The sequence below is a fragment of the Hordeum vulgare genome, chromosome 7H (genome assembly GCF_904849725.1).
Source record: "Hordeum vulgare subsp. vulgare chromosome 7H, MorexV3_pseudomolecules_assembly, whole genome shotgun sequence".
Taxonomy (NCBI): domain Eukaryota; kingdom Viridiplantae; phylum Streptophyta; class Magnoliopsida; order Poales; family Poaceae; genus Hordeum; species Hordeum vulgare.
The window spans coordinates 84,179,392-84,756,107 of NC_058524.1; the positions used below are offsets into that span (position 1 = coordinate 84,179,392).

Below are 576,716 nucleotides of genomic sequence, written 5' to 3' on the forward strand. Positions count from 1 at the left end.
AATCTTAGAAAAGTCCTTAATGAACCTTCTATAGAAACCAGCATGACCATGGAAACTTCTTATACCTTTGATATCTGTAGGGCATGGCATTTTCTCGATCGCATCAACCTTAGCCTTATCGACTTCAATACCTCTTTCAGAAATTTTATGTCCTAAGACGATGCCTTCATTAACCATAAAGTGGCACTTCTCCCTATTCAAGACAAGATTGGTATCTTTACATCTCTACAAGACTCGATCAAGGTTGCTGAGGCAATCATCAAAAGAAGACCCGTAAACGGAGAAGTCATCCATGAAAACCTCAACAATCTTTTCACAAAAGTCAGAGAATATAGCCATCATACATCTTTGAAAGGTGGAAGGTGTATTACATAAGCCAAAAGGCATACGTCTGTAAGCAAAGGTACCGAAAGGGCAGGTGAAAGTGGTTTTCTCCTAATCAAATTGTGCAACAGGTATTTGGGAGAAACCAGAATAACCATCTAGAAAGCAAAAGTGTGTGTGTTTAGATAGTCTTTCTAGCATTTGGTCGATAAAAGGCAAAGGGTAATGATCTTTCCAAGTGGCATTATTCAATTTCCTAAAATCAATCACCATCCTATAGCCAGTAATAATCCTTTGTGGGATCAATTCATCCTTATCTTTAGGGACAATGGTAATACCTCCCTTCTTAGGGACGCAATGCACCAGACTCACCCAATCACTATCAGCAACAGGATAGGTAATACCTGCTTCCAGGAGCTTTAGTATTTCTTTTCTTACTACCTCTGTCATCTTAGGATTGAATCAGCAACTGGTTTGAAATCAGGATCGGTTTTTAATTTTGTGCTGGCATAGAGTGGGACTAATGCCCTTAAGATCATCAAGAGTATATCCAATAGCAGCACGGTGCTTTCTTGGAGTTTTTAATAACTTCTTTTCTTCATGCTCTGAGAGGCTAGCACTAATGATAACAGAATATATATCTTTTTCATCGAGATAAGCATACTTAAGAGTATCAGGCAACTGTTTAAGCTCGAACACAGGATCACCCTTTGGTGGGGGTGGATCTCCAAGCAGTTCAACATGCAAGTTATTCTTAAGGATAGGATATTGTTCAAAGATAACTCTATCTCATCCCTTTTATCCATATGCATATCATTTTCATGCTCAAGCAAGTATTGCTCTAAAGGATCGGTAGGAGGCCCATCAATAGAAGCTTGAGCAATAATTTCATCCTTGCTAGGCAACTCTTTTTCATGAGGCTGTCTACCAAACTTGGAGAAATTGAACTCATGTGACACACCTTCAAAGACAACAGTGACAGTTTGCTTCTCACAGTCAATATGAGCATTGACAGTATTGAGGAAAGGTCTGCCAAATATGATGGGACAAAAGCTATCTTGTGTGGTAGCAAAAACGAGAAAATCAGTAGGATACTTTGTTTTACCACACAGGACTTCAACATCTCTAACAATTCCCACAGGGAAGATAGTATCTCTATTGGCAAGCTGAATACTGACATCAATAGGTTCCATCTCAATAGGTGCAATCTCGTCTTTAATTTCATCATATAAGGATTGAGGTATTGCACTAACACTTGCACTCACGTCACATAAACCATGATAACAATGATCTCCTATCTTAACAGAAACAACAGGCGTGCCAACAACAGGCCTATGTTTGTCTCTAGCATGAGGTTTAGCAATTCTAGCAGCATCTTCACAGAAGTGAATATCATGGCCATCAACATTGTCGGACAGGAGATCTTTGATAATAGCAATGCTAGGTTCAACTCTAATTTGCTCAGGGGGTGTAGGTGTTCTAATGTAGCCCCTACATATCACAGTTGAAGCTTTAGAATGATCCTTTATCCTAACAGGGAAAGGTGGTTTCTCAATGTAAGCACTGGGAACAATAGGATCATTATAAGCTATGACTTTCTCTTCAACTGGATTGGGTTTAACTACATTTACTTCTAAGGGAGGATGATATTTAAACCACTTCTCTTTAGGGAGATCAATATGAGCAACAAATGATTCACACAATGAAGGTACTATCTCAGAGTCAAGTCCATATTTAGCGCTAAAATCACAAAAAGTATTTGTTTCAACAAAGGATTTAACGCAATCGAAATTGAAATTCATACCTGACTCCTTACCTTCATCAAACTCCCAATCTTCAGAGTTGTGTTTAATTCTTTCCAACAAATTCCATCTGAAGTCAATATCTCTCTTGATAAAAGAACCGGTACAAGAAGTGTCAAGCATGGTGCGATCATCATGAGAAAGACGAGCATAGAAGTTCTGAATGATAATTTCTCTTGAGAGCTCATGGTTGGGGCATGAATATAACATTGATTTAAGCTTCCCCCAAGCTTGAGCGATGCTTTCTCTGTCACGAGGCCAAAAATTATAAAGATAATTCTGATCATGATCTACTAGATGCATAGGATAAAACTTTTGATGAAATTCCAATTTCAACTGGTTGTAGTTCCATGATCCAGGATCATCACATGGCCTATACCATGTCAATGCTTTATCACTCAAATATAAGGGAAATACCTTCTTCTTGACCTCATCCTCGGGCAAACCTACAAGCTTAAATAAACCACAAACTTCATCTACATAGATTAGATATAAGTCGGTATGTGATGTTCCATCTCCTGTAAAAGGATTAGCCAGCAGTTTCTCAAGCATACCTCAAGGAAATTCATAGCAAATATTTTCAGTAGTTGCAGCAGGTTGAGGAGCAACTCCTTGTGCTTCCGTTCGAGGTGAAGATACCCCGGACAAGCTCCTCAAAGGATTAGTTTCCATATTGACAAGTGACAATAAATTTCAGCACACTATATAAATGTTTTCATACCAAATTCCACTTACCAAAGGCGCTTCACTCCCCGGCAACGGTGCCAGAAAAGAGTCTTGATGACCCACAAGTATAGCGGATCTATCGTAGTCCTTTCGATAAGTAAGAGTGTCGAACCCAACGAGGAGCTGAAGGATCTGACAAGTGGTTTTCAGCAAGGTATTCTCTGCCAGCACTGAAATTATCGGTAACAGAAGTTGTGTGGTAAGATGATTCATAGCAAGTAGCAAGTAACAAAAGTAACAACGGTGCAGCAAAGTATCCCAATCCCTTTTGTAGCAAGGGACAAGCCTGGACAAACTCTTATAGGAGGTAAAGCGCTCCCGAGGACACATGGGAATTTTTGTCAAGCTAGTTTTCATCATGTTCATATGATTCGCGTTCGCTACTTTGATAGTTTGATATGTGGGTGGACCAGTGCTTGGGTTCTGCCCTTAATTGGACAAACCTCCCACTTATGATTAACCCCTCTCGCAAGCATCCACAACTACGAAATAATAATTAAGACAAAGTCTAACCATAGCATTAAACTAGTGGATCCAAATCAGCCCTTTACGAAGCAACGCATAAACTAGGGTTTAAGCTTCTGTCACTCTAGCAACCCATCATCTACTTACTACTTCCCAATGCCTTCCTCTAGGCCCAAATAATGGTGAAGTGTTATGTAGTCGACGTTCACATAACACCACTAGAGGAAAAACAACATACATCGCATCAAAATATCGAACGAATACCAAATTCACATGACTACTTATAGCATGACTTATCGATGTCCTCAGGAACAAAAGAGACTACTCACAAAGCATAGTAATATTCATGACCAGAGAGGTATTGAATAGAATCAAGGATCTGAACATATAATCTTCCACCGAGTAATCCAACTAGCATCAACTACAAAGAGTAATTAACACTACTAGCAACCTTACAAATACCAATCGAAGTCGCGAGACGGAGATTGGTTACAAGAGATGAACTAGGGTTTGGAGATGAGATGGTGTTGATGAAGATGTTGATGGTAATGAGTCCCCTCCGATGAGAGGAGTGTTGGTAATGACGATGGTGATGATTTCCCCCTCTGGGAGGGAAGTTTCCCCGGCACGACGACCCTGCCGGAGCTCTAGATTGGTTTTGCTCAAGTTCCGCCTCGTGGTGGCGGCGAATCCTACCGAAAGCCTCTTCCTAATTTTTTCTGGAACGAAACCCTCCTTGTAGCAAAAGAGTGGGGTCAGAGAGCCAACCGGGAGCCCACAAGCCCCCTAGGCGCGGCCAAGGGGGTAGGCCGCGCCTAGCAGGCTTGTGGCCTCCTGGTGGCTCCCGTCTCCTACTTCTTCCGCCCGATATTTTTTATAAATTCCAAAATAAACCCTCGTTGATTTTCACGGCTTTTGGAGTTGCGCGGAATAGGTATCTCAAACTTGCTCCTTTTTCAGGCCAGAATTCCACCTGCGGGCATTCTCCCTCTTCATGTAAACCTTGTAAAATAAGAGAGAAAAGGCATAATTATTGTACCGTGAAGTGTAATAACAGCCCATAAAGCGAGAAATCTCAACATAAAAGCATGATGCAAAAAGGACGTATCAACCACTAGAGTGAGGATGATAGGGAGATGCAATTCTATGGTTAACATCATATCTAGCAAGCAGCTTATGAAAAGTGGCATGAATAAAATGTGAACCACCATAAGTCATTAAATATCTAGGAACTCCAAAACGTGGGAAAATAACTTCCTTAAGCATTTTAATAGAGGTGTTATGATCAACTCTTGGTTGGAATAGCTTCTACCCATTTAGTGACATAATTAAAAGACAACCAAAATATGTGTATACCCATTAGAGGAAGGAAAAGGGAAAAGGTCACATATAATCAAATCCCCAAACATCAAATGGTTCAATAACAAGTGAATAATTCATAGGCATTTCCTCATGTCTACTAATGTTACCAATTCTTTGTCATTCATCACAAGAGAGGACAAACTTATGAGCATCTTTTAAAAGAGTAGACCGATAAAATCCACACAGTAATACCTTGTGTGCAGTTCTATCTCCCGCATGGAGTCCTCCATAAGCCTTAGAGTGACACTTCTGAAGGATTTTTCTTGTTCATGCTTAGGTATACAACGTCTAATTATACCATCTACTCCCTCTTTATAAAGATGTGGGTCATCCCAAGTAATGTCTTAAATCAAAGAAGATTTGTTTTCTTTTTTTGATAGGTGAAACTAGGTGGTATGTATTTAGCAACAATGTAATTAGCATAATCAGCAAATGAGAGTGTGCTATGAGAAACATTGACCACAGCTCGTTGTTCATCAGGAAAGCTATCATCAATAGGTAGTGGGTCATCAAGAAATTTTTCTAACCTAGACAAGTTATCATCTATGGCGTTCTCATCTCCTTTCCTATCAACGATATATAAATAAAATTCTTGTAGCGAGAGAACCCACCTAATAAGTCTAGGCTTAGCATATTTCTTTTCCATAAGATATTTAAGAGCAGCATGATCAGTGTGAACAATTACTTTGGAGTCAACAATGTAAGGTCTGAATTTCTCAGAAGCAAACACAACTCCTAAGAATTCTTTTTTAGTGGTAGCATAATTTCTCTGGGCATTGTCTAGAGTTTTACTAGCATAATGGATAACATTTAATTTCTTATCAACTCTTTGTCCTACAACGCCATAATAGCATAATCACTAGCATCACACATAATTTCAAAAGATAAGTTCTAGTCAGGTGGTTGAACAATAGATGCATAAGTTAAGGCCTTCTTAAGTGTTTCAAAGGCTTCTACACCTTCATCATCAAAAACGAAAGGAGCATCATTTTGTAATAAATTAGTAAGAGGCCTATTAATTTTAGAGAAGTCTTTAAAAGACCTCCTATAGAAACCAGCATGGCAAAGGAAACTACGGATACCTTTAATATGTTTAGGACATGGCATATTCTCAATTGCATCAACTTTAGCCTTATCCACCTCAATACCTCATTCAGAAATTTTATGACCCAAGACAATACCTTCATTTACCATAAAGTGGCACTTCTCCCAATTTAAGACAAGATTAATTTGCTCACATCTCTGCAAAACTCGATCAAGGTTGCTGAAGAAATCAACAAAAGAAGTTCCGTAAATGGAAAAATCATCCATGAAAACCTCAACAATCTTCTGAGAGAAATCAGAGAATATAGAAGTCATACATCTTTGAAAGGTAGCAGGTGCATTGCATAATCCAGAAGGCATACATCTATAAGCATAAGTTCCAAAAGGACAAGTAGAGGTGGTTTTCTCTTGATCAGGTTGTGACACACGTATTTGAGAGAAACCAAAATAACCACCAAGAAAGCCAAAAATGTGTGTGCTTCGATAATCTTTTTAGCATTTGGTCTATGAAAGGTAAAGGATAATGATATTTTCTCGTAGCTTTGTTTAATTTTCTAAAATCAATTACCATTATATAGCCAGTAACAATTCTTTGTGGAATGAGTTCATTTTTATCATTAGGAACAACAGTAATACCTCCTTTCTTAGGAACACAATGCACATGACTTACCCATCTACTATTAGCTATGGCATACATTATACCTGCTTCTAGAAGCTTTATTATTTCATTCCTTACTATTTCTTCCATTTTGGGATTAGTCTTTGTTGGTGATCAATGATACGTCTCAAACGTATCTATAATTTTTTATGGTTTCACGTTGTTATCTTGTCTTCTTTGTATGTTTTATGTACCTTTTTATATCTTTTTGGGGACTAACTTATTGATTCAGTGCCAAGTGCCAGTTCCTGTTTTTCCGTGTTTTTGACTCTTTTCAGATCTGATTTTGGAACGGAGTCCAAACGGAATAAAATCCCCGAAATGATTTTTTCCCGAACGAAAGAAGACCAGGGAGCCTTTGGGCCAAGCCAGGTGGGCCCGAGGGAGCCCACAAGCTTGCACCACGCCACCAGGGGGGAGGCGGCGGTGGGCAAGCTTGTGGCTTCCCTGGCCGCCTCCTGACCTAGGTTTTGCGCCTATATATTCCCAAATATTCCGCAAAAAATTAGGGGAGCCTTGAAAATACTTTTCCGCTGCCGCAAGCTTCCGTTTCTGCGAGATCTCATCTGGAGACCCTTCCCGGCTCCCTGCCGGAGGGGACTTTGGAGGTGGAGGGCTTGTTCATCATCCTCATCACCCCTCCAATGACTCGTGAGTAGTTCACTTCAGACCTATGGGTCCGTAGTTAGTAGCTAGATGGCTTCTTCTCTCTCTTGGATCTTCAATACAAAGTTCTCCATGATCTTCATGGAGATCTATCCGATGTAATCTTCTTTGGCGGTGTGTTTGTCGAGATCTGATGAATTGTGGACTTGTGATCTGATTATCTATGATATATATTTGAGTCTTTGCTGATTTCTTATATGCATGATTTGTTGTCCTTGTAAGTCTCTCCGAGTCTTGGGTTTTGTTTGGCCAACTAGATCTATGATTCTTGGAATGGGAGAAGTGCTTGGTTTTGGGTTCTGCCATGTGGTGACCTTTCCCAGTGACAGTAGGGGCAGCAAGGCACACATTAAGCAGTTGCCATCAAGGGTAAAAAGATGGGGTTTTTATCATTGGTTTGAGATTATCCCTCTACATCATGTCATCTTGCTTAAGGCGTTACTCTGTTGTTATGGACTTAATACACTAGATGCATGATGGATAGCAGTCGACGTGTGGAGTAATAGTAGTACATGCAGACAGTATCGGTCTACTTGTTTCGGACGTGATGCCTATAGAAATAATCATTGCATAGATATCGTCACGACTCTGCAACGTTCTATCAATTGCTCGACAGTAATTTGTTCACCCACCGTCTACTTGCTTTCATGAGAGAATCCACTAGTAAAGACTACGGCCCCCGGGTCTATTCACATCCATCGTTTACACCTCCGCTTTTACTTTGCTTTGTTACTTTGTTGCTTTCAGTTCTCACTTGGCAAACAATCTATAAGGGATTGACAACCCCTTCATAGCGTTGGGTGCAAGCTTTTGTGTTTGTGCAGGATCTTGAGATACTCTTCCGCCGGATTGATACCTTGGTTCTCAAACTGAGGGAAATACTTACCGTCGCTCTACTACATCACCCTTTCCGCTTCGAGGGAACACCAATGCAGAAAGATCAAGCCAAGTATTCTCCGGTCGACGTGCCTATCTCTGGAGGCGTTGGAAGGTCTTTGGTGCAGTAGCAGAAGTATTTCTGGCGCCGTTGCCGGGGATACACATCAAACATCAATAAACAATGGGTTTAGCATATGGTTCCGTATTAATCTTGTCCTGACAGAGAGTGGGACTAATGCCCTTAAGATCATCAAGAGTATACCCAATAGCAGCTCGGTGCTTCCTTAAAGTTTTCAACAATCTTTCTTCTTTTTATCAAGATAAGCATATTTCAAAGAGACACATAATTGGTTTAATTCATACACAAGATCACCCTTGGGTGGAGGAGGACCTCCTAGAGTTTCAACACGCAATTTGGATTTTAGAATAGATTTTTGCTCAAAGAACATATTATCTATTTCATTTCTTTCATGCATATGCATATCATTTTCATGGTGTAGCAAATATTGATCTAATGGATCCGAGGGAGGAATGGAAATAGAAGAAAGACGAATTACTTCATCTTTACTAGGCAATTATTTATCATGGGGTTGCTTACTAAACTTGGAGAAATGGAACTCATGAGACGTACCACCGAAATTAACACTGACAGTTTCCTTTTTGCAATCCATTTGAGCATTGACAGTGTTCAAGAAGGGTCTACCAAATATTATGGGACAATATTTTTCTTGTGGTGAGCCAAATACTGGAAAATTAGTAGGGAATTTTACTATTCCACACAAGGCTTCAACATCTCTAACAATCCCAAGTGGTGTGATGGTGTCTCTATTAGCAAGTTTAATAGTAACATCTATGTCTTCTATATCACTGGGTGCTATCTCATGCACAAATTCTTGATATAAGGTAAAAGGGTTAGCACTGACACTAGCACCCATGTCACATAAACCATGATAGCAATGATCTCCTATTTTGACTGAAACGATAGGCATGCCAACAACAGGTCTATTCTTATGTTCTTATCTTTAGTATAAGGTCTGGCAATTCTAGCATCTTCATCAGATAAATAAATAACATGCCCATCAATATTGTCTACCAAGAGATCTTTAACCATAAGAGTACTAGGTTCTACCTTGATTTTCTCAAAGGGTTTGGTTTTTCTAACATAACTTTTGTTAACTACAGTTGAAGCTTTTGCATGTTCCTTTATCCCAACACGGAAAGGTGGTTTCTCAATATAAGCAGTACGCACAACTGGGTCAATATTGCAAAATAATAGTTTCAGCCTCAACTTTAATTGGTTCTTCAATTTTTTCTTTGTTAGGTGGATGATATTTAAACCATTTATCTTTAGGGAGATCAACATGAGCAGCAAAGGGTTCACAAAATAAGGCTACTATCTTAGAGTCAAGTCCATACTTAGTGCTAAAATCATTGAAAGCATCGGTATTCATAAAATATTTAACACAATCAAACTTAGGTTTTATACCTAACTCTTTACCTTCGCCGAGCTCCCAATCTTCTGAGTTGCATTAATTAGTTCTAAAAGATCCCACTTGAATTCAATAGTCTTCTTCATAAAAGAACCAGAACAAGAAGTATCGAGCATGGTTTTATCACTATGAGAAAGCCGAGCATAAAAAATATGAATAATAATTTTTCTCGAGAGCTGATGATTGGGGCATGAATATAACATTGACTTCAGCCTCCCCCAAGCTAGAGCGATACTTTATCCTTCATGATGCCAAAATTATAGACAAAATTCCGATCACGATTAACAAGATGCATAGGATAATTTTTTGGTGAAACTCCAATTGCAGTCCATTCCAGTTCCAAGATCTTGTATCATCACATATCCTATACCATGTCAACGTTCCCCCCAAAGATAAAGGGAAAACCTTCTTATTGAGTTCGTCTCTAGATAAACCTGTAAGCTTTAATAATCCACAAACTTCATCCACATAGATTAGGTGCATATCGGGATGTTTTGTTCCATCTCCTACATAAGGATTAGCTAGCAGTTTCTCTATCATACCTGAAGGAATTTCATAAGAAACATTTTCAGTAGGTTCAACAGGTTGAGGGACAACTCTTTGTGTTTCCCGTCGAGGTGAAGATACCCCGAAAAAGCCCCTCAAAGGATTACTTTCCATATTGACAAGTAACAGTAAATTTCAGCATGTAATATAATTTTTCCCTTACCAAATTCTGCTTACGAAAGGCGCTTCACTCCCTGGAAACGACACTAGAAAATATTATTGATGACCCACAAGTATAGGGGTCAATTTTAGCCCTTTCGATAAGTAAGAGTGTCGAACCCAACGAGGAGCAATGGAAATGCCTAGCGGTTTTTAGCAAGGTTATTTCTGCAAGCACTGAATTAGCAGTAACAAGTTTGATAGCAAGGTAATTGTAACAAGTGACAGGTAGCAATAGTAACAATAGCTGTAGAAAGGTAGCCCGATCCTTCTATGGCAAAGGACAGGCCAAAAGTGATTTTTATAATAGGCAAAGCGTTCTTGAGGGCACACGGGAATTTCATCTTATCACTTTCGTCATGTTGGGTTAATTCGCGTTCGGTGTTTTGATAATTTGATATATGGATGGACCGGTGCTTGGGTGCTATTCTTACTTGAAAAAATCTCCCACTTATGATTAACCCTTTCGCAAGAATCCGCAACTACGAGAAAAGTATTAAGAATAATATCTAACCATAGCATTAAACATAGGGATCCAAATCAGCTCCTTACGAAGTAGTGCACAGACTGGGGTTTAAGTTTTTGTTACTATCGCAACCCACCCTCTAATTACTACTTCGCAATGCATTCCCTTAGTCCCAAAATATGGTGAAGTGTTATGTAGTCGATGTTCAAATAACACCACTAAGGGAATCAAGACATTCATATCATCAAAATATCGAACGAATATCAACTTCACATGACTAGTTGAAACATGATTTCTCCCATGGCCTCAAGAACGAAAGTAACTACTCACAAGTGATAAAAATGTTCATGATCACAGAGGTACTATATAGCATAACGAGTATGAACTTATGATCTCCCACTAAATAAACCATAAAACATCAACTACAAGATGTAATTAACACTACTAGACACACGCCAGGTACCAATCTGAGGTTCCGACACAAGATTGAGTACAGGAGATGAACTAGGGTTTTGAGAGCAGTTGGTGTTGATGAATATGTTGAAGAAAATTGGCCTCCCCAAGATGAGAGGGTTGTTGGTGATGATGATGGCCTCAATTTCCCCCTCCGGGAGGGAAGTTCCTCCAACAGAATCACTCCACCGGAGGACAAAAGTGCTCCTGCCCACGTTCCGCCTTGAGACGATGGTGCTTCGTCCCAAAAGTCATCTCCTTATTTTTTTATGGTGATGGAGAATTTATACCAGAAGATGAGCGCCAGAGGTGGGCCAGGTGGCCCACTAGACATCAGGCCGCGCTAGGGGTGCGTAGCACGCCTTGGTGTCTAGTTGCCGCAAGGTAGCCCCCCTCCGATACTTCTTCGCACCAGTATTTTTTATTTTTTATAAAATAAATCTCTGTAAATTTTCAGCCCAATTGGAGATGTGAAAATAGGTATTTGTGACATAGCTTTCTCAGGTCCAGAATTTCATCTACCGGTATTCTCCCAGTTGATGTAAACCTTGCATATTATGAGAGAAAAGGCATTAGAATTACTCCACCATGTGGCAAAATGCATAAAAATACTATAAATAATAGTAACAAAACATGATGCGGAATGGACGTATCAATGAGAAGTAGCAAGACCCTAAGCTTGGGGATGCCCAAGGCACCCCAAGGTAATATTTTAGGATGACTCAAGCGTCTAAGCTTGGGGATGCCTCAGGAAGGCATCCCTCTTTTGTCTCAATCCATTGGTATGTTACTTGGAGCTACATTTTTATACATCACATGATATTAGTTTTGCTTGGAGCGTCGTTTGCTTTTGTTTACTTCTACATTCAGTTTTCCACAATCATTGTTTGCTCGACCTATTTTAGAGAGAGACACCATCATGATAACTTGCTAGAATACTCTATGTGCTTCACTTATATCTTTTGTGTTTAGCAGTTGCTCTAAGTACTTCACTTATATCTTTGTGAGCATGGTGGCATGTAGATTTTATAGAAATAATATGCTCTTGTTCCTCACTTATATTTGTTTGATAGTTAACAATCATTGAAGGTAATTTGCATGGGTCATAAGTCTAGATCAAAAATAATGAGTGTTCAATGAGTGATAATTAAAACCATCATGTAGCACATATAGAGAAATTGTGGTTAATGATATTGATGTGGTGATATGGAAGGATGTGAGTGCATAATCATTAATTCAGAGAGGTGTCGATATTAAGATATGTCAAAACTTCTTGAACATATAAAAAATTAAAAGGGCATGGTGATGATGTGTGAGCATTTCTATTCCTTGTTGAAAACCTAGTGTTGTTTCGAGTCGGAGTCGCACGATGGCTAATTCCTACCAACCTTCTCCCTCGGGGAATGCGAGTAGTACTTTGATTTGTGAGAAGCCTAATAAAACTTTGCAATAAGTTTATGAGTTCTTTATGACTAATGTGAGATCATGGACATACACAATCTCACCTCCTCGTATTTGCTAGCCTCTCAAGTACCACGCATAGCCCATTCTCACCTTGAGGATTGGTGCAACTTTCGCCAGTGCATCCAAACCACGTGGCATGATATGCTATGTTGCGCATAAGACTTATTATACCCTCCTCATTTCACATGACTAGTTCGTTCATCATCATATTGCTTTGCATGATCATATAGAGCAAAGCCACCGTTCATAATAGCATTTGTAGCAAAGCTAATTATCATATGCTGAATATATGTCACACTAGAACATTGCACATCCTGGTACACTGCCAGAGGCATTCATATTAGAGTCACGTTGCTTCATAGTTCATCACATCGAGTTATACATGAGTTTTAAGTAAATAAAAGTGTGATGATCATCATTATTAGAGCATTATCCAATGGGGAAATAAATATGGGGGGCCAAATGAGCCAACCATATGTAAAGAAATGAAGCTAGAAAAAGAGAGAAGGGAGTTTCACTACTGGAAACAGATAATTTGCCATGTGCCTAATCTTTGTCGTACGCTGGCGGTCGGCAAAGAACTTCTTTGCCGTCAGCTTACACGTGGCACACGGCAAAGAGGAGGCTCATGGCATAGAGATGGTTTGCCATCTACCTTTTATTTACCGTGAGCTGGCAGATGGCAAAGGACACAAAGGCAGACGGCAAAGAGGTGTCAGCCCTTTGCCATCTGCTGACAGAAGGCAAACAAAAACAAGGCTGACGGCAAAGGGCTGGATTCCCCTCTTGATTAACGGCCGTCTCCACCCCCACATCCCCCACCTCTTTGTCGTCTGCTCCCAGGCATCTGTGCCATCAGCTTGATACATGGCGGACGACAAAGAGGACGGCTACTAACGCTCCCAATCTGCCCTCTCCCCCGATTCCCACTCTTTCTCTCCCTAATCCGCCTCTCCTCCCCGTGCCGCCACACCACCACCACCGCGTCGTCCCCTCATGGTGGCTTCCCCTCCACCAGAGTCAAAATCGCCCCCCGCGACAAGGTCCCCCGCGTACGGGGTGGCTACCCCCCCGCCGCGCCTCCGCCCCTGCTCGCCCCACCGACTCCGGCCCGATCCGCCGAGCCCTCCCCCTCCCCCGCGCGCCGGCAGTCGAAGCACGGATCGCGCAGGTGCGTTTCTTTCCTCCGCGGGCGAATCTGACAAGCCCCCCTTGCGTTCGAGCAGCACTCGGAAGTAGCCGTGAGACGAGCTGTTTCGCCCGCCGCGGCCCGTGGCCATGGATCTCCCGCCGCGCGAACCTCAACAAGGTCCGCATCCCGGAGCCCACCAACTGCATCCACAAGGACGAGTGTTGCATCTCCTTCGACACCCCGGTAAGCCACCCGCCCCCCTCCCCTCCATCTCCATGCTCTGTCTCGATTGCGGCTGCTAGGGTCTGACGCGCGGCGCCTCTCCGTGTGCGCGCGTCGCAGAGGTCGGAGGGCGGGCTATACGTGGACATGAACTCGTTCCTGGGGTTCGGGAGGGAGCACATCGCGTGGAACTTCGAGAAGTCGGAGAACCCCGTGTACCTCCACGTCGTGCAGCGCCGGAAGCCGGAGCTCGATGAGACAGGTCGCCCGCTGCAGAAGCCAACCCTGCTCGCCATCGGTAAGCATGGTATATCCCTGTTTGGCTGATGATTCTGGGCATATCTCTCTGATGCAGGGTTGCAAGCATGTATATTCGAGTCAAGCGGAACAAGACTACCTACTTTATACAGTGTGATCCAACAGAGACAATTTTGAATATCAAACAAAAGTTGCAGTCGATAACAGACCACCCTCCTAATAACCAGAGGTTGATCTTGTTGGCTACCAACAATATATTGGATGACTCCAAGACGCTGGCTGATCAAAAGTTACGAATTTATGTTACTTGTTGGAGAAAACATTTGCCTAGTATTCAGTATTCACAAAGGGAATAATATTCTGTAGGCATGGTACAATTTGATTCGTGTAACCTTAGTTTATTAATTATATTTGCAAATCAAAGACACCAACTGCTTATTTTGTACGAAGTGTCTTTATGAAGAATAATTCTTGTTACTATTTTCTGTGGTACATGATAGACAATCATTCTCCAACGACAATCGAAATATGTTTTACAAAACTGTCGGTTCAACAAATTGAATTTTTCTATGCTTTCTTGCTCTCTGTATCCATTGAGTCACACAGACCGCTGAATCAATTGTTGACCCAATTTCTGGTTTTTTGTTGTTTTCTTTGTTTCTGAACCATATTATTATATGGTTTAGTTTGGTAGAAGTGTGAGATTTTAACTGTTCCTTTTGTCGTTCCCAATAACCGACTGATGTCTATACATAAATGTCATGAGAGACAATCATTTATTTGTCTGCTATTTTCGATTAATGTTGCTTGGCTAACATATAATGTGCAATGTGGTGAAGCTATTGAATCAGAACCAGATCGAAAGGCTTTGTTTCCATTACTCTTTAACGGGTTGCTAATGTATATTCAGTTCAAATTGCTTGCACTATGAATGCCGGAGGAACGCGTGGGGTAATATCTAGTTTAATATGTTTAGATGCATCATATATGTTAGTATTTTTGACTCTTGCATTACACTTGCAACATATCTTCCTAAAATCTACTCTTTACATGCATCATATATGTTAGTATTTTTTACTGCAAGTTTTAAATCAAATAGTGATAATAATTAGTGTTTTCTTCTTCTTCTTCTAACTTTCTTAATTACTCTCTGTTAATATACATTCAGGTTCTAATTGTATTTCAGTAGTAACCTGGGCCTATTTCAGCAGCTTTTTTTACTATATCAGATTGTTTATGACCTTTATTTAGAATAACCTATGTCTGACATGCAAGATAAGTGCAAAGTAACAAGTGTTCTATATTGTACTACTTTGCCAAGGTGCATGTTCTTTAACCATTTTGTTAAATAAGATAGTTAAATGTTTGAAGACATTAGGTTGATAAACACGCTATGGTTTATGCTTCTCATGCTTGGAAGAGTATATTTTTTATGAGATGAAGTTAAATATTGTGGCTATTTTCAACACTCAAGTAGAGTTCCTTCTAAGTGCTGCCATATTCAACTCAATATTGCTGCAACCATTGCTGCTAAATTCCGTTAGCATTTGTTAGCTTATCGACCATTGTTGTGCTTGAATATTTGCGAGCTTGACGGGCCATTTTTTGTTAGATTCTGCTTTAATCTTTAATTTCATACCTTCCTTTGATAATTGGATCAAGCATGGTTTTATTTTTAGGTGCAAAAATTGATCAAAATTTTAGCAGCCTTAGTGACACTAAATATTCAGAAATTTGCCCACCTATAATGATAATACAGATGATCTTATAATCTGTTCAAAGGGAGCTAAACTCTATATTTTCGTTAACTCTTCTCAAAGTTTAATCTGGTTAAATCTTCTCAAAGTTTAATATGGTTAATATGTCCAACTGGTGGCGTTGACCTGCGACAAATGTTTTGTCTGGTCTGTAATTTTGTCTGGTCTGAAATATGTCCAGCTGGTGGCGTTGATTCTAGCTAATGAATCTGTAATTTTGTCTGGTCTGAGATTTATTTTGCTCAATGAATTTTTATATGAATGAATCACACTATCAATTGGTTTGTTACTAACGCCTATCGGAGTGACTAACTGACTATTGCTTTGATGCAACAGAGTTTGCGATGGAATGGGCGCTTCCTGAGGTATCCTCCTACGCCGTGTGACAATGGTGGATGACGACATCAGCTACAAAACCCCAATGTTGAGCTCCTCTCCCTGCTCCATTACGGTTTATTATCTGGTGCTTGCTTGTAGAGTAAATGATCTGGGGGAAGCTATATATAGACATGTTTGTTGCTGTTAAATGATCTTGTGGTTAATTATAATTCTACTTCTCAATTGATGATATGTTATTGCTATGATTCCTAATTCAGTTAGTGCTCTAAGTGGTTAACTAAACTTCTAAGTTTCAGCTATTAAAATCATATTGAACTAAATAATCCTTCTGCACTACTTGCCGCAACACTTCTGTTTATTTTTTGGTATTAAGACATGATTGGTTGGCCTATTTGATAAGATTTCTGGGCCAAAAAACAGCCCAAACGTACTTGAAGCTACACTTCTGTTTATAATGTCCTTGTACCATGTTTTGTTTCCTTCCTGGAGATGGTATGGTCTAAGTGATGCTCGTATGGTAAATTGCGTGGTTCCTTGTAACCATTTTGTGCAAATGGAAGATTTTGTAGTATCGATTGTTAAATGTGCTTCGTAAAAAATCAGAATGCGAATGTTAGTATTTTTTACTGAAAGTTCTAAATCGAATAGTGATAATAGTTAGTCTTTTTTTTCTTCTTCTTCTTCTAACTTCCTTAATTACTCCTATTTTTGCAGATTTCATTCATTTCATGGAAGCTGGGATCGATGGACTGTTAGTGTTTAGTTTTTTTTCATTTGTGTTGACGAACAATGTAAAACTTATGTATGTATATGTAGATGAACTATGTGAAACTATGTATTGTGCTAGCCTATGTGTTCTCTAGATTGTTAAATATTTCGTGATGATGTTGGGAATATGTATGCTCTAAAATATATGTGTTGAAGATATTTGAAACTATATGTTGTAGAAAATGTGATATAAAAATGCAGGGAAATAATAGAAAACAGACAAAAAACATGAGCAATACAGGCTCTTTGCCATCTGCTAACAGATGGCAAAGCCCTTTGCCATCAGCCAGCAGATGGCAAAGGGCTCTCGGCAGACGGCAAAGGCTCTACAAGGCCTCGGCTGCACAGAGGGGCTGGGTGCCCCCTTGGCCATCAGCCCCCTCATGGCAAAGGGGGGAGGGCAGACGGCAAAGGGGGGAATCTGCCCCCTCTCTCTCCCCTCTTTGCCGTCTGCCCCCACATGGCAAAGGGGGGAAGGCAGACGGCAAAGAGAGGAGGCCTGCCGTTAACACTTAACGGGGATGTTGCAATATGTGTCGTCCCATTGATTTTGCCGTCTGCCCCCTCATGGCAAAGATTCTTTGTCGTCTGCTTTGAGAAAGCAGACGGCAAAGAACCTCTTCACCGGGTTTTTTTGCCGTCTACTTTGCCGTCGGTTGACCGACGGCAAAGCCTTTGCCGTCCGTGGTTGCACCCTTTGCCGTCTGCCTTGGCAGACGGAAAATTTCTTAATTTCAGTAGTGTTTGCTACTATCCTTTACCACACTTGTGCCTCAAGGTGGCACCATGTTAATAATGTAGAGAGTCTCATGTTATATCATTCATATGCTAGTGGGAATCAAAAAAATTATAAACTTGGCTTGTATATTCTGATGACGGGCTTCCTCAAATGCCCGAGGTCTTCATGAGCAAGCAAGTTGGATGCACACCCCACTTAGCTTCAATGAATATTTCATACACTTATAGCTCTAGTGCATCGTTTGCATGGCGATCCCTACTCCTTGTGTCAATATCTATCAATGGGCATCCCTATAGCTCGTCACTAGTAGAAAAAGGCCCATTTGTCCCGGTTCTAGAGCCCCATTAGCCCCGGTTCTGGAACTGGGACTAAAGCTCATAACCTTTAGTCCCGGTTCCCTTACAAACCTGGACCGAAGGGTCTCCACGTGGCCTCTACGGGTAGCCCGGGAAGAGGTTCCGACCAACAAGGACAACATGGCATCCACGCATCAAAATCTGGCCGGAGCTGGGGTTTTTGTTTTTTTTAAATGGGGGGTGGGTTTGGGGGGGGGGGGGGGGGGGTTGGAGCGTTAATTTAGTGGTTTCATATTGTGTTAGTGTTGGGGAACGTCGCATGGGAAACAAAAAATTTCCTACGCGCACGAAGACCTATCATGGTGATGTCCATCTACGAGAGGGGATGAGTGATCTACGTACCCTTGTAGATCGTACAGCAGAAGCATTAGTGAACGCGGTTGATGTAGTGGAAGGTCCTCACGTCCCTCGATCCGCGCCGCGAACAATCCCGCGATCAATCCCATGATCTAGTACCGAACGGACGGCACCTCCGCGTTCAGCACACGTACAGCTCGACGATGAACTCGGCCTTCTTGATCCAGCAAGAGAGACGGAGAGGGAGAAGAGTTCTCCGGCAGCGTGACGGCGCTCCGGAGGTTGGTGATGACCTTGTCTCAGCAGGGCTCCGCCCGAGCTCCGCAGAAACGCGATCTAGAGGAAAAACTGTGGAGGTATGTGGTCGGGCTGCCGTGGCAAAGTCGTCTCAAATCAGCCCTAAAACCTCCGTATATATAGGTGGGAGGGAGGAGACCTTGCCTTGGGGCTCAAGGAGCCCCAAGGGGGTCGGCCGAGTCCAAGGGGGGAGGACTCCCCCCCCCCAAACCGAGTTGGACTTGGTTTGGTGGGAGGGAGTCCCCCTTCCTTCCCACCTCCTCCCTTTTTTTTCTTTTCTCTTGATTTTCTCTTCTTGGCGCATAGAGCCCTTTTGGGCTGTCCCACCAGCCCACTAAGGGCTGGTGTGCCACCCTCAAGGCCTATGGGCTTCCCCGGGGTGGGTTTCCCCCCCCCCCCCCGCCGGTGAACTCCCGGAACCCATTCGTCATTCCCGGTACATTCCCGGTAACTCCGAAAACCTTCCGGTAATCAAATGAGGTCATCCTATATATCAATCTTCGTTTCCGGACTATTCCGGAAACCCTCGTGACGTCCTTGATCTCATCCAGGACTCCGAACAACATTCGGTAACCAACCATATAACTCAAATACGCATAAAACAACGTCAAACCTTAAGTGTGCAGACCCTGCGGGTTCGAGAACTATGTAGACATGACCCGAGAGACTCCTCGGTCAATATCCAATAGCGGGACCTGGATGCCCATATTGGATCCTACATATTCTACGAAGATCTTATCGTTTGAACCTCAGTGCCAAGGATTCATATAATCCCGTATGTCATTCCCTTTGTCCTTCGGTATGTTACTTGCCCGAGATTCGATCGTCAGTATCCGTATACCTATTTCAATCTCGTTTACCGGCAAGTCTCTTTACTCGTTCTGTAATACAAGATCCCGCAACTTACACTAAGTTACATTGCTTGCAAGGCTTGTGTGTGATGTTGTATTACCGAGTGGGCCCCGAGATACCTCTCCGTTCACACGGAGTGACAAATCCCAGTCTTGATCCATACTAACTCAACTAACACCTTCGGAGATACCTGTAGAGCATCTTTATAGTCACCCAGTTACGTCGCGACGTTTGATACACACAAAGCATTCCTCCGGCGTCAGTGAGTTATATGATCTCATGGTCATAGGAATAAATATTTGACACGCAGAAAACAGTAGCAACAAAATGACACGATCAACATGCTACGTCTATTAGTTTGGGTCTAGTCCATCACGTGATTCTCCTAATGATGTGATCCAGTTATCAAGAAACAACACCTTGTTCATAATCAGAAGACACTGACTATCTTTGATCAACTGGCTAGCCAACTAGAGGCTTGCTAGGGACGGTGTTTTGTCTATGTATCCACACATGTAAATGAGTCTTCATTCAATACAATTATAGCATGGATAATAAACGATTATCTTGATACAGGAATTATAATAATAACTATATTTATTATTGCCTCTAGGGCATAATTCCAACAGTTTCCCACTTGCACTAGAGTCAATAATCTAGCCCTCACATCACCATGTGAATTACATTGTAATAAATCTAACACCCATACAGTTCTGGTGTTGATCATGCTTTGGCCGTGGAAGAGGTTTAGTCAGCGGGTCCGCTACATTCAGATCCATGTGCACTTTGCATATATTCACGTCCTCTCCCTCGATGTAGTCGCGGATGAGGTTGAAGCGTCGTTTGATGTGTCTGGTCTTCTTGTGAAACCGCGGTTCCTTTGCTAAGGCAATGGCACCAGTGTTGTCACAGAACAAGGTTATTCGATTCAGTGCGCTTGGCACCACTCCAAGATCCGTCATGAACTGCTTCATCCAGACACCGTCCTTAGCCGCCTCCGAGGCAGCCATGTACTCCGCTTCACATGTTGAATCTGCTACGACGCTTTGCTTGGAACTGCACCAGCTTACTGCACCCCCATTAAGAATAAATACGTATCCGGTTTGCGACTTAGAGTCGTCCGGATCTGTGTCAAAGCTTGCATCGACGTAACCTTTTACGGCGAGCTCTTCGTCACCTTCATACACGAGAAACATCTCCTTAGTCCTTTTCAGGTACTTCAGGATATTCTTGACCGCTGTCCAGTGATCCACTCCTGGATTACTTTGGAACCTACCTGCCATACTTATGGCCAGGCTAACATCCGGTCTAGTGCACAACATCGCATACATGATAGAACCTATGGCTGAAGCATAGGGGACGGAGCGCATATGCTCTCTATCTTCATCAGTTGCTGGGCACTGAGTCTTACTCAATCTCGTACCTTGTAGAACTGGCAAGAACCCTTTCTTGGACTGTTCCATTTTGAACCGCTTCAAAACTTTATCAAGGTATGTGCTTTGTGAATGTCCTATCAAGCGTTTTGATCTATCCCTATAGATCTTAATGCCTAGAATGTAAGCAGCTTCTCCTAGGTCCTTCATAGAGAAACTTTTATTCAAGTAATCCTTTATGCTCTCTAAAAACTCTACGTTGTTTCCAATCAGTAATATGTCATCCACATATAATATTAGAAATGCCACAGAGCTCCCACTCACTTTCTTGAAAATACAAGATTCTCCAACCACTTGTATAAACCCAAATGCTTTGATCACCTCATCAAAGCGTTTGTTCCAACTCCGAGATGCTTGCACCAGTCCATAAATGGATCGCTGGAGCTTGCACACCTTGTTAGCATTCTTAGGATCGACAAAACCTTCGGGTTGTATCATATACAACTCTTCCTTAAGGAAACCGTTAAGGAACGCCGTTTTGACATCCATCTGCCAGATTTCATAATCGAAAAATGCAGCTATTGCTAACATGATTCTGACGGGCTTAAGCATCGCTAGGGGTGAGAAAGTCTCATCGTAGTCAACTCCTTGAACTTGTGAAAAACCCTTTGCCACAAGTCGAGCTTTATAAACGGTCACATTACCGTCAGCGTCCGTCTTCCTCTTAAAGATCCATTTGTTCTGAATGGCCTTGCGGCCCTCGGGCAGTACCTCCAAAGTCCACACTTTGTTCTCATACATGGATCCTATCTCGGACTTCATGGCTTCCAGCCATTTGTTGGAATCTGGGCCCACCATTGCTTCTTCACAATTCGCAGGTTCATTGTTGTCTAACAACATGATTGATAAGACGGGATTACCGTACCACTCTGGAGCAGCATGTGGTCTCGTCGACCTGCGTGGTTCGACAGAAACTTGAACTAGAGTTTCATGATCATCATCATTAACTTCCTCCTCAACCGGCGTCGCAATGACAGAGGTTTCCCCTTGCCGTGCGCCACCATCCACAGGGATGAGAGGTTCGACAACCTCGTCAAGTTCTATCTTCCTCCCACTCAATTCTCTCGAGAGAAACTCCTTCTCGAGAAAAGCTCCGTTTTTAGCAACAAACACTTTGCCCTCGGATTTGAGATAGAAGGTGTACCCAACTGTCTCTTTTGGGTAACCTATGAAGACGCACTTTTCCGCTTTGGGTTCCAGCTTTTCAGGCTGAAGCTTTTTGACATAAGCATCACATCCCCAAACTTGAAGAAACGACAACTTTGGCCTTTTGTCATACCACAGTTCGTATGGTGTCGTCTCAACGGATTTTGATGGTGCCCTATTTAAAGTGAATGCAGCTGTTTCTAATGCATAGCCCCAAAATGATAACGGCAAATCAGTAAGAGACATCATAGATCGCACCATCTCTAATAGAGTACGATTACGACGTTCGGACACACCATTACGCTGTGGTGTTCCAGGCGGTGTTAACTGTGAAACAATTCCACATTGTCTTAAGTGAGCACCAAACTCGAAACTCAGATATTCACCCCCACGATCAGACCGTAGGAACTTGATCTTCTTGTTACGATGATTTTCCACTTCACTCTGAAATTGCTTGAACTTTTCAAATGTTTCAGACTTGTGCTTCATCAAGTAGACATAACCATATCTACTTAAATCGTCAGTGAAGGTGAGAAAATAACGATATCCGCCGCGTGCCTCCACGCTCATCGGACCACACACATCGGTATGTATGATTTCCAACAAGTCACTTGCACACTCCATTGTTCCTGAGAACGGAGTCTTTGTCATCTTTCCCATGAGGCATGGTTCGCACGTGTCAAGTGAACCAAAGTCAAGTGACTCCAAAAGTCCATCAGCATGGAGTTTCTTCATGCGCTTTACACCAATATGACCTAAGCGGCAGTGCCACAAAAATATGGCGCTATCATTGATAACTCTAACTCTTTTGGTCTCATTGTTATGTATATGTGTATTGCTATCAAGATTCAATATGAACAATCCTCTCACATTCGGTGCATGACCATAAAAGATGTTACTCATAGAAATAGAACAACCATTATTCTCTGACTTAAAAGAGTAACCGTCTCGCAATAAACAAGATCCAGATATAATGTTCATGCTCAACGCAGGCACTAAATAACAATGATTTAAGTTCATCACTAATCCTGAAGGTAACTGAAGTGACACTGTGCCGATGGCGATTGCATCAACCTTGGAACCATTTCCTACGTGCATCCTCACTTCATCTTTCGCCAGCCTTCGCCTATTCCGCAGTTCCTGTTTCGAGTTGCAAATATGAGCAACAGAACCGGTATCGAATACCCAGGCACTACTACGAGAGCCGGTTAAGTACACATCAATAACATGTATATCAAATATACCTGATTTTTCTTTCCCCGCCTTCTTATCTGCCAGATACTTGGGGCAATTGCGCTTCCAGTGACCCATACCCTTGCAATAGTAACACTCCGTTTCCGGGTTAGGTCCAGCATTGGGTTTCTTCGTCGGATTGGTAACAGGCTTACCGCTCTTCTTCGAATTGCCCTTCTTGCCTTTGCTGTTTCTCTTGAAACTAGTGGTCTTATTCACCATCAACACTTGATGCTCTTTACGGAGTTCAGACTCTGCGACTTTCAGCATCGCAAACAACTCGCCGGGAGACTTGTTCATCCCTTGCATGTTGTAGTTCAACACAAAGCCTTTATAGCTTCTTGCGGGAGTGATTGAAGGATTCTGTCAGTGATAGCTTCTTGCGGGAGTTCAATCCCCAGCTCATCTAGACGGTTTGAGTACCCAGACATTTTGAGCACATGTTCACTGACAGATGAGTTTTCCTCCATCTTGCAAGCATAGAATTTATCGGAGGTCTCATACCTCTCGATCCGGGCGTTCTTCTGAAAGATAAACTCCAACTCCTGGAACATCTCAAATGCTCCATGACGCTCAAAGCGACGTTGAAGGCCCGGTTCTAAGCCATACAAGACTGCACATTGAACTATTGAGTAGTCCTCCTTACGTGCTAACCAAGCGTTCTTAACATCCTGATCAGCCGTAGCGGGTGGTTCATCTATTACTACTAAAGCTACATCCTTGCCATCGGGGTTGTCGTGCTACTCATGCTATTACTACTAAAGCTACATCCTAGCAAAATAGTAAACGCATCTGCAAGCACACACGTTAGTATAAAGACAACCCTATGGCTCCTGCCGGTTGCTGTACCATCGACGTGCAAGTCGATATTTCTATTACAACATGATCATCTCATACATCCAATATATCTCATCACATCATTGGCCATATCACATCACAAGCATACCCTCCAAAAACAAGTTAGACGTCCTCTAATTTTGTTGTTGCATGTTTTACGTGGTATCTAGTAGGATCGCATCTTACTTACGCAAACACCACAATGGAGATATATGAGTTGCTATTTAACCTCATCCAAGGACCTCCTCGGTCAAATCCGATTCAACTAAAGTTGGAGAAACCGACACTTGCCAGTCATCTTTGAGCAACGGAGTTACTCGTAACGATGAAACCAGTCTCTCGTAAGCGTACGAGTAATGTCGGTCCAAGCCTCTTCAATCCAACAATACCGCGGAATCAAGAAAAGACTAAGGAGGGCAGCAAAACGCACATCACCGCCCACAAAAACTTTTGTGTTCTACTTGAGAAGACATCTACGCATGAACCTAGCTCATGATGCCACTGTTAGGGAACGTCGCATGGGAAACAAAAATTTTCCTACGCGCACGAAGACCTATCATGGTGATGTCCATCTACGAGAGGGGATAAGTGATCTACGTACCCTTGTAGATCATACAGCAGAAGCATTAGTGAACGCGGTTGATGTAGTGGAACGTCCTCACGTCCCTCGATCCGCCCCGCGAACAATCCCGCGATCAGTCCCACGATCTAGTACCGAACGGACGGCACCTCCGCGTTCAGCACACGTACAGCTCGACGATGATCTCGGCCTTCTTGATCCAGCAAGAGAGACAGAGAGGTAGAAGAGTTCTCCGGCAGCGTGACGGCGCTCCGGAGGTTGGTGATGACCTTGTCTCAGCAGGGCTCCGCCCGAGCTCCGCAGAAACGCGATCTAGGGAAAAACTGTGGAGGTATGTGGTCGGGCTGCCGTGGAAAAGTCGTCTCAAATCAGCCCTAAAACCTCCGTATAAATAGGTGGGAGGGAGGGGACCTTGCCTTGGGGCTCAAGGAGCCCCAAGGGGGTCGGCCGAGTCCAAGGGGGGAGGACTCCCCCCCCCAAACCGAGTTGGACTTGGTTTGGTGGGAGGGAGTCCCCCTTCCTTCCCACCTCCTCCCTTTTTTTTCTTTTCTCTTGATTTTCTCTTCTTGGCGCATAGAGCCCTTTTGGGCTGTCCCACCAGCCCACTAAGGGCTGGTGTGCCACCCTCAAGGCCTATGGGCTTCCCCGGGGTGGGTTTCCCCCCCCCCCCCCCCCCCCCCGCCGGTGAACTCCCGGAACCCATTCGTCATTCCCGGTACATTCCCGGTAACTCCGAAAACCTTCCGGTAATCAAATGAGGTCATCCTATATATCAATCTTCGTTTCCGGACTATTCCGGAAACCCTCGTGACGTCCTTGATCTCATCCAGGACTCCGAACAACATTCGGTAACCAACCATATAACTCAAATACGCATAAAACAACGTCAAACCTTAAGTGTGCAGACCCTGCGGGTTCGAGAACTATGTAGACATGACCCGAGAGACTCCTCGGTCAATATCCAATAGCGGGACCTGGATGCCCATATTGGATCCTACATATTCTACGAAGATCTTATCGCTTGAACCTCAGTGCCAAGGATTCATATAATCCCGTATGTCATTCCCTTTGTCCTTCGGTATGTTACTTGCCCGAGATTCGATCGTCAGTATCCGTATACCTATTTCAATCTCGTTTACCGGCAAGTCTCTTTACTCGTTCCGTAATACAAGATCCGCAACTTACACTAAGTTACATTGCTTGCAAGGCTTGTGTGTGATGTTGTATTACCGAGTGGGCCCCGAGATACCTCTCCGTTCACACGGAGTGACAAATCCCAGTCTTGATCCATACTAACTCAACTAACACCTTCGGAGATACCTGTAGAGCATCTTTATAGTCACCCAGTTACGTTGCGACGTTTGATACACACAAAGCATTCCTCCGGTGTCAGTGAGTTATATGATCTCATGGTCATAGGAATAAATATTTGACACGCAGAAAACAGTAGCAACAAAATGACACGATCAACATGCTACGTCTATTAGTTTGGGTCTAGTCCATCACGTGATTCTCCTAATGACGTGATCCAGTTATCAAGCAACAACACCTTGTTCATAATCAGAAGACACTGACTATCATCGATCAACTGGCTAGCCAACTAGAGGTATGCTAGGGACGGTGTTTTGTCTATGTATCCACACATGTAAATGAGTCTTCATTCAATACAATTATAGCATGGATAATAAACGATTATCTTGATACAGGAATTATAATAATAACTATATTTATTATTGCCTCTAGGGCATAATTCCAACAGTTAGCTAGGTAATAGAGAGAAGTGTCCTCTCTTTCTCCATGCTTGGTCGAACAACAAGTTTTCGTATATCTATCTGATGGTATTACATATATACAATATAACTTATTTTACAATTAATCCAAAACATCATCTAATTAAGATCCAATGACAAATCCACATGGCATTCTCCGTCTTTACGTATGACGTGGTCAACAAAGAATCCCGTCGATTCCTCTTGAATTGCTCGTATGCGATCATATGGTAGGAGTTGATCCCGCATCTCACAGATCTAATTTAAAGAAGGGGGTCAATACATGCATATATATGAATAAAACTCAACACAATTGTGAATATTATTTACATACTTGAAATTGTTTCTCACAGAAGACCCGCTCAGAGGTCGAGTGGCGAATGAACTCGATACATAGTATGCACATAAAACAGTGCCTTCTTTCTGGTACATACACTTTACGAGAATAGAGTTCAATCAAACTGATAAGCAAGCATGGTAATGATGTATTGATGAAAGTTTGAATTAATTAGAGATGCGTGGAACTAGCTAGTACTACTTACTTTGGGGTGCATAAATCGCAACTCTTTGTTTAGACCGGGAACCATATTGGCGAAATTCTTCCAAACCCTGCCAGGCAAAGAAAATGATTACTTGATATCAGGAATTAACGAAAGTTGCATGCCGATATGGTCTCGGTATATTGACTGAACTTACTTCTTGAGCATTGCAGTAATGTCCTCATAATGCTCTTCGGCTTTATGTCTCGAGTCTAAGACATTTACCATTTCCCTGCCAACGTCAATGGATAGCAGAATAAAGTGGTCTCTGCGCACGCATATATAACTCATCAATTACATTACTTAATTAACCTCGAGTAAGCGAAACCGAGTTTACAGAGAAGACAGCAACACTCACTTGAAGTTGTAAGGAAAGATTATTTCCCCTTTTTTGATGTATAAGGAACGAGTTTAGCAAGTTCTGCTCAGTCTCTTTGATTGAGTTTCGTACTGTCAATTCATTTACGACATCTGGGCTAATGAAACCAACATCGTTGATTCTTACTTTTTTTAATTCGACGATATTGAATCTGCATAATATATATAGTGAGGATAATTATATACACATGCAATGAACAAGCTGCGCTAGAGACTTAACTATAAAAGTAATACTTACAGACAGTAGGAAGCCATGAGTTGTTTGTCGAGGGCTAGTTGATTGTATAACTGAAATAATTCCTCAAATTGAATAGTAATCATGGGAAGTCCAATGAATTTGTGCTCTGGTTTGACTGCCACATACATAGCATTCTTCCCAGACTCCCTGCAGGTTTTCATGTACCACTCATGCAATATGTGCATCATCGTTGTTAGAGCAGGATGACCAGGTTTGATGAGAGGCTTCCCGTGCACGTATTTATATTGTTCTTTTGTTACATCATCCCCCAAGTAATCATCAGAATTGGTACCGGGCACCATCTCCGGATGATCAGCGACGACGATATCGACCTCGGGAATTGTTTTCCCACTTGTTCGTTCTGCTAACTTTACATCACTGGAAGTATTTCCCGACCGCATCGCTTGTGCATGTCATTTTAAGAATGCGGTCATAGTTGGAATCTGTCGGAAGTGCTGGTGGATGCTATAGTTGATTGATAGTGCGCTCCACTCTCACCGGATCTAGCTTCTCCTTCGGAGGTGGAGTTTTCTTTGCAAAATGGGCCCTCAATTTGGCACGACATATCTCCTCGTTTTCCTCCTTGTTCCTCTCATATGGTAACTTTTCCAAAGGCTTGAGAGATGGACCGAATTTCCCGCCTCTGCTTGTACTGCTAGCCGCCGAAGAGAAGGAGGTGTATCTCTTCAGCTTGAGATAAGGAGGCGGACTGCTCTGACGTGTCAGACGAACCGGAGCAGCGGCATTTGTCTTCCGATGTTTCCACGAGGCGAAGGAGGAGGCGGACTGCTCTGACGCGCCGGAGTAGGCGAAGGAGGAGGCGGACTGCTCTGACGCGCCGGAGTAGGCGAAGGAGGAGGCGAAGTTCCCTCACGCATCAGAGGAGCTGGAGAAGGAGGCGGAGTGCCCTGATCACTCGTCGTCGGAGGAGGAGGAGGAGGGGGAGGAGGCGGAGTGCCCTGACTCATCCTCGTCGGAGGAGGAGGCGGAGGCTTCCAGTTTGGAAGCTTGATGAACTCCTTCTGTCATAGACATGTACTCCCCACAACACGAACCAGCTGAATCTCCCCTTCACCTGTAGGGTGGTCAAGCTCGAGCTGCTCAAATTCCTCCATTACTTGATCCACCATCACAACAGCATAGCCATGTGGAATAGGAAAGCATTGAAAATTTCCGTTGGGTTGAGGAGGTTCAACTTAGACGACAATCGCCTTGAAAGTGAGGTTCCGACATTTCATCATAAGCTCGCAACGTTGAGCCTCCGTGATATTATCCACCGGGTAGCTAGGAGCCGTGAAGTCATGTTGAACGGGCTCCGTGGAAGCCACGCTGCTTCTCCGCTGAGATGGTGGGGACCTTCTAGGGTAGCTTCGTACCGCTGAGATGCTTGGCCGATAGCTAGCTGGCTCTCAAGTTCCTCTAGCTTTTGCAGTCTTGCCTTGATCTGCTGCATGTTGCTCAGCTCCGCTTTCCTCTTTCTCTCCCGGCTTCTGTAACCGCTTGCATTAAGAAACCCAAACTTCCACGGAACGGAGCCTGGTGTGCCTCGTGTTCGTATAGGGTGCCGAGCATTCCCTAGGGCCTTAGTCAACTCATCATTCTCTTTATCTGGAATGAACGTCCCTTCCTGCGCTGCGGCAATACACATCTGAAGCTTGATCATGAGTATTGCAAGTTGCTTTTCCGTCCAACGACACTTCCCTCTTTCAGGGTCCAAAGTTCCCCCAACCCCGAAGAACCAAGTCCTTGAATGCTCTGGCCAGTTCAATGTCTGTGGTTGGACCCCTTTTGCAATTAGGTCTTTCTCAGCTTTGTCCCACAACGGTCGGGCTTTGAGGTAGCCACCTGACCCCGTGTGATGGTGATACTGCTTCTTTGCAGCATTGTTCTTGTTTGTCTTTGACATTTTCTTACTCTTCTCTGATGACTTGTAGGCCACAAATGCGGGCTAGTGATCTCTTATCTTCTCAAATCAACCGACGAATTCTGGAGTCTTCCCTTCATCGACAAACATTGATTTCAAATCATTCTTCCACTTCCCGAATAGATGTGCCATCTTCTTAAGAGCACACACCTTGACAAGTGGCTCTATAGCTGGCTTATTCGGATCTTCCTCTGGAGGTAGGGTGAAATTTCACTTCACCGCGGTCCAAAGATCATCTTTCTGCCTATCGGTGACATAATCACCTTCAGGGATGTCGTCGCCCTTAGGCTTTTTCCATTGCCTGACGCTGATCGGGATGTTGTCCCTAATAATAGCTCTGCACTGAGCAGAAAATGTGTCCTTCGTCAGCTTGGGTTCAATCGGTAGGCCATCGGCCGCGATTTCTATGATTGTGAACTTTTCATCCATGCGCAACCTTCTCTTCGGGCCTCGTCTCTTTAACGAAGTTTGGCTCGATCCGGAGGGCTATATATAAAACAAGAAAGAAGTGTTAATATATGTACATACCTTCGGGCTTAATTAATATATATACCTCGCCGGACTTTGCAACATCTCCCTCCTCTGTTCGGTCACCGGAGTTGTCATCATGGTCTCCTTCTTCCTTCGGCCTTCGATCACCGGAGCCATCATGATCATGTCCTTCCTCCTCCATTGTTCGATCATCCGAGCCGTCATCCTCTCCTTCCAGAACATCGATGTCGTTGAGATACGACAAATAATCACCGACCATTATCTCCCCCAACAACTGTTCTCTTTGATCCATATAGTTTCTGCAAATATTTCATCTCCTTGTATGAATAACCGAATTACACGAACTTTTATGTTTCAAACATGCACAAACTTTTTTATATTTCATTTCCAAATGTTGAATAGTTCATAGATGTACGTTATGATTTATAATGCAATAGATCTCTAGAGGCAAAAAGGTTTTGTTTTAGTTAGTACCAATAATGAACTTAATTCATCTCGAATTTAATCTCGAATACATCTCTAGTATAATCTATATATGAGCAAAATTTGTATGAACAACAATATGCAGCGGCGGCGGCGGCGACAAGAAGAGCACGCAGAGGAGGAGCTCACCAGGGCCGACGGGCTCGGGGCGGCGATGACGATGGGCTCGGGGCGGAGACGACGGGCTCGGGGGCGGCAACGTGCTCGAGGCGTATATGGCAGCGAGGAGGACTGGATCGGGGGCAACGGCGACGACAACGTGATCGAGGCGACGACAATGGGCTCGGGGACGGCGGCACGACGAGGAGGACTGGATCGGGGGCGGCGACGATGATGACTAGCTCGGGGGGCGGCGACGAGCAATTGGAGAGTTTTGTGGGAAATATCGACAACTCCTGCCTATATCGAAAACCTTCTATCCCGGTTGGTGGCCCGAACCGGCACCAATACCACCCTTTCGTCCCGGTTGACTCAGCAAACCGGGACTACATGTCAATTTTCAGCAACCCAAATGGCGGGGAAGAAGATACATGTACTCCCGTTTTGTGGAACCAACCGGGACGAAAGGGGGCCATTTGTCCCGGTTTGTGCCACCAACCGACACTAAAGTCTGTCTCCAGTCCCGGTTTGTACAACAAACCGACACGACCGACACGAAAGGCATGCGTCTGGCACAACCGCGGTGCGGTTAGATGTTTAGTCCCACCTCGCTAGCCGAGGGAGAAGTATAGTGGTTTATAAGCGCTTGTACGCACACAATCTCGTGCTCCTCTTATATGCAGGCTTCCAGGCCTAAAATGTCACTAGCTGTTGGGCATTCTGTGTGCTTGAATCCTGGCCCAACCATCTAGTGGGGTTTCAAGTCGTATTCAGGCCGAGGTGGCCCATTAGTTGACATTTTTTTAAAGAATATAGTTTTTTGTTCCTACTTACAGTTTTTCAGTGATTCTTTATATTTTTTTTGTTTCATTTGTTACTTTATTTATTTTATTTTGTTCTCACTTACTGTTTTTTAGTGATTCATCATTTCACCCACATAACATGTGCTAAATGACCTAGAAATTGAAAAGCACTACAAATGAACTCTGAATAGGTTGGAAGTTGGCATGGTATCATCATTTCACCCACATGACATGTGCTAAAAAGTTGAGAGGGTTGCAGTAAAAACTGGATGCACTTCGTGTACAAATCGGACAATCTCTTTCGAAGTATCACGGTTTCATACGAAAACTCATCTGTTACAAAGGGATTTCATTTTTTGAACTTATTAGAACTCCAGACCTTTTGTGTGTTCAAAATGCACCATTCAAGGCCACATCATCAATTTTGAACTATCTGTGACTTCATTTGGTATTTTTCATGCATTAGTTGATTTTTTTAGCTAAATGACCCTTAAATTTGAAAAGCACTACAAATGAACTCTGAATAGGTTGAAAGTTGGCATGGTATCATCATTTCACCCACATAGCATGTGCTAAAAAGTTGAGAGGGTTGCGGCAAAAACTGGACGCACTTCGTCTACAAATCGGACAATCTCTTTCGAAGTATTACGATTTCATACAAAAACTCATCTGTTAAAAGAGGGACTTCATTTTTTGGAATTATTTGAACTCCACACCTTTTGTTGGTTCAAAATGCACAATTCAAAGCCACATCATCAATTTTCAACTATTTCTAACTTCATTTGGTATTTTTCATGCATTTATTGATTTTTTGAGCTAAATGGCCTAGAAATTGAAAAGCACTACAAATGAACTCTGAATTGGTTGAAAGTTGGCATGGTATCATCATTTCACCCACATAGCATGTGCTAAAAAGTTGAGAGGGTTGCGGCAAAAACTGGATGCACTTCGTGTACAAATCGGACAATCTCATTCGAAGTATCATGGTTTCATACGAAAACTAATCTGTTACAAAAGGGATTTCATTTTTTTGAACTTATTTGAACTCCAGACCTTTTGTGTGTTCAAAATGCGCCATTCAAGGCCACATCATCAATTTTCAACTATTTCATACTTCATTTATTATTTTTCATGCATTTACTAAAACATATTGAGCTAAATGACCCAGAAATTGAAAAGCACTACAAATGAACTCTGAATAGGTTGAAAGTTGGCATGGTATCATCATTTCACCCACATATCATTTTGTGTTTGTGCCAAGTAAGACCTTTGGGATGGTCTACGGTGTTTGCAATTTAATTTTGCTGAAAAAACAGAAACTTTCGACCTCAGTCAAGGAATTTTTTAAATTTACTGCTACGTGGTTTTGATCTCAAATTTTTACAGAAGATTCATCTACAATTTACCCAGATTGTCTTAATTTTTCATAATTTTGGAGTTACATAAGTTATAAAATTATACAGACTACTTCCGACTATTCTGTTTTTCCAGATTCTGTTTTCTTTGTGTTGCTTGCTTATAGTGATGTATCTATGGGTTGTATCGGGGAGTGTGAACCATGGAGAAGTTTGAATACAGTAAATATTACACCAATATGAATAAAGAGTTAGTTCACAACAATACCTAAAGTGGTGATGAATAAAGAAAGGGCTAAATAACCATTCAAATTTGGAAACTGTATAATGGCGCAAACAGAAACTAGATATACATAAATTGGTGCAAGGAGTATATAATAATACATGCAAGCAGTACATAATAATAGCTAGCATACATATATATACAAGTGTTCGCCGTTCTGAACACTACTTGTTTGAATCTGAATCAGAATGTCCCAAAGCTGGTTCTGCGAGGTGACACTGGCCATAGTTCACGATACTAATCTTGCGGTACAACTCATATGCAACGCATGCATCTTTTGCTGCATACTCAACGTTGATAGGGTCAAGTGGGGTCTTCTCCCACTTCTTGTGGTGAGACTTCGGGAATGAAGTCTTCATATCATGGTACTCCCCGTCGATCCAGGCGACTGCCATATCAGCCATCGAAGTCCTCGGATATTGAAGCTGGAATAGGCCTTGGAGATCAATGTGGCACTCAGCTGGTATCTCAATACCAAAGCTGCGCCTCATATTCATCCTGTCGTTCGTTATGTCAACGCTAGCGAAACGTATGCCGATGCGAAGGAAGTCCATGTGTTCTGGACAATGCTTGTCACTACTGCAACATCAACAAATTAAAATGGAACAAATGTTACATACTGCCGCAACAAGGAAAGTGTTTCAATACAACTAAAGAGAAATTTATCATAACGATTCAAATGGAACATATTGCTGTTCTATGCAATTTTCATATCCTACGAATTGATCTTTATAGGATTCCAATATTGTAACATATTGATATCCGATGCAATTTTCATCTCCTATGAATTGATCAAGAAACCCTCAATTAACTATCCAATGGAACATATAAAGAAACTGCATATTGCTATCCAATGGAACCTAGAGAGATCAGTATATACAATTTTCATAACCTTTGGATCAAAGAAAGCCTCAAAACTTACCAATGCAAAATTGGTTCACTACAACTAAAGATATATTAATATTTATAGGATTCCAATATTGTAACATATTGCTATCCTATGCAATTTTCATATCCTATGAATTGATCAAGAAACCTTCAATTAACTATATATCCAATGGAACATGTATAGAAAGTACATATTGCTATCCACTGGAACCTAGGGAGATCAATATATGCAATTTTCATAACCTTGGATCAAAGAAAGCCTATGTTGTAATATATCCAATGGAACCTAGGGAGATCAATATATGCTATCCAATGGAACCTAGGGAGATCAATATATCCAATGTTGTAACACATATTGCTATCCTATGCAATTTTCATATCCTATGAATCTATTAAGAATCCCTCAATTAACTATCCAATTGAACGTATATAGAAACTCCATATTGCTATCAAATGGAACCAAGAGAATATCAATATACATGCAATTTTCATAACCTTGGATCAAAGAAAGACTCAAAGCTTACCTCGCCTATTGGAAGATCAAGACATTCTTTTTGAAACACAACTGGATGACGGCAACACCTTGATGGTTGGCCGTGAAGTCCAGATCAAGCCCCAAGAACGCCTCATGCTCCGGCGCGGCGTCAACCCACTCCTGGAACCGTCTAAGCAAATTTGGCACCGCCCAGCTCTCGTTCGTGTACCCGACCCTGAGATTGGTCGTGCCATGTGCGCGCACCACTCCGGTTTCATACGTCATGGTGGAAGAAGAATGGAAGAAGAGAGGAAGAAGAAGAACAGAGGAGAGCGCTAGTTGAGAAGAAAACAGAATGGTGATAGACTCTTCTTTGGTTGTAGTTTTCATCGCTGGAAACAACGCGGGAGGGCGAACCGTTTGGACCTTTTGTCCCGGGTTGGACGACAAATCGACAATAAAGGGGTGATTCGAAGGGCGACCACCCCGGTTTGATCCACCAACCAGGACTAAAGGAGGATACGAACGGTTGTACGAACGCCCGCCACCACACCTTAGTCCCGGTTTGATCCACCAACCGGGACTAAAGGGGATACAAACGTTTGCCGGCCTGTTAGTCCCGGTTCTTGACTAGAACCGAGACAAAAGGGGTGAGACGAACCGGGACCAATGGACCATGATGCCCGGCCGGCGGCCTGGCCTCACGAACCGAGACCAATGTCACCATAAGTCCCGATTCGTATGTGAACGGGGACTAATAGGATTTCAGGACCTGGACCAAAGCCCTCTTTTCTACTAGTGCGTTGTTACGCCTAGGTGATACAAGACTATCTTCTCCACTTTTCAACCCCTTGGAAACCTACCACCTTATTATATTCCACCTTTATGCTATGTCTGATGGTTCATGCTCATGTATTGCGTGAAGAATAAAAACTTGATGAATATTGAAAAGGTACGATCCCATTGCTTGACTTGGGCACCGTGGTGCTTGACGTTTGTAGTTAGGTGGTGAAGATGGAGCCATGCGTTGCTAATATAAAAAAGATGGATGGAGGTGAAACAATCTTGGAAGATCGTACACTTTGTAAAATATTTGTTTTGCTGCTTATACTTATAAACATTGTTGTGTTAATATTTGTTAATTCATCATTTCTTAGTGAGCATACATGCATAAGATGACATCATGGATAGCATGTCACATAAAAAATCTGTTTTTATCATTTAGCTACTCAAGGAAGAGCAAGATTTAACCTTGGCAATGCTTGATACGTCTCCAACGTATCTATAATTTTTTATTGTTCCATGCTATTATGTTATCATTTTAGAACACATTTCATGTACTTATCTACCAATTTATATTACTTTTAGCACTAACCTATTGGTCCCGTGCCATTGCTAGTTGTTGTTTTATGTGTGTTTTCCACTTTTCAGGTTTTCAGTACCAAATGAAGTTCAATTGACCTGAAACTTTTTGTGAAATTTTTTGGACCAAAAAAAGACCGTGGATCATGAGAAGGAGGCAACAGGGTCCATGAGGGCCCCACAAGACAAGAGGGCGCGGCTTTGGGGCGCGATGATAGCTTGTGCCCCCCTTGTGTCTCTCTCGACTCCGTTCTCTCCCCTATAAATTCCCATCTACTCTAAAAACATCGAGGGAGGTCCCGAAACACTTTTTACACCACCGCAAGTCTATGTTCCAATGGGAGGCCATCTAGAGCTCCGTTCCGACACTCTACGGGAGGGGGGTTGATCATGGAGGGCTTCTTTATCAACTTTCTTGTCCTCATGATGATTTGTGAGTAATTCACCACACACCTACGGGTCCATAGCTAGTACCTAGATGGAAATATCCCTCTCTTTGATTTTCAATACAATGATCATGACATCTTCGCTTTGATCCATATGATGTAACTATATTGTGCGGTGCGTTTGTTGGGATCCAATGACTGGTGGGTTTATATTCAGATTATTCATGATAAATATTTTAGTCTCCTTTGATATATAATATGATTCTTATGTGCATAATGATGATAACTTCGTAATTCTCTCTGATCTATTAAAATAGTTTGGCCAACTAGATTGATATTTCTTCGATGAGAGAGGTGTGTTGTAGTAGGTTCAACCACACGAGTTTCTATATCCGAGTGACAGAAGGGGACAAGTTGCGTCCTTGTGTTGCTTCTACTATGGGTAAAACGATGGGGTTTATTCATATTGGTTGTGTTTACTTTATCTACATCATGTCATCTTACTCCAAGCGTTACTTCGTTTTTCATGAACTTAATACATAGAGAGGCAAGCATAAAAGCGCTCTTGAAGTGAAGTAATAGTAATAGGTGTAGACAGGAGTCCGTCTATTTGTTTATGGACGTGATGCCTATATTTACATGATCATTGCCGTGAAAATCGCATAACTATCCGCTCTTCTATCAATTGCCAATAGTAATTTATTTACCCACTTTGTGCTATTTTCTTGAGAAATGCCATTAGGGGGAACTATGGCCCCGGAGTCTATTCACAACATATTGCTAAAACCTCACATACCTTGCTGCCATTTATTTGATTTTTTTTATTTTGTATTTTACAATTATCTACAACCTTCTCTACACCTCATTCGCTTGCAAAGAACGAGACAAGGGGATTGACAACCCTGTTGCATGCGTTGGGTGCAAAGTGTTTGTTCTTTTGTGTGCAGCCGCTAAAGATGGTTGTGGTTGATGTTCCTATTGGTTTGATAAACCTTGGTTTCATAACTGAGGGAAATGCTTACCCGCATTGTGCTGCGATAACCCGTTCCCCCTTTACAGAAAACCCAACACACATCACAAGTATCAGGAAGGATGAATATACTTCTCGCCCCTCGTTGGTTACCCCAGGTGGAAGGTGGAGATGTAGTCAGCAACAGATTTCCCTTACACGGAGACTGTAAGGTTTATCGAACCAGGAGGACTCCTAGGCTCAACAATTAGGTGTCTCCTGCCCTAGTCAGCAGAAGACGTGGACCTGCACACACAACAAATAACTTTGCTCCCAACGAGTAGAAAGAGGTTGTCAATCTCCCCGGCCTTGTAGTTTGCAAAGGATCAAAACACAAGCGGGAACGTAAGAGTGATTCAACGGAAAACTAAATGAAAGTGGTAAATGATGGAGATGTAAACAATGATGGTGATATGGACTGGAGTCACATGATGTTCACTAGTGATGTCTCTCTCCCAAAAGACGATAAACAACTATGCTTGGGTAAACAAATCATAGTTGGGCAATTGTCAGAATTATGATTGCACCGCAATAGTACTGGGCAGTACGCCAAGACAAGTACGCCATTTATTCATCAGCATCTACTTACTAAGCATCCACCTTGACATATATATTGAGAACATCTCTCCGGTATTAAGTTGCGAGCCCCACCCTAAGTGTAAGCTCAAAGCAACGGACAACTGCATTAACGAACTATGCGAAAGGTAAACAATCCTTGCAACCGTGGTCACAAGCACCGTTGTTTTCTCCCTGGTGGCAACAAGTACATCCCCTAGTCTCATGTTTCTATCACTCAAGCTAGACATCGAGGGGCATGAACCCACAATCATGCATAAGGCTCCCTCTTGGAGTTACAATCTACTACTTGGCCAAAGCAATAAATAACAACGGAGAACATGCATGAATCACTAAGGAACATAATATAAAAGGATAATCAAATATATAACTCATAACAATCTGAACATAATCTCATAATACATCGGATCCCAACAAACCGAGCATAGCAATAGCAAGACAATTACATAGATGCCTTGATCATGTAGTGCACCTCACAAGGACTAACCATTGAAGCACAAGATTGGAGTGAAGACATCACATAGATACTGGTCATGGACTCATGGTCCAAGGAGGACTACTCACGGCACGTCCGGGAAGCGTCCATGGTGGTCGAGAAGCTCACGGAGGTCAATCCTCCCTCCGGCAGGGTGCCGGGAAGAGGTCTTCTGATGCTCCCGATCTCGGAAGCGCTGCGGCGGCGAAACGATGGAGAAATTCATGATTCAAGAAAGTCTGCAAGGGTTTCCTCTCGGGACTCTAAATATAGGCCAAAGGAGGGCACCGGAGGAGGTGGCACCCACCCAGGCAGCCTCGTGGCGCGGCCTAGGGCGTGGCCGCGCGAGCAGGTCGCCTGGGACGACCCTCGCCCCCCTCTGGCCGATCTTCGGTGATCCGGAAGATTTTGTTTCACTGATTTTTTATATATTTTTTCTGAAATTTTCCGGGCTTCTGGAAATTGGGTAAAAGCCCCTACAAAATAGACATCAGTAGAGAGAAACTGGCACTGGGTGGACTGAGTAATTAGGTTAGTCCAAATATTTGTAAAATGATATAAAAGTGTAGCAAAACATATAACAATGTCACCCAAAAGATCATGGAACAAGCAGAAATTATAAATACGTTTCGGACGTATCAACGTCCCCAAGCTTAATTTCTGCTCGTCCTCGAGTAGATAAATGATAACACAATAATTTCTGTGGTGACATGCTAACACACATATAAGAACTTTAGAGTAAACCAAGTAAGATATGCAATTCAAGTCAAGACAATAACAAGCAAGAGTCTATATCTAGTTTTGAGTTTAGCAAAGTAAGAACATAAAGGTGCAAGAGCTCTCGTTGTCCGTGACTCGAATGTCTCCAAATGGTGTTTGCGTGCAAGAAGTGGGAGATGGGTCAAGATCATAAAAAAATATATATATATATATATTTTTAGTTGAGAACTCAATCTACTAAAATTTCACACTTGGTCTCCTTCGGAATCTTACTTTGACTCATCCCTAGACCACTAGTCAGGCACAAGTCAAAATGATCCTCTCCCTTTCGACTTTGAGCACTTATGCAATTGATGGTGTAAGAAAGATATGTTGGCACTTAGGATGGCAAATAGAATAATGATGTGGAAGGAACACAAAATGGTGTAAAAAGCTCACATCAAAGAGGACAACAATAGGCGAGAGAAAGCCAAATGATAGATATGATGTGAGGAGTAGGGATTGCCATGTAACGGATGCACATATGAGCTAAGGTAAGCTCTCCAATGGAACTAGTGGGGGTGCATCCAAATTGTTTTCTCATGAAGACCTAGAGCTCATTTGAGGAGGCTCGTCATTGCAATATGCAAACCAAGTTCTATAGTGTAAGGGTCCCCACATAGTTATGCATGAATGATAATCTCTATGTAGTACCAATATAGAAATGGAGTACGAGTGTGGATCTTTCAAAAGGAATAGTAGTATTGCCCCCTTCTCTCTTTTTATTTCCCTTTTTTTATTTTTTTATTTTTTTATTTTTGTGTGGCCTCTTTGGCTCTTTCTTTTTATCTCTCATTTGTCCTCTTTGGGATCATTTATTTGTCCTCTTTGGGATCTTTTCCTCACTTAAGGGCAACACTCTATGTTTTACATGAATAAAAATAAAAATCATCACACTTTATAAGAATTACTAAACATAAAGACATGTGAAAACTATCATGATGTATGCAAATGCATGCCTCTGCCAATGTAGCAGGATATGCAATGATACTAGCGCGTCATGTAGCAATAATTGGGGCAAGGCCCAATTATCATGCGGCTCTACGATCAAGCAAAAGCATGCATGACATGAAGATCAAGTCATAAGATGGTGGATGTTGCATGGCAATGTATCTCGGAATGGCTATGGAAATGCCTTAGTAGGTAGGTGCTACGGCGGCAGAAATCCTTCTGCTGCCTCTTGAGCTTGCCTTGGTTTTTCCCTTGAAGAGGAAAGGGTGATGCAGCACAGGAGCAGTAAGTATTTCCCTCAGTTTGAGAACCAAGGTATCAATCCAGTAGGAGAATCGTGCCAAGTCCAGAGTACCTGCGTAAACACAAAAGAGCTTGCACACAACGCTATAAAGGGGTTGTCAATCCCTTCAAGATTGAATGCAAAGTGAGATCTGAAGGCGGAAAGTGCAACGAAGTAAAATTGTAAGGCTGAAAATATGGTGTGAAGTAGACCCGGGGGCCATAGTGTTCACTAGAGGCTTCTCTCAAAATAGCAAATAATACGGTGGGTGAACAAATTAGTGTCGAGCAATTGATAGAACCGTGCAAAGTCATGACGATATCTAAGGCAATGATCATACATATAGGAATCACGTCCGAGACAAGTAGACCGATACTTTCTGCATCTACTACTATTACTCCACACATCGACCGCTATCCAGCATGCATCTAATGTATTGAGTTCATGACGAATAGAGTAACGCTTTAAGCAAGATGACGTGATGTAGAGGGATAAACTCAAACCAATGATGAAAACCCCATCTTTTACCCTTGATGGCAACAACACGATACGTGCCTCGCTACCCCTTCTATCACTGGGTGAGGTCACCGCACGGTATGAACCCAAAACCAAGCACTTCTCCCATTGCAAGAATCATAGATCAAGTTGGCCAAACAAAACCCACAACTCGAAGAGAATTACAAGGATATGAAATCATGCATATAAGAGATCAGAAGAAACTCAAATAAGATTCATAGATAATCTGATGATAAATCCACAATTCATCGGATATCGACAAACACACCGCAAAAGAAGATTACATCGGATAGATCTCCATGAAGATCATGGAGAACTTTGTATTGAAGATCCAAGAGAGAGAAGAAGCGAGCTAGCTAGTAGCTATGGACCCGAAGGTCTATGGTGAACTACTCATGCATCATCGGAGAGGTCATGGTGTTGATGAAGACGCCCTCCGTATCCGAATCCCCCTCCGGTAGGGCACCAGAATGTGCCCCAGATGGGATCTTGCGGAGACAGAAGCTTGCGGTGGCGGAAAAGTATTTTCGTGGATCTCTTCGGCAGTTTTGGAATTTTTTCTGAATTTATAGGTGGAAGAGGTAGGGCAGATGAGCCATAGGGGGCCCACAAGCCTGCTAGGCGCCCCATGGCCGCGCCTAGGTGGCTTGTGGGGTCCCCTGGTGGCCCGTGCCTTGGTTCTCAAGTCTCGTGCGTATCTTCTGTTCCGGAAAAAATCTTTTCCGGAATTTTATTCCGTTTGGACATCGTTTAAAATACTCCTCTGAAAAGTGTCAAAAACACGGAAAAAACAGGAACTAGCACTTGGCACTGAGTTAATAAGTTAGTCCCAAAAAAGATATAAAATGCATACAAAACATCCAAAGTTTGACAAGATAATAGCATGGAACCATCAAAAATTATAGATACGTTGGAGACGTATCAGTAGGTATGGCGGCTATTTTCAGGAAAGATATAATGAGGCTTATGTATGACAGAGCGTATCATGTCATGGGTTTGGATGCACTGGCGGAGTTTGCACCAAGTCTCAATGTGAGAAAGGGCAATGCTCGGTACCGAAGAGGCTAGAAAAATATGGATGCTGGAAGTGCCAACAATCAAATACTCACATTAATCCGAAGAACTCATACACTTATTATCGTAACTCTCTGTCTAGTTAGGAAATTCACAAAGAGACAAGTACCCCGAGGAGGAGTGTTTGGGGTTTGGTTATCGTTGCGCATCCTCGACTCATGGTAACGTGAGGGTACTCTATATATTCCAACCCCTCCACAGGTTAGCGATCAATTTAGTAGCTAGAGTTCTCAACTAATTTTAGTTTTTGAAAAACACATGGATTTCCCAAAATATTACACCTATCACTAATAGGCTCAAGCTCTTGGCACCAATAGTCCAAACATTACTCAAATCAATACCTCAAAACTATTGCAAGTTACTACTATACTTAAATAGCAACCTCAATTACCTACTCATGCAAGACACACAACTTAGTGCAACTAGCCAACTCTCTAGACAAGATAAGCATGATAACTCAAGAGAGTTCCAGAAGCAACCTACAGAATAGCTCTTAAAAAGATAAGCATGAAAACTAAGAGCTAAGCATGAAAGTAGCTACGAAAAGATGAAGAACACACAAAAAGGATAAGCATGAAAACCTATGTTGTGTTCTAGAGTGGAATGGAACGTGTGTCTCTCCCAAACAAGGTAGGCTAGGTTCTGACTTGTTATGAACAGCAAGAAAAACTAAAACAAACTAAAAAGTAAATATCGAGATCCTCCAAGCATAGCACATATCATATGAAGTGATGAAAATATAGCATGGAGATGGACGAACTGATGATTGTTGATAGAGAAGGGGATGCATGGGGGCATCCCCAAGCTTAGACGCTTGCGTCTCCTTTGAATATTTCTTGAGTTCAAGGGGGAATCTCCAAGCTTGAGCATTGATACGTCTCCAACGTATCTATAATTTTTTATGGTTTCATGCTATTATCTTGTCAAACTTTGGATGTTTTCCATGCCTTTTATATATTTTTTGGGACTAACTTATTAACTCAGTGCCAAGTGCGAGTTCATGTTTTTCCATGTTTTTGACCCCTTTCAGAGGAGGATTTTGAACGGAGTCCAAACGGAATGAAACTGCCAAAAAGATTTTTTTCCGAAACAGAAAAAGATCGGGAAGCCGGAGAATCACGGCAGGGGCGTGCAGGGACCCCACAAGCCCTAATGGCACGGCCAGGGGGGCCGGCGCCTCCCTGGCTTGTGGGCTCCCTGGGCCACCTCTGCCCTAGGTTTTGCGCCTATATATTCCCTAAAATCCCAGAAAATATCAGGAGATCATCGAAAGTACTTTTCCGCCGCCGCAAGCTTCTCTCTCCGCAAGATCCCATCTGGGGCACGTTCTGGTGCCCTACCGGAGGGGGGATTCGGATACGGAGGGCTTCTTCATCAATACCGTGACCTCTTCGATGATGCATGAGTAGTTCATCATAGACCTACGGGTCTATCCGTAGTTAGTAGATAGATGGCTTCTTCTCTCTCTCTTGGATCTTCAATACAAAGTTCTCCACGATCTTCATGGAGATCTATCCGATGTAATCTTCTTTTACGGTGTGTTTGTCGAGATCCAATGAATTGTGGATTTATGATCAGATTATCTATGAATCTTATTTGAGTTTCTTCTGATCTCTCTTATGCATGATTTCATATCCTTGTAATTCTCTTCGAGTTGTGGGTTTTGTTTTGCCAACTAGATCTATGATTCTTGCAATGGGAGAAGTGCTTGGTTTTGGGTTCATACCGTGCGGTGATCTCACCCAGTGACAGAAGGGGTAGCGAGGCACGCATCGTGTTGTTGCCATCAAGGGTAAAAAGATGGGGCTTTCATCATTGGTTTGAGATTATCCCTCTACATCATGTCATCTTGCTTAAGGCATTACTCTCTTCATCATGAACTCAATACACTAGATGCATACTGGATAGCGGTCGATGTGTGGAGTAATAGTAGTAGATGCAGAAAGTATCGGTCTACTTGTCTCGGACGTGATGCCTATATGTATGATCATTGTCTTAGGTATCATCATGACTTTGCGCGGATCTATCAATTGTTCGACAATAATTTGTTCACCCACCATAATATTTGCGATTTTGAGAGAAGCCTCTAGTGAACACTATGGCCCCCGGGTCTACTCCACACCATATTTTTAGCCTTACACTTTTTCTTCGTTGCACTTTCCGCCTTCATATCTCACTTTGCAATCAATCTTCAAGGGATTGACAACCCCTTTATAGCATTGGGTGCAAGCTCTTTTATGTTTGCGCAGGTACTCTGGACTTGACGAGATTCTCCTACTGGATTGATACCTTGGTTGTGAAACTGAGGGAAATACTTACTGCTCTTGTGTTGCATCACCCTTTCCTCTTCAAGGGAAAGACCTACGCAAGCAAAAGAAGTAACAAGAAGAATTCCTAGCGTTGCCGGGGAAGGACTTTTGTTGCCATAGCAAGCATTGAAACTCATGTATCTTCTTTCATCATCTCCCATCGTATACTTGAAAACGCCCTTCATATGAAACTCATCGTAAGCTAATTAGAGTCGTTAGTACTCTTAATAAAATAATTCATTACCTGATGGAAATAAAGTTTTTCATGAAAATATACTGATTCTCATGAGTGCCAAAAGGTTTTTGCAAATAAAAGGTAATCTTAGGATTTGCAAAACAATGAAAACGCAAAACATGGCAGAATGTGTGAAAAACAGAACAACAGGTAGTAAATAATTTATTAGGGGAACTTCTGCAACTCAAATAAAAAACTTAGAACAGATGCCAGAAACACAATTATATAGAAAATGATGTAAAAAACATTCAGATCAAAAAGATGATCTGGAGATTTTTGGCGCATTTGTCCGTCAAGCAAACAGAATCTGTTTCTGGACAGCATGTCACAACTTTTGAACTTTCTTGCAATCGGTGCTATAACTTGGCACAAAGCTTGAAAATAAAGATACAATGATGTTGCTACAGTAGTAACAAGCATCAATACCACTAAAACAGAAAGTAAAAAACAAATTGGGTTGCCTCCCAACAAGCTCTTTCTTTTATGCCTTTGAGCTAGGCATAATGCAAGAAGATCAAGTGTTATCAACCCCAAAAGAATAACTTGCCCGAGTAACAGACTCATAACGTAACTTAATCTTATTTCTAGGGAAGTGTTCCATTCCGTTTTTAAGAGGTAATTAGAATTTAATAATTCCCTCATTCATGTCAATGATAGCACCAACGGTGCGGAGAAAAGGACGTCCCAAAATAATTGGACATGAATGATCACATTCATTGTCCATAATAAGAAAATCAACGGGCACATAATTATCATTGAAAATAATAAGCACATCATCAATTCTCCCTAAAGGTTTCTTTATGGAAGAATCAACAAGACGAACACCAAAAGAACATGGATCATAAGGTTTCCAATCAAGCATATCATACATTCTTTTGGGCATAACGGAGGTACTAGCTGCAACATCACACATTGCAAAGCAAGATATTATTCAATTTAATTTTGATCATAGGATCCCAACCACCTTCTAATTTCCTAGGAATAGAAGTCTCCAGCTTCAACTTCTCCTCCCTAGCTTTGATAAGAGCATTAGTAATATGCTCGGTGAAGGCAATATTAAGTGTACTAGTGTGGGGGTCTTTAGACATTCTTTGCAAAAAGGTGATAACTTTGGAGAGACTACAATTGTCAAAATCAAGGTTACTACCATTAATTAAAGTGGTAGTAATGTCATCTAAGCTCATTCTTTTGGTAGTCTTTAAATTCAAAGGTCCTTCTTGTCCTATAGTTGAGGTATTAGCATCACCATTAATAGGTCTGTTGGGACTAGGAGTGCGATGGGTGTAAAAGTTTTGAGATCCTCAACAACTTGTATAGTAGCAATGGTAGTGTGTGTAGGAAGGCTCTTAATTCTCTCTTCCTCTTCCTTTTATCTAGCCCATCTATCCTTAAGTTTGGCTAGCATTCTAATGTTCTCATTAATTTAGACTTCGATAGCATTCATGGGTGGGGTGTTCCTTTCCTCAAGTGGGGAAGTTCTAAATTTAAGCATCTCTACATCATGAGCTATGTTGTCCACCTTCAAAGGGAGACTATCTAATGTTTCTAGTTTCTCTTCTACACTCTTGTTGAAGCCTTTTTCAGAAGTGATAAAATCCTTAAGCATGCTCTCTAATTCAGAAGTGGAGTTTTTGGTGCTAGGATAATTGTTATTGTTCCCATAGTTGTTGGATGGAAATGGTCTAGGATTGCTATCAAAATAACTCCTATAGGCATTATTATTGAAGTTGTTCCTAGAAATAAAATTAACATCCACTTGCTCTCTTTCTTGAGCAACCAAAGAATTTATAGGAACATCATGAGGATCAATAGGAGCTTGCTTAGTAAGTAGATTCATGATCATGGCAACCTTATCATCGAGGGAGGAGATATCCACAACAGAGTTTACCTTCCTACCTGTTGGAGCTCTCTCGGTGTGCCATTGAGAATAATTTGTCATCATCTCATCCAATAGCTTTGTGGCAGCACCAAGTGTAGTTGACATAAAGGTTCCTCTCGCGGCCGAGTCTAACAGATTCCGTGAGTTAAAATTCAATCCTGCATAGAAAGTTTGGACAACCATCCAAATAGTCAAACCATGTGTAGGGCAATTCTTAACAAGAGATTTCATAATTTCCCAAGCTTGAGCAACATGTTCATTACGAATTTCCTAAAATTCATAATGTTACTCCTCAACTGGATAATCTTAGCAGATGGGTAATACCTCCCAATAAAACTATCTTTGCACTTATCTCAAGAATATATGCTATTCCTAGGAAAATATTGAAGCCACACTTTAGCTCCTCCTCTCAAGGAGAAAGGAAAAAAGCTTAAGTTTAACAATATCACCATCTACATATTTATATTTTTGCATATCACAGAGCTCAACAAAATTGTTCAAGTGCAAGGCAGCATCATCTCCAGCACCGAAGAATTGATCTTTCATAACTAGGTTCAGTAAAGCAGGTTTAATCTCATAGGACGTGGCTCCAATGGCGGGAGCAGCAATAGGAGTGCAGATAAAGTCGTTGTTGTTGTGACTAGTGAAGTCACACAACTTGGTGTTTTCCGTGGAACCCATAGCACCAGCAACAAGCAAGAACAAAGCAACAATTTTTATTTGGTTTTTGGTATAAGAATCTAAAGCAAAGACTAAAAAGCAAACTAACAAGACTAAAAAGCAAAGATAAAATATAGCGTGCAACTCCCCTATCTTGAAGAATGGAGCGCCCGGCAACGGCGCCAGAAATTTGCTTGATGATGAGTTGATGAATATACTTCTCTCCCCTTGTTGGTTACCCCAAGTGGAAGGTGGAGATGTAGTCAGCATCAGATTTCCCTTACACGGAGATTGTAAGGTTTATCGAACCAGGAGGACTCCTAGGCTCAACAAGTAGGTGTCTCCTGCACTGGCGCTAGCAGAAGACGTGGACCTACACACACAACAAATAACTTTTCTCCCAACGAGTCCAGAGAGGTTTTCAATCTCTCCGGCCTTGTAGTTTGCAAAGGAGCAAAACAAAAGCAGGATGGTAATAGTGATTGCAACGGAAAAGTAAATGAAAGCGGTAAATGATGGAGGTGTAAACAGTGATGGTGATATGGATCGGATTCACATGATGTTCACTAGTGATGTCTCTCTCCCAAAAGACGATAAACAACTATGCTTGGGTAAACAAATCACAGTTGGGCAATTGACAGAATTATGATCGCACCGCAATGCTATATACTACTTGTTAGTTAGAGGTTCAATAGTAATGGGTGGTACGCCAAGACAAGTAAACCGTTTATTCATCAACATCTAGTTACTCATCATCCACCTTGAGATATCTATCCAGAACATCTCTCCGGTATTAAGTTGCGAGCCCCACACAAAGTGTAATCTCAAAGCAACGGACAACTGCATTAACGACCTATGCGTAAGGTAAACAATCCTTGCAACCGTGGTCACAAGCACCATTGTTTTTTCCCTGGTGGCAACAAGCACATTCCCTAGTCTCATGTTTCTGTCACTCAAGCTAGACATCGAGGGGCATGAACCCATAATCATGCATAACGCTCCCTCTTGGAGTTACAATCTACTACTTGACCAAAGCAATAAATAGCAACGGAGAACATGCATGAATCACTAAGAAACATAATATAAAGGATAATCAAATATATAACTCGTAACAATCTGAACATAATCTCATAATCCATCGGATCCCAACAAACCGTGCATAGCAATAGCGAGATAATTGCATAGATGCCTTGATCATGTAGGGCAGCTCACAAGGACTAACCATTGTAGCACGAGATTGGAGAGAAGACATCACATAGCTACTGGTCGTGGACTCATGGTCCAAGGAGGACTACTCACAGCACGTCCGGGAAGCGTCCATGGTGGTGGAGAAGCTCCCGTCAATCCTCCCTCCGGCAGGGTGCCCGGGAGAGGTCTCCTGACGCTCCCGGTCTCGGAACCGCTACGACGGCGGAACAATGGAGAAATTCGCGATTCCAAAAAGTCTGCAAGGGTTTTGTCTCGGGACTCTGAATATAGGCCAAAGGAGGGCACCGGAGGAGACGGGACCCACCCAGGCGGCCTCCTGGCGCGGCCTAGGGCCTGGCCGCGCCAGCAGGTCGCCTCGGAGGCCCCTGGCCCATCTTCGGTGATCAGGAAGCTTCTGTTTCGCTGGTTTTTTATATATTTTTTATGAATTATTTCGGGCTTCGGAAAATTGGGTAAAAGCCCCTACAAAATATACATCAGCAGACAGAAATTGGCACTGGGTGCACTGAGTTAGTAGGTTAGTACAAATATGTGTAAAATGATATAAAAGTGTAGCAAAACATATAACAATGTCACCCAAAAGATCATGGAACTAGCATAAATTATAGATACGTTTGGGACGTATCAATTGCATATCTTACTTGCTTTACTTGGAAGTTCTTATATGTGTGTTAGCATGTCACCACACAAATTATTTGTCTTATCATTTACCTACTCGAGGACGAGCAGGACTTAAGCTTCGGGATATTGATACGTCCCAAACGTATCTATAATTTGTGCTTGTTCCATGATCTTTTGGGTGACACTGTTATATGTTTTGCTACACTTTTATACCTTCTTACACATATTTGGACTAACCTACTAACTCACTGCATCCAGTGCCAGTTTCTGTCTGCTGATGTCTCTTTGCGGGACTTCTACCCAAATTTACATAGCCCCAAAATTCCCGAGAAAAATATATATAAATCATCGTGACGGAAGCTTCACGAAACACGAAAATGGGCCAGAGGGGAGCCAGGGCCTTCCCAGGCGGCCTCCGTGTACGACCTACCCCCTGGCCGCGCCACCGGGTCGCCTGCGTGGGGCCCACACCCTTTGTTGCCCTCTATCGGCCTATATTTACCTCTCTGATAGGAAACCCTTCGAGAATATCCAGAATCGCGAATTTCTCCATCATTCTGCCGCCGCAGTGCTCCCGAGATCGGGAGTGTCAGAAGACCTCTTCTCGGCACCCTCCGGAGGGAGCATTGACCTCCGGAAGCTTCTCCACCGCCATGGACGCTTCCCGGACGTGCCGTGCATAGTCCTCCTTGGACCATGGGTCCATGACCACTAGCTATGTGATGTATTCTTTCCAATCTTGTGCTTCAATGTTTAGCCCTTGGGGCTGCCCTACATGATCAAGGCATCTATGTAATTTTCCTACAATTGCTATGCTTGGTTTGCAAGGATCCGATGGATTATGAGATTATGTTCAGATTGTGACGAGTTATATATTTGATTATCCTTTTATATTATGTTCTTTAGTGATTCATGCATGTTCTCCGTTGCTCTTTATTTCTTTGGCCGAGTAGTAGATTGTAACTCCAAGAGGGAGTGTTATGCATGATTGTGAGTTCATGCCCCTTGATGTATAGCTTGAGTGACAGAAACATGAGACTAGGGGATGTGCTATTGCCACCAGGGATAAAACAACTGTGCTTGTGACCTCGGTTGCAAGTATTGTTTACCTTATGTAAAGTTCATTAATGCAGTTGTCCGTTGCTTTGAGTTTACACTTTGGGTGCGGCTCGCAACTTAATACCAGCGAGATGTTATGGATAGATATCTCAAGGTGGATGATTAGTAAGTAGATGCTGATGAATAAACGGTCTACTTGTCTTGGCGTACATCCCATTACTTTTGAGCCTATAACTTTCTACTAGCATGATTAGCATTACGGTGCGTTTATAATTCTGTCAATTGCCCAACTGTAATTTGTTTACCCATGCATAGTTGTTTATTGTCTTTTGGGAGAGAGAGACATCACTAGTGAACATCATGTGACTCCGGTCCATATTACCACCATTATTTACACCTCCACCATTATCTGCTTTATTTACTTTTCCGTTGCAGTCACTATCACTATTCCCGCTTGTGTTTTGATCATTTCAAACTACAAGGCCGGAGAGATTGACAGCCTCTCTGTATTTGTTGGGAGCAAAGTTATTTGTTGTGTGTGCAGGTCCACGTCTTATGCTAGCGCCAGAGCAGCGGACACCTACTTGTTGATCCTCCGAGTCCTCTTGGTTCGATAAACCTTACTGTCCCCGTGTAAGGGAAATCTGCTACTCGCTACATCTCCACCTTCCACTTGGGGTAACCAACGAGGGGCGAGAAGTATATCCATCAACTCGTCATCACTCCCTCCGTCCACGAGGACTCTAGTTAGATGGTACCCATCGATAATTGGGTTAAGTTCCACTGCCGTTAACCCTCCATGACAAATAATTTTTGGGTGGTCCCTACGGTCGAAGGTGATCGAGCATGCCGACCATGGGTTGTACTTTGGGGCTACGTTCTCTATGTCGTAGACGTCTCGAATATCATGCTTCCACTCTATAGGATCCAAAGTATGTTTAGAGGTGGGGTGATTAGACTACTTGACCAAATAAAAACTTAGCCTTTTCCCATTTTTAGTTGTGGGCCATATTTAGCAATTGTAACTATTCAAGCACACCATACACATGCAAGTCTAAAAGTATTGCAGTAGAAAGTAATGACATGCATATGTAAGTAGATGGTAGGGATAGGAAGATCAAACGCAAAAGTTGAAACGATGATTTTAAGCGTGGTTCCGATATGTGTTGCTATTGTACGTCCATGTTAGTGGAGATTTCAACCGATGAAGGGTAACGGCTGTGAGAGTCCACGGAGGTCTCCAGCAACAAGGGGTCCATGAAGAAGCGGCCTTGTCTATTCCACCATGGTTTACGTCCACATAGGACAAGCCTCACCCGGGGTAGATCTTCACGAAGTAGGCGATCTCATTGCCTTACAAACTTCTTGCTTCAACTCCACAACACAAAGTAGGACACTCCCAAGCGACACCTAACCAATCTAGGAGGCACCACCCTCCAAAACGTAATAGATGCGGTAGTACGGTGAACTCCTTGCTCTTGTGCTTCAAAACATAGTCTACTCGACACTCAATCACTGTCTCACAGATTTGGCATGGGTAAAATAGATTGATTTTGTGGAAAGCAACTTGGGGAGGCTAGAGATCAAGTTTCAAATGGATGTATTGGAATATATTGATCTCAAGACATGAGTAGGTGGCTCTCTCCGAGAAAAATGAATATGGCAACTGTATGTGTGTTTTGAGTGCTACATCTACGAATGAGAGGAGGTGGATGGGTATATATAGGCATCTCCCAAAATCCAACCGTTGCAACATTATTGCCCAACTCGGTGAAATCGAAGTGAATCTGAGTGGCACCGATTTGCAAAAAATGTGGCAACTTTTGAATTCTCGGTGAGATCGAAATAGGATCTTGGTGGTGCCAGTATGGTAACCTAGGGTAGTTTCCAAATCTCAGTGAGACCGATTCCAAGACTCATAATTTTTTATTCTTGAAAACGACTAACCAAAAAGTTGGTCACTGATTTTCGGTGGCACCGAATGGAGTGTTGGTGGTACCGAGATTCTAGGATTTTGCAAGGGTTTTGTCTTTGGAAAAATCGGTAGGGACGAGTGGAAAATATTGGTGGCACCTATTTATATGTTTAAGATTTTGACAAAGAATTTTGTGGGAGAATGGGTGAGTATTTTTGGTGGCTATCTTTAAGCACTTGAGCAACCAATTCATCATAGATACCTCACCCCCCTTTTAATAGTATTGGCTTTCCTATGGACTCAAATATGATTTCTCACAAATATAAAATGTGGAGTCTTGTAGCTTGAAGCTTGGCCAATCCTATTCCTTTCCTTGCATCAAGGGGTTCTCCTCACAATCCTTAGCCAATGTATCTTTGAACTTTCCTAAAATATACTTAGATAAGATCATTAGTTCAATGGCACATATGTTGTGATTAATTACCTAAACCACCTTAGGGAGCAATTGTGCTTTCAATCTCCCCCTTTTTGGTAATTGATGACAACATATTGATCAAAGCTTCGACAAAAGATATAGTCGATTATTAGAATCAACGCTTTGAGAAGTATGTGAAAAGTAAGAGCTCCCCGCTAAAATTGTGCATTATTTTAAATTTGCGTTTGAATGGAAATGCGCAATCGATTAGGACCATGGGTCACTCTTCCATATCACATACATCTTGGAGGTTCACCTAAATGATATGAATGAATAGAAATGCATATTATGCCAAACAATGAGTGAAAGATCAACATGTAGGTAGCTCAAGGATATAAAGTAGCAGCATCAATAATCAAAGTGTATGATCAAACACACCGAAGTTTAAGACATCCAAAAGACCAAATGTTTTGAAAAAACAAAGAGAGCAATAAGAAGCAAAACTCTCTCTCTCTCTCTCGAAGCCCTAATGAACTATACATGTCTCCCCCTTGGGCAACAAGTTACCGAAAAGTTTAAAGGTCTAGAACTAAGCGTCTTGGGCTCGATCTCCTCCACTAGAAGTTGATGGAAACGCTAAGAGTGTGTCGGTGAAGGCGTCGGCTGAAGTCCTGTGTGGTGGAGTTGTTGACACTATAGGTTGAAGATTTGGTGGAGCTGATGGAGCTGACGGTGCTCATGTTTGGGCTGATGAAGTTGGTCTGGCTTCCGGAACTAACACAACTGCAAATCTTGCGTGGGTCCTGAACTGAGTGGTAGTGGGAAGCGACGTATCATCCTCATCATCACCGCTGGAGCGAGGTGTGTGCACTCCATCAACTTCTTGTTTCAGCTGCTCAACAGTGGTAGTCAACTCCATCACTTTGATATCTAGGTCATGGAATTTTGTCTCCACTATCCTCTCAAGACTCTTCTGGTTCAGCAAGATGTTTGTAATATTATTCTCCATCCCCTCGATGGTGATGACAAGGAATGTCATATGTTCCTCTCTATTTCTAAACTGTGGAGTTGGAGTTGCTCTGACTGCCTCTATCTCTACTTCTACCTCTACCTGTTCATGAGCTAAAGCTGAACTAGGATGGCTGTGGTCTGATACGTCTCCATCGTATCTATTTGTCCAAACTCTTTTGCCCTTGTTTTGGACTATAATTTGCATGATTTGAATGGAACTAACCTGGACTGATGTTGTTTTCACCAGAATTGCCTTGGTGTTATTTTTGTGCAGAAATCGAAGTTCTCCAAACGTCCTGAAAATTTACGGGGAGCAGTTTTGGAAAATAAGAAAAATATATGCGCCAAGTTCCACCTCAGGGGGTGGGCCAGTGGGCCACAAGCCCTTGCTCTGCCACCACCCCCCTGGTGGCAGTGGGCAGGCTTGTGGGGCCCACACAGCTCTGCCGCCCCCAATCTCAGGTATATAAGATCCCTTTCGTCCCAGAAAAAATAAAGAGAGAAGCTTTCGTCGCGTTTTCGATACGGAGGCGCCGCCACCACCTGTTCTTCATCTGGAGGGTAGATCTGGAGTCCGTCTTGGGCTCCGGAGAGGGGAAATCGTCGCCATCGTCATCATCAACCTTCTTCCCTCTCCAATTTCATGAAGCTCTTCGTCGTTCGTGAGTAATCTATTTGTAGGCTCGCTGGGCGGTGATGAGTAGGATGAGATCTATCATGTAATCGAGTTAGTTTTGATGGGGATTGATCCCTAGTATCCACTATGTTCTCAGATTGATGTTGCTACTACTTTGCCATGCTTAATGCTTGTCACTAGGGCCCGAGTGCAATGATTTCGGATCTGAAATTATTATGTTGTCACCAATATATGTGTGTTTTAGATCCGATCTTGCAAGTTGTAGTTACCTACTCTGTGTTATGATCCGGCAACCCCGGAGTGACAATAACCGGAACCACTCCCGGTGATGACCATAGTTTGAGGAGTTCATGTGTTCACCAAGTGCTAATGCGTTGGTCTGGTTCTTTATTAAAAGGAGAACCTTAATATCCCGTAGTTTCCTTTTGGACCCCGCTACCACGGGAGGGATGGACAATAGATGTCATGCAAGTTCTTTTCCCTAAGCATGTATGACGATACAAGGAATGCATGCCAACATCACATTGACGAACGGGAGCTAGCCACATATCTCTCCGTGTTATAGCTGTTGCATGATGAATATCATCCAAACAAATCACCGACCCATTGCCTACGAGATTGTCCTACTGTTGTTACTTGTATTGCTCTGTTGCTGCTACTACTGTTGCTACTGATGTTACTTGTCTTGCTCTGTTGCTACTGTTGCTATTACTGTCGCTTGCTAGTGTTGCTACTTGCTACTGCTGTCCCTACTGGTGTTCCTTGCCGCTGCTATTGCTCGTTACACTGCTGCTACCTGCTACAATTTTGGTCGCTGGTCTTTGACGGGAACTGACAACTTCCGTGAACGAGGCAATTTGGCGCCATTGATATAGTCGTTAGGAATAGTCTGCCGTCAACAGATCGTTTCTGACACCGTTGTTATCATATTACTTTGATGTTACTACTGTGCTTGCAGATACGAATCTTTTAGGTGTGGTTGAATCTGACAAATTCAGTTGCTAATACTTGAGAGTATACTCTCACCTCCTGCCTGGCAAACCAACAAATTGGGTCAAATACTCTACCCTCGAAAACTGCTGCGAACCCACGCGCTGGTGGGCCATCAACAACATTCTTCTAGTTCCATTGCCGGGGAGTGCTAGCAGCATTCTTCTGGTGCCGTTGCAGGAGAAGGTTTGTTGTCATCAGCATTCGTCTAGCCATCGCCAGAGATTGCAATCAGCATTTTTCTGGCGCCGTTGCCGGGGAGGTATTGCTATATTCTCTGAGTTACTTGGGATTTATATCTGCTCATCACTATGAAGAATCTGAAGAATCCGAAGACCAAAGTCTTGCCCTCAACTACGAGGGGAGGTAAGGAATTGTCATCTAGCTCTGCACTTGATTCACCTTCAGTTATGAGTAAGTTTGCGACATCACCTCCTGCTAGAAATCTTGATATGTCGCCTGTGCTTGATGATGCTTGTGATACTACTGCTAGAGATGCTATGCTTGATACTATGCCTGATACAACTAGAGATGCTATGCTTGATACTATGCCTGATGATACTATGCCTGATGCTATTCTTGATACTGCTAGAGATACTCCTTTGCCAGATGTTCCACTAGGAGTGTTCCTTGATGCTCATATTGCTAGAGTTACTGCCAATGCTCGTGATGCTTCTGAAATTGCTGATACTATTGAGATAGAACCTGCTTTTGCTCCTGCTAGATCTAGCTCTCCTAGATATGAATTGCCTCATATACGTGAGGGTTACGTTATGGAGGGAGAGATAGCTGAGGATTTTCTTGCGTGTAAGGATGCCTATGACGCTAAGAAATTATTTCTCAAGTGGAAGGAAAAATCTCAGGAAGCTAGGATGAAAAATGACCCGAAGTTTGCCACTTCGCCTATCTTTGTCACCGATAAGGATTATGAATTCTCTGTCGACCCTGAGATAATCTCTCTAGTCGAATCTGATCCTTTTCACGGTTATGAGTCTGAGACGGTCATAGCCCATCTTGCCAAACTATCCGAAATAGCCAACCTTTTTACTAATGAGGAGAAGATCCGCCACTACTATATCCTTAAGTTGTTTCCTTTCTCTCTAAAGGATGACGCTAAAGTCTGGTTCACCTCTCTTGCTCCTGGATGTGTGCGTAGTCCCCAGGAGATGGTCTATTACTTCTGTGAGAAATATTTCCCTGTCCATAAGAAGCAAGCTGCCTTGCAGGAAATATACAACTTTGCTCAACTCCAAGAAGAGAGTCTTCCACAAGCTTGGTGGAGGCTCGTCCAGCTACAAAATGCTTTGCCTGATCACCCTCATAAGAAGAACGAGATACTAGATATCCACTATAACGGACTTACCGATGCCTCTAGAGACCACCTAGATAGTTGTGTCGGTTGTGTTTTTAGGGAACGAACTGTAGAACAAGTTGAGACTCTACTGAACAACATGTTGATCAACGATAATGCTTGGACTATTCCCGAACCTGTTGGAGATATGCCCTAGAGGCAATAATAAATTAGTTATTATTATATTTCTTTGTTCATGATAATCGTTTATTATCCATGCTATAATTGTATTGATTGGAAACCCAGTGCATGTGTGGATACATAGACAAAACACTGTCCCTAGTAAGCCTCTAGTTAACTAGCTCGTTGATCAAAGATGGTCAAGGTTTCCTGACCATAGGAAAGTGTTGTCACTTGATAACGGGATCACATTATTAGGAGAATCCAGTGATGGACTAGACCCAAACTAATAGACGTAGCATGTTGATCGTGTCATTTTGTTGCTACTGTTTTCTGCGTGTCAAGTATTTGTTCCTATGACCATGAGATCATATAACTCACTGACACCGGAGGAATGCTTTATGTGTATGAAACGTCGCAACGTAACTGGGTGACTATAAAAATGCTCTACAGGTATCTCCGAAGGTATCCGTTGAGTTAGTTTGGATCAAGACTGGGATTTGTCACTCCGTATGACGGAGAGGTATCTCGGGGCCCACTCGGTAATACAACATCACACACAAGCCCTGCAAGCAATGTGACTTAGTGTAAGTTGCGGGATCTTGTATTACGGAACGAGTAAATAGAGTTACCGGTAAACGAGATTGAAATAGGTATGCGGATACTGACGATCGAATCTCAGGCAAGTAACATACCGAAGGACAAAGGGAATGACGTACGGGATTATATGAATCCTTGGCACTGAGGTTCAACCGATAAAGATCTTCGGAATATGTAGGATCCAATATGGGCATCCAGGTCCCGCTATTGGATATTGACCGAGGAGTCCCTCGGGTCATGTCTACAGAGTTCTCGAACCCGCAGGGTCTCCACACTTAAGGTTCGACGATGGTTTATGCGTATTTGAGTTATATGGTTGGTTACCGAATGTTGTTCGGAGTCCCGTATGCGATCACGGACGTCACTAGGGTTTCCGGAATGGTCCGGAGACGAAGATTGATATATAGGATGACCTCATTTGGTTACCAGAAAGTTTCCGGGCATTACCGGAAAAGTTTCGGGCTCATCGGTAGTGTACCAGGAGTGCCGGGAGGGGTGACGGGGACCATCGAGAGGGGTGTCACGCCCCAAGGGGTCTCATGGGCTATGGGAAGAGATAAACCAGCCCCTAGTGGGCTAGAATAAGTTCCCACTAAGGCCCATAAGGTTTGAGAAGGGAAAAACACAAGGTGGAAAGAATTTCCAAGTGGGAAGGTGGAATCCTACTCCAAGTAGGATTGGAGTAGGACTCCTCCACCTCAAATTTCGGCCAAACCTTTAGGGTTTGAGGCTGCCTCCTCCCCTCCCTCCCTCCTATATATACTGAGGTATTAGGGCTGATTTGAGACAACTTTTCCAAGGCAGCCCGACCACATACCTCCACGGTTTTTCCTCTAGATCGCGTTTCTGCGGAGCTCGGGCGAAGCCCTGCTGAGATTAGATCACCACCAACCTCCGGAGCGCCGTCACGCTGCCGGAGAACTCATATACCTCTATGTCTCTCTTGCTGGATCAAGAAGGCCAAGATCATCGTCGAGCTGTACGTGTGCTGAACGCGGAGGTGCCGTTCGTTCGGCACTAGATCGGAGCGGATCGTGGGACGGATCGCGGGACGGTTCGTGGGACGGTTCGCGGGGCGGATCGAGGGACGTGAGGATGTTCCACTACATCAAACGCGTTCACTAACGCTTCTGCTGTGCGATCTACAAGGGTACGTAGATCGGAAATCCCCTCTCGTAGATGGACATCACCATGATAGGTCTTCGTGCGCGTAGGAATTTTTTTGTTTCCCATGCGACGTTCCCCAACAGTGGCATCATGAGCTAGGTTCATGCGTAGATGTCTTCTCGAGTAGAACACAAAAGTTTTTGTGGGCAGTGATGTGCGTTTTGCTGCCCTCCTTAGTCTTTTCTTGATTCCGCGGTATTGTTGGATTGAAGCGGCTTGGACCGATATTACTCGTACGCTTACGAGAGACTGGTTTCATCGCTACGAGTAACCCCTTTTGCTCAAAGATGACTGGCAAGTGTCGGTTTCTCCAACTTTAGTTGAATCGGATTTGACCAAGGAGGTCCTTGTATAAGGTTAAATAGCAATTCATATATCTCCGTTGTGGTGTTTGCATAAGTAAGATGCGATCCTACTAGATACCCATGGTCACCACGTAAAACATGCAACAACAAAATTAGAGGACGTCTAACTTGTTTTTGCAGGGTATGCTTGTGACGTGATATGGCCAACGATGTGATGTGATATATTGGATGTATGAGATGATCATGTTGTAATAGATAATATCGACTTGCACGTCGATGGTACTGCAACCGGCAGGAGCCATAGGGTTGTCTTTAAACTAACATTTGTGCTTGCAAATGCGTTTACTATATTGCTAGGACGTAGCTTTAGTAGTAATAGCATGAGTAGCACGACAACCCCCGATGGCGACACGTTGATGGAGATCATGATGATGGAGATCATGGTGTGACGCCGGTGACAAGAAGATCGTGCCGGTGCTTTGGTGATGGAGATCAAGAAGCACATGATGATGGCCATATCATGTCACTTATGAATTGCATGTGATGTTAATCCTTTATGCACCTTATCTTGCATAGAACGACGGTAGCATTATGAGGTGATCTCTCACTAAAATTTCAAGACGAAATTGTGTTCTCCCCAACTGTGCACCGTTGCGACAGTTCTTCGTTTCGAGACACCACGTGATGATCGGGTGTGATAGACTCAACGTTCACATACAACGGGTGCAAAATAGTTGCACACGCGGAACACTCGGGTTAAGCTTGACGAGCCTAGCATGTGCAGACATGGCCTCGGAACACATGAGACCGAAAGGTCGAGCATGAATCGTATAGTTGATATGATTAGCATAGAGATGCTTACCACTGAAACTATTCTCGACTCACGTGATGATCGGACTTGAGATAGTGGATTTGGATCATGTACCACTCAAATGACTAGAGAGATGTACTTTTTGAGTGGGAGTTCTTAAGTAATATGATTAATTGAACAAATTGTCATGAACATAGTCTAATGGTCTTTGCGAATTACGATGTAGCTTGCGCTATAGCTCTACTATTTTTATATGTTCCTAGGGAATATTTAGTTGAAAGTGGATAGTAGCAAACTTTGCAGAGGATTGTCCTCGTTGCTGCGCAGAAGGCTTATGTCCTTAATGCACCTCTCGGTGTGCTGCACCTCGAGCGTCGTCTGTGGATGCTGTGAACATCCGACATACACGTTTGTGATGACTACATGATAGTTCAGTACAAAATACTTAATGGCTTAGAAGCAAGGCGCCGAAGACGTTTTGAAACGTCACGGAACATAAGAGATGTTCTAAAGAGATGAAATTGTGATTTCATGCTTGTGCCCTTGTTAAGAGGTATGAGACCTCCGACAAGATTCTTTGTCCACGAAGTAAAGGAGAAAATCTCAATCGTTGAGCGTGTGCTCAGATTATCTGAGTACGACAATCGCTTGAATCAAGTGGGAGTTGATCTTCCAGATAAGATAGTGATGGTTCTCCAAAGTCACTGCAACCAAGCTGTGAGAGCTTCGTGATGAACTATAACATATCAAGGATAGATACAATGATCCTTAAGCGATTCGCGATGTTTGACACTCCGAAAGTAGAAATCAAGAAGGAGCATCAATAGTTGATGGTTAGTAAAACCACTAAGTTTCAATAAAGGCAAGGGCTAGAAGGGATACTTCGTGAAACGGCAAAGCAATTGCTGCACTAATGAAGAGACCCCAGATTAAACCCAAGCCCGGGACTAAGTGCTTCTGTTATGAGGGGAACGGTCACTGAGGCGGAGCAACTCTAGATACTTGGTAGATAAGAAGGCTGGCAAAAGTCGAAGGAAGTATATTTGATATACATGATGTTGATGTGTACTTTACTAGTACTCCTAGTAGCACGAGGGTATTGGATACCGGTTCGGTTGCTAAGTGATTAGTAACACGAAATGAAAGCTACGGCATAAACGGAGACTTGCTAAAGGCGAGGTGACGATACGTGTTGGAAGTGTTTCCAATGTTGATATGATCAAACGTCGCACACTCCCTCTACCATCGGGATTGGTGTTAAACCTAAATAATTGTTATTTGGTGCTTGCGTTAAGCATGAACATGATTGGATCGTGTTTATTGCAATACGATTATTCATTTAAAGAGAATAATGGTTACTCTATTTGCTTGAATAATCACCTTCAATGGTTTATTGAATCTCGATCATAGTGTTACACATGTTCATGATATTGGTGCCAAAAGATACGAGGTAATGATGATAGTACCACTTACTTGTGGCACTGCCGCTTGAGTCATGTTGGTATAAATTGCATGAAGAGGCTCCATGCTGATGGATCTTTATACTCACTTGATTTTGAATCACTAGTGACATGCAAATCATACCACATGAGCAAGGCCTTGTTTTCATTGAGATGAAACAAGATAGTAACTTGTTGGAAGTGATACATTTTGATGTATGCAGTCCAATGGGTGCTGAGGCACACAGTGATATCATTATGTTCTTACTTCAATGACGATTTGAGTAGATACAAGAGTATTTACTTAATGAATCACAAGTCTGAAATATTGAAAAGTTCAATTCTGTTTCAGGAGTGAAGTTCGTTGTAACAAGAGGATAAACTGTCTATGATATGATCACAGAAATGAATATCTGAGTTACGAGTTTTGGTACGCAGTTAAGACAATGTGGATAATTGTTTCGCAGTTCATGCCACCTGGAACATCATAGTGTGATGATGTGTCTGAACGTCATAGCCACGCACTATTTGGTATGGTGCATGCTATGATGTCTCTTATCGAATTACCACTATCGTTTATGGGTTATGCATTAGAGACAACCGCATTCACTTTAAATAGGGCACCGCGTATTTCCGTTGAGATGAAACAGTATAGACTGAGGTTTAGAGAAATCTAAACTGTCGTTTCTTGAAAGTTTGGGGCTTCGACACTTGTGTGAAAAAGTTTCAGTCGAATAAGCTCAAACCCAAAGCGGATAAATGCATCTTCATAGGATATCCAAAGCAGTTGGGTACATCTCCTATCTCAGATCCAAAAGCAAAGTGTTTGTTTCTAGAAACGGATCCTTTCTCGAGGAAAGGTTTCTCTCGAAAGAATTGCGTGGGAGGGTGGTAGAACTTGATAAGGTTATTGAACCATCACTTCAACCAATGTGTAGCAGGGAGCAGGAAGTTGTTCCTGCGGTGCCTACACCAATTGAAGTGAAAGCTGATGATGATGATCATCGAGCATCGAATCAAGTTACTACAAATCTCGTAGGTTGACAAGGTCACGTACTACTGCAGAGTGGTACGGTAACCCTGTCTTGGAGGTCATGTTGTTGAGCAACAATGAACCTACGAGTTATGGAGAAAGCAATGGTGGGCCCGGATTACGACAAATGGCTGGAGGCCATGAAATCCGAGAGAGGATCCATGTATGAAAACAAAGTGTAGACTTTGGAAGAACTACTTGATGGTCATAGGACTATTGAGTAAAGATGGATCTTTAAAAGGAAGACAGACTATGATGGTGATAAGTCACTTTTAAGAAAAGCTCGACTTGTCGCAAAGATGTTTCCGACGAGATCAAACAGTTGACTATGATGAGACTTTCTCACTCGTAGCGATGCTAAAAGTCTGTTAGAGTTATGTTAGTAGTTGTTGCATTATTTTTGAAATATTGCACATAGGATGTCAAAACATTGTTTCCTCGATGGTTTCCTTGACCAAACATTGTATGTGATACAACCAGAAGGTTTTGTCGATCCTAAAGATACTAGCAAGTATGCAAGCTCTAGCGATCCTTCAATGGACTCGTGCAAGCATCTCGGAGTTGGAATATGCACTTTGATGAGATGATCAAAGATTTTGGGTTTGTACAAGGTTTATGAGAAACTTGTATTTCCAAAGAAGGAGTTCTTGGTTGCGTTGTGAGGTGTGAATTTGAGTAAGACTCAAAACCCGACCCGGGCAGAATAAAGAGAATAGACGAAGGTCGTCTTCTATGCCTTGGCCGTACAATCTGAAGTATGCCATGCTGGGTACCGCACCTGATATGTGCCTTGACTCAAAGTCTGTTGAGAGGTACAAAGAGTGATCCATGATTGAATCACTAGCAGCGGTCAAAATTTATCCTTAGTAACTGATGGACTAAGGAAGTTTTCTCCATTATGGAGGTGGTTAAAGAGTTCGTCGTAAAGGGTTACGTCGATGCAAGCTTTGACACTAATCCGAATAACTATGAGTAGTGAAACGAATTCGTATAGTAGAGTAGATATTTGGAGTATTTCTGAATAGTACATAGTAGCAGCATCTATAAGATGACATAAAGATTTGTAAAGAACACACGGGTCTGAAAGTTTCATAACCGTTGACTAAAACCGCTCTCACGAGCAAGACGTGATCAGACCCCATGACTATATGGGTGTGGGATTCGTTGGAATCACATGGTGATGTGAACTAGATTATTGACTCTAGTGCAAGTGGGAGACTGTTGGAGATATGGCCTAGAGGCAATAATAAATTAGTTATTATTATATTTCTTTGTTCATGATAATCGTTTATTATCCATGCTATAATTGTATTGATTGGAAACACAGTGCAGGTGTGGATACATAGACAAAACACTGTCCCTAGTAAGCCTCTAGTTGACTAGCTCGTTGATCAAAGATGGTCAAGGTTTCCTGACCATAGGCAAGTGTTGTCACTTGATAACGGGATCACATCATTAGGAGAATCATGTGATGGACTAGACCCAAACTAATAGACGTAGCATGTTGATCTTGTCATTTTGTTGCTACTATTTTCTGCGTGTCAAGTATTTGTTCCTATGACCATGAGATCATATAACTCACTGACACCAGAGGAATGCTTTGTGTGTATCAAACATCGCAACGTAACTGGGTGACTATAAAGATGCTCTACAGGTATCTCCGAAGGTGTTCGTTGAGTTAGTATGGATCAAGACTGGGATTTGTCACTCCGTATGACGGAGAGGTATCTCAGGGCCCACTCGGTAATACAACATCACACACAAGCCCTGCAAGCAATGTGACTTAGTGTAAGTTGCGGGATCTTGTATTACGGAACGAGTAAAGAGACTTGCCGGTAAATGAGATTGAAATAGGTATGCGGATACTGACGATCGAATCTCGGGCAAGTAACATACCGAAGGACAAAGGGAATGACATACGGGATTATATGAATCCTTGGCACTGAGGTTCAACCGATAAAGATCTTCGGAATATGTAGGATCCAATGTGGACATCCAGGTCCCGCTATTGGATATTGACCGAGGAGTCCCTCGGGTCATGTCTACATAGTTCTCGAACCCGCAGGGTCTGCACACTTAAGGCTTGACGATGTTTTATGTGTATTTGAGTTATATGGTTGGTTACCGAATGTTGTTCGGAGTCCCATATGGGATCACGGACGTCACGAGGGTTTCCGGAATGGTCCGGAGACGAAGATTGATATATAGGATGACCTCATTTGGTTACCGGAAAGTTTCCGGGCATTACCGGAAAAGTTTCGGGCTCATCGGTAGTGTACCGGGAGTGCCGGGAGGGGTGACAGGGACCATCGAGAGCGGTGTCACGCCCCAAGGGGTCTCATGGGCTATGGGAAGAGATAAACCAGCCCCTAGTGGGCTAGAATAAGTTCCCACTAAGGCCCATAAGGTTTGAGAAGGGAAAAACACAAGGTGGAAAGAGTTTCCAAGTGGGAAGGTGGAATCCTACTCCAAGTAGGATTGGAGTAGGACTCCTCCAGCCCAAATTTCGACCAAACCTTGAGGGTTTGAGGCTTCCTCCTCCCCTCCCTCCCTCCTATATATACTGAGGTATTAGGGCTGATTTGAGACAACTTTTCCAAGGCAGCCCGACCACATACCTCCACGGTTTTACCTCTAGATCGCGTTTCTGCGGAGCTCGGGCGGAGCCCTGCTCAGATTAGATCACCACCAACCTCCGGAGCACCGTCACGCTGCCGGATAACTCATCTACCTCTCCGTCTCTCTGGCTGGATCAAGAAGGCCGAGATCATCGTCGAGCTGTACGTGTGCTGAACGCGGAGGTACCGTCCGTTCGGCACTAGATCGGAGCGGATCGTGGGACGGATCGCGGGACGGTTCGTGGGACGGTTCGCGGGGCGGATCAAGGGACGTCAGGACGTTCCACTACATCAACCGCGTTCACTAATGCTTCTTCTATGCGATCTACAAGGGTACGTAGATCGGAAATCCCCTCTCGTAGATGGACATCACCATGATAGGTCTTCGTGCGCGTAGGAAATTTTTTGTTTCCCATGCGACGTTCCCGAACAGAACCACCTCCTAAGCCAACTCCGAAGAAAAGAGGTATTCTATTCCTCAGTCCCGAAGATGTTCAAGAAGCCAAGAAATCTATGCAAGAGAAAGGCATTAGATCTGAAGATGTCAAAAATCTACCACCTATCGAAGAGATCCATGGTCTCGATAACCCGATACAGGTAGTGGAAGTGAATTCTCTGCGTAGGTTTGATGAGAGTGATATTCCTTTTGATAAACCTGCTAGCCTATGCTTTGATGAATTTGATGAATTTGTTGCCAAACAACAGAGTTTCAATGATTATGTTAGCACACATTTGGAACAAAGTACTCGTATGCTTAGCCATTTAAGTGCTTGTGTAGACAGAAAAGTCAATGATCTGAAGCTTCTGAGTAAACATGCCTCTGTGATTACTACTCAGGTAGAACAAGTACTTAAAGCTCAAAATGACCTGCTCAATGAATTAAATGACAACTCTGTCAGAGTCATTACTAGAGGAGGCAAAATGACTGAGGAACCTTTGTATCGTGAAGGTTATCCTAATAGAATTGATCAAGATTCTCAAGGAATCAATGCTGATACACCCAGTCATCCTAAGGAGAAGAAGAAGGATGGTAGAAACTTGCACGCCAGTTCACCAAATACTGTCACACCTGAAGAACCTAATGATATTTCCGCGTCTGATGCAGAAACACAATCTGGTGATGAACATGAACCTGGTGACAATATGGACAGTGATGTTCATAATAATGCTCAACCTAGCCATGACGAGGATGTGGAGATTGAACCTACGGTTAGTCCTGATAATCCACAACCTAAGAAGTACGATAAGAATGACTTCACTGCTAGGAAGCATGGTAAAGAAAGAGAGCCATGGGTTCAGAGACCTATGCCCTTTCCTCCTAAGCCATCCAAGAAAAAGGATGATGAGGATTTTGAGCGCTTCGTTGAGATGATAAGACCCGTCTTTCTGCAGATGCGGTTAACTGATATGCTCAAGATGTCTCCATATGCCAAGTACATGAAAGATATCGTGACTAATAAACGGAAGATACCAGATCTTGAGATCTCCACCATGCTTGCCAACTACACTTTTAAAGGTGGAACTCCTAAGAAACTTGGTGATCCCGGAGTGCCCACTATACCCTGCTCCATTAAAGGAAACTACGTAAGAACTGCCTTATGTGACCTTGGAGCTGGTGTTAGTGTTATGCCGCTTTCTCTTTATCATAGACTTGAATTGGATAAGTTGACACCCACTGAAATTTCTCTGCAAAGGGCCGACAAATCAACTGCTTTCCCTATAGGCATTTGCGAGGATGTGACCTTGGAGCTGGTGTTAGTGTTATGCCGCTTTCTCTTTATCATAGACTTTGCTATCTTGGATATTCCTGAGGACGATGCCATGGCTATCATCCTCGGAAGACCCTTTTTAAACATGGCGGGGGCTGTTATAGATTGCAACAAAGGCAATGTCACTTTCCATGTCAACGGTAATGAGCACACACTGCACTTTCCGAAGCAACGATATCCAGTACATTGCATCAATGCTATCGAAAAGACTTCATCGATTCTCATTGGGAGCTTTGAATGCCCTATTCCTCGTGTCAAGATGAAGTATGATTTGCATGTTGGGGAGATACGTATCCCCATTGAGGTGACTTAGTGGCTATTCGAAAATTCTCCGTTCTCTCTTGCGATTCTAGAAGGTTTTGTCATAAGGACTTGATTAATCCCATTGACGGATTTCTTTCGATGACCATGAAACGCATGAATCAAACAGTCACATACCTCTGTTTTGAGTTTTCCTTTTCTGTTGCTTAGAAGAAAAATGATAGAATTAGTTTAGTTTTTCCTGTTTTCTGTTTTAGCGTCCCGGAGAAAAATACCTCGAAAATAGAAGTTCTCCGATGGTCCTGAAAATTTAGTATGATTTTTTCTGGAATTTTTGAACATTTCTGGGCCTGAGAAATGGCCTGGGGGCCTGATCAGTGGGCCACAAGCCCTACCACCGCCACCTACCCCTTGGTGGCGGGGTGCAAGCTTGTAGGGCCCACAGGCACCCCCTCCACTCATTCCAGCTCTCATCCTATTCTTCAACCTCCAGAAAAATTTGTTTCGCAGCTCAAACCCGTGTTCTTGCTCATTTGGCTGTGATTTTCGATCTCCTTGCTCAAAGCACCATTCTCCGAACTGTTTTGGGGAAATTACTCCTTGGTAAGTGATGTTTGTTGTGTATCCCCGACAACGGCGCCAGAAATACTTCTGATGTTTGCTGTGTATCCCCGGCAACGGCACCAGAAATACTTCTGCTACTGCAACAAAAGACCTTCCAACGGCGCTAGAAATAGGAGTGTTGCTTGATACTCCTCAGCAACGGCACCAGGAATCCTTCAGCGGCGGCTACGCCTTAAGGGACTTCCTAGGCAAGTATGCAAAGGATTTCCCCCGTGGCCTTGGAGCCTTGCGTTGGTGTTCCCTCGAAGCGGAAAGGCTGATGTAGCGTAGCGGTGGTAAGTATTTCCCTCAGTTTGAGAACCAAGGTATCAATCCGGTGGAAGAGTATCTCAAGATCCTGCACAAACACAAAAGCTTGCACCCAACGCTATGAAGGGGTTGTCAATCCCTTATAGATTGTTTGCCAAGTGAGAACTGAAAGCAACAAAGTAACAAAGCAAAGTAAAAGCGGAGGTGTAAACGATGGATGTGAATAGACCCGGGGGCCGCAGTGTTTACTAGTGGCTTCTCTCATGAAAGCAAGTCCATAAGAACAGAGTAACGCCTTAAGCCAGGGAAGCCACAAGCTTGCCCACCGCCTCCTCCCCCCTGGTGGCGTGGTGCAAGCTTGTGGGCTCCCTGGTCTTCTTTCGTTCGGGAAAAAATCATTTCGGGGATTTTATTCCGTTTGGACTCCGTTCCAAAATCAGATCTGAAAAGAGTAAAAAACACGGAAAAACAGGAACTGGCACTTGGCACTGAATCAATAAGTTAGTCCCCAAAAATATATAAAAAGGTACATAAAACATACAAAGAAGACAAGATAACAGCGTGAAACCATCAAAAATTATAGATACGTTTGAGACGTATCAAGCATCCCCAAGCTTAACTCCTGCTCGTCCTTGAGTAGGGAAGTGATAAGAATGAATTTTTGATGCTTTCATGCTACCTAGCATAGGTGTCCTTTGTAATTCTTCTTATGTGACGTGAATGTTCAGATCCATTAGATTCAAAACAATAGTTTGCTATTGACGTGGAAACAATAATAATTCAAGCAAATTAGCAAGGTAATCATGAACTTTCAAAATAACTAGGCCAAAAGAAACTTATCCCTACAAAAGCATCTAGTCTGGCTATGCTCTATCATCATTGCACGACAAATTTAAATCATGCACAACCCCGGTATTGGCCAAGTAATTGTTTCACACTTTTACTTTCTCAAACATTTTCAACTCTCACGCAATACATGAGCGTGAGCCATGGTTATAGCACTATAGATGGTGTGGAATGTGGTGGTGGTTGCAAGACAAAAAGGAGAAGATACTCGCATTAACTAGGCATATCAATGAGCTGTGGAGATGCTCATCAATAGATATCAATGTGAATGAGTAGGGATTGCCATACAAATGATGCACTAGAGCTACGAGTATGTGAAAGCTCTTAAAGAAAACTAGTGGGTGTGCATCCAACTTGCTTGCTCACGAAGACCTAAGGCAATTTTGACGAAGCCTATCATTGGAATATACAAGCCAAGTTATATAATGAGAATTTCCCACTAGCTATATGGTGGTGACAAAACGAGAGACTCTCAATCATGAAGATCATGGTGCTTAATATGCACAAGTGTGGAAAAAGTGGTAGCATTGTCCCTTCTCTCTTTTTCTCTCTTTTTTGGTGGGCTCTTTGGCCTCTTTTTTATGGGCTTCTTTGGCCTCTTTTATTTCCTCACATGGGACAATGCTCCAATAACTATGATCATCACACTTTCAACTCAAAACTTAGAGCAACTATGACTCTATATGGAATGCCTTCGGTAGTGTACCGTGGCAATGATCTAGCATGGCATAAACATCAATGGAAACATCATGCTAGCTATCTTACGATCGTGCAAAGGCAATGTAGACGTGGTGGCACATATCATGGTAGTAGTTGCATGGCAATATATCTCGGAATGACTTTGAAAAAGCCATAGTAGGTAGGTATGGTGGCTGTTTTGAGGAAGGCTAATGGTGTGTTTTGTGCACCGGCGAAAGTTGCACGGCACTAAGAAGATAATGATGGAGGAAGGTGAAAGTGCATCTAAACCATGGACTCAACATTAGTCATGAAGAACTCATATACTTGTTGCAAAAGTTTTATTATTAATCGAAACAAAGCATTCAAGGCATACTCCTAGGGGAAGGGTTGGTAGGTATAAACCATCGCGCGATCCCGACCGCCACGCAAAGGATGACAATCAATATACTAATCATGCTCGGACTTCATCACATAGCGGTTCACCATACGTGCATGCTACGGGAATCACTAACTTCAACACAAGTATTTCTAGATCCACAACACCTTACTAGCATGACTTAAATATTACCATAACCACAACTCAAAACTAATTGAGATGAATCAAACTTCTCTAACTATTCAATGCACATGAAGGTGGAAGTTTTCGTATCCCTTTGGATAACTACCACTTTTGAGACTACTTTCAAAGCATAGATCAACTACCAAGCCACGCACGGCTGCACTCTAAAATATATAAGTGAAGCACATAGAGCAAAAGTATCTAGCTCAAAAGATATAAGTGAAGCACATGTGAGCTGAATTGTCTACCAAAAGATATAAGTGAAGCTCGACAAAATCACGGTGTGTGCATGTCTCTCTCTCCAGGTGTGCAGCAAGGATGATTGTGACACAACAAAAATAAAAGACTCCTACGATACAAGACTCTCCAACCAGAAACACATAACATGTGGTGAATAAAAATATAGCCCCAAGTAACGTTACCGATGGATTGAAGACGAGAGAGAGGATGACTTCCCGGGGCATCCCCAAGCTTAGGCTTTTACGGCACCCTTCAATCTCTAGGGGTGACTTGGGCATCCCCAAGCTTGAGCTCTTGCCACTCTTTATCTTTTTGTCCATAAGAACTTCACCCAAAACTTGAAAACTTCACAACACGAAACTTAAACAGAAACTCGTGATAACATTAGTACAAGCAAGCAAACCACCACTTACTTAGGTACTATAGCAAACTTAAATTCTACTTGTGCTGATGTTGAGTTACTTTACTTTCAATCTTCCATGGCTAATACCCCCCGATACTATCCATAGTTTCATCAAAATAAGCAACCAACACAACAAAAACAGAATCTGCTAACAGCAGACCAGTCTGTAGAAATCTGTATGTTTTGTATACCTCTGGTACTCAACAAATTCTGAAAATTTACGAAAGTCTGAAGAATTTTCGTAGAAATCAGCAGAAAAAAGATTCAACTCAAACTCTCTTACAGAAAAAAAATGAAATTTATTTTCGTGAGCAGAAAGTTTATGTCTTTCCCAGCATGACCAAACGATCATCCTCAAGACTAATCATAACGGTTTTGCTTGGCACAAACGCAAAAAGAAACACAAAAAACAAAATAATAACAGAATTATGAAAGTGTAGAAAACACAAAACATAAAGAAAAAGGATAGATTCGTTCGGTTGCCTCCCAACAAGCGCTTTTGTTTAACGCCCTTAGCTAGGCGAAAGTGATGGAATCACGTATAGTCATCTTTGGTGCTCAAACCATAGGTAGCCCTCATCATAGATTCATAAGGCAATCTTATTTTATTTCTAGGAAAGTGCTCCATGCCCTTCTTTAAGGGAAATTGAAATATAATATTCCCTTCCTTCATATCGATGATAGCACCAATAGTCCTTAGGAAAGGTCTACCAAGAATAATGGGACATGAAGGATTGCAATCTAAGTCAAGTACAATGAAATCCATGGGTACATAGTTCTTATTTGTAACAATAAGAACGTCATCGATCCTTCCCATGGGTTTCTTGACAGTAGAATCCGCAAGATACAAATTAAGAGAACACTCTTCAATCTCATGAAAACCAAGAATATCACATAAAGCCTTTGGAATCGCGGAAACACTAGCACCCAAATCACACAAAGCATTGCACTCATAGTTTTGATCTTGATTTCGATAGTAGGTTCCCACACATCATGAAGTTTTCTAGGAATCGAGACTTCTAGTTCGAGCTTCTCTTCAAGAGATTTCATCATAGCATCTACGATATGCGTGGTAAAGGCTTTGCTTTGGCTATAAGCATGTGGAGAGTTTGCAATGGATTGCATAAAATAAATGCATTCAAACAAGGAGCAATTATAATAATTGATTTCCTTCAAATCCAAAGTGGGAGTTTCATTACTACCCAAAATTTTGACTTCTTCTACTCCACTCTCCACACCTTTATCATCAAGATAGGTGGACTCCGAATCATCGGGGCATTTTTCAACCAAAGTGGATTCATATCCAGCCCCTCCATAAGTAGGTTTGACACGCGAAAACAAAGATTCAAGAGGAGACACACCAAGCACTTTAAGATCTTCGTGATTTAAATCACTTGAACGCACCCTTTTAAACCATTCATGTCTAGCGTGAATTTGGGCGGTTCTTTCTTTGCTCTCATTCATGGAGATACGCATAGCTTTCAAAGTTTCATCCAAGTTGATCTTGGGAGGAGCGCATCTAACTTTCAAAGCATCAATATCACAAGACATCCTATCAACGCTCTTAGCCAAATCGTCTATTTTGAGTAGTTTTTCCTCTATGGACGCATTGAAAATCTTTTGAGAGTTGATGAACTCCTTGATATTACTCTCTAGATCAGAGGGTAATTTGTTATGATTTCCATAAGTGTTGCCGTAGGAATTGCCATAATTGTTAGAGGAGTTACTAGGAAAAGGCCTAGGAACATAGTTTCCTCTAAAAGCATTGTTGTTGCCAAAATTGTTCCTACCAACAAAATTCACGTCCAAACTAGCGTTGCTACTCTCAATCAAAGAAGATAGTGGCATGTAATTAGGATCTACGGTAGCGTTTCTACTAGCAACCAAATTCATCAACTCGTCCATCTTAGCACTAAGCCAGTTAATCTCTTCTATAGCGTGCACCTTTTTGCTAGCTGGCGACCGTTCAGTGTGCCACTGAGAGTAATTGGTCATGATATTGTCTAGGAGTTTTGTAGCGTCTCCTAACGTGATTTCCATGAACGTTCCACCTGAGGCGGAATCCAAGATATTGCAAGAAGCGAAATTCAAGCCAGCGTAAAAGATTTGTATAATCATCCACAAACTCAAGCCATGAGCGGGACAATTTCTAATCATAAGCTTCATCCTCTCCCAAGATTGTGCAACGTGTTCATGATCAAGTTGCTTGAAATTCATGATATCGTTACGTAAGGAGATGATCTTAGCCGGCGGAAAATACTTGGATATGTAAGCATCTTTGCACTTATCCCAAGAATCGATACTATTTTTAGGCAAAGAAGAAAACCAAGTTTTTGCGCGATCTCGCAACGAGAAGGGAAAAAGTTTCAACTAAACCACGTCATTATCCACATCTCTTTTCGTTTGCATATCACAAAGCTCAATGAAGGTATTGAGATGGGATGCGGCATGTTCACTAGGAAGGCTAGAGAATTGCTCTTCCATAACAAGATTCAGCAAAGCTGCGTTGATTTCATACGATTCCGCACTAGTGGCGGGAGCAATCGGAGTACTAATAAAATCATTATTATTAGTGCTCGAGAAGTCGCAAAGTTTGGGTCAAAAAATTTCCTACGCGCACGAAGACCTATCATGGTGATGTCCATCTACGAGAGGGGATGAGTGATCTATGTACCCTTGTAGACCGTACAGCAGAAGCGTTAGGGAACGCGGTTGATGTAGTGGAACGTCCTCACGTCCCTTGATCCGCCCCGCGAACAATCCCGCGATCAGTCCCACGATCTAGTACCGAACGGACGGCACCTCCGCGTTCAGCACACGTACAGCTCGACGATGATCTCGGCCTTCTTGATCCAGCAAGAGAGACGGAGATGTAGAAGAGTTCTCCGGCAGCGTGACGGCGCTCCGGAGGTTGGTGATGACCTTGTCTCAGCAGGGCTCCGCCCGAGCTCCGCAGAAACGCGATCTAGAGGAAAAACTGTGGAGGTATGTGGTCGGGCTGCCGTGGAAAAGTCGTCTCAAATCAGCCCTAAAACCTCCGTATATATAGGTGGGAGGGAGGGGACCTTGCCTTGGGGCTCAAGGAGCCCCAAGGGGGTCGGCCGAGTCCAAGGGGGGAGGACTCCCCCCCCCCAAACCGAGTTGGACTTGGTTTGGTGGGAGGGAGTCCCCCTTCCTTCCCACCTCCTCCTTTTTTTTCTTTCTCTTTCATTTTTATCTCTATGGCGCATAGGGCACTTGTGGGCTGTCCCACCAGCCCACTAAGGTCTGGTGTGCCTCCCTCAAGGCCTATGGGCTTCCCCGGGGTGGGTTGCCCCCCCGCTGAACTCCCGGAACCCATTCGTCATTCCCGGTACATTCCCGGTAACTCCGAAAACCTTCCGGTAATCAAATGAGGTCATCCTATATATCAATTTTCGTTTCCGGACCATTCCGGAAACCCTTGTGACGTCCGTGATCTCATCCGGGACTCCGAACAACATTCGGTAACCAACCATATAACTCAAATACGCATAAAACAACGTCGAACCTTAAGTGTGCAGACCCTGCGGGTTCGAGAACTATGTAGACATGACCCGAGAGACTTCTCGGTCAATATCCAATAGCGGGACCTGGATGCCCATATTGGATCCTACATATTCTACGAAGATCTTATCGTTTGAACCTCAGTGCCAAGGATTCATATAATCCCGTATGTTATTCCCTTTGTCCTTCAGTATGTTACTTGCCCGAGATTTGATCGTCAGTATCCGCATACCTATTTCAATCTCGTTTACCGGCAAGTCTCTTTACTCGTTCCGTAATACAAGATCCCGCAACTTACACTAAGTTACATTGCTTGCAAGGCTTGTGTGTGATGTTGTATTACCGAGTGGGCCCCGAGATACCTCTCCGTCACACGGAGTGACAAATCCCAGTCTTGATCCATACTAACTCAACTAACACCTTCGGAGATACCTGTAGAGCATCTTTATAGTCACCCAGTTACGTTGCGACGTTTGATACACACAAAGCATTCCTCCGGTGTTAGTGAGTTATATGATCTCATGGTCATAGGAATAAATACTTGACACGCAGAAAACAGCAGCAATAAAATGACACGATCAACATGCTACGTCTATTAGTTTGGGTCTAGTCCATCACGTGATTCTCCTAATGACGTGATCCAGTTATCAAGCAACAACACCTTGTTCATAATCAGAAGACACTGACTATCTTTGATCAACTGGCTAGCCAACTAGAAGCATGCTAGGGACGGTGTTTTGTCTATGTATCCACACATGTAAATGAGTCTTCATTCAATACAATTATAGCATGGATAATAAACGATTATCTTGATACAGGAATTATAATAATAACTATATTTGTTATTGCCTCTAGGGCATAATTCCAACAGGTAAGTATTTCCCTCAGTTTTAGAACCAAGGTATCTATCCGGCGGAAGAGTATCTCAAGATCCTGCACAAACACAAAAGCTTGCACCCAACGCTATGAAGGGGTTGTCAATCCCTTATAGATTGTTTGCCAAGTGAGAACTGAAAGCAACAAAGTAACAAAGCAAAGTAAAAGCGGAGGTGTAAACGATGGATGTGAATAGGCCCGGGGGCCGTAGTGTTTACTAGTGGCTTCTCTCATGAAAGCAAGTAGACGGTGGGTGAACAAATTACTGTCGAGCAATTGATAGAACTATGCAGAGTTTTGACGATATCTATGCAATGATTATTTCTATAGGCATCACGTCCGAAACAAGTAGACCGATACTGTCTGCATCTACTACTATTACTCCACACGTCGACCGCTATCCAGCATGCATCTATTGTATTAAGTCCATAAGAAGAGAGTAACGCCTTAAGCAAGATGACATGATGTAGAGGGATAATCTCAAACCAATGATAAAACCCCATCTTTTTACCCTTGATGGCAACTGCTTGATGTGTGCCTAGCTGCCCCTACTGTCACTGGGAAAGGTCACCACATGGCAGAACCCAAAACCAAGCACTTCTCCCATTCCAAGAATCATAGATCTAGTTGGCCAAACAAAACCCAAGACTCGGAGAGACTTACAAGGATATCAAATCATGCATATAAGAAATCAGCAAAGACTCAAATATATATCATAGATAATCTGATCACAAGTCCACAATTCATCGGATCTCGACAAACACACCGCCAAAGAAGATTACATCGGATAGATCTCCATGAAGATCATGGAGAACTTTGTATTGAAGATCCAAGAGAGAGATGAAGCCATCTAGCTACTAACTACGGACCCCTAGGTCTGAAGTGAACTACTCACGAGTCATTGGAGGGGCGATGATTATGATGAAGAAGCCCTCCACCTCCAAAGTCCCCTCCGGTAGGGCTTGCCCACCGCCGCCTCCCCCGTGGTGGCGTGGTGCAAGCTTGTGGGCTCCCTGGTCTTCTTTCGTTCGGGAAAAAATCATTTTGGGGATTTTATTCCGTTTGGACTCCGTTCCAAAATGAGATCTGAAAAGAGTCAAAAACACGGAAAAATAGGAACTGGCACTTGGCACTGAATCAATAAGTTAGTCCCCAAAAAGATATAAAAAGGTAACTAAAACATACAAAGAAGACAAGATAACAGCGTGAAACCATCAAAAATTATAGATACGTTTGAGACGTATCAGTAAGTGACTCCTCCATTGGTCCAATTAGTTTTTGCTCTAGTGCTTTATCCTTCGTGTATTCTTGCTACCTTGGTGACCCTGTTCTTGAGCTATAAATGTTGATTTTAGTTGGTCCCAAGTAGTTTTAGCGCGTGATACGGTCTCTAGGAACTAGTAGGAGTAGTTGCTACAAGGTGTGGTGGGTCTTTATTCACTTTTCTCTTGAACTTCAAAAATTTCAGCATAAGGAAATTATGTTCAGGAGGAAGTTTCATGGTGGTTCCTCAAGTAAGAAGGGTCCTCGTCTCTCCTTTCGGGATCCTGAACCTTTTCAACTAAGGGACACATCGGTACAACCATGTGAATGGCCTTCCGATGAGTTCATGATCGAAGCAGGTTTCAAGGATGAGTTTGATGCGCTTGTCCGCAATGCCGGGTTAGAAGAATTCCTCTGAGATAAATGTGAATAGTATGCTATGCTCACTGCCTCTTTCGTGCGTAGATTTAAATTTTTAGCTGGCCATGACTCATCCATACTGTTTGATCTGTACGATAAATCCTATACCGTGGATCTGGAGGATATCAATAGGATTTGCAAGATACCCGATTGGGGTAGTGTTAATGATCCTCCTAAGTCTTCGGTCAGAGACTTTGTCTCCAGTATAACTGTTGGAGAAACCAGAGATATCACGCAAGCCACCATAGGAAGCATCCATTTCCCTGCCTTGCACTACCTTGCCCTCTTCATAGGTAGGTACATTAACGGCAAGGGTGCACATTGTCACCTATGCACTTCTGACCTTAGTATCCTTAAGAGCGTAGTAACAGGTGACAGGAGCTTCAATATGGGAGATATAATAGCAAGGAGGCTGAATAAAAATGCCAGTGAGGGGGATTTCTTTGGTGGAGTTTATGCTACACGTTTAGCAAATTTTCTTGGGGTATCCATCCGTCCAGAAGACCCTCCTCTCCGTACAGCCTACCTTGATCGTGTCGCTCTAACACGCTACCAGTTCCTTGAGAGAGATCATGGATACCTCCTATACCGCTTGATATTTAACCGGCAGTGTGTTTTCCATATTACCCTTCCTGCTCCTGCTTTCTTTGACTTTCAGGTAAAATGAAGATACTACATAACCATAGGAGAGGCAGAGGAGTATGAGAGGGAGGCGACGGCTGCTCGACTCCGTGAGGCAGCTATTCAGGCAGTGGCTGCAGCACTCCCGTATAACACCCATTATGACTTTGGGTTTCGCCAGGATCATCCATGGGAGTAGATCAAGCTAGGCCAAAAGCCTAAGCTTGGGGGAGTACGTGTTCTCACCGACTTTACATTCATGCTTATGCTTTCACTTTGTTAGCCGGTGTTTACACTTTGCCACTGTATTATCAATGCTAGTTTCTTTTCGTTTTCTTGTTTTCTTGTTTTGTGTCCTTTTGAGAAAATCCAAAAAGATTTTTCTTTCTTCTTTTGCTTGTTGGGAGCTTTCCCGTGTAAATAGTTTTCTTTTTCTTTGTGTCAAGGTAGAAGATATTGGTTACAATGTTTAGCGGTTCTTACATGCTTACTTGTTTAACTTTCAGAGAACCATATTACTTTGTCTTCTCCTTTGTGTTTGCCTGCAGATTCAGCTTATCCAATGCGCTTATTATTGTTCACATTGTTCGATCGTGCAAATGAAAGGCAACAATGATGATATATGATGAAGTGACTGAGACTGAAAAGCTGGTATGAACTCTATCTATTTTGTTTTTGTAAATATGACTAGCTTGTCGACCCAGATTTAGCTTGGTTGTGAGAGAACCATGTTTGCAATGACAACTTAGGGATCATAGTTTCTAATGCCATGCTTATTTAGCTGAGAGCTTATAATGGTTTGTCTTGAATGCCAACTTAGATTTTCAGATGACTATGATGTAGTATGATAGGATGGTATTCTCCTTTGAATGTTTCAAGTGGCTTGACTTGGCGCATGTTCATGCATGTCGTTGAAACAAAATCAACATAGCCTCTATGATGTTCGTGTTCATGGTGATTTATATTCTGTTCATGCTTGCATTTAATGTTAGTCAAACTCATTGCATCTTGATGACTGTTGTCGCTCTCTAGTTGGTCGCTTCCCAGTCTTTTCCTAGCCTTCACTTTTACTAACCGGAATACTGCTTGTGCATCCACTTCCATAAACCCAAAAGTTTTTCCATGAGAGTCCACCATACCTACCTATTTGCGGTATCTACCTGTCGTTCCAAGTAAATTTGCATGTGCCATTCTTTAAACCTTCAAGAAATAATCTGTTTTGCATGCCCGAACCGCTCATGTGGTGACAGGGGGCTATTGGTATCTTCCATGCTAGGAGTGTTATCCTCGACATGTGTTTATTCACTGTCATTCACGAGAAAGGGGCTGGTAATTGGAATGCCCAGTTCCATGCTTAAATCGAAAACATAACTGTAAAACAAGACTCCCTCGGATTGATGTTAGTATGGATGGTACCCGAGGATTCGGCTAGCCGTGGAGTGTGATTGATTGGTGGTGGGGGAGTTAAACTTTACTTTTCTGTTTGGGAACCGCCTATAGCATGAGTAGCATGGAAGATATTGAGAACTCTTGGTCATTGCGTTGACAATGAAAGCATGCCACCCAGAATTATTATCTCTGTTTTCAAAGCTTGAGCTCCGGCACCTCTGCAAATCAATGCTTCCCTCTGCCAAGGGTCTGTCTATTTATTTTCCTGTTGAGTCATCCTCCTCTTATATAAGCACCAATTAGAGAGCACCTCTGTCATTTTTATGCTTTGCTTTTGATTGATATTGAGTATGACTATGACTGGATCTTCGTTGCTATGAATTACAATGTTTAGTCAGCCCTTGATCTTTGAAAGTGCTGTGCATTTATGTTTTGCGTTCTCAGATAGAGCTAGCGAGATACCATCTATTCATATTGCTTCATGCTTGTTTTGATTGAAGTGTTGGTATTTGAAACTCATTATTATTTGCTCGTTAGCTGATTATGCCATTGATATTAGTTTACCGTGAGACCTTTGTGTCATTTGCTTATGTGGTTAACTTGTGATCTTGCTGAAATTTTGGTTATGAGTTAGACATAGTTGCAACAACAAGATCAAACAGAGTTTGTCAAAGTTTTTCTTTCTCTCTCAGTTTGTCAACTGAGTTGCTTGAGGACAAGCAAGGTTTTAAGCTTGGGGGAGTTGATACGTCTCCATCGTATCTACTTTTCCTAACTCTTTTGCCCTTGTTTTGGACTATAATTTGCATGATTTGAATGGAACTAACCTGGACAGACGTTGTTTTCAGCAGAATTGCCTTGGTGTTATTTTTGTGCAGAAAACAAAGTTCTCCAAACGTCCTGAAAATTTACGTGGAGCAGTTTTGGAAAATAAGAAAAATATCTGCGCCAAGTTCCACCTCAGGGGGTGGGCTAGTGGGCCACAAGCCCTTGCTCCGCCACCACCACCCTGGTGGCGGTGGGCAGGCTTGTGGGGCCCACACGGCTCTGCCGTCCCCAATCTCAGGTCTATAAGATCCCTTTCGTCCCGGAAAAAATAAAAGAGAAGTTTTCGTTGCGTTTTCGATAGGGAGGCGCCGCCACCACCTGTTCTTCATCTGGAGGGCACATCTGGAGTCCGTCTTGGGCTCCGGAGAGGGGAAATCGTCGCCATCATCATCATCAACCTTCTTCCCTCTCCAATTCCATGAAGCTCTTTGTTGTTCGTGAGTAATCTATTCGTAGGCTCGCTGGGCGGTGATGAGTAGGATGAGATCTATCATGTAATCGAGTTAGTTTTGATGGGGATTGATCCCTAGTATCCACTATGTTCTGAGATTGATGTTGCTATTACTTTGCCATGCCTAATGCTTGTCACTAGGGCCCGAGTGCCATGATTTGAGATCTGAAATTATTATGTTGTCACCAATATATGTGTGTTTTAGATCCAATCTTGCAAGTTGTAGTTACCTACTATGTGTTATGATCTGGCAACCCCCGAGTGACAATAACCGGAACCACTGCCGGTGATGACCATAGTTTGAGGAGTTCATGTGTTCACCAAATGCTAATGCGTTGGTCCGGTTCTTTATTAAAAGTAGAACCTTAATATCCCATAGTTTCCTTTTGGACCCCGCTGCCACAGGAGGGATGGACAATAGATGTCATGCAAGTTCTTTTCCCTAAGCACGTATGGCGACACACGGAATGCATGCCTACATCACATTGACAAACGGGAGGTAGCCACCTATCTCTCCATGTTATAGCTGTTGCATGATGAATACACTATTGGGGACAGGGCCTATAGCCCCGGCCCGTAAGGGGCTTTAGTCCCGGTTCACCAACCGGGACTAAAGGGGCGGGACTAAAGGCCTAACCTTTAGTCCCGGCCCTGTTCCAAGCCGGGACTAAAGGTGCTCCACGTGGGCGCCTCGGAGCGCCCTCAGGGGAAGGCCCTTTAGTCCCGGTTCTTTACACGGACCGGGACTAAAGAGTTTCAGATTTTGTTTATTTTTGGGTTTTAGGGTTTTAGGGTTTAGGTGTTCGGGAGATTAACGTGATGCCTCGTTTGGTGTTCGGGAATTAGTTTTCATATAATTCTAAATAGAAATAATTATGCATATGTATATAAGATTAACTTATCTTACAAGCGAGCATATATATACAATTATATGGAGATCTGAATTATTGGGACTAGAGCCCGTCTATTCGATTACATGGACGAACATCAGTAATGGCCCCTAGCTACACTAAATCGTCCTTTGTCATCTATAGGTTCCGTCCTCAGAAAGGTCGCAAGCTCCTCTGCAGCAGCAATCGCGCGTTGCTCTGGTAGGACCTTCTCCCTCATGGCCGTGTACTATATAAGAAGAGGAGATGAATATGAATATCAATCATGATAACAAAGAATGACGGGTAAAAATAGAGGTGTGAATGTTCATTTCTTACGTCGAATCTGTGATCCTTGTGCTCAGAGGTAAACGTGCGAATGGTCTCGCAAACATAGTATCCGCATAGATGCGTCCCCTGTGGCTGCTGGTCGCACTTTACGAGAATAGAATATATATAGAATCAAAATAATAATCTAGCATCATAAATGTATTGAAAATAGAAGTATATCATACTACTACTTACCTGAGCCGCTCTAAAGGTCAGCTTCTCAGGCTCGATACCGGGAGTCACGCACTTGAACCGCTTCCAAACCCTGCCCGACAAGGATAATGATTTGCTAAGTTTTTCATTAATTGATATATCAAAAAATCATCAAAAGAGACCGATAGAGCGCAAGAATGATTGAAATTACCCTTGGAGAATGTCCTGCAGGCTTTGGAACTGTTCCAAGGGTCTCGATAATGGGTCGAAGGCATCAACTCTTCCCTTATCAATTTGAATGTCCAACAGAATCCAATGGAAGCTGCACATGTGTGTGTGTGTGTGTGTGTGTGTGTGTATATATATATACATATACATACATATATATATATATATATATATATATATATATATATATGTCAGTAACTTATCAATTACACTTATAAGTGAATGGACACAACAGAGTAAAGACCCTCACCTGAAGTTGTATGGAAACATGGTCACAGAAATTTTGATCTGTTAGAAACCTTAGAAGGTTTTTCTCCGTCTCCTTGGGTTTATCAGTTAGCGTCACTATATGTATTTCATCTGGGTCAATAAACCCAATATTTAGGATGTTCCTATTTTTACAATCCAGAATCTTCATTCTGCAAAATAGAGTACAAGTTATATATAGACAATGAATTGAAATAACTAAACAAGTTATATGTAGACAACGAATTGAAAAACTTACAGACAATAGCAACTCATAAGCGATTTGTTGAGGGCGTCGGCATTGTACATCTGGAAGAGTTCATCAAAGTCGATATGGATTTCTTCGGGGCGACCGTAGTACTCCCGTGGGACACTCACCACGATCATTGTTCTCCCATTCTTTGATTCACTTAAGTACCATGTATGCAAGTAATGCATATTTGTTGGGAAATCATCTTTGCTGACCAAAGGCGCTCCCATGACAAACTGTGGCTTAGGGGCTACCACAGCCTTGGGTAACCTGTCGTCTTGGGAAGCCAGAATGGCTTCAACCGGGATACCCCATTCATCCGCCCACTTCTTTGCTAATTCCAAATCTTGCCCCTGCACCGGAGAGGGGACATTCTCGGGTAACACCCTGAGGGGTGGGATCGACTGTTTGGCCTGTTGTCCAAGCTGAGGAACGTTAGATTTTTTTTTGCTTGTAGTTGAACTTGATTTGCTCCCACTTGCACTTGCACGTGATCTGCTCTTTTTCACTTCCTTCTGCAATGTGCGTGTATAGTCATCAGGCTTATGGTGTAAGTCATACTGTGATGAAAGGGTCGTGAAGTATTTTGCAAATGCTATTTGCTTCTCGGTGTATTCCGGGCGGGGCTCGGGTTCCTTCTTTTTCATCTGCGCATCATGATGTTCCTTTGCTATCCTGGCGTTTTCCTCGGGGGTACGATCATAAGGTCTGATAGGAAGATTAGCATGAGGTACCTTTGGGAGGGGCGACAGTTTGCGCTTTGGGGGGCTCCGTCGCTTAGAAATCATCAGCGGAGCGTTCTTGCTGGCACGCTTCCGCTTAGTATCCGGAGCGGGCGGCGGCGGAGAAGGACGACCCAAGTCCGGCGGCGGTGATCGAGATGGACTCGTGTTGTGCTCGCCGACGTCATGTGGAGGGCTTGGAGGTAATGGAGGTGTTGGTGACCTGCGATGACTCAGAGGCGGTGTTGTCCTCGGGGCCGAGCCTGGAAGCTTGATGTAGTTCTTGTCCCATAGGATGACTCCACCCAGTACTTCTCCGAGTGTCCTCTCATCTTCGGGTCGAGCTATGTCGAGCTCCATATCATGAAACGCCGCCATGATTTCATCCACCCCGACTTTAGCAAAGCCAGCTGGAATCTCACGGCCATGCCAGCGTGCATCAGGGCCAGAAGGTAAAGCTTGTCCGACGGCCACCTTCATGGATATGTTCTTGAATTTCTGATGGAGTTCACATGATGTTGACTCCTTGATTCCATCCACGGGGTAGCCGGGACCGCCCTCTATCATTCTTCGTGCATCGTCGGGCGGGGCCTCAGATTCAGCCACGTTGCTTTTCCTCTTAGATGGGGCGCCGGTAATATCAAATGCAGGATCTTCCTGGCGCGCTACTCCTCTAAGCTCATCAATCTGCTTCTGTTGCTCGTTTATCCTGGCAAGCAACTGGTTGAACTTGTCATTCTCCTCATCCTGCTGCCGCTTCTTTGCTCTCGTTCGGCTTCTGTAAGTGTGTTGGTCTCTGGCAAACCCAAGCCACCACGGGTAAGAAGGACCGAAGCCTCGCGTTCGTCCTCCATGTTCGTCATTGCCGAGGACCAGTGTGAGCAAATCTTTCTCTATATCTGCAGTGAACTTTCTTTTTCCCTCCTTAATTTCTTTCACTATCTTTTTCCAATTCTCCCTGGGTATCCTAAGACCGTCACAGTAGATGAGGTCCCATGTTTCTTCATCGTACGAACCACCATGCGCAAGGAACCAATTTCTTGCTCTCAATTCCCACTCATCACGGAGTGGTTCAGGTACGATGCCTTTAGCTAGCAGATCTTGCTCTTTCTTATCCCACTTTGGGATGGCAGTCTCATAGCCCCCTAGCCCCAGCTTGTGGTGATATTTCTTCTTGTCGGCATTTATCTTGTTCTTTTCTGATAATGCCTGGGCATCTTCTGACTCCTTGTACTCTTGAAATGCCTTCCACTGATTCGCCTTCTTGGCTAGATACCCTCGAATACTGGCACTTTCTTTGTCTTCAGATAGTTTTTCCATAGCTTCTTCTTCCAGCTATGGAACAGTTCGGCCATCTTCTTTAGAGTCCACTGCTTGACTTTGGCCCTCAGTTTGTCTGCGGCGTCTTCATTCTCACATTCTGGCAGGTTGAAATGTGACATGAGATCATTCCAAAGATTATCTTTGTACCTTTCGGCGGCATAGTCACTATCGGCTACCCCTTTGCTCTTGTTCCACTCCCGAACGCTAATCGGGACGTGATCCCTAACGAGAACTCCGCATTGCTTCTTGAATGTGTCAGCAGCATTCTTCGGAAGCTTGGGTTCGCCCGTAGGCAATATCACCTCAAAGGTGTAATGCGTCCGTGCATCCAACTTTCTAGTCGGGCCTCGTTTCGTAGCTTTGCTCAATGTGGAGGCCTAAGAGGGAGAAACATTCGTCAAATAAATGTATATGTATACAATATAGAGCTATCTCCAATATTTTTCACATATTACAAGTGATTGTCGAACTTCATATGTATACCTCGCCGGACTTTATTATTTCTCCACCGGCTTCTCCATCAGTGGAGCTATTACCTTCTCCGTCATTGGACCTATCTCCTGCCCCATCGGCTTCATCTACGTGTCGGTCGACCTCCATTCCATATCCGGAGGGGTTTAGATATGACGACGGAGATTCAGCTGGTTCAACGTCGGGGCCGTCTTTGATTATATCTTCGCGAAGTTCTTCCTCTTCGAGGTTCCTGATATGTGGATCCATAGTTCTGCAAAAAACAGACATTTGATTAACTAATAAACTAATAAACTATATAAGAGGGGTTGGAAACTTCGAAGTGGCGTTTTATATAGGAGGACCTTTAGTCCCGGGTCTTGGCTAGAACCTAAACTCTAAAATATGTCTAACGGATTCTTTTAACCTTTAAGGATTTAACAAAATGGTGACATTCTAGATGTGTAGAAAATGATCCTATTTTTCCTGATCTCATCTACCCTTCTATATGTCACATTGTCTAGTGTCAAAGGACTTTGTTGAACTTTGTACCAAAAAAGAGTTATTCTATCAGGAACTCCGTTCCAAAACAACTTTAGTCCCGGGTTGTGGCTCCACCCGGGACTCCTAGATTTCTGCATAGTATTCAAAGCAAGAGTACTTTTCCAATTTGAGCATTCAATAAGCAAAACCAAATCGTAAAATAAAGTAGTATTCAAATTAGCATGCATTCAATTATAAGCAAAACTACATCATCTCTTTTGTCCGTACATCATCGAATATTATCACTAATACTCCTCGAATACTATCATACATATAGCATCACTGATACAGCTAGAACTGTAGCGCCCGACGGGTATCGTCGCGGGCGGTGGACACCCAAAGAGAAGGAACCATCATAGGATCATAGCTCCAGTGAGATCCCCGAAGAACCTGCCAGGTATGCTCGAACCTGCCCTCCAACGCAACCATGTAGCGACGGACGTGCTCATCCTCCTCGCTGACACGGTGACGTACCACCTCCGCGGTGTCCAGAAGCCTCGGCACCGTCACTGGCCCACGCGACCGCCACCAAACAAGGAGCGGGTCAACAACGGGCTGGCTCCTCACCAACCTACGCCCCCCGGAAGGTAGCACCTCCCAATACCAGCCGGGCGGAGCCCGGTCCCGGACAGGGCCCCTCTGATCAAGCACGTGTCCTCTGCCGAGTCGACGACGAGAATGCGGGATAGGCATCGTAAAATGAACTAAAAAAATAAACTAGTTCTATTAATTTTCTTGCTAAAAATAAACTATTAACACTTAAGCATATACAATAGCAAAATTAAACTATTAACACTTAAGCATATACAATAGCAAAATTAAGCAATAATCTAAGAAACACTAATTAAGCATCTATATACGTAGAAATGTCTTCTTCTTCTTCTTCTTTCTTATTTTCTTCTCCGCTTCGTCTTCAACTTCTCTTCTTCTACTTCTCCTCTTCTTATATTTTTCCTCTTCTTCTCCTCTCCTCCTCTTCTTATTCTCCTTTTTCTTCTTTTCTTCTCCTGCTCTTCTTATTTTCCTTTTTCCTAATCTTATTTTCTTATTTTTGTTCATATTTCTTCTTCTTGTAACCCTAACCTAATTCTAAATATTACTAACCCTAATAATCTAGCACAAACCTAATAACAATAGGAATTAAATGACAAAAAAATCTTTTTCTTTTTCTTCTTTTCTTCCCTTTTTCTTCTTTTCTTCTCCTTTTTCTTCCTTTCTTCTCCTTTTTCTTCCTTTCTTCTACTTTTTCTTCCTTTCTTCCCTTTTTCTTCTTTTCTTCTCCTTTTTCTTCTTTTCTTCTCCTTTTTCTTCTTTCCTTCTCCTTTTTCTTCTTTCCTTCTACCGGCCGGAGTGTTGGGAGGAGGGGGCGGGGGGCTTACCGGCCGGAGGCTTCGACGACGGCGAGGAAGGCGTCGACGATGGCGAGGAGGACAGCGGCGGCGAGGAGGACGACGGCGGCGAGGAGGACGACAGGCGGCGGCGAGCAGGACGGCGTCGTCGAGTTCGTTGTTGTGTCGCGCCGGGCAGGAGAACGAGGAAGAAGGAGAGAAGGAAATGCGATTTGGGTTGGAAATTTTCTAACTCCCGCTTATATAGGTGGATCTTTAGTCCCGGTTCGGGGCTTGAACCGGGACTAAAGACACCCTTTAGTCCCGGGTGGAGCCACGACCAAAAGGCGGGAAGCACGGGCCTTTAGTCCCGGCACGGGGCTCCAACCGAGACTAAAGGGGGTCTTTAGTCCCGGTTTGAGCCCCGAACCGGGACTAAAGTGCTCGGCAGGCGGCAGACGAGGGGCTTTAGTCCCGGGTCGTGGGTGCACCCGGGACTAAAGCCCCTCCTCGGTTGCACGATAAGTTTAGTCCCACCTCGCCCAGCGAGGGGGACTAACACTTGTTTATAAGCCCCGTCGCAGCATCTCCATCGAGCTCCTCTCTAAAGCAAGCTTACGGGCCTAAACTCACTGTAAATTTGAAAATTGAAACTATATTCGAAATTATGGAGAAAATTCAACCTGAATTCAAAGTGAGGTCACTTTGAATTTAGGTTGAATTTTCTCTATAAATTCTCATATAGTTTCAATTTTTTCTATTTTCAAAATTAATTATTTTGACTATCCAAACTATTATCTATTTTGTTATTTTCAATTAAAAACTATGTTTATTAAAATTCTTTTTGCATATTTGAGAATTTGACAAAACTACGATAATGAAAAGTGTTTGAAATTGAATAAATAATTCAAAACTATTTCCTATTTTCAAAAGTAATTATTTTGACTATCCAAACTATTAACTATTTTGTTATTTTCAATTAAAAACTATGTTTATTAAAATTCTTTTTGCATATTTGAGAATTTGACAAAACTATGATAATGAAAAGTGTTTGAAATTGAATAAATAATTCAAAACTATTTTCTATTTTCAAAAGTAATTATTTTGACTATCCAAACTATTAACTATTTTGTTATTTTCAATTAAAAACTATGTTTATTAAAATTCTTTTTGCATATTTGAGAATTTGACAAAACTATGATAATGAAAAGTGTTTGAAATTGAATAAATAATTCAAAACTATTTTCTATTTTCAAAAGTAATTATTTTGACTATCCAAACTATTAACTATTTTGTTATTTTCAATTAAAAACTATGTTTATTAAAATTCTTTTTGCATATTGGAGAATTTGACAAAACTATGATAATGAAAAGTGTTTGAAATTGAATAAATAATTCAAAACTATTTTCTATTTTCAAAAGTAATTATTTTGACTATCCAAACTATTAACTATTTTGTTATTTTCAATTAAAAACTATGTTTATTAAAATTCTTTTTGCATATTTAAGAATTTGACAAAACTATGATAATGAAAAGTGTTTGAAATTGAATAAATAATTCAAAACTATTTTCTATTTTCAAAAGTAATTATTTTGACTATCCAAACTATTAACTATTTTGTTATTTTCAATTTAAAACTATGTTTATTAAAATTCTATTTGCATATTTGAGAATTTGACAAAACTATGATAATGATAAGTGTTTGAAATTGAATAAATAAGGGATTTCGAACGAGAACTCATCTCTTACAAAGGGATTTCATTTTTTTGAAATTATTTGAACTCCATACTTTTTGTGTGTTAAAAATGCACCATTCAAAGGCACATCACAAAATTTCAACAATTTCTGACTTAATTTGGTATATCTCGTGCATTTACTTTTTTTTTGAGCTAGTTGACCCTGAAATTGAAAAGCACTACAAATGAACTCTGAAAATGTTGAAAGTTGGCATGCTATCATCATTTCACCCACATAGCATGTGTAGGGCTACGACAAAAATTTGATGCACTTCGTGTACAAAACGGACAATCTCTCTCGAAGTATGAGGGTTTCGAACGAGAACTCATCTCTTACAAAGGGATTTCATTTTTTGAACTTATTTGAACTCCATACTTTTTGTGTGTTCAAAATGCACCATTCAAAGGCACATCACAAAATTTCAACAATTTCTGACTTAATTTGGTATATTTCGTGCATTTACTTATTTATTTTTTTGAGCTAGTTCACCCTGAAATTGAAAAGCACTACAAATGAACTCTGAAAATGTTCAAAGTTGGCATGCTATCATCATTTCACCCACATAGCATGTGTTAAAAAGTTGAGAGGGCTACGACAAAAACTGGATGCACTTCCTATACAAAACGGACAATCTCTCTCGAAGTATCAGGGTTTCGAACGAGAACTCATCTCTTACAAAGGGATTTCATTTTTTTTGAACTTATTTGAACTCCATACTTTTTGTGTGTTCAAAATGCACCATTCAAAGGCACATCACAAAATTTCAACAATTTCTGACTTCATTTGGTATTCTTCGTGCATTTACTTTTTTTTGAGCTAGTTGACCCTGAAATTGAAAAGCACTACAAATGAACTCTGAAAATGTTGAAAGTTGGCATGCTATCATAATTTCACACACATAGAATGTGTTAAAAAGTTGAGAGGTCTACGACAAAAACTGGATGCACTTAGTGTACAAAATGGACAATCTCTCTCGAAGTATGAGGGTTTCGAACGAGAACTCATCTCTTACAAAGGGATTTCATTTTTTGAACTTATTTGAACTCCATAATTTTTGTGTGTTCAAAATGCACCATTCAAAGGCACATCACAAAATTTCAACAATTTCAGACTTAATTTGGTATATTTCGTGCATTTACTTTTTTTTGAGCTAGTTGACCCTGAAATTGAAAAGCACTACGAATGAACTCTGAAAATGTTGAAAGTTGGCATGCTATCATCATTTCACCAAGATAGCATATGTTAAAAAGTTGAGAGGGCTATGACAAAAACTGGATGCACTTCGTGTACAAAACGGACAATCTGTCTCGAAGTATTAGGGTTTCGAACGAGAACTCATCTCTTACAAAGGGATTTCATTTTTTTTGAACTTATTTGAACTCCATACTTTTGGTGTGTTCAAAATGCACCATTAAAAGGCACATCACAAAGTTTCAACAATTTCTGACTTAATTTGGTATATTTCGTGCATTTACTTTTTTTTAGCTAGTTGACCCTGAAATTCAAAAGCACTACAAATGAACTCCGAAAATGTTGAAAGTTGGCATGCTATCATCATTTAACCCACATAGCATGTGTTAAAAAGTTGAGAGTGCTATGACAAAAACTGGATGCACTTCGTATACAAAACGGACAATCTCTTTCGAAGTATCAGGGTTTCAAACGAGAACTCATCTCTTACAAAGGGATTTCATTTTTTTGAACTTATTTGAACTCCATACTTTTTGTGTGTTCAAAATGCACCATTAAAAGGAACATCACAAAATTTCAACAATTTCTGACTTCATTTAGTATTCTTCGTGCATTTACTTTTTTTTGAGCTAGTTGACCCTGAAATTGAAAAGCACTACAAATGAACTCTGAAAATGTTGAAAGTTGGCATTCTATCATCATTTCACCCACATAGCATGTGTTAAAAAGTTGAGAGGTCTACGACAAAAACTGGATGCACTTCGTGTACAAAACGGACAATCTCTCTCGAAGTATCAGGGTTTCGAACGAGAACTCATCTCTTACAAAGGGATTTCATTTTTTTGAACTTATTTGAACTCCATACTTTTTGTGTGTTCAAAATGCACCATTCAAAGGGACATCACAAAATTTCAACAATTTCTGACTTAATTTGGTATATTTCGTGCATTTACTTGTTTTTTTGAGCTAGTTGACCCAGAAATTGAAAAGCACTACAAATGAACTCTGAAAATGTTGAAAGTTGGCATGCTATCATCATTTCACCCACATAGCATGTGTTAAAAAGTTGAGAGGGCTATGACAAAAACTGGATGCACTTCGTGTACAAAACGGAGAATCTCTCTCGAAGTATGAGGGTTTCGAATGAGAACTCATCTCTTACAAAGGGATTTCATTTTTTTGAACTTATTTGAACTCCATACTTTTTGTGTGTTCAAAATTCACCATTCAAAGGCACATCACAAAATTTCAACAATTTCTGACTTCATTTGGTATATTTCGTGCATTTACTTTTTTTTTGAGCTAGTCGACCCTGAAATTGAAAAGCACTACAAATGAACTCTGAAAATGTGGAAAGTTGGCATGCTATCATCATTTCACCCACATAGCATGTGTTAAAAAGTCGAGAGGGCTACGACAAAAACTGGATGCACTTCGTGTACAAAACGGACAATCTCTCTCGAAGTATCAGCGTTTCGAACGAGAACTCATCTCTTACAAAGGTTTATTAAAATTCTTTTTGCATATTTGAGAATTTGACAAAACTATGAAAATGAAAATGTTTGAAATTTAGTACATTCCATACATGCATTACATAAAAGGTTTAATACATTATTACATTATTGCACCAATATTCCTATCTATTATTTCTGTTTTCTTCTGGGTCGTAGCCATGGAGAATCTTCATCATTCAGTAGGATGCTTGGGTCAGTTTTCACTTTGAAGGGCGGAATTTCATGAAACTTATTATAATCTTCTGACATGTCTGTCTTGTCATGTACTCCCACGATGTTTCTTTTCCCTGAAAGAACTATGTGGCGTTTTGGCTCATCGGACGATATTTTCTTTTGTTGATTTCTTTTTCTCGTTTTTGTAGACATGTCCTTCACATAGAAAACCTGAGCGACATCATTGGCTAGGACAAATGGTTCGTCCATGTACGCAAGATTGTTGAGATCCACTGTTGTCATGTCGTACTTTTGGTCTACAACTACCCCGCCTCCTGTCAGCTTCACCCATTTGCACCGAAACAAAGGGATCTTAAAAGTTGGTCCATAGTCAAGTTCCCATATCTCCTCTATGTACCCGTAATATGTTTCCAAACAGTGCCCATTCTCGTCTGTTGCATCAAAGCGGACACCACTACTTTGGTTGGTGCTCTTTTTATCTTGGGCAACCGTGTAAAATGTATTCCCATTTATCTCATACCCTTGGAAAGTACATATAGTCGAAGATGGTGGCCTGGCCAAATAGTACAGCTGATCTCCAACGGGGTCATCATTCATGAGATGTGTCTGCAACCAACTGCCGAAAGTCTTCTCGTGTTCCCCTTTAATCCAAGAGTCAGCCTTCCCCGGGTTTTCGTAGCGTAGAATATTCTTGTGTCTCACGATATACGGAGCCACCACGGTGAAATTGTGTAGAACTGTGTAGTGTGCTTGAGAGAAAGAATGCCTGTCCATACATACTTTTGCTTTCCTTCCTAGTGTGCCTTTTCCTGTCAACCTACCCTCATACCGAGATTCAGGAACACCAATCGGCTTAAGGTCAGGAAGAAAGTCCACACAAAACTCAATGACCTCCTCTGCTCCATAGCCCTTGGAGATGCTTCCTTCTCACCTAGCACGGTTATGAACATATTTATTTAAGACTCCTATGAACCTCTCGAAGGGGAACATATTGTGTAGAAACACAGGACCGAGAATTATAATCTCTTCGACTAGGTGAACTAGGAGGTGTGTCATTATATTGAAGAAGGATGGCGGGAACAACAACTCAAAGCTGACCAGACATTGGACCACATCAATCTGTAACCCTGATAGACTTTCTCGATCGATTACCTTTTGAGAAATTGCATTGAGGAATGCACATACCTTCACAATTGCCAGGCGAACATTTTCCGGTAGAATTCCCCTCAATGCAACCGGAAGCAATTGCGTCATAAGCACGTGGCAGTCATGAGACTTTAGGTTTTGGAATTTTTTGTCTTTCATATTTACGATTCCCTTTATATTCGACAAGAAGCCAGTCGGGACCTTGATACTGAAAAGGACTTCAAAGAAGATTTCCTTCTCTTCCGTAGCTGGCACGCCCTTGAAACTGCCCTGGATGCATGCCATCTCTTCCTTTATGACGTTCCTGGTACTCCCGTGCTTCCGGTGTATCTTTTGACTTCCCATACAAGCCCAGGAAACCTAGAATATTCACGCAGAGATTCTTCGTCAGGTGCATCACGTCGATTGCCGAGCGGACCTCATGGACTTCCCAGTAGGGTAGCTCCCAAAATATAGATTTCTTCTTCCACATGGGTACACGCTTATCAGGGCCGTTAGGAAAAGGTTGGCTGTCAGGACCCTTTCCAAAGATTACTTTTAAATCTTTGACCATATCAAATACTTCAGCACCAGTACGGATGACAGGCTTCCCCCGGGGTTCTGCCTTGCCCTTGAAATGCTTGCCTTTTATCTTTAAGGGATGCTTGGGCGGAAGAAAACAATGATTGTACGGGTACACATTCTTCCTACATTTATCCAAGGTCAAATTCCTCTTGTTTGTGCTTGTCCCACACACGTACACCTGGTTCGGCCCACAACTGTAAAAGTTCATCAACTAATGGCCTTAGGTAGACATCAATATCGTTGCCGGGTCGCTTTGGACCTTGGATAAGCACTGGCATCATAATGAACATCCGCTTCATGCACAACCAAGGAGGAAGGTTGTAGATACATAGAGTAACGGGCCAGGTGTTGTGACTACAACTCTGCTCCCCAAAAGGATTCATGCCATCTGTACTCAGACCTAACCATAAGTTCCTTGTGTCAACTCCAAATCTCGGGAACTCTCTCTCGATTTTTCTCCACTGCCGACCATCACCGGTGTGCCTCAACTTATCGTCTTTCATATGATCTTCCATGTGCCATCACAACAACTTCGCATGATCTTTATTTCTGAACAGACGTTTCAACCGTGGTATTATAGGAGCATACCACATCACCTTGGCAGGAACCCTCTTCCTGGGTGGCTCGCCCTCAATATCACCAGGGTCATCTTTTCTGATCTTATACCGCAATGCAGTGCATACCGGGCATTTATCCATATTCTCGTACTTCTCACCGCGGTAGAGGATGCAGTCATTAGGGCATGCATGTATCTTCTGCACGTCTAATCCTAGAGGGCAGACAAGCTTCTTTGCTTCGTACGTGCTGGCGGGCAATTCGTTCTTTCTTGGAAGCATCTTCTTCATCACTACCAGCAACTTTTCGAATGACGAGTTAGTCACACCGGTCTCTGCCTTCCACTTCAGCAATTCCAGTGTGCTACCCAGCTTCTTCTGGCCATCTTCACAAGTTGGGTACAACAATTTGTTGTGGTCCTGTAACATCTGCTCGAACTGCAACCTCTCCTTTTCTATGTCGCAACCTCGCCGTGCATCAAAAATGATCCGGCCAAGATCATCAGCGGGCTCATCTGGTTCCCGTTCTTCATCCTGATCTTCTTCTTCATTGTATTCCATTGCGGTATCAGCATACTCAGGGAACATAGATCGGTAGTTGTCATCATCGTTCTCTTCGTCTTCATCGTCGTCTTCCATCATAACCCCTCTTTCTCCGTGCTTGGTCCAAACATTATAGCCCGACATAAAACTGGACCGAAGCAGGTGGCTCTGAATGACTCTTGAGGAAGTGTAATCCTTCTCATTCCGACATTCAACACATGGACAAAACATATAGCCACCACCATGCTTTTTCGCATCGGCTGCATCTCGAAAAGGATGCACGCCTTCTCTGTAAGCGGCTGTGCGTCGATCACCGTACATCCATGGATGGCTCATCTGCGTTATACGATAGTATATCTAATACAATCACGATCCTAAAAATTAGTACCGCACGGTCTAAATGAGGAAATATAGTTGCTAACCTTTTAGAATAAGTAGAAATAAAGAGGAAGAGGTTTAAGCGTGGCTCGGGCATCTCATATCATAGTTGTGTTCGGTGAACTGAAGCGGCATCGCTCTAACACACATTTCAACAAACACCTCTAGTGCATCAAAAAAATGGAGAGCTAGCACACACCCACACTCTTCCATCCAAGAAAAATGCAAGGAAGAGGGGAGAGGGGGGTTGTGCTATATATAAGCAGAGGACTTTAGTCCCGGTTTGAGACACAAACCGGGACTAAAGGTGGCGCACATGCGGGCTGCACACCGCGTAGCCCTTTAATCCCGGTTTGAGACACAAACCGGGACTAAAGGCTCCTTACGGGCCGGGACCAAAGCCTCGTGCGATTTGGGGCGACGTGGCCGGGCCTTTAGTCCCGGCCCAGACGCAGGCCGGGACTAAAGGGTCCAGGCCAAAGGCCTGTTTTCCACTAGTGATATCATCCAAACAAATCACCGACCCATTGCCTACGAGTTTGTCCTGCTGTTGTTACTTGTCTTGCTCTGCTGTTGCTACTACTGTTGCTACTGATGTTACTTGTCTTGCTCTGCTGCTACTGTTGCTATTACTATCGCTTGCTACTGTTGCTACTTGCTATTGGGGAACGTCGCACGGGAAACAAAAAATTTCCTACGCGCACGAAGACCTATCATGGTGATGTCCATCTACGAGAGGGGATGAGTGATCTACGTACCCTTGTAGACCGTACAGCAGAAGCGTTAGGGAAAGCGGTTGATGTAGTGGAACGTCCTCACGTCCCTCGATCCGCCCCGCGAACAATCCCGCGATCAGTCCCACGATCTAGTACCGAACGGACGGCACCTCCGCGTTCAGCACACGTACAGCTCGACGATGATCTCGGCCTTCTTGATCCAGCAAGAGAGACGGAGAGGTAGAAGAGTTCTCCGGCAGCGTGACGGCGCTCCGGAGGTTGGTGATGACCTTGTCTCAGCAGGGCTCCGCCCGAGCTCCGCAGAAACGCGATCTAGAGGAAAAACTGTGGAGGTATGTGGTCGGGCTGCCGTGGAAAAGTCGTCTCAAATCAGCCCTAAAACCTCCGTATATATAGGTGGGAGGGAGGGGACCTTGCCTTGGGGCTCAAGGAGCCCCAAGGGGGTCGGCCGAGTCCAAGGGGGGAGGACTCCCCCCCCCCAAACCGAGTTGGACTTGGTTTGGTGGGAGGGAGTCCCCCTTCCTTCCCACCTCCTCCCTTTTTTTTTCTTTCTCTTTGATTTTTATCTCTATGGCGCATAGGGCACTTGTGGGCTGTCCCACCAGCCCACTAAGGGCTGGTGTGCCTCCCTCAAGGCCTATGGGCTTCCACGGGGTGGGTTGCCCCCCCCCCCCCCCGGTGAACTCCCGGAACCCATTCGTCATTCCCGGTACATTCCCGGTAACTCCGAAAACCTTCCGGTAATCAAATGAGGTCATCCTATATATCAATCTTCGTTTCCGGACCATTCCGGAAACCCTCGTGACGTCCATGATCTCATCCGGGACTCCGAACAACATTCGGTAACCAACCATATAACTCAAATACGCATAAAACAACGTCGAACCTTAAGTGTGCAGACCCTGCGGGTTCGAGAACTATGTAGACATGACCCAAGAGACTTCTCGGTCAATATCCAATAGCGGGACCTGGATGCCCATATTGGATCCTACATATTCTACGAAGATCTTATCGTTTGAACCTCAGTGCCAAGGATTCATATAATCTCGTATGTTATTCCCTTTGTCCTTCAGTATGTTACTTGCCCGAGATTTGATCATCAGTATCCGCATACCTATTTCAATCTCGTTTACGGGCAAGTCTCTTTACTCGTTCCGTAATACAAGATCCCGCAACTTACACTAAGTTACATTGCTTGCAAGGCTTGTGTGTGATGTTGTATTACCGAGTGGGCCCCGAGATACCTCTCCGTCACACGGAGTGACAAATCCCAGTCTTGATCCATACTAACTCAACTAACACCGTCGGAGATACCTGTAGAGCACCTTTATAGTCACCCAGTTACGTTGCGACGTTTGATACACACAAAGCATTCCTCCGGTGTCAGTGAGTTATATGATCTCATGGTCATAGGAACAAATACTTGACACGCAGAAAACAGTAGCAACAAAATGACACGATCAACATGCTACGTCTATTAGTTTGGGTCTAGTCCATCACGTGATTCTCCTAATGACGTGATCCAGTTATCAAGCAACAACACCTTGTTCATAATCAGAAGACACTGACTATCATCGATCAACTGGCTAGCCAACTAGAGGCATGCTAGGGACGGTGTTTTGTCTATGTATCCACACATGTAAATGAGTCTTCATTCAATACAATTATAGCATGGATAATAAACGATTATCTTGATACAGGAATTATAATAATAACTATATTTATTATTGCCTCTAGGGCACAATTCCAACAGTCTCCCACTTGCACTAGAGTCAATAATCTAGCCCTCACATCACCATGTGAATTACATTGTAATAAATCTAACACCCATACAGTTCTGGTGTCGATCATGTTTTGGTCGTGGAAGAGGTTTAGTCAGCGGGTCTGCTACATTTAGATCCGTGTGCACTTTGCATATATTTACGTCCTCTTCCTCGACGTAGTCGCGGATGAGGTTGAAGCGTCGTTTGATGTGTCTGGTCTTCTTGTGAAACCGTGGTTCCTTTGCTAAAGCAATGTCACCCGTGTTGTCACAGAACAAGGTTATTGGATTCAGTGCGCTTGGCACCACTCCAAGATCCGTCATGAACTGCTTCATCCAGACACCCTCCTTAGCCGCCTCCGAGGCAGCCATGTACTCCGCTTCACATGTAGAATCTGCTACGACGCTTTGCTTGGAACTGCACAAGCTTACTGCACCCCCATTAAGAATAAATACGTATCCGGTTTGCGATTTAGAGTCGTCCGGATGTGTGTCAAAGCTTGCATCGACGTAACCTTTTACGGCGAGCTCTTCGTCACCTCCATACACGAGAAACATCTCCTTAGTCCTTTTCAGGTACTTCAGGATATTCTTGACCGCTGTCCAGTGATCCACTCCTGGATTACTCTGGAACCTACCTGCCATACTTATGGTCAGGCTAACATCCGGTCTAGTGCACAGCATCGCATACATGATAGAACCTATGGCTGAAGCATAGGGGACGGAGCGCATATGCTCTCTATCATCATCAGTTGCTGGGCACTGAGTCTTACTCAATCTAGTACCTTGTAGAACTGGCAAGAACCCTATCTTGGACTGTTCCATTTTGAACCTCTTCAAAACTTTATCAAGGTATGTGCTTTGTGAAAGTCCTATCAGGCGTTTTGATCTATCCCTATAGATCTTAATGCCTAGAATGTAAGCAGCTTCTCCTAGGTCCTTCATAGAGAAACTTTTATTCAAGTAACCTTTTATGCTCTCCAAAAGCTCTACGTTGTTTCCAATCAGTAATATGTCATCCACATATAATATTAGAAATGCCACAGAGCTCCCACTCACTTTCTTGTAAATACAAGATTCTCCAACCACTTGTATAAACCCAAATGCTTTGATCACCTCATCAAAGCGTTTGTTCCAACTCCGAGATGCTTGCACCAGTCCATAAATGGATCGCTGGAGCTTGCACACCTTGTTAGAATTCTTAGGATCAACAAAACCTTCGGGTTGCATCATATACAACTCTTCCTTAAGGAAACCGTTAAGGAACGCCGTTTTGACATCCATCTGCCAGATTTCATAATCGAAAAATGCAGCTATTGCTAACATGATTCTGACGGACTTAAGCATCGCTACGGGTGAGAAAGTCTCATCGTAGTCAACTCCTGGAACTTGTGAAAAACCCTTTGCCACAAGTCGAGCTTTATAAACGGTCACATTGCCGTCAGCGTCCGTCTTCTTCTTAAAGATCCATTTGTTCTGAATAGCCTTGCGGCCCTCAGGTAGTATCTCCAAAGTCCACACTTTGTTCTCATACATGGATCCTATCTCGGACTTCATGGCTTCTAGCCATTTGTTGGAATCTGGGCCCACCATTGCTTCTTTGTAATTTGCAGGTTCATTGTTGTCTAACAACATGATTGATAAGACGGGATTACCGTAACACTCTGGAGCAGCACGTGATCTCGTCGACCTGCGTGGTTCAACAGAACCTTGAACTGGAGTTTCATGATCATCATCATTAACTTCCTCCTCAACCGGCGTCGCAACGACAGAGGTTTCCCCTTGCCCTGCGCCACCATCCAGAGGGATGAGAGGTTCGACAACCTCGTCAAGTTCTATCTTCCTCCCACTCAATTCTCTCGAGAGAAACTCCTTCTCGAGAAAAGTTCCGTTCTTAGCAACAAACACTTTGCCCTCGGATTTGAGATAGAAGGTGTACCCAACTGTCTCTTTTGGGTAACCTATGAAGACGCACTTTTCCGCTTTGGGTTCCAGCTTTTCAGGCTGAAGCTTTTTGACATAAGCATCACATCCCCAAACTTTAAGAAACGACAACTTTGGCCTTTTGCCATACCACAGTTCGTATGGTGTCGTCTCAACGTATTTTGATGGTGCCCTATTTAAAGTGAATGCAGCTGTTTCTAATGCATAACCCCAAAATGATAACGGCAAATCAGTAAGAGACATCATAGATCGCACCATCTCTAACAAAGTACGATTACGACGTTCGGACACACCATTACGCTGTGGTGTTCCAGGCGGTGTCAACTGTGAAACAATTCCACATTTTCTTAAGTGATCACCAAACTCGAAACTCAGATATTCACCCCCACGATCAGACCGTAGGAACTAGATCTTCTTGTTACGATGATTTTCCACTTCACTCTGAAATTGCTTGAACTTTTCAAATGTTTCAGACTTGTGCTTCATCAAGTAGACATAGCCATACCTACTCAAATCGTCAGTGAAGGTGAGAAAATAACGATATCCGCCGCGTGCCTCCACGCTCATCGGACCACACACATCAGTATGTATGATTTCCAATAAGTCACTTGCACGCTCCATTGTTCCGGAGAACGGAGTCTTAGTCATCTTGCCCATGAGGCATGGTTCGCACGTGTCAAGTGAATCAAAGTCAAGTGACTCCAAAAGTCCATCAGCATGGAGTTTCTTCATGCGCTTTACACCAATATGACCTAAGCGGCAGTGCCACAAAAATATGGCGCTATCATTGTTTACTCTAACTCTTTTGGTCTCAATGTTATGTATATGCGTATCGCTATCAAGATTCAATATGAACAATCCTCTCACATTCGGTGCATGACCATAAAAGATGTTACTCATAGAAATAGAACAACCATTATTCTCTGACTTAAAAGAGTAACCGTCTCGCAATAAACAAGATCCAGATATAATGTTCATGCTCAACGCAGGCACTAAATAACAATGATTTAAGTTCATCACTAATCCCGACGGTAGCTGAAGTGACACTGTGCCGACGGCGATTGCATCAACCTTGGAACCATTTCCTACGCGCATCGTCACTTCATCTTTCGCCAGCCTTCGTCTATTCCGTAGTTCCTATTTCGAGTTGCAAATATGAGCAACAGAACCGGTATCGAATACCCAGGCACTACTACGAGAGCTGGTTAAGTACACATCAATAACATGTATATCAAATATACCTGATTTTTCTTTGCCCGCCTTCTTATCTGCCAGATACTTGGGGCAATTGCGCTTCCAGTGACCCATACCCTTGCAATAGTAACACTCCGTTTCAGGCTTAGGTCCAGCTTTGGGTTTCTTCGGCGGATTGGCAACAGGCTTGCCGCTCTTCTTTGAATTGCCCTTCTTGCCTTTGCCGTTTCTCTTGAAACTAGTGGTCTTATTCACCATCAACACTTGATGCTCTTTACGGAGTTCAGACTCTGCGACTTTCAACATCGCAAACAACTCGCCGGGAGACTTGTTCATCCCTTGCATGTTGTAGTTCAACACAAAGCCTTTATAGCTTGGCGGCAGTGATTGAAGGATTCTGTCAGTGATAGCTTCTTGCGGGAGTTCAATCCCCAGCTCAGCTAGAAGGTTTGAGTACCCAGACATTTTGAGCACATGTTCACTGACAGACGAGTTTTCCTCCATCTTGCAAGCATAGAATTTATCGGAGGTCTCATACCTCTCGATCCGGACGTTCTTCTGAAAGATAAACTCCAACTCCTGGAACATCTCAAATGCTCCATGACGCTCAAAGCGACGTTGAAGTCCCGGTTCTAAGCGATACAAGACTGCACATTGAACTATTGAGTAGTCCTCCTTACGTGCTAACCAAGCGTTCTTAACATCCTGATCAGCCGTAGCGGGTGGTTCATCTCCTAGCGCAGCATTAAGGACATAATCCTTCTTCCTAGCTTGTAAGATTAGCTGAAGATTACGAGCCCAGTCTACAAAGTTGCTTCCATCATCTTTCAACTTAGCTTTCTCTAGGAACGTATTAAAATTCAGGATGACTGTCGCGTGAGCCATGATCTACAACACAAATATATTCAAAGTGGACTTAGACTATGTTCAAGATAATTAGAGTTCAACTTAATCAAATTATATGCTAAACTCCCACTCAAAAAGTACATCTCTCTAGTCATTTGAGTGGTTCATGATCCACTTACACTATCCCAAGTCCGATCATCACGTGAGTTGAGTATAGTTTCAGTGGTAAGCATCCCTATGCTAATCATATCAACTATATGATTCATGATCGACCTTTCGGTCTCATGTGTTCCGAGGCCATGTCTGCACATGCTAGGCTCGTCAAGCTTAACCCGAGTGTTCCGTGTGCGCAACTGTTTTGCACCCGTTGTATGTGAACGTTGAGTCTATCACACCCGATCATCACGTGGTGTCTCGAAACGACGAACTATAGCAACGGTGCACAGTCGGGGAGAACACAATTTCGTCTTGAAATTTTAGTGAGAGATCACCTCATAATGCTACCGTCGTTCTAAGCAAAATAAGGTGCATAAAAGGATTAACATCACATGCAATTCATAAGTGACATGATATGGCCATCATCACGTGCTTCTTGATCTCCATCACCAAAGCACCGACACGATCTTCTTGTCACCGGCACCACACCATGATCATCCATCAACGTGTTGCCATCGGGGTTGTCGTGCTACTCATGCTATTACTACTAAAGCTACATCCTAGCAAAATAGTAAACGCATCTGCAAACACAAACGTTAGTATAAAGACAACCCTATGGCTCCTGCCGGTTGCCGTACCATCGACGTACAAGTCGATATTTCTATTACAACATGATCATCTCATACATCCAATATATCACATCACATCGTTGGCCATATCACATCACAGGCATACCCTGCAAAAACAAGTTAGACGTCCTCTAATTTTGTTGTTGCATGTTTTACGTGGTGACCATGGGTATCTAGTAGGATCGCATCTTACTTACGCAAACACCACAACGGAGATATATGAGTTGCTATTTAACCTCATCCAAGGACCTCCTCGGTCAAATCCGATTCAACTAAAGTTGGAGAAACCGTCACTTGCCAGTCATCTTTGAGCAAAGGGGGTTAGTCGTAACGATGAAACCAGTCTCTCGTATGCGTACGAGTAATGTCGGTCCAAGCCGCTTCAATCCAACAATACCGCGGAATCAAGAAAAGACTAAGGAGGGCAGCAAAACGCACATCACCGCCCACAAAAACTTTTGTGATCTACTCGAGAAGACATCTACGCATGAACCTAGATCATGATGCCACTGTTGGGGAACGTCGCACGGGAAACAAAAATTTTCCTACGCGCACGAAGACCTATCATGGTGATGTCCATCTACGAGAGGGGATGAGTGATCTACGTACCCTTGTAGACCGTACAGCAGAAGCGTTAGGGAACGCGGTTGATGTAGTGGAACGTCCTCACGTCCCTCGATCCGCCCCACGAACAATCCCGCGATCAGTCCCACGATCTAGTACCAAACGGACGGCACCTCCGCGTTCAGCACACGTACAGCTCGACGATGATCTCGGCCTTCTTGATCCAGCAAGAGAGACGGAGAGGTAGAAGATTTCTCCGGCAGCGTGACGGCGCTCCGGAGGTTGGTGATGACCTTGTCTCAGCAGGGCTCCACCCGAGCTCCGCAGAAACGCGATCTAGAGGAAAAACTGTGGAGGTATGTGGTCGGGCTGCCGTGGAAAAGTCGTCTCAAATCAGCCCTAAAACCTCCGTATATATAGGTGGGAGGGAGGGGACCTTGCCTTGGGGCTCAAGGAGCCCCAAGGGGGTCGGCCGAGTCCAAGGGGGGAGGACTCCCCCCCCCCAAACCGAGTTGGACTTGGTTTGGTGGGAGGGAGTCCCCCTTCCTTCCCACCTCCTCCCTTTTCTTTTCTTTCTCTTTGATTTTTATCTCTATGGCGCATAGGGCACTTGTGGGCTGTCCCACCAGCCCACTAAGGGCTGGTGTGCCTCCCTCAAGGCCTATGGGCTTCCCCGGGGTGGGTTTCCCCCCCCCCCCCCGGTGAACTCCCGGAACCCATTCGTCATTCCCGGTACATTCCCGGTAACTCCGAAAACCTTCCGGTAATCAAATGAGGTCATCCTATATATCAATCTTCGTTTCCGGACCATTCCGGAAACCCTCGTGACGTCGGTGATCTCATCCAGAACTCCGAACAACATTCGGTAACCAACCATATAACTCAAATACGCATAAAACAACGTCGAACCTTAAGTGTGCAGACCCTGCGGGTTCGAGAACTATGTAGACATGACCCGAGAGACTTCTCGGTCAATATCCAATAGCGGGACCTGGATGACCATATTGGATCCTACATATTCTACGAAGATCTTATCGTTTGAACCTCAGTGCCAAGGATTCATATAATCCCGTATGTTATTCCCTTTGTCCTTCAGTATGTTACTTGCCCGAGATTTGATCATCAGTATCCGCATACCTATTTCAATCTCGTTTACGGGCAAGTCTCTTTACTCGTTCCGTAATACAAGATCCCGCAACTTACACTAAGTTACATTGCTTGCAAGGCTTGTGTGTGATGTTGTATTACCGAGTGGGCCCCGAGATACCTCTCCGTCACACGGAGTGACAAATCCCAGTCTTGATCCATACTAACTCAACTAACACCTTCGGAGATACCTGTAGAGCACCTTTATAGTCACCCAGTTACGTTGCGACGTTTGATACACACAAAGCATTCCTCCGGTGTCAGTGAGTTATATGATCTCATGGTCATAGGAACAAATACTTGACACGCAGAAAACAGTAGCAACAAAATGACACGATCAACATGCTACGTCTATTAGTTTGGGTCTAGTCCATCACGTGATTCTCCTAATGACGTGATCCAGTTATCAAGCAACAACACCTTGTTCATAATCAGAAGACACTGACTATCATCGATCAACTGGCTAGCCAACTAGAGGCATGCTAGGGACGGTGTTTTGTCTATGTATCCACACATGTAAATGAGTCTTCATTCAATACAATTATAGCATGGATAATAAATGATTATCTTGATACAGGAATTATAATAATAACTATATTTATTATTGCCTCTAGGGCACAATTCCAACACTTGCTACTGCTATCACTGCTGCTGTTCCTTGCCGCTGCTATTGCTCGTTACACTGTTGCTGCCTGCTACAATTTTAGTTCGCTGGTCGTTGACGGGAACTGACAACTTCCGTCAACGAGGCAACTTGGAGCCATTGATACTATCATTAGGAATAGTCTGTCGTAAACAGATCATTTCTGACACCGTTGTTATCATATTACTTTGTTGTTACTACTGTGCTTGCAGATACTAATCTTTCAGGTGTGGTTGAATCTGACAAATTCAGCTGCTAATACTTGAGAGTATACTCTCACCTCCTGCCTGGCAAACCAACAAATTGGGTCGAATACTCTACCCTCGAAAACTGCTGCGAACCCACGCGCTGGTGGGCCATTAACAACATTCTTCTAGTTTCATTGCCGGGGAGTGCTAGCAGCATTCTTCTGGTGCCGTTGCAGGAGAAGGTTTGTTGTCATCAGCATTCGTCTAGCCATCGCCAGAGATTGCAATCAGGGTCCATTAGAGCATAATTGTCTTCAAATTCAGGTTGTAGTGGAAAATGCGGATTATCAAGTAGATATGCATTATTCTCCATCTTGGAGTTGATCAACATCTGTATGTACACAACATATCCACACGATATCTTCTCATCAGCAACTTTCCTCCCTACTATGTCAACTATCATATCCATCACTAATCCTGGTATGAGTGTCAATGCGGTGTAGCATGTTGATGGAATACCCTCTAATCATCTTATCATCTCCTGATTTAGGCATGATGGTGTACCTCACAATGGTGTTGGTAGTGGGTATTCCAGCTTACAGGAAATAGTCAGAGCCAAGCTTGTGTGTCTTTAGATACTTGTGGAGCACTGGATTGTACATATTAGACATAGAATTGTGATTTATTTTTGGCTTAAAGTACGGATCGAAGTCACCCTCTTGGACCTTTGGAGCACCTATGATGGTTGCCCACTCCTCAACAGTTGACTCATATCGGTGACCTTCAGTCGTCCACACAATCCTACCATCTGGGTAGAAATGTGAAGTGGAGTAGAATTGCATGACCATCTAATCATTCCAGGTGGTCATCTCTTTGCCGACAAAATATTCAATGTTAATAGACGTGAAGTTTTCTCTCACATGAGGAAAGAAGTCCTCATGTTTCTTAATGTAGTCCCAATCTAGATATCTTATATCACTCACAACAGGACTCTTTGCCAACAACACAGTCTCATAGAAATCTTGTTGCTCCTTGGTATGAAACTGATCATCAACAACTCTTCTTCTCCTAACATCATAGGGACATGCATCTCTCCACAATATCAAACCTTGATCTCTTCTCTTCTTCATGTCGTCTGCTACACGATGAGCATCATTGTGTAATGGCAGGTGAGATCTCAGCTTCCTCGGCACATCATGTTCTTCTTCTCTTCTTTTGCATAAACATCTCTGGATGTAGAGCCTTTGTTCTATTTAGCTGCAAGAATATCCCTAGTAGTCCTCTTCGTCTTAGGAGCTACAAGCTTCTTAGCCTTGGGAGCAGAAGACTTTGTCTTTGGAGTAGACTTGTTGGGCATAGCATCAACCATTAGCTTCTTCTTCTTGGAAGGAGGTGGATTAGCAGGTTCCTCTTCCTCTTTCTCAGAAGCTTCTGCTAGATCTTCATACATAGACGTTGGTCTTCCAACAACATGCACAACTCTCTTTGTGGCTCTTTTCTGTACTGGTTTCTTGGCTAGAGTCTTTGTCCTTCCACACTCACTTGGTTGCTCAGAGGATTGAGAAAACCGTCCCTTAGCTGCAATAGACTCTGGGATCTTTCTGATTGTGACCCTCTCCTTTTGCTTGTGGGGAATGCTTTCTTGAGGGATGAAGTCGGCATCATCCTCATCTGAATTTAGCTTCTTTTGGACCTGGTTGCTGCATTTGGCATATCATGTGAACTTGGAGTACCTGGATCAGAAGTAGTCTTCTCGGTACTAGTGCCCGTGTCCATTTCCACACTTGGATCGCTGGAAACATTCTCGTTGTCATCAGAACCTCACATGTTGATAAGCTCACAAGCAAACAAGCTGACGTTGTGAATTGTAGTAGACGAGCAGTGATGGATAAGCACCACAAAACATAGATATTTCCAAATTTAGTTCTAGGTATCACTTTTTGTGAGTTTTGGTTCCACAGAGATGAAAAACTCGGAGCTTCCGACTGACCATCTGCTCAACACAGACTTGGCCACGCTTTTCGGTAGTACCAAAAAGTGAGAGTGGGTCTCACCGAGATGGTTCTCACAAACCATAGTGCAGAAATTGGTGACACCAATCTCTTTCATCTGATGACTGTGAGACGCAGGAAAATGGAGACGTGACCCTAAAATTCACCGTTCGTCTATACTACGGGATACGATTTGTGGATGGATTAATCTCATGTTTTGGCAAGATTTCAAACTGGGCCTGATGCACACAAATCAAATAAGGAGCGCAAAGGGGGGAGATCTTTATCCTACTCTTGGTGAAGATCTCCTACGGCGATGATGGGAGGAGAGATTTCGGTCGACGGCGAGGGCACACGGGAGGCGAAGGGCGATGTCCTCGAGACGAGAGCACGACAGTAGGGGCTTGCAAGAGACGATGTTTGAGAGTGAATTTCAACCCGCGGAGGGTGACGACTACAAGAGTCCATGGAGGGCTCCACCCATAAGGGGTCCATGAAGAAGTGGCATTGTGTATTCCACCATGGCTTACACCCACACAAAACTAGCCTCATTCACGGTAGATCCTCACGAAGTAGCTGATCTCCTTGCCCTTACAAACTTCTTGGTTCAACTCCACAACACAAAGTAGGAGGCTCCCAAGTGACACGTAACAAATCTAGGAGGTACCACCCTCCAAAAGGTAATAGATGCGGTAGTACGATGAACTCCTTGCTCTTGTGCTTCAAAAGATAGTCTCCTCAACACTCAATCACTCTCTCATAGATTTGGCATGGGTAGAAGAGATTGATTGGGTGGAAAGAAACTTGGGGAGGCTAGAGATCAAGTTTCAAATGGATGGATTGGAATATCTTGATCCCAACACATGAGTAGGTAGCTCTCTCTTAGAAAAATGAATTTGGAAAGTGTATGTGTGTTCTGAGTGCTTCCTCTACGAATGAGAGGAGGTGGATGGGTATATGTGGGCATATCCCAAAATCTAACCGTTACAACATTATTGCCCAACTCGATGAAACCGAAGTGAATCTCAGTGGCACCGATCTACACAAAATGTGGAAACTTTTGAATTCTTAGTGAGACCGATATAGGAATCTCGGTGGTACCGATATGGTGACCTAGGGCAGTCTCCAAATCTTGTTGAGACCGATTTCAAGACTCGGAATTTCTGATTCTTGAAAATGACTAACCAAAAAGTTGGTCACTGATTTTCGGTGGAACCGAATGGAATGTTGGTGGTACCGAGATTCTAGGGTTTGGCAAGGATTTTGTCTATGGAAGAATCAGTAGGGCCGAGTGGAAAATATTGGTGGCACCGATTTTGATGTTTAGGGTTTGGATAGAGAATTTTTGTGGGAGAATGGCTAAGTATTTTTTGGTCGCTATCTCTAAGAACTTGAGCAACCAATTCATCATAGATACCTCACCCCCTTTTAATAGTATTGGCTTTCCTATGGACTTAAATGTGATTTCTCAGTAATATAAATTGTAGAGTCTTGTTGCTTGAAGCTTGGCCAATCCTATTCCTTTTCTTGCATCAAGGGGTTCTCCTCACAATTCTTAGCCAATGCATCTTTTAACTTTTCTGAAATATACTTAGATAAGATCATTAGTTTAATGACACATATGTTGTGATTAATTACCAAAACCACCTTAGGGAGCAATTGTGCTTTCACCCTCCTTCTTTGGTATGTGTATGATGTAGATCATAGTCACAGATTTTACCTCACGAGGGAATTACTTCTGGCCTCCATTGTTTGGCCTGCGAGGCTCGTCATCGTCCTTGTTGTGGGTGCTTTTGCCCTCGTCCTCAGATGTGAGTTTTCTCACTTGTTTGATGACCCAACAGTTATGGTCTGTGTGTGTGGCAGGCTTGTCTCGTGTGCCATGGATCTCACACAGCCTAGCGAGGATTTTGTCTAGTGCAGTAGGTCCATCCTGATTCCCTTTAGAGAGCTTCTTCCGTGGTCCTGACTTTGACTTGTTGAATCCGACATTTACTGTTGTATCCTCGACATCCCCGTTGTTGTGTCGACGCTTATTCTTGTTGCGCTGTGGTTTCCCGTTTCCATCCCGAACTTCATAGGTGTTGGCATTTTCGGGGTTGTTGCTTCGATGAGCGAACCAAGTGTCCTCGTCCGTGCAAAAGCGGGTCATAAGTGAGGTAAAGGTCGACACTGTTCTCGGCTTATCTTGGTCGAGCTGACAAGCTGGCCATTTGTCTTGGATGTTGCTTCTGAAAGAGCCTATTGCCTCGGCGTTCAGGGGGAATCGGTTCCAAAATTGTCGGACTGATTTCTGAAAGAGGCTATTGCCTCGACGTTCAAGGGGAATCGGTTCCAAAATTGTCGGACTGACTCGTCGGTCTGTTGGACTATGTGGCTGAAGTCATCAGTGTGCGGGGGTCGGACATAGGTGCCTTGAAATTAGCTCGAAAGGCATCCTCGAGCTCTTCCCATCTCCCAATGGAGTTTTTGGGGAGGCTGTTCAACCAATGTCGTGCTGGTCATTTGAGCTTTATTGGCAAGTACTTTATGGCGTGGGGGTCATCTCCTCGGGCCATATGAATATGGAGAAGGAAGTCTTTGATCCACATGTCCGGATCCGTTGTCCTGTCGTATTGTTTAATGTTTATGGGTTTAAACCCTTCGGGGAAGTGATGCTGCATCACCTCATCTGTAAAAGCACACTGGGTGAGCTACGCCGCTGACCAGAGCTACCTCACGCTGGAGGTCGGATGTTTTCCAGACCTGATGTTGATCCCGAGCTCTATCATTTCGGTCGAGCCAAGCTTGGTACCCGTCCCGTCTAGCGGGGGTGCACCGTTTAAATCCATAGATGGATCTTGTCTGGCGTGCTCTAGTATCCAAGGCGTGTGATAGGTCATATGGGTCCTCACGTTGTATTGGCTCCTTCCTTCTTCAACAGGGAGGTGCGAGTCGAATTTCGGCTTCTCCAACCGTCCTGTCCCGTCCACAAGGGGGCGGTCTGGCTAGTTGTCCTTAGTGCATCTACGAAGTGAGGGCTTAAGGGCCTCGTCGTTGAATTGCGGAAGTAAACGTCGATGCAGGTAACTTTTGTTTTGGTAGAGTCGTTAATTGCCGTACCCGTAGTCGGGTGCTAGGACTCTCGTCCATGTGTCGTTGCGGCTGTCTTGTTCGGCTTTTAACTTCTTATGTTTCTTCTTCAGGCTTTTGACGGTGGCTATAAGTTGTCGCTTGAACCGCTCTTGATCCAGCGGGTCCTCGGGGACGATGAAATCCTCGGCTATGAGACTAACCTCCTCCTCAGAGAGAGGAAGGTAGTTGTTGTCTTCAGAGTCATTGTGGTCCTCGGGTTTATTCTGATCCTCGTGCCCCTCCAAGTCATCAGGTTGTTGTTCGGGGCACCGAGGCCGCCGAGGTCTTCCGGATTGTCCGGAGTATTGTTTTCTCGAGTGCCCGTGTTGCTTTCCCTACCCTTGCACCCCTTGGACCTTTTGCGCAGGCGTCGGTGCTTGGGCGGCTCCTCGCTTGGCTTGTCGCCATTCTTTCTAGGGGTGTCGTAGCCGTTATCGCTAGGGGTGTCCACCATGTAGACATCATAGGTGGAGGTGCTTGTCCACAGTCCAGCAGTGAGAGGGGAGTAGCGTCGACATCTTCGTCCAGGTCCTCGGCCTCTTAAGAGGCGTAATCCAACATATCAGTTAAATCTTTGCTAGTGGCTACCAAATGGATGGTGGGTGGGACGTACAATTCCCCATGCCTGCCTCAAGACCAATCCGAACATAGGTCGAGTACGGGTCATGTGTAATGTTCATTGTGTGGATCCGGGCCAACGCCTCGTTCAATAACGAGGGGTTAGTCGGGTTAGTCTTTCAAAATCTTCCGGAGTTGACCTCCCCCCAGACAAGGTAGCGGAGCTGGGTCGGCCGGTAAGGTGACCTATGTTTGGACGGATGGCTGGTGGCGTCGGTGGAAGTGGGCGGCGGCGATGGAAGGTGGGCTGGACGGGTGAGTCAGAGACGAAGCGAGAAAGATGAGATTGGCCTATGTGCCACCGGCTGACGGGCCAGGGAAAAGAGAAGGACGGGCGTCACGGGCGTCCGTGTAATGGATTGCGGGCGGACAAAAGACACATACAGCATCCGTTTGGATCGTTGTGCAGGGTCGTATTCTGTTTCCGCAACGACACAAACGTGCGGACGAAATAGATCACCCGGTTGTAGTTGCTCTTAGATATGACAACCTTTCTCAAACTTAATAATCTCAAATCTCAAACCAAACAGCCCCTTAGTTTAGGATTAGAACGGCGCGCGAATCTTCCCAGCTTAAAACACACGCGCGTGTACGTGGGAGTCAAGTAGTCAACCAAATACTACCACGTACGGGCCACATATAATTGGAGGATGGGCCCTCGTCATGATACCACCCGAGAGCGAGAGGCCGAGACGAGACGTTTCCTCCCATAAGCGGAGAAACTGGCTTTGTATCGTCCGGGGCTTCGTGGGAGCTTTCGGCCGGGGAACGGAAAGGAAAGGTCGCTGCCGAACTTGACGGATACGTCGATGGCCACACATGCACCCATGGGGACTCCATGCATGCACGCGTCGGCGCAAGTGCAAGGAGGATGGATGTACCCGTGGGCAATCGCGATCCGGTCGTCCTATCGCGATGATGGACCGGCCGCTGGATGCGCCTGTCCATGCTCCCATGAGAATCAGATGGGTGTAAACATGGCGCCGTTTCTTGTGGGATACAGTGGTGCACAGTTATCATTGTCCCTTTGTTTTTCTCAATCATTGCCATTGTTTAATGGTCCGACTGTCGAAATTTAAGGTAAGGTAGAGTGGAGTAGATCTTTTTGCTGTTTGGGCGTGACCTGCCTCGCCGGAGTCCAAACAAACTTTGGTGGTGGTACCCTTGCTTAGGAAAATACTTGTAATTTAGGTTGGTGGATGGTTGAACTGTGATTGTATGATACTTCTGATAACCAGGAGCTTTATTTATCCTGTAGTACAATACATGTTTGTTGGCCACACCAACGGGCAACGGAGTCACACTTCTGATAACCAGGAGCTCTATCCTTATCCTCGTTCTAGCTTTGGACTTCTTTACAATATCCTACTGGCTGTTCGGCCGCTAATTTATACAGTAGATATATTCAAATTCAATCTGCTTGCTGCTGATGCTGCCGGCGCTAGAATAGCGTTACTCCGATACAGTACGTCTAATGATTGTCAGTAGGTAGGCCGCTAGCATACGGAAAAATGGCAGTAGGCCGAGCCCCCTACAGGGTGCTAGCCAGTACTCCCACATCATGCCCCATGAGTGACCCACCCAACTGGCTTAGCCAGCCAGCCAGCCACACTGACAAAGATTATCGACAAAGCGAGCAGAGCACTTAAAGAGAAGATAAAATCATCGCAGGCGCGGCCCCGCTGGCGCGCATGCACGGGGCACGGCCGGAGGAGTGCGTGTCGTCACGTCACCGGCGGCAGGGGGCCTGCAGCTGACATCAACGACGACGCTGCTCGTCCACGGGACACAGACGGGGCGCCTGTCGCCATTGATTAAAGCCGGCCTGCGCGACGCCCAGGGAATCGTCAGGCATCGAACCGCGAGCCTCCATCAGCGCTTGCACGCACGCTTCATTTCCCCCCGGCCCCGCGTGTTCCCTCCGCTCGTCTCATTTCCGCTTCTTGCTCACTGTTGCACGGTGACGTGCGGTCAGGGGGGGATGGTCGAGCACGGCTTCAGGTCTGGCAGCGTGGTGCAGCGGGGAGGCCAGTCAGGGGGCGATGGGGAGGGAGGTTGAGGGGTCTATTGGCAACAGCTGCGGCCGCCTGTGTCGGCTTTGGCCAGCGGCGACGTCTACCGTCTACGCGCGAGCGCGACGGAGGCCGACGGGGACGCGCGCGGGCCGTGCCGGCGGGAGCCGCGACCGGCGACGGCAGCCAGCATGGGTCACGTGTGGGGCGGCACAAGCAAGGAGCTGGTCCAGTCCAAGGGCGGCCACCTGACCCGATTGGCTGATCCGGTCCGGGGCCATCGTATCGTATCGTCGCGGGGTTTTGGATTGTCCTCGGATGGGGGCTGGGGCGGGTCGTGCGGGCCAGCAGGGCGCGGAGCGGCCCGGTGTTGGGTGGCTCCTTCACGGTTCCAACCTGTTGTTCGGACTACAGCTGATCGTGAGGACCACCGCATCAGATCAGCTGAGCGGGAAGGGCCCGACCTCGTCGTCGTAGGCGGGATAAGGTGAGGTGAGATGCGGTTTCGGGGCAAAATTTCGTATTTTAATCATGTTATGTAAGTTGATTCAATCCTTTTTTTTTAAATGAGATCTAATCTTTTTTCTATTGTCAGGGTTTTTGATGGTGAGGTATAACAGCCTATCGTGAAGGTTTTTCAACAATAGGAAACTTCACATCAACAGACCGGATCCTTATTGCCAGACAAGTTGGTAGTGTTACAATAAATGTGTTTGACCAACCTACGAAGTCTGAAATCTTAAAAAATAAAATAACAAACGACGATGTGGTGTTGCTAAAGTTTAGTAACATAACGTCAATTAAAAAAGAGTTGAAACTTTTTATATAATGAATTTTCTTCATCATTTTAAATGTGTTGGGAAGAGAAAAGGAAAGACTACTTGCGGGTTCGCTCGGCTCGCCTGGCCTGGGTAGGACAGGGCGGGGCGGGGCGTACGCGTAAATGGTCCCCCAAAATCATGTCTGTTGCCTTGCGAGAGCGCGATTTTCTTTTATCGTTTTATTTTTTATGTCTTAATAGACAAGTCAATTATTTATTGTTCGGTAAGTATATGATTTAAAAACCTAGTCAGTTTAAGATCGTGACCGCGACACGGTACCATATGTGATCCTTCTATATATATTGTTTACCGACCTCAACCAAAGATACAACAAAAACACCTAGGGTTTTGCCTCATCTCGCAACTTCCAGCGTCATCGTAGTCTACATCATCTTAAACGCGGACGTGCATCGACGCGCGGGAGAGCATGTCTTCGAAACCGTTCGTCTTTGTGATCTTGCTTCGAAAGAGGACGAATTAGGTTTTTGAGAAGCGTTGTGTGCAACTGCTTAAATTCATCATCACGGGTCGTCTACCGTTTAACTCGGGCGGTGCTACTCATCACGATCTCCATCGCCGTCAACAACAGATCATCATCAACTCCGTCGCTCCTACAACAACTGACGAATAGTACATTATCCGTGATGTGTTAATCTCTCTTTATGTAGTCGCTACTTTGTGTGAGATGATGATATGCGTATTCTGTTGTTCATCTAATTTACTAGATTGTTGCATGTTAGTTTTGATTTTATTCATGAGCTGTTTATTGAAATTAAGCATGATCTTGCTTGATCTTTCTATATGATGGCCTGTATAACCCTATCATTAAGCTGACCGACGATAGATACGAACATGCATTGTGTCTTATACTTTGGAAAAAATTATGATAGGACGTGCAACCCTACTGTCAGGGTTTTTGACGATAGACTGTTATATATCCTAACATCATGGACCCTAACAGTTGGAAAAAAGTCAGATTCAATTTTTTTTGTAAAGTAGGATTAAATCTTAATCAACTTACACAAAAGGGTCAAATCATGAAATTTAACCCGGTGTGGGGCTGGCTCGCTCGCTCGCTTGCGAACCGTGATGACTGGAACTTTGGGCTGGGTTCATGTATTTCTGTACCGTACGTACCGTCTTTAACAAGCTACAGTGCAGATTGCGGAGATGCATGTATCGAGGACGAGGAGGTCACGGTACATGGGCCTGTCAAGCACAGACGTATTAGAACGTCTCTTTGTAATCTGTACAGACGAGTCTTGACACCAAAAGATTCTTCAAGGACCTGTTTAGGTTTAGTGACGTACATTACGGATGCTCGTTGATTCCCTCTACAAGTTGGGGCATCTCCCAAACGTCTGATGGATGCGGTCCATACAATCCAACCTGTGTCTTTATTGGTTCGCGGTCGGGTCAGATTTTTTCTTCTCGTAAAGTGGAATCAAGTTTGAAGGTGTCATGAAAGTTCAAACAGCAACCACGTGAGACTCAAACACCTTCGATCTATAAAAAAAGGCCTTCTGGAACCCGCACGTTTATCCTCTAATCTTTTTCTGCATCTGTTTTTTTCTCTTGCCTCCGTTTTTGGTCCAGCACCCAGGCCATCTCGTCCGTCTACTTCAACGTTATACCCAGGCTCCACGCCACTTCTCCTCCTACCTCTCATTCATCCACAGGTACCATCCCTCCTTACGATACTCATCATGCGTGATAAATGTTTGGTGAAATGCTCGTGCTATTTTTTTATCCCTTCTTCAAAACAATGGATTCAAATATGAAGTACATATACGAGCAATTTGTTGAGTCTTCGGACAACACATCTGATAAGGAGGACCACATGAGATGGTGATGATGCATGTGGTCCTTGCTGACATGCAGTATATGGAAGAGCGGGTTCTCAGTTTCGAGAGATTGATCACATCATCGAGTGCTCGAGTGCAATAAGGCGCATGACTATTTTGACGCTAATAGATGACTACTTTTCCATTGATGACCTATTCTCGAACAATTTTTTTCGTCGCTGACAGATGCAAAAGAATGTTGTTGATCGTGTCTACGTTGGCGTCCCTTCCTTTGATAACTACTTCATCTTAAAGAAGGACTGTAAGGGCATATTTCTATCATAGTGATTTTGGTGATTGATGACAATGCATTTGCAAACTACTCGTGTAAATTAAGCCTTTCACATATTTCATCATATGGCACAAGACAATTCTTGCCCCTCAATGGATTCGAGTGAAGATGGTTCCTTTCCTGTGTTTCATTTACGGTGGATTTGAGTCGTAGAAGAACTGTACTATTAAGAGGGAGTCTGCATCGAAAAGGTTTGGGTGGAATCAACACGTGCTCATTCATTTGTACCCGTGTTCCTTTCTCGCATCTTTGGAGTTCTGATGTTGTCTTTGTTCTGGTTTGAAAGGAACCAAGCAGAAGTACCGCATAAGGCAGCGATACTATCCCTTATCTGCGGTAGTACCGCTCCAAGTAGCGGTATTGCCTATTATCGGCGATAGTACCGTTGTGGGCAGCGGTAGTACCGCTTATGGGCGGTAGTGCCCTTGCCCAGTGTCGTGCGCTGTACCACTAGCTTTGGGGTCTCGACATTTTTTGTGTCAGACTGAGAGGTTTCTGACTCGTAGTACGACATGGTAGTACCGCTCCCGAGCGGTAGTACCGTGTGTTACTATTGCGCCGCTTCCACCCTTCTTTCTTGGCCTGGAACCCTTAGCGGACTCTAAGCGGTAGTAGGAAGCAGTACTACCTCTTATCTGCGGTAGTACCGCTCTGGGCAGCGGTAATACTGCTCAAGTAGAACTGCCTCCACTTCTACTTCCTCTTTTGTGTTCGTAGGGCTGCTTCACTGCAACCCCGAGCGGTAGTATCGCTAGGGAGAGCGGTAGTACCACTCCGGTGGCACTACCGCCCTAAGGCCTCGTGCCATTGCACCGTGTGGCTGGCTCTACCGCCCTGGCGGTAGTACCACTCTCAGGAGCGGTAGTAGTGCTTGTGTGTGGGTTGAATGGGGATAACAATTGGATTTTCCCCCCACTATATCAAGGGGGTCTTCTTCCCCAAGATGACTACCTCTCCTAACCCAAAGCTCCATTGTTGCTCCAAGCTCCATTTTTGCCCGATATCTCTCCATAGCCAACACAACATGTTGGTCTTCTAGGGTTTGCTTGAGAGGGCCTTGATCTACACTTCCACCAAGAGAAATTTGATTGTCCCACTAATACCTTGCATATCTTGTTACTCTTGGGTGTTTGAGCACCCTAGACGGCTGATGTCACCTAGGAGCCACAATCTATTATGATGAAGCTTTGCGGTGATGTTGGAAGCCTCCAATTAAGTTGTTTAGATTGCCCTAGCCTTGTTTATAAATTTTTGGTCGCTGCCTTCATGGGCACCACTAGTGGAATCATGACACATCGCATTGTGTGAGGGCGTGAGGATAATACGGTACCCTTAGTGGCATCTTGGGGAGCATTGTGCCTCCACACAACTCCAAGAGAGACGTACTTCCCCTTAAAGGGAACGAACTTCGGTAACACATCCTCGTCTTCATCGGTTCCACTTGTGGTTACTTCTTACCTTTACTTTGTGCTTATTATTTGCTTGTCGTTGTCGTCATCGTTGTTGTTGTTGTTAGCATCTGAAAGTGCGTTCGACTAGAGGGGGCGGGGGTGAATAGGCTATTTTTACAAATTTGCCACTCGGGAAATTCCTATTGAGGAAAGTCCTTAGTCACGAACTGAGTGCAGCGGAATAAGTACTCAAATAAATGTGCAAAAACAGCGATAACTTAGTCGTCAGAGTAAAATGAAACATTCAGGTTGCACAGGTAGCGTGATCAGGATAAGCAGGTGACGAATAACTTAAGTGAAGAATTTGATGTGAGGAATTAGAGAAATTCTTCAGTCAAATTCTTCAACCAGTAAAGATCAAAGTCATCAACATACAATTGAGGAAATGAAAGGGTTGAGGAATTAGAACCCGCTGCTCAATGAAGACAATGATCTGATGACCCAGTTCGAACTCCTGTGACAGTCGTACGTCTGGTTTCGAGCGTCTTGGTATTTAAACCAAAGGACACACAGTCCCAGGACACTAAGTGCTTACTGTATTCTTCTTGAGCTAAGGACACACATTCCTTGACCAACACTCGTGGTAAGTCTTGAGGGCAAAATTCCAAACCCTCACAAACTTGGTCACCCGGCGATCCACAATTCACTGCTGAATGATCTAGACCATGACGCCTAACCGTCTGGAGGATGCACAATCCTCAAAGGTAACAAGCGTCAATTCCACACAGGAACAATCTCTTCAGTGATGCTCAATCACTTTGGGTTTTGGGTTATGGTTTGGGTGTTTGGGGTTTTTCCTCACTGATGATTTTCTCTCAAAGTTTTCGAGGAGTAGGTTGCTCCCAAATGACAAGCGTCAGTTTGTCTCGTGGAGCAGCCAACCAACTAGTGGTTATGGGGCGGCTATTTATAGCCAGGGAGCAATCGTGACATGAATTTGCATAAATGCCCCAATGATCTGGCCATTAGGTGGATGAGGTTGGGGACAGCTGACGCGCAGCACAACCTCGGTCGAAACGTTTCAGCAATGAAAGTCCTCATGTCATTCATGTTCCTCACAGTTAGGTGATTCGCACTGGTAAAGACCTAACTCCTGAGTTAGAGCAAATTCCTCAAAGACTAGAAGATCTTCGTCTCTGTTACTGAAGAATTTGACTAAGCTATTGAAGATTTCCAAAGGCTTCATCTGAAGGGTTTGAATGTGTAGGCATTGAGACGAGCATCACTTGGAAACTTTTCCTTAGTTTTACCTCGACCACCTTTAACAGTACGGTGGTCCTATGACACAGAATACACAAAATGAAACTATGAAAATGAAAGTCTTCACGCTTCACAGTCTTCACATCGATTTCTTCCCGGACAGACCAATTTCCTCACTTTCAAATTATTTAGAGGAAATACCGAAGTCTTCAGCCGAAGACATAAAATTATAGGGGTCTTCGAATAACTGAAACTCCTTAGCGACCTATAGAGCCCGTGTACACTCACAAACATATGAGTCTCTTAACCTATAAGTCTTCAATACACCAAAATCACTAAGGGGCCCTAGATGCACTTGCAATCTCCCCCTTTTTGGTGATTGATGACAAACATGTTAAGTTTTCGACGGGGATAATAATATGAAGTGTAAGTATAGAGTTTGAGGAATTTGAATGCAAGATATAGAGAGACTCCCCTTGAAGATGTGCATATTTGAGGAATTTGCTTTGGACTGCAAATGCACATTGAGGATTTATACCATGGAGATCTCCCCCTATATCTTGCAATCCATGCACGCATTTGACATATAACTTGAGGAAATTGAAATGCATGATGGAAAGTGGAGTGTGACGAATTTCAGCATGCATGCATTAATCAACATGAGAAATAAGCATGAAAGAAAACAGTTCAAAAGTGTCAGACCACCACCGGGCATAAGTTTACAACTCAAACAACCAAACACTTTAGAAGAACGAGAGTTGTAAATTAAAGAAAATATAGTTCAAAAGCCCATAATTAGACCTTCTTGAAGACTAACTCAAATTTCTCTCCCTTTGTCATCAAGTAGCATAGAATTGAGGAATGATTTCTTCATTCAAGTCAAAGATGTCAGCACAGAATTGCAATAGTCCAACATCTTGAAGAACTTGAAGAGTAGGGGTGAAACAATGAATATCCTCCATATCTACATGAGGAATTTGTCCATGAGGAAAAACCTTGTCCTTGTTGAAGAGTATTGCACCATAGCAGTTCATCTGATTGAGGGTCCAGAATCTGTTGCGCCTAATCCGTGGAGAGTCAAAAGGATTTGCACCGATAAAGTCGTGATGTTCATTAAAGAATTGGTACCTCTCAAACTTTGGCCTTTTTGTTACTTTTAGGGCTAAAGACTCGTCGTTTGAAGATTTGGCTTGAAGCGGGCCACAAGTCTTTGAAGATCCTCGGTTTGATGCTTTAGTTTTCATCACTTGTGTTTTAGAAGGAAGCTTCACTTTCTTCGCTTGTGAAGATTTTCGAGCATGAGGGGCATTTTCTTTCGGGACGACTGATGTAGTCTTATTGACTGGAACAGTTTCTTGAGGCGCATCGATTTCTTCAGCTGCCCTGACAGGTTCGTGAGTTGGAGGAATATCATCATCAGATTCTTCACGCAGCTCAACTATGTATTTTGCGTGCGGAGTTTTCGGTTGCGTCCTGACAGCAACCTGCTTGTTGTGTTCAGTGAGGACTTTGTTGGCAACATTTATGAATCTAACTTTTGCACCCTTCCAGTCAACATCGAAATGACTATATTCTTCACTAAGGTTTTTGATCTCAGTTTGAGTGTTGAGGAGTTGATGAGGGGTCATAGTCATAATGTTATTCTTCAGAAAGCTCTCTTTGTGAGTCTGTGCCTTTCTGGCTTGCTTGGCCTTCTGCACCTTCCACTTTTCTTCATTGATGAAGGCTGTCAACATGTGGCTTGGTCCAGGTGGAAGCTTCAAGTCATCAATTGGTGTTTGAGGATTATCATACCAAAGATTGATGAAGTCGAGTATCACCTTTGGATCCATCATGAGGGGAATGGTGGTGCCTTTGGCCTGTGCGACCCTTTCTAGCTTGTTTTTTTTATGATTGCTTCAAGTGTTTCATCATCAGCCTCGTCTTCTTCTTCTTCTGATGCAGAAGGAACATTGAGGACTTTGCTAGGGCTGGGCCTTTTTCCTTACTCGGCGATCATTTTATTCTTCATATTTGCACTAGGAGAAGTATGTGCAGAGCGTGAAGCAGATGGCCCTGAGGGAATTGAAGTGGTCGTCAGCTTTAGTGACAATGAAGACTCTATGGTAGCGGTTGAGGACTTTGCTTCCACCATAGTAGTTGTCTAAGGATTACGGAGTGAAGTTTGAGCTGTTGAGGACTTTGGTTTGACAGAAGACTTCTTCAGAATGGTTCTCTTTGGAGTAGTCTCAGTGCCACAAGCCTCAGTAGATGAGGAGGAGGCAGCAGCGGCTAGAGCAGCAGATTCCTCATTGAATATCTTCACAGCCATGTGTGCAACTTTCTACCGTTTGGCCTTGTGCTTGGCATATTCTTGAGGAAAGTCTTTAATGGTTGCAAGACTTGTTGGATCAACAACATGTTGAGTGCCCAGAGGAGGCCTTTGCACAGAGGCTTCAGGGCGAATTTATTCATGTATTTGGGAGTCACATACCTGTACTCCCTCATTGTTTGGCCCATCTCCTCTCAATTTTCTGCAAGCGCGTTTTCACTTTGCCTTTGTTTCCTTTCCGTAGACAGCTTCATCAGGAGTGCAATATTCATCATAAATGTCATCAGGAATCTCCAAAGCAGTGTTGAGTTCTGCCTTCTTTCCACCCTTCTGTTTCTTCTCATCAGTCATTTTCTTCACTTGAGGAATATGAACTTTCGAGGACTCTCATGAGGTATGCAAATTTTATCCAAGAAATGCTACAAATGAGTTAAGTTGAAGAGAACCTAGAGGTTCATTAGCAAACATTTTGTACCCATGAACAAAGTATAGGTGCAAATAATTTGAAGAGGTCATATGCGTTCTCAGAAGATTGTCAAAAATGACACAAGTTGAGGAAATTGACCAATACTGATTTTGAGGAATTTCGCTAAGCGTCCTTGACTTGGGTTCCAGAGTTGTGCAGATCCGAAAATTTACACATTTGAGGAATCGATTGACTTAGTAAAAAAATTTCAAGTGTTCTTAGGCATGAAAGTGTTCATCTGATGAATTTGCTCAGGAATAACACTTTTCAAAGATTTAATGGTAACATAAGGATCTACAGGGGTAGTAAAATTAGATTTTTATTACCATGGATGAAGAACACGACAAACTGTAGACGGTGAAAAGAGAAGCTCGTCGGTTGAGATATTGAGCGCCCTAACTCGGCGGCTGAAGTCAACTACAGCGGTGGCGGAGGAAGAAGATCAGCGCTCGGCGTGACTACGACGATGATGAGGTCGATGCAGTGAAGCTTTTCCTCACCGGCGGTAATGATTTCCAGCGGCGGCGCTAGGTCTGGCTTCGAGCGGTAAGAAGGAGGAACGAGATGAAGAAATGACCTTGGGGTGAGAGTGGGGTATTTATAGCCCACGTGAGAAACGGTCTGGCCCAAAATTTTCGGACCAGGATGCCCCTGGCCCTTCCTCTCCGCTTGACACGTGGCACACACATATTAAGCAGTGGAGTAAGTGGAGAACGTGCTTATCCAATAGTGGGTGGTGGGTGCGGTTTGAACGGTAACAAATGGATTTTTTTTTGCAATAAATTCTTGAGGACTTTGTTTGCAAATTCTTCAGCTGACAAGGACTGAGTGAAGACTTTGAACAAGTTTCAAACAGAACACATATGAAGAATTTGAGAACAGACTGGGTTGAGCTTAACATAGAGGGGGAACGGGTCCGATCACATTCACTTAGAAGAAAAACACCGCATGAAGACTTAGCTATAAGTGAATGTTGTTGAGGACTTTGAAAGCTCATAACTTAGTATATAGTTAATGAAGAACATATTTTGAAAAGTTTGAAGAATTTGAACTTTTTGAGGATTTTGCAATCTTGAGGATTTTGAAAATATGAAGACTTTGAAGATTTGTAGAATTTCAACTTGAAGAATTTCAAATTGGGTTGGTGGCGTGATCCAATATATAAGATTGATGATTTCAGGCACCGCCTACTATTGCCGTAGGGTCCCGAGAATCAAATTCTTCATTAATTTCTTCAAACTTGGAGTGTTATTATTCATTGATTGAATAAAAATGTTACTTTGTGTGTTGCACATCTAAGTCATCAATTTTGCATAAGTGTTAGGATGTGTGTCCTTTTCACACAACATTCGAAGATTCTAAGATATTTAACTCACATCGCAACTTGCAAAATCTCTTTTCATCAAAGGACTTAGTGAAGATATCCGCTAGCTCGCCTTCAGTCTTCACGTGGTCAATGACGATGTTGCCCTTGAGTACATGATCACGAAGAAAATGATGACGAATCTGGATGTGCTTGGTCTTCGAGTGTTGTCCTGGGTTGTATGCAATCTTGATTGCACTCTCATTGTTGCAGTAGAGTGGCACATTCTTCAAGTTGATGCCCTAGTCCTTGAGGGTTTGCTTCATCCACAACAGTTGAGCACACCAAGAACTAGCAGTAATGTATTCAGCTTTAAGAGTGGAAAGTGATACGCAGTGCTGCTTCTTTGAGGACCAATAGACTAAGGATCATCCGAGGAAATGGTAGGTTCCTGATGTTTGCTTGCGATCCACACGGTCACTAGCATAGTGAGAGTCAGAATATCCAACAAGGTGAATATTGAGCCCTTGGGGTACCATAATCCAAGCGTTGGTGTGTGAGCTAGATATCGAAGAATATGTTTCACAACCTTATGGTGTGATTACTCTGGTGTTGCTTGGAGACAGGAAAACATGCAAACATTAAGCATATGTTTGGCCTAGATGCACATAGGTACAATAAAGAGCCAATCATAGAGCGATAGACCTGCTGATCAAAGTCTTGACCATTTTTGTCAGTGCAGAGGTGGCCGTTGGTAGGCATGGGAATTTTTACACCTTTGCATTCATGCATGCCGAATTTATTCACGACATCCTTGAGGTATTTATCTTCATAAATGAATATTCTGTTGCATTGTTGACGAATTTGAAGCCCTAGGAAGAATTTCAGCTCCCCCATCATGGACATTTGATATCCTTCACCCATCATGTAGGCAAATTCGTCACTGTAACGTTTGTCAGTACAACCAGAGATGATATCGTCCACATATATTTGGCATACAAATAATTCATTATCATAGGATTTTTTTAAAAGAGTAGGGTCGACTGAACCGGTCTTGAAGCCTTTCTTCAGTAGTAATTTCTTCGATGTATCATACCATGCCCGAGGGGCTTGCTTGAGGATGTAGAGTGCTTTGTTGAGTCTCAAGACTTTGCCAGGATGCTTCGGGTCTTCAAAACCTGGGGGCTGAGCTACATACACTTCTTCCTCAAGCTTACCATTGAGGAATGCACTTTTCACATCCATTTCATACAGTGTAATATTCTGATGATTAGCATAAGCAAGCAATATACGAATAGCTTCAAGTCTAGCAACAGGTGCAAAAGTTTCATCAAAGGCAATTCCTTCAACCTATGTCTAGCCTTGGGCTACAAGTCATGCCTTGTTCCTCACTACGTGACCATCCTCATCTTTCTTGTTGTGACGTCCCGGTAAATTAAGCTACAGTAACCACACACTAATTCTTCCACGTCATCAAATTTATCTAAAATAAATTATCGCTTAATAAAAAATCAAAGCAATTATCATATTTAAATTAAAGTCAATGGATGGAAGTTTTCGAATGCAGAAATAATAAAAGAATAAAATAATAGTAATATGAAAGTATTTAAAATAATAATAATAAATGAAAATGAATATGTAAAAAAAGATTAAAATAAATAAATATAAAAAACCAAAAGAAAGAAACCCCTGGCCAACTAGTCCACACCGAGCTCGCCATCTCCCCACCGGCCCAACATGGGGGGGGGGGCGAACCCTAACCGCTCCCCTCCGAGTCCCACCTGCCACCGCCACCTCCTCCCCCTCGTTCCTCTCCCACGCCCGAGGCCAACCACCTACCGAGAGTCCCACGAGCCTCCCACCTAACCACCCATGCACCAGACCCCCCCCACGAGGCCCCTGCCTCTCGTGCCCCTACCTCCCCTCTTTCCCCTCCCACCTACCGAGCCATCCTCTCAGCTCCCTCCCCGCTCGCAACTCCCTCCCAGACCGAAACCACCTTCCCCCACCGAGAGCCCTAGATCTCTCCCGTCGCCCCTGCTCTCTCCCCCGCACATGCTTCCCTCTCCCGCACCCTTCCCGTCCCTTCCAGATCCCGCTGGCGCCTCTCCGGCCCTCGTGGCTCACCACCGACCCCCCTACGCTCACCCCTTCCATCTACCCCGCGGCGCCCATTGCCTCCCCCATCCCAGCGCCCTCCCGGCGGCCCCCATCCGGGGGCCACACCTTCGGCCGCCGGCCGGCGGCCCTCGTCCGCCTCACCAGCGCCACCGCCCGCAGCCGCCGGCCTCCACCGACCTCTCTCCAAGCTCCTCCGGCGCCGCCCCGCCGCCTCCACGCCATCTTCAGCCGGCCGGCCGCCACCGCCTTGCTCCGCCTCCACCTGCAGGTCAACCCCATCGCCGGCTCCCTCCTCTCCACTTCGTCAGCCCCCGCCGCCCCTACAAACGCCGGTGAGGCCCCGACACCCCCTCCAGTCCCATCACCGCGTACCACCACGCCCATGACCTCGTTGGTCCCTTCCCCATCGTTCCCTGTGCCTGGACACCCTAATCGGTTGGGTTTAGTGGGGGATTAACCCCCCACTAACCCTTTTTGATTTGTGTGTATGTGTCAGCGGATCTATGTTTGTGTGTAAAAAAATGAATGAATGTATGTATACGTGCAGATATATGTATGTACAAAGATGTATATGTATGAAATTATACACATATGTATGTAAGTATAAAACTGTGTGTACAAAAGTGCGTGCGCGTAGTGTAGGTATGTTTTGCTGTCCAACTGACAAGGAGGCCCCACACCCGTTGTTAAAATAATAATAATAATAATATATGTTTTTATTAAATAAATAAACAATTAGATATATTATTTAATTAATTAGTTAATTAATTAAATAGATAAATTAGTAATGTGTTAATATAAATAAATAATTATCCTATTAGAGTATGAGACGTGGGTCGCCCACTAAATTAATATGATTAATTAATAATTAAACCTAATTAAAACTCGTGTCTATGACACACGGGACCCACTGGTCAGTTGACCAGTCAACTTCTGATGTCAGCATGACATAATGCTGATGTCATAATTGCATTTAACCAATTTAATTATTATTTTTTTAATTCCTAAATATTGAATAAAACTTTAAAAATTAATATTAATTAATTCGTAAGTTAGATCAAAATATTTTCAACATGAAAGTTGATCAGCAGAACGAGATGTACCCGGATACATGGTGCATTCGTTTGTCACGCGTCCCTAGCATAACAAACATGGAACTTTTCCATCGTTTCTCGTCTAACCGGTAGTAGCGAGAAACCCAGAAAATATCCTCAGATATTCTTCCGACCCGTCTATGACGGATGTTTTTGCGTTAGCTCATGCCTAGCCTGCTTTTTGTCATTTCGTGCTTAGTGTTGCACTGTTGCTGTTATTTATTGTTTCTTCCCCCTCTTCTTACCGGTAGACCCCGAGACCGCTGATGATCCGGTGATCGACTATTTCCCGATCGAGGATCCGTTTTTGTTTGCAGAGCAACCAGGCAAGCAAACCCCCTTGACCATTCCTATATCACCTATGTCTTTCTTCCTACTGCTTGCATTAGTATTTTGCTACTGTTGTAGTTAGCTCCTATATCTGATGCATAGCCTATTTTTGATGAACTGCTACCTTCAGTACTGTACTTTAATCTGCTTAGTATAGGTGGAGCAGTCATCCCCTCTGACCCCGGAGTCCAGTTGCCTCGCTTGTTTTCAAATCTCGATCCCTGATCGACGAGCGAGACCCGACACAACACATACACCCCCCTTAGTTGTACGACGCTACAAAGATACTATCGGGTACCGAGGGTGACACCTCGCTAAGTACTCCTGATGATATCCTTGTAGTATAGCTACTCGGTCGTGGTTATCGAGGGTGATTCCTCTTTCACCATTCTCGACAATGCCTCCGTAGTGCAACCCCTCATGTGTGGGACCCCCGAGGGTGATTCCTCTAAGCCCACCTTGACGGATACATCGTTCGGAACCCAACAAGGGTGATACCTCGGATTCCCTTGATGTTACAACCACACAGTTACTCGACCATGTTACTGGGATCATTGGTGATTAGATTTTAGACGGGTGGATTCCCACGAGATTGCGTCAATGGCCTAACCAAAATGAGAATGGATTTGGGTATTTGATCTGGGTTGGTTGGAGACCTTTTCGCACTAACCGGCTACGCGGGAAGAATTATGGGTACTCGACGTCGCGGTATCAGCCGAAGCTTTTCAGATGTCAGCAACGTAGCAGTGCGCGCCCGAGTGGTCCCGAGATGCATCGCACTTGTAATTAAGGGATGCTAGGACTGACGTCGTCCGCCCACGCATCCCGCAGGAGCGCGAAGGGGAACTAGGCCCATGAACCCTTTGTGCTTAGGAGTTAGACCGACGGGCTGGCCTCTCTGTTGAGTCTTAGGTGGGGCTGCGGCGTGTCGATATTCCAAGGCCGGGCAGGACCCAGAAAAGTGTGTCGGGCCAGAGTGTTATCGAGCGTGACGGGAAATGTGGTGCACCCCTGGAGGGATGAAAATTAACTATTTGGATAGCCGTGTCCACGGTTACAGGACGACTTGGAGTTGTGCCCTGATCTTATACAACTACAACTGTTACTTAACTGGAATTAGTTGCCTCAGGATTGCTTCCTCGCAGGGAGTCGAGGGAGGATCTCTGGCCGTGACCTCACTTTAATATTGCTGCAACAATACGACTATTAATTGTGTTTCACCTGTTCTACTCTTGTCTATTGCTGCAAGACCGTGAAGATGCTAGTCTTCGATAGGACTAGGCCTTCTCTCTCTTTCTCGCATTGCTGCAGTCAGTCCACATATAACCCCCCTTCTTTGATACTGATGCATACTTAGAATAGTTCTGATGTAAGACTTGCGAGTACTTTGGATGAGTACTCACCGTTGCTTTGCTCCCCCCTTTGTCCCCTTGATCCGTGCTGTGACCAGATGATGGAGCCCAGGAGTGGAGTTTCCTGCCGACGCCTGCCGCCCCGATGGTGTCTTCTTCATGGAGTCCGCTAAAGACCAGGAGTAGTTAGGAGGTTCCCAGGCAGGAGGCCTCGCCTCGTTCGATCGTTGTATCTTTTGTGTTAGCCTTCTCTAAGGCACCCCATGTTTTATGTTTGTACTCAGATATTGCTGCTTCCGCTGACTCGTGTGTTTATCGAGCTTTTGTATTCTAGCCCTCGAGGCCCCTGGCTTGTAATATGAAGCTTGTATTATTTTATTTGTGTCTAGAGTTGTGTTGTGATATCTTCCCGTGAGTCCTTGGGTTTGATCGTATGCATTTGGGTGTATGATTAGCGTACGATTAAACCGAGGGCATCACACTTGTTTCGGTAGATCCACTTGGTACCGATGACATTGTGCTTGCGAGGATCAGACTGTTTGACGAGTTCCCACACGTTGTTAAGCTTGAATTGATGAAGTTCATCTTGCATAGCTTGAATCCACTCAGGTTCCATGAAGTCTTCATCAACTTTTGATGGTTATATGATAGACACAAAGGAAGAATGCCCACAAAATTTAATCAAATGTGAAGAGCGAGTGAGGGACCTGGCACATTGATGTCATCGAGGAATTTTTCAATTTCCACTTCATTTGCAATCCTCGGATGCGCCGGTTGAAGAATTTTGTTGGGTTGAGGAATTTGATCTGGAGCAATTTCCTGAGGTGCACCAGCTTGAATTTCATCATTTTTTGGGACGACTTCTTCAACAGGAGGTTGTTCCTCAGAAGGAATGATATCTTCAGTTGTCTTGAGATCAATAGTTTCCTCACGAGGTAATTTATCTGGCACATGAGGCAGGTTCTCTCTTTGCATGCCATTAGTTTCATCAAACCACACATCTACAATTTCGACAACCTTGTTGTGCTAGTTGTTTAAGACTCTGTAGGTGTGTGAGTCCTTTCCGTAACCAAGCATAAAACCCTCATGTGATTTCGGTAAAAACTTTGAACAGTGGTGAGGATTTCTAATCCAGCATCTTGCACCAAAGACTTTGAAATAACTTACATTGGGTTTCTTGTCACTTAGGAGTTTGTATGAGGTCTTCTTGAGGAATTTGTGAAGATATACCATGTTGATGATGTGGCAGGTAGTATTGATTGCCTCAGGCCAGAAGAGACGAGGAGTCTGATATTCTTTAAGCATAGTTCATGCCATCTCAACCAGATTCCTATTCTTGCGCTCGACGATACCATTTTGTCGAGGAGTATAAGGAGCAGACAATTCGTGAGTAATACCAAGTTCATCAAGATAGTCATCAAGACTAGTCTTCTTGAATCATGTCTCATTATGACTCCTGATATGCTTGATCTTGACGCCGAAGTTCGTCGAGGCCCTTGAGGAAAATCGTTTGAAGAGTTCCTGCACTTCAATTTTGTAAAGAATGATATGCACCCAAGTATAATGAGAAAAGTCGTCAAGGATGACAAAGCCATATAGAGATGGTGCATTGGTTAGAGTAGCATAATGAGTAGGTCCAAAAAGATCCATGTGAAGCAATTCAAAGGGATGAGTAGTGGTCATGATGGTATTCGAGGGGTGCTTGGATCTGGTCATCTTTCCACACTCACAAGCCCCACACAGATGATCGTTGAGGAATTTGACGCTTTCGATGCCAATGACATGCTTCTTCTTCGCCAGCGTGTGCAAATTCCTCATACCTGCATGACAAAGTCGTCGAGTCTTTTGCAAGAAGACACGTTGTTGGCTGAGGACCTGTAGAGAAATCAAGAATTTACAAGTCTCCTTTCCTAAAGCCTTCAAAGACATTGGATTTGTTGGATTCCATGATGACCACATATCGATATTTGCCAAAAATGACAATCAGATCAAGATCACAAAGCATTGAGACAGACATGAGGTTAAACCCAAGGGATTCAACAAGCATGATTTTGTCCATGTGTCGGTCCTTGGAAATAGCCACCTTACCAAGTCTCAATACCTTGCTTTTATCTTTGTCTCCGTAGGTGATATGCTTCAATGGTGATGGAGTGAGTGGGATATTCATCAGTAAACTCTTGTCACTAGTCATTTGATTAGTACACCCACTATCAAGAACCCACTCTGTGATTTTGGTTTTGTCATCCTGTAGATGAATTAGTACTGCTTACCTTCTAATAACCCACAAGTATAGGGGGTCAATTGTAGCCTTTCTCGATAAGTAAGAGTGTTGAACCCAACGAGGAGCTAAAAGTAGAACAAATATTCTCTCAAGTTCTATCGACCACCGATACAAATCTACGCACACTTAATGTTCGCTTTACCTAGAACAAGTATGAAACTAGAAGTGATTTATAGGTGTGATAGGATAGGTTTGGAAAATAAAAATAAAGAACTAGTAAATAAAAACTAGGGGTTTCTTAGATAAAGAAACAACTAAGTTAGTCTTAGTACATATCTTTTTGTCACAAGAAGGTTATTTGTCCCCAGGCAATCGATAACTAGACTGGCAATCATTATAGCAATTTTATATATGGAGATGCATAAGATAACATACTTTCTCTACTTGGATCAGATGCACTTATGATTGGAACTATAGCAAGCATCCGCAAAGACTAAAGATCATTAAGGTTAACCCAACCATAGCATTATAAGGTATCAAGTCCTCTTTTACTCCCATATGCAACAACCCACCTACTCGGGTTTATACTTGTGTCACTCAAGCAACCCACCATAGGCAAATCATGAACACATTGCAACACCCTACAATGGGGATCGCTCACGCTTGCGCGACACGGAGAGCACCATAGGACAACACCAATAATAAAACATGCAACTCAAACCAATCATGATCATTAATCAACCCATAGGACAAAACGGATCTACTCAAACATCATAGGATAGCCATACATCATTGGAAAATAATATATAGCATTGAGCACCATGTTTAAGTAGAGATTATAGCGGGGATAAGGGGTGTTACACTACTGCATAGAGGGGGAGAGAGATGGTGATGACGGCGAAGAAGTTGTTGATCTAGATCGCCGTCAACATGATGGCCCCGGCGGCGTTCTGGTGCCACCGGGAGAGAGGGGGATAGAGACCCCCTCCTTCTTCTTCTTCCTTGGCCTCCCCCTAGATGGGAGGAGGATTTCTCACCACTACCCGTATTGAAACAATAACGAACACCCTCCGTTCTTAGGTGCTCAGAAATCTGAATGATGGCGATGTGCGCGATAATCCCTGGAGCTCAACTCCCCTGATACTTAGAGCAGATAGGAGGCACCAGGACACGATTCCGTCACATCAAAATCATATAGATTTCGCAAACACCCGCGTGATCCTAAAAAAATTTTGAGCGGGAAAAGGAGTAGAGTTAACGATTTCCTAAGATGGAAGCCTCACCAGAGCAAAGAAGAGGAGAAAAATGAAACCTACTCTCCGATATAACTAAGACTCAAAACATTTACTAGACTCGACTCGGCCAAATACGATCACACAAAGGCTCCTATGGTCGTAAGGCTCTGATTACCAACTTGTAACGACCAAGATGCGGTCCTTTCCGATCTGGGGGTCGAGGCCCCCGAATAGGAAAGAAGCGCATCTAAGTGTTTTGCAAGCAAGTAAACATAGCACATAATAATAAATAAAGTAGACAATCCAGGGTTCAATTGCCTTCTTATTAAAATACAGAGTACAACGCAGATACAAACAAGGTAGTTCCGGTACGGACTACAAAACAAGGAAAATGCTATGCTACCCGCTGCAGGCCCACGATCACGACCACGGCTCATTCCTCTGGATAGTTCACGTAAAGGCTATCTGTCTCCTCGTCATACTGCCACGCCAGCTGGGTGCCGTCGGGGTCATCTGCCTCTGGGGTACCTGTACCTGCTGGGAGTTTCGGAGGAATCCGTGAGTCACGGGGACTCAGCAATCTAAGACCTTGGTGCGAGAACTAGTCATGTTATTGGGTAAGGAAGGGGGTGAAGTGTTTCAGGTTGCTGCGTCCTAAGATTGAACAAGTGGCTAGCTTACGCAAAGGAGAAGTGACATCGCTCTATACTAACGATCGTGATTACTTGATCAGAAAGTGATCCTGAACACATACCTACGACATTCATAACCCCACCGTGTTCCCGATCGAAGAGAGATCTTCGAAGGGACAGTCACGGTTACGCACACAGTTGGCATATTTTATTAGTTTATGTTTAAGTTTTCTAATACCGGATGTTAACAAAATATTCCAAGTTGCCACATAACCGCGGGCACGGCTTTCCGAAAGATTAAACCCTGCAGGGGTGCTCCAACTAGTCCATCACAAACGAACACAGGCTGCAAAGGCATCCTCTATCACGAAACTCGTGATCTCGTCGGATTCCTTAGAGGAAAACCTCAACTCTGGGGAAAACCAAAATCTCACCGGGATTCCTATACGCAAGATACACCGCTAAGGCAAGACAAGACTAGCAGGACCTCCCGACGTGTCGGCGACCCTGATAAGAGCCGCGTATCTCAGTCTCAGGACACGCCGGATGAGTCACACTACAGGTATACCAAACCTCAGGTTGCCCTGTGGTGGCCCCATAGTCTGCCCAGTTTGGACCAACACTCATGAGGAGCACTGGCCCGGGTTGTTGATTAAGAAACCTCGGGGTAGCTATTCCCTATGCAGCTTTTTATTAAGTGATTAGCAAATAGTACCAATGTTGGGTCCTGCCGGACAAGCCTTAACACTACGCGATTTATCAAGGGGGTCCCCATAACAACCCCGAACGTGTTAGGAGCGATCATTATGGAATCAAACACCGGTAACCGGTAACTAAGGCGGCAATAACGGAACAAGACACCCGGCAAAAGGCTAGGCCTCCCGTCATTTACCAAATATATAGATACATTAATTAAATAACAGAAATTAATATAATGATATCAAACTCATGGCAACTCATGAGTTAAAAACACCTGCAACTAACAATGCTAACATTAGTAGCTGAGCAAGCCTACCTAGCCATGCAAATTTGCTAGGAAAGAGTAAGGTGTTTGGGCTCATGGCATATGAAGAGGCAATATATTTTCAGTGGTAGGCAGCGAGCAATATGACATGGAATCGAAACTAACATAACAAGTCTAGATATGGGATCAAGGTCATGTCATCTTGCCTGTGATATCCTCAGCTTGGAATGGTTCTGGATCGTCCTGCAAGTACTCTCCTGACTCCACGTAATCGGTCTCCGCTCCCGGTGCTACCCAACACAAGAATAACAGCCAATGAACAGCAGCACCACAAAATGCAACAATCACATGATGCATGAGATGAAAGTTGAGCATGCACCACTATTTCTAACACTAGCACAAGCAAGCTAAACTACAACGAGTTCCTGGACAGAACTTTGCACTAAACTATTTGGACATGCATGGTAATGAAATGAACAGATGCATCTCGTAAAAACGGTGCAAAACCATGTAAAGAACTTTGCAAACGGAGCTACGGATCAACGGGAAACAACGAAACACGATATGAAGCCCTACGTGAAAGATTCATCACCACACACACAATTGGCACAAATCTGGTGTTCCCAGGTTTTCAAGACATATATGAACCCAACATGAATGAAATGGAGCAAGGTAGAACACCCCAACAACAATTGAACACAAACTTTGAACAAAATGTCAAAACTACGCAATCTGTCAGTTTCTGCATCTTAGCTGTTTGTGAGCCACATGCAACATAGCTACAGGTCTTCAAACATGGCAAATATTATATGTGGATGTTGCCAACCAAGAACACTACCATCTCCAGCAAGAATCACAGCAAAAGGAATTAAACTCTAGAAGATACAAGGCCACAAACTTTCCCAAAACCATCAGTTCTCAGGGACTTAGTGAAAATTTCTGCCCCTGAGTTTCTGTTTCTGTTCTGACGCCTTTTTGACAGCAATCAAAACAGAAGCTACTGGACTCCAAATGACTTGAAGATTGGCAGGAAGCTTCACAAACATACCAGGTTCAAAACACTAGCACTGAACTAAGTCCAGTTCTCCACACAATGACCAGAACAACCTTGTCTACAGGGGAAGAAAATGTTTTCAGCATCCCAGACTTAGTGAAATTTTCAGAGTTCAAAAATCTGGAATTTTTCCAGCCACATGCCCACTTTGTCTAGGCATAGTTTGCACACACAAGTTCCCAAGAGGTGTTTGACACCACTATGGTATTGAGCACAAACCCCTACAACTAACACACCAAGATCCATGCCTTTGGGCTCCATCTATACCATGGAAACAAAGCCCAAACTTTCAACAAAATGAAAAATGCAATTCCAAAAGGTATACTTTTAAGATGACAACTACATCGGAGGGTTTCATGTGCACAATGACAAAGTGACATGGAGGTTTGAACCCCATGTTTGTGTCATGCACATCAACAATTCCCACACCACAATTCCTCTCAAGCACTAGCATCAAGCTCACTCACAAGAAATCTTTATATAACAAGAGAGTACACACACCCCCCACATATGGGCATGTGATGGTGCACACTCTCACAAGCACCACTAGGATCTTCCTTGTATTCATGTCATCCTCAATATGCAACCACCACAACACTCCACACCCTCACATGCTAACATAAATAGCTATCTAGTGCTACTCTTCACCTCAAGACATGTGGTGAGGGGGAGGCACCCACACCCCACTACATCAAAGCAAGCAAATAAAACTACAAGATCCCTTAGACCACCTAAAACTCCCAAAGATGGGCTCCACAAGAGTAGCTAGTGCATCTTATCTCCTTAAGGCACAACACACACAACGAAAACACTTCACATGCACAACTCCTACCAAGTGTACTCCCCACCACTAGATGCAATCCACAAGGCTCACAACGCTAGCAATACGAAGTCTAATCACTTGCAAGTGTGCAACTCCCACACAAAGGGAACTGCTACTAACTACACTAGCATGAAAAAAAATGATCTTAAATCCAGCTTGCTGCCCAAGCCCAAGGAAGAGGAAGAACAAATAAAGGCAGCAAGAAAAGAAGGAAAAAAAATAGCTACAACAAATAACAGGGTCCTAGGATTCGAACCCTGCACCCCCTGGTACACAGGGCACCACCTAGCCACTTCACTAGCACCACCATCTCGACAGAAAGGGGGAAGAGTACAGGGTAACATGTCCCTGCTCCTCTTGCATAGGATCAACAGGGAAAAAAATCTGACAAAAAAATATACTCAGCGCCGAGGGGGATTCGAACCCACAACCTCTCATCAGGCGCATGCGTAAGACAGAGAGATACTACCATCAGGCTACGAACCGGAGTCTGACTAATACTAGAAGGTAAAACAGAAGAACACGCCTCTCACGAGAAGCATCTCGCCGGCGGCCAGACCCGAGGACGCTGGCGGCGCCACTCCCGGCCACCACCGGCGGGGAAAACCTACGGCGGGGCCCGCGGGACTCTCGGGGGATCCATTCCCGCCCTGAGCACGGGGAAAGGCCTCCGCTTGACTGCCGGGACTGCAGCTGCCGGGACTCCATGCCCGCCTGGGAGCACGCGACAGATAACCTGTCGGGCCTCCCTGCCGGCGCTACCGACGACGAGAGGTTCCTCTGGGCACGGCGCTGCTGCCGAGAGGGGGGAGGAAGTCCTCTCCTACTTCCGCTATGCTACTCGCGAGTTGATCTAACAGGAGCCATAGCGCTACAAACCTGGGGTTCCAACGGGCAGAGGCCTCCGTCAGAGAAGGGGGCGCACGCCCGGCCGACGCGGCGGATCCTCGCGCTGGGAGGAGGAGCTGCTGCTGCTACTGCTAACCCTACCACCCGCAGCAAGGCGACACCACTACACCTCTTACCCTGCGCCCGCTATCTAGACGACGCACAACAGCAGAGAAGGAACGAAGCTTCTACTGCAGAGCATGACCGAACCGCGGAGGAGAAGGCGAGGGCGGAGAACCTCACCTTGGGGAGAAGAGGGGCGTCGAACGGGGAGGAGGAGCGCCGGAGAGGAAGAAGACGTGCCGACGAAGTCGTTCCGCCGAAGACCGAAGAAGGGGACGACGCAGCTCGCCCGGTTCGTCCCGTTGACGAGGACGAGCTCGACGGGGGGGGGGGGGGGGGGCGCTCCTCGGGGTCCTAGCGCCGGGAATGGGTCGCGGGGACTCACCCCGAGCCCCCGGACATGGCGCCCAGTGCCGGAGACGACGGATCGGCGGTTTGACGGAGGAGGCGCTGCACCCTCTCTCTCACTCCTTTCTCTCAGAACTTACCAGGGAAGCACGAGGGCACGAGGGAAACTGGCGGCGCTGGGGAGGAAAGGAGAGGGAACCCTAGGGCGGAGGAGGAGGTCTCGGTCTCCTTTTAACGCCTCGGGAGGCGAGCTCGAGCCGCTGGATCGAGAAGAGAGCGATCGGGAGGTTGAGCGCGCGTCGTACAGGAGGTGACGTCGGGAGGAAGAAGGAGCGCTCGCCGGTGGGCTCTATCGCCAGGGGTGGAGTCCAACTGGGCCAGCACGGGAGAAGGCTTAATGGGCCAGGGAAAGAATTAGACACACAGGTAGCTTAACCAAATAGAACAACAAAGGAAGGAATGCTTTCAGGGAAGAAAAATATTACCCAAGAAAAAATACTGGGATAAAAATTAAAAGGAAAATCCTGCTAGACACAAGAAATAATAGCCCAATAGGGAAAAAATAGGAATGCAATATTTGGAGATGTTCGAAATAAATGCAAAACAGTAATTAACCTACTGTTTTGTATTTATTTGCACCACCAAAATCAAAGAATCAAATCAGAAAAATTGCACCCCTTCATAAGCACATTTTTATCTACCCACTAGACATTTTAGAAACATCTTTGAGAAAAAGGAATTTTGACAAGAATAGAAATAGGAGGGGAAAAGGAGTTTGAAAGCAAGAGCTTAAAAGACTAGCACTCACTCTTGCATCACACACCATTATCACATGCTCACAAGGTAGTGCAAAACCACCACTTAATCCTAGCAAGATCACATGCACTCACAACACCACAACACTACTCCTATTAAACTCAAATGCAACATGATCATGGCATGCAATCATAAGTATGGCAAGGAATGATATGTAATTCATGCATGCAAGGGAAGTAAGCACTAGGGAACACACATGAATTCAAAGCACGAAAGATATCCTCAAGATCTCTGACAAGGTGGCCCCACATGGAAGGTTACAAGAAAGGAAAGTCTACACTTGGGGCATTACAAACTCTCCCACACTACAAAGAAGATCTCGACCCCGAGATCTAAGACTGAAAGAATTCGGGAAATTCGGAACGGAGGTGATCCTCGCGTTCCCACGTAGCCTCTTTATCGGAATGGTGTGACCACTGCACTTTGAGAAACTTGACAGACTTGTTACGGGTCTTGCGCTCAGTCGCCTCGAGAACCGCAACTGGATGCTCGCGATAAGAGAGGTCAGGCTGGAGATCGATATCCTGAAGATGCACAGTGCGCTCGGGGTTCTTGAAACACCTCCGAAGCTGAGAAACATGGAACACATCATGGACATTTGCAAAGGTTGACGGAAGCTCGAGCTGGTACGCGAGGTCACCCCTCTTGCCAACCACTCTGAACGGACCAACGAAACGAGGCGCGAGCTTGCCCTTGATGCCAAAACGCTGCATACCCTTCATAGGCGACACCTTGAGGTAGACAAAATCATCAAGCTCATACGACATGTCACGGTGCTTGCTATCGTAATAGCTCTTCTGCCGAGACTGCGCTGCTCTGAGGTTGTCGCGAATGATCCGACACATCTCCTCAGCTTCTTCTATCATATCATTGCCAAGGATCTGACGCTCGCCTCTCTGGGACCAGTTGAGCGGAGTACGGCACTTCCTGCCATAGAGAATCTCAAACGGAGCCTTGCCAGAGCTAGCTTGATAACTGTTGTTATACGAGAACTCCGCGAAAGGCAGACAATCCTCCCACTTCATGCCAAACGAGATAACGCAGGCTCTAAGCATGTCCTCAAGAACTTGATTCACTCTCTCCACTTGACCACTAGTCTGAGGATGGAACGCTGTGCTGAAGCGGATCTTCGTGCCCATAGCAGACTGAAACGAGTCCCAGAAATTGGAAGTGAAGATACTCCCACGATCTGATGAGATCATCATGGATACACCGTGCAACGAGACAATCCTCGAGGTGTAAAACTCTTCCAGCTGAGCTGCTGAAATGGACTCCTTGACTGGAAGGAAATGCGCCACTTTACTCAATTTGTCGATGACGACGAAGATAGCGTCATTTCCCTTCTTGGACTTCGGAAACCCTGTGACGAAGTCCATCTCAATGTGATCGAACTTCCACTCGGGAATCGGCAAAGGCTGCAAGAGGCCCGCTGGTCTTTGATGTTCTGCTTTCACCCTTCGACATACATCACACTCATTGACGAATTGAGCAATTTCACGCTTCATACGGGTCCACCAGAACGACTGCTTCAAGTCATGGTACATCTTAGAACTTCCCGGATGAATAGAAAGCAGAGAATTATGAGCTTCTTCCATGATCACCTTCCTGAGATCACCTTTCGGGACGACAAGGCGGTCCTCGAAAAACAAAGTGTCCCTGGCATCCACAGTGAAACACTTATACTTGGGAAGGCTCTTTCCCACACCAATCTTGACCTTCTTCACCATAGTATCAAGTAGCTGAGCTTCTCTGACCTGATCTTCCAAGGTAGGAGAGATCTGAAGGTTCGCAAGAAAACCCTGAGGAACCAGCTAAAGATTGAGCTTCCTGAAAGACTCAGAAAGACCCGGCTGGAGAGGTTGCAGAATCAGACTGTTGCAATATGCCTTCCTGCTCAATGCATCTGCCACAACATTTGCCTTGCCTGGCGTGTACTCAACACTCGGATTAAAATCCTGGAGCATTTCCACCCAACGTGTTTGCCGAAGATTCAAGTTAGGCTGAGTGAAGATATACTTGAGGCTCTTGTGATCGGTGAACACTTCAACCTTACGTTCCAACAAGAGATGTCTCCAAGTCATCAAGGCGTGCACCACAGCTGCTAGCTCGAGATCGTGCACAGGATAGTTCTTCTCCGCAGGCTTCAGCTGCCTGGAGGTATAAGCAACCACCTTCCTATCTTGCATCAAGACTGCACCAAAACCCTGAAGGGAAGCATCGCAAAAGACCTGGTACGGCTTGGAATCATCCGGAGGAGCCAATACCGGAGTGGAGGTAAGCTTCTCTTTGAGTGTATCAAAAGCCAGTTGACACTCTGGAGACCACACATACTTGACACCCTTCTGAAGAAGACTAGAGAGCGGCTTGGCGATTTTGGAGAAGTTCTCAACGAATCTTCTGCAATATCCGGCAAGACCGAGAAAGCTTCGAAGCTGCTTCACATTCTGCGGAGGTTCCCATTCAACAATGGCCTGAACCTTGGACGGATCAACCTTAATGCCCTCGGCAGAGATAATATGCCCAAGATACACCACTTCTTTCAGCCAGAACTCGCACTTGGAAAACTTGGCATAAAGCTTGTATTCTCTCAGTTTATCAAGCACCAACCTGAGATGTTTCTCATGTTCTTCCTCATCCACAGAAAAGACCAGAATGTCATCGAGATAAAGCAAGACAAACTCATTCTTGAATGGCGAGAAGATATAGTTCATCAATCGGCAAAAAGTTGGAGGAGCATTAGCCAGACCAAAAGACATGACCGTATACTCATATGAGCCAAAACTGGTCCTGAATGCCGTCTTTGGAATGTCTTCCTCAGGAATGCGAATCTGATGATAGCCCATCCTGAGATCAAGCTTGGAGAATACTTTAGCACCTTTCAACTGCTCGAACAACTCATTTATGTTCGGAAGCGGATATTTGTTCTTGATTGTCTTCTTGTTCAATGGGCGGTAATCGACACACAGTCGTTCCGTACCATCCTTCTTCTTGACAAACAGAACACCACATCCCCACGGAGACGAGCTTGGTCTGATCAAACCCAAACGCTCCTGCTCATCGAGTTGCCTCTTGAGTTCCTTCAACTCTTCTGGACCCAGCTTGTACGACCGCTTGCACACTGGCTCTGTGCCTGGCTCAAGCTCAATGACGAACTCCACTTCACGGTGCGGAGGCATCCCTGGCAACTCTTCAGGAAACACGTCCTGATATTCGCAGACTACTGGAACTTGCTCAATGGGATTGATCTCACCCTTTTCATTCAAGGAGAACAAGCGGACTGTGTCATCGCGCGCCGCGAATATAATCACATCCTCCGAAGAGTGGGTCAGCTTCACTTCTTTAGCTTCACAATCAATTGATGCTTTGTTCATGGCCAACCAGTCCATACCAAGGATCAAATCAATGTCGGACTTTCCCAAGACATACGGAGAGGCCAGAAAAGCATAATTGTCCATTTTGATAGAAACATCCGGAGCAAACCAACGAGAACTCATAAGCATGCCCGGAGAAACAATATCGAAAGACCTGGCCAACTCTTCAAGATGGATATCGTGCTTTGCCGCAAACGGATAAGACAAGAAAGAATGTGATGCACCAGAATCAAACAAGACTTTAGCAGGAAAATCATTGACTAAGAGATTACCCATGATCACATCCGAAGAATTTTCTGCCTCAGCTGCATTCACCATGTTGACTCGAGCTGATCTAGGGTTGAACTTCACAAGAGCATTGCTAGGAGGTTTGCCTGGAGGAGGAGGCGGCAGACGGAGCTGAGAAGTGCATTTGTTGGCATAGTGACCCTTCTGCCCACATTTGTGACAAGTGACATCTACTGGCTGCCGGAACTGAATCTGAGGAGGCCCTTGTTTCTGCTGCTGATATCTCTGCTGGAATCCAGGGTTGGGTGGGCGGGAAGAACCACGTCCACCTGAGTGCTTCGGCTGCTGAGAGTGCCGAGGAGGAGGAGGAGGAGAAACCCAAAACCTCTGTTGCTTCTGAACCACCTGAGTCGAGGAAGAGCTGGAATCTCTGAAACGTTTCTTGGAGTTCTCCACCCTGAGCAAGGCTGCCTCTGCTCTGAGAGCTAAGTTATAGAATTTGTCAAACTCCTCAGGATCGTGCAAAGCGAGTGCTAACTGCAAATCCTCCTTCAAACCACCCCTGAACTGGTATATCTTGCTCTTCTGATCCGGAACATCCTGCAATGCGTACCGGGCGAGCTCGTGGAACTCAACATTGTACTTGTACACAGAATTGCTGCCCTGCTTCAATCGCCTGAACTTCTCACGCATCTCCTCAAAAAAACTGGAAGGAATGTAGTGGGACCTGAAGTCACGACAGAACTCGTCCCAAGACATCACCCTGCCACCTCTGGAGTCCTTAAGCTGCTGCCACCAAATAGAAGCCTGCCCCTTCAACTGGAATGTTGCAAACTTGACATAATCCTCTGGACGCACATTGCTACACTCGAAATGCTTGTTCATATCACGGATCCAATCTTCCGCGTCAAACGGCTGGTCGCAAGAAGTGAACGTCCTAGGCTGGTTTGACAGGAACTGACTCAGACTGGCGAAGTGATTGCCACCCTGGTGGAAATTGCCTTGCTGAAGATTGGCTCTCTCCTGGATCAACTGTAACAGCATCTGAGTATTTGCATTGGTAGCTGCCATCATCGCCTGCCAGGCCTCTACAGGAGGAGGCGGCGGCGGTGGCGGAGGAGGAGGTGGAGGAGGCATATCCTCACGCGTTGGGGTGTGACGAGTTGGTGGAGCCATCCTGAAGATGGACAGCAAATTAGTCCACAGAATATTTGAAGATAAGCTGAATCAAAAGACAGAATATCTGAATAGAACTTAGCATTGCACTCGAACAACATAGCAAGAGTGCATTCTCAAAGCATCAGACGACAAAATTCCGATAAGGGGCCACAGCAAACAAATGTGAGCTAGAACTGCTCGGAACAAACATATGATCGAGATTTCCCAAACCTCAATCAAGCATCTGTAGGAAGATAGTCCTATAAGATACTACCAGATATTCCACCTATGAATTCCCGAAATAACTGGTCCTGCAATCAGGCACACGGATACAAGGAGTATTTCACACAACTCCTAACTAACCCGTCACCTGTATCACACCCTTCAACACACAAGCAGCATCTCGGACCTTCGCTTACAACAGATCCTCGTGATCACAACGATACCAAGTGTGGTAGTACCCCCGAACAATCTACACCAGTACTGGGGACGTCGGGGTTATCTCACCACTACCCGTATTGAAACAATAACGAACACCCTCCGTTCTTAGGTGCTCAGAAATCTGAATGATGGCGATGTGCGCGATAATCCCTGGAGCTCAACTCCCCTGATACTTAGAGCAGATAGGAGGCACCAGGACACGATTCCGTCACATCGAAATCATATAGATTTCGCAAACACCCGCGTGATCCTAAAAAAATTTTGAGCGGGAAAAGGAGTAGAGTTAACGATTTCCTAAGATGGAAGCCTCACCAGAGCAAAGAAGAGGAGAAAAATGAAACCTACTCTCCGATATAACTAAGACTCAAAACATTTACTAGACTCGACTCGGCCAAATACGATCACACAAAGGCTCCTATGGTCGTAAGGCTCTGATTACCAACTTGTAACGACCAAGACGCGGTCCTTTCCGATCTGGGGGTCGAGGCCCCCGAATAGGAAAGAAGCGCATCTAAGTGTTTTGCAAGCAAGTAAACATAGCACATAATAATAAATAAAGTAGACAATCTGGGGTTCAATTGCCTTCTTATTAAAATATAGAGTACAACGCAGATACAAACAAGGTAGTTCCGGTACGGACTACAAAACAAGGAAAATGCTATGCTACCCGCTGCAGGCCCACGATCACGACCACGGCTCATTCCTCTGGATAGTTCACGTAAAGGCTATCTGTCTCCTCGTCATACTGCCACGCCAGCTGGGTGCCGTCGGGGTCATCTGCCTCTGGGGTACCTGTACCTGCTGGGAGTTTCGGAGGAATCCGTGAGTCACGGGGACTCAGCAATCTAAGACCTTGGTGCCAGAACTAGTCATGTTATTGGGTAAGGAAGGGGGTGAAGTGTTTCAGGTTGCTGCATCCTAAGATTGAACAAGTGGCTAGCTTACGCAAAGGAGAAGTGACATCGCTCTATACTAACGATCGTGATTACTTGATCAGAAAGTGATCCTGAACACATACCTACGGCATTCATAACCCCACCGTGTTCCCGATCGAAGAGAGATCTTCGAAGGGACAGTCACGGTTACGCACACAGTTGGCATATCTTATTAGTTTATGTTTAAGTTTTCTAATACCGGATGTTAACAAAATATTCCAAGTTGCCACATAACCGCGGGCACGGCTTTCCGAAAGATTAAACCCTGCAGGGGTGCTCCAACTAGTCCATCACAAACGAACACAGGCTGCAAAGGCATCCTCTATCACGAAACTCGTGATCTCGTCGGATTCCTTAGAGGAAAACCTCAACTCTGGGGAAAACCAAAATCTCACCGGGATTCCTATACGCAAGATACACCGCTAAGGCAAGACAAGACTAGCAGGACCTCCCGACGTGTCGGCGACCCTGATAAGAGCCGCGTATCTCAGTCTCAGGACACGCCGGATGAGTCACACTACAGGTATACCAAACCTCAGGTTGCCCTGTGGTGGCCCCATAGTCTGCCCAGTTTGGACCAACACTCATGAGGAGCACTGGCCCGGGTTGTTGATTAAGAAACCTCGGGGTAGCTATTCCCTATGCAGCTTTTTATTAAGTGATTAGCAAATAGTACCAATGTTGGGTCCTGCCGGACAAGCCTTAACACTACGCGATTTATCAAGGGGGTCCCCATAACAACCCCGAATGTGTTAGGAGCGATCATTATGGAATCAAACACCGGTAACCGGTAACTAAGGCGGCAATAACGGAACAAGACACCCGGCAAAAGGCTAGGCCTCCCGTCATTTACCAAATATATAGATACATTAATTAAATAACAGAAATTAATATAATGATATCAAACTCATGGCAACTCATGAGTTAAAAACACCTGCAACTAACAATGCTAACATTAGTAGCTGAGCAAGCCTACCTAGCCATGCAAATTTGCTAGGAAAGAGTAAGGTGTTTGGGCTCATGGCATATGAAGAGGCAATATATTTTCAGTGGTAGGCAGCGAGCAATATGACATGGAATCGAAACTAACATAACAAGTCTAGATATGGGATCAAGGTCATGTCATCTTGCCTGTGATATCCTCAGCTTGGAATGGTTCTGGATCGTCCTGCAAGTACTCTCCTGACTCCACGTAATCGGTCTCCGCTCCCGGTGCTACCCAACACAAGAATAACAGCCAATGAACAGCAGCACCACAAAATGCAACAATCACATGATGCATGAGATGAAAGTTGAGCATGCACCACTATTTCTAACACTAGCACAAGCAAGCTAAACTACAACGAGTTCCTGGACAGAACTTTGCACTAAACTATTTGGACATGCATGGTAATGAAATGAACAGATGCATCTCGTAAAAACGGTGCAAAACCATGTAAAGAACTTTGCAAACGGAGCTACGGATCAACGGGAAACAACGAAACACGATATGAAGCCCTACGTGAAAGATTCATCACCACACACACAATTGGCACAAATCTGGTGTTCCCAGGTTGTCAAGACATATATGAACCCAACATGAATGAAATGGAGCAAGGTAGAACACCCCAACAACAATTGAACACAAACTTTGAACAAAATGTCAAAACTACGCAATCTGTCAGTTTCTGCATCTTAGCTGTTTGTGAGCCACATGCAACATAGCTACAGGTCTTCAAACATGGCAAATAATATATGTGGATGTTTCCAACCAAGAACACTACCATCTCCAGCAAGAATCACAGCAAAAGGAATTAAACTCTAGAAGATACAAGGCCACAAACTTTCCCAAAACCATCAGTTCTCAGGGACTTAGTGAAACTTTCTGCCCCTGAGTTTCTGTTTCTGTTCTGACGCCTTTTTGACAGCAATCAAAACACAAGCTACTGGACTCCAAATGACTTGAAGATTGGCAGGAAGCTTCACAAACATACCAGGTTCAAAACACTAGCACTGAACTAAGTCCAGTTCTCCACACAATGACCAGAACAACCTTGTCTACAGGGGAAGAAAATGTTTTCAGCATCCCAGACTTAGTGAAATTTTCAGAGTTCAAAAATCTGGAATTTTTCCAGCCACATGCCCACTTTGTCTAGGCATAGTTTGCACACACAAGTTCCCAAGAGGTGTTTGACACCACTATGGTATTGAGCACAAACCCCTACAACTAACACACCAAGATCCATGCCTTTGGGCTCCATCTATACCATGGAAACAAAGCCCAAACTTTCAACAAAATGAAAAATGCAATTCCAAAAGGTATACTTTTAAGATGACAACTACATCGGAGGGTTTCATGTGCACAATGACAAAGTGACATGGGGGTTTGAACCCCATGTTTGTGTCATGCACATCAACAATTCCCACACCACAATTCCTCTCAAGCACTAGCATCAAGCTCACTCACAAGAAATCTTTATATAACAAGAGAGTACACACACACCCCCCACATATGGGCATGTGATGGTGCACACTCTCACAAGCACCACTAGGATCTTCCTTGTATTCATGTCATCCTCAATATGCAACCACCACAACACTCCACACCCTCACATGCTAACATAAATAGCTATCTAGTGCTACTCTTCACCTCAAGACATGTGGTGAGGGGGAGGCACCCACACCCCACTACATCAAAGCAAGCAAATAAAACTACAAGATCCCTTAGACCACCTAAAACTCCCAAAGATGGGCTCCACAAGAGTAGCTAGTGCATCTTATCTCCTTAAGGCACAACACACACAACGAAAACACTTCACATGCACAACTCCTACCAAGTGTACTCCCCACCACTAGATGCAATCCACAAGGCTCACAACGCTAGCAATACGAAGTCTAATCACTTGCAAGTGTGCAACTCCCACACAAAGGGAACTGCTACTAACTACACTAGCATGAAAAAAAATGATCTTAAATCCAGCTTGCTGCCCAAGCCCAAGGAAGAGGAAGAACAAATAAAGGCAGCAAGAAAAGAAGGGAAAAAAATAGCTACAACAAATAACAGGGTCCTGGGATTCGAACCCTGCACCCCCTGGTACACAGGGCACCACCTAGCCACTTCACTAGCACCACCATCTCGACAGAAAGGGGGAAGAGTACAGGGTAACATGTCCCTGCTCCTCTTGCATAGGATCAACAGGGAAAAAAATCTGACAAAAAAATATACTCAGCGCCGAGGGGGATTCGAACCCACAACCTCTCATCAGGCGCATGCGTAAGACAGAGAGATACTACCATCAGGCTACGAACCGGAGTCTGACTAATACTAGAAGGTAAAACAGAAGAACACGCCTCTCACGAGAAGCATCTCGCCGGCGGCCAGACCCGAGGACGCTGGCGGCGCCACTCCCGGCCACCACCGGCGGGGAAAACCTACGGCGGGGCCCGCGGGACTCTCGGGGGATCCATTCCCGCCCTGAGCACGGGGAAAGGCCTCCGCTTGACTGCCGGGACTGCAGCTGCCGGGACTCCATGCCCGCCTGGGAGCACGCGACAGATAACCTGTCGGGCCTCCCTGCCGGCGCTACCGACGACGAGAGGTTCCTCTGGGAACGACGCTGCTGCCGAGAGGGGGGAGGAAGTCCTCTCCTACTTCCGCTATGCTACTCGCGAGCTGATCTAACAGGAGCCATAGCGCTACAAACCCGGGGTTCCAACGGGCAGAGGCCTCCGTCAGAGAAGGGGGCGCACGCCCGGCCGACGTGGCGGATCCTCGCGCTGGGAGGAGGAGCTGCTGCTGCTACTGCTAACCCTACCACCCGCAGCAAGGCAACACCACTACACCTCTTACCCTGCGCCCGCTATCTAGACGACGCACAGCAGCAGAGAAGGAACGAAGCTTCTACTGTAGAGCATGACCGAACCGCGGAGGAGAAGGCGAGGGCGGAGAACCTCACCTTGGGGAGAAGAGGGGCGTCGAACGGGGAGGAGGAGCACCGGAGAGGAAGAAGACGTGCCGACGAAGTCGTTCCGCCGAAGACCGAAGAAGGGGACGACGCAGCTCGCCCGGTTCGTCCCGTTGACGAGGACGAGCTCGACGGGGGGGGGGGGGGGGGGGGGGGGGGCGCTCCTCGGGGTCCTAGCGCCGGGAATGGGTCGCGGGGACTCACCCCGAGCCCCCGGACATGGTGCCCAGTGCCGGAGACGACGGATCGGCGGTTTGACGGAGGAGGCGCTGCACCCTCTCTCTCACTGCTTTCTCTCAGAACTTACCAGGGAAGCACGAGGGCACGAGGGAAACTGGCGGCGCTGGGGAGGAAAGGAGAGGGAACCCTAGGGCGGAGGAGGAGGTCTCGGTCTCCTTTTAACGCCTCGGGAGGCGAGCTCGAGCCGCTGGATCGAGAAGAGAGCGATCGGGAGGTTGAGCGCGCGTCGTACAGGAGGTGACGTCGGGAGGAAGAAGGAGCGCTCGCCGGTGGGCTCTATCGCCAGGGGTGGAGTCCAACTGGGCCAGCACGGGAAAAGGCTTAATGGGCCAGGGAAAGAATTAGACACACAGGTAGCTTAACCAAATAGAACAACAAAGGAAGGAATGCTTTCAGGGAAGAAAAATATTACCCAAGAAAAAATACTGGGATAAAAATTAAAAGGAAAATCCTGCTAGACACAAGAAATAATAGCCCAATAGGGAAAAAATAGGAATGCAATATTTGGAGATGTTCGAAATAAATGCAAAACAGTAATTAACCTACTGTTTTGTATTTATTTGCACCACCAAAATCAAAGAATCAAATCAGAAAAATTGCACCCCTTCATAAGCACATTTTTATCTACCCACTAGACATTTTAGAAACATCTTTGAGAAAAAGGAATTTTGACAAGAATAGAAATAGGAGGGGAAAAGGAGTTTGAAAGCAAGAGCTTAAAAGACTAGCACTCACTCTTGCATCACACACCATTATCACATGCTCACAAGGTAGTGCAAAACCACCACTTAATCCTAGCAAGATCACATGCACTCACAACACCACAACACTACTCCTATTAAACTCAAATGCAACATGATCATGGCATGCAATCATAAGTATGGCAAGGAATGATATGTAATTCATGCATGCAAGGGAAGTAAGCACTAGGGAACACACATGAATTCAAAGCACGAAAGATATCCTCAAGATCTCTGACAAGGTGGCCCCACATGGAAGGTTACAAGAAAGGAAAGTCTACACTTGGGGCATTACACTACGGTTCCGTAGTTAGTAGCTAGATGGCTTCCTCTCTCTCTCTTGATTATCAATACATTGGTCTCTTGGAGATCCATATGATGTAAGTCTTTTTGCGGTGTGTTTGTTGGGATCCGATGAACTTTTAGTTTATGATCCGATCTATGTTTTTATCCATGAAATTTATTTGAGTCTTCTTTGATCTCTTATATGTGTGATTGATTATAGCCTTGTATTTATTCTCCGATATTTGGGTTTTGTTTGGCCAACTTGATCTATTTATCTTGCAATGTGAATAGGTGCTTTGTGATGGGTTCAATCTTACGGTGCTTGATCCGAGTGACAGAAAGGGAAACGACATGTATGTATCGTGCTATTAAGGATAACAAGATGGGTTCTATTTATACATAAATAGATCTTGTCTACATAATGTCATTGTTCTTATTGCATTACTCCGTTTTTCCATGAACTTAATACACTAGATGCATGTTGTATAGCGATCGATGTGTGGAGTAATAGTAGTAGATGCAGGCAGGAGTCGGTCTACTAATCTTGGACGTGATGCCTATATAATGATCATTGCCTGGATATCGTCATGATTATTTGAAGTTCTATCAATTGACCAACAATAATTGTTTTCCCACCGTTTGCTATTTTTCTTGAGAGAAACCTACCGCCCCCGGATCTCTCTTCATCATATTTGCCTTTGCGATCTACTTTCCTTTGATTTTATTTTTCAGATCTATTAAACCAAAAATACAAAAATATCTTGCTACAATTTATTTGTTCCGCGATCTATTTATCCTATCTAGCACTTTTACCTCACGTTATTTGCCTATCTTGAGGCGCCGTACCCGAAAGGGATTGACAACCCCTTTAACACGTCGGGTTCCGAGTATTTGTTATTTGTGTGCAGGTGTTGTTTACCTGATGTGAGGAGGTTCTCCTACTGGTTCGATAACCTTGGTATCATCACTGAGGGAAATACCTACCATCGCTATACTGCATCATCCCTTCCTCTTTGGGGAAATGTCGACGTAGTTCTAGAAGAATCATATGGGCGTGAGCCCATCCGAATATTAGGTTTTTGCGGCGAAAGAAGGGCACCAACCGCCTTATAGGGTTTCCACAAGCCACCGTGGCACACCCTACCCCAAGGGCGCGCCCCTATGGCTTGTGGGCTCCTCGGGCACTGCCTTCTATTGATTTCACTTCCCAAAATTCACATATATTCCAAAAAAAACTCCGTAAGTTTGTATCCCGTTTGGACTTCATTTGGTATGTATTTTCTATGAAACAAAAAACATGCTACAAATAGGAAATGGCACTGGGCACTCGATCAATACGTTAGTCCTAAAAATAGTATAAAAGGGTGCCAAAAGTATATGAAAGTTGTAGAATAATGGCATGAAACAATCAAAAATTATACATATGATGGAGACGTATCAGCATCCTCAAGCTTAATTCATGCTCGTCCTCGAGTAGGTAAATGATAAAAAAACATAATTTTTGATGTGGAATGCTACCTAGCATAATCTTGATCATATAATCTTATCATGGCATGAATATTAAGACACGAGTGATTCAAAGCAATAGTCTACCATTTTACATTAAGACAATAATACTTCAAGCATACTAATAAAGTAATCATGTCTTCTCAAAATATCATGGCTAAAAGAAAGTTATCCCTACAAAATCATATAGTTTGCCTATGCTCCATCTTCATCACATAAAGTATTAAATCATGCACTACCCCGGTTTTAGCCAAGCAATTGTTTCATAGTTTAGTATTCTCAAACCTTTTCAACTTCCATGCAATACATGAGTGTGATCCATGGGTATAGCACTATAGGTAGAATATAATATGATGGAGCTTGTGGAGAAGACAAAAAGAAGGAGATAGTCTCACATCAACTAGGCATATCAACGGGCTATGGAGATGCCCAACAATACATATCAATGGGAGTGTGTAGGGATTGCCATGCAACAGATGCACTAGAGCTATAAGTGTATGAAAGCTCAAAAAGAAACTAAGTGGGTGTGCATCCAACTCACTTGCTCACGAAGACCTAGGGAAATTTGAGGAAGCCCTTCATTGGAATATGCAAGCCAAGTTCTATAATGAAAAATTCCCACTAGTATACAAAAGTGACAATATAGGAGACTCTCTATCATGAAGATCATGGTTCTACTTTGAATCACAAGTGCGGGAAAAGGAATAGTAGCATTGCCCCTTCCCTATTTTCGCTCATTTATTATTATTATTTTCTCCCTTTTTTGGTGGGCTTCTTTGGCCTCTTTTTTTACATGGCCTTCTTTGGCCTCTTTTATTTTTCATAAAGTCCGGAGATTCATCCCAACTTGTGAGGGAATCAGAGCTTCCATGATCCTTCCCTCACATGGGACAATGCTCTAATAATGATGATCATCACACTTTTATTTACTTACAACTCAAGAATTATAACTCGATACTAGAATAAAAGATGACTCTATATGAATGCCTCCGGCAGTGTACCGGGATGGGCAATGATCTAGCATAATAATGACATCAAAAACATGAAAACGTCATGCTAGCTATCTTACGATCATGCAAAGGAATATGCAATAATGGTGTGTGTCATAATAAACGAAACAGTGGAAGTTGCATGGCAATATATCTCAGAATGGCTATGGAAATGCCATAATAAGTAGGTATGGTGGCTGTTTTGAGGAAGGTGGGCTTACTGCACCGGCCAGAGTTGTGCGGTACTATAGAGGCTAGCAAACGTGGAAGGGTGCAAGTGCGTATAATCCATGGACTCAACATTAGTCATAAAGAACTCACATATTTATTGAAAAAAATTATTAGTCATCGAAACAAGGTACTACACGCATGCTCCTATGGGAAATGTTGGTAGGAGTTAACCATTGCGCGAACCCGACCTCCACACAAAGGATGACAATTAATAAATAAATCATGCTTTGACTTCTTCGCATAATGGTTCACCATACGTGCATGCTACAGGAATCACAAACTTTAACACAGATATTTCTACCAATCCACAATTACTCACTAGCATGACTCTAATATCACCATCTTTATATCGCAAAACTATTGCATGGAATTAGACATATCATATTGAGTGAGCTACAAGTTTTATGTAGGATTTTATGACTAACCATGTGAATGACCAACTCCTGTTAACTCTCTAAATAGATATAAGTTAAGCATGAGAGTTTAATTCTTTCAGCAAAATATATGCCCACACTCTAACAAATATAAGTGAAGCAAAAGAGCATTCTACAAATCGCGGTTTTCTATGTTTAGATAAACACGGAATCCAAACTTTAAATGATATAAGTGAAGCACATGAAGCATTCTATAAAGCCATACTCAAAAGATATAATTGAGGTGCAAAGAGCCTTCTATAAATCAAGAAATGACTTTCTCATACCAGCATGGTGCATCACTAAAAGAAAAATAAAAAAGCACACGATGCTCCAAGATTTACGCATATCATGTGACGAATAAAAATATAGCTCCAAGTGAAATTACCGATGGTTGTTAGAAGAAAGAGGGGATGCCTTTCGGGGCATCCCCAATCTTAGTTTCTTGGGAGTCCTTGAATATTACCTTGGTGTGCCATAGGCATCCCAAAGCTTAGTCTCTTTCCACTCCTTATTCCTTCATCCATCGTGATCTCGCCCAAAACTTGAAAACTTCAATCACACAAAACTTAACAAAACCCTCGTGAGACCCGTTAGTAACAATAAAGCAAATTACAACTTTAAGTACTATTGCCAACCAATTCATATTTTTTTTGCATTATATCTACTGTAATATAAATTTTCGATGGCTTATACCACCGACACAATCGATAGTTTCATCAAAACGAGCAAAACAATGCATCAAAAACAGAATCTCTCAAAAACAGGTCATTCTGTAGTAATTTGTACATTCAGCATACTTCTGTAACTCTAAAAATTCTGAAAAATTAGGACAAAATAAATAATTTGTATATAAGTACTATGTAAAAATTTCGAAAACTTTTACATTCCAGTAAAAAATGTAAATTTACGCACTACAACCAAAGTCTGTGTTTTTTCACTACACACACCAAACAAGCAATCTAATCATCCTAAAGGCAAATCTTGGCATACTATTTTTATAATACAATGGATTTATACAAGGGGATAATAGTTTTTGTTGAAAATTTTCTGTAATTAAGATTTACAAGGTTTCCATGGGCATGAACAAAGTTCAAGGCATGCTGCCATTTTAACAATGCTTGTCTCTCTCACTTTCACTTTTCTTTTTGAAAAAGTTTTAGGTTCCCCTATTTTTGTTTTGTTTTTTGAAACTATATAAAAGCACACAATAGAAAAAAATGACCCTCTAAAACTTCCGGGTTGTCTCGCTGGCAGCACTTTCTTTAAAGCCATTAAGCTAGGCATAAGTGCTCAAGTAATTGATCCACCCGGGTCCCAAGGTATATCAAAGCCCACTTTAATTAACAATGATTTGTAATTTAGTAGTGAGCACAAAGTAACATATATCAGACAACAACTAAGTCTAACTATCTTCCTATGCATCGGCATGTCATAAAAGAACAATTCATGCACACAAAGTAAAGGCCAATGCATAGAATAAACAATTTCTTGCAATTTTATCGTATTGGAAACATAGAGAGGCGGAGATGTAGTTCCTCTCTCATAATAATTGCAAGTAGGAGCAGCAAGCACATGCATATTGTATCTATCAAAATCATCATGTGTAATAGTAAAAGGCAACCCATCTATATAATCCTTAATAAGTGCAAACTTCTCCAATATAGTGTAGTTGGGAGAATTCAAAAAGATAATAGGACTATCATGTGTGGGTCCAATAGCAACAATTTCATTCTTAACATAAGGAACTATAGCAAGTTCATCTCCATAATCGTCATTCATATTGGCATCATGGCCACAAGCATAGCAAGCATCAAGTTCATCAAAAGGGGATATTTCAAATAAATCCAAGGGATCATAGAAATTATCATAGCATTCATCCTTCCGTCAGCACGAAGGGATATTAAACAATGTATGAGTTGAAGAGTTACTCTCATTATAAGGTGCGCATGGGTAGCTAATCCACGCTTCCTCCTTTTGTTCTTCGCTCTCCTCCTCATCTCTTTCATCCAATGATCTCACAGTGTCATCAATTTCTTCTTCCATAGATTCCTGCAAAAAATTAGTCTCTTCTTGTATAGCGGAGACTTTCTCAATATATGGATTAACATAAGCACTAGAAGCATAGTTTTCATAGCAATATTTAAGTATGGCAAAACTTTCAGATTTGTAAAGAGTAGTGATACGTCTCAAACGTATCAATAATTTTTGATGGTTTCATGCTGTTATCTTGTCAACTGTGGATGTTTTATATACCTTTTATATCTTTTTTGGGACTAACTTATTAATTCAGTGCCAAGTGCGAGTTCCTGTTCTTTCTGTGTGTTTTGACTCTTTTCAGATCTGATTTTGGAATAGAGTCCAAGCGGAATAAAATCCCAAAATAAATTTTTCCAGAACAGTAGAAGATCAGGGGACTTGAGGGCCAAGGCAGGAGAGCCACACGGGGCCCACAAGCCGTGTAGCCGCCACCAGGGGGGCGGCGGCTACCAAGCTTGTGGCCCCCCTGGAGCTCCCCTGCCCTAAATCTTTCGCCTATATATTCCCTAAAATCCCAGAAAAAATGAGGGCATCCATGAAAACACATTTCCGCCGCCGCAAGCTTCCGTTTCCGCGATATCTCATCTGGAGACCCTTCCCGGTGCCCTGTCGGAGGGGACTTTGGAGTTGGACGGCTTCTACATCGACATCATCGCCTCTCCAATGACTCGTGAGTAGTCCACTTCACACCTAAGGGTCCGTAGTTAGTAGCTAGATGGCTTCTTCTCTCACTTGGATCTTCAATACAAAGTTCTCGATGATCTTCATGGAGATCTATCCGATGTAATCCTCTTTGGCGGTGTGTTTGTCGAGATCCGATGAATTGTGGATTTGTGATCAGATTATCTATGAATTATATTTGAGTCTTTGCTGATTTCTTATTTGCACGATTTGATATCCTTGTAAGTCTCTCCGAGTCTTGGGTTTTGTTTGGCCAACTAGATCTATGATTCTTGCAATGGGAGAAGTGCTTGGTTTTGGGTTCATACCGTGTGGTGACCTTTCCCAGTGACAGAAGGGGCAGCAAGGCACGCATCATGTTGATGCCATCAAGGGTAACAACATGGGATTTCATCATAGATTTGAGATTGTCCATGTACATCATGTCATCTTGCTTAAGGCGTTACTCTGTTCTTATGAACTTAATACACTAGATGCATGCTGGATAGCGGTCTACGTGTGGAGTAATAGTAGTAGATGCAGAAAGTATCGGTCTACTTGTTTTGGACATGATGCCTATAGATATAATCATTTCCATAGATAACGTCATGACTTTGCGCGGTTCTATCAATTGCTCGACACTAATTCGTTCACCCACCGTCTACTTGCTTTCATGAGAGAAGCCACTAGTGAACACTACGGCCCCCGGGTCTATTCACAACTATCGTCTCCACTTTCACTTTTACTTTGCTTTGTTTTCTTTTTTCCTTTCAGTTCTCACTTTGCAAACAATCTATAAGGGATTGACAACCCCTTCATAGCGTTGGGTGCAAGCTCTTTGTGTTTGTGCACGTACTTGTGACTTGACGCGATCCTCCCACTGGATCGATACCTTGGTTCTCAAACTGAGGGAAGTACTTACCGCCGCTGTGCTACATCACCCTTTCCTCTTCAAGGAAACACCAACGCAAGGCTCCAAGGCCGCAGGGAAATCCTTTGCATATTTGCCGAGGAAGCCCCTATAGGCGTAGCCCGTAGCAGTAGGATTCCTGGCGCCGCCAGGGAAGGTTTGTTGTCACAGTAGCAGAAGGATTTCTGGCGCCGTTGCCGGGGAGGAGAGATCGCCTGCCGAGGAAGATCAAGACAAGAATAATCTCCCGTCAACACGCCGATTTCTGGCGCCAATCCCGAGGAGGAGAGATCAAGTCAAGATCTATCCAAGTAGGTGTCACAAACTCATCTCTTGCATTTACCTTTCTTGCCAGTTGCCTCTCGTTTTCCTCTCCTCCACTTCACATTTGCCGTTTTCATTTGCCTTTCTCCTTTGCCATTTTCATTTGCCTTTCTCCTTTTCCGTTTTCTTTTGACTTTTTCCATTCTCTTTTGCCCGTTTCACTCACTTTCTTCCTGCTCGTTTGTGTGTGGGATAGTCCATCAATGGCTAGACCCACCACTCCAAACGATACCTCTGAGAATGAAGTTCTCAATTTCAAGCAGAATGAGGAAGAAAATTTAAAGGACGCTTGGTACAGGATTTGCAATGCTCAAAGTATATTTACTCGTAAGCAATCCACTACCATTCTTCTTCGCAGTTTTTATGTTGGAATCTCTCCTTGGAATAGGTATATTCTTGATACCATCATAGGCGGGAATTTTTTGGGGAGCCATACTGTTGACTCCTATGGAGCTATCATGAATTTGGTAGGCTCACCCCCGCTCATGGTTAATGGAACTATCTTGACCTTGGAACACGTGATGCAAAGGCTTGACGCTATTGAAAACAAAATTGCCACAATTGAACTTATTGAGGGTTTGGATAGAAAGATCCACAATCAAATTACTCAGTACGGATCCAAAGTGGGAATGGTTTTAAAAATTTAAGGGAGAAGGAACCTATAGTTAATGATTCCTCTAGAATTGGCAAACTAGAAGATGTCATAACCAACTTGGGTTCCGCTTTTGCCGCTGTGCAAAATACTCCAAATCTCACTCTCAAAAAGACCGTCAAGTCTGTTTTTGTTCCTAAAGCTAGTGGTGAGTCATCCAATAAAGATGAAGACCTTAAGATGATAAATGATGACGCTACTTATGGTTTGAGCACAAAGAAAATAAGATTGCCTTATGAATCTATGATGAGGGCTACTTATGGTTTGAGCACCAAAGATGACTATACTTGATTCCATCACCTTTTGCCTAGCTAAGGGCGTTAAACAATAGCGCTTGTTGGGAGGCAACCCAACGAATCTATCCTTTTTCTTTCTGTTTTGTGTTTTACACACTTTCATAATTCTGTTATGATTGTGTTTTTTGTGTTCCTTTTTTGCGTTTGTGCCAAGTAAAACCGTTATGATTAGTCTTGGGGATGATCGTTTGGTCATGCTGGAAAAGACAGAAACTTTATGCTCACGAAAAGAATTTTTTTTTTCGGTAATAGCTTTTGAGTTGATTCTTTTTGCTTCTGATTTCTACACAAATTCGTTAAACTGTCGTAATTTTTCAGAATTTTTGAAGTACCAGAAGTATACGAAGTATACAGATTACTACAGACTGGTCTGCTGTTAATAGATTCTGTTTTTGTTGACTTGGTTGCTTATTTTGATGAAACTATGGATAGTATCGGGGGGGGGGGTATTAGCCACGGAAGATTGAAAATACAGTAACCCAACATCAAAATAAGTAGAATCTAAGTTTGCTACAGTATCTAAGGAAGTGGTGGTTTGCTTTCTTATACTAATGATATCACGAGTTTCTGTTTAAGTTTCGTGTTGTGAAGTTTTCAAGTTTTGGGTGAAGTTCTTATGGACAAAGAGTTAAAGAGTGGCAAGAGCTCGAGCTTGGGGATGCCCAAGGCACCCCAAGTTGATTCAAGGATGCCGTAAAAGCCTAAGCTTGGGGATGCCCCGGGAAGGCATCCCCTCTTTCGTCTTCAATCCATCGGTAACGATACTTGGGGCTATATTTTTATTCACCACATGTTATGTATTTTGCTTGGAGCGTCTTGTATCGTAGGAGTATTTTATTTTTGTTGTGTCACAATCTTCCTTGCTGCACACCTAGAGAGAGATACATGCACTCACCGTGATTTTGTCGAGCTTCACTTATATCCTTTGGTTAGACAATTCAGCTCACATGTGCTTCACTTATATCTTTTGAGCTAGTTGATTTTGCTCTGTGTGCTTCACTTATATCTTTTAGAGCACGGAAGCGCGTGGCTTGGTAGTTGATTTATGCTATGAAAGTAGTCTCAAAAGGGGTAGTTATCCAAAGGGATATGAAAACTTACACCTTCATGTGCATTGAATAGTTGGAGAAGTTTGCTTCATCTCAATTAGTTTTGAGTTGTGGTTGTGGTAATATTGAATTTATGTTAGTATGGTGTTGTGGATCTAGAAGTACCTGTGTTGAAGTTAGTGATTCCCGTAGCATGCACGTATGGTGAACCGTTATGTGATGAGTCTGAGCATGATTAGTCTATTGATTGTCATCCTTTGTGTGGCGGTCGGGATCGCGCGATGGTTTATACCTACCAACCCTTCCCCTAGGAGTATGCGTTGAATGCTTTGTTTCGATTACTACTAAAACTTTTGCAACAAGTATATGAGTTCTTCATGACTAATGTTGAGTCCATGGTTTAGATGCACTTTCACCTTACACCATCACTATCTTCTTTGGTGCCGTGCAACTTTCGCCGGTGCACAAAACCCACCATATAGCCTCCCTCAAAACAGCCACCATACCTACCTACTATGCCTTTTTGAAATCTATTCCGAGATATATTGCCATGCAACTACCACCATGACATGTGCCATCACTCCTACATTGCCTTTGCATGATCGTAAGATAGCTAGCATGATGTTTCCATTAATGTCTATGCCATGCTAGATCATTGTCACGGTACACTACCGAAGGCATTCCATATAGAGTCATCATTGCTCTAAGTTTTGAGTTGTAAGTGTGATGATCATCATTGTCGGAGCATTGTCCCATGTGAGGAAATAAAAGAGGCCAGCGAAGCCCATATACAAAAAGAGGCCAAAGATGCCCACCAAAAAAATAAAAATAAGTAAATAAAGAGGCCAAAGAGCCCACAAAAAAATATAATGAGGGAAAAAGAGAGAAGGGACAATGCTACTATCCTTCCACACTTGTGCTTATTAAGCACCATGATCTTCATGATTGAGAGTCTCTCGTTTTGTCACCATCATATAGCTAGTGGGAAATTTTCATTATATAACTTGGCTTGTATATTCTAATGATAGGCTTCCTCAAAATTGCCTTAGGTCTTCGTGAGCAAGCAAGTTGGATGCACACCCATTAGTTTTCTTTAAGAGCTTTCACATACTCTTAGCTCTAGTGCATCATTTGTATGGCAATCCCTACTCATTCACATTGATATCTATTGATGAGCATCTCTATAGCTCATTGATATGCCTAGTTAATGTGACCATTTTCTCCTTGTTTGTCTTGCAACCTCCACCACACTCCATTCCACTTATAGTGCTAAAACCATGGCTCACGCTCATGTATTGCGTGAGAGCTGAAAAAAGTTTGAGAAAGTAAAAGTGTGAAAACAATTACTTGGACAATACCGAGGTTGTGCATGATTTAAATTCATTGTGCAAGGATGATAGAGCATAGCCAGACTATATGATTTTGTAGGCATAACTTTCTTTTGGCCTTGTTATTTTGAAAGTTCATGATTGCCTTGCTAGTTTGCTTGAAGTATTAGTGTCTCCACATCAATAGCAAACTATTGTTTTGAATATAATGGATCTGAACATTCACGTCACATAAGAGGAGTTACAAAGGACATCTATGCTAGGTAGCATGAAAGCATCAAAAATTCATTCTTTATCACTTCCCTACTCAAGGACGAGCAGGAGTTACGCTTGGGGATGTTTGATACGTCTTAAACGTATCTATAATTTTTGATGGTTTCATGTTGTTATCTTGTCAACTTTGGATGTTTTATATACCTTTTATATCTTATTTTGGACTAACTTATTAATTCAGTGCCAAGTGCCAATTCCTATTTTTTTGTGTTTTTGACTCTTTTTGGATCTGATTTTAGAACGGAGTCCAAACGGAATAAAATCCTCGAAATAAATTTTTCTAGAACAGAAGAAGATCGGGGGACTTGAGGGCCAAGGCAGGAGAGCCACAGGGGGCCCACAAGCCCTGTAGCCGCCACTAGGGGGGCCGGCGGCTACCAAGCTTGTGGCCCCCTGGAGCTCCCCTGCCCTAGCTCTTTCGCTTATATATTCCCTAAAATCCCACGAAAAATGAGGGCATCCACGAAAACACTTTTCCGCCGCCGCAAGCTTCTGTTTCCGCGATATCTCATCTGGAGACCCTTCCCGGTGCCGTGGCGGAGGGGACTTTGGAGTTGGAGGGCTTCTACATCAACATCATCGCCTCTCCAATGACTCGTGAGTAGTCCACTTCAGACCTACGGGTCCGTAATTAGTAGCTAGATGGCTTCTTTTCTCTCTTGGATCTTCAATACAAAGTTCTCCATGATCTTCATGGAGATCTATCCGATGTAATCCTCTTTGGCGGTGTGTTTGTCGAGATCCGATGAATTGTGGATTTATGATCAGATTATCTATGATTTATATTTGAGTCTTTGCTGATTTCTTATATGCATGATTTGATATCCTTGTAAGTCTCTCCGAGTCTTGGGTTTTGTTTGGCCAACTAGATCTATGATTCTTGCAATGGGAGAAGTGCTTGGTTTTGGGTTCATACCGTGCGGTGACCTTTCCCAGTGACAGAAGGGGAAGCAAGGCACGCATCGTGTTGTTACCATCAAGGGTAACAAGATGGGCTTTTATCATAGATATGAGATTGTCCATCTACATCATGTCATCTTGCTTAAGGCGTTACTCTGTTCTTATGAACTTAATACACTAGATGCATGCTGGATAGCGGTCGATGTGTGGAGCAATAGTAGTAGATGCAGAAAGTATCGGTCTACTTGTTTTGGATGTGATGCCTATAGATATAATCATTGCCATAGATAACGTCATGACTTTGCGCGGTTCTATCAATTGCTCGACAGTAATTCGTTCACCCACCGTCTACTTGCTTTCATGAGAGAAGCCACTAGTGAACACTACGGCCCCCGGGTCTATTCACAACTATCGTCTCCACTTTCACTTTTACTTTCCTGTGTTTACTTTTTGGTTTCAGTTCTCACTTTGCAAACAATGTGTAAGGGATTGACAACCCCTTCATAGCGTTGGGTGCAAGCTCTTTGTGTTTGTGCAGGTACTTGTGACTTGACGCGAGCCTCCCACTGGATCGATACCTTGGTTATCAAAACTAAGGGAAATACTTTCCGCCGCTGTGCTACATCACCCTTTCCTCTTCAAGGGAACACCAACGCAAGGCTCCAAGGCCGCGGGGAAATCCTTTGCATATTTGCCAAGGAAGTCCCTATAGGCGTAGCCCGTGACAGAAGGATTGTTGGCGCCGTTGCCAGGGAAGGTCTGTTGTCGTAGTAGCAGCCCCCTGCCTTGGTTCTCAAGTTCCCTGATTGTCTTCTGTTTCGGAAAAAATCTTTTTGGAAGTTTCGTTCCGTTTGGACTCCGTTTAAAATCCTCCTCTGAAAAGGGTCAAAAACACAGAAAAAACAGGAACTGGCACTTGGCACTGAATTAATAAGTTAGTCCCCAAAAAAATATAGAAGGCATACAAAACATCTAAAGTTTGACAAGATAATAGCATGAAACCATAAAAAATTATAGATACGTTGGAGACGTATCAAGCATCCCCAAGCTTAACTCATGCTCGTCCTCGAGTAGGGAAGTGATAAAGACTGAATTTTTGATGTGGAATGCTACCTAGCATAGTTGTCCTTTGTAACTTCTTTCATGTGACATGAATGTTCAGATCCGTAAGATTCAAAACAGCAGTTTGCTATTGACATGAATGCAATAATACTTTAAGCAAACTAGCAAGGTAATCATGAACTTTCAAAATAACAAGACCAAGGAAAGTTATCCCTACAAAATCATATAGTCTGGCTATGCTCCATCATCCTCACACAACTAATTTAAATCATGCACAACCCCGGTATTGGCCAAGTAATTGTTTTCACACTCTTACTTTCTCAAACTTTTTATAACTATCACGCAATACATGAGCGTGAGCCATGGATATAGCACTGTAGGTGGAATAGAGTGTGGTGGTGGTTATGAGACAAAAAAAGGAGGAGAAGGTCATATTGACTCGGAGTATCAAAGGGCTATGGAGATGCCCATTAATATATATCAATGTGAATGAGTATGGATTGCCATACAAAGGATGCACTAGAGCTATAAGTATATGAAAGCTCAAAAGGAGAACTAGTGGGTGTGCATCCAACTTGCTTGCTCACTAAGACCTAGGGAAATTTGAGGAAGCCCATCATTGGAATATACAAGCCAAGTTATATAATAAAGATTCCCAAAAGCATATGGTGGTGACGAAACGAGAGGCTCTCAATCATGAAGGACATGGTGCTATTATGAAGCACAAGTGTGGAAAAAGATAGTAGCATTGTCCCTTCTCACTTTTTCTCTTTTTTTTATTTGGGCTCTTGGGCCTCTTTTTTCTCTCTTTTTTTATTTGGGCTCTTTGACCTCTTTTTTTCCTCACATGGGACAATGCTCTAATAATGATGATCATCACACTTTTATTTACTCACAGTTCAAAGCTTAGAACGATGATGACTCTATAGGAAATTCCTCCGACAGTGTACCGGGATGTGCAACGATCTAGCTTGGCGTATTACGTTGAAACATCTCGCTAGCTATCTTATGATCTTGCAATGGCAATATGAGAGTGACGGCACAAGTCATGAGATGGAACGGTGGGAGTTGCATGGCAATATATCTCGGAATGGCTGTGAAAATGCCATAGTAGGTAGGTATGGTGGCTGTTTTGAGGAAGGCATATGGTGGGTTTGCGTACCGGCGAAAGTTGCGCGGTACTCAAGAGGCTAGTAATGGTGGAAGGTGAAAGTGCATCTATACCATGGACTCAGATTAGTCATAGGAACTCACATACTTGTTGTGAAAGTTTTTATTAGTAATCAAAACAAAGTGCTAAATGCATACTCCTAGGGGAACGGTTGGTAGGTGTTAACCATCGCGCAATCCCGACCTCAACACAAAGGATGACAATCAATAGATCAATTATGCTCCGACTTCCTAACATAGCGGTTCACCATACGTGCATGCTACGGGAAGCACTAACTTCAACACAAGTATTTCTAGGTTCACAACACCCTACTAACATAACTCTTAATATTACCAAATCCACGTCTCAAAACTAATTGAGAGGAATCAAAACTTCTCTTTCTACTCAATGCACATGAAGCTGGAGGTTTTTGTATCCTCTTTGGGTACCTATCACCTTTAGGACTACTTTCATAGCACAAGCGAACTACCAAGTCACGCACCGCCGTGCTCTAAAAGATCTAAGTGAAGCACATAGAGCAAAATTATCTAGCTCAAAAGATATAAGTGAAGCACAATGAGCATTCTAGCAAAATCACGATGAGTGCATTTCTCTCTCAAAAGGTGTGCAGAAAGGATGATTGTGACACAACAAAAAGAAAAGACTCCTACGATACAAGACGCTCCAAGCAAAACACTTATCATGTGATGAATAAAAATATAGCTCCAAGTAATGTTACCGATGGATTGAAGACGAAAGAGGGGATGCCCCCTCCTTCCCGGGGCATCCCCAAGCTTAGGCTTTTTGGTGTCCTTGAATTTGGCTTGGGATGCCTTGGGAATTCCCAAGCTTGAGCTCTTTCCACTCCTTATCTCTTTGTCCATGAGAACATCACCCAAAACTTGAAAACTTCACAACAAAAAACTTAAACAGAAACTCGTGATAACATTAGCACAAGAAAACAAACTACCACCTCTTTAGGTACTGTACCAATCTTGATTTCTATTTATGTTGGTGTTAGATTACTGTATTCTAACTTTTCCATGGCTAGTACCCACCGATACTATCCATAGTTTCATCAAAACAAGCAACCAACTCAACAAAAACAGAATCTGTCAAAAACAGACCAGTCTGTAGTAATCTGTATACTTCGTATACTTCTAGGACCTGAAAAATTCAAAACAATTACGACTGCCTGGGAAAAAGGCATATCAACCAGCAGCAAAAAGAATCAACTCAAAATATCTTTGTGAATAAAAATGAAAAATAACATCGTGAGCGAAAAGTTTCTGTCTTTTTCCAGCAGGATCAAACAACCATCACCAAGACTAGTCATAAAGGTTTTACTTGGCTCAAACACAAAAAGAAACACAAAGTTCCACTTCAGACCTACGGGTCCGTAGTAGGTAGCTAGATGGCTTCTTGTCTCTCTTGGATCTTTAATACAAAGTTCTCGATGATCTTCATGGAGATCTATCCGATGTAATCCTCTTTGGCGGTGTGTTTGTCGAGATCCGATGAATTGTGGATTTGTGATCAGATTATCTATGAATTGTATTTGAGTATTGGCTGATTTCTTATATGCATGATTTGATATCCGTGTAAGTCTCTCCGAGTCTTGGGTTTTATTTGGCCAACTAGATCTATGATTCTTGCAATGAGAGAAGTGCTTGGGTTTGGGTTCATACCGTGTGGTGACCTTTCCCAGTGACAGAAGGGGCAGCAAGGCACGCATCATGTTGTTGCCATCAAGGGTAACAAGATGGGCTTTCATCATAGATTTGAGATTGTCCATCTACATCATGTCATCTTGCTTAAGGCGTTACTCTGTTCTTATGAACTTAATACACTAGATGTATGCTGGATAGCGGTTGACGTGTGGAGTAATAGTAGTAGATGCAGAAAGTATCGGTCTACTTGTTTTGGACGTGATGCCTATAGATATAATCATTGCCATAGATAACGTCATGACTTTGCACGGTTCTATCAATTGCCCGATAGTAATTCGTTCACCCACCGTCTACTTGCTTTCATGAGAGAAGCCACTAGTGAACACTACGGCCCCCAGGTCTATTCACAACTATCGTCTCCACTTTCACTTTTACTTTGCTTTGTTTTCTTTTTGCTTTCAGTTCTCACTTTGCAAACAATCTATATAGGATTGACAACCCCTTCATAGCGTTGGGTGCAAGCTCTTTGTGTTTGTGCAGGTACTTGTGACTTGACGCGATCCTCCCACTGGATCGATACCTTGGTTCTCAAACTGAGGGAAGTACTTACCGCCGCTGTGCTACATCACCCTTTCCTCTTCAAGGGAACACCAACACAAGGCTCCAAGGCCGCGGGGAAATCCTTTGCATATTTGCCAAGGAAGTCCCTATAGGCGTAGCCTGTAGCAGCAGGATTTCTGGCGCCGCCACGGAAGGTCTGTTGTCGCAGTAGCAAGTAGCATCATACTTTTCAATCAAAGAATCAATTTCATAGGCACCTTCATAAGTCTCCAACGTATCTATAATTTGTGATTGTTCCATGCTATTATATTATATGTTTTGGATGATTTGTATGCATTAATATGTTGTTTTATATTATTTTTGGGACTAACCTATTAATCTAGAGGCTAGTGCCAGTTTCTGTTTTTTTCCATGTTTTTCAGTATTGCAGATAAGGAATATTAAACGGAGTCCAAAAGGAATAAAATCTCCGAAATGATTTTTCTTGGACCATAGGAAACCCAGAAGACTTGGAGTAGGGGGCAGGGAACCTGCCGGGAGGCCACAAGCTTGCAGGGTGCACCCTAGGCGGCGGCAGGGGGGGGGGGCTGTGGCTTGTGGGTCCCCTGCAGGTCTCCTAACCCTATTCTTTGGCCAATAAATTCCCAAATATCCCACCTCGTTAAAAATGTTGGAAATGTGACCTAGAGGCAATAATAAAGTGGTTATTATTATATTTCCTAGTTCATGATAATTGTTTATTATTCACGCTACAATTGTATTAACCGGAAACCGTAATACATGTCTGAATATATAGATCACAATGTATCCCTAGTGCGCCTCTAGTTGGCTATCTCGTTGATCAATAGATGATGATGGTTTCCTGATCATGGACATTGGATGTCATTGATAGCGGGATCACATCATTGCGGAATGATGTGATGGACATGACCCAATTCTAAGCGTAGCACTAGATCGTACTGTTCGTCTGCAAAAGCTTTTCTAATGTCAAGTATCATTTCCTTAGACCATGAGATTGTGCAACTCCCGAATACCGTACGAGTGATTTGGGTATATCGAACGTCACAACGTAACTGGGTAATTATAAAGGTGCACTACAGGCATCTCCAAAAGTGTTTGTTGGGTTGTACGAATCGAGACTAGGATTTGTCACTCCGTGTGACGAAGAGGTATCTCTGGGCCCACTCGGTAATCCATCATCATATTCAGCTCAATGTGACTAAGGAGTTAGCCACGGGATGATGGGTTACGGAATGAGTAAAGAGACTTGCCTGTAACAAGATTGAACTAGGTATTGGGATACCGACGATCGAATCTCGGGCAAGTATCATACTGGTAGACAAAGGGAATTGCATACGAGATTGATTGAATCCCTGACATCGTGGTTCATCCGATGAAATCACCATGGAACATGTGGAAACCAACATGGATATCTAGACCCTGCTGTTGGTTATTGACCGGAGAGGTGTCTCGGTCATGTCTGCATGCTTCCCGAACTCGTAGGATCTACACACTTAAGGGACGATGACGCTAGGGTTATAGGGAAATAGTGTACATGATTACCGAAGGTTGCTAGGAGTCCCAGATGAGATCCCGAACGGCATGACGAGTTCTGAAATGGTCCGAAGGTAAAGATTCATATATAGGAAGTGGGATTTGGTCACCGGAAGTGTTTCGGGCGACACCGGTAATGTACGGGGACCACCGGGAAGGGCCACCAGCCACGAACTGCTACATGGGCCTAAAGATGATGGGAACCAGCCCATATGTGGGTGTGTGCTCCACCACAAGCAGCCCAAGGCACAACAAGGGTGGAGGGGGCAAAACCCTCGGCGTGGGGAGGCCACCTTGGGCCTCAAGGCCCACCCTAGGGCGCCTCCTCCTTGGTCGTCGTCCTCCTTGCACTAGATGGGTTGCCGCACCCCTTAGGTTGGGAAACCATATTGGTGGGCACCCTCCTCCTTCCCCACCTATAAAAAGTGGAGGGTTTGGGGCTGATTTGAGAAAAGAATTCTCTCTCTCTCTCCCGGTGCAGCCCTACTCCTCCTCCTCATCATCCTCCGTAGTGCTTGGCAAAGCCCTGTCAGAGTTCCACGTAGCTCCACCGTCACCACGCTGTCGTGCTGCCGGAGCTCTCCCTCAACCTCTCCTCCCACCTTTTTGGATCAAGGCATAGGATACGTCACTGGGCTGCACGTGTGTTGAACGCGGAAGAACCATCGTTCGGTGCATAGATCGGAATCGACCGCGATCTGAATCGCTGCGAGTACGACTCCATCAACGGCGTTCTACCAACCCTTCCGCTTAGCAACCTTCAAAGTTATGAAGATGCTCTACTCCTTTGCTCGTTGCTGGTTTCTCCATAGATAGATCCTAGCATGATGTAGGGATTTTTTTTGAAATTACTATGTTCCCCAATAGTGGCATCCGAGCCAAGGTTCTATGCGTAGATTCTATGCACGAGTAGAACACAAAAGTTGTGGGCGCTGATTTTGTCAATTGCTTGTCGTTACTAGTCTTATCTTGATTCGGCAGCATCATGGGATGAAGCAGCCTGAACCTACATTACATGTACTCTTATGTGAGACCAGTTCCACCGACTGACATGCACTTGTTGCATAAGGTGGCTAGCGGGTGTGTGTCTCTCCCACTTTATTCGGATCGGATTCGATGAAGAGGGTCCTTATGAAGGGTTAATAGCATTGGCATATCAGTGTTGTGGTTGTCACGTAGGTAAGAAGCGTTCTTGCTAGAAACCCTAATCAGCCACGTAAAACTTGCAACAACAATTAGAAGACGTCTAACTTGTTTTTGCAGGGTATGCTATGTGATGTGATATGGCGAAAAGGATGTGATGTTAAATATGTGATGTATGAGATTGATCATGTTCTTGTAATAGGATTCACGACTTGCATGTCGATGAGTATGACAACCAGCAGAAGCCATAGAAGTTGTCTTAATTTATTGTATGAGATGCAACCGCCATGTGATTACTTTACTTTATTGCTAAACTTTAGCTATAGTAGTAGAAGTAATAGTTGGCGTAAGGACTTCACGGAGACACAATGATGGAGACCATGATGATGGAGATCATGGTGTCATGCCAGTGACAATGATGATCATGGTGCGCTGGAGATGGAGATCAAAGGAGCAAGATGATATTGGCCATATCATGTCACTATATGATTGCATGTGATGTTTATCATGTTTTTCATATTATTGCTTAGAACGATGGTAGCAAAGATAAGATGATCCCTCATTAAAATTTCGAGATATGTATTCCCCTAAGTGTGCACCATTGCGAAGGGTTGTTGTCTTGAAGCACCACGTGATGATCGGGTGTCATAGATTCTAACGTTCGCATACAACGGGTGTAAGCCAGTTTACACACGCAAAACACTTAGGTTGACTCGACGAGCCTAGGATGTACATACATGGCCTCGAATACGGGAGACCGAAAGGTCGAACATGAGTCGTATGGTTGATACGATCAGCATGGAGATGCTCACCATTGATGACTAGTCCGTCTCATGTGATGAACGAACACGGGCTAGTCGACGTGGATCATGTGTCACTTGGATGCCTAGAGGGATGTCGATCTGAGTGGGAGTTCATTAGTAATTTGATTAGATGAACTTAATTATCATGAACATAGTCTAAAATTGTCTTTACAAATATTGTGTAACATCCCAAAATTATAAATTTTGGAATGTTAATATAATTACTAGATTAATTGTTTGTTTGTTTGCTGAGTGACTGAAACTTGTGTGAAATTTGAAACTTTTCGAAACATTTGAATGAGAGGGAATAAAATGACTTTCCCTTTCTCCGGTGAATTCAAATTCAAGATTTTAAAAGCAAAGAGAGAAGATGACATGACTTCTTCAACCATAAAGAATTCGAACGGAGATATTTGCATTGAATTCTTTTGCATTTCCATTCGTTTTCTTCGTGCAACAAAATGCCGGGAAATACATTCTAGAGCGGAGGAACATGACCCTCGAACCCACGGGCATTTTGAAAGTTATTTGAACCCTCAAACTTAGAGGATCATTTGAAAATTATTTGCAAAAGAAAATAAACCTTTTTGGCAATTTTGTGAAAATAATTTTTTGAAGTTTTTATTTTTGCCGTGGAAAAATGCCCATCATCTATATTTTATTTTTCTGATAATTTTAGTATATATAAACTCCTTATTTCGAATTGATTTGATTTCCTTTTTAACGTTTTAGTTTCCTAGTTTTGAAAATAGGAAGGAGATCACTTTTATTAGGAAATACCCCCTGGCCCATTAAACACTTTCCAAACTTGGCCCAACCAGATCATCTTCTACCTCTCTCTCCCTCACGTTACAGTAGCTTGCCATCCATGGAGAGGAGAATCCCCACCTCCGGGATTCGCGAAATCCTTTCCCTCCCAGCGCCTCCCGTCGCCTCTATAAGAAGGCCCTCGTCCTCCTCGTTCCATTCCCGTTGAAACCGCAGCCTCTCCTCGCCCCTAGCCCGTGCACCCCTCGCCGGAATCGTCACCGGAAAACTCACCAGAGAGCTGCCAGGAACTCCACCTCGCCACCCCTGCACCCCTCCACCCTTCGGCCACCTACCCCACCACTTCGGCCTCACCACTCCACCCCCTCCACCGCCCCCTACTGCCCCTTCTCCACCTCCCCATCGCCATTACCACGAGCAGCAAAACCAGCAGTTTTTCCACCTTCACCTCGCCCCCTACAACCCCCCCTCTCCACCTCGCCCCCCTCCCCTACCAGGAGCACCCCCCACCTTCGCCCCCCCTTCCCCACTCCCGCCGCCCCCCCTCCACCACTCCTCTCGCCGGAGCACCTCCTTCCCACCACGGCCAGCAGCCAGCCACGGGAGCAGCTCCACCACGGTAAGGACTCTCTCCTCTCTGTTTGCTTCTTCTTTTTCTTTTGTAGCCGTTGGATCTAAGATGTGTAGTGTAGATTAGATCATAATATACCCCTTCGGTTTAGTTTAGAAAACCAGCGGTTTTTTTTCACTTATACCTTTAGCCAACAGTTTCTGGTTAGCCTCGGCCGTTTGCTCAAAACTTTCCAACAAACGTCCCCCACAGCCTATAGCATCATGCCACGTGTACCCCCTATTTGTAGATAGTTAGCTTCAGTTTTTTCTGCGTCTTTGCAAAAAACAGCAAAGTTTCTGTTTTGTTTTGGCCATAATGTTTGATCCCGAAGTCCAATGATAGTGATTATTTTTCCAGTAGCTCACAAATTTCCTGTAGTTTTTAAAAACATATAATTTGTCTATGTTTGAAATTTGCAAATTTGAGTTAGATCAGCTTTAGTTTAAACCTTGTTTTGCCTATTCCAGGATTTTAAAAATAGCTTTTAATTTGATTCCTTTTGGTGCTGATCACTAGTGATCTTATTTATCAGTGGTAAAAATTTCAAATTTGTTTGAGTATTTTAGCTCACTGTTTCTTGTGAAACAATTTCTGTTTCACCTCTTTTAGGATTTTGGCTAATTCCTTTTCTATTTTTGTTTTAAAATATTTTCTTTATTATTTCAGAAATATTATGTTTTGTTTCTGTTATATAAACAGTAGTTTTGCAACAAGTTTTTATTATAGTTTTATTTGTTTTCACGAAATCAATTCTAGTTCCTTAGTAACTTGCAATTGGTTTCCGCATTGTTTCAAATCCCGTTTGGGAATACTTTCAAAAAGTTTTGTGAAAAATACTTTATTTTATCTTAGTTAAACTTATATCTTAGTTCCTTGTTATTATTTTCTGTTAGACAAAAACTATTTAGTGTTTGACGTAGTAGAAGACTCCCTAGTCTTATTTGAAGTTTCTTTCGGATTCCTATTCGCTCTCTCTTTTGTTTTGATTGTTAGAATGCTTGCTAGTATGAGTGCTTATGTGAATGATATGTTTGTTATATAGATGTCATCGGAGAGTGACGAGTAGTCTATCAAGTTATTTCTCGAGAAATTCTTCTTCGTCAACATCACCAGACAAGTCACTTTGCTCATACTATCACCTATGTTTTATGCATCGTAGTTCTACTATCCTATGCCCAATTGCATGCTGCTTAGGTACTTGGAAATTTTAGTATAGATTGTAGTATCATGTGGTAGGCACACAACACCCCGATACTTGGCCCCGGGACGACAAAGTTCATATTTCTATGCTTGAGTAGACGGGATTTCGGTTGAGTGCATAACAAGAGTGATGCGAGGTTGATTAAATAATCAAGACCGGTTAAGACAAGATTTTCAAGACCTCGGACGCAATGCAACTCTGGGTGAAGGACGGTTGATCGGCTCCCTGGAGAACCCAGTGGATGACCCAGGATGCTGGAGAGGCCATGACATCCTGCGGAAAGCTTCACCCAGGCTCAAAGGGACGGACGGATATTTTCAAGACCCAAGGCTTACCTGCACAGCCACAAGTCATTATGGGATCTGGCTTGGTTGGACAACGCGGCGACTCTGGACAGGCGGTGCTAGCAGATGTAGACGAACGGTAGGAATGGATGGGCACCGACAGGGATTCAGAGGGACCCGTTGAAAGACCATGTTTTGATCATCCGGTCTTCAAACACCCTGAAGTGCGAGGACATACACGGAGGCGATCAAATCTTGTGGGGAACGTGTGCAAAACTCTGCAGAGTACTCAAACCTAATCGATTAGCCGTGTCCACGGTCATGGACAACTTGAGCCAAAGGAACTGAAGTTATCTGGATTTCTCAACACCATTAAATATATTTGATGAGGGTAACTATTGACAACTCGGGTACGAGAACTGGTTGGCGGAACCATCTCGTTAACAACCAACCTTTGTAGTAACATTTTGCTTTTAGCCCCTCTTGATGTAGGAGAAAACTTGCTTTACGCTAAAAACTTATAGCCCCACCTGCCATATATGCCTATAGTATAGATGATTACTTTTCAACCCTCTCTTATGTGACTTGCCGGCATATTCAATATGCTGACCTACACGGCTGCAATGTCTTATGTTGCAGATATTTTTCTTCGCGAGTAACAGTACGATTCAGGGTTACGGTCTACACTCAACTTGCCGTTGGTGTTCATTGGGACTCCACTCCCTTGACCGTTTCCGCTGAGATATTTAAGGTATATATCAGTTTTACGCTATTTACATGTGATTGCACTTTGATATATACATTGATGTACTGTGTGTGCCAGCATACTGATCCAGGGATGGCACAGAAACACAAAGGCTTGACTCATTTTGAGTCGGGTCGCTACAGAGATGGTATCAGAGCACATGTTGACTATAGGACGTGACCCTAGGAACTGGAAATTTCTTAGGAAAGGATCTCTCAAAATTTCTATTTTTCAAGAACACATTTTACTTCTCATCTCTTCTGATTCCATCAAACGTTCTTTCTCCTCAAATAGTTAGACAATGCCCTTTCCCCTTTGACCACGTGAAGGATCAACCGACTCCCACTTCAAAGTGAAGAGGATTTCATCATGCAGTTGAAGCTACACCAATTGAAGACTCTCAAGACCCGAAGAATTCGAAGACCCTGAAGTGTTCGAATAATTATATGACCATTAGAAGTCCAAACCCCTTTTATATACTCACGTTAGATACGATGATTTGTGAGCCGTCATTGGTGCGTGTTTTCCGACGGCCAAAACTAAAACCTATTCTCAAAGATATTGTTTGTATTGTGTATCTCCCTCTCTCTTACCCGTCTCATCCCCAAAACGTCAACCCTACCAGATGGAGTATGAAGCTGGACTTGTAGTCTCTGGACCAATGACCCAGCTGGAAGCTGAGATATGGATTCAGAACATGGAGAACCACTTCGGGAGCAACTTGATCTCAAGGAAGTATGAAGTGGAACACGCTCTCAAGTACTTTACACAAAGTGCTGCAATCTGGTGGAAAATGCACCATGCCATACAAGGATTTAGTGGACCAGAAAGTTGGGAAGAATTCAAGAAGACTCTGTTAAGATCCCGTCTCATTCAGAAGGACTATGATAATCCGAAGGAGAAGACTTGTGCATGCAAGATCTATGGAGAAATAGGACACACCGAGGAAGAACACACGGATGGATGCACTGATTGTGAAGAAAATCACCGAGCTGAGGAGTGCCCAAGTAGTCAGGTGACTTGTTTCCTTTGTGAGGGAACCACCCACTACCCAGCTCAGTGTCACATTTACCCCAAGGTACAACAAGTTGTCAAGCAGCAGAAAAATGCAGTGACGGAAACCCTCAAGAAGAAGATTCTAGAAGGACCGGTGATGAACGAAAATATTGAAGACCCTGATGGACAAGGTCTGACCAGATTTTTCTCCAATGCATGCTACTCATGTGGAGAAGAAGGACATTATTCACAGGATTGCACGAAGAGAAGCCAAGAGTATCTGGGAAACTTCCCGACGGAAGAAGTGGAGTTTGATCCACTTGAAATAGAAGAACTGGCCAAAATAAAGGAGTCCGGAAAGAAGAAAAAGTACCCTCGGAAGAACCAAATCTCTATAGACATAGACCTGAGTCATGTCAGATGTTCCAAGTGTATGGAATTTGGCCACCACAAATACATGTGCTCAGGAAGGAAGCCGGGAATCCAAGGAGCAAAAGCAGAAGCTAAGAAGCCTCGAGACTTGTCAGAACTCATTTGCTTTTGTTGCAAGGAAGCAGGACATTTTGCTAGCGATTATCCGCAAGGGAAGAAAGCTAGAATGGAGTAGTTAAGTTTTTGACCAGGGCAATAAGTGTGATCCGAAGCACTCTTGTTTTTCATTGAGACCATGGAGTGGTTTTTTTGTAACAGAAGTCCCTGGGATTGTAATAACATCATGAATAAATGGAATTTATTGTCTCATGATTGCCTATGTTGAAACTATATGCGTTGTTTTCTCTACGAGCAAAGATCTCTGAACCTTTATGAGGATATGAGAAAATACGGTCTATGCAGGCATGAGTATAATTCATTTTAAGTGTGGTAGTAATCGGTAAACCCACAGGATCCACTGAGAAGGAATGTACCATGATTACCAAGGAGACACATACATTCCTCTGAGTACCTATTTACTGACACCTGCAGATGACAACTCTCTACGAGTCATTCCTCAAGGGCCCAGAAACGATCATGACCCTGACCAGTGATCATGATTACCCGAAAATTCTGAAGGACATGATGAAGCACATTCATCTTGAAGGAGATGCAGTCTACAAAGGCTACCCATTCATGGAGAATGGAGTGGAACTTTGGTACGTGGAAGTACACCTCCACCATGTGAAAGGAGTTTATCCAAAGACTATGGGGCAATACTTTTTCATTTCACGTGTACCACGAGCAACCTTGTTTGATGCTGTTCGTGAAGCTGCCATGGAAGCCATACGTCAGATTGGAGAAATACTTGAAGCAAGACTCCGTCATACCCAGGAATACCTGAGTGAGGTACGTGCGGAGATGATGGAGATGAAGCTCATGACCACCATGATGAAGCAAAAGATGGATGACTTCAAGGAGCACCCCGGAAAGTTCTAGTGGAACTAAAGTACCTCCAAGAGAGACAGATGAATAAAGTTGGCAGAAATGTTTGACCATACCGAACAATGTGGATGGCAGCATTTGTAATAAATTACTTTTGAGTTAGAATATTGAAGAAAGCAGGGATGTAATAAAGGATTTATTATGAAATGAATATGATTTATGGAATAAGCTATGATGGATCAGCAAACGTTTTCTTAGGAGCATACGAAAACCTGAGAGTGGTGAAGAATGCGATAGATTTTTTATTCAGCTTGCAGAACCAATGGATTATCCGAACTTCGTTCGTGGACAAGAGAAATTCTGCAACGCTTGTGAGGATGCCCAAGTGTTAGAATGCGAGATTCGCTAAACCTTATACAGAGAAATGATTTGGGTGCGGAATGGATTGATCACCATGACGACTTACTCTTATCATTTATCTTGCTATTCGGAATGGTAAATCTGAGAGACTTACCCATAGTGAGAGACGACGTTCTTTGAAGCTTTTATTTAAGCCTTAGAGTGGTATGAGAAAAGCCCATCTACATGGCATTTGTTGTCCCGCGTAGGAAATTTTACGGTGAGAATGAAACCAAGACCCCTCTCTCTGCAGGATAGCCACAAATGGTAGACCACCATGAGAATCATCGATAGGTTAGTTAGTATTGATCACGAGACTGTCAGTTAAAGAAGACCCAGTAACGGAAGAAGCTTATATCAACGGAAGAGCTCTCGTTTTTTATGGAGACATTATGAATATAACGGAAGATATGAAGAGTGTGCGCTGTCAGTTGCCAAAAACCCCAGAGGATCGTTAAAGCATTTTGAGGGACCAGTATCTCTCATTTTAAGTGTGGTAGCATCCCACCTTGCCGGAAGTTGGATTTGTTAGAAGACCCCCAAACCCTAACCTTGCTTTCTAGCCTCTTCGAATCTCGAGGACGAGATTCATTTTAAGTGTGGTAGTTTGTAACATCCCAAAATTATAAATTTTGGAATGTTAATATAATTATTAGATTAATTGTTTGTTTGTTTGCTGAGTGACTGAAACTTGTGTGAAATTTGAAACTTTTTGAAACTTTTGAATGAGAGGGAATAAAATGACTTTCCCTTTCTCCGGTGAATTTAAATTCAAGCTTTTAAAAGCAAAGAGAGAAGATGACATGACTTCTTCAACCATAAAGAATTCGAACGGAGATATTTGCATTGAATTCTTTTGCATTTCCATTCGTTTTCTTCTTGCAACAAAATGCCGGGAAATACATTCTAGAGCGGAGGAACATGACCCTCGAACCCACGGGCATTTTGAAAGTTATTTGAACCCTCAAAATTAGAGGATCATTTGAAAATTATTTGCAAAAGAAAATAAACCTTTTAGGCAATTTTGTGAAAATAATTTTCTGAAGTTTTTATTTTTGCCGTGGAAAAATGCCCATCATCTATATTTTATTTTTCTGATAATTTTAGTATATAGAAACTTCTTATTTTGAATTGATTTGATTTCCTTTTTAACGTTTTAGTTTCCTAGTTTTGAAAATAGGAAGGAGATCACTTTTATTAGGAAATACCCCCTGGCCCATTAAACACTTTCCAAACTTGGCCCAACCAGATCATCTTCTACTTCTCTCTCCCTCACGTTACAGTAGCTTGCCATCCATGGAGAGGAGAATCCCCACCTCCGGGATTCGCGAAATCCTTTCCCTCCCAGCGCCTCCCGTCGCCTCTATAAGAAGGCCCTCGTCCTCCTCGTTCCATTCCCGTTGAAACCGCAGCCTCTCCTCGCCCCTAGCCCGTGCACCCCTCGCCGGAATCGTCACCGGAAAACTCACCAGAGAGCTCCCAGGAACTCCACCTCGCCACCCCTGCACCCCTCCACCCTTCGGCCACCTACCCCACCACTTCGGCCTCACCACTCCACCCCCTCCACCGCCCCCTACTGCCCCTTCTCCACCTCCCCATCGCCATTACCACGAGCAGCAAAACCAGCAGTTTTTCCACCTTCACCTCGCCCCCTACAACCCCCCCTCTCCACCTCGCCCCCCTCCCCTACCAGGAGCACCCCCCACCTTCGCCCCCCCTTCCCCACTCCCGCCGCCCCCCCTCCACCACTTCTCTCGCCGGAGCACCTCCTTCCCACCACGGCCAGCAGCCAGCCACGGGAGCAGCTCCACCACGGTAAGGACTCTCTCCTCTCTGTTTGCTTCTTCTTTTTCTTTTGTAGCCGTTGGATCTAAGATGTGTAGTGTAGATTAGATCATAATATACCCCTTCGGTTTAGTTTAGAAAACCAGCGGTTTATTTTCACTTATACCTTTAGTCAGCAGTTTTTGGTTAGCCTCGGCCGTTTGCTCAAAACTTTCCAACAAACGTCCCCCGCAGCCTATAGCATCATGCCACGTGTACCCCCTATTTGTAGATAGTTAGCTTCAGTTTTTTCTGCGTGTTTGCAAAAAACAGCAAAGTTTCTGTTTTGTTTTGGCCATAATGTTTGATCCCGAAGTCCAATGATAGTGATTCTTTTTCCAGTAGCTCACAAATTTCCTGTAGTTTTTAAAAACATATAATTTGTCTATGTTTGAAATTTGCAAATTTGAGTTAGATCAGCTTTAGTTTAAACCTTGTTTTGCCTATTCCAGGAGTTTAAAAATAGCTTTTAATTTGATTCCTTTTGGTGCTGATCACTAGTGATCTTATTTATCAGTGGTAAAAATTTCAAATTTGTTTGAGTATTTTAGCTCACTGTTTCTTGTGAAACAATTTCTGTTTCACCTCTTTTAGGATTTCGGCTAATTCCTTTTCTATTTTTGTTTTAAAATATTTTCTTTATTATTTCAGAAATATTATGTTTTGTTTCTGTTATATAAACAGTAGTTTTGCAACAAGTTTTTATTATAGTTTTATTTGTTTTCACGAAATCAATGCTAGTTCCTTAGTAACTTGCAATTGGTTTCCGCATTGTTTCAAATCCCGTTTGGGAATACTTTCAAAAAGTTTTGTCAAAAATACTTTATTTTATCTTAGTTAAACTTATATCTTAGTTCCTTGTTATTATTTTCTGTTAGACAAAAACTATTTAGTGTTTGACGTAGTAGAAGACTCCCTAGTCTTATTTGAAGTTTCTTTCGGATTCCTTTTCGCTCTCTCTTTTGTTTTGATTGTTAGAATGCTTGCTAGTATGAGTGCTTATGTGAATGATATGTTTGTTATATAGATTTCATCGGAGAGTGACGAGTAGTCTATCAAGTTATTTCTCGAGAAATTCTTCTTCGTCAACATCACCAGACAAGTCACTTTGATCATACTATCACCTATGTTTTATGCATCGTAGTTCTACTATCCTATGCCCAATTGCATGCTGCTTAGGTACTTGGAAATTTTAGTATAGATTGTAGTATCATGTGGTAGGCACACAACACCCCGATACTTGGCCCCGGGACGACAAAGTTCATATTGCTATGCTTGAGTAGACGGGATTTCGGTTGAGTGCATAACAAGAGTGATGCGAGGTTGATTAAATAATCAAGACCGGTTAAGACAAGATTTTCAAGACCTCGGACGCAATGCAACTCTGGGTGAAGGACGGTTGATCGGCTCCCTGGAGAACCCAGTGGATGACCCGGGATGCTGGAGAGGCCATGACATCCTGCGGAAAGCTTCACCCAGGCTCAAAGGGACGGACGGATATTTTCAAGACCCAAGGCTTACCTGCACAGCCACAAGTCATTATGGGCTCTGGCTTGGTTGGACAATGCGGCGACTCTGGACAGGCGGTGCTAGCAGATGTAGACGAATGGTAGGAATGGATGGGCACCGACAGGGATTCAGAGGGACTCGTTGAAAGACCATGTTTTGATCATCCGGTCTTCAAACACCCTGCAGTGCGAGGACATACACGGAGGCGATCAAATCTTGTGGGGAACGTGTGCAAAACTCTGCAGAGTACTCAAACCTAATCGATTAGCCGTGTCCACGGTCATGGACAACTTGAGCCAAAGGAACTGAAGTTATCTGGATTTCTCAACACCATTAAATATATTTGATGAGGGTAACTATTGACAACTCGGGTACGAGAACTGGTTGGCGGAACCATCTCGTTAACAACCAACCTTTGTAGTAACATTTTGCTTTTAGCCCCTCTTGATGTAGGAGAAAACTTGCTTTACGCTAAAAACTTATAGCCCCACCTGCCATATATGCATATAGTATAGATGATTACTTTTCACCCCTCTCTTATGTGACTTGCCGGCATATTCAATATGCTGGCCTACACGGCTGCAACGTCTTATGTTGCAGATATTTTTCTTTGACGAGTAGGAGTACGATTCAGGGTTACGGTCTACACTCAACTTGCCGTTGGTGTTTATTGGGACTCCACTCCCTTGACCGTTTCCGCTGAGATATTTAAGGTATATATATCAGTTTTATGCTATTTACATGTGACTGCACTTTGATATATACATTGATGTACTGTGTGTGCCAGCATACTGATCCAGGGATGGCACAGAAACACAGAGGCTTGACTCGTTTTGAGTCGGGTCGCTACATATTGTAGATCCAATGGCCAACGCAAATGTCTCATTCAACTTCAACGCATTCCTAGAGAAAACCAAGATGAAAGATGATGGGAACAACGATGTGGATTGGGCTCGTAACTTAAAGCTCATCCTCACTACTTCCAAAAAGGCATATGTCCTTAATGCACCGCTAGGTGATCCTCCCATTCCCGCGGCATACTAGGACGTTAGGAATGCCTGGCAATCACGGAGTGATGACTACTCTCTGGTTCAGTGGGGCATTCTTTACAGTTTAGAACCAGGGATCCAAAGGCGTTTTGAGCATCACGGAGCATATGAGCTGTTCGAGGAGCTGAAACTTGTTTTTCAAGCTCATGCCCGGGTCGAGAGATATGAAGTCTTTGACAAGTTCTTTAGCTGTAAGATGGAGGAGGATGGTTCTGTCAGTGAGCACATACTGAGAATGGATGGGTTGCACAACCGCTTGACTCAGCTGGGAGTTGAACTTCTGGATGATGCGGTCATTGACAGAATCCTCCAGTCGCTTCCACCTAGCTATAAAGGCTTTGTGATGAATTACAACATGCAAGGGATTGAAAAGACTATTCCCGAGTTGTATTCAATGCTGAAATCCGCGGAGGTAGAAATCAAGAAAAAACATCAAGTGTTGATGGTGAACAAGACCACCAGTTTCAAGAACGGCAAAGGTAAAAAGAACTTCAAGAAAGGCGGAAAAGCAGTTCCGGGAATAAGCCAAAGAAAGGACCCAAGCCTGAGACTGAGTGCTATTACTGCAAGGAAATCAGCGGAATTGCCCTAAGTACTTAGCAGACAACAAGGCAGGCAACGTCAAAGGTATATGTGATATACTTGTTACTGATGTGTACCTTGCGAGTGCTCGTAGTAGCTCCAGGTTATTTGATACCGGTGCTGTTGCTCACATTTGCAACTCTAAGCACGAACTGTGGAACAAGCATACGCTGGCTAAGGATGAGGTGACGATGCGCGTCGGAAATGGTTCCAAGGCCGTTGTGATTGCAGTCTTCACGCTACCTCTACATCTACCCTCTGGATTAGTTTTAAACCTTAATCATTGTTATTTAGTACCATCTTTGAGCATGAATATTGTATAGGGATCTCGCTTGATGCAAGATGGCTACTCATCATTTAAATCAGAGAATAATGGTTGTTCTATTTATATGAGTGGTATGTTTTATGGTCATGCCCCGCTGGTCAATGGTTTTTCCTGATGAATTTCGATCGTGATGTTACACATATTCATAGTGTGAGTACCAAAATATGTAAGGTTGATATGATAGTCCTACATACTTGTGGCACTACCGCCTTGGTCATATCGGTGTCAAGCACATGAAGAAACTCCATACAGATGGACTTTTGGAGTCTCTTGATTTTGAATCATTTGACACATGCGAATCGTGCCTCATGGGCAAGATGACCAAGACTCCGTTCTCCGGAACAATGGAGCGAGCAACCAAATTGTTGGAAATAATACATACCGATGTATGCGGTCCAATGAGCGCTGATGCTCGCGGTGGCTATCGTTATGTTCTCACCCTCACTGATGATTTAAGTAGATATGGGCATGTCTACTTAATGAAGCACAAGTCTGAAACCTTTGAAAGGTTCAATGAATTTCAGAGTGAGGTGGAGAATCAACGTGACAAGAAAATAAAGGTTCCACGATCTGATCGTGGAGGAGAATATTTGAGTCACGAGTTTGGCACACACCTAAGGAAATGTGGAATTGTTTCACAACTCACGCCGCCTGGCACACCGCAACGTAACGGTGTGTCTAAACGTCATAATCACACTTTATTGGATATGGTGTGATCTATGATGCCTCTTACCGATTTACCGCTATCATTTTGGGGACATGCATTGGAAACTGCCGCATTCACTTTAAATAGGGCACCGTCTAAATCCGTGGAGACGACACTGTATGAATTATGGTTTCGCAAGAAACCTAAGTTGTCATTTTTGAAAGTTTTGGGCTGCGATGCTTATGTGAAGAAACTCCAACCAGAGAAGCTTGAACCCAAAGCAGAAAAATGTGTCTTCATAGGATACCCTAAGGAAACTATTGGGTACACCTTCTATCTTAGGTCCGAAGCCAAAATCTTTGTAGCCAAGAGCAGATCCTTTCCAGAGAAAGAGTTTCTCTCGAAAGAAATAAGTGGGAGGAAAATAGAACTTGATGAGGTAATTGTACCTCCTCTCGAACCGGAGAGTAGCTCAGCGCCAGAAAATGTTTCTAAGGCACCTGCACCGGCAAGAGAAAAAGTTAATGATGAAGATCATGACACTTCGGATCAAGTTGCTATTGAACCTCGAAGGTCGACAAGGGTACGTTCCGCACCAGAGTGGTACGGAACTCTGTCATGGTAATCATGTTGTTGGACAACCGTGAACCTTAGAACTATGAAGAAGCGACGGCGGGACCGGATTCCAACAAATGGCTTGAGGCCATGAAATCCGAGATAGGATCCATATATGAGAACAAAGTAAGGACTTTGGTGGACTTGCCCAATGATCGGCGAGCCATAGAGAATAAATGGATCTTTTAGAAGAAGACTGACATGGATGGAAATGTGACCATCTATAAGGCTCGACTTGTCTCTAAGGGTTATCGACAAGTTCAAGGGATGGACTACGATGAGACATTCTCACCTGTAGCGATGCTGAAGTCGGTCCGAATCATGTTAGCAATTGCCGCATTTTATGATTATGAAATGTGGCAAATGGACGTCAAAACGGCATTCCTAAACGACTTTATTAAGGAAGAGTTGTATATGATACAGCCAAAAGGTTTTGTCGATCCTAGCAATGCTAACAAGGTATGCAAGCTCCAGCGCTCCATCTATGGGCTGATGCAAGCATCTCGGAGTTGGAATATTCACTTTGATGAGGTGATCAAAGCGCTTGGGTTTGTACAGACTTATGGAGAGGCTTTTATTTACAAGAAATTGAGTGGGAGCTCTGTAGCATTTCTCATATTATATGTGGATGACATTTTGTTGATGGGAAATGATATAGAACTATTGGAAAGCATAAAGGCCTATTTGAATAAGAGTTTTTCAATGAAGGACCTTGGAGAAGCTCCTTACATATTAGGCATCAAGATCTTTAGAGATAGATCGAGACAACTCGTAGGACTTCCACAAAGCACATACCTTGACAAGATATTGAAGAAGTTCAATATGGATAAGGCTAAGAAGGGGTTCTTGCATGTATTACGAGGTGTGAGGTTGAGTACGACTCAACGCCCAACCACGGCGGAAGATAGAGAAAAGATGAGTACCGTCCCCTATGCTTTAGCCATAGGCTCTATCATGTACGCCATGCTGTGTACCAGAACTGATGTGAACCTTGCCATAAGTTTGGTAGGGAGGTACCAGAGTGATCCAGGAGTGGATCACTGGACAGTGGTCAAGAACATCCTTAAGTTCCTGAAAAGGACTAAAGATATGTTTCTCGTTTATGGAGGTGCCGAAGAGCTGGTCATAAAGGGTTACGTCGATGCTAGCTTCAACACAGATCCGGATGACTCCAAGTCACAAACCGGATACGTGTATATTTAGAATAACGAGGCAGTTAGCTGGTGCAGTTGCAAGCAAAGCGTCGTGGCGACATCTACATGTGAAGCGTAGTACATAGCTGCTTCGGAAGCAGCACAGGAAGGAGTCTGGATGAAGCAGTTCATCACCAACCTAGGTGTGATTGCAAGTGCGTCGGGTCCGATGATTCTATTCTGTGCCAACACTGGAGCTATTGCCACTGCAAAGGAGCCCAGGTTTCACAAGAATACCAAGCAAATCAAGCGCCGCTTCAACTCCATTCGTGGATACATCCAAGATGGAGATATAGATATTTGTAAAGTACATACGGATCTGAAGGTCACAGACCCGTTGACTAAACCTCTTCCACGAGCAAAACATGATCAGCACCAGAACTCTATGGGTGTTCGATTCATCACAATGTAACAAGATTATTGACTCTAGTGCCAGTGGGAGACTGTTGGAAATATGCCCTAGAGGCAATAATAAAGTGGTTATTATTATATTTCCTAGTTCATGATAATTTTCTAGTATTGATGTTATAATTCTATTAACCGGAAATCATAATTCATGTGTGAATATATAGATCACAATGTGTCCCTAGTGAGCCTCTAGTTGTCTAGCTCGTTGATCAATAGATGATCATGGTTTCATGATCATGGACGACATTGGATGCCATTGATAACAGGATCACATCGTTGGGGAATGATGTGATGGAAAAGACCCAGTTCTAAGCGTAGCAGTAGATCGTATTGTTCGTCTGCTAAAGCTTTTCTAATGTCAAGTATCATTTCCTTAGACCATGAGATTGTGAAACTCCCGAATACCGTAGGAGTGATTTGGGTGTATCAAACGTCATAATGTAACTGGGTGATTATAAAGGCGCACTACAAGTATCTCCGAAAGTGTCTGTTGGGTTGTACGAATCTAGATTGTGATTTGTCAGTCTGTGTGACGGAGAGGTATCTCTGGGCCCACTCGGCAATCCATCATCATATTGAGCTCAATGTGACTAAGGAGTTAGCCATGGGTTGATGTGTTATGGAACGAGTAAAGAGACTTGCCGGTAACGAGATTGAACAAGGTATAGGGATACCGACGATCGAATCTCACGCAAGTATCATACCGGTAGACAAAGGGAATTGCATACGAGATTGATTGAATCCCCAACATCGTGGTTCATCCGATGAGATCATGGTGGAACATGTGGGAACCAACATGGATATCTAGACCCCGTTGTTAGTTATCGACCGGAGAGGTGTCTCGGTCATGTCTGCATGCTTCCCGAACCCGTAGGGTCTACACACTTAAGGTTCGATGACACTAGGGTTATGGGGAAATAGTGGACGTGGTTGCCGAAGGTGGTTCAGAGTCTCGGATGAGATCCTGGACATCACGAGGAGTTCCATAATGGTCCGGAGGTAAAGATTCATATATAGGAAGTGAGGATTTGGTCACCTGGAGTTTTTCAGGCGACACCGGTAATGTACCGGGACCACCGGAAGGTTCTGAGGGTCCACCGGGAAGGGCCACGAGCACCAAACTGCTACATGGGCCTAAAGGTGATGGGAACCAGCCCATATGTGGGCTGGTGCACCACCACAAGAAGCCCAAGGCGCAACAAGGGTGGAGGGGGCAAAACCATATGCATGGGGAGGCCACCTTGGGCCTCAAGGCCCACCCTAGGGCGCCTCCTCCTTTGTCGTCGCCCTCCTTGCCCTAGATGGGGTGCCACACCCCTTAGGGTGGGAAACCCTAAGGGTGGGCACCCTCTTTGCTCTCCTCCTATAAATAGTGTAGGGTCTGGGGATGATTTGAGACAATAATTCTCTCTCTCTCTCTCGGTGCAGCCCTAGTCCTCCTCGTCCTCGTCCTCTGTAGTGCTTGGCGAAGCCGTGTCGGAGTACCACGTAGTTCCACCGTCACCATGCCATCGTGCTGCCGGAGCTCTCCCTCAACCTCTCCTCCCTCCTTGCTGGATCAAGGCGTTGGAGACGTTACTGGGTTGCACGTGTGTTGAATGCGGAGGCACCATCGTTCGGTGCATAGATCGGAATCCACCGCGATCAGAATCATTGCGAGTACGACTCCATCAACCGCGTTCTAGCAATGCTTCCGCTTAGCGATCTTCAAAGTTATGAAGATGCTCTACTCCTTTGATCGTTGCTGGTTTCTCCATAGATAGATCCTTGCATGACGTAGGATTTTTTTTGAAATTACTATGTTCCCCAACAAAAAAGAGCCACGAAAATACTTTTTCGCTGCCTAGAGCCTGTGTTCTCGTGAGGTCCAATCTGGGAGCCTTTTCCGGTAATCTTGCGGAGAGGGAATTGATCTCAGAGGGCATCTACATCAACTCCATTGCCCCTCCAATGATGTGTGAGTAGTTCACCACATACCTACGGGTCCATAGCTAGTAGCTAGATGGCTTCTTCTCTCTCTTTGATCTTCAATACCATGTTCTTCATGATCTTCATGGAGATCTATCCGATGTAATACTCTTTTGCGGTGTGTTTGTCGAGATCCCATGAATTGTGAGTTTATGTTCAGATTATCTATGAATATTATTTTAATCTCTTCTGACTTCTTATATGCATGATTTCATATCTTAGCAAGTCTCCTCGAGGTATTGATTTGGTTTGGCCAACTAGATTGGTAATTCTTGCAATGGGAGAAGTGCTTAGTTTTGGGTTCAATCTTGCGGTGTCCTCACCCAGTGACATAGTAGTGGTAGCGAGGCATGTATTGTATGTAGATGGATGGTGTTTTCATTATATTGCTTGAGTTTATCCCTCTACACCATGCCATCTTACTTAATGCGTTACTCTGTTCTTCATGAACTTAATACTCTAGATGAAGGTAGGAGTCGGTCGAAGTGTGGAGTAATAGTAGTAGATGTAGAATCATTTCGGTCTACTTGACATGGATGTGATGCATATATGCATAATGTTTGCCTTGGATATCTTCATAATTATTAGCTTTTCTATCAATTGCTCGACAATAATTTGTTCACCCACCGTATTATTTTCCTTTATGAGAGAAGCCTCTAGTGAAACCTATGGCCCCCACGTCTATTTCCATATTATACTTTCAGATCTATAAACCAAAAATACCAAAAATATATTGCTGATATTTATTTACTTTTGTTTTACCTTCAGATCTATCAATCTTTTATATCTATCTCCACCAGATCTCATCCTTGCAAATAACTCTGAAGGGATTTACAACCCTTTTTTAGTGTTGGGTGCAAGTGTTTGATTGTTTGTGTAGGTACTATGATTGGGGCCTTGCTTGTTCCTCCTACTAGATTTATACCTTGGTTCTCAACAAACCGATGGAAATACTTATCTACTTCGCTGCATCACCCTTTCCTCTTCAAGGGAAAAACCAACGCAAGCTCAAGATGTACAAGAAGGATTTCTGGCGCCGTTGGCGGGGAGGTTAGGTAAGAGGCACTCACATCCCGTCAACGAAGCTCTTTTCTGGCGCCGTTGCTGGGGAGGTTAGGTAAGAGGCACTCACATCCCATCAACGAAGCTCTTTTCTGGCGCCGTTGCCGGGGAGGATACATAGCAAGATCAAGCCTACCAAGTACCCATCACAAACTCATCTCTTTCATTTACATTATTTGCCTCTCGTTTTCCTCTCCCCCACTTCACCAATTTACCGTTTTATTAGCCTTTTTCTACTTGTGTTACCATGTGCCTTCTATTTTCTTGCATCTTTGCTTCCTAAAAATATATTCATATGGATCCTCATCCACATGCTAATCTTTTCAAGAGATCCAATTATGATGAACCAATTGCTAGTGAGTTGAGTGTACTTGATTATCTCCATGAAGTTTTGCTTGAGATTCGTGAATCTGAAAATTGTGATGAAGTGATTCACGATGTTTCCTTGAATGAAAAGCATGATTGCAACGATATTGTTATAAATTATATTAATATCAATTGTGCTAATGATATTCAAACCCACAAGCTTTGGGATGCTATATTTGATGAGTTTGCCATGACCACTACTTATTGCAACGATCATGATTGGGGTGATAATGCTTCTTATGATATTAATAATTTATTTAATACTCTTGATGAATATGATATCGAAAGTGGGTTAGTAAGAGTGTCAACTTTAGGTAAAATTAATCCCACATATTTGGAGAGTGTTCAATCTTATGATTTTTTTTGCTAAAAGTGGGTTTGGAGAGGTCATGACATTAGTTAATGTTAATCCCACTACCTTGGAAGATTGTAAGACTTTTATGCATGTGGATCATGAAAATAATGCTTTATGTGATATCTATGTTGTTGAATTTATTCATGATGCTACTGAAAATTACTATGAGAGAGCAACATACGCTTTTACATATTGCAATACTATCAAATTTCTTCTCTGTGTTGGAAATTTTGAATTTATGCTTGTTTTGCCTTCCTATGCTAGTTGATTCTTGTTCCTATAAATTGTTTGCTCACAAAATACATATGCATAGGAAGTGGGTTAGACTTAAATGTGTTTTTCATGCTATTCATGATGCTCTTTTGCATATCTCAATTACTACCTTTAATGCGAGCATAATTGAAATCATCATGCCTAGCGAGGGGCGTTAAACAATAGCGCTTGTTGGGAGGCAATCCAATTTTATTTTTATGATTTTGTTTTTTCTTCTGTTTTTGAGTGCTTCACACATTATTACCTCTGTAATAGTTGTGTTTTCTTGTTTTAGTTAGTGTTTGAGCCAAGTAAGACCATTGAATGGCCTACGGTCTTTGCAAGTTGATTTTGCTGAAAAACAGAAACTTTCTCTCTTAGTCCAGGGATTTTTAAAATTCACTGGACCCTGATTTTGATCTGAATACTTTACACAATATTGATTTACAAATTTCCTAGATTGTCCTAATTTTTCAGAAATGTTGGAGTTAGAGAAGTATTCTAAGTAAACATATTGCTACACACTTTTCTGTTTTTGACAAATTCTCTTTTCTTTGTGTTGTTTGCTTATTTTGATGAATCTATGGGTTGTATAGGGGGGTATGAACCATGGTGAAGTTGGAATACATTAAAAATTACATCAATATAAATAAATAATGAGTTCACAACAGTACCTGAAGTGGTTATGTAGTTTTCTTATACTAACGGATCTCATGAGTTTTCTGTTGAGTTTTGTGTTGTGAAGTTTTCAAGTTTTGGGTAAAGATTTGATGGACTATGGAATAAGGTGTGGCAAGATCCTAAGCTTGGGGATGCCCAAGGCACCCCAAGCCATATTCAAGGATACCAAAGAGCATAAGCTTGGGGATGCCCTGGAAGGCATCCCCTCTTTCGTCTTCAATCCATCGGTAAATTTACTTGAGGCTATATTTTTATTCACCACATCATATGTGTTTTGCTTGGAGTGTCTTGTATGATATGATTCTTTACTTTTTAGTTTGCCACAATCATCCTTTCTGCACACATCTTTTGATAGAGACACGCTGAATCGTGAATTTATTAGAATACGCTTTGTGCTTCACTTATATCTTTTGAGCTAGGCAATGTTGCTTTAGAGCTTCACTTATATCTTTTAGAGCACGGCGGTGTTGTGTTTTATAGAAATTATTAAACTCTCGTACCTCACTTATATTATTTTGGGAGTTGTTTAAATAGCATGGTAATTGGTTTAGGTTATGAATTTAGTCCTAATATAATGAGCATCCAAGAGGGATATAATAAAAACTTTCATACTAAGTGCATTGAATATGATGAGAAGTTTGATTCCTTGCATATAGTTTTGAGATATGAAGATGGTAATATGAGAGTCATGCTAGTAAGTAATTGTGAATTGGAAGGAATAATTGTGTTAAAGATTGTGATTCCCGTAGTATGCACGTATGGTGAATCGTTATGTGATGAAGTCGGAGCATGATTTGTTTAATGATTGTCAACCTTTGTGTGGAGGTCGGGATCACGCGATGGTTAACTCCTACCAACCCTTCCCCTAGGAGCATACGTATAATACTTTTATTTGATAACTAATAGGCTTTGGCAATAAATATGTGAGTTCTTTATGACTAATGTTGAGTTTATGGATTATACGTACTCTCACCCTTCCACCTCTGCTAGCCTCTCTAGTATCGCGCACCTCTCGCTGGTACATTAAACCCACCTTCCTCAAAACAGCCACCATATATATTCCTCAAAACATCCACCATACCTACCTATTATGGCATTTTCATAGCCATTCCGAGATATATTGCCATGCAACACCACCGTCTCGTTTTTATGACACGCACCATCACTTCCATACTGCTTATAGAGTCATATTTTGTTCTAGATATCGAGTTGTAATCTTTGACTTTTAAGTAAATAAAAGTGTTATGATTTGCATTATTAGAGCATTTTCCCGTGTGAGAAAAGGATGATGGAAGCTATGATTCCCTCACAAGTTGGGATGAGTCTCCAAACTTTACAAAAAAGAAAAGAGGCCAGGGAAGCCCATAAAAAATAAAAGAGTCCAAAGAAGCCCACAAAAATAAGAGAAAAAGAAATGAGAGAAATAGAGAAGGGACAATGCTACTATCTTTTTCTGCACTTGTGCTTCAAAGTAGCACCATGTTCTTCATAGAGAGTCTCCTATTTTTTCACTTTCATATAACTAGTGGAATTACATCTTTTATACAACCACTTAGTTTCCTTTTTTAGCTTTCATACACTTATAGCTCTAGTGCAGTTGTTGCATGGCAATCCCTACACACTCACATTGATATCTATTGATGGGATCTCCATAGCCCGTTGATATGCCTATTTGACATGAGACTATCTTCTCATTTTTTTTGCAACCTCCACCATACTCTATTCCACTTATAGTGTTATATCCATGGCTCACGCTCATTTATTGCGTGAGAGTTGGAAAGGTTTGAGAACATAAAAATTGTGAAACAATTGCTTGATTTTTATCGGCGTTGTGCATGATTTAGATACTTTGTGTGGTGAAGATGGAGTATAACCAGACCATATGATTTTGTAGGGATAACTTTCTAACACCATGTTATTTCGAAAGGAAGCAATTGCCTTATTAGTATGCTAGACGTATTATTGTTTTTTTTGTCAATATTACACTTTTGTTTTGAATCTTATGGATCTGAATATTCATGCCACAATAGAGAATATTACATGGATAAATATGTTAGGTAGGATTCCACATCAAAAATTATGTCTTTGTCATTTACCTACTCGAGGACGAGCAGGAATTAAGCTTGGGGATACTTGATACGTCTCCAACGTATCTATAATTTTTGATTGTTCCATGCTATTATATTATCTATTTTGGATGTTTTATATGAATTAATATGTTATATTATATTAAGTTTGGGACTAACCTATTAATCTAGAGCCTAGTGCCAGTTTATGTTTTTCCATGTTTTTGAGTATTGCAGATAAGGAATATTAAACGGAGTCCAAATGGAATAAAATCTCCGAAATGATTTTTGTTGGGCCAGAAGAAACCCAGAAGATTCGGAGCAGGGGGAAGGGCATGTGCCAGGAGGCTTGTGGGTACCCTGCAGGTCTCCTAACCCTATTCTTCGGCCTATAAATTCCCAAATATTCTCCCATCTCTAAAAAGAGCCATGAAAATACATTTCCTCCGCCAAGAGCTTGTGTTCCCGTGAGATCCAATATCGGAGCCTTTTCCGGTAATCTGCCGGAGAGGGAATTGATCATGGAGGGCGTCTACATCAACTCCATTGCCCCTCCGATGATGCGTCGGCAGTTCACCACAGACCTATGGGTCCACAGCTAGTAGCTAGATGGGTTCTTCTATCTCTTTGATCTTCAATACCATGTTCTTCATGATCTTCATGGAGATCTATCTGGTGCAATACTCTTTTGCGGTGTGTTTGTCGAGATCTGATGAATTGTGAGTTTATGTTCAGATTATATATGAATATTATTTGAATCTCTTCTAAATTCTTATATGCATGATTTCATATCTTAGCAAGTCTCTTCGAGTTATTGGGTTGGTTTGGCCAACTAGATTGGTAATTCTTGCAATGGGAGAAGTGGTTAGTTTTGGGTTCAATCTTGTGGTGTCCTCCCTGAGTGACATAGTAGGGGTAGCGGGGCACGTATTGCATTGTTGCCATCGCGGTTAAAAAGATGGGGTTTTCATCATATTGCTTGAATTTATCCCTCTACATCATGTCATCTTACTTAATGTGTTACTCTATTCTTCATGAACTTAATACTCTAGATGCAGGAGGAATCGGTCGATGTGTGGAGTAATAGTAGTAGATGCAGGATCGTTTTGGTCTATTTGACACAGACGTAATGCCTATATGCTTAATCATTGCGTTGGATATCTTCATAATTATTCGATTTTCTATCAATTGGTCGACAATAATATGTTCACCCACTGTATTATTTTCCTTTAAGAGAGAAGCCTCTAGTGAAACCTGTGCCCCAGTTATATTTTCCATATTATAATTTCAGATTTATAAACGAAAAATATATTTTTGCTATTTATTTACTTTTGTTTTACTTTCAGATCTATTAATTATTTATATCTATCTCTATTAGATCTCATCCTTGCAAATTACTCTGAAGGGATTGACAACCCCTTTTTAGCGTTGGGTGCAAGTGTTTGATTGTTTGTGTAGGTACTGCGATTGGGGCCTTTCTTGTTCCTCCTACTCGATTGGTACCTTGGTTCTCAACAAACTGATGGTAATACTTGTCTACTTTGTTGCATCACCCTCTCCTCTTCAAGGGGAAACCAACGCAAGCTCAAGAGGTAGCACACCCTTAAAAGCAACAAATTCTTCAATTTGCTCAATATCATAGTAATTATAAACGCCCTTGGCATAAGAAGGTACGATTCCATTATCCTTAAACTCACATTGATAGGGAAGGTGTTTTTAGGGTCTTCAAAACAACAAGTAATATCATAAATTTCGCATAAATTCCAAGCATAACATTGCAAAGTATTAATATGATGCCATAAAATTTCCCCTTTTTGAGATAAGCGGTGTCACACATAATAAGGATGCTCATTCAATGGTTTCCCCTCAACTAAGCTAGTTGGTATTTCAGCACGAGAACAAATGGATCGAAGATGACCCAAGTAATATTCTTCGGTGGTACTGAACACTAGTGGTTCCTCAACTTTTAAAGAAGCAAGTACATCTATTTTTTGGTATTTTGCGTTTCCTACCCATATCTAAAGATAGAAAACAATCTAAACAACAAATAATATCTACTTAGTGATAAAGCAAACAAGCACACATGAGAATATTCACCCCACGCTATTGCTCCCCGGCAACGGCGCCATAAAAAAGTCTTGATAACCCACAAGTATAGCGGATCAATTGTAGCCTTTCTCGATAAGTAAGAGTGCCGAACCCAATGGGGAGCTAAAGGTAGAACAAATATTCCCTCAAGTTCTATCAACCACCGATACAACTCTACGCACGCTTAACGTTCGCTTTACCTAGAACAAGTATGAAACTAGAAGTACTTTGTAGGTGTGGTAGTATAGGTTTGCACGAAAATAAAGAACACGTAGATAAAAAGTAGGGGCTGCTTAGATAAAGAAACAACAAGTTAGTCTTAGTAGAGATCTTTTTGTCACAAGAAGGTTATTTGTCCCTAGGCAATCGATAACTAGACTGGTAATCATTATTGCAATTTTATATGAGGGAGAGGCATAAGCTAACATACTTTCTCTACTTGGATCATATGCACTTATGATTGGAACTCTAGCAAGCGTCCTGAACTACTAAAGATCATTAAGGTAAAACCCGACCATAGCATTATAAGGTATCAAGTCCTCTTTTACTCCAATATGCAACAACCAACCTACTCGGGTTTATGCTTCTGTCACTCAAGCAACCCAGCATAGGCAAATCATGAACATATTGCAACACTCTACAACGGGAATCCCTCACGCTTGCGCGACACGGAGAGCACCATAGGACGGCATTGAGGCTAATCCACTTCGTTTAACAGGAGGGGGGTTAGTGTACTCAAATGAATAGGTGGAGAAATTCTGTGAGGACTTATGAACATAGTGAATTGAGGAATAGTGCACATATTCATGTGCCTTGTAGTTTCCCTGCATATAAGAAGCATCAGTGCGAGTACAAACATAATATTGACCATATGAGGTATTTCTTCCTTGCAAAGACTTTGGTCCACTTGAGGAAATTTATGTGGGGTTCCTGTTGTTTACTGGTGGTGTCATGAGGGCATTCATGTGAAGACTTTCCAAGCTGCTTTTGGGAACCGAGATTTTCCTCAAGGGTGGTCCAGTCCTGCAGTTAGTTCCAACATATCTCACAAAATACTTAACTAGCCTAATTTTTGAATAGTTTATAGTTTGAGTCAAATGACTCATCAGAGGAATATGAAATTTCACATGCAAAGCCTGTTAGAGTAGATGGATCAACAGGAGGTCCTTTTGCAGCAACATATGAGGTTCTGGGATACTACTCAGGTTTCCAGTATGACCCATCAACATTCAATTTCCTCTCGAAGTCAATACCCTCTTTTCTAGGGTTTTTGTTCAGAATCTGCTTTTTGAGCACATCACAAAGGGTTTGATGCCCTTTGAGACTTTTGTATATGCCTGTCACATACAATTCCTTCAACCCTGCATTTTCGTCAGTGACATTTGTGGTTTCCTCAAGTGAGGAATTTATTACCATGGATATAGTTGAATAATTCGTAGAAATAGAAGCATTTGAAGTTTCAGGTGAAGAATTAATAGTTTCACTTTCGATGCATTTCAAGCATGGTGGAATGAATTCTTCCTAAGCGGTACTGATCTGTCGAGCAAGCAAAGAATCATTTTCAATTCGAAGATCATCATGAGACATTCTTAGTTTCTCAACATCTTGCTTTATTTGAAGAAGTTCATAAAAAATATTCCCATGATCAGCCAAGAGTGTGCCATGACGTTCTTGAAGACTGTCATACGTCGACTAAAGACTTTTAACATCATCAGTGAGGGTTTGAGTCCGATTCATTTCCTCACTCAACATGTCATTGCTTTTGTCTAGCAATTTCTGAAGCTTTGAATAGCGGGTTTTTTCTTAGTGGCAATATTAGCAAGTTTATAGTAACTTGGTTTTTGATAGTCATCAGGTTCACAGTCACTAGAGTCAGAAGAGGAAGTGTGGCTTGGACCTTTGAATCTTTTGCCATGAAGCAATAGGTGGGAGCAAAGTCATCGTCACAATCATCAGTGTTGTTGACGTTGTCATTTTCTTCGAGATCGAAGATGGACTTGCTGATGAATGTGGTAGCAAGGGCTAGGCTTGCCACACCAGACTCTGACTCCACTTCTGAACCTTCCTCTTTATCACATTCTTCAGATTCTTCCTTAGAATCCATTTCTTTGCCAATAAGTGCCCAAGCCTTTCTGAAGTTGGTCTTCTTGTGCGGTGAGGACTTTGCAGATTTCTTGTTTTTCTTCGGGTCATCAGAACTAGCATCCCTATACTTCTTGTTCTTTGATTCCTTCATGCAGCGAGGACAGTCAACAATATAGTGACCAGATTTCTTGCATCTATGGCATGTCCTTTTCTTGTAGTCCTGAGGTGAAGATTCTGATTTCCTCATATCTCTCCTTGAAGACTTTCCGAACTGGCCTCGTCTTGAGAACTTCTGGAAACTCCTCACGGGCATAGCAAGTTCCTGACCAAGTTCTTCAGGGTCACCAAGGCTGCAATCAGAGTCTTCTTTTGCAGATGAGGAAACAACATTTGCCTTCATTGCATGAGGTCTTTCATAGGTTGGTCCATAAAGGTCTGTCTTCTCAGCTTGTTGAAATTCATGAGTATTGAGTCTCTCAAGTATATCAGCATGATCAAGTAGCTTGTAGTCTCTTCGTTCTTGAATCATTAGTACCAGTGTATCGAATGAAGAATCAAGAGATCGTAGCAGTTTCTTCACCACTTCATGGTCATTGATGTCTCTGGCTCCAAGTTCCGGAAGCTCATTGGAGATGTAAGTGAGGCAATTAAAGGTTTCTTGGCAGCTTTCATTATCAAGTCTCTTGAAGCGGTTGGAGATATTGAGAAGAACATCAACACGAGAGCCACGTTGCATAGACACTCCTTTGTTGACTTTGGATAACCTTTCCCAGATAAGCTTTGCAGAGCCCAAAGCACTCACTCTACCACACTGACGTTTGCTCAAATGGCCACACATGATATTGTTTGCTTGAGAGTCGAGTTTCTTGAATCTCTTCACAACAGAGGCAATGATAGTTGAAGTGATAGAGGGAACACCATTTTCCACAACATACCAAAGATCATTGTCAATTTCTTCATTGTTCTTACTGTAGGGCTAGTCCTTTCCTTCAAAGGTAGGACAACCCACAGTAACCTTGATCATACCTTCGGTTGACATAACTAAAACTCGAGGTGGTTAAACAAAAATCACACAAAACAAGGGAGTACCTTGCTCTGATACCAATTGAAAGTGTGTTATATCACCTAGAGGGGGTGAATAGGAGATTTTTACAAATTCATCACTCACGAAATTCCTAGTGAGGAAGGTCCTCAGTCACGAACTGAGTGCACCGGAATAAGTACTCAAACATATGTGCAAAAATAGCGATAGCTTAGTCATCACAGTAAAATGAAACGTTCATGTTGCACATGTAGTGTGATTAGGATAAGAAGGTGACGAATAACTTAAGTGAAGAATTCGATGTGAGAAATTAGAGAAAGTCTTCAGTCAAACTCTTCAAACAGTAAAGATCAAAGTTGTCAACATACAATTGAGGAAATGAAAGGGTCGAGGAATTAGAACCCGGAGCTTGATAATGACAATGATTTGATGACCTAGTTCCAACTGCTATGAGAGTCGTACGTCTGGTTTGGAGAGTCTTGGTATTTAAACCAAATGACGCACAGTTCGAGGACACTAAGTCCTTACTGTATTGTCCTCGAGCTAAAGACACATAGTCCTTGCCCAACACTCGTGGTACGTCTTCAGGGAAGACTTCCGAACCCTCACAAACTTGGTCACCCGACGATCCACAATTCACTGCTGGATGCTCTAGACCATGACGCATAACCGTCTGGAGGATGCACAGTCTTCAAAGGTAACAAGCATCGGTTCCACAGAGGAACAATCTCTTCAGTGATGCTCAATCACTTTGGGTTTTGTGTTTTGGTTTGGGTGTTTGAGGTTTTTCCTCAGTGATGATTTCCTCTCAAAGTATTCGAGGAGTGGGTTGCTCTCAAATGAAAACTGTTAGTTTCTCTCGCGGACTAGGCAACCAACTAGTGGTTATGGGGGCGACTATTTATACCCGAGGAGCAATACCGACATGAATTGACATAAATGCCCCAATGATATGACCATTAGGTGGATAAGGTTGGGGACAGCTGGCGTGCAACACATCCTCGGTCGAAGCATTTCAGCTATGAAAGTCCTCATGTCACTCATGTTCCTCAAACGTAGGTCATTAGCACTCGCGAAGACCTTACTCCTCAGCTAGAGCAAAGTTACTGAAGAATTTGACTAAGCTGTTGAAGATTTCGAAAGACTTCATTCGAGGGTTCTGAATGTGTAGGTATTGAGATGAGAATCACTTGGAAACTTTTCCTTAGTTTTACCTCGACCCCCTTTAACAGTATGGTGGTCCTATCACATAGAATACAGAAAATGAAACTATGAAAATGAAAGTCTTCACGCTTCACAGTCTTCACATCGATTTCTTCATGACACACCAATTTCCTCACTTTCAAAGTCTTTAGAGGAAAATACCAAAGTCTTCAGCCAAAGACATACAATTTTAGGTGTCGATATTCTTAGAATAACTCAAACTCCTTAGTGACTTATAGAGCCCATGTACACTCACAAACATACCAGTCTCTAAACCTATAAGTCTTCAACACACCAAAATCACTAAGGGACACTAGATGCACTTACAATCTCCCCCTTTTTGGTGATTGGTGACAAAGAGGTTAAGATTTCAGTGGGGATAATAATATGAAGTGTAAGTATAGAGTTTGAGGAATTTGAATTCAAGATATAGAGAGACTGCAAATGCACACTGAGGATTTATACCATGGAGATATCCCCCCATATCTTGTAATCCATGCAGGCATTTGACATATAGCTTCAGGAAACTGAAATGCATGATGGAAAGTGGATTTAGACAAATTTTAGCATACATGCATTAATAAACATGAGGAATAAGCATGAAAGAAAACGTTTCAAAATTGTGAGACCACCACCACACATAAGTTTACAACTCAAACAATCAAACACTTCAGAAGAACGAGAGTTGTAACTTAAAGAAAATATAGTTCAAAAGACCATAAATTAGACCTGCTTGAAGACTAACTCAGATTTCTCCCCCTTTGTCATCAAGTGACGAAAAGGGATGAAACTGAGGACTAACACCCTTGAAGAATATCACTATATTAGTGGAGGAGGAGCGTTGGGGTCGTTCATCCGAGCAGTGTCATCAAGGTCTTCAGTGTCATCTATTGTGTGTGTTGAGGAAAATGAGTTGGACACCACTTGAGGAACTGGAATCTTCTTGAACTTCTTCTTTGGCGGTCAGTTCCAGTCAAAGTCTTGCTGGAACTCCATTTCAGTAATTTCTTCACACGTCTTGAGGTGAGACAGAATTTCCCATGTGCGGTCAAAGATCTCATGAAGATAATAGTGATTTATCTTCACTGCATTCTGAGTCGCATTGAGGTCTTTCACAATGGCACCAAACTGACACTTTACCCATTTGTGGTTGCGATCAACCTTCTAATGAAGACTGAGCAAGAGCTTATGGTCAGTCATCACATGTTGTATAGTTGGAGTAGGGGTTTTGCCTCTGGCAGCTGAGCCTTATGAGGCAGTGTTGTCATTGGTGTAGTATGATGCAGCTTTGCGAAATTGGCCATCAAGGGGCCGATTTCCTTCATCAATCACAGATTTTCCTTTGCCTTCAATCATCTCGAAAGAACTGTTGTTGATTTCGAGTGGAGGCAAGTAGGTGAGGTGATTCAGAATATCTCACTTGTAAGGAATTCGAGATTTGGTCATGATGAATCTCATGATCCATGGCGCATAAGGCTTCAAGTCAAAAGGTGACACAACAGTGTGGGATAGAGTCCTCATGAAGAAATCATGAAGATTAATTAGAATTCCATGGATGATATTGAAGATCAAATTCTTCATGATGCCCACTATTTGTTCATCGTTGGAGTCATGACCCTTGATTGGATAGAAGGTTTTAACAAAATGCGGTACACTGTCATGGGCACAAGGAAATTCCTTTGCGGGGAATTTGGTTCTTGGCGGCTTGCAAGGTGCCAAAGGCTTCATGAGCACTTGCATTAGGAGATTGGGAAATTCAGTTTCCTCATAGATCCATCTGGCTCCTTCTGAGGGAAGTGGAACTAGAAGTGCCCGAAATAACTCCGTTGCAGTGGTTGTGTAGTGAGTATCTTGAGTCATCCTGTCGAGAACCCAAGTGTTGACATCTGACACATCTCCTGAGATGTGCAATGTAGCATAGAATTGAAGAATGGTTTCTTCATTCCAGTCAGACATGTCACCGCAAAATTGCTATAGTCCAGCATCTTGAAGAACTTAAAGAACAGGGGTGAAACAAGGAATATCCTACATATCTACATAAGGAATTTGTCGATGAGGAAAAACCTTGTCCTTGTTGAAGAGTGCTGCACCATAGTAGTGTTGGAAATATGCCCTAGAGGCAATAATAATTAGTTATTATTATATTTCTTTGTTCATGATAATCGTTTATTATCCATGCTATAACTGTATTGATTGGAAACACAATACTTGTGTGGATACATAGACAAAACACTGTCCCTAGTAAGCCTCTAGTTGACTAGCTCGTTGATCAAAGATGGTCAAGGTTTCCTGGCCATAGGCAAGTGTTCTTAATTGATAACGGGATCACATCATTAGGAGAATCATGTGATGGACTAGACCCAAACTAATAGACGTAGCATGTTGATCGTGTCATTTTGTTGCTACTGTTTTCTGCGTGTCAAGTATTTGTTCCTATGACCATGAGATCATAAAACTCACTGACACCGGAGGAATGATTTGTGTGTATCAGACGTCGCACCATAACTGGGTGACTATAAAGATGCTCTACAGGTATCTCCGAAGGTGTTCGTTGAGTTAGTATGGATCGAGACTGGGATTTGTCACTCCGTGGTACATAGTGGTATCTCGGGGCCCACTCGGTAATACAACATCACACACAAGCCTTGCAAGCAATGTGACTTAGTGTAAGTTGCGGGATCTTGTATTACGTAACGAGTAAAGAGACTTGCCGGTAAACGAGATTGAAATAGGTATGCGGATACAGACGATCGAATCTCAGGCAAGTAACATACCGAAGGACAAAGGGAATGACATACAGGATTATATGAATCCTTGGCACTGAGGTTCAAATGATAAGATCTTCGTAGAATGTGTCGGATCTAATATGTGCATCCAAGTCCCGCTATTGGATATTGACCGAGGAGTCTCTCGGGTCATGTCTACATAGTTCTCGAACCCGCAGGGTCTGCACACTTAAGGTTCGACGTTGTTTTATGCGTATTTGAGTTATATGGTTGGTTACCGAATGTTGTTCGGAGTCCCGGATGAGATCACGGAAGTCACGAGAGTTTCTGGAATGGTCCGGAAACGAAGATTGACATATAGGATGACCTCATTTGGTTACCGGAAGGTTTTCGTGCATTACCGGAAAAGTTTCGGGCTCAACGGTAGTGTACTGCGAGTGCCGGGAGGGGTGCCGGGGACCATCAGGAGGGGTGTCACGCCCCAAGGGGTCTCATGGGCTATGGGAAGAGATAAACCAGCCCCTAGTGGGCTGGAATAAGTTCCGACTAAGGCCCATAAGGTTTGAGAAGTAAAAAACACAAGGTGGAAAGAGTTTCCAAGTGGGAAGGTGGAATCCTACTCCAAGTAGGATTGGAGTAGGACTCCTCCACCTCCAATTTCGGCCAAACCTTTAGGTTTTGAGGCTGCCTCCTCCCCTCCCTCCCTCCTATATATAGTGGGGTTTTAGGGCTGATTTGAGACAACTTTTGCCACGGCAGCCCGACCACATACCTGCACGGTTTGACCTCTAGATCGCGTTTCTGCGGAGCTCAGGCGGAGCCCTGCTGAGATTAGATCACCATCAACCTACGGAGCGCCGTCACGCTGCCGGAGAACTCATCTACCTCTCCGTCTCTCTTGCTGGATCAAGAAGGCCGAGATCATCGTCGAGCTGTACGTGTGTTGAACGCGGAGGTGCCGTCCGTTCGGCACTAGATCGGAGCGGATCATGGGACGGATCGCGGGACGGTTCGTGGGACGGTTCGCGGGGCGGATCGAGGGACGTGAGGACGTTCCCCTACATCAACCGTGTTTCTTAACGCTTCTGCTGTGCGATCTACAAGGGTACGTAGATCGGAAATCCCCTCTCGTAGATGGACATCACCATGATAGGTCTTCGTGCGCGTAGGAAATTTTTTGTTTCCCATGCGACGTTCCCCAAAAGTGGCATCATGAGCTAGGTTCATGCGTAGATGTCTTCTCGAGTAGAACACAAAAGTTTTTGTGGAAGGTGATGTGCGTTTTGCTGCCCTCCTTAGTCTTTTCTTGATTCCGCGGTATTGTTGGATCAAACCGGCTCGGACCGACATTACTCGTACGCTTACAAGAGACTGGTTTCATCGCTATGAGTAACTCCGTTACTCAAAGATGACCGGCGAGTGTCGGTTTCTCCAACTTTAGTTGAATTGGATTTGACCGAGGAGGTCCTTGGATGAGGTTTAATAGCAATTCATACATCTCCGTTGTGGTGTTTGCGTAAGTAAGATGCGATCCTACTAGATACCCATGGTCACCACGTAAAACATGCAACAACAATTAGAGGACGTCTAACTTGTTTTTGCAGGGTATGACTGTGATGTGATATGGACAACGATGTGATGTGATATATTGGATGTATGAGATGATCATGTTGTAATAGTTAATATCGACTTGCACGTCGATGGTACGGCAACCGGCAGGAGCCATAGGGTTGTCTTTAAACTAACGTTTGTGCTTGCAGATAGGTTTACTATATTGCTAGGACGTAGCTTTAGTACTAATAGGATGAGTAGCACGACAACCCCGATGGCGACACGTTGATGGAGATCATGATGATGGAGATCATGGTGTGACACCGGTGACAAGAAGATCGTGCCGGTGCTTTGGCGATGGAGATCAAGAAGCACACGATGATGGCCATATCATGTCACTTATGAATTGCATGTGATGTTAATCCTTTATGCACCTTATCTTGCTTAGAACGACGGTAGCATTATGAGGTGATCTGTCACTAAAATTTCAAGACGAAATTGTGTTCTCCCCGACTGTGCACCGTTGCGACAGTTCTTCGTTTTGAGACACCACGTGATGATCGGGTGTGATAGACTCAACGTTCACATACAACGGGTGCAAAACAGTTGCACACGCGGATCACTCATGTTAAGCTTGACGAGCCTAGCATGTGCAGACATGGCCTCGGAACACATGAGATCGAAAGGTCGAGCATGAATTGTATAGTTGATATGATTAGCATAGAGATGCTTACCACTGAAACTATTCTCGACTCACGTGATGATCGGACTTGAGATAGTGGATTTGGATCATGTACCACTCAGATGACTAGAGAGATGTAATTTTTGAGTGGGAGTTCTTAAGTAATATGATTAATTGAACTAATTGTCATGAACATAATCTAATGGTCTTTGCGAATTACGATGTAGCTTGCGCTATAGCTCTACCGTTTTTATATGTTCCTAGAGAAAATTTAGTTGAAAGTTGATAGTAGCAAACTTTGCGGACTGAGTCTGTAAAACTAAGGATTGTCCTCGTTTCTGCGCAGAAGGCTTATGTCCTTAATTTACCACTCAGTGTGCTGCACCTCGAGTGTCGTGTGTGGATGTTGTGAACATCCGACATACACGTTTCTGATGACTACGCGATAGTTCGGTGCAAAATACTTAATGGCTTAGAAGCGTGGCGCCGAAGACATTTTGAAATGTCACACAACATGAGTGATGTTCTAAAGAGATGAAATTGTGATTTCATGCTTGTGCCCTTGTTAAGAGGTATGAGACCTCCGACAAGATTCTTTGCCCATGAAGTAAAGGAGAAAAACTCAATCGTTGAGCGTGTGCTCAGATTGCCTGAGTACGACAATCACTTGAATCAAGTGGGAGTTAATCTTCCAGATGAGATAGTGATGGTTCTCCAAAGTCACTGCCACCAAGCTGTGAGAGCTTCTCGATGAACTATAACATATAAAGGATAGATACGATGATCCTTGAGAGATTCGTGATGTATGACACTGCGAAAGTAGAAATCAAGAAGGAGCATCAATGGTTGATGGTTAGTAAAACCACTAAGTTTCATGAAAGGCAAGGGCTAGAAGGGATACTTCGTGAAATAGCAAAACAATTGTTGCACTAATGAAGAGACCCAAGTCTAAACCCAAACCCGAGACTAAGTGCTTTTGTTATGAGGGGAACGGTCACTGAGGCGGAGCTACCCTTGATGCTTGGTAGATAAGTAGGCTGGCAAAGTCGAAAGTAGTATATTTGATATACATGATGTTGATGTGTGCTTTACTAGTATTCCTAGTAGCGCGAGGGTATTGGATACCGGTTCAGTTGCTAAGCGATTGGTAACACGAAATGGAAGTTACGGAATAAACGGAGACTAGCTAAAGGCAAGGTGATGATACGTGTTGGAAGTGTTTCCAAGGTTGATATGATCAAACGTCGCATGCTCCCTGTATCATCAGGATTGGTGGTGAAAAACAAATAATTGTTATTTGGTGTTTGCGTTGAGCATGAACATGATTGGATCGTGTTTGTTGCAATAAGATTATTCATTTAAAAGAATAATAGTTATTCTATTTGCTTGAATAATTACCCTCAATGGTTTATTGAATCTCGATCGTAGTGTTACACATATTCATAATATTAGTGCCAAAAGATAAAAACTAATAATGATGGTACCACTTAGTTGTGGCACTGCCACTTGAGTCATGTTGGTGTAAAATGCATGAAGAAGCTCCATGCTGATGGATCGTTTGGACTCACTTGATTTTGAATCACTTGAGACATGCAAAACATGCCACATGAAACAAGTAGAGTAACTTGTTGGGAGTAATGCATTTTTGATGTGTGCAGTCCAATAAGTGCTAAGGCACGCAATGGATATCATTATGTTCTTACTTCACTGACGATTTGAGTAGATACATGAGTATTTACTTAATGAATCACAAGTCTGAAATATTGAAAAGTTCAATTCTGTTTCGGAGTGAAGTTCGTCGTAACAAGAGGATAAATTCTCTACGATATTATCATAGAAATGAATATCTGAGTTACGAGTTTTGGTACGCAGTTAAGACAATGTGGAAATTGTTTCGCAGTTCATGCCACCTGGAACATCATAGTGTGATGATGTGTCTGAACGTCATAGCCATGCACTATTTGGTATTGTGCATGCTATGATGTCTCTTATCGAATTACCACTATCGTTTATGGGTTATGCATCAGAGACAACCGCATTCACTTTAAATAGGGCACCGCGTATTTCCGTTGAGATGACACAATATAGATTGAGGTTTAGAGAAATCTAAACTATCGTTTCTTGAAAGTTTGGGGCTTCGACACTTAAGTGAAAAAGTTTCAGTCTGATAAGCTCGAACCCAAAGCGGATAAATGCATCTTCATAGGATATCCAAAACAGTTGGGTACATCTCCTATCTTAGATCCGAAAGCAAAGTGTTTGTTTCTAGAAACGAATCCTTTCTCGAGGAAAGGTTTCTCTCGAAAGAATTGAGTGGGAGGGTGGTAGAACTTGATGAGGTTATTGAACCATCACTTCAACCAGTGTGTAGCAGGGCGCAGGAATTTGTTCCTGTGGCGCCTACACCAATTGAAGTCAAAGCTGATGATGGTGATCATCGAGCATCGGATCAAGTTACTACAAGCCTCGTAGGTTGACAAGGTCGCGTACTACTACAGAGTGGTAAGGTAACCCTATCTTGGAGGTCATGTTGTTGAGCAACAGTGAACCTACGAGTTATGGAGAAAGCAATGGTGGGCCCGGATTCCGACAAATGGCTGGAAGCCATGAAATCCGAGAGAGGATCCATGTATGAAAACAAAGTGTAGACTTTGGAAGAACTACTTGATGGTCATAGGACTATTGAGTAAAGATGGATCTTTAAAAGGAAGACAGACGATGATGGTGATAAGTCACTATTAAGAAAGGCTTGACTTGTCGCAAAGATGTTTCCGACAAGATCAAACAGTTGACTATGATGAGACTTCCTCACTCGTAGCGATGCTAAAATTCTGTTAGATTATGTTAGTAGTTGCTGCATTATTTATGAAATATTTCACATGGGATGTCAAAACATTGTTTCCTCGACGGTTTCCTTGAGAAAACATTGTATGTGATACAACCAGAAGGTTTTGTCGATCCTAAAGATACTAACAAGTATGCAAGCCCCAGCGATCCTTCAATGGACTGGTGCAAGCATCTCAGAGTTGGAATATACACTTTGATGAGATGATCAAAGATTTTGGGTTTGTACAAGGTTTATGAGAAACTTGTATTTCCAAAGAAGTGAGTGGGAGCACTATAGAATTTCTGATAAGTATATGTGGTTGACATATTGTTGATCAGAAGTAATGTAGAATTTCTGTGAAGCATAAAAGGTTGTTTGAAAGGAGTTTTTCGAAGGATTACCTGGATTGAGCTACTTGAACGTTGAGCATCGAGATCTATGGAGATAGATCAAAACGCTTAATAGAAGTTTCAACAAGATGCATGCCTTGACAAGTTTTTGAAGGAATTCGAAATAGATCAGCAAAGAAGGAGTTCTTGACTGTGTTGTAAGGTGTGAATTTGGGTAAGACTCAAAAGCCGACCACGGCAGAATAAAGAGAATAGACGAAGGTCATCTTCTATGCCTTAGCCGTAGACTCTAAAGTATGCCATGCTGAGTACCGCACCTGATGTGTGCCTTGCAGCAAGTGTGTTAAGAGGTACACAGAGTGGTCTAGGATTGAATCACTGATCAGCAGTCAAAGTTATCCTTAGTAAATAAATAGACTAAGGAATTTTTCTCGATTATGGAGGTGGTTAAAGAGTTCGTCGTAAAGGGTTACGTCGATGAAAGCTTTGACACTAATCCGAATAACCATGAGTAGTGAAACGGATTCGTATAGTAGAGTAGATATTTGGAGCATTTCTGAATAGCACGTAGTAGCAGCATATATAAGATGACATAAAGATTTGTAAAGAACGCACGGATCTGAAAGTTTCAGAACCGTTGACTAAAACCTCTCTCACGAGCAAGACGTGATCAGACCCCAGAACTTTATGGGTGTTGGATTCGTTGAAATCACATGGTGATGTGAACTAGATTATTGACTCTAGTGCAAGTGGGAGATTGTTGGAAATATGCCCTAGAGGCAATAATAATTACTTATTATTATATTTCTTTGTTCATGATAATCGTTTATTATCCATGCTATAATTGTATTGATTGGAAACACAATACTTGTGTGGATACATAGACAAAACACTGTCCCTAGTAAGCCTCTAGTTGACTAGCTCGTTGATCAAAGATGGTCAAGGTTTCCTGGCCATATGCAAGTGTTGTTAGTTGATAACGGGATCACATCATTAGGAGAATCATGTGATGGACTAGACCCAAACTAATAGACGTAGCATGTTGATCGTGTCATTTTGTTGCTACTATTTTCTGCGTGTCAAGTATTTGTTCCTATGACCATGAGATCATATAACTCACTGACACCGGAGGAATGCTTTGTGTGTATCAAACATCGCAACGTAACTGGGTAACTATAAAGATGCTCTACAGGTATCACCGAAGGTGTTCGTTGAGTTAGTATGGATCGAGACTGGGATTTGTCACTCCGTGTGACGGAGAGGTATCTCGGTGCCCACTCGGTAATACAACATCACACACAAGCCTTGCAAGCAATGTGACTTAGTGTAAGTTGTGGGATCTTGTATTACGGAACAAGTAAAGAGACTTGCCGGTAAACGGGATTGAAATAGGTATGCGGATACTGACGATCGAATCTCAGGCAAGTAACATACCGAAGGACAAAGGGAATGACATACGGGATTATATGAATCCTTGGCAGTGAGGTTCAAACGATAAGATCTTCGTAGAATATGTAGGATCCAATATGGGGATCCAGGTCCCGCTATTGGATATTGACCGAGGAGTCTCTCGGGTCATGTCTACATAGTTCTCGAACCCGTAGGGTCTGCACACTTAAGGTTCGACGTTGTTTTATGCGTATTTGAGTTATATCGTTGGTTACCGAATCTTGTTCGGAGTCCCGGATGAGATCACGGACGTCACGAGGGTTTCCGGAATGGTCCGGAAATGAAGATTGATATATAGGATGACCTCATTTGGTCACCGGAAGGTTTTCGTGCATTACCGGAAAAGTTTCGGGCTCATCGGTAGTGTACTGCGAGTGCCGGGAGGGGTGCCGGGGACCATCAGGAGGGGTGTCACTCCCCAAGGGGTCTCATGGGCTATGGGAAGATATAAACCTGCCTCTAGTGGGCTGGAATAAGTTCCCACTAAGGCCCATACGGTTTGAGAAGGAAAAAACACAAGGTGGAAAGAGTTTCCAAGTGGGAAGGTGGAATCCTACTCCAAGTAGGATTGAAGTAGGACTCCTCCACCTCCAATTTCGGCCAAACCTTTAGGTTTTGAGGCTGCCTCCTCCCCTCCCTCCCTCCCTCCTATATATAGTGGGGTTTTAGGGCTGATTTGAGACAACTTTTGCCACGGCAGCCCGACCACATACCTCCACGGTTTTACCGCTAGATCGCGTTTCTGCGGAGCTCGGGCGGAGCCCTGCTGAGATTAGATCACCACCAACCTCCGGAGCGCCGTCACGCTGCCGGAGAACTCATCTACCTCTACGTCTCTCTTGCTGGCTCAAGAAGGCCGAGATCACCGTCGAGCTGTACGTGTGCTGAACGCGGAGGTGCCGTCCGTTCGGCACTAGATCGGAGCGGATCGTGGGACGGATCGCGGGACAGTTCGTGGGACGGTTTGCGGGGCGGATCGAGGGACGTGAGGACGTTCCACTACATCAACCGCATTTCTTAACGCTTCTGCTGTGCGATCTACAAGGGTACGTAGATCGGAAATCCCCTCTCGTAGATGGACATCACCATGATAGGTCTTCGTGCGCGTAGGATATTTTTTGATTCCCATGCGACGTTCCCCAACAAGTAGTTCATCTGACTCAGGGTCCAGAATCTATTGCGCCTGATCCATGGAGAGTCAAAAGGATTTGTGCCAATGAAGTAGTGATGTTCGTCAAAGAATTGGGCCCTCTCAAACTTTGGCCTTTTTGTTCCTTTGTAGGGGTGAAGACTCTTCGGTTGAAGATTTGGCTTGAAGCTGCCCACAAGTCTTCGAAGATCATCGATTTGAGAAATTTCAGCCATGATTACTGCTGACCAAGGATTATCAACATGAGGTTCAAAGGGAGGGTTTTCAGTGTGATGAACATATTCTTCACTGGCACTCTTCTTAGTTTGTGGAATATGTTCAGCTCATTCATCAATTTCTGGCACAACAATTTCCTCAGGTGCAGTTTGATTGGCACTATCTTCAACTGATGTAGCCGATTCAATTTCTCGGATACACTTCACCGGAGTGCTCTTTTCTTTAGATGTTGTCTGAATATCAGTTGCTGCAGGGGACATATGCACTTGAGGAATTGGAGTGGTCAACAACGAGTTGGGATGAGCCTCTTCCCAAAAGTCGACATGGATCACCAGTGTTGTGCTGCCGATGTCCATGTCTTTATCCTTGTCTTCATCTCCCACATCGGGGTTCTGCTGTGGCGGAGGAGGTGAGGCTTGAGGAATTGAAGGATTTGGACCACCTTCAATTTCCTCATCAATTGGTGTGGAAGCAGCAGAGCGAGTGTATTCCATTTGTTCACCCCCTGCTTGGATGACAAGCTCAGCACCAAATGGAACCATCAAATAGGAGGCTGCAACGTTGATAGGGGTGGCATCAATTGGAGTAGTTTAGGAAGTTTTCAAAGTCCTCAAGCATTTTGCTTCTGAGGACTCTAAGCTCGTTGAGGCCTTTCTCTTCTTTGCTGCTTCCTTTTCAGCATCCTTAGTTTTGTTCACTTCTCTTGCAGAAGGAAGCTTCAGTTTCTTCACTTCTGAAGATTTTTGAGCGGGAGGGGCATTTTATTCATGCATGGCTGATGCAGTCGTCCTTGCTAGAATAGGTTCTTCAAGCGCAGCTATTTCTTCAGCTGTCGTGGCTGGTTCGTCAGTTGAAGAAATTTCATCACCAGAGTTGTCACGCAGCTCAACTATGTATTTCACGTGAGGAGTTTTCGGTTGCGTCTTGACAACAACCTGCTTGTTGTGTTCAGCGATAACTTTGTTGGCAACATTGAAGAATCTAAATTTTGCGCCCTTCCAGTCACCATCGAAGCGACTGTATTCTTCACTGAGGTTTTTGATCTCGGTTTCAGCGTTGAGGAGTTGATCAGGGGTCATAGTCAGAATGTTGTTCTTCAGAAAGCTCTATTTCTCTGTCTAAGCCTTTCTGGCTTGCTTGGCCTTCTGCACCATCCACTTTTCTTCACTGATGAAGGCTGTCAACATGTGGCTTGGTCCAGGTGGAAGCTTCAAGTGATCAATTGGTGTTTGAGGATTATCATACCAAAGATTGATGAAGTCGAGTATCACCTATTGATCCATCATGAGGGGAATGGAGGTTCCTTTGGACTATGCGACCCTTTCTTGCTTGTTTCTGATGATTGCTTCAAGTGTTTCATCATCAGCCTCGTCTTCTTCTTCTGATGCAGATGGAACATGGAGGACTTTGTTAGGGCTCACCCATTTTCCTTGCCCATCAGTCATCTTGTTCTTCACATTTGCACTAGAAGAAGTATGTGCAGAGCTTGAAGTAGAAGGACCTGAGGGAATTGAAGTGGTCATCAGCTTCAGTGGGGGTGAAGACTGTGCGGCAGCGGTTGAGGACTTTGTTGCCATCATAATAGCCGTGTGAGGATTTTGAAGTGAAGTTTGAGCTATTGAGGACTTTGGTTTGACAACAGACTTCTTCAGAATGGTTCTCTTTGGAGTAGTCTCAGTGCTAGAAGCCTCAGCAGCCGAGGAGGAGGCAGCAGTGGCTGCAGCAGCACATTCCTCATTGAATCTTTTCATGGCTAGATGTGCAACTTTCTGCAGTTTGCCCTTGTTCTTGGCATATTCTTCAGGAAAGTCTTGAATGGTTGCAAGACTTGTTGGATCAGCAACCTGTTGCGTGCCTAGAGGAGCCCTTTTGCATGGAGGCTTCATGGCGAATTTCTTCATGTATTTGGGAGTCACATACATGTACACCCTCCATTCTTTGTCCCATCTCCTCTCAATTTTCTGCAAGCACTTTTTGCGCTTTTCCTTGTTTCCTTTCCATAGACATCTTCATCAGGAGTGCAATATTCATCATAAATGTCATCAGGAATCTCAAAAGCAGTGTTGAGTTTTGCCTTCTTTCCACCCTTATGTTTTTTGTCATCAGCCATTTTCTTCACTCGAGGAATATGAACTTTTGAGGACTGTGATGTGGTATGCAAATTTTCTTCAAGAAATGCTGCAAATGAGTTAAGTTGATGAGAAACTAGAGATTTTTCAACATACATTTTGTACGTGTGAACAGATTATAGGTGCGAAGAATTTGAAGATGTCATATGCTTTCTCATAAGATTTTCAAAAATGACAAAATATGAGGAAATTGACCAATACTGATTTTGAGGAATTTCGCTAAGCGTCCTCGACTTGGATTCCAGAGTTGTGCAGATCCCAAAGATTTAACCCTGAAGGGGTGCTCCAACAAGTCCATCACAAACTACCACAAGCTACGTGGAATAAACTCAACCACAGAAAACCCGTAGTCTCCTCGAAAATTCCGATGGAGAACCTCAACCTTGAGATAGCCCAAAGTATCCTCAGATTCCCATGCAGAAGACGTTCAAGAAAGGTAAAACAAATCGAGCAAGGTCGCCCGACGTGCCAACAATCCTGATAGGAGCCGTGTATCTCGTTCTCGGGGCACAATTGAATGAGCACTACCTACGGTGGCTGGATAGAAATCACCCGAGTTGCCCAGGTTGGCCCCTCAAGTTGCTCTATTTGGGACGAACGCCATTAGCACATGCCCTCTGTATTATGTTGAATTACTCTTCGGGTTCATGATACCCTATGTTTTAATAACAATGTTCAGTATTATTATGTTGGGCAAATATAGTACCAATATTTGTCCTTGTCATAAGAGTTTTATCCCAAAACAAAAGTCGAGGGGGTCCCCATAAGAACCCCAAGCATGTTAGGAGCGCTTAATTATGGAACATAACACCGATACACAAGTAACTAGGGCGGCAAAGTTGGAACAAAACACCGAGCTAGAAGGTCAAGCCTTCCACCTTTTACCAAGTATATAGGTGCATTAAGTTAAATAGCAATAATATGGTGATATATCACGGAATCCATGTTGTCACATGGAAAGCAACTGCACCCGCAACTAGCAACACTATAAGAAGGCTGAGCAAATGGTAACATAGCCAAACAAGGGTTTATAGGGACGTGGAGGGGATTAGTGGATTTTCATGGCAATGTTAGGAGGCTCAACATAACAGGTGGTAGGCAACGAGACATAGCTACAGAGCGAGACAACTAGCATCGCAATGATAGTAGTGGTATCTTGGGAAATTTTCATCTTGCCTATGATCCCACATGGAAGAAGAACGAATTCGTGAAGTAGACGAACCAACGTAGTCGAACAAAACCTCACACTCTGAAGTGGTTCAGAACTCTATCGAGAAGAAACAGTCCAAAAACAAATAATCACCACACTATAAACACCACAACATATTCATGACATGACGTGCAAGCAATTATGATGCATGTTGATACGTCCATTTTGCATCATGCTTTCATGTTGATATTTATCGCTTTTTGGGCTGTTATTACACTTCACGGTACAATACTTATGCCTTTTCTTTCTTATTTTGCAAGGTTTACATGAAGAGGGAGAACGCCGGCAGCTGGAATTCTGGCCTGAAAAAGGAGCAAGTTTGAGATACCTATTCTGCGCAACTCCAAAATCAGTGAAAATCAACGAGGATTTTTTTGGGATTTATAAAAAATATTGGGCCGAAGAAGTACCAGAGGGGCGCCAGCAGGAGGCCACAAGCATGCTAGGCGTGGCCTCCCCCTGGCCTCGCCTAGGGGGTTGTGGGCTCCCACTTGGCCCTCTAGCCCCCCTCTTTTGCTACAAGAAGGGTTTCGTTCCAAAAAAATCAGGTGGAGGTTTTTCGGAGGATTCGCCGCCGCCACGAGGCGGAACTTGAGCAGAACCAATCGAGAGCTCCGACAGGACGATCCTGTCGGGGAAAATTCCCTCCCGGAGGGGGAAATCGTCGCCATCGTCATCACCAACACTCCTCTCATCGGAGGGGCTCGTCACCATCAACATCTTCATCAGCACCATCTCATCTCCAAACCCTAGTTCATCTCTTGTAACCAATCTCCGTCTCGCGACTCCGGTTGGTACTTGTAAGGTTGCTAGTAGTGTTGATTACTCTTTGTAGTTGATGCTAGTTGGATTATTTGGTGGAAGTGTTCATGTTCATATCCTTGATGCTACTCATTACCTCTCTGGTCATAAATATGATTATGCTTTGTGAGTAGTTACTTTTGTTCCCGAGGACATGGGATAAGTCTTGCTAATAGTAGTCATGTGAATTTGGTATTCGTTCGGTAATTTTATGTGTTGTATGTTGTTTTTCCTCTAGTGGTGTTATGTGAACGTCGACTACATAACACTTCACCATTATTTGGACCTAGAGGAAGGCATTGGATCCACTAGTTTAATGGGTTGCTAGAGTGATAGAAGCTTAAACCCTAGTTTATGCATTGCTTCGTAAGGGGCTGATTTGGATCCACTAGTTTAATGCTATGGTTAGACTTTGTCTTAATTCTTCTTTCGTAGTTGCGGATGCTTGCGAGAGGGGTTAATCATAAGTGGGATGCTTGTCCATGTAAGGTCAGTACCCAAGCGCCGGTCCACCCACATATCAAACTATCAAAGTAACGAACGCGAATCATATGAACATGATGAAAACTAGCATGACAGAAATTCACGTGTGTCCTCGGGAGCGTTTTTTTCCTCCTATAAGACTTTGTCCAGGCTTGTCCCTTGCTACAAAAGGGATTGGGCCACTTTGCTACACCGTTTCTACTTTTGTTACTTGTTGCTTGCTACGAATCATCTCACCACACAATCACTTGTTACCGATAATTTCAGTGCTTGCAGATATTTCCTTGCTGAAAACCACTTGTCAGATCCTTCTGCTCCTCGTTGGGTTCGACACTCTTACTTATAGAAAGGACTATGATTGATCCCCTATACTTGTGGGTCATCAAGACTCGTTCCTGGCGCCGTTGCCGGGAAGTGAAGCGCCTTTGGTAAGTGGGACTAGGTAATAAAACATTCATATAGTGTGCTGAAATTTATTGTCACTTGTCACTATGGAAGTGAAGCGCGTTGCTGAAATTTATTGGCTTGTTCGGGGTATCTTCACCTCGAACGGAAGCACAAATAGTTGCTCCTCAACCTGCTGTACCTACTGAAAATATTTGCTTTGAATTTCCTTCGGGTATGCTTGAGAAACTGCTGGCTAATCCTTTACACGAGATGGGACATCACATCCAGACTTGCATCTAATCTATGTAGATGAAGTTTGTGGTCTATTTAAGCTTGCAGGTTTGCCCGAGGATGAGGTCAAGAAAAAGGTCTTTCCTTTATCTTTCAAGGATAAGGCGTTGGCATGGTATAGGCTATGTGATGATACTGGATCATGGGACTACAATCGGTTGAAATTGGAATTTCATCAAAAGTTTTATCCTATGCATTTAGTACATCGTGATCGGAATTATATTTATAATTTTTGGCCTCATGACAGACAAAGCATCGCTCAAGCTTGGGGGAGGCTTAAATCAATGCTATATTCATGCCCCAACCATGATCTCTCGAGAGAAATTATCATTCAGAACTTCTATGCCCGGCTTTCTCATGATGATCGCACCATGCTTGACACTTCTTGTGCCGGTTCTTTTATGAAGAGAGATATTGACTTCAGATGGAATTTATTGGAGAGAATTAAAAGCAACTCTTATGATTGGGAGCTTGAAGAAGGTAAGGAGTTAGGTATGAATTTAAAGTTTGATTGTGTTAAATCCTTTGTTGAAACAAATACCTTTAGTGATTTTAGCGCTAAGTATGGACTTGACTCTGAGATAGTAGCTTCACTGTGTGAATCTTTTGCTGCTCATATTGATGTCCCCAAAGAGAAGTGGTTTAAATATCATCCTCCTTTATAAGTCAATGTAGTTAAACCCAATCTAGTTGAAGAGAAAGTCATTGCCTATAATGATCATATTGTTCCCAGTGCTTACATTGAGAAACCACCTTTCCCTGTTAGGATAAAGGATCATTCTAAAGCTTCAACTATGATACGTAGAGGCTACATTAGAACACCTACACCCCCTTGGAAAATTAGAGTTGAACCTAGCATCGCTATTATCAAAGATCTTCTCTCCGACGATGTTGAGGGACATAATATTCACTTTTGTGAAGATGCTGCTAGAATTGCTAAACCTCACGCTAAAGACAAACATAGGCCTGTTGTTGGCAGACCTCATGCTAATAGCTTTCGTCCCATCATATTTGGCAGACCTTTTCTCAATACTGTCAATGCTCATATTGACTGTGAGAAGCAAACTGTCACTGTTGGATTTGAAGGTGTGTCACATGAGTTCAATTTCTCCAAGTTTGGCAGGAAACCCCATGAAAAAGAGTTGCCTAGTACGAATGAAACTATTGCCCTAGCTTCTATTGTCATGCCTCCTACTGATCCTTTAGAGCAATACTTGCTTGAGCATGAAAATGATATGCATATGGATGAAAGGGATGAGATAGATAGAGTTGTTTTAGAACAATATCCTATCCTTAAGAATAACTTGCATGTTGAACTGCTTGGGGATCCACCCCCACCAAAGGGTGATCTTGTGTTCGAGCTTAAACAGCTGCCTGATACTCTTAGGTATGCTTATCTTGATGAAAAAGAGATATATCCTGTCACAATTAGTGCTAGCTTCTTAGAGCATGAAGAAAAGAAGTTATTAAACACTCTGAGGAAGCACCGTGCTGCTATTGGATATACTCTTGATGATCTTAAAGGCATTAGTCCCACTCTATGTCAGCACAAGATTAAAACCGATCCTGATGCCAAACCAGTTGCTGATCATCAAAGGAGCTTAAATCCTAAGATGAAAGAAGTAGTGAGAAATGAAATACTAAAGCTCCTGGAAGCAGGTATTATCTATCTTGTTGCTCATAGTGATTGGGTGAGTCTGGTGCATTGCGTTCCTAAGAAGGGAGGTATTACCGTTGTCCCTAATGATAAGGATGAATTGATCCCACAGAGGATTATTACTGGCTATAGGATGGTGATTGATTTTAGGAACTTGAATAAAGCCACTAGGAAAGATCATTACCCTTTGCCTTTTATCGACCAAATGCTCGAAAGACTGTCTAAACACACACACTTCTGCTTTCTAGATGGTTATTCTGGTTACTCCCAAATACCTGTTGCACAATCTGATCAGGAGAAAACCACCTTCACCTGCCCTTTCGGTACCTTTGCTTATAGACGTATGCCTTTTGGCTTATGTAATGCACCTGCTACCTTTCAAAGATGTATGATGGCTATATTCTCTCACTTCTGTGAAAATATCGTTGAGGTTTTCATGGATGACTTCTCCGTCTACGGGTCTTCTTTTGATGATTGCCTCAGCAACCTTGACTGGTTCTTGCAGAGATGTAAAGACACCAATCTTGTCTTGAATTGGGAGAAGTGCCACTTTATGGTTAATGAAGGCATTGTCTTAGGACATAAAATTTCTGAAAGAGGTATTGAAGTCGATAAGGCTAAGGTTGATGCAATCGAGAAAATGCCATACCCCACAGTTCTCAAAGGTATAAAAAGTTTCCTTGGTCATGTTGGTTTCTATAGAAGGTTCATGAAAGACTTCTCTAAGATTTCTAGGCCTCTTACCAATCTCTTGCAAAAGGATATTCCTTTTGTCTTTGACAATGATTGTGAGGAAGCCTTCGAAATACTTAAGAAGGCTTTGATAACTGCACCTATTGTTCAACCACCTGATTGGAACTTACCTTTTGAAATCATGTGCGATGCTAGTGATTATGCTGTCGTTGCTGTCCTAGGGCAAAGAGTTGTAAGAAGTTGAATGTTATTCACTATGCTAGTAAAACTCTAGACAGTGCCCAAAGAAACTATGCTACTACAGAAAAGGAATTTTTAGCAGTCATGTTTGCATGTGAAAAGTTCAGATCTTACATAGTTGATTCCAGTCACTATTCACACTGATCACGATGCTATTCAGTACCTCATGGAGAAGAAGGACGCTAAACCTAGACTCATCAGATGGGTTCTCTTGCTACAAGAATTTGATTTGCACGTTGTCGACAGGAAGGGTGCTGATAACCCCGTAGCAGATAACTTGTCTAGGTTGGAGAATGCTCTTGATGACCCACAACCTATTGATGATAGCTTTCCTGATGAGCAATTGAATGTCATCAATACTTCACGTAGTACACCGTGGTATGCTGATTATGAAAATTATATTGTTGCCAATATATACCACCTAGTTTCACATACCAGCAAAAGAAGAAATTCTTCTTTGATTTGAGACATTACTTTTGGGATGATCCTCACCTTTATAAGGAAGGAGTAGATGGTTTTATTAGACGTTGTGTACCTGAACATGAACAGGGACAGATCCTACAGAAGTGTCACTCCGAGGCTTACGGAGGACACCACGTGGGAGATAGAACTGCACACAAGGTATTGCAATCAGGTTTCTATTCCCCCGCTCTCTTCAAGGATGCCCGTAAGTTTGTCCTGTCTTGTGATGAATGTCAAAGAGTAGGTAATATCGGTAAACGTCAGGAAATGCCTATGAATTATTCACTTGGCATTGAGCCATTTGATGTTTGGGGCTTTGATTATATGGGACCTTTTCCAAAATCCAACGGGTATACTCATATCCTAGTTGTTGTTTATTACGTTACTAAGTGGGTAGAAGCTATCCCGACTAGTAGTGCTGATCACAACACCTCTATCAGGATGCTTAAAGAAGTTATTTTCCCGAGATTTGGAGTCCCTAGATATCTGATGACCGACGGTGGTTCACATTTCATTCATGGTGCTTTCCGTAAAACGCTTGCTAAGTACGATGTCAATCATAGAATTGCGTCTCCCTATCACCCTTAGTCCAGTGGTCAACTAGAGCTAAGCAATAGAGAGATTAAACTAATTCTGCAAAAGACTATCAATAGGTCTAGAAAGAATTGGTCTAAGAAGCTCAATGATGCACTGTGGGCTTATAGAACTGCCTATGAGAATCCCATGGGCATGTCCTCGTACAAAATGGTGTACGATAAAGCATGTCATTTACCTCTTGAGTTAGAGCATAAAGCTTATTGGGCAATCAAAGAGCTCAACTTTGATTTCAAAACTGCCGGTGAGAAGAGGTTATTTGACATTAGCTTGCTTGATGAATGGAGAACTCAGGCATATGACAATGCCAAGTTGTTCAAAGAGAAGGTTAAGAGGTGGCACGATAAAAGGATACAAAAGCGTGAGTTCAATGTAGGTGATTATGTCTTGCTATAAAACTCTCGTTTAAGATTCTTTGCAGGCAAGCTTCTCTCTAAATGGGAAGGTCCCTATGTTGTTGAGGAAGTATATCATTCCGGTGCTATCAAGACCAACAACACGGAAGGTAATTTTCCGAGAGTTGTAAATGGGCAGAGAATCAAGCATTATATCTCAGGTACTCCCATAAATGTTGAAAGCAATATCATCAATACTATAACTCCGGAAGAATACCTAAGGGATATTTATCAGCCTGTTTTAGACTCTGAAAACGAAGAGGTATGTGATTCGGTAAGAAAACAGAGTCCAAAACTTTTCCAGTAGGATTTTTCCTCCGTTTTGGAATATTTGAAAAAAAATACAAAAATTGGAAGTAGTCCGGAATGTGTGCGAGGAGGCAACAAGCCTGCTTGGCACGACAACCCCCCTAGGCCGTGCCGGGAGGGCTTGTGGCCACATCGTGCGCCTGCCGGACTGCGTTTTCTTGTGGAGTACTCCCTCTGGTTTGGAAAAAATCATTATATATTCTCCCGAAAGGTCTGACCCTCGTATCACGCAGATTTCCTCTGCTTTCGTTTCGAGCCTATTTTCTGCCGCAGATTTAGAGCAAGGATGCCATGTCATGAATCTGTCGGGGAGAACAATTTCCCTCAAGTCTATGAAGAAGTAGATGTTGATATGAAAAGAGTGGAAGTCACGGAAGCCAAGGGCAGAATTAAGGAGAGGAATCAAGCATGGGACGAAGTACAATCTGTTTTCAACAAGGAAGAAGTTGAAGAAGTGGATTTCCTCCAACCCTACCTCCACCTGCTGTCTCCATCCTTGATGGAACTCTTCAGGTTTTGTGAAACAACTCGTGCTCGCAATACTTATCTCACTCGTGAAGTTGTTACTCCATCACCATCACCTCCAAAGGAAGACAGCTAAGCACGGGTATGGGCAATCCCATTGGCTAGTGCCAAGCTTGGGGGAGTTGCCCCGGTATCATATTACCATCACATCTTTTTCCTTTACCTTTGTTTTAGTTTGCTCCTTTTTGGTTTTATCTTTCTCTAGTAGAGTAAGGTTCTTAGTGTTCTAGGCTTGAGTTTTGCTTTGTGTCACCCCCGATGTATTCGAGCTCGTGAGCCATATAATAAAGAGTGTCTTAGTTAAGGGCCTTGCCTCATGCCATGATCAAGAGAATGAGAAAAGAACAAAAGCATGAAAGATCATGTAATGATCTTGTGGGAAGTGATGGCTTCACATATAAAAAGAATGTTGATTGAAACTTGTTGAGGGTAGACAAACGTAGACCTTGGTCATTGTTGCAATTAATAGGAAGTGATAAAGAAGGAGAGGTTCACATAAATATATCATCTTTGACACCATCTATGATTGTGAACACTCACTAAACCATTACATTCTTAGAAGTAGATGTTGGACAAGGAATACAACATAATGAATTGTGTTTGCTTGGTTCTGAAAAATGTTATATGACTAGAGATAGCATGTGACGATTGCTTCCACCTCATATTAGCCAAAACTCCCGCACCAAGTAGATATACTACTTGTGCATCCATAAACCTTCAACCCAGTTTTGCCATGAGAGTCCACCATACCTACCTATGGATTGGATAAGATCCCTCAAGTAAGTTGTCATCGGTGCAAGCAATAAAAATTGCTCCCTAATATGTATGATCTATTAGTGTGTGGAAAATAAGATTTGTACGAACCTGTGATGAGGAAGACATAAAAGCGACAGATTGCGTAATAAAGTTCTTTATCACAGGAGGCAATATAAAGTGACGTTCCTCCGCACTAAGAGGACACACATCCAAATCTCAAAAGCGCATGACAACCTCTGCTTCCCTCTGCGAAGGGCCTATCTTGTACCTTTACTTTTTTCCCTTGAAAGAGTCATGGTGATCTTCACCAATTCCTTATTTCGCCTTTATCTTGGCTAACGTCATATGCTAGGGAAAGATCTATATTCATACGTCAACTTGGAATTAAGTATTCATGATTTATTGTTGACATTACCCTTGAGGTAAATGGTTGGGAGGCGAAACTATAAGCCCCTATCTTTCTCTATGTCCGACCGAAACTTTGATCTCATGAGTACCACGTGAGTTGTAGCAATTGTAGAAGACAAAATGATGATTGAGTATGTGGATTTGCTTTACAAGCTCTTATTTGACTCTTTTCGATGTTGTGATAAATTGCAATTGCTTCAATGACTAAAGGCTATCGGTTGTTAATTCTCGGTAAGGTTCTTGATCCGTACTTTACTTTGTGAAGGAATTGTCACTTTAGCATAAGAGATGATATGATGGTATTGCTGTTCTGATCATGAACATGATGCCTCCATGTTCGTATCTTGTCTTGTCGACACCTCTCTCTCTAAACATGTGGACATATTTATTGATCTCGGCTTTCGCTTGAGGACAAGCGAGGTCTAAGCTTGGGGGAGTTTATACGTCCATTTTGCATCATGCTTTCATGTTGATATTTATCGCTTTTTGGGCTAATATTACACTTCACGGTACAATACTTATGCCTTTTATCTCTTATTTTGCAAGGTTTACATGAAGAGGGAGAATGCCGGCAGCTGGAATTCTGGCCTGAAAAAGGTGCAAGTTTGAGATACCTATTCTGCGCATCTCCAAAAGCCGTGAAAATCAACAAGGATTTTTTTGGGATTTATAAAAAATATTGGGCTAAAGAAGTACGAGAGGGGTGATACGTCTCAAACGTATCTATAATTTTTGATGGTTTCACGCTGTTATCTTGTCAACTTTGGACGTCTTGTTTACCTTTTATATCTTTTTTGGGACTAACTTATTAACTCAGTGCCAAGTGCGAGTTCCTGTTTTTTCTGTGTTTTTGACTCTTTTCAGATATGATTTTGGAACGGAGTCCAAACGTAATAAAATCCCCAGAATGACTTTTTTTTCCAGAAGGAAGAAGATCGGGAGGCTTGAGGGCCAAGCAAGTGGGCCCACAGGGAGCCCACAAGCCCTATTGCCGTGGCTAGGGGGGAGGCCGCGACAACCAAGCTTGTGGCCTCCCTGGCGCCCCCTGCCCTAGGTCTTTGGCCTATAAATTTCCTGAAAATCTAGAAAAAATCAGGGCGTCCATGAAAACACTTTTCCATTTCCGCGAGATCTCATCTGGAGACCCTTCCCGGTGCCCTGCCGGAGGGGACTTTGGAGCTGGAGTGCTTCTTCATCAACATCATCGCCCCTCCAATGACTCATGAGTAGTTCACTTTAGACCTACGGGTCCGTAGTTAGTACCTAGATGGCTTCTTCTCTCTCTTGGATCTTCAATACAAAGTTCTCCATGATCTTCTTGGAGATCTATCCGATGTAATTCTCTTTGGAGGAGTGTTTGTCGAGATCCGATGAATTGTGGATTTGTGATCAGATTATCTATGATATATATTGGAGTCTTTTCTGATTTCTTATATGCATGATTTGATATCCTTGTAAGTCTCTCCAAGTCTTGGATTTTGTTTGGCCAACTAGATCTATGATTCTTGCAATGGGAGAAGTGCTTGGTTTTGGGTTCTTACCGTGTGGTGACCTTTCCCAGTGACAGTAGGGGCAGCAAGGCACACATCATGTAGTTGCCATCAAGGGTAACAAGATGGGTTTGTCGTAGATATGAGATTGTCCATCTACATCATGTCATCTTGCTTAAGGCGTTACTCTGTTCTTTTGGACTTAATACACTAGATGCATGCTGGATAGCGGTCGACGTGTGGAGTAATAGTAGTAGATGCAGAAAGTATCGGTCTACTTGTTTTGGACGTGATGCCTATAGATATAATCATTGCCATAGATGATGTCACAACTTTGCGACGTTCTATCAATTGCTCGACAGTAATTTGTTCACCCACCGTCTACTTTCTTTCATGAGAGAAGCTACTAGTGAACACAACGGCCCTCGGGTCTATTCACACCTATCGTTTCCACTTTCGGTTTTACTTTGCTTTGTTACTTTGTTGCTTTCAGTTCTCACTTGGCAAACAATCTATAAGGGATTGAGAACCCCTTCATAGCGTTGGGGGCAAGCTCTTTGTGTTTGTGCAGGCACTTTTGATACTCCTTCACCGGATCGATACCTTGGTTCTCAAAACTGAGGGAAATACTTACCACCGCTGCGCTACATGACCCTTTCCGATTCGAGGGAACACCAAAGCAAGGCTCCAAGGCCGTGGGGAAATCCTTTGCATATTTGCCTAGGAAGTCCCTAAAGGCGTAGCCGTAGCAGAAGGATTCCTGGTGCCGTTGTTGAGGAGTAAAGAACAATCTCCCATCAGCACTGTTTCTGGCGCCGTTGGAAGGTCTTTTGTTGCCGTAGCATGGGGCGCGAGCAGGAGGCCACAAGTCTGCTAGGCGCGGACTCCCCTTGGCCGCGCCTAAGGGGCTTGTGGGCTCCTACTTGGCCCTGTGGCCCCCCTCTTTTGCTGCAATAAGGGTTTCGTCCCAGAAAAAGGAGGAGGCTTTTCAGAGGATTCGCCACCGCCACGAGGCGGAACTTGAGCAGAACCAATCTAGAGCTCCGGCAAGACGATCCTGCCAGGGAAACTTCCCTACCGGAGGGGGAAATCGTCGCCATCGTCATCAGCAACACTCCTCTCATCGGAGGGGTCTCTTCACCATCAACATCTTCATCAGCACCATCTCATCTCCAAACCCTAGTTCATCTCTTGTAACCAATCTCCGTCTCGCGACTCTGATTGGTACTTGTAAGGTTGCTAGTAGTGTTAATTACTCTTTGTAGTTGATACTAGTTGGATTACTTGGCGGAAGATTATATGTTCATATCTTTGATGCTACTCATTACCTCTCTGGTCATGAATATGATTATGCTTTGTGAGTAGTTACTTTTGTTCCTGAGGACATGTGATAAGTCTTGCTATAAGTAGTAATGTGAATTTGGTATTCGTTCGATAATTTGATGTCTTGTATGTTGTTTTTCCTCTAGTGGTGTTATGTGAACGTCGACTACATAATAGTTCACCATTATTTGGGCCTAGAGGAAGGCATTGGGAAGTAGTAACTAGATGATGGGTTGCTAGAGTGACAGAAGCTTAAACCCTAGTTTATGCGTTGCTTCGTAAGGGGCTGATTTGGATCCACTAGTTTAATGTTATGGTTAGACTTTGTCTTAGTTCTTATTTCGTAGTTGCGGATGCTTTTGAGAGGGGTTAATTATAAGTGGGATGCTTGTCCAAGTAAGGGAAATACCCAAGCGCCGGTCCACCCACATATCAAACTATCAAAGTAACGAACGCGAATCATATGAACATGACGAAAACTAGCTTGATAGAAATTCCCATGTGTCATCGGGAGCGCTTTACCTCCTATAAGACTTTGTCCAGGCTTGTCCCTTGCAACAAAAGGGATTGGACCACTTTGCTGCACCGTTGTTACTTTTGTTACTTGCTACTTGCTACGAATCATCTCACCACACAACTACTTGTTACCTTTTATTTCAGTGCTTGCACATTTTACCTTGCTGAAAACCACTTGTCAGATCCTTCTGCTCCTCGTTGGGTTCGCCACTCTTACTAAGGACTACGATAGATCACCTATACTTGTGGGTCATCACTTGTCTATGTAATTATGCAAGACATGGCACATCACAAATAACAACTTCTACACCTTAAGAGCATCTCTAGCAGACCCCGTATAATACCCCGACCCGCAAAATAACCGGCAAAATAAGGGTCGGGTGGGAAATGCTGCAACACCAGACAACACAAACTCGTTCGACCTGCGAATTTTTTTGAGGGGCGCGGCAAAATCCCCTCCCCGACCCACGAAAACACAACTTTCCGCCTCACCTATACGGTGCCCTGTACCACAGGGAAATGGTTGGCGGGACGGACATTTCAGCCCACACCCTTTCCCCACCCCCTTCTGCCGTCGCACCACCATTTGTTCTCCCAGTCTGCCCCCGACTTAGGGCGCCGCTATCAGTCGAATCATCGGGGTGAATCGCACCACTGGTTCGCTGCTGCTCTGTTCCGCCGAGCCGCTGCACCGGCTCCCCCGTATCCGCCAATCCACGGCGGTGGGAGAGCCACCGCTAGAGATGGACTTCAGCCTGTGCAAGAAGTCTCTGCTCGAGGATTCATCCTCTTCGGATGACTCGGATGTTGAGAGGATGCTTATCACAATTCGCGAGCAGAGTTTGGTGATGGCCCTGGCCATGAAGGAGCACGAAGACGAGAACCGAAAGTGGTGGCATGGATGGACTGTCAATCGTCTTTGCATTCCTCGGAATCACCATCTCGGTAACGAGATGCTCATGTGAGATTTCTTCGCTGCCAATCCAGCATTCCCATCGCACCTCTTCTGAAAAAGGTACCGTATGCGCCGATCCCTCTTTGTTAAAATTGTTCAAGCTTGCTAGGCCAATTGTTGATACTTTACTCAAAGAAGGAATGCCTCGGGCTTGAAGGGATTTAGTGTATATCAGAAAATCTAGGCAGCTATGCAGGTAATTTCGTACGGTGTTCTAATACGTCTCCGTCGTATCTACTTTTCCAAACTCTTTTGCCCTTGTTTTGGACTCTAATTTGCATGATTTGAATGGAACTAACCCGGACTAACGCTGTTTTCAGCAGAATTGCCAAGGTGATGTTTTTGTGTAGAAATAAAAGTTCTCAGAATGACCTGAAAATTTACGAAGAATTTTTCTGGAATTAATGAAAAATACGTGCGCAAAGATCCACCGGAGGAGGTGAGCCAGTGGGCCACAAGCCCAGGGAGCGCGGCCACCCCCCAGGCCGAACCAACCAGGATTGTGGCCCACGTGGCGCCACCGCCTCCAAACTCAGCTCTATTTATTCTGTCTCGCCCGGAAAAAAATCAGAGAGAAGGATTCATCGCATTTTATGATACGGAGGCGCCGCCACCTCCTGTTCTTCATCTGGAGGGCAGATCCGGAGTCCGTTCTGGGCTCCGGAGAGGGGAGATCGTCGCCATCGTCATCATCAACCTTCCTCCATCGCCAATCCCATGATGCTCTTCATCGTTCGTGAGTAATCTCATGATAGGCTTGCTGGACGGTGATGAGTTGGATGAGATCTATCATGTAATCGAGTTAGTTTTGACGGGGATTGATCCCTAGTATCCACTATGTTCTGAGATTGATGTTGCTACTACTTTGCCTTGCTTAATGCTTGTCACTAGGGCCCGAGTGCCATGATTTCAGATCTGAACCTATTATGTTGTCGCCAATATATGTGTGTTTTAGATCCTATCTTGCAAGTCGTAGTCACCTACTATGTGTTATGACCCGGCAACCCCGGAGTGACAATAGCTGGAACCACTCCCGAAGATGACCATAGTATGAGGAGTTCATGTATTCACCAAGTGTTAATGCGCTGGTCTGGTTCTTTATTAAAAGGAGAACCTTAATATCCTGTAGTTTCCATTAGGACCCCGCTGCCACGGGAGGAATGGACTATAGATGTCATGCAAGTTCTTTTCCCTAAGCATGTATGACTACATACGGAATACATGCCTACATTATATTGACGAACGAGAGCTAGTTACAAATCTCTCCGTGTTATAGTTGTTACATGATGAATCACATCCGGCATAATCATCCATCACTGATCCAATGCCTACGAGTCTTTTACTACTGGTCCTTGCTACGTATCTTTGTCGCTACTGTTGTTACTCCGCTGCTACTGGTTACTGTTGTTACTTGCTGCTACTGGTTACTGCTGTTACTTGCTGCTGTTGTCACTACTATTGTTACATTTTACTTTCCTCTTACCTGCTGCAAGACTATTTTCTGGCGCCATTGATACAACAAGTCAAGAATAGTCTGCCATCAACAGACCTTTTTCTGGCACCGTTGCTATCATACCACTTTGCTACTGATACTTTGCTTGGAGATACTAATCTTTCAGGTGTGGTTGAATTGACAACTCAGCTGCTAATACTTGACAATAGTCTTTCGCTTCCCCTTGAGTCAAATCAATAAATTTGGGTTGAATACTCTACCCTCGAAAACTGTTGCGATCCCCTACACTTGTGGGTTATCTAGACTATTTTTGGCGCCGTTGCAGGAGAAGCACAACTATATTCTCTGAGTCACTTGGAATTTATGTCTGCTGGTCACTATGTGGAATCTGATAGATCCAAGAACTAAAGTCTTGCCTTCCACTACGAGGACAGGTAAGGAACTGCGATCTAGATCTGCACTTGATTCACCTTCAGTTATGAGTAAGTTTGCGACTTCACCTCCTGCTAGAAATCTTGATATGTCGCCTGTGCCTGATGATGCTACTTCTGCCGCCCATGATGCTAAGCTTGATACTATGCCTGATGATGATATGCTTGATACTATGCCTGATGATGCTATGCTTGATACTATGCCTGATGATGCTATGCTTGATACTGCTTTGCCACTAGGTGCATTCCTTGATACACAAATTGCTAGAGTTGCTGCTAGATGTGATGATACTTCTCAAACTGCTGATACTATTGAAGTAGAACCTGCTATTTTGCCTGCTAGAACTAGCTCTCCTAGACCTGATATGCCTGTTATGCCTGAGTATTATGTTATGGAGGGAGAGATAGCTAAGGATTTTCTTGCGTGTAAGGATAGGTATGATGTTGAGAAATTACTGTGCAAGTGGAAAGAAAAATCTCTGAACGCTAGGATGAAATACGACCCGAAGTTTGCTACTTCGCCTATCTTTGTGACCGATTAGGATTATGAATTCTGTGTCGACCCTGAGTTAATCAATCTAGTCGAATCTCATCCTTTTCATGGTTATGAGTCTGAAACGGTTGTAGCCCATCTTACCAAACTGCACAATATAGTCACCCTATTCACTAGTGAGGAAAAGATCCGCCACTACTATATCCTCAAGATATTTCCTTTCTCGCTAAAGGATGATGCTAAGACCTGGTTCACTTCTCTTGCTTCTGGTTGTGTGCGTAGCCCCCAGAATATGGTCTACTACTTCTTTGAAAAATATTTCCCTGCCCATAAGAAGCAAGCTGCCTTGTAGGAAATATACAACTTTGCTCAAGCTGAAGAAGAGAGTTTCCCACAAGCTTGGGGGAGGCTCATCCAGCTACTGAATGCTTTGCCTGATCACCCTCTTGAGAAGAATGAAATACTTGATATCTTCTATAATGGACTTACCGATGCTTCTAAAGATCACCTAGATAGTTGTGCTGGTTGTGTTTTTAGGGAACGAACTGTAGAACAAGCTGACATTCTACTGAATAACATCTTGTGCAATGAGAATGCTTGGACTAGTCCCGAACCACCTCCTAAGCCAACTCCTAAGAAAAGAGGTATTCTATTCCTCTGTCCTGAAGATATGCAAGAAGCCAAGAAATCTATGCGAGAGAAATGCATTAAATCTGAAGATGTCAAAAATCTACCACCTATCGAAGAGACCCATGGTCTCGATAACCCGATACTAGTAGTAGAAGTAAATTCTCTGTGTAGGTTTGATGAGAGTGATATTCCTTTAGATAAAACTGCTAGCTTATGCCTGGATGAATTTGATAACTTTGTTGCCAAACAATAGAGTTTCAATGATTATGTTAGCAGACAATTGGAACAGAATGCTTGTATGCTTAGTCATTTAAGTGCTTGTGTGGACAGAAATGCCAATGATCTTAAGCTCTTGAGTAAACATGCCTCTATGGTTACTACTCAGGTAGAACAAGTACTTAAAGCTCAAAATGACTTACTCAATGAGTTGAATGACAATTCTGTGAGAGTCGTCACTAGAGGTAGTAGAATGACTCAAGAACCTTTGTATCCTGAGGGTCATCCGAAGTGAATTGAACAAGATTCTCAAGGAGTTAGCACTGATGCACCTAGTCATCCTAGAAAGGAGAAGAAAGATGATAGGGACCTGCACGCTAGCAACCCTGTTGCTGCTACACCTGAGAGTCCAAACGATGTCTCTGTCTCTGATGCCGAAACACAATCTGGTGATGAACATGAGCCTGATGATAATATCAATAGTAATGTTCATGAAGATGCTCAACCTAGCAATGAAAAGGATGTGGAGATTGAACCTGTTCTTGATAACCCACAACCTAAGAATAGAAGATACGATAAGAATGACTTCACTTCTAGGAAGCACGGTAAAGAAAGGGAACCATGGGTTCAGAAACCTATGCCCTTTCCTCACAAACCATCCAAGAAAAAGGATGATGAGGATTTTGAGCGCTTCGTTGAAATGATCAGACCTGTCTTTCTGCAAATTTGTTTGACAGATATGCTCAAAATGTCTCCGTATGCTGAGTACATGAAAGATATTGTGACTAATAAAAGGAGGATACCTGAGGTTGAGATTTCCACCATCCTTGCTAACTATACCTTCAATGGTGGAACTCCTAAGAAACTAGGTGATCCCGGTGTGCCCACTATACCTTGCTCCGTTAAAGGCAACTACGTTAGAACTGCTTTATGCGACCTTGGAGCCGGTGTTAGTGTTATGCCTCTCTCTCTTTATCGTAGACTTGAACTAGATAAGTTGACACCCACTGAAATGTCTCTGCAAATGGCCCACAAATCAACTGCTTTCCCTATCGGCATTTGCGAGGACGTGCCTGTTGTGGTCGCTAACGTCACTATCTTAACAGACTTTGTTATCTTGGATATTCCCGAGGACGATGCCATGGCTGTCATCCTCGGAAGACCCTTTTTAAACACTGCAGGGGCTGTTATAGATTGCAACAAAGGCAATGTCACTTTCCATGTCAACGGTAATGAGCATACGGTGCACTTTCCGAAGAAACAATATCGAGTACATTGCATCAATGCTATCGAAAAGACTTCATCGATTCTTATTGGGAGCTTCTAATGCCCTATTCCTCCTGTTAAGATGAAGTATGATTTGCTTGTTGGGGAGATACACATCCTCATTGAGGTAACCTGGTGACTATTCAAAAATTCTCCGTCTTCTTTTGCGATTCAAGAAAGTTTTGTCGAGGGGATTTGATCAACCCCAATGATGGATTTCTTTCGATGATCATGAGATGGATGAATCGAGGAGTCACGAACCTCTGTGTTAAGCTTTCAGCTTCGGTTGCTTAGAAGAAAGATGATAGATTTAGTTTCGTTTTCCCTGTTTTCTGTTTTAGCGTCCGGTAGAAAAGTACCACGAAAATAAAAGTTCTCCGAACGTCCTGAAAATCAAGTATGATTTTTTCTAGATTTTTGAAAAATACTGGGAAGAAGAGCTTGTGTGGGGGCTGCACCAATGGGCCACAAGCCCAGGGGGTGCGGGCACCCCCCTGGCCGCGCCACCCAGGCTTGTGGGGCCCATAGGCACCCCCTTCACTCATTCTTGCTCTCATCTGGTTCTCCTACCTCCAGAAAAAATTGTTTCACAGCTCAAAACCGTGTTCTTGCTCCTCTTGCTGGGATTTTTGATCTCTTTGCTCAAAGCACCATTCTTCGAACTGTTTTGGGGAAATTACTCCTTGGTAAGTGACTCCTCCATTGGTCCAATTAGTTTTTGCTCTAGTGCCTTATACTTTGCGTATTTTTGCTGCCATGGTGACCCTGTTCTTGAGGTTTGCATGCTAGTTTTAGCTGGTCCCAAGTAGTTTTGATGCATAATATGGCCTCTAGGCACTTGTGGGAGTAGTTGCCACTAGTTTAGTATGAGCCTTATTCACTTTTCCTTAGAATCACTAAAAATTTCAGAAATTTTCAGAGATAGAAAAGGGAAAAGATGACGAGGTTCTTAAGAGGCTCTTCAAGCCGTGACCCCAAGGATGATGGGAGTGAGAAGAAGCCCAAGTATCTGGTCCCTCGAGTCGCAGAAGTTCGAGCGTGCGAGTGGCCAAGCGACGTGTTCTTACGCGTCGCTGGAATTTATGAGGACTTTTATCACTTGGTGGAGAACGCACGCCTTACCGCCTTCGTTGAAGATAAGTGTCTGCAATACCTCCTCCTCACTAATATCTTCGTACAAATCTTTAACTTCTATCCGAGGAAGAATCCTCTTATGGTTGAGTTCAAACTTTATGATATCCCCCAGCGCATGTCACTCCAGGATTTTTGCAATGTTTGCAAATTACCTTACGTAGGGGATATTCAAGAACCTCGTCCACGGGACTTGGATGCATTCATTGATACTATTAATGTAGGAGAGGAGAGAGGAGTGTCTTGTGCTAGAGCTGCTAGCATGCATTTTCCCGTGCTTCGGTACTTCTCACTATTTGTGGGAAAATGTTTGACTGGCCGTGGGAAAGCTGGGTCACTTAGTTCCCCAGATCTTGCGGTCTTCCGCGAAGCCCTTTATAACGATAAAACTTATAGCTTGGGCGCTATAGTAGCTCAACGGTTGAACCTGAACCGTTCTAAAGGCATTGTCTATGGAGGTATCTATGCTACTCGTCTTGCTAGACAGTTTGAGATACCTATTAGACTGGACGAGGAAGAAGAGATTCTTCTTCCCGAGAGATATCTAGATTACGATAGCATGGTTCGCCATGACTTTCTTGATAGAGATATAAATAGAAGAATGATTTATAACCTGGTATTTAGTCAGGGTACTCGTGAGACTAGACGCCTTCTCCTTCTCTGTTCAATCTTCATGCACGCAGGTACACTATTATGCCCTCGGACATCTACGACTATTGGGGCTTGGCCCAACCATAGGTGCCCGTGCCCGAGCCACCAGTCGAGTACTAGACGCCAGTTTATTAGTGGGAGCCAGAGGAGCTCACACAGCAGTGGCATCCTCAGTCCACTCGGGGGTACCCCAGAGCTGGTTATTTCCCTCCTTGGGAGTAGACCAACTTAGGCCAAAAGCCTAAGCTTGGGGGAGTACGTGTTTCTCACCGACTTTACATTCTGGCTTATGGTTTTACTTTGTTCATCGCTGTTCACACTTTGCCACTTTATCATCCATGCTAGTTTATTTTCTTTTTCTCATTTTCTTTTTGTGTGTCTGTCTAGTTTGAGAAAACCCAAAAAGATTTTCTTTTTCTTCTTTTGCTTGTTTGGAGCTTTCCCATGTAAATAGTTTTGTTTTTCTTTGGGTCAAGGTAGAAGACCATGGTTACAATGTTTAGTGGCTCTTTCATGCCTACTTGTTTATCTTTCAAAGAGCCATATTACTTTGTCTTCTCCTTTGTGTTTGCGTGCAGATTCCAGTGTAGTCCAATGCACGAGCATTCTTATTATTGTTCATATCATTCGGTCGTGCAAGTGGAAGGCAATAATGAAGATATATGATGAAGTGACTGAGCCTGGAAAAGCTGGTATGAACTCGATCTATTTTGTTTTTGTAAATATGACTAGCTCACTGTTCCTAGTTCAGCTTTGTTGTGAGAGAAACATGTTTGCAATGACAACTTAGAGATCATAGTTGCTGATGCCATGCTTAATTAGCTAGGAGCTTATAATGGTTTGTCTTGGATACCCACATGAATGTTGAGATGACTATGATGTAGTATGATAGGATGGTATCCTCCTTTGAATGATCAAGTGGCTGGACTTGGCACATGTTCACGCATGTAGTTGAAACAAAATCAACATAGCCTCTATGATATTCATGTTCATGGTGATTTATGTCCTACTCATGCTTGCACTCAATGTTAGTTAATCTCAATGCATTTTGATGACTGTTGTCGCTCTCTAGTTGGTCGATTCCCAATCTTTTGCTAGCCTTAACTTGTACTAAGCGGGAATACTGCTTGTGCATCCACTTCCATAAACCCAAAGTTGTTCCATATGAGTCCACCATACCTACCTATGTGCGGTATCTACCTGCCGTTCCAAGTAAATTTGCATGTGCCACTCTCTAAACCTTCAAGAAATAATCTGTTTTGCATGCCCGAACCGCTCCTGTGGTGAAAGGGGGATATTAGTATCTTCCATGCTAGGCGTGTTATCCTCGATATGTGTTTATTCACTATCATTCATGAGAAAGGGGCCGGTAATTGGAATTCCCAGTTCCATGCTCAAATCAAAAAGATAATTGCAAGCAAAACTCCCCCAGGATTTATGTTGGTATGGACGGTACCCGAGGATTCGGCTAGCCGTGGAGTGTGATTGATTGGTGGTTGGGGGAGTCAAAACTTTACTTTTCTGTTTGGGAACCACCTATAGCATGTGTAGCGTGGAAGATGTTGAGAACTGTTAGTCATTGCGTTGACAATAAAGCATGCCACCCAAAATTATTATCTCTGTTTTCAAAGCTTGAGCTCTGGCACCTCTAGAAATCAATGCTTCCCACTGTGAATGGCTTGTCTATTTATGTTCCTGTTGAGTCATCCTCCTCTTATAAAAGCACCAATTAGAGAGCACCTTTGTCATTTTTATGCTTTGCTTTTAACTATGTTGAGTATGACTGTGACTGGATCTTCTTTGCCATGAATTACAATGTTTAGTCAGCCCTTGGTCTTTGAAGGTGCTCTGCATTTATGTTTTGCGGTCTCAGAAAGAGCTAGCGAGATACCATCTGTTCGTACTACTTCATGTTGTTTTAATTGAAGTGTGGACATTTGAGGCTTATTATTATTTGCTCGCTAGCTGATTATGCCATTGATATGAGTTTACCGTGAGACCTAGATGTCATTTGCTTATGTGGTTTGCTTGTGATCTTGCTGAAACTCTGGATATGAGTTAGACATAGTTGCAACAACAAGATCAAACAGAGTTCGTCAAAGTTTTTCTTTTGTCTCTTTCAGTTTGTCAACTGAATTTCTTGAGGACAAGCAAGGCTTTAAGCTTGGGGGAGTTGATACGTCTCCGTCGTATCTACTTTTCCAAACTCTTTTGCCCTTGTTTTGGACTCTAATTTTCATGATTTGAATGGAACTAAACCGGACTAATGTTGTTTTCAGCAGAATTGCCATGGTGATGTTTTTGTGTAGAAATAAAAGTTCTCGGAATGACCTGAAATTTATGGAGAATTTTTCTAGAATTAATGAAAAATACCTGCGCAAAGATCCACCGGAGGAGGTGAGCCAATGGGCCACAAGCCCAGGGGGCGTGGCCACCCCCCTGGCCGCACCACCCAGGCTTGTGGGGCCCACGTGGCACCACCGCCTCCAAACTCAGCTCTATTTATTCCGTCTCGCTCGGAAAAAAATAAGGGAGAAGGATTCATCGCGTTTTACGATACGGAGGCACCACCACCTCCTGTTCTTCATCTAGAGGGCAGATCTGGAGTCCGTTCTGGGCTCCGGAGAGGGGAGATCATCGCCATCGTCATCGTCAACCTTCCTCCATCGCCAATCCCATGATTCCCTTCATCGTTCGTGAGTAATCTCATCGTAGGCTTGGTGGACGGTGATGAGTTGGATGAGATCTATCATGTAATCGAGTTAGTTTTGACGGGGATTGATCCCTAGTATCCACTATGTTCTGAGATTGATGTTGCTACTACTTTGCCTTTCTTAATGCTTGTCACAAGGGCCCGAGTGCCATGATTTCAGATCTGAACCTATTATGTTGTCGCCAATATATGTGTGTTTGAGATCCTATCTTGCAAGTCGTAGTTACCTACTATGTGTTATGACCCAGCATCCCCGGAGTGACAATAGCTGGAACCACTCCCGGAGATGACCATAGTATGAGGAGTTCATGTATTCACCAAGTGTTAATGCGTTGGTGCGGCTCTTTATTAAAAGGAGAACCTTAATATCCCGTAGTTTCCATTAGGACCCCACTGCCACGGGAGGGATGGACAATAGATGTCATGCAAGTTCTTTTCCCTAAGCACATATGACTACATACGGAATACATGCCTACATTAGATTGACGAACGGGAGCTAGTTACACACTCTCCGTGTTATAGTTGTTACATGACGAATCACATCCGGCATAATCATCCATCACCGATCCAATGCCTACGAGTCTTTTACTACTGACCCTTGCTATGTTACTTTGTCGCTACTACTATTGCTACTACTGTTACTCTGCTGCTATTGGTTACTGTTATTACTTGCTGCTGCTGTCACTACTGTTGTTACCTGTTACTTTGCTCTTACCTGCTGCAAGACTATTTTCTGGCGCCATTGATACAACAAGTCAGGAATAGCCTGCCGTCAACAAACCTTTTTCTGGCACCGTTGCTATCATACCACTTTGCTACTGATACTTTGCTTGCAGATACTAATCTTTCAGGTGTAGTTGAATTGACAACTCAGCTGCTAATACTTGAGAATTTTCTTTCGCTTCCCCTTGAGTCGAATCAATAAATTTGGGTTGAATACTCTACCCTCGAAAACTGTTGCGATCCCCTACACTTGTGGGTTATCATGTTCCAGCTGACTATACCGACGAGTACCTTTGCATTGGGGAAGATAGTACAATTGAGTTAGTGCGTAGGTTTGCCAAAGTGATGGTTCATGTCTTTGGTCCTCAATATCTTCGGGCACCGAATGAGGAAGACACAAAAAATTTGATGGCATTTAACGAATGAAGAGGTTGGCCTGGCATGCTAGGAAGCATAGATTGTATGGATTGGACTTGGAAATTTTTCCCAAAAGCATGGTAGGGGATGTATTATGGCAAGTCTCGTGATGCAACAATTGTGCTGTAGGACATACCTTCACATGATTTATGGATTTGGCATTGCTCTTTTGGTATGCCGGGTACTCTAAATGATATCAATGTGTTGTAATGGTCTCATTTGCTTGCTAGACTTACTAGTGGTGATGCTCCCGCTTGCAACTACACTATCAATGGGCATGGATACACAAAAGGATAATCTCTTGCAGATGGTATATACCCTTCCTGGTGAACATTTATGAAGAGCATCAAAGACCACCAAAGTAGGAAAGAGTCTGAATTCGCAAGGGCACAAGAGGGAGCCCGAAAAGACATTGAAAGAGCATTTGGGGTTTTGCAATCTAGGTTTGCCATTGTTCGTGGTCCTGCTTGGTTTTGGGATAAGCGGTCCTTAAAAACATCATGACATGTTGTGTTATTCTTCACAATATGATTCTCTAAGATGAGAGAGGCATGAACTTCGAGTTCTTCTATGACAATGTGGGCAGGCGTATCAAACCAGCTAGAAACCCTAACTGCAGAGCTTTTCTTCAGACCTACACGGAGATTGAAAATGCAAACACCCACTGTCAACTTCAGAAGGATCTCATTGAGCACCATTGGCAAAGGGCTGGGGAATAGTAACATTCCATTTTTCATCCATTTATCCATTCATTTTCATTTCATTCATGTGTGATTTGTTTACGGGACAAGTTTTGTATTCATGTGTGACATTCATTTAGTTTGCTACGGTGATATGAATAATTATTGTACTTTGGATGATTATTGTATTTGTAATATTGACATTCTACTTATTGCACATGATGTGTAATTCTGATTTACGGGTCTACAGGGTGGCGCCCGAGCAGACCCCGCATTGAAGACCCGTATAGTAACATATTCTGCGGGTCTGTTTTGGGGGTCTGCCTGTGTCCGCACTCGCGTCGGCCTGCAAAACCCATTTTTTGCAAACTTTAAACGGCTTTTGCCGGTGGGCATTATACGAGGTATGCTAGAGATACTCTAAGTGAAGCTCAATATGCAACAAGTTGCATATTGATTAAAATCCACATTTGAGTTACTTAGTTCACTCCCATTTAGGTATACGGCAATGCTAAATGTTGTTAAACATGGCAAGAGGTGAAGCATAAATAAACCACACTATCTAGGCATTTTAAATGAGGCCACAAACAACATATAGTATTTTTGAAATAACCCCATATGTTAATTTCGAAATTGGTCCAGATCTGAACTAAACACATTTTATATTTATTAAACAGCAAAATGAAGTGGATCACGTGATTCTACACGTCATTCTAGTCGATATATATATATATACGTACATATATATATATATATATATATATATATATATATATATATATATATATATATATATATATATATATTAAAACGGAGCTATGGTTTAAAAGATATGACCAACACCATATGACATGGCATGAACGCAAAATGTATGCAAATAACACCCACAAGCATGTTGATCATGGATGCAACAAGATATCATGATACTACTTGAAATTCTAGGCATGTTTAAATGAGGCGGGAACAACGAATAACAATTCCAGAAAGTTCCCATATGCAAATTAAGATTTCCGTACAATTCTGCCTATATCACAATTTTAGAGTTGTTAAACAGAAAAATAAACTCCACCATGTTATTCTACACATTTTTCTAATCAAGTTACATATGTGGATCATTTTAATCGAAGCTACAGTTATTTGGATATGCAATAGACCGTTTTAACATGTCATTTATGCAAATTAAATGAAAACACCAAGTTAAATATTTTTAACATGTGTGGAAGTTATATAATGTCAAACTACATAAAATTCTACATATATAAATTATTTTCATCCAATGCACAGTTATTTCTCTATTAGGGATTTAAAATTATGCATTTTTCGAAAATATGAAAAAATGGATAATGCACAAATTCACATAGCCAAAAAATATTTGATTTGGGTCGGTTTGCAACATCGTGTAGAGGCCCACGAGGATCAAGCCCAAACGTGGTGCCCTCGTGCGTGTGCAAAACAAATACGTGGCAAAAACAAAATGGGTTGCATGGGAATCAAACCCATCACCTCTCGGATGTTTGCACGCACATGCGACCACTCGACTATAACTTGAATTGCAATAAAAGATGGATCTTTACACTACATGTAGCATACCCCAATGCTTACCTAATTAAACTGAAAGCAAACATAGCAAGTTCTATTACCGTCCCTGGGGACGAGGCATGTCACGGGTGCGCGCGTGTGTGGTTGGACTCGAAACGGTCAACAACAAAAACGGAAAGAACCGGGAACTAATGACGGATGCAAGTTTTGAAAACACACGATAAAGGAGTGTTGATGCTATGCAGATGGTGCACATTATGTGATGATGAATGTGATAAACAAAAGAAATCACACGGCGATAACGGAATGAAAGGGAATCTTCTAGAGCATCGGTTCCGGGCTCTTACACATGGTCTCTCATGAGGATTTAAATGAGGCAATTGCCTTACTTAAATCCTCTATGACGACCGAGGTAAGATCCTTGTTTAAAGAATTCATTGATGGTCTCAAACTCTCTATCGATCCATTGCTACTGGTCAATCCCACTAACTCAGAGTCAGATGCCAACTACGGAAAGGAGGGGGCTATTAGTGGTAAGGATAAATGTCTCAAGGAAAGGATGGGATGGAAAAAATTTCCTCGGTTCCCCTCCCACAGTTTGTGGAGGACCGGTACATGCACCTCATATTAAGAACCTAGGTCCTCCTCCTATGCTTGTGAAAAATGATTTCGCTAACTTGGTTTTTCGTATCAAGTCTCATTTGAATCACGACTCTATTTATATTTGGAGAATCATTGAGCAAGGATACTACATGCATGATACAAGCAACCTACCTTCCAAGAAAAGAGGCGGACAATCAACACAATCACTCCACCTTGTTCATCCTTCAATCCGCGGTTCCTCTAGAAGAGCCAGCTCACTTGCCTCCTTTCACTCATGCAAATGATTGTTGGGAACACACTGTCTCTTTGTACAAGGGAATCGAGTATTCAACGGTCCAACTTTGAGGTGGTTCTTGATGAGGCCGGTTAGTTTGTGATGTTTGATGATGAGGACCCTCGTGATCTTTACAGGAGATTGAAAACTCTCGCGATCGCTCTTCAAGATCATGGGTGCAAGTATACGGATGAAAATTGGATCAAGCGTAAGTTTCTCAATGATGTCCATTCAACAAGGCCATGTCCTCCATTATCCGACAAAGACCGGACTTTCACTCCTTGTCCTTAAGCGATGTGTGGGATGAGTTTATTGCCATGAACATCTTGAACAAGATCGCCGACAACGCTGTATCATGTCCAATGACCAAAGAAATCCCCACCCAACCTTTCTTTGAAGGCCAAGGCTATTTTGGAAGAAGAAGAAGAGGAGGAGGGCGAGTGCTTTACCGAAGACACCAAATATGCTTACCATGAGCACATGGCTCTTGCGTCAAGGCAATTTTGGGGCAACAAGAGAAACTCAAGGCCAATCTCTCCAAGAACAATTCAAGTGGGTCAAAGGGTAGACAGTTTGTGAGGACTTGCTACAATTGTGTCAATGTGAGTCACTTTGTGGTGGATTATCCTACGGGAAGAGGGAATACAATGGTTGCAACCTCATTTGCAAAGACAAAGGCAAGTCCTTCCCCAACAAGAACAAATTCCCCAAGAAGGTGGCTCAAAAGGTGTTGGTGGGTAAAGAAGAGTACTTCTCCGACGATGATGATGATGAAGATGCAAGGGGTGAAGGAATGTCGATAGCTACCGTGTCCATTGCAACCTCTTCTCTAAACAAGTAGTCTCTCTTCGATTCCCCAACGAGAACTGCATTGCCAAGTGCCTTATGGCCAAGGCATCCCACAAGGTAACCTCCAACATCAAAACTACCATTTCCACTACCCCTTCTTATACGGTTAGTGGATATGAGAAAGAGGAGGTAAAAGTTGATGAAAATTCCTTTGATATGTTCCTGAGAAAAATCAAGGCTAGGACCAAGAAGCATTTTGTTGCTCTTTTGGAACAACTAGGTGAGGCTAGCGATCTCACTGACTCTCATGAAGTGACCATCTCCAAAATAGAGGGGCACAACCGTGACTATGCCGATGAGATAGAGGATCTTTCCATTGCTCTTGAGGAAAAGCGAGATAATTGTTTGGCTCTTGAGGTGTCACACAATGATGACCTTTCTAAATTACAAAAAGATCGTGATCCTGCTCTCGTTCTTACTTGTGTGCTCCAATCCAAAAAGGTTGCACTTGGGGTTGACCATGGTAGATTCAGTGAAGAGTTTGTCACACTTGACAAGGCTCACAAGGCTTTCAAAAATGTGTATGCTTCTCTAAAAGAGTCTCATGATCAACTCCAAGTGAAAAGGGTGATGTAGCACAACAACGACAACTATTTCCCTCGGTTATGAAAACAAGGTATCCATCCAGTAGGAAGATCCGCAAGAGTATGTAAGTGGACCTGCACACAAATAGAAAATCCTCGCAACCCAACATTTGTAGGGGTTGTCAATCCCTCGTGGGTAAAGTAAGGATAGATTGATAGATGCAAATAAGAGTGATAGAAAATAAAATGGAGCAATGTATTTTTGTGTTTTTGATAATATATATATGAAAATAAAAGAGCTAATAAAATAGAAATGTGAATAGCAAAGTAGAGATTGCAAATAGATGATGTGAAGTATACCCCGGGGCCATAGGTTTCACTAGTGGCTTCTCTCGAGAAAATAGCAAATGGTGGGTAGAAAAAATAATGTTGGGAAACTAATAGAAGAGAAAAAACTTATGACGATATTCAAGAAAATGATCATGTATATAGGCATTACGTCCAAGACAAGTAGACCAACTTATGCCGGCATCTACTTATATAACTCCACACATTGACCGCTATCCACCATGCATCTAGTGTATTGAGTTCATGGAGAAATGGAGTAATTCCTTAAGAACGATGACATGATGTAGACAAGATCGACTCATGTAGGAATATACCCCATCGTTTTATCCTTGATAGCAACGATACATGTGTGTCATGTCTCTTTCTGTCACCGAGATTGAGCTCCGCAAGATCGAACCCATCACAAAGCACTTCTTCCTGTTGCAAGATAAAAGATCAAGTTGGTCCAAAAAATCCAAATATCAAAGAAGAAATACGAGGCTATAATAATCAACCCTGAATATCATTTCATAGATATGATCATAAACTCACAATTCATCGGATCCCAACGAACACACCGCAAACGAATGACTTACATCATATGGATCTCCAATAGACGAGTGTATTGAGAAACAAAACGATAGAGAAAGCCATCTTGCGACTGCCTATGGACCCGTAGGTTTGAAATGAACTGCTCATGCATCATCGAGGAGCACCAATGAGGATGATGAACCCCTAGGTTGGATTTCGTGGCATCTGGAACTTGCATCATTTGAAAAAAAATCATCGACTCCCTAGGGTTTTATGAATATTGGGGTATTTATAGAGATCACACGCGGTGGAGGAGTCACCCGAGGGCCCCACTAGATACCATGTTGTGCCAGGGGCCCTCGGCATGCCCTGGTGCCTAGTGGGCTGCGTGGGTGTCGTTTCGTGATACTACTTGGCTCCCAAGTTTCCGTCTGGTCCAACAAAAATCTCCATAAAGTTTTGTGGCATTTGGACTTCATCTGGTATTGATTTTATTCGAAGAAAAAAATAGCAAAAATAGCAACTCGCACTAGGCACAATGTCAATAGGTTAGTCCCAAAAAATGATATAAAGTTGCTATAAAATGATCATAGAACATCCAAGAATATAACAACATGGAACAATAAAAAATTATAGATACGTTGGATATGTATCAGCATCCCCAAGCTTAATTCCTTCTCGTCCTCGAGTAGGTAATTAATAAAAATAGAATTTTTGATTGTGTATGCTGCCTCACGTGTTCATCATATTGTTTTTCTTTTTAGCATGGACATATGGAATTGTAGATGATGCAAACCAATAGTCTATAGTTTGACATGAAAATTTCAATACTCAAGCATATGAACAAGCAACCAAATCTTTCAAAATATCAACGGTAAAGAACGTTATCCCAAGCCCATCATGCTCTATCATTGATCCATTCATGCAACACACCCAAATATTAACTACATCCAATGTTCAAGTATGATAATGGTGTTCCTTGGTTGGTGCTTTGTAAGAGAAGATGGAGACTGAAATTCAAAATAAAAAATTGCATAAAATCAATAGATAAGCCCTTCACAAAGGGAAGTATGGATTTGTAGAGGTGCTTGAGCTTAAAGTGAAAAAAAACTTAGAGATTTTTTTTGGGTGGTATGCTTTTCTTGTCAACGGAAATGGATAAGATTTTCCAATATCCTCCATGCTAAACAAATTATAGGCGGTTCCCAAACTAACAATAAAGTTTATTCCTTTTTCCACCATTCTCTCACATTCCACGGCTAACCATATCCATGGGTACCATCCATACCAACACTTTCCATGGAATTTATTATTTGACAACATAATATATATATTTTTTGCATTTTGGGACTGGGCATCCCTACTACGGCCATATTCTTGTGCAATGACAAGTGAATAAACACTCATCTTGTGAAAAACCTATTTAACATGGAAGATACCGACCACCCCTCGCCTCTTCATTAGCGGTACGGGCACACAAAACAGAAATTTGTTTTGACCACTAGAGTTGGCACTTGCAAATTTACTTGGAATGGTGTTGAGATACCGCGTATAGGTAGGTATAGTGGACACATTTGGTACAAGTTTGGGTTTAGGATTTGGATGCATAAGCAGTATTCCCGCTTAGTACAAGTGAATGCTAGCAAATAGATTGAGAAGCGCCCAACCAAGGAACGAAAATCATCTAAACATAACTAATACCAAATAATGCAACACAAGTAGGACGTAATTTCGTAGCATAATTATTGACTTCATGTGCATGCATAGGGAATCATAAACTTTAACACCAATATTATTACTAAAGTATAGTTACTCATCAACATAACTCACATATCACTACCTTCATATCGCGAAACTATTGCAAAGAATCAAGTTTACCATCCAATGATATTAATGAAAGTTTTTATTATATCCTTCCTCAAAATTTATCACTTTGGGACTAATTTAATTTAAAGCAAATTGACATTAAAAATAACAAGCTCTCAAACCAATCTAAGTGAAGAACGAGAGCACAAGTTTCTTTAAAATTTTCAACTCCCAAAATAACATAAGTGAAGCAAGAGAGGATTTCTTAAATAATTCTACTACTCTCAAAATAATCTAAGTGGAGTATGAGAGAAAATCCTTCAAAATATCAACACCACGATGCTCAAAAAGATATAAGTGAAGCACTTGAGCAATTCCATGGCTCATAAAAATTTAAGTGAAGCATAAAGAGCGATTCTAACAAATCATAGCATAATTTGGATCTCACAAATTGGTGTGTAGAGCAAGGTTTATTATGAAAAACTAACCAGCAAAGAAAGCACATAAACAAATGATACAAGACGCTCCAAGCAAAACACATGATATGTGATGAATAAAAATATAGCTCCTAGTAAAATTACCGATGGTTGTTAGAAGAAAAAGGGGATGCCTTCCGGGGCATCCACAAGCTTAGTTTCTTGGTAGTCCTTGGATATTACCTTGGGGTGCCATGGGGAATCCCCAAGCTTAGGATTTTATCACTCCTTATTCCTTCATCCATCATGATCTCACTACAAACTTGAAACCTTCAATCACACAAAACTTAACAAAATTTTCGTGAGATTCGTTAGTATAAGAAAACCAAACTTTACTTGACGTACTGTTGAAAACGTATTACAATTTTGTTTTTCCATTATACCTATTGTATTCTAACTTTACCATAGCTTATATACCCTGAAACAAACCATAGAATCATCAAAACAAGCACATAACACAAAGAAAACAGAATGTGTCAAAAACAGAATAATGTGTAAAGACTCGAATTTACTCATATTTATGTAACTCAGAAAATCTAAAAACTTGGGAAAACGTAGGGAATTTGTATATAAATGTTGTGTAAAACATTCAAACACTTTTGACGTGTTTTTGATTTTTAGGATTGTTTCTACTGGGCGTAAAAGTTTCTTTTTTTCAACGGGATTAAAGCAATTAACTCGCCACTTGACCCCAAAGGCTTTACTTGGCACAAATACTAAATAAAACACAAAAATACACAATTATAGAATTATAATAATTATTCAAACACTCAATAATAGAAAGCAAGAGTGAAATATAAATTTTATTCATTGGGTTGCCTCCCAACAAGCGCTATCATTTTATGCCCCTAGTTAGGCATATAACATAGATTTTAGGTATTGTCATCCTTAGTGATTGATCCATAGGTTGCCCTCATGATTGATTCATATGGTAATTTAGTCTTAGTTCCGGGTAAGTGTTCCATGCCTTTTCTTAGTGGAACCTGAAATTTAATATTCCCTTCTTTCATATCAGTCACGGCCCCTATAGTACGCAAGAATGGTCTACCAAGAATTATTGGACAAAACAGATTGCAATCAATATCAAGAACAATAAAATCTATGGTCACATAATTCCTATTTGCAAGAATAAGAACATCATTAATTCTTCCCATAGAATTTTTAATAATAGAATCCGCCAAGTGCAAATTAAGAGAACATTCTTCAATATTGGTAAGACCAAGCACATCACAAAGAGATGTCGGAATTGTGGAAACACCAGCACCCAAATCACATAAAGCATAGCAATCAAAATTCTTAATTTTGATCTTAATGGTGGGTTCCCATTCATCATGTAATTTTATAGGCATTGAAATATGTAGCTCTAACGTTTCTTCCAAAACTTTTATTACCGCATTCGAAATATGTTTAGTAAAAGCTTTATTTTGTTCATAGGCATTGGGTGAATTTATCATAGGTTGCATCATATAAATACACTCAATCAATGAGAAACTATCAAAATTTAAAAAAAATGCAATCTAAAATAGTGGGTGCGTCACTAGCTAAAGTTTTGACCTCTTTAATCCCACTTTTATCAATTTTTCAATAAGATTTCTACCCTCCAAATCATGGGAACATCCTACAGCTAAAGTTGACTCTTCTTGAGTTCCCTCATCATTAATTTTAACATTACTAAATATGGAATCAATAGAAGAAACATCAATCATTTTAATCTCTTCATCATTTTTATGAAAGCAATTGGGAACCACTCTTTCTAGAAATTCTCTTTTAGCTCTAAGCATAGTGATTCTTTCCTTAGTTTCATCTATGGAAACATATAAATATTTAATTGATTCATTGATATGAACCTTAGGAAAATTTTATTCTTAAGGTTTTCTACATCATGCAAAATTCTATCAATGCTTCTAGACATATCATAAATCTTATTCAACTTTTCTTCTATCATAGTATTGAAAGCTTTTTGCGCATTGATAAATTCCTTAATATTACTATCAAGATCAGAGGGTATCCTAGCATTATTATTATGAGAATTACCATAGGAATTACCATAATTATTTGAGGAACTTCCGGGACACGGCCTAGGATTAAAATTGTTCCTATAAGCATTATTATTAAAGTTGTTTTGCGAGACAAAATTCAAATCTACGTGATCATTATTTTGCTCAATAAAAGTATAGAAAGGAAAATAATTAGTATCAATAGGATCATGCTTACTAGCAACCAATCACATAAGAGCATCAACTTTATCACTTAAAGCATCAATTTCTTCAATAGAATTAACTTTTTTACTAGTAAGAGCTCCTTCAGTATACCATTATGAATAATTTGACATAATATTATCAAGAAATTTAGTAGCATCACCCAAAGTAATTTCCATAAAAGTACCATCCGTAGCGGAATCTAAAAGATTTGTAGAAACAAAATCCAATCCCGCATAAAAAAATTGTATGATCATCCACAAATTCAAACCATGAGTTGGGCAATTTCTTATCATCAATTTCATCCTTTCCCAAGATTGGGAAACATTCTCATGCTCAAGTTGTTTAAAATTCATAATCTGATTTCTAAGAGAAATAATTTTCGTGGGAGGAAAATATTTTATGATAAAAGCATCTTTGCACTTGTTCCAACAATCAATACTATTTCGTGGCAAAGAAGAAAACCAAATTTTAGCACGATCACGCAAACAGAACGAAAATAATTTCAACTTGACAATATCATTGTCCACGTCTTTCTTATTTTGCATATCACACAATTCTACGAAGGTGTTGAGATGGGACGCGACATCCTCATTAGGAGTGCCAGAAAATTGCTCTTTCATAACAGATTCAACAAAGCGGCATTAATATCATAAGAATCTGCACTAGTGGGGGGAGGAGCAATCGGTGTGCTAATAAAATCACTATTATTGGTATTGGAAAAATCACACAACTTAGAGTTTTCTTGAGTCATCATGACTACACAAGAAAGAACACAAGCAAACAAGAGATTCGAACGGAAAATGACGAATGGAAATAGGGCAAATAAAAAGGCAATTTTTTTGTGAAGTGGGGGAGATGCAAAGGAGAGGCAAATGTCAAGTAATGTAATTGCAAGGATATGAGAGTTGTGTGTACGAACTTGATAGATCCTGACTTGATCTTCCCCGGAAACGGCCCTAGAAATCTTGACTCCCTGTTGATTTGCGTTGGTTTCCCTCCAAGCTTAAAGGGTGATGTAGCACAGTGACGACAAGTATTTCCGTCAGTTATGAAACCAAGGTATCAATCTAGTAGGAAGATCCACAAGACTATGTAAGTGGCGCCTGCACACAAATAACCAATCCTTGCAACCCAACGCATGTAGGGGTTGTCAATCCCTCATGGGTAAAGTAAGGATAGATTGATATATGTAAATAAGAGTGATAGCAAATAAAATGCAGCAAGGTATTTTTGGGCTTTTTTTATAAAATAGATGTGAACATAAAAGAGCAAATAAAATAGATACGCGAATAGCAAAGTAGAGATTGCAAATAGATGATGTGAAGTAGACCCGGAGGCCGTAGGTTTCACTAGTGGCTTCTCTCGAGAAAATAGCAAACAATGCGTAGACAAATTACTGTTGGGAAATTCATAGAAGGGAAAATAATTATGACGATATTAGAAACAATGATCATGTATATAGGCATCACGTCCAAGACAAGTAGACCGACTTCTGCCTGCATCTACTTCTATTACTCCACACATCAAGTGCTATCTAGCATGCATCTAGTGTATGGAGTTCATGGAGAAACGGAGTAATGCCTTAAGAATGATGAGTGGATGCAGACAAGATCTATTCATGTGGGAATATACCCCATCGTTTTATCCTTGATAGCAATGAGACATGCATGTCATGTCTCTTCCTTTCACCGAGATTGAGCACTTCAAGATCGAACCCATCACAAAGCACCTCTTCCCATTACAAGACACAAGATCATGTTTGCCAGACAAAAATAAAATACCGGAGAAGAAATACGAGGCTATAATAATCAAGCATGAATACGATTTCATAGATTTCATCATAAACTCACAATTCATCGGATCCCAACAAACACAAGACAAAAGAATGAGTTACATCATATGGATCTCCAAGAGAACGTTCAACGGATCTGATACAAACTACTCATGCATCATCAGAGGAACATCAATGATGAGGATGAACCCCTGTGTGATCGTGTTCATCTCTGGTACTTGCTCTAGATTGGATTTCGTGGGTTCTCGAACTTGCGACAGCTAAAATGATTTTTCGACGACTCCCCTAGGGTTTTCTGAATATTGGGGTATTTATAGAGTTGAGAGGCTACGAAGGAAGCGCCCGAGGGCCCCACTAGACATCAGGTCGCGCTAAGGGCCCTCGGTGCGCCCTGGTGCCTAGTGGGCTGCCTGGGCCTCGTCTGGTGATCCTCCTTGGCACCCAAGTTTCCTTCTGGTCCAAAAAAATCTCCGTAAAGCTTAGTGGCAGCTGGACTTCATCTGATATTGATTTTCTGTCATGAAAAAAGAACAACAAAAATAGCAACTACACTAGGTACTCTGTCAATAGGTTAGTCTCAAAAAATGATAAAGTTGCTATATAATGATCTAAAACATCCAAGAATGATAATATTGGAACAATCAAAATTTATAGATACGTTGGAGACGTAACAGTGTCCTCCTTTCGTGTTAATTGATAATGCTAATGCTACTAACCCTTGATGTGAGCATGTGCATCTTGTGGAGGAAAATGCCAAGTTGAAAGAGTAACTTGAGAAAGGCCTTGTGACATGCATCCAAGGTGATAAGAACCTTAATTACCTTTTGAGCAATCAAAAGGAAATTTTTGCAAAGGAAGGAATTGGGTTTGCACCCAAGTCTAAGAAGAACAAGAAGGTCAAGACTAATAAACCTCCCCCGCTCAAGGATATGTTTGTCAAAGCGGGGGACGGTACTCATGAGAATAAGAAGTACAAGGTTGTGGGTCGGAATGCTAAGAAGGGCAAAACCACCCGATGCAACAAAATCGACGACTTTAACCCCTCTTATGTTTTATGTTGCGCTAGTGATGGGCATGTTTATGCCAAATTTATTGGTTCTTCTTATGAGTACATTGAATGGTCTATTTGGGTTCCTAAGACCCTTGTTACTAACATGAAAGGATCCATAAAAGAATGGGTACCCAAATCCAAGCACTTATCTCTTGTATTAGTTTGCTTCCACAGGAGTGTCATGGATGCTTGATAGTGGAGGAATAAATCATATGACCGGAAGCAAGGACTTCGTGGTGGATGTTCAAACTAACTCATCCTTGGCCAGCATGTCTCCTTTGGTGATGATACAAGTTCAAAGGTATTGGTTCTTGGCATGGTGGTGATCTCTCCGGAATTAACCACTAAGAATGTCATGCTTCTTGAGACCATTTCATACAATTTACTTTCCGTTCATGAACTTGCACTCAAGGGTTTTTGTACCTTCTTTGTTGTTGATATCATGGCCCTTTTGTGGAGCAAGACTCTTAAGTTAGCTTTTGTCGGGCATGTCAAAAACGGTCTCTATGTGGTTAACTTTTTGGAGCGACCCACTAAGACTGTGACTTGCCTAATGGCTAAAGTTGATGTGGATGAATTTGGCGTTGGTGGCTAGCCCATGTCAGTATGAGACCTTTGCAAAGTCTCCTCAAATAGGATCACATTCTTGGACTAACAAATGTGAGTTTTGCAAGAGATCTTGCTTGTAGTTCTTGTATCGAAGGAAAGCTACATGAGAAGACTCATCAACCCATGACTACCATCTACTCGAAGAGGCCCTTGGAGCTCCTTCACATGGATCTCTTCGGTCCTCCATCCTTCAATAGTCTTGGGGGAAAAAGTATTCCTTGGTGATTGTGGATGATTACTCAAGATATAATTGGGGTAGACTTCTTCAAGAGGAAGAGTGAGACCAAACAAACCATCATCGACTTTGCCAATGAATCTCAATGTCAACATGAGACAAAGATATTGATGATTAGAAGTGACAATGGTACCGAGTTCAAGAACTGTACATTGGATGAGGGGATCAAGCACCAATACTACGCACCATATACACCTCAAAAAAATGTTCTCGTGGAAAGGAACAACCGAACGTTGATGGATGCGACAAAAAACTTGATGGCGGAATTCAAATCTCCGTAGAACTTTTGGGCCGAAGCCATCAACACCGCATGTCATACATCTAATCGGCTCTACCTTCACAAAGGATTGAACAACACTTCATATAAGATTCTTATCGGTAACAAGCCCAACCTCAAGTACTCCAGGTGTTCGGTTATAAGTGCTTCATTCTCAAGAAAAGTTGTTCATTTATCTAAATTTGAACCTAGATCTCAAGAGGGCATAATTATTGGTTATGCTAAAAACACTTGCGCTTGCCGTTTTCTCAACAAGTCTAATGGCCTAATTAAGGAGACGTGTAACATGGAGCTTGATGAAAATAATGGATCCCAAGTGGAGCAAAGTGGTCTTTGTGATATAGGTGATGAAATTCCTCCCCAAGCCATAAGAAGAATGGGTGTGGGACACTTCTTGCCCATTGAGGAACCCCTTGTGGCCTAAGGAGAAGGAAAGGTTCCAGTTAAGTGGAACCATCACCGACGCAAGACCCACACGCTTTTGAAGAACAAAGTGAAGGCCCTCAACCAAGTGAGCAAGATCAAGGGCAAGATCAACCTCATCATGATGGTGATTCACCAAGAGATGCCCAAGTTCAAGTTCTCACCCCGAGCAAGCTTAAGATCAAGATCATGCTCAAGATCAGTGTAACATCCCAAAATTATAAATTTTGGAATGTGAATATAATTATTAGATTGTTTGTTTGTTTGTTTGAGTGATTGAAAGTTGAGTGGAATTTGAAAGTTCTTAAAAAAATTAATGAGAGGGAATAAAATGACTTTCCCAATATTTTCTATTTTGAATCCCTTTTCAATTTTGAGTTTGAATATTTTCAAAACCCTGTGATAAAAAATATCAAATGAGAGGAGGAAAATGACACTCCAAAATTCAGAGAGAACGCCTCGATTCAAATTTTAAGTATTTGCAATTTATTTGAAATTCAAATTCCTTTTCATTTTAAATTTATTGCAAAAAAAAATATTGTTTATAAAGTATTTTATTTGGTCTTGAAAATATGCTCATGCTATAGGAAATTTTATTCTGAAAATTTTGATATATAATATGCCTATATAAAATGTTCCCTCCATTTCGTTTATACGTTTTTCTTCACTGTATTTTTTTAAATAAAAAAATTGTTCATAAAAAAAACAAAGGCCACGGCTGGCCGGAACGGCTCATGCGGCTGGCCGAAGTCTTTCAGCTCATGCGGCACTTCTTCTCTCTTTTTTCTATTTTCTCTTCTTTACGTATATGTTTAGTCCCACATTGCCTATCTATGGACCATTAGACCTCCCTTCCAGCTATACATATAGATCCATAGGAGCATCCAAAAATCATCTATTTCGGGTTAAAGCAATCTTTTGGTTTAACTAGATTTATTAAATAAAAATATTTTTTCGTCTCTTCGGCGGGATTTCTTGAAGTCGGCTCCTCATTGGAAGTAATTCTTACTCTGCATTCTAAAGGTATTTTTCTTCGTATTTTTTTATACTCCCGTAGTTTATTATTTCTAGACTAGTATTCCTACACTAGTATACGGTAGAGTAATTAGATATATTAATTTGTCTTCGTATTTACACATTAGTACTAGAATTCTTTTAGACATAGCACTTTTCTTCCGTAAAACAGCTTGGCCCTGATTTTTCAAATAGCCGTAACTTTTTACTCGTTTATCCGAATTAGATGAAACCAACGCCTAGAGTTTCGTCTTGATCCGACCTATCTGGTGAACCTATTATATAAACTTTTTGAAATTTTCAAATTTCGAAATTTGTTCACACTGATATTCAAACTTCTTTTGATCATATCTTTTTATCCGTAGCTCCGTTTTAGATGAATCCAATTACGTCCGATTCGTATCAAAGTAATCTTCCCGTTTGTATCATTAGTTTTAACTTTTAAACTTATAATTTTGATCAAATCAGATTATCTATTAGTGCCCAAGAGTGTTCACATCGTTCTAAGCCGATTCAATGTTATATTAAAGTATTTGTATCTTTTGATCCGCTATTTCAAATCTAGTAATTCTTTTTTCTACACGCTCATATTGATCTCCTATATCAACTAGCATCATAAGTTTCAACCTTTGAACCTTACAAATTTGAGCGATTCAAATTTGTATTCGAACATTCATTTGATCTTATCTTGCAAATCGTACCACCTTTTCAATTGATTCCTTTTACCCCTAAACACTCATGTCATATACTTTTGTATGTAACCATCGTACTTCAGCTCAACTTCTCTTGACCTTTTGAATGCAAATTCAATTCATACTTCAATTCGCTATAACTTGTGTTGTAGTGCTCCATTTCAAGAAATTCTTTCTACAAATAAATTCATATGTCTTATACTATTTGTCAAATAACATTCATGTTGTTCTCCCAGTATTTTTTATCATCTCCCATAGTGTATGCAAGTCGATCTTATATAGCAATAGTTCATCGTCCATTAACTCTTTTGGTCTCATTCATGTACCTTCACTTTACAACACACTTAGGACCTTTTTATTAAACCTTAGTACGTTGTTATTTTGCACCAAGACATGCTTTGTTCTTATGTTCTCTTGGTTCTTCCTTTTTGGCATGAATGTTTATTGAATTCTATTCGTTTATGATAGATTGCTCGGAGTGTGGCGAGTAGAATTATCAGGATTTTGAGAGCGACTATCTTCATCAAGTAATACCAGGCAAGTCATTTGATCATGTATCACCTATGTTTTATGCATCGTAGTTCTACCATCCTATGCCCAATTTGCATGCTGACCACGTACTTGGAAATTATGGTTACATAATGTAGTATCATGTGGTAGGCACCCAACAACCCCGTTACTTGGCCCGGGACGATAAATTTCATATTGCTATGCTTGAGTAGACGGGATTCTGGTTGAGAGTTTATCACGAGTGATGCGAGAATAATTTAATAACCAAGACCGGTTAAGTCAAGACTTTTCAAGACCTCTAGATGCAATGCAACTCTGGGTGAAGGACGGTTGATCGGCTCCCTGGAGAAACCAGTGGATGACCCGAGATGCTGGAGACGTGCCATGACATCTTGCGGAAAGCTTCACCCAAGCTCAAAGAGACGGACGGATATTTTCAAGACCCAAGGCTTACCTGCACAGCCACAAGTCATTATGGGCTCTGGCTTGGTTGGACAACACGGCGACTCTGGACAGGCGGTGCCAGCAGATGTAGAAGAACGGTAGGATTGGATGGGCACCGACAGGGATTCAGAGGGACCCGTTGAAAGACCATGTTTTGATCATCCGGTCTTCAAACACCCTGAAGTGCGAGGACATACACGGAGGCGATCAAATCTTGTGGGGAACGTGTGAAAAACTCTGGAGAGTACTCAAACCTAATCGATTAGCCGTGTCCACGGTCATGGACAACTTGATCCAAAGGAACTGAAGTTATCTGGAATTCTCAACACCATTTATATATTTGATGTGGGTAATATTGATAACCTGGGTATGAGAACTGGTTGGCGGAACCATCTCATTAACAGCCAACAGCGTAGTAATATTTTGCTTTTAGCCCCTCTTGTTGTAGGAGAAAATTTGCTTTATGCTAAAACTTACAACACCACCTGCCATATATGCATATAGTATAGATGATATTTTACCCCCTCTCATATGTGACTTGCCGGCATATTCAATATGCTGACCTACACAGCTGCAACGTCTTATGTTGCAGATATTTTCCTTGACGAGTAAGAGTCCGATTCAGGGTTACGGTCCGCACTCAACCTGCCGTTGGTGTTATTTGGGACTCCACTCCCTTGACTGCTTCCGCTGAGATTTTAAGGTATATATCAGTTTTACGCTATTTACATGTGGTTGCACTTTGATATATACATTGATGTACTATGTGTGCCAGCATACTGATCCAGGGAAGGCACACATACACAGAGGCTTGACTCGTTTTGAGTCGGGTCGCTACAATCAGGAGCAACCTCATGATGGCGCTCAGGATCATCAAGATGATTCTCCTTAACCTTCTATGGAGGAGATTTTAGAAATACGAGTCACCAAGATTGCTTCCAAGCTTAAACATAAACAACATGTTTTGGATAACGTCTATGGAAGCTTGAGTAAAGGGGTAACCACTCGTAGTCTATTAACAAACTTTCGTGCACATCACATGTTTGTTCCTTGTATTGAACCCTAAAGGTACATGAGGCCCTCTATGATATGGGGTAGCTTGAAGCCATGCATGATGAAATCAACAACTTCGATCACAACAAAGTCTGGCAATTGGTGCCAAGACCAAAGGAGAATGGCAATGTCATTGGGATCAAATGGATCTTCAAGAACAAGCAAGATGCAAACATTGTCATCATTTGCAACAAGAAAAGATTGGTGGCACAAGGCTACTCCCAAGTCGATGGTATCGACTATGGTGAAACCTTTGCCCCCGTTGTTCGCCCTGAATCTAGTCGCATGTTGCTTGCATATACATCTCATCATGATTTTAAATTGCAACAAATGGACGTGAAGAGTGCATTTCTTAATGGTCCTCTTAAGGAGTTGGTATATGTCAAGCAACGCCCGGAGTTCTAGGATCCCAAGTTCCCCAATCATGTATACAATCTCGATAGGGCACTCTATGGCATGAAACAATCTCCACTTGCATGATATGAGCACCTAACCAAGATGTTGCAAAACCGTGGGTTTGAAATTGGGAAAATTGATCCCACTCTTTTCACGAAGAGGGTTAAAGGGGACTTGTTCATATGCCAACTATATGTTGGTGATATTATCTTTGGTTCTCCTAAAAAAGTTTTCAATGATGAGTTTTCTCAACTAATAACCAAAGAGTTTGAGATGTCTGTGATGGAAGAGATGAAGTCCTTCCTTGGATTCTAAGTCAAGAAACAAAGTCAAGGAAACCTTCATCAACCAAGAAAAAAACACTCAAGACATGCTCAAGAGGTTCAAGTTGGATGATCTCAAGCCGGCCAAGGCAAACACTCCCATGCCACTTAAATACCAACTTGAACTTGATCCCACTCGTAAAGCCGTCGATCAAAAGGTATACCGCTCCATGATTGGATCCTTGCTTTACCTTTGTGCATCTAGACGAGATATTATGTCGAGTGTGGAAATTTGTGCATGATTTCAAGCCGCACCTAAGGAAAGCCACTATGTGGCTTTCAAGCGAATCTTTTGATATTTGGCTCATAGCCCAAACTTTGGCTTATGGTACCCCAAAGGTTCTTCATTTCATCTCATAGGATTGGGCGGGAGATCGTGTGGATAGGAAGTCAACTTCTGGAGGTTGCCAATTCCTTGGTTTCATTTTGGTAAGTTGGTCCTCAAAGAAACAAAATTGTGTTTCTCTCTCGTCCATCAAGGCCGAGTATGTAGCCGCCGCAAGTTGTTGTGCATAGTTGCTTTGGATGAGGCAAACATTAAAGGATTATGGTGTAACTTGTGACAAAGTGCCTCTTTACCGTGACAAAGAGAATGCTATGCAGATCTCCAACATAATGAAGCATATTGATATTTTTCATCACTTCATTTAGGATCATATCGAGCGTGGGGATATTGATATTATTCACCTCAACACTCATGATCAACTTGCAGATATATTCATGAAGCCATTGGATGAAGCGAGATTTCACGAGTTAATGCATGACCTAAATATCATTGATTCGAGAAATGTGGATTGAAGTATTGCATACCCCACTACCCTCATCATATTATATTTTTTAGATGTAGGCATGGACATAGTGGGGGTGTTCTTATCTCAATGAACTCTCCATCTCCTTATTATGCATAATCGATCTAGTCTTTCACATTAGCAATTTTTGATGGTACTTGTGCTTCAAAGACGAGTTTTGGTCATGGATCCAAGGTTAAAATATTAGTGGTGCCATATCAGTTGACTCAAACATATGTGGCTTCGGCCACCGCCCCTCCTAATGAGGTATTTTCTTTTTGAGAGCTTGTTCGTGTTTGTGTGTCACTCCAAGTGTGTTTTTCTTCTTTTCGATCTTTTGAACTTGGAGTGTTCCCTCCTATTTGCTGGTTTTTTTACTCTCCAACCCAAGCCCTCTCTCATAAAAATTTGCATAAGCCATAATTTGTAGTCTGTTTTGCCTTGTGGTCAGATTGGGCGCTACTACTTGGGGTGTGGGCGGTACTACCGCTAATTAGCGGTACTACCACGACCACCCATCGTACTACCTCTTGAGCGGTACTACCCACTGCTACTGCGTCAACAGACCTTCCCTGGCAACGTCGCCAGGAATCCTTCTGCTACGGGCTACGCCTATAGGGACTTCCTTGGAAAATATGCAAAGGATTTCCCCGTGGCCTTGGAGCCTTGCGTTGGTGTTCCCTTAAAGAGGAAAGGGTGATGTAGGACAGCGGCGGTAAGTATTTCCCTCAGTTTGAGAACCAAGGTATCGATTCAGTGGGAGGATCGCATCAAGTCACAAGTACCTGCACAAACACAAAGAGCTTGCACCCAATGCTATGAAGGGGTTGTCAATCCCTTATAGATTGTTTGCAAAGTGAGAACTGAAAGCGGAGTAAACAAAGCAAAGTAAAAGTGCAAGTGGAGGCGATAGTTGTGAATAGACCCGGGGGCCGTAGTGTTTACTAGTGCCTTCTCTCAAGAAAGCAAGTAGACGGTGGGTGCACGAATTACTGTCGAGCAATTGATAGAACCGCGCAAAGTCGTGACATTATCAATGGCAATGATTATATCTATAGGCATCACGTCCAAAACAATTAGACCGATACTTTCTCCATCTACTACTATTACTCCACACGTCGGCCGCTATCCAGCATGCATCTAGTGTATTAAGTTCAAAAGAAGAGAGTAACGCCTTAAGCAAGATGACATGATGTAGATGGACAATCTCAAATCTATGATGAAAGCCCATCTTGTTACCCTTGATGGCAACAACATGATGCGTGCCTTGCTGCCCCTTCTCGACAAACACACCGCCAAAGAGGATTACATCGGATAGATCTCCATGAAGATCATGGAGAACTTTGTATTGAAGATCCAAGAAAGAGAAGAAGCCATCTAGCTACTAACTACGGCTCGTAGGTCTGTAGTGGACTACTCACGAGTCATTGGAGAGGCGATGATGTTGATGTAGAAGCCCTCCAACTCCAAAGTCCCCTCCGGCAGGGCACCGGGAAGGGTCTCCAGATGAGATCTCGCGGAAACGGAAGCTTGCGGCGGTGGAAAAGTGTTTTCGTGGATGCCCTGATTTTTTTTGCGATTTTAGGGAATTTATAGGCCAAAGAGCTAGGGCAGGGGAGCGCTAGGGAGGCCACAAGCTTGGTTGCTGCGGGCCCCATGGCCGCGGCAACCAGGCTTGTGGGCTCACTGTGGGCCCCCTGCATTTACCCTCAAGTCCCCCGATCTTCTTCTGTTCTGGAAAAAATATTTCGGGGATTTTATTCCATTTGGACTCCGTTCCAAAATCAGATCTGAAAAGAGTCAAAAACACAGAAAAAACAGGAACTGGCACTTGGCACTGAATTAATAAGTTAGTCCCAAAAAAGATATAAAAGGTATATAAAACATCCAAAGTTGACAAGATAACAACATGAAACCATCAAATATTATAGATACGTTTGAGACGTATCAAGCATCCCCAAGCTTAACTCCTGCTCGTCCTTGAGTAGGGAAGTGATAAAGAATGAATTTTTGATGCTTTCATGCTACCTAGCATAGATGTCCTTTGTAACTCCTCTTACGTGACGTGAATGTTCAGATCCATTAGATTCAAAACAATAGTTTGCTATTGACGTGGAGACAATAATACTTCAAGCAAACTAGCAAGGCAATCATGAACTTTCAAAATAACAAGGCCAAAAGAAAGTTATCCCTACAAAATCATATAGTCTAGCTATGCTCTATCATCCTTGCACAACGAATTTAAATCATGCACAACCTCGGTATTGGCCAAGTAATTGTTTTCACACCTTTAATTTCTCAAACTTTTTCAACTCTCACGCAATACATGAGTGTGAGCCATGGTTTTAGCACTATAAGTGGAGTGGAGTGTGGTGGAGGTTGCAAGACAAACAAGGAGAAGATGGTCACATTGACTAGGAATAACAATGAGCTATGGAGATGCTCATCAATAGATATCAACGTAAATGAGTCGGGATTGCCATACAAATGATGCACTACAGCTAAGAGTATGTGAAAGCTCTTAAAGAAAACCTGTGGGTGTGCATCCAACTTGCTTGCTCACGAAGACCTAAGGCAAATTTAAGGAAGCCTATCATTGGAATATACAAGCCAAGTTACATAATGAAAATTTCCCACTAGCTATATGGTGGTGACAAAACGAGAGACTCTCAATCATGAAGATCATGGTGCTTAATAAGCACAAGTGTGGAAAGATAGTAGCATTGTCCCTTCTCTCTTTTTCTCTCATTTTTTTAGTGGGCTCTTTGGCCTCTTTTTTATTATTTATTTTTTGGTGGGCATCTTTGGCCTCTTTTTGTAAATGGGATTCGCTGGCCTCTTTTATTTCCTCACATGGGACAATGCTCCATCAATGATGATCATCACACTTACAACTCAAAACTTAGAGCAATGATGACTCTATATGGAATGCCTTCGGTAGTGTATCGTGACAATGATCTAGCATGGCATAGACATCAATGGAAACATCATGCTAGCTATCTTATGATCATGCAATGGCAATGTAGGAGTGGTGGCACATGTCATGGTGGTAGTTTCATGGCAATATATCTCGGAATGGCTTTGAAAAAGCCATAGTAGGTAGGTATGGTGGCTGTTTTGAGGGAGGCTAATGGTGGGTTTTGTGCACCGGCGAAAGTTGCACGACACTAAAGAAGATAGTGATGGTGGAAGGTGAAAGTGCATCTAAACCATGGACTCAACATTAGTCATGAAGAACTCATATACTTATTGCAAAAGTTTTAGTAGTAATCGAAACAAAGCATTCAACGCATACTCCTAGGGGAAGGGTTGGTAGGTATAAACCATCGCGCGATCCCGACCGCCACACAAAGGATGACAATCAATAGACTAATCATGCTCAGACTTCATCACGTAGCGGTTCACCATACGTGCATGCTACGGGAATCACTAACTTCAACACAAGTATTTCTAGATCCACAACACCTTACTAGTATAACTTCAATATTACCACAACCACAACTCAAAACTAATTGAGATGAATCAAACTTCTCTAACTATTCAATGCACATGAAGGTGGAAGTTTTCATATCCCTTTGGATAAATACCCCTTTTGAGACTACTTTCATGTTGGAAATATGCCCTAGAGGCAATAATAAATTAGTTATTATTATGTTTCTTTGTTCATGATAATCGTTTATTATCCATGCTATAATTGTATTGATTGGAAACACAGTGCATGTGTGGATACATAGAAAAAACACTGTCCCTAGTAAGCCTCTAGTTGACTAGCTCGTTGATCAAAGATGGTCAAGGTTTCCTGACCATAGGCAAGTGTTGTCACTTGGTAATGGGATCACATCATTAAGAGAATCATGTGATGGACTAGACCCAAACTAATAGACGTAGCATGTTGATCGTGTCATTTTGTTGCTACTGTTTTCTGCGTGTCAAGTATTTGTTCCTATGACCATGAGATCATATAACTCACTGACACCGGAGGAATGCTTTGTGTGTATCAAACGTCTCAACGTAACTGGGTGACTATAAATATGCTCTACAGGTATCTCCGAAGGTGTTCGTTGAGTTAGTATGGATCGAGACTGGGATTTGTCACTCCTTGTGACGGAGAGGTATCTCGGGGCCCACTCGGTAATACAACATCACACACAAGCCTTGCAAGCAATGTGATTTAGTGTAAGTTGCGGGATCTTGTATTACAGAATGAGTAAAGAGACTTGCCGGTAAACGAGATTGAAATAGGTATGCGGATACTGACGATCGAATCTCGGGCATGTAACATACCGAAGGACAAAGGGAATGACATACGGGATTATATGAATCCTTGGCACTGAGGTTCAAACGATAAGATCTTCGTAGAATATGTAGGATCCAATATGGGCATCCAGGTCCCGCTATTGGATATTGACCGAGGAGTCACTCGGGTCATGTCTACATAGTTCTCGAACCCGCAGGGTCTGCACACTTAAGGTTCGACGTTGTTTTATGCGTATTTGAGTTATATGGTTGGTTACCGAATGTTGTTCGGAGTCCCGGATGATATCACGGACGTCACGAGGGTTTCCGGAATGGTCCGGAAACGAAAATTGATATATAGGATGACTTCATTCGGTTACCGGAAGGTTTTCGGGCATTACCGGTAATGTACCGGGAATGACGAATGGGTTCCGGATCTTCACCGGGAGGGGGGACCACCCACCCGGGTGGGCCCAAGGACCTTGGGGGTGGCGCACCAAGTAGGTGGGGTCAGCCGAAGGCTGTCTTGCACAAGAGAGAAAGAAAAACTAAAAGAAGAGAAAGAGGAAAAAAAGGGAAAGGTGGGAAGGAAGAGAAGGACTCCTCCTTCCAATCCTAGTTGGACTAGGATTGGAGGAGGACTCCAACTCCTCCTTGATGGCGCAGCCCTTGGGGCTCCTTGAGCCTCAAGGAAAGCCTCCCCTCCCCTCCTCTTATATATATGGAGATATTAGGGCTGATTTGAGACAACTTTTGCCACGGCAGCCCGACCACATACCTCCACGGTATTTCCTCTAGATCGCGTTTCTGCAGAGCTCGGGCGGAGCCCTGCTGAGATTAGATCACCACCAACCTCCGGAGCGCTGTCACGCTGCCGGAGAACTCATCTACCTCTCCGTCTCTCTTGCTGGATCAAGAAGGCCGAGATCATTGTCGAACTGTACGTGTGCTGAACGCGGAGGTGCCGTCCGTTCGGCACTAGATCGGAGCGAATCGTGGGACGGATCGCGGGACGGTTCGTGGGACGATTCGCGGGGCGGATCGAGGGACGTGAGGACGTTCCACTACATCAACCGCGTTTCTTAAACGCTTCTGCTGTGCGATCTACAAGGGTACGTAGATCGTAAATCCCCTCTCGTAGATGGACATCACCATGATAGGTCTTCGTGCGCGTAGGAAATTTTTGTTTCCCATGCGACGTTCCCCAACAGTGGCATCATGAGCTAGGTTCATGCGTAGATGTAATCTCGAGTAGAACACAAAAATTTTTGTGGGCGGTGATGTGCTTCTTGCCGCCCTCCTTAGTTTTTTCTTGATTCCGCGGTATTGTTGGATCGAAGCAACTCGGACCGACATTACTCGTATGCTTCCGAGAGACTGGTTTCATCGCTACGAGTAACTCCGTTGCTCAAAGATGACTGGCGGGTGTCAGTTTCTTCAACTTTAGTTGAATCGGAATTGACCGAGGAGGTCCTTGGATGAGGTTAAATAGCAATTCATATATCTCTGTTGTGGTGTTTGCGTAAGTAAGATGCGATCCTACTAGATACCCATGGTCACCACGTAAAACATGCAACAACAATTAGAGGACTTCTAACTTGTTTTTGCAGGGTATGCTTGTGATGTGATATGGCCAACGACGTGATGTGATATATTGGATGTATAAGATGATCATGTTGTAATAGTTAATATCGACTTGCACCTCGACGGTACAGCAACCGGCACGAGCCATAGGGTTGTCTTTAAACTAATGTTTGTGCTTGCAGATGCGTTTACTATATTGCTAGGATGTAGCTTTAGTAGTAATAGCATGAGTAGCACGACAACCCCGATGGCGACACGTTGATGGATATCATGGTGTGACGCCGGTGACAAGAAGATCGTGCCGGTGCTTTGGTGATGGAGATCAAGAAGCACAAGATGATGGCCATATCATGTCACTTATGAATTGCATGTTATGTTAATCCTTTATGCACCTTATCTTGCTTAGAACGACGGTAGCATTATGAGGTGATCTCTCACTAAAATTTCAAGACGAAATTGTGTTCTCCCCGACTGTGCACTGTTGTGACAGTTCTTCGTTTCGAGACACCACGTGATGATCGGGTGTGATAGACTCAACGTTCACATACAACGGGTGCAAAACAGTTGCACACACGAAACACTCGGGTTAAGCTTGACGAGCCTAGCATGTGCAGACATGGCCTCGGAACACATGAGACCGAAAGGTCGGGCATGAATTGTATAGTTGATATGATTAGCATAGAGATGCTTACCACTGAAACTATTCTCGACTCACGTGATGATCGGACTTGAGATAGTGGATTTGGATCATGTACCACTCAAATGACTAGAGAGATGTACTTTTTGAGTGGGAGTTCTTAAGTAATATGATTAATTGAACTAATTGTCATGAACATAGTCTAATGGTCTTTGCGAATTACGATGTAGCTTGCGCTATAGATCTACTTGTTTTATATGTTCCTAGAGAAAATTTAGTTGAAAGTTGACAGTAGCAAACTTTGCAGACTGAGTCTCTGAAACCGAGGATTGTCCTCGTTGCTGCGCAGAAGGCTTATGTCCTTAATGCACCACTCGGTGTGCTGCACCTCGAGCGTCGTCTGTAGATGTTGTGAACATCCGACATACACGTTTCTGATTACTACACGATAGTTTAGTACAAAATACTTAATGGCTTAGAATCAAGGCGCCGAAGACGTTTTGAAACGTCACGGAACATAAGATAGGTTCTAAAGAGATGAAATTGTGATTTCATGCTTGTGCCCTTGTTAAGAGGTATGAGACCTCCGACAAGATTCTTTGTCCACGAAGTAAAGGAGAAAAGCTCAATCGTTGAGCGTGTGCTCAGATTATCTGAGTACGACAATCGCTTGAATCAAGTGGGAGTTGATCTTCCTGATAAGATAGTGATGGTTCTCCAAAGTCACTGCCACCAAGCCGTGAGAGCTTCGTGATGAACTATAACATATCAAGGATAGATACAATGATCCTTGAGCGATTCGCGATGTTTGACACAGCGAGAGTAGAAGTCAAGAAGGAGCATCAATAGTTGATGGTTAGTAAAACCACTAAGTTTCGAGAAAGGCAAGGGCTAGAAGGGATACTTCGTGAAACGGCAAAGCAGTTGCTCCACTAATGAAGAGACCCCAGATTAAACCCAAGCCCGGGACTAACTGCTTCTGTTATGAGGGGAACGGTCATTGAGGCGGAGCAACTCTAGATACTTGGTAGATAAGAAGGCTGGCAAAAGTCGAAAGAAGTATATTTGATATACATGATGTTGATGTGTACTTTACTAGTACTCCTAGTAGCACGAGGGTATTGGATACCTGTTCGGATGCTAAGTGATTAGTAACACGAAATAAAAGCTACGGCATAAATGGAGACTAGCTAAAGGCGAGGTGATGATACGTGTTGGAAGTGTTTCCAAGGTTGATATGATCAAACGTCGCACGCTCCCTCTACCATCGAGATTGGTGTTAAACCTAAATAATTGTTATTTGGTGCTTGCGTTAAGCATGAACATGATTGTATCGTGTTTATTGCAATACGATTATTCATTTAAAGAGAATAATGGTTACTCTATTTGCATGAATAATCACCTTCAATGGTTTATTGAATCTCGATCGTAGTGTTACACATGTTCATGATATTGGTGCCAAAAGATACGAGGTAATGATGATAGTACAACTTACTTGTGGCACTGCCGCTTGAGTCATGTTGGTATAAATTGCATGAAGAGGCTCCATGCTGATGGATCTTTATACTCACTTGATTTTGAATCACTAGTGACATGCAAATCATACCACATGAGCAAGGCCTTGTTTTCATTGAGATGAAACAAGATAGTAACTTGTTGGAAGTGATACATTTTGATGTATGCAGTCCAATGGGTGCTGAGGCACGCAGTGGATATCATTATGTTCTTACTTCAATGATGATTTGAGTAGATACAAGAGTATTTACTTAATGAATTACAAGTCTGAAATATTGAAAAGTTAAATTCTGTTTCAGGAGTGAAGTTCGTTGTAACAAGAGGATAAACTGTCTACGATATGATCATAGAAATGAATATCTGAGTTACGAGTTTTGGTACGCAGTTAAGACAATGTGGAAATTGTTTTGCAGTTCATGCCACCTGGAACATCATAGTGTGATGATGTGTCTGAACGTCATAGCCACGCACTATTTGGTATGGTGCATGCTATGATGTCTCTTATCGAATTACCACTATCGTTTATGGGTTATGCATTAGAGACAACCGCATTCACTTTAAATAGGGCACCGCGTATTTCCGTTGAGATGACACAGAATAGACTGAGGTTTAGAGAAATCTAAACTGTCGTTTCTTGAAAGTTTGGGGCTTCGACACTTATGTGAAAAAGTTTCATTCTCATAAGCTCGAACCCAAAGCGGATAAATGCATCTTCATAGGATATCAAAAACAGTTGGGTACATCTCCTATCTCAGATCCGAAAGCAAAGTGTTTGTTTCTAGAAACGGATCCTTTCTCGAGGAAAGGTTTCTCTCGAAAGAATTGAGTGGGAGGGTGGTAGAACTTGATGAGGTTATTGAACCATCACTTCAACCAGTGTGTAGCAGGGTGCAGGAAGTTGTTCCTGTGGCGCCTACACCAATTGAAGTGAAAGCTGATGATGGTGATCATCGAGCATCGGATCAAGTTACTACAAGCCTCGTAGGTTGACAAGGTCGCGTAGTACTGCATAGTGGTACGGTAACCCTGTCTTGGAGGTCATGTTGTTGAGCAACAGTGAACTTACGAGTTATGGAGAAAGCAATGGTGGGCCCGGATTCCGACAAATGGCTGGAAGGAAGCCGTGAAATCCGAGAGAGGATCCATGTATGAAAACAAAGTGTAGACTTTGGAAGAACTACTTGATGGTCATAGGACTATTGAGTAAATATGGATCTTTAAAAGGAAGACAGACAATGATGGTGATAAGTCACTATTAAGAAAAGCTCGACTTATCGCAAAGATGTTTCCGACAAGATCAAACAGTTGACTATGATGAGACTTTCTCACTCGTAGCGATGCTAAAAGTATGTTAGAATTATGTTGGTAGTTGCTGCATTATTTATGAAATATTGCACATAGGATGTCAAAACATTGTTTCCTCGACGGTTTCCTTGAGAAAACATTGTATGTGATACAACCAGGAGGTTTTGTCGATCCTAAAAATACTAGCAAGTATGCAAGCTCCAGCGACCCTTCAATGGACTGGTGCAAGCATCTCGAAGTTGGAATATACACTTTGATGAGATGATCAAAGATTTTGGGTTTGTACAAGGTTTATGAGAAACTTGTATTTCCAAAGAAGTGAGTGGGAGCACTATAGAATTTCTGATAAGTATATGTGGTTGACATATTGTGGATCAGAAGTAATGTAGAATTTCTGTAAAGCATACAAGGTTGTTTGAAAGGAGTTTTCAAAGGAATACCTGGATTGCGCTACTTGAACGTTGAGCATCAAAGATCTATGGAGATAGATCAAAAGCGCTTAATAGAAGTTTCAACAAGATGCATGCCTTGACAAGTTTTTGAAGGAGTTCAAAATAGATCAGCAAAGAAGGAGTTCTTGGTTGCGTTGTGAGGTGTGAATTTGAGTAAGACTCAAACCCGACCCCGACAGAATAAAGAGAATAGACGAAGGTCGTCTTCTATGCCTTGGCGGTAGAATCTGAAGTATGCCATGCTGGGTACCGCACCTGATGTGTGCCTTGACTCAAAGTCTGTTGAGAGGTACAGAGAGTGATCCATGATTGAATCACTAGCAGCGGTCAAAATTTATCCTTAGTAACTGACGGACTAAGGAATTTTTCTCGATTATGGAGGTGGTTAAAAAGTTCGTCGTAAAAGGGTTACGTCGATGCAAGCTTTGACACTAATCCGAATAACTATGAGTAGTGAAACGGATTCGTATAGTAGAGTAGATATTTGGAGCATTTCCGAATAGCACATAGTAGCAGCATCTATAAGATGACATAAAGCTTTGTAAAGAACACACGGATCTGAAAGTTTCAGAACAGTTGACTAAAACCTCTCTCACGAGCAAGACGTGATCAGACCCCATAACTATATGGGTGTTGGATTCGTTGGAATCACATGGTGATGTGAACTGCATTATTGACTCTAGTGCAAGTGGGAGACTGTTGGAAATATGCCCTAGAGGCAATAATAAATTAGTTATTATTATATTTCTTTGTTCATGATAATCGTTTATTATCCATGCTATAATTGTATTGATTGGAAACACAGTGCATGTGTGGATACATAGACAAAATACTCTCCCTAGTAAGCCTCTAGTTGACTAGCTCGTTGATCAAAGATGGTCAAGGTTTCCTGACCATAGGCAAGTGTTGTCACTTGATAACGGGATCACATCATTAATAGAATCATGTGATGGACTAGACCCAAACTAATAGACGTAGCATGTTGATCGTGTCATTTTGTTGCTACTGTTTTCTGCGTGTCAAGTATTTGTTCCTATGACCATGAGATCATATAACTCACTGACACCGGAGGAATGCTTTGTGTGTATCAAACGTCGCAACGTAACTGGGTGACTATAAAGATGCTCTACAGTTATCTCCGAAGGTGTTCGTTGAGTTAGTATGGATCGAGACTGGGATTTGTCACTCCGTGTGATGGAGAGGTATCTCGGGGCCCACTCGGTAATACAACATCACACACAAGCCTTGCAAGCAATGTGACTTAGTGTAAGTTGCGGGATCTTGTATTACGGAACAAGTAAAGAGACTTGTCGGTAAACGAGATTGCAATAGGTATGCGGATACTGACGATCGAATCTCGGGCAAGTAACATATCGAAGGACAAAGGGAATGACATACGGGATGATATGAATCCTTGGCAGTGAGGTTCAAACGATAAGATCTTCGTAGAATATGTAGGATCCAATATGGGCATCCAGGTCCCGCTATTGGATATTGACCGAGGAGTCACTCGGGTCATGTCTACATAGTTCTCGAACCCGCTGGGTGTGCACACTTAAGGTTCGACGTTGTTTTATGCGTATTTGAGTTATATGGTTGGTTACCGAATGTTGTGCGGAGTCCCGGATGAGATCACGGACGTCATGAGGGTTTCCAGAATGGTCCGGAAACGAAGATTGATATATAGGATGACTTCATTTGGTTACCGGAAGGTTTTCGGGCATTACCGGTAATGTACCGGGAATGACGAATGGGTTCCGGATCTTCACCGGAAGGGGGGACCACCCACCCGGGAGGGCCCAAGGACCTTGGGGGTGGCGCACCAAGTAGGTGGGGTTAGCTCAAGGCTGTCTTGCGCAAGAGAGAAAGAAAAACCAAAAGAAGAGAAAGAGAAAAAAAAGGGAAAGGTGAGAAGGAAGAGAAGGACTCCTCCTTCCAATCCTAGTTGGACTAGGATTGGAGGAGGACTCCAACTCCTCCTTGGTGGCGCAGCCCTTGGGGCTCCTTCAGCCTCAAGGCAAGCCTCCCCTCCCCTCCTCCTATATATATGGAGCTATTAGGGCTGATTTGAGACAACTTTTGCCACGGCAGCCCGACCACATACCTCCACGGTTTTTCCTCTAGATCGCGTTTTTGCGGAGCTCGGGCGGAGCCTTGCTGAGATTAGATCACCACCAACCTCTGGAGCGCCGTCACGCTGCCGGAGAACTCATCTACCTCTCCGTCTCTCTTGCTGGATCAAGAAGGCCTAGATCATCGTCAAGCTGAACGCGGAGGGGTCGTCCGTTCGGCACTAGATCGGAGCGGATCGTGGGACGGATCGCGGGACGGTTCGTGGGACGGTTCGCGGGGCGGATCGAGGGATGTGAGGACATTCCACTACATCAACCGCATTTCTTAAACGCTTCTGCTGTGCGATCTACAAGGGTACGTAGATCGGAAATCCCCTCTCGTAGATGGACATCACCATGATAGGTTTTCGTGCGCGTAGGAAATTTTTGTTTCCCATGTGACGTTCCCCAACATTTCATAGCATAGATAAACTACCACGCCACGTGCTTCCGTGCTCTAAAAGATATAAGTGAAGCACATAGAGAAAAATCAACTAGCTCTAAAGATATAAGTGAAGCACATGTGAGCTGAATTGTCTAACCAAAGGATATAAGTGAAGCTCGACAAAATCACGGTGAGTGCATGTCTCTCTCTCTAGGTGTGCAGCAAGGAGGATTGTGACACAACAAAAATAAAAGACTCCTATGATACAAGACGCTCCAAGCAAAACACATAACATGTGGTGAATAAAAATATAGCCCCAACTAACGTTACCGATGGATTGAAGACGAAAGAGGGGATGCCTTCCCTGGGCATCCCCAAGCTTAGGCTTTTCCGGCATCCTTGCATCAGCTTGGGGTGCCTTGGGAATCCCCAGGATTGAGATCTTGCCACTCTTTATATTTTTGTCCACAAGAACTTCACCCAAAACATGAAAACTGCACAACAGGAAACTTAAACAGAAACTCGTGATAACATTAGTATAAGAAAGCAAACCACCACTTCCTTAGGTACTGTAGCAAACTTAAATTCTACTTATGTTGATGTTGGGTTACTGTATTTTCTATCTTCCATGGCTAATACCCCCCCGATACTATCCATAGTTTCATCAAAATAAGCAACCAACTCAAAAAAAAGCAAAAGCTGTTAACAGCAGACCAGTCAGTAGCAATCTGTATACTTCGTATACTTATAGTGCTTCAAAAATTCTGAAAAATTACGACAGTGTGAAGAATTTGCGTAGCAATCATCAGCAGAAAGAATCAACTCAAAAGATCTTATAGAAAAAAAATGAAAATTATTTTCGTGAGCATAAAGTTTCTGTCTTTTCAAGCATGATCAAACGATCATCCCCCAAGACTAATCATAACGGTTTCACTTGGCACAAACGCAAAAGAAACACAAAAAACACAATCATAACAGAATTATGAAAGTGTGGAAAACACAAAACAGAAAGAAAAAGGATAAATTCATTGGGTTGCCTCCCAACAAGCGCTATTGTTTAACGCCCTTAGCTAGGCATTGATAATTCAATGATGCTCACACAAAAGACAAGAATTGAAGCACAACGAGAGCATCATAAAGCATGTGAAAATCACATCTAAGTCTAACATACTTCCTATGCATAGGCATTTTATAGGAAATAGATTGTCAATACAACCAATAGTTACCATATGCAATGAAGAAGAAAGAGACAATAGCAATCTCAACATAACGAGAGGTGATTTAGTGATATGAAAGTTTCTACCACCATTTTTTCCTCCCTCATAATAATTACATGTGGGATCATATTCGAATTCAACAATGTAACTATCACATAGGATATTCTTTTCATGATCCACATGCATGCAAAGTTGAGGCTCTTCAAAAATAGTGGGATTATCATCTAAAGTCATGACTTCTCCAAACCCACTTTCAATAATATTGCAAATATCATATTCATCTTGAGGCTTGAACAAATTTTCAAGCTCAAAAGAAAAATCATCACCCCAATCATGATCTTTGCAACAAGTAGTGGACATAGCAAGACTAGCATCACCAAGCTTAGGGTTTTGCTTAATTTTAGCATCATTGTCACTAATAGAATTTATAGTGAAACCATTGCAATCATGCTTTTCATCCAAGGAGCCCTCGTGAATCACTTCATGAATTTCTTCATCACGATTTTCAGATTCACGCATCTCAAGCAAAACTCCATAAAGATAATCTAGTGAGCAAAACTCACTAGCAATTGGTTCAACATAGTTGAACCTCTTGAAAATATTAGCAACTGGATGAGGATCCATGTCACTAGATTCTCAGAAAGCAAAGATGCAAGCAAATTGAAGGCACATAGCACACAAGCAAACAGAAAGCAAGCGGAAGAAAAGGGCGAACGAAAAAGGCAAATTGGTGAAGTGGGGGAGAGGAAAACGAGAGGCAACTGGCAACCAAAGTAAATGCAAGAGATGAGTTTGCGACACTTACTTGGATGGATTTTGACTTGATCTCTCCCCGGTAACGGCGCCAGAAATCCTTCTGCTACTGCATCAACAGACCTTCCCTAGCAACGGCGCCGGGAATCCTTCTGCTATGGGCTATGCCTATAGGGACTTCCTTGGCAAATATGCAAAGGATTTCCCCGCGGCCTTGGAGCCTTGCGTTGGTGTTCCCTTGAAGAGGAAAGGGTGATGTAGCACAGCGGCGATAAGTCTTACCCTCAGTTTGAGAACCAAGGTATCGATCCAGTGGGAGGATTGTGTCAACTCACAAGTACATGCACAAACACAAAGAGCTTGCACCCAACGCTATGAAGGGGTTGTCAATCCCTTATAGATTGTTTGCAAAGTGAGAACCGAAAGCAAAGAGTAAACAAAGCAAAGTAAAAGTGAAAGTGGAGACGATAGTTGTGAATAGACCCGGGGGCCATAGTGTTCACTAGTGGCTTCTCTCATGAAATCAAGTAGACGGTGGGTGCACGAATTACTGTCGAGCAATTGATAAAACCGCGCAAAGTTGTGACGTTATCTATGGCAATGATTATATATATAGGCATCACGTCCAAAAGAAGTAGACCGATACTTTCTGCATCTACTACTATTACTCTACACGTCGACCGCTATCCAGCATGCATCTTGTGTATTAAGTCCAAAAGAACAGAGTAACACCTTAAGCAAGATGACATGATGTAGATGGACAATCTCAAATCTATGATGAAAGCCCATCTTGTTACCCTTGATACCAACAACATGATGCGTGCCTTGCTGCCCCTTCTGTCACTGGGAAAGGTCACCGCACGGTATGAACCCAAAACCAAGCACTTCTCCCATTGCAAGAATCATAGATCTAGTTAGCCAAACAAAAGCCAAGACTCGGAGAGATTTACAAGGATATCAAATCATGCATATAAGAAATCAGCAAAGACTCAAATATAAATCATAGATAATCTGATCACAAATCCACAATTCATCGGATCTCGACGAACACACCGCCAAAGAGGATTACATCATATAGATCTCCATGAAGATCACGGAGAACTTTGTATTGAAGATCCAAGAGAGAGAAGAAGCCATCTAGCTACTAACTAGAGACCCGTAGGTCTGAAGTGGACTACTCACGAGTCATTGGAGAGGCGATGATGTTGATGTAGAAGCCCTCCAACTCCAAAGTCCCCTCCGACAGGGCACCGGGAAGGGTCTCCAGATGAGATCTCGCGGAAACGGAAGCTTGCGGCGGCGGAAAAGTGTTATCGTGGATGCCCTGATTTTTTCTGCGATTTTAGGGAATTTATAGGCCCAAGAGCTAGGGCAGGGGAGCGCTAGGGAGGCCACAAGCTTGGTTGCCGCGGCCCCCCTGGCCGCGGCAACAGGGCTTGTGGGCTCCCTGTGGGCCCCCGCTTTGGCCCTCAAATCCCCCGATCTTCTTCCGTTCTGGAAACAATTATTTCGGGGATTTTATTCCATTTGGACTCCGTTCCAAAATCAGATCTGAAAAGAGTCAAAAACACAGAAAAACCAGGAACTGGCACTTGGCACTGAATTAATAAGTTAGTCCCAAAAAAGATATAAAAGTTATATAAAACATCCAAAGTTGACAAGATAACAGCATGAAACCATCAAAAATTATAGATACGTTTGAGACGTATCACCCACCTCCTATCGTGTTGTTGTATCGAGGCGGTACTATTGCTTATGCTTGTGCGGGGGGGGGGGGGTATAGGACGGGTAGGGAAATTTCCACTTCACTATACCCATTCACCATTTTCCTCCCCATGGTGCTTTCTTTCGAGGCAACCCAAGTGCTCCCGAGTCCCTCGTCGGATCTCCGTTACCGACCATTCTTCCACGATTCTGATCGATGGACTCGATCCTCACCTTCTCTTCTTGCCATGAATGCTGGTATTACCCTCGTTCTTCTCTCCTATGGCTCTATTTCTTGAATCTAGGTTTTAGGGAAATATGAGATGCATTCTCTGATTTTTAGTCAAATCGAGTCATGAGTAGGATGTGTAAGGAGGCTAGGGAATATAGTTGAAGTTTTATTGGAGAATATGTGCATTTAGCATCACCGGTAGTACTAGATCAGACCTGAGGTAGTGGTTGCCCCGGTAGCCTCCACCCGAGCACTACTACCGCTTATTGAGTGTACTACTGCTTTGGTGAGCGATATTACCGCTTGTGTTGTCAAATGCACATGTTATTTTGATTACACTTTAGATTTGCTCTTATTTTTTCTTTTGGCTTATGCATATCTTTTACACCTGCTTTTTCCTCACTCTATGTTATGGGCTCCAGGTGGTAGCGACTGTGCTCAATAGGAGCGACGGACGAACCCAAGTTGTGATGGTGGCTCTAAGCGCCACCACACTACAGGAGATGACAACATCAACCCAAATGCCCCTCCACGAGAAGAAGGCCAGGCAGTCTTCAGCCAAGCCCAAGAAGTCCCAATCAATCACTCAGTTGCCCAGCAAAGTGTCATGGATCATCTTCCGTTGCAACCCCTATGATGAACCCCAAGATTCAAATCCTCGACAATCCCTTCTCGACCCGACAGCGGGTTTCTAACTATAATGATGTCCTCGAGTACAAGGAGAACATGCATGTTCCCAATGTCAAGTCCATTGATGTGGATTATTTGGAAAAGAATGTTGAATACTTTGGTGGTGCTCTTAGCGTACGTGAGAAGCTTAGTATTACCAACCTTATGCAGTTCAACAAGGACTTTGATGGTGAAATGGTGGATGTATTCTTTGTTATGGTCCATCTTGAATCTGATGAGGACGGGACTTTGACCTGTATGGCAAATGGAAAGATGTTGTCTGCTACTTAGATGGAGTTCATGGGTCTTCTAGGTTATGCGGATAAGGGGTTCCATAACCCAATTGGATTTCGCCCCCACAAGGAGACCACATCCACTCATAAGATCCATCTCTAGCCCTTCAGCACTGAGAAGATCTTGTCCACCACTGGCAAGTCAACCTATGTGCTCGAACCATTTCTTGACATTATGCACCGCATCTTCAGGCACACTCTCTTTCCCTATGTTGGTAATTTGGACCAGGTACACTCATACCTGGTGGCTATGCTGCTCTATTGTCATTTGTGGGGAAACACGCTGAGGTGAAGGTTTTGGATGTAGCACATGTCATGTTCTCAGAGCTCCTCTCGGCAGTTTTAGAGCGCAAGTCCCCTATTTATGCTCCTTACCTGATGCATGTGATTGAGAGCACCTCGGGAAAGACCTTTCCGCGCATCATGTTTGAATGTTGTGAGGTTGTTCCTCATACAATTGTGTAGCTGAGGAAGAAATACAAGTGGTCGACTCATGATGCTCCTCAAATGGATCTGTTTGAGGAAGAGGATGACGAGGATGACGATGACTATGTGGCCGAGGGTGGCACTGCTTCCAATTTCGCGCCCTCTAATGCCGAGACATCTTGGGCTAAGAAGCTCAAGGAGAAGATGAAGAAACTATTTTGCATGCAGGACATGGTCAGTGCAGGGCTCATGTTGGAGAGAAGGAGGCTAGGAGCCGACACAAGGTGATAGGAAGGCAACTGAGGCTGGAGATAAGGAGTGGGTGTGAGGACTCTATCATTGATGAGGAGGCCTCGATGTCCAAGAACTGCAAATGGGATTCAGATGTTTATCAGCCTTGCACAGCAGCTCCGCCTAGAACCACAACTTTCAGCCCTGAGTCTGGAGAATATTGAAGATGGTCCATGAGTTGCTACCACCTCGGGTCATTTTAGTTCTCTTAGCCCGTTTGATGTCTTGATGCCAAAGGGGGATAGGGTTTAGGGATTGGCCGAGTCACAAGTGTGTTTCAATTGATTGTGTGCTTTCTTCACTCTTGAACTCTTCTATCATTTGGTTTGGTTTAGTTTATGTTTGTGAGACTTAAAGACTGCATCATATGGTGTGATACATTTGCTGCCCCTTGATTATCTTTATATGTCTTAATATGTGAGTTATACTTATCATGTGCCCTTTGTTTATGCTCACTTATCACTCCTTGCATTTATATTCATTTCCTATTATTTCAATGCAAGTAGTGCTTGTCTATAAAATATAGCGGAGTGTTGATCCTAGTGTGTGTTCTTGGCATTGCTAAAGCATATCAAATATAGCACACACAACTAGGGCGAGCCCGTCTATATTTTGTAGATGTTGGGGTTTGCTTTCTATCTCTTGATATTATTTGCAAAAATCATGTGTTGTCATCAATCCACAAAAAGGGGTAGACTGTAAGAGCATATTTCTACCCGAGTGGTTTTGGTAATTAATGACAATGCATTTGTAGACTAATCGTGTGCATTAAGCCCTTTAGATATTTCATCATATGGCATGCAAGGATTCTTACCCTTTGGTGAATCAGAGTGAATACGGTTTCTTTCCTACATTTCATTTTTGGTGGATTTGAGTCGTAGGAGAATTGTACTATTAAGAGGGGGTCTGCATAATGAAGGTTTGGGCGGAATCAACACATACACATTCATTTGCATCCATGTTCATTTCCCGCATCTTTGGATGTGTGACGTTGTCTTTGTTCCGGTTTGGAAGGAACCAAGCAGAAGTACTACACAAGGCAGCGGTACTACCCTTTATCTATGGTAGTACCGCTCTCGGTAGTGGTGGTACCGCTTATGGGCAGTAGTGCCCTTGCCTAGTGTCGCGCGTTGTACCGCTAACTTTGGGGTATCAACATTTTTCGTGTCGGACTGAGAGGTTTCTGGCCGATAGTACGGCGCGGTACTACCGCTCTCGAGCGGTTGTACGGCCTATTACTACCGTGCTACTTCCACCCTTCTTTTTGGGCCTCGAACCCTCAGTGGACTGTGAGCAGTAGTAGGAAGTGGTACTACCTCTTATCTATGATAGTACCGCTCTCGGCAGCGGTAGTGAAATCACAGCTTCTCCTTAGGTGGTTTTGATAATTAATAACAACATATATTTCATTGGACTAACGATTCTGCCAAGTATATTTCAGGAAGAGTTCAATGAATTGGTTGGCAAAGGATTGTGAGGAGATCTCCTAGATTCTTGGAACATCAATTGGCAAAAGCTTCAAGACTCTACATTTTGAATTTTGTGAGAGATCACATTTGAGTCCATAGGAAAGCAAATATTATTAAAAGGGGATGAGGTATCTATGATGATCTTGTTGGCCAAGTGCTTAGAGTTAGCCACGAAAAAACCCTCAATAATTCTCTCACAAAACAATTGTGTCCAAACCCCAAAGCCTAAATTTGATGCCACCAATATTTCCCATTCGGCCCTAGCGAGTTTTACCCTAGAGAGAATGCAGAGCCCACCCTAACCTCTCGGTGACACCAAGTTATATCTCCATCCCGCCGAAAATCAGTGACCAGCTCCCTTGTATCCATTTCCTAAAAGTTGGAATCTCTGAATTTTACAAACTAGTGCCACCGATTCTGTGTAACTGCCTAGACCATCCAAAATTGGACTCACCGAGTTTTATATATTGGTCTCATAGAAACGCCAAAAGTTGCCACATTTTTCACTAGTCGGTGCAACCGAATTTTTACTTCGTTTCTACCGAGTTGGGAATAATGTTGTAACGGTTGGATTTTTGGAGATGCCTATATATACCCACCCACGTCCCTCTCATTTGCAATGAAAGCACTCAGAACAAGCCAACACGTGCCCCATCCATTTTCTGAGAGAAAACTACCTACTCATGTGTTGAGATCAAGATATTCCATTCCAACCATATGAATCTTGATTTCTAGCCTCCCCAAGGTGTTTTCCACCCAATCAATCTCTTCTACCCAGCCAAATATCGGAGAGAGTGATTGACTGTCGAGGAGACTATCTTTTGACGCACAAGAGCAAGGAGTTCATCATCCATACCACATATATTACCTTTTGGAGAGTGGTGTATCCTAGATTGGTTCAGTGTCGCTTGGGAGCCTCCGACTTCATGCGGAGTTGAACCAAGAAGTTTGTAAGGGCAAGGAGATCGCCTTCTTCGTGAAGATACACCCCTACTGAGGCTAGTCCTTCGTGGACGCAAGCCATGGTGGAATAGAAACGATTGATTCTTCATGGATCCCTTGTGGGTGGAGCCCTCCATGTACTCATGCTACGATTATCCTCCGTGGGTTGAAGTGTCCATCAACATTAACGTACGATAGCACCACCTATTGGAATCACGCCAAAAATCTATGTGTCATCTTTGCGTTTGATCTTCCTATCCCTACCCTCTACTTACATGTGCATGCCTTTACTTTCCGCTGCTATACTCTTAGACTTGCATGTGCAGGTTGTGCTTGACTTGGTATAATTGCTAAAAACTGCTAACTATTAAAATTGGGAAAAGGTTAAGTTTTTATTTTGGTCAAGTAGTCTAATCACCCCTCCTCTAGACATAATTCGGCTCCTACACGTAGTCTACTCAGGTGGAACTACCTCCGCTTCTAGTTCCTCTATGTGTCTGTATGGCTACTTCATTGCAACCTTAGCGGTAGTACCGCTCCGCCGACACTACCTGTTGGAAATATGTCCTAGAGGCAATAATAAATTAGTTATTATTATATTTCCTTGTTCATAATAATCGCTTATTATCCATGCTAGAATTGTATTGTTTGGAAACTCAAATACATGTGTGGATACATAGACAACACACTGTCCCTAGTGAGCCTCTAGTTGACTAGTTCATTGATCAAAGATGGTCAAGGTTTCCTGACCATAGGAAGTGTTGTCACTTGATAACGGGATCACATCATTAGGAGGATCATGTGATGGACAAGACCCAAACTATGAACGTAGCATATTGATCGTGTCATTTTATTGCTATTGTTTTCTGTGTGTCAAGTATTTGTTCCTATGACCATGAGATCATATAACTCACTGGCACCGGAGGAATACCTTGTGTGCATCAAACGTCGCAACGTAACTGGGTGACTATAAAGGTGCTCTACAGGTATCTCCGAAGGTGTCCGTTGAGTTAGTATGGATCAAGACTGGGATTTGTCACTCCGTGTGACGGAGAGGTATCTCGGGGCCCACTCGGTAATACAACATCACACACAAGCCTTGCAAGCAATGTGACTAAGTGTAAGTCATAGGATCTTGTATTACGGAAACGAGTAAAGAGACTTGCCAGCAACTAGATTGAAATAGGTATGCGGATACCGACGATCGAATCTCGGACAAGTAACATACCGAAGGGCAAAGGGAATGACATACGGGATTATATGAATCCTTGACACTGAGGTTCAACCGATAAGATCTTCGGAGAATATGTAGGATCCAATATGGGCATCCAGGTCCCGCTATTGGATATTGACAAAGGAGTGTCTCGGGTCATGTCTACATAGTTCTCGAACCCGTAGGGTGTGCACACTTAAGGTTAGGTGACGTTCCGGTATAGTTGAGTTATAGGTGTTGGTAACAGAAAGTTGTTTGGAGTCCCAGATGAGATCCAGGAAGTCATGAGGAGCTCCAAAATGTTCCGGAGGTAAAGATTGATATATAGGAAGTCCTGTTTTGGTCACCGAAAAAGTTTCGGGCTCATCGGTAGTGTACCGGGAGTGCCGGGAGGGCTGCCGGGGACCATCGGGAGGGGTTTCACGCCCCAAGGGGTCTCATGGGATATGGGAAGAGATAAACTAGCCCCTAGTGGAATGGAATAAGTTCCCACTAAGGCCCATAAGGTTTGAGAAGGAAAAAACACAAGGTGGAAAGATTTTCGAAGTGGGAAGGTGGAATCCTACTCCAAGTAGGATTGGAGTAGGACTCGTCCACCTCCAGTTTCGGCCAAACCTTGAGGGTTTGAGGCTGCCTCCTCCCCTCCCTCCCTCCTATATATACTAGAGGTATTGAGGGTTTTGATACACAACTTTTCCACATGTTGCTCGACCCTATACCACGCAGTTTTTCCTCTAGAGTTTATTTCTACGGAGCTTAGGCGAAGCCCTGCCGGAGTAGATCATCACCACCACCGGCGCAATGTCACGCTGCCGGGGAACTCTTCTACCTCTCCGCCCCCTCTTGCTGGATCAAGAAGGCGGAGATCATCATCGAGCTGTACGTGTGCTGAACGCGGAGGTGCCGTCCGTTCGGCACTAGATCAGAACGGATCGTGAGACGGATTGCAAGACGGTTCGTGCGACGGATCACGAGACGGTTCGTGGGACGGATCGCGGGATCGTTCGTGGGACGGATCGCGGGACGGTTCGTGGGGCTGATCGAGGGACGTGAAGACGTTCCACTAAATCAACCGCGTTTCTTAATGCTTCCTCCTGTGCGATCTACAAGGGTACGTGGATCCAAATCTCCTCTCATAGATGGACATCACCATGATAGGTCTTCGTGCGCGTAGGAAATTTTTTCTTTCCCATGCGACGTTCCCCAACAGTGACATCATGAGCTAGGTTCATGCGTAGATGTAATCTCGAGTAGAACACAAAGGGTTTTGTGGACGGTGATGTTCGATTTGCTGCCCTCCCTAGTCTTTTCTCGATTCGGCAGTATTGTTGGGTTGAAGCGGCCCGGACCGACATTATTCGTACGCTTACGAAAGACTGGTTTCATTGCTTGACATGCAACCTCGTTGCATAAAGATGACTGGCGGGTGTCGGTTTCTTCAACTTTAGTTGAATTGGTTTTGACCAAGGCGGTCCTTGGAGAGGTTAAAGAGCAATTTGCAAATGTCCGTTGTGGCTTTTGCGTAAGTAAGATGCCATCTACTAGATACCCATAGTAGCCACGTAAAACATGCAACAACAATTAGAGAATGTCTAACTTGTTTTGCAGGGTATGCTTGTCATATGATATGGCCAATGACGTGATGTGATATATTGGATGTATGAGATGATCATGTTGTAATAGTTAATATCGACTTGCACGTCGATGTACAGCAACCGACAGGAGCCATAGGGTTGTCTTTAAACTAACGTTTGTGTTTGCAGATGCATTTACTATATTGCTAGGATGTAGCTTTACTAGTAATAGTGTAAGTAGCATGGCAACCCCGATGGCGACACATTGATGGAGATCATGATGATGGATATCATGGTGTGGCGCCGGTGACAAGAAGATCGTGCCGGTGCTTTGTGATGGAGATCAAGAAGCACATGATGATGGCCATATCATGTCACTTATGAATTGCATGTGATGTTAATCCTTTATGCACCTTATTTTGCTTAGAACGACGGTAGCATTATGAGGTGATCTCTCACTAAAATTTCAAGACGAAATTGTGTTCACCCCGACTGTGCACCGTTGCGACAGTTCGACGTTTCGAGACACCACGTGATGATCGGGTGTGATAGACTCAACGTTCACATACAATGGGTGCAAAAGAGTTGCACACGCAGAACACTCGGGTTAACCTTGATGAGCCTAGCATGTGCATACATGGCCTCGGAACACATGAGACCAAGAGGTCGAGCATGAATCATATAGTTGATATGATTAGCATAGAGATGCTTACCACTGAAACTATTCTCGACTCACGTGATGATCGGACTTGAGATAGTGGATTTGGATCATGTACCACTCAAATGACTACAGAGATGTACTTTTTGAGTGGGAGTTCTTAAGTAATATGATTAATTGAACTAATTATCATGAACATAGTCTAATGGTCTTTGCGAATTATGATGTAGCTTGCACTATGGCTCTACTATTTTACATGTTCCTAGAGAAAATTTAGTTGAAAGTTGATAGTAGCCACTTTGCGGATTGACTACGTAAAACTGAGGATTGTCCTCATTGTTGCGCAGAAGGCTTATGTCCTTTATGCACCACTCAGTGTGCTGCACCTCGAGCGTCGTTTGTGGATGTTTCGAACATCGGACACACACGTTTTTTGATGACTACGTGATAGTTCAGTGCATAATACTTAATGGCTTAGAAGCAAGGCGCCAAAGACATTTTTTAAACGTCGCGGAAAATAAGAGATTTTCTAAGAGATGAAATTGAGATTTCATGCTCGTGCTCTTATTGAGAGGTATGAGAGCTCCGACAAGATTATTTGCCTACAAAGTAAAGGAGAAAAACTCAAATCATTGAGCATGGTCTCAGATTGTCTGAGTACAACAATCACTTGAATCAAGTGGGAGTTAATCTTCCAGATAAGATAGTTATGGTTCTCCAAAAGTCACTGCCACTAAGATGCTAGAGCTTCGTGATGAACTATAACATATCAAGGATAGATATTATGATGCTTGAGCAATTCGAAATGTTTGACACTTCAAAAGTAGAAATCAAGAAAGAGCATCAAGTATTGATGGTTAGTAAAACCACTAGTTTCAAGAAGGGCAAGGGCTAGAAGAGATACTTCATGAAACGGCAAACCAGTTGCTGCTCTAATGAAGAAACCCAAGATTGAACCCAAACCCGAGACTAAGTGCTTCTGTTATGAGGGGAAGGTCACTGATGTGGAGCTACCCTAGATACTTGGTAGATAAGAAGGCTGGCAAAGTCGACAGAAGTTTATTTGATATACATGATATTGACGTGTGCTTTATTGGTACTCCTAGTAGCACGAGGGTATTAGATACCGGTTCGGTTGCTAAGTGATTAGTAACTCGAAATGAAAGCTACGGTATAAACAGAGACTAGATAAAGGCGAGGTGACGATTAGTGTTGGAAGTGTTTCCAAGGTTGATGTGATCAAACATCGCACGCTCCCTCTATCATCGGGATTGGTGGTAAAACTTAAATAATTGTTATTTGGTGTTTGCGTTGAGCATGTGAAAAGGATCGAGATGGACCTAGAGGGGGGGGGGTGAATAGGTAAAAATCCAAATTTTAATAATTACTTAGCAATTTTAGGCAAAAGTGCGGAATATGAGTGTAAGCCTAATAATTTCTATGACAAGGAGTAAGCTATTTAGAGTGAAGTAAGACAAGCGGTAAACAATAATCAACTACAAGTACGTAATAAGGATTAACACAAGTAGAGAGTTAGGGTTAGGAATAACCGAAACACCAAGAGAGACAAGGATGTATCCCGATGTTCACTTCCTTGGAGGGAAGCTACGTCACAGTTAGAGGGGCGGATGTTACCACGAAAGCACACCAACGCCATGAAGGCTCACCCTATTCTCCCTTTGAGATAACTCCACGAAGGCGTTTCTCAACCACTAGTGGTAAGCCTTGAGGTGGCTTCCAAACCTTCACAAACTTTCCGGGGGATATCACAATGGTTTGATTCCTCTTCGAAGACTCCTACCGCCTAGGAGTCTCCAACCTCCAAGAGTAACAAGATCACGGGGATTGCTCAAAACTTGCTCAAATCACAAATCACTTTGGTGGGAAGGAGGAGAGGGAGACGATCTATCTTTTGATTGGAACAACACTCAAAGGGACTCACAAATGCTCTTGGGATCTAGGATTTGGTGTAGACAAGAGTGAGTGAGAGGAAAGGTGTTCTTGGGTGTATTCTAGCTGTGTTGAACGCCCTTTCCCGAGGTGGGAGAAGAGTATATATAGTGGGGAGTGAAATCCAGCCGTTGGGGGCACTTTAAGTCACACAGGGTCCGGACGTCCGCGAGGGGTCGGACGTCCGGGCGTCCGCGAGGGGTCGGACGTCCGACAGGGGTCGGTCGTCCGAGGCCTGTAGATATGGCTGAAAATACTGTGTATTGAACAGTGACCGGACGTTCGGAGAGGACCGGAATTCCGGGTTATTCGACTCAACTGCTACTGGTGGGTGGTTCTGGATTTCCGAAGAGGAACGGACGTCCGGCCCTCGGACGTCCGGAGGGAGCCGGAAATCCGAGTTATAGAGCTCATGTTCTACTGGTGAAGAGCTCCGGATTTCCGGGGCTGTTCGGACGTCCGGACCTCGGATGTCCGGAGGGAGCCGGATTTCCGAGTTATATGAACCACAAACTTCTGGTGAAGGGCTCCGGATTTCCGAAGCCTGCCGGTCGTCCGGCCCTCGGACGTCCGGAGGAAGCCGGATTTCCAAGTTATACGACTCACAAACTTCTGGTGAAGGGCTCCGGATTTCCGAAGCCTGCCGGTCGTCCGACCCTCGGACATCCGGAGGGAGCCGGATGTCCGAGGCAATAAACCTGTTTTGAGATAAGAACGGAGTGGAGAATATGTGGCATTGGGTATGACAGTGAAGAGGTGGTATGAGCAAGTTTATCGCAAAACCTGTGATCCCCTCTTGATAGTGCGGGATCCCTATACTCAATATCAGTAAACTCAAAAGCTAGTCTACATTATCTTTTCTTAATCCCGAGCCTTCTCGAAATATAAATCCCAATTTTCTCAGACAACCTTTGGCACATAATTCTCAATTTACTAAAGTACTTGCCATCCTGAGATACACTCAACAAATAGGATTAGTTTCCTATGTATGTGTTGTCATTAACACCAAAAGTCGATTAGGGGCATAGCATGCACTTTCAATCTCCCCCTTTTTGGTAGTTGATGACAACATATACATAGGTCTCAAAAGGATTTATACATTATAGCCTAGGAGATATTTAGTACGGAGCTCCCCCTTGGTATATGCATGATAAAATATCGAAGCTCCAATGGATGAACATGTAAAGATAATAGATCATCATAGAAAGACAATAGATCATCATAGAAGTAGTGGAGCAAAACATAATAGTCTATGATGATATCATAGCAATCCATAGCAAATCACAATCATTCATAAGTAGCCATACATGAGTTTATCCATTACATTAAATCTCCAAAGACTAAAAAAACTACGATACATTACTCCCCCTTTGGCACCAAGTACCAAAAAGGGAGACAGCAATAGCAACAACGACGCTCAGAGCTCATCAGCATCATCATCATCATCATCAGGCAAGCCACTGCCACCAGCCTCGTCAAGGAAATCAGCCCACTCAGGACCAGATGGGAAGCCAAAACCAGTAGGAGGAGCAGCAGGAGTGGCCTCATCATCACTCACATCAAGAGCGCCCGAGGCTCTCAAACGAGCCTTGAGGGCATTCTTGGAGGAGACTAAGCGAGAAACCACATCATGGGTTTGGCCACACAGGAAAGAGATGGCCTTCATCAAAGCAGAATGTGCCTTGCCAAGGAATTTGGCAATGCGGCCGAGAGGAGCGGAGCTAGATGAGGGGGTGGCGGACCGGGCAGCAGTGCGGCGAGTGGATGTGGAGGATGAGGGGGCTTTCTTGAGAGCATAGTTATCCGCCATGTGAGCGGGAATGACCCACTTGCGATTTGTGTGAGTGACAGCCACAGAGAAATCAGCTACATGATTAATAAGAGCCTGGATGAAGGGGGCATGAGGAAAGGCTCGCTTGTACTGAAAGCTAGCAAGCCGAATCTCATGCCATAGAAAATGAGGCACATTAATTTTGCCCTTAGGGTGCTCGAACAAGTGAGACATGATGTCAATACAATAGCCACTGCAAGAGCCCTTATCACCCATCTTGGGATAGATGGTGCGGATGAGACACTGAAAAATGATGAAGTAAGGTGATCGCCAGATGGATACCTGGTTAAGGTCCTTCAGGCGTTCATCCGCATCAAGCTCACTTAGTGGTTTGAGAAGGTACCCACACACGTCAATGGACTTATGCGCATGGTTAGGATCATCCCTATGTATTTTGAAACCGGAGTTGGGGAAACCAAGTGCGGCAACAAATGTATCATAAGTAGCAGCGAAGCGAACGTCAGAGGTGATCCAGCTGACAGTGTGGTTTGGACCAAAGTAGCATGTGGCATAGAACTGGTGAATGGCCGCAACATTAAAGTCGCGATGAAAGGCAAATGGGGCGGCAAGACCCGATGCCTCAATAAGCTCAATGGCACCCGGATATTCCGTCGGCTGCGTGCGAATATGCTCAACATCAATATAGAGATGAACAGATAAACCCTTAGGTACTATGACTGTGGTAAAGATGTCCGCCTGGACGTTTGTGCGGAAACGTGAGTCCATAGAGTCACGTACGACAGCGTATGGATCAAGGTCGCGGCAGAAAGTGAGGTATGAAGCCGCGCCAAGTGTGGTGAATTTCGTGATTGCGCGACCTAAAGTAGCAGGAGGTTCTAGTGATATGCGACGAGCTTCACCTGCGGGCTGGGCAGGAGGAGGTGGTGGCATGTAGGACGCCCTGCGAGTCCCAGGCTTTGGCATGGACCTCCGTTCGGCGGGCTGGTCAGCAAAGTCCTCGGCGGCAAGCTCCTCCTCGAAGTCGGGGTCATCACCATCAGATGACGAGGGGAGTTGTGGAGACGGAGAACGCCGGGCAGTCCGTTTGAAGGGACGACGTGGCTCATCCGAGTCCGACCCTGTGGTAGGGGCGCGAGATGATGAGCCACCCACGGTCTTCCGAGTGGCGTGCTTGGTCTTGCCCATGGAGCACAATATCCTACACGGATGAAAAATCCCAAATAAGAAACAAACATGGAGACTCATGGGAGAGGGAGAGAGCCAAAAGAAACACGAAAGGAAGGGAGGAGCAACCTGCATATGGATCCCGCGAAGGAATAGGAGGAAGAAGAGGAGGATCCGCGGAGGGGATCGGCTGGATCTTAGGTCTGGCGGCACAGGCGGGGGCTCCTCGAGCTGGCGGCGGCGGCGCTAGGGAGGAAAGGAAAGGGGCGCTGATGGTTAGGGCAAGAGCCCAGCCCCGCGCCCAGCTATTTATAGGCCCGAGGCGTCGGACGTCCGACAGGCGTCGGACATCCGACAGGCGTCGGACGTCCGGAGGTGATTGAGGCCTCGGACGACCGACACTGGTCGGACGACCGGAAGGGGTTTTGTCGTCGGACGTCCGAGACATGTCGGACGTCCGAGAAGGAGGAGGAGGCAGAGGCTGGTTCTGGATTTTTTGTTTTGATGATGAAATGATGACTTGCATGGTTTCACACACAAAGAAAGAAAAAAAATACGAACAGAGTTTCCTACAAGCATTACATGTACTACGTGGAGACAGAAATTGATTTATGCGTACTTTGTAAGCTCAAAAACAGAAAATTAAGACTCACTCCCCCTAAATAAATGCCCACGTCAAGACACAAACATAATGTGAGTGTGTGTATGTGTGCAAGGTTTCAATATATGTTGTCAAGCTCCAAGATACCAAGTTCACGCCTAAGTTGACAGAACCTAGCAACGCTAAGTGGCTTGGTGAAAATGTCGGCTAACTGCATGTCGGTACCCACATGGGTAATATCAATGTCACCCTTTTGCACATGATCTCTCAAGAAATGATACCTAATATCAATATGTTTTGTGCGAGGGTGATCAATGGGGTTCTCGGAGATCTTTATGGCACTTTCATTATCACAGAGAAGAGGAACGTGTCGATACGTGATACCATAATCCTTTAGTGTTTGCCTCATCCATAGCAGTTGAGTTGCACAGCTTGCGGCTGCAATATATTCGGCCTCGGCCGTGGAGAGAGAAACACAGTTCTGCTTTTTCGAGGACCAACTTACCAAGGAGCGTCCAAGAAACTGACATGCACCGGAAGTGGATTTCCGTCCCACTTTATCATCGGCCCAATCCGCATCGGAATACCCAATAAGATCAAACTTTGCATCCTTAGGGTACCATAAGCCTAACTTTGGGGTGTGAACAAGGTATCTAAGAATATGCTTAACCGCCGTGTGATGGCTTTCCCTATGGGAAGCTTGAAATCTAGCACATATGCCTACACTTAACATGATGTCCGGTCTAGATGCGCAAAGATAAAGTAGCAAACCAATCATGGAGCGGTAAGTAGATGGGTCAAAAGGAATACCGTTTGTGTCTTCATTTAGAACTACATCGGTGGCCATGGGAGTCTTCATTGGTTTAGCATTTGTCATATCAAATTTTTCAAGAATGTCCTTGAGGTACTTAGTTTGAGACAAGAAAATCCCTTCTTGAAATTGTTGTATTTGAAAACCAAGATAGAACTTCAAGTCCGTGTTGAGTGATATCTCAAAGGTCTTGGTCATGGAAGCCGCAAACTTCTTGCATAAATGGATGTTAGGAGAACCAAAAATGATGTCATCTACATAGATTTGGCATAAGATCAAATCACCATTTTCCCTCTTAGTAAAAAGAGTGGGATCGATCACCCCCACCACAAAGCCATCATCGAGTAGGAACTTCTTAAGATGATCGTACCAAGCACGGGGTGCTTGTTTGAGGCCATACAGAGCCTTGTGAAGTTTATATACATGGTCTTTGTGGTGAGGGTCAACAAACCCAGGTGGTTGTGATACATATACCTCTTCTTGTAGAGGACCGTTAAGAAAAGCACTTTTCACATCCATTTGATGCAAAGTAAAACCATTGAAAGCAGCATAGGCCAATAAAATGCGAATGGACTCAAGACGAGAAACAGGGGCGAAGGTTTCACCAAAGTCCAAACCTTCAACTTGGGAGTACCCGTGTGCTACTAACCTTGCCTTGTTGCGTAGGAAGGTCCCATTTTCATCTTCCTTGTTCTTGAAAATCCATTTAGTTCCTATGACATCATGTTCCTCAGTTGGTCGTTCTACCAATGACCATACTTCATTGCGTGTAAAACTGTTTAGCTCCTCTTGCATAGCAAGAAGCCAGTCATTGTCACACGATGCATCCTGAACCCTGTGTGGCACAATACTAGAGACAAATGAAAAGTGAGCACAAAAGTTTTTTAATTGTTTACGAGTCACTCTACCTTCCGACACGCCGGTGAGGATTTGATCAATATCAACACGACCGGCACACGTGGCATGATGGAGGTCAAGGTTTCACGAGGTTCGACTTCGTTTCCATCACCAACGTACTCAACATATGGATCATTTATGTGCGGAGGAAGATATTCCTCTTCGCGTTGCACTTGTTGAGGTTCATCATCAAACATATCCATACTTTGGTCTACCTCTTGAAGATCAGCTTGTTCCTGAGTGTGATCAGGGTGAGAGTCATGTTCTCCCACTTGATCCTCAACAACTGGTATGATGTGTGTGCTAGTATCTTGTGGAGGTACGGGCAGTGAACTGTCTTGAGGATGAGAAATACTCTCATCATCTTCATCATCATCATGGGGTCTTTGTTCCATGGGAAGAAGTGCACCTACACCCATGTTTAAGATATCTTGTGGGGAGTCTTCTTCACCTGCATCATTTAGATCAACTTGCTCCCCATGGGAGCGGTTAAATTCATCAAACGTCACGTCATAGGTTTCTATAACACATCCAGTGGATTTGTTGTAGACTCTGTAGGCGTGAGAGTTTGACCCATAGCCAACAAAAATCCCTTCAGTTGTTTTGGATTGAAATTTTCCTAACCGTTCCCGTTTGTTGAGGATGAAACACTTGCATCCAAACACACAAAAATACTTAACATTGGGCTTGTTCCCAGTTACGAGCTCATATGGAGTCTTCTCCAATATTGATCGAAGGAAGAGCGGTTTGATGCATGACATGCTGTGTTGACGGCCTCAGCCCAAAAACTATGTGGTGACTTGTATTCGTCTAACATGGACCTTGCCATCTCCACAAGTGTCCGGTTCTTCCTCTCTGCCACACCATTTTCTTGAGGGGTGTAAGGTGCGGAGTACTGATGTTCAATTCCCTCATCACTAAGAAATTCTTCTAGGGTGTAGTTCTTGAACTCAGGGCCATTATCACTTCTTACTGCCTTGATGTCCTTGTCAAACTTCCGTTGGGCTTGTTTGGCAAAGTCAATGAAGGTGGTCTTCCTCTCGTCCTTGGACTTGAGAAAGAACACCCATGTATATCTTGAGTAATCATCAACAATGACTAGGCCATACGTTTTCCCTCCAAGACTTGCCCATGAAGGAGGCCCAAACAGATCCACATGAAGGAGCTCTAACGGCCTCGAAATGGATACAATGTTCTTGGGTGGATGTCTTGATTGATGTTGTTTCCCAGCTATGCATGCACTGCACACACGATCTTTCTTAAAAGATACATTTGTTAGTACAAGGATGTGATTTTCGTTTAAGAGATTTTGAAGATTTTTCATGCCAACATGGGCGAGCCGGTGATGCCACAGCCATCCCATGTCGGCCTTGGCCATTAGAAAAGTTGTATGGAAGGTGCTCTCTTTCGAGAAGTCAACCGTGTAAAGGTTGCCATCCAACTCTCCAACAAAAGCCACTTCAAGAGTGTCTCTCTTAAAGACTTTCACATCCGGTAGTCCAAATAATGTGTCATAACCGACGGAATCCAATTGGCGAACTAAATGTAAATGATATTGCAGAGATTGGACAAGCATGACATTTGCAATAGACATGTCATTTGTGATTGCCACCTTGCCCAACCCAATTACCTGCCCTTTCGACCCTCCACCAAATACAATGCTCATGTATGGTCGAATGGCTTGCATGAAGTCATAGAGCAAGTTACTATCTCCGATCATATGATTGGTGCATCCACTGTCGATCACCCATTTGGCTCCTCCGGAGAAAACAACCTGTAACGAATTAAGACTTGGTTTGAGGTACCCATTTTGTCATGGGGCCTTTCACATTAGTTACAAGAGTCTTAGGGACCCAAATAGCATAGAATCGGAATGCATTACGAGGACCAACGAATTTAACATAGACCTCTCCTTCCTTTGATTTGCGTAGTACATAGGATGGAGGCATGAATTCGGTTGTCTTGTTGTGAGTAGACGAACCCCTAGTGGCCGATCCACTCACAACCTTACCTTTCTCCGTGTGTCCCTCTCGTACAAATATTTCTTTAAGCGGAGTGGTACACTTGAGAGGAGATGCACTTTTCTTGGCAGTGCTTGGGTTGAACCCAAGCCCTTCTTTGGCGAAGCCTCCATTGTGTCGACTTAAGATCTCATTGAGAGTCTTTTGTCCTCGTGCACATGTCATGAGACCTCTGTCTAGCTGTGCCTTTAGCGAACAGTTTTCCTCAAGGATAGATGTCAGTTCACTACTAGAGTTAGTAGTGCAGGTATCAACATTAATAATAGGTGAGGAGTAGGCCTTAGCTAGAGTGTCAAGATAAGTGACCTTAAGTGCCTCAAAGCTCTTTGTAAGAACAGTGAGTTTCTCTTCCTTGTCTTTGAGAGACAAGGATAGACGCTCACAGTTCTTAGAAAGGGAAGCATGAGAGTTCACAAGTCGGTCTTTATCATTTAGTAATTCTTTGCACACATATTCAGCCTTTTTCAGGGAGGCAAGATCATTAGCATGTTTATCAAGGTTTTCACCTACTTTTGAACATAGTGCATCATTTTGTGCTTCCTCATACAGGGCTTTCTGCTCAAGGATTTCATTTCTTTCCTTCTCCTCAGTGACGAGGGTTTCGAATTCCTTGATGGTATTGGTGTGCTTACTCACCATTTCCATAAGTATGCGAAACATAGTGAGCTTCTTTCCTTTAAGAGAGCACATAAATTTTTTTATTTTAGCAAACATGGGATGATCTAAGTCATTATCCTCATACTGATCTTCCGCATCAAGATACTCATCAGATGGAGTAGAAGCTAGACTGAAAGAGTTTAACCGTGGAGTTACCTTGACCTTATCATGGGAGTTTTGGTCTTCCTCATCTCCCATGGCAGTCTTTGCCATCAAACACTTGTGAGTGTTGCCCTTGTAGTCCTTCATATAGTTGTAGTGAACAACATCACCACTTTTGTTGACTAGCCTCAAGGTGTTTTGTGTATCCTGAGCTACTCCGGCAACTCCACCAACATCTTCTGGATCTGATTCTTCTTGTGCAACCATTGCTCTTCCATCTGTCCTCTTGAACTTGGAGTTCATAGGGTTTGGCAACTTCTTCTTTAAAAAGGTCTTTGGAAACCTTGGTTTGTCTTCTCTCTTCTCATAAGGGCAGTCATTGGAGAAGTGGTTGGTTTCCTCACAGTTATAGCATTTCCTTACCTTCCTCTTTGGGAATCTTCCTTGAACTTTCCTGCACTGAACTTCTTTACAAGGAGAGCAATGTCCTCAAAAGATGGGCTTTCATCAGAGTCAACATCATCACCATCTTCGCAGTCATCATCACCCTCTTCTTCTTCACTTTCTTCTTCGTCACATTCATGCTTGGCTTTCAAAGCAAGATTGATCTTTGATGTTGAAGTGCCATGCATGGCAAGGTGCTTTGTTGCATTTGCCTTTGACTCTTCAAATAATTGGAAAGTGGATATGATGTCATCTGGAGTCATTTCTTCGAACCCATGGTGCTGCCTCATGTCCCATACCATTTGATGGTGATACGGAGCAAGAGCATGAAGTAACTTGTCCACAAGAAATCTCTTGGTCAGATTGAAACCATCTTGCGTCTTGTCACAGTCACATGACTCAATGTCTGCGGCGAGAGTCATGAGCCGTTCTAGTAGTTGCTTGGGAGATTCACCCTTTTCCATACATAAATTCTGTAATTGCCCCTTGGCAATTTCATATTGAGCAAGCCGAAGAGTGGAGGTACCGGGCTTGGTCCTTATAATGCTATCCCACAGTTCCTTGGCACTTGTGATGTGAATGTAAGGTCTTCGTTGCTTGTCATTCATTCCTTTTCTTATGCACATGATCGTAGTGTCATTGAGATGCTTGTCATAAGTTTCTCTGGGAGTGAGGCACCTTGGATCTACAGGATTGTACCCATGCTCGAGGATGTCCAACATCTCATCATTGGCGTACCTAAGATGATCCTGCATACCAACTCTCCACAAAGCAAAATCGGAATTGTCATCAAGCAAGGGAGGTTTTCCTCCAGGATTGTACTTAGGTTTCTCCATTTGAGATCTAGCACAAATCCATGGAACACTGGTTTGGTTCCTTTCTGGAGGTTGTTGGCCAAATGAAGTACCGTGCACATGTGGCCCTGAGGCCCTCGCAGACGTGGTTGTCCCCGTGGTTAGTGATGCTAGTCTCATTTGGACCATGGCCTCAAGAGAAGCATCATGCTCCTCTTTTTGCTTGGCAAGGGCCCGTTTCAGGTCCTCAGAGGTGAAAGACTTGACTTCCAAGGAAGTCCCGTCCCTCTCCACTAGAGCTACCGTAGTTGGTTCCCCGTCCATCTCGCTCTAGGGCGGTTAAGCCACACGAATAGAGCACGAGGCTCTGATACCAATTGAAAAGGATCGAGATGGACCAAGAGGGGGGTGAATAGGTACAAATCCAAATTTTAATAATTACTTAGCAATTTTAGGCAAAAGTGCGGAATATGAGTGTAAGCCTAATAATTGCTATGACAAGGAGTAAGCTATTTAGAGTGAAGTAAGACAAGCGGTAAACAATAATCAAATATAAGTACGTAATAAGGATTAACACAAGTAGAGAGTTAGGGTTAGGAATAACCAAAACTCCAAGAGAGACAAGGATGTATCCTGATGTTCACTTCCTTGGAGGGAAGCTACGTCACCGTTAGAGGGGCGGATGTTACCACGAAGGCACACCAACGCCACGAAGGCTCACCCTATTCTCCCTTTGAGATAACTCCACGAAGGCGTTTCTCAACCACTAGTGGTAAGCCTTGAGGTGGCTTCGAAACCTTCACAAACTTTCCGGGGGATATCACAATGGTTTGATTCCTCTCCGAAGATTCCTCCCGCCTAGGAGTCTCCAACCTCCAAGAGTAACAAGATCACGGGGATTGCTCAAATCACAAATCACTTTGGTGGTAAGGAGGAGAGGGAGACGATCTATCTTTTGATTGGAACGACACTCAAAGGGACTCACAAATGCTCTTGGGATCTAGGATTTGGTGTAGACAAGAGTGAGTGAGAGGAAAGGTGTTCTTGGGTGTATTCTAGCTGTGTTGAACGCCCTTTCCCGAGGTGGGAGATGAGTATATATAGTGGGGAGTGAAATCCAGCCGTTGGGGGCACTTTAAGTCACACAGGGTCCGGACGTCCGGGCGTCCGTGAGGGGTCGGACGTCCGACAGGGGTCAGTCGTCTGAGGCCTGTAGATATGGCTGAAAATACTGTGTATTGAACAGTGACCGGACGTCCGGAGAGGACCGGAATTCCGGGTTATTCGACTCAACTGCTACTGGTGGGTGGTTCCGGTTTCCGAAGAGGAATGGACGTCCGGCCCTCGGACGTCCGGAGGGAGCCGGAAATCCGAGTAATAGAGCTCATGTTCTACTCGTGAAGAGGTCCGGATTTCCGGGGCTGGTCGGACGTCCGGACCTCGGATGTCCAGAGGGAGCCGGATTTCGGAGTTATATGAACCACAAACTTCTGGTGAAGGGCTCCGGATTTCCGAAGCCTGCCCGTCGTCCGGCCCTCGGACGTCCGGAGGAAGCCGGATTTCCGAGTTATACGACTCACAAACTTCTGGTGAGGGGCTCCGGATTTCCGAAGAGTGCCGGTCGTCCGGCCATCGGACGTTCGGAGGGAGCCGGATGTCCGAGGCAATAAACCTGTTTTGAGATAAGAACAGAGTGGAGAATATGTGGCATTGGGTATGACAGTGAAGATGTGGTATGAGCAAGTTTATCGCAAAACCTATGATCCCCTCTTAATAGTGCGGGATCCCTATACTCAATATCAGTAAACTCAAAAGGCTAGTCTACATCATCTTTTCTTAATCCCGAGCCTTCTCGAAATATAAATCCCAATCTTCTTAGACAACCTTTGGCACATAATTCTCAATTTACTAAAGTACTTGCCATCCTGAGATACACTCAACAAATAGGATTAGTTTCCTATGTATGTGTTGTCATTAACACCAAAAGTCGATTAGGGGCATAGCATGCACTTTCCGCATGAACATGATTAGATCGTGTTTATTGCAATACGATTATTCATTTAAAGAGAATAATAGTTATTCTATTCGCTTGAATAATTACCCTCAATGGTTTATTGAATCTCGATCGTAGTGTTACACATGTTCATAATATTGGTGCCAAAAAAAAGTAATAATGATAGTATCACTTAGTTGTGGCACTGCCACTTGAGTCATGTTGGTGTAAAATGCATGAAGAAGCTCCATGCTGATGGATCTTTGTACTCACTCATTTTTGAAACGTTTGAGACATGCAAACCATGTCTGTTGGTATAAATGCATAAATAAGCTCCATAGAGATGGATCGTTTGGACTCACTTGATCTTGAATCACTTGAGACATGCAAATCATGCCACATGAAACAAGAGAGTAACTTGTTGGGAGTAATATATTTTTGATGTGTGTTGTCCAATGAGTGCTAAGGCACGTAGTGGATATCGTTATGTTCTTACTTCACTGACAATTTGAGTAGATACGGGAGTATTTACTTGATGAATCACAAGTTTGAAATATTGAAAAGTTCAATGCTATTTCAGAGTGAAGATCGTCGTGACAAGAGGATAAATTGTCTACGATATGATCATAGAGATGAATATCTGAGTTGCGAGTTTTGGTACACAATTAAAGACAATGTGGAAATTGTTTCGCAATTCATGCCACCTTGAACACCATTGTGTGATGGTGTGTCCGAACGTCATAGCCGCTATTTGATATGGTACATACTATGATGTCTCTTATCAAATTACCACTATCGTTTATGGGTTATGCATTAGAGACAACCGCATTCACTTTAAATACAGCACCGCGTATTTCCGTTGAGATGACACAGTATAGACAATGGTTTGGAGAAACCTATATTGTTGTTTCTTGAAAGTTTGGGGCTGCGATGCTTATGTGAAAAAGTTTTAGTCTGGTAAGCTCGAACCCAAAGCGGATAAATGCATCTTCGCAGGATATCCAAAACAGTTGGGTACATCTCCTATCACAGATCCGGAAGCAAAGTGTTTGTTTCTAGAAACGGGTCCTTTCTCGAGGAAAGGTTACTCTCGAAAGAATTGAGTGGGAGGGTGGTGGAACTTGATGAGGTTATTGAACCGTCACTTCAACCAGTGTGTAGCAGGGCGCAGGAAGTTGTTCCTGTGGCGCCTACACCAATTGAAGTAGAAAACTAATGATGGTGATCATTGAGCTTCAGATCAAGTTACTACAAATGTCGTAGGTCAACAAGGTCGCATACTACTACAAAGTGGTACAGTTACCCTGTCTTGGAGGTCATATTGTTGAACAACAATGAACTTATGAGCTATGGAGAAGCGATGGTGGGCCCGGATTCCGACAAATGGTGGAGGCCATGAAATCCGAGAGAGGATCCATCTATGAAAACAAGGTGTGGACTTTGGAAGAACTACTTGATGGTCGTAGGACTATTGAGTAAAGATGGATCTTATAAAGGAAGACAGACGATGATGTGATAAGTCACTATTAAAAAAGCTCGACGTGTCGCAAAGATGTTTCTGACAAGATCAAATAGTTGCATATGATGAGACTTTCTCACTCGTAGCGATGCTAAAAGTCTGTTAGAATTATGTTAGTAGTTGCTACATTATTTATGAAATATTGCACATAGGATGTCAAAACATTGTTTCCTCAACGGTTTCCTTGAGGAGAGATTCTATGTGATACAACCAGAAGGTTTTGTCGATTCTAAAGATGATCAAAGCTTTTGTGTTTGTGCAAGCTCCAGCGATCCTTTTATGGACTGGTGTAAGCATCTCGGAGTTGGAATATACGCTTTGATGAGATGATCAAAGCTTTTGGGTTTGTGCAAGGTTTATGAGAAACTTGTATTTCCAAAGAAGTGAGTGGGAGCACTATAGTATTTCTGATAAAGTATATGTGGTTGACATATTGTTGATCGGAAGTGATGTAGAATTTCTGTAAAGCATAAAGGTTGTTTGAAAGGGGTTTTTCAAAGGAAGACCTGGATAGAGCTACTTGAACATTGAGCATCAAGATCTATGGAGATAGATCAAAATGCAAAACAGAACTTTCAAATGAAATGCATCCCTTGACAAGTTTTTGAAGGATTTCAAAATAGATCAGCAAAGAAAGAGTTCTTGGCTGTGTTGTAAGGTGTGAATATGAGTAAGACTCAAAAGCCCGACCACGGCAGAAGAAAGAGAAAGGACGAAGGTCGTCCCCTATGCCTTAGCCCTAGACTATAAAGTATGCCAAGCTGTGTACCGCACCTAATGTGTGAGTTGCCACAAGTCTATTAAGAGGTACAAAAGGTGATCCAGGATTGAATCACTAAAACAGCGGTCAAAGTTGTCCTTAGTAACTAGTGGACTAAGGAATTTTTCTCGATTATGGAGGTGGTTAAAGAGTTCATCGTAAAGGGTTACATTGATGCAAGCTTTGAAACTAATCCGAATAACTATGAGTAGTAAAATGGATTCGTATAGTAGAGTAGATATTTGGAGTATTTCCGAATAGTACGTAGTAGCAACATCTATTAGATGACATAAAGATTTTTAAAGCACACACGGATCTGAAAGTTTCAGAACCATTGACTAAAACCTCTCTCACGAGCAAGACGTGATCATACCCCACAACTATATGGGTGTTGGATACGTTGAAATCACATGGTGATGTGAACTAGATTATTGACTCTAGTGCAAGTGGGAGACTGTTGGGAATATGCCCTAGAGGCAATAATAAATTAGTTATTATTATATTTCCTTGTTCATAATAATCATTTATTATCCATGCTAGAATTGTATTGTTTGGAAACTCAAATACATGTGTGGATACATAGACAACACATTGTCCCTAGTGAGCCTCTAGTTGACTAGTTCGTTGATCAAAGATGGTCAAGGTTTCCTGACCATAGGCAAGTGTTGTCACTTGATAACGGGATCACATCATTAGGAGAATCATGTGATGGACAAGACCCAAAATATGAACGTAGCATATTGATCGTGTCATTTTATTGCTATTGTTTTCTGCGTGTCAAGTATTTGTTCCTATGACCATGAGATTGTATAACTCACTCGCACCGGAGGAATACCTTGTGTGCATCAAACATCGCAATGTAACTGGGTGACTATAAAGGTGCTCTACAGGTATCTCCGAAGGTGTCCGTTGAGTTAGTATGGATCAAGACTGGGATTTTTCACTCCGTGTGACGGAGAGGTATCTCGGGGCCCACTCGGTAATACAACATCACGCACAAGCCTTGCAAGCAATGTGACAAAGTGTAAGTCATGGGATCTTGTATTACGGAAACGAGTAAAGAGACTTGCCGGTAACGAGATTGAAACGGGTATGCGGCTACCGATGATCGAATCTAGGACAAGTAACATACCGAAGGACAAAGGGAATGACATACGGGATTATGAATCCTTGACACTGAGGTTCAACCGATAAGATCTTCGGAGAATATGTAGGATCCAATATGGGCATCCAGGTCCCGCTATTGGATATTGACCAAGGAGTGTCTCGGGTCATGTGTACATAGTTCTCGAACCCGCAGGGTCTGCACACTTAAGGTTAGGTGACGTTTCGGTATAGTTGAGTTATAGATGTTGGTAACCGAAAGTTGTTCGGAGTCCCAGGTGAGATCCAGGACGTCATGAGGAGCTCCGAAATGGTCCGGAGGTAAAGATTGATATATAGGAAGTCCTATTTTGGTCACCGGAAAAGTTTCGGGCTCATCCGTAGTGTACCGGGAGTGCCGGGAGGGGTGCCGGGGACCATTGGGAGAGGTGTCACGCCCCAAGGGGTCTCATGGGCTATGGGAAGAGATAAACCAGCCCCTAGTGGGCTGGAATATGTTCCCTCTAAGGCCCATAAGGTTTGAGAAGGAAAAAACACAAGGTGGAAAGAGTTTCCAAGTGGGAAGGTGGAATCCTACTCCAAGTAGGATTGGAGTAGGACTCCTCCACCTCCAATTTCGGAAAAACCTTGAGGGTTTGAGGCTGCCTCCTCCCCTCCCTCCCTCCTATATATACTAGAGGTATTTAGGGGTTTTGAGACACAACTTTGCCACGTGCTGATCGACCCTATACCACGCAGTTTTTCCTCTAGATCGTATTTCTACGGAGCTTAGGCGAAGCCCTGCCAGAGTAGATCATCACCACCATTGGCGCGACGTCACGCTGCCGGAGAACTCTTCTACCTCTCCGCCCCCTCTTGCTGGATCAAGAAGTTGGAGATCATCATCGAGTTGTACGTGTGCTGAACGCGGAGGTGTCGTCCGTTCGGCACTAGATCGGAACGGATCGTGAGACGGATCGCAAGACGGTTCGTGCGGCGGATCGCGAGATTGTTCGTGGGACGGATCGCGGGACGGTTCGTGGGACGGATCGCGGGACGGTTCGTGGGGCTGATCGAGGGACGTGAAGACGTTCCACTACATCAACCGCGTTTCTTAACGCTTCCTGTTGTGCGATCTACAAGGGTACGTGGATCCAAATCTCCTCTCGTAGATGGACATCACCATGATAGGTCTTCATGCGCGTAGGAATTTTTTTTGTTTCCCATGCAACGTTCCCCAACACTACCGCCCCGTGGCCTCGTGCCATATTGCACCGTGTGGCTTGTTGTGCCGCCCCAGCGCTAGTACCGCTCTCAGGAGCGGTAGTACCGCTGGTGTGCGGGATGAGTGGGGATAACGGTTGGATTTGTCCCCCCCATTATATAATGGGGGTATTCTTCCCCAAGAAGACTACCCATCCTAAACTTAAGCTCCATAGTTGCGGCAAGCTTCATTTTTGCCTAATGTCTCTCCCTAGCTAACACAATGTGTTGCTCTTCTAGGGTTTGCTTGAGAGGACCTTGATCTACACTTCCACCAAGAGAAATTTGATCCCCCCACTAATCCCTTGCATATCTTGGCACTCTTGGGTTTTTAGCACCCTAGACGGTTGAGGTCACCTCGGAGCCAAAATCCATTGTGGTGAAGCTTCATGGTGTTGTTGGGCGCCTTCAATTAAATTGTGGAGATTGTCCTAACCATGTTTGTAAAAGTTCGTTCACCGCGTTCAAGGGCACCACTAGTGGAATCATGGCACCTTGCATTGTGTGAGGGCGTGAGGAGAATACGGCATCCTTAGTGGCATCCTGGGGAGCATTGCGCCTCCACACATCTCCAATGGATATGTACTTCCCCTCAAAGGGAAGGAACTTCAGTAAGACATCCTTGTCTTCATCTGTCCCACTTGTGCTTACTTCTTTACTTTGTGCTTATTACTTGCTTGCTTGCTTGTTGTTGTTGTTGTTATTGTTGTTGTTGTTGTTGTTGTTGTTGTTGTTGTTGTTGTTAGAATCATATAGGTTGCCCACTGATACATATCCAACATATCGATAATTTATGAGGTATTCGTGCCATACTCACCTATGTTTACAATAACTTCACTTATATCATTTTTAGAGTTGTTTGATGTTCACTCTTGTGCTTCAGTTATATCCTAAGAGTAAATTTGAATGAATGAAATATCATAAATCTGAAATCATCAATGTGATATATAATTAGTAGTAGATTCACATTTGGTTTGGAAAGTAAAAAACTATTGAAGTTTAACAACTACCATATTGGTCATACAAGCAATTCATGAATGATTAGTATAAGAAAGAGAACTTTCACATACAAATATATTATCTTGGACATCTTTTATGATTGTGAATACCCATTAATTATTTTCAACCATGACGAAATTTCTGAAGTTGCACAAGGTAGACAACTTAATGGTTATGTTTGGGTGTATTTGCATAGAAGTTATATTGTTATGGATGCTCCAACATGTGATGCTTGTTTAGAACCTTTTGCTAGCCTAAACTTCGTACTAAGTAGAGATACTACTTGTGCATCCAAATCATTGAGCCAAGTTTCTTCCATGAGAGTCCACCATACCTACCCATATATGGTATTTCACTATCATTCCAAATAAATTTGCATGTGCCACCTCTAAACATTCAAATAAACGTATGTTTTGTATGCTTTTACCACTCACGGAGCGACGGGGCGGTCATTATTTTCCATCCTAAGCGAGTTACTCCCATGACGAGTGCTTATTCACTTATCATTGCACGAGAGAGGATGGTAAAAAGGATTACCAGTCCCACAAAATACAAAATAAATAAATAAACAAGAACTCCCCCTAGAAAGTTGATTGTTTAGAGGGCACCCGTGGATACGGCTAGCCATGGAATGTGTTTGAATGGTGGATGGGGAGTAAAATTTCAATTCTATTTGGGAACCGCCAATAATGTGATTAGCATGGAAGATATTGAAAACTTGGTTGTGATGGTGACATGAAAGGCACACCACCAAAAATTACATATTCATGTCTCTATTAAAAGAATGACTCTCGCACCTCTGCATCCATGCTTGCTTGTGCAAAGGGACAACCTAGTTACTTTCATGGTACTTACTTTACATGTTGAGTCAACTTCTTATCCCAACCTTAGTCTATTAGTTGACAAGAACCATGTGGTGGGAAATATCAAAACATATATATCCAGAAAAATATATTTGATCATGACTCATTATTGTTGACAATTATCTTTATGATAAGTATGTTGGGAGGCGAAACTTTAAGCCCCTATCTTTCTCTATGTTTGATGGATGCTGTTAGTTCTAAAAATATGCCCTGAGTGTTAGCAATCATAGAAGCCTATATGATAATTGAGTATGTGGAGATCTTACTTAGAGTTGATGATGCATTAAAGTTGTTTGGTGACTAAGAACATGGGTTGTTGAGTTTCAAGAGAATGCATTGTTTGAACCATGGCATGTGAATTGATTGCTACTCAACCATGATGATTTTTATGAAAACTTTGCTGGTTATGATGCTAGAAAAAGTGATTGGAAATTATCATTGATCAAACTTATATACTATGCTAGCATTCACACTTCATAAATTATTTCTTTTATCATTTACCTACACAAGGACGAGTAGGAATTAAGCTTGGGGATGGTGATACGTCTCCAACATATTGATAATTTATGAAGTATTCATGCCATATTCACCTATGTTTACAAAGTAATTATATGGCTTTGGTGCACTTTAAATGATTTATTTAGAACTAACCCCGTGGAGAGTTGTTTTTAGCAGAATTACCGTTGTGTTGTTTTTTGTGCAGAAAATGAAAGTTCTCGGAATCGCCTCAAACTTTTTATCAATTTTTTCTAGAAAATATGAGCAATATTGGAGCAAAGAACCACCAGAGGGGAGCCACCTATGGGCGCCAAGGCAATAGGGCACGGTGATGTCTACACACGCTTCTATTCTTGTAGACTATGTTGGGCCTTCAAGCGCAGAGGTTTGTAGGACAGCCGCATTTTCCCTCAAGTGAATGACCTAAGGTTTATCGAACTCGGGTAAGTAGAGGTTGAAGATGGTCTCTCTCAGGCAACCCTGCAATTAAGATACAAGAAGTCTCTTGTGTCCCCAACACACCTAATACAATTGTCAGTTGTATAGGTGCACTAGTTCGGCGAAGAGATGCTAAAAGCCAAGTGATATGAATGGTAAAATAAGGTATTTTAAATCTGAAATAAAAATGGCAGCAATCAAACATGAAACAAAACTGAAAGTAAACGGTGTTCAATGGTGGAAAACAAGGCATAGGCTTCATACTTTCACTAGTGGCAACTCCCAACAACATTAACATAGTCTAATCACAGGATATTTCCACTAAAACATGCAATGGAGACGTACTCGGAGGTCATTCCTTTGTGATCAAGAGAGGACGATAATTATGTACGGCTACAAAAGCACACCTCAGAGTTCGTACTTCTCATTTATGGATTTCCCAATGTCACCGCGGCCATCCAAAGAGAGTACCACAATCACCACAACATATCTCAAGGATAGTCAAAGAAAAGCACAAAGAGACTCTCAATCTTCAATCAATTCACAAAATAGGAAATCACTCATGAAAATATTCTTCTAATCCATGTCCAATAGACCGCTGTCACCATTGTCTCAGAGATTATACTAGATAAGATCAAGTGAGTACATCAATCCAATACATAGAAGAAAGGGAAACATCATGGGATCACCCTAGATTAACATAGCCTATGATCAGAATCAAGATCACATCATGGGAGAGAGACATAACTACATAGCTACATGTAGAGCCCTTAGCCCCGAGGGAGACTACTCACACATGGCCATGGTGAGCAAGAGGTTGATGGAGAGGTGCAACCCGGAGAAGAGACGGCGGCCGACGGCGACCATGAAGGCGGCCACGGCCCTTGGGGTGGCGGCCCTTGGCCCCCCTTCTTCCTTGGAGATGGTGCTAGTATGGAGGTGGTTCTCCACCCCAAGGTGGCTGCCACGGAGGAGAAAAATTCGTGGCTCTTGGTGGCTCTCTAAAAATCAGGGTTTTCCTCTCATTATATCAGTTGGGACGATCATCCTTGACCCTTCGATGGATGCCTCTTTGATCCAAGGGATCTTGGGCACCTCTAAAACCTTATTTGGGAGTCCTCTCAGCCCTAATGAGGCCCCAAAGTCGTGGCTTGACCGAATCCTCCAAGTTTGGAAAGAGTTGGAGTCAGTCACGTCACAATATTTCGAATTCCCGTAATCAGATTTTTTTTCCTGCAGTAAAACGGGTCTGCAGGCCACGTCCGGACACCGTTTTGGACGAATCTTTAGTCCAGAGCGTTCCTCTAGAGATTCCTCACAACTTCCGCATTTATTATTTTTCCATTTGACGTCATCTTCAAGGCGGAAACAGACGATCTCTAAAATCTGTAGGGGGGGACAGATTTCAGGAAAGTCGGAGTCCTACTCCAATATGACTCCTTTTGCATTTTTGTCAATTTTCAAGTAATTGCTACACACCAACGTGTAAAACAAGAACATTGTGCACTTTTGCAACCATTAATAGGTTAGTCCAAATAAATGCTTAAAAACATATAAAACTAATAGAAATATGAGACAATGATGCAAAACAAGCATGACACAAGCAAAAATTATGGATACGTTTGGGACATATCACACGGGCACGTGGGAGGGGCACGTGGCTCTTTTTAGCATGATTCCGACACCAAAAAATCCTATATATATATAAACTCCCAAAAATAAACGCAGAACTTCTGCTTTGCCGCCACAACTCTCTGTATCGATGAAAACCCCATGTGGAGTCTTTCCAATACCCTGTCGGAGAGGGGAAATCATCTCTGATGGCCATCTTCATCATCCCGACGAAGGCCATGACGAGGATGGAGTAGTTCACCCTCGCGATTGAGGGTATGTACTAGTAGCTATGTGTTTGATATCTATCTCCCATTTTATTGAGATGTCACGATCTTGATGTATCACGGGCTTTGTTAATATAGTCAGATCATATGGTGTTCTTTCCTTGCTATCTTGTTGTGATGAATTGAATCTTTCCCTTTAATATTTTGTTATGTTGGAATGACTATTGGATTTGAAACACTTGTTGTATGTCTTGCATGCGGATACGTGTAGTGACATTGAGGGTATTCTATGGATTCACTTGATATATGTTATGGCATCAACTTGCGAATTCCCGTGACCTTGGGGATCTATACATAGGGATTGCTTGCACGTTTTCATACTACATTCTCCGATAGAAATCTTGGGTTATTCTTTGTAGTTCTTTGTGTTGGATTGAATATGATGAATCTGAAATTGTTTGATGCATGTTGTATAATTATCCCACGGATACTTGATGTGACATTGGAGCATCTAGGTGACATTAGAGTTTATTGATATGTATCATGGGTGTTGTTCTAGTACAAACTCAAGGTTAGTTTGTGACACTTATAGGAATAGCTCAAAAGATTGATCGAAAAGAATAACTTTGAGCTGGTTCGCTGCCTACAACAATTTTATCTTATGTTCGCCGCTACTTATGAACTTTGTAGTTATTCTTTATTGCATGTTGTGGGATGATCATATGATTCTACTATGTCAGCATTGTTGAGAGAATGAACTAGTGAAAGTATGAACTATAGGTCTTATTTCTAAGCATTTATACAACATTTTGTTCGTTGTTTTCTACTACCTACCTTGCTATTTTTATATATTTAGATTATAAAAATCTATTTATACTATCCATACTAGACTTGTATCACCATCTCTTCACCGAACTAGTGCACCTATACAATTTGCCAATGTATTGGGTGTGTTGGAGACACAAGAGATTTCTTGTACTTGATTGCAAGGCTGCTTGAGAGAGACCATCTTCATCCTACACCTCCCACGTATTGATAAATTTTAGGTCATCCACTTGAGGGAAATTTGTTGTTATCCTACAAAACTCTGACTTGGAGGCCCAACAACATCTATAAGAATAAAGTTGCATAGTAAACATCAAGCTTTTTTCTCGCGTTGTTGCTGGGGAGGTTAGTGATTGAAAGTATATCTTTAGATCTTGCATTAAATCTTTTAGTTTCTTCTTTTTCATTAGTTTGGTTTTATAAAACGAAACTACAAAAAAATGGAATTTAGGTTGCCTCATTTGCTTCGTCTTTATAATGTCTTTCGTGAAAATGATTGTTCGAAAAATTGTGCTCAGTTGTTAGAGGAAGAATTTTTTAAAATGCTTAATGTGAATATCCATGATACTAATGATATGCAAAGCCACAAGTTTGGGGGTGCTATGATTGATGAATATGATATTTTTAGTCCCCCAAGTTTCGATGAGATAATTTATTATGATGAAAGCATGCCTCCTATTTATGATAAATATATTGATGAAAGTGGGTTTGGAAGAGTGTTAACTCTAGGTAATAATGATCCCACTATTTTGGAGGGTGTTGAATCGTTTCATAATGATAAAAGTGGATTTGGAGAGGTCATGACTTTATTTAGTGATGAGTCCACTACTTTGGAAGAGGTTTCATTTGACTATGACAACAAAGTTGCTATCTATGATGATTATTGTGATGACATATATGCTATAAAGAATAATGTAAACATGAAACTTCTCATCATGATTTTAATTTTCAATTGGATTATTCCACTCAAGTATCACATGATAGTTATTTTGTTGAGTTTGCTCCCACTATTATGAATGAGAAGAAATTTGCTTATGGGGAGAGTACTAAATTTTCTATGCTTATGCATCATGAAAATAATGATTTATGTGATAGTTATATTGTTGAATTCCTTCATGATGCTACTGAAAATTATTAAGAGAGAGGAACATATGCTTGTAGGTATTGCAATAATATCAAGTTTCGTCTCTATATGTTCAAAGTTTTGAAGTTGCACTTGTTTTTCCATCCTATGCAAGATGATTATTGCTACAATAAATTGTTTGCTTGCAAAATCCCTATGCATAGTAAGTGGGTTAGACTTAAATGTGCTTGCCATATGGTTCATGATGCTCTCTTGCATGTTTCAACTACTATTCTTATGTGAGCATCATTGAAATCAGCATGCCTAGCTAAAAGGCATTAAAGAAAAGATCTAGTTAGGAGACAACCCAACACTTATCCTTTCTGGTTTTGGGTGTTAACATGATTAAGATATTGTAGTAATCATGTTTTGTGTCTTTTATTTCAATAAAGTGCCAAGTAAAGCCTTTGGGGTAGTGTGGATACTTGTTAGTTTGATTCTTTGGAAAAGCAGAAACTTTTACCTCCACTCCAGAATTTCTATGACTTTACTGGAGCATCAAAAAAATCTTAAATTGTTACACAGTTTTTGTATGCAAATTCTCTACGTTTCCTAGTTTTTCAGAATTTTTAGAGTCAGGGAAGTATGGTGTTCATTCAGATCTTCACATACTGTTGTGTTTTTGACAGATTCTGTTTTGCATGCATAGTTTGATTGTTTTAGTGTTTCCGTAGCTTATATTTAGTGATATAAATTATGGGAATGGTAGAATACAGTAGGTATCATGTGAGAACAATTATTAATCTTGTCTTGACAGTAACTAAGAGAATGATCTATCTTTATACACTAACCCGTCTCATGAAGTTTCGTTAAGTTTTGTGTGATTGAAGTTTTCACGTTTTGGGTATGATACCTATATGAGGTGAATAAGGATCAGTATGAACCTAAGATTGGGGATGACCAAGGCACGCCCAAGGTAATATTTAAGGAATACTCAAGTTTCTATGCTTGGGGATGCCCAAAAGGCATCCCCTCTTTCGTCTCCAACATTATCGGTATATCCTACTTGGAGCTATATTTTCAATCGTCACATGATATCTTTTTTGCTTGTAGCATCATTTTATTTTTGTTGTTTTCTGTTAGATGTTATTTATAATCTTGTTTTTCCATAAAAAGTTCCAATAATTGCCTATAGAATGCTTGAATTGCATGTGTGATGTGTGTTGTACAAAAACAGAAACTTTTAATTTAGTATTTGAATTATTAGATTTTACTGGAATGTGGAAACATTCTGAAAAAATTTCAAAGTGTTGTAGTACAAAGTTTTTATCGTGTCCAAAATTTTAAGAAGTTTTGGAGTTACATAGGTACACTTTTCGAATTAATTGCTACACACTGTCCAGTTTAGACAAATTGATGTCATATTTTTGTTATCTACTTATCCTATAGTTTCCCTTGACTATATTTGTAGATATAAATTGTATAAATGATAGTAAATAGTAAATAATGTTTAAAATTATCATGCAACTTGTCTTGGCAATTCATAAAGTGTTGATTTATTCCTATGTGTACTAACCTACCTCACGAGTTCTTTTCAAGTTTTGTGCGGATGAAGTTTTTGAGACAGGTGAAACCAGGATATGAGAGGATTAAAAGAGATATAAAATCTCAAGATTGGGGATGCCCAAGGCACCCCAAGTAAATATTAGAAGAAGTCTCTAGCATCTAAGCTTGGGGATACTATGCACTATCAACAACTATCGGTTAGCCTATGTTGAGCCTACATTTTAATTTGTCCACATAATATGTGCTATTCTTGGAGCGTATTTTTGTTTTGTTTGCTGTTTGAATAAAAATATAAGATTTGAAAATCTTTATTGAGAGAGAGTTCTCACATAGATACTTAATTGTTTGACTACTCATTGATCTTCACTTATATATTTTTGAGAGTAGTTTGATGTTCACTCTTGTGCTTCACTTATATCATAAGACTAAATTTTGAATCAATAAAATATCATAAATATGAAATCATCAATTTACTTTATGGTTAGTAGTAGTTTCACATTTGGTTTAGAAAGTAAAAAACTATTGAAGTTTGACAACTATAATATTGGTCATACAAGCAATTCATGAATGATTAGTATAAGAAAGAAAACTTTTACATACAAATATACTATCTTTGACATCTTTTATGATTGTGAATACCCATTAATTATTTTCATCCTTGATCAAATTTCTGAAGTTGGACAAGGAAGACAACTTAACGGTTATGTTTGGGTGTATTTGCATAGAAGTTTTATTGTTATGGATTCTCCAACACGTGGTGCTTGTTTAGAACCTTTTGCTAGCTTAAACGTCATACTAAGTAGACATACTACTTGTGCATCCAAATCCTTGAGCCAAGTTTATTCCATGAGGGTCAACCATACTGATACATCTATTTTGCATCATGCTTTCATGTTGATATTTATCGCTTTATGGACTATTATTATACATTGTGGTACCATACTGTCGGGACCCCGATCCTAAGCCATAGGAATCCAGCCCGTAACACATCGCATCCCTTTGTGGTCTCACGCACGGTTAACTCCACGGCTGCAGCCTTACCTTAGCCGGGACCGTTTGCGTCTTTTGACTCACGTATGCGATAGTGTCGCTAGCATTCCAATGTCAAAGAACCCGGATCGACATGTCTAGTCATAAACCAAAGTGGCAGTTCCGCACAAGGACAGGCATACATGACCCAACAAAGCAGGTGTCGGTCATCAACGAACGTAGACGAGTCGTAGCAAGCTACAAGGACTCCATTACATCGCGTGACATTTCCCCAAAGGGGACAGACACAGCAGCTAAGAAGGACACATGCCGGTCAACCAATGTGTCCGGAGCAGTAGCGAACTACCAAGGCTCGTTGGATCACAAAGGGGCATTTCCTTGTAAGGAGTGCTACTAAAGTTCACAACTAGGTATTCGAACCCCATACATATCAAGTAAGACACACGTACGCATGGCATACCGATATGTATAGATACATCGATGGCATCACAACATAACCATAAACATACAAGCTTTATTTAAGAGGCTCGGAAGAGCCACACACATCTTATTACACATTAAGGGTCTCACGACCCATAATATCAGTCACACAATACAAGCCAGCGGAAGAGTTATAAACTGTCTGGGTACAGACAGAGCAACTAGAAGGCACATGGCCTGACTATACTACAGAGCCGACGTAGGGCCAGATCGTAGCTGGGACACCAGCTACTCGTCGTCGTCGATGTCTACGAAGAACCCTCCATTAGGGTCATTAGCAACCTCTGCAACATTTATTAAGCAAACATGAGTACGAAGGTACTCAGCAAGACTTTAGGATGACTAACTACTCATGCAAGATATCAAGAAGGTATTGTGGGGTTTCATGCGGAAAGCCAGAATTTGACTCGTGGCTAGACAACTTGCTTTTTGAAATTAGTTTTGACAACTTGATTTCTCGCACACGAGTCCACTAACACCACAACAATACACTATCGTGGAATCATTCCGTCTCCATACGGAACTGCCGTCCACGACACTCACGCTTATCTTGACAATTTTATGAGTAGCCGTTGAAGTTATCTATGAACAATATATGTCTCCAAGTAGTCCATATCCGCGGACGCGGCTATTCGAATAGATCATAACCCTGCACGGGTGTACTTCGTCACACACGCTCCCGCCACTTATCGCCATGTGCACGTCATGCACCTCGGAAACCTTCAAGCGGAAGCCCAGCGAGGGAGTCGGCCACGACCGTTAACCACACTAGTACCTAGTCCAGGTTTATCGCCTATCTGAGAGTAACCCGTACGGAAGTCCGTCCGAGGTTTCCGCCACGGCCTCAAACGATGTGCGCAGGGTTCCCAAGCCCACCATCCGGGTGCCACTTGGTACACCGTGCCACTGCCTACCGCATCACGGTCCACCTCTCAGGTCAGCACCATGCACGGCCTCCAGCATTACTATAAACACCAGAAACTACTTGCAACTCCTGGACCGAGTACTATGCGATTAATAGGCCGAGCGGGGTCATATTTCAGGGCCCAGCATGTGGTAGTATCTAGTCTTGGATTACATACATGGAACTCAGTTCCTAAGGACGGTTCCAATGAAACAACCCGCCATGTACTCCTACACAGCCTTTCACCGGTACCTTTACCAAATCAAGTTCAACACACGACCCTTGCCCACCGAACACATTCCACATTTCTGTTCATCTCCCAGATGACAGACCATACACAACTCTAAGCATAGCATGCATAGCAGGATAAGGCACATTATAGCTCAAGCAACTACCAGGTATGCTAGGTTGCAAGGTTCGGCTATTTACTGTGACAAGGTTAAGTCATGCAAAGGAAGTGGGTCCAACTATCGTGGCAAAAGCAGTTGAAGCATTTGATCCTAATGCAATAAATAGGTGCAGGAGCAAGAACATAGGTATTATCGGGATGATCAAAAGGGTTGCTTGCCTTGTTGCTCAGAGGAGGAACGATATCCGTCGGACGGATATTCGGTGGAATCCGGGGGGTGCGGAGCCTACCGAAATGAATGGCAACATTCAATAACAATCATATGCAATCAAAATGATGCATGAGCATGGCATGAGAATGCAAAGTGATAAGTTATTATGATCAAGATGTTTTAGGTTTAGAGTTGATTTGAATCACATTCGAATAGCAATTCAAACGGGTATTCTCGGATACCGGTTAATTGATTCGACCTGATGCTCAGATCAACCTAATGTTAACATGCATGAAATGTCATGTTATGGTACTGATTTACCTCTAGGGCAGTGTGTGATCATTGTATTTATAATGAAATTTGGATATTTTTGCAAATTCCATTTATGAAGTGATTAAAAGAATTGAATTATTCATTATTTCACAATTTAGGGTTCTGTAACTTTTTCAAACATAGTTGAAAATAGCATAATCAGAATCCTTGAATTTTTCTGATACTTTTTCATATATAAATTATTTTCATTGGAGTTACAGATTAATTTCTATGATTTTTGCAATTTTTAGCAATTTCCTGAATTATTTTTATACTGGAAATTTCATTTATTGCATCAGGCTGACGTCAGCAGGTCAGCCGACCTGTGCAGGTCAAACCTGACAGGGGGGCCCCACTGGTCAGCCTCTCTGGGACTAATCCCGCGCTGACCAGCCCCTAATTGGGGTTTGACCAGGCGTGGGGCCCTCTGGCAGCAACTCAGGGGAGGGCGATTAGGCCCTAATGGTCGGCCACGTCGACGGCCACCGGAGGGTGGTCGCCGGCGACCAAACCCGCGGCGGAGGGCTCGCCGGAGGCGATCTAGACGGCGCTGCACAGCACGAAAACGCACGCGGTTGGCAGCTACAGCAAGCTCGCGAAGTGGCCGATCTGGCAGGACCATCTGGGGAGGCTAGGGTCGCCGGAAGAGGCGTCGGCGACGAGCCGGAGCGGCGGCCGAAGCTCGGGCGTCGTCGGGGCTTTGAAACAGGGGGATCCGCGCTTAGTTCTTAGCTGCTACGGCATCTACGCGTCGTCCTGGAGCTTCTGGTGCTCTCGGGAGGACGAGCTGGACATCGGAGGGCTACCGGCGACGAGCGGCAGCGGCGGTGCTCGTCGGGCTCCGGTGAAACTAGGGCTAGAGGAGGGGATCGACGGGGAAAACTTAGGGAAAACCACCGCATGCTCACAGGGAGTGCAGAGAAGAGCTCAGACGGCTCGGGGAAGGCCTGGGGGCGACGAATCGACAGGAGAGGTCCGGCGGCCGGAGGAAGAAGACGACGGCGTTGCGGGCGTTGCAGGGCTCGAGGGGACTTCGGCTTCTACAGAGACGACCAGGGCGACGAGGCGGATCTATTGGCGTGCTCGGGGAGGGAATCCTATGGCCAGGGGCACGGCCAGCTCGAGCTCGAGCTCGGCTCTAATGGCGGCAGCAGGGAGGGGGAGGAGATCCGGGCGGAGGAGGAGAACCGAGGCGGGGAATGGATAGGGGAGGCTCTAGGGAGCTTATCCCCGTCGTCGCCAGCGCGAACCGGCGGCCAGGCAGGCACGCAGGTGCGTGGCCGCGCCGGAGGAGGCGGCGGCCACCTCCTGCTGCCTACTGGCGCGGGGAAGGGGACGAGCGGCGAGATGGGCTGGGCCTAGCTTGGGCGACAGGTAAGCCTTTTCCCATTTTCTCTTTTTTGGTTTTTCTGTTTTGCTATTTATTGCTTTGCTAATTATTTCAGCTCCAAAACAAAAAGTGAAAACTAATTTTGACCTCCTGAAATATTTGTTATAATATCCCCACTCATTTCCAAGACTTTCAACATTTTTGGAAAATGATAGTTTCTGATTTCAAATTTTAAATTTGAAACCAGTGGCTTTTGCATTTATTTAAAAAGCTTAAAGTGTCAAGAAAATAGTTTTCTCCAATGCTCATTTACTTTCATGATTTATCAGAAAGTTTGAACATTTCTTGAGGCCATTTTGGGTTCATTGATTTTGAACTAGTTGAAATTTCCTTTAATTGAAATGGTGGCTAGGGTTTTGAGTTTTTCCTTTGCCACTTTGTTGTTTTTGTTGAAACTTCTTGGATGCAAATGCAAAGAAGACATGAGCACAATGCTATCTAGCTTAAGGTTTAGGGATGTGACAACTCACCCCCACTCAAAAGAATCTTGTCCCGAGATTTAGAAGTCGTCGGGAATAACGCAGGATACTCAAGTCGGAGACGATCCTCTCTTTCCCAGGTTGCCTCCTTTTCAGAATGATTTGACCATTGAACTTTAAGAAACTTGAGGTTTCGACGTCGAGTGGTACGCTCAGCTTGATCAAGAATACGCACGGGGTATTCTCGGTAAGAAAGGTTATCTTGGAGATCAAGCGTTTCGTGGTCCACTTCACGGATAGGATCCGAAAAGCAACGCCTGAGTTGCGAGACGTGGAAAACATCATGAACCTTGGAAAGATGCGGAGGAAGTTCCAACTGGTAGGCAACTTCTCCTCGTTTGGCAAGAATGCGGAAAGGTCCAATGTAGCGAGGAGCCAACTTGCCCTTGATACCGAAACGATGGGTACCCTTCAAAGGTGTAACCCGAAGGTAAGCCTTCTCGTCAACTTCAAAGGTCAGAGCCTTATGATGACGATCATATTGGCTCTTTTGACGAGACTGGGCTGTTTTCAACTTTTCACGAATAATGCGAACCTGCTCTTCTGCATCCTGGATCATGTCCGGGCCAAAGAGTTGCCTCTCTCCGGTTTCTGACCAATTAAGAGGTGTTCGACATCTTCGTCCATAGAGAACTTCAAAAGGGGCTTTGCCCAAGCTTGATTGATAACTATTGTTATAAGCGAATTCGGCGAATGGAAGGCACTTCTCCCAATTCATACCGAACGAAATAACACAAGCTCGGAGCATATCTTCTAGGATTTGATTCACTCTTTCTACTTGACCACTTGACCTGGGATGGAAAGCAGTGCTAAAAGATAAGTGAGTCCCCATGGCATTCTGAAAACTTTCCCAGAAACAAGAAGTAAAGATACTTCCACGGTCCGAGTTAATTTCCAGGGGAACACCATGAAGAGACACTATTCGGGAGATATATAACTCTGCTAGCTGGCTAGCTATTATACTCTCACGAACAGGAAGAAAATGAGCCACTTTGGAAAGACGGTCAATGACCACAAAGATAGCATTATTTCCTTTCTTGGTCTTGGGAAATCTGGTAATGAAATCCATGCTAACTTTATCCCATTTCCATTCAGGAATAGCTAGAGGTTGAAGGGTGCCAGCAGGCCTTTGATGTTCTGCCTTAACTCGACGACAAACGTCGCAGTTAGCAACGAACTCAGCAATTTCTCTCTTCATCCTAGTCCACCAGAACCTCTGGCGTAGGTCCTGATACATCTTAGTACTACCGGGATGAATGGTGAGAGGAGAATCATGAGCCTCCTTAAGGATTAACTACCTTAGATGTGGGTTCTTAGAAACCACTAAACGATTCTGGAAGAATACCACACCTTGATCATTCATGGAAAATTCTTTAGCGTTTCCGCTAAAAATATTCTCCTTGATCCGTGATATACCCTTGTCACGCTTTTGGCCAGCTACAATTTGATCCTTAAGAGTAGGCTTCGCCACCAGGGTAGAAAGGAATCCTTGAGGAACAATATGAAGATTCAACTTCCGAAAGTCCTCATGGAGATGTGGTTGACCTTGTTGTAGCATCAAATTGTTACAATAAGATTTACGACTTAGTGCATCGGCCATAACATTGGCCTTCCCCGGGGTGTAAGTTATCCCTAAGTCGTAATCCGAGATCAACTCAACCCACCGTCTTTGCCTGAGATTCAAATCCGGCTGGGTGAAGATATATTTTAGACTTTGGTGATCAGTGAAAATTTCGCAACGATTACCCAGAAGGTAATGTCGCCAGGTTTTTAGTGCATGGACCACAGCTGCAAGCTCAAGGTCATGTGTGGGATAATTATCCTCATGTGGACGCAACTGTCGAGATGCGTATGCGATCACATGACGATCTTGCATGAGAATGCAACCTAATCCTTGTCGCGAGGCGTCGCAATAGATAACAAAGTCCTTAGAAAAATCTGGTGGTAGCAACACAGGTGCGGAAGTCAGGCGTCTTTTCAGTTCCTGAAAACTATGCTCACACTGTGGTGTCCACTCGAACTTTTTATCCTTCTTGAGGAGTTCAGTCAGAGGCTTTGCAACCTTGGAGAAATTCTCGACGAAGCGGCGACAATAGCTCGCTAGACCAAGAAAACTCCTAACTTGCTTAACCGATTCAGGTTGAGTCCAATCAAGGACAGCTTGAACTCTCTCGGGATTGACAGCAATACCCTTACCAGAGATTACGTGGCCTAGATAGGTCACTTCTGGTAACCAGAATTCACATTTTGAAAATTTGGCATAAAGGCGATGCTCTCGAAGTTTCATCAATACCAGCCTTAGATGCTCGGCATGTTCTTGTTCATTCTTGGAGTAGATGAGAATATCATCGAGGTATACTACGACGAATTTATCCAAATACTCCATAAAGATTGAATTCATCAGTCGAGAGAAGGTGGCTGGGGCATTGGTTAAACCGAAGGACATAACGGTGTACTCATATTGGCCATAACGAGTAACAAAGGCCGTTTTTGGAATGTCCCCGTTCTTAATCTTGATTTGATGGTATCCCAACCTCAAATCCATTTTGGAGAAGACTGAGAATCCAGCGAGCTGATCATACAGGTCGTTGATCCTGGGGAGCGGATACTTGTTCTTTATGGTGACCAGGTTAACTGGTCGGTAATCTACAACCATCCGATCCGTTCTGTCTTTCTTCTTGATGAAGAGGACGGGACAAGCCCAAGGAGAAGAGCTAGGACGAATGAAACCCTTGTTCAAGGCCTCATCTAATTGCTTCTTAAGTTCGGCTAGCTCTAGGGGTGCCATCTTATATGGTCTTCTGGCTATTGGGACAGTTCCCGGAACAAGATCTATCACAAACTCTACATCTCTGTCAGGTGGAATTCCTGGCAGTTCCTCTGGAAAAACATCCGGGAAGTCACGGACTACCGGAATGTCTTCAAGTTCCGGAAGAGGGTTGGCATTTAGGGAATAGAGTTGGCATTTGGCAACTCGAGTAGAGACATTTACTATCTCACCCGAGGGATGGGTAAGCTAGACATTTCTAGAGCGAGTATCAATCTTGGCATAGTGAGCTGACATCCAGTCCATGCCCAAGATGATATTAATATCTGAATATTTCAATGCTATCAATGAGGCTAGAAAAACTTGCCTGTCTACTAGAATTTCATTGCCATAGGTTATCCTAGAGGTTTGCCATTTACTACTAGGGGTTTGGACAACCAATGGGATTGGCATATCACAAAATGACATGTTATGCAACTGTGCATAACTTTCTGAAATGAAGGAATGAGAAGACCCAGTGTCAAAGAGAATGGACGCTGGGTGATGATTAACAAGAAGCGTACCCAGCATGATGTCGGGATCCTCTGCAGCTTCTTCTGCTGACACATAGTTCACACGGTCACGTGCAGGAGTTGGCTTCACATAAAACGCTTTGCCCGACTTGGCCTGCCCGACGGACTTTCCGGGTTGCTTGGCACCCACATTCTGAGGACACTCACGGGAATAATGCCCTGGTTCTCCACACTTGTAGCATATCACCTGGTTGGCACGTGGTGCAGCATTGCTAGCTGGACCACCATAAGCTTTTGCTGGAGGATTGGCCTGATTCGTCTGAGGCGCCACGTAGGATGGCCTCGGAGTGTATCTTGGCGGCAGAGAACTGTTTGGAACCCACAGCCTGCGTTTTTGAAACGCGGAACCAGAAGATGAGCCAAAGTCACGGGAGTGCTTCCTTGTGGCTTCGAAGTCAGTATGACCAGTCTCCGCACTGATCGCTTTGTTGACCAGGGCTTGAAAGCTTGCACACTCATGGAGGCGCAGGTCTCGACGGAGCTCAGGGCTCAGACCCTTACGGAATCTTGCTTGCTTCTTGGCATCAGTAGACACCTCCTCTGTTGCATAGCGGGCGAGGTTACCGAACTCGCGGCTATAGGCATCCACAGACAACTTGCCCTGAGTGAAGGCACAGAACTCCTCTCTCTTTCTGTCCATCAGGCCCTCTGGAATATGGTGCAGACGGAAAGCTGCGCTGAAGTCTGCCCATGTGGCCACTGGTTCAGCGGGACGCATAGCTTCAAAATTCTCCCACCACAGATTGGCGGGTCCCTCCAGGAAATACGCCGCAAAGGTCACCTTGTCGGCCTCAGACACATTCGCAGAGCGAATCTTGCGTGAAATGCTGCACAGCCAGTCATCAGCGTCGAGGGGATCGACGGAATGATGAAACTTTGGAGGATTCAGCTTCACAAAATCATTGAGGGACACTGCAGCATTCCTAGGCTGTCGAGCCGTATTCTGCTCAATATGCTCTAATAGTCGGTTGGTCTCCCTTTTGTTTCTTTCTGCCTCAAGCATCACTTCTACCAGAGAAGGTGGGTGAGGCAGGTCTTCCTGCGACGCTTGACTACCCTCACCTTGCTCATGAGCAGGGGCACGGTTCAACCTGGTGAACACCATCCTGACAAACAAACTCATAGCTTAGACCAATATCATATCATTACTAGCTATGGATTAAGAATGTACTGAACACATGGAATGCGGAAATGAATATCCGAACAACATGGCAACAAGCAACTGCTATATATACACCATGGTTCATACACACCCTTACATAGTTCAGTACAAACTTACTCGAAGAGCAAACTACTGAAATGGTGGAACTACTCATCAGAGGCTTACAAGCTTCCTATACATTATTTATCTAGGCCTCCGGAATTCGTTTCACATTACTACCATACTCCACAATCACGCAGGACTATGAACATACGGCTACTACCATACTATCCTTCCGCTCATAGCTCAGGCATCCGCATAGAACATCTCATAGAGGTTACCTCCATGACCCGGAAGCTCAACCTGCGGATCAGGAAACACTCCAGCCTGAGATCCCTGGGATCCATAAGGACACGGATGTGGCCTTGGTCCCCTGACTGGTGGTAAGAGGGGTCCCTTAAGAGGTGTGACTCCTCCTATAGCTGACCAGTCAACGTGGGCCGGAAGATGGGTCCTAACAGGGTTCAACATCTCCATCTGTCCATACCCTGTCTGGACTACCGGTGCCAGCTGCGTCAAAGCTGTCCACAGGCGGGCATGGGTAGCGTAAAGCTCCATGCGGAGAGCACGAGCATCCCTGTCTCTGTTCTCTAGCATCTCAACAGTGGTCTGCAGAAGTGGATCCTCCAGAGATGAATCAAAATAGACTCCACTGAGGTATCCCTCTTCACCAGACTGAGAGGCCGGAACATAGCAGAACTCTAAATTCTGCAGCAGTGCATGTCTCGCTCTCATAATAGTCAGCATTGAATAGGCAGCATCTTGTACTGCCATGTCAACGGTGACTCCCAACCCATAGGACCAATGGATTGGCTTCTCCGCTCCAGGGTAATCTGGAAATACCCTAACAGTGCAAATGTACTGGCTCTGGTTGAAGTCTCGGTACTGTTCCTCCACTGTGTACTCGGGGTACCAGCGGTAACCGCACACCAACATCACCCTGACCAGCATGGCCGTATGACCCGGTACATCAATGCACCTGGTCAGACGTACCACCTGACGAGAAGGACGGCCAGGCATCTGTAAATAGAGAGTAATGCAAAAAGCATTAGAGCTCTGAATGCAAAATTGGGCAGCATAACGGCTGTAAATGCTCAAAACAAATTTTGAGACAACCCAAAATGAAATAGCGTCACCACTCAACTATCAAGTTCAACTCTCTGATCATCAAACTTACTTCCTGCTTCCTAGGAATAAAAGGAACCCAATATCTCTCGACCCGTAGTCCTATAATCTATCGATCAAAACTCCGAGCCTAGGAGAAGATGAGTAACCTAGTCCTTAATTCCCGCAGAAAAGACGAGGATGACCAGAATAGAATACCTTGAGAAGAGAACAAGAGTGTTATGTTCCCTTCCACAAACAATTCCCTTATATATAACTAAAGCAATTCTAGACTCAACTTCGACCAGTTTGGCTTAGTAATCCTACAGTCAGTCAGGCTCTGATACCAACGCTGTCGGGACCCTGATCCTAAGCCATAGGAATCCAGCCCGTAACACATCGCATCCCTTTGTGGTCTCACGCACGGTTAACTCCACGGCTGCAGCCTTACCTTAGCCGGGACCGTTTGTGTCTTTTGACTCACGTATGCGATAGTGTCGCTAGCATTGCAATGTCAAAGAACCCGGATCGACATGTCTAGTCATAAACCAAAGTGGCAGTTCCGCACAAGGACAGGCATACATGACCCAACAAAGCAGGTGTCGGTCATCAACGAACGTAGACGAGTCGTAGCAAGCTACAAGGACTCCATTACGTCGCGTGACATTTCCCCAAAGGGGACAGACACAGCAGCTAAGAAGGACACATGCCGGTCAACCAATGTGTCCGGAGCAGTAGCGAACTACCAAGGCTCGTTGGATCACAAAGGGGCATTTCCTTGTAAGGAGTGCTACTAAAGTTCACGACTAGGTATTCGAACCCCATACATATCAAGTAAGACACACGTACGCATGGCATACCGATATGTATAGATACATCGATGGCATCACAACATAACCATAAACATACAAGCTTTATTTAAGAGGCTCGGAAGAGCCACACACATCTTATTACACATTAAGGGTCTCACGACCCATAATATCAGTCACACAATACAAGCCAGCGGAAGAGTTATAAACTGTCTGGGTACAGACAGAGCAACTAGAAGGCACATGGCCTGACTATACTACAGAGCCGACGTAGGGCCAGATCGTAGCTGGGACACCAGCTACTCGTCGTCGTCGATGTCTACGAAGAACCCTCCATTAGGGTCATTAGCAACCTCTGCAACATTTATTAAGCAAACATGAGTACGAAGGTACTCAGCAAGACTTTAGGATGACTAACTACTCATGCAAGGTATCAAGAAGGTATTGTGGGGTTTCATGCGGAAAGCCAGAATTTGACTCGTGGCTAGACAACTTGCTTTTTGAAATTAGTTTTGACAACTTGATTTCTCGCACACGAGTCCACTAACACCACAACAATACACTATCGTGGAATCATTCCGTCTCCATACGGAACTGCCGTCCACGACACTCACGCTTATCTTGACAATTTTATGAGTAGCCGTTGAAGTTATCTAAGAACAATATATGTCTCCAAGTAGTCCATATCCGCGGACGCGGCTATTCGAATAGATCATAACCCTGCACGGGTGTACTTCGTCACACACGCTCCCGCCACTTATCGCCATGTGCACGTCATGCACCTCGGAAACCTTCAAGCGGAAGCCCAGCGAGGGAGTCGGCCACGACCGTTAACCACACTAGTACCTAGTCCAGGTTTATCGCCTATCTGAGAGTAACCCGTACGGAAGTCCGTCCGAGGTTTCCGCCACGGCCTCAAACGATGTGCGCAGGGTTCCCAAGCCCACCATCCGGGTGCCACTTGGTACACCGTGCCACTGCCTACCGCATCACGGTCCACCTCTCAGGTCAGCACCATGCACGGCCTCCAGCATTACTATAAACACCAGAAACTACTTGCAACTCCTGGACCGAGTACTATGCGATTAATAGGCCGAGCGGGGTCATATTTCAGGGCCCAGCATGTGGTAGTATCTAGTCTTGGATTACATACATGGAACTCAGTTCCTAAGGACGGTTCCAATGAAACAACCCGCCATGTACTCCTACACAGCCTTTCACCGGTACCTTTACCAAATCAAGTTCAACACACGACCCTTGCCCACCGAACACATTCCACATTTCTGTTCATCTCCCAGATGACAGACCATACACAACTCTAAGCATAGCATGCATAGCAGGATAAGGCACATTATAGCTCAAGCAACTACCAGGTATGCTAGGTTGCAAGGTTCGGCTATTTACTGTGACAAGGTTAAGTCATGCAAAGGAAGTGGGTCCAACTATCGTGGCAAAAGCAGTTGAAGCATTTGATCCTAATGCAATAAATAGGTGCAGGAGCAAGAACATAGGTATTATCGGGATGATCAAAAGGGTTGCTTGCCTTGTTGCTCAGAGGAGGAACGATATCCGTCGGACGGATATTCGGTGGAATCCGGGGGGTGCGGAGCCTACCGAAATGAATGGCAACATTCAATAACAATCATATGCAATCAAAATGATGCATGAGCATGGCATGAGAATGCAAAGTGATAAGTTATTATGATCAAGATGTTTTAGGTTTAGAGTTGATTTGAATCACATTCGAATAGCAATTCAAACGGGTATTCTCGGATACCGGTTAATTGATTCGACCTGATGCTCAGATCAACCTAATGTTAACATGCATGAAATGTCATGTTATGGTACTGATTTACCTCTAGGGCAGTGTGTGATCATTGTATTTATAATGAAATTTGGATATTTTTGCAAATTCCATTTATGAAGTGATTAAAAGAATTGAATTATTCATTATTTCACAATTTAGGGTTCTGTAACTTTTTCAAACATAGTTGAAAATAGCATAATCAGAATCCTTGAATTTTTCTGATACTTTTTCATATATAAATTATTTTCATTGGAGTTACAGATTAATTTCTATGATTTTTGCAATTTTTAGCAATTTCCTGAATTATTTTTATACTGGAAATTTCATTTATTGCATCAGGCTGACGTCAGCAGGTCAGCCGACCTGTGCAGGTCAAACCTGACAGGGGGGCCCCACTGGTCAGCCTCTCTGGGACTAATCCCGCGCTGACCAGCCCCTAATTGGGGTTTGACCAGGCGTGGGGCCCTCTGGCAGCAACTCAGGGGAGGGCGATTAGGCCCTAATGGTCGGCCACGTCGACGGCCACCGGAGGGTGGTCGCCGGCGACCAAACCCGCGGCGGAGGGCTCGCCGGAGGCGATCTAGACGGCGCTGCACAGCACGAAAACGCACGCGGTTGGCAGCTACAGCAAGCTCGCGAAGTGGCCGATCTGGCAGGACCATCTGGGGAGGCTAGGGTCGCCGGAAGAGGCGTCGGCGACGAGCCGGAGCGGCGGCCGAAGCTCGGGCGTCGTCGGGGCTTTGAAACAGGGGGATCCGCGCTTAGTTCTTAGCTGCTACGGCATCTACGCGTCGTCCTGGAGCTTCTGGTGCTCTCGGGAGGACGAGCTGGACATCGGAGGGCTACCGGCGACGAGCGGCAGCGGCGGTGCTCGTCGGGCTCCGGTGAAACTAGGGCTAGAGGAGGGGATCGACGGGGAAAACTTAGGGAAAACCACCGCATGCTCACAGGGAGTGCAGAGAAGAGCTCAGACGGCTCGGGGAAGGCCTGGGGGCGACGAATCGACAGGAGAGGTCCGGCGGCCGGAGGAAGAAGACGACGGCGTTGCGGGCGTTGCAGGGCTCGAGGGGACTTCGGCTTCTACAGAGACGACCAGGGCGACGAGGCGGATCTATTGGCGTGCTCGGGGAGGGAATCCTATGGCCAGGGGCACGGCCAGCTCGAGCTCGAGCTCGGCTCTAATGGCGGCAGCAGGGAGGGGGAGGAGATCCGGGCGGAGGAGGAGAACCGAGGCGGGGAATGGATAGGGGAGGCTCTAGGGAGCTTATCCCCGTCGTCGCCAGCGCGAACCGGCGGCCAGGCAGGCACGCAGGTGCGTGGCCGCGCCGGAGGAGGCGGCGGCCACCTCCTGCTGCCTACTGGCGCGGGGAAGGGGACGAGCGGCGAGATGGGCTGGGCCTAGCTTGGGCGACAGGTAAGCCTTTTCCCATTTTCTCTTTTTTGGTTTTTCTGTTTTGCTATTTATTGCTTTGCTAATTATTTCAGCTCCAAAACAAAAAGTGAAAACTAATTTTGACCTCCTGAAATATTTGTTATAATATCCCCACTCATTTCCAAGACTTTCAACATTTTTGGAAAATGATAGTTTCTGATTTCAAATTTTAAATTTGAAACCAGTGGCTTTTGCATTTATTTAAAAAGCTTAAAGTGTCAAGAAAATAGTTTTCTCCAATGCTCATTTACTTTCATGATTTATCAGAAAGTTTGAACATTTCTTGAGGCCATTTTGGGTTCATTGATTTTGAACTAGTTGAAATTTCCTTTAATTGAAATGGTGGCTAGGGTTTTGAGTTTTTCCTTTGCCACTTTGTTGTTTTTGTTGAAACTTCTTGGATGCAAATGCAAAGAAGACATGAGCACAATGCTATCTAGCTTAAGGTTTAGGGATGTGACAACTCACCCCCACTCAAAAGAATCTTGTCCCGAGATTTAGAAGTCGTCGGGAATAACGCAGGATACTCAAGTCGGAGACGATCCTCTCTTTCCCAGGTTGCCTCCTTTTCAGAATGATTTGACCATTGAACTTTAAGAAACTTGAGGTTTCGACGTCGAGTGGTACGCTCAGCTTGATCAAGAATACGCACGGGGTATTCTCGGTAAGAAAGGTTATCTTGGAGATCAAGCGTTTCGTGGTCCACTTCACGGATAGGATCCGAAAAGCAACGCCTGAGTTGCGAGACGTGGAAAACATCATGAACCTTGGAAAGATGCGGAGGAAGTTCCAACTGGTAGGCAACTTCTCCTCGTTTGGCAAGAATGCGGAAAGGTCCAATGTAGCGAGGAGCCAACTTGCCCTTGATACCGAAACGATGGGTACCCTTCAAAGGTGTAACCCGAAGGTAAGCCTTCTCGTCAACTTCAAAGGTCAGAGCCTTATGATGACGATCATATTGGCTCTTTTGACGAGACTGGGCTGTTTTCAACTTTTCACGAATAATGCGAACCTGCTCTTCTGCATCCTGGATCATGTCCGGGCCAAAGAGTTGCCTCTCTCCGGTTTCTGACCAATTAAGAGGTGTTCGACATCTTCGTCCATAGAGAACTTCAAAAGGGGCTTTGCCCAAGCTTGATTGATAACTATTGTTATAAGCGAATTCGGCGAATGGAAGGCACTTCTCCCAATTCATACCGAACGAAATAACACAAGCTCGGAGCATATCTTCTAGGATTTGATTCACTCTTTCTACTTGACCACTTGACCTGGGATGGAAAGCAGTGCTAAAAGATAAGTGAGTCCCCATGGCATTCTGAAAACTTTCCCAGAAACAAGAAGTAAAGATACTTCCACGGTCCGAGTTAATTTCCAGGGGAACACCATGAAGAGACACTATTCGGGAGATATATAACTCTGCTAGCTGGCTAGCTATTATACTCTCACGAACAGGAAGAAAATGAGCCACTTTGGAAAGACGGTCAATGACCACAAAGATAGCATTATTTCCTTTCTTGGTCTTGGGAAATCTGGTAATGAAATCCATGCTAACTTTATCCCATTTCCATTCAGGAATAGCTAGAGGTTGAAGGGTGCCAGCAGGCCTTTGATGTTCTGCCTTAACTCGACGACAAACGTCGCAGTTAGCAACGAACTCAGCAATTTCTCTCTTCATCCTAGTCCACCAGAACCTCTGGCGTAGGTCCTGATACATCTTAGTACTACCGGGATGAATGGTGAGAGGAGAATCATGAGCCTCCTTAAGGATTAACTACCTTAGATGTGGGTTCTTAGAAACCACTAAACGATTCTGGAAGAATACCACACCTTGATCATTCATGGAAAATTCTTTAGCGTTTCCGCTAAAAATATTCTCCTTGATCCGTGATATACCCTTGTCACGCTTTTGGCCAGCTACAATTTGATCCTTAAGAGTAGGCTTCGCCACCAGGGTAGAAAGGAATCCTTGAGGAACAATATGAAGATTCAACTTCCGAAAGTCCTCATGGAGATGTGGTTGACCTTGTTGTAGCATCAAATTGTTACAATAAGATTTACGACTTAGTGCATCGGCCATAACATTGGCCTTCCCCGGGGTGTAAGTTATCCCTAAGTCGTAATCCGAGATCAACTCAACCCACCGTCTTTGCCTGAGATTCAAATCCGGCTGGGTGAAGATATATTTTAGACTTTGGTGATCAGTGAAAATTTCGCAACGATTACCCAGAAGGTAATGTCGCCAGGTTTTTAGTGCATGGACCACAGCTGCAAGCTCAAGGTCATGTGTGGGATAATTATCCTCATGTGGACGCAACTGTCGAGATGCGTATGCGATCACATGACGATCTTGCATGAGAATGCAACCTAATCCTTGTCGCGAGGCGTCGCAATAGATAACAAAGTCCTTAGAAAAATCTGGTGGTAGCAACACAGGTGCGGAAGTCAGGCGTCTTTTCAGTTCCTGAAAACTATGCTCACACTGTGGTGTCCACTCGAACTTTTTATCCTTCTTGAGGAGTTCAGTCAGAGGCTTTGCAACCTTGGAGAAATTCTCGACGAAGCGGCGACAATAGCTCGCTAGACCAAGAAAACTCCTAACTTGCTTAACCGATTCAGGTTGAGTCCAATCAAGGACAGCTTGAACTCTCTCGGGATTGATAGCAATACCCTTACCAGAGATTACGTGGCCTAGATAGGTCACTTCTGGTAACCAGAATTCACATTTTGAAAATTTGGCATAAAGGCGATGCTCTCGAAGTTTCATCAATACCAGCCTTAGATGCTCGGCATGTTCTTGTTCATTCTTGGAGTAGATGAGAATATCATCGAGGTATACTACGACGAATTTATCCAAATACTCCATAAAGATTGAATTCATCAGTCGAGAGAAGGTGGCTGGGGCATTGGTTAAACCGAAGGACATAACGGTGTACTCATATTGGCCATAACGAGTAACAAAGGCCGTTTTTGGAATGTCCCCGTTCTTAATCTTGATTTGATGGTATCCCAACCTCAAATCCATTTTGGAGAAGACTGAGAATCCAGCGAGCTGATCATACAGGTCGTTGATCCTGGGGAGCGGATACTTGTTCTTTATGGTGACCAGGTTAACTGGTCGGTAATCTACAACCATCCGATCCGTTCCGTCTTTCTTCTTGATGAAGAGGACGGGACAAGCCCAAGGAGAAGAGCTAGGACGAATGAAACCCTTGTTCAAGGCCTCATCTAATTGCTTCTTAAGTTCGGCTAGCTCTAGGGGTGCCATCTTATATGGTCTTCTGGCTATTGGGACAGTTCCCGGAACAAGATCTATCACAAACTCTACATCTTTGTCAGGTGGAATTCCTGGCAGTTCCTCTGGAAAAACATCCGGGAAGTCACGGACTACCGGAATGTCTTCAAGTTCCGGAAGAGGGTTGGCATTTAGGGAATAGAGTTGGCATTTGGCAACTCGAGTAGAGACATTTACTATCTCACCCGAGGGATGGGTAAGCTAGACATTTCTGCAGAGACGACCAGGGAGACGAGGCGGATCTAATGGCGTGCTCGAGGAGGGAATCCTATGGCCAGGGGCACGGCCAGCTCGAGCTCGAGCTCGGCTCTAATGGCGGCAGCAGGGAGGGGGAGGAGATCCGGGAGGAGGAGGAGAACCGAGGCGGGGAATGGATAGGGGAGGCTCTGGGGAGCTTATCCCCGTCGTCGCCAGCGCGAACCGGCGGCCAGGCAGGCACGCAGGTGCGTGGCCGCGCCGGAGGAGGCGGCGGCCACCTCCTGCTGCCTACTGGCGCGGGGAAGGGGACGAGCGGCGAGATGGGCTGGGCCTAGCTTGGGCGACAGGTAAGCCTTTTCCCATTTTCTCTTTTTTGGTTTTTCTGTTTTGCTATTTATTGCTTTGCTAATTATTTCAGCTCCAAAACAAAAAGTAAAAAGTAATTTTGACCTCCTGAAATATTTGTTATAATATCCCCACTCATTTCCAAGACTTTCAACATTTTTGGAAAATGATAGTTTCTGATTTCAAATTTTAAATTTGAAACCAGTGGCTTTTGCATTTATTTAAAAAGCTTAAAGTGTCAAGAAAATAGTTTTCTCCAATGCTCATTTACTTTCATGATTTATCAGAAAGTTTGAACATTTCTTGAGGCCATTTTGGGTTCATTGATTTTGAACTAGTTGAAATTTCCTTTAATTGAAATGGTGGCTAGGGTTTTGAGTTTTTCCTTTGCCACTTTGTTGTTTTTGTTGAAACTTCTTGGATGCAAATGCAAAGAAGACATGAGCACAATGCTATCTAGCTTAAGGTTTAGGGATGTGACACATACTTATGCCTTTTCTCTTTTATTTTGCAAGGTTTATTTGAAGAGCGAGAATACCGGCAGCTGGAATTCTGGACGGGAAAAGGAGGAAATCTGAGTCCTCTATTCTGCGCAACTCCAAATCCCATGAAAATCAACGTGGAATTTTTTGGGAATATATAAAAAATACTGGGCGAAAGAAGTGCCACAGGGGAGCTACCAGGGGCCCACAAGCCTGGTAGCCACCACCTACCCCCCTGGCGGCAGCTACACGGCTTGTGGGCACCCTGGCAGCCCACTGCCCCCCTCTTTTGCTATATGAAGGGTTTCGTCCAGGAAAAAATCGGGGTGGAGCTTTTTCGTGGATTCTCCGCCGCCACGAGGTGGAACTTGAGGAGAACCGATCTAGAGCTCCGGCAGGACGATCCTGCCAGGGAAACTTCCCTCTCGTAGGGGGCAATCGTCGCCATCGTCATCACCAACACTCCTCCCGTCGGAGGGGAGTCATCTCCATCAACATCTTCATTAGCACCATCTCCTCTCCAAACCTAGTTCATCTCTTGTAACCAATCTCCGTCTCGGGACTCCGATTGGTACTTGTAAGGTTGCTAGTAGTGTTGATTACTCTTGGTAGTTGATGCTAGTTGGATTACTTGGTGGAAGAGTTTATGTTCAGATCCTTGATGCTATTCATTACACCTCTGATCATGATTATGATTATGCTTTGTGAGTAGTTACTTTTGTTCCTGAGGGCATGGGATAAGTCATGCTGATAATAGTCATGTGAATTTGGTATTCGTTCGGTATTTTGATATGATGTATGTTGTCTTTCCCTCTAGTGGTGTGATGTGAACGTCGACTACATATCACTTCACCATCTTTGGGCCTAGAGGAAGGCATTGCCGCATTGGGGAGTAGTAAGTAGATGATGGGTTGCTAGAGTGACAGAATCTTAAACCCGAGTCTATGCGTTGCTTCGTAAGGGGCTGATTTGGATCCACTAGTTTAATGCTATGGTTAGACGTTGTCTTAATTCTTCTTTAGTAGTTGTGGGTGCTTGAGAGAGGGGTTCATCATAAGTGGGATGCTTGTCCAAGTAAGGTCAGTACCCAAGCGCCGGTCCACCCACATATCAAACTATCAAAGTAACGAACGCGAATCACGTGAACATGATGAAATTAGCATGACAGAAATTCCCGTGTGTCCTCGGGAGTGTTTTTCATCCTATAAGACTTTGTTCAGGCTTGTCCCTTGCTATAAAAGGGATTGGGCCACTTTGCTGCACCGTTGCTACTACTTGTTACTTGTTACTTTTCACTTGCTATGTTTCACCTCACTACACCATCACTTGTTACCGCTACTTTCAATTCTTGCAGTTATTCCCTTGCTGAAAACTGTTTATCAAAGCCTTCTGCTCCTCGTTGGGTTCGACACTCTTACTTATAGAAAGGACTATGATTGATCCCCTATACTTGTGGGTCATCAAGAATCTTTTCTGGCGCCGTTGCCGGGGAGTGAAGTGCCTTTGGTAAGTGGAATTTGGTAAGGAAACATTTATATATTGTGCTGAAATTTATTGTCACTTGTCACTATGGAAATTGTTAGTTTGAGGAATTTGTTCGGGGTATCTTCACCATGAACGGAAGCACGAGGAGTTGCTCCTCAACCTGAGGTACCTACTGAAAATATTTTTTATGAAATTCCTTCGGGTATGCTTGAGAAACTGCTGGCTAATCCTTTTACACGAGATGGATCATCACATCCAGACTTGCATCTAATCTACGTAGATGAAGTTTGTGGTTCATTTAAGCTTGCAGGTTTGCCCGAGGATGAGGTAAAGAAGAAAGTCGTTCCTTTATCTTTGAAGGATAAGGTGTTGACATGGCATAGGCTATGTGATGATACTGGATCATGGGACTACAATCGGTTGAAACTGTGATACGTAGGGGTTACGATGAGAAACCACCTTACCCTGCTAGGAAAAAGGATTATTCTAAAGCTCGAACTGTGATACGTAGGGGTTACATTAGACCACTTGCACCCCCTGAGGAAATTAGAGTTGAACCTAGTGTTTTTATTATCAAGGATCTCTTAGCCAAAGACATAGACGGGCATGTTATCAAATTCTATGAGGACTCCGCTAAAATTGCTAAACCTCGCGCGAAAGACAAATACGGACCTATAGTTGGCATGCTCGTTCTTTCTGTCAAGATAGGAGATCACTGTTATCATGGTTTATGTGATATGGGTGCTAGTGTTAGTGCAATACCTCAGTTCCTATATGATGAAATCAAAGATGAGATTGCACCTGCTGAGTTAGAACCCATTGATGTCACTACGCTAGCTAATGGAGACACTATCTGCCCTCTGGGAATTGTGAGAGACGTAGAAGTCCTGTGTGGTAAGACGAAGTATCCTGCTGATTTCCTCGTCCTTGCTACTGCACAAGATAGCTTTTGTCCCATCATATTTGGTAGACCCTTTCTCAACACTGTCAATGCTCATATTGATTGCATTAAACAAAATGTCACTGTTAGTTTCGAGGGTGTGTCTCATGAATTTAACTTCTCCAAGTTTGGAAGACAACCCCATGAAAAAGAGTCGTCTGGTAGGGATGAAATCATTGCTCTTGCCTCTATTGTCGTACCTCCTACGGATCCTTTAGAGCAATATCTGCTTGAGCATGAAAATGATATGCATATGGATGAAAGAGATAAGATAGATAAAATTGTTTTAGAACAATATCCTATTCTCAAGAATAATCTGCCTGTTGAACTGCTTGGGGATCCTCCCCCACCAAAGGGTGATCATGTGTTCGAGTTAAAATAGTTACCAGATACTCTTAAGTATGCCTACCTTGATGAGAAGGAGATATATCCTATTATTATTAGTGCTCTCCTCTCGGATCACGAAGAGAAGAAGTTATTAAAAACTTTGAGGAAGCACCGTGTGGCTATTGGATATACTCTTGATGATCTTAAGGGTATTAGTCCAACTCTATGTCAGCACAAGATTAAAACTGATTCGGATTCTAAACCAGTTGCTGATCATCAAAGGAGATTAAATCCTAAGATGAAAGAGGTCGTGAGAAAAGAAATATTAAAGCTTCTGGAAGCAGGAATCATTTATCCTGTTGCACATAGTCATTGGGTAAGTCCAATACATTGCGTACCTAAGAAGGGAGGTATCACTGTCGTTCCTAATGATAAGAATGAACTAATCCCACACAGGATTATTACTGGCTATAGGATGGTGATAGACTTCCGGAAACTGAACAAGGCAACCAGGAAAGACCATTATCCTTTGCCGTTTATCGACCAAATGCTAGAAAGGTTATCTAATCACACACACTTCTGCTTTCTAGACGATTATTCAGGTTTCTCGCAAATACCTGTTGCACAATCTGATCAGGAGAAAACCACTTTCACCTGCCCCTTTGGTACCTTTGCTTATAGACGTATGCCTTTTGGCTTATGCAATGCACCTGCCACCTTTCAAAGGTGTATGATGGCTATATTCTGTGACTTTTGTGAGAATATTGTTGAGGTTTTCATGGATGATTTCTTCGTTTACGGTTCTTCCTTTGACGATTGCTTCAGCAACCTTGATCGAGTCTTACAGAGATGCAAAGATACCAACCTTGTCTTGAATTGGGAGAAGTGCCACTTCATGGTTAATGAAGGCATCGTCTTAGGACACAAAATCTCTGAGAAAGGCATTGAAGTTGATAAGGCTAAGGTTGATGCAATTGAGAAAATGCCTTGCCCCACAGATATCAGACGTATACGAAGTTTCCTAGGTCATGCTAGTTTCTATAGAAGGTTCATTAAAGACTTCTCTAAGATTTCTAGGCCTCTTACCAACCTCTTGCAGAAGGATGTTCCGTTTGTTTTTGATGAGGATTGTGAGGAAGCTTTCTAAATACTTAAGAAGGCCTTGATAACTGCACCTATTGTTCAACCACCTGATTGGAACTTGCCTTTTGAAATCATGTGCGATGCTAGTGATTATGCTGTTGGTGTTGTTCTAGGACAAAGAGTTGATAAGAAGTTGAATGTTATTCACTACGCTAGTAAAACTCTAGACAGTGCCCAAAGAAACTATGCCACTACGGAAAAGGAGTTTTTAGCAGTCGTGTTTGCATGTGAAAAGTTTAGATCTTATATAGTTGACTCCAGATTCACTATTCACTCTGATCATGCTACTATTAAGTACGTTATGGAGAAGAAGGACGCTAAGCCTAGGCTAATCAGATGGGTTCTCCTGCTACAGGAATTTGATTTGCACGTTGTTGATCGAAAGGGTGCTGATAACCCTGTAGCAGATAACTTGTCCAGGCTAGAGAATGTCCATGATGACCCACGACCTATTGATGACAGCTTTCCTAATGAACAATTAAATGTCATCCGCACTTCACATAGTGCACCGTCGTATGCTAATTACGCAAACTATATCGTAGCCAAATACATACCACCCAGTTTCACATACTAGCAAAAGAAGAAATTCTTCTTTGATTTGAGACACTACTTTTGGGATGATCCTCACCTTTATAAGTAAGGAGTAGATGGTGTTATTAGACGTTGTGTGCCTGAACATGAAGAGGGACAGATCTTGCAGAAGTGTCATTCCGAAGCCTACGGAGGACACCATGCTGGAGATAGAACAGCTCATAAGGTATTGCAATCAGGTTTCTATTGGCCCACTCTCTTCAAGGATGCCCGTAAGTTTGTCTTGTCTTGTGACGAATGCCAAAGAATAGGGAACATCAATAAGCGTCAGGAAATTCCTATGAACTATTCACTTGTCATTAAACCATTTGATGTCTGGGCTTTGATTATATGGGACCCTTCCCAAGTTCCAATGGGTATACTCACACCTTAGTCGCTCTTGATTATGTCACTAAGTGGGTAGAAGCTATCCCCACTAGAAATGCTGATCATCACACCTCTATTAAGATGCTTAAAGAAGTCATTTTCCCAAGATTTGGAGTACCTAGATATGTGATGACTGATGGCGGTTCACACTTCATTCATGGTGTTTTCCGCAAGATGCTCGCTAAGTATGATGTCAACCATAGAGTTGCATCTCCTTATCATCCTCAGTCTAGTGGTCAAGTGGAGTTGAGTAATGGGGAGATCAAATTGATCTTACAAAAGGCTGTCAATAGATCTCGAAAGAATTGGTCTAGCAAACTTGACGATGCACTATGGGCTTATAGGACTGCTTATAAGAATCCCATGGGCATGTCGCCGTATAAAATGGTTTACGGTAAGGCCTACCATTTACCTCTTGAGCTTGAACACAAAGCTTATTGGGCAATCAAAGAGCTCAACTTCGATTTCAAACTTGCCGGTGAGAAGCGGTTGTTTGATATCAGCTCATTAGAAGAATGGAGGGCCCAGGCATATGAGAATGCCAAGTTGTTCAAGGAAAAGGTTAAGAGATGGCACGATAAAAGAATACAAAAACGAGAGTTCAATGTAGGTGATTATGTCCTGCTATACAATTCTCGCTTAAGATTCTTCGCAGGAAAGCTTCTCTCTAAATGGGAAGGTCCTTACGTTGTCGAGGAAGTATATCATTCCGGTGCCATCACAATCAATAACACGGAAGGTAATTTTCCTAGAGTGGTGAATGGGCAAAGAATCAAGCATTATATCACTGGTACTCCCATAAATGTTGAGACCAATATCATCAATATCATAACTCCAGAGGAGTACATAAGGGATGTTCATCAGCCTGTTTCAGACCCTGAAAACGAAGAGGTATGTGTTTCGGTAAGTAATTGGACTTCAAAACTTCCCAATAGGAAATTTTCTCCGTTTTTGAATTTTTGGAAAATTAGAAAAATAAAAAGTAGTCCGAAGAGCGCACGAGGCGACCACAAGCTTGGTAGCCGCCACCTCCCCCCTGGCGGCGGCTACAGGGCTTGTGGGCACTTAGTGTGCCTCCTGGACTCCGTTTTCTTGCGAAGCACTCCTTCTGGTCCAGAAAAAATCATTATATATACGCCCGAGGATTTTGATCTCCGTATCGCGCAGTTTTCCTCTGTTTTCGTTTCGAGCCTGTTTCTGTCGCAGATCTAGATCGCCATGACTTCCCCAAAAGCTCCTAAGGACAAGATCTTTGAGAAGGTCATCAATCCCTACCTCACGGAAGTGTTGAAACACCCTCAATCTATCAAGATGAGTGAGGGGATGTTGCACATCTGTGATGTTGAGGGGCCTAAGAAGACCGGAAGCGTGGAGACGAGGCTCGAAGCAATGGAGCAACAAGTCTTCAAGTGCCAAGGGATGGTGGAGCGTGGACTCAACGCCAACCACATGATGATCACGGAGTTCACCAACAATCTCAAGATGGATGCCATTGACATTGGGAAGCACCTATCCAGGCTCTATGACAAGGTTGATCAACTTCAGGGCCAGATCTATGACCTGCAGAACCAAAACTGTGAGTATGAGTATAGATTTAAATCAATACGATTGGCTGCAGATTTGAGGATTCCGGCGACTCGTTCATCCTGCCATGATGGAGCACCTATGCCTTGGAAGATGGAGGATCAGACTACTTCAACAACACCCCCACCATCACCACCAAAGGAAGAAAACTAAGCATTGGTATGGGCAATCCCCTTGGCTTTTGCCAAGCTTGGGGGAGTTTCCCTAGTATCGTATCACCTTTATATCTTTGGCTTTTACCTTTGTTTTAGTTCTTTCCTTTTCAGTTTTTATTTCTTATCTTAGTGGAATAAGTCTTTAGTGTTTAGTTTGAGTATTTTCTTTGTGTCTCCCCCAGTGTATTCGAGCTTGCAAGCTATATAATAAAGAGTATCTTAGTCAAGGGCTTTGTTTTGTGTCGTGATCAAAATTATTTAAAGAACGATAGCATGAAAGATCATGAGATGATCTTATGGAAAGTGATAGCTTCACATATAAAAGGTATGATGATTGAAACTTGTTGAGAATAGACCAACATAGACCCCAGTCATTGTTGCAATTAATAAGAAGTAATAAGGAAAGAGAGGTTCACATATAAATATATCATCTTAGACACTTTTTACAATTGTGAGCACTCACCAAACTATTACATGCTTAGAAGTAGATGTTGGACAAGGAAGACAACATAATGAATTGTGTTTGCTTGGTTCCAAACAATGTTATATGCCTAGAGATCCCTTAGCATGTGACGATTGCTTCCACCTCATATTAGCCAAAACTCCTGCACCAAGTAGAGATACTACTTGTGCATCCATAAACCTTCAACCCAGTTTTGCCATGACAGTCCACCATATCTACCTATGGATTGAATAAGATCCCTCAAGTAAGTTGTCATCGGTGCAAGCAATAAAAATTGCTCTCTAATATGTATGATCTATTAGTGTGTGGAAAATAAGCTTTATACGAACCTGTGATGAGGAAGACATAAAAGCGACAGACTGCATAATAAAGTTCTTTATCACAGGGGGCAATATAAAGTGACGTTCCTCCGCACTAAGAGGACACGCATCCAAACCTCAAAAGCGCATGACAACCTCTGCTTCCCTCTGCGAAGGGCCTATCTTGTACCTTTACTTTTTGCCCTTGAAAGAGTCACGGTGATCTTCACCAATTCCTTATTTTGCCTTTGTCTTGGCTACCGTCACAAGCTAGGGAAAGATCTATATTCATATATCAACTTGGAGATGAGTACTTATGCTTTATTATTGTTGACTTTACCCTTGAGGTAAATGGTTGGGAGGCAAGACTATAAGCCCCTATATTTCTCTGTGTCAAACTGAAACTTTGATACCATGAGTACCACATGAGTTGTAACAATTCTGGAAAACAAAAGAGATGATTGAGTATCTGGGTTTGCTTTACAAGCTCTTATTTGACTCTTTCTGATGTTATGATAAATTGCAACTACTTCAATGACTATGGACTATTGTTGGCTACTTCTCGGTAAGGTTTTTGCTTGATACTTTGCTTTGTGAAGGAATTGTTACTTTCCCATAAGAATCTCTATGATGTATTGTTGTTCTATGTGTGATCATGATGCCCTCATGTCTGTATTATGTTTTGGGTCTTGGTTTTCGCTTGAGGACAAGCAAGGTCTAAGCTTGGGGGAGTTGATACGTCCATTTTGCATCATGCTTTCATGTTGATATTTATCGCTTTATGGACTGTTATTATACTTTGTGGTACCATACTTATGCCTTTTCTCTCTTATTTTGCAAGGTTTATTTGAAGAGGGAGAACACCGGCAGCTAGAATTCTGGACAGGAAAAGGAGCAAGTCTGAGTCCTCTATTCTGCGCAACTCCAAATCCCCTGAAAATCAACGTGGAATTTTTTGGGAATATATAAAAAATATTGGGCGAAAGAAGTGCCAGAGGGGAGCTACCAGGGGCCCACAAGCCTGGTAGCCACCACCTACCCCCCTAGCGGCGGCTACAGGGCTTGTGGGCACCCTGGCGGCCCACTGGCACCCCTCTTTTGCTATATGAAGGGTTTCATCCAGGAAAAAATCAGGGTGGAGCTTTTTCGCGGATTCTCCGCCGCCACGAGGCGGAACTTGAGCAGAACCAATCTAGAGCTCCGGCAGGACGATCGTGCCAGGGAAACCTCCCTCCCGGAGGGGGAAATCATCGCCATCATCATCACCAACACTCCTCTCGTCGGAGGGGAGTCATCTCCATCAACATCTTCATCAGCACCATCTCCTCTCCAAACCCTAGTTCATCTCTTGTAACCAATCTCCGTCTCGGGACTCCGATTGGTACTTGTAAGGTTGCTAGTAGTGTTGATTACTCTTTGTAGTTGATGCTAGTTGGATTACTTGGTGGAAGAGTTTATGTTCAGATCCTTGATGCTATTCATTACACCTCTGATCATGATTACGATTATTCATTGTGAGTAGTTACTTTTGTTCCTGAGGACATGGGATAAGTCATGCTGATAATAGTCATGTGAATTTGGTATTCGTTCGGTATTTTGATATGTTGTATGTTGTCTTTTCCTCTAGTGGTGTTATGTGAACGTCGACTACATAACACTTCACCATCTTTGGGCCTAGAGGAAGGCATTGGTTAGTAGTAAGTAGATGATGGGTTGCTAGAGTGACAGAAGCTTAAACCCCAGTCTATGTGTTGCTTCGTAAGGGGCTGATTTGGATCCACTAGTTTAATGCTATGGTTAGACGTTGTCTTAATTCTTCTTTCGTAGTTGCGGATGCTTGCAAGAGGGGTTAATCATAAGTGGGATGCTTGTCCAAGTAAGGGCAGTACCCAGGCGACGGTCCACCCACATATCAAACTATCAAAGTAATGAACGCGAATCACGTGAACATGATGAAACTAGCATGACAGAAATTCCCGTGTGTCCTCGGGAGCGATTTTCATCCTATAAGACTTTGTTCAGGCTTGTCCCTTGCTATAAAAGGGATTGGGCCACTTTGCTGCACCGTTGCTACTACTTGTTACTTGTTACTTTTCACTTGCTACGTTTCACGTCACTACACCATCACTTGTTACCGCTACTTTCAGTGCTTGCAGTTATTACCTTGCTGAAAACTGTTTATCAGAGCCTTCTGCTCCTCGTTGGGTTTGACACTCTTACTTATCGGAAGGACTACTATTGATCCCCTATACTTGTGGGTCATCACATGCCTACCCATATATTGTATTTCACTGACATTCCAAGTAAATTTGCATGTGCCACCTCTAAACATTCAAATAAACATCTGTTTTGTGTGCTTGTACAGCTCATGGAGCGACGGGGCGGTCACTATCTACCATGCTAAGCGTGTTACTCTCATGATGAGTGCTTATTCACTTATCATTGCATGAAAGAGGTTATAAAAAGGATTCCAGTCCTCCATAATACAAATAAATAAATAAATGAGAACTCCCCCTAGAAAGTTGATTATTTGGAGGGCATCCGCAGATACGGCTAGCCATGGAATGTGTTTGAATGGTGGAGGGGGAGTAAAATTTCAATTCTGTTTGGAACTGCCAATAATGTGGTTAGTGCTACCTCTTGAGCTTTTGTTGGTTTTTCCCTTGAAGAGGAAAGGGTGATGCAGCACAGTAGCAGTAAGTATTTCCCTCAGTTTTGAGAACCAAGGTATCAATCCAGTAGGAGTATCAAGCCAAGTTTCCAAAGTACGTGCGCAAAAACAGCATACTTGCACCCAACGCTACAAAGGGGTTGTCAATCCCTTCACGATTGATTGCAAGGTGAGATCTGAAGGTGGAAAGTGCAACGAAGTAAAAGTGTAAGGCTGAAAATATGATGTGAAGTAGACCCGGGGGGCATAGTGTTCACTAGAGGCTTCTCTCAAAATAGCAAATATTACGGTGGGTGAACGAATTACTATCGAGCAATTGATAGAACCGCGCAAAGTCATGACGACATCTAAGGCAATGATCATACATATAGGCATCACGTCCGAGACAAGTAGACCGCTAATGTCTACATCTACTACTATTACTCCACACATCGACTGCTATCCAGCATGCATCTAGTGTCTTGAGTTCATGACGAACAGAGTAACGCATTAAGCAAGATGACATGATGTAGAGGGATAAATTCATGCAATAGATATAAACCCCATCTTTTTACCCTTGATGGCAACAACACGATGCGTGCCTCGCTACCCCTTCTGTCACTGAGTGAGGTCACCACACGGTATGAACCGAAAACCAAGCACTTCTCCCATTGCAAGAATCATAGATCAAGTTGGCCAAACAAAACCCACAACTCGAAGAGAATTACAAGGATATGAAATCATGCATATAAACTATCAGAAGAAACTCAAATAAGATTCATAGATAATCTCATCATAAATCCACAAGTCATCGGATCTCGACAAACACACCGCAAAAGAAGATTACATCGGATAGATCTCCATGAAGATCATGGAGAACTTTGTATTGAAGATCCAAGAGAGAGAAGAAGCCATCTAGCTACTAGCTATGGACCCGAAGGTCTATGGTGAACTACTCACGCATCATCGAAGAGGCAATGGTGTTGATGAACAAGCCCTTCGTATCCGAATCCCCCTCCGGCAGGGCACCAGATCGTGCCCCAGATGGCATATTGCGGCGACAAAAGCTTGCGGCGGCGGAAAAGTTTTTTCGTGGATCTCTCCCGTGGTTTTTGATTTTTCGGGGATTTATAGGCGGAAGAAGTAGGGCAGACGAGCCACAGGGGGCCCACAAGCATGCTAGGCGCAGGGCCCCCCCTGGCTGCGCCTAGGGGGCTTGTGGCCTCCCCTGGTGGCCTGTGCCTTGGTTCTCACGCCCCTGCGTATCTTTTGTTCCGGAAAAAATCTTTTCAGAAGTTTTATTCCGTTTAATATTCTCCTCTGAAAAGGGTAAAAAACACAGAAAAAAACGGAAATGGCACTTGGCACTGAGTTAATAAGTTAGTCCCAAAAAAGATATAAAAGGCATACGAAACATCCAAAGTTTGACAAGATAATGAGATGGAACCATAAAAAATTATAGATACGTTGGAGACGTATCAAGCATCCCCAAGCTTAACTCCTACTCGTCCTCGAGTAGGGGGTGATAAAGACATAATTTTTGATGTGGAATGCTACCTACCATATTTGTCCTTTGTAACTTCTTTCATGTGACATGAATGTTCAGATCCGTAAGATTCAAAACAATAGTTTTCTATTGACATGAAAACAATAATACTTCAAGCAAACTAGCAAGGTAATCATGAACTTTCGAAATAACAAGGCCAAAGAAAGTTATCCCTACAAAATCATATAGTCTGGCTATGCTCCATCATCCCCACACAACTAATTTAAATCATGCACAACCCCGGTATTGGCCAAGTAATTGTTTTCGGACTCTTACTTTCTCAAACCTTTTTCAACTCTCACGCAATACATGAGCGTGAGCCATGGATATAGCACTATAGGTGGAATAGAGTGTGGTGAAGGTTGTGAGACAAAAAGGAGGAGATGGTCACATCAACTCGGCATATCAAAGGGCTATGGAGATGCCCATTAATAGATATCAATGTGAAAGAGTAGGGATTACCATGCAATGGATGCACTTAGATCTATAAGTATGTGAAAGCTCAAAAGGAGAACTAGTGGGTGTGCATCCAACTTGCTTTCTCACGAAGACCTAGGGCAATTTTGAGGAAGCCCATCATTGGAATATACAAGCCAAGTTATATAATGAAGATTCCCACTAGCATATGGAAGTGACAAAACGAGAGACTCTCAATCATGAAGAACATGGTGCTATTATGAAGCACAAGTGTGGAACAGATAGTAGCATTGTCCCTTCTCTCTTTTTCTCTCTTTTTTTTTGTTTGGGCTCTTTGGCCTCTTTCCAAATCTCTCTTTTTTTGTGTGGGCAACTTTGGCCTTCTTTTTATTTCCTCACATGGGACAATGCTCTAATAATGATGATCATCACACTTTTATTTACTCACAACTCAATACTTAGAGCAATGAAGACTCTATAGGAAATGCCTCCGGCAGTGTACCGGGATGTGCAACGATCTAGCTTGGCGTATGACGTTGAAACATCTCGCTAGCTATCTTACGATCATGCAACGGCAATATGAAAGTGACGGCACATGTCATGAGACGGAATGGTGGGAGTTTCTTGGCAATATATCTCGGAATGGCTATTAAAATGCCATAGTAGGTAGGTATGGTGGCTGTTTTGAGAAGGCATATGGTGGGTTTGTGCACCAGCGAAAGTTGCGCGGCACTAGAGAGGCTAGCAATGGTGAAAGGTGAAAGTGCATATATACCATGGACTCACATTAGTCATGAAGAACTCACATACTTATTGCAAAAGTTTTTATTAGTAATCGAGACAAAGTGCTAAACGCATACTCCTAGGGGAAGGGTTGGTAGGTGTTAACCATCGCGCGATCCCGATCGCAACACAAAGGATGACAATCAATAGATCAATTATGCTCCGACTTCCTAACATAGCGGTTCACCATACGTGCATGTTACGGGAATCACTAACTTCAACACAAGTATTTCTAGATTCACAACACCCTACTAACATAACTCTTAATATTACCAAGTCCATGTCTCAAAATTATTTAAGAGGAATCAAACTTCTCTTTCTAATCAATGCACATGAAGATGGAAGTTTTATTGTATCCTCTTTGGGTTCCTATCACCTTTGGGAGTACTTTCATAGCACAAGCCAACTACCAAGTTATTTAGAGAGATCACTCTCAAAAAGATATAAGTGAAGATCGAGAGTTCTTATTTCTCCAAAATATGACACCGTCGTGCTCTAAAAGATCTAAGTGAAGCACATGTGAGCTAAATTGCCTAACTCAAAATATATAAGCGAAGCTCAAAGAGTATTCTAGCAAATTCACGATGAGTGCATGTCTCTCTCAAAAGGTGTGCAGCAAGGATGATTGTGACACAACAAAAAGAAAAGACTCCTACGATACAAGATGTTCCAAGCAAAACACATATCATGTGGTGAATTAAAATATAGCTCCAAGTAATGTTACCGATGGATTGAAGACGAAAGAGGGGATGCCTTCCCGGGGCATACCCAAGCTTAGGCTTTTTGGCGTCCTTGAATTTGGCTTGGGATGCCTTGGGCATCCCCAAGCTTGAGCTATTTCCACTCTTTATCCCTTTGTCCATGAGAACATCACCCAAAACTTGAAAACTTCACAACACAAAACTTAAACAGAAACTCGTGATATCATTAGCACAAGAAAACAAACTACCACCTCTTGAGGTACTGTAGCAATCTTGATTTCTATTTATATTGGTGTTAGATTACTGTATTCTCACTTTTCCATGACTAGTACCCCCGATACTATCCATAGTTTCATCAAAACAAGCAACCAACACAACAAAAACAGAATCTGTCAAAAATAGACCAGTTTGTAGAAATTTGTATACTTCGTATACTTCTGGTATCTCACAAATTCTGAAAAATTATAACAGTTTGGGCAATTGGCATATCAACCAGAAGCAAAAAAGAATCAACTCCAAATCTCTTTGTGGATAAAAATGAAAAATAATTTCGTGAGCAAAAAGTTTCTATCTTTTTCCAGCACGATCAAACAACCATCACCAAACTAGTAATAAAGGTTTTACTTCGCTCAAACACAAAAAGAAACACAAAAGACACAATCATAACAGAATTATGATGGTGTGGACGCAACAAAACATCAATCAAAAAAGCAAAGATAAATTCATTGGGTTGCCTCCCAACAAGCGTTATTGTTTAACGCCCTTAGCTAGGCATGAGGTGATAGAATCACGTATCGTCGTCTTTGGTGCTCAAACCATAAGTACCCCTCATCATGGATTCATAAGGCAATCTTATTTTCTTTCTAGGAAAATGCTCCATGCCCTTATTTAAAGGAAATTGAAATCTAACGTTCCCTTCCTTCATATTGATGATAGCACCAATAGTCCTTAAGAAAGGTCTACCAAGAATGATAGGACATGTAGGATTGCAATCAATATCAAGCACAATGAAATCCACGGGTACATAGTTCCTATTTGCAATAATAAGAACAAGATTGATCCTTCCCATGGGTTTCTTAACAGTAGAATCCGCAAGATGCAAATTAAGAGAGCACTCCTCAATCTCATTAAAGCCTAGAACATCACACAAAGACTTTGGAATCGTGGAAACACTAGCACCCAAATCAGACAAAGTATTGCATTCATAGTTTTTGATCTTTATTATAGTAGGTTCCCACTCATCATGAAGCTTTCTAGGAATAGAAACTTCCAACTCAAGTTTCTCTTTAAGAGATTTCATCATAGCATCGACGATATGATCGGTAAAGGCCTTGTTTTGGCTATAAGCGTGTGGAGAGTTTAGCATGGATTGCATCGAGGAAATACATTCAATCAAAGAGCAACTATCATAATTGAATTCCTTGAAATCCAAAGTAGTAGTTTCATTACTACTCAAAGTTTTGATATCCTCTACTCCACTTTCAATGCTTTTAGCATCAAGATAGATAGACTATGAATCATTGGGGAGTTTTTCAACCAAGGTGGATTCATATCCAGCCCCATCATCATTAGGTTTGACACTAGAAAACAAGGATTCAATGGGAGTCACGCCAAGCACCTTAAGATCTTCGTGATTCTCATCACAAATTCTAGGTTTAGCAGCCATTTTATTGACTAAGGTAGCCTGTTTATCAGAAATCTGGCCTACCAATTTTTCAAGACGAGCAAACTGAGAATTTACCGCAAAGAATTCTTTGGCCATATCATCAACTTCTTTATTCATAAAAGCCAAAAAAGAATTTTGCTCCCTTAGTTCTCTACTGAAGTAACTATTATAATCAAACTGTGTAGACATGAAGCCTTTAACACTAGTTTCAATCTCTTCCAACCTTGTGTAGTAAGCATCATAATCCTTTGGTTGGGCCATACAGGTCTTAGCAGGCAGACAAGCGCACAAGCAAACAGAAAGCAACCGAAAGAAAAGGGCGAACGAAAAAGGCAAATATTTTTGTAAATTTTTGTTTTTCAGAAGTGGGGGAGAGGAAAACGAGAGGCAAAAAAAGTAAATGCAAGAGATGAGTTTGCGACACTTACTTGGATAAGCTTCACTTGGAATAATCCCCGGTGCCAGAAATTGACATGTTGATGGGAGACTATTCTTGACTTGATCCTCCCCGGCAACAGCGCCAGAAATTCTTCTTGCTACCTCTTGAGCTTGTGTTGGTTTTTCCCTTGAAGAGGAAAGGGTGATGCAGCACAGTAGCAGTAAGTATTTCCCTCAGTTTTGAGAACCAAGGTATCAATCTAGTAGGAGTATCAAGCCAAGTTTCCAAAGTACCTGCGCAAAAACAGCAAACTTGCACCCAACGCTACAAAGGGGTTGTCAATCCCTTCACGATTGATTGCAAGGTGAGATCTGAAGGCGGAAAGTGCAACGAAGTAAAAGTGTAAGGCTGAAAATATGATGTGAAGTAGACCCGGGGGGCATAGTGTTCACTAGAGGCTTCTCTCAAAACAACAAATATTACGGTGGGTGAAGGAATTACTGTCGAGCAATTGATAGAACTGCGCAATGTCATGACGATATCTAAGGCAATTATCATACATATAGGCACGGGCGGAGCTGGGCCCCGGGCACCTAGGGCCCAGGCCCAGGGCGTGGAAAATTTTACACACTAAAGTTATATAGGTTTTTCTGCAGGCCCAGGGTGCAGCCCAATGGAAAAAAGGCCCAAAGCTTGCTGGGCTCTCTTACCAGAAAGACGAAGAAACAGTCGCACGCACGAGGCAACAACCACGATCTAAACTCATACGCACGAGAAGTCCTGCGCACTTATCTTTTTCCTAAAATAAAACAGGAAACGCAGCCCTGCTTGTTGCTGAAAAAAAGGAGACACAACCCTCGCAAGACAGCCGCTAAGATCGTTGTCCAGACTCTAGCGCTCCCGCCGCCGTCCATCGTGGCGTCGCCTCTTTCCCTGTTCTCCAGGGCTCCCAGCCGCCCTCCTGTCAAGCGCACCATCCCAGCCGCCCTCCTGTCCGGCGCACCACCCCTGTTGGCTGCTTCACTGTCGGCTGCCGAACATTGTATTTTCTTTGATGCTTTCCCTGTTTCCCCCATGCTTTTCACAATTGACAATTCCACTTGTACCATGTTATACTTATATGATATATCTCGGGAATAAACTGCTTCGAACTGAATTCAATTGAAATAATGTGTGAGTTTGTGTATATCTATATATTTAAGGTATTGTTGACTGAAATTGATGTAGCTCTAGTTTTATTTCATACTGTAGAAAATAAGATGAAGCGGGTTTTTTCCTCGTAGAAGTGGTGAGTATTTAGGTTTGTATCAATGATAATAGTTTCACTTGATGTTTATGCCTTCTTTTCTAAAATTTTGCTTTTGACGTCTTGAAGTTGTTGGCTCTGCTTCCACCATTGACGAGGTTATGTGAGGCAATGATGAAGCACATCATTGATTTGGTACTTTTTTATATCATGTACCATTTTTTGTAGTTTTTTTTCTTCATATTTTTATCTATTTTGTTGTATTTATTAGCATTGATTTTAAGCTCTAAATATTTAGTTCAATTGAGCTGTATTTTGTATGGGATCTTTTGAGGTAGTAGCCTTATGGGCGTTAAGTTTTTCCCTTGTGGTAGTTTTATTTTTGGCCCGGGGCTTACTCCAATCCTGGCTCCGCCACTGCACATAGGCATCACGTCCAAGACAAGTAGATCGATACTGTCTACATCTACTACTATTACTCCACACATTGACCGCTATCCAGCATGCATCTAGTGTATTGAGTTCATGACGAACAGAGTAACGCCTTAAGCAAGATGACATGATGTAGAGGGATAAATTCATGCAATAGATATAAACTCCATCTTTTTACCCTTGATGGCAACAACACGATGTGTACCTCGCTACCCCTTCTGTCACTGGGTGAGGTCACCGCACGGTATGAACCCAAAACCAAGCACTTCTCCCATTGCAAGAATCATAGATCAAGTTGGCCAAACAAAACCCACAACTCGAAGAGAATTACAAGGATATGAAATCATGCACATAAGAGATCAGAAGAAACTCAAATAAGATTCATAGATAATCTAATCATAAATCCACAATTCATCGGATCTCGACAAACACACCGCAAAATAAGATTACATCGGATAGATCTCCATGAAGATCATGGAGAACTTTGTATTGAAGATCCAAGAGAGAGAAGAAGCCATGTAGCTACTAGCTATGGACCCGAAGGTCTATCGAAGAGGCAATGGTGTTGATGAAGAAGCCCTCCGTATCTGAATCCCCCCTCCGGCAGGGCACCAGAACGTGCCCCAGATGGGATCTTGCGGAGACAGAAGCTTGCGGCGGCGGAAAAGTATTTTCGTGGATCTCTCCCGTTGTTTTTAATTTTTCGGGGATTTATAGGCGGAAGAAGTAGGGCAGACGAGCCACAGGGGGCCCACAAGCCTGCTAGGCGCCCCCTGGCCGCGCCTAGGGGTGTGGCCTCCCCTGGTGGCCTCTACCTTGGTTCTCACGCCCCTTGTGTATCTTCTCTTCCGGAAAAAATCTTTTCGGAAGTTTTATTCTGTTTGGACTTCGTTTAATATTCTCCTCTAAAAAGGGTCAAAAACACGGAAAAAACAGGAACTGGCACTTCGCACTGAGTTAATAAGTTAGTCCCAGAAAAGATATAAATGGCATACAAAACATCCAAAGTTTGACAAGATAATAGCATGGAACCATAAAAAATTATAGATACGTTGGAGACGTATCAGTTAGCATGGAAGATATTTAAAACTCCGTTGTGACATTGACATGAAAGGCACACCATCCTAAATTACATATTCATATCTCTTTTGAAACAATGAGCTCTCGCACCTCTGCAAATCCCTAGTTCCCTTTGTGAAGGGACAATCTATTTACTTTCATGTTACTTATTTTTCATGTTGATTCAACTTCTTATTCCAACCCTAGTCTATTAGATAGCATACACCATGTGGTGGGGAAAGATCCAAACGTATATATCCATTCAAATATATTTGATCATGATTCATTATTGTTGACAATTATCATTATGATAAGTACGTTCGGAGGCAAAACTTTAAGCCCCTATATTCTTTGTGTTCGATGCATGTCGTTTGTTCTAAAAATATGCCTTGGGTGTTAGCAATCATAGAAGACTATATGATAATTGAGTATGTGGAGCTCTTACTTAGAGTTGATGATGCATTGATGTTGTTTGGTGACTAAGAACATGGGTTGTTGAGTGTCAAGAGAATGCATTGTTTGAACCATGACATGTGAATTGATTTCTACTCAACCATGATAATTTTTAAGAAAAAGTTACGGTTATGATGCTAGAAAAAGTGATTCAAATTATCATTGATCAAACTTATATACTATGATAGCATTCGCACTTCATAAATTTATTTCGAACAAATAGGAATTAAGCTTGGGGATGCTGATGCATTTCCAACGTATTGATAATTTATGAAGTATTCATGCCATATTCACCTATGTTTACATCATCTTTATATGGTTTTCATGCACTTTAAATGATTTAGTTAGAACTAACCCGGACTAATGATGTTTTCAGCAGAATTACCATGGTGTTGTTTCTTGTGGAGAAAATGAAAGTTCTCATAATTGCGTGAAACTTTTTGACAATCTTTTTGTAACATATGAGCAATATTGGAGCAAAGAACCAACAGATGGGAGCCACCTATGGGCCTCAAGGCAACAGGGTATGACAACCCCCCTCGTCGCGCCCTAATGCCTTGGGGGCCATGTGGTTCCATTTAGCGTGATTCTAACGCCAAAAAATCCTATATAAAACCCTTAGAAATAAACAACAAACTTCTGCTCCGCCACCGCAACTCTCTGTGTCAACGAAAAACTCATCTAGAGCCTTTCGAGTACCGTGTCGAAGAGGGGAAATCATCTCCGGTGGCCATCTTCATCATCCCGACGGTGGCCATGATGAGGAGGGAGTATATCACCCTCGGGGCTGAGGGTATGTACCAGTAGCTATGTGTTTGATCTCTCTCCCTCTCGTGTTCTTGGAGTGTCACGATCTTGATGTATCACGGGCTTTGTTAATATAGTCGGGTCATATGGTGTTCTTCCCTTTCTATCTTGTTGTGATGAATTAAGTATTTCCCTTTGAGATTTTGTTGTGTGATTGAATATTGGATCCGAGAACACTTGATGTATGTCTTGCATGCCAATACCCCTAGTGAAATTGGGGTAATCTATTGATTCACTTGATATATGTTATGGCATCAACTGGCGGATTCCGGTGGCCTTGGGGATCTATGCATAGTGGTTGATTGCATGTTTTCATACTACGTTCTCCGATAAAAATCTTGGGGTACTCTTTGAAGTTCTTTGTGTTGGATTGAATATGATGAATCTGAAATTGTTTGATGCATGTTGTATAATTAGCCCACATATACTTGAGGTGACATTGGAGTATCTAGGTGACATTAGGGTTGATTGATATGTATCATGTGTGTTATTCTAGTACGAACTCTAGGGATGTTTGTGACACTTATAGTAATAGCTCAAAAGATTAATCATAAAAAATAACTTTGAGGTGGTTCGCGGCCTACAAAAATTTTATCTTATGTTCTCCGTTACTTATGAACTTTGGAGTGATTATTGCATGTTGAGGGGTGATCATATGATTCTACTATGTTAGCATTGTTGAGAGATTGCACTAGTGAAAGTATAAACCCTAGGCCTTATTTCCAAGCATTTATACAATGTTTTTCTCGTTGTTTTCCACTTGCGACCTTGTTGTCTTTATATTTTTAGATTATAAAAATCTATTTATACTATCCATACTACACCTGTATCACCATCTCTTGCCGAACTAGTCCACCTATATAATTTGCCATTCTATTGGGTGTGTTAGGGACATAGGAGATTTCTTGTATTTGATTGTAGGGTTTCTTGAGAGAGGCCATCTTCATCCTACACCTCCCACGGATCGATAAACCTTAGGCCATCCACTTGAGGGAAATTTGTTATTGTCCTACAAAACTCTGCACTTGGAGGCCCAACAACGTCTACAAGAATAAAGTTGTGTAGTAGACATCACCCACCTAGTTGCATATCTAAACAACCTATTTGTTGTTAAACCTAATTTGTTATAAAAAACTAAAAATTGGTGGTTGCCTATTCACGCCCCCCTAGTCAACCATACCAATCCTTTCAAGGATGTCGTGTGAATGATTGGGTTCTCTAGTTACCATAGGTGCACGACCGCACTCGGGATGCTTGCGTATTACATGGACGTTGATTCGTTGGAAGAATACCTATGGATGTGTGAGAGCACATGCGGAGAATCCATGGTAAGATTTGCTATTACGGTGGTCCTAGTGTTTGGACCCCAGTACGCGACACAACCAACTATGGCAGACACCGAGAGGAGCTTCACAATGTATGAAGTAAGAGGGTGGCTAGGTTTGCTCAAATATATTGACTCCATGCATTGAAGATGAAAAAACTGCCCAAAAGCTGTGCAAGGACAATATCATGGTCATGTTAAGAAGCTCACCGTCATTCTCAAAGCAGTTGCATCACATGACTTTTGGATTGGCATCTTTGGCATGCCCGGGTCTCGCAATTACATCAATGTGATGCACCCATCAGTATTGCTTGTCCTCAAGGGAAATATCATCCATGCCACTAAACTGTCAATGGGCACGAATAGAACATGGACTACTATCTGGTTGACAATATCTATCCTCCATGGCTATCTTTGTCAAGACCATCTCTGACACAGTTGGTGAGAAAAGGTCTCACTTTGCCCCAAAACAAGAAGCACCAAGAAAGGATGTTGAGAGGGCATTTGGAGTTCTACATGCAAGTTTTGCAGTTGTTCGTGGACCTCGTAAACAATGGGATCCGGAGACCTGATGGGAGGTGATAACATATTGTGTCATGATCATCGAGGATGAGGGTGAGGATGCTGCCACATGTCTTCAATTCAAGAACATGGGTGATGTTATCGAACTTAGAGACCAGAATCTGGCCACATTTGATGAGTTTGTTCAAATGCATCAACTAATTCGGCATCGAGCAACTATAAGCAACTAAAGAAAGATCTGATTGAGCATTTGTGGACGGCTAAAGGGACAACACTGTTAGAATGTAATATTTATATTAAAACTACTGTTGCATTTGAACACTTTTTAGCTAAACTAGAACTAGATGTGGTTGTTTTGAGCGTGCGGATGTATGCATACTTAAAAAAAAGGGGGCGGGTGTATGTGACTCGCTTTGGATGGCCGCATCCTGCATCCGTGTATGTTGACGGATGTGGTGTCCGGTTTTACGAGTCAACGTTGGAGATGCCCTTAGGCCAAAACATATGATGTACGAGACGACCGCTCACCTCGATACCAGCTTTGCTAAAATGTACAATTTGGAGTTCATAACACAACCTCTCTCAACTCTCCGCACCAAGTTTCCCTCTTGCGCCATCACATGATCCCCCTTATCTTCAAGGTCTGATGATCTCGTTGAAAGAAAGAGGAGTAGAGATCCATCGTTCATTTTATTTTTCTCTCCTGAGGTTTTATTTTCGCAGCGATATAAATAGGGTGGCGGGAGTGATGAGGTATTGGAGTAAGATCTCCTGCATCGATGACGTCCGATACATCGCCAGCTAAGGGCCTCTAAGATTTCGTGTCCACAGATCTCTTGGATTTCTTCACATTTTGGCACTTGTTGTGTCTTCAAAGGAGAACAATTGACTTGTCATTGGTGCCACAACTTTGACATCTTTTCATGTGTTGGTTTTCGTTCGATTTCTCCAATCCTTCGGATCGATGGTGACAGGCTGCAAGTCTATTTTTGATAGGATGATTGATCCAACCGATACTTTTTCATCGACTGCTAGATCTTGTCTCAAGGAGCGACTACTTATTACGGTCTTTAAAGTATGGTACAACGAAGGCTTTTGCAGATGTGTGTTGGTTCAGTGCAACCTTCAATGATGGACGGCGTAAATTTGAAGGAACAGAACGACTAATATGTTTTACAATGTAATTTTATTTTTTACTGACATGTCCGCATCAAATTGTCTTTCATTGTATTGACTTCTTTTTAAAAATACCAGATATAAGATACCTTTTGGTGTCTCTTTAAAAAACGTACTATTTTAAATATGCACTCGTTGACCATGTCTTTCCTGTAAACTGTGGAGACAACCAAGCGATCAGACTAGTCAATTTTGCATTCAAGCCTCGCTCTGGTTAGCAGGGATTAAAAAATAGAAATAGACAAAACACATGATTGAAATGTTCATTGTTGATTTTTTATCAGTCCTCAAAACTATTCAGTGATCATTACCTATAATGATTGCACCCACAGACCATGCTCATCCTCACGCTGAAGCGAGTACTCCCTACGTTCCTAAATATAAATCTTTTTAAAAATTTCACTAAAAAAACTACATGCAGATATATATATATAAATATATTTTAAAATACATATTAATTTATTTTGCATCGTGTGTAACCTCCTAGTAAAATCTTTAAAAAAATTATATTTAAGAACGGAGCAAGTACAAGATACCATACGTTGTTGTGGAATAAGTTGTAATATATTTTAGTGACATTTGGTTGTATGTTGCACGGTTATTTAAAGTGAATAACATGTGAATCAAAACCGAAAATGCATATGCTTTATTACATTTTATTATTTTATAGTTGTGAGATTTTTCTTGAATATAAGTTCTATAATTAAATGTAAATTAATTTTTCATCGATCATTGTATGTTGTGGTCGATCTATTTTTATGCAGGGTTGCATTTTTTTATTTAGAAAAGGAGGTTAAACCCCCGGTCTCTGCATCAATCGATGTATGCGGTCATCTTTATTAATTATTTCACAAAGGTCTGACAAGAACATACATCAGTCCACCCGAAGCCACCACTCACACCTACAAATTCGATAATGTGGGTGCTCTCACTCCCCATATCTAAAGCCGATGTCGTCGCCAATCCATCCACATGACGTATCGGGACCAACAACCAGTGCAGCTGACCTAAAGCGCATACCACATGCACACATTTTAGAAGCCGTCATCATCTTTGTACCACTAACCCAACTTCAGGAAAGAGATCCGCATCATTCTTGTAAGTCCGTACATCCGCCGACGCCACCACGACGCCCAACGGCGCCACCACCCTGCGCTCATCCGTCCAGACACCAAGACTCTCGAAGAACTATCATGCGTAGCACCTGCCAACTAGGCATGACTTAGCGTAGCACCTGTTAGCCAGGCATGACTTGACAGCTCCATCACAGCTCCATGCAAGACGAAGCCGCTCCACCTCGAGCCTCTGACATCCAGCACTGCTCCACAAACGATGTTCCCAAGAGAAAAACGGCACCAGAGTACCGCCATCGTCCGATCTGCAAGACCAGATCCTAGGGTTTCCCCCAAAGCAGTGCCCACCACCACCAGCCGTCGAGGATCCACATGGTTCCCACCACCACTCAGCCCACAAGGCGACGCCTTCAGGAAGGTCACGACGTCAAGGATGCTGCCGCCGCCCACCTGAGTTACGGTTTTCACCCGAGGGCAGGTAGGATGGAAGTCGAGGAGCACATACCGACGTCTCCAAGAAGAAAAGCGGCGCCCTCGAGCGTCGTCGTCGGTGCGGCCGGGCAGGGCCGTCCAAGAGTTTCCCCGAATCTGAATCTCCTTCACCAGCTTCACCCGCAGCCACATGCCAAGGTCCCGACAAGCCAAGCCGGCACCGCCAGGAACCTCCACCCCCGCGCCCCGTCGTCGAGTCCGGTCGTTGTGCCGCGACCACACCGACAAACAGCACCACCACCATGAGCTTCCCCACCGCGAAGATCATGAGCGGAGCCAGCTGGAGCCAACGCCTCAGCTCGGGCCAGCAACCCCCGTCGGGGAGCAGCCCCGCGCCACCCTTGTTGCCGGCGAACAGATCTAAACTCGTCAGATCGGGACCGCGGACACCACGGGCACGCACCAAGCATCCCTCCACGCCATCACGAGGGCCACAACAGCCGTGGAGTACACACGGGAGCCCGCCATCGCCACCCTAGCCTGCGCCTTCGCGCCCCGCCACGAGCGCGCCGCCACCCGCTGAGAAGATCGCCCGCGTCGTTCCCATCAGCAGTGGGGAGAATAAGTCCCACTGCCGCCGACACCAGCTGGGCTTTGCCCGGCGGCAGCGAGGAGGAGAGGAGGGAGGTGGGTGCGGGGGCGGCGGCGCTAGGGTTCCCCCTTGGTCGCCACACGGGAGCGACGCGATCTTAGCATCAACTACTTACTTGAAGGTGCATCACGCGAGGGGGTCCACAAAGAGCTCGGCCCGCTGACGAGCCGAGACGCCAGGGGCGTGACACACCAGGGCCTCGAAGCGATCGGCGAAATCCTGCACCATGGAGATGAAGGGAAGGCGACCGAGCTCTGCCAGGCGGCTCCTTTGGATCGGGGGTCTAAAACGTAAGAGGCAGAGCTCGTGAAAACGCTCCCAAGCATGCATGTTGAGGCGGACCTTTTCATGCATGATTATTTCAAAGGCGGTTTTAGGCCCCCACGCAGGCAGGGCCTTCGCATGGAGCGTGTCACAGAGATTGTTTATTGATTGTAGCACAAATTACATTGTAGATCATTGTAGTGTATTGTGTGAAGCTAGCTCCGTTACTCATTATATTAAGAGATGGCATGCTTGCATTTTAAAATAAATAAATTAGTAACAGAAAATTATTTTGGATATACAGTATGAGTAGCACTGTATGATTTGATAAGCTGCAAAATGTTCCTTCTATTAGTGTAATGCATTTCCTTGTTGAAACCTCTAAATGCGAGCGTTCGTCGGGCCGTCTCTTGTGCTTCATTGGTTAATATATTGGACAATATTAACTAGAAAAACGAACTGGAGTTGTGGTGGAGCATTGGCATGTCATAAAGTTGGCCATACCCTAAACAAAAGCCAATGTTTTGACCATGGCTAAAAAGTTGACAGGTCTCACTGTGGTCACAAATCCAAACACCCCCGAAAATTTAGATTGACGAAGAGTACTTGAATTGGAGCAAACTGTTTGACGTGTCCAAACTATCTCACATTTCCTGTTCATTTTGACGACAATAATTTGACGAGACGCGGGCAGCCGGATGGGTCGCGAGTTGGCAATGGCGGGCGAGGCAGACCACTCAATCGGTGACAGAGGGCTAGTCCTTGATGGCTGAAGCTTTGGGCTTGGTTCATGTATTCCTATACGTACGGTCTTTAACCCCTACAGCGCCAATGGAGATGCATGCATCGAGGACGAGGGGGTCACGGACCTCACGGGCCTCCACCACACGACCCCAAATGGATGTCCGGTTTAGCTGGATTTTGTTCGTTTGTGACAGCAATGGGTTAGCGCATGTCCGCTTCTGTCTGTTAAGTCGTGCGTGCGTCCACCGCGCGGTAGCACCACAAATCATGTCCGTGTTGGACTTGATTAAAAAAATAGAAAAACTGAATTAAAAAATAAATAAATACAGTTAAAAAACTTAAAACATTATAACATTATAACATAAAAAATGCCCAGTTTTCACGGCCACAGAACGGCCCAGTTTGACATAATTAACATAAAAAAAAGAAGCAAGTCGATTCCGTGGCTGTCGCCGTCTTCACTCGTCGCCGGTGTCGTCGTCGTCGCCGTCGCTAACGAGGTCGACGTAGGCCGGCGGCGTCCAAAGGTGGGCCGGCGGTCCCTAGTGCGTGGTGGCTCGTCATCCGGTGGACCGAGGATGGGAGATGTCAGTCGAGATGCTCTCTAGCGCCCGCAACCTGTTCGATGAAATGTCGACGACCGTCGGCGACGAGAGGGCCAACCGTTTCGTGCACAGCATCATCTTTGAGGTTGATGAGGCGGCCGTTAGCGGTGCCCGCGGTTGCGGCTGGATACGATCTCGAAGAGACCCAAAGACAGGACGGTCAAAGGCGGTCCGTTCACGCCATCGACCTACGATAAAGCTGCCATGCAGCACGCCTTCATGCAAGATCAGGTCGTCCTGGACCTGGACGGCTTCCAGCTCGACCACGTGTTTCCGAATGACTACGACCTTGAGGAAAAGGATGAGGTGGACATCGACGGGGAGCCTTTGTTCGAGGACGAGCTCGCCCACAAAACTGTCGGGATGCAGCCGAAGCGCACGAGCAGATGAACGAAGGCATACACAGTGGTCGAGGACAATCTCCTTTGTGAGTGTTGGAGGAACATTGGGCAAGACCCCAAGGTTGGCGCCGAACAAATGGCGTCAACCTTTTGGATTCGTGTCCATCGTGAGTTTCACGAACGCAAGAAGTTTCCGCCGTACCAAATGCAAAGCACGCGCGGGTGGGTGTCCATTTCAAAGCGATGGAAGGTGAACTAACAAGAATGAACAAGTTTTGTGCCACTTATGAGAGCATAAAGGCAAGCCCCGTGAGCGGCATCGGCATGCAAGACATGGTATGCATGCATATGCCCCTCTTTGTTTGCACGTCCATTTCCATATTCATTTGCTAATATGCTTGCGCGTAATTCATTTGTAGGCATTCCAAGCTTTGGTGGAATTCAAGATCCAACACGAAGGCAAGTCCTTCAACCTTTCTCATTGTTAGAGGCTCATCAAAGATGAGGAGAAGTTCAAGTTCCAATATGCCGCCCTCACAGCGCATGGGAGGAAGGAAGCCGTGGAGGAGGTTGGGGAGGGTGAGAAGCCACGACCGCGGGGAAATACCAACTCCAAGAAGGAGGACAAATGGGATGCGGTGTCGATCGCCTTGATCGCAACCGTGGAGGGCATGATGACCAAGAAGGATTCAAGGGATGAGAAGCGCCGGCAAGACAAGAAAGAGCAAATGAATGCCTTCATAGAGATCCTAAGGAGGAGGCTTGAGATGGAGGTGGAGAAGCAAGCCAGGATGCTTGAGATGGAGGCGGAAAAGCCAGCCAAGATGCTAGAGATCGAGACCGCCAATGCCAAGGCTAAGGCGAAAGAAGTGGCTCTCGCTAGCATGATGACTAGGGTGGACATCATGAAGGTGGATCTCAACACCGTGTCGCCAAGGAAGAGGCCGTGGTTCGAGAAAGATGTAGGCTTCCATGCTCAAGTTCGACGATGAGTGATCTATGGCGACGAGCGCCATCCTTTTTTATGCCGACAAGTGTGCTGGCATGACCACGGCCGCAGTGGCGTGATCGAACTCCCGTCCATTTTTGTGTGCTGGCATGTGTGCTGGCCGCTGGCAAGTGCGCCAACATGAACTGTGCGGTGTTTTCTGAAGCTGGCATTGTATGTTGTCGCTTGCATGGTGTCAGCATGAACTTTGGGCGACAACATGGTCGCCGACTTGATCTACGGCCGCGGGCCTTTTCTAAATGTCTCCACGGACATAAAATGGGTCACGGGCGTTGGGCGCACTGCCAACCCAAGTCTTAAACGGGGCGGACATCGAGCGAGCAGCCTTCCCAAACGGATAAAAAGCGGACAAAAGCATCGTCCGTTTGGATCGACGCGTTGGAGTTTCTTTGAGTGCTTGGAGACGCGCCGAGGCGCGTCCGGTCAGTCCATCACGTAGGACGCGACCCCATCTCAGATCACTTTTTTATTCATTTTTCTTTCTCTCTTTTCCTCTCAATAGTAGAAAACGGGGCTATAGCCCCGGTTCGTTTGGGCCATTAGCCCCGATTCACGAACAGGGACTAACAAAGCGGGACTAATGCTAGCCCTGGTTCGGCCCCGGGGGAGGGTTATTAGTCCGGTTCTTATTACAAACCGGATCTATTGCTTCGCTGCCTTTTTAGCACTTTTTAGGGTCAGGATTTTTGCACTAAATTGGATGGGGCTATTTTGCTGCCCCTATTTTCCCATTTATTTGTTTTGGGCACTTTTTAATTCTTGTTTTGCACTAAATTGGATGGTACATACACATCAATAAAGGAACAACTATATTGCACATCATCGTCACGAATATATTACATCGTCTTATCCGTCGTGCTTTGTCGAACATATTACAAAATGTAGACACGAGTTACATGCACATATGCATCTTTTTTATACTTTAACATTTCATATGAATTGCATCGACGGGCAATAGTATTATCCCTTCACATCTAGGACCTTTGCATCTAAGAATCCGACAATTTCCTCTTGAATTGCTCGTACACGTTCCTGTGATAGAAGACCGTCCCGCAACCGTTCGATCGAATTTAAAGAAGGGGTCAATATATATCAATGAAACCGAACACAATTGACGGTAATAAAATAAAGTTGTGAGTATTGTTTATCGTACTTCATTTTTTTATGTCTCGGATTTTGCCCGTCTCATGGGTCGTATGGCGAATGAACTCACAAACATAGTATCCACATAAATTGTTTTCATGTTCCCGCCTCAAGCACTTTACGAGAACAGAGTTCAATCAAAAACATAATCAAGAATGATAATGGTATTAAAACTAGAATAAAGAGATGCGCATGTCTAGCTAGTATTTACTTACATCCATTTGTCTAAATGTAAGCTCTGACTTCCAAACACCCAGACACTTGGCGGTGAATAGATTGGTCATCTTCTTAAGAGCCCACTCCTTAACTTTTTCTCTAGGGCCTCTTTTCGCCTCTTCATTTCCTCCTCATGTGGATCCACCTCTAGCGCCGGCAGGGTGAAATGAAGCATGAGCTTTCTCTAAAGGTTTTCTTTGGCTACTGTGCCAACATATGATACTCCTTCCTCCCTTAGCTTAATCCATTCTCGATTGGTGATAGGGATGTGGTCCCTAACAACAACTCCGCATACCTTCACAAACTTCTGCTTTACATCTGTGGGAGCAATTGGTTGCCCGACATTTGAGACTCTTTCGATCCTATATCTCTCACCGTCATCCATCTTCTTGGTTGGGCCTCGTATCGTCCGTACTGAAGTTTTGCTCGATCCGGAGGGCTAAAAGAAAGAGCGTTAATATATGTATATAGACAGCAGAGGATGAATTTATTAATATATATATATGCACCTCGACGGAGCCGTCGACTTCTCCCTTGTTGGCTTCTTCCTCATTGCAGCCGTTGAGTCCTCCCTCGCACGAGGCATGGGCGTCTACCTCACCAGAGCTTCTACCTCATGTGTTGAGAGACTCATCGCCCTCGTCGGACTCGTTTAGAAACTAAATGGTGACATCGCCAACAATAAAATCGTCCCCGCAGATGACACCATGCATCACGTCTTCCTGATATTCGTCTCTGCCATGTATTGCATCCATAGTATCTGCAAATTAATTAAACATAAAAAACTAAATTAACTAACAACTAAAACTCGTGCTTATATATACATCGAATAATCCACTTAATTAATGCATCATCGAATAATCCACTTAATATTATTGAATATATAATCTGGAATACATCAATAATACATCTCTCGAATATAGTAATAGATCTCTCGAATAATATATAACTCATCAACCAACAAAGAGTTGTCGATGTACTGAGGCGCGGGCGGTGGACACCCAAAGAGCAGGGACCATCACCGGATCATAGCTTGGGTGAGATCCCTGAAGAACCTGTCAGGTATTGGAGAACCTCGCATCCAACGCCTCCATGTAGCGACGGACGTGCTCGTCCTCCTCCCTGACACGGCGACGTACCTCCTCCTTGGGGGCCGGCACCCTCGACACTGAAATTGGCCCACGCGACCGCCACCAAAGAAGCTCCGGGTCTACGACGGGAGCCCGGTTCCTCACCAAGCCGCGTGCCCTGAAAGGTAGCTCCTCCCAGCGCCAGCCTGGCGGAGCCCAGTCCCGCACATGCTCGCGCCAGTCAAGCAGGTGGTCGCCACCGAGTCGACGACGAGGATGTCGGTCGGGCATCGTCGACGTCGAGAAAAAATTCTACAACTATTTAAATTCTTTTTTTTGACCGGCAACTATTTAAATTCTTATTATTTAATAAACTTTTCTAAAATTTTACAACTATTTAATATTGATAAAATAGTTTTAAAGTATTAATAGAGAAATACCAGTAGCAAACTAACAAAAAAGAAAATTTACCAAGGGTGATAAAATTAATCAAACTTAACATTACATGATCTAGTACAAATTGGCTTATGGAAAATCATCTAACACTCAAAAAATGCCTTGGTCGATTTTTCTACAGGTTTAGGCACTTCCATTGTTTGTGATGCAAATTTTTGCACTGCTACTAATTGTACTATATGTGTTACTCTTTAGTACAAATATTAGCATAGGGATATATAACACAGATACATTACTATGTCCTTATAATCATAAGAAAAAAAATTGTTCATCATAATTAAGAAAATAATCTGTCGGCCGGGGTTGCGGGGGTGCACAGCGCCAGCAAGGGGAGACGAGGGGGTGCCGGAGCACGGCATGGGGAGAGGAGGGGCGTCGGAGCGAAGCCCGACGGGAGGCGGCCGGAGCTAGGGAATTAGTAGAAACACGGGAGGAGACGGAGGAGCGGGCCGACGAGCTCACCGTGGGAGCAGAAGAGGGCCGGGGGGCAACAGTTGCTCGTCGGCGGGCAGAGGGAGGAGGCGCACGCGGCCGGCGTCGGTGGCGGCGACGACGAGGACGACTTGGGGGCGGCGGCGACTACGGCAGCCTCGAGGCAGGAGGAAGAATAAACTACCGATGGATTGGAAAAATTCCAACTCCCGCTTATATACAGAGACCTTTACTCCTGAGTTAGGGCTCAAACCGGGACTAAAGACCCCCCCCCCCTTTAGTCCCGGTTGGAGACACCAACCGGGACTAAAGCTCCTTTTCGGTAGGCCGAAGGGCGGGAAGCGGAGGCCTTTAGTCCCGGTTGGTGACTCCAACTGGGACTAAAGGGGGGCCTTTAGTCCCGGTTTTAGCCCCAAACCGATACTAAAGGGTGGGTCATGCGCGGCCAAAATTAGTCCCACCTCGCTTGTCAAGAGGAGCTGAGATTGGTTTATAAGTCCCACTGCCCCAACCGTCTCGAGCTCCTCTCAAACGCAGGCTTACGGTCCTAAACGCACGCTTACGGGCCTAAAGTGAAAATATATGTGAATTTAAAAAGAAAATTCAATCTAAATTTAAATTGCTAGCGGTTGAATTTTCTCTATAAATTCGCATATATTTTTTTAGTTTTTTTCCTTTTTTTTTGCTTTATTTATTTTCTTTTTTTCTACTTACACCTAAATACTTAGAGTTTTTTAGTGATTCTTTTTTGCTTTGGGTCACAAAAATTGTAAACTTTTTGTTAGTGTCATTAGTTTTAAAATTTGAATCCTTTGAAATTTGTGAATAACTTTACTTTAATGCTTTGCTATTAAAGATTTTTTTCTCTTTTATTTTGGTTTTCTATTAAATGTTTTAATAAAAAAACTTTATGAAAATTCTTTTGAGTTGATTTTTTTTGTTTCTCTTTAGTTAATGTTTTACTTGATTCTTTTTAACAAATAAACACTTTGATAATATTAGTTGATTATTTTTAGTTCACTCTTTTTAGTTAATGTTTTAGGTGATTCTTTTTAGTTGACTCTTTTATTTTCGGTTTTTTTAAAGATTTTAACAAAAAAAACTTTATGAAAATTCTTTTGAGTTGATATTTTTTGTTTCATTTCTTGAACTTATTTGCACTTCACACTTTTTCTGTGTTCAACATACATCATTCAAAGGCACATCATCAATTTTCAACAATTTCATACTTCATTTGGTATTTTTCATGCATTTACTTTTTTTGAGCTAATTGACCTTGAAATGAAAAAGCAATATAAATGAACTCACAAAAGGTTGAAAGTTGACATGGTATCATCATTTCACCCACATAGCATGTGCTAAAAAGTTGAGAGGGTTACGACAAAAACGGGATACACTGCATGTACAAAACGTACAATCTCTTTTGAAGTATCAGGGTTTCGGACGAAACTCATCTGTTACAAAGGGATTTCATTTTTTAAAACTTATTTGAACTCCAGACTTTTTGTGTGTTCAAAATGCGCCATTCAAAGGCACATCATCAATTTTCAACAATTTCAGACTTCATTTCGTATTTTTTATGCATTTACTTATTTTTTGAGCTAATTGACCCTGAAATTGAAAAGCAATACAAATGAACTCTGAAAAGGTTGAAAGTTGGCATGGTATCATCATTTTACCCACATAGCATGTGCTAAATATTTGAGAGAGTTACGACAAAAATTGAATGCACTTCGTGTACAAAACGGACAATTTCTTTCGAAGTATCAGGGTTTCGAACGGAAACTCGTCTCTTACAAAGGGATTTCATTTTTTTGAACTTATTTGAACTCCAGACTTTTTGTGTGTTCAAAATGCACCATTCAAAGACACATCATCAATTTTCAACAATTTACACTTCATTTGGTATTTTTCATGCATTTACTTATTTTTTGAGCTAATTGACCCTGAAATTGAAAAGCACTACAAATGAGATCTGAAAAGGTTGAAATTGGCTTGGTATCATCATTTCATCCACATAGCATGTGTTAAAAAGTTGAGAGGGTTACGACAAAAACTGGATGCACTTGGTGTACAAAACAGACAATCTCTTTCGAAGTATGAGGGTTTCAAACGGAAATTCATCTGTTACAAAAGGGATTTCATTTTTTGAACTTTTTTGAATTCCAGACTTTTTGTGTGTTCAAAATGCAACATTCAAAGGCACATCATCAATTTTCAACAATTCCAGACTTCATTTGGTATTTTTCATGCATTTACTTTTTTTTGAGCTAATTGACCCTGAAATTGATAATCACTATAAATGAACTTTGAAAAGGTTGAAAGTTGACATGGTATCATCATTTCACCCACATAGCATGCGCTAAAAATTTGAGAGGGTTACGAAAAAAACTGGATGCACTTCGTGTACAAAACATGTCCATATTTATTATTCTCTTTATATTAGAGGAGAAGCCAGCGGGGACCTTCATACTGCTCAAGCATTCAAAAAAGATTTCCTTCTCTGCTTTGGTAAGAGCGTAGGTGCTTAAGTATTGACGCCCTTTATCAGTATTCTTGTCGTATGGGTCTTTCATACGTTGCTGCTCCTCCCGTGCTTTTGTTGTATCTCTTGTCTTCCATACACGCCCAGGAAGCCTAGCAGGTTCACGTAAAGATTCTTCGTCACTTGCATCACGTCGATTGAAGACCGGACCTCTAGGTTTTTCCAATAGGGTAGCTCCCAAAATAAAGATTTCTTTTTCCACATGGGCATGTGTCCGGTAACGTCGTCTTTCTGAGCAGATTGACCGCCAGGACCCTTTCCAAGGCTTACTATTTGATCTAAATCCTTGACCATAGCCAATAACTCATCGCCAGTAGGGAGGTTAGGCTTCTTCCGGTGATTTGCCTCACCGTTGAAATGCTTGCCTTTCTTTCTTACGGGATGATTGGTCGGAAGAAATTGACGACACCCCATTTAGACAACCTTCTTAGGTCTTTCCAAATATGTACCTTTAGTCTTATCTAAACAGTGCGTGCATGCATTGTATCTCTTGTTTGACTGTCCTGAAATGTTACTAAGAGCAGGTTGATACGTCCATTTTGCATCATGCTTTCATGTTGATATTTATCGCTTTATGGACTATTATTATACTTTGTGTTACCATACTTATGCCATTTCTCTCTTATTTTGCAAGGTTTATTTGAAGAGGGAGAATACCGATAGTTGGAATTCTGGACTGGAAAAGGAGCAAGTCTAAGTCCTCTATTCTGCGCAACTCCAAATGCCCTGAAAATCAACGTGGAATTTTTTGGGATTATATAAAAAATACTGGGCGAAAGAAGTGCCAGAGGGGAGCTGCCAGGGGCCCACAAGCCTGGTGGCTGCGGCCTGCCCCCCCTAGCAACGGCTATAGGGCTTGTGGGCACCCTGGTGGCCCACTGGCCCCCCTCTTCTGCTATATGAAGGGTTTCATCCGGAAAAAATAAGGGCGGAGCTTTTTCTGGATTCTCCGCCGCCACGAGGCGGAACTTGAGCAGAACCAATCTAGAGCTCCGGCAGGATGATCCTATCGGGGAAACTTCGCTCCCGGAGGGGGAAATCGTCGCCATCATCATCACCAACACTCCTCTCATCGGAGGGGACTCGTCACTATCAACATCTTCATCAGCACCATCTCATCTCCAAACCCTAGTTCATCTCTTGTAACCAATCTCCGTCTCGCGACTCCGATTGGTACTTGTAAGGTTGCTAGTAGTGTTGATTACTCTTTGTAGTTGATGCTAGTTGGATTATTTGGTGGAGGAGTTTATGTTCAGATCCTTGATGCTACTCATTACACCTCTGATCATGATTATGATTATGCTTTGTGAGTAGTTACTTTTGTTCTTGAGGACATGGCATAAGTCTTGCTATTAATATTCATGTGAATTTGGTATTCGTTCGATATTTTGATATGTTGTATGTTGTCTTTTCCTCTAGTGGTGTTATGTGAACGTCGACTACATAACACTTCACCATATTTGGGCCTAGAGGAAGGCATTGAGGAGTAGTAAGTAGATGATGGGTTGCTAGAGTGACAGAAGCTTAAACCCTAGTTTATGCGTTACTTCGTAAGGGGCTGATTTGGATCCACTAGTTTAATGCTATGGTTAGACTTTGTCTTAATTCTTCTTTCGTAGTTGCGGCATCTTGCGAGAGGGGTTAGTCATAAGTGGGATGCTTGTGCAAGTAAGGGCAGTACCCAAGCTTCGGTCCACCCACATATCAAACTATCAAAGTAACGAACGCGAAACATATGAACATGATGAAACTAGCATGACAGAAATTCCCGTGTGTCCTCTGGAGCGTTTTTCCTCCTATAAGACTTTGTTCAGGCTTGTCCCTTTCTACAAAAGGGATTGGGCCACTTTGCTGCACCGTTGCTATTACTTGTTACTTGTTACTTTTCACTTGCTACGTTTCACCTCACTACACCATCACTTGTTACCGCTACTTTCAGTGCTTACAGTTATTACCTTCCTGAAAACCGTTTATCAGAGAGTTCTGCTCCTCGTTGGGTTCGACACTCTTACTTATCGAAAGGATTACGATTGGTCCCCTATACTTGTGGGTCATCAAGACTCTTTTCTGGCGCCGTTGCCGGGGAGTGAAGCGCCTTTGGTAAGTGGAATTTGGTAAGGAAACATTTATATATTGTGCTGAAATTTATTGTCACTTGTCACTATGGAAACTGTTCCTTTGAGGAATTTGTTCGGGGTATCTTCACCACGAACGGAAGCACGAGGAGTTGCTACTCAACCTAAGGTACCTACTGAAAATATCTTTTATGAAATTCCTTCGGGTATGCTTGAGAAACTGTTGGCTAATCCTTTTACAGGAGATGGATCATCACATCCATACTTGCATCTAATCTATGTAGATGAAGTTTGTGGTTTATTTAAGCTTGCAGGTTTGCCCGAGGATGAGGTAAAGAAGAAAGTCTTTCCTTTATCTTTGAAGGATAAGGCGTTGACATGGTATAGGCTATGTGATGATACTGGCTCATGGGACTACAATCGGTTGAAATTGGAATTTCATCAAAAGTTTTATCCTATGCATTTAGTACATCGTGATCGGAATTATATTTATAAATTTTGGCCTCGTGATAGGGAAAGCATAGCTCAAGCTAGGGGGAGGCTTAAATCAATGCTATATTCATACCCCAATCATGAGCTCTCGAGAGAAATTATCACTCAAAACTTTTATGCTCGGCTTTCTCATGAAGATCGTACCATGCTTGACACTTCTTGTACCGGTTCTTTTATGAAGAAGGATATTGACCACAAGTGGAATCTATTGGAAAGAATCAAACGTAACTCTGAAGATTGGGAGCTTGAAGAAGGTAAGGAGTCAGGTATGAATTTCCAGTTTGATTGCGTTAAATCTTTTGTTGAAACAAACACTTCTAGAGATTTTAGCGCTAAGTATGGACTTGACTCTGAGATAGTAGCTTCTCTATGTTAATCTTTTGCTGCTCATATTGATCTTCCCAAAGAGAAGTGGTTTAAGTATCATCCTCCTGTAGAAGTCAACATAGTTAAACCCAGTCTAGTTGAAGAGAAAGTCATTGCCTATAATGATCCTATTGTTCCTTGTGCCTACACTGAGAAACCACCTTACCCTGCTAGGAAAAAGGATTATTCTAAAGCTCCAATTGTGATACGTAGGGGTTACATTAGACCACTTGCACCCCCTGAGGAAATTAGAGTTGAACCTAGTGTTGCTATTATCAAAGATCTCTTAGCCGAAGACATAGATGGGCATGTTATCAAATTCTGTGAGGACTCCGCTAGAATTGCTACACCTCACGCAAAAGACAAATACGGACCTCTAGTTGGCGTGCCCATTGTTTCTGTCAAGATAGGAGATCACTGTTATCATGGTCTATGTGATATGGGTGCTAGTGTTAGTGCAATACCCCGGTCCCTTTATGATGAAATCAAAGATGAGATTGCACCTGTTGAGTTAGAACCTATTGATGTCACTATTACGCTAGCTAATAGAGACACTATCTGCCCTGTGGGAATTGTGAGAGACGTAGAAGTCCTGTGTGGTAAGACAAAGTATCCTACTGATTTCCTCGTCCTTGCTACTGCACAAGATAGCTTTTGTCCCATCATATTTGGCAGACCCTTTCTCAACACTGTCAATGCTCATATTGATTGCATTAAATAGACTGTCACTATTAGTTTTGAGGGTGTGTCTCATGAATTTAACTTCTCCAAGTTTGGAAGACAACCCCATGAAAAAGAGTCGTCTGGTAGGGATGAAATCATTGTTGTTGCCTCTATTGCCGTGCCTCCTACGGATCCTTTAGAGCAATATCTTCTTGAGCATGAAAATGATATGCATATGGATGAAAGAGATGAGATAGATAAAATTGTTTTAGAACAATATCCTATTCTTAAGAATAATCTGCGTGTTGAACTGCTTGGGGATCCTCCCCCACCAAAGGGTGATCCTGTGTTCGAGCTGAAACAGTTACCAGATACTCTTAAGTATGCCTATCTTGATGAGAAGGAGATATATCTTGTTATTATTAGTGCTCACCTTTGGAATCACGAAGAGAAGAAGTTACTAAAAACTTTGAGGAAGCACCGTGCTGCTATTGGATATACTCTTGATGATCTTAAGGGTATTAGTCCCACTCTATGTCAGTACAAGATTAAAACCGATCCTGATTCTAAGCCAGTTGCTCATCATCAACGAAGATTAAATCCTAGGATGAAAGAGGTCGTGAGAAAAGAAATATTAAAGATTCTCGAAGCAGGAATCATTTATCCTGTTTCTCATACCGATTGGGTAAGTCCAGTGCATTGCGTACCCAAGAAGGGAGGTATCACCGTCGTTCCTAATGATAAGAATGAACTAATCCCACAGAGGATTATTACTGGCTATAGGATGGTGATAGACTTCCGGAAACTGAACAAGGCAACCAGGAAAGACCATTGTCCTTTGTCGTTTATCGACCAAATGCTAGAAAGGCTATGTAAACACACACACTTATGCTTTCTAGACGGTTATTCAGGTTTCTCGCAAATACTTGTTGCACAATCTGATCAGGAGAAAACCACTTTCATGTGCCCCTTCGGAACCTTTGCTTATAGACGTATGCCTTTTGGCTTATTGAATGCACCTGCCACCTTTCAAAGATGTATGATGGCCATATTCTCTGACTTTTGCGAAAACATTGTTGAGATTTTCATGGATGATTTCTGTGTTCATGGTTCTTCCTTTGACGATTGCCTCAGCAACCTTGATCGAGTCTTACAGAGATGCAAAGATACCAACCTTGTCTTGAACTGGGAGAAGTGCTACTTCATGGTTAATGAAGGCATCGTCTTAGGACGCAAAATCTCTGAGAAAGGCATTGAAGTTGATAAGGCTAAGGTTGATGCAATTGAGAAAATGCCTTGCCCCACAGATATCAGAGGTATACAAAGTTTCCTAGGTCATGCTGGTTTCTATAGAAGGTTCATTAAAGACTTCTCTATGATTTCTAGGCCTCTTACCAACCTCTTGCAGAAGGATGTTCCTTTTGTTTTTGATGAGGATTGTGAGGAAGCTTTCGAAATACTTAAGAGGCCTTGAAAACCGCACCTATTGTTCAAACACCTGATTGGAACTTGCCCTTCGAAATCATGTGCGACGCTAGTGATTATGCTGTTGGTGATGTTCTAGGACAAAGAGTTGACAAGAAGTTCAATGTTATTCACTACGCTAGTAAAACTCTAGGCAGTGCCCAAAGAAACTATGCCACTACGGAGAAGGAATTTTTAGCAGTCGTGTTTGCATGTGAAAAGTTCAGATCTTATATAGTTGACTCCAAAGTCATTATTCACTCTGATCATGCTGCTATTAAGTACCTTATGGAGAAGAAGGACGCTAAGCCTAGGCTAATCAGATGGGTTCTCCTGCTGCAGGAATTTGATTTGCACGTTGTTGACCGAAAGGGTGTTGATAACCCTATAGCAGATAACTTGTCCAGGCTAGAGAATGTCCTTGATGACCCACGACCTATTGATGACAGCTTTCCTGATGAGCAATTGAATGTCATCTGTACTTCACATAGTGCACCGTGGTATGCTGATTACGCAAACTATATTGTAGCCAAATACATACCACCCAGTTTCACCTGCCAGCAAAAGAAGAAATTCTTCTTTGATTTGAGACACTACTTTTGGGATGATCCTCACCTTTATAAGGAAGGAGTAGATGGTGTTATTAGACGTTGTGTGCCTGAACATGAACAGGGACAGATCCTGCAGAAGTGTCATTCCGAAGCCTACGGAGGACACCATGCTGGAGATAGAACTGCGCATAAGGTATTGCAATCAGGTTTCTATTGGCCCACTCTCTTCAAGGATGCACGTAAGTTTGTCTTGTCTTGTGACGAATGTCAAAGAATAGGGAACATCACTAAACGTCAGGAAATGCCTATGAACTATTCACTTGTCATTGAACCATTTGATGTCTGGGGCTTTGATTATATGGGACCCTTCCCGAGTTCCAATGGGTATACTCACATCTTAGTTGCTATTGATTACATCACTAAGTGGGTAGAAGCTATCCCCACTAGAAATGCAGATCACCACACCTCTATTAAGATGCTTAAAGAAGTCATCTTCCCAAGACTTGGAGTCCCTAGATATCTGATGACTGATGGCGGTTCACACTTCATTCATGGTGTTTTCCGCAAGATGCTTGCTAAGTATGATGTCAACCATAGAGTTGCATCTCCTTATCATCCTCAGTCTAGTGGTCAAGTGGAGTTGAGTAAAAGGGAGATCAAATTGATCTTACCAAAGACTGTCAATAGATCTCGAAAGAATTGGTCTAGCAAACTTGACGATGCACTATGGGCTTATAGGACTGCTTATAAGAATCCCAGGGCCATGTCGCCGTATAAAATGGTTTACGGTAAGGCCTATCATTTACCTCTTGAGCTAGAACACAAAGCTTATTGGGCAATCGAAGAGCTCAACTTCGATTTCAAACTTGCCGGTGAGAAGCGGTTGTTTGATATCAGCTCATTAGATGAATGGAGGGCCCAGGCATATGAGAAAGCCAAGTTGTTCAAGGAAAAGGTTAAGAGATGACACGATAAAAGAATACAAAAACGTGAGTTCAATGTAGGTGATTATGTCCTGCTATACAATTCTCTCTTAAGATTCTTTGCAGGCAAGCTTCTCTCTAAATGGGAAGGTCCATACGTTGTCGAGGAAGTATATCGTTCCGGTGCCATCAAAATCAATAACACGGAAGGTAATTTTCCGAGAGTGGTAAATGGGCAAAGAATCATGCATTATATCTTTGGTACTCCCATAAATGTTGAGACCAATATCATCAATATCATAACTCAAGAGGAGTACATAAGGGATGTTTATCAGCCTGTTTCAGACCCTGAAAACGAAGAGGTATGTGTTTCGGTAAGTAATTGGACTCCAAAACTTTTCCAGTAGGAAATTTTCTCCATTTTGGAATTTTTGGAAAAATCGAAAAATAAAAAGCAGTCCGGAGAGCGCACGAGGCGGCCACAAGCTTGGTAGCCGCGGCCTCCCCCCTAGCCGCGGCTACAGGGCTTGTGGGCACCTCGTGTGTCTCCCGGACTCCGTTTTCTTGTGGAGCACTCCTTCTGGTCCAGAAAAAATCATTATATATACGCCCGAGGGTTTTGATCTCCGTATCGCGCAGTTTTCCTCTGTTTTCGTTTCGAGCTTGTTTTCTACCGCAAATCTAGGTCAAGATGTCTTCTCAGGATTCAGAGGGGGACAACTATGTGGCTGATTACCTTGCTAACCCCAAGGTCTATGGGGACTTGGAACCATATGGCTGGACCACTGATGAGGAAGAGGACTATGATCCCAAGGGGAAGGAACAAACGAGTTTCGATGAAGAGGAGGCTCCTGTACCTCAACCTGGACGCACTCATGTGGAGTTCAAGAAGTCGAGCCTCCTTGACTGAAGGAAGAAGCCTAAGAACTTGTTTATCCCTTCCCGTTTCTTGCAGGAGAGTAAGCAGGAACTTTGTCAAAGGGTGTTGAAACTTGAGCAGGAAGATGATGATCTGAGAGAGCAGAATTTTATGCTCAAGTGGAAATTAGACAAGCTCAAGACCTCTGCAACAACTCCACCACCATCACCACCAAAGGAAGACAACTAAGCATTGGTATGGGCAATCCCCTTGGCTTTTTCCAAGCTTGGGGGAGTTGCCCTGGTATCGTATCACCTATATATCTTTTGCTTTTACCTTTGTTTTAGTTCTTTCTTTTTCAGTTTTTACTTTCTTCTCTTAGTGGGTTAAGTCTTTAGTGTTTAGTTTGAGTCTTTTGCCTTGTGTCTCCCCCGATGTATTCGAGCTTGCGAGCTATATAATAAAGAGTATCTTAGTCAAGGGCCTTGTTTTGTGCCGTGATCAAAAGTATGAAAAGAACGATAGCATGAAAGATCATGAGATGATCTTATGGAAAGTGATAGCTTCACATATAACAAGTATGATGATTGAAACTTGTTGAGAATAGACCAACATAGACCCCATTCATTGTTGCAATTAATAAGAAGTAATAAGGAAAGAGAGGTTCACATATAAATATATCATCTTAGACACTTTCTATAATTGTGAGCACTCACCAATCTATTACATGCTTAGAAGTAGATGTTGGACAAGGAAGACAACATAATGAATTGTGTTTGCTTGACTCCAAACAATGTATATGATTAGAGATCCCTTAGCATGTGACGATTGCTTCCACCTCATATTAGCCAAAACTCCCGCACCAAGTAGAGATAGTACTTGTGCATCCATAAACCTTCAACCCAGTTTTGCCATGAGTGTCCACCATACCTACCTATGGATTGAATAAGATCCCTCAAGTAAGTTGTCATCGGTGCAAGCAATAAAAATTGCTCTCTAATATGTATGATCTATTAGTGTGTGGAAAATAAGCTTTATACTAACCTGTGATGAGGAAGACATAAAAGCGATAGACTGCATAATAAAGTTCTTTATCAAAGGAGGCAATATAAAGTGACATTCCTCCGCACTAAGAGGACACGCATCCAAACCTCAAAAGCGCATGACAACCTCTGCTTCCCTCTGCGAAGGGCCTATCTTGTACCTTTACTTTTGTCCTTGTGAAAGTCATGGTGATCAACACCAATTCCCTATTTCGTCTTCATCTTGGTGAACGTCATATGCTAGGGAAAGATCTATATTCATATATCAACTTGGACATGAGTACTTATGCTTTATTATTGTTAACTTTACACTTGAGGTAAATGGTTGGGAGGCAAAATTAAAAGCCCCTATGTTTCTCTGTGTCCAACTGAAACTTTGATACCATGAGTACCACGTGAGTTGTAACAATTGTGGAAAACAAAACAAATGATTGAGTATGTGGATTTGCTTTACGAGCTCTTATTTGACTCTTTCTGATGATATGATAAATTGCAATTGCTTCAAAGACTATGGACTGTTGTTGGCTACTTCTGGGTAAGGTTTTTGATTCATACTTTGCTTTGTGAAGGAATTGTTACTTTCCCATAAGAATCTTTATGATGTATTGATGTTCTATGTGTGATCATGATGCCCTCATGTCTGTATTATGTTTTATCGACACCTTCATCTCTAAACATGTGGACATGTTTATGGATCTTGGTTTTCGCTTGAGGACAAGCGAGGTCTAAGCTTGGGGGAGTTGATACGTTCATTTTGCATCATTCTTTCATGTTGATATTTATCGTTTTATGGACTGTTATTATACTTTGTGGTACCATACTTATGACTTTTCTCTCTTATTTTGCATGGTTTATTTGAAGAGGGAGAATACCAGCAGCTGGAATTCTGGACTGGAAAAGGAGCAAGTCTGAGTCCTCTATTCTGCGCAACTCCAAATGCCCTGAAAATCAACGTGGAATTTTTTGGGATTATATAAAAAATATTGGGGGAAAGAAGTGACAGAGGGGAGCTGCGAGGGGACCACAAGCTTGGTGGCCGCGGCTGCCCCCTGGCCGTGGCTACAGGGCTTATGGGCACCCTGGTGGCCCACTGGCCGCCCTCTTCTGCTATATGAAGGGTTTCGTCTGGAAAAAAATCAGGGCGGAGCTTTTTCGTGGATTCTCCGCCGCCACGAGGAGGAACTTGAGCAGAACCAATCTAGAGCTCCGGCAGGACGATCGTGTTGGGGAAACTTCCCTCCGGAGGGGGAATCGTCGCCATCGTCATCACCAACACTCCTCTCAACAGAGGGGACTCGTCACCATCAACATCTTCATCAGCACCATCTCATCTCCAAACCCTAGTTCATCTCTTGTAACCAATCTCCGTCTCGCGACTCCGATTGGTACTTGTAAGGTTACTAGTAGTGTTGATTACTCTTTGTAGTTGATGCTAGTTGGATTACTTGGTGGAAGAGTTTATGTTCAGATCCTTGATGCTACTCATTACACCTCTGATCATGATTATGATTATGCTTTGTGAGTAGTTACTTTTGTTCCTGAGGACATGGGATAAGTCTTGCTATTAATAGTCATGTGAATTTGGTATTCGTTCGGTATTTTGATATGTTGTATGTTGTCTTTTCCTCTAGTGGTGTTATGTGAACGTCGACTACATAACACTTCACCATATTTGGGCCTAGACGAAGGCATTGGGGAGTAGTTAGTAGATGATGGGTTGTTGGAGTGACAGAAGCTTAAACCCCAGTCTATGCGTTGCTTCGTAAGGGGCTGATTTGGATCCACTAGCTTAATGCTATGGTTAGACGTTGTCTTAATTCTTCTTTCGTAGTTGTGGATGCTTGCGAGAGGGGTTAATCATAAGTGGGATGCTTGTCCAAGTAAGGGCAGTACCCAAGCGTCGGTCCACCCACATATCAAACTATCAAAGTAACGAATGCGAATCATATGAACATGATGAAACTAGCATGAAAGAAATTCCTGTGTGTCCTCGGAAGCATTTTTCCTCTTATAATACTTTGTTCAGGCTTGTCCCTTGCTACAAAAGGGATTGGGCCACTTGTTGCACCGTTGCTACTCCTTGTTACTTGTTACTTTTTGCTTGCTACGTTTCACCTCACTACACCATCACTTGTTACCGCTACTTTCAGTGCTTGCAGTTATTACCTTGCTGAAAATCGTTTATCAGTGCCTTCTGCTCCTCGTTGGATTTGACACTCTTACTTATCGAAAGGACTACGATTGATCTCATATACTTGCGGGTCATCACGGGTCAATCATTTATGGTTACTCCGAAGTGCGTCGGTCACCGTACATCCATTGACGGTTCATCTGCATTATGAAATTAAGTATATCAAAAAACCATTATAGAACATCATGAATAGAGAAATGAACAAATTAATACAAGTTCATCATCACATTAAAACCAAATTACAGTAGTGATCAAATATTATTACTGCAAAAATAAATACATAAAGTTCTCTCATAAAACAACATACAACTATGTAAAACATTTAAATGCAACAACAAATGCGATCAAAATTACAACTAAGGTAACAATGATACCAAGCCTCTTTATCTATGGCATATTTTCTAATATTCCTAATCTTCAAGCACATTGCATCCATCTTCAAGCGCATTGCATCAATCTTCATCTTGTGATCATCGACGACATCGGCAACATGCAACTCCAGTTCCATATTCTTCTCCTCAATTATTTTCAAAAAAAATTCAAGTAATTGTTTTCTTTTTCAACCAAATTTAACTTCTCGACAAGAATTTCTATGTCGGTTGGAATTTCCGGTTCACATACCTCCTAGATTAAAAAATCTATCTCACGTTGGTCGTCATAATTGTCATAAATACTAAATAAAACAAATAGTTATAAAAGATAATATATATACCACATCCGAATCATAGACATGACGAGGGCCGATGGAGGCGGATACCAAAATCATCGCACTATATAATAACAAAAAATAATAAAAGTAAGTAATTTATAAAAGTATCTATCTAAATCATACAAGTAAAAAAATTCTTTTAAAAAGAAGATAAGAACAAGAGGCTCACCACGGTGGTGGTGGCGACGAGATCGGCGCGGGCGATCGACAATGGTGAGTACGGGCACGGGACGACACCCTACACATGTGGAGACTCTAAGAAGTTAATTTGAGCTCAAATTTTGCATCTAAATTAAAAGAACTCCCCCATATACTCCTACACTAAACCCACAAACCAGTCTACTTCTAGAGCATTTGAAATGAGCTAAACTAGCACTGAGAGATGAAAGGATGAAGTAGCTAACCTTTAGAACACTTGTGTAGTTGGTGAACTGTCAAACCTAGACAAATCTTGAGGAAAATGGAGCTTGGAGATGTCGAGCTTGGAGAGAAGAAAGCTTAAGTGTGGCTCGGACATTTCATCGAACACCTCATGTGCATGGCATAGAAGGGTGGAAAGAGCATGACATGCACACCTCACACAGCCAAAAACAGAGGAGAGAGTGGGCAGGTACATATAGGCATCTCTTTAGTCCCGGTTCCATCCCAAACCAGGACTAATGCTCCGCGGCACGCCACGTGTCAATCAATGGATCTTTAGTCCCGATTTTGGGCACGAACCGGGACTAATGCGTTGAACCGAACCGGGACTTTTGCCCCACGAGGCACTGGCAGCTCGAACCAGGACCAATGCATGGCATTAGTCTCTGTTTTATTTTCACCCGGGGCTAAATGTGATTTGTGACTGCGGCCGAAAGCCTCATTTTCTACTAGCGTCTTCATCAATCATGTACAAATAATTGGACATATGTAAAAGGAATGAGGGATATGAATCGTGCGGACGGATAAATAGGAACACATCCAATCAGTGAATGGACACTTCGGTGAACATTTGAAGAATCATATTTATTAAATTCGGTTGTAGATGTTCTTAATATTATTTTTGGACAAAGAACAAATCGTACTAGATTCTCCCTCTCTACGTTGTACTAACGAGTCGTGACAGCAAAAGTTTCTGTACAAACCTCTTTAGGGGAGTACAGTGCTTCACAAGTTAGAGTATCTATAATCATATATCTTAAATCCGTCTTAATTATTTGGTTAGTTTACCCGATTACTGACTGGTCATAAAAAATCAATATAGTCAAACCATTCATATCCATCTTAAATGTCTGGATTGATCGACACTCTTTTAAATCATCTTAAATATGGAAATGATATGAGGGCTAGCACACGTGTCCGGACACGGACTGGTCAGTCCGCCACATAGGACGCGACCCCATCCTAGACCATTTTTTTCTTTTTCTTTATTCATTCTTTTTTCGCTCTTTTTTTATATCAATTGTGTGCAAGTGATCGAACATATGAGAAAAAATATGAAGTATGCAGTTGCGCGAACGAAAAAGTACGGGTCTAAAACTGATTGATCGGGCATGTCCACTTACGTTTGAGGAGCCGGATTTACAAATTCCGGTTCTAGATGCTTTTAGACCATAACATATAATGATCTAGGACTAGATATCAGCTTTGCCGAAATGTACTATTTGGAACAGGCACTAGCTGACCATGGCTTTCTTCTAACTTCAACAGCATGTAAACTCGTGAGACAACCAAGCGACCAGACTGGTCAATTTTGCATTTAAGCCTTTCTAAAAGGACAAAAGTCGCTATTGAGATGTTTATTATTGACTTCTGTCGGCCCTCAAAAAACAAAACTATTCAATGATAGTTACACCTACAAATTTTCCATTCGTAAATTGTTTGATTTGTAGAGTTGTGGTGCATGTATGTATGTAAGGAATTTGCACTATGACTTCAATGGATATTTTCAGTAACTTGAATCTCCTAATTTGTAGCCAAGATCTACCGCAAATTATCGTGGCACTCAATCCTACTGCATGCGCGAAAGCAAGATATTGCAACCTTAATTTGCAAAGAGGATTTTGCTAGTAATACCTATACACTCCAACTTTTTTACTTGGCCTATTAAAAAACGGAGGCAAAGAATTTGGGTAAGAGGAACGGTAATGGCGGAATGGTGCACCAACAAGGTTGACGCGACTTTGTGTAAGAGAGATGTTCGGGCATTAATTCTTCTCGGGATGTGGGAGTTATGAAAACATAGAAATGCAATTGTTTCCGATGGTGGTACACCTTTACTTTGACATGTAATTGGTAGAATCGTTCTAGAGGGTTGAACTTGGAAGAAAGCGGGCCTATTCAAGGGTGAGGTAGATGCCCTCTTGATGGACGTGGAAATGTGGGCAAGTGCGAGAAGTTAGCCATTGGTGGGGAGTGGAGGTGGGGTTGTGTAACGTGTGGCTACTAACATGGAGGGGTTACCTCCTTCCTGTTGGGGATATTGCCTGTTAAGTGACCCGCCGAATATGGGCCGGGTTACTGTTAAGGCGATTCATCCTTTAGGGCTAGTTGGGCCTCAGCCTGGGCGGTTCAAAGTCGCAGGATGGTTATGATTTATGGAAGGACTCTGGGTTTTGCAAGACGGCGACTTAGAGACCGCGGTGGTCACGATTTGTAAAGAGGAAGGGACTCTTGTAAACCCTAAGGCTTCGACCTATATATAAAGGCGAGTCTGAAGGGGGAGAGGTAGGTTAGAAATCATCGAGTGCTAGGTAAGGCGAGTTACGCCTTTCTTGTAATCGAATCCACATCAATACACGCCAAGCAGGACGTAGGCTATTACCTCCACGCGAGGGGCCGAACCTGGGTAGATCGCCGTGTCTCTCCCGCTTAACCCCTTTGAGTCGCCACCAAGGTGCGATGGCTCCAGTACTAAGTCCTTTCACGAGGACATCTGCCGTGACAAAACCACGACAGTTGGCGCCCACCATGGGGCCTGCGCACGGTGGAGTTGAGTTCTCAAAGGGAGCCCTACCAGGGTCTGGGAGTTATGCGGCGGCGCTCATGACTTGGAGCCGACGCGGCATAGCCTACATCGACAACCGGCGATGGGGACCTGAAGCAAATTCTCTCGAATCAGGCTACAGGGTCCCCTTCGGCAAGATCAACGTCTTCGTCGGCATGATCAGGTCATCTGTTCCTGAGCCGGACATCTCCTCCGACATCGTCGAGCCGGCCAGGTACGTTCATCCAGTCGTAACCCGAAATCTGACCCACCCGGTCTTTGTGGGTTTCACGCAGGGGTCGGAGGAGCCAGAGCACGCGGCGGCTCAGGAGGTTACCCCCATCAACTCTGACGACGAATCATCCATGGGCGATTCCGATTCCATCTAGTCCCTCCACGGAGACGGTCTCGGGGGCTTGTCATTGGCCATGGATCCGGAAATCCTCGATCGAACCCGCCGCCAGATCGCCATCTACATGGCCGGGGCGACTCAACCCGCACAGAATCCCGCCGAAGGTGATGGAACCGGCGGGACATCCAGAAGTGCGTCAGCAGTCCTGGTGTATTTAGCGGCGGAAATCACAAGACTAATGTCAACCCCCCTCACGCCAGAGAACCAAGAAGAGATAAATGCGGAGTTAGCAAAACTGAGGGAGGCGGTGGCAAAGGCCCATCAGGATGCTGAGACGGAGTCCGCCAGGATGGAAACTCGACAAGCCCAGATTACGGCCGAAAGGATGCGGTTGAACACCGACAATTGGCGGCTTGAAAGACAGCAGCGCGCATCCGACGCCGTCCATCAGCGGAGGCACCAGGGACGCCTGCCCCATGATCTCAATCCGAATCGCCTGTTCGACACTCCCCAAACATCCGGGATGGGAGCCGCTCCAGCAGGAGGGCTGGGCCGCCCTCCTAACCCGCCGATTCAGCCAACTGAGGGTCAAATTCCTCGTTTCCGTACCCCTCGAGGCCACTTCTCTAACCCGGTGGATAACGTGCTTGCCGCAACTCGCCATCTGGAGTCTCTCCCGATCCACGGCAACACCCCAGCTGAGATCGAAGCAAGGAACGCCATCGAGATGTTGAAAACGGCGGTGGTCCAAAACGCACAGTTCTCACACAGCCCCGAGCAATTGCACTCCACCCCCCAGGCGAGCTATACCAGGGGTTGGCCGGAGGATCAGCCAGCCGTAAACAGTGCCCCGCGACACTTCCCGTAGGACAACCCGCCCGAGCGGGACCCGCCGGGAAGAGGTCCACCCAACATTCAAGAGGCTCAGACTCCTCCCGCGGGGACCGGAGGGCGAGTCGGGGTGCCCTGCTTGTCCCTGGCCCTTCGAAACGAGAGAATGCCCAAAGATTTCAAAGGACCAAGAAAGGTGCCTAATTACACACCAGATCTCGAACCAACATCTTGGATCGAGGGCTACGAGATCGCCATGGACATGCTCGACGTAAACGAGGCGGTTTGCGCCAGATATTTCACCATGATGCTCGATGGATCGGCACGCACTTGGTTGAAAAACTTACCCCCCAATTCTATCCAGTCCTGGGCCGAGTTGAAGGAGCGTTTCATCAAAAACTTCCGGGGAACCTGTAAACGGCCGATGACAATCGTCGACTTGCAACACTGCGTGCAACGCCCGGATGAGTCGGCGCACCATTGGTCGCGGCGAGTCGCGGAAATTATCCATTCATCGGACGACATCACGGAAGCGCAAGCTGTGCTTATCCTCGAGCACAACTGCCACTATGAACCGCTAGTCCAGAAACTGGGGCGACTCAAACGGAAAGTTCAGGATATGGGCGAACTGATGGATACCCTCACTAGGTACGCCGAGGCCGATGATACTAAGGACCCCGGCGAGGATGGTAAGGGCAACTCGCCTAAGAAGGGCGATTCAACCAAAAACCACACCCGCCTCCAAGGTCGCAACCGTCACAACCAAGGGACCAACGGCAAGCGTAGGCCACATGAGGAGCCCTCGGATCTGGTTGCCAACACCAACGCCAATGACGGCAAAAAGAAGAATCGAGGCTTCAGTGGGAAAAGACCGCGTAACTACGAAGAGCTGCTCAAAGGCCCTTGCCCGCACCACGCCACGGCCGACGGCCCGGCGAGCCACTCCTGGGAGAACTGCTTCGTGATGCGAGAATTTCGGGCCGAGGCAATCAAGAAGAGCCAAAGCGAAGATCCGAACCGTTGCCAGGACCAACTCGCCGCGCCCAACCAAAGGCACAACCCCTTCGGCGGTTTTCCCGAACAAGAGGCACAGGGGGGCCCGCAGCCAGGCGGCGGCCAGTACCCGGTGCACCACCAACGGCGGTACAACCCGCCGGGAGTTTTCCAGCAGCCACCCCCACAGGGGGCTCCGCAGGACCAGGATGACCATGGGGGCTTCCGCAACAATCCTAAACAGCTAAGTAATGGGCAATATCATGTTTTCACCACTAATGCTTGCAGACATGATAAAAAGGTAAATCACCGGGTGTACAGCGTAATTGAGCCGGCAGTTCCCAGATATCTCCACTGGTCCGAACAGACCATAACATGGAGTAGAGAGGATCACCCGCCGAGAATAGATAACCCGGGCGACCTGGCATTGGTCGTGGCTCCCCAAGTGGCGGGTTACACTCTATCGAAAGTACTAATGGATGGCGGCAGCAGCATTAATATCCTATACTTCGACACCTTTCGGAGGATGAATCTATTAGAGAAAGACTTGATGCCTTCAACCACGGTCTTCCACGGCATCGTCCCGGGCAAATCGGCTTATCCGATAGGCCGGGTCAGGCTCTCAGTAGCGTTTGGAACTGCGCAGAATTACAGGTCGGAGTCTCTGGTCTTCGAGGTGGTCAAACTAAAAAGCCCGTACCATGCGCTGTTCGGGCGACCGGCTTACGCTCGCTTCATGGCCCGCCTGTGCTACGTCTACCTCAAGCTCAAAATGCCTGGTCCTAAAGGGCCCATCACGGTCGACGGAGATAGAAGAATTGCAAAGGAGTGTGAGGAAGGAGACGCGGCTTATGCGGAAGTCGCCTGCGCGGCGAAAGAGCTCAAAAACCACCGGGCCAATGTTGACCCAGCAGACATGTCACCACTCAAGAAACCGACTACAGATTCCGAGTCGCCCCTCAAGTTCAAACCAACGGATGACACGAAGACAGTCGACTTCGTCCCTGGCGATTCATCCAAGCAGTTTACCATTGGAACGGGTCTGGACCCCAAATAGGAAAGCGCGCTCATCGAATTCATCCGTGAGAATCGGGACATCTTCGCATGGAAGCCCTCTGACATGCCGGGTGTACCGAGAGAATTCGCTGAGCACCATCTTAATATTGACCCAAAATGCAAACCTGTCCAACAATACCTTCGCAGGTTTAACGAGGAGCGACGGAAGGCGATTGGAGAGGAAGTCGCCCGTCTTTTAGCCGCCGGGTTCATCGTGGAAGTCTTTCACCCCAAATGGCTGGCTAACCCGGTGTTAGTACTCAAGAAGAATGGCACGTTCCGTATGTGTATTGACTATACGGACCTCAACAGAGCTTGTCCCAAGGATCCTTTCGCTCTTCCCCGCATCGACCAAATCATTGACTCGGTGGCGGGATGCGAACGATTGTGCTTTTTGGACGCTTATTCAGGTTATCATCAGATCAAAATGGCTGTGGAAGATCAGGAGAAGACTGCCTTCATAACCCCCTTCGGGGCCTTTTGCTATGTGTCCATGCCGTTCGGGCTCAAGAGCGCAGGAGCGACTTACCAACGCTGCATCCAGAATTGTCTTCATAGCCAAATTGGCCGCAACGTCCATGCCTATGTTGACGACATTGTGATCAAGACCCGCCGGGAGGAGACACTTCTGGAAGACCTTAAGGAAACCTTTGATAATTTACGGGTATATCAGATGAAGCTAAATCCTACCAAGTGTGTTTTCGGCGTACCTGCGGGAAAACTACTGGGTTTCTTGGTATCGGAGCGCGGCATCGAGGCTAACCCGGACAAAATTGAAGCGGTTACTTCCCTCGGCAAGCCGACGAATGTTAACCAAGTTCAGCGATTGGCGGGTCGTATTGCGGCTCTCAGTCGTTTCGTCAGCCGCCTCGGAGAAAAGGCAATTCCTCTTTATCAATTGTTGAGAAAGTCCGACCGATTCGTGTGGACAGAGGAGGCTGACGAGGCATTTCAGGCCTTGAAACATCAATTGGTTAACCCGCCGGTCCTGGCGGCCCCGACTGAAAAGGAGCCTATGCTCCTGTATATCGCCGCGAATTCCAAAGCGGTCAGCGTGGTTGTGGTCGTCGAAAGAAAGGAGGAAGGAAAGGAATACCCGGTACAACGCCCGGTGTACTTTATCAGTGAGGTGTTAACTCTTTCCAAACAGCGATACCCACATTGGCAGAAACTGGTCTATGGGGTGTTCATGGCGAGTCGAAAGCTTAAACATTATTTCCAGGAACACCCGATCACCGTGGTCAGTTCCGCGCCCCTTGGCGACGTCATCCAAAACCGCGAGGCAACAGGGCAAATCGCCAAATGGGCAATAGAACTTGGGTCACATCACATACAGTATACCCCCCGCACGGCCATCAAGTCCCAGGCACTAGTTGATTTCGTCAATGATTGGACGGAGCTTTAGGCTCCGGAAGATCGGCCTGACCTTACCTATTGGACTATTTATTTTGATGGATCCAGGCAGTTGGAGGGCTCAGGGGCGGGTGTGGTGTTGATATCCCCTCAAGGAGATAAGTTCTGCTACGTCCTCCAGCTCATGTTCCCTTGTACAAATAATGCAGCAGAGTATGAAGCTCTGCTTCACGGTTTGCGACTAGCAAAGGAGATGAACCTAACCCGAGTCAGATGCTTTGGGGATTCAGATTTGGTGGCGCAACAGTTTTCAGGCACCTGGGACTCTCGAGATCCTATGATGGCGGCTTACAGGCCAGCTGTATCTGACGTGGCGGGCTATTTTCATGGGTACCAGGTTGATCATGTTGATCGGCGACTCAACGAAGCAGCTGATGCCCTCTCGCGACTCGGCTCACAGAGAAAACCGGTCCCCCCTAATGTTTTCTTGGATGTCCTGCATAAACCGTCCGTAACTGTACCCACAGAGGAGGAATTGGCGATACCAGATCCCGAGTCTCAGCTTGTGGCGGCTCTCCATGTCGCTCCGGATTGGGCTCTTCCTTATCTAGCTTATCTTGCTCGTGGCGAGTTACCCACTGACGAAGTTTTGGCTCGCCAGATTGTTCGGCGTAGCAAGTCCATGGTCATCATTAATGGCGAGCTATATAAACGAAGTGCTTCAGGGGTCTTTCAGCGGTGCGTTTCCTCCGAGGAAGGATGCATAATCCTAAATGACATCCATTCTGGAGACTGCGGACATCACGCCGGGTCACGTTCTTTGGTATCAAAAGCCTTTCGACACGGTTTCTTCTGGTTGACGGCTCACGCAGATGCAGAAGATATAGTACGGCGGTGTGAGGGGTGCCAACGATATGGGAGACAGGCTCATGTGCCGGCTCAAGAATTAAGGATGATACCCATTACTTGGCCTTTCGCGGTCTGGAGGCTGGACATGGTCGGTCCCTTTAAGATGTCCTCCAACAAGAAAACTCACTTATTGGTGGCGGTTGATAAATTCACTAAATGGATTGAGGCGGAACCCGTTGGGACTTGCGATGCGGAGACTGCGGTAAAATTTCTGAAGAAGCTGATTTTCCGTTTTGGATATCCACACAGTATCATCACGGACAATGGTACTAACTTGTCCCAAGGAGCGATGCTGGAATTCTGTCACCGTGAACATATCCGGCTTGATATCTCTGCAGTTGCTCACCCACAGTCAAACGGGCAGGCCGAGCGGGCGAATCAGGAAGTCTTGCGAGGGATCAAACCTCGGCTCATAATTCCCCTGGAAAGAACTCCAGGATGTTGGGTGGTGGAGCTACCTTCGGTATTATGGAGCATCCGGACCACCCCGAATCGGTCCACGGGGTTCACCCCTTCCTTTTTGGTCTATGGAGCAGAAGCCGTCCTCCCTACCGACATAAGGCATGATTCTCTTAGAGTCGCCACATATGTGGAGCAAGACAACGAGCTGGCGCGTCAGGACTCTTTGGATGCCTTGGAAGAGGCACGTGACTTAGCAGCGGCTCGTTCGGCGATCTATCAGCAAGATCTGCGGCGTTATCATAGTCGCCGGGTGAAGATTCGGACTTTCCAGGAAGGCGATTTGGTGCTTCGACTGATACAAGATCGGGCAGGCATGCATAAGCTTTCGCCCCCTTGGGAGGGACCTTTCGTTGCCAGCAAGAACCTCCGCAATGGATCTTACTACTTGATGGATCTTCGGCCTGATCGACCGACTACGGGGGCTGAGTCAACTTGCCCTTGGAATATTGCCCATTTGCGGCCTTACTACACTTGAGTTCTTAAAACTCCATGCTTTGTAAGTTTTTCAGTTTCATTATGGAATAATATAATGTTTCCCTGACTTGGGGGCTTCTTCTTTAAGAAAAAGAGAGAGCAATTTCATGACATCCTGTTGCGACCTTATGAGCCGACAGAACATGCATTAAGGGTGGGTGCACGAGCTTTCTGACTCGCCCCCCCCCCCCCCTGTCGCGACCGTATGAGCCAACGAAACCTGCATTAAGGGTGGGTGCACGAGCTTTTTGACTCGCCTCCCCCTATCGCGACCGTATGAGCCGACGAAACCTGCATCAAGGGTGGGTGCACGAGCTTTCTGACTCGCCTCCTCCTGTCGCGACCGTATGAGCCGACGAAACCTGCACTAAAGGGTGGGTGCACGAGCTTTCTGACTCGCCTCCTCCTGTCGCGACCGTATGAGCCGACGAAACCTGCATTAAGGGTGGGTGCACGAGCTTTCTGACTCGCCTCCTCCTGTCGCGACCGTATGAGCCGACAAAATTACTCGTGTTATGATTTGACCTTGGAGATTTTTATCCTCACTGCTTATTCGTTGAAACTATTTGTAGTTCTTTTATTTTCACAGATAATGTGCTCAAGGTTTTCATCCTTGGCGGATTAAGCATTCCAGGCGATTCTGATAAGGATTAACAAAATATTTTAAACCGCCTCAAAAGCGGTATAAGGGTTTTTTGCAGAAGATGTCATCAAAAGATAATACTGACTATTACATGGCTCTTGGGCCAAATTCAAGGAAAATCTATTCCGCTAAGTCCTGGCGTGAGCTCTGACCAGCTTCGATTTGTAAATCGCCCAAGACCCAATTGCATCTGGACAAAGAGGCAAAATCGTCTTCATCGGTCAAGATTGATGCCAGGTTTGTTTCCCAGTCGAAGGGATTCTTGGGTCGCCGAGGGATAAGGTTGGTCACCACGAAGGTTGGCGGGCTGATTTTCTTATTCTTATCATCGTAAGCCGCCTGATATTTTGTCAAGTCAAGGCTGGCGGCGAGTTGAGTGGCGGCCAGCCGAGAATCTTTGACAACCTTCTGGTAGTCTTCTTCCATGAACTCCGAGCCGTCGTCTTTAAGCTGAGGGAAGCCGGCAGCTACTTCTTCCAAATTAATTTCCGGAGCATACGCCAAGCAGCGACTCAGAGCCGTCAGGACACCCTTCCGGGCGGCTGATCGGGTTAACTCGCCAATCTGGGGAGGAAGTGTGGATAGATATCCAAGCACCTTCTTGATGGAAGTTATGGGCTCTTTTGCACCTATCACAGCTTTGACGGTCAGCACACTGCCTGTGTACAGTTGTTCCGTCAGTGTATAGATCGCCTTCAGCATCAACACGCAGTCGTCTTGCAGATTTGCGACTCTCGAGCCTGGGATTGAATAACCGGTAAGTTAACATTAAGGAATTTGCCCAAGGAAGAGGATAAGATTGGAGAGTTAGGTAAAGCTTACCAAAGATGGCTTGTGTCATGTTGGAGATATGGCGCTTTAAGCCGGATAGCTCCTGCTGCACAGTTGCCAGCTGTGCTTCTGCTTTTTCGGCTCTCGTCAAAACCGCGTTGTGGTCAGCCTGAGTTCTTTCTAACTCGGCTTTGAGCTTTTCCAGTTCAACGAGAGCCAGCTTATATTTGTCTTCCGACTGAGTTCGGGCATCTTGTTGGTCAGCCAAGTTTTTCCTTAAGTCGCCCAGGGCCAGCTCGGTCTGGGCAAGGCTTTCCTGTTCAAAATTTAAAACAAAGACAAGTCTCAGAATTATTGCAAGGCAATACCCCTGACACTTGGGGGCTAATGTATAATTTATCAAGGGAAATTATACAGAAATCGAGACCCGGCTCATCATTTTACTGATGACCCGGCCCTTGGGGGTTACTGGTCGCGAAGCTTTTAAAAGACCCGGCTCATCATTTTACTGATGACCCGGCCCTTGGGGGTTACTGGTCGCGAAGCTTTTAAAAGACCCGGCTCATCATTTTATTGATGACCCGGCCCTTGGGGGTTACTGGGAATAATATAGAGTATAAATTTTACCTCATGCTTGTTATTTAACATCTTTAGCAGATTCTTTTCCATCTCGTAACTCGCTTCCAGGCGACTTGCGAAGCCAGAACAGAGTTCTTTAAACTCCAGACCTGCATAGTCAGAAAGTTTCGCCTTGGAAGGCCCAGACTCGGGAATTGATGGAGAAGGGGATGCTATATGTTTGGAGAGGATTGTCGCTGCCGGCTTGGAGAAACCAAAACTAGTAATGACCACAACATCTGGGTCATCAGCTGTCGCCATTACGACCGGTGATCTAGGGACATCCGTTGATCCTTTGGGCGACTCAGGAGGGTTTGCTTGAATTGTCGGCTCGTTTTGACTCGGATCTTCTTGAGTCGGAGTAGCTTTCCTCGGAGGTTCAGAAGTGGCGTCAGGGATTGATCCACTGGTCTTCCTCTTTTTGGCTTGCGCCCTAATGAAAGAGATAGGCGTGTTAAAAAATTAAAAAGAGTGCTATTCTCAAGGATCAGGACAAGGAACTTACCCCGGGACTCGGATCATTGGTGGAAGGGTCGACATCACTGAGTCGCCAGAAGTGGGGGGAGAATCCTGCAGAATTTGTACATCGATAATACTGGCGGGTTATGACTGTGATCCAAAGCAGCACGAACAATGGTTGCTCAAATAAAAAAAGAGGGAGGCACCTCGCTTGGTTTTCTTTTGTTCGTTATTGGCAAGCCAGGTGTCAGGTCGCCAGAATGACTTCGCGTTTTCCGTTTCGAGGCGTGCTGCGTTTTCTTCAGTAAGAAATTTGGGTCCAAATGGGCATTTGGATGTGAGAGAGGTACTTTCCCACATATTCGCCGGGCCGGCTTAGGTGGAGAAGGAGATGAATCGGAGGAGACGGAAATTACCTCGACAGAGTCTTCCTGGCTTTCGTTATCTTCATTCTATTATAAGAGGAGCGAGAGATAAATAAAAGTTAAAAGGTGATAAGTGGCGAGTGAAAATGAGGACGGATTGGTACCTCTGAGAGTGCGTCGCCAGCTTGAGATTCGTCGACTTCAGATGGCTCGGCCGCAGCCGATTTACCTTTGCCTTTGTTTTTCTTGGAAGGCTGCTTAGCACTCTTCATGGCTTGTTTCTTAGGTCTCCTAGACCAGAACTTGTCGCCTTTCTGGAAAGGGATATGGCATGAAGTCATGATGACAGTAAAACAGATGGAATAAAAGTTGAGGGCGAGTTAGCTTTGGTTACCTTGGGTGCCGGGTTAATCTTGCAGAAGGGCTTAAGGCCGATTTGGCCGCATTTCGCTGCAGGTTCGCCGGTCAGCTTCCTGATGATGGCGACGATGTCTTTTTCCGTTAATGCTGTGTGGAAGTAGCATTGGGGATGATCCAGAGTACCGTCAAATTCGCACATCAGGCCATCTCGGCGGCTCAGAGGAAGGATCCGCCATTCGACCCAGCAGCGAATCAAGTCAACCCCGGTGAGACCGTTGTTCGTCAAGGATCTCAGTTCGGACAGAATTGGGACGAAGTCCGACTCTTCTTCCTCGGTGAGCTTGTCAGGGAGCTTAAAATTGATCGGAAGGCGGGTTGGCCTGTAGCCCAGAAGTTTGTTCTCGCCGGCACGGGATGTTTGTTTGCAATAAAACCAAGATTCACCCCAGCCTTTGGGGTGGCTAGGCATAGTGAGTGAAGGAAACGGACTGTCCCTGCGACGCTGGACGTTGACCCAGCCAAGTTCCAAACTGGGGCCATTGTGGAATTCCGTCTGGCGATTCAAGTGGAAAAAGTACCAAAACAGAGGGACGGAAGGCTCGATCCGCAAATAAGCTTCGCAAAGGACTTGGAATTGACTCAGGTTGCTTATGGAATTGGGTCCCAAATCCTGGAGTCGGACATTCATGAAGTGCAGAGCGTCCCTAAGGAATTTAGATCCGGGCGGCTTAAAACCCCGTTCCAAGTGTTCCACAAAAACTACTATCTCCCCTTCCTTGGGGTTGGGGAGGTCTTCTCCTAACCCGGTGCGCCATCCAATGACGTCTTGAGGATCCAAGCAGCCCGCTTTCATGTAATTCGCCAAAACAGCATCATCGACCTTGGTAGGAAGCCAATCGCTCTTGAAAACGGCACCCATGCTACAAATAGGTAAGAATATGGTATTACATGTCTCGAACGTTTACTATGTGAATCGGGATCGGCTCTTGCTTAACCCGCTGGACTAGGAGGCCGGGTTGGGCTGATGTGGCGACTTAGCAGAGCAGGGCTATTCTCAGAAGCGATGTTACTGTGGGTGGTGAAATTTATTCCTTCCAAAACACTAAGGGAAGGACGAAGTTTCCAAACAGCTTTTTACAAACAGTAAAAGAGGAATGGATCTGTTGAACAGATATAAAAACTTGCGGATATGGCTAAAACATGAACGATGTGTGATCAGGGTGGTGCCTCATGTTTGAAGAAACTAGTGTGTTTAGAAAATTCGCAAGAGCACAGATGGATAAGATTATTCAAGGCACTGGGTGCCCAAACGGCGCTCGGACTAAATCAGTTCGAGGGTAATAGATGGTTGCGAGCGGAGGGCTTCGGAACTATAGCAATGGCGGAAGCATGGCAATGGCGGAAGCATGAACAAGAAATAAATCTACCCTTAAAGAAGGGGAAACAGTGGCCTAACCTGAAGATCTTGGTCGAAGAAGATTGGCGGTGATGGAGGCTGTTGGAGAATGAAGGGACCCTCGGCGGCGGCGGAGCTTGGCAGCGGCGACGGCTTGCGGGCGGCGCCGGAGCTCCTCGAACGGCGACGGCTTGCGGGCAGCACTGGATTTCTTCGGACGGGGGTGGAGTTTGCGGCCAGCGGCGAAGCCTTCGGGATGCGGAGCGTCTCTTCTCGCTGAGATGATGGTGGAGGGATTGACGAGACTGGTAGGTGGCCGGTGTCAGCCCTGTCCCTTCCGCCTATTTATCAGGACGGGCGCGGGGATCGAGGCGCTATGAGCGGGAACCTTCGAGGAAGGAAAGATTCGCCATGATGACGTCCGAAAATTTTGGGATAATGACGCACTAAAAGATCCGTTGGGATTGTGTTGGAGTTCCCGAAAATCGAGGGCTAAGGAAAGTACTGATGGGAAATGCGTTGGCGGCTCAAAGACTTTTTCCGGTACCAGTTGGCGAGTTAAGATTTCTGGCGTACGGAGGAACACAGAGGAGTGAATCACCTTCAACTAAAATGGAAGCATTGGCATGAAGATTCAAGTCAATTTGGGGCCTAATGTTGGGGATATTGCCTGTTAAGTGACCCGCCGAATATGGGCCGGGTTACTGTTAAGGCGATTCATCCTTTAGGGCTAGTTGGGCCTCAGCCTGGGCGGTTCAAAGTCGCAGGATGGTTATGATTTATGGAAGGACTCTGGGTTTTGCAAGACGGCGACTTAGAGACCGCGATGGTCACGATTTGTAAAGAGGAAGGGACTCTTGTAAACCCTAAGGCTTCGACCTATATATAAAGGCGAGTCTGGAGGGGGAGAGGTAGGTTAGAAATCATCGAGTGCTAGGTAAGGCGAGTTACACCTTTCTTGTAATCGAATCCACATCAATACACGCCAAGCAGGACGTAGGCTATTACCTCCACGCGAGGGGCCGAACCTGGGTAAATCGCCGTGTCTCTCCCGCTTAACCCCTTTGAGTCGCCACCAAGGTGCGATGGCTCCAGTACTAAGTCCTTTCACGAGGACATCTGCCGTGACAAAACCACGACACTTCCTCTTCTCATCTATTAATTAAGAAGAAAGAATTGTTCAGTTAATTAACAAGAACTGGGTGAAAACCGTCTCCATCACTAAGCAGCATCAATAAGAACACACTTCCCCCCTCAAAGAACCTCATCGAGGTAGCAAAAATGGGTCATCGTCATCCCCTCTCTATGAGCAAGTGGCCCCAACTTCGCACAGACAACCATTGACCTAGCACACACCATAGAGGTTGTTTTAAGCACATGGACACCAATGGCAACACTAAGTCGCCCATAACAGGGACACCAAAGTTCTGATTTAGAAGGTGAGCTATTAGAAGAACTATGCAAGGTTGGCGCCACGAAATGTCATGTGTCGCCCATCATTGTTGCCATCCATACCTTGCAGCCGCAGCTTTGACTCCGCGGCAACAAAGAACACGAGATGAACCCACAAACACGTCAAAGAAGAGTCGACTGCCACAACCACCTCGCGACCCCGACATGGCTCACCCCACCGTCGTTGCCACAGAAGCCCCGAAACCATGATCACCATCCTCACACACACTAGTTCCTCCAACTAGCGACCAATCCAAGAGCACCCCCTCCCCCGAGGAGGAGCATGACTAAAAAACGCCACCACCACTCTATTCCTCAAGGATACGAGGTTTCCCTCAGAGTCACAAGTGCAACTGCGTGCTATAGAAACGGTGTTTACCCCTTTTCCGTGACGATGTTCTAAACCGTCACCTTGCATGTGTGGGTGATAGGGGGCTATCCCACACGACACAGATAAATCGTTGGTGATGCCTTCGTCCGGTCACACACGCCAGGAAAAAGTAGAGCGTGTGCGATTGGAAGGGCCATCACAAACAGACATATTGAAGAAGACGTGTGAAATGTGTTGGAAATATTCCCTAGAGGCAATAATAAAATGGTTATTATCATATTTCCTTGTTCATGATAATCGTCTATCGTTCATGCTATAATTGTATTAACAGGAAACAATAATACATGTGTGAATAAATAGATCACAATGTGTCCCTACCAAGCCTCTAGTTGGCTAGCTCGTTAGTCAATAGATGATCATGGTTTCCTGGTCATGGGCATTAGATGTCATTGATAACGGGATCACATCATTGGGAGAATGATGTGATGGACAAGACCCAATCCTGAGCATAGCACTAGATCGTATTGTTCGTATGCTAAAGCTTTTCTAATGTCAAGTGTCTTTTCCTTCGACCGTGAGATTGTGCAACTCCCGGATACCGTAGGAGTGCTTTGGGTGTATCAAACGTCACAACGTAACTGGGTGGCTATAAAGGTGCACTACGGGTACCTCTGAAAGTGTGTGTGGGTTGGTACGAATCGAGATCGGGATTTGTCACTCCGCGTGACGGAGAGGTATCTCTGGGCCCACTCGGTAGAACATCATCATGAGCTCAATGTGACTAAGGAGTTAGTCACACGGTGACGTGCTATGGAACGAGTAAAGAGACTTACCGGTAACGAGATTGAACAAGGTATAGGTATACTGACGATCGAATCTCGGGCAAGTTCTATACCGACAGACAAAGGGAATTGTATACAGGATTGATTGAATCCTTGACATCGTGGTTCATCCGATGAGATCATCGTGGAGCAAGTGGGAGCCACCATGGGTATCCAGACCCCACTGATGGTTATTGGCTGGAGAGGTGTCTCGGTCATGTCTACCTGTCTCCCCAACCCGTAGGGTCTACACACTTAAGGTTCGATGACGCTAGGGTTATAGGGAATTGTTATACGAGGTTACCGAAAGTTGTTCGGAGTCCCGAATGAGATCCCGGACGTCACGAGGAGCTTCGGAATGGTCCTGAGGTAAAGATTGATATATAGGATGGATGGTTTTGGACACCGGAAATGTTTCGGGCGTCACTGGTAGTGTACCGGGACCACCGGGACCACCGAAAATGGTCCCGGGGGTCCACCGGGAGGGGCCACCAGCCCCAAGAGGTAGCGTGGTCCAAAAGAGGGAGGGCAACCAGCCCAAAGTGGGCTGGTGCACATCCCACAAAGAGTCCCAAGGCGCAGGAGGTGGAGAGGGGGGAAACCCTAGGCGCTGGTGGGCCTAGGGCCCACCTAGGGGTGCGCCACCCCCTCCCCTGCCCTGGCCGCCGCAGCTCCTATCTGGGGGGCTGCCGCACCACCTAGGGTGGGAACCCTAGGGGTGGCACCCCCCCCCCCCCGCGCCCCTCCTCCTATATATAGTGGGGGTTTTGGGGCTGTTTGACACACGGTTTTCCCTCTCCCTCGGCGCAGCCCTGCCCCCCTCCTTCCTCCTCTCCCACGATGCTTGGCGAAGCCCTACCGGGAGACCTCGTCTCTCCATCGACACCACGCCTCGTGTTGCCAGAGATCTTCCCCAACCTCTCCCTCCTCCTTGCTGGATCAAGGTGCGGGAGACGTCACCGGGTTGCACGTGTGTTGAACGCGGAGGTGCCGTGGTTCGGCACTAGATCGGAATCACGCCGCGATCTGAATCGCCGCGAGTACGACTCCATCAACCGCGTTCTAGCAACGCTTCCGCTTAGCGATCATCAAAGGTATGAAGATGCACTCATCCCTCTCTCGTTGCTGGTCTCTCCATAGGAAGATCTGAATATGGCGTAGGAAAATTTTGAATTTATGCTACGTTCCCCATCAGTGGCATTCGAGCCAGGTTTTCTATGCGTAGATTCTATGCACGAGTAGAACACAAAAGGTTGTGGACGATGATTTGTCAATTGCTTGCCGCTACTAGTCTTATTCTTTTTCGGCGGTATTGTGGGATGAAGCGGCCCGGACCGACATTACACGTACGCTTACGGGAGACTCGTTCCACCGACAGACATGCACACCGTGCATAAAGGTGGCTAGCGGGTGTATGTCTCTCCCACTCTAGTCGGATTGGATTTGATGAAAAGGGTCCTTATGAAGGGTAAAAAGCTTTGGCATATCATCGTTGTGGCTGTCACGTAGGTAAGAAAGTGTTCTTGCTAGAAACCCCAATCAGCCACGTAAAACTTGCAACAACAATTAGAGGACATCTAACTTGTTTTTGCAGGGTTTGACATGTGATGTGATATGGCCAAAGTTGTCATGTTGCATGAATCATGTATGAGATGATCATGTTATTGTAATAGGTTTCACGACTTGCATGTCAATGAGTATGACAACCTGCATGATCCATAGGAGTTGTCTTAGTTTATTGTATGAGATGCAACGCCATGTGCTTACTACTTTTACTTCATTGCTAACGGTTAGCTATAGTAGTAGTGATAGTAGTAGTTGCGTGACGACTTCACGGAGACACGATGATGAAGATCATGATGATGGAGATCATGGTGTAACGCCGGTGACAATGATGATCATGCGATGCCTGAAGATGGAGATCGAAAGAGCAAAGATGATAATGTCCATATCATGTCACTATATGATTGCATTGTGATGTTTATCATGTTTTTCATCTTATTGCTTGGAACAACGGTAGCATAATAAGATGATCCCTCTTAACATTTCAAGAACGTATTCCCCAAAGTGTGCACCGTTGCGAAGGATCATTGTCTCGAAGCACCACGTGATGATCGGGTGTGATAGATTCTAACGTTCGCATACAACGGGTGTAAGCCAGATTTACACACGCGAAACACTTAGGTTGACTCGACGAGCTTAGCATCTATAGACATGACCTCGAATACAAGAGACCGAAAGGTCGAACATGAGTTATATGGTTAAATACGATCAACATGATGTTGCTCACCATGATGACTAGTCCGTCTCACGTGATGATCGGACATGGGTTAGTCAACATGGATCATGCGTCACTTAGATGACTGGAGGGATGTCGATTTAAGTGGGAGTTCATACTTAATTTGATTAAATGAACTTAGTCTAAAAGTTGTCTTTATAAATATTGTAGATGGCCAACATCAACCTCAATTTCAATGCAGTCCTAGAGAAAAACAAGCTAAAAGGTGATGATAGCAACTATGCGGACTGGGTTCACAACTTGAAGCTCATCCTTGAAGCAGCTAAAAAGGCTTATGTCCTTGATGTGCCGCTAGGTGACCCTCCCGCTCCCGCAGCAGCCCAGGACATTCTGAACGTCTGGCAAACGCGGAGTGATGACTACTCTCTGGTTAGGTGTGGCATGTTATACAATTTGGAAATGGGGCTCCAAAGGCGTTTTGAGCAACACGGTGCATATGAGATGTTCCAAGAGCTGAAACTAGTTTTTCAAGCTCATGCCCATGTCGAGAGATATGAAGTCTTTGACAAGTTCTTTAGCTGTAAGATGGAGGAGAACAGTTCTGTCAGTGAGCACATACTCAAAATGTCTGGGTTACACGGTCGTCTGACTTCACTTGGAGTCGAACTTCCGGATGATGCTATAATTGACAGAATCCTCCAGTCTCTCCCACCAAGCTACAAAGGTTTTGTGCTGAACTACAACATGCAAAGGATGGAGAAGAGCATTCCCGAGTTGTACTCTATGCTCAAGTCTGCAGAAGTAGAAATCAAGAAAGAGCATCAAGTGTTGATGGTCAACAAGACCACTAGTTTCAAGAAGGGCAAGGGTAAGAAGAACTTCAAGAAAGACGGCAAAGCCGTTGCCGCGCCCGGTAAGCCAGATGCCGAGAAGAAGAAAAAGAATGGACCCAAGCCTGAGACTGAGTGCTTCTATTGCAAGGGAAAAGGTCACTGGAAGCGGAACTGCCCCAAATACTTAGCGGACAAGAAGGCTGGCAACGTTAAAGGTATATGTGATATACATGTTATTGATGTGTACGTTACCAGCGCTCGTAGTAGCTTCTGGGTATTTGATACCGGTGTTGTTGCTCACATCTGCAACTCAAATCAGAACTGCGGAATAAGCGGAGACTGGCAAAGGACGAGGTGACGATGCACGTCGGGAATGGCTCCAAGGTCGATGTGATCGCCGTCGGCACGCTACCTCTACATCTACCATCGGGATTAGTTTTAAACCTTAATAATTGTTATTTAGTACCAGCTTTGAGCATGAATATTGTATCAGGGTCTTGCTTAATGCGAGACGGCTACTCATTTAAGTCAGAGAATAATGGTTGTTCTATTTGTATGAGTGATATGTTTTATGCTCATGCTCCACTGGTGAATGGTTTATTCTTGATGAATCTCGATCGTGATGTTACACATATTCATAGTGTGAAAACCAAAAGATGTAAGGTTGATAATGATAGTCCCACATACTTGTGGCACTGCCGCCTTGGTCATATCGCTGTTAGAGTCTCTTGACTTTGAATCATTTGACACATGCGAACCGTGCCTCATGGGCAAGATGAGTCAGACTCCATTCTCAGGAATAATGGAGAGAGCGACCGACCTATTGGAAATAATACATACTGATGTGTGTGGTCCAATGAATGTTGAAGCTCACGGTGGCTATCGTTATGTTCTCACTCTCACTGATGATTTGAGTAGGTATGGGTATATCTACTTGATGAAGCACAAATCTGAGACGATTGAAAAGTTCAAGGAATTTCGGAGTGAGGTCGAGAATCAACGTGACAGAAAAATTAAGTGTCTACAATCTGATCGTGGAGGAGAATATTTGAGTCACGAGTTTGGCACACACCTAAGGAAGTGTGGAATCATTTCACAACTGACGTCGCCTGGCACACGCAACGCAACGGAGTGTATGAACGTCGTAATCGCACTTTATTAGAAACTACGGCATTCACTTTAAATAGGGCACCGTCTAAATCCATTGAGACGACACCGTATGACCTATGGTTTGGCAAGAAACCTAAGTTGTCGTTTCTTAAAGTTTGGGGCTGCGATGCTTATGTGAAGAAACTTCAACCAGAAAAGCTCGAACCCAAAGCAGAGAAATGCGTATTCATAGGATACCCTAAGGAAACTATTGGGTATACCTTCTATCTTAGATCCAAAGGTAAAACCTTTGTTGCCAAGAACGGATCCTTTCTAGAGAAAGAGTTTCTCTTGAAAGAAATAAGTGGGAGGAAGGTAGAACTTGATGAGGTAATTACACCCCCTCTCGAACAGGAAAGTAGCGCAGCGCGGGAAATTATTCCTGTGGCGCCTGCACAACTGAAGAGGAAGTTAATGATAATGATCATGAAGCTTCGGATCAAGTTACTACTGAACCACGAAGGTCCACAAGGGCACGCTCCGCACCGGAGTGGTACGGCAACCCTGTGATGGAAATCATGTTGTTAGACAATGGTGAACCTTCGAACTATGAAGAAGCAATGGCGGGCCCGGATTCCAACAAATGGCTTGAAGCTATGAAATACGAGATAGGATCCATGTATGAGAACAAAGTATGGACTTTGGTGGACTTGCCCGATGACCGATGAGCCATAGAAAATAAATGGATCTTCAAGAAGAAGACTGATGCAAATGGTAATGTAACCGTTTATAAAGCTCGACTTGTCGCAAAGGGTTTTCGACAAATTCAAAGAATTGACTACGAAGAGACTTTCTCTCCCGTAGCGAAGCTTAAATTAGTCTGAATCATGTTAGCAATTGCCGCCTTTTATGATTATGAAATTTGGCAAATGGACGTCAAAACAGCGTTCCTTAACGGGAACCTTAAGGAAGAGGTGTATATGATGCAACCAGAAGGTTTGGTCAACCCTAAGGGTGCTAACAAAATGTGCAAGCTCCAGCGCTCCATCTATGGGCTGGTGCAGGCATCTCGGAGTTGGAACATTCGCTTTAATGAGGTGATTAAAGCGTTTGGGTTCATACAGGTTTATGGAGAAGCCTGTCTGTACAAGAAAGTGAGTGGGAGCTCTGTAGCTTTCCTCATACTGTATGTGGATGACATATTATTGATGGGGAATAATATAGAGATGTTGGGGAGCATAAAGGCCTATTTGAACAAGAGTTTTTCAATGAAGGACCTTGGAGAAGCTGCATACATATTAGGCATCAAGATCTATAGAGATAGATCGAGACACCTCATAGGTCTTTAGCAAAGTACATACCTTGACAAGATATTGAAGAAGTTCAATATGGAAAACTCAAAGAAAGGGTTCTTGCCAGTTTTGCAAGGTATGAGATTGAGTAAGACTCATTCACCGACCACGGCAGTAGATAGAGAGAAGATGAGTAATGTCCCCTACGCTTCAGCCGTAGGCTCTCTAATGTATGACATGTTGTTTACCAGACCTGATATAAACCTTGGCATAAGTTTGGTAGGGAGGTACCAAAGTGATCCCGGTATGGAACACTGGACAGCAGTCAAGAATATCCTTAAGTACCTGAAGAGGACTAACGAGATGTTTCTCGTTTATGGAGGTGACGAAGAGCTCGTCGTAAAGGGTTACATTGACGCTAGCTTCGACACAGATCCGGATGACTCTAAGTCACAGACCGGATACGTATATGTTTTGAATGGTGGGGCAGTGAGCTGGTGCAGCAGCAAGCAAGAAGTCGTGGCAGCGTCTACATGTGAAGCGGAGTACATAGCTGCTTCACAAGCGGATCATGAAGGAATTTGGATGAAGGAGCTCATCACCGACCTTGGAGTGGTTCCAAGCGCGTCGGGTCCAATGCACTCTTCTGTGATAACACTGGGGCCATTGCCATTGCCAAGGAGCCCAGGTTTCACCGAAAGACCAATCACATCAAACGTCGCTACAACTCCATCCAGGACCATGTCCAGAGTGGAGTAATAGATATTTGTAAAGTGCACACGGATCTGAATATTGCAGACCCGTTGACTAAACCTCTTCCACGAGCAAAACATGATCAACACCATAATGCTATGGGTGTTCGATACATCACAGTGTAACTAGATTATTGACTCTAGTGCAAGTGGGAGACTGTTGGAAATATGCCCTAGAGGCAATAATAAAATGGTTATTATCATATTTCCTTGTTCGTGATAATCGTCTATTGTTCATGCTATAATTGTATTAACAGGAAACAGTAATACATGTGTGAATAAATAGATCACAATGTGTCCCTAGCAAGCCTCTAGTTGGCTAGCTCGTTAGTCAATAGATGATCATGGCTTCGTGGTCATGGTCATTAGATGTCATTGGTAACAGGATCACATCATTGGGAGAATGATGTGATGGACAAGACCCAATCCTGAGCATAGCACTAGATCGTATTGTTCGTATGCTAAAGCTTTTCTAATGTCAAGTGTCTTTTCCTTGACCGTGAGATTGTGCAACTACCGGATACCGTAGGAGTGCTTTGGGTGTATCAAACGTCACAACGTAACTGGGTGACTATAAAGGTGCACTACGGGTAGCTCTGAAAGTGTCTGTTGGGTTGGTACGAATCGAGATCAGGATTTGTCACTCCGCGTGACGGAAAGGTATCTCCGGGCCCACTCGGTAGAACATCATCATGAGCTCAATGTGACTAAGGAGTTAGTCACACGATGACATGCTACGGAACGAGTAAAGAGACTTGCCGGTAACGAGATTGAACAAGGTATAGGTATACCGACGATCGAATCTCGGGCAAGTTCTATACCGACGGACAAAGGGAATTGTATACGGGATTGATTGAATCCTTGACATCGTGGTTCATCCGATGAGATCATCGTGGAGCAAGTGGGAGCCACCATGGGTATCCAGACCCCGCTGATGGTTATTGGCCGGAGAGGTGTCTCGGTCATGTCTGCTTGTCTCCCGAACCCATAGGGTCTACAGACTTAAGGTTCGATGACACTAGGGTTATAGGGAATTGTTATACGAGGTTACCGAAAGTTGTTCGGAGTCCCGGATGAGATTCGGACATCACGAGGAGCTCTGAAATGGTCCGGAGGTAAAGATTGATATATAGGATGGATGGTTTTGGACACCGGAAATGTTTCGGGCGTCATCGGTAGTGTACCGGGACCCCCGGGACCACCGGAAATTGTCCCGAGGGTCCACCGGGAGGGGCCACCAGCCCCAAGAGGTAGCGTTGGCCAAAAGAGGGAAGGAAACCAGCCCAAAGTGGGATGGTGCGCCTCCCACAAAGAGGCCCAAGGCGCGGGAGGTGGAGAGGGGGGAAACCCTAGGCGCTGGTGGGCCTAAGGCCCACCTAGGGGTGCGCCACCCCCTCCCCCTGCCCTGGCCGCCGCACCTCCCATCTGGGGGGGCTGCCGCACCACCTAGGGTGGGAACCCTAGGGGTGGCACACCCCCTCCTCTTAGTGGGGGTTTTGGTGATGTTTGACACACGGTTTTCCCTCTCCCTCGGCGCAGCCCTGCCCCCCTCCTTCCTCCTCTCCCACGGTGCTTGGCGAAGCCCTGCCAGGAGACCTCGTCTCTCCATCGACACCACGCCGTCGTGCTGCCGGAGATCTTCCACAACCTCTCCCTCCTCCTTGCTGGATCAAGGTGCGGGCGACGTCACCGAGCTGCACGTGTGTTGAGCGCGGAGGTGACGTGGTTCGGCACTAGATCGGAATCACACTGCGATCTGAATCGTCCCGAGTACGACTCCATCAACCGCGTTCTAGCAACGCTTCCGCTTAGCGATCTTCAAAGGTATGAAGATGCACTCACCCCTCTCTCGTTGATGGTCTCTCCAGAGGAAGATCTGAATATGGCGTAGGAAAATTTTGAATTTATGCTACGTTCCCCATCAAGATGTGTTTCGCATCTCACAGAGGGAATCCCAAAGATACTTCTTCGTTTTTAGTGCACATCACACACAACTTACTGCATCACATCGTTTATGATAGGGTTGGTCATCACACACGATAGTCATAATTTTGTCGATTGTGTTATTCAATACATCACTCATGGTGTCTAGAAGAAACCGTTTGGCATTGGGATCTCCATGACACACACACTTGTTGTGTTAAACGTTTGTGATAGGGTGGATTAACGCACACATTTATCGATCGGAAGTCGTGTGTGATTGTTCACTCATCCAACACGCTAACTTTCTAGAAACCGTGTGGGTTTGTTGAGGTCATCACCCATGGTGTTGTCTTAGAAACCATGTGCAATAGGAGCCACAATTATCAACCTAATTGCTCTATTATTTATAGTCCATTTAGTAATCAAATTAACATTTCACATCAAGCACACAATATATTTCTTATTCGTATTACGGTAACCAGGATTTCATAATTGGATTACACCAGGGTACAACATCATATAAGCATATACTACCTAGCTATCCAATTGCACAACATGACAAAGTTTCAAATGCAACATCTAAGACCTTTGAAAATTAAGTGTCGTCATAGACGGTAAATAGACAGATGAGTCTCGTCTAGAGAACTATTGAAGTGGAAGGTGAATACTGAGCCTTCAGTGATGTTGAAGGTCCTCGCAACTTAGGCCAGTGCGTGTGAATGATTGCCCGCCGATCCTTTATCCTCTTGGGAAAGACTTCAATATTATACTGTGGGTGTTGTATGAATACTTTCCTCACCTCTTGACCATACAGGTGGTTTGAGACGTAATCATCAATGAACTGCCCTGGAAAGGACTGAAAACAAACATATGCATAAATATATTTTCTAAAATTTGAAATGGCGCAAAGGGAAAAGGACAAGGTGATACCATCCTATAGTTGAGTGATGCCTTCTTCATTGTGCAGACAAACATCTTATTGTTTTTCATAGCTGGTTTCTTTATCTTAACAATCTTTGTGAGTTTCTTTGATTTGACTGACATTCAAGGACACCTCATTTCCCCACATGCAAAAAGGGTCGAACAATGGGTCTAAACCTCTTGCAACATGACCTACATGTGCAATAAAAAATTATTAAAAACCTTATTATTAGAATTGTTCCTGCAATTGGACCATGGATGTGCAAACCTCGATGGTAAACTTCAGTGTCTCTCATTGTTTCCCCCTGCAACATTTTTAAGATATATATTGATCAAGTTATAAGTGATATTTCACATACTATCAGTGAAATACGTTAATACAAAATAAACACATTGCGGATCCAACAGATTAGTTCGAGCCACGTGAAAAAGCTAGTTATCTAAACCAAGCGTGTTAAGAACTAGGAAATATAATAATTGTGTATGTTTCACATGTATTTAGTACATCTAAATTTAATTTATTTCTCACATGCATAACAATACAAAATTGTACGAACAACAATCGAACATCACATTGTAGAATTGAATTAAATAGTTAAATGATCACCACAACAAATGAATGAAACTATTAACTAAGCACCACATTGCAATATAGAACACATATTAGAAGGTCAGATTGCAAGTAGAATTACATTGGGAATTTCACTAGAATTTCTAAATGAAAGGCAGGAGCAACACATGCAACACGTAATCCAAACATGCTTAACCGGCATAGCTAGCTAAACACACGTCCTTAGTTATAAATCTAAGAAAAACAAGCTATTCCTCATCGTGGGAGATATCGATGATGATGGGCTCCTTCAACTTGGAAGAGGGCGAGGCCTCCACACCGTGGGTGCACCCCTTGTAGTGGTGAGTGGCATGATCCTGCCCTGACACCAACATGTTGACTCTGGAGCTGAGGTAAGCACAGGCATGCTGAGAAAACACATCATAGTCTTTGTCGAACGCACTAGCAATGCCCTAAAAAAAGACCACAAGTTGTCATTTATAGCAGCCAACCGTGTGGTATCGTCCACGCGCGAGGCGTCGACGGTGGCCTCGATGGTGAGGTGCTCATCCAAGATCTGGAGGTCGACACGCATGACATTCATCGTTGCCTCATATGCGCGTGCATGCGCAATTTGCTTCTCCGTTGCCAAATGCTCCTTGAGATCCTGGATATACTGCGTGCACCATGGATTTCAGCGGCAATTATTTGGACGATGGGGTGGTGATTTGGGTGGTAGGTGTCGCATCGACGGTCAAGCCATGTGGGATGGAGGAGGGGGTGGGAGAGAGGGGGTATTGGGGAGGTGTCGATTACCTGACTAGATGGACGAGGCCGAGCAACAGGAAGGAGCATCGTCGACGAGGAGGCGGCGCTGCAAGCAAGAGTTAAGGTTTGAACTAGGAAAGGAATGAGGAAAAGGGGGAAATGTGACCTTTGATTGGTACCTGGGGATGAAGGACCTAGATATTTCCACGGTAGCCCAAAATTTTCATTCGGTGCAGTGAAAAACTGGCGCGGAAAGTATCATCGGACACATTCCCTTATTCAGAACTGTGTGCGATATGTAAACATCGCAAAGGAAATATGTACTTTACCCCGTGTGTGATGAACTTGAGCGTGCAAATTATTCAGAACAATTTGTGATATCTATACATCACAAATGAAGCATGTGCTATACCCCGTGTGTGATGAGCTTGAACGCGATTTTTTTCTCCAAGCTTGCGGTGTAAGATTGGATACAACATTGCACACGGTTTGTGCCAACAAATTGTGTGTGATGAACTTGAATTTCACTTTCAATTATAAGACATAATATGGATATGCCGGCAAATTTTGGTCTTAATTTCCCTAGTTACAATGGTCATCCACGTCGTTGCATAATTTAACATCAATTACTAATTTGGGTACTACACAAAAGAGCCTACATCACAGCCTCCACTTACATAATCGAGCAATAAAATAGAGTTGGTTGACCTTAACATTACTCTAACAAACGAACATCGCTCTAAAAAAAGACTATTTTTCCGCCTGACGCTCGTCGATCTCTACCGCATCCTCCATGACCAGCTCGTGCTCGACGACCTCCATAGGAAGGGGCTCCATGGCATCCATCGCCACATATTCTGCAAGCATCTCGCAGTCTATGTCTTCCATATCTTTGGAAAAGGCTGCCACGAGCCAGGTGTGGGCGGCCGCGGTCCAAGCATTGACGGCTTCCATCTCGGCTAGGGACGTTGCCGATGAATGGACGGCTGCTCGAGCGCTCTCGATGATTGACAACTCTTCGGACGTAGGTTGTCAACAGGTGTCCGAGAAGGTCGCTGCTATTTGTGCGGTGATGGACACGAGCTAGGCGTGGGCGGCCTCGGCATAGGCATGGCCAGCCGCCGTGAGGGCTATGGCCGCCGCCGATGAACGGACAGCTGCTATGCTGTTCTCTCCATTTGCTATCCCGATCATGGATGTTGTTGCTATTGGAAATATGCCCTAGAGGCAATAATAAAATGGTTATTATCATATTTCCTTGTTCATGATAATCGTCTATTGTTCATGCTATAATTGTATTAACAGGAAACAGTAATACATGTGTGAATAAATAGATCACAATGTGTCCCTAGCAAGCCTCTAGTTGGCTAGCTCGTTAGTCAATAGATGATCATGGCTTCGTGGTCATGGTCATTAGATGTCATTGGTAACAGGATCACATCATTGGGAGAATGATGTGATGGACAAGACCCAATCCTGAGCATAGCACTAGATCGTATTGTTCGTATGCTAAAGCTTTTCTAATGTCAAGTGTCTTTTCCTTCGACCTTGAGATTGTGCAACTCTCGGATACCGTAGGAGTGCTTTGGGTGTATCAAACGTCACAACGTAACTGGGTGACTATAAAGGTGCACTACGGGTACCTTTGAAAGTGGTTGTTGGGTTGGTACGAATTGAGATCGGGATTTGTCATTCCGTGTGATGAAGAGGTATCTCTGGGCCCACTCGGTAGAACATCATCATGAGCTCAATGTGACTAAGGAGTTAGTCACACGATGACGTACTACGGAACGAGTAAAGAGACTTACCGGTAACGAGATTGAACAAGGTATAGGTATACCGACGATCGAATCTCGGGCAAGTTCTATACCGACAGACAAAGGGAATTGTATACGGGATTGATTGAATCCTTAACATCGTGGTTCATCCGATGAGATCATCGTGGAGCAAGTGGGAGCCATCATGGGTATCCAGACCCCGCTGATGGTTATTGACCGGAGAGGTGTCTCGGTCATGTCTGCCTGTCTCCCGAACCCGTAGGGTCTACACACTTAAGGTTCGATGACGCTAGGGTTATAGGGAATTGTTATACGAGGTTATCGAAAGTTGTTCGGAGTCCCGGATGAGATCCCGGACATCACGAGGAGCTCCGGAATGGTCCGGAGGTAAAGATTGATATATAGGACGGATGGTTTCGGATCGGAAGTGTTTCGGGCATCACCCGTAACGTACCGGGACCACCGAAGGTGACCCCGGGGGTCCAACGAAGGGGGCAACGACCCCGGGAGGCTAGATGGGCCAAGTGAGGGAGGGAACCAGCCCCTAGGTGGGCTGGTGCGCCCCCCCCCCCCCTCACTTAGCCCAAGGCGGAGGGGAGAGGGAAGGGGGGAAAACCCTAAGCCAGGTGGGCCTAAGGCCCACCAGGGGTGCGCCACACCACTCCTCCCCTCCTGGCCGCCACCTCCTGGAGCAGATGGGGCTGCCGTACCCCTTGGGGTGGGAACCCTAAGGGCTGCGCCCCCTCCCTCTCCCCCTATATATAGTTGAGGTTTCGGGGCTGTTTCGCACACGGTTTTCGCTCTCTCTCGGCGCAGCACTGCGCTTCCTCCTCCTCCTCTGTGCCAGTGCTTGGCGAAGCCCTGCCGGGAGACCTCGTCTCTCCATCGACACCACGCCGTCGTGCTGCTAGAGTTCTTCCCCAACCTCTCCCTCCTCCTTGCTGGATCAAGGCGCGGGAGACGTCACCGGGCTGCACGTGTGTTGAACGCGGAGGTGTCGTAGTTCGGCACTAGATCGGAATCACACCGCAATCTGAATCGCCGCCAGTACGACTCCATCAACCGAGTTCTAGTAACGCTTCCGCTTAGTCATCTTCAAAGCTATGAAGATGCACTCACCCCTCTCTCATTGCTGGTCTCTTCATAGGAAGATCTGAATATGCGTAGGAATTTTTTTGAATTTATGCTACGTTACCCAACAGTGGCATCAGAGACAGGTTTTCTATGCGTAGATTCTATGCACGAGTAGAACACAAAAGGTTGTGGGCGATGATTTGTCAATTTCTTGCTGCTACTAGTCTTATTCTTTTCCGGCGGTATTGTGGGATGAAGCGGCCCGGACCGACTTTACACGTACGCTTACGTGAGACTGGTTCCACCGACAGACATGCACACCGTGCATAAAGGTGGCTAGCGGGTGTCTGTCTCTCCTACTCTAGTCGGATTGGATTTGATGAAATGGGTCCTTATGAAGGGTAAATAGCTTTGGCATATCATCGTTGTGGCTGTCACGTAGGTAAGAAAGCGTTCTTGCTAGAAAACCAAATCAGCCACGTAAAACTTGCAACAGCAATTAGAGGACGTCTAACTTGTTTTTGCAGGGTTTGACATGTGATGTGATATGGCCAAAGTTGTGATGTTGCATGTATGATGTATGAGATGATCATGTTATTGTAATAGGTTTCACGACTTGCATGTCGATGAGTATGACAACCGGCAGGAGCCATAGGAGTTGTCTTAATTTATTGTATGAGATGCAACGCCATGTGCTTACTACTTTTACTTCATTGCTAACGGTTATCTATAGTAGTAGTTGGCCTGACGACTTCACGGAGACACGATGATGGAGATCATGGTGTCACGCCAGTGACGATGATGATCATGCGATGCGTGAAGATGGAGATCGAAAGAGCAAAGATGATAATGGCCATATCCTGTCACTATATGATTGCATTGTGATGTTTATCATGTTTTTCATCTTATTGCTTAGAACGACGGTAGCATAATAAGATGATCCCCCTTAAAATTTCAAGAACATATTCCCCTAAGTGTGCACCGTTGCGAAGGATCGTTGTCTCGAAGCACCACGTGATGCTCGGGTGTGATAGATTCTAACATTCGCATACCACGGATGTAAGCCAGATTTACACACGCGAAACACCTAGGTTGACTCGACGAGCTTAGCATGTACAGACATGACCTTGAATACAAGAGACCGAAAGGTCAAACATGAGTCGTATGGTTGAATACGATCAGCATGAAGTTGCTCACCATGGTGACTAGTCTGTCTCACGTGATGATCGGACACGGGTTAGTCAACATGGATCATGTATCACTTAGATGACTAGAGGGATGTCGATTTATGTGGGAGTTCATACTTAATTTGATTAAATGAACTTAATTGTCATGAACTTAGTCTAAAAGTTGTCTTTATAAATATTGTAGATGGCCAACGTCAACATCAATTTCAACGCATTCCTAGAGAAAAACAAGCTGAAAGATGATGGTAGCAACTATGCGGATTGGGTTCGCAACTTGAAGCTCATCCTTGAAGCAGCTAAAAAGGCTTATGTCCTTGATGCGCCTCTAGGTGACCCTCCCGCTCCCGCAGCAGCCTAGGACATTCTGAACGTCTGGCAAACACGGAGTGATGACTACTCTTTGGTTAGGTGTGGCATGTTATACAGTTTAAAAACGGGGCTCCAAAGGTGTTTTGAGCACCACGGTGCATATGAGATGTTCCAAGAGATGAATCTAGTTTTTCAAGCTCATGCCCGTGTCGAGAGATATGAAGTCTCCGGCAAGTTCTTTAGCTGTAAGATGGAGGAGAACAGTTCTGTCAGTGAGCACATACTCAAAATGTCTGGGTTACACGGTCGTCTGACTTCACTTGGAGTCGAACTTCCGGATGATGCTATAATTGACAGAATCCTCCAGTCTCTCCCACCAAGCTACAAAGGCTTTGTGCTTAACTACAACATGCAAGGGATGGAGAAGACCATTCCCGAGTTGTACTCGATGCTCAAGTCTGCAGAAGTAGAAATCAAGAAAGAGCATCAAGTGTTGATGGTCAACAAGACCACTAGTTCAAGAAGGGCAAGGGTAAGAAGAACTTCAAGAAAGACGGCAAAGCCGTTGCCGCGCCCTGTAAGCCATATGCCGGGAAGAAGAAAAAGAATGGACCCAAGCCTAAGACTGAGTGCTTCTATTGCAAGGGAAAAGGTCACTGGAAGCGGAACTGCCCCAAATACTTAGCGGACAAGAAGGCCATCAACTTTAAAGGTATATGTGATATACATGTTATTGATGTGTACCTTACCTGCGCTCGTAGTAGCTCCTGGGTATTTGATACCGGTGTTGTTGCTCACATTTGCAACTCAAAGCAGGAACTGCAGAATAAGCGGAGACTGGCAAAGGACGAGGTGACGATGCACGTCGGGAATGGCTCCAAGGTCGATGTGATCACCGTCGGGACGTTACCTCTACATCTACCGTCGTGATTAGTTTTAAACCTTAATAATTGTTATTTAGTACCAGCTTTAAGCATGAACATTGTATCAGGGTCTTTCTTAATGCGAGACGGCTACTCATTTAAGTCAGAGAATAATGGTTGTTCTATTTATATGAGTGATATGTTTTATGGTCATGTTGCGCTGGTGAATGGTTTATTCTTGATGAATCTCGATCGTGATGTTACGCATATTCATAGTGTGAGTACCAAAAGATGTAAAGTTGATAATGATAGTCCCACATACTTGTGGCACTGCCGCCTTGGTCATATCGGCGTTAAGCGCATGAAGAAGCTCCATACTGATGGACTATTAGAGTCTCTTGACTTTCAATCATTTGACACATGCGAACCGTTCCTCATGGGCAAAATGACTAAGACTCCATTCTCAGGAATAATGGAGAGAGCAACCGACTTATTGGAAATAATACATACTGATGTGTGTGGTCCAATGAACGTTGAAGCTCGCGGTGGCTATCGTTATGTTCTCACTCTCACTGATGATTTGAGTAGGTATGGGTATATCTACTTGATGAAGCACAAATCTGAGACATTTGAAAAGTTCAAGGAATTTCAGAGTGAGGTCGAGAATCAACGTGACAGAAAAATTAAGTGTCTACTATCTGATCGTGGAGGAGAATATTTGAGTCACGAGTTTGGCACACACCTAAGGAAGTGTGGAATCGTTTCACAACTGATGCCGCCTGGCACACCGCAAAGCAAGGGAGTGTCTGAACGTCGTAATCGCACTTTATTATATATGGTACGATCTATGATGTCTCTTACCGACTTGCCGCTATCATTTTGGGGATACGCATTAGAAACTTCATCATTCACTTTAAACAGGGCACCGTCTAAATCCGTTGAGACGACACCGTATGAAGTATGGTTTGGCAAGAAACCTAAGTTGTCGTTTCTTAAAGTTTGGGGCTACGATGCTTATGTGAAGAAACTTCAACCATAAAAGCTCGAACCCAAAGCGGAGAAATGCGTATTCATAGGATACCCTAAGGAAACTATTCGGTATACCTTCTATCTTAGATCCGAAGGTAAAACCTTTGTTGCCAAGAATGGATCCTTTCTAGAGAAAGAGTTTCTCTCGAAAGAAGTAAGTGGGGGGAAGGTAGAACTTGATGAGGTAATTACACCCCCTCTCGAACAGGATAGTAGCGCAACGCGGGAAGTTGTTCCTGTGGCGCGTGCACCAACTGAAGACGAAGTTAATGACAATGATCATGAAGCTTCGGATCAAGTTACTACTGAAACGCGAAGGTCCACGAGGGCACGCTCCTCACCAGAGTGGTACGACAACCCTGTGACGGAAATCATGTTGTTAGACAACGGTGAACCTTCGAACTATGAAGAAGTGATGGCCGGCCTGGATTCCAACAAATGGCTTGAAGCTATGAAATCCGAGATAGGATCCATGTATGAGAACAAAGTATGGACTTTGGTGGACTTGCCCGATGACCGGCGAGCCATAGAAAATAAATGGATCTTTAAGAAGAAGACTGATGCAGACGGTAATGTAACCGTTTATAAAGCTCGACTTGTCGCAAAGGGGTTTCGACAAATTCAAGGAGTTGACTACGAAGAGACTTTCTCTCCCATAGCGAAGCTGAAATCAGTCTGAATCATGTTAGCGATTGCCGCCTTTTATGATTAAGAAATTTGGCAAATGGACGTCAAAACAACGTTCCTTAACGGGAACCTTAAGGAAGAGTTGTATATGATGCAACCAGAAGGTTTTGTCGACCCTAAGGGTGCTAACAAAGTGTGCAAGCTCCAGCGCTCCATCTATGGGCTGGTGCAAGCATCTCGGAGTTGGAACATTCGCTTTAATGAGGTGATTAAAGCGTTTGGGTTCATACAGGTTTACGGAGAAGCCTGTCTGTACAAGAAAGTGAGTGGGAGCTCTGTAGCTTTCCTCATACTGTATGTGGATGACATATTATTGATGGGGAACAATACAAAAATGTTGGAGAGCATAAAGGCCTATTTTAACAAGAGTTTTTCAATGAAGGACCTTGGAGAAGCTGCATACATATTAGGCATCAAGATCTATAGAGATAGATCGAGACGCCTCATAAGTCTTTCGCAAAGTACATACCTTGACAAGATATTGAAGAAGTTCAATATGGAAAACTCAAAGAAAGGGTTCTTGCCAGTTTTGCAAGGTATGAGATTGAGTAAGACTCGGTCGCCGACCACGGCACCAGATAGAGAGAAGATGAGTTGTGTCCCCTACGCTTGAGCCGTAGGCTCTCTTATGTATGCCATGTTGTGTACCAGACATGATATAAACCTTGCCATAAGTTTGGTAGGAAGGTACCAAAGTGATCTCGGTATGGAACACTGGACAGCGGTCAAGAATATCCTTAAGTACCTGAAAAGGACTAAGGAAATGTTTCTCGTTTATGGAGGTGACTAAGAGCTCGTCGTAAAGGGTTACGTCGACGCTAGCTTAGACACAGATCCGGATGACTCTAAGTCACAGACTGGATACGTATATGTTTTGAATGGTGGGGCAGTGAGCTGGTGTAGCAGCAAGCAAGAAGTCATGGCAGCATCTACATGTGAAGCGGAGTACATAGCTGCTTCAGAAGCGGCTCATGAAGGAATTTGGATGAAGGAGCTCATCACCGACCTTGGAGTGGTTCCAAGCGCGTCGGGTCCAATGACACTCTTTTGTGATAACACTGGGACCATTGCCATAGCCAAGGAGCCCAGGTTTCACCGGAAGACGAAGCACATCAAACGCCGCTAGAACACCATCCAAGACCATGTCCAGAGTGGAGTAATAGATATTTGTAAAGTACACACGGATCTGAATATTGCAGACCCGTTGACTAAACCTCTTCCACGAGCAAAACATGATCAACACCATAATGTTATGGGTGTTCGGTACATCACAATGTATCTAGATTATTGACTCTAGTGCAAGTGGGAGATTGTTGGAAATATGCCCTAGAGGCAATAATAAAATGGTTATTATCATATTTCCTTGTTCGTGATAATCGTCTATTGTTCATGCTATAATTGTATTAACACGAAACAGTAATACATGTGTGAATAAATAGATCACAATGTGTCCCTAGCAAGCCTCTAGTTGGTTAGCTTGTTAGTCAATAGATGATCATGGTTTCCTGATCATGGGCATTAGATGTCAATGATAACGGGATCACATCATTGGGAGAATGATCTGATGGACAAGACCCAATCCTAAGCATAGCACTAGATCGTATTGTTCGTATGCTAAAGCTTTTCTAATGTCAAGTGTCTTTTCCTTCGACCGTGAGATTGTGCAACTCCCGGATACCGTAGGAGTGCTTTGGGTGTATCAAACGTCACAACGTAACTGGGTGACTATAAAGGTGCACTACGGGTACCTCTGAAAGTGTTTGTTGGGTTGGTACGAATCGAGATCGGGATTTGTCACTCCGTGTGACGGAGAGGTATCTCTAGGCCCACTCGGTAGAACATCATCATGAGTTCAATATGACTAAGGAGTTAGTCACACGATGACGTACTACGGAACGAGTAAAGAGACTTACCGGTAACGAGATTGAACAAGGTATAGGTATACCGACGATCGGATCTCAGGCAAGTTCTATACCGACAGACAAAGGGAATTGTATACGGGATTGATTGAATCCTTGACATCGTGGTTCATCCGATGAGATCATCGTGGAGCAAGTGGGAGCCACCATGGGTATCCAGACCCCGCTGATGGTTATTGACCGGAGAGATGTCTCGGTCATGTCTGTCTGTCTTCCGAACCCGTAGGGTCTACACACTTAAGGTTCGATGATGCTAGGGTTATAGGGAATTGTTATACGAGCTTATCAAAAGTTGTTCGGAGTCCCGGATGAGATCCCAGACGTCACGAGGAGCTTCGGAATGGTCCGGAGGTAAAGATTGATATATAGGACGGATGGTTTCGGACACCGGAAGTGTTTCGGACATCACCGGTAACGTACCGGGACCACCGGGACCACCGGAGGTGGCCCTGGGGGTCCATCGAAGGGGGACAACGACCCTGGGAGGCTAGATGGGACAAGTGGGGGAGGGAACCAGCCCCTAGGTGGGCTGGTGCCCCCCCCCACTCAGCCCAAGGCGCAGGGGAGAGGGAAGGGGGGCAAACCCTAAGCCAGGTGGGCCTAAGGCCCAAGGCCCACCAGGGGTGCGCCACACCCCTCCTCCGCTCGTGGCCGCCACCTCCTGGTGCAGATGGGGCTGCTGCACCCCTTGGGGGTGGGAACCCTAAGGGTTGCGCTCTCTCCCTCTCCCCTATATACAGTTGAGGTTTCTGGGCTGTTTCGCACACGGTTTTCGCTCTCTCTCGGCGCAGCCCTGCCCTTCCTCCTCCTCCTCTCCGCCGGTTCTTGGCGAAGCCCTGCCGGGAGACCTTGTCTCTCCATCGACACCACGCCGTCGTGCTGCTAGAGTTCTTCCCCAACCTCTCCCTCCTCCTTTCTGGATCAAGGTGCGGGAGACGTCACCGGGCTGCACGTGTGTTGAACGTGGAGGTGCCGTAGTTCAGCACTAGATCGGAATCACACCGCGATCTGAATCGTTGTGAGTACGACTCCATCAACCGCGTTCTAGTAACGCTTCCGCTTAGCGATCTTCAAAGGTATGAAGATGCACTCACCCCTCTCTCGTTGCTGGTCTCTCCATAGGAAGATCTGAATATGCGTAGGAATTTTTTTGAATTTATGCTACGTTACCCAACAGTTGCCGCCATCTTAGCTACAGTAGCTGCCCTTTCGGCGGTTGCAGCCACCCTGTCGGAGATTGCGGCCGCACTCAGGGATGGTGTGAGTGCATTCATGGTTGATGCGGCCGCGCTCGAGCCTTGGCCTTCACGACACGGATCCATGTCCCCATCTTTCACCGACGACGTTTCAATAGTACACTGGTCTTGGAGAGCAAGTGTGACTGTGTGATTTACGCGCCGGCGGTGGACTATAGCCGATGAAGCTTCTGATGTAAGCCATATATAAGAGGATTGGCCCAAGATATTTTATACCACATCACACACGTTTCATGATCAAGAACTTTTTGCGATGTATTTGATTTTCATATTGTTTTGAAACAAAAAATGAGGTTAGATTGACAATTGAAGGTGTTTTGATTGCAATAACATTTATTTGTAGTGAATGTGCAACTATAGGAGTGTCTATTAAATATGGAATTATTCACGGTTGTTTAGGCCTTTTTAAACATTTAAAGAGTTTTTTTAGACATTTCATGTGCATAGTTCAAATATGGACTACAGTTAAGCACATGCTAGAGGCACATGGATGGATTGAGAATCATATATGTGTCAGTAGATACATGTTTTGGTCACATGCAAGAAATGGAAATGAATTTCAAACCTCTCGGTATTTTGGCTCGGCCGTAGAAATTGAGAATCCATGTGTTTCAAACTCTAGTAAATCTCGTCAGAAAATAATAAAACTTTTTGGGTCATAATGCACCAATTTCTATTATTTTTGAGCACTAAACTATTAACCCGGTGTCCAGTGCCAGTTGTTGTTTTCTGTGTGTGTTTTGTTTTTCAGGTTTTCATTACCAAACGAAATCCAATTGCCATGAAACATTTTTATGATTTTTTCTAGACCAAAAGAAGACCTGAAAGCTTTGGGAGGAGACGTGAAGCCACACGAGGATCCCACAAGGCAATAGGGCGCGACCGGGGGTGGCCGCACCCTGATGCCTTGTCGCCTCCCTGTGGCCCCTCTTGCCTCATTCTCTACCCTATAAATTCATAAATATTCCATAAACCCTAAACTTATCAATGAAACAGTTTTTACGCCGACGCAAGTCTCTGTTCCATGGCGACCCCATCTGGAGCTCCATTCCGGCACTCTGTCGAAGGAGGGATCGATCATCGGGGGGGGCTCTTCATCAACCTTGGTGCCCTGATGATGATGTGTGAATAGTTCACCACAGACCTATGTGTTCATAGTTAGTATCTAGATGGCTATCTCTCTCTTGATCTTCAATATAATGATCATCGCATCTTTGTTTTGATCTATCCGATGTAACTCTTTTATATGGCATGTTTGTTAAGATCCAATGAATTATGGGTCTATGTTCAGATTATTCATGAAAATTATTTGAATCTTCTCTCAGCTTTATGATTCTTATTTGCATGATCATCATAGCTTTGTAAATCTATACGACCTATTGAATTGCTTTAGCCAAGTAGTTTGATCTTTCTTAAGTGGTAGATGTGCGTTGTAGTACGTTCAACCTGGCGAATTTCGATATCTCAATGACAGAAAGGGGACAAGTTGCGTCTTTGTGTTGCTTCCGCTAAGGAATAAAACTATGGGGTTTATTCATATTGATTGAGTTTACTTTGTCTACACCATGTTATCGTTCCCAAGCATTACTATGTTTTACTTAATACTCTAGATGCATGCTGGATAGCGGTTGATGGATGGAGTAATAGTAATAGGTGCGGGCAGGAGTCGGCCTATTTATTTATGGGCGTGATGCTTGTATACACAGGATCATTGCCGTGAAGATCGCATAACTATTTGTTGTTCGATCAATTGCCCAATAGTAATTTGTTTACCCACCATATGTTGCTTTCATGAAAGATGCCACTAGAGAACAATATGACCCCCGGGTCTATTCACTTATATATCCAGAAAACTTATAATTTTCTCGTTGTTGTTATTTGTCTTCTATTTTATTTTGCAAGTCACAACTATCTACAATTATCTACACACCTCATTCGCTTGCAAATAACGAGATCAAGAGGATTGACAATTCTCTTGCCGCGTTGGGTGCAAGTTGTTTGCTCTTTTGTGTGTAGCCGTTCAAGACGGTTGAGGATTGATATTCCTATTGGTTCGATAAACCTTGGTTTCTTAATCGAGGGAAATACTTACCCGCATTGTGCTACGATAACCCATTCCTCTTCACGAAAACCCAACGCAGATCACAAGTGTCACACATCAAGTACGCGGTGAAGGGCGCGTACACAAGCTATGAGATGTATAGGAGGATCGTTCAGATGAGGAATTGCCTCTTTCCTGCAGATGGCGAGGGATAGCCACAAGAAGAGAAGGTGCGGCAACCACCATGAGAAGAACACTATGATTTGGTGATCGTCTACTTCTTATAAATTTATGTTAAGGAATGTACATGTGTTGTATAGTCACTTATGTAATTGGATGTTTAAGTTGGTTATGCAACAATGTTGTTTTTCTATAGAGAGAGCATAGATGTGGTGCAAACAGAGCAAATCACATTTCATACAATTGTTTTGTAACAATTGTGTTCCCACAAAACAGACAACTTGTCAAGATGAATCGTTGATGTTATTATTGGTCTTCCCACACAATTCTAATGAATGAACTGTTTGATGGGTATCACACACACCTTCTTATGCTAACTCGTTTACGCTCTACTAGATTAGTGCAAATGGTTTATCTGAGTAAACTGTATGTCGTACTTCGCACACACATGTATTTTGTTAACCGTTTGTGTTATCTCTGTTAGTCGCAAACAATTCTTAAGAACGATATGTATGCCACATATCGCACATGCATCTCTTTTCTAAATCGAATTTGATGGATCCACCATCACACAGAGTTGGTGGCATTAACGACAAAGCTTGAACTATACCTTTTGCGATTGATGGATTGCACACAATTTCCTTGAAGGATCTCTAATTGATGTGGCATCTTTGAACCATCCCGCGGTAGTGAGTGGTTCGCATAGAAAACGATCACCACGCCTCAATGGCGAATCCAAGGAGAAAGCGGCGCGCACGGGCGACACTATCGCCTACCTTGGCCAAAAGTCAAGAGTGGGGTTTTCAAGCATCAGTGTCGTACCCATAGTCTACCGGAGTCACGGGACCAGTTGGACCATCAAGTTGTCCTATGACAATGTTGAAGCATCCCCGGATCCATGACACCTACTCATCCATTCAGCCGCGACCGAAACATGGATCCACATGTGTTATCTTACACAACATGATCATCGAGGCTGAGAGAGAAGAGACGAAACTTTCGGTTCATCGACAATGGTGTCATATGCTGGAGATGAGCATTGAATGAACGTGGTAGATATTTGTCCCATCCCGTCTAGTAAACATCTCTCTCGCATTGAACATGCGCAGACATTTGGGATGCGGCGAGGGCGGCGCCCTTGGCCAGCGAGCCACTTTAATGACAGCGCCAGCGAGAGGATACGTCTGCTCTGGGCCAACATCAATGTGTAACGACCGCTCTAGAGAGGCATGAATGCGTAGTAACCGCTTCGGGCGGGAATGTGGGAGGGCTCGAGAGGATTTTTGAGTGATCTACGACTGACAGACATGGGCCAGACATCGGTCTGGACGCCCACAAGCCCCCCCCCCCCCTCTTCCCAAAAAAAATTGTTTTCGGTCTGTGGGAAAAAAATACGTCCAAACTGGTTGGCGGATCTATACAAAATTGCGTTGGATGGCAAAAATACGTCTCAACCATGTGGTTCGAACGGTTGGACGATTTAAAGATCGATTATGAAAATGCCTTAATGAAGTAGCGTGCATGATGGTCCTTAGAGAAAACATCTAAGTATAGGATTTTCGCAGCTCAATTATTCTTACAAAGTTCCACACTTGTCTATGAGTTTCGCTACACCAAAGGGCAAAGGGCTAAATTCTATATTGTGAACACACGGACGCACACTCTACTAATATGAGCATTTGTGAGAAACTGCGCCAGCATATTATTTTAAGATTTATAAAGTCATCATAGGCGCCTTGTCTTTACGGAAATATCTCCTCTCACTGAATATACATTGCCGAAAATCCTGATGAAAAATAATGTCAGCACCAAAATTTAAACCTTAATTGTTTGGAAATATCACTGTTTCTCTAACGACCCAACCACATGTGGTTTGCAAATTCTACACAATTAACATCTGATTAGAAATAGGAGGAGAGCCACGTCCACTCGTTTGGTTGATACCCGAGACATTGTGTGTAGAATTTGCAAGTGGCACATTGAAGAGTCCACATTCAATTGAGGTCTTCAATTGACATTGTAACACCCGATTTTGGCCTGGTCAATAATTTCTCAAAGCTCTTTCATTTAATTATTTTATTTATACCTTTATAACACTATATTTCTTAATTTTAAAGATTCACATTCATTTGAGGTCTTTAAGACTCTAATTAAAATTGGATCATCCGATTTTAACCGGGTCAGCAATTTCTCAAAACTTTGGTTAAAATCTTTAGACGGATAAATTATGCTTTTTAATGGGTTTGGTTTATGATTTTGACTGAACTAATAAATTTTCAAATCAATCAACAACAATCAGCCCATAAAAATATATCAATCATGATCGTGCAGCCGTAGACGTAGAAATTTTTCCACATATATAAGATTGGTTAGCATCTAATATAGAATCACACCACGAAATATCCATCAAATTACCGAATTATAAATAAAATAAAAACATACCATGACATCTCCCCCACACAACAAACACAATATTCCATTAGTTTCAAAATATAAGGGATATTATTTTTTGGAAAGTCAAATTCTTCAAATTTGACCAAGTTAAGAAGGAAAATACCGACATCCATAATATTAAATAAAAAATATGATAACTCATTTAACAATGAATCTAATCACAGCAATTTGATATTATGAATTTTGGTATAATTATTTACAAATTTAATCAAATTTTAAAAGTTTGGCATTATTAAAAAATTATACACATTGTATTTTGAAACAGAGTGATTAGGTTTTTTTTAATCTTATGACGCAGCGAAGCACGCCCAGTCCTTCTAGTAATTTATTGCTAAAGCTAAATTAACTTCAGGATATATACTTATGTATGGTTATATATTGTTTGTATAAAAAGTACGTGTATTGATTAATGAATTTGGGAAAAAATATTATGTCATTTTCAAATCTATGTCAATTTTGATTATTGCGGCATTTACCAAAACCATATAGAAATAATTTGGTATATACCGAAACAGAAATGTCTTCTAATCTCATACCATGTTTACTGAAGTATCAATACAATACAAACAAAAGAATGTATAAACCAAACGACATAAACGGAGTGCACCTAATTACCTTTAGTGGTTTTGAGAAGCTTCTATGGATTAGGTCGGACCGGTATTAGAAGTTTATGTTTTTTTTCTTTTTGTTTTCTGTATCGGTTTATTCATGCTTTGATTCTTTATGTTATTTTCTTCTTCATTTTTCAAAGACACATCATATTTTCTTAACGACGTTGAATATTTTCCATATACACATCGAACATTTTTAGAGGATTTTTTTGAATACAGGTTGAACATTCTTTTTTTAATACAAGTTGAACAATTATGAAATGAACATCCAACACTTGTTATGTACATCTGAGGAATTTTTAGAATACATTTTTTAGATATACATTGCAGATTTTGAAAATACACGGTGAACATTTTCCAAATACATGCTGAGAAATTTTTAGAATACATTTTTTACATAGACATTGAAGATTTTGAAAATACAGGGTGAACATTTTCTTAACGCATACTTTCTAAATCCATTATACTATCCATAAAATCCATTATACTTTTTAAAGCGTGTAAACATTTTTTAAGTGCTAGAACATTATTTAGAATGTCACGAGTATTTTGGTGAAATTTACAAGTAATTTTCTAAAATTATATGATTTTTTTAATCTTGAGATCCTACTAACATATTTCTAAAGCACGTGAATACTTTACAAAATAAGTGAAGTCGGTTTTGAATGATATGAACACCTTTTACAAACTGTATAATTGTTTTTACATTTCTAAAAATGACAATAATACATTTGAAAACAAGAAAGAACGAAAAGCAACGAATTAAACTAAAATCGAAAGAAACAAGAAACACCAAATGGAATGACGGCTACTGTGGTGGTCCACTATCGAATCTATTTTATGCGAGCCGTACTTCGGTAAAAACCTCATTAGCAGATCTGTGCAAAGCGGTGCCGGGCCTTCGCACAGAGCTGCAGGGAATGGGCTGGCGGGATGCAGCTTCCCGGTTTTCGAAACCTGTTCCAGACGGTTTTAAAAAAAAATTGAAGGTTTTCTTGACCGGTTTTTCCTTTTTTCTTTTTCTTTATTCTTTTCTGCTTCTGTTTCAAAATTTGTGCTTAAGATTTTAATTTGTTTTCAGTTTCAAAATTTGTTCTTTAGATTCAAATTTTTTCTCGGTTTAAAAATATGTTCTTAAGGTTCAAAAAATGTTCGAGCATTAGAAAATTATTCGTGCTTCTAAATATGTTCAGTTTTTCTTTCAATAGTTTTCTCCGTTTCAAACTTTTGTTATCAACACTAAAAAAATGTTCGTGCTTTAATTTTTTTCGCATTTTTCAATTTTTCAGGAATTTTCAAAATTATTCTCGATTTCAAAACTTATTCTCAGAATTCAAAAATTGTACATGTTTTAAAAAATTGTCCGCGTTTCCAAATTTGTTCAAGGTTTTTTTAAATTGCTCTTGCTTTCAAGATTTATTCTCAAAATTCAGAAAATGTTCATGCTTCAAAATTTTGTTCACGCTTTCAATTTTGTTCGGGGTTTTTCAAAATTGTTTTCCGTTTCAAAATTTTGGTCTCAAGATTCAAAAAATGTTCGTGCTTTCGAATTTGTTCACGATTTTTCCAAATTGATCTCAGTTTCATAATTTGTTCTCAAAATTGAAAAAATGTTCATGCTTTAAATATTCACGTTTTTAATTTTTTTTTGGTTCTTTCAAAATTGTTCCCCTTTTCAAAATTTTGATCTCAAGATTCAAAAAATGATCGTGCTTTAGAGACTTGTTCGCGCTTCCAAATTTGTTCAGGATTTTTCAAAATTGTTCTCGGTTTCAAAATTTGTTCTCAAAATTGAAAAAATGGTCATGCTTTGTATATTTGTTCACGCTTTTAAATTTATTCGGGGTTTTTCAAAATTGTTCTCCTTTTCAAATTTTGTTCTTAAGATTTAAAAAATGTTCCAATTTGGGCGTTCGAGTTGGGTCGAGCCCTTGTTGCAGCTCGTCCCTGCCACAACGAGTGGCAGGTAGGAGGTTCCGTACTTCGGTCCCTGCTATTGGGAGCTCCTATACGATGCATAATGCCTCTTACTGAAGTCGTCACCTGCAGCCTACAGGGACCAGCGAGTGAGCGACTGAGTGGGCCGCCGTCCATTTATTCCGCCAACAGATTCCTATTTTGGGGACCTTCTAAGATTTCAAGTCAGTTTTTATGGGTTTTGTAAAGCTTCTAGAGGATTTCCTGAACCAAATTTTCTTCTGGGGTTTCTATTTCTTTTCCTTTTTTCATTTCTTGTTTCTGTTTAATTTTTTTCTTTCTATTTCACTTATTTTTTTCGATAGTTTTATTTATAAATAAATGAAATGTTTTTCAAATATGTTTGTATTTTCTGAAACCTCGTTCAGATTTAAAAAATGTTCAAGATTTAATTTTTCTCAAACTAGAAATATGTTATCATATCTGAAATTCGTTCATATTTTCTGATTTGTTTTGAGAAACTAAAAAAATATCCGTTCTTTAAAAATTATAGTATTCTTTTCTAAATGGTCGTGTTTTAAATAACTGTTAATAAATTCAAATAATTTTCACATTTTGAAATATTTGACTTGGGCTTTTAGAAAATGTTTTTATTTTTCAAAAAAAATATGAAGTTCTATTTTCAGAATTTTTGGAATAATGAGCATGATTTCAAAGAAATGTTCCTGTTTTCATAAACTGTCCACAAATAAAAACCTTATTATTTCCATATTTTTGTTCACATATTAAAAAAATTGTTCCCGTTTTTTAATATCTTAACCAATTTTAAAAAAATACATGAAGGTGTTAAAAATAGTTTTGGTTTAATTATTTTGTTCACCTATATAGAAAAAGTTTGCATTTCAAAGCGTGTTCAAACAAATTATGAAATTCTGAACAAATTTTAAACCACAAATATACTTAGAATTTCTCAACAAATATTTTGAAAATGGAACATTTCATGAAATAACGAAAAAATGACAGCAGGGACATTTTCCGTAATTGTGAACAAAAATATTAAAATGGAACTTCATAAAATAAATAACAAAAAATAGACAGTACAAACGTTTTTTGATATTCAAACACGGGCATTTTTATAATTTCAGAACAAATTTCCAGCCACGAATAGTTTTTTTGCAATTCCAGGATTTTTTTATAATATGGACATTTTCTAAATTTGTAATAAATCAACATTATCTGAAATTACTGTACATTTTTTATTTTTGAGCATATTTTAGAAAGTGGAACATTTTTAAGCTCTACAAATAATTTCCAAAACACGAACAATTTTTGAAAGATGAACATTTTTTAAACTCCCGAACAAAATTTAGAAACGCGAACAACGTTTAAAAACAAGATATTTTACGGAAATGAATATATTTTGTGAAACACCCGAACAATAATTTTGAAATGCATTGATTTTTTTTTAAATTCTTGAATATTTTCTGAAAGACGAACATTTTCTGAATTTCTGAACAAAACATGATATCATGAAAAATTGAACATTTATTGTGATTTTTATTGAGTAAACTCAAAGATTTGAAAAATATGAGCATATTTTTGAATATATTAATATATTCAAAGTAGACCATTTTATTACACTATTAACCAATTTTTAAAAATGTGACCAGATTTTTGAAACACGCACATTTTTTTGAACTCCCCAAAATGAAATTGAAAACACGAACATATTCGAAAATTTGCAAACATGATCATTTTGTAAACCTCCAGATTTATTTTCCGAAATATGAACAATTTTTGAAACTTGAACATTCTTTTTAAAATGCGAACGTATTAAAAAACAATTGGAAAAATCGGAAAAGGGAAATGGAAAAGAAAAAAGGAGAAAAAGGAGAGAAAAGTGACTAAAAGGAAAGAATAAACATGTTAAATAAACGGAAACAGAAAAAACAAATGAAGCAAATATTAACGGGCGGCCCATATCGCATCGATCGATCCTGAATCCTGTGCGAAATCTCGATATCATGACGCAAAGAGCATCAAATAGGTTTTCCCTTGCTACTGGAAAGACGTAGAGTATAGGAGGCGAGCTCCTATGGAGGGCTGCAGGCGGCTGTTAATGATCTGGCATGGAATGGCCCACTGGCGTGCAGCTCTGTTTTTTTTTCTGTTCATCTAATAGAAAAAACCACCCAAATTTCTACTCCCTTCATCCCAAAATAAGTGACTCAAAAGTGACTTCAATTTGCATTAACTTAGTGCAAGTTTGTGTCATTTTTATGTCACTTATTTTGGGACGGAGGGAGTATCAGTTACGAAAATTAAAATATTAAATCAAAAAAGGTTTACAAATTTAAAGAAACAGTTTCGTCCATTTGAAAAAAGTTTGTATCTTTAAAAAAGGTTCATCAAATTTGAAAAAGATCATCAATTTGACATAAAAAATATTAAAATTAAAAAAAAAATCATCCAATTTGGAAAAAATTCAATAAATCGTAAAAAAGTTCATAAAAATTCAGAAAAGTTCCTAGATTATTAACAAAAGTTCATATATTCTTAAAACAGTTCATGAATATACGAAAAAGTTTCACCAGAACAAAAACAAATTCAAAATTTTATGAATATACGAAAAAGTTTCACCAGAACAAAAAAGTGTTCACAAATTGCAAACTTTGTTGCCCAATTTTCAAAAAAATATCGTTGATTAAAAATTGTTTCCAGAGTCCAAAATGTACATGAAGTCATAAAAATTTCATGGACCTAAAATATGTTTTTCAAAAGTTTGTGAATTTCAAGAAATGTTTAAATTTAAAATAAAAACGTTGATTCAAACAGATGTTTACAAGTTCCAGAAAATGTGCTCAATTTGAAGGAGAGACCGTGAAATTGTAAAATTGTTAATGGATTTTAAAAATGTTGAAGGTTTATAATATTTTTCATGAATATGAAAGATGTTAGTAAAAATGAAAAATAAAATATCATGTTCTTGAAAGGAAATATCAAAAAAGTTAAAGGAAATAAAAACTAGAAGAAACAAAACTAACATGAAAAAGTAAAATTAAAATGGAACTAATAAAAAAAGTAAAACAGAAAAGAAAAGAAAAGAAAAGATAAAAAAGGAAACTGAAAAGAAGAAAAGGAAGAAATCCCGGAAGAAAAAATGGTTCAGGAAAGATTTTATAATTCTGAAGACCGATGGAGAAAAAACAGCATAGGCCGGCCCGCACAAAGGACATATGCACGGGAGGATATGTGTTGCACGCGGCGATTATTTTTCGTCTTAATTGATGCGAGAGCGTTCGATCGTTTAAGGCGTGAACAGGGTCGGGTCATCCCAATTAGCACGTTAGTTCAAAAAATCGAGGAGACCGCGTGCACAAACGCGCGGAACCGAGGGAATCCTCGAAGGAACTGACGAGGCGAGCGGGGCTTCCCTTTGCACCGCCGATGCTGCAGCCGGTTCCTTCTCCCCGCGCCGGCCTCTCCGGTGGCAAGAGGGAGGGGGAACCCCAGATTTGTGGTGGGCGCAGTAGGGATAGGATTGAGGAAGACGCCGTCGAGGCTGTTGTGGCGACGTCTCGTCTAAATAATTTTCTTGGGCTAGGGGGCAGCGGGGTGGGTATCCCCGGATCTCGTGGAGGTCGCGGGCTATGGTGTCTCGATGTCAACTGGCAGTGGCCGGTTGGGTCTTCGGATGGTTAGGGGTTGTGTGGAGATGGAGATTCTACATCCTCTTCGTCGGTATGATTTTTCGTTGTCGTTCCTCCTCTTGCTTTGTGATGTTGCTGGTGGGATGTCCTGCTTTTCCCGGACGATTGGCCTGCCCGCGGCGTCAAAACCGAATCCTAGGTCTCTGCCATGTGGAAGGGACATATATAGCGGTACTCAAAGCCACATATGGTGAAGGCTGGTGCAGGAGTGTTGGACACAATCCTTGCCCTTTCGGCGTCGGTGCGAAGGAATGGGAAGCAACGCGGCGGTGATTGTGTCGTGGTTGATGATGATGACTTGTTTGGATCTGGTTGCAGATTGTTGTGTTGCAGAAATCTTCTTGCAAGGTTGAGGAATGGTGATAGAGAGCTTCGAAGATCTTCATGTTTTATTGTTTGTTTTACGACGCTCTTTGTATTTCTGGTTTTTTATGTGTGTGTTAAGGTGTGCTTGTATGGGTCATAAACTTTGTATTATTTCGTGAATTAAATGCAAGCATACTTCCACAAAAAACAAAGTTCAAAAAATTGGGAATAAGACGGCGCGGCCCTAGGATTGACCCATGGTCTCGAGTGTTTTCACCAGCACAGTTAACCACTCAGCCCACGTCATATTTGTTAGTAGTCGAATTGAAGTCTAGTAGAGACAACCGATCCGGTCTTCTCCATTTTTTCCTTTTTATTTTTTTCGTTATTTTTTGTTTTATTTCTTATTTTCTTATCCGTTTTTTCATCCTTTGTTTCCTTTCTTCTCGGATTTGTGTAATTATATATCTTTTTCTCCATTTTTTGTTTGTTTTTTTCTTCTCCATTTTTCCTTTTTCTTTTTGATTTTATTATGTTTGTCTTTGTTTTCACTGTACGTTTTCTTATACGTCAAAAATACTTTTTGTAATAAGTGAGCAATATTTTTTGTATACTTGTTCAACATTGTTCTAATGTTATGTCATATTTTTTAATACTTGTTCAGCATTTTATAGTTATTTAATATTTTTTAAATACTTATTTAACATACTTATTCAACATTTTTGAATATCTGTTCAACATTTTTTGTATACTCGTTCAACAATTTCTAATACCTATTTGATCATTTTCCCAATACTTGTTCAATATTCTAATACTCATTCAGCATTTTTAAATACTTGTTTAAAAAAATTCAAGTTCTTATTCACCATTTTTAAATACATGTTCAACATTTTTCATTTACATGGTGAACGTTTTTTAAATACTTTTTCAACATTTTACAAATAGCCATTCAATATTTTTCAAATACCTATTCAATAGTTTTAAAATACTTGTTAATTCTTTTTCATATAATTATTCAACATTTTTTCAAATGTTTCAATAGTGTTTTTTCATATATTATACTAGCAAAATGCCTGTGTATTGCAACGAAAAAAATTATATATCATGTGCATAATGATATGAAAATGTACGAACTATGGTTGATACCATTATAAAAAAGATCATAGACGAGTCAATTTTTCATGTATGGGCCCATTATGGAGCAAATGATCTGCCGACAGTAAAAACTACACATCACGTGCTTAAGACATCACCACATGTTATGTTTTCTAAGCTTGAAAATTGCGTGTCAACAAAATAAGATCAGAAAAGAACAAAGGATATTTTTCTGTTACGGATATATAAAAGCAAGCTACATTCTATAGGATTCGTGGTTCATTAATCTTCTCTCACACGTCCAATAATGACTTGGGGTTTGCACATGAGCAATGAGTAGCGTTCAAGTTATTTACACTTGTACTGGATAGCATCTTGGTCAGTTGAAGATAATAAGAATAGAACAGTTGAAGATAATAAGAATAGAACGTCAAAACTTCAATGGGAAATATTCAAAGAAAAAATATAATTATAATGAGTTCTTGAAACATCTTCCATACAATTTCTTAAACTGTTTCGCACATAAACTTACCATGCGTGTTAATAGCAAACAACAAAAGCACATATAGTGTTCTCTAGTAGGCGCCATCATCAAAGTAGTATTTGGTATGAGAGAGGCAGTGGCATCCAACTATAGGCCCTGCTTGGATCCAAGGGTTAGAGTTAGAGTTGGTTAGATTGAACTCATCTAACCCTCAAAAATCCAAACAGGTGGGTTAGAGTTGGTTGGATGCATCTAACCAATTCAAAAAATCTAACCTATCCAAGAGGTGCTTTTTTGGGTTAGAGTTAGATGGGGTCAGAAAAAGTTACTTTTCTCTCTCCCTCCACCTCACAAAATCCTAGATAAAATAGCCAAATGATTAGAAAAAGTGCATTTATTGACAATCTAACCCTTTCATCCAAACACCTCTTTGGTTAGAGTTAGTTCAGGGTTATGCTAGAGTTAGAATCTAACTCTAACCTCTAACTGAGTTAGAGTATCCAAACAGGGGCTATGAAAGAGCCATCTCCATCACATTTGTCACATGATTCACAGTGCCACCTTGAACACCAATAGTTTTTTAGAACTCTTAAACGCCAATAGTTGAGCTGGAGGAACATAAGGTCATAGTTATTGCCAAATTTATAACTAAGAAGTATTATAATGTTGTACAAATATTTAAGAAACCAATAATCATGCAAGGAAGACCTTGTTGTTCTTGCCAATGGCAAAGCCGGTGACTTCAGTGGTCATTGCTGAGCGAGCCAGTGTGCAACTAACTTTAGGCATTCTGAAGTTTACAAAGTTACCATGGTGAAAAAGGAAGAGAATCAACCAACGTGTCTTCAGGAATTAAACCCATTAAATGATTCGGGACACATGTGAGTACAACTGCTCTGAGGCTAGTCGTAATAGAAGTATCATAGCTAGTATCATGCATGCTAACTAGACAACTTTGATGATATGACATATAATTAAATGAAGAAAGAAAGGGTTGAGTATAATACCGTATCATATTAAATGTTGTGCTACTTTGTGTCTTGCATGTCAATAAATTACCCATTCTATGATACTAACATATGATACGATGCATTACGGGTGTGGTATCGTAGACTAGTATCAGATGCATTTTGGCAGCAAAGATGATCGAGTGTTAGCTGGGTGCAAAATTTTCAGTTATTTTGCTAACTTTTTTTTTCAAAAATACTGTTCATCTGCATCCGAGTGAACATTGATGCATTCGAGTGAACAGTACTGTCGCCTCTGGGCGTGACGGCAGGTACGACGTGTTTGGCGCGCCGCCACGGCCGAGGGGGTCTTCTTTGTCAATTTCATTTCGAAAGGGTCTTTTTTAGCATTTTGATTGTGCATGTGGTCTTTTTGGACAAAAACTTCTATATCCACGCTGACAACGGGTGAGTGCGCGCGTCCGACGGCTCCGCCTTCGTGCCTCCCCTCCTTCTCCTCCTCTCACTCGGGCATCGTGTCGGCTGCGGTCTTCATTCGTTTGTGTTCATGTGTTTACATGTTGGATCCTTCTGATCTAGACTTCTCTTCATTGACGACAGTTATTGTTCTAGTGCAATGAACATGTGGGACCTTGGCATGACGGCTTGCCGACTGTCTACTATTATAATGTTTGTTGGTGTCACATAAGGGAGGAGTGATGGTGACGACGCGCCTTCAGTCTACTTAAGTGTTCACGGTCATCACTAAGTGATCTACGAACATATATGTATTTTTTATTTCTGACGTTCTTTAAACCATTTTAACAGTGAACGTAGTTTCTAATATTTCTTTATTAAATATAATATATATTTAATTAATTAAATTGTCAATCTAAAATTACATCCATGTATTATAAACCAAGACCAAGGAAGTATTGAAAGTTTTTTCGGAAAAGAATGTACAAGCGAAAAGGGATGTCCTTAAACAACGGGTCCACCGCGCCATCACCCAACTTTTGACTCGACTAGTTATTTTTGTATTTTAATATTTGTAGATGAGGTATTATAAGTATATGCTTGTTACTACTTGGGCGATTTTGCAGATGGGTGAAAATACTCATTTTAGTGGGTGTTTCTTTATAGAGACTTTCATCTGTAGGGATTAAAAAAAATCTTTTTTAGTCATATGTAAAAGAGACAGGAGGGACTTTTAGGGACTAAAAAGGGGTATTTGTAACTAAGGGAAGAAGTCCCTATGAAAGAGATTTTTTGGAACTTTTTTGACACTTTTTCCAACAGTGCCTCTACTTTTAGCATGCCATTTAATAACTTCTACTCTATTATTAAGGGTATCATGGTCTTTTTGCATATCATTTAATGACCTTTAATTTCTGTTTAGTCCCTGAAAAAAAAGGGATAAAGACTAGAGACTTTTTAATTGAGACAAAAAAAAGTCATAAGACTTCTTAAAGAAACGGGGGCTGCTACGCATCTATCGGCGGGTGTTTAGTAAACATCCGCCACCTGTAGGTCCGTCCGATGTACGCGCAGTCGTTTCGATCTACGCGGGCGCAGCCGTCTGATCCGCTTCAGCCGGGCACCATATAATTCCTGAAACGACGGCCGAGTTGCAGAAACTTTCATTCTTGAAACGACGGCCGAGTTGCAGAAACTTTCGCTTTGTTGCGCGAAATAAATTTTGCACCCGTTAATTCTTGAAACAACGGTCGAGTTTCAGAAACAATTTGCTTGTTGCAAATTTTTTGTTGCAACCGAGTGTTTGTTGTAGATTTTTTTTCTACAACAGTAGACAATTTTTTGCAACAAAAAGTCATATTATAGATTTTTTTTCCCAGTTTTTTCTCTTTTACAACACATGTGTTGTTGCGGAAATAAGTTTTGCAACACATGTAATGTTTCAGAAAAAAGAAAATAGCGACGCTGCAATCCAGATTCTTACCCGCACCGCCCGCCATCGACTTCAGAGTTGCGGCCTCCGCTCTGTTTGGCCGAGCGCACGGGACACGTGTCGTACACACGAGGAGGCGGATGAAAAATGTTCGATGATTAGCATCATTTTCCTAAACAAACAGGGCCTCAGCATTTGGATCGATCATTTAACCTGGCAGCTCGTGTAGACCAGAGACCATACTGGAACGCGGTGGGATCGGTACTGCGTCGACAGTATACTCCGATCCGGACGCAAGCAATGACGCCACGATTGAGCACACGTATCCATGATCGGCAACCGCGCGCGTATTTAATGATGAATTCGATCGGCTAGCAAAGCTCACGCACCCGTACGTCGATCCGCGAGAAGGGAATGGCGCCGGCGGTGAAGGTGTACGGGTGGGCGATGTCGCCGTTCGTGGCCCGCCCGCTGCTGTGTCTGGAGGCAGTGGCGGACCCAGGAATTGTTGACGCCCCAGGCGAACAACTAATGGCTAAAAACTACCCATAAAAAACTTCAGTTTCAAGACATATAAGAATCAATCTATGTTCCATGATGGGTCAAGTAATAAAGCAAGACAAATCAAAAGACAATATGTGGCATAGATAAATGATACAGAAGATTGATACCAAATCAAATGATTGGTTGATCTGAGCCTCCCATGACTACATCTTCAATAGCAGACATCGCTAAACCTTCAATCATCAAAATTTTGAAATGCGAATCAGTACATAATATAGCAGGCAAAAGTGATTAACAATAGATGCAAAATGTGAATACTTACGTGTTGGACGAGGCAAAACACCTTTACATGTGCGATAACCTTGAAATCGCTCAATGATCTTGGATTCTTCGATACTAACAAATACATCTCTCTCAATGTAACATACCATTCTATGATTCATCCAATCATCACCCATTTTGTTCCTCAATCCGGTCTTGATAATGCTCATTGCTGAGAATGCCCTTTCCACGGTTGCGGTTGCAACAGGTAAAATCAATGCTAACTCAACCAGACGGTAAACTAAGGGAAAAGTTGTGTGCATATCACTTTTAACCATATTCATGGCAAGATGACCAAGATCATTGCAATTCATCAAATGTGGATCACCTCTTGCTTCCCGAATGAATGAGTCTAGTTGGTTTCTAAGGACAAAAGTAACTTCATATGTAGAGAAGTCAGCAGCATACATATTAGCAAGATCTACTAGCTTGTCTTCATTATAATTGGCAAATGAATTCTTGGGATCAAGACAAGCAATGCATCTCAACAATTGAGTAGACCTTTCAGCAAAGCGGTTGTTCAACTCCACAATAAGTTGATCATGCAACACATTGAATATTTCAATTTTGAAATGATGGTTGTAAGTTACCAATTGCCCACCCCAAGACCTTGAACGGCCATTAGCAGTCCTTGTATCTTCCATATTTGGCACTAGAATGTTATATTTGACACAAAAGTCTGTTACCTCTTTGAAGAGCCCATCCCAACCATTCTGCCTTATCTCTTGAATATCCTCCAATGTGGTTTTAATCAATCCCACAGCACGTACAATATTTTGATTTTTCAATTGCAAGCATTGTGACAGATTGTTAGTCTTGCCCAATAATCTAATCATAAGATGCAATATGAGAACAAATTCAAAAGACTCCATGTGCTTTATCAACCCCGCGGCTGTGGTTCTTTGGGCAACATTATCTGCATCATTGTGTAAATTTTCTAATACCTTTAGAACTGGTTTCCACATCTCAACAAGACGACACAATGTTTTATGATGTGATCCCCACCGTGTATCACCAGGTCTTGCAAGGTTCGTTAATTGGTTTTTCCCTTTTCCCTCAAGAAGTTCCCCGGACTCTATTTGACGTACTATTTCATCATGTTGCTCTTGGGCTAATTGATCATGTATTTTACAAGAAGCATTAACAATGTTAACAACCATGCTTGTGTACTCAAAAAAATCCCTTACTGATGAACAACACTTGGCAACAGCAACAACCACTAATTGTAACTGATGGGCAAAACAATGTATATAATGAGCATAAGGATTTTCCTCCAAGATCAATCTTTGCAACCCACGAAATTCCCCTCTCATGTTTGAAGCCCCATCATAACCCTGCCCTCTCAAATTAGACATAGATAAGCCAAGATTACCAAACATACCATCCAAGGCTACCTTCAATGAAGTTGCTTTAGTGTCAGGAACATGCTCAACTGCCATGAATCTCTCAATCACCTCCCCTCGTTTGCCGAGATACCTACATAAGACAAAGGAGCATGATTAATATATAAGAACTTTAAGAAAATACACCTATAAGGCTACAATAACACACACACACACAAGCAAATGTACTGACCTCAAACACATAGCCATTTGCTCCTTCATAGATGCATCTCTGGACTCATCAACAAGTAATGCAAATTTACTATCTCCAATCTCCTCAAGAATGACATTTGTGGTCTCTTTTGCACAAGCTTTGCATAAATCCTTTTGTATCTTATTTGATGTCAGCTTATGGTTCTCTCCCGCATCCCCAAATAATTTTGCCACCTTTGGGTCTTTCTTTATGAACAAGTCCAACAACTCTTTAAAGTTACCCTTATTCATTGAGCTAGAAGACTCATCATGACCACGAAAAGCAAGAGCTTGTAGTATCAAAAATTTGACAATATCCAATATAATCAAGAGCTTGTAGTATCAAAGACATGTGGCAGATTTTGTCTTTGATTTTTGAAATCCTCATAATGTTGCCTAGATTTATTATGAGCACTATCATGCTTGCCAACATGCTGATTAAAAACTTTAGGTCCATCCTTCCAAGATTTGAATCCATTTCTCGTGAATGCTTCAATACCATAGTTTTCAGCTCTTGGTTGCTTAAACAGAAAACAATAAAAGCAAAAGGCTGATTTTTTTTCAATGCTATATTCCAACCAGCCACGATGATTATTGAACCAATAGTCATGAAAGCTCCTACCGTTTATCTTTTCATATGTATGATCAGTTGGTTGGCAAGGACCCATACTAATGTACTCCCTTCTAGCGAGATCTCTAATGTCTGGATCTAACTCCTCAATTGGTATTCTCTTACCGGGGTCCGATTCAACATCACCGGGCTTGAGCTCAGCTCTAACATTAGGGGTATTATCAGCTGTTTGAGTTGAAGGACCTGTTTCTGAGGTTTCGGTGGTTCAAACTTGAAAAAACGAATTCAATGTCTTGTTTCTTTTATTCATCTTGCGTTTCCTATACAAATGTAGAGAAATCATCAAACAGACAAACAATGGCATCTATCAACTAAAATTCAGCTCTAATGTCTTGTTTCTCTATGTCAAAATTTGTTTCTAACTCTAACAAACAGACAAACAATGGCATCTATCAACTAAAATTTGTTTCTAACTCTAACAAACAGACAAACAAAAACAAAGCATCAAAAATTCAAAATGTACAAAGAAAGGGGAAATTACCCCGGGCTGCTGTCCCGCAACGGCGCAGGCGCACAGCAAGGGAGGAGGGGCGGGCGCTGAGGCGCGAGGCGGCGAGGCGGCGAGGGCGCGAGGCGGCGAGCGGGCGCTGGAAGGGGGCGAGGCGGCGAGGCGCGAGGCGGCGAGGCGCGAGGCGAAGGGGGCGACGGCGCGAGGCGAAGGGGGCGACGGCTCGAGGCGGCGAGGCGAAGGGGGCGACGGCGCGAGGCGAAGGGGGCGACGGCGCGAGGCGGCGAGGCGAAGGGGGCGATGGCGCGAGGCGAAGGGGGCGACGGCGCGAGGCGGCCAGGCGGCGACGGCGCGGGCGCTGGAAGGGGGCGTGGCGTCCGGGCTAGGGTTCGTGACGAGCGGCGCCTGGGCTTGGGGCTGGGCTGCGCCCCAGGCCAGATTTTTTTTTTTTTTTTTAGGCCCACGAATTTTGCCACGCCCCAGGCAATGGCCTGGGCTGCCAGGGGCCCAAATCCGCCCATGCCTGGAGGAGGCAGGCGTCGACTACGAGCTCGTCCCCATGAGCCGCGAGGCCGGCGACCACCGCCAGCCGGACTTCCTCGCCAGGAACCCCTTCGGCCAGGTGCCGGTTCTCGAGGACGGCGACCTCACTATCTTCGGTAATTCCGTCGCCATCTCTTCTTTGTTTGTTTATAGGTACCCCCAAATCGATCGTTAAGGAGAACTGGTACTAGTGATCACAATTTTGACATAGAATCGCGCGCGATCGCCAGGCACGTGCTTCGCAAGTACAAGCCGGAGTTGCTGGTAGGCGACGGCTCGCCGGAGTCGGCGGCCGCGGTGGACGTGTGGCTGGAGGTGGAGGCCCACCAGCACCACCCGGTGTTGGTGGCCATCACGATGCAGTGCCTCGTCGCCCCGCTCCTCGGCAACGCGACGGACCAGGACGTCCTCGACGAGAACCTCGGGAAGCTGAGGAAGGTGCTGGAGGAGTACGAGGCGCGGCTGTCGGCGTCCAAGTACCTCGCCGGGCAGTCCGTCAGCCTCGCCGACCTCAGCCACTTCCCGATGATGCGCTACTTCATGGAGACCGAGTTCGCGGCGCTGGTAGAGGAGCACCCCCATGTCAAGGCGTGGTGGGAGGAGCTCAAGGCGAGGCCGGCGGCCAGGAGGGTGACGGAGTTCATGCCGCCCGACTTTGGGCTTGGAAAGAAGGCAGAGCAGGGATGACTGATGACAACAACACCGGCGGACTGCCCTGCAGGCGATGGTGACCCGCATATTTTATACGGTCTGTGCAGCTATGGCTCAATGTATTGTTTCTTTGGAGGTATGGCACAATGCTTTTGGTTGCTTTTGTCTCGCGCATGAATAAATGTAGAAGGAATAAACAGAGATTGATGGAATTAATGATGTCCTAATTGTGCCTCGTGGGTATATATACTTGATAGGAGCGATAGGTGAGAAAGTAGCCTTTGTGTCATTGTCTAGGTAGCCGAGAAAGTAGGATGGTGTAACTGCGGTCAAGGTAGCCTTACCAGGGACGCCATGGTCGATGGCCAGTCGGGGTTGCCGGTATCGAGGTAATCACTGTGGATCCACGGACGCAAGGAGGTGCCATGTTAGTCATGGACGCGGTGATGTTGAGGCACTGGTGCACCGAAAAAATGACGATGTTGACGAGGTGTCGCGTCGAATTTGCCAATCCCGAGAGCACATCATGGACTAAGGTACGCGCCCGTGTTGTCAGCATCAGGCATGTATAGACGGACAAAGTCGATGTTGACGAGGTATCACACCAGGTTTGCTATGCACGGGGACACGTCCATTACAAAGGCAGGCAACACCGGACATGCGTAGATGGGGACCAACCCGAGTTGTACGCCATGTCGACGGGGCTAGCAGATGAGGATTCGATGATAATTGTGGCGCCAACAGGCGTAGGGTCGATATCACCCGCAATTGTCGAAGTAGATGAAGTGGTCGGGGAAGATTACTGTGACGCTCGCGATGAGTTGGTGTTGGAAAAAGAAGAAGTTGTGGACGGTGGCGGCGGCATGAGGAAACAACGGCAGCGGCTAGGTTAGAAGCACGACGACGGTGCTTGAAGTAGGCCAAGAACCCGACAGCATGACGAAGACCGTGCACGGATGGTGGTGTTGCCGCGCCTAAGGAGGCGACACGACACATACGACGTAGAAGTCGAAGCACGGGGACGACGGTGGGCAGGGGCGGAGATAGGGGGACGAGCAGGGGCCTGCCCCTCTAATGATGGATAAACCTGAAGCATTTACTATATATTTGACCGATATCAGCAAGTATATATGTATTTTCCTCCCTCCCATCAGTGGCCATATCCAAATCCTGGCTCCGCCACTGGCGGTGGGATAGCGTGTTGCGGCGCTACGGCTTGAAGGAGCGATGCAACAACAACACGCGGATCGGTCCAGCCCCAGAGACGACCTCGGGGTGTCGGCGTGGACCGCCTGTCGTATCACTAAGGCCCAAAGGGCGACGCATCGACAACACGCGGGTCGATGTCGTCGTTGGGAGAACCACATGGCAGCAGCATTGCGGCCCGATGGGACGACGCAACGACAGCCCGTTGCTCGATCAATGAAGGGGCGTGCTGTACTTGAGGACGATATTCACGTGACCCACGGAGGCGTGTGCAACCGATGGGTCTGATCGGTTGCACGACGCAGATTGGGCAGATCACACGTGGGTTGGTTATCAACCCGATCGTGTGCGAGGTTGGGGATGCCGGTCGATGGAGGCGAGGTGGTGGCAGAGTCTGAAATGAAGTCAGCGATGACAGCCGACATGGAATGACGTACGTACAAGAGCGTCGACACACGAGCAGCAAAGCACGAGCGGCCAATGCGACGGCATCGCCCGAATGGCCAGGCTCGAGAGGCGAACGCAACTGCTAGGGCATATTTTTGCCTTAGTGGTTTTTGTCATTGATGACAACGTGCTTTGTGGACTAATCGTGTGCATTTAGTTTTGAAAGATTATTAGTTGCACAAGAGAGTTTATTAATTTCCCCCCGGTGTTTAACAGAGAAGGCGGTTATTTTCGGTCAATTCCATTTTGATTGATTTGAGTCATACTATCAAGAGGGGGTTTGCATTTGGAAAGGTTAGGATGGAAACAACACGATACACATTCACTTTTGTACCCTCTTTAATTCCCGACGCTTTGGAGCACTCATATCTTTTGCTCAGGGCTTTTCAAAAGCACATAAGCGGTAGTACTGCAGTGACCAGCGGCAGTACCGCTCCAACGGTACTATCACAGTTCAGCGCTACTCGCACCTCTGTTTACCTTTTTTGCTCCGTCAGTAATTCAACAAAAGTTGGGCGATAGTAGAGCGCGGTAGTACCGCTCGGGAGGTTCTTCGGCTCGACCTGCTACCCCACTTCCACTAATCCCTTTCTAAGCACAAGGACTAAGCGAAAGTATTGCTCCAACCTAGTGGTACTACCGATATTTCTTCTACCAGGAGTACCGCTTATAATTTGCCCCTGGATAGCTTTGCCACTCGAGCAGAAGTAGAGCGACAATAGCCAGCGGTAATGCCGCTCTGTGTGGTAATGCCGACTTACCTTCCTCTAATAGCACTAGTTCTCCTCTTCGTTCAACGATAAGTGGAAGTATCGCTCTGGTGATACTAGCGCATCCTTGACTTCATCACTTGTACGCTGAGGACGGAACTGTCGTGCTGGGCGGTAGTACTGCTTACCCAAACGGTACTACCGCTTATGCACGACTTGTGGGCAGAAAACGAACATATTTTCTCTTGCACTATATAAGGGGGTTTTCTTCCCCAAGTTGACCCACCTCTTTTCCCCCAAGCTTCATTGTTGCTCCTAAGCTTATTTTCGCCCGACCTCTCTCCCTATCTATTGAAACTTTTTGATGCTCCAGGGTTTGGAGGAGAAGGTCTCGATATACACTTTTACCCAAGAGAAATTTGATTCCCTCCACTTATCCCTTGCGGGTCTTGTTACTCTTGGGTGTTTGAACACCCCAGCCGGAAGAGGTCACATCGAAGCCACAAGCCATTATGGTGAAGCTTCATAGTGGTGTTGGTAGCTTCCAATTAAGTTATGGAGATTTCCCCAACCTTGTTTGTAAAGGTTCGATCACTGCCTTCAAGGGCATCACTAGTGGAATCACGGGACCTCACACTATGTGAGGGCGCGAGGAGAATACGGTGGCCTTAGTGGCATCTTGGGGAGCGTTGTGCCTCCACACCGCTCCAACTAAGACGTTCTTCCTCTCAAAGGGAAGGAACTTCGGTAACACATCCTCGTGTTCATCATCTCCACTTGTGGTTACCACTCACCTTTACTTTGTGCAAGTTTTTAGTGTGTTGTATCCTTTGCTTGCTTGATAGTGTTGTTGTTAGTATCATATAGGTTGTTCACCTAGTTCCATATCTAGAGAACCTTTTTGTTGCTAACCCTAATTTGATTAAAATAGCTAAAATTAGTAGTTGCCTATTCACTCCCCCTCTAGTCAACCATATCTATCTTTTCAACAATGTCATGCATGAGGCAGCTATACATAAACAATGGAGATGGTAGGTGATGAAGGAGTACCATTCGCAGCACGACGACGACACCGACGCAAAGCGGCAGGCGGCAGACACACATACAACGGTCGTGACGGGCCACCGTGTCACGCGAGGTTGTTGGGTGAGAGAAGAGACCATGAGGTCATGCTAGCGTTAAAGTAGATGCATGGGAGGTCGACGGTGGCGGTGAGCAACACAAACCGATCTTAGATCAGAAAACCAAAATAAGAACGGGGATCAATGCGACCAACGAGAAAGAGAAAAACCTAGATCAAAGGATCGGAAGAAGTACTCTCTAGGGCAAATGTTCAAATGGATCGGCTGACGAACCTTAGGTACGGGAGGTGCAACCCCCGATGGTGTTCATGGAGATCGACCGCCTCGGGAGCGACGCGATGTAAAAGTGGCGGCTAGAGTTTTGGGCCGAGGTTTGGCTTACACCATGTAAAAGGAATAGAGAGAGATTGATGAAATTGTTGATGTATTGCTTGAGCCTCGTGGGCATATTGTTGGAAATATGCCCTAGAGGCAATAATAAAATAGTTATTATTATATTTCCTGTTTCAAGATAATCGTTTATTATCCATGCACTAACTGTATTGAATGGAAACATAAATGCATGTGTGGATATATAGACAAAGTTGTGTCCCCAGTAAGTCTCTAGTAGACTAGCATGTTGATCAAGGATGGTTAAGGTTTCCTAGACATAGATAAGTGTTGTCACTTGATGACGGGATCACATCATTAGTAGAATGATGTGATGGACTAGACCCAAACTATGAACGTCGCATATGATCGTGTCATTTTGTTGCTATTGTTTTCTGCATGTCAAGTATTCATTCCTATGACCATGAGATCTTGTAACTCACTGACACCAGAGGAATGCCTTGTGTGTATCAAACGTCGCAACGTTACTGAGTGACTATAAAGGTACTCTACAGGCATCTCCGAAGGTGTCCGTTGAGTTAGATGGATCAAGACTGGGATTTGTCACTCCGTGCGACGGAGAGGTATCTCGGGGCCCACTCGCTAATACAACATCACATATAAGCCTTGAAAGCAATGTGACTAAAGAGTTAGTCACGGGATCTTGTATTACGAAACGAGTAATGGGACTTGCCGGTAACGAGATTGAAATAGGTATGGAGATACTGACGATCGAATCTCGGGCAAGTAACATACCGAACGACAAAGGGAATGGTATACGGGATTATATGTATCCTTGAGATAGAGGTTCAACCGATAAGATCTCCGTAGAATATGTAGGATCCAATTGGACATCCAGGTCCCGCTATTGGATATTGACGGGAGAGTGTCTCAGGTCATGTCTGCATAGTTCTCGACCCCGCAGGGTCTGCACACTTAAGGTTCGACGGCGTTTCGGTATAGTTGAGTTATAGGTGCTGATGACCGAAGTTTTGTTCGGAGTCCCGGATAAGATCCCGGATATCACGAGGAGTTCTGTAATGGTCTGGAAACGAAGATTGATATATAGGAAGTTGATCTTTGGATTCCGGAAGAATTTCGGGCATTGCCGACAGTGTACCGAGAGTGACGAATGGGTACCGGGGGGCCACCATGTGGACCCACCACTCCCCAAGAGGGCCACCTGGACTTAATGGTGGTGCAGTAGCTCTTAGCGGTCTAACTAGTCAACCAAAGAAAGCACATGAGGTAAAAGTGGAAAAAACAAAAGAGGTGGACAACTTGGGGAGGAGTCCTACTCCAAGTAGGATTGGAGGAGGACTCCTCTCTAGCTTCGGCCGAGCCCAAGGAGGTTTTCCTTGGTGCTCAAGGCTAGCCCCTACTTCCTCCTATATATACTAGAGCTTTTAGGGTTTTTGAGACGCAATTTTAGCCACGTGCAACCCTCTCCTCTAGTTTGTAGTTTCTCCTCTAGATCGGATTTCTGTGGTGCTTAGGCGAAGCCTTGCAAGAATAGATGACCACCATCGCGAGCGCACCGTCACGCTGCCGGGAAACTCATATACTTCCCCGTCTCTCTTGCTGGATCAAGAAGGCGGAGATCGTCATCGAGCTGTACGTGTGCTGAACGCGGAGGTGCCGCCCGTTCGGTGCTAGATCGGTACGGATCGTGGGACGGCGGCGATTTAGATCGCGAAGACGTTCCACTACATCAACCGCGTTTCTTAACGCTTCCCTCTTAACGATCTACAAGGGTATGTAGATCCAATCTTCCTCTCGTAGATGATCATCATCATAATAGGTCTTCGTGTGTGTAGGAAATTGTTTGTTTCCCATGCAACTTTCCCCAACACACTGTTGGAATTATGCCCTAGAGGCAATAATAAATATAGTTATTATCATAATTCCTGTATCAAGATAATTGTTTATTATCCATGCTATAATTGTATTGAATGAAGACTTATATACATGTGTGGATACATAGACAAAACACTGTCCCTAGCAAGCCTCTAGTTGGCTAGCCAGTTGATCAAAGATAGTCAGGGTCTTCTGATTATGAACAAGGTGTTGTTGCTTGATAACTGGATCATGTCATTAGGAGAATCACGTGATGGACTAGACCCAAACTAATAGACGTAGCATATTGATCGTGTCATTTTGTTGCTACTGTTTTCTGCGTGTCAAGTATTTGTTCCTATGACCATGAGATCATATAACTCACTGACACCGGAGGAATGCTTTTTGTGTATCAAACGTCGCAACGTAACTGGGTGACTATAAAGATGCTCTACAGGTATCTCGGAAGGTGTTCGTTGAGTTAGTATGGATCGAGACTGGGATTTGTCACTCCGTGTGACGGAGAGGTATCTCAGGGCCCACTCACTAATACAACATCACACACAAGCCTTGCAAGCAATGTGACTTAGTGTAAGTTGCGGGATCTTGTATTACGGAACGAGTAAAGAGACTTGTCGGTAAACGAGATTGAAATAGGTATGCGAGTACTGACGATCGAATCTCGGGCAAGTAACATACCGAAGGACAAAGGGAATGACATACGGGATTATATGAATCCTTGGCACTGAGGTTCAAACGATAAGATCTTCGTAGAATATGTGGGATCCAATATGGGCATCCAGGTCCCGCTATTGGATAGAGGAGTCACTCGGGTCATGTCTACATAGTTCTCGAACCCGCAGGGTCTGCACACTTAAGGTTCGACGTTGTTTTATGCGTATTTGAGTTATATGGTTGGTTACCGATTTTTGTTCGGAGTCCCGGATGAGATCACAGACTTCACGAGGGTTTCCGGAATGGTCCGGAAATGAAGATTGATATATAGGATGACCTCATTTGATTACCGGAAGGTTTTCGGAATTACCGGGAATGACGAATGGGTTCCGGGTGTTCACCGGGGGGGGGGGGGGGGGGCAACCCACCCCGGGAAAGCCCATAGGCCTTGAGGGTGGCGCACCAGCCCTTAGTGGGCCAGTGGAACACCCCAAGAAGGCCCTATGCGCCATAGGAAGAAAATCAAAGAGAAAAGAATAAAAAGAGGAGGTGGGAAAAGGGGGAAGGACTCCTCCTTCCAAACCTGGTTGGATTCGGTTTGGAAGGGGAGGACTCCCCCCCTTGGCTCGGTCGAACCCCTTGACGGTCCTTGGACCCCAAGGCAAGGCTCCCCCCTCTTCCCCCTATATATACGGAGGTTTTAGGGCTGATTTGAGACAACTTTGCCACAGCAGCCCGACCACATATCTCCACGGTTTTACCTGTAGATCGCGTTTCTGCGGAGCTCGGGCGGAGCCCTGCTGAGATTAGGTCGCCACCAACCTCCGGAGCGCCGTCACGCTGCCGGAGAACTCATCTACCTCTCCGTCTCTCTTGCTGGATCAAGAAGGCCGAGATCATCGTCGAGCTGTACGTGTGCTGAACGCGGAGGTGCCGTCCCTTCGGCACTAGATCGTGGGACTGACCGCGGGACGGTTTGCGGGGCGGATCGAGGGACGTGAGGACGTTCCACTACATCAACCGCCTTCACTAATGCTTGTGCTGTGCGATCTACATGGGTACGTAGATCGAGTATCCCCTCTCGTAGATGGACATCACCATGATAGGTCTTCGTGCGCGTAGAATTTTTTTTGTTTCCCATGCGATGTTCCCCAACACACACACACATATATATAAGTAGATGATCAGGTTGAAATACAAAGCAAGGTAGAATAAATTCTATGGTATCATATATTTCCTAACTAATCGCGATCAACAATAAACATTAAATGCTTTGTGTTTCTCAATACAGTTTCTTTCAAATTAATTAGTACACAATTGTACACTTTTTTTGTTTGGCACTCCTTTAAAGAATATGATGTTATGAACCGGGGTTCTCTATAATTGATTGTCTAACTGTGCAATCATACAACTTCAGTTGGAAGGCAAGGCGTTCTGTCTCCTATGTTTCACCACCTCTAGACCTACCAACGGTGTTTGCAACTATCGTCTATGCATATAATTCATGTAGCAATGCTCACTTCTGTTGAATCTTCTAGCTATGTCTTAGCTACAAGAATCTTTGATTGCACTTTTGAACAGTGCATTGGCTTACTTCTGAACCACCCGAATTATTTGTAATCGACCAGGATATAACCTTGCTATCTATGTGAAAATATGAGATTAGCATTGTATTTTTTCTTTAAAACGAAGGTTAAAGATTTGCTGCATTCATCAACTAACCTGAAAAGAGTTGCCTCATTAATTGATGAAAAAACGAACAAAAAACCATCACAAACTGTTGAGCAGCACACATAAAAAACCCATGCACGCCACTTCAAAAAAGACCTCATCGAGACAGCACAACGACGCCATCGTCATCACTTCTCCCCTAGAGGCGTCATCGTCATCCAGACTCTGAGAGACGACTCCAACTTCGCCATAGACGATCGTCAAACCAACCCACCCTGAATAGGCTATCTCGAGACACATGAATATCCATGCGAGCTGACCTCAACCACTGCAACAAGATAGCGCAGCTCTCACACCACCAAAGAGCTACGAAGGAGAACCAGGCAAGACTGGCGTCACGGAAGATCATCGAACGGACCACGTGCAACCTCTCCTCCTCAAAAGGCGCCCCACCTACTACTAAATGTCATGCACACACATGAAGAAAGAGAAGTACTCTAGTTATCACATGAATGCGTACTTCGTAAATCATATGCTCGTTTGAGAGTAGATCGGGAAAACCGGTTGCATTCACTCGTTCGGGACGCTCGTTCGGCTAGGAAGGGTTGCTATGCTTTTTCGCTTAAATTCGGAACGATGGCCACGAGCAAAGTCCTTCTTATATATATTTCGAACAAAATTTTTAATACAAAAGAACCATAAATCGAAAAGGATTGCAATTAGGAAAATGTTTGTAAATTCAAAAAATTCAAACGTTTTTAAAAAGGGTTACAGAATTTGAAAATTTTGTTCATGAATCCAAACATATTCGAAAATTCAAAAAAGGTTCATGGATTCATAAAATAGTCATCATTTTCAAAAAGTTAGTGAATTTGAAAAATGTTCATGAATTCAAAAAACTGTCAATGAATCTTAAAAAGTTCACAAATATGGAAAATATTGTTGGTCAATTGAATTACTTGCCAAAATTGATAATGTTCAGAATTATGAAAATGGTCACGAATTTGAAATAATATTCGGGAATTTTAAAGGTTCTCAACTTTGAAAAATTGTTGGTAAATTCATAAAATTTACATCAAAATAAAAAGTATTCACAAAATTTAAAAATGTTCGTCGATCCCACAAAAATAAAATAAAAATATTAGGAGTATAATTTTTTTCAAGAAACTGAAAAATATTAGTGGATTTTAAAAATGTTTCAGAATTTTGAAAATTCACGATTTCCGAAAAGTTCGTGAATTTTAAAAAATTCACAATTTAAAAATACAATTGCCATGAAAATTAAAAAATTAAAAAATGTTCCTGAATTTCAAGAAAATATGCATGAATTTAAAACATGCTCGCAGATTGTAAAATGTTCACAAATATTAAAAATAGATTTGTTAATTTATAAATTGTTCACGAAACTAAAAAGAAAATTAGGTTTTGAAAATGTTTGCGAATTTCAAAATGTTCAAGAATATGAAAGAATATTCAGAAATGTTGAAAATGTTCATATGTTCAAAAAATGTTCACCAATTTAAAATGAAAATTAATTTAACAAAACCATAAAAGAAATGAAAAAAGGGCAGAAAGAAATAAACATGCCTATAGTTTTCCAAAAATTGGTGAGAAGCTTCTAGAGCCTTCCTAAAATTGATGTCAAGGGAAACACTCAGTAGCTCTTGGGTCGTCCTGCTAGTGAGCGCGTGAAGTCGACGATGCATGTAATAATTGTAGCGGGTGATCCTTATCATTTTGGGGTGTGAGGGTGGTAATTTCAATCCTTTAGAGAAAGTCAAGTTAGGCTTCTATGGGCTTCAGGTCGGCATTCTAACGATGGTAGCTCTTATGGGGAGGACCTATATGGCGTCAGCCTCCCAGGGAGCACACGACTAGGCCAATGACGAGGGAATTCTTCATCGGATAGGATTAGGATGACATAAGATCCAGCTAGAGGCCCATACCGATGATTGCAAAGGACATGATAGACACCAACAATAGGAGACGACGACCTAGTCCAAGTGGACACCCAGTCGGGAAGATTACCGTTAGCTGAATCAGTATCAGTCGGCCAAACACCAGACAATATACCGTTTGTAGCATGAATGTTACACAAATTATAGGGGCATGTTAATGGCCTTTGATGGTGATGCATGGCTGGCTCCACTATCCAATAATGAGGTGTGTTGCTAGCCACCATTATTGGTTGCATGCATCTATTGCAAAGTCCGAAGGTCATCCTTTAAAAAAAGCTAGTATTTGATAGTGAGGCAGCTATGCATTGTACTCCCTCCGTTTTTAAATGTAAGTCTTTTAAAAGATTTCATTAGGAGTCTACATACAGAGCAAAATAAATGAATCTACAATCTAAAATATGTCTATATACATTCGAACGTAGTCCATTAACGGAATCCCTAAAAAGACTTATATTTAAGAACGGAGGGAGTATTAAACATGGAAGTTAACAGGTCGACTTAAGCCGGGTGGTGGCACGTTCCATATAAGCTGCCCCAGGGGTTCCATTCTAGGGACGGCCTCTCTCTCTCTCTCTCAAACTCATACTTGTAATCTTCTATACATGGAAAGAAAATACAATCAGCGGGATGTAGGTCGTTACGCTTTCAAGCGTGTCGAACCTAAGTAAAAGTTCTATGTGTGTACCCATATGTATATTCGATAAACACAACGCTCCTCCATACATGCCACCGTATTATTGTAAGGAATTCTATCCATGAGAGCCGGCCCACTGGCACACAGTAGCAAGCCAGGGATTAGGAACCAGTAGCGAACCGGGGATTGGCATTGAGCGTGTACTGTACCAACATGGGATACTATAACGAACCGGATACTCTAGCGAATACTTTTAAAAAATATTACTTTTATTTTGTGACTTTTTTTTTCAAATTTGATCCTATTTTAAAACACACTTTTCTTCCAAATTTGTGAATATCTTTCTGAAGATACTAACATTTTTTTCAAACTTATGTACATTTAAAAAAATATGAAATGGTTTCAAATTTTGAATATTTTGTAAAGCACAGCATTGTTTTCAAAAAATGGAACATTTTCTAAGTTTACGAACATCTTTTCCATTTTGCGAACATTTTTAAATTGTGATTTTTAAAAATTTGTGATCTTTTGAAAAAAGAAAGAAAAGACAAAACCAAAAAGGGAAATCCCCAAACCAATACAGAAACAAAAAAAATTAATCACTAGGAGGTTCCCAATAAATGTAAAAACCAGCTTGGAACCTCCTCAAAACTGGGATAAGTGGAGCGTCTTATAGCAACTCTAGCAAACTCGGTATAATGGTCAAACCCGTAAAAAACGACGTGTTTACAGTTTTGATTAAAAAACGACACGGAGCAGACCCCTAAAACTTTTTCGACTCGTAAACTATTTAAGGGGTATGGTAAATCCATCCGCGAAAACCTTATATGTGCAGTTTTGGAGGCAGTATACAGTTCAACCCGTAAACTGGTCAAACCTCGTTGGAGCAAACGCGCCATCGCGGAACTGACCGAAATCTACTTGGAACTCACCGGAATCCGACGCCGCATGTCGAAAGAAGCCGCCGCACGTCGGAATTTCTCGCCGGCGGTCCGAATTGTGGTCAGCTCGACCTCCACTGCCGAGGCGAGACCTTCTATCGATAGGGCATAGCAGGCCATCGTCGGCCCGAATCAGGGATGGGCGGCGCCGGAGAAGAGCGAGGCAGGGGTGGGGGAGCTCGGCAGCCACGTCAGGGAATGCGCGTGCGGCGGCGGGCAGTGCCGGGATCAAATCGGGGACGGGCGGGCGCGCCAGGGAGCGTCCGGTCGGGGCGGGCGGCGCAGGGCTCCTCCACTGCATGTGTGGCCCGGAACGGGAGGCGCTGGGACGAGGCGGACGGCGTCGGGTCGAGCCGGGGTGCCAGGGCGAGACACGCTGTGGCCGAAGACGGCTCGTCGGGACGGGAGAAAAAAAAAGCTACAGTAGGATACGGTTTCATTTACGTAGTCTGCTCTGTTCGAAGCATTTTCATACCGTAAAATTGGTTCACAGTGTCCGTTATACACGTTTTTAGGGATTAATTTTTACGGAGTCTGTTTGTCGGCCCTGCTAGGTCGCTTGCTCGCCAACTTTCTTTCCGAAATGTCAACCCTTTGACACAAAATGTGTGGGTTTCCGCTCCAGTGTTGCCGATCCAACTAGGGATTGCCAAGTGATGTTTTTTATTTGGCCACAAAATAACAGCAGTAAGTTATGTTGGATTTGCTCCGTCATGCAGGTGGTTGGGCCACGGGAGAAGCAACGTTATTGGTCAATTGTTCCTAGTGGCATTCAAGGCGCTTTCTATTTGGCGCTTCAGGAGCAGGTTATAGGTCTTTTCACAAACGTGCGCCTGAAGGGCACCCTCTCTTCTGCGAGCCAGGATGACCCATGTATCTTTTGTTTTCGTTAAAATGTTCAAAAAAGGTGCGCCTCTCATTCAAGGCGCTTTCTATTCTTCAGGAACATGTTACAGGTCTTTTCGCAAACGTGCGTCTGAAGGACACACTCTGCTGCGAGCCGGGATGACTCATGTATCTGCTGTGCGCCTCTCCAGAGTTTAAACTGATTTCTCTCTTCGGCGCAAATGACAGTAACCACAACACCATCGAGCAACTAGTGATTTCTAACTTGTTTTCTTGTTATTGTTTTCTTTAGACGCGGGAATCCTCCGGTTTTCCGATTCACTAGTCATTCTTGGCATGGTTTTATTCGCATTTCTTGAATACAAGTTTTTTAAATTAGTGTTTTTTTGAAATAGATTATTTTTTAATTTTTATGTTTCTAAAAACATACCATAAACTTTTATCAAGTTTATGATTTTTTTCAAATTTGAAGAACTTTTTTACAACTTTCATGAACTTTTTATAAATCCGATGAACTTTAAAAAAAAATTGATGAACTTTGTGTATAATTTGATGAATTCTTTATCAAATCTGGTGAATTATTTTCAATTTCGATGAACTTTTACCAAATTTGATAAACTTTTTTGAAGTTTGATGGACTTTTTTCAAAATTGATTAACTTCTTCAAATTTGATGATTTTTGTCAAATCCAATGAATTTATTTCAAATCCGATGAACTTATTTTCATATTAAAAAAACTCATGCACATTTCCAAATTCATGGTTTTTTATTTCTTCATTTTTGTCCATTTATTCTTAAGTCAACGTTTGACGGGTCAACCGTGACTTGTTAGCAGCTTGCGAATGATCACCACACTAAAACAACGTGAGGCGCGAGCTAACGTGCCCCTGTTTTGGAACGGGGCCAATAGTGCACCTAAGTGGGCGTCGGAGCCCCTAGTTGGTGCCAAAGGCGCTGACTAGGAGGTCCCCACATTCAGGATACCCGACGTATGTCTTAGTGATATGGACACATGTTGGGGAAAAGTTGGTTTTGGTTGTTTGGCCACACTTCACTCAACATATGTATGGTTCACACTGAATTTAGTTAGTGGAAGTGAAAATATAAATTTATTTGTACCAAAGATCAAAATAAAACTTTAGTGTTTTTATGTCAATTTTCATTTAGCTGCACATAAGTATTTATATGGGTTGTGCTAGGCGTCATCCGGATGTATTTGGGCAAACAACAGTCGTCTCCCTCATCGTCAAATTCATGTTGATCTAAGTGTTTCGATCATCAGATGTGTCAATGCAAAAGGAGGCGCTCCTCATCACATGTAACGTGATATCTTTCTTCTCCGTTGCGCCAACTCGTTGACCCGGTGATGCCGTCGGAGCATCGGCTGGCAACACGGTCGTGGAAGCATCAGCTCGCAGCAACTCCAGCAGCCTCGCAGCTCCGGCTTGCAATAGGTGGCATCGTTGCAGCACCGGATGGGAGCACGGCGAAGACATCGCAGCCCGAACGCCGTTGCAACATTGCCGGAGCAGCCCCGAGCCAGCTGTCGTCGCAACATCGTCGTAGCAACACAAGCCGATGTCAAGGCATCCGTCGCGACACCGCCGGAGCAGCCCGAACATCGTCGCAGTATGGCCAAAGCAGCCCCGAGCCAGCCGTCGTCGCAGCATCTCCGGAGCAGCTCGAGTCGCTGTCGTGGCATCCGTTGCAGCATCGCTGGAGCAGCTCAGGCCGTCGCCCTACCATCCATCGCAGAACGATGGCGCCGTTGCAGCATCTACGTGCGGCACACCGACATGACCAACTTCTCGCCACAACACTCCCAACGTCGCCACCAATTGCAGCACTCCTTGTAGCAGCTCCAACGGCCACGCAACATTGGTTGCACCATCACCGGCAGCCCCACGAAGACGGGCACCTCTCACAGACACGTGGCCCCTACAAGCATCTTTCGTCGGCACCACTCACATCAGCAGTTCACAGCAAGGCCGTCGTTTCTAACAACTCTCGTGGACTCGGAGCAACCACGCCGCAGACTGTCAGAGAATCATCATTGTTGCGTGTATAAGCACCTCGGCCGCCGCCGTAGCAGCGGTCTCCCTGTCTTGCCACGGCGGGGGCTCTCTCTTCAGGTTCACTTGGGGGTGTGATGCTAGTTGCATAACAGAGCTTGGGGAAATTCCTCATCGGCGAGAGATTCAATCAAGGGTGAGGAGAAGTAGAGAGAGCAAAAGGACAGGGACGGCTCGCACGGGAGTGAGATGGAAATGTGTTGCATGCGTTAACGAAAAAAAATAAGGACATGAATGGTTTGCACGGGCCCATGTGACGTGTGGCGTAAGAAGCAGGCCCTGCGTGTGGGGTTGTTTATATCGAGATGGAGCGAAAAAGTTTCCTATTTATATCTGTCTATAACTAGAAATACTAGACGCTGGCACCTCCTCACGGATGGACTGGTTTGTCTTGTCTATGAGGGGTGTGGAGAACCACTGCTAGCTTCTTCTTCCTTTTTTCGCGCCGAAAGAAAAATTTTCATTCATCAACCATGGCGATTACATTCAAAGATGTCAATGCTAGCTATTTTCACATGGGAATTTCGAAGCCAAGACACGAGAATGGTATCGGAAAGACACATAAAACTAAAATTGTGCATATATTTTAGTGCAAATACAATTTTGTTTTAACCTAATTATGTTTTATGAAAATATTATAACTTTTTATAGCATCAATATCTTCACCTTTTCCATAGAAAATGAGGATCCCACGCTGCTACCTATATTCTCATGGTAGCCCTAGTGTTTTAGCTCGAAGATAGTGTGTGTTTTGTCACGCCATCCGCATGGTCTCCTTCACAAACGATAACCGTCGACCCACCGAGTCATCCCAAGAGCACCCGAACTCCTCATATCCATCGATCATTGACCGGTCATAAAAAATCGACCCTGTCGGATCCCTCAAACGGACCTCAAACGCCTGGGCTGACTGATACCCCTCATATCCAGTCCAAATATGGGGCGGACATGGGAATGCCCGCCTGGCCGACACTAGCCCGTGCTATCCCGCATCGATTTCACATATACTGTCTCCATTCGCTCATCGGATCAAACCCTAGTCACTTCATTCCACTCTCACCCATCACCCAAGCTCACTTTGACTTTCTCTGGCATGGCGAGCAGCGGATCCGAGTCCTTCACCTCTAGACTCGTTGATCACGAGCTCATCCCATGCGGCCCCGAGGAGGAGATGGATGTCTCGCTTGCGCTTTGCCGCTCCCGGGAGATGGCCGCCCTGGGATTTGCAGCGTCAGGAATCCAAAAACATCGGCTCAATTGGTGTGTGGATTTCGCATCACCGCCTCACCAGAGGTAGTGCGGTCCGTCTAGCGTCCGGATGCCATGGTGAAAGCGCAACCCTTCTGTTGGCGTGCCGAGGCTGCAGCTTGGGTGTCCTCGGACATTAATATGGTGTGGCGTGCCTATCGTGCGAGGCAGTGGGCGCGGGAGGCTGTAGAGGCCCTAGCAACGGTGGACGTTGGAGAGGCGGGCTCACACTCTCCGGCGCACCGTATAATGCACGGACGTGGGCTCCGCAACCGCGCCGTGGTCGACATTGTCTCCTTCCAGGAAGGATCCGTCATCGACCTGATGTCCACTGTCACCGTCCGGATCACGGGCTCTGACGAGGAAGAGTAGGGCATGGGGAGACAGTGGGAGCTCCACTCACGTGAGTCGGCTAGTGTCCCATGTCCTACTCTACCTCACCAGCGATCGGACCGACACTGGAAGGGTGCAGCCGGCCGTCGTACATGGGCACAACAGAGCCGGACGAGCTTCGCTTAGATTAGGTTTACTCTTCTTGCCTATGCTCCTCAGAACCTTCTCCACCTTCTTGATTTTACCCGTAGAAGTCTTGTCCGCTAGGAGGCAATCTATTGCCTTTCCACACCCAGGGCTAGCTGCCTTCAAGCAGGCGAGCAAGAGACAACCTTTTCTCGTGAAGACTGCCTCATCAATACGTGTCAATATAGCATCATGGTCGAAGACGCGCGACCGTATGGACTTCGCCGCATCAGAATTAGGTGCCAAAAGCACATACCTCATCAACCTCGACACCCACAAACGCCACCTGCGCCATCTCTTTTGAAAGCACCAATGATCTGCGTGCAACTCACGCATAATCTTCAACACTGGAGCCAAGACCTCGTCGATGACAACAGACCGAGAGACAAACATCATCACATGCATCGACGACGAACATGATACACCACGAGGGGAGAAATGTCCATAAAGGCTAGCTTCCTCCCCAACTGAAGACCCAATCTTAAGCTCAAGTAGCGAAGACACAAACACGACCTCTAGTTTGGCGAGAACGGCTTCCGCTCTTCCCAAAATGCTCCTAACTCGAGCAAGGCAGCCGCAAAGCTCAATACAAAGCAACTCAGCCTCCTCCGCCAACCCGGCTTGCTCAAACAAGGTAGACTGGAACTCCGCATCTATCGTGGCTGATATAAGAGGGTAGAGCTAAAATGGATTCCGATAGACACATCCAAAACCCAAGTCTTGCGAAAGATGCACTTAACCTTTTTTTTCCGGGGAGAGAGTTTGGAATATAACTACACGATGGGTTCGGAATGTTTGTGAGAGGAAAATGCGAAATGGATGTAGATGTATGTCATTGAGATGTAGGACCACCAAGTTAGCACATAGTCTAACATGCCGGGAATCTTCCATGGACATATTCATGGTCAAAACTTTTTTTATTTTGGCCTACGTACATGCTTATTCTTTATAGAAGAGAAAGACACAGAGAGGCTGAACTCATATTCATTCATCCATTGGGAGAATACATTTATACAAGTACATGCAAGCAGCAGGTGCGGCCACTACTCCAACTAACCACGTAACAAACTCCACTAAGCTAGTACATGCAATAAGACTAGGTAGATCAGTTACAGGGATAAGCTACGTGTGGGAGAACTTGTGAGAGAGAATCACGTAGAAGCACCCGGTGGAATAGGAGGTTTCCAACACCCCCTCGCAGTCACAACGTCGTCGTTGGAGACGCATAGGCTGGACCTGAATTCGTTGAAGACAGAGACCGGAAGCCCTTTAGTCATGATGTCAGCAAACTGTTGCGATGTGGATACATGCAGTACGCGGACTTGACCAAGAGCCACCTTCTCTCGAGCAAAATGTATGTCAAGCTCGATGTGTTTCATGCGGCGGTGATGGACGGGATTCTGTGCGAGGTAGACTGCCGATACATTGTCACAATACACGATGGTGGCCTTCTGCAGATCGGCGTGCAACTCATGAAGAAGTTGCCGGACCCAACAACACTCCACGACGGCATTGGCGACCGCCGGATATTCCGCCTCGGCACTGGAACGAGATACGGTCGGTTGCCGCTTAGACGACCACGAAATAAGGGAGCCACCGAAGAAGACGCAATATCCAGACGTGGATCGACGTGTGTCCGGAAAACCGGCCCAGTCGGCATCAGTGTAGGCAACGAGCTCGGATGGCGACGAGGCGGCGATGGTGAGACCATGTGTCGTCGTGCCACGAACGTAGCGCAGAATGCGCTTGACCATTGTCAAGTGAGGTTGCCGTGGCGCATGCATGTGAAGGCATACCTGCTGCACGGCATAAGTAAGGTCGGGCCGCGTCAGAGTAAGGTACTGGAGAGCGCCGACAATGCTCCGGTAGAATGAGGCGTCGTCAGCGAGAGCGCCATCCTGGGCCGAGACCTTGGCCTTGGTGTCCACTGGAGTGGAGACCGTGTGACAGTCGGTCATGCCGACGCGCTGAAGTATCTCCTTTGCATATTGTCCTTGATGCAGAAAGAATCCATTGGACGAGCGATGCACCTGGATACCAAGAAAAAACTGCAGCGGACCCATGTCCTTAAGAGCAACAACATGGTGCAGCTAGGTGATGACGCGATGCAGTAACTCCATCGATGATGCTGTGAGGACGATGTCGTCGACGTAGAGAAGAAGGTACGCGGTCTCGCGTGCTCGGTGCAGAACGAAGAGCGAGGCGTCCGATCCCGTGGCCGTGAATCCAAGGGCGTTGAGAGTGCCGGCGAACTTGTGGAACCAAGCACGAGGCGCCTGTTTTAATCCGTACAAGGATTTAGACAGAAGGCACACATCGTTTGGACGTGCGGCATCGACGAACCCAGCTGGCTGCTGACAGTAGACACGCTCGGAGAGATCGCCGTGAAGAAATGCATTCTTCACGTCAAGCTGATGTACATGCCATGAGCGAGTCGCGGCGAGCTGCAGAACGAGACGGATCGAAGCCGGCTTGACGACGGGCGAGAAGGTGTCGGTGTAGTCGATACCTGGCCGCTGCGAGAAGCCACGAACGACCCAGCGGGCCTTGTAGCGATCGAGTGACCCATCCGCGCGAAGTTTGTGGCGGAAGATCCACTTGCCGGATATGACATGGGCGCCAGGCGGTCGAGGCACGAGGGACCACGTGCGGTTCTGGACGAGGGCATCATACTCCTCTTGCATCGCTTGCTTCCAGTGAGGATCACCGAGAGCGCCCCGAACCGACGATGGGACAGGTGATGGTGGGGCGATGGAGACGAGGACGTAGTCGTCGAACTGTTTGCGGCAATGGATGCCTGCCTTGGCGCGCGTTGTCATCGGGTGTGCTGATGTGGAGGGCACGACCGGAGGTGCGCGTCGGGTTGGCGGAGGGGCCGCCGGGGAGGTGGAAGGTGGGGACGCCGTTGGTGCATCCGTAGAAGAGTCGGTCGCCTCGAGGATGGATTCAGCTACCGTAGCAGCAGAACGTGGCACAGAGGTAGCAGAATGTGATGCCATGTCAACAGGATCAAGAGGGAAGGCAGCGTTGTGGCTAGATGGATCCGCTGCCATGGTAGTTGTGTTAGATGCTGGTGTGGCTGGCATGGCAGCTGATCGAGGAGCTGCAGCGGGAGATGCCAGGTGCGCATGCGGCCAGCTGGTGGCCGCGGCACGGTGGCGGAGGGACATCCTCGGAAGACTCGTCGATGGAGAGAGTTGGTGGTGCGCATGGCAAGGAAGAGCGAACCGCCTGCGCAAACGGGAAGATGGTATCGTCGAAGAAAACACTACGGGACAGAAGAACTCGTCCGGAGATGGGACCAAAGCACTTATAGCCAACGTGGTCAGGGGGGGTACCCAAGGAAGACGCAGGGCAGTGATCGAGCAGCGAGTTTGTGTGGGGCTGTGGCGGTGGTGTTTGGATAACAGAGGCATCCGAATACGCGAAGATGGGAATATGAGGGTGGGGAGCTGAAGAGTAGCTCGAAGGGGGTGGCGCGCTGACGTGGTCGACACAGTCGTCGGTTAAGTAGGTAGGTGGAGGTAGCTAAGGCGTCCGGCCAAAAGGAGGGTGGCATGGAGGCGTGCAGTAGAAGGGTGTGCAGTCCTTCCGTGAGTGTGCGGATGATGCGTTCGGCTCGTCTGTTTTGGGCGGAGGTGTATGGGCATGAAAGTTGGAAGAGAATGCCGTGGGAGGAGAGGAATGTGCGAAAAGCTTTGTTGTCAATTTTTTTACCATTGTCTGTGCGAAAGGCGAGGTTCGGATGACGGAACTGAGTGGTAACGTAGGCATGAAAAGTAATGAGGAGCTCAAACACATCGGACTTGCGACGAATGGGAAAAGTCCATGCATAATGTGTATGATCATCTAGTATAACCAGGAAGTACTGATAGCCGGAGTTACTCAATACGGGTGAAGTCCAAACATCGCAGTGTAATAGAGCGAAGGGAGAATTTGCAACAGTGGGCGATGTATTGAAAGGTAAACGAACATTTTTTCCCTACTTGGCAAGCATGACAGGTGCGAGCTTGCGTTTTATTACATGCAAAGTCTGAAGAAGAAACGATGGAAGCAAATGTAGCACGTCCGGGGTGCCCCAGCCTCTGGTGCCAGCAATCCGATGAGATGGTCAAGGTGCAGATAGCCGCCGGAGTGGAGGAGCGCTCTGGTCGCAGGTTGTAGAGGTCACCATCGCTGTTACATCGGAGGATGACCACTTGGGTGACTAGATCCTTCACAGAAAAGCCCCAGGGGTCAAACTCAACCGAGACAAAATTTTCACGGGTCAAGGCGCGAACTGAAATCAGATTTTTTATGAGAGTTGGGGCAACGAGAACTTTAGATAAGAGAAGGGGTTTGGAGGTGGTGGAGAGAGCGACAGAACCGGATCGAGAGACAGGCAGAGGCTCACCATTGCCGACGAGGATTTGAGAGATGGAGGGATGCGGGAGGAAGGAGGTGAGCATATCGGGATCCGCTGTCATATGCGATGTGGCGCCGGCGTCGACAATCCAATTGCCGCCGCCGGCGTACGGCTGCTGGGCGATCTGATTGAGGGCGGCGTAGAGCGCAGTGTGATCCCACGGGTTGCCGACTGGTGTTGCGGGAGGCGCTGTCGGTGTCGGCGGGGCTCCGTACGTGGTCGCCAGGAGCCCCTGCGGCGTCGGGCGTGGGCCAAGGAGACCAGTGCTGGGCGGGCGAGGGGTGGTACGGTGTGGCAGGGCCCAAGCCTGGACCAGGCCCGACCAAGGGTTGTACCCCTGGGTCCACGGCGCAGGCAACTGGAAGGCCGTCGCAGCAGGGTGGGACGAAGTAGGCGCGAGGGAGCCGGAGGGCGGGCCACCGGTGGGGTTGCCGCCGCCGGGATTTCCACCCTTGCGCTGGCGCTTGCGTTGGCGGGAACCGCCGGTGCCGACTGGAGATGGGGAGGAAGGCACCGGAGTCGGGGCGACGGGGGCAGGTGGCGCGGGAGCATGGCCGGCGAACAACGCGGTGGCAGGCTCTTGCGAGGCCGCATGGTCGATGCGGCGTTCTTCGCGCAGCAGGTACGTGCGGGCGTGGATGAAGGACGGCAGCTTGGTGTCGTCATAGGTCATCTGCGATACGGCGTGAGAGAATTTGTTGCTGATATCGCGTACCAGATTGGTGACGAGAGCGCGATCGTCGACCGCCATGTCGCAGTCCCGGAGAGTGTCCGCCAACACCTTGAGGCGGGTGCAGAACGCGCCAACGGAGAGGTTTCCCTGACGGATGGTGTGGAACTCCTCAAGGGCGAGGCAGCCCCGCTGAGTGCGGTTGTCGAGGAAGAGCGATCGGATCGCCATCCAGAGGGTGTAAGCCGTCTCGTCGTCGTGCTGGACGGTGGTCATGATCTCGTCGGAGACAGTGAGATAGAGCCACCGCACAATGGACCAGTCGATCTGCGTGAAGATGGGGTCGGAGCGACGGAGGCGCGCGTCAACGGTGCCATCCACGTGCTGCATGAGGCCGTAGGAGCGGAGAAGGGCATTGAAGAAGGAGCTCCAGGAGGTGAAGTTAGTCGGATCTTGCTGGAGGCGCACGGGAACTTGGGTGGTGGGATTCATGGTGAGGATGGTATGAAAGTGGGCGGGGATGGTCTGAGTCGAGTCGCCGAAGGGATTGGAGGAGTGCGACGAGTTGCCGTCTGAGAAGATGTCCATGACGGAGAGGAGCGGAAGCGAGGTTGAAGAACTAGGTGTCTGATACCATATAGAAGAGAAAGACACAGAAAGGCTGAACTCATATTCATTCATCCATTGGGAGAGTACATTTATACAAGTACATGCAGGCAGCAAGTGCGGCCACTACTCCAACTAACCACGTAACAAACTCCACTAAGCTAGTACATGCAGTAAGACTAGGTAGATCAGTTACAGGGATAAGCTACGTGTGGGAGAACGTGTGAGAGAGAATCACGTAGAAGCATCCGGTGGAATAGGAGGTTTCCAACATTCTTTGTTTGCAAATTCGAGCCTAATCAATAAAACAATAATCAAAAGCTACAAAGGCATGCCTTGGCTGATTCCTAAATTTACCATGTTCGAATAATCACTTTTTGGAGGAGAGATAAGAAGAGGGAGTACGAATTTAGTCGCTTTTCTTGTTATCACATTATTAAGACATACTCTTATTTAATGAAAGCTTTACTTATTCTTTGTCATGTATCGTGATCGAGGGACCAATCTTTGCGCCTAACTAATCATCGCCGCGTTGCCGATCAAATTCTAGTTCGAAATCACACCGCGACTGGACCTGGACACGCGCGGGGCGGCCTCGCCGTATGAAAGCTCTGCTCACGCACTAAACCACCACTAAAAAGTGTAAGCTGATCACGGGTAGCAAGCCGCGCAATCTTTAGGAGTCAAACGACAGCAAAAAAGAAGATTGACGTAGAGCGAGAATATTACCGGCCGGAAGCATCCGCGATCAAGTGGCTTTCGAATCGCTCATTTGTTTGCACTGTGCGTCGATTCGGTAGCTGGATCGACCGGCTGCCTACGGCTGAACGCGGTTTGCAGTGAGGCGAACATATTTGTTTGACTTTGACCCGAGCCGGCCGCTTTATTATTACCTTTTTCACGTGGGCAACGTTTTGTGCCGACGCATCCGCGCGAGCGCCCTCGCCGGTCAATGCGTGACCCTACGATGCAACAACTGTTAGCTATCACATCTGTTTATCTCTTCGTCAATCTCTTGCATCGTCTTTCTCTAGAAAATTGCAACGTCACGAGCGCCATTGACCCCGGCCGTAATCTCTCATGGGGCGACTGAGCTTCAAGCAACACAACACACCCTGTGCTCGCCGGAGCCGCCGTTCGCCGGAACCGCTCGTCGACGCGCTCACCAACACGCTCGTCACAGCCACCCGCCGGAGCTGCTCGTTGGCGCGCTCATCAGAGCCGCTCGCTGGAGCTCGTCGCCGCTCGTCACATCACCCTCATCCCTTCCCCGTCGCTCGTCGCTCGTCGCTGTCGACGCCGCCGGTTTGAAGCTTTTTTCACTTTCGTTGATTTTTTTTCTGTGTCGCTTGAAACTTTTTCCACAACGGTTGAAGCTTTTTTCATGTCGTTTGAAACTTTTTGCTGGTTGTAGCAAAAATGACAGGCTTTTTTTGTTGGTCTGTGGTTGAAGCTTTTCAAACATATGGTTGAAGCTTTTGTGTTAACGATTACAGCTTTTTGTGTTTCCTGTCGCCGGTTGAAGCTTTTTATATCATCGGTTGCAACGAATCAAATGAAGAATGTATCAAATTTGTATAATGGTTGTAGCATTTTTCGATCATGGTTGCAGCTCGTCATGCCTACGCTTGTAGCAAAGAACAAAACGGTTTTGCAACAAAACAGAATTACGGATGTAACAAATTTGTATAATGGTTGTAGCATTTTTCATCATGGTTGCAGCTCGCCATGCCAACACTTGTAGCAAAATTTTCATCAACGCTTGAAGCTTTTTTCATGCCGTTTGAAGCTTTTGCACATCGCTTATAGCTTTTTCTATAAATGCATACGCATAGATCCGTCCATGACAGGAGGCAGCCATGGCATCTCCTGTGGCTCGGCCCGAGCACCGGCGATGGTGGTTTTGCAGCAGCGTCAGCGAAGGGTACAAGGACGTGCGGCGGTGCCTGCGGGTGGGGAGGGGGGGGGGGGGGCGACGACGGCCTGCATAAAGGGGACGGCAACAAACGTACGAGGGCGTGCGGCGGCACCTGCACGAGGGGAGAGGGCGACGGCGACCTGCGCAGAGGGGACGCACGCGACGACGGTGCCTGCGTGGAGGGAGGGGCGACGACGGCCTATGTTGAGGGGACGCGCGCGATCTGCCCAGATCGGAGGAACGCGGTGCCACCGGCCAAAATGATTCGACCGGCGCGCCGTGTATAAACGTTTCCCTTTCCACATCCCTGTAGGCTGTGGCAACGACATGACGGCGGTCGGTGGCAATGGGAAGGGTCATGGGTGTCCGCCGCCGCACTCCGCTTGGCGCGCGCGCTGGTTCCTCGGGGCCGAGCGAGCTCTCAAGTTGGCCAGTGGTTAGGCCGGGAGATATTGTTCGGCTGGCCGAAGGAATACTTTCTTTTGCGAATAGAAAATGAACACTTCCACTTTTTTACGTTAGATGGACTATAACCGCTTTCAGCAAAGGCGGTTTCATACTTTCATCTGTTCCAAGTCCATCGAAATGAAACAAAAGTCAGGGGTCCAGCGCACACAATGTTCACATACGAGACATAAGAATGAACGCCGTCACCGTGCTATTACGTCTCTCACTACTAAACTACAAAGGAATGCCAATCCAAAGTCATAACATACACAATACAATTATATTTTAAAACTACTTGCTGTGCAAAAGTGGCCGCGAAAAGTTAGGCAGTTTAGGTGAAGTTCTTGTAGCACTTTGTAAAATTTACTTTCATGATTATTTGTCTTGCCGCCTTGATTTAGCACCCTTTCCTTGATTTTCAAGTACGGGAAGTCCATGCCTTTTTTTAGAGGAAATTGCCGTATTTATTTAACCATAGCTAGGAATCTTGTCTGAAATTACAGAAAAAAGTCTGGTGGAGAATCCACCCAAATATCATTTCGAAGCTCACCTACCCCTACCCTAGCTAGCTTATGCGCGGCCATATTACCCAAAGGACGAATCCATGTGACCTTGAACTCGTCAAAAGAGCTAAGCGAAGTCTTGATATCCTGTACCCAAGGCCCGATAGCAGATAAGTTCCTCTCCACATGATTAATCTTTGCCACCAGTGCCTTGCTATCCGATTCCAGATGAGCACGTTGGATGTTCAGACCAACAGCCACCTGAAGTGCCCTTCTGCACGCCAATGCTTCTACCACCTGGGGATCAACAATGCCTGGGAAGAAATGGCTAACTCGGGCCAAGAACGCCGCATTATGATCCCTGAATACTGCACCACAACCACCAGTTGTTCCATTTTTGGAGACCGCGCCATCGGAGTTTATTTTTACCCACCCATGGAGAGGATGCTCCCATTTCTGGATAGGTTTTGGCTCCGGTTGTGACGCCCTTGTCCCGTTCGCTGTTTTCCATTCTGACAAATGCACCTTCAGCAAGGCTATTATTTCATGTGGCTGCTGCAATTTTCGCCCCTCCCTCGTATTGTTTCTGGCGAGCCAAAGCCCATAGGCAGCCTGTAGCATGAGCTCCTTCTCCTCCTCAACAGCGGCAGCAAACCATTCCAGCAGCCAAGTCGAGAGAGCTTTGTGGGATGTCAACCACGCAGGTGGACTAGCCACCGTTACACCCATCTCCTCTCCCACCATTTGCCAGAATCTGACTGAGTGTTGACAAGCCCAGAAACGATGGACCATGGTTTCTTCTCTTCCACAAGCAACACAGAAAACTCCTTCCTTTATTCGGCGCCGGTGTAGCTCTCAGCCCACAGCCAATCCGTTCTGAATCATTCTCCACATATGGATCTTTACCTTACCTGGTGCATTTGTCTCCCAGAGCGCCCGATAGCCACTTTGTTTCGCTACCAAGCTAGATACCCCAGGCTGGCCAGTTCTGGCAGTGTTCATCGACATTCGAAGATGATAAGCTGCCTTAACAGTGAAAATGCCATCCCTTGTGAAGTTCCATGCCAGCTGATCCTCCATTCCCGGTCCCCCTATGGCGATTTTCTTTATGTCTGCAACATCAGATGGAGTAAACATGGCCTCCGGCCTGCTTTCATGCCATCTAGTGCCCTCCACATTAATCAGACCAACAACCCTATTGACCCCATGCAAATAAATCTGGCCCATAGTTGGGGGCTGCCACAACGAAAATAGTAATTTGTTTGTTTGCTTTGCAGCACTATTAATTCATTTGTCTTATATATAAGTAATAGAGCAAAAAAGTGAAGGAAATATTTATTTGATCTCACTTTGAAGGAAGTAACATGGAAATTTTGTATCGTGCCTATAAAATATCAACCCTTTATTTAGGTGTTTCTAATGTACAAACAATACACCAAATTTAGGTGTGTGCATTGCACCTTCCAATGGCACAAGGGAGTTTTATATATCCAAACAAATAACCACCAAAATAAATGAGGGAAATATGCATGTAGCGAATCTTTTTTATGATGCAAATGTAAATTAATTATGCATTGATCATACCAAAATTAACCAACAAGAGGAAAATACATATAAAGCAGTCTTATCTAACGAGATCATTATAATCTACTAGTTTTTTTGCGGGATCATTATAATTCCCTCTATGGCAAACATAAGGTAACAAACGAGAATTGCAACAACAATCAAGCAACATATTATAGATCATTTGTTTGTCGTAACCAAAGTTGTCAGAATCGCGATTCTAAATCGGATCTAGCTCCGTTGCTAGGATCGTGAATCGTAGAATCTTAACTATCAGGATCGTAGAACTTTAGACTCTATGAGCAAAATAGTAGAATCAGAGGGGCTAGTTTGGATCGTAAGATCGTAAGATTCTAAGATTTGAGTCATGATTCTGACAACTTTGGTCGTAGCAACATATGGACATGAAGTGATCGGTCTATCATTAATTGTTCCATGCATAGTGACCATAATTGGGTTGGCCCACAATTGGCTATTAATGGGCTGAAACGGTCATCGAGCCATATGCAACTCCAAAACATTATGGCGTGTAACGGCCCTATAGCTTACTAAAATTAATTGGACCAAAATTAGCATGGGCCCTTCATGGATCGGAACGGCTCACTATCCTTAAATAGGCCGATAACCATCACGGGGCATTAGCATCTATTTGATGTAATGATACGTCTATTTGCATCATGTTTTGATATTGTTATTTCTAGTGTTTTATGTAAATTTTTCACTTGGTGGAGTAATCTAATGCATTTCTCTCATAATATGCAAGGTTTACATTAAGTGGGAGAATACCGACAGATGCAATTCTGGACCTGAAAAAGCTATGTCACACATACCTATTATGCACATCTTCAATTGGGCTGAAAATTTACAAAAAATATTATAAAAATTAAAAAATATTGGAGCGAAGAAGTACCGGAGGGGGGCCACCAGGCGGCCACTACAAACCAGGACACGCCACGCACCCATGGCGCGGCCTCATGTCTAGTGGGTCACCTATCCCACCTCTTGCGCTCATCTTCTCGTATAAATTCTCCTTCACCCTAAAAAATTAAAAAGAGGACCTTCAGGACAAAGCGTCGCCGTCTCGAGGCGGAACATGGACAGGAGCACTTTTGCTCTCCGGCGGAGCGATTCTGCCGGAGGAATTTCCCTCCCGGAGGGGGAAATAGAGGCCATCGTCATCACCAACAACTCTCTCATCTTGGGAATGCCAATCTCCATCAACATCTTCACCAGCACCATCTCCTAGCAAAACACTAGTTCATCTTTTGTACTTGTATCGGAACCTCAGATTGGTACCTCGGGTGTGTCTAGTAGTGTTAATTACATCTTGTAGTTGATGTTTTATGGTTTATCTGGTGGAAGATCATATGTTCAGATTCATTATGGTATATAATACCTCTCTCATCATGAACATGTTTATCACTTGTGAGTACACTACAAGAAATATGCTAACGTGCGACCTTCAATATTGGTCTCCGAATGGTCGTTGATTTCCATTTGCGACTTTTTTACGATAAAAGACAGACGGTCAAAAGCTGATGGTCTTTAATGAACTATAACGAGCTTTCTTATGTAATAGTCGAAGACATTTACGACCAAACGAAAAGTCGATGGTAAGAATCAGCCTCGTCCAGTTCGGTATTTTACATGGGTCGATCCCAACAATTCAGCCTTTTTATATTATTTTTCGTGTCAATTTTTGGTCGACTTCATGGGCCAAGCCCAACATTGCAGCCTTTTTATTTCCAGGGATGTAATCCTTTTTGGACTTTTTATTGGGTCGCATCTATTTCTCAATTGGGCCTCTGCCTTTTTACAGTCCATTTCCTTAATTGTTAATTTTTTCGTGTGAATATTATTTGGAAAATGACCTTTTTAGATGCCAAATACTATTAGTCCCACTTGTCAGGTTCTAATTAAATACAGCCAAGGTTTCAATTTCCACACAATTATTTCAGTCAGAACAACAAGCAAATGAAAAATTTCAAACGACATGCCAATTTTGGCTAATAGCACTATCTTTACATAATTCATTTCACCATTACATGTGATACTATGACAACATATAACTACTACTACAAATATACTCCAGACTTCTTCACTTTCAAGCCAGAGCTCCTTCAATGAGAGGAAACACCATTTCTGGAAATGTTCGTACAGCCTGAACGAAGACATCTAACAATAAACTAAAAGTGTTAGAAACGAAATAAAAACAAATATAGGAAGCAGGTAGGGACTAAATCATGAAGCATCTCCACATGTAACAATAATAACCACAAGGACTAGCTCACAGAAACAACACAAAAGACAAGAACGCAAAGTTGTTGCATGAATACCATAACTCCTAGAATGGTTCTAGATGTTGAACGCAGTAAATGATTCAATCTTAGATGGTTCATTGAGCATGACACAGACGATTTAAGATAACAAGACATATGTTCTACACTAATTTTACACAAATCATTATCAATTACAATTTACAACAGACTTAAAACAAAACACCATAGCTTCTGCATTGCATAGGGAATCAACACAATAATAAATGTCATGGCATCATGGCTCATCGACCAAGTAACAAACGAAAATAATGGGATAGACGATAGACTTATCTAGTCGGAGAAGATAGCTTTGATGCAGGTGTAGCACGGCTACCTCAAGATTGTGAATGTGGTGCCATGGTCGGGGTTGATGCGCTCCAACAAGGTAAGCATCATGGCCTCATCGGGACTACGAGAACAACCGAGCAAGGTGTGGGCCAGCAAGCATGAAGGGAGTGTTATCAATGCTGGAGCACTAAACTAGCAATGAACGGTTCTACTTTTACATCGAACCAAGCTTGGGGGTTGGTGTTGGGCATAATGGGGCATTGCAAAAGTTGTTCGGTGAACTTAACTCAAACAATAATCTGTTTAAGACCAGACTACAGTGATGCTTATGATTGCAGAATCTAAACAGTGAGTTTAAATATATTGACATTTCAACCATAATGTAACAGTAAAAAGAACGTGTTTACATAGATAAGTACCGGGGAGTCAATGTAATAAGTACTGGGTGTTAGAAATAAGCAACTTATCTATATTGAAGGCCCAAGGGGCATATATATATTACACAAGACTTGAGGTGCAAGGAAAGTAAACATAGACTAATAAGGACTCCTAGACTAATACTAATAGACTAATAAGGACTCCTAGACTAATACTAATACTTCCTAACACCCCCCTCAAATGCAAAGTGTATGCAATAGCATTGCATTTGAAGAAGTGTAATACTAAAAAAAATGATAATCCAAATCCGCGTCTTGAGAGTGTCGTCGTAGCATGAAGAGTCTTCAAAACTTGTCGAGTCGCCGAAGGAGAGAACAAAGAGATGGCACATCAGAGGTAGACACCACATCACTTGAAGATATAAGATAAGTATCAAGAGAAGATGGATTGTCAAAAAAGATGGCACATCAAGAGGAAGACACCAAAGAGATGACACATCAGAGGAAGACACCGCATCACTTGAAGATACAACATAAGTATCAAGAGAAGATGGGTTGTCAAAAGAAGATGGCACATCAAGAGAATAAAGCATTGCGCAGAAAATCATAGTCCACGACAACCGTCGGCGAAAGAAGCTCGACGGATAAGGCACGATAACGTAGATCGACAATTCAAAAGAAGTTCAGAAAATCCTATATAAAATAACAAGGGAAAATAGGCCACAAAAGTTGCATAAAAAGGATCAGGACCGGAGAAAGGCCGACGGACTAAGGTATGATGGACTCGCATGGCATGAGAAAACACAAAATATGAACGGATTTGATGGACGCAGAGGAAAACAAAGAACTGAAAAGCATATACTAGATTAGAGATGATGGCATTAAAAGAAGGAAAAATATCCAGAACATTGTGCCCTCTTTTTCATGTCCCCCGTGAGATCCTTCAACACGTTCCCCATGGGAACCGCGGTGGACATTGCCAGGACGTGCTGCTCCGCCGCCTTCCGTGGCCTAGCGCAGAGCCACCCTGTGTCGGCCGCGCTAGCGACACCAAGCTGGACGCCATCATAGGACACCTCCATGGACGTGCTCGAGTAGATGCACGCCTCCAATCCGTAGCTCCCCGACCGGAACGGACGGATCTGGCTGGATTGCGCGCACGCGGTGGCTGGAGGAGGTGGCGGTTGGAGGTGACGGACTGGCGAGGGCGGCGGCGGCGGCAGACTGGCGAGGGCGGCGCGACGACGACCGTGAACGGCAGTGACGACCAGGGAGGAGATTGGCGCGACGACGGCTGGAACGGCAGGACGACTGAGGATGAGATCGACCAGAACAGATCGATCGAAAGGAAGAAAAAAAAGTTGGATCGTAAGGACGAGTTGCGGCGTCCGGAGACCTAAACCTAGGCTCTAATACCATGTTAGAAATAAGCAACTTATCTATATTGAAGGCCCAAGGGGCATATATATATTACACAAGATTTGAGGTGCAAGGAAAGTAACATAGACTAATAAGGACTCCTAGACTAATACTAATAGGCTAATAAGGACTCCTAGACTAATACTAATACTTCCTAACACTGGGAAGTCAATGTAATTGCCATGAGAGTTAATTTGTACTAGTACATAAGATTTGGCTGATCTTCATGTTTCAGTGCATGGGCTGCGCCAGCCAGCTAATGTTTCTTCAGTTCAACAAAAAATGCTACGCTCGCCCATACTAACATACTGTATTCAGACAGGTCGAAATTTAGTTAATTAGTCAGGACTAGATGCTCCCTTCCCTTGCAGTAACAAGTAGGAGTAATAGCATCAACTACTCCATGCTTATTTAAGGTGTAATGCACAGCTGAAGCATCAAATAACTACTTCCATGGTAAAATCTAACAAAAGGACTAAATTGGTGTGATAGACTCGATACTACCAACAACAGCGAGTGTGTTGCATTGCATCCTACGAACAAAGCTGTCACATATGCGCTAATGATACTATGTTATCAAGATATTGTTACACTAGTATAAACACAGGTAAGAATAACTATATTTCGAGTTATCTAGAGATTTGAATGTAAGCCAACACTGAATTTGGAGCTATCAATCAGATTTGATGACTTATTGGATGAAGAACTACTAATATTCAAAGTTTCACAATGCTTACTACTACTAGTACTTGTATATAACATGTGTCTAATAAGAGCAGGTTGCCGCAAGAAGAGTAACAGATGTATTAATTGCCATCGAGCCCAAACCAAAGTGACCTAAAGGTATAAAATAGTGCTAACACTAACACTAATGTATACTAGTGTATACTAGTAGCACTAATAGCATCAGCGTTGAGCACACATGAGCATACTTTGAGTACTAAGTTCAAAAAAGTGCATTGAGAGCTAACAGCACAACACCAACCCAAGCCCCCCGCATCAGCAAATCACCAATCAAAGCCCCAGCAACGACAGACCTACATCCCGAGTAGCAGCAGAGCACCATCCCCAAGCCCTAGCAATGGCAGACTAACATCCCGAGCAGCAACATAGCACCAGGCCTCGCAGAGAACAAGGGGACTCGAGGAATAGATCTGGAGAGGAGGAACCAGAGGCTCACCTAGCAGGGACGCGAGGCCGAGATGGAACTCGATGTTGCTCGCAGCGGGAGGAGGAGAAGGAGCTCGAGTTGGCTTGCGGTTGGAGGAGGAAGATGAGCTCGAGGTGGCTAGCGCATGGAGGAGGAAGAGGAGCTCGAGGTGGCTCGTTCTTGGAGGAGAAGGAAATCCGGCGGCGCAAGTCCTGCAGCCGGCAACGCGAGTCCTGTTACCGACGGCGCGAGCTGAGATCTAGCGGCGCGAGGAGAGAAACTGCGGTGGATCTGCGGCCAGGGTGGCTGGGGGCTGTGCGAGAGAGGCCAGCATGGGGTGGGGGCTAGGAACGGTATTGCCCGCCGTTTTGACCGCATTTTGAAATGGGCATGAAAAATAAAAACAATAAAAATTGGAAAACCTTTGCATTATGTCGTTATATGTGACCAAGTTGATAGTAAAAATAATAAACTTGTAATACGGTATTTAAAAAAAAAAGTGTTCTCAGAAATGAGCTATCATGTGTGAAGATTCATGGCTTTTAAGCCAAATGATTAATCTTATGGCCACATTCATCACATAGTTTGTTCAAATGATCCCATATTATGCAGAAGGGTGCATCTTGGAATGACAAACAATGTTGCCTAAGGAAGTTTTCATTTTCTTTGGACGAAAAAAATCATTTTCGATTTTTCTAATGCCCAAAATTAGTTTTTTTTGTGAAGGATCTACTATATATTTTTTGCAAAATTGTACCAAATCAGTTTTATAAAATACTAATACATATTTAATGCACAATTGACCTAATAGTTGGGTCTCAAAAACTTTTATCCACCGCTCCTGAAAAAGACAAATTTGTGCCGATTAAGTTGGAAGCGGGTCAAATTTGAACTGCACCTGCATTATACTTTGCTCTTCATTTTTCCCAAAAATCATTTTTAGGTAGATAAGTATCCATTTACTCATAGAAACACCAAATGTTTTCCAGAATCAACCTCTAGCTTGGAACGGTCATGCCCGTCGTTTTGACCGCATTTTGAAATGGACATGAAATTTTTTTAAAATAAACAAAATTGGAAAACCTTTTCATTGTGTCATTATATGTGACCAAGTTGCAAGTAAAAATAATAAACTTGTAATACGGTAATTGTCTTAAAAAAGTGTTCTCAGAAATGAGCTATCATATGTGATGATTCAAGGCTTTCAAGCCAAATGATCAATCTTATGGCCACATTAATTGCATAGTTTGTTCAAATGATCTCATATTATGCACAAGGATGCATCTTGGAATGGCAAACAATGTTGCCTACGGAAGTTTTCATTTTCTTTGGACGAAAAAAATCATTTTCCATTTTTCTAATGCCCAAAATTAGTTCTTTTGTGAAGGATCTACCATATATTTGTTGCAAAATTGTACCAAATCTATTTTCTAAAATACTAGTCCATATTTAATGCACATTTGACCTAATGGTTGGGTCTCAAAAGCTTTTATCCATCGCTCCTGAAAAACACAAATTTCTGCCGATTCATTTGAAAGCGGGTCAAAATTGAACTGCAGCTTCATTATACTTTGCTCTTTATTTTTTTCCAAAAAACATTTTTAGGTACATAAGTATCCATTTAATCATTGATACATGGTGTGGTGGCAATAGATCGAGGTTTGGGTGGTGTCTGAGGGCCCCAACTCCAGAGCGTGTAAACGAGCATGCCAACCGCGTGGTCACCGCATGATTGTGGCATTGCCGCGCGTTCTCGACAACCTAGACATGTTTGGTGGGTTTATCACTCCCCGTTAGGTGTTATTAAGAATAATACAACAGAAAAATATCACGAGGAGACTGAAATTAGCTCAAACATGAATTAGTAGCCAAGTGTTTAATTAGCGGTGGGGGAAATTCACAAGGCTAATGGGCCTGGTTTTTGGGTGAGGATGATCATCTACTAAGGAGAGTGTCTTGGAAAATTTTCAGCTCAAATGAAGGAGCCCAGGTGGCACTTGCTTTGCAAAGTACCACACTGGGCAGAAATATGGATGTTGAAGCTAGGCTCAAATGGATGCATGGATTGATCTACAATTTGGTGGAGGATGGTGATTTGGGCATAGGAAAGTACTATAATTTTTTTATACCATTTGAACATGCCAAAGTTGCACTTCCTTCACAATGCTCTTCTATGGATAGAAACTTGTAAAAATTATTGAGAGGAATTGGATAAATGAAATGAGCTCAGATTTGGTGTAGATAAGTTACACATGTAGGAGCATGCCCTCGTAAATTATCAGCAGTAATTAAGAAATGTAAAATATATTTGCTTCACAAACTAAAAATAAGACCAGAATAAAAGATTGGACGATGAGCTCACAAGGATTGCTGGATAGAGCTTAAATTTTGTAGAGAGTGATCATTCGGGTATATAGATTATTTGGAAAAATCTTAGATCATTTGGATATTCCTAGCCAGTACTTTATTCACAGAGCTTCTTTGTGGGTAGAAAATTTGGAAATTTGCTGAGGAAGATTTATTAGGAAAATAGAGCTGAATATTGGCATGTGGCAATTATTTGGATATGGAAGATAGCAAAAAAAATTTGCACGCAATAGGAGGTGTCTAGGTAGCACTCGCTTTGCAATGTGCCAACATCTGGACAGAAAATAGAAATCAAAGTTGTGCTCACATAAATGATTGGATGGAGCTGAAATTTGGAGTATGATAATTTGGTCATACGAAGACATTGTAAACATTTCATACCATTTGAATAAACAAAACTGGTACTTCACAATGCTCTCCACTGAACAGAACATTGGGAAACATATTGAGGGAAATTGGCTAAATTAAATGAGCTACAATTTGGTGGACGGAGGTTATATGGTCAGGGTCTTGTTCTGGTAAATTTTCATCATTTATAAAGCAATATAAAATGTAGTTGCTTCATAAACTGAAAATATTACGAGAAACAAAGATTCAGTGGAGAACAACATGGATTGTTATATGGGGCTCAACTTTTGTGGAGAGCTATTATTTGGGCATATATAAGATGTGGCAAAAATTCAACTCATCAAGTTACTTGTGGATAATACTTCCTTCACAAATCTTCTAGCTGAACAGAAACTTTGGAAATTTGGTGAGAAAGATTTACTGGGCAAATGGAGATGAATTTTTTCATGAGGCAATGATATCGATAGGAAAGAGTGCCCAAAAGTTTTGTGGGAAATTATGAAAATATAATTAGCACTTCCTTCACAAAGTGATATTCTGAACGGAATAGGAAAATGAATATTGCTGAATTATTTTTGAACTAGGGAAGAGAGGGTTTTGACATATTTGAGGAGTATATGATCCAAAGAATTTATGAGAATTTTTGGAGAGTTTCGGAATGAAAGAATAGTAGGTTTCTTCACAAACTAGGGCAAAAATTGACACATAGGCAAAACTAATGATGTGGCACCTAGTCATAGCTATGACCATCTATATTGGTCGTAATTAGCTATAAATTAGGCAGCGCCTGAGTGCTATCTGCTTTACGACCATTTCCCGTAAGGAAATTACGACTTTTTTGACCAAATTGGTCGTTATGGTTTGGGGTTGGAGCCTCTCGAACAGCTTACGACCAATTGATCTCAAGTGGTCGTAGATTTACGACCATTTCTGCCAGGGTCACTGCCAGAAGGTCACTAGTTGACATATTTCTTGTAGTGGGGGATATATAATAAAAAAAATCATGAAGATCATTGGGTGTTAAACTTGATTCTTTGCAATAGATTTGCGATATGAAGATAGTGATATGTGAGTTATGTTGATGAGAAATTATGATTTAGTAAGAAAATTGGTGTTAAGGCTTGCGATTCCTTATGTATGCACATGAAGTCAATAATTATGCTATGAAATTACATCCTAGTTGTGTTGCATTATTCCGTGTTAGTTTCGTTGAATGTTCGCTTATGATGGTTTTCGTTCCTTGGTTGGGCGCTTCTCAATCTATTTTCTAGCCTCCACTTGTACTAAGCGGGAATGCTGCTTGTGCATCCAAATCCTAAACCCAAAGTTGTGCCAAATGAGTCCATCGTACCTACGTATATGCGGTATTTCAGTGTCGTTCCAAGTAAATTTGTATGTGCCAAATCTAATGTTCAAAATAAACTTTTGTTTTGTGTTCCCGTCCGCTCATGAAGCGGCAAGGGGTGGTCGGTATCTTCCATGTTAAATAGGTTATTCTCGATATGAGTATTTATTCACTTGTCATTGCATGAGAGTATGACGGTAATAGGGATGCCGAGTTCCAGAATGCAAAGAAAATTTATTTTATGTTGTCAAATAATAAATTCCTTAGAAAGTGTTGGTATGGACGGTACCCGTCCATGTGGCTGGCTGTCGAGTGTCAAAGAATGGTGGAAAAAGGAATAAACTTTATTTTCACTTTGGGAACCACCTATGATTTGTTTAGCATGGGATATATTGGAAACTCTTAAGCATTTTTGTTGACAGGAAAATCATGCCACCCAAAATAATTTGATCTCTCAATTTAAGCTTTGAGCTCTTACACCTCTAAAATTCCTGCTTCCCTGTGTGAAGGGCCTATCTATTTACTTTATGCAATTTTTATTTTGAATTTGAGTCTCCATCTTCTCTTCTAAAGCACCAACTAAGGAACACTATTATCGTACTTGAGCATTGGATGTAGCTAATATGTGGGTGTGTTGCATGAATGGATCCATGATTGAGCATGATGGACTAGGGATAGCGTTCTTTAGCGTTGATATTTTGAAAGACTTTGTTGCTTGTTGATATGCCTGAGTATTAAAGTTTTCATGTAAAATTGTAGACTATTGCTTGGAATCATCTACATCTCGATAAGTCCGTGCTATAAAGAAAAGAGTATATGGTGAATATGATAGGTATCATTCCACATCAAAAATTTCATTTTCAGTTGCTACTCTATCATGATGAGTTTATCAGAAAGAGTTACTCTTATGATGCTAGGAAAATTGATTGGAATTATCATTGATCAAACTTTTTCACTATGCTAGCATTCACACTTCATAAATTATTTCTTTTACCATTTACCTACTCAACGACGAGTAGGAATTAATCTTGGGGAAGCTGATACGTCTCCAACGTATCGATAATTTATGAAGTATTCATGCCATGTTTGCCTATGTTTACAACACTTTTGTATGGTTTTGCTGCACTTTATATGATTTATTTAGAACTAACCCGGACCGACGTTGTTTTCAGCAGAACTATCGTGGTGTTTTTTTTTGTGCAGAAAGAGAAGTTCTCAGAATTGGACGAAACTTTTTGACGATTTTTTTGGATTATGCATGAGATATAATGGAGCAAAGATCCACCAAGGCGTGCCAACCCCCTGGTGTGGCCTGGTATCTAATGGGAACCTCATGGCCCATCTTGATTGAATGTATTTCTTTTTACAAACCATGCTAAATTCACCCAATGAATGTGAAATAAATCTTGAAAAATAAGGACGACCTGGGAAATTTGTATATCAATGCTGGTAAAAAATTCAGATCAAAAGACATTCCAGCAAAATCACACAAATTATGCACTATACGTAGAGTTTCTATTTTTGCACACGGTCCAATATAGTATCATCAAAATCATCCCAAAGGCTTTACTTGGCACAAACACCAATTTTAACATAAAAGCACAATCATTACATTAGCAATAATCATGACAACTTAAAATAACATAAATTATTGAGTTGTCTCCCAACAAGCTCTTTATTTATAGCCACGAAGATAGGCTTGGGATAATAATGATGCTCACATAGTAGAAAAGAATTGAAGCACAAAGATCATCATAAATTATGTGAAAAACACATCTAAGTCTAAATTGCTTCCTATGCATAGGCATTTTATAAGAAAACAACTTACAAAAACAACTAATATCTATCATATGCAAATAGGAAGAGTGAAATCTTAATAATTTGAACAGAAAGATAGGTAATTGTGTAACATGCAAATTCCTATAACCATATATGCCTCTATCAAAATTATCACACTCCTCCAAATTTCAACTACATCCAATCATTTATATGAGCACAACTTCAATTTCTATTTTCTGTCCAGGTTGACACATTGCAAAGCAAGTGCTATCTAAACACCTCCTATTGCCCACAAACTTTTTTGGCTATCTTCCATATCCAAATAATTGCCATGTGAGTTCATCATCCAATCTTTTATTCTGGTCATATTTTTAGTTTGTGAAGCAAATATATTTTTGATTTCTTAATTATTTCTGATAATTTACGAGGGCATGTTCCTACATGTGGAACTTATCTACACCAAATGTGAGCTCATTTCATTTATCCAATTCCTCTCAATAATTTTTACAAGTTTCTGTCCATAGAAGAGCATTGTGAAGGAAGTGCCACTTTGGCATGTCCAAATGGTATAAATTTTTTAGAGTACTTTCCTATGCCCAAATCACCATCCTCCACCAAATTGTAGATCAATCCAACCATTCATTTGAGCCCAGCTTCAACATCCATATTTCTTCCTAGTGTGGTACTTTGCAAATCAAGTGCCACCTAGGCTCCTTCATTTGAGCTGAAAATTTGCCAAGACAGTCTCCTTAGTAGATGATCATCCTAACCAAAAAACCAGGCCCATTGGCCTTGTGAATTTCCCCCACCGCTAATCAAACACTTGGCTGCTAATTCATGTTTGAGCTTATTTCAGTCTCCTCGTGAGGTTTTTCTGTTGTATTATTCTTACTAACACCTAACGGGGGAGTGATAAACCCACCAGACATGCCTAGGCTGCCCGGAACACGCGACAATGCCACAGTTACGCGATGACCACGCGGTTGGCATGATCGTTTACACGCTCTGGAGTTGGGGCCCTCAGACACCATCCAAACCTCGATGTCTTGCCACCACACCATGTATCTATGATTAAATGGATACTTATGTACCTAAAAATGATTTTTGGCAAAAATAAAGAGAAAAGTATGATGCAACTGCAGTTCAAATTTGACCCGCTTCAAGTTGAATCGGCACAAATTTGTCTTTTTCAGGAGCGGTGGATAAAAGATTTTGAGACCCAACCATTAGGTCAATAGTGAATTAAATATGGACTAGTATTTTAGAAAATTGATTTGGTACAATTTTGCAACATATATATGGTAGATCCTTCACAAAAAAAACTAATTTTGGGCATTAGAAAAATGGAAAATGATTTTTTCGTCCAAAGAAAATGAAAACTTCCTAAGGCAACATTGTTTGCCATTCCAAGATGCACCTTTGTGCATAATATGACATTATTTGAACAAACTATGCAATGAATGTGGCCATAAAATTAATCATTTGGCATGAAAGCCATGAATCTTCACACATGATAGCTAATTTCTGAGTACACTTTTTTTTTTAAAATTACTCTATTACAAGTTTATTATTTTTACTAGCAACTTGGTCACATATAATGGCACAATGAAAGGTTTTCAAATTTTTTAAATGTTTTTGAATTTTTCATGCCCATTTCAAAATGCGGTCAAAATGACGGGCATGACCGTTCCTAGCTAGGGGTTGATTCTTGGAAAACTTTTGGTGTTTCTATGATTAAGTGGATACTTATGTACCTAAAAATGATTTTTGGGAAAAATAAAGAGCAAAGTATAGTGCAGCTGCAGTTCAAATTTGACCCACTTCCAGCTGAATCGGCACAAATTTGCCTTTTTCAGGAGCAGTGGATAAAAGCTTTTGAGACCCAACCATTAGGTCAATGATCGTGGAACTAGAATCGATTGCAATTGTTCACCAAAATTTGTATCCTATGCATCTTGTTCATCGTGATCGGAATTTTATCTATAATTTTTGACCTCGTGAAGGAGAAAGTATCGCTCTAGCTTGGAGGAGGCCGAAGTCAATGTTATATTCATGCCCCAATCATGATCTCTGGAGATAAATTATTATTCAGGATTTTTATGCTCGGATTTCTCATAGTGATCGAACCATGGTCGATACTTCTTGCTCTTGTTCTTTTATGAACAAGAATATTGAATTCAGGTGGGATCTTTTAGAAAGAATTATATGCAACTCTAAAAATTGGGAGCTCGACCAAGGTAAATAGTAAGGTATAAAGCCTAAGTTTGATTGTGTTAAATCTTTTGTGATTACCAATGCTTTCAATGATTTTAGCACTAAGTATGGACTTGACTATGAGATAGTATCGTCATTTTCTGAAACCTTTGCTGCTCATGTTGATCTCCCTAAAGATAAATGGTTTAAGTATCATCCACCTATTAAAGAAAACATTGAAGAACAAATTAAAGTTGAGACTGAAACTATTATTTACAATATTGACCCAATTGTGCCTGCTGCTTATATTGCGAACCCACCTTTCCCTGTTAGGATAAAGGAACATGCTAATGCTTTAACTATGATTAGCAAAAGTGATGTTAGAACCACCAAACCCTGTGAGCAAATCAAGGAAGAACCTAGTACTCCTATGGTTAAAGATATCTTGGTAGACAATATTGATGGGCATGCTATTTATTTCTGTAATGAAGCTGCTAGAATTGCCATACCCGATACTAACGATAAGAATAGACATGTTGTTGGCATGCCTGTCGTTTCATCCAAAATAGGAGATCATTACTATCATGGTTTTTGTGATATGGGTGCTAGTGTTAGTGCTATCCCTTTTACATTATAAGAAATTATGCATGAGATAGCACCTATTGAGATAGAAGACATATATGTTACTATTAAACTTGCTCATAGAGACACCATCACGCCACTTGCGATTGTTAGAGATGTTGAAGTCTTGTGTGGAAAAGTAAATACCCTACTAATTTTCTAGTACTTGGCTCACCACAAGATAATTTTTGTCCCATAATATTTGGTAGACCCTTCTTGAACACTGCCAATGCTCAAATAGTTTACAAAAAGGAAACTGTCAGTGTTAATTTTGGTGGTATGTCTCATGAGTTTCATTTCTCCAAGCTTAGTAAGCAACCCCATGACAAAGGATTGCCTAGTAAATATGAAGTAATTGGTATTGCTTCTATTGCCATTCCTCCTGCAGATCCATTAGAACAATATTTGCTAGATCATGAAAATGATATGCATATGCGTGAAACAAACGAAATAGACAAAATGTTCTTTGAGCAAAAACCTATCCTTAATCACAACTTGCCTGTTGATATGTCCCAAACGTATCTACAATTTCTGCTTGTTCCATGATCTTTTGGGTGACATTGTTATACGTTTTGCTACACTTTTATATCATTTTACACATATTTGGACTAACCTACTAACTCAGTGCACCCAGTGCTAATTTCTGTCTGCTGAGGTCTATTTTGCAGGGGCTTTTACCCAATTTTCTGAAGCCCGAAAAATTCCAGGAAAACATCTAAAATATCAGTGAAACAGAAGCTTCGAGATCACCGAAGATGGGCCAAAGGGGGCCAGGGGCTGCCCAGGCGACCTACTGGCGCGGCCAGGCCCTAGGCCGCGCCAGGAGGCCGCCTGGGTGAGCCCCACCTCCTCCTGTGCCCTCCTTTGGCCTATATTTAGAGTACCGAGAGGAAACCCTTCAACAACTTCCAGAATCACGGATTTCTCCATCACTCCGCCGCTGGTAGCATTTCCGAGATCGGGAGCGTCACGAGACAACTTCCCGGCACCCTGCCGGAGGGAGGATTGACCTCCAGGAGCTTCTCCACCGCCATGGACGCTTCCCGGACATGCCGTGAGTAGTCCTCCTTGGACCATGAGTCTATGACCAGTAGCCATGTGATGTCTTCTCTCCAATCTTGTGCTTCAATGGTTAGTCCTTGTGAGCTGCCCTACATGATCAAGGCATCTATGTAATTCTCTTTATATTGCTATGCTCGGTTTGTTGGGATACGATGGATTATGAGATTATGTTCAGATTGTTATGAGTTGTATATTTGATTATCCTTTTATATTATGTTCCTTAGTGATTCATGCATGTTCTCCGTTGCTATTTATTGCTTTGGTCAAGTAGTAGATTGTAACTCCAAGAGGGACCATTATGCATGATTGTGGGTTCATGCCCCTCGATGTCTAGCTTGGGTGACAGAAACATGAGACTAGGGGATGTGCTGTTGCCACCAGGGAGAAAACAATGGTGCTTGTGACCACGGTTGCAAGGATTGTTTACCTTACGCATAGTTCGTTAATGCAGTTGTCCGTTGCTTTGAGTTTACACTTTGGGTGGGGCTCGCAACTTAATACCGGCGAGATGTTCTAGATAGATATCTCAAGGTGGATGATTAGTAAGTAGATGCTGATGAATAAATGGTCTACTTGTCTTGGCGTACTGCCCATTACTATTGAACCTCTAACTATCAAGTAGCATAATTAGCATTGCGGTGCGTTCATAATTTTGTCAATTGCCCAACTATGGTTTGTTTACCCAAGCATAGTTTTTTATCGTCTTTTGGGAGAGAGACATCACTAGTGAACATCATGTGACTCTGGTCCATATCATCATCATTGTTTACACCTCCATCATTTACCGCTTTCATTTACTTTTCCATTGCAATCACTATCACTTTTCCCGCTTGTGTTTTGATCCTTTGCAAACTAAAAGGCCGGAGAGATTGACAACCTCTCTGTACTCGTTGGGAGCAAAGTTATTTGTTGTGTGTGCAGGTCCACGTCTTCTGCTAGCGGCAGGGTGCAAGACACCTACTTGTTGATCCTAGGAGTCCTCCTAGTTCGATAAATCTTACAGTTCCCGTGTGAGGGAAAACTTGCTGCTGACTACATCTCAACCTTCCACTTGGGGTAACCAATGAGGTGCGAGAAGTATATACATCATCTCGTCATTAAGCAAATTTTTTTGGCACCGTTGTCGGGGACTCCAGTCTTCAAGATAGGGGAGTTGCACGCTATCCTTTACCTTTGGTTTTCAGTCTTGTTAGTTTTCTTTCTAGTTTTTTTTGCTTTAGAGTCTTATACCAAAAACAACAAAAAAATTAGTTGCTTTGTTCTTGCTGGTTGCCGCTGCTATGGGTTCCACTAAAAACACCAAGTTGTGTGACTTCACTAGTCACAACAACAACGACTTTATCTGCACTCCTATAGCTGCTCCCGCCACTTGAGCCACGTCCTATGAGATTAAACCTGCTTTACCGAACCTTGTTATAAAAGATAAATTCTCCGGTGGTGGAGATGATGCTGCCTTGCACTTGAACAATTTTGTTGAGCTCTGTGATATGCAAAAATATAAAGAAGTAGACGGTGATATTGTTAAACTTAAGCTTTTTTCCTTTCTCGTTGAGAGGAGGAGCTAAAGTGTGGCTTCAATCTTTGCCTAGGAATAGCATAGATTCTTGGGATAAGTGCAAAGATGCTTTTATTGGGAAGTATTACCCGCCTGCTAAGATTATCCAGTTGAGGAGTAACATTATGAATTTTAGGCAATTGGATAATGAACATGTTTCTCAAGCTTGGGAATGTACGAAATCTCTTGTTAAGAATTGCCCTACACATGGTTTGACTACTTGGATGGTTATCCAAACTTTCTATGTAGGATTGAACTTTACCTCACGGAATCTGTTAGACTCGGCCGCGGGAGGAACCTTTATGTCTACTACACTTGGTGCTGCCACAAAGATATTGGATGAGATGATGCACATTATTCTCAAGGGCACACCGAAATAGCTCCAACAGGTAGGAAGGTAAACTCTGTTGAGGAGATCTCCTCCCTTAATGATAAGGTTGACATGATCATGACTCTACTTACTAAGCAAGCTCCTATTGATCCTCATGATGTTCCTTTAAATTCTTTGGTTGCTCAAGAAAGAGAGCAAGTGGATGTTAATTTTATCTCTAGGAACAACTACAATAATAATGCCTATAGGAGTAATTTTGGTAGCAATCCTAGACCGTTTCCATCCAAAAACTATGGGAACATCGACACCTATAGTAACACTATTAATGATAGAAGAATGCCTAGTTATGAAAAACTTTTAGAGATAGAGAAGGCTACAAAGAATTATATGCACACCCAATATGAACAGAACAAACCCTTCTCTAGGCAATTAGACGAGCATTCTTCTATCTTGCAAAATATTGGAAGACAACTTGAGAGCCTAAATGGTTGGGATCCTATGGTCAAAATTAAATTGAATAATGTCTCTTGCTTTGCATTGTGTGATGTTGGGGCTAGTGCCTCCGTGATGCCCAAAAGAATGTATGATATGCTTGATTGGAAACCTTATGATCCATGTTCTTTTGTTGTTCGTCTTGTTGATTCTTCCATAAAGAAACCTTTAGGGAGGATTGATGATGTGCTTATTATTGTCAATGATAATTATGTGCCCGTTGATTTTCTTATTAAGGACATTGAATGTGATCCTTCATGTCCAATTATTTTGGGACGTCCTTTTCTCCGCACCGTTGGCGCTATCATTGGCATGAAAGAGGGAATCATTAAATTCCAATTTCCTCTTAAAAAGGGAATGGAACACTTCCCTCAAAAGAAGATTAAGTTACCTTATGAGTCCGTTACTCAGGCAAATTATTCTAGGAACAAATTTTCCTCTCTCATAGTAATTGCATGTAAGATCATACTCAAATTCAACAATATAGCTATCATATAAATTTTTCTCTTCATGATCTACATGCATGCAAAGTTGACACTCTTCCAAAATAGTGGGATTATTATCAAATAAAGTCATGACCTTTATACGTCCATTTTGCATCATGTTTTCATGTTGATATTTATCTCTTATTTGGCTGTTATTTCACTTCATGGTACTATTATTATGCCTTTTCTATCTTATTTTGCAAGGTTTACATGAAGAGGGAGAATACCGGCAACTGGAATTATGGCCTCAAAGTGGAGCAAAGTTGAGATACCTATTCTGCGCAACTCCAAACGTCGTGAAAATCAACGGAGATTTTTTCCCAAATTATAAAAAATACTGGGCCGAAGAAGTGCCGGAGGGGCACCAGGGGATGCCCACAAGCCTGCACGGCACGGCCAACCCCCCAGGCCGCGCCATGGGGGCTTGTGGGCAGCCCACTGGCCCACTGGCCTCCCTCTTTTGCTATATGGAGGGTTTCGTCCAGGAAAAAATCAGAAGGGAGCGTTTTCGTGGTTTCGCCGCCGCCACGAGGCGGAACTTGAGCAGAACCAATCTAGAGCTCCGGCAGGACGATCCTGCCGGGGAAACTTCCCTCCCGGAGGGGGAAATCGTCGCCATCGTCATCACCAACACTCCTCTCATCGGAGGGGACTCGTCACCATCAACATCTTCATCAGTACCATCTCATCTCCAAACCCTAGTTGATCACTTGTAACCAATCTCCGTCTCACGACTCCGATTGGTACTTGTAAGGTTGCTAGTAGTGTTGATTACTCTTTGTAGTTGATGCTAGTTGGATTATTTGGTGGAAGAGTTTATGTTCAGATCCTTCATGCTACTCATTACACCTCTGATCATGATTATGATTATGCTTTGTGAGTAGTTACTTTTGTTCCTCAGGACATGGGATAAGTCATGCTAATAATAGTCATGTGAATTTGGTATTCGTTCGGTATTTTCATATGTTGTATGTTGTTTTTCCTCTAGTGGTGTTATGTGAACGTCAACTACATAACACTTCACCATTATTTGGGCCTAGAGGAAGGCATTCGGAAGTAGTAAGTAGATGATGGGTTGCTAGAGTGACAGAAGCTTAAACCCTAGTTTATGCGTTACTTCGTAAGGGGCTGATTCGGATCCACTAGTTTAATGCTATGGTTAGACTTTGTCTTAATTCTTCTTTCGTAGTTGCGGATGCTTGCGAGAGGGGTTAATCATAAGTGGGATGCTTGTCCAAGTAAGGGTAGTACCCAAGCACCGGTCCACCCACATATCAAACTATCAAACTAACGAACGCGAATCATATGAACATGATGAAACTAGCATGACAGAAATTCCCGTGTGTCCTCGGGAGCGTTTTTCCTCCTATAAGACTTTGTCCAGGCTTGTCCCTTGCCACAAAAGGGATTGGGCCACTTTGCTGCACCGTTGCTACTTTTGTTACTTGTTGCTTGCTACGAATCATCTCACCACACAATCACTTGTTACCGACAATTTCAGTGCCTGTAGATTTTAGCTTGCTGAAAACCACTTGTCAGATCCTTCTGCTCCTCGTTGGGTTCGACACTCTTAATTATCAAAAGGACTACGATTGATCCCTTATACTTGTGGGTCATCAAGACTCTTTTCTGGCGCCGTTGCCAGGGAGTGAAGCGCCTTTGGTAAGTGGAACTTGGTAAGGAAACATTCATATAGCATGCTGAAATTTGTTATCACTTGTCACTATGGATACTAATCCTTTGAGGGGCTTGTTCGAGGTATCTTCACCTCAAACGGAAGCACAAATAGTTGCTCCTCAACCTGCTGCACCTATTGAAAATATTTTCTTTGAATTTCCTTCGGGTATGCTTGAGAAACTGCTGGCTAATCCTTTTACATGAGATGGAACATCATATCCAGACTTGCATCTGATCTATGTAGATGAGGTTTGTGGTTTATTTATGCTTGCAGGTGTGCCCGAGGATGAGGTCAAGAAGAAGGTCTTTCCTTTATCCTTGAAGGATAAGGCGTTGACATGGTATAGGCTATGTGATGATATTGGATCATGGGACTACAATCGGTTGAAATTGGAATTTCATCAAAAGTTTTATCGTATGCATTTAGTACATCGTGATCGAAATTATATTTATAATTTTTGGCCTCGTGATAGAGAAAGCATCGCTCAAGCTTGGGGGAGGCTTAAATCTATGCTATATTCATGCCCCAATCATGAGCTCTCGAGAGAAATTATCATTCAGAACTTCTATGCTCGGCTTTCTCATGATGATCGCACCATGCTTGACACTTCTTGTATCGGTTCTTTTATGAAGAGAGATATTGACTTCAAATGGAATTTATTGGATATAATTAAACGCGACTCTTAATATTGGGAGCTTGAAGAAGGTAAGGAGTCAGGTATGAACCTCATGTTTGATTGTGTTAAATCCTTTGTTGCAACAATTACTTTTTGTGACTTTAGCGCTAAGTATGGACTTGACTTTGAGATAGTAGCTTCATTGTGTGAATCCTTTGCTGCTCATATTGATCTCCCCAAAGAGAAGTGGTTTAAATATCATCCTCCTTTAGAAGTCAATGTAGTCAAACCCACTCCAGTTGAAGAGAAATTCATTTCCTATAATGATCCTGTGGTTCCCAGTGCTTACATTGAGAATCACCTTTCCTTGTTAGGATCAAGGATCATTCTAAAGCTTCAACTGTGATACATAGAGGCTATATTAGAAAACCTACACCCCCTGAGCAAATTAGAGTTGAACCTAGCATTGCTATTATCAAAGATCTTCTGTCTAAAGAAATTGAGGGACATAATATTCACTTTTGTGAAGATGCTGCTAGAATTGCTAAACCTCACGTTAGAGACAAACATAGGCCTGTTGTTGGCATGCCTGTGGTTTCTGTTAAGATAGGAGATCATTGTTATCATGGTTTATGTGACTTGGGTGCTAGTGTTAGTGCAATACCTCAATCCTTATACGATGAAGTCAAATATGAGATTGCACGTGTTGAGATAGAACCTATAGATGCCACTATTCAGCTTGCCAATAGAGATACTATCTGCCATGTGGGAATTGTTAGGGATGTTGAAGTCTTGTGTGGTAAAACAAAGTATCCTGCTGAATTCCTGGTTCTTGCTACCGCTCAAGATAGCTTTTGTCCCATCATATTTGGAAAACCTTTTCTCAATACCGTCAATGCTCATATTGACTGTGAGAAGCAAACTGTCACTGTTGGCTTTGAAGGAGTGTCACATGAGTTCAATTTCTCTAAGTTTGGTAGACAACCTCATGAAAAGGAGTTGCCTAGTAGGGATGAAACTATTGCCTTAGCCTCTATTGCCGTGCCTCCTACTGATCCCTTAGAGCAATACTTGCTTGATCATGAAAATGATATGCATATGGATGAAAGGGATGAAATAGGTAGAGTTGTCTTAGAACGATATCCTATCCTTAAGAATAATCTGCCTGTTGAACTGCTTGGGGATTCACCCCCACCAAAGGGTGATCCTGTGTTCGAGCTTAAACAGTTGCCTTATACTCTTAAGTATGCCTATCTTGATGAAAAAGAGATATATCATGTTATTATTAGTGCTAGCCTCTCGGAGCATGAAGAAAAGAAGTTACTAAAAACTCCGAGGAAGCACCGTGCTGCTATAGGATATAGTCTTGATGATCTTAAGGGCATTAGTCCCACTCTATGTCAGCACAAGATCAAAACGGATCCTGATTTCAAACCAGTTGCTGGTCATCAAAGGAGATTGAATCCTAAGATGAAAGAAGTAATAAGAAAAGAAATACTAAAGCTCCTGGAAGCGGGTATTATCGACCTTGTTGCTCACAGCGATTGGGTGAGTCCGGTGCATTGCGTTCCTAAGAAGGGAGGCATTACCGTTGTCCCTAATGATAAGGATGAGTTGATCCCACAGAGGATTATTACTAGCTATAGGATGGTGATTGATTTTAGGAAGTTGAATAAGGCCACTAGGAAAGATCATTACCCTCTGCCTTTTATCGAACAAATGCTAGAAAGACTGTCCAAACACACACACTTCTGCTTTCTAAACGGTTATTCTGGTTTCTCCCAAATACCAGTTGCACAATCTGATTAGGAGAAAACCACTTTCACCTGCCCTTTCGGTACCTTTGCTTATAGACGTATGCCTTTTGGCTTGTGTAATGCACCTGCCACCTTTAAAAGATGTACGATTGCTATATTCTATGACTTTTGTGAAAAGATTGTTGAGGTTTTCATGGATGACTTCTCCGTTTACGGGACTTCCTTTGATGATTGCCTCAGCAACCTTGATCGAGTCTTACAAAGATGTAAAGACACCAACCTTGTCTTGAATTGGGAGAAGTTCCACTTTATGGTTAATGAAGGCATCGTCTTAGGACATAAAATCTCTGAGAGAGGTATTGAAGTCGATAAGGCTAAGGTTGATGCAATCGAGAAAATGCCATACCCCCAGATATCAAAGGTATACGAAGTTTCCTTGGTTATGCTGGTTTCTATAGAAGGTTCATTAAAGACTTCTCTAATATTTGTAGGCATCTTACCAATCTCTTGCAGAAGGATGTTCCTTTTGTTTTTGATGAGGATTGTGAGGAAGCTTTCAAAATACTTAAGAAGGCTTTGATAACTGCATTGTTCAACCACCTGATTGGAACCTACCCTTTGAAATCATGTGTGATGCTAGTGATTATGTTGTTGGTGTTGTGCTAGGGCAAAGAGTTGATAAGAAGTTGAATGTTATTCACTACTCTAGTAAAACTCTAGACACTTCCTAGTGAAACTATGCTACTATGGAGAATGAATTTTTAGCAGTTGTGTTTGCATGTGAAAAGTTCAGGTCTTACATAGTTGATTCCAAAGTCACTATTCACACTGATCATGCTGCTATTAAGTACCTGATGTCTACTACGCAACCTTCTCCTTGTAGGACAGTAGCAATTTTCCCTCAAGTGGGTGACCTAAGGTTTATCAATCCGCGGGAGGCATAGGATGAAGATGGTCTCTCTCAAGCAACCGTGCAACCAAATAACAAAGAGTCTCTTGTGTCCCCAACACACCCAATATAATGGTAAGTTGTATAGGTGCACTAGTTCGGTGAAGAGATGGTGAAACAAGTGCAATATGGATGGTAGATATATGTTTTTGTAATCTGAAATTACAAAAACAGCAAGGTAACTAGTAACAAAAGTGAGCACGGACGTATTGCAATGCGTGGAAACGAGGCCTAGGGCTCATACTTTCACTAGTGAAGTTCTCTCAACAATGATAACATAATTGGATCATATAACTAGCCCTCAACATGCAACAAAGAGTCACTCCAAAGTCATTAATAGCGGGGAACAAACGAAGAGATTATTGTCGGGTACAAAACCACCACAAAGTTATTCTTTCTGATCGATCTATTCAAGAGTCCGTAGTAAAATAACACGAAGCTATTCTTTCCGTTCGATCCATCATAGAGTCCGTACTAGAATAACACCTTAAGATACATATCAACCAAGACCCTAATGTCACCTAGGTACTCCATTGTCACCTCAAGTATCCGTGGGCAAGATTATACGATATGCATCACACAATCTCAGGATCATCTATTCAACCAACACATATAACTTCAAAGAGTGCCCCAAAGTTTCTACCAGAGAGTCAAAACGTGTGCCAACCCCTGTGCATAGGTTCCCAATGTCACGATCCCGCAAGTTGATCACCAAAACATACATCAAGTACTCACATGAATCCACTTGTGCCAACCCATATGCATATGTTCTCAATTGTCACAAACCCGCAAGTTGATCACATCAGATAGACACGTGCAAGACATACATCAAGTGTTCTCAAAGACTCAATCCGATAAGACAACTCCAAAGGAGAAACTCAATTCATTACAAGAGGGAGGGGGGAAGAACATCATAAGATCCAACTAGAGTAGCAAAGCCCATGGTACATCGAGATCAGGACATCTCAAGAACACGAGAGAGAGAGATCAAACACATAGCTACTGGTACATACCCTGAGCCCCGAGGGAGAACTACTCCCTCCTCATCATGGAGATCGTCGCGATGTTGAAGATGGCCACTGGAGATGGATTCCCCCTCCGACAGGGTGCCGGAACGGGCTCCAGATTGGTTTTTGGTGGCTAAAGAGGCTTGCGGCGGCGGAACTCCCGATCTAGGTTTCTTTGTGGGGGTTTCTGAATTTAGAGGAATTTATGGTGGTGGAATTGCGTCAGTTGGGCCCACGAGGAGGTCACAAGCCTGCGCGCCACCATCGGGGGGGGGGGGCGGCGTGAGGGCTTGTGACTCCCTCGTGGCGCATCTGGCCTTCTCCCAAAGCTTCGGGGGTCTCTTTTGGTCCTAAAAAATCATCGTAAAGTTTCATTCCATTTGGAATCCGTGTGAAAATGGGCCAAAAACACGGAAAAAACAGAAGCTGGCACTTGGCACTGAGTTAATAGGTTAGTCCCATAAAAGATATAAAATAGCATATTCAAGCATATAAAATATCCAAAGTTGACAAGATAATAGCATGGAACCATCAAAATTTATAGATACGTTGGAGACGTTTCAAGCATCCCCAAGCTTAACTCCTGCTCGTCCTCGAGTAGGGAAGTGATAAAGAATGAATTTTTGATGTTGCATGCTACCTAGCATAGTTGTCCTTTGTAACTTATCTCACGTGACATGAATGTTCAGATCCGTTAGATTCAAAACAATAGTTTGCTATTGACGTGGAAACAATAATAATACAAGCAAACTAGCAAGGTAATCATGAACTTTCATAATAACAAGGCCGAAATAAAGTTATCCCTACAAAAGCATATAGTATGGCTATGCTCTATCATCATTGCACAACGAATTTAAATCATGCACAACCCCGGTATTGGCCAAGTAATTGTTTCACACCTTTTCAACTCTCACGCAATACATGAGCGTGAGCCATGGTTTTAGCACTATAAGTGGTGTGGAGTGTGGTGGAGGTTGCAAGACAAAAAAGGAGAAGATGGTCACATTGAATAGGCATATCAATGATCTATGGAGATGCTCATCAATAGATACCAACGTGAATGAGTAGGGATTGCCATACAAATGATGCACTAGAGCTAAGAGTATGTGAAAGCTCTTAAAGAAAACTAGTGGGTGTGCATCCAACTTGCTTGCTCACGAAGACCTAAGGCAATTTTGAGGAAGCCTATTATTGGAATATACAAGCCAAGTTATATAATGCAAATTTCCTACTAGATATACGGTGGTGACAAAACGAGAGACTCTCAATCATGAAGATCATGGTGCTTAATATGCACAAGTGTGGAAAAGTGGTAACATTGTCCCTTCTCTCTTTTTCTCTCATATTTTTTTTGGTGGGCTCTTTGGCCTATTTTTTTATATATTTTTTGTGGGCATCTTTGGCCTCTTTTATTTCCTCACATGGGACAATGCTCCATCAATGATGATCATCACACTTTCAGCTCAAAACTTAGAGCAACGATGACTATATATGGAATGTCTTCGGTAGTGTACCGTGACAATGATCTAGCATGACATAGACATTAATGGAAACATCATGCTAGCTATCTTACGATCATGCAATGGCAATGTAGACGTGGTGGCATATGTCATGGTGGTAGTTGCATGGCAATATATCTCGGAATGACTTTGAAAAAGCCATAGTAGGTAGGTATGGTGGCTATTTTGAGGGAGGCTAATGGTGGGTTTTGTGCACCGGCGAAAGTTGCACGACACTAAGAAGATAGTGATGGTGGAAGGTGAAAGTGCATCTAAACCATGGACTCAACATTAGTCATGAAGGACTCATATACTTGTTGCAAATTTTTTATTAGTAATCGAAACAAAGCATTCAACGCATACTCCTAGGGGAAGGGTTGGTAGGTATAAACCATCGCGCGATCCCGACGGCCACGCAAAGGATGACAATCAATATACTAATCATGCTTAGACTTCATCACATAGCGGTTCACCATACGTGCATGCTACGGGAATTACTAACTTCAACACAAGTATTTCTAGATCCACAACACCTTGCTAGCATGACTTCAATATTACCAAAACCACTACTCAAAACTAATTGAGAGGAATCAAACTTCTCTAACTATTCAATGCACATGAAGGTGGAAGTTTTCGTGTCCCTTTGGATAACTACCCCTTTTGAGACTACTTTCAAAGAATAGATCAACTACCAAGCCACGCACGTCTGTGCTCTAAAAGATATGAGTGAAGCACATAGAGCAAAAGTATCTAGCTCAAAAGATATAAGTGAAGCACATGTGAGCTCAATTGTCTACCAAAGGATATAAGTGAAGCTCGACAAAATCACGGTGAGTGCATGTCTCTCTCTCTAGGTGTGCAGCAAGGATGATTGTGACACAACAAAAAATAAAAGACTCCTACGATACAAGACGCTCCAAGAAAAACACATAACATGTGGTGAATAAAAATATAGCCCCAAGTAACGTTACCGATGGATTGAAGACGAAAGAGGGGATGCCTTCCCGGGGCATCCCCAAGCTTAGTCTTTACGACATCCTTGAAACTCTTGGGGTGCCTTGGGCATCCCCAAGCTTGAGCTCTTGCCACTCTTTATCTCTTTGTCCATAGGAACTTCACCCAAAACTTGAAAACTTCACAACACGAAACTTAAACAAAAACTCGTGATAACATTAGTATAAGAAAGCAAACCACCCCTTCCTTAGGTACTGTAGCAAACTTAAATTCTACTTATTCTGATGTTGGGTTACTGTATTTTTCAATCTTCCATGGCTAATACCCTCCGATACTATCCATAGTTTCATCAAAATAAGAAACCAACACAACAAAATCAGAATTTGTTAACAGCAGACCAGTCTGTAGCAATCTGTATATTTCGTATACCTCTGGCACTTCCAAAATTCTGAAGAATTACTACAGTCTGAAGAATTTGCGTAGCAATCATAAGCAAAAATAATCAACTCAAAATCTCTTACAGAAAAAAACTGAAGATTCTTTTCGTGAGCAGAAATTTTCTGTCTTTTCCAGCATGACCAAACGATCATCCCCAAGACTAATCATAATGGTTTTGCTTGGCACAAACGCAAAAAAGAAACACAAAAGACACAATCATAACAGAATTATGATGGTGTGGGGAAAACAAAACAGGAAGCAAAAAAGCAAATAAAAATTTATTCATTGGGTTGCCTCCCAACAAGCGCTATCGTTTAACGCCCTTAGCTAGGCATTGATTTCAATGATGCTCACATAAAAGGTAAGGATTGAAACACAACGAGAGCATCATGGAGCAAATGGCTAGCACATTTAAGTCTAACCCACTTCCTATGCATAGGTATTTTGTGATCAAACAATTTATTGGAGCAAGAATCAACTAGCATAGGAAGGCAAAACAAGCATAGCTTCAAAAATTTCAACATATGGAGAGGAAGCTTGATACTATTGCAATAAGTAGAAGCATATGATCCTCTCTCATAGTAATTTTCAGTAGCATCATGAATGAATTCAACAATATAACCAGCACCTAAGGCTTTCTTTTCATGATCTACAAGCATAGAAATTTTACTACTCTCCACATAAGGAAACCTATTCTCAAGAATAGTAGTGGGAGTATCGTAAAAGACTTGAGCACTACAAATTGTGTCCACAATGAAAAAGCAAGGTTTAGCAAAGGGGTTCTCGAGAGTATGACAAGTTTTATCATCCCTCTTCTTCAAAGCATAAGTATCCTCACAATAATCATCATAGATAGGGGGCATGCTTTCATCAAAATAATTTTGATCATTCAAAGTGGAAGAACTAAAAAGATCATCTTCATCAAATATAGCATCCCCAAGCTTGGGACAAACTTTAATTGTAGCAAATATATTCTCAAACATGGCATCCCCAAGCTTGTGATTTTGCAAATCATAGACATAATCACTCTCATCATCAATAGCATGAATAACACCAAGAGTATACAATTATTTTCATCCTCCATATTTATACCATTTGGGAGAGATACCTCTTTACCTTTACTTTTTCTTCTTTCTTTCTTCACCCCATGTGAAGATTTACTTAATTCTTCCATGCTTCCTTTTGGAGAGGTTGGTTGAATAGAGAACTCCTCCTCGTTACCTGATTCATCATAAGAAATAATAGGAGGGTATTGGGAAACCTCTTCCCCTTCGTTAGCCTTATCTTTATCTCCTATTTGTTTCCTTGCCTTTAGGTAATTGGCAATATAAGGATTCTCCATGCAATTCACCGCACAATATAAATAAATTTCTTCTAGATCATAATCAAGCATTTTCATGACAGCCAATCTGGAAGGTCCTTAGTTATACGTTTCATTTCTTCATATCTCAGAAGCAAACTAAGTTCATTGTGATACGCAAGGGAAATCAAGTCATCACAATTTTCGGACACAATTTGATCATGAAACAATTTGCATTGCAGATTTAAATGACCATGTTCATTGCAAAGTTCACAAGGACGGCTATCAATATTAAATATTTCAGCACAATCATCTAGCCTCACATGCAACGACTTAGTTTCTAAATACTTACGCGTCTTGCAAAATCTATCTTCTCTTTTTGGTATATATTTGCAAACTCTATGTATACCACAGAAATCAACATGCTTATAGGAGGCATTTTCATCATCAATAGTGCAATCGCAATTAGCATCATGGATATTCATAGAATTCATGCTAACAACATTGCAATCATGCTCATCATTCACGTATTCTATGCCAAGCATTCTATGTAATTCTTCTTTCAGCACTTGAGCACAATTTTCCTTCCCATCATGCTCACGAAAGACATTGAAAAGATGCAGCATATGAGGCATCCTCAATTCCATATTTTTTTGTAGTTTTCTAGCGAAAGAACAAGAAACAAAAACATTCGATTGCAAGATCTAAAGATATACCTTCAAGCGCTAACCTCCTCGGCAACAGCGCCAGAAAAGAGCTTGATGTCTACTACGCAACCTTCTCCTTGTAGACGTTGTTGGGCCTCCAAGTGTAGAGGTTTGTAGGACAGTACAATTTTCCCTCAAGTGGGTGACCTAAGGTTTATCAATCCGCGGGAGGCGTAGGATGAAGATGGTCTCTCTCAAGCAACCGTGCAACCAAATAACAAAGAGTCTCTTGTGTGCCCAACACACCCAGTATAATGGTAAGTTGTATAGGTGCACTAGTTCGGTGAAGAGATGGTGAAACAAGTGCAATATGGATGGTAGATATAGGTTTTTGTAATCTGAAATTACAAAAACAGCAAGGTAACTAGTAACAAAAGTGAGCACGAACGTATTGCAATGCGTGGAAACGAGGCCTAGGGCTCATACTTTCACTAGTGAAGTTCTCTCAACAATGATAACATAATTGGATCATATAACTAGCCCTCAACATGCAACAAAGAGTCACTCCAAAGTCACTAATAGCGGGGAACAAACGAAGAGATTATTGTCGGGTACGAAACCACCACAAAGTTATTCTTTCTGATCGATCTATTCAAGAGTCCGTAGTAAAATAACACGAAGCTATTCTTTCCGTTCGATCCATCATAGAGTTCGTACTAGAATAACACCTTAAGATACATATCAACCAAGACCCTAATGTCACCTAGATACTCCATTGTCACCTCAAGTATCCGTGGGCAAGATTATACAATATGCATCACACAATCTCAGGATCATCTATTCAACCAACACATAGAACTTCAAAGAGTGCCCCAAAGTTTCTACCAGAGAGTCAAAACGTGTGCCAACCCCTGTGCATAGGTTCCCAATGTCACGAACCCGCAAGTTGATCACCAAAACATACATCAAGTACTCACATGAATCCACGTGTGCCAACCCATATGCATAGGTTCCCAATGTCACAAACCCGCAAGTTGATCACAGCAGATAGACACGTGCAAGACATACATCAAGTGTTCTCAAAGACTCAATCCGATAAGATAACTCCAAAGGGGAAACTCAATTCATTACAAGAGGGAGAGGGGGAAGAACATCATAAGATCCAACTATAGTAGCAAAGCCCATGGTACATCAAGATCAAGACATCTCAAGAACACGAGAGAGAGAGAGAGAGATCAAACACATAGCTACTGGTACATACCCTCAGCCCCGAGGGAGAACTACTCCTTCCTCGTCATGAGATCGCCAGGATGATGAAGATGGCCACCGGAGATGGATTCCCCCTCCGTCAGGGTGCCGGAACGGGCTCCAGATTGGTTTTTGGTGGTTACAGAGGCTTGCGGCGGCGGAACTCCCGATCTAGGTTTCTTTCTGGGGGTTTCTGAATTTATAGGATTTTATGGCGGTGGAATCGCGTTAGTTGGGCCCACAAGGAGGTCACAAGCGTGCGCGCCACCATCGGGGGGGGGGGGGTGGCGGCGTGACGGCTTGTGACTCCCTCGTGGCCCATCTGGCCTTCCCCCAAAGCTTCGGGGGTCTCTTTTGGTCCAAAAAAATCATCGTAAAGTTTCATTCCATTTGGACTCCGTCTGAAAATGGGCCAAAAACACGGAAAAAACACAAGTTGGCACTTGGCACTGAGTTAATAGGTTAGTCCCAAAAAAGATATAAAATAGCATATTCAAGCATATAAAGCATCCAAAGTTGACAAGATAATCGCATGGAACCATAAAAAATTATAGATACGTTGGAGACGTATCAGTACCTCATGGAGAAGAAGGACGCTAAACCCAGACTTATCAGATGGGTTCTCTTGCTACAAGAATTTGATCTGCACGTTGTTGACAGAAAGGGTGTTGATAACCCAGTAGCAGATAACTTGTCTAGGTTGGAGAACGTTCTTGATGACCCACAACCTATTGATGATAGCTTTCCCGATGAGCAATTGGATGTCATCAATGCTTCACGTAGTGCACCGTGGTATGCTGATTATGCAAACTATATCGTTGCCAAATACATACCACCTAGTTTCACATATCAGCAAAAGAAGAAATTCTTCTTTGACTTGAGAAACTACTTTTGGGATGACCCTCACCTTTATAAGGAAGGAGTAGATGGTGTTATTAGACGTTGTGTACCTGAACATGAACAGGGACAGATCCTATAGAAGTGTCACTCCGAGGCCTACAGAGGACACAATGCGGGAGATAGAACAGCACACAAGGTATTGCAATCAGGTTTCTATTGGCCCACTCTCTTCAAGGATGCCTGTAAGTTTGTCTTGTCTTGTGACGAATGTCAAAGAATAGGTAATATTAGCAAACGTCATGAAATGCCTATGAACTATTCACTTGTCATTGAACCATTTGATGTTTGGGGCTTTGATTATATGGGACCTTTTTCCAAAATCCAATGGGCATACTCACATCTTAGTTGCTGTTGATTACGTCACTAATTGGGTAGAAGCTATCCCCACTAGTAGTGCTGATCACAACACCTCTATCAAGATGCTGAAAGTGTTGGAAAACGCCGCATGGGAAACAAAAGTTTTCCTACGCGCACGAAGACCTATCATGGTGATGTCCATCTCTGAGAGGGGATGTGTGATCTACGTACCCTTGTAGACCGTACAGCAGAAGCGTTAGTGAACGCGGTTGATGTAGTGGAACGTCCTCACGTCCCTCGATCCGCCCCGCGAACCGCCCCGCGATCAATCCCACGATCTAGTGCCGAACGGACGGCACCTCCGCGTTCAGCACACGTACAGCTCGACGATGATCTCGGCCTTCTTGATCCAGAAAGAGAGACAGAGAGGTAGAAGAGTTCTCCGGCAGCATGACAGCGCTCCGGAGGTTGGTGATGATCTTGTCTCAGCAGGGCTCCCCCCGAGCTCCGCAGAAACGCGATCTAGAGGAAAAACCGTGGAGGTACGTGGTCGGGCTGCCGTGGAAAAGTCGTCTCAAATCAGCCCTAAAACCTCCGTATATATAGGTGGGAGAGGGGGGGCTTGCCTTGGGGCTCAAGGAGCCCCAAGGGGGTCGGCCGAGCCAAGGGGGGAAGGTCTCCCGCCCCCCAAACCGAGTCCTACTTGGTTTGGTGGGTGGAGTCCTTCTTTCCTTTCCCACCTCCTCCCTTTTTTTTATTTTCTCTTTGATTTTTCTTCCAATGCGCATAGGGCTCTTTTGGGCTGTCCCACCAGCCCACTAAGGGCTGGTGCGCCACCCTCAATGCCTATGGGCTTCCCCGGGGTGGGTTGCCCCCCCGGTGAACTTCCGGAACCCATTCGTCATTCCCGGTACATTCCCGGTAACTCCGAAAACCTTCCGGTAATCAAATGAGGTCATCCTATATATCAATCTTCATTTCCGGACCATTCCGGAAACCCTCGTGACGTTCGTGATCTCATCCGGGACTCCGAACAACATTCGGTAACCAACCATATAACTCAAATACGCATAAAACAACGTCGAACCTTATGTGTGCAGACCCTGCGGGTTCGAGAACTATGAAGACATGACCCGAGAGACTCCTAGGTCAATATCCAATAGTGGGACCTGGATGCCCATATTGGATCCTACATATTCTACGAAGATCTTATCGTTTGAACCTCAGTGCCAAGGATTCATATAATCCCGTATGTCATTCCCTTTGTCCTTCGGTATGTTACTTGCCCGAGATTCGATCGTCAGTATCCGCATACCTATTTCAATCTCGTTTACCGGCAAGTCTCTTTACTCGTTCCGTAATACAAGATCCCGCAACTTACACTAAGTCACATTGCTTGCAAGGCTTGTGTGTGATGTTGTATTACCGAGTGGGCCCCGAGATACCTCTCCGTCACACGGAGTGACAAATCCCAGTCTTGATCCATACTAACTCAACGAACACCTTCGGAGATACCTGTAGAGCATCTTTATAGTCACCCAGTTACGTTGCGACGTTTGATACACACAAAGTATTCCTCCGGTGTTAGTGAGTTATACGATCTCATGGTCATAGGAACAAATACTTGACACGCAGAAAACAGTAGCAACAAAATGACACGATCAACATGTATGGATCATTTTGTTGCATGATGATGTGAGGTATTTTGTTGATCGTGTTTCTGCGGAGCTCGGGCGGAGCCCTGCTGAGACAAGATCATCACCAACCTCCGGAGCGCCGTCATGCTGCCGGAGAACTCTTCTACCTCTCCGTCTCTCTTGCTGGATCAAGAAGGCCGAGATCATCGTCGAGCTGTACGTATGCTGAACGCGGAGGTGCCGTCTGTTCGGCACTAGATCGTGGGATTGATCGCGGGACGGTTCGCGGGGCGGATCGAGGGACGTGAGGATGTTCCACTACATCAACCGCGTTCACTAACGCTTCTGCTATACGGTCTACAAGGGTACGTAGATCACACATCCCCTCTCGTAGATGGACATCACCATGATAGGTCTTCGTGCGCGTAGGAAATTTTTTGTTTCCCATGCGGCGTTTTCCAACAGTGGCATCATGAGCTAGGTTCATGCGTAGATGTCTTCTCGAGTAGAACACAAAAGTTTTTTTGGGCGGTGATGTGCGTTTTGCTGCCCTCCTTAGTCTTTTCTTGATTCCGCAGTATTATTGGATTGAAGCGGCTTGGACCGACATTACTCGTACGCTTACGAGAGACTGGTTTCATCGCTACGAGTAACCACGTTGCTCCAAGATGACTGGCAAGTGTCAGTTTCTCCAACTTTAGTTGAATCGTATTTGACCGAGGAGGTCCTTGGATGAGGTTAAATAACAACTCATATATCTCCGTTGTGGTGTTTGCGTAAGTAAGATGCGATCCTACTAGATACCCATGGTCACCACGTAAAACATGCAACAACAAAATTAGAGGACGTCTAACTTGTTTTTGCAGGGTATGCTTGTGATGTGATATGGCCAATGATGTGATGTGATATATTGGATGTATGAGATGATCATGTTGTAATAGATAATATCGACTTGCACGTCGATGGTACGGCAACCGGCAGGAGCCATAGGGTTGTCTTTATACTAACGTTTGTGCTTGCAGATGCGTTTACTATTTTGCTAGGATGTAGCTTTAGTAGTAATAGCATGAGTAGCACGACAACCCCGATGGCGACACGTTGATGGAGATCATGGTGTGGCTCCGGTGACAAGAAGATCGTGCCGGTGCTTTGATGATGGAGATCAAGGAGCACGTGATGATGGCCATATCATGTCACTTATGAATTGCATGTGATGTTAATCCTTTTATGCACCTTATTTTTCTTAGAACGACGGTAGCATTATGAGGTGATCTCTCACTAAAATTTCAAGACGACATTGTGTTCTCCCCGACTGTGCACCGTTGCTACAGTTCGTCGTTTTGAGACACCACGTGATGATCGGGTGTGATAGACTCAACGTTCACATACAACGGGTGCAAAATAATTGCGCACGCGGAACACTCGGGTTAAGCTTGACGAGCCTAGCATGTGCAGACATGGCCTCGGAACACATGAGACCGAAAGGTCGATCATGAATCATATAGATGATATGATTAGCATAGGGATGCTTACCACTGAAACTATACTCAACTCACGTGATGATCGGACTTGAGCTAGTGTAAGTGGATCATGAACCACTCAAATGACTAGAGAGATGTACTTTTTGAGTGGGAGTTTAGCGATTAATTTGATTAAGTTAAACTCTAATTATCTTGAACATAGTCTAAGTCCACTTTGAATATATTTGTGTTGTAGATCATGGCTCACGCGACAGTCACCCTGAATTTTAATACGTTCCTAGAGAAAGCTAAGTTGAAAGATGATGGAAGCAACTTTGTAGACTGGGCTCATAATCTTAAGCTAATCTTACAAGCTGGGAAGAAGGATTATGTCCTTAATGCTGCGCTAGGAGATGAACCACCCGCTACGGCTGATCAGGATGTTAAGAACGCTTGGTTAGCACGTAAGGAGGACTACTCAGTAGTTCAATGTGCAGTCTTGTATGGCTTAGAACCGGGACTTCAACGTCGCTTTGAGCGTCATGGAGCATTTGAGATGCTCCAGGATTTGAAGTTTATCTTTCAGAAGAACGCCCGGATCGAGAGGTATGAGACCTCCGATAAATTCTATGCTTGCAAGATGGAGGAGAACTCGTCTGTCAGTGAACATGTGCTCAAAATGTCTGGGTACTCAAACCGTCTAGCTGAGCTGGGGATTGAACTCCCGCAAGAGGCTATCACTGACAGAATCCTTCAATCACTGCCGCCAAGCTATAAAGGCTTTGTGTTGAACTACAACATGCAAGGGATGAACAAGTCACCCGGCGAGTTGTTTGCGATGCTGAAAGTCGCAGAGTCTGAACTCCATAAAGAGCATCAAGTGTTGATGGTGAATAAGACCACTAGTTTCAAGAGAAATGGCAAAGGCAAGAAGGGAAATTCAAAGAAGAGCGGCAAGCCTGTTGCCAATCCGACGAAGAAACCCAAAGCTGGACCTAAGCCTGAAACAGAGTGTTACTATTGCTAGGGTATGGGTCAGTGGAAGCGCAATTGCCCCAAGTATCTGGCAGATAAGAAGGCGGCCAAAGAAAAATCAGGTATATTTGATATACATGTTATTGATGTGTACTTAACCGGCTCTCGTAGTAGTGCCTGGGTATTTGATACCGGTTTTGTTGCTCATATTTGCAACTCGAAACAGGAACTGCGGAATAGACGAAGGCTGGCGAAAGATGAAGTGACGATACGCGTAGGAAATGGTTCCAAGGTTGATGCAATCGCCGTCGGCACAGTTTCACTTCAGTTACCATCAGGATTAGTTATGAACTTGAATCATTGTTATTTAGTGCCTGCGTTGAGCATGAACATTATATCTGGATCTTGTTTATTGCGAGACGGTTACTCTTTTAAGTCAGAGAATAATGGTTGTTCTATTTCTATGAGTAACATCTTTTATGGTCATGCACCCAATGTGAGAGGATTGTTCATATTGAATCTTGATAGTGATACACACATACATAACATTGAGACCAAAAGAGTTAGAGTTAACAATGATAGCGCCATATTTTTGTGGCACTGCCGCTTAGGTCATATTGGTGTAAAGCGCATGAAGAAACTCCATGCCGATGGACTTTTGGAGTCACTTGACTTTGATTCACTTGACACGTGCGAACCATGCCTCATGGGCAAGATGACTAAAACTCCGTTCTCCGGAACAATGGAGCGTGCAAGTGACTTGTTGGAAGTCATACATACCGATGTGTGTGGTCCGATGAGCGTAGAGGCACGCGGCGGATATCGTTATTTTCTCACCTTCACTGACGATTTGAGAAAGAAATTATCTTCCCTAGATTTGGAGTCCCTAGATATCTGATGACCGACGGTGGTTCACACTTCATTCATGGTGCTTTTCGTAAAACGCTTGCTAAGTATGATGTCAACCATGGAATTGTGTCTCCCTACCACCCTCAGTCCAGTGGTCAAGTAGAGCTAAGTAATAGAGGGACTAAACTGATTCTGCAAAAGACTGTCAACAGGTCTAGAAAGAATTGGTCTAAAAAGCTCGATGATGCAGTGTGGGCTTATAGAAGTGCCTATAAGAATCACATGGGCATGTCTTCGTACAAAATGGTGTACGGTAAAGCATGTCATTTACCTCTTGAGCTAGAGCATAAAGCTTACTGGGCAATCAAAGAGCTCAACTTTGATTTCAAACTTGCCGGTGAGAAGAGGTTATTTGACATTAGCTCGCTTGATGAGTGGAGAACTCAAGCATATGAGAATGCCAAGCTCTTCAAAGAGAAGGTTAAGAGGTGGCATGATAAGAGGATACAAAAGCGTGAGTTCAATGTAGGTGATTATGTCTTCCTATATAACTCTCGTTTAAGATTCTTTAAAGGCAAGCTTCTCTCTAAATGGGAAGGTCCCTATGTTGTTGAGGAAGTATATCGTTCCGGCGCTATCAAGATCAACAACACGGAAGGTAATTGTCCGAGAGTTGTAAATGGGCAGAGAATCAAGCATTATATCTCAGGTACCCCCATAAATGTTGAAAGCAATATCATCAATACCATAACTCTGGAAGAATACCTAAGGGACATTTATCAGCCTGTTTCAGACTCCGAAAACGAAGAGGTATGTGATTAGGTAAGAAAACAGAGTCCAAAACTTTTCCAGTAGGAAATTTTCTCCGCTTTGGAATATTTGAAAAAAATACAAAAATTGGAAGTAGTCCAGAAAGTGCGCGAGGAGGCGACAAGCCTGCACGGCGCGGGCCCACCCCCTGGCCGCGCCGTGAGGGCTTGTGGCCACCTCGTGCGCCTCCCGGACTCCATTTTCGTGCAGGGTACTCCTTTTGGTCTGGAAAAAATCATTATATATACTTCCGTTTGGTCTGACCCCTGCATCACGCAGATTTCCTCTGTTTTTTGTTTCGAGCCTGTTTTTTGCCGCAGATCTAGGTCAAGATGTCTTCTCAGGATTCAGAGGGGGAGAGCTATGTGGCAAATTACCTTGCTAACCCCAAGGTCTATGGGGACTTGGAACCATATGGCTGGACCACTGCTGAGGAAGAAGACTATGATCCCAAGGGGAAGGAAAACAAGTTTCGATGAAGAGGAGGCTCCTCTACCTCAACCTGGACGCACTCATGTGGAGTTCAAGAAGTCGAGCCTCCCTGACTCAAGGAAGAAGTCTAAGAACTTGTTTATCCCTTCTCGTTTCTGGCAGGAGAGTAAGCAGGAATTATGCCAAAGGGTGTTGAAGCTTGAGGAGGAAAATGATGATCTAAGAGAGCATAATTTTATGCTCAAGTGGAAATTAGACAAGCTCAAGACCGCTGCAACAACTCCACCATCACCGCCAAAGGAAGACAACAGAGCATTGGTATGGGCAATCCCCTTGGCTTTGGCCAAGCTTGGGGGAGTTGCCCCGGTATCGTATCACCATCACATCTTTTGCCTTTACCTTTGTTTTAGTTTTCCTTTTCAGTTTTCTTTTTCTCTAGTAGTTTAAAAGTCTTGGTGTTTTAGTCTTGAGTTTTGCTTTGTGTCACCCCCGATGTATTCTTGCTCGTGAGCCATATAATAAAGAGTGTCTTAGTTGAAGGGCTTTGCCTCTTGCCATGATCAAAAGAGTGAGAATAGAACAAAAGCATGAAAGATCATGTAATGATCTTATGGGAAGTGATGGCTTCACATATAAAAAGAATGAGGATTGAAACTTGTCGAGGGTAGGCAAACGTAGACCTTGGTCATTGTTGAAATTAATAGGAAGTGATAAAGAAGGAGAGGTTCACATACAAATATATCATCTCCGACACCATCTATGATTGTGAACACTCACTAAACTATTGCATGCCTAGAAGTAGATGTTGGACAAGGAAGACAACGTAATGGATTGTGTTTGCTTGGATCTGAACAATGTTATATGTTTAGAGATCCTTTAGCATGTGACGATTGCTTCCACCACATATTAGCCAAAACTCCTGCACCAAGTAGAGATACTACTTGTGCATCCATAAACCTTCAAACCAGTTTTGCCATGAGTGTCCACCATACCTACCTATGGATTGAATAAGATCCCTCAAGTAAGTTGTCATCGGTGCAAGCAATAAAAATTGCTCTCTAATATGTATGATCTATTAGTGTGTGGAAAATAAGCTTTATACGAACCTGTGATGAAGAAGACATAAAAGCGACGGACTGCATAATAAAGTTCTTTATTACAGGGGGCAATATAAAGTGATGTTCCTCCGTACTAAGAGGACACGCATCCAAACCTCAAAAGCGCATGACAACCTCCGCTTCCCTCTGCGAAGGGCCTATCTTGTACCTTTACTTTTTGCCCTTGAAAGAGTCATGGTGATCTTCACCAATTACCTATTTTGCCTTTGTCTTGGCTACCGTCACATGCTTGGGAAAGATCTATATTCATATGTCAACTTGGAGGTAGGCATTCATGAATTATTATTGTTGACTTTACCCTTGAGGTAAGCATTTGCGAGGCAAAATATAAGCCCTTATCTTTCTCTGTGTTCAGCTGAAACTTTGATCTCATAAGTACCACGTGAGTTGTAGCAATTGTAGAGAACGAAAGAAAGATTGAGTATGTGGATTTGCTTTACAAGCTCTTACTTGACTCTTTCTGATGTTGTGATAAATTGCAATTGCTTCAATGACTAAAGGCTATCGGTTGTTACTTCTCGGTAAGGTTCTTGATCCATGCTTTACTTTGTGAAGGAATTATCACTTTAGCATGAGAGATTATATGTTGGTATTGCTGTTCTCATCATCATCATGATGCATGCATGTTCGTATCTTGTTTTGTCGACACCTCTCTCCCTAAACATGTGGACATATTTATTGAGCTCGGCTTTCGCTTGAGGACAAGCAAGGTCTAAGCTTGAGGGAGTTGATACGTCCATTTTGCATCATGTTTTCATGTTGATATTTATCTTTTCTTTGGCTGTTATTTCACTTCACGGTACTATTCTTATGCCTTTTCTCTCTTATTTTGCAAGGTTTACATGAAGAGGGAGAATACCGGCAACTTGAATTCTGGCCTGAAAGTGGAGCAAAGTTGAGATACCTATTCTAGCAACTCCAAACGCCGTGAAAATCAACGGAGATTTTTTCCCAATTTATAAAAAATATTAGGCCGAAGAAGTGCCGGATGGGCACCAGGGGGTGCCCACAAGCCTGCACGGCGCGGCCACCCCCAGGCCGCGCCATGGGTGCTTGTGGGCAGCCCACTGGCCCACTGGCCCCCCTATTTTGCTATATGGAGGGTTTCGTCCAGGAAAAAATCAGAACGGAGCTTTTTCGTCGTTTCACACCGCCGCCACCAGGCGGAACTTGAGCAGAACCAATCTAGAACTCCCGCAGGACGATCCTGCCGGGGAAACTTCCCTCCTGGAGGGGGAAATCATCGCCATCGTCATCACCAACACTCCTCTCATCGGAGGGGACTCGTCACCATCAACATCTTCATCAGCACCATCTCATCTCCAAACCCTAGTTCATCACTTGTAACCAATCTCCTTTCGCGACTCCGATTGGTACTTGTAAGGTTGCTAGTAGTGTTGATTACTCTTTGTAGTTGATGCTAGTTGGATTACTTGGTGGAAGAGTTTAGGTTCAGATCCTTGATGCTACTCATTACACCTCTGATCATGATTATGATTATGCTTTGTGAGTAGTTACTTTTGTTCCTGAGGACATGGGATAAGTCATGCTAATAATAGTCATGTGAATTTGGTATTCGTTCGGTATTTTGATATGTTGTATGTTTTTTCCTCTAGTGGTGTTATGTGAACATCGCCTATATAACACTTCACCATCATTTGGGCCTAGAGGAAAGCATTGGCAAGTAGTAAGTAGATGATGGGTTGCTAGAGTGACAGAAGCTTAAACCCTAGTTTATGCTTTACTTCGTAAGGGGCTGATTTGGATCCACTAGTTTAATGATATGGTTAGACTTTGTCTTAATTCTTCTTTCGTAGTTGCTTATGCTTGCGAGAGGGGTTAATCATAAGTGGGATGCTTGTTCAAGTAAGGGCAGTGCCCAAGCACCGGACCACTCACATATCAAACTATCAAAGTAACAAACGTGAATCATATGAACATGATGAAACTAGCATGACAGAAATTCCCGTGTGTCCTCGGGAGCGTTTTTCCTCCTATAAGACTTTTTCCAGGCCTGTCCCTTGCTACAAAAGGGATTGGGCCACTTTTCTGCATCGTTGCTACTTTTGTTACTTGTTGCTTGCTACGAATCATCTCACCACACAATCACTTGTTACCGACAATTTCAGTGCGTGCATATTTTACCTTGCTGAAAACCACTTGTCAGATCCTTCTGCTCCTCGTTGGGTTCGACACTCTTACTTATCGAAAGGACTACGATTGATCCCCTATACTTGTTGGTCATTAGACCTCTCCAAACCCACTTTTATCAAAAAAAATCATAAGATTTAACATTCTCGAAATATGTGGGATCTAAAGTTGACACTCTTCCAATCCCACTTTCGATGTCATATTCATCAAGAGTATTGAATAAATTATCAAGATCATAAGAAGCATTATCACCCCAATCATGATCATTCCAATAAGTATTGGTCATGGCAAACTCAACAAATTTAGCATCCCCAAGCTTGTGGGTTTGCATATCATTAGCACAATTGATATTAATACAATTTATAACAATATCATCGCAATCATGATTTTCATTCAAGGAAATATTGTGAATCACTTCATCACAATTTTCAGATTCACGAATCTCAAGCAAAACTTCATGGATATAATCAAGTACACTCAACTCACTAGCAATTGGTTCATCAGAATTGGATCTCTTGAAACGATTAGCAAGTGGATGAGGATCCATATCAATAGATTTTTATATAGCAAAGATGCAAGAAAATAGAAGGCACATGGTAACACAAGTAGACAAAAAGAGAGCCGGCGAGAAAAATGCGAATAAAACGACAAATTGGTGAAGTGGGGGAGAGGAAAACGAGATGCAAATAATGTAAATGCAAGAGATGAGTTTGTGATTTGTACTTGATAGGGTTGATCTTGCTATGTATCCTCCCCAGCAACGGCGTGAGAAATCCTTCTTGCTACCTCTTGAGCTTCCGTTGGTTTACCCTTGAAGAGGAAAGGGTGATGAAGTGAAGTAGATAAGTATTTCCCCTCAGCTTATTGACAACCAAGGTATCAATCCAGTAGGAGGAACAAGCAACACCCCAATCGTAGTACCTACACAAACAATCAAACACTTGCACCCAACGCTATAAAGGGGTTGTCAATCCCTTCAGAGTTATTCGCAAGGATGAGATCTGATGGAGATATATATAAAGATTACGGAAACAAAAGTAAATAAATTGCAGAAAAGTATTTTTGGTTTATAGATCTGAAAGTACAATATGGAAAATAGAACCCGGGGCCATAGGTTTCACTAGAGGCTTCTCTCAATAAGGAAAATAATACGCTGGGTGAACAAATTACTATTGAGAATTGATAGAAAAGCGAATAGTTATGAAGATATCGAAGGCAATGATTATGCATATAGGCATCACGTCCGTGTCAGGTAGACCGAAACGGTTTTGCATCTGCAACTATTACTCCACACATTGACCGACTCCTACGTGCATCTTGAGTATTAAGTTCATGAAGAACAGGGTAACGCATTAAGTAAGATGACATGATGTAGAGGGATAAACTCAAGCAATATCATGAAAACCCCATCTTTTTATCCTCGATGTCAACAATACAATACGTGCCTTGCTAACCCTACTAGGTCACTGGGTGAGGACACCGCAAGATTGAACCCAAAACTAAGCACTTCTCACATTGCAAGAATTACCAGTCTAGTTGGCCAAACCAAACCAATAATTCGAAGAGACTTGCAAAGATAGGAAATCATGAATATGAGAATTCAGAAGAGACTCAAATAATATTCATAGATAATCTGAACATAAACTCACAATTCAGTGGATCTCGACAAACACACTGCAAAAGAGTATTACATCGGATAGATCTCCATGAAGATCATGAAGAACATGATATTGAAGATCAAAGAAAGAGAAGAAGCCATCTAGCTACTAGCTATGGACCCGTAGGTATGTGGTGAACTACTCACACATCATCGGAGGGGCAATGGAGTTGATGTAGATGCCCTCCATGACCAATTCCCTCTCCGGCAGATTACCGAAAAAGGCTCCCAGATTGGATCTCACGGGAATAGAGGCTCCCAGTGGCGTAAAATTATGTTTGTGGCTCTTTTTGGCGATACGGAAATATTTGGGAATTTATAGGACAAACAATAGGGTTAGGAGACCTGCAGGGGGCCCACAAGCCAGGGGCGCGACCACCCCCCTAGGGCACGCCCTACAGGCTTGTGGCCTCTCGGCAGATGCCCTGCCCCCTACTCTAAGTCTGTTGGGTGTCTTCTGGTCCAAGAAAATATTTCCGGAAATTTTGTTCCGTTCGGACTCCATTTAATATTCCTTATCTGCAATACTCAAAAACGTGGAAAAAACAAAAACTGGCACTAGGCTCTAGACTATTAGGTTAGTCCCAAAAATAATATAAAACAACATATTAATGCATATAAAGCATCCAAAACAGATAATATAATAGCATGGAACAATCAAAAATTATAGATACGTTGGAGACGTATCACACGACCCTTTGTTCATCTCTTCACCCCACAAGTGGGGGCGCGCTCGGCGCACCCACTCGGTGTAGTCCTCGAGACTGCCATCGACTGAAGCAGTCGACAGTAGTCTTAGAGTTTCCATTGCTGGATTTTAACTAATTGTGTTTTCTGTTGGCAGAACGTGTGTGAGCTCAGGAGCCACTATAATGCCATGCAGAAGGAGGTGTAGGACCTGTGCCTCAGCCTCAAAGCTGAGAAGAACAAGATCATGTTCGTGGACCAAGAGAAAACGCTCACTCGGAGGTAAGTATATTCCACCCGACTGCCTTAGCGTTTGTTCTTTCTGCGTGTCCAACTGAGACTAGTTTATCAAATGTACGTAAAAAATCATCAACTTGCTGAGAAATTAAGGACATGTATTTATTTAGACACCATGAAGGAAGCCCTCGAGAAGAAGGACACGGAGCTTGTGTTCGCTTGGAAGGAGGCTAATCAAAAGATTAAGGCAGCCGATAAGAAGTTGAAGTCATTTGAAAAGTTGGAGCAGGAGAAGCAAACTGTGGAGGTTGCTATGAAGAAGTCCGCTTAGGAGCTCGCTGAACTGAAAAAGAACTATGTCGAGTGGTAGTCCAAGTACGTTTCGGCCAAGAAGCTTGAACTTGAGTAGTTTGTCGAGAACTTCGACAAAGACATGAGTGAGAAGCTTAAAGGTACGATGCTGGCCCGAGTGATTCTTGCATTGCTTACACAACTTCCGAGTGATCTCTGATTCCTTTATTCAGTTAACTGTGTCCAGAATTCTGCATCGGCATCAAGGAAGATACCGAGAAAATCGAGAAGGAGTTGTATCCATCTTGAGAGCTGCTCAGGGATAGCTGAGCACTAGCCCTTCTCCTATTGGGAGAACGCATCAAGAAGGTTCTCGTCTACTTCTTATGGATTAGCTCAGTTGTCTTGGACATCGACCGAGAAGTCGCCCCTAGCGAAGAGTTCTCTAAGGACTTGCATTCCATCCTCTACCGAGTGAAGGAGGTACCAAGCTGAGTGCAAACCTAGAAGAAATCAGCTGCCCGAGCGGGAGCCGGCATGCCCTATCGCTCGTCCGCATTCATTGCAAGGGAGTTTTCATAGCCCTAGCTTAGCATTGCTTGCCATTGCATACTCATGCATGCATTCTAAATTCAAAATTATTTGAATTAAGATATGTTCAAGTTTCATAAAGAATTTTGTCAAATGACCCAGATAAAAATTACGTCAAACAACTAGAGGGAAATGTTCCTGATTTTCCAATAAAATATGGGACTGAGATAAAATTTTCAACCAATATTATTGGATCACAGAATCATTTCATATTGGGCATTTGAATTAATTCAACCCTATTTGCATTGGATTTATAAATGCTATAAATAACTTGATAGATCCAATAATTCTGGAAATTGGTGAATGGCCCTGAATATATTATAAGAGGCCACATACAATTTTTCAGAATTTTATTAAGTGATTTGGTATTTTAAACAAATCAAAACAAATGTCAGAAATTAGAAAACAAGAAATAACAAAAAAATAAAAGAGAGGAAGAACTTACCAAGCGCTCACCTTCGGCCCAGCCCACCAGGGGCACCGCTGTCTTCTTCCTCCGACGAGGAGGAGAAACAGTTGCGTGCCGACGCGCCGCCGAGCGAGGCCACGTCCCGCGGCCACCTCCTGCTTTCCTCGAGCCACGTAGATGACGGGGATGAGTACCCCCGTGCAAGCCTCTTCCTCTCCCTCGAGTTCATCCTCTGCCTCGCTCTCTACTTGTCGTGCCCGAAGCGGCCATGGCCAAGCCGCCGCTGTTGCCATAGCCCCGGCCTCCCCTCGCCTCTACGGGAAGCCTAGAGGATCCTCTTCGTCCCCTTGCTCCTCCTCGTTGAAGGAACCCAGCCCTCGAGCCCTGCTTCGCCCTCGCCTCCGTCATCTTCAACCTCCGGCTGCCGACAACGTCGTCATCGATTCATCGGCTAGTAGACTGCTACTGCAACAAAAGACCTTCCAACGGCGCCAGAAATAGGCGTGTGGACGGGAGACTGTTCTTGTCTTGATACTCCTCAACAACGGCACCAGGAATCCTTCTGCTACGGCTACGCCTTAAGGGACTTCCTAGGCAAATATGCAAAGGATTTCCCCCGTGGCCTTGGAGCCTTGCGTTGGTGTTCCCTCGAAGCGGAAAGGGTGATGTAGCGCAGCGGTGGTAAGTATTTCCCTCAGTTTGAGAACCAAGGTCTCGATCCAGTGAAGGAGTATCTCAAGTGCCTGCACAAACACAAAAAGCTTGCTCCCAACGCTATAAAGGGGTTGTCAATCCCTTATAGATTGTTCGCCAAGTGAGAACTGAAAGCAACAAAGTAACAAAGCAAAGTAAAAAAACGAAAGTGGAAACGATTGGTGTGAATAGACCCGCGGGGTGTAGTGTTTACTAGTGGCTTCTCTCATGAAAGCAAGTAGACGGTGGGTGAACAAATTACTGTCGAGCAATTGATAGAACCGCGCAAATTCGTGACATCATCTATGGCAATGATTATATCTATAGGCATCACGTCCAAACCAAGTAGACCGATACTTTCTGCATCTACTACTATTACTCCACACGTCGACCGCTATCCAGCATGCATCTAGTGTATTAAGTCCGAAAGAACAGAGTAACGCCTTAAGCAAGATGACATGATGTGGATGGACAATCTCATATCTACGACAAAGCCCACCTTGTTACCCTTGATGGAAACTACACGATGTGTGCCTTGCTGCCCCTACTGTCACTGGGAAAGGTCACGACACGGTAAGAACCCAAAACCAAGCACTTCTCCCATTGCAAGAATCATAGATCTAGTTGGCCAAACAAAATCCAAGACTCGGAGAGACTTACAAGGATATCAAATCATGCATATAAGAAATCAGCAAAGACTCAAATATATATCATAGATAATCTGATCACAAATCCATAATTCATCGGATCTCGACAAACACACCGCCAAAGAGGATTACATCGGATAGATCTCCATGAAGATCATGGAGAACTTTGTATTGAAGATCCAAGAGAGAGAAGGAGCCATCTAGCTACTAGCTACGGACCCGTAGGTCTGAAGTGAACTACTCACGAGTCATTGGAGGGGCGATGATGTTGATGTAGAAGCCCTCCAACTCCAAAGTCCCCTCCGGCAGGGCACCGGGAAGGGTCTCCAGATGAGATCTCGCGGAAACGGAAGCTTGCGGCGGCGGAAAAGTATTTTCGTGGATCCCTTGATTTTTTTTTTCTGTATTTTAGGGAATATATAGGCAAAGGAGTTAGGTCAGGGGGCGCCAGGTAGGCCACAAGCCTGCTGGCCGCCGCTCCCCTGGTGGCGGATGGGGGGCTTGTGGGCGCCCTGTAGCCCTCCTGGCTTGGCCCTCAAGCCCCCTGATCTTCTTCGGTTCGGGAAAAATTATTTCGGGCATTTTATTCTGTTTGGACTCTGTTCCAAAATCAGATCTGAAAAGAGCCAAAAACACACACAAAACAGGAACAGGCACTTGGCACTGAATTAATAAGTTAGTCCCAAAAAAGATATAAAAGGTACATAAAACATCCAAGGATGACAAGATAACAACATGAAACCATCAAAAATTATAGATACGTTTGAGACGTATCAAGCATCCCCAAGCTTAACTCCTGCTCGTCCTCGAGTAGGGAAGTGATAAAGAATGAATTTTGATGCTTTCATGCCACCTAGCATAGATGTCCTTTGTAACTCCTCTTATGTGACGTGAATGTTCAGATCCATTAGATTCAAATCAATAGTTTGCTATTGACATGGAAAAAATAATAATTCAAGCAAACTAGCAAGGCAATCATGAACTTTCAAAATAACAAGGCCAAAAGAAAGTTATCCCTACAAAATCATATAGTTTGGCTATGCTCTATCATCATTGCACAACGAATTTAAATCATGCACAACCCCGGTATTGGCGAAGTAATTGTTTCACACCTTTACTTTCTCAAACCTTTTCAACTCTCACGCAATACATGAGCGCGAGCCATGGTTTTAGCACTATAAGTGGTGTAGAGTGTGGTGGAGGTTGCAAGAAAAAACAAGGATAAGATGGTCACATTAACTAGGCATATCAATGAGTTGTGGAGATGCTCATCAATAGATATCAATGTGAATGAGTAGGGATTGCCATACAAATGATGCACTAGAGCTAAGAGTATGTGAAAGCTCTTAAAGAAAACTAGTGGGTGTGCATCCAACTTGCTTGCTCACGAAGACCTAAGGCAATTTTGAGGAAGCCTATCATTGGAATATACAAGCCAAGTTATATAATGAAAATTTCCCACTAGCTATATGGTGGTGACAAAACGAGAGACTCTCAATCATGAAGATCATGGTGCTTAATATGCACAAATGTGGAAAAGTGGTAGCATTGTCCCTTCTCTCTTTTTCTCTCATTTTTTGGTGGCCTCTTTGGCCTCTTTTTTTATTTTTATTTTATTTTGGTGGGCATCTTTGGCCTCTTTTATTTCCTCACATGGGACAATGCTCCATCAATGATGATCATCACACTTTCAACTCAAAACTTAGAGCAACGATGACTCTATATGGAATGCCTTCGGTAGTGTACCGTGACAATGATCTAGCATGGGATAGACATTAATGGAAACATCATGCTAGCTATCTTACGATCATGCAATAATGTGGACATGGTGGCACATGTCATGGTGTAGTTTCCTGGCAATATATCTCGGAATGACTTTGAAAAAGCTATAGTAGGTAGGTATGGTGGTTGTTTTTAGGGAGGCTAATGGTGGATTTTGTGCACCGGCAAAAGTTGCATGGCACTAAGAAGATAGTGATGGTGGAAGGTGAAAGTGCATCTAAACAATGGACTCAACATTAGTCATGAAGAACTCATATACTTGTTGCAAAAGTTTTATTAGTAATCGAAACAAAGCATTCAACGCATACTCCTAGGGGAAGGGTTGGTAGGTATAAACCATCGCGCGATCCCCACCGTCACACAAAGGATGACAATCAATAGACTAATCATGCTCAGACTTCATCACATAGCGGTTCACCATACGTGCATGCTACGGGAATTACTAACTTCAACACAAGTATTTCTAGATCCACAACACCTTACTAGCATGACTTCAATATTACCAAAACTACAACTCAAAACTAATTGAGATGAATCAAACTTCTCTAACTATTCAATGCACATGAAGGTGGAAGTTTTCGTATCCCTTTGGATAACTACCCCTTTTGAGACTAATTTCAAAGCATAGATCAACTACCAAGCCACACACCGTTGTGCTCTAAAAGATATAAGTGAAGCACATAGAGCAAAAGCATCTAGCTCAAAAGATATAAGTGAAGCACAACAAAATCATGGTGAGTGCATGTCTCACTATCTAGGTGTGCAGCAAGGATGATTGTGACACAACAAAAAATAAAAGACTCCTATGATACGAGACGCTCCAAGCAAGAACACATAACATGTGGTGAATAAAAATATAGCCCCAAGTAACGTTACCGATGGATTGAAGACGAGAGAGGGGATGCCTTCCCGGGGCATCCCCAAGCTTAGGCTTTTACGACATCCTTGAATCTTTTGGGTTGCCTAGGGCATCCCCAAGCTTGAGCTCTTGCCACTCTTTATCTCTTTGTCCATAAGAACTTCACCCAAAACTTGAAAACTTCACAACACGAAACTTAAACAAAAACTCGTGATAACATTAGTATGAGAAAGCAAACCACCCCTTCCTTAGGTACTGTAGCAAACTTAAATTCTACTTATGCTGATGTTGGGTTACTGTATTTTCAATCTTCCATGGCTAATACCCCCCGATACTATCCATAGTTTCATCAAAATAAGCAACTAACACAACAAAAACGGAATCTGTTAACAACAGACCAGTCTGTAGCAATCTGTATATTTAGAATACTTCTAGTACTTCAAAAATTCTAAAAACTTACGACAGTCTTAATGATTTGCGTAGAAATCAGCAGCAAAAATAATAAACTCAAAATCTCTTACAGAAAAAAAATGAAAATTCTTTTCGTGAGCAGAAAGTTTCTGTCTTTTCCAGCATGACCAAACGATCATCCCCAAGACTAATCATAACGGTTTTGCTTGGCACAAACGCAAAAAGAAACACAAAAAACACAATCATAACAGAATTATGAAAGTGTGGAAAACACAAAACAGAAAGAAAAAGGATCGATTCGTTGGGTTGCCTCCCAACAAGCGCTTTTGAACGTCCTTAGCTAGGCGAAAGGTGATGGAATCACGTATAGTCATCTTTGGTGCTCAAACCATAAGTAGCCCTCATCATAGATTCATAAGGCAATCTTATTTTCTTTCTAGGAAAGTGCTCCATGCCCTTATTTAAAGGTAATTTGAATCTAATATTCCCTTCCTTCATATCGATGATAGCACCAATAGTCCTTAGGAAAGGTCTACCAAGAATAATGGGACATGAAGGATTGCAATCTATGTCAAGTACAATAAAATCCACGGGTACATAGTTCTTATTTGCAACAATAAGAACATCATCGATCCTTCCCATGGGTTTCTTGACAGTAGAATCCGCAAGATGCAAATTAAGAGAACACTCTTCAATCTCATGAAAACCAAGAATATCACATAAAGACTTTGGAATCGCGGAAACACTAGCACCCAAATCACACAAAGCATTGCACTCATAGTTTTTGATCTTGATTTTGATAGTAGGTTCCCACTCATCATGAAGTTTTCTAGGTATAGAGACTTCTAGTTCGAGCTTCTCTTCAAGAGATTTCATCATAGCATCTACGATATGCGCGGTAAAGGCTTTGCTTTGGCTATAAGCGTGTGGAGAGTTTGCAATGGATTGCATCAAAGAAATGCCTTCAAACAAGGAGCAATTATCATAATTGAATTCCTTGAAATCCAAAGTGGGAGTTCCATTACTACCAAAAATTTTGATTTCTTCTATTCCACTCTCCACACCTTTATCATCAAGATAGGTGGACTCCGAATCATTGGGGCGTTTTTCAACCAAAGTGGATTCATATCCAGCCCCTCCATCAATAGGTTTGACACGCGAAAACAAAGATTCAAGAGGAGACACACCAAGCACTTTAAGATCTTCGTGATTTGCATCACAAATTTGAGGTTTAGCTGCCATCTTATTGACCAAGGTAGCCTGCTTGTCAGAAATTTGGCCCACCAATTTTTCAAGGTGAGCAAGCTGAGAATTAAGTGCAAGGAAATTATTGGCCATATCATCTACCTCTTTATTCAAACAGACCAAAAAGGAATTTTGCTCTTTAAATTCCCTACGGAAGTGACTATTTGGGTCAAACTGAGAAGACATGAAACCTTTGACATTAGTTTCAATCTCCTCCAATTTTCTGAAATAGTTTGATTTGGCCATGAGGAAAGGTCTCTCACGAACAAACCTAAGAGCAGGTCGGCGAAAGGGAACGGCAAAAAGGCAAAAAGCAAAAGAAAACGGCAAAAGGCAAAAGGCAAATGAAAACGGCAAATGTGAAGTGGGGGAGAGGAAAACGAGAGGCAACTGGCAAAAAAAGGTAAATGCAAGAGATGAGTTTGTGAGACCTACTTGGATAGATCTCTCCTTCCCCGGCAATGGCGCCAGAAATACTTCTGCTACTGCAACAAAAGACCTTCCATCGACACCAGAAATAGGCGTGTTGACGGGAGACTGTTCTTGTCTTGATACTCCTCAACAACGGCACCATGAATCCTTCTACTACGGCTACGCCTTAAGGGACTTCCTAGGCAAATATGCAAAGGATTTCCCCTGTGGCCTTGGAGCCTTGCGTTGGTGTTCCCTCTAAGCGGAAAGGGTGATGTAGCGCAGCGGTGGTAAGTATTTCCCTCAGTTTGAGAACCAAGGTATCGATCCAGTGAAGGAGTATCTCAAGTGCCTGCACAAACACAAAAAGCTTGCTCCCAATTCTATAAAGGGGTTGTCAATCCCTTATAGATTGTTCGCCAAATGAGAACTGAAAGCAACAAAGTAACAAAGCAAAGTAAAAGCGAAAGTGGAAACGATAGGTGTGAATAGACCCGGGGGCCGTAGTGTTTACTAGTGGCTTCTCTCATGAAAGCAAGTAGACGGTGGGTAAACAAATTACTGTCGAGCAATTGATCGAACCGCGCAACGTCGTGACGTCATCTATGGCAATGATTATATCTATAGACATCACGTTCAAAACAAGTAGACCGATACTTTCTGCTTCTACTACTATTACTCCACACATCGACCGCTATCCAGCATGCATCTAGTGTATTAAGTCCGAAAGAACAGAGTAACGCCTTAAGCAAGATGACATGATGTAGATGGACAATCTCATATCTACGACAAAGCCCACCTTGTTACCCTTGATGGCAACTACACGATGTGTGCCTTGCTGCCCCTACTGTCACTGGGAAAGGTGACCACACGGTAAGAACCCAAAACCAAGCACTTCTCCCATTGCAAGAATCATAGATCTAGTTGGCCAAACAAAACCCATGACTCGGAGAGACTTACAAGGATATGAAATCATGCATATAAAAATCAGCAAAGACTCAAATATATATCATAGATAATCTGATCACAAATCCACAATTCACTGGATCTCGACAAACACACTGCCAAAGAGGGTTACATCGGATAGATCTCCATGAAGATCATGGAGAACTTTGTATTGAAGATCCAAGAGAGAGAAGAAGCCATCTAGCTACTAACTACGGACCAGTAGGTCTGAAGCGAACTACTCACGAGTCATTGGAGGGGAGATGATGTTGATGTAGAACCCCTCCAACTCCAAAGTCCCCTCCGGCAGAGCACCGGGAAGGGTCTCGAGATGAGATCTCGCGGAAACGGAAGCTTGCGGCGGTGGAAAATTATTTTCGTGGATCCCTTGATTTTTTTCTGTATTTTAGAGAATATATAGGCGAAGGAGTTAGGTCAGGGGGCGCCAGGGAGGCCACAAGCCTGCTGGCCGTCGCCCCCTGGTGGCGGATGGGGGGCTTGTGGGCCCCTGTAGCCCTCCTGGCTTGGCCCTCAAGCCCCATGATCTTCTTCCGTTCGGGAAAAAAATATTTCGGGGATTTTATTCCGTTTGGACTCCGTTCCAAAATCAGATCTGAAAAGAGCCAAAAACACAGAAAAAACAGGAACTGGCACTTGGCACTAAATTAGTAAGTTAGTCCCAAAAAAGATATAAAAGGTACATAAAACATCCAAGGATGACAAGATAACAGCATGAAACCATCAAAAATTATAGATACGTTTGAGATGTATCATAGACCTCCCCGACCTCCCCGTCACCGCAAATGGAACCGTCGTGAGCTCCTGTGCATTTCCCCTCCCTTTCCACACTCTCCCGTGCCCCGTAGCCCCGCTCCCCGCCATGGCCGAATCCCACCGCCGCGCGAGCTCGTCGCCGGCACCTCCGACTGCCCCAGCTTCCTTGCTGACCCCTAGAACAACGACCGCTTCGCCAGCTTCGCGTAGCCGCAAACAACACTCGAAACCTTGCTCTGTAGCGCTGCTTAGGCCATCTCCGACGAGCCCTCCGCCGCGGCTATGGTCCTCGGCGACCACCCTCCGGTGGGGGGGGCGACGTGGCCAGCCCATTAACCCGCTAATAACCCCCCCAGTCACTGACAGAGGGCCCCACATGGGGTCAAAGCCTAGTTAGTCTCTGATTTGACCGGGGATTAGCCATATTTCACTAACTGGTGGGCCCTGGCTGTCAGGTTTGAACCGGCCGGCCCAGTTGACCTGCTGACGTCAGTGCTGACGCAATAATAGTATTTCATAAATAAAATAATTCCAAATAAAAGCAAAACTTCCAAAAAATTATAGAAAATAATCTCTAACTCCAATGAAAATAAATTATATATGAAAAATGATCAGAAAAATTCAAGGAATCTGATTATGCCGTTTTCATGCATGATAAAACAAGTTATGTCTGAGCATCAGGTAAAATCAATTAAAAGGGTATTTGAAAAATACCTTGTTTGAAGTGATATTTGAATTTTGGTTCAAATCAGCTTCAACTTAAGAAATGGTAGCTACATTAGCCCATGCCACATTTCATTTTATGTCATGATCATGCATCATAGTGTTGCATTTCTGTGAAGTAAATATTACTCCTTTTGTGTTTCTCGGTGTTGTTCCCTCTCGATAGACGATGGTTCCAACGAAGTGATCATTGACATTGATGAAGACTCATGGCTATCTTCAGAACTATCTCGCTCCTGCTCTCTTTTATTGCATTAGGACAAACACGATTCAACTGTTACATGTTCTCGATAGTTGAACCCATTCCTCTCCATGACCTGTTTTTGTCACAGTAAATAGTTGAAACCACTTAGCATGAGTAGCAACTGCTTGAGCATTGTTGTGCTTACTCATCCATGCTTGATTACTATGCTTTATATGCATAGAGTTGTGTCAGGTCTGATCAATCTGGACGATGAATCGAAATGGTTGTGTTCATGTTCTATAGTGTGAGAGTAAAGGTGTGAATCTGATTTGGTAAAGGTAGCGATGAGAGGCCATGTAGGAGTACATGGTGGGTTGTCTCATTGGGACCGTCCTTAAGAACTGAGTTATGTGTATGTTATCCAAGACAAGATACTACCACACATTGGGGTACTTAATTGACCCTCTTGGCTTATTAATCGCCTAGATCTCTCTCCAGGAGTTGCAACTAGTTTCTGGTGTTTGTAGGAAAAGTGTTGGCGGCCGTGTTTCGCTCTTCCCGAAGGGGTAGGCTTCACTACGGTAGATACACATTCGTGCGGTGTACCAAGTGGCACCCGGATGGTGGGCTTGGGAACCCTGCGCACATCGTTTGGGGCCGTAGAGGAAACCTCGGCGTGACTTCCTTGCGGGATCAGTCTCAAATAGGCAATAAACCTGGACTAGGGTCTTGTGTGGTTAACGGTCGTGGCCGACACCCAAGCCAGTGCTTCCGCTTGAAGGTTGCCAAGATGCATGACGTGCATATGGTGCTAAGTGGTGAGAGCATGTGTGAAGAAGTATACCCCTGCAGGGTGATTTAATATGTTCGAATAGTCGCGTCCTCGGATATGGACTACTTGGAAACAATACGTGATACATAGACAATTTAAATGGATACTCTAAAACATGCAAGATAAGTGTGAGTGATATGGATGGCTTTCTCGTAGGGAGACGAGAGTGGATTCATAGTGGTGTATTGATTGGTGAATATGTGGACTCGTGTGCACTATCCCACCTCAAAGAAAGAACTTGTAGTCATAGTACAGGTTAGCCAAGAGTCAAAGTTGGCTTGCTGTAATCAAACCCCACAATCCTTTCATTGATACTGATGCATATGTAGATAGTTCTGATGTAAGTCTTGCTGAGTACCTTTGTACTCACGGTTGCTTTATTTATGTTTTGCAGAGAAGATTTTTGTCTCAGTAAAGGTTTCTACGCGATGTGTTCGATGTTGACCAGAATAGCTTGGGAATCCCATACAGAGCTTTGGTTCCGTTGGTAGGGTCGTTGTAGCTTTTCAGGCTCCTCCAGCCACTTTTATTAGATGTCTGTACCCAAACATGTTATGCTTCCGCTTGATGTTTGTATGACTTGAGTGTCGGGTCATGAGACCCCTGTTTGTAATATTATACTATGTTGATTCTTATGAGTCTTTAATAAAAGCTTCAGTCATAGAGTTATGTTGTGATGCCATGTTGTATCTACACATATCGTGCATATTGTGTGTATGTTATGAAATGTGTTATATGTGTGGGATTCGACACCTGGTTGTGTGCCTTTAGTAGTACTCTTTACGGGGAAATGCCTCTTTGTGCATCCACCGAGCTTTGGTAGCTTGCTACTGCTCCGGACACATTGATTGACTGACATGTATCCTTCTTCGTTGTTGTGTCTGTCCCTTCGGGGAAATGTCACGCGGTGTAATGGAGTCCTTGTAGCTTACTATGACTCGTCTACACACACTGAGGACCGACACCTGCTTTGCTGGGTTATGTATGCATGTCCCTGTACGGATGTACCACTTGGGTTTATAACTAGTCATGTCGACCCGGGTTCTTTGTCGTTTGAATACTAGCGACACATTCATATACGTGAGCTAAAAGATGCAAACGGTCCCGGCCAAGGTAAGGTGGCAGTCGTGGAGTTTACCGTGCGTGAGGCTGCAAAGTGATGTGATGTGTTATAGGCTGGGTTCTTATGACTTAAGATCGGGGTCCCGACAGGAGTGGACGAGGATAACCTTAAGAACCTCAAGGTCGTCAACAGGAAGACTGCCAAGCTCCAGGACTTCATGGAGATGTTCATGGAGGCTGCAACCCGGATTGCAGATGGCGTTGACCTCGACACCTTCCTTGAAGTTGTGGTCCCATTGTCCTCCGAGTGTTTCTTAGATAAAAAACTTTAAATTTGATTTGCCTTGGTCTGTCGAGTGGTTGTTGTAACCGTAATCTTTGAGTGAACCTGTAGCTCATGCTATCTGTACTTTTGCTTTGAACGGAATTCAGCTTTCTATTTGCCTTATCTTCATTCCACTTTTGAGTCTTCGAGTGTTTGACGGGTTCTCGCGGGGAGCACCAAAGTACTTAGGCGACTGATAGGTCGCACCTAAGTCCGTGAGTGTGGATGATGTCCTGACTCACAGTAGCTTTGACTTATGTGAAATTAGGTTCGCAGCTAAAAATAAAGGTTGTTCTTGCGAACAATGATGCTCATTTCCATCTTGGTGCCAAAGTGTTGATGATGTCCTCACTCGGAGCAGATTTAACTAAGGTGAAATCAGGTTCATAGCTAAGCACCCAAGTGTGGATGATGTCCTAACTCGGAGTAGTATTAACTTAGATGAAATCTGGTTCACAGCTAAGCCCCTAAGTGTGGATGACGTCCTCACTCTAAGTAGTCTTAAGTTAGGTGAAATCAGCTTCACAACTAAGCCCCTGAGTGTGGATGATGTCCTCACTCAGAGTAGTTGTTCCTGGGAACAATGATGGTCGAGGCCATCTTGGCGTCTGGGTGTGGATCGTGTCCTCACTCGGGGTCGTTTTAACTTAGGCGAAATCAGGTCCACGGCTAAGCCCCCGAGTGTGGATGATGTCCAAACTTGGAATAGTTTTAACTTAGGTGAAATCAGGTTCACAGCTAAGCCCCCGAGTGTGGATGATGTCCTCACTCGGAGTAGTTGTTCGCACGAACAATGATGGTCCTGTCCATCTTCGTGTCTGTGTTGGGGAACGTTGCATGGGAAACAAAAAATCCAACGCACATGAAGACCTATCATGGTGATGATCATCTACGAGAGGGAGATCGAATCTACATACCCATGTAGATCACTAAGCGGGAAGCGTTAGTAAACGCGGTTGATGTAGTGGAACGTCTTTGCAATCCAAATCGCCGCCGTCCCACGATCCTTCCTGATCTAGTAACAAACGGACGCACCTCAGCCTTCAGCACATGTATAGCTCGATGACGATCTTCGCCTTCTTGATCCAGCAAGACAAACGGGGAAGTAGATGAGTTCTCCGGAACCATGACGGCGTGCCGGTGGTGGTGGTGATCTATTCCTGCAGGGCTTCGCCTAAGCACCGCAGAAATCCGATGTAGAGGAAGAACTACAAACTACAGGAGAGGGTTGCATGTGGCTAAAATTGAGTCTCAAAACCTCTAAAACCTCTAGTATATATAGGAGGAAGGAGGGGCTAGCCTTTAGCACCAAGGAGTACCTCCTTGGGCTTGGCCGAAGCTAGAGAGGAGGAGTCCTCCTTCATTCCTACTTGGAGTAGGACTCTTCCCCAAGTTGTCCACCTATTTGGTTTTTTTCGCTTTTACCTCATGGGCTTTCTTTGGTTGACTAGTCAGCCCACTAAGAGCTATAGCGCCACCATCAAGTCCACGTGGCCCTCTTGGGGAGCCCATGGTACCCATCCGTCACTCCCGGTACACTGCCGGCAATGCCCGACATTCTTTCGAAATCCAAATACCAACTTCCTATATATCAATCTTTGTTTCCGGACCATTCCGGAAACCCTCGTGACATATGGGGTCTCATCCGGGACTCCGAACAAAACTTCAGTCACCAGCACCTATAACTCAAGTATACCGAAACGTCATTGAACCTTAAGTGCGTAGACCCTGTGGGTTCGAGAACTATGCGGACATGACCTGAGACACTCCCCGGTCAATATACAATAGCGGGACCTAGATGTCCATATTGGATCCTACATATTCTACGAAGATCTTATCGGTTGAACCTCTATGCCAAGGTTTCATATAATCCCGTATACCATTCCCTTTGTCCTTCGGTATGTTACTTGACCGAGATTTGATCGTTGGTATCTCTATACCTATTTCAATCTCGTTACCGGCAAGTCTCTTTACTCGCTCCGTAATACAAGATCCCGTGGCTAACTCCTTAGTCACATTGCTTGCAAGGCTTATATGTGATGTAGTATTACCGAGTGGGCCCCGATATACCTCTCCATCACACGAAGTGACAAATCCCATTCTTGAGCCATGCTAACTCAACGGACACTTTGGGAGATACCTGTAGAGTACCTTTATAGTCACCCAGTAACATTGCGATGTTTGATACACACAAGGCATTCCTCCGGTGTCAGTGAGTTACATGATCGCATGGTTATAGGAATGAATACTTGACATGCAGAAAACAATAGCAACAAAATGACAAGATCATATGCTACGTTCATAGTTTGGGTCTTGTCCATCACATCATTCTCCTAATGATGTGATCCTGTCATCAAGTGACAACACTTGTCTATGGTTAGGAAACCTTAACCATTCTTGATCAACAGGCTAGTCAACTAGAGACTCACTAGGGACATTGTTTGTCTATATATCCACACATGCATTTATGTTTCCATTCAATATGGTTATAGTAAGGATAATAAACGATTATCTTGAAACAGGAAATATAATAATAACTATTTTATTATTGCCTCTAGGGCATATTTCCAACAGTCTCCCACTTGCACTAGAGTAAGTAATCTAGTCTCACATCTTCATGCGATTTACAATGTAATGAATCGAACACCCGTATAGTTCTGGTGTTGTTCATGCTTCACTCGTGGTAGAGGTTTAGTCAGCGGATCTGCAACATTCAGATATGTGTGCACTTTGCAAATATTTATGTCCTCACCTTCGATGTAGTCGCGGATGACGTTGAAGCATCATTTGATGTGTCTGTTCCTCTTGTGAAACCTTGGTTCCTTGGCTAGAGCAATGGCACCAGTGTTGTCACAGAATAGAGTTACTAGATTTAGTGCGCTTGGCACAACTCCAAGATCTGTCATGACCTGCTTCATCCAAACACCCTCCTTAGCCGCCTCTCAGGCTGCTATATACTCCACTTCGCATGTAGAATCAGCTATGACGCTTTGCTTGGAACTACACCAGCTTACCGCACCCCCATTAAGAACATATATGTATCCGATTTGTGACTTAGAGTCATCCGGATCAGTGTCAAAGCTTGCATCGACGTAACCCTTTACGACGAGCTCTTCGTCACCCCCATAAACGAGAAACATTTCCTTAGTCCTTTTCAGGTACTTCAGAATATTCTTGACCGCCGCTCAGTGTTCCACTCCTGGATCACTTTGGAACCTGCATGCCATACTTATGGCCAGGATGACATACGGTCTTGTGCACAGCATTGCATACATGATAGACCCTATGGCTGAAGCATAGGGGATGACACTCATCTTTTCTCTATCTTCTGCAGTTACTGGACACTGAGTATTATTCAACTTTATACCTTGTAACACAGGCAAGAACCCCTTCTTGGATTGTTCCATCTTGAACTTCTTCAAAACTTTATCAAGGTATGTGCTTTGTGGAAGTCCTATTAGGCGCCTCGATTTATCTCTATAGATCTTAATTCCTAATATGTAAGCAGCTTCTCCTAGGTCTTTCAATGAAAACCTTTTGTTCTAGTAATCCTTTACGCTCTCTAGAAACTCCACATTGTTTCCAATCAGCAATATGTCATCCACATATAATATTAGAAACGCGACAGAGCTCCCACTCACTTTCTTGTAAATACAAGCTTCTCCTACAACTTGTATAAACCCAAACGCCTTGATCATCTCATCAAAGAGCTTATTCCAACTCCGAGATGCTTGCACCAGTCCACAAATGGATCACTGGAGCTTGCATACTATGTCAGCATACTCTGGATCGACGAAACCTTCGGGTTGTATCATATACAACTCTTCCTTAATAAACCTATTAAGGAACGTCGTTTTGTCATCCATCTGCCAGATTTCATAATCAAAAAATGTAGCTATTGCTAACATGATTTGGACGGACTTAAGCATCATTACGGGTGAGAATGTCTCATCGTAGTCAACTCCTTGAACTTGTGAAAAACCCTTTGCCACAAGTCAAGCTTTATAAACGGTCACATTACCGTCTGCGTTCGTCTTCTTCTTAAAGATCTACTTATCTCAATAGTCTTGCGACCTTCAGGTAATACTTCCAAAGTCCACACTTTGTTTTCATACATAGATCCTATCTCGGATTTCATGGCCTCTAACCATTTGTCGGAATCTGGGCCCACCATCGCTTCTCCATACCTCGTCGGCTCATTGTTGTCTAACAACATGATAGACAAGACAGGGTTCCCGTACCACTCGGGAGCAGTACGTGCTCTCGTCGACTTGCGAGGTCCAACAGTAACTTGGTCTCAAGCTTCATGGTCATCATCATTAGCTTCCTATTCAACCGGTATTGCCTCGATAGAAATTTCTTTCTGCCCTGCGCCACCATCTTGTTGAAGAAGAGGTTCTATAACCTCATCAAGTTCTATCTTCCTCCCACTCAATTATTTCGAGAGAAACTCTTTCTCAAGAAAAGCTCTGTTCTTAGCGACAAACACTTTGCCCTCGGATCTGAGATAGAAGGTATACCCAACTGTCTCTTTTGAGTAACCTATGAAGACACACTTTTCTGCTTTGGGTTTCAGCTTTTCAGGCTGAAGCTTTTTGACATAAGCATCACATCCCCAAACTTTTAGACAAGACAACTTTGGCTTCTTGCCATACCATAGCTCATATGGTGTCATCTCAACGGATATTGATGGTGCCCTATTTAAAGTGAATGCAGCTGTCTCTAATGCATAGCCCCAAAATGATAATGGCAAATCGGTAAGAGACATCATAGATTGCACCGTATCTAACAAAGTACGATTACGACGTTCGGACACACCATTACGCTGTGGTGTTCCACGCGGTGTCAACTGTGAAAAAATTCCACATTGTCTTAAGTGACCACCAAACTCGTAACTCAGATACTCTCCTCCTCGATCAGATCGTAGGAACTTGATATTCTTGCTACGATAATTTTCAACTTCACTCTGAAATTGCTTAAGCTTTTCAAACGTTTCAGACTTGTGCTTCATCAAGTAGATATATCCATACCTACTCAAATCGTTAGTGAAGGTGAGAAAATAACAATATCCGTCGTGCGCCTCTATGCTCATTGGTCTGCACATATCAGTATGTATAATCTCCAATAAGTCACTTGCATGCTCCATTGTTCCAGAGAACGGAGTCTTAGTCATCTTGCCCATGAGGCATGGTTCGCACGTGTCAAGTGATTCAAAATCAAGTGACTCCAAAAGTCCATCAGCATGGAGTTTCTTCATGCGCTTAACACCAATATGACCTAAGCGCCAGGGCCATAAGAAAGTGGTGTTATCATTGTTAACTCTACATCTTTTGGTCTCAATGTTATGGATATGAGTGTCATCACAATCAAGATTCAATATGAACAAACCCCTCACATTGGGTGCATGATCATAAAAGATATTACTCATATAAATAGAACAACCATTATTCTCAGACTTAAATGAGTAACCATCTCACAATAAACAAGATCCAGATATAATGTTCATGTTGAACGCGGGCACTAAATAACAATTATTGAAGTTCATAACTTATCCCGATGGTAAATGAAGTGAGACTGTGCCCATGGCGATCGCATCAACCTTGGAACCATTTCCCACGCGCATCGTCACTTCATCCTTCGCCAGCCTTCATTTATTCCACACTTCCTGTTTCGAGTTGCAAATGTGAGCAACAGAACCAGTATCAAATACCCAGGCACTACTACAAGAGTTGGTGAGGTACACATCACTAACATGTATATCAAGTATACCTTGTTTGGTGTTGGTCGCCTTCTTATCGGCCAGATACTTGGGGCAGTTGTGCTTCGAGTGACCAGTCCCCCTTGCAATAGTAGCACTCAGTTTCTGGCTTAGACCCAGCCTTGGGTTTCTTCGTCGGAGGGGCAACAGTTTTGCCACTCTTCTTGGAGTTACCCTTCTTGCCTTTGTCGTTCTTCTTGAAACTAGTGGTCTTATTGACCATCAACACTTGATGTTCTTTCTGGATTTCTGACTCAGTGACTTTCAGCATCGCAAATAACTCGTCGGGTGAGTTATTCATCCCTTGCATGTTATAGTTCAACACGAAGCTCTTGTAGCTAGGTGGAAGTGATTGAACAATTCTATGAATGATAGCTTCTTGCGGGACAGAGATCCCCAGCTCAGCTAGACGGTTTGAGTACCCAGACATTTTGAGCACATGTTCACTGACACACGAATTCTCCTCCATTTTGCAAGCATAGAATTTATCGGAGGTCTCATACCTCTCGATCCGGGCATTCTTCTCAAAGATAAACTTCAACTCCTGGAACATCTCATATGCTCCATGACGTTCAAAACGCCGTTGAAGTCCCGGTTCTAAGCCATACAAAACTGCACATTGAACTAGTGAGTAGTGATACGTCCAAAACATATCTATAATTTTTGATGGTTTCATGCTACTTTTATGCTTTTGATAATTGTTTTTATATTAAGTTTATGATTTATTTGGACTAACCTACTAATAGTTGAAAAAGTGCACAATGTTCTTGTTTTACACTTTGATGTGTAGTAACCATAAAAAATAGAAGAGGAAACCTTGTTGGAGTGGGAGTCTGACTTTCCTGAAATCTCTCCCCCCTACAGATTTTAGGGATCGTCTTTTTACGCCTCGAATATGACGTCAAATGGAAAAATAATATATGTGAAAGTTGTGGGAAATTTTATACTCATAATTCTAGACATACAATTCGGCCCATTTGCAGTTCGGGCGCTCAAGGAAAGCACATTTTACTGGAGGACAAATATCTGATTACGGGATTACGGGAATTGGTGATGTGATTGAGTCCAACTCTTATCATATTAGATGGATTCGGCCAAGCCACGGGTTGGCGACCTCATTAGGGCTGAGAGGGATTCCTAGGAAGGTTCTAGAGGTGCCCAAGAGCCCTTGTATCAAAGGGCATCCATTGGAGGGCCAAGGATGATCGTCCCGACTCATATAAGGACAGGAAAAACCTGATTTTTGGAGGGCCACCAAGAGCTACAAGATTTCCTCCTCCCAGGCAGCCGCCTTGGGGTGGAGAACCACCTCCATACCAGCACCATCTCCAAGGAAGAGGGGGGCCAAGGGCCGCCGCCCCCAAGGGTCGTGGCCGCCGTCGATCGCTGTCTCCTCTCCGGGCTGCACCTCTCCATCAACCTCTTGCTCACCATGGCCATGTGTGAGTAGTCTCCCTCGAGGCTGAGGGCTCTACGTGTAGCTATGCGGTTATCTCTCTCTCTCTCTCTCATGATGTGATCTTGATTGTGATCATAGGCTATGTTAATCTAGGATGATCCCATGATGTTTCCCCTTCTTCTACATATTGGATTGAGGTACTTACTTGATCTTATCTAGTATAATCTCCGAGACCATGGTGACAGCGGTCTATTGGACATGGATTAGAAGAATATTTTCATGAGTGATTTCCTCTTTTGTGAATTGATTGAAGATTGAAAGTCTCTTGGTGCTTGTCTTTGACTATCCTTGAGATATGTTGTGGTGATTGTGGTCCTCTCTTTGGATGGCCGCTGTGACATTGGGAAATCCATAGATGAGAATTACGAACTCTGAGGTGTGCTTTTGTAGCCCTACATAATTCTCGTCCTCTCTTGATCACAAAGGAATGACCTCCAAGTACGTCTCCATTGCATGTTTTAGTGGAAATATCATGTGATTAGATTATGTTAATGTTGTTGGGAGTTTCCACTAGTGAAAGTATGAAGCCTAGGCCTTGTTTTCCACCATTGAACACCGTTTACTTTCAGTTTCGTTTCATGTTTGCTTGCTGCCATTTTTATTTTTGATTTACAATACCTTGTTTATCATCCATACCACTTGCCTTTTAACATCTCTTCCCGAACTAGTGCACCTATACAACTGACAATTGTATTAGGTGTGTTGTGGACACAAGAGACTTCTTGTATCTTAATTGCAGGGTTTCTTTAGAGAGACCATCATCAACCTCTACTTCCCTCAGTTCGATAAACCTTAGGTCATCCACTTGAGGGAAATTGTTTCTGTCCTACAAACCTCTGCGCTTGGAGGCCCAACCTAGTCTACAAGAATAGAAGTGTGCGTAGACATCAAGTAGTCATACGTACGAGCTTGCCAAGCGTTCAAAACATCTTGGTCAGCCATAGCGGGTGGTTCATCTCCTAGCGCTGCATCAAGAACATAATTATTTTGCCCAGCTTGAAGGATAAGCCTCAGATTTCAAGCCCAGTCTACAAAGTTGCTACCATAATCTTTCAGCTTAGCTTTCTCTAGGAACGTATTGAAATTCAGAGTGGCTACTATGCGAGCCATTGATCTACAACATAAAAAAATTCAAATATTACTTAGACTATGTTCAAGACAATTGAGTTTAGCTAATCATATTACTAATAAACTCCCACCCAAATAGACATCCCTCTAGTTATCCGACTATCGCATGATCCAAATTCACTAACTCAAGTCCGATCATAACGTGAGTTCAGTATAGTTTCAGTGGTGAACATCTCCATGTTGATCATATCTACTATATGATTCGTGCTCGACTTTTCGGTCTCTTGTGTTCCGAGGCCATGTTTGTACATGCTAGGCTCGTCAAGTTTAACCCGGGTGTTCCGCGTGTGCAACTGTTTTGCACCCTTTGTATGTGAACGTTGAGTCTATCACACCCGATCATCATGTGGTGTCTCTAAACTACGAACTGTCGCAACGGTGCATAGTCAGGGAGAACAAAATTTGATCTTGAAATTTTAGTGACGGATCACCTTATAATGCTACCGTTGATCTAAGAAAAATAAGGTGCATAAAAGGATTAACATCACATGCAATTCATAAGTGACATGATATGGCCATGATCTTGTGCTTCTTGATCTCCATCACCAAAGCACTGGCATGATCTTCATCATCACCGGCACCACACCATGATCTCCATCATTGTGCCGCCATCGAGGTTGTTGTGCTATCTATGCTATTACTACTAAAGCTACTACCTAGCAATATAGTAAACGCATCTGCAAGCACAAATGTTAGTTTAAAGACAACCCTATGTCTCCTGCCGGTTGCCATAGCATCGACGTGCAAGTCGATATTTAAGTATTACAACATGATCATCTCATACATCCAATATATCACATCATGTATTTGACCATATCACATCACATGCATACCCTGCAAAAACAAGTTAGACGTCCTCTAATTTGTTGTTGCATGTTTTACGTGGCTTCTATGGGTATCTAGTATGATCACATCTTACTTACACAGAGCCACAACGGTGATATGCAAATTGCTATTTAACCTTCTCCAAGGACCGCCATGGTCAAATCCGATTCAACTAAAGTTGAAGAAACAGACACCCGCTAGTCATCTTTATGCAACAAGTTGCATGTTAGTCGTTGAAACCGGTCTCTCGTAAGCGTACAAGTAAGGTTGGTTCGGGCCGCTTAAATCCAACAATACCGCCGAATCGAGAAAAGACTAAGGAGGGCAGCAAATCAAACATCAACGCCCATAAAAACTTTTGTGTTCTACTCGAGATTTCATCTACGCATGAACCTAGCTCATGATGCCACTGTTGGGGAATGTTGCATGGGAAACAAAAAAAATTCTAACGCACACGAAGACCTATCATGGTGATGATCATCTACGAGAGGGAGATTGGATCTACATACCCTTGTAGATCGCTAAGCGGGAAGCGTTAAGAAACGCGGTTGATGTAGTGGAACTTCTTTGCGATCCAAATCGCCGCCGTCCCACGATCTGTCCCGATCTAGTACCGAATGGACGGCACCTCCGCATTCATCACACGTACAACTCGATGACAATCTCCGCCTTCTTGATCCAGCAAGAGAGACGGGGAAGTATATGAGTTCTCCGACAGCGTGACGGCACGCCGGTGGTGGTGGTGATCTATTCCTATAGGGCTTCGCCTAAGCACTGCAAAAATCCGATCTAGAGGAAGAACTACAAACTAGAGGAGAGGGTTGCATGTTGCTAAAATTGTGTCTCAAAAACCCTAAAACCTCTAGTATATGTAGGAGGAAGGATGGGATAGCCTTGAGCACCAAGGAGAACCTCCTTGGGCTTGGCCGAAGCTAGAGAGGAGGAGTCCTCCTCCAATCCTACTTGGAGTAGGACTCCTCCCCAAGTTGTCCACTTATTTGGTTTTTTTTCACATTTACCTCATGGGCTCTCTTTGGTTGACTAGTAAGCCCACTAACAGCTATTGCGCCACCATCAAGTCCATGTGGCCCTCTTGGGGAGTGGTGGGCCCACCTGGTGGGCCCCCGGTACCCATTCCTCACTCCGAGTACACTGCCGGCAATGCCCAAAATTCTTCCGGAATCCAAATACCAACTTCCTATATATCAATCTTCATTTCCGGACCATTCTGGAAACCCTCGTGACGTCCGGGATCTCATTCGGGACTCCGAACAAAACTTCGGTCACCAACACCTATAACTCAACTATACTGAAACGTCACCGAACCTTAAGTGTGCAGACCCTGTGGGTTCGAGAACTATGCAGACATGACCTGAGACACTCCCAGTCAATATCCAATAGCGGGACCTGGATGTCCATATTGGATCCTACATATTATATGAAGATCTTATCGGTTGAACCTCTATGCCAAGGATTCATATAATCTCGTATACCATTCCCTTTGTCCTTTGGTATGTTACTTCCCCGAGATTTGATCGTCGGTATCTCTATACCTATTTCAATATCGTTACCGGCAAGTCCCTTTACTCGTTCCGTAATACAAGATCCCGTGACTAACTCTTTAGTCACATTACTTGCAAGGCTTATATGTGATGTTGTATTACCGAGTGGGCCCCGATATACCTCTCCGTCACACGGAATGACAAATCCCAGTCTTGATCCATGCTAACTCGACGGACACCTTCGGAGATGCCTGTAGAGTACCTTTATTGTCACCCAGTAACGTTGCGACGTTTGATACACACAAGGCATTCCTCCGGTGTCAGTGAATTACATGATCTCATGGTCATAGGAATGAATACTTGACATGCAGAAAACAATAGAAACAAAATGACACGATCATATGCTACGTTCATAGTTTGGGTCTTGTCCATCACATCATTCTCCTAATGATGTGATCCTGTCATCAAGTAACAACACTTGTCTACGGTTAGGAAACCTTAACCATCCTTCATCAACAGGCCAGTCAACTAGAGATTCACTAGGGACACTATTTTGTCTATATATCCACACATGCATTTATGTTTCCATTCAATACAGTTATAGCAAGGATAATAAACGATTATCTTGAAACAAGAAATATAACAATAACTACTTTATTATTTCCTCTAGGGCATATTTCCAACAGTCTCAGTGTGGATCGTATCCTCGCTCAGAGCCATTTTAACTTAGCCGAAATCAGGTCCGGAGCTAAGCCTTCGAGTGAGGATGATCTCCTCACTCGGAGCAGGTTTTATCTAAGGAAAAATCGTGTTCGCAGATAAGCCCTCGAGTGTGGACGATGTCCTCACTCGGAGAAGGTTTTAAGTTAGACAAAATCATGTTCGTGGCTAAGAATGAAGGTAGTTCTTGCAAACAATGATGGTCCAGTCCATCTTGGCGTCTTACAGTGGATCCTCTCCTGACTCAGAGCTGTTTTAACTTAGGCGAAATCAGGTCCGCATCTAAGCCCCCGAGTGTGTACGATGTCCTCACTCGGAGCAGGTTTTAACTTACGTGAAATAAGGTTCGCAGCTAAGTCATTTCACCCACTGGGGGCTGGTTATTCACTTGAGTGAAAAAGAAGTGAAATTTTGACAAAGTATAAAGAAGTAAAACTTTTTATTCATCAAAATCACTCGGGTTCAATACAAGAATGAAAAATGAAAAAGGTTTGATATGTTCTACGTGTAGAACTTGCGGCGTAGATCCGCATTCCAAGCTTTGGACACTTCTACTTCATTCTGAAAGTTGTGGAGCCAATAGAATCCACAATGCAGGACTTTGGAGATTGCAAAGGGCCCTCACCACGGAGGCGCCAACTTGTGGGGATTTTGTAGGTCCAGTCGGAGGACTCAATCGTCTTCCTGAAAGGCATGCCCTCTGACTTGCTTATCGTGATAGCGCCTCAGATCCTGTTGATACAACATCGATCTAATGAGGGCTATCTCTCTCTCCTCTTCCAGGAGATCCAGACTATCTTGACGTGTTGTCTCGGCTGCACCTTCATTGTACTCTTCCATTCGGGGGGAATTGTGATGCACGTCACCCGGCAAGACGGTTTCAGACCCGTACACCATGAAGAAAGGAGTGCGCTTGGTGGAGCGATTTGGGGTTATTCGCATGCCCCATAGGAAGTACGACAACTCTTCGACCTAAGCCCCTGCGGTGCACTTTAGGTCCCTCATCAGTCGGGACTTCACTCCATGTAATATCATTCCATTCGCTTGCTCTACCTATCTGATCGACTGCGGGCGAGCCATGAAGGCATAGTTAACCCGAGTGCCTTGCGAGTAGCAGAACTCGCGGAACTCGTCCGAGTGGAAACGGACCTGTTGTGAGTGATGATATCATGAGGAACTCCGAATCTGAACATAATTTGCCGAGTGAACCTGATCGCAGTCGCTGAATCTAGGCTTTTGATGGGCTTCGCTTATACCCACTTGGTGAACTTATCCACCGCCACTAGCACGTAGGTAACCCACTCATCCCGGTCCGTAGGGGGCCGACCATGTCAAGACCCCACACAGCGAACGACTAAGTGAGCAGAATCGTCTTCAGTGTGGATGCAGGCTTGTGCGACTGATTCTTGTAGAACTGGCATCCGAAACATAACTCGACCAGTTCTCTTGCTGCCTCATTGGCTCTGGGCCAATAAAACCCTGCTCGGAAGGCCTTGGCAACCGACGTCCGAGAGGACGCGTGGGTGCCACAATTTCCCGAGTGAATCTCGTGTAAGATTTGTAACCCTTTCTCTGGACAAATGCATTTCTGAGTGATTCCTATAGTGCTTTTTTGTATAGCTGATCTCCCATCACCTCGAAAGCCTTAGATCACCACACAATTCGGCGGGCTTATTCTTCGTCTTCAAGGATCTCTTGCTCGAGCAAGTATGCCAAATAAGGTTCAGTCTACTCGGGAGTGATTACCAACATTTCGTCGACCAAGTCGACCACTGCTGGAATGTCAACCTTAGTCGGATTTGATGGGCCGACTCCTTGCACGGGCTCCTCTATGGAAGGTGTTGGAAATATGCCCTAGAGGCAATAATAAAATGGTTGCTATCATATTTCCTTGTTCATGATAATCGTCTATCGTTCATGCTATAATTGTATTAACAGGAAACAGTAATACATGTGTGAATGAATAGATCACAATGTGTCCCTAGCAAGCCTCTAGTTGGCTAGCTCGTTAGTCAATAGATGATCATGGTTTCCTGATCATGGACATTGGATGTCATTGATAACGGGATCACATCATTGAGAGAATGATGTGGTGGACAAGACCTAATCCTAAGCCTAGCACTAGATCATATTGTTCGTATGCTAATGCTTTTCTAATGTCAAGTATCTTTTCCTTCGACCGTGAGATTGTGCAACTCCCGGATACCGTAGGAGTGCTTTGGGTGTATCAAACGTCACAACGTAACTGGGTGACTATAAAGGTGCACTACGGGTACCTCCGAAAGTGTCTGTTGGGTTGGCACGAATCGAGATCGGGATTTGTCACTCCGTGTGACGGAGAGGTATCTCTGGGCCCACTCGGTAGAACATCATCATGAGCTCAATGTGACTAAGGAGTTAGTCACACGATGACGTGCTACGGAACGAGTAAAGAGACTTACCGGTAACGAGATTGAACAAGGTATAGGTATACCGACGATCGAATCTCGGGCAAGTTCTATACCGACAGACAAAGGGAATCGTATACGGGATTGATTGAATCCTTGACATCGTGGTTCATCCGATGAGATCATCGTGGAGCTAGTGGGAGCCACCATGGGTATCCAGACCCCGCTGATGGTTATTGGCCAGAGAGGTGTCTCGGTCATGTCTGCCTGTCTCCCGAACCCGTAGGGTCTACATACTTAAGGTTCGATGACGCTAGGGTTATAGGGAATTGTTATACGAGATTACCGAAAGTTGTTCGGAGTCCCGGATGAGATCCCGGACGTCACGAGGAGCTCCGGAATGGTCCGGAGGTAAAGATTGATATATAGGACGGATGGTTTCGGACACCGGAAGTGTTTCGGGCATCATCGGTAACGTACCGGGACCACCGGGACCACCGGGACCACCGGAGGTGGTCCCGGGGGACCACCGAAGGGGGGCTGCGACCCCAAGAGGTAAGATGGGCTAAGTGGGGGTGGGAACCAGCCCCTAGTTGGGCTGGTATGCCTCCCCACACAGCCCATGGTGCAGGGGAAAGGAAAAGAGGGGGGGAACCCTAATTTAGGTGGGCCTTAGGCCCACCAGAGGGGTGCGCCACCCCTCCCCCTTGCCCTGGCCGCCACCCCTTCCCCATGTGAGGGCTGCCGCACCCCTTAGGGGTGGGAACCCTAAGGGCTGCGCCCCCTCCCTCTCCCCCTATATATAGATGAGGTCCGGGGCTGTTTGAGACACGGTTTAATCTCTCTCTCGCAGCCCTGCTTCTCTCCCTCCTCCTCTCTGCCGGCGCTTTGGCGAAGCCTTGCCGGGAGACCTCGTCTCTCCACCAACACCACGCCGTCGTGTTGCTGGTCTTCTTCCTCAACCTCTCCCTCCTCCTTGCTGGATCAAGGTGTGGGAGACGTCACCGGGCTGCACGTGTGTTGAACGCGGAGGTGCCGTTGTTCGGCACTAGATCGGAATCACCGCGAGTACGACTCCATCAACCGCGTTCTAGCAAACGCTTCCGCTTAGCGATCTTCAAAGGTATGAAGATGCTCTTACCCCTCTCTCGTTGCTGGTCTCTCCATAGGAAGATCTGAACATGCGTAGGAAAATTTTTGAATTTATGCTACGTTACCCAACAGAAGGATCTTCTTTAATTCTAGGGGCATGCATATGTTCAAGGAATATGCCCTTTGGAATGGCTTGTTGAGTGGATCCAGTCTTTGCTAAGTCATTTGCCGCCTTATTCTTGGCCAGATGTACGTGGTGCAGCTCCAAGCCTTCAAAATTCTTCTCTAGCTTCCTCATTGCGTTGCAGTAGCCAGTCATAGCTGGGCTATGAATGTCCCACTCCTTCATCCCGTGGTTGACAACGAGGCCCGAATCACCATAGACCATCCAATAAAAAATGTTGAGTGAGATGGCCATGCGGAGTCCATACACGAGGGCTTCGTACTCGGCCTCATTGTTAGATGAATCGAAGTGGATCTGGAGTATGTAGCTCATTCTGTTTCTCCTGGGGGAAACGAGAACCACTCCAGCCCCCGAGCCATAGAGCATCTTGGATCCATCAAAGAACATAGTGAATGCTTGGGGATGTTTAGGGCCGTCTACTCTTGTTCTATCCACTCGGCCAAGAAATCTACTACGGCTTGGGACTCAATTGCCTTCTTGGCTTCAAACTTGATCTCCAGTGGGAGGAGCTCAATTGCCCATTTCGCCACTTGGCGAGCGGCTTCTATGTTACGCAGGATTTCTGACAGGGGGCATCGCTGATAACCGTGAATGAGTGATCTTGGAGGTAGCGAACCACCTTTCTTACGATCACGTAAATATCATAGACCAACTTTGATAGTGTGGGTATCTTTGCTTGGAGGGGGCAAGACTTCTGAGATATAATAGATGGGTCTTTGAACCTTGTATGATATCCGTGGCTCCTCGTGCTCCACGGTGAGTAAGGTGCTGACCACTAGGCTAGTGGATGCGATGTACATGAGCAATGTATCCCGGCTGCCCGGAGCAGCTAACACCGGCTAGGTGGAAAGCAAGTCCTTGAGTTCTTCAAACGCGGTTTGCGCCTCGGGCGTCCACTCAAACCTATCAATTTTTTTCATCAATCAGTACAGAGCCAGTGCCTTCTCGCCAAGTCTTGAGAAGAATCGACTCAGGACTGCAAGGAAACCTATGAGCCTTTGCACATCATGTAGATGTTCTAGTTGTCTCATTCAGATAATAGTGCCTATTTTATTGGGGTTGGCATCGATCCCACGTTTGGAAACGAGGAAACCGAGCAACTTGTCGGCTGGCACACCGAAAATGCATTTGGACGGATTGAATTTTATCCCAAGCGTCGCAGGTTCACAAAGGTTTCAGCAAGGTCAGCTCCTAGACTTGACCACGATGTCATCCATGCATGCCTCCACATTCCAACTGATATGCTTTTGCAAGCATTTCTGGATCATGCATTGGAAAGTAGCCCCGTCGTTTTTATACCGAATCGCATAGTGATGTAGCACAAACACTCGAACGGGGTGATGAAGGTCTTTTTCATTTCACCAGGCCCATAGATTCGGATCTGGTGGTACGTGGAGTACACATCCACGAGCGTCATGCGTTCACATTCGACACTAGAATCTAGTATCTCGTCTATGTGGGGTGGGGGGAAATGATCTTTCGGGCAGACCCTATTGAGGTGTTTGAAGTCAATACACATGCAGAGTGATTTGTTCTTCTTGGGCACCATGACGACATTCCTGAGCCACTCGGGTTGGTATACATCGTGAATGAACTCAGCAGTTAGGAGCCGAGCAATCTCCTTGCTAATCGCCATGCGCTTCTCTACGGATGATCGGCCCAAGTGTTCCTTGACTGGTTTGACCTTGGGGGTCGTCTCAGAGTTGGTGCTCATCTAGTTCCCTGGGAACACCCGGCATGTCACACGGCTTCCATGAGAAGATGTCCCACTTCTCATAGAGGGATTGGATGAGCTCGACTTCCTATTTTTCTCTGAGTGATGTAGAAATGTTCGCCATGGAGGTAATCGGATCGTTCGGGTGAACATGGACCTGCTTGGTCTCGTCGGCCGACTGAAAAGCGGATTCAGTAGACCGCCGCTTTGACTTGAGCAAGTTAGTGGCATCCACTGTTTTATTGTATCCCTCGAGTTCGAGAGGAGGCACCTACTCGTTGGCAATATTGGAGCCATTCTAGAGGCACTCCTCGACGATGCCCCGATTGCCAGTCACCGTGATCACACCCTTAGGTTCTGGCATATTAAGTTTAAGATACACGTAACTTGGTCGGGCCACAAAACTTGTGTAGGCAGGCCTACCCAGGATAGCGTGATAGGCACTGCGGAAGCCCACCACCTCAAAGGTCACTTGCTCCTTACTGAAGTTCTTTTCGCCTCCGAACACAATGTTGAGGGTGATTTGTTTGAGTGAATCTGCCTTCTTCCCGGCGATGATCCCATGGAAATGCATGTTACTCTTGCTCAATCGGGACATGAGGACGTCCATTTCCTTGAGCGTTTGTGTGTATATTATGTTGAGAGTGTTTCCTCCGTCCACCAGGACCTTACGCAGTCGGCCTCTGTTGATAGCCGGATCCAAAACCAGCGCCTGCTGCCCGGAGTGGCTACGTGTGCTGGATCATCCGACTGATCAAACATGATGGGCGATCTTGCCCAGTCGAGGTATTTGGTGGTAGTAAGAGCTACCATGTTGGCCTCCTGATTGACGACCTTCAATCGGCTCTTAGGGCTATCGACACATCTCTTGCTGGAGCAGGCGACAATCTCAAGCGGTGTGCTTAGGGAAGATGGGGTTGCCATCCTCGTCTCTCTTGGTGTGGACTTGGCACGGCTGATCCAAGAGGTCGTTCTTGGGTTTATTCTTCTTCTTGGCCGCCTAGCCCTTTTTCTTTTGTTTGGACTTGCCTCAGCCTTGCCCGGGAACAGCCGAAAATTCTCCCTTGCCCGAGGCATCGGCTTTCCATTTTTGCTTTATCCTAGCATCACCCTCTGACTGAGGGGAGTCGCTTGCTCGGCCCTTGCCGCTACGGAGGCAGTCTTCTTCTTCGTCATTGGTGTGCCAATTGTCTATCTCCATAGCCCGACTGAGGGACAGGTCTCCAACCCGACTAAACTTCAAGATAATCTCACGGTTACAGAGTGCCTGCCTTGAAAGCGCAGACGTCTTGGTGCTTAGTCACATTCTCCATGGTGTTTTGCAGCATGGTCCACCGCTGGATATACTTGCGGAGAGTCTCGTTGCCCTTCTAGGCGCGGTGATGCAGCTCAGTGAGACTACGCATGCACTTGTAGGTGCCCTTGAATGTTTTGACGGACACTCGGGCGAGGTCCTCCCAGCCGTCGATTTTGCTGGCTGGTAGCTGGTTTAGCCATGCCATTGCCGACCCCTCCAGCATGAGGGGAAGGTGTGTCATCGCGACGAAGTCATCACCGCCACCGATCGGGATGGCCACTCAGCAATCCTCGAGCCAGGTCTGTGGCTTGGACTCGCTCATGAACTTGTCGATCTCGTAGCCAACCTGTAGTTGGAGGGGATTTTTGACTCACGGATATGCATGCCGATGCACTCGAGCCGGAGACACGTCGTCCACTTGGGCACTCCCTGTGAGCTCGAGCTCAGTCAACCATGCCATGAGTGATGATAGACCTTGCATTGAGTGGGGGAGCACGATGGTCATCCTCTCCGTAACCTCTATGCCGATTGGGCCTTCGCTTGCGGTCGTCGTCATACGGTCGCTTGCTTCCATAGGACCGTTGTTCGAGTGATCGACCCCTCGGAGGGTGCGTCTGACTGTGGACATGCCCATCATGCCTCCGATCTCCATGTTGACCTCTCGGAGGAGTGGAGTTCTTCGATGTCTCTCGGGTGCAAGTGGGGTTCTGAGCCGATTGCACTGTGTCTGCCCGGACGAACCTGTTGTGTATGCGCTCGTGTGAATGCGACACTTCGAAGCTTTGCTATAGGGCGCTCTCCAAAAGTGTCTGGATCTGTCAGATGCCTTCCCGAGCCGTGGAGTCAGATGGCTGAATGGAATGAGCGATCCGAGCGGCCGTGGCCAAGTTCTGCAATGGTATGTGCATTACTTGGATGTTACCCGGGTGGTCGTTCGAAAACAACTGAATGCGGTTGTGGCTGGAGCTAGGTTGCTCCCTTGCCGCATGGTCGTCGAGTGACCGACGGAGTCGCTCGTGCTCGGCCAGTGTGTCCTCGCGCGTGGCTTCTAAGGCCAACTCCTCCAGGGTAGTCTCAGTGATGGGGGTGAGCAGAACTTCATCGTTCCTACACCTGATCTCTTCCCACCTCTCCCGACTAAGGGTTTGGGGGACATAGGCGTCGTTGTTAACGTTGTCGTGTGCTCCTCCATCTCACCCGCTGGAACTGCCCGTGTTGTACCTAGGAGGTCCTCCTCTGGCCGTGTCGGCCATCACAATCTTTGCATCATTTCCACTACTCTCGCACTCGAACTCGTCGAAAGACTCATCGCCCGAGGAAGGAAAAAGGTTGAGGGTGGGCTTGTGAGAATCGAGCATGGCCACCTGTTCAGCTGTAGCCTGGAATGCCATGGCGTGTTTGATCCAACGCTGCATTCGTGATCGTCGAGAGCACTTGCGATGTACCGCAACATGACGAGGGGGTGCCGAGCAGTATGACACCGACTGCTGTCGGAGTAAGACTTCGTGCATTGCCACACTGAAATGTGTTGCGCCGCAGGCGAGCAATGCATCCGTGTAAAGCGGCACGTCCTGCAGCCATGCCGAATCGTCGGCGATGAAGCTGAGGGAACTGAAAAATATCTCACCGCCGAGTGTCATCATGATGACCAGAAATCTTGAATCTCCACCTGCGCCGGAATTCGCTAGAGGAGCAGCCCCATGGTGGGTGCCAACTGTCGAGGGAACAAGCCTGACAATAGTACAGGGGGATACGAATGAGTGGGCGGAGCCTAGCTACGGCGCAAGTGTAACACTCGGATGTATGAGTTCACGCCCCACTCGGGAGTGGTACAGATCCTACGTCTCGAGCCTAGAGGCTTGGTGTTGTTTATGAGAAGTGTGAATACAAGGGGTCCTTAACCCTTGTCCAGGAGCTCGGGTATGGCTTATGTAGAGTGCACCACGACCGACCGAGTGCCATTACTAGGGCATTAAATGAGAGTACCTACAAACGTTACTGGAAACTGTTGTCTTAACAAGGGGCGTTACACGTAATGTTTGTCTTACATTACTTCATGCGAGATGTAAAGTCCCTAGTCATTGCAGTCCTTTCGACGTCCCTGCTTGGTCCTGGTGTGAGTGTTGTAGTGCGCCCGACTAACTGGGGGTTTACCGAGTGACTCCGTACGCCCGAATGAAACCTGAGTTGCATCGGTAGCTTTGGAACTTTAATGACTCTGTGGGGCCGTAAGTGGTTCCTCGATGGTACGTCCATGACCCTACCCTTAGTAGGAAATCCCATCAGGCACATCTACGTGAAGAGGCGTATTAGTGATTAAATGTCTAGCAGGATCTTAAAAATTACCTCACATCGGCGACATTGCCGCACCCTTGTCGTCAGAATCCTCTTCGGCCCGCAACGAGAATCGATTCCCACTCAGAGAGACGCCTACTACTGGCAAAGAGCGCTAGCAGCCTTGGTGAGCGTCGAGGGAAGCGCGAAGAAAGCCTCGGGATACTTGTCACCTCCGCCTTCGTCCTCTTCTTCCTTTCTGGCGTTGCCATCTCCTCTCGCTCATCATCGATGATATCGATGGGCATCCCCACCGACTTCGAGGCAGAGAGGCCCATCACCGCCGCCACCTCCGGCTCCGGTGCCTGCCTCAGTGGATCCAGCGTGTTGCAAAGCGACTTGAAGAGCTTCCACTTGAGCTGATGGCTTGGATCTAGGGATTCCACCTCCAGCATCGCGTGCAGGACGACCCCCATCTCCTGTTGCGACTGGAACTTCGAAAAGCAGCAAAGAAGTTCCACGTCGCTCATCTCCTCACGAGCCAGGAAAGCCGCGTCGTTGAGTTGATTCGCCTTGGGGAACCATTGGTCGATCCCCCTCAGCCGACCTAGACACTCCTCGATTCCGCCCGCCAACGCCATGATCTGATCCTCCCTCCTAGACGTCTTCTCCTTCCTCGGCCGCCGCTCTCCTCTCTAGATATGAGGACGCGCTCGAGCGAGAAGGAAGAGGGCAAGGGCGAGAGCAGCAAGGGGTGAAATGAGGATACAATGATGTAATTTTAGAGCATCTACAACCGGACCCGTCAAACCCTCCTCAAACGCCCCGACAGGCCGCACGGTCACTGCCCGGTCACATAAATTTGACCCATACGGGCCTCTCGAACCGGTCTCAAACGCCCTGGCTGACTTGCACCCCCATTTCCAGCCAAAATATGGGGCGAATATGGGGAGCCCAGGCACGCCCGCCACGTTGGACCCGACAGGCTACCCTACCTCAAATTGCACCAAATCTCCCAAACCCTTCCTCCTCCTCTTGACGTCCGTCAACTTTTCCCGCGCCCGACCCCTCGCCGTCTGGAACCCTTGTTCTTCATCTTCACCACCTATCCTGATCCGTCGTCGTGATATCTTCCACCTCGTCCCCGACCGCCATGATGGAGATGAAGTCCGCCTTTTCCGTCGGCGGCTCTTCTTCCTCTTCGTCTTGTAAGCCGGAGAACATTGCCCGTAAGCTGCGCCATCGCCGACAACGACAGAGGGAGTTGGCCGCACAGCTACATGCGGGCATTGTCGACGAGATGTCTCCCCTGACGCGTCGGGCTCCCCTCATCCATCCATGCAAGCGTCGATGCGGATTGTGTCGTCCGACATCGTCGAGACCGAGGAGGAGGAGCATGAGATGGCCGACTGGACCCTTCCGGAGAGCTTTCCGACCATGCAACAGCCATCGTTCCAAGAGTGTGAGTCCCCGCAGCTCGTTCGGGAGCACGTGAGCACGGGTAACCCCATCGCGAGTGATCCGACAACACTTATTGATCGGACATTTATTTTATTTTGACATGTCCGTTGTTTGAACTATGATATCATTTTATTTTTTCAAAACTGTTGAATTCAAACAATTTGTATCGAATAATCGACGTGCGTGGCTTTGTATGAATTTAAAAGTACGGATATAAAATATGTGGATGAATGAAATAAAATATGAGAGGTCGTTCGAAAACATCCATGAGCGTGTCCGGGCATGTGTATAAGGGCCGGATTTGTCCAATCCAGCCATATATGCTTCTACTAGACTGTAGACCAAAGAAAAAGGAGGAGCATGCATTATATGTGGCCAAACGGGTGTGCCTGACGGGCCGGCATGGCTGCTCGCAGGCCAGGCACGAGACGGGCCCGGCCCGGCACGGCCTAATCGTGCCCGGGCCGCCACCCCCAGCCCGCGTGCCAGCCCGACACGACACGATTAGGGGGCGCGAGAGCGAGCGAGTCAGGCGCGGCGGGCAGGAGACGCGGGGCAGGCGCGGGACTCGGGAAATTTGAGGGAGGGGGCAGGCGCGGGAGATGTGGGGCCGACGCGGGGCTCGAGGGAGCGGGGCAGGAGCGCTGTGCTCGAGGCGGCCAGCTGGTGGGCGGGAGGGAGGGGGCAGGAGTTTCTTCAGGGTTTCTTCGTGAGGCGCGGCCGCGCGGGAGTTTTTTGAGTGACGAGAGATTAGCGTGCCGCGGGCCTAAACGTGCCGCGGGCCGGTCCGACTAGGCAATGTGCCGTACTTGGCCCTGGACCACGGGCACGCGGGCCGATACGGCACGATCCGTATATTAATCGGGCCCAGACGGGCCGTGTCATGCCTGACATGATTACGGCGGGCCGGGCCGTGCCCGGCCAGCCCGGCCCGTTTGACCAGGTATGGCATGCATGATTGATCGCGCCGCGCGCGCATCATCAACGGAGAACAAAAACGCCCTGCAATCTCAGAAGCGAACAACACATCCGATCCTCGAAAGATTTGCTGGGCTTCTCAATTGCCGTGATCGCAATCCCATGCCGTAGCTCCCATATAAAAGACCCCGGCATGGCTCTTTTCCCGGCGGTCCTATCGACCCGATCCTCGGAATAGACAAATGCTTCAATCAAGTCATATCAAATGGGGAAAAAACCATGGTCGCGGTCATCGTTTCCTGCACCCCGTAAAGCTCCGGCTCCGGGTGCCGTAAACATATCTCACGCCTCGATCGCGGCGGCCGTGTCAGCGAGGCGATTGGGCTACCCGGATCCGGTGAATCTCGGGGGGGCTGGAGGAAATCAAAGGAACGGGCCGGAGGGTGAAAACGTTTTGTTATTCCACGTCCAGAGAGGAAACGCCAAGCCGGCCGTCAGAGCGGATCACGTGTCCAGGGCTCCAAAGGATACTGGATACGACTCTATCTACGCCATGTAGCTGCATTGGTTTTGCTTTTGTTTTTGTATATCGGTTTCTCTCTCGATCGATCAGAGTATGCTTGTGTAGCTAGTGGTCGTCGTCGTCAGTCAGCTGGACAGCGAGGAGGGTGAGAGTAGGCAAAGGAGAGCAAGCCCGACTAGCTTTGCCTGGTCACGTGTGGCGCGCGAGGGAGATCTTCCCACCAGGAGCCGGGGAGATTTTGTTCCGGAGGACACGATCTTGCCCAGCAGACCGTGAATATATGCGTCGTGACCAAATCCAAGGTAACATCACACACATATCCGCTTCGAAAGCCGCGACGACGACCAGCTAGGAGCCCTATTTAGCCCGCCCTTCACAGCGCCCTCATTTGGAGGATGCGTTTGTACTACCTGTAGACTGGTACTACGTCGCCGGGCAGTGTGTGTAAGAAGTGCGATCGAGTGAGCAGGAGCTAGAGCTAGAGCTAGCGGGGCCGATCGATGGGAGCGGCCATGGCGGAGGAGAAGAGGGCGCACGCGATGATGTTCCCGTTCCCGTGCTCGGGCCACATCAACCCGACGCTGAAGCTGGCGGAGCTGCTGCACTCGCGCGGGGTGCACGTCACCTTCGTCAACACGGAGCACAACCACGAGCGGCTGCTGCGGACGGGCGGCGCGCGGCTCCGCGGCCGCGACGGGTTCCGGTTCGAGTCCGTACCCGACGGGCTGGACGACGCCGACCGCGCCGCCCCGACAAGACGGTGAGGCTGTACCTGTCGCTGCGCAGGAGCTGCGGCCCGCCGCTGGTGGACCTCGCGCGGCGGCTCGGGGAGCAGAAGGGCACGCCGCCCGTCACCTGCGTCGTGCTCAGCGGCCTCGCCAGCTTCGTGCTGGGCGTCGCGGAGGAGCTCCGCGTGCCGTCGTTCGTCATCTGGGGCACCAGCGCCGTCGGCTTCGTCTGCACGCTCCGCCTGCGCCAGCTCATGCAGAGAGGATACACGCCGCTCAAAGGTAACGATCGCTCGCCCGCGCTCCTCCAAGCTTGACGGTCGTTGCATGAGCGCACGTGGATGCCGCACGCGCGTGTGTATGGATCGATCGATGCAAATGTTCAATCCGTGTGTGTTTCTTGGGTTGTCAGACGAGAGCTACCTGACCAACGGGTACCTGGACACGCCGATCGACTGGATCGCCGGGATGCCGACGGTGCGGCTCGGCGACATCTCCAGCTTCGTCCGGACGGTGGAACCGAACGGATTCGGCCTGCGCGTGGAGGAGGAGGAGGCCAACAGCTGCGCCAGGGCGCAGGGCCTCATCCTCAACACGTTCGACGAGCTGGAGCCGGACGTCCTGAGCGCGCTCCGGGCCGAGTTCCCGCGCGTGTACACCATCGGGCCGCTCGCGGCCGCCATGCACCGCCGCGTCGACCACGGCGCGTCCGGGCTGAGCCTGTGGGAGGAGGACGCGGCGTGCATGGCGTGGCTGGACGCGCAGCCGGCGGCGGGGTCGGTGCTGTACGTCAGCTTCGGGAGCCTGGCAGTGCTGTCGCTGGACCAGCTGGCGGAGTTCGCGTGGGGCCTCGCCGCAAGCAGCCGGCCGTTCCTCTGGGTCGTGCGCCCCGGCCTCGTCGCCGGCGACCGCGGCATGGACGCCCTGCCCGCCGACTTCCTCGCGGAGACCAAGGGCCGGCGCTTCATCGCCGAGTGGTGCGCGCAGGAGCAGGTGCTGCGGCACCGCGCCGTGGGGGGCTTCTTGACGCACAGCGGGTGGAACTCCACGACGGAGAGCATCTTGTCCGGCGTGCCGATGATCTGCGCGCCGGGGTTCGCGGACCAGTACATCAACAGCCGGTACGTGTGCGGGGAGTGGGGCGTCGGGCTGCGCCTGGACGAGCAGCTGCGGCGGGAGCAGGTCGCGGCGCACATCGAGGAGCTCATGGGCGGAGGGGAGAAGGGCGAGGAGATGAGGCGCTGCGCCGCCGAGTGGAAGGCTCGGGCTGAGGCGGCCACGGCGCCCGGCGGTTCGGCGTACGAGAACCTCGACAAGCTCGTCGAGGAGCTGCGGCCGGAGGTGCCGAACGGCGCCAAGCTTGCCGTGGCAACGCACGCCCGGTGACGTCACCGCTAGGCATGTCATGTCCCACTGTTTGCGTAATGTACTCTTGGACTTTTGGGTGCATCCTGTTGTTTTCTCTCGATCTCGAAGTTGTCAGTTATCGTCAAGGTTTAGCTCAGCGACCGGCACATCGATCGTTTCTTACACGCATGGCTCTCTTGAAGACTTGAAACTATCCGAATCATAGGATTAAGGGCATGTTTGGTACATGACTAACTTTACCACAATTAACCTTAGATAAAGTGTGGCTGTCACAAAAGTGTGGCTAACAAAATAAACACCACAAATATGGTAAGATTTGACAAAAAATTAAGTTTATGACATGTGGACCATATAACTAGAAAAGTATGGGAAGCCATAAGTATGACAATGAACCAAACACATGCCTAAAGTATTATGGCATGACTAAGTTAGACGTGTCAACCTTAGGCTGAAAACCAAACAGCCCCTAACTCCTTAACGGATGGACGTCCCTAGAGGATCTCTAATTTAGAGGAGAATACATATTTGGAGGAAGATAATTCTTCTCCTCTAACGGTGCGCGGATATCTCAAATCTAACTCTTCAAACAAAGTGACACTACATGCCAAAGTGTCCTTCTATACCCAAACTCAAATAAATTTGGGATAAACAGTAACTCAAGAAATATTCAATAAATGTTAATTTATTTTTAAAAAATAAGAAAAAATCATTTGTCTTTCTAACCAAATGCTCTAGTATAATCAACTCCGACAAAAGTAGAAAGAAGCATGGATGGTTATTTTCCCTCTATTCGAAAAAAGAAAATAGATGGGGTGTCATGAAAGTTTTTCTGTTTCGCCGACAAAAGTAAAGAGGGGATGCATCGTTAAAATTATCCGGGAATTAACTTTGAAAAAAATAAGTTCTGGAAAAACCGCTTTCCAAGTCTGTCAAAATTGACAGTGCTAACTCTGTGTACAGGCCGAAACTTCCGGGACGACCGGAACTTTCGGACAGCTTCCGGACCAACCACACAAACTGCCAGCTTTGTGCAATGTTTCTATTTCGGTCGGAACCTGGCCGGAACTTCCGGGGGACGAAACTTTCGGGCTGGCTGCTTCCGAGGGACTTCAGCCACTGCAATCTTTCTGCCTACGTCGGATGTTGCCCGGAACCTGGCCGGAACTTTCGGGACCCGGACCTCCGGCCCACCCGGAATTTCCGGGGTTGGTGGAAATCTGGCCTCCAACGGTTGGATTTCTTCCCCACCTATAAATAGCCTTCTTCCTCACTGAGACGGGCAGCAACTCCATTTTTCTCTCTCCACCTATAAATTTAGGTCAGCAACCGGCACGTCGATCGTTTCTTACACGCATGGCTCTCTTGAAGACTTGAAACTATCCGAATCATCATAGGATCGACGCCTTAACTGATGGACGTCCTTAGAGCATCTCTAATTTAGAGGAGAATACATATTTGAAGGAAGATAATTCTTCTCCTCTAACGGCGCGCGGATCTCTCAAATCTAACTCTTCAAACAAAGTGGCATTACATGCCAAACTGTCCTTCTACACCCGTACTCAAATAAATTTAAGATCTCGCGAGAAATATTTAATAAATGTTAATTCACTTTTACAAAAAGTATGAAAATAATTTGATAAACTTTGTTAAATGTTTTAAAAGCTCGCAATATTTTATCATGAAATCACATTTACGGAAGTCGTGGCAAATATCGTAGCAAAATTTGAGAACCCGTGTCTAGCACAGTGGTATGGGGCTACCAACCAGGTTCTCATCGAAAAAAAGAATCTCGCTGCGTATACTTGGGTTGTGCAAGTCAGTGTGTTCGTTGCGTACACGTATGCTGCACAAGCCGGCGTTTGGGGCCTTTTTTCGACCTTACAATATAATGCCTTCGGAATTTCTCTCCCGTTGGATCGAGTTTTTTTCTGAAGTCATGGCAAAAAAATGTTCCAAAATACTTTTAGAAAGTAGTATTTTCAAAGTATTCATTTCATTATTTTTTTGTCATGATTCTCACAAATATGATTTTGTGATCAAAGTTTACACACTCTTAGGACATTTGTCTAAGTTTATCATAAAAGACTCAGACCTTTTAGGCACATTCTAAATATTTTTTGATTTTGCTGTTCACCCGAGATCATTTGACCTCGGGTGCAGAAACTTCATGTCATACTACATGAAAGTTTCTCTACATCTTCTTTTCTTTTATTTTCTTCCTTCTTCCTTCCAGAGACTAGTTTGGACAAGAATAACGGCGGGTCAGATCATGCACTTGGGATGATGAGACATACACAAGCTCACATGTCGTGGACGGCGTTATATATGCACACATGAGCATGGACAACACGCGCACACACTCAAGGTGAAGACTACCATATCATGCTGCTGGGGCAAACGACGGCCCGGGGATCACAAGAGATTGTGGGAGGATGAAAAATGCGATTTTATGAACTTTCTCACCTCCGGCGAGATTCTGGCCCCGGTGAGGGTCGGTGGAGTTCTAAAGACGTTAGAACATCTATATTTGGATTCCTTAAACCCTTCTAAACATTCGGATAGGTCGTTCGTCATTGTCCGATCTAAAAAAATCAACCCAGCCAGACCCCTCAAACAGGTCTCAAATGCCCGGGTTGATCGACATCCCTCATATTCAGCCTGAATATAGGACGGATATGCGAGAGCACGGGCGTGCCCGGACACGTCCGTCTAGCCCGCACTGACCCGCATTGACCCCATATATATTCGTCCTCATCTGTTGACCGGACCAAATCCTAGCCACTTCACTTCACTACAATACACTCTCATCCGCCACCCACCTCACCTTCGGCAATCTCCGGCCTACTTCGGCATGGCCTCGAGAGGATCCGACTCGGACCATTTCGGATCCATCGACTGGGGGATCGTCCCGTGAGGAGTGGAGAAGGCAATGGCGTTCGCATTGTACTACGCTGCTCCCACGAGGACAGCGCCCGACCGATGGGCGGATCTGTTCGTCGCGACTCCATAGCGTCCACTCGAAGGGTGCTCGGTTTCTCTTGGGCAGGATCATCCAAGTCCCGGCGGGCGGATCCATCAACCAGACCTATGGACTTCAAGTCCCACCAGGAATGGGCTGCCCGTCATGGGAAGGAGAGGATAAGGATAGTCGAGGCCTATCTCGTGGAGGAAATGGCGGAGGCGGACGTGGCTGATGCAGCGGAGCGGGCGGCCGCGGAGGAGGAAGCCATCCGCGCCCGCGTTTTGAAGAAACGACAACGGCGGAACCCGCGTGCCCTCGCCCGCGAGCAGAATCGGGTCATCCATGAAATGGTCGGAATGCCACCGAAGGAGAAGGAGGGGAGCGACGACGAGGACATCTCCAGCGACAAGCAGAGTCGGCTCGATCCATATTGCATCTTCGACCGATTCTTCCACGGCGCAAGGGCGCCGGGAAGGGCAAGGTTAGTCGTGGATGATCTCTACCAGCCAAACATGTCAAATTTTGGTAGTCCGATGGCATGTTAGTAGTGATGGAGTAGCAGTACGTAGTACCTACATGGGTTTGTATGGATTTGAGATATGAGATTTGAGGTGTCCGGATGTAGTATGCATTATTTGAGGTGTGACCGGTCAGTGTCTGCGGACGCGTCTGCACGCGTTTGAGGGGCCGGATTTGACGGGTCCGGCTATAGATGCTCTTAGAGCATCTACAGTCGGACTTGACAAATCCGGCCGCCTATACGTCCGCTGGCGTGTCCGCAGACAGCATCCCCCGTGTTACGTCCAAGATGCGATCCTATCCTTATTTTGGCGCGAGGGCCTCGACAGGGATAGAAGCACATCTCGTCTCTTCGCAAGAATGAATATCGTTACAAGTACGTGTACTTAAGAGAAGAGTATATGCAATTGGCTTACACTCGCCACAAGCTACATCAGAGTCACATCAGTACAATACATAAATATCACGAAGAAGAGCAGGGTTCGACTACGGAGGAAAACAAACGAGAAAAGAAAACGACGTCCATCCTTGCTATCCTAGGCTGCTGACTTGGAACCCATCCTAGATCGACGACGAAGAAGAAGAAGAAACTCCAAATGAACAATCATCGCGCTCACGTCAAGTAACCTTTACATATACCTGCAACTGGTGTTGTAGTAATCTGTGAGCCATAGGGGACTCAACAATCTCATTTCCAAAGGTATCAAGACTAGCTAAGCTTAATAGGTGAGGTACGGTTAAGTGGTGAGGTTGCAGCAAGCGGCTAAGCATTATATGAGGTGGCTAACTTACGAGTACAAGAATAAAGAGAGGGATGATCTACGCATAACGGACGTGAACTACTGACGATCAAATAAATGATCCTGAACACCTACTTACGTCAAACATAACCCCACCATGTCCTCGGCCATAGAAGGAGCTCAAGAAAGATACAATCACAGTTACACACTTAGTTGGCATATTTTAATTAAGTTAACTTCAAGTTATCTAGAACCAATGTTAAACAAAGTTTCCACGTTGCCAAATAACCGCGGGCATGGCTTTTCGAAAGATTTAACCCTGCATGGGTGCTCCAACTAGTCCATCACAAACTACCACACGCTGCAACGGAATGACCTCGATCAGGGAAACCCGTGATCTCCTCGGATCCCTATTGAAAAACCTTAACCTCGAGTTTAGCTCAAAGCATCCTCGGAATCCCTCGCACGAGACGCTCGATAAAGGTAAAACAAATCCAGCAAGGCCGCCCGGCGTGTCGACGATCCCGATAGGAGCCGCGTATCTCGTTATCGGGACACGACGGATGAGCGTTGGTTACCACGCCAAACGCCGAGTTGCCCCGGGTAGCGTTAATAAGCTGCTCTGTTTTGGACCAACACCGTCAGCACTGGCCCTCCCTGTATTATGTAGAATTACTCCTCGGGTTCATGACGCCCTATGCTTTTCAGAATTAACAGAATTATTATGTTGGGCAAATATAGTACCAATGTTGGGCCTTGCCAGACGAGCTTTATCCTAAAACGAGAATCTAGGGGGTCTCCATAACAACCCCAAGCATGTTAGGTGCACTCGTTTATGGAACATAACATCGGTAACCGAAACTAAGGCGGCAAAGGTGGAACAAAACACCAGGCTAGAAAGGCCAAGCCTTCCACCTTTTACCAAGTATATAGGTGCATTAAATTATTTAGCATTAATATGGTGATATGACACGGAACCCATGTTATCACATGGAAGCAATTGCACCTGCAACTAGCAATGCTAACACATGGTTAAGCAAGCGGTAACATAGCCAATCAGTGGTTTGCTAGGTTGTGAACAGATTGAAGGTTTTCTTCGCAATGTTGAGAGGCTGATATTTAACAGGTGGTCGGCAACGAGACATAACGATAGAAACGATAGAAACTAGCATGGCAATGATAGTAATGGTATCTAGGGAAATGGTCATCTTGCCTGAGACCCCGCTTGGAAGAAGAATGACTACATGAAGCACACAAACCGATGTAGTCGAACCGGTCCTCACAATCCGACACGCTTGCGGAACTCTATCGAGACGAAGCAAACCGGAAACAAGAATCAACACACGATATACACCACACGATGCACAACACATATGATGCATGGACGGTTGGATATATGCAAGACATAGCATGTCAATTCACAGCAATCAACAATTACACATTAAGTGAAGTTCAATATGCAACGAGTTGCATATTGACGAAACTCCACATACGAATTATTTAGTTCTATCCCGATTAGGTACACGACAGTATTAAATGTGGTTAAACATGGCAAGAGGCTATGATGACCCACAAGTATAGGGGATCAATCGTAGTCCTTTCTATAAGTAAGAGTGTCGAACCCAACGAGGAACAGAAGGCTCTGATAAACGGATTTCAGCAAGGTAATAACTGCAAGCACTGAAAGTAGCGGTAACAAGTGATGGTGTAGTGAGGTGAAACGTAGCAAGTGAAAAGTAGCAAGTAACAAGTAGTAGCAACGGTGCAGCAAAGTGGCCCAATCCCTTTTGTAGCAAGGGACAAGCCTGAACAAAGTCTTATAGGAGGAAAAGCACTCCCGAGGAGACACGGGAATTTCTGTCATGCTAGTTTCATCATGTTCATGTGATTCGCGTTCGTTACTTTGATAGTTTGATATGTGGGTGGACCGGCGCTTGGGTACTACCCTTACTTGGACAAGCATCCCACTTATGATTAACCCCTCTCACAAGCATCCGCAACTACGAAAGAAGAATTAAGACAACGTCTAACCATAGCATTAAACTAGTGGATCCAAATCAGCCCCTTACGAAGCAACGCATAGACTGGGGTTTAAGTTTCTGTCACTCTAGCAACCCATAATCTACTTACTACTCCCCAATGCCTTCCTCCAGGCCCAAATATGGTGAAGTGTTATGTAGTCGACGTTCACATAACACCACTAGAGGAAAAGACAACATACATCATATCAAAATAGCGAACGAATACCAAATTCACATGACTATTATCAGCATGACTTATCCCATGTCCTCAGGAACAAAAGTAACTACTCACAAAGCATGATCATAATCAAGATCAGAGGTGTAATGAGTAGCATCAAGGATCTGAACATAAACTCTTCCACCAAGTAATCCAACTAGCATCAACTACAAAGTGTAATCAACACTACTAGCAACCTTACAAGTACCAATCGGAGTTGCGAGACGGAGATTGGTTACAAGAGATGAACTAGGGTTTGGAGAGGAGATGGTGCTGATGAAGATGTTGATGGAGATGACTCCCCTCCGATGAGAGGAGTGTTGGTGATGACGATGGCGACGATTTCCCCCTTCGGGAGGGAAGTTTCCCCGACAGGATCGTCCTGCCGGAGCTCTAGATTGGTTCTGCTCAAGTTCCGCCTCGTGGCGGCGGAGAATCCACGAAAAAGCTCCACCCCTGATTTTTTCCTGGATGAAACCCTTCATATAGCAAAAAAGGGGGGCTAGTGGGCCGCCAGGGTGCCCACAAGCCCTGTAGCCGCCACCAGGGGCGGCGGCTACCAGGCTTGTGGGCCCCTGGTAGCTCCCCTCTCGCACTTCTTTTGCCCAGTATTTTTTATATATTCCGAAAAAATTCCACGTTGATTTTCACGGCATTTGGAGTTGCGCAGAATAGAGGACTCAGACTTGCTCCTTTTCCAGTCCAGAATTCCAGCTGCCGGTATTCTCCCTCTTTAAATAGAACTTGCAAAATAAGAGAGAAAAGGCATAAGTATGGTACCACAAAGTATAATAACAGTCCAAAAAGCGATAAATATCAACATGAAAGCATGATGCAAAATGGACGTATCAACTCCCGCAAGCTTAGACCTCGCTTGTCCTCAAGCGAAAACCAAGATCCATAAACATGTCCACATGTTTAGGGATGAAGGTGTCGATAAAACATAATACGGACATGAGGGCATCATGATCACACATAGAACAACAATACATCATAAAGATTCTTATGGGAAGTAACAATTCCTTCACAAAGCAAAGTATGAAGCAAAAAACCTTACCGAGAAGTAGCCAACAACAATCCATAGTCATTGAAGCAGTTGTAATTTATCATAACATCAGAAAGAGTCAAATAAGAGCTTGTAAAGCAAACCCACATACTCAATCATCTCTTTTGTTTTCCACAATTGTTACAACTCACGTGGTACTCATGGTATCAAAGTTTCAGCTGGACACAGAGAAAGATAGGGGCTTATAGTTTTGCCTCCCAACCATTTACCTCAAGGGTAAAGTCAACAATAATAAAGCATAAGTACTCATCTCCAAGTTGATATATGAATATAGATCTTTCCCTAGCTTGTGACAGTAGCCAAGACAAAGGCAAAATAAGGAATTGCTGAAGGTCACCATGACTCTTTCAAGGGCAAAAAGTAAAGGTACAAGATAGGCCCTTCGCAGAGGGAAGCAGAGGTTGTCATGCGCTTTTGAGGTTTGGATGCGTGTCCTCTTAGTGCGGAGGAATGTCACTTTATATTGCCTCCTGTGATAAAGAACTTTATTATGCAGTCTGTCGCTTTTATGTCTTCCTCATCACAGGTTCGTACAAAGCTTATTTTCCACACACTAATAGATCATACATATTAGACAACAATTTTTATTGCTTGCACCGATGACAACTTACTTGAGGAATCTTATTCATTCCATAGGTAGGTATGGTGGACACTCATGGCAAAACTGGGTTGAAGGTTTATGGATGCACAAGTAGTATCTCTACTTGGTGCGGGAGTTTTGGCTAATAAGAGGTGGAAGCAATCGTCACATGCTAAGGGATCTCTAGGCATATAACATTGTTTGGAACCAAGCAAACACAATTCATTATGTTGTCTTCCTATTCCAACATCTACTTCTAAGCATGTAATAGTTTGGTGAGTGCTCACAATTGTAAAAAGTGTCTAAGATGATATATTTATATGTGAACCTCTCTTTCCTTATTACTTCTTATTCATTGCAACAATGACTGGGGTCTATGTTGGTCTATTCTCAACAAGTTTCAATCATCATACTTGTCATATGTGAATCTATCACTTTCCATAAGATCATCTCATGATCTTTCATGCTATCGTTCTTTTAATACTTTTGATCACGGCACAAAACAAAGCCCTTGACTAAGATACTATTTATTATATTGCTCGCAAGCTCGAATGCATCGGGGGAGACACAAGGCAAAAGACTCAAACTAAACACTAAAGACTTATTCCACTAAGAGAAGAAATAAAACTGAAAAGGAAAGAACTAAAACAAAGGTAAAAGCAAAAGATATAAAGGTGATACGATACCAGGGCAACTCCCCCAAGCTTGGCAAAAGCCAAAGGGATTGCCCATACCAATGCTTAGTTGTCTTCCTTTGGTGGTGATGGTGGTGTTGTTGTTGAAGTATTCTGATCCTCCGTCTTCCAAGGCATAGGTGCTCCATCATGGCAGGATAAACGAGTCGCCGGAATCCTCAAATCTGCAACCAACCGTATTGATTTAAATCTATACTCATACTCATAGTTTTGGTTCCGCAGGTCATAGATCTGGCCCTGAAGTTGATCAACCCTGTCATAGAGCCTGGAGAGGTGCTTCCCGGTGTCAATGGCATCCATCTTGTGATTGTTGGTGAACTCCGTGATCATCATGTGGTTGGCGTTGAGTCCACGCTCCACCATCCCTTGGCACTTGAAGACTTGTTGCTCCATTGCTTCAAGCCTCGTCTCCACGCTTAAGGTCTTCTTAGGCCCCTCAACATCACGGATGTGCAACATCCCCTCACTCATCTTGATAGATTGAGGGTGTTTCAGCACTTCTGTGAGGTAGGGATTGATGACCTTCTCGAAGATCTTATCCTTAGGAGCTTTTGGGGAAGTCATGACGATCTAGATCTACGACAGAAACAGGCTCGAAACAAAAACAGAGGAAAACTGCGCGCTACGGAGATCAAAACCCTCGGGCGTATATATAATGATTTTTTCTGGACCACAAGGAGTGCTCCGCAAGAAAACGGAGTCCGGGAGGCACACGAGGTGCCCACAAGCCCTGTAGCCGCCGACAAGGGGGTAGGTGGCGGCTACCATGCTTGTGGCCGCCTCGTGCGCTCTCCGGACTGCTTTTTATTTTTCTATTTTCCATAAATTCCAAAACGGAGATAATTTTCTACTGGAAAAGTTTCGGAGTCCAATTACTTACCGAAACACATACCTCTTCGTTTTCAGGGTCAGAAACAGGCTGATAAACATCCCTTATGTACTCGTGTGGAGTTATGATATTGATGATATTGGTCTCAACATTTATGGGAGTACCAGAGATATAATGCTTGATTCTTCGCCCATTTACCACTCTAGGAAAATTACCTTCCGTGTTATTGATTTTGATGGCACCGGAATGATATACTTCCTCGACAACGTAAGGACCTTCCCATTTAGAGAGAAGCTTGCCTGCGAAGAATCTTAAGCAAGAATTGTATAGCAGGACATGATCACCTACATTGAACTCTCATTTTTGTATTCTTTTATCGTGCCATATCTTAACCTTTTCCTTGAACAACTTGGCATTCTCATATGCCTGGGCCCTCCATTCATCTAATGAGCTGATATCAAACAACCGCTTCTCAGCGGCAAGTTTGAAATCGAAGTTGGGCTCTTTGATTGCCCAATAAGCTTTGTGTTCCAGCTCAAGAGGTAAATGACAGGCCTTACCGTAAACCATTTTATACGGCGACATGCAAATGGGATTCTTATAAGCATTCCTATAAGCTCATAGTGCATCGTCAAGTTTGCTAGACCAATTCTTTCGAGATCTATTGACAGTCTTTTGTAAGATCAATTTGATCTCCCTATTACTCAACTCCACTTGACAACTAGACAGAGGATGATAAGGAGATGCAACTCTATGGTTGACTTCATACTTAGCAAGCATCTTGTAGAAAACACCATGAATGAAGTGTGAACCGCCATCAGTCATCAGATCTCTAGGGACTCCAAATCTTGGGAAAATGACTTCTTTAAGCATCTTAATAGAGGTGTGATGATCAACATTTCTAGTGGGGATAGCTTCTACCCACTTAGTGACATAATCAACAACGACTAAGATGTGAGTGTACCCATTGGAACTCGGGAAGGGTCCCATATAATCAAAGCCCCAGACATCAAACGGTTCAATGACAAGTGAATAGTTCATAGCCATTTCCTGACGTTTACTGATGTTCCCTATTCTTTGGCATTCGTCACAAGACAAAACATACTTACGGGCATCCTTGAAGAGAGTGGGCCATTAGAAACCTGATTGCAATACCTTATGAGCAGTTCTATCTCCACCATGGTGTCCTCCGTAGGCTTCGGAATGACACTTCTGCAAGATCTGTCCCTGTTCATGTTCAGGCACACAACGTCTAATAACACCATCTACTCCTTCCTTATAAAGGTGAGGATCATCCCAAAAGTAGTGTCTCGAATCAAAGAAGAATTTCTTCTTTTGCTGGTAGGTGAAACTGGGTGGTATGTATTTGGCTACGATATAGTTTGCGTAATCAGCATACCACAGTGCACTATGTGAAGTGTAGATGACATTTAATTGCTCATCAGGAGCTGTCATCAATAGGTCGTGGGTCATCAAGGACATTCTCTAGCCTGGACAAGTTATCTGCTACAGGGTTATCAGCACCCTTTCGGTCAACAACGCGCAAATCAAATTCCTGTAGCAGGAGAACCCATCTTATTAGCCTAGGCTTAGCGTCCTTCTTCTCCATAAGGTACTTAATAGCAGCATGATCAGAGTGAATAGTGACTTTGGAGTCAACTATATAAGATCTGAACTTTTCACATGCAAACACAACTGCTAAAAACTCATTTTTCGTAGTGGCATAGTTTCTTTGGGCAATGTGTAGAATTTTACTAGCGTAGTGAATGGCATTCAACTTTTTGTCAACTCTTTGTCCTAGAACAGCACCAACAGCATAATCACTAGCATCGCACAAGATCTCAAATGCAAGTTCCAATCAGGTGGTTGAACAATAGGTGTGGTTATCAAGGCCTTCTTAAGTATTTCGAAAGCTTCCTCACAATCCTCATCAAAAACAAAAGGAACATCCTTCTGCAAGAGGTTGGTAAGAGGCCTAGAAATCTTAGAGAAGTCTTTAATGAACCTTCTATAGAAACCAGCATGACCTAGGAAACTTCGTATACCTCTGATATCTGTGGGGCAAGGCATTTTCTCAATTGCATCAACCTTAGCCTTATCAACTTCAATGCCTTTCTCAGAGATTCTGTGTCCTAAGACGATGTCTTCATTAACCATGAAGTGGCACTTCTCCCAGTTCAAGACGAGGTTGGTATCTTTGCATCTCTGTAAGACTCGATCAAGGTTGCTGAGGCAGTCGTCAAAGGAAGAACCGTAAACGGAGAAATCATCCATGAAAACCTCAACAATCTTTTCACAAAAGTCAGAGAATATAGCCATCATACATCTTTGAAAGGTGGCAGGTGCATTGCATAAGCCAAAAGGCATACGTTTATAAGCAAAGGTACCGAAGGGGCAAGTGAAAGTGGTTTTCTCCTGATCAGATTGTGCAACAGGTATTTGCGAGAAACCTGAATAACCGTCTAGAAAGCAGAAGTGTGTGTGTTTAGATAGCCTTTCTAGCATTTGGTCAATAAACGGCAAAGGATAATGGTCTTTCCTGGTTGCCTTGTTCAGTTTCCGGAAGTCTATCACCATCCTATAGCCAGTAATAATCCTCTGTGGGATTAGTTCATTCTTATCATTAGGAACGACGGTGATACCTCCCTTCTTAGGTATGCAATGTACTGGACTTACCCAATCACTATGAGCAACAGGATAAATGATTCCTGCTTCGAGGAGCTTTAATATTTCTTTCCTCACGACCTCTTTCATCTTAGGATTTAATCTCCTTTGATGATCAGCAACTGGTTTAGAATCAGGGTCAGTTTTAATCTTGTGCTGACATAGAGTGGGACTAATACCCTTAAGATCATCAAGAGTATATCCAATAGCCGTACGGTGCTTCCTCAAAGTTTTTAATAACTTGTTCTCTTCGTGATTAGAGAGGTGAGCACTAATAATAACAGGATATATCTCCTTCTCATCAAGGTAGGCATACTTAAGAGTATCTGGTAACTGTTTTAGCTCGAACACAGGATCACCCTTTGGTGGGGGAGGATCCCCAAGCAGTTCAACAGGCAGATTATTCTTGAGAATAGGATATTGTTCTAAAATAATTTTATCTATCTCATCTCTTTCATCCATATGCATATCATTTTCATGCTCAAGCAGATATTGCTCTAAAGGATCCATAGGAGGTACGGCAATAGAGGCAAGAGCAATGATTTCATCCCTACCAGACGACTCTTTTTCATGGTGTTGTCTTCCAAACTTGGAGAAGTTAAATTCATGAGACACACCCTCGAAACTAATAGTGACAGTCTGTTTAATGCAATCAATATGAGCATTGACAGTGTTGAGAAAGGGTCTACCAAATATGATGGGACAAAAGCTATCTTGTGCAGTAGCAAGGACAAGGAAATCATTAGGGTACTTCGTCTTACCACACAGGACTTCTACGTCTCTCACAATTCCCAGAGGGCAGATAGTGTCTCTATTAGCTAGCGTAATAGTGACATCAATGGGTTCTAACTCAGCAGGTGCGATCTCATCATTGATTTCATCGTATAGGGACCGGGGTATCGCACTAACACTAGCACCCATATCACATAACCCATGATAACAGTGATTTCCTATCTTGACAGAAACAACGGGCAGGCCAACTACAGGTCCGTATTTGTCTTTCGCGTGAGGTTTAGCAATTCTAGCAGAGTCCTCGCAGAATTTGATAACATGCCCGTCTATGTCTTCGGCTAAGAGATCTTTGATAATAGCAACACTAGGTTCAACTCTAATTTCCTCAGGGGGTGCAAGTGGTCTAATGTAACCCCTACGTATCACAGTTGGATCTTTAGAATAATCCTTTTTCCTAGTAGGGTGAGGTGGTTTCTCAGCGTAGGCACAAGGAACAATAGAATCACTAAAGGCAATGACTTTCTCTTCAACTAGATTGGGTTTAACTATGTTGACTTCTACAGGAGGATGATACTTAAACCACTTCTCTTTGGGAAGATCAACATGAGCAGCAAAATATTCACATAGGGAAGCTACTATCTCAGAGTCAAGTCCATACTTAGCGCTAAAATCTCTAGAAGTGTTTGTTTCAACAAAAGATTTAACGCAATCAAACTGGAAATTCATACCTGACTCCTTACCTTCTTCAAGCTCCCAATCTTCAGAGTTACGCTTGATTCTTTCCAATAAATTCCACTTGTGGTCAATATCTTTCTTCATAAAAGAACCGTACAAGAAGTGTCAAGCATGGTACGATCTTCATGAGAAATCCGAGCATAAAAGTGTTGAGTGATAATTTCTCTCAAGATCTCATGATTGGGGCATGAATATAGCATTGATTTAAGCCTACCCAAAGCTTGAGCTATGCTTTCCCTTTCACGAGGCCAAAAGTTATAAATATAATTCCGATCACGATGTACTAAATGCGTAGGATAAAACTTTTGATGAAATTCCAATTTCAACCAATTGTAGTCCCATGATCCAGTATCATCAGATAGCTTATACCATGTCAACGCCTTATCCTTCAAAGATAAAGGAAAGACTTTCTTCTTTACCTCATCCTCGGGCAAACCTGCAAGCTTAAATAAACCACAAACTTCATCTACATAGATTAGATGCAAGTCTGGATGTGATGATCCATCTCTTGTAAAAGGATTAGCCAGCAGTTTCTCAAGCATACCCGAAAGAATTTCATAAAAGATATTTTCAGTAGGTACCTCAGGTTGAGGAGCAACTCCTCGCGCTTCCGTTCGTGGTGAAGATACCCCGAACAAACTCCTCAAAGGAACAGTTTCCATAGTGACAAGTGACAATAAATTTCAGCACAGTATATAAATGTTTCCTTACCAAATTCCACTTACCAAAGGCGCTTACCTCCCCGGCAACGGCGCCAGAAAAGAGTCTTGATGACCCACAAGTATAAGGGATCAATCGTAGTCCTTTCGATAAGTAAGAGTGTCGAACCCAACGAGGAGCAGAAGGCTCTGATAAACGGTTTCCAGCAAGGTAATAACTGCAAGCACTGAAAGTAGCGGTAACAAGTGATGGTGTAGTGAGGTGAAACGTAGAAGGTGAAAAGTAACAAGTAACAAGTAGTAGCAACGGTGCAGCAAAGTGGCCCAATCCCTTTTGTAGCAAGGTACAAGCCTGAACAAAGTCTTATAGGAGGAAAAGCGCTCCTGAGGACACACGGGAATTTCTGTCATGCTAGTTTCATCATGTTCATGTGATTCGCGTTCGTTACTTTGATAGTTTGATATGTGGGTGGACCGGCGCTTGGGTACTGCCCTTACTTGGACAAGCATCCCACTTATGATTAACCCCTCTCGCAAGCATCCGCAACTACGAAAGAAGAATTAAGACAACGTCTAACCATAGCATTAAACTAGTGGATCCAAATCAGCCCCTTACGAAGCAACGCATAGACTGGGGTTTAAGCTTCTGTCACTCTAGCAACCCATAATCTACTTACTACTCCCCAATGCCTTCCTCCAGGCCCAAAGATGGTGAAGTGTTATGTAGTCGACGTTCACATAACACCACTAGAGGAAAAGACAACATACAGCATATCAAAATACCGAACGAATACCAAATTCACATGACTATTATCAGCATGACTTATCCCATGTCCTCAGGAACAAAAGTAACTACTAACAAAGCATGATCATAATCAAGATCAGAGGTGTAATGAGTAGCATCAAGGATCTGAACATAAACTCTTCCACCAAGTAATCCAACTAGCATCAACTACAAAGTGTAATCAACACTACTAGCAACCTTACAAGTACCAATCGGAGTTGCGAGACGGAGATTGGTTACAAGAGATGAACTAGGGTTTGGAGAGGAGATGGTGCTGATGAAGATGTTGATGGAGATGACTCCCCTCCGACGAGAGGAGTGTTGGTGATGACGATGGCGACGATTTCCCCCTTCGGGAGGGAAGTTTCCCCGACAGGATCGTCCTGCCGGAGCTCTAGATTGGTTCTGCTCAAGTTCCGCCTCGTGGCGGCGGAGAATCCACGAAAAAGCTCCACCACTGATTTTTTCCTGGATGAAACCCTACATATAGCAAAAAAAAGGGGGGCTAGTGGGCCGCCAGGGTGCCCACAAGCCCTTTAGCCGCCACCAGGGGCGGCGGCTACCAGGCTTGTGGGCCCCTGGTAGCTCCCCTCTGGCACTTCTTTCGCCCAGTATTTTTTATATATTCCGAAAAAACTTCCACGTTGATTTTCACGGCATTTGGAGTTGCGCAGAATAGAGGACTCAGACTTGCTCCTTTTCCAGTCCAGAATTCCAGCTGCCGGTATTCTCCCTCTTTAAATAAACCTTGCAAAATAAGAGAGAAAAGGCATAAGTATGGTACCACAAAGTATAATAACAGTCCAAAAAGCAATAAATATCAACATGAAAGCATGATGCAAAATGGACGTATCAGTGAAGCGTAGTTAAACTATTTATCTAGGCATTTTAAATGAGGTCGGAAACGACATATAGCATCTCCGAGATGACCTCATGCGTTAATTTATAATTCTGTCCAGATCTGAACTAACACTTTTAAATATTTTTTAAACAACAAAAAAACATAGGTTCACGTGATTCTACGCGTCGTTCCAATCAATTTACACATAGAGAACATCTTCAACGGAGCTACGGTTCAAAAGATACGAACACCGCAAGATATGATGACATGAATGCAATATGTGTGCAACGACAGTCACAAACATCCCAAACCAAGAAGGCAGAAACATATTATGAAACTACACGAGATTCTACGCATGTTTCATATACGACACGATCAAAACGGAGCAACGGTTCAACAACTACGAGCTAAATAAGAAATCACTACAATCTACGAAAATCAGCCACATAGCATTTTCTACACCCTCGAACAACAAGCAACACAAATCCAAAATGCTCAAACAAGACATGAGGCAATAGAGGGAAAGATGCACTTCAACATACTACTAATAAAATCTAGCATGTTAGCATGAATCACTAGGAAAGAACTCACAAAATGACATCTCACACACGGTTTCAGACTTAGTGAAAATATCAGTTTTAGACAGTGCAGTTTTAGATCTGAAGGCATATTGACAACAGCAAAACTATAAGCTACATGACTCCAAATGGCATGAAAATTGAAAGCATGCTAGAGAATCTTAAGGTCTACTACTCACTACATTGCACCAACCTCAAAAGAGCTATAGATCACCAGATAAACTCATGACAAGACAACAACAAAATATAACAGATTTCAGACTTAGAAATATTTCAGCATCTCCAAATCAGCACTATTTTCTAGCAAGTTGAGAACAAGCAAACAACACCTAAACATGGTTTTCTATTGCAACAAAAATTACCAGAGGCTAGCCTACACATCCAAGGGCATATCTGTAGTTCAAATCTAATTCATATCATGCACGGAATAAATCTCACAAAATAAACAAAAGGGCAACATGGCAAAAATATCACGCGCGCAAACTTGCTCAAAAGCTAAAACTAAATGCACAGTTAAATTCTATGGATTTTTCTACCCCGGAAACATATATAACATGTGGGGTTGCAAAATAAAAATAACGCCACACGTATATGCGAGAATATGTCCTAAACGCGATATAACAAACTAGTGACGGAACCTACATGCAAAAATGTAAACAACTACTCTAAATACATGGAAAAAAGTCCCTAATAACATGAACATTTCATCTACGGGGTTTGAGCAATCCGGACACGCACGAAAATAAATACTTGATAATCCCCTATTAGGACAACACGCGTTTCTAGGCATATGGCAAATCAAATCACTTCAAACATGCATGCAAGTTGCAAATTATGAATCTACGCAAAAAACTACACAAGTTCCATATTCAAAACGTTCCGATCCAATACACGAAATAAAAGTTACGGGCGTTTTAATATCTAGCATTTTCTCCAAATGGATAAATTCGTAAATCCTAAAAAACACTAAATGGGCCTAATCTACTAAGCGCGGGGTAACTATGAAACGCTCGGGCGCCAAATAGGGGAACTATGGGGGGGGGCTCACCTGATGGGCTCGGCCCAAGTCGAATGTGGAGGCAACGTGGGCTGGAGGGGTGAGGCAGACCGGCGCTTGCCCTGGGGCGCGCTTGGACCTCAAGGCGGCGTGGGCCTTCACGGGGGTAGGTCGGCCCAACCTGGGGCGCTCGTGGCGGCGCAGCTGGATCCCGATCCAGGTTGTCGCGAGGGGGACGCTCGGCGCGATGGGAAGCAGGCGACTCGTCTTTGGCCGATGGGAGCGGGCGGGGACGGCCGGCAGGGAGGCCGGGGACGGCGAGGCGAGACGGCGAGCTGGCAGGGGCCGAGGAGGGCGGCGGGGTGGCGCTCATGGCCGGCGGCTTGAGTGCGGCGACGGCTGCACGGGCTGCTGCTCGAGCAGGGAACGGCACGGGGGCGGGCGGGTCTGGCAAGCGGAGCCTCGGCGGCAGCGGCTCTGGTGGCTCCGGCGGCGGACGTCGACGGGGAACCTCCAGCGAGGGACGGCGCTCTGGCGCGGGGGCGGGCTGGCTGCGCGGCAGCACGCGCAAGGAGAGGCGACACTAGGGGCGCGAAAGGCAGGGCGACGGCGTTTCCGGGCATGGCGGGCCGCCAAATGGGCTCGGGCGGGCCTGCGACGGCTGGGAGGAGATAGAGGTGGGAGGTTGGCTGCGCTAGGGTTAGGTGGGGGAGCAGATTTCGAGGAAGAGAGAGGGTGAGGGGCTAGATTAGGTAGGTGAGGTTGTTTAAATAGGGAAGGGGGCTAGGTTTAGCAGCTTTTCGGCCCGGTTTCAACTGCGCGATCGAAACCGAACGATATCAAATGCGGGGACGGCAAAGTGGCTGTGTAGAGTAGGCTATCCGGGGAAGAGAGGGAAACGGCACCCGGCAACGTGATTTTTAAAACACCGAAAAACATCTGACGATAGACCGAATACGGTGCCGCTACGGTCGACCGTTCGGGTACCAGACGGACTCCAATTGCGACGAAGTTTGGCAGGCGGCCTACCTACAACTAAATAAGACCGCACGTCAAGTTTCAACCGAATCAGAGAAAGTTTGATAGACAGTTTTTAAAACAAGATTTTGACGATGCCGCGGGCGCGTGCGAGTGTGGTCGGGATCAGAACGGGCAACAACGAACACGAAGAGAACATGCAACTAATAACGTATGCAAGTTTGAAAACTGGCGGCAACGGGATGCCGATGCAATGCGGATGATGCGCATGATGCGATGATGATGCTGTAGGGTAACGTAGCATAAATTCAAAATTTTCCTACGCATATTCAGATCTTCCTATGGAGAGACCAGCAACGAGAGAGGGGTAAGAGCATCTTCATACCTTTGAAGATCGCTAAGCGGAAGCGTTTCTAGAACGCGGTTGATGGAGTCGTACTCGCAGCGATTCCGATCTAGTGCCGAACTACGGCACCTCCGCGTTCAACACACGTGCAGCCAGGTGACGTCTCCCGCACCTTGATCCAGCAAGGAGGAGGGAGAGGTTGGGGAAGAACTCCAGCAGCACGACGGCGTGGTGTCGATGGAGAGACGAGGTCTCCCGGCAGGGCTTCGCCAAGCACCGGCAGAGAGGAGGAGAAAGAAGAGCAGAGCTGCGCCGAGGGAGAGGGAAAAGTCTAATCTCCAATGGCCAAAAGTGCCCACTATATATAGGGGAAGGGAAGAGGGGGTGCCACCCCTAGGGTTCCCACCCTAGGGGGTGCGGCAGCCCCCCCAGATGGGAGGTGCGGCGGCCAGAGGGGAAAGGAGGGGTGGCGCACCAACTGGTGGGCCTTAGGCCCACCTGGCTTAGGGTTCCCCCCCCCCTTTTCTCTCCCTTGCGCAATGGGCTGAGTGGGGAGGCGCACCAGCCCACCTAGGGGCTGGTTCCCACCCCCACTTGGCCCACCTTACCTCCCGGGATCGTTGCCCCCCTTCGGTGGTCCCCCGGGGCCACCTCCGGTGGTCCCGGTGGTCCCGGTACGTTACCGGTGATGCCCGAAACACTTCCGGTATCCGAAACCATCCGTCCTATATATCAATCTTTACCTCCGGACCATTCCGGAGCTCCTCGTGACGTCCGGGATCTCATCCGGGACTCTGAACAACTTTCGGTAACCTTGTATAACAATTCCCTATAACCCTAGCGTCATCGAACCTTAAGTGTGTAGACCCTACGGGTTCGGGAGACCGGCAGACATGACCGAGACACCTCTCTGGCCAATAACCATCAACGGGGTCTGGATACCCATGGTGGCTCCCACTTGCTCCACGATGATCTCATCAGATGAACCACGATGTCAAGGATTCAATCAATCCCGTATACGATTCCCTTTGTCTGTCGGTATAGAACTTGCCCGAGATTCGATCGTCGGTATACCTATACCTTGTTCAATCTCGTTACCGGTAAGTCTCTTTACTCGTTCCGTAGCACGTCATCGTGTGACTAACTCCTTAGTCACATTGAGCTCATGATGATGTTCTACCGAGTGGGCCCAGAGATACCTCTCCGTCACACGGAGTGACAAATCCCGATCTCGATTCGTACCAACCCGACAAACACTTTCGGAGGTACCCGTAGTGCACCTTTATAGTCATCCAGTTACGTTGTGACATTTGATACACTCAAAGCACTCCTACGGTATCCGGGAGTTGCACAATCTCACGGTCGAAGGAAAAGATACTTGACATTAGAAAAGCATTAGCATACGAACAATACGATCTAGTGCTAGGCTTAGGATTGGGTCTTGTCCATCACAACATTCTCCCAATGATGTGATCCCGTTATCAATGACATCTAATGCCCATGATCAGGAAACCATGATCATCTATTGACTAACGAGCTAGCCAACTAGAGGCTTGCTAGGGACACATTGTGATCTATCTATTCACACATGTATTACTGTTTCCTGTCAATACGATTATAGCATGAACAATAGACGATTACCATGAACAAGGAAATATGATAATAACCATTTTATTATTGCCTCTAGGGCATATTTCCAACATATGCGACAAATAAAACTAATCACACGACAAAAACGGAATAAAAGGGGAATCTTCTGGAACGTCGGTCTCGGGCTGTCACACACCGGTCCCTCATATGTTGTGCCGCACATTCACATACCTTCTTGTTTGGATTGGGATTGAAGGTTGTCCCAACTACAAATGCGGTGGTGGCCTCCAATGCATAATTCATTTGGGTCGAAAGTTCATCGTGATTGATCATGCTCGTCAAGTACGCCTCCTAGATGACCATGATTTGCAAGCATTCATCATGTGTTAGGTGCAAAACATTGAACATTTGATCGGACAGGAGCAAACCAAACGTATATGGTCTTGTTCTATCATTCCGTCGAACATGTCCAGTGCAGCCCGGTCGCTGCCGGTGCCATTGCTCATTCGCTCCCGAACGAGCTGCGATGACTCACATTCTCGACTGTCGGCTTATGCTTGGGAGGAAAGCCCTCCGGAATGGCCCAGTCGATGGTTGAATCCTCCTCTGTCCCAAGGGGCCGGGCGGCATAATCCGCGTCGGCGGTCGGATGGATGAGGTGCTCGGAGTCGCGCGTGGCGGGGAGACAACTCCTCGACCATGTCTGCACCTTCCTGCGATGCCGCCACCGCCGTCCCTCTCTCGCTGTCGTCGATGTCGTAGCTTCTGGGCGACGTTCTCCGTCTTGCAAGACGAAGTGGAGGAAGGGACGCCAACGAATGAGGTGAACTGCATCTCCATCGCGACGGTTGGGGACGGGCAGGAAGACATCACGGCAGCAGATCGGGACTGGTGGTGAAGATGGGGAGCAAGGGTGCGGACGACAAGGGCTCGGGGCGCAGGAAAGGTTGGAGGGCGGTGGGAGGAGGAGGAGGAAGGGTTTGAATGATTAGGTGCAATTTATGGTGGGGTCGAGTTGTCGGGTCCGACATGGCGGATGTACCTGGACGCCCTCATATTCGCTCCATATATGGGCTGGATATGAGGGGTGTCGGTTTGAGGCACGTTTAAGAAACCCGCATGGGTTGAAGTTTTGTTACCGATCAGTGACTGGGCGCCTGCCCAAGCATATGAGACGGGTTTGGGATACCCGACTGTAGATGCTCTTGGGGTAGGGGGCTCCATTTTTTTGGTCACCGGGGCGGCCGACCGCGGGTGGCATGGGTTCCAGAAGAGGTGGACGAGAGAAAACTGTGAAATCTTAAAAAAACAAGCGTCGTGAAGAAGTAAAAATAGAAGAATTGAGCATTGGAGTAAATTTAGAGAGTTAGGTCTTCTTTGGTTTGGAGGAATCTTATAGAAATTTCATAGGATGGGATTTCTATAGGAAAATTTTCTTTAGACCCCTTTAGTTTATAGGAATAGAATTCTATTACTATGAAGGAATTCTTTCTGTCCTTCACATTTCATAAAATAATAAACATTAGCCTAGATTGAATAAAAAAATCCTATGATTTGAACAAAAAACATCTTCTTTTTAAATCATATTCATAGGATTTAAAATACATACATCTCATTTCTTATAACCTACGAAGCACCGGTACGGCGACGCTGATACGAGGATATGGATACGGCGATACGGGATGCAACAATTTTTAAAAACAGCAATACGGCGATACGACAAACATATATAAATAATAATAAAATGGTATGTATTAAAAACTAGCATAATAAAATATATGAGATGGGATCAAAATACCGCCCCACTGGTTGCCTAATTGCTTTCGTGCCTACTTGTTTCTCATTTTAAATATCTCACTCTATCATCAAGAGGTAACACGACCATAGACTGCTCCAATCCAATTTAACCGTAATACCTATTAACATGACAACATAAAATCCACAAGCCTTTTAAAGTTTAGAACTTGAGATTGTCTTGAGATTGTCAGATAACATATATAAAGAACAACCTTGAATTTTATGAGTGAGACAAATAATGAAGGAGGTACTACACTTTTTCCAACAGTTTTAAAAGTTTTTCTTGATAACGATATAGAGAACACAATCTTCATTGACCTCCTTATTCTCATAGCGATAAATATATAAAAAATATCACCTATGAACAGAATGATAATTAAAATTAGGAAGCAATACACATCAATAATGTTCAAATAATGACGAAAGCTAAAAGATGTCATAATTTATAGTTGTATCTTCTTCCATAGCAATAGGAGGCAGCAGCAACAAGCAGCATCAACAGCATCAACAAGTAATTTTATCCAACAAGCAGCATCCTTAGCAAGAACTTTTATCCAACTACTACATCAGTACAGTACACTTTCACTGTCTATATGAACAGATCAATGATACATCAAGGTATGAGCAATACTGAACGACGATACTTCGGGAAACCCGTATCGCCATTTTTTTCCTTTTATTTTTAAACTGAAAAAGGCAACATTTTGAAGATACCCGTATCGAAGGCGTATCTGGCGTATCAGAGTATCGGTGAAGTACGAAACGGCGATACACAGATTTTTCAAGTATCGCTTTGAAGCTTATAACTTTCCTATTTCTATCATTTTCCTATCCTATGAACCAAAGGAGGCCTAAAGTTTTCCTCTACTAAAGCTTTGTGTGATCGGTTAGGTGTGGTTAATGTCCTATTTTGCTCCCATATAATTTTACCTTAACTGATTACCTAGTTGTTGTTTTTGAGGGAGATAACTGATTACCTAGTTTCGACTGACCGGGGAATGATCAGCAAAAACCGTGAGCTGCCAGGTGACACGATCATTCCGTGACATATATTCATGTTGAGCCATCTAACGAGACTGTTATCTGATAACCATCAGGTCGACGTGTGCTTGAGGCTGACATGCCAATAAACGTGGCAAATCCCTATAAGTTTATTGCCCATGACCGGACCAATTATATGAGGCCCGAGCCGACCGGTGCGTGCGCTTCCAACACCTCGCGACGAACAACAAGATCGTTTTTGACTTGGCGCGCCAGCCGCCGGCCGAACCATTTACAACACCTCACGGCTGATGATTTTTAGCGGGTCCGAAAGCAACAACATACTCGTTCTCAAAGAAAGGAAAAAAGAAAAGCAACATGCTCCGATTGTTTAACCGAAGCGGAGTCCTAACCCGGCGCCGGAAATATGTCGGCTGTCGTCTCGCACGGTGACCACGTCATGAAGCCGCTCCTTGTCAACGGGGCGAGCTCTGGTTCGGCGCGCGTGGCCGCCGAATGCACGCAAGGAAAACGTATCCGGTGCACTCAAAACTCCCAAGGACGGTCAAAAATACATTCTTCTAAAAATGCTTTCTTTAGTAATCCCTTCGTCTCAAAATTTCTTGTCTTACATTTGTTTGGATATGAATGTATCTTGTTACGTTTTTTATATTTCGATACATCCATTTTTAAACAAATACTCCCTCCATTCCTTTATGTAAGGTGTATTATTTTCGACACGGTGACCAAGGCGCATAATTATACATATGTTAAGACAAAATTACCCTTGGTCAAATCATTGATTAGAGGGAATAAAACCATTTAGACTAGGAAAGTAAGAGATACACACAATTATGAAAGAGATTCTTTCCTTTTTCTCTTTATAATAAGAGATGCATGCAATCACGAGAGAGATACTTTCTTTTTTTGAAAGGTTAATAATGGAATTACAAAGAATTAGAAGAAATGCACCTTACATTGTGGAATTTTATCGAAAAACAAATACACCTTATATAAAGAAACGGAGGGAGTATAAGATAAGAATTTTGAGAGGCGGAAGTATAAAACATATGCAGATGCTCATGCATACACATATGCATTCATCTTTATGAACGCACACATGCGTATATTATCCATATGAGCATTTTTAAAAGACCAAGTCGGTACATCATTTTAGAATTAACGAGGTCACCATTCACCACAAACATCTTCATAGTCGATGGAAACGTCTCTTTTCATTGAACGCGCATCAACGGAAGGACTAAAATAAATCTAGAAAAATACGACCACCGATGTCAAATTTATAACTTAAACCCTGATGGATCGGGATATCACTGTTCTCCTAACAATTCATTCTTCTAAAAGTGGTTTAGCACGTAGACATAACAAATATCTACCACATCATAAATTTTTTTTACGAAAACATGAAAAATCTAACATCAAACTTTCAGACTTGGAAAATTTATATTTTTTATGATAACTTATATTAGTGTGATGATAGTAGATTTAGTTTACGAGAACGATAATTTTTTGATAAAAAATGAATTAAGATGGATTTACCATGTTCGTTAACTAAACTTATCACCGTCGACAAATGTAATTTGCCATACAGGATGTTCCATATGTCATGCCTAAAAATCTGACTTCAGGTTGAGGCAAAGCACAACTTCAACCGATCATGTCACCACATGCACATCACATCTCGACACGAAATGCAGCTGGACCAAGGCAGAGCAAGAGGCAGAGCAAGAGTGTCGCTTTGATTGATCCCCTTAGGCCCTGTTTGTTTTAGAAGTCTTGGGACTTTTTTTAGTTCCAACTAAAAAGTTCCTAGTCCCTACCCGTTTGTTTCCATGGATTAAATAGGAACCAGAGGTCATTAAATGACATGCATAAAGACCATGTTACCCCTAGTAATGTAGTAGTACTTATTAAATGACATGTTAAAAGTACGGACATTGTTGGAAAAAGTGTCAAAAAAGTCCCAAAAAGACCCTCCCATAGGGACTTCTTCCTTTAGTCCCAAATACCCCCTTTTAGTCCCTAAAAGTCCCTCCTGTTTGTTTCACATGGGACTAAAAGAGACTTTTTTAGTCCCTACATCAAAAAGTCTCTGGAAACAAACACCCCCTTAGACATCTTTTAGGCCGATGTTGGGTGTATCAACTATCCCACCTTGATAATCCAAAGCACAATCGACGCATAACTTGAAAGAAGGCACAAAATAGAGACAAATTCACTGCTCTTAATACACCAAATGTGTGGCATCTAAAACTACTATTATTGTAAAAATTAGAGGATTACTCCTGGAATGTTACAGTGCACATATATCCATTTTTTTCTTTTTCTCGCAAAAACAAATCCACTTAAAGAAAATTGTGTCGCAGGAAGCGTCTATGTCTCGTTTCTTGTGAACGGATCGCTGTGTCATTTTGAATAATGTCACACATTTCAAAATTATGCTCATCACATTTCACAAAATATTCATTTTTAATAATTTTCTTGTATATTTAAAAATATATTCCGTATCATGAAAAACTAATGTGACCTTCAGCACTTAACGAATGTTTTACACGTTTCAGAAAACGCATTGATAAAAAGTGTTCAATGTGTGCTTCAAAAATGTCATCATGTATTCAAAAAAATGTTTGATCTACATGTTACAATTGTTTAACATGTAGTTAAAGTTTTTAACCTATATACAATAAATGTTCAAGATGTATTTGAAAAAAGTGCATGTTTTAGAAACATGAAGAAAAATGAAAAAGAAAGAACAAAAAAAGGAAAATAAGCTTATAAAAAGATCCGCTGCTTGGCGAGCCATTGGATTAAGCGTGGGGAGGTCATGATATTCAAATGCCACTTTTGCAACAAGCAGGATGAAGCGCTCGTATGTTTGCAATGAAGTTTATGTTGTAGAACTTTTGCAACATAGGTATTGTTGCAGAAACTGTTTTGCAACTGAGTTAATGTTGGGATTTTTATATGTCTTCACATTTTATATGACATTGCAGAAGAAAGTTTTGCAATATCACTAATGTTGTAGAAACTTTTCTTGCAATAGAGAGAATGTTTCAAATGAGTCCGACGACGACGCGATCTGCAACAGTTGCCGAGTTTCGGATATGCTTCTGAAACATGGGTCAAGTTGCCGGAAAGTGAAGCGACGGGAGTTGGCTCCCGATCGTCTGATCAATAATAGATCTGCTGGCCACAAAGGCGGTTGACGCAAATGGATGGATCCGTAGGATGAACACAACTACATAAGTGTTTCCCACCTTCCTAAAACCTCTCCCAACAAAAAATCCAGGTAAGCATGTGGGCCGACCCTCGTGCCAGGGACGAGATGAACTACCATGTCACAAAGAACGAGACAAAACTCTTGCTATGAGCGCACAACCAAGTAGACATAAGTATGCGCGGTTTATGGGCTAGCCCAAGGTGAGTGACTTCCCCGTACAACTTTCTAAAGGTGGTATCGTGTGAGCTGTGGGAGATACTATGTACCACTCTTTGCGGCAAATTACCGGCCGCACGCACAGGCAAAGATCCGAGTAGGCCGGCCCAAGTTATTTTCTGTTGAATTTTATTCTTTCCTATTTTTTTCTTTCCTTCTTCCTTATATGCTTCTTTTTTACTCATTTTTCAAGTTTTGTTTCCTTTTTCAAATAGTTCAACTTTCAAAATTGTTCAAAGTTTTTTTTCAATGCTCGTGCTTTTTGAAAATGTTCAGTTTCTCAGAAAATGCAAGTGTTTTAAAATTTTGTTTATATATTCATAAAATGCCTCCGTTTTAATAAATTGATCATAGATTTTCAGAAAATGGTTTTTATTTTCGATTTTTTGCCCAGGTATTTAAAAATTGTCCATGTTTCCAATTCGTTCCCCCCAAATAGAAAATATATTTGTCGTATAAGAAATTGGTCCCATTTTAAAATTTTGTTCTAAAATTCAAAAAATATTCAGGTTTTGAAAAAAAAATGTGCTTTTAGAAAATGTCCAGTTTCCGAAGAAATGGAAGTGTTTTAAAAATTTGTTCATAAATTCAGAAAATGTTCCCGTTTTAATAATCGATCACAAATTTTCAAAAAATGTTCCTATATTCAATTTTTTGTTCAAGTATTAAAAAATTGTTCACAGTTTCAAATTTGGTTCCCAAATTAGAAAATGTGTTTGTAATTTAAAACATTGTTCCTCTTTAAAAATCTATTTTTAAATATCTGAATTAATTTTAGATAAAGGAAAAGAAACAAACTCCAAACAGAAATGTGGAAACTCTGATAGTTTTTGAATCCATGAACAATTTTTTAAATGATAACGTTTTTTCAAACTTGTATTTCGAATTAAAAATGAGAATAATTGTAAAAATTCAAACTTTTTTGAAAAAACTGAAATCACGAATACTGTTGAAAACTGTGAAATGCTCTTAGAAAAGAAACAGGACCTGAGAAAAGAAGCATAAAAACGAAATACTAGTAGGAAAACAAAACCACTAAGAAAGCCCGAAATATTCAGCCAAGAAACAGAACAGGAAAAACTCGGTTAAAGAACCCGGTGAATATCTTCTAGAATGGTCCTAAACAGGAAACCTGTGATAGTATTCAGTGTGCCGGCCCAGTCCGTCTGCACCTGTGCGATTTGCGAGCAATTTGATAAAACGTGTGTCATATAGGGAATGTCGTGAGCTATGTCTTATCGGGTTTTTCCTATTTAATGCTCCAAGCGTCGGTTTGGGAAGCTCCTGTTCGGCCCCTTCAGCGCCCGAACAGGTAGCTGACTCCCACTGTTCTTTCTTATTGGGACGTGAGCTATGTCTCATCCGATTTTTCCTACTTAATGTTGCAGGCATCGGTTTGGGAAGCTCCTGTTCGGGCGCCTTAGCTGACTCCCACTCTGCTTTCATATTGGGCCGGTCCGCAAAACAAACGAATACACAGTAACGCTAGAATAACTAAAATTATTCGCTTCTACCAGTGTACAGGGGAGAAAGAGTGGTAATTTAGATCGCTCTTTTCCAAAAGAAGTCGTTCTTTGGGGGGGCTTAAATAGTCCGTCCCGCTCGGTGAAGGTTCCGTAATTACCGCAAGAGGTGATCTCGGGGCGACGGCCTAGGCGATCGGATCTGGGCCAAGGTTTTTCCGACGATCAAACTCAGGCGATCCAAGGATCCCTAGGTGTTTGAAAGGGTGAGTCGGGTTGCAGAAGGATGGAGTCGGTGGAGGGCATGATGCGGGGGTTGAAGCTTTCAGAGAGGGAGAAAAGGGGGGTGAAGATCGGGTTGAGGGAATTGGGCAAGGCAGCAAGATGGGGGCCAGATGATCCACAGGCGGTCGGGAAGCTGTTCTCGAAGAAACCAGCGCATGCTTCATACGTAGGGCAGACGCTGGGGAGGATCTGGTGTTTGATCAAGGGGTTGGAGTGTCAAGAGCTGGAGGAGAACATCTTTCTCTTCACCTTCAAGCATGCCTCGGGGTGGAGGAGAGAACTGGAGGACGGGCCATGGTGGTTTGACAAAGCGCTGGTGGTTCTGGAAGAATATGATCCGATGAAGATACTGGACGAGTATGCGTTCAAGATCATTCCCATTTGGATTAGGGTTTATGGTCTCCCGTTGGGTTATATGCATCGGTACTCCAGCTGGGACATTATCGCAAAGAATTTTCAAGAGCTGGTGGAGGTGGATGTTGGACCGGATGGGGCAGTTGTGGGGAAGTTTCTGCGGGTGAAAGTAAAGCTGGATATCTCAGTACCTTTGATGAGAGGGTTCCTACTTGATAGGGAGAAGGATTCGAAGGATAATAGCATGAACGTGGAGAAGGAGAAGGAGAAGCAAGGGAAGAAGGTTCTGTGGTGCGGGTTTGAGTACGAATACCTGCCGGACTTCTGCTACACATGTGGAATCATTGGACACGGCGAGAAGGAATGTGTCAGTAGACCCAAGGCAGGGGAGGCACCTCAGTTTGGGCCATGGATGAGGGCAGTGGATGATGGGAGGAAGGGCACGGAAGGTGGGAGAATTCGGAGGAGTGGAAACTGGGGAGGAGGCAGAGGCCCGCCGAGTGGTGGAGAGAGCAGGGGCAGTGAGTGGAATGCTCCGAGGTATGAACACGGGAGGATCCAGGGGGCAAGCACAGACACAAAGTTGGGTAGTAATGGGCCATCCTGGAGAAAAACTGAGTCCATAACCAAGGAGGACAATAACAATTCAAGCAAGGAGGAACGGGAGGTCACCAGCCCACTGAAAGAGGTAGGTGATGCGAAACCAGTTGAGAAGAGAAATACAATAAAACAGATCACCTTTGATGTGGCTGAGGAGAGGGGGGAGATCACCATGGAGGGTATGGGTGAGGGAGAACTTGGGAGGGAGAAGGTGGATAGCAGGAGGAATGCGAAGGAGAAGGGGATGAAAGTGGCGGAGAAACAAGATCAGAAGTATAAGCCCAAAAAGTATAAGAAGGTCCAGCGTAATGTGGAGTGGAGGGAAGGAAGGGAAGAGAAGGTTCTTGGGGAGAAGAGGAATGGAGAAGAGATGGAAATGGAGGAGGATCATCACACCAAGAGAGGGAGAGTGAAAGTGCAAACTGGAACGGATTCAAACATCGAAGCGGGACTGCCGGAGCAGTCGTGCGGGAATCAATGAAGATAATGAGTTGGAACTGTCGGGGACTTGGGAATGGCCCGACAGTTCGTAATCTCCTTGAGTTGGGGAGGGTGGAGGATCCCGAGGTGATGTTCTTAGCGGAAACAAAGATGTCGGAAAAGGAGTTGGGTTGGTTGAGGTGGAGGTTGGGACTAACCAACATGATGGCGTGGGATGCACAGGGAAGGAGTAGGGGAGTAGCTATGTTCTGGAAGAGGGGGTGAATTTATGTTTGCGATCGTATGGACGCAGACATATTGATGTGGATGTAACGGGAGAGGGTGGGGAAGTTTGGAGACTAACAGGAGTGTATGGCTAGTCAGAAGGTCGCCGGAAGAAGGAAACTTGGCGGACAATGGGTATCTTGGGACAACAACATCAACAGGGGAGATCGTGGCTTTGCCTTGGAGACTTCAATGAGATCCTTTCGGAGGATGAGAAGCTGGGAGGAGTGCCAAGACCGCAAACGTGCATGAATGAGTTCCAAGAAGCATTAAATGGATGTGGACTGAGTGACATTGGATATGAAGGGGACAAGTTTACCTGGAGGAATCACAACAGAACGCTGGATGCCTATATTTGCGAGGAGCTCGATAGAGCAATAACAAATTTGGCATGGTGCGTGAAGTTCCCAGATTTTAAGGTGATTAATGGGATGCCGAGACACTCCGACCACAGACCAATTATTGCTGATACACATGGTGGCAGATGTAGAAGGCAAGGTGGAGATAGAGGATTTCGGTTTGAAGCTTGGTGGTTGCAGGAGGAGGGATGCAGTGATCTGATCTAGGGATCATGGGAGAAAGGATGGACGGAGGGAGGGGGTAATGTTGCCTTGGTTATGAGGGGAGTAGCAGGGGACATGAGGAGATGGAGCAAGGAGGTTGTTGGCGAGGTGGAGGAGAGGCTGAGGAAAGCTAAAGGAGATTTGGAGAGATGCGTGAAGGACCCTTTAACAAATACTAGGGTGAGGGAGGAGGCGAGGTTGAGAAGGGAAGTGGAAGACTTGGAAGAGAAGAAACACACTAAACTGAAGCAACGAGCGCATGTCACTTGGCTGAAGGATGGAAACAGGACCACCAAATATTTCATGGCGGTTGTCTCGGAGAGGAAGAAAACGAATAGAGTGAAGGAGCTTAGGAGAGAAGATGGCACAATGGTGAAGGAGGGGGAAGGCTTAACTGACTATGTTTGCTCATTTTTTCAGGAACTCTTTACATCGAATGCGGGCACTCAAATAAACGAACTGATTGCTAAGATGGAACCTCGAGTGTCGGCGTGGATGCATGGAGCCCTAGATGCCGAATTCAGTAGAGAAGAGGTGAAGGCGGCGCTAGACCATATTGGCGACCTGAAGGCTCCTGGGCCGGATGGAATGCCATCAATTGTCTATAAAAGGCATTGGCATTTCATGGGTGATCGTATCGTCGAGGAGGTCCTGGTTGTGCTCAATGGTGGAGATATTCCGGAGGGATGGAATGATACGGTCGTCGTCCTAATCCCGAAGGTGAAGGATCTGACGAGGATAAAGGATTTGAGGCCTATTTCCCTGTGCAATGTTATATATAAGCTTGTGTCAATGGTGATAGCCAATAGAATCAAGTTGGTGTGGCCGGAGTTGATATCGGATATGTTGGGGAACGTCGCATGGGAAACAAAAAATTTCCTATGCGCACGAAGACCTATCATGGTGATGTCCATCTACGAGAGAGGATATTCGATCTACGTACCCTTGTAGACCGCACAGGAGAAGCGTTAAGAAACGCGGTTGATGTAGTGGAACGTCCTCACGTCCCTCGATCCGCCCCGCGATCAGTCCCACGATCTAGTGCCGAACGGACGGCACCTCCGCGTTCAGCACACATACAACTCGACGATGATCTCGGCCTTCTTGATCCAGCAAGAGAGACAGAGAGGTAGATGAGTTCTCCGGCAGCATGACGGCGCTCCGGAGGTTGGTGATGATCTTATCTCAGCAGGGCTCCGCCCGAGCTCCGCAGAAACGCGATCTAGAGGTAAAACCGTGGAGATATGTGGTCGGGCTGCCGTGGCAAAGTTATCTCAAATCAGCCCTAAAACCTCCGTATATATAGGGGGAGGAGGGGGAGCCTTGCCTTGGGGTCCAAGGACTCCCAAGTGGGTCGGCCGAGCCAAGGGGGGCAACCCTCCCCTTCCAAACCGAGTCCAACTAGGTTTGGAAGGAGGAGTCCTTCCCCCTTTTCCCACCTCCTCTTTTTTTTTCTCTTTGATTTTTCTTCCTATGGCGCATAGGGCCCTTTTGGGCTGTCCCACCAGCCCACTAAGGGCTGGTGCGCCACCCCCAATGCCTATGGGCTTCCCCGGGGTGGGTTGCCCCCCCGGTGAACTCCCGGAACCCATTCGTCATTCCCGGTACATTTCCGGTAACAACGAAAACCTTCCGGTAATCAAATGAGGTCATCCTATATATCAATCTTCGTTTCCGGACCATTCCGTAAACCCTCGTGACGTCCGTGATCTCATCCGAGACTCCGAACAACATTAGGTAACCAACCATATAACTCAAATACGCATAAAACAACGTCGAACCTTAAGTGTGCAGACCCTGCGGGTTCGAGAACTATGTAGACATGACCCAAGAGACTCCTCGGTCAATATCCAATAGCGGGACCTGGATGCCCATATTGGATCCTACATATTCTACGAAGATCTTATCGTTTGAACCTTAGTGCCAAGGATTCATATAATCCCGTATGTCATTCCCTTTGTCCTTCGGTATGTTACTTGCCCGAGATTCGATCGTCAGTATCCGTATACCTATTTCAATCTCGTTTACCGGCAAGTCTCTTTACTCGTTTCGTAATACAAGATCCCGCAACTTACACTAAGTCACATTGCTTGCAAGGCTTGTGTGTGATGTTGTATTACCGAGTGGGCCCCGAGATACCTCTCCGTCACACGGAGTGACAAATCCCAGTCTCGATCCATACTAACTCAACGAACACCTTCGGAGATACGTGTAGAGCATCTTTATAGTCACCCAGTTACGTTGCGACGTTTGATACACACAAAGTATTCCTCCGGTGTTAGTGAGTTATATGATCTCATGGTCATAGGAACAAATACTTGACACGCAGAAAACAGTAGCAACAAAATAACACGATCAACATGCTACGTCTATTAGTTTGGGTCTAGTCCATCACGTGATTCTCCTAATGACGTGATCCAGTTATCAAGCAACAACACCTTGTTCATAATCAGAAGACACTGACTATCTTTGATCAACTGGCTAGCCAACTAGAGGCTTGCTAGGGACAGTGTTTTGTCTATGTATCCACACATGTAAATGAGTCTTCATTCAATACAATTATAGCATGGATAATAAACGATTATCTTGATACAGGAATTATAATAATAACTATATTTATTATTCCCTCTAGGGCATAATTCCAACAGTCTCCCACTTGCACTAGAGTCAATAATCTAGCCCTCACATCATCATGCGAATTACATTGTAATAAATCTAACACCCATACAGTTCTGGTGTTGATCATGCTTTGCCCGTGGAAGAGGTTTAGTCAGCGGGTCTGCTACATTCAGATCCGTGTGCACTTTGCATATATTTACGTCCTCTCCTTCGACGTAGTCGCGGATGAGGTTGAAGCGTCGTTTGATGTGTCTGGACTTCTTGTGAAACCGTGGTTCCTTTGCCAAGGCAATGGCACCCGTGTTGTCACAGAACAAGGTTATTGGATTCAGTGCGCTTGGCACCACTCCAAGATCCGTCATGAGCTGCTTCATCCAGACACCCTCCTTAGCCGCCTCCGAGGCAGCCATGTACTCCGCTTCACATGTAGAATCTGCTACGACGCTTTGCTTGGAACTGCACCAGCTTACCGCACCCCCATTAAGAATAAATACGTATCCGGTTTGCGACTTAGAGTCATCCGGATCTGTGTCAAAGCTTGCATCGACATAACCTTTTACGGCGAGCTCTTCGTCACCTCCATACACGAGAAACATCTCCTTAGTCCTTTTCAGGTACTTCAGGATATTCTTGACCGCCGTCCAGTGATCCACTCTTGGATTACTCTAGAACCTACCTGCCATACTTATGGCCAGGCTAACGTCCGGTCTAGTGCACAACATTGCATACATGATAGAACCTATGGCTGAAGCATAGGGGACGGTGCGCATATGCTCTCTATCCTCATCAGTTGCTGCGCACTGAGTCTTACTCAATCCCGTACCTTGTAAAACTGGCAAGAACCCTTTCTTGGACTGTTCCATTTTGAACCTCTTCAAAACTTTACCAAGGTATGTGCTTTGTGAATGTCCTATCACGCGTTTTGATCTATCCCTGTAGATCTTAATGCCTAGAATGTAAGCAGCTTCTCCTAGGTCCTTCATAGAGAAACTTTTATTCAAGTAATCCTTTATGCTCTCCAAAAACTCTATGTTGTTTCCAATCAGCAATATGTCATCCACATATAATATTAGAAGCTCCACAGAGCTCCCACTCACTTTCTTGTAAATACAAGATTCTCCAACCACTTGTATAAACCCAAATGCTTTGATCACGTCATCAAAGCATTTGTTCCAACTCCGAGATGCTTGCACCAGTCCATAAATGGATCGCTGGAGCTTGCACACCTTGTTAGCGTTCTTAGGATCGACAAAACCTTCGGGTTGCATCATATACAACTCTTCCTTAAGGAAACCATTAAGGAACGCCGTTTTGACATCCATTTGCCAGATTTCATAATCGAAAAATGCAGCTATTGCTAACATGATTCTGACGGACTTAAGCATCGCTACGGGTGAGAATGTCTCATCGTAGTCAACTCCTTGAACTTGTGAAAAACCCTTTTCCACAAGTCGAGCTTTATAAACGGTCATATTGCCGTCAGCGTCCGTCTTCCTCTTAAAGATCCATTTGTTCTGAATAGCCTTGCGGCCCTCAGGCAGTACTTCCAAAGTCCACACTTTGTTCTCATACATGGATCCTATCTCGGACTTCATGGCTTCTAGCCATTTGTTGGAATCTGGGCCCACCATTGCTTCTTCATAATTTGCAGGTTCATTGTTGTCCAACAACATGATTGATAAGACGGGATTACCGTACCACTCTGGAGCAGCACGTGGTCTCGTCGACCTGCGTGGTTCGACAGAAACTTGAACCGGAGTTTCATGATCATCATCATTAACTTCCTCCTCAACCGGCGTCGCAACGACAGAGGTTTCCCCTTGCCCTGCGCCACCATCCAGAGGGATGAGAGGTTCGACAACCTCGTCAAGTTCTATCTTCCTCCCACTCAATTCTCTCGAGAGAAACTCCTTCTCGAGAAAAGCTCTGTTTTTAGCAACAAACACTTTGCCCTCGGATTTGAGATAGAAGGTGTACCCAACTGTCTCTTTTGGGTAACCTATGAAGATGCACTTTTCCGCTTTGGGTTCCAGCTTTTCAGGCTGAAGCTTTTTGACATAAGCATCACATCCCCAAACTTTAAGAAACAACAACTTTGGCTTTTTGCCATACCACAGTTCGTATGGTGTCGTCTCAACGGATTTTGATGGTGCCCTATTTAAAGTGAATGCAGCTGTTTCTAATGCATAACCCCAAAATGATAATGGCAAATCGGTAAGAGACATCATAGATCGCACCATCTCTAATAAAGTACGATTACAACGTTCGGACACACCATTACGCTGTGGTGTTCTAGGCGGTGTCAACTGTGAAACAATTCCACATTGTCTTAAGTGAGCACCAAACTCGAAACTCAGATATTCACCCCCACGATCAGACCGTAGGAACTTGATCTTCTTGTTACGATGATTTTCAACTTCACTCTGAAATTGCTTGAACTTTTCAAATGTTTCAGACTTGTGCTTCATTAAGTAGACATAACCATATCTACTCAAATCGTCAGTGAAGGTGAGAAAATAACGATATCCGCCGCGTGCCTCTACGCTCATCGGACCACACACATCGGTATGTATGATTTCCAACAAGTCACTTGCACGCCCCATTGTTCCGGAGAACGGAGTTTTAGTCATCTTGCCCATGAGGCATGATTCGCACGTGTCAAGTGAATCAAAGTCAAGTGACTCCAAAAGTCCATTGGCATGGAGTTTCTTCATGCGCTTTACACCAATATGACCTAAGCGGCAGTGTCACAAAAATATGGCGCTATCATTGTTAACTCTAACTCTTTTGGTCTCAATGTTATGTATGTGTGTATCGCTATCAAGATTCAATATGAACAATCCTCTCACATTGGGTACATGACCATAAAAGATGTTACTCATAGAAACAGTACAACCATTATTCTCTGACTTAAAAGAGTAACCGTCTCGCAATAAACAAGATCAGATATAATGTTCATGCTCAACGCAGGAACTAAATAACAATGATTCAAGTTCATAATTAATCCTGATGGTAACTGAAGTGAAACTGTGCCAACGGCGATTGCATCAACCTTGGAACCATTTCCTACGCGCATCGTCACTTCATCTTTCGCCAGCCTTCGTCTATTCCACAGTTCCTGTTTCGAGTTGCAAATATGAGCAACAGAACCGGTATCGAATACCCATGCACTACTACGAGAGCCGGTTAAGTACACATCAATAACATGTATATCAAATATACCTGATTTTTCTTTGGCCGCCTTCTTATCAGCCAGATACTTGGGGCAATTGCGCTTCCAGTGACCCATACCCTTGCAATAGTAACACTCTGTTTCAGGCTTAGGTCCAGCTTTGGGTTTCTTCCTCGGATTGGCAACAGGCTTGTCGCTCTTCTTTGAACTACCCTTCTTGCCTTTGCCATTTCTCTTGAAACTAGTGGTCTTATTCACCATCAACACTTGATGCTCTTTACGGAGTTCAGACTCTGCGACTTTCAGCATCGCAAACAACTCGTCGGGAGACTTGTTCATCCCTTGCATGTTGTAGTTCAACACAAAGCCTTTATAGCTTGGCGGCAGTGATTGAAGGATTCTGTCAGTGATAGCTTCTTGCGGGAGTTCAATCCCCAGCTCAGCTAGACGGTTTGAGTACCCAGACATTTTGAGCACATGTTCACTGACACACGAGTTCTCCTCCATCTTGCAAGCATAGAATTTATCGGAGGTCTCATATCTCTCGATCCGGGCGTTCTTCTGAAAGATAAACTTCAACTCCTGGAACATCTCAAATGCTCCATGACGCTCAAAGCGACGTTGAAGTCCCGGTTCTAAGCCATACAAGACTGCACATTGAACTACTGAGTAGTCATCCTTACGTGCTAACCAAGCGTTCTTAACATCCTGATCAGCCGTAGCGGGTGGTTCATCTCCTAGCGCAGCATTAAGGACATAATCCTTCTTCCCAGCTTGTAAGATTAGCTTAAGATTACGAGCCCAGTCTACAAAGTTGCTTCCATCATCTTTCAACTTAGCTTTCTCTAGGAACGTATTAAAATTCAGGGTGACTGTCGCGTGAGCCATGATCTACAACATAAATATATTCAAAGTGGACTTAGACTATGTTCAAGATAATTAGAGTTTAACTTAATCAAATTACTCGCTAAACTCCCACTCAAAAAGTATATCTCTCTAGTCATTTGAGTGGTTCATGATCCACTTACACTAGCTCAAGTCCGATCATCACGTGAGTTGAGTATAGTTTCAGTGGTAAGCATCCCTATGCTAATCATATCATCTATATGATTCATTATCGACCTTTCGGTCTCATGTGTTCCGAGGCCATGTCTGCACATGCTAGGCTCGTCAAGCTTAACCCGAGTGTTCCGCGTGCACAACTGTTTTGCACCCGTTGTATGTGAACGTTGAGTCTATCACGCCCAATCATCACGTGGTGTCTCGAAACGACGAACTGTAGCAACGGTGCACAATCGGGGAGAACACAATTTCGTCTTGAAATTTTAGTGAGAGATCACCTCATAATGCTACCGTCGTTCTAAGCAAAACAAGGTGCATAAAAGGATTAACATCACATGCAATTCATAAGTGACATGATATGGCCATCATCACGTGCTCCTTGATCTCCATCACCAAAGCACCGGCACGATCTTCTTGTCACCGGCGCCACACCATGATCTCCATCAACGTGTCGCCATCGGGGTTGTCGTGCTACTCATGCTATTACTACTAAAGCTATATCCTAGCAAAATAGTAAACGCATCTGCAAGCACAAACGTTAGTATAAAGACAACCCTATGGCTCCTGCCGGTTGTCGTACCATCGACGTGCAAGTCGATATTATCTATTACAACATGATCATCTCATACGTCCAATATATCACATCACATCGCTGGCCATATCACATCACAAGCATACCCTGCAAAAACAAGTTAGACGTCCTCTAATTTTGTTGTTGCATGTTTTACGTGGTGACCATGGGTATCTTACTTACGCAAACACCACAACGGAGATATATGAGTTGCTATTTAACCTCATCCAAGGACCTCCTCGGTCAAATCCGATTCAACTAAAGTTGGAGAAACTGACACTTGCCAGTCATCTTTGAGCAACGGGGTTACTCATAGCGATGAAACCAGTCTCTCGTAAGCGTACGAGTAATGTCGGTCCAAGCCGCTTCAATCCAACAATACCGCGGAATCAAGAAAAGACTAAGGAGGGCAGCAAAACGCACATCACCGCCCACAAAAACTTTTGTGTTCTACTCGAGAAGACATCTACGCATGAACCTAGCTCATGATGCCACTGTTGGGGAACGTCGCATGGGAAACAAAAATTTTCCTACGCGCACGAAGACCTATCATGGTGATGTCCATCTACGAGAGGGGATATTCGATCTACGTACCCTTGTAGACCGCACAGCAGAAGCGTTAAGAAACGCGGTTGATGTAGTGGAACGTCCTCACGTCTCTCGATCCGCCCCGCGAACCGTCCCGAGATCAGTCCCACGATCTAGTGCCGAATGGACGGCACCTCCGCGTTCAGCACACGTACAGCTCGACGATGATCTCGGCCTTCTTGATCCAGCAAGAGAGACAGAGAGGTAGATGAGTTCTCCGGCAGCGTGACGGCGCTCCGGAGGTTGGTGATGATCTTATCTCAGCAGGGCTCCGCCCGAGCTCCGCAGAAACGCGATCTAGAGGTAAAACCGTGGAGATATGTGCTCGGGCTGTCGTGGCAAAGTTATCTCAAATCAGCCCTAAAACCTCCGTATATATAGGGGGAGGAGGGGGAGCCTTGCCTTGGGGTCCAAGGACTCCCAAGGGGGTCGGCCGAGCCAAGGGGGGCAACCCTCCCCTTCCAAACCGAGTCCAACTAGGTTTGGAAGGAGGAGTCCTTCCCCCTTTTACCACCTCCTCTTTTTTTTTCTCTTTGATTTTTCTTCCTATGGCGCATAGGGCTCATTTGGGCTGTCCCACCAGCCCACAAAGGGCTGGTGCGCCACCCCCAATGCCTATGGGCTTCCCCGGGGTGGGTTGCCCCCCCCCCCCCCGGTGAACTCCCAGAACCCATTCGTCATTCCCGGTACATTCCCGGTAACTCCGAAAACCTTTCGGTAATCAAATGAGGTCATCCTATATATCAATCTTCATTTCCGGACCATTCCGGAAACCCTCGTGACGTCCGTGATCTCATCCGGGACTCCGAACAACATTCGGTAACCAACCATATAACTCAAATATGCATAAAACAACGTCGAACCTTAAGTGTGCAGACCCTGCGGGTTCGAGAACTATGTAGACATGACCCGAGAGACTCCTCGGTCAATATCCAATAGCGGGACCTGGATGCCCATATTGGATCCTACATATTCTACGAAGATCTTATCGTTTGAACCTCAGTGCCAAGGATTCATATAATCCCGTATGTCATTCCCTTTGTCCTTTGGTATGTTACTTGCCCGAGATTCGATCGTCAGTATCCGTATACCTATTTCAATCTCGTTTACCGGCAAGTCTCTTTACTCGTTCCGTAATACAAGATCCCGCAACTTACACTAAGTCACATTGCTTGCAAGGCTTGTGTGTGATGTTGTATTACCGAGTGGGCCCCGAGATACCTCTCCGTCACACGGAGTGACAAATCCCAGTCTCGATCCATACTAACTCAACGAACACCTTCGGAGATATCTGTAGAGCATCTTTATAGTCACCCAGTTACGTTGCGACGTTTGATACACACAAAGTATTCCTCCGGTGTTAGTGAGTTATATGATCTCATGGTCATAGGAACAAATGCTTGACACGCAGAAAACAGTAGCAACAAAATAACACGATCAACATGCTACGTCTATTAGTTTGGGTCTAGTCCATCACGTGATTCTCCTAATGACGTGATCCAGTTATCAAGCAACAACACCTTGTTCATAATCAGAAGACACTGACTATCTTTGATCAACTGGCTAGCCAACTAGAGGCTTGCTAGGGACAGTGTTTTGTCTATGTATCCGCACATGTAAATGAGTCTTCATTCAATACAATTATAGCATGGATAATAAACGATTGTCTTGATACAGGAATTATAATAATAACTATATTTATTATTCCCTCTAGGGCATAATTCCAACAGGATAACCAAAGTGCGTTTGTCCCTGGGCGACTGATTACGGACAACATACTAATCGCATATGAGCTCACACATTGGCTTCTCAACAGAAGAAACGGGAAAGATGGATACGTGGCTGTCAAGGCTGATATGAGTAAGGCTTATGATCGTGTGGAGTGGGACTTTCTGGAGGCTATGCTGAGGAAGCTAGGGTTCAGGGATAGCTGGGTACAACTCATTATGAAATGCGTGACCACTGTCAAATACCAAGTCAAAGTAAATGGAGACCTGACCCAACAATTCTGCCATTCAAGAGAGCTACGACAGGGTGACCCTCTCTCACCATACCTCTTCGTGATATGCGCTTAGGGCCTGTCGGCATTGCTGCACCATGCACAGCGGGATGGGACTTTGATTGGGGTCAAAATTTGCCAAACTGCACCCTCGATCTCACATCTGTTCTTTGCTGACGACTCTGTTAGGTTGCTCAAGGCGAAACAGGAGGAAGTTGCTGCTTTGAAGGAAGTACTTGAGCTCTACGAGAATTGCTCGGGGCAGTGCATAAACGTGGAAAAAATTGCCCTCATGTTTAGCCCAAACACGACTGCTGACGATCGAAGCATTGTAAAGCAGTATTTGCAAATCTTTAGCGAGTCTTGGAATAATAAGTATCTAGGGCTCCCGGTTCACGTGGGAAAATCGAGAAGGAATGCATTCGCCTATGTTAAAGGGGTAATAACTGGGCGCATCTATGGGTGGCAGGAGAAGCTGATTGCAAAATCTGGGAAGGAAATCTTGGTCAAGGCGGTGGCACAAGCCATCCCCACATATGCCATGAGATGTTTTGACTTAACTAAAGGGTTCTGCCATGAGATCAGCTCCCTCATAGGACGATCCTGGTGGAGTCAGCAAGACAAGGATAACACCATACACTGGATTGGCTGGGATAAGTAGACTAAACCGAAGGCACATGGCGGCTTGGGCTTTCGGGACATGTACAGTTTCAACATGGCAATGCTTTCATGACAGGCATGGCGGATCATACAACACCCGGACACTTTGTGTGTGAAAGTGCTTATTGCCCGGTACTGCCCATCCGGAAATCCGTTGCAAGCTGAACCCAATGACGGCATTTCGTACTCTTGGCGTAGTATCCTGCAGGGTATGAACTTGATCAGGGAAGGGTATATCTGGCGAGTTGGAGATGGTAGCACAATTAACATTTGGACAGATCCATGGATCCCGAGACCATGGTCACGCACGATTATCACCCCCCCCCCCCCCCCCCCCGTGGTCAGAACCTGTTGCAGAAGGTCTGTGAGCTCATATGCCCCGTGTCTGGCTCATGGGATGTACAATTGGTCAGGGAGATTTTCTGGCTGGATGATGCTCACCATATTCTGCAGATACCGATTAGGGAGGGACTCCCAGATTTCATCGCCTGGCACTATGACAATAAGGGACAACACTCTGTTAAAAGCGCGTACAAGCTACATGCGCGATTGGAGAGAAACCGAAAAACGGGGGAGTAGGCTCGAGTACTGAACGTGTGGGCAATTTGGATAGGTCTGATGATGAGCGGTGGAAAAGATTGTGGAAGCTGCCTTGCCCGAAGAACATTCGGATGTTTGCATGGCGAATTCAGCATGACTTGCTTGCTCTTCGATCAAACTTGATACGCAAAGGGGTAAAGCTGGAGGATGCAAAGTGTGTGTTCTGTAGCAGAGTGGAGGAAGATGGGGCTCATCTGTTCATCAAATGTAAACAGGTCAAGGAGGTGTGACGGGAGCTAGGATTAGAGAAGGAGAGGGTGGAGCTGGAAACCATATCCGGAGTCCTGGTAATGATAAATCACCTATGGACTAAGGACCAGAAGACGAGGCTCATTATTCTTACATTCTGGTGGATGTGGTGGAATAACCGGAACAAGTTAAGGGAAGGAAATCTCCCCATCAAACCGGAGGCCCTTGCGCGCCGGGTTACTTGCAATGTCAGGGAGTATGAGGAGCTGTTTACCCCAAGTCCTAAGGACACTAACACGGCAAGGTGGAGGCCTTCGCCTGAGGACACAATCAAGATCAACGTCGATGGGTCGCATATCCCCAGGGAGAATTGCACCGGATGGGGTGTTGTGGCAAGAGATAGCAGCGGGGAAGTAATCTATGCACGAGCCGGTAAGCAGGATCATGCTAACAATGCATACGCGGCAGAAGTACATGCAATGTCCCATGGGATTACAATGGCTGGAGATATTGGTGTTGTACGGGTGATCTTCGAAACCGACTCACAGATGCTTGTTGAAGCTATGGACCTAGGCAAAGCAGACTCGTCGGCATATGCAACCGTCATTGAGGATTCAAAACTACAGCTCAAACTGTGGTTTGCGAGGCAGCATGTTGTTCTCTGTCCACGCAAGGCCAATTCAGTTGGGCATGAACTGGCGAGTATCGGCAGAGACTGCATGCCCAGCTACTCCCACCAGTGGGAGTCGGACGTTCCAACTGTTGTAGCTGGCTGTGTGATGGGAGACCTGCCATTATGTTTATTAACACCGTTTATGTTAATAAAGTTTTGCTTTATCTCAAAAAAACTAAAAAGCTGCTCCCACCAGTGGGAGTCGGACGTTCCAGCTGTTGTAGCTGGCTGTGTGATGGGAGACCTGCCATTATGTTTATTAACACCGTCTATGTTAATAAAGTTTTGCTTTATCTCAAAAAAACTAAAATTATTCGCTTCTAGGGTTCGAACTTGGCTAACCACTAGAACAACAGAATACTTGTGAATATAACTAACGCTAATCGTACAAGAACAAGTGTATCCGCGCTATTTATTAAGCACATAGATTTTCTTTAAACGTGAATTTGAAAACGTTCATCATTTTGAAAGAAAAAAAGGTCACAAACTTTATCATTTTTTTTCAGAAAAGTTCACAAACTTAAAAGAAGTTCACCGATATTGGAAAAAAGTTTTAAAAAGGGAAAATAGTTCATAGTTTTTTTAAATCATCAATTTTGAGAAAAAAATCTAAATATAGAAAAAGGTTCACGGAGTTTGAGAAATAGTTCACCAACTTTGAGAAAAGTTCACAAATTTGATGGGAAAAACATCAATTTTGAAAACAGTTCATCAAATTTGAAATGAAAAGTGCATTGGATTTGAAAAATAGTTAATCAAATTTCGTAAAAGTTCACAATATTTTAAAATTGTTCATAAAATTTTAAAAAGTTCATCAATATTAAGAGAATGTTCACGAATTTGAAAAATAGTTCATCGAATTTGATAACAGTTCATCTATTTTGGGAAAATGTCGATAGATCAAAGACTAACAAAACAGAACAAAAACGTTCCGAATAAAAAGCAAGACAAAAAAAATTAAAAAATAAGTGAAAAAAGAAATAGAAAAAGGGAAAAGACGTTAGAAGAAAGGGAGGAAGAAGCAGCAACCGACCTGCTAATGCGGGACGTTGGGTCTGTTGGCGCGTCACATGGCTAACAGTGAGGTCGCGGGTTCGAATAGCATCAAATGTGGGCGTCATTTGTTTTTGTTTGTACAACAGAACAAATAAAGAAGATGGCCGAGCCCAGCTAACTCGATGCAGGCGCCGGTTTGCATGCCCATGTTCGTACTGTTTTTCGCTAACCGGCGCCTGCAGCCGCGATAGACGGACCGATCCATTCTGTTTTTAGAGAAACCTCAAAAAGGTGGATCAATGAGGGTTCAAATAAGGAACCACTTTGTTGTGAGCACTTGGCTCTAACCACCCGGCCATGACCCGCCTTGTGAAATTATATTTCCAGTCCATCATTTTACTCTGTATGTCAGTTCGGTTGTTGATTCTTCTTTTTATCATCTTTTTTGTTTTCTTTAATTCACCTTTTTTTTTAAATCCGTTAACCTTTTTGTTTTGGCCTTTCTTTAATTTTAAATTCCATGATTTTCTAAAAACCAACGGGCTTTTCTTCTAAATCAGTGAACTCTTTCCAGATTTGATGAACTATTTTAATTTTTTGTGAACTTTTTTCAAAATCGATGAATTCCTTTTCAATTTTGATGAACGTTTTTAGATTGAATGAAATATTTTGAATATCAATGAATTTGTTATCAAATTTGATGAACTTTTTTAAAATACGATGAATTTTTCAGATTTGATGAACTTTTTAATAAAGCAATGAACAAAAGATGAAACTAAAAAGCAAAGAGGTCAACCTTGAGCCCTTATCATTTTTAAAATAGAATTGCACTAGGGGGCGACCTTGAACCCTTATCTTTTTTGCCTTAATAATAGATGAGGTTACAAGGGATATACAAGGAGATATCCTATGGTGTATGTGTTTTGCGGATGATGTGGTACTAGTCGATGATAATGAGACGGGGTCAATATGAAGTTAAGAGTTATGGAGACAAACCTTGAAATCGAAAGGTTCTAAACTTAGTAGAACTAAAACCAAGTACATCAGGCACTCATGGAGGCCTCCGTTGGCAAGGTATGGCACTCGCCATACCTTGATTCTGAGCAAAAAAAATGTATGTATGTTACGGCTGCCTCGCTAGTTGGTTTTGACCGCAGTCAATTTTACACTAAGAGCATGGATCCCCTTTATCCATCTTAAACGCCCAAATAGGTCACACAATTAACGACCACTCATGAATTTCCACCCAACCAGGCACATCAAACATACCTCAAACACACGGGCTGACCGGCACCCCTCATATCCAGCCCAAATATGGGGCAGTTATGGGGCGTCCGGGCGCGTCCATGCACACCCGCCATGTCGGTCTGGCCCGCATCGACCCAACATATATTCGTCTCCATCCGCTTGCCGGACCAAACCCTAGCCATTCCACTTCACTCCCATCCGCGAGCCAAGCTCACCTCCAGCGATCTTTGGGCTTTTTCGGTATGATGGGTTGTGGATCTAACTCCGACCAGTCCGGATTCGTTGATTGAGATGTCATCCCAGTTGGAGGAGGCAATGGCGGTCCGCATTGCACTTCACCGCTCCCGCGAGGACAACACCCGACCGACGGCAGGATCTGTCCGACACGACTACACACACTTCTGACTCCACTTGATGTCCGGTATGATGGACCCTAAATAGCGAGGCGGCGGCGGTTTGCCAGGTCGTCGGGACAAGTCGGGCGACCATGACAGGGCAGCCAACAGCATTGACATTGCCTGGGTCTTCTAGACACCATTGAAAACTTCATTATCGATATGTTTTCGGTTGTTTTCCTATTGAAACATGCCTACATTTTTTTAATTGTATTTGGTTTTTCGTTTGCAATGAGTATTGACTTTTTTTATTTGTATCAGAAGAATTATTTAAGACTTCGCCATACCTTAATTTGTTTTCATCCTCCACCTCTAACATCAGGTGCAGTTTCAGTACTACTATGCACGGGGAAAGTAGTAGTAGGAGGAGGTTAGTCTTAATGGGCAAATGGTGCCTTAAAAGGACACCTTTCAATATTTGAGGTCAACGCTGTTAAAGAATGGGGATATCGATGAAGATGTTAACCATCAAATCAAGGCGGATGGTTGAAGTAGCGTCAAGCTTCTGGCATTCTCTGTGATAAGAGAGTGTCACAAAAGCTAAAAGATAAGTTTTATAGGACGACGGTTCGACCTGCAATGTTCATGGAGCTGAGTGCTATCGACTAAAATGCAACATGTGCATCAGTTAGGTGTGGCGGAGATGCACATGTTCAAATGGATGTCTGACCACACAAGAAAGGGCCGAGTCCGGAATGACGATATACAAGATAGATTTGGGGTATCACCGATTGAAGAGAAAGCTTGTCCAACATCGTTTGCTATGGTTTAGGCATATCCATCGCAGCCTCCAGAAGCTCCAACGCATAGCAGACGGCTAAAGTGTCCTAATAATATCAAAAGAGATCAAGGCAGGCCGAACTTAACATGAAAAGAGTTCGTTAAAAGAAAATTGAAGGACTAAAGTATCACCAAAGAACTAGCCATAAAAAAGGGTGCATGGAACCTTATTTATACAATGTGCGAGAATGATGAGTTGGTCTCGAGATCTGATAGATTTCACCGCTAGCCTATTCAACTTATTTCAGACTAAAGACTTTGTTTTTATTGTTGTTGTATAAAATATTTGAAAAATATCACGAAGAGAGGGGCCTTGTCTTGCTGGCACTCACACACTCAGTTTGCTAGCGTGATGTTGCTTCCTAAATGGGCCAGGCCCATAACTATGCAGGCACATATGCGTCAGCGACGCACGTATGCGTTAGTAAAACACTGTTAGCTTTACTTTTTATTTTGAAATATTCTAAATACGTACAATTCAAAAATTAAAAAGTGTTCACCATGAATTCCAGAAAAAATTAATGCTGTAAAACAATAATTCTCTCACTTTGTTAAAATGCCAAAATATATTTACATGTTTTGGAAAAACATACATTTTATCTAAGTACATGTTTGTATTATTTAGAAAAACGTTTCAATGAATGTGATATTTTATAAAATGCTTACCGATTTCAGCACGGTCAGCGCGCAGACATGTAAATATCAGCATACACAGTTTATGTGCTGGTCGCCTGGTCCAACTCATGTGTACAATTTGCTAAAAGCGAGACATAGACATTCCCCTACGAAGGCTGCCGATGCCTGTTCGTCCTTACGGCTCCTCGGCGTAATTACCAAGTACAGTACTATTGACTATGGAAGCCATTGCTTCAAGCAAAACATGTTGCTGCTACACCAAGCAATGTGCTTTATTTTGAATGCTTCCACTTTTTAAAAAAAAATCACTGTTCATCCACGCTCATGTGAGCTTGGTGTGAGAAGAACACTTTCGACTTGTTTCCTCTAATAATGGAAGAAGTTATGAAACTTGTTGCGGCGAATACTTGTCAAAACTTAAAAAGAAATCCACGAACTACGAAAGGAAGAAATGTTTATGGTTTGTCTTTTCTAGTCAAAGCATCCTGAGAGACTGTTACAGACCATTAATAACTTCGTCCGCACCAGATCCATCGAGATGGGAACAATAACTTTAATTAGAAAGATTTAATCAGAAAGCAGTCAGTTTCGAAGGCGTTTGGAACCGATCAGAATCTCCTTTTCTCAGCCTTGAGCTGCATATGCATGCGCCATCAGGCGCCCTGCTGCTGAGCGTTGTTCGCGTTCGTTGGCGCCGCTGCAGAGGAGGCCTGGCCACCAGCCGACTGCATATCTGCACCCGACGTAAAAACATCACTACCCCTGACGTGAAAACAGCTTCGAATCCCCTATAAACTCATTGCCGAAAACGAAAGAAATTTGATCCTCAACTCGACATACCGGTGGCGTTGGGAGGCAGCAGTGAGACTGCATGAGAGGGCAGCTGCAGCGCGAAGTTGTGCGGAAGAGAGGGCACCTGCATGGAGAAGCCCTGCATCTGCGCCGCCGCCGCCGGATGCGGCACATACGGCTGCCCCGCCGCGACCTGCTGCGCCACCGGCGAGAGCACGGCCGCCCTCGGCGTCGGGGCCGGCACGTACCCCACGTACTGATGGTAGGGCGGTGGCGCTGTCGGCGACGCCAGCCCGGCATACAGCTGAGCATAGTAGTTCTGCAGCACTTGAGGGCTCATCATGGCCTGCAGATCACTCATGGTCATGGGTTATCATCCAAACGCAGAAAAAACATGCATGGCCATCAGCGTGTCAGCCAGTGCCTGAACAATCAGCACCGATTCATTCACAAATGAATGACCGATCGATGACTCAAAGCTTTCCTCAAAATCCTAACGCGAACGGTGCAAGTAATCTTATCGATCTTGGAATGTTTGTGTCAAAGTCACGGGTGCAGTGGTGCCAGCGAATCGTGAGGGAGCCGTGCGGTTCATCCAGGCAGCGGCGGCGGAGGAGCCGGTCGCTGGGCATGTGGTGTGCCTGGGTAGCGCGCGAGTGGCATGCACTGGGCTGGCTGGGCTAGTCACTAGTGCATGCTGCATGTGATAAAAGGTAGGGAAGCAAAGAAGGTGGGCGTTGAGGGGGCACAGCAGAGCAAGGGGGACATGCTTACCTGTTGGTATTGATAGTCAGGTGGGCACCAGTACCTGCAAAAGACATGGCAAAGCTTCTTCAGCGAGTGATATGATCCGGGGGAAAAGGAAAAAAGGAAAAGGCTTGGGCCGGGCCCACTTGGCAGTTAAGAGGCCTACTACTTATCCGTTACCAAGGCTGTAAAGTCCAGAATCTAGATCATTGACCTACCTAGCTCACAACTGGCCAGGACCGTCCTGCTTATAACTAGAAAAAACCCTGCTTCTGCTAAAGAAAGAGAGAAAAATCCTGCTTTTGCTTAAAAAAATGAGAGAGAAAAAGACCCTGCTAAAAATCTAGAAAAAAGACTTTTTTTTTTAACTTTTATGTCACCAAATAAAACTAGTCATGTTTCTCTCTTTCCTTTGTCAAGGAAAAGAGATATACTTGCCCTGAAACGTACTACTGTCAAGGGAGAAAACTGGTAGTAACTGCCGTCCAAACATCTGAAAACTAGGAGCGGCAATGGCGCACGCTGGACGCATTAAAAACACTGCAACAAACCAACAGGTGCAGAAAATGCTGGCAGGCGAGGCAACACCCTGCATGGCGAAAGAGACCCACGTCACGAGCACGAGATAGGGCGGGGCGGGGGGACCGTCTCCGGTCCGGTCCGGTCAGCCTCCCG

At 43.8% G+C, this 576,716-nt stretch overlaps 2 protein-coding genes and 1 pseudogene across 3 annotated transcripts in view; 2 read left to right on the forward strand and 1 right to left on the reverse strand.

The window, feature by feature from the left end:
- The first annotated feature begins 416,012 nt into the window (after nt 1-416,012).
- On the forward strand, nt 416,013-420,519 carry LOC123411559 (glutathione S-transferase 4-like). Its single transcript, XM_045104525.1, has 3 exons — nt 416,013-416,109; nt 419,631-419,760; nt 419,856-420,519. Exons 1-3 carry the CDS (start codon nt 416,038-416,040, stop codon nt 420,329-420,331), a joined length of 678 nt encoding a protein of 225 aa, XP_044960460.1. The 5' UTR covers nt 416,013-416,037; the 3' UTR covers nt 420,332-420,519.
- A 105,060-nt stretch (nt 420,520-525,579) lies between these two features.
- LOC123410206 lies at nt 525,580-527,801 on the forward strand (annotated as a pseudogene). Its single transcript, XR_006613005.1, has 2 exons — nt 525,580-526,490; nt 526,621-527,801. The product of XR_006613005.1 is annotated as a UDP-glycosyltransferase 85A7-like (transcript).
- Nucleotides 527,802-574,773: 46,972 nt separating this feature from the next.
- LOC123412021 (RNA-binding protein 24-like) overlaps nt 574,774-576,716 on the reverse strand; it is a 4,612-nt gene continuing 2,669 nt past the window's right edge. The window contains exons 4-6 of the mRNA XM_045104974.1: nt 576,069-576,102; nt 575,343-575,640; nt 574,774-575,235 (exon numbers count right to left, since the gene is read on the reverse strand). Of these exons, the coding sequence (XP_044960909.1) occupies nt 575,156-575,235; nt 575,343-575,640; nt 576,069-576,102 (412 nt within the window). The 3' untranslated portion in view covers nt 574,774-575,155. The remainder of the gene's footprint in view (nt 575,236-575,342; nt 575,641-576,068; nt 576,103-576,716) is intronic.

Excerpts from the sequence above, each read along its gene's own strand:
- LOC123411559 (XM_045104525.1), top strand. The coding sequence starts at position 416,038 with ATGGCGCCGGCGGTGAAGGTGTACGGGTGGGCGATGTCGCCGTTCGTG. Across the intron at positions 416,110-419,630 it reads GCCCGCTGCTGTGTCTGGAG|GAGGCAGGCGTCGACTACGA; the intron begins GCAGTGGCGGAC and ends CCATGCCTGGAG. Across the intron at positions 419,761-419,855 it reads CGGCGACCTCACTATCTTCG|AATCGCGCGCGATCGCCAGG; the intron begins GTAATTCCGTCG and ends ATTTTGACATAG.